This window comes from Cotesia glomerata, linkage group LG9 (genome assembly GCF_020080835.1).
Source record: "Cotesia glomerata isolate CgM1 linkage group LG9, MPM_Cglom_v2.3, whole genome shotgun sequence".
Lineage (NCBI taxonomy): Eukaryota > Metazoa > Arthropoda > Insecta > Hymenoptera > Braconidae > Cotesia > Cotesia glomerata.
This window is the reverse complement of record NC_058166.1, coordinates 17,044,168-17,620,883: the sequence shown is the minus strand read 5'-3', so window position 1 is coordinate 17,620,883 and position 576,716 is coordinate 17,044,168. Positions and strand designations below refer to the sequence as shown.

Below are 576,716 nucleotides of genomic sequence, written 5' to 3'. Positions count from 1 at the left end.
TTGTCCTTCGGTAATATACCCAGTAAGATCGGGAATTGGGTGAGTAATATCATCGTTAGGCATAGTAAGAATTGGAATCTGAGTAATAGATCCATTACGACCCTCAACACGACCAGCTCGCTCGTAAATGGTGGCCAAATCGGTGTACATGTAACCGGGGAAACCACGACGTCCGGGTACTTCTTCACGAGCAGCTGATACTTCACGCAAAGCTTCTGCGTAAGATGACATGTCGGTCAGGATGACCAGTACGTGTTTTTCACACTGGTAGGCAAGGAATTCTGCCGCCGTCAGGGCAAGACGTGGTGTAATAATACGTTCAATTGTCGGATCGTTGGCCAAATTCAAGAACAGACACACGTTCTCCATAGAACCGTTCTCTTCGAAGTCCTGCTTGAAGAAACGAGCTGTTTCCATGTTTACTCCCATAGCTGCGAAGACAATGGCGAAGTTATCCTCGTGAGAATCTAATACTGACTTGCCAGGAGTTTTTACTAGACCGGCTTGGCGACAAATTTGCGCAGCAATCTATAAAAAAATATATATTTGTAATTTTATTTGTTATTATCAAAATAAATTTAATTTTTTTATATAATTAAGATATGACCTTGTATCTTGTCAACTTATGATATTTTTAAAGATATAGGCTCATTCCAATGTTACACTCATCAAGACCTTTCATTTGAGTACCCACATCAATTTTTCATATATTTATAAATTTATGTATACTATATATATGTATATATGAAAAATATATCAAAAATGCACGTGAGTACTCAAATAAAAGGTCTTGATGAGTGTACCATCAGGATGAGCTTATATATTTAAAAATATCAATAATTAAGAAATGATATTGTATCTTGTGAACTATTGACATTTTTAAAGATAGAAACTCACCACGATATTACACTCATTGAGACCTTTCATTTGAGTACCCACATCAATTTTTCATATATTTTATGTATTTATATATATATATATATATATATATATATATATATATATTACATATATATATAAAAAATATATCAAAAATGCATGTGGGTACTCAAATGAAAGCTTTTGATGAGTGTAACATCAGAATGAGCTTATATCTTTAAAAAAATCAATAGTTAAGGAATGACTTTGTATTTTGTGAACTATTGACATTTTTAAAGATATAAGCTCATCCTGATGTTACACTCATCGAGACCTTTCATTTGAATACCCACATCAATTTTTCATATATTTATAGATATTATATATATGTATATATGAAAAATATATCAAAAATACATGTGGGTACTCAAATGAAAGCTCTTGATGAGTGTAACATGGGGATGAGCTTATATCCTTAAAAAAGTCACTAGTTAAGAAAGTACAGTGCAATTCAACAAAAGTCAATATTTAATAAGACAAAATTTTGATATTGTATACAAATTTCATTTGTATATAAATTACTAAAAATTTTATTAAATAAATTACCTCATTGTGAGGAAGACCAGCAGCTGAGAAAATGGGAATCTTTTGTCCTCTGGCGATTGAATTCATGACATCAATAGCAGAAATACCAGTCTGTATCATTTCCTCAGGATAAATACGACTCCAGGGATTAATCGGCTGTCCCTCAATATCCAAAAAGTCTTCCGCGAGAATTGGAGGACCCTTGTCAATCGGCTTTCCAGATCCGTTGAAGACACGCCCGAGCATGTCTTCAGATACTGGAGTTCTGAGAATGTCACCAGTGAACTCGCAGACGGTGTTCTTAGCGTCAATTCCAGATGTTCCTTCAAATACCTGGACCACAGCTTTGGAGCCAGACACCTCAAGGACTTTTCCCGAACGGATTGAGCCATCAGCAAGTCTCAGCTGAATAATTTCAGCGAACTTCGGGAACTTTACCTCGTCCAAGATTACCAGAGGACCATTTACACCCGAGACTGTCTTGTAAGCTGAAAATTAATTTAGCAGATGTTTAATAATTTCCAGAATTATTTTAACAAATAAATTATGGCAAAAAAATGAGAAAAAAAATCGACATGTAGAAATTAAAAAAAAAAATCTAAAAGTTGTCAAGTGTCTGCTAACTTTTAAGTCATGAAAAATAATTCAGTTAATTATTAATTAAAAATAGATTAATTAATTAAATTTTTACTATCTTATAAAATAATATAAAAAAAAAAATTATTATATTGTATACAAAAAAAGACTACGCCCGATTTTATAATTTTTATTTCTCATCCTAAAAATATTATTTAAAAAAAAAATTTAAATAAAATTTAAATAAAATAAATATTACATCACAAATGTAATTTTAATCAAGCTATATTTCTTGAACTTGAATAATATTAATAATATATATAAATATTTAAAATATATATTTTTACCACCATGATAGATCGTCATTAACAGTCACATGACTGCTAAACTCTCTTAACTCTAAATTAACTCTCAATTTTGACATTTTACGCGTACTTACAATAAATCTACCTCTAAAAATATTGAAAGCTTAATTAATAAAAAATAAATTGTCAATAATTATCCTAAATTCAGAAAATTATTAGTAATCAGCTGACCCGACAGCAGATCGATCAACTACGCCCACTTGAGGAAGGTCTCATCTCTTTTTCCTCAAAATAAATAAATTATAAGTACTTACTAAGCCTCGGTTGGGAAATAAAATCCCTGGACACTGCCAGGACATGTTCCTGGTGTGCTTGGCGACTTCCGATGCTTTTATTCATTGTAAAAACCAGCAATCACACTTATTTAAACAATCCAAATATAAATTGCTGGGATCAAGTGCAACAGAACTCGTCAAACGCAGAAATGTCTTGCTCTGTCTGGTGACTGCTACTGCCACCTCGCTGGCTAGCCTGGAGGGGGAGTTATTAGTTGCAAGAATAAATTAATGTGTTTATAAATTTAAATAATTAGTGTAAGTATTTGAGTGCGAATGTGTGAATTACCTGGGAAGAAATTTAAGATTATTTTTGACAGCTCAGATGCGAGATTGTTTATGTTTGTGTTTTTTTTTAATTAGTCTTTCGAATTGCGTCGTGATCATGGGACTAAATTTTGAGAGAGACAGCTAGTGGATCTAAAGAGAGGGAACTATAACGTTGACGTCACGTGCTTGAAGTTTTATACGTCATTTGACTTATTTTGTGGTTTGTAAATTAGCGGGAAATTTTAATTGTCAGTAAAAATAGTTTTTTTATAATTTTATTATTATTATTATGATTATTATTCTTTTTTTTACTTATATTAGAAATATTTCATTTTTAATTATACTATTTTTTTTATGAAAATTAAATTATTTTATTTATTTATTTATTAGAAAATTAAATTAGCCGACATTTGAAAATTTTTATAATTTATTTTATTAAAAAATAATTTTTAAAAAATTAAAACAAAAATTTTTACTTGTAGAAAATTTTTATAATTTATTTTATTGAAAAATAAATTTTTAAAAATTAAAACAAAAATTTTTGCATGGAGAAAATTTTAAAAATTACACGTAAAATTTTTTTAAATAGTTTTTTAGTTCTAATTTTTAAATAAATAAGTATGACACTAAAATTAACAGACACTTGATCATTTTTTTTGAAAATTAAATTCACCGACCTCTAAAAAATTAAAGAATTTTTCTTTATTGAAAAAATTATTACAAAAAAATAAAAATAAAATTTCATTTTTAAAAAACTTGAAAAACAATCAGTTCAATTTTTTAAAAATATTTTTTAATTCTAATTTAATAAATGAAAAATAATCAAAAAATTAAAAATGTCGGCTAACGTTAGTATTATTCATTTTTTAATTTTATTTTACAAATAAATCTATTCTGAAAAATTATTTTTTTTAAATTGCATTTATATTTTTTAAAAATTTCTACACCTCCATTTTTTTTCTTTTTTTTTTTTGCCGTAATTTATTTGTTAAAAAAAATTCTAAAAATGATTAAATATCTGCTAAATTAATTCTCATTAAATAAGTAACATTTATTTATTTATTATTATTTATTTTTTAAAGTAAGCACTTGTTTTATATATAGAGGGCACAAACTATTGTCCAAAATTGATCAAATGTCTACAACCGTCACATGTTTAATTGTGAAAAAATTTCAAGATAATTTACTTTATATCAAATAATTAAAAAATTTATTTTAGAAACATTTAAACAAATTGACAATACAGGTTAGAAAATGTTTTTTACTAATTAAAATATTTATTTATTTATTTATTTATTTATAGGCAAATTTTTAATGAAGCTGAAGTTAACTGACATTATAAATTTTTCATGATACTGAAGTTAGCTGTCAGCTGTCAATTTTAATAAAAATTTTTATAACAAATCAATTATAATAAAAAAATGCTTCTAAAAATTTTCATTTTTAATTTTTATTAATTTTCACAAATATAATTTTTTAATTGAATTTTTTTTTATAATAATTAATTTGTCATAATTTTTTTATAATTTTATACTAATTAAATTATGAAAAAAATTTTTTAGTATTTTTTTATTATGATTAATTATTTATAAAGATTAAGTTTCACAATTTTATTTATTAATTTTCAAGCTTGACAAATTATTTAAAAAATTAATAAAATTAAAAAAAAATCAAATATTGACATACTAAATTTAGAAAATTTTCAATATTGACTTTGAAAGGCAAAAATTTTCCGACATTTTTTAAACAAATGAATTGTGAAGAAATTTTATCCCTTACAATACACTTTTACTCTCAAGATTAATTACAATTAATAAAAAACAATTATTTTTTGCAGACGACTAGACACATCCAACATAATTTTCATCAATAATAAAACAAAGTTATCAGAGTATTTAATTCTAATTTACATTCAACATTCAGCCGAGTGTTTTCATTTGGCAGGAGGTCGCTGTTGCGATAAAGAGCGAGTGAGAGAGTAAGCACATACATTAATTGAAGAGAGAATTTTATTTATTGAGTTAGATGCTGTATTCGTGCAGTCAGTGTCCGGACGCATATCAATTAGAGCAGTACACATAACACATTGTACTAAATCAGAGTTAAAAATTACAAATTAATTTTTGTAAGTACACCAGAACATTCTTTTAAAGGATTATTGATTTATCTTGTTTGATAAGATAATATTTGGTAGTGTACAGTTTAATAATTTTTTTTTTTAATGTAATTACAGTCTAGGTGTGGTGTCAACAAGTTACTTAAAATTATTCTGCCTGGAAACTATAAAAAATTATAATAATTCACTATGGCTGCATTAAATCGACTTATTAAATTATCTGAAGGATTTAAAGGTCTAGCAAGTGCACATGGATATCGATTACAAGCCTCCAAGACTTTTTATACTTATGTCAACGAGCCGGCGATGCCTATTCCTGACAAGGAACCTTGCTGGGTCAAGTCCTCTGAAGAAGCCGTTGAACGAGCTGGTTTAGCATCTGGTAAGATTTATTTATTTATTTAGTTATTTATTTATTTATTAATTTATTTATTTATTTATTCATTTATTTATTTAGTTAGTTATTTATTCACTTATTTATTTAGTTAGTTATTTATTAATTAATTAATTAATTTATTCATTTAATTATTTATTTATTTAGTTATTTTTTAATAAAATTTTTTTATACTAATTTAATTGCTATAAAATTATATAAAAAATTTAATTTTTAAATTTTATAACAAATAAATTACAGTAAAAAAATTTATACTATTCATTTTTAAATTGAATTTTATAAAAATTATATAAAAAAAAAAATTTCATAATCAAATTCAATTTAAAAATTAATACTATCAATTTTTTTGTTATTTTATAATAATTGAATTATTATAAAAAAAATTTATTAAAAAAAAATTTTATTTTATATTCTTATAACAAATAAATTAAAATAAAAAAATTTATTTCAAAAATTCACTATTAATTTTTAAATTCAATTTTATTATTCAATTTTTTATTTAATTATTTAGTTATTTATTTATTTAGTTATTTTTTTATTTATTTATTTATTGACAAATTCAACCTAATTCTTCAATCAAAAATATCTATTTATATCATTATCGGCTCAACATACTTAGTATATTAATTATGTCGGGTATTGAACTAGTTTTTTTAACATCTATTACTTATTAATTGCATTTATTGTGTTGAAACGCTACTTATCTATTTTTACAACCTTTGACGTCAGATGACGGCTGTTCATTTCTATAATAATATTGTAATTAGGTCAATGGTAAAATGCAAAAAAGCAAGATCTAAAGAAAACTTTTAAAAGCCTTGAGTATTTGTTTACATCAATATCAGTAATATATCATAATCATAATCAAAATTATAATTATCTAATTTTGAAGATGAGGTTAATTTATTATTTTAATTGCTCTTTGTGTTTTATTTAAAAAAAAAAAGTAATCTGGTTAATTCAAATACTGACAATTAAAAACTTCTGACCTTTATGGTCTCTGAGATTATATTATCTCAGTGTTGTAAATAAACTCAATAAAACAATCGTAAAGATAGTATAGTTGTTAAAGAAAAAATTATAATTAAAATTTTTATTTTTCTTTAGATCAAATTGTGTTTGTCCAAGGAGCTGCAGCAACTCCTGTGGAATTATTGCGAGGTCTTACTGAGGTTGGAATTAAGTCTAATGTTACAAATGTACGGTTGTGTCACATGCATTTGGAAGGAGCTGCTCCATTTGCAAAGACTGAAAATGCTAGTAAGTATTTTTTTTTTTAAATTAATTTTGTATGAAATTTATATTATTAATGATATTTAATTTATTATAACAAGTATTTAGGCTGCATTCGAAAATGCTCTATCTCTAGATAAATAATTAAGACATGACCTTGTATCTTGCGCACGATTGACATTTTTAAAGATATAAGCTCACCCTGACATTACACTCATCGAGCCCTTTCATTTGAGTACCCACATCATTTTTTCATATATTTTATATATTTATATATACATTACATATATGTATATATGAAAAATATATCAAAAATACATGTGGGTACTCAAATGAAAGCTCTTGATGAGTGTAACATTGGGATGACTTTATATCTTTAAAAATGTCACTCGAGCACAAGATACAAGGTCATTTCTTAATTATTGATATTTTTAAAGATATAAGCTCATCCCTATGATACACTCATCAAGACCTTTCATTTGAGTACTCACATCAATTTTTTATATGTTTTATATATTTATATATATGACATATATGTATATATGAGAAATATATCAAAAATGTATGTGGGTACTCAAATGAAAGCTCTTGATGAGTGTAACATTGGGATGAGCTCATATCTTTAAAAATATCAATAATTTAGAAATGATCTTGTATTTTGTCAACTATTGATATTTTTAAAGACATAAGCTCATCCTGATGTTACACTCATCGAGACCTTTCATTTGAGTACCCACATAATTTTTTCATATATTTATATGTTTTATATATATGTATATATGAAAAATATATCAAAAATGTATGTGGGTACTCAAATGAAAGCTCTTGATGCGTGTAACATCGGGATGAGCTTATATCTTTAAAAACTTCAATACTTAAGAAAGTACAGTGCAATTTAACAAAAGTCATTATATTTAATAAAGCAAACTTTTATTTATTTATTTTTACAGAACACTTTAGATCCGTGAGCTTTTTTATCGGTGGTAATGTCCGAGGAGCTGTGAATGAAGGCACAGCTGATGCTATTCCAATTTTCCTTCATGAAATACCAAAGATATTTAATCAAGATTACATGAAACCTGACATCGCTCTTATTCACGTGACACCTCCAGACAGTAAAGGATATTGTTCATTGGGTACTAGCGTTGATTGTGTTCGCGCAGCTCTTATTAAGTCGAAAAAAATCGTCGGTAAGTTCACGTAAGAAGTAAAATTGAAATAATCATAAATTGCACGTTTCTTGAAGTAGAGATAATTTTAGAGACGTAATTTTTTAATGGGAAATTAATGTTAATTTATTTTAATAGCTCAAGTTAATGAAAACATGCCGAGGACTTTTGGTGACGCAATTATTCACAAAAGTCACATCGACTTTGCTGTTGAGCACAATGGGCCTCTGCCAGCTCACCCTGTTAAGGCACCAAGCGACAAAGAGCGGGCGATCGGCAAACATATCGCTGAAAATTTGGTTGCTGATGGAGCGACTCTTCAACTGGGTATTGGAAGTATTCCTGACGCAGTATTAGCTCAGTTGAAGAACCATAAGAACCTTGGTATTCATAGTGAAATGTTTAGCGATGGTGTTGTTGATCTGGTTAATATTGGATGTATTACTAATAACAAAAAGTCTATTCATCGCGGAAGGATTGTTGGATCTTTTTGTGTTGGATCACAAAAATTGTATGATTTTATGCACAACAATCCATTTATTGGTATGTAATATGATTTTAATTTATGATTCTAAAATTTAGAGATATTTGATGATTATTTAGAAATAATGAATTTTGTTAAATTGCACTGTACTTCTTTAGCTACTGACGTTTTTAAAGATATAAGCTCATCTCGATGTTACACTGATGAAGAGCTTTCATTTGAATACCCACATGCATTTTTGATATATTTTTCATATATACATATATGTAATATATATAAATATATAAAATATATGAAAAATTGATGTGGCTACTCAAATAAAAGGTCCCGATGAGTGTAATGTCAAGATAAGCTTATCTCTTTAAAAATGTCAATAGTTCGCAAGATATTTGTTAAATTCCACTGTACTATCTTAAATATTGACGTTTTTAAAGATATAATCTCATTCGGATGTTACACTCATCAAAAGCATTCATTTGAGTACCCACATGCATTTTTGATATATTTTTCATATATACATATATGCAATATATATAAATATATAAAATATATGAAAAATTGATGTGGGTACTCAAATGAAAGGTCTTGATGAGTGTAACATCCGAATGAGATTATATCTGTAATAATGTCAATAGTTCACAAGATACAAGGTCATTTCTTAATTATGTATCTAGAGATCGAGCCTAAATTTTGAATGCAGCCTAAATATTTATCATCATTATAAAATATTATTATTAAAAATATTATTTTATAAATGATTTTTATATAAATCTTATTAATTAATAATATAAATAATTTATTTTACAGAGATGTTGGTTGTTGATTACGTAAACGACCCAAGAATAATAGCCAAGCAACCAAAAATGACTTGCATAAATTCGTGCATTGAAGTAGACTTAACCGGACAAATTTGCTCAGACAGTATTGGAACACGAATGTACTCTGGATTTGGAGGCCAGGTAGATTTTCTGACCGGCGCGGCAATGAGTGAGGACGGTTTAGGCCAGCCGATAGTTGCATTAAACTCAACAACTGCTGACGGAAAAACCAGCAAAATAACTCCCGTGTTAAAATCAGGAGCTGGGGTGGTGACCAGCAGAGCCTTGGTCAGATACGTCGTGACCGAGCACGGAATCGCGAGTCTGTTTGGTAAGACTCTGAAGCAACGTGCTCACGCGCTTATCAACGTTGCTCATCCAAATCATCGTGAAGCTTTGGAGAAAGCAGCTTTTGAGCGGCTCAAAGGAATGCCCGAACCTTGAACTCGTTAGTTATCTTTATTTGTCGGAAATATCACTAAAGAGTATTCACAATCTGGAGATTAAGAAGAAATAAATTATGGCTTTAGATTGTGCATTCGAACACATATTTAGAGTTTATTTTTTTATTATTATTATTTCATGATAAAATAATGCATTTTTTATCACGAGTTTATGCGAGAGTTCGTAGAACCATTTGTAACATAATATTCTCATTGTAAAAATTTTCTAATCTCAAAATATGATTTAAAATAATTTTTATATTAAAAAATTAAAAATGCCATTTTTATATACAATATGCCATTTACTATTTAATAGTATTTCCAATTATCAATTTGTTTATTTACTTTAAATAAAAGTAATTCCTAATTGAAAAAAAATAAAATTTTTGTTTTATTTATTTGAAGTATAAGACACTTTCAATTTTATTCTAATTAAAAAATTAAAATGTTCTTAAAAAACTAATTATCTTAAAATTTATGACTAAAAAGTTATTTATATTATGAAGAGAATAAGATAAATTTTGTGGTCGGTGTATTTATATGCTAAAATAGGCTTTTATAGTCAATTTATTGTGATAAGTATGTAGGCTGCATACGAAAATGCTCTATCTCTAGATACATAATTAAGAAATGACCTTGTATCTCGTGAACTATTGACATTTTTCAAGATAAAAGCTCATCTTGATGTTATACTCATCAAGACCTTTCATTTAAGTACCCACATCAATTTTTCATATATTTTATATATTTATATATATCACATATATGTATATATGAAAAATATATCAAAAATGCATGTGGGTACTCGAATGAAAGCTCTTGATAAGTGTAACATCATGATGAGCTTATATCTTGAAAAATGTCAATAGTTCACAAGATACGAGGTAATTTCTTGATTATTAACATTTTTAAAGATATAAGCTCATCTCGATGTTACACTCATAGAGACCTTTCATTTGAGTACTCACATCAATTTTTCATATATTTTATATATTTATATATATTACATATATGTATATATGAAAAATATATCAAAAATGCATGTGGGTACTCAAATGAATGCTCTTAATGAGTGTAACATCATGATGAGCTTATATTTTTAAAAATATCATAAGTTGACAAAATACAATATAGTTTCTTAATTATTGACATTTTTAAAGATATAAGCTCATCCTGACATTACACTCATCGAGACCTTCCATTTGATTACCCACATCAATTTTTCATATATTTATATATATCACATATATGTATATATGAAAAATATATTAAAAATGCATGTGGGTACTCAAATGAAAGCTCTTGATGAGTGTTACATCATGATGAGCTTATATCTTAAAAAATGTCAATAATTAAGAAAGTACAGTGCAATTTAACAAAATTCATTATTTAATAAAGCAAAATTTTATTTATTTATAGCTGACAAATCACGGCAGTTACATAGTGACTGCAAAGTTGCTAGTATTTATTAATTTATCAAAGTTGATTCGTTTTTTTTTATTAAAATAAAATTGCAAGTGTCAATAATTGGGTCTTTCACCTTATATGTTCTCTCTTTTATTTTAAACATTATTTACATTTTGATTTAACTTAATTTTATATACAATTTAAAAATTTATTTAAAAATGAAAAAACTTTTCAATTTATTTAATTCTAGTAAGTACACTTTACATTTAAAACCCAACAAAATAATTTAACCAAAGTCAATATCTTTAGGAAGCGTCCCATCTTTCCTGCGCCTCTCAAAATTTTCAAAGAATTCTGAAAAATCAACATAAGGTTGAATTTTAGCATTCCTATCCGGTCGAGTATTTACCGAAGAAGTTTCGGACGTCGACGTGGTATCATTCGTCGAAGGATTAAAATCTGAAACATTGCTGGTGCAAAAGTCACCTTCTTGGACACTTGTAACAGCAGTCTGGATAATCGGGTTGAAGTGAACTGACTGACCACTCGGACTTTTTAAAGCATTCGGCAGTGGAAAATTAAAATTTCTCACCAGGAGTGTAATATCCTCGCGCTTACCATTTTTAGAAGAGTTTTGCGCGTTACTCATGTTCATATCGTGGTGAATCCTCACCACTTTGTCCACGACTGCCTGAGCAACTCCAGTCAGAGTGGACTGAATTCGGAACTGTTCGACTGCCATCAAAGCTAGTTCTTTATTGACCTGGTCAGTACCCGTAGCTTCTTCTAAAGACTTGTACAGTCCGCGGGACATCAAGAGGAGAAATCTACACGAGTCATCCAGGTCAATACCACCATGGATTTCTGGCTCTGCTATTATTGGCTCTGACGTTGACGCTGCTAGTTCTTCAAACTCTTTGTATCCTCCTTTGACTAAATAATTCCCTAGGCACCTTGTGTTTTCTTGGTTACCCAGGTGAGAACCTTTAAATTATTTTTAATTAATTAATTTATTAATCATATTAAATATAATTAAATTTAAATTATCTAATATTTGTCATTTTTGTGATTTTTACTAAAAATAAATTACTACTAAAGAATAAATTAAAAAAATAAAAATTACAATAATTTTTTGACATATTTGCATGTGGAATTTTTTATAATTACTAAAATATTGAGCGCACTTATGACAAAATGTTATTATCAACAATTTAATTAATAAATATTTATGAAAATTAAGTTAGCCGACATTTAGAAATTTTTAGAATTTTTTTTATTGAAGAAATGATTACAAAAAAATAAAAAAAAAATTTCACTTGTAAAAAACTTTAAAACTTGTAAGTGCAATTTTAAAAAAAATTTTTTTGTTTTAATTTAATTAATAGAAAAAAAATAAAATTGTCGGCTTACTTTAGTATTATTCAATATTTTTACATGAAAATGAATAATAATAAAGTTAGCCGACATTTTTTATTTTTTTATTTTACTTAATTTATTAAATTATAATTAAAAAATATTTTTAAAAAATTGCACTTATAGTTTTTGAAGTTTTCAACAAATGCAATTTTTTTTTTAATTTTTTGTAATAACTCTTTAATAAAAAAAATCATAAAAATTTTTAAATGTCGGCTAACTTTATTTTCATGAAAATGAAATTAGCCGACATTTGAAAATTTTTAGAAATTTTTTATTGAAAAAATTTCAATTAAACAATTAAAAAAAAAAATTGTCACATGTAGAAAACTTGAAAAACTACAAGTGCAATTTTTTAGAAATATGTTTTTAGTTGTAATTTAATTAATAAAAAAAATTAAAAATTTTTAGACGTCTGGTAACTTCAGTGTCATTATTTTTACAAATTTTATTCATTAATATTTAACCGCTGTTAAAGTGGTTACCATAGCAACGAAAAGCGACGACAATGAAAACGTCACATCAACTTTTGATTTATTTGTTGAAAATAATCCTAGAAATCATAAAATGTCAGATAACTTTAGCGTAATTAAATAAATACTTTTTTTTTATAACATTGAAATTAGCACTTAATAATTTTTAAATTTTATTAAACAAATAAATTAATTCTAAAAAATGATTTTTTAAAAATACCATTAATATTTTCAACATGTAAAATTTTTTTGCTTAATAATTTTTTAGAAATAAAAATTCCAAAAATGGTCAATTGTCTAAAGCACTGTCGTTAACTGATATTAGAAATTTTTTTATAATTTTACAGCAATAAAAAAATTCCACATGGGGAAATTTTAAAAAATTATTAGCGGAAATTTTTTAAAGGATTTTTTTTTATTGTAATTGATTTTTTATAAAAATTTTTAAGCTGACAATTGTCAGTTTTAATCAATTTAAATATCATTCAACAATACAACAATAATAATTTATTAATTATTAAAAATACCTTGTCTAATCGATTTAGTATCAAGATTAAGTTGCGACAGCCTCAAAAGTTCATCTTCATTCCTTAAATCATGGTCAATACTCAACTGAACAACCCTCAGCACTTGATTACTGTCAGTTTTACAAAGCAGAGCCCGACTATCTCCAACATTAGCCACGTATAAATTATTACGAAAGACTAGAGCGACAATTGCGCTTGTTCCAGCAGCTAGTTGACGGTTTAACTTGTTCAGTTTGTTCACTAGATCCGGAAACTTCTGATAAGCTTCGTATGAATTAAGTTCTTCTGGGATATCAAACTTTAAGCTAGTGCGCTCTGCCAGTAGATCTCCGATTGAATCAAAGTATCCTCTCTCCACTGAAATAAATGCCTGTCTAAAAAGGAACCACAATTAATAATTAATAATTAATAATTAATTTTTAAATCTAGTTATTATTAAATTTACCTGAGAACTTCTTTGACTTCTTCATTAGTACTCTTGCCGTTGAGCTGTCCCAGCAGTATCTCAGCGGCCATCCTCTGCAGAGCGAAATTAGCAGCTCTGGAGCCTTCATGCCCGTCAAATATTCCGTAGACAAATGTCGACTCGTCATATTTGCAATGAAAGCACCTGTCTTCAAATGGATGATCTTCTTGGCGATAACCATCTTCCCTGTAGATCTGGTTAGTAGAAAATCCTACTCCAGACTCTTTGCATACCGGCAATGCATCCGTCCAGTTGTCTTCTGAGTCTTCAAATGCCATCTGTATCATTTCTTTTACTGGCATTACCTAGTACTAATTTTATCAAAATTAATATGATCTTGAAGTTAGATAAAATTAAAATTATCACTCACTTGATAATTCTTTCATTTTTTTACATGAAAATAAAGTTAGCCGTCATCTAAAAAATTTTATGATTTTTTTCATTAAAGAATTATTACAAAAAAATTTTTTTCATTTGTTAAAAACTTGAAAAACTATAAGTGCAATTTTTTTAAAATATTTTTTAGTTATAATTTAATAAATTAAGCAAAATAAAAAAACCAAAAATGTCGGCTAACTTTATTATTATTTTTTAATTTTTACATGTCAATTTTTTTTGCCAAAATTTATTTGTTACAAAAATTAATATATCCCAAATTAATTTTCATTAAAGTTAACCGTGAATTTTTTCAATTTTTATAACAAATTAATTACACTAAAAAAAATTTTCACGAATAATTTTTTACATGTGGAATTTTTCAATTAAATTTTTTCATAATAATTTCATTGTTGTAAAATTATTAAAAAATTTCTAATGACTGTCAACTTGTGTCATAAATTAATTTAGCAGAAATTTGATAATTTTTTTGACAAATAAATAAGAGTGTGGCCATAGGGACCGAGCACTAACTATAGAGGCAGCACATCTGTGGCGGTCCTGTCGCGTTGCTCACGCTACAGCGGCCTCACACTGTACCAGAAACGCCTCGACACCACCAACGATGAGAGAGAAGAGAGGAAACTACAAACCTTCCCGCCTACAAATTATTATTATTATTACTATTATTCCAATTACTAACCTACATATTACGCGCTACAGCTGTAGCTTACTGAAAGTTTATTTATTTAAATATAGTATGAGATATTTCAAAGTGAGACTTTAATCTGCTTGAATTGTTTTTTACACGCTTTATATTAGCTTCACTTGTATGTCAGTTTGTCAGTATGTCAGTAACTCTCCGTGGGTAATCTGCGCGCCTGCGGCCTTCCTTGGTTCTGGTAGCCGTTTCTGGGTTGCAGTCAACTAGTCAGACTAACAACATTCCGAATTAATAAATTACTAGAACTTAGAAAGTAAATATTAAATGTAATTTAAAATAATTAATTTTACAAATTTTAAAATTCCGAAAAATATAATCTTAAATAAAGAAAAATCTAAAGCTATATTAATAGAATCTTTCAAAGTTACAAAGTCTCAATAAATTAAAAAACATAACAACGAAAATTTATACGCCAAAATGAATGAACAGACGAACACTCATTTAGCCGAAAAATGTCAATAATTTTATAATTAGATTAGAAATTTTTTTTAATTAATTTTAAATTAATTAATTTTATTTTAATTTACAGGCATGTATGGAAAACACTCAAATTTCATGATTGTAAAGGTGGACCATCTAAGAAAAATTTCCAATTTTTTGGATGAGTAATTTTCGGCCGAATCATTATTCGGATAGATGAGTATTCGGATGAATATACGTCGGAACAACCCTTTTTCGAAATCAAATTAATTTTAACTCTTGAGGAATATAAGATTTATATTTACTTTTATTCGATAACCCGGTGTTTTATAATTTACAAAATTGTTTTTCGGCTGTTATTCTATTTAAGCTAATGTGTTTTATAAACTTTCAATGCAGCGGAATTTTAAATTTTCTAGAGTTTTAATAATTTGGAATGTTGTCGATCTGACTAGTTGACCGCAACCCCCGTTTCTCAGGCTCGCTCTCCGAAATCGAACTCTGATTCCCCGTATTTATAATATTTATAAATAATTATTTTTTATTAGCTTCACTTGTATGTCAGTATGTCAGTATGTCAGTATGTAACTCTCCGTGGGTAATTTGCGCGCCTGAATATTTTTGATAATCAACAAATAATAGTTTAAAAAAACTAAAAAATCACGCTTTTATAAATAAACCAAACTAAAAAGTAAAAAATAAATAATAGTTTAAAAAAACTAAAAACACGCTTTTTATAGAAAACCAAACTAAAAAATAGAAAATAAATTTAAATTAAGAATAGTGTTAAAAATTTCAATAAATATAAATCAATAATAGTGTAAATAAAAAAAAATGTATTTTATTTTAAAAAGCGTGGGGTGCTTTTAAGATATTATCAAAATAATAATCACTCTACTCATATCTGTCAATAAAATATTTATAACTATTGACACCATGCACCTCACGCTTTTTAAAATAAAATACATTTTTTTTATTTACACTATTATTAATTTATATTTATTGAAATTTTTAACACTATTCTTAATTTAAATTTATTTTCTATTTTTTAGTTTGGTTTTCTATAAAAAGCGTGTTTTTAGTTTTTTTAAACTATTATTTATTAAGGTATATTTTAGTAACAAATGCTGCCAACATAATTTTTGTGAGTGGAAACATGCACGGGTGGGAATTTGCCACACTCCCCCGATTATGGAGGCCCTGTATATTTTTTTCTGTCAAATAGTCCAAACATTATTAGCGATTAGTAAACAATGGAATTAATTAGTACAATTGATTTAGAAGGAGAAGAAATTTCTAAGAATTATGACAAATTTTGTGAAAAGGTATTATATATATTAGCATATTTATTTTGTGATAATTTTTTTAATGATACTGGAATTAAGAGACATTTAATAATTTTTTTAACAAATAAATTATAAGAAAAATTTATTTAAAAAATTCCATCGTTAGAAGCTATAAAAAATTATAAATGCTTTTTTTTTAAAGTTAGTTTATTTTTCAAGAAAAATTTAAAAATTGTCATGTGTCTGCCAATTTCAGTGTCGTTTTTTTTTTTCTTTTTTAATTATGATTGTCTAAAAAATACAATTTAATTTTTTAGCACGCAAAAACTGTAAAATTTGAAGATTTAGACCATGATTCAAGAGAAAAAATTTGGAGTAATTTATTCACTCGGTTACAGAGTGATATATATTCCGCCATTCATGTTAAATGTTTACAAGTTCTTAGAATATTGAGGTAATAATTGTAAAATACATAATACTAAATTTAATAGACATCTAACATAATTTTTAATTTTTATAAAAATTAAATTATACTAAAAAATTTATCAAAAAAATTCCAAGTGCAAATTTTTTAAAAATATTTTTTTATAATGACTGATTTATAAAAAAATGAAAAAAATTGTCAGATGTCTGCTTATTTCTGCAATTATAATATATTATTTATTTTTAATTTACAGTCGTGATAAAAAAGACCTGGACATAATAATAACGGACGAAAGGTTAAACATTATTCTGCTGAAAGCTGATCTAGCTGCTCCAGTTCCTCCACCGTATACAGAAACCACACTCGAAGCAGTAAAATTACTCTGTAATTTAATATACAATTCTCCAAGTGTTCAAATTCAAATAGCAAAAACAGATTGTCTGAAAAATCTAGTCACACGAATAAGCAATTATGACCCAACTGTCACACATAATATCATGCTATTTGATATGAGAATTTTATTTTTAATTACCGCGTTGAATATTCCTTCAAGAAATATTTGCAAAAATGAATATAATGGAGATAAATTATTGATTGACTGCTTGAATAATTTATCCGACAGATTATCATCTTCAAAGGTAATTTTTTTTATTATAAATTATTAATAATTAATTCATTATAAATATTTAATTAATTATTAACAATTAATTATTAATTAATTAATTATTAACAATTAATTCTTATTAATTAATTATTAACAACTAATTATTATTAATTAATTAATTATTAACAACTTATGCTTATTAATTAATTATTAACAACTTATTATTATTAATTAATTACTAATAATTATTGATTATTAATTATTAATAATTAATAATCAATAAAATATTTTAATTTTAGGAAATAGTTGAAGTAATTTGCGAGCTCCTAAAAGCTCTGTACAACATATACATAGACGCAGAGGAAACCACAAAAGAACAATCGGAAACTAATAAAAGATTAGTTAAAATTTTATACAGACTATTGACTTCAGAGGACGTAAAAAAGCTTGACAGCAAAGAATTGCAAAGTGGTATTGCAGATTTGTTGATAGTAATACCGTACACCAGTTTTGACCCTCTGGTACCTCGAATAAGTCCCGAGAATAAAAGCTCTGAAGTTTTTGAAGACTCGGACATGTCAGCAATCTGGGAGCTGGTGAAATATTTAGACGAGTGTTTGAATTCTCGGGAGAATCTTGTTAAAAATACTTTACCTGCTGTGTCGGCTTTGTTGAAGCTTGCAAAAAGCAACAGATGCATACGCAAGTATGCTAGACTCAAAGTTCTGCCGCCTTTGAAGGACGTGATGAAGCGCCCTGAGGAAGGAACAACTTTGCGAGCTAAGTTGTGTAAATTGCTGACGTTCCCGATCGTGGAATTACGAGTTGCTATCTCTGAATTTTTATTTGTTCTGTGTAAAAAAAATGGTAATTTATTTTTTATTTTATCTTTGTAATTTTATTTAATCTTGCAATTTTATTCTAATTAAAAAAATAAAATGTTCTCAAAAAACCAATTATCTTAAAATTTATAATTTAAAAATTATATTTATTAATTTATTAGAGTCGATTTATTTTATTTAATTAAAATAAAATTGCAAGTGTCAATAACTAGTTCAATGTCAATAACTGGGTCTTTTACCTTACACTAAAAAAAGTGTTACTAAAAATTTCCACTAATAATTTTTTACAAGTGGAATTTTTTAATTTAGTTTTTTTCATGATAATTTTATTGTTAAAAAATAATAAAAAATTCCTAATGTTTGTCAACTTCAGAGTCATTTTATTTTTTGATAGATTATCAATTATTATTAATCATTTGATTTATAATTTCAGTTGGTCGCATGATTAAGTACACTGGTTTTGGTAATGCAGCTGGAATGCTTGCAAATAAAGGACTTTTAGGCGGCAATCAACCTGAGACGAATTACTCGTCAGAGTCTGGAGAAAGTGACACTGAAGAGTATACTAAGTACAAAGAAAATATAAATCCTGTGACTGGATGCTATGAGAATCCTAAACCTAGTCCTTTGGAAGGAATGACTGAGGAACAGAAAGAGTACGAGGCTATGAAACTTGTCAATCTTGTTGACAAGTTGTCTAGGTAATAATAAATTATTTACTGTAAAGTAATATTATTTTTATTGATAATTAATTTGTATTAATTTTATGATTTTTAGTGATGGAATCATTAAGCCTTGTACGGTTGGTGAAGATGGCAAGCCAAAACCAATTGAACATGTATTCGAGCTACAGAAAGGTTTAAATTTACCAAAAAATGACAGTGATGAAGATTAATAAATTTATAAATTTATTAAAATGATAATTGATAATTTTCGTATTTATTTTTCAACTATTCAATCTTTCAATTGTTTATCGGTTCAAAATTCATCAGTGTGCAATGATTTTTTTTAATGTTTACTATCGAAGTATTTATTTTATATTATAAAATATTTATAATTGAATTAATCTTTACTTTATTGAAATAAAATTTTGTCTGTGGGAAAAATTAAAAAACATAATACTAAAGTTAGCCGGCGTTTTTAATTTTTTTGTTAAATTATAACTAAAAAATATTTTTTTTTGATTGCACTTATATATTTTTACAAATGTAAATTTTTCTTTAATTGTTTGTAATAATTTTTCATTTATAAAAAATTCTAAAAATTTTTAGATGACGGCTAACTTAATTTTCCTTAAAAAACAAGAAAATTTATTCAGCCGTGTTTTTTCTTGTATACTACCGCCTTAAAGTATTAAATTATAAAAATTATGCGGTGCAATTATGAATTTTAATGGAATTTGAGTACATGGAAATAATAAAATAAAATTAGCAGGGTCCAATTTAAAAAAAAAATTTTTGTAGAAAATTTTAAGACACTGAGATTTTTAATTTTTTATGAAAATTAATTTAGCAGATGTTTAATAATTTTAAGAATTTCTTCAATGAATAAATTATGGCAAACAAAAATTAGAAAAAAAAATTGACATGTAGAAATTTTAAAAAGTTATAAATACAATTTTTTTTTAAATAATTTTTCAAAACAACTGCTAACTCATCGGCTGCTTAATTTCAAAACACAGTAACTTACAATTTTAAGATTTTTTAAAATTTTTCTTATTAAAAAAAGTTTACACGCCAAATTAATAAAATATTTGATTTATTAATAGAAAATAGTTAAATATAAATATTTTTAAGAAAAAATACTTGAAATTAAGGTCTCAAAGTTATAAAAAATACAGCAATACTTAAAAAAATCAGGTATAAAAATTTTGCAGTTACTGTGTTTTAAAATTGGGTAGCCGTCATGTCATAATTTTTTAGCAATAAAATTATCATGGAAAAAATTCAATTAATAAATTCCACATGTGAAAATAAAAAAAAATTATTAGTGAAAATTTTTTAAAGCATTTTTTTTATTGTAATTGATTTATTATAAAAATTAAAAAAAATTGACAGTTTTCAGCTAACTTCAGTATCATAAAATTTTTCATGATTTATAATGCGAAGCATTAGAAAATTTTCTACAATCAAAAAAATTTTTACAGCGTTTTTTTACAATTATTTTTATTGTTATACTCTTGCTATGTCAGGAAAATAGATTCTTTAATTTACAAAAATTTATTTAGTGTAATAAAAATAAGAACAAAAAAAAATTTCTTTAGTTGAGTAATATGACACTAAAATCAGCTGACAGTTTAAAATTCTTTAATTTTATAAATTACTTATAAAAAATTACATTATTAATCTTTTATAATTCTTACATATAATAATAAAGTTAGCCGACATTTTTGATTTTTTGATCTTGTTTAATTAATTAAATTAGAACTAAAAAATATTTTTAAAAAATTGTAATTACCAATTTTTAAATTTATTACAAATAAATTTTTTTTTTAACTTTTTTGTATGATACTTAAATAAGCAGACGTTCAACAATTTTTGACTTTTTTTTTGTTTTTTAATTAAATTAAAACTAAAAATAATTTTTAAAAAATTGCACACATAGTTTTTTAAATTTTCTACATGTAAAATTTTTTCTTTTAATTTTTTTAAAAATAATTTTTCAATAAAATAAATTATAAAAATTTTTAAATGTCGGCTAATTTAATTTTCATTGAAAATTTTCATTTAAAAATTTTTATAATTTATTTTATTGAAACATAATTTAAAAAAAATTAAAACAAAAATTTTCACATGTAGAAAATTCCAAAAATTATGCGTGGAATTTTTTAAAAATAGTTTTTTAGTTATAAAATAAATCAAAAATTTTTAAGTGTCGGTTAACTTAATTTTAATCTTTTTTGTAATAATTTTCAAATAAAAAAAATGTTTACAATTTTTACATCTCGGCTAACTTTATTTTTATAATTCTTAAATGTAAAATTTATCTTATAAAGTCTATTGTGTCATAATCATAATTATTTCGATAAAAAGATAAAACGTCTCTTAAATTAGCCGTAATTCGAACAATGGAAAACTGTCAAACAACTTCTGACCTTGAAACTTAAAACATACCTTCCCATTTCTCGACACGAAAGTGGGGGAAGTTCTCCTTTTCCTTGTTCCTTGTACTCTCTGTAATGCTCTGTAAGATGTTAGTGATGGTATTACAAACATTAAAAAAAAAACAGAGTGTATAATTTTACAAACTCTTGTACCAAAACATTGCTAATAATTAAAAAAAGAATGTAATAAGAAGAGGCATTAAAAAATACCTGAAGAAATAAATAAACAATCTCGATAAAGTGTCTAAATAAAGTGAGTAAACATTTATTTAATTAAGTGAGGTTAACACATGTTTTTTTGTCAGCATCCAGAGTAGCATTGAGAGTAGAGTTTATTAGATAATATCCAATTAGCAGTTAGAGATGTACATAGGTATATAAGTATATATATTACACATTGTAAGTCAATTGAGATTATTCGTGCAAAAATTGAGTGTGTGAGTTCATTGGCTGTCACATATTTATGCATTTAACCACGTGCCCGTGGTGGTAAACGTCGGACAATTGAGTCAATGCATTTAACTTTCGCCTTTTCTTGGTCTGCGCTGGGTATACTGGGTATTTGGATCGTCAGTCCAGTTACAATAAGACTGAAACAAGAATAAGTCTCTTTCTTGTCAGTCCACTTAAATTACTGCGCTTAGCGAGTATCGTTGCAAAGATTTTGAAGATAATAATCTTCTTAAATTGATAAAAAAATTTTTAATTAAATTTTTAAGTGAATGCAATTGATTAATTTTAATTAACGTTAATGACAAGTGATAAAAAAATTATTTCTTTTTTTTTAAAGAAGAAATATTTAAAAAATGTTCATTTTTTTAGTGAGAAAAAATCAAGGACAGAAAAATTAGTAAATAATTAGCAAAAAATAGTTTATTAAATTTTTAAGTAATTGATTAATTTTAAAGTTAATGACAAGTGTTAATTTTTTTTTTTAAGAAATATTTTAAAAAGTTTAAATTCTGTTTAAAATTAAGAAGAAATTAAGGACAAAAAATAGTTTATTAAATTTTCAATTAATTAATTAATTTTAAAGTTAATGACAAGTGATAAAAAATATTTTTTTTTTTTTTAAAGAAATATTTAAAAAATTTTAAATTCTGTTTAAAATTGAAAAGAAATTAAGGACAAAAAATTAATAAAAAATAGTTTATTAAATTTTTAAGTAATTGATTAATTTTAAAGTTGATGACAAGTGTTAATTTTTTTTTTTAAAGAAATATTAAAAAAATTTTAATACTGTTTAAAATTGAGAAGAAATTAAGGACAAAAAAATGAATAAATAATTAGTAAAAAATAATTTATTAAATTTTCAAGTCATTAATTAATTTTAATTAAAGTTAATGACAAGTGATAAAAATTTTATTTTTTTTTAAAGAAAAAATAAAAAAATTAAAATTGATTTTGTTGAGAAAAAATCAAGGACAAAAAATTAATAAAAAGTTAGTTAATAAATAATTTTTAATAATGTGAAAAGTAACGGTATGTGTCAATGACCGTAAGTTAATACCAAGACGATGGGCTTAGTGCCAATGTCTGCACTGTTGAATCCGCATATTGTGTACCAGCAAGTAGAAAGTCCAAGTTGATAACAACTGTGCTATAATTCAAGTGGGGTGGATGATGATGATGAGTTTGGAAAATTTTAAATATATCATCAATAAATAATCTACATCGATTATTTTTATTTTGTTATAATTATAATTATTTTATGTACAAGTGATTATTATATTGATACACAATACTTGATACTCAAGTTGTGTTTAGTTGGTTGATGCCAATCGTATCATTAAAATATGACAGTCTTTCTTCACTATTGATTTAGTTCAGTGATGTGTATCGTGTTTTTCTCTTCATACTCTTGACAAATTATCCTAAAATTATTGTTTAAATATTTTTTTTTTAATTTAAAAAAATTTTTTAAATTAAAATGATTTTGTAGATTTTTTTTTCTTAAATTATATTGATAATTTAAAAAAAATTTTTTAATAACTTGAGAAATTTTATGATCTTAATAATGACTGGAATAATTGAAATATTCATTTTTTGTGGTGTTCTTTACTACTTTTTTAACTATAGGTATGTATTAATTTTAAAAAATTTATTTTATAAATATTTTTATTGTAACAAAAGTACCAATCAATTGAATTTATAAATATGAAGGCTGTGGTTTTAAAAGTAATTTGATAACGTGGTCTATTGTGACCGAGTTATCAAGTACTTGTTAAATATTACTTGATTAACATTTAATATCATTTACATAATCATTAATCATAATCATCGACAGTTATTTTTAAATCGTTTAAATAATATTATTATTAAATTTTTTTCTTTATTGTTATTTGCCGGAATTTAAATTAAAAAATTTGATAAGAATTTTTTAATTATTTTTTTTTTTTTTTTATTTCAGAGCAAGTAATATGCTGGATGTACTATCAACAAGGATTCAAGAAGTTTATGCCAAGTGGGATTCGAGAACAGATGTCATTCGTGATACTGAAGATAATGTTCAACGTCTTTCACTTGATGGTTTGTTAAAAATTATTGTTAAGAATTATGAATCTATTAATTAGTTTATTATTCTTTAAATTATAAATTATAACAAAAATAATTTATTATTTAATGATGGCTAGTTAAAATTAATTAAATTATTAATTATTGCAAAATGTGTTTTTTGAAACAATTATAAATAATTAATCTTATTTATAGAAAAAAAATTATTAATTATCTATATTATTAAGAGAATAAAAAAATTTTTTGATAAGTATTTAGGCTGCATTTGGAAATGCTCTATTTCTAGATACATAATTAAGAAATAACTTTGTATCTTGTGAAATATTGACATTTTTAAAGATATAAGCTCATCTTGATGCTACACTCATCAAGACCTTTCATTTGAGTACCTACATCAATTTTTCATATATTTTATATATTTATATATATCACATATATGTAAATATGAAAAATATATCAAAAATGCATGTGAGTACTCAAATGAAAGCTCTTGATGAGTGTAACATCGGGATGACTTTATATCTTTAAAAATGTCACTCGAGCACAAGATACAAGGTCATTTCTTAATTATTAATATTTTTAAAGACATAAGCTCATCCCTATGATACGCTCATCAAGACCTTTCATTTGAGTACCTACATCAATTTTTCATATATTTTATATATATATATATATATATATATATATATATATATATATATGAAAAATATATAAAAAATGCATGTGGGTACTCAAATGAAAGCTCTTGATGAACATAACATCAGGATGAGCTTATATCTTTGAAAAAGTCATTAGTTGAGAAAGTACAGTGCAATTTAACAAAAGTCATTATTTAATAAAGCAAAATTTTGTTTATTTATATTTCACATAGTGACTGCAAAGTTGCTAAAAATTATTATTCAAAGAAATATTAACAATAAAATTTTTTCAGGCTTAAGACGCGCAGGCCAGCAAAGTCAGCGAAGAAGAATCCAAAGCAGAGAACAAATAAGAAAGCTCAGAGAAAATGCGCTGTTCAAAATAAAGGAAGCTGAACTTTTTGTTCCTCCTGTACCAAAAATATCTTCATTTATTTATCAATGTTGTCAAACATGCACACCCACATCAAGAGTAAGCATAAAATTAATTTATAATTTTTTGTTCCGTGAAACTAACTTGGCGCGTTGCTAAAAATATATATATAATTTTAAGCGTGTCTTCAAGTGTCTACATTAATGCAGTTTCTTCTTGACAGCACACTTACACTTGTTGCGTAATTACACGCTGCGTACATACCAATAAGTCAAATATTATAAAATAAAATAAATAGCAGTATCACGATAAGTTAATTTATTTTTTAAAGTTAATTAAAAATAATACTCAGAGATAACGGATAAATTAATAAACAAACTCAAAAAATGAAAACAATAGTCAAGTGTCAACGTTAGTTTTTTTTTTTTTTTTTTTTTTTTTTTCTAATGCAACACTGATGATTACACAATTGTTGTATTTTATTTATAAAAGCTGATTATTTGCAATTTTAAATTTTTAATTAAATGAAAATATTTATTGTAATTTAAATAATGAAAATTTTTATTAAAAAATTATTGTAATAAATTTATAAATTAAATCAGTGCGATGCACAATGAACAAGAAAATTTTTTTAAGCGATGGATAAAAATAATAATAATTCGTGGAAATATAGAGAAAGTAAGTTTCAAAAACTAGCCATTGACTAAATAGTGAGCTAAAAAAAAAAAACAATACAAATTACTGTAATTACTATTTTCAAACCGTGTCACGATTACGGTCAGAAACTTTCACAAATTCCTCACTTTATTATTTCGAAGCATCAATAATTTTTATTTTAAGGATTGTAATTAATAATTATTGTTATTTTTTCAGGGCACATTTTGCACCGAGGCTACAAAACAAAATCAATTACTGGGAAGAAATTTATTACTAGTTGAGCCGTGTGGAAATATATTTTCTAAAATATTTTATCATTTTTCATTTATAAGCAACGTCAAAAAGTATGACTATCCTCGAGTATCACAAACAGTAAGTTGTTTTTTTTTAATTATTGGAAAAATTAAGAGTCAAGATCTATTGACCTTATTGATAATCTCTCAAGTAATTTATAATTTATAATTTAATGCTTCCTGCATTAATAATTGCTGATAAATAATAATTTAGTAATATTTAAAAATACACTTTTTATTTTAATAATTAAATTAATATTACACTATTTATTCTTATCTTAGTTCGAAGTATATTTTTTTATTTATAATTAAAATCTTTTTATGACCAATAAATTGGTCTTACTTAATATTTATTGGTAATCTTTTATTTGCTTTTACGGTTTTTATTCAATTATCTACACATGAAAAATTTATTATAGAAATCCATAAATTTTTTCAAACAAATTTATAATTAATTTTAACTAGCAATGTTGCAGTCACTATGTGACTGCCGTGGCTTGTGAACAATAAATAATTAAAACTTTAACTAGTGAGAATTTTAAAGATATAAGCTCATCCCGATGTTACAGTCATCAAAAGCTTTCATTTGAGTACCCACATGCATTTTTGATATATTTTTCATATATACATATATGTAATATATATGAATATATGAAAAATTGATGTGGGTACTCAAATGAAAGGTCTCGATGAGTGTAACATCAAGATGAGCTTATATCTTAAAAAATATCATTAGTTGACAAGATACAAGATCATTTCTTAATTATCGATATTTTTGAAGATATAAGCTCATTTTAATGTTACACTCATCAAGAGCTTTCATTTGAGTACTCACATGAATTTTTTGATATATTTTTAAAGATATAAGCTCATCTCGATGTTATATTCATTAAAAGGTTTCATTTGAGTACCCACATGCATTTTTGATATATTTTTCATATATACATATATGTAATATATATAAATATATGAAAAATTTATGTGGGTACTCAAAAGAAAGGTCTCGAAGAGTGTAACATCATGATGAGCTTATATCTTTAAAAATGTCAATATTTCACAAGATATTTGTTAAATTGCACTGTTCTTTCTTAACTATTAACGTTTTTAAAGATATAAGCTCATCCCGATGTTACACTCATCGAGACCTTTCATTTAAGTACCCACATGGCAATTTCCATATATTTTACATATATGTGGTATTTTTGAAATATATAAATATATAAAATATATGAAAAATTGATGTGGGTACTCAAATGAAAGCTCTCGATGATTGTAACATTAAAATGAGCTTATATCTTCAAAAATCTCTATATTTCCCAAGATACAAGTCTATTTCTCAATTATCTACCTAGAGATATTCGAATGTAGCCTAAATACTTCTAATAAATTGACTACCAGTAAGACTAAAATGAAACATTAAAAAGGCCCAAAAATTCAAGTCCTTTGCAATAACCCTAAATTTAACTCTTAATATAAAAAATGTTTACTAAAAATAATCAATTCCAGGTTCTAAACGACGAAAGACTAAAAGACGCAATAAAGCAAACGGCCCTCGAAACCTCCAAGGATGACCAAATCCCCGAAGAAGAAGCATTTTCCCAAGCAGAGTCCCGCGCTCGCGCAATACTATCCCGGATGGAGAGCACCATGAGCCACAATTTACTCCGCCTGACCGGCTGGATCCTCTTCAAACTTCTCCCATTATTCATAAAATCAGTAATAGTCCAAGACTCGCAAATAGAAATGGTCCAAAAAGCGAACAACCGCGGAGTACCATTAATCTTCCTACCTCTCCACCGCAGCCACCTGGACTACATCATAATAAGCTTCGTCCTTTTATGCAACAACGTGCGAAATTCCTTAATCGCCGCAGGAGACAACCTGAGAATCCCAATCTTCGGCAAGCTTTTAAACGGCCTAGGCGCCTTTTATATAAAACGTCGTATAGATCCAGTCCAAGGTCGCAAAGACATGTTATACCGCGCAACACTTCATACATATGTAATGGAAAGTCTTCGAGCTGGTCACAATATCGAATTTTTCATCGAAGGCGGCAGAACAAGAACTGGAAAACCTTGTATGCCTAAAGGTGGAATCCTCAGTATAATTATCGACGCGTACAAGGACGGGACTATTGAAGACGCGCTTATAGTTCCACTGTCTGTTAATTACGACCGACTTGTGGATGGAAATTTTGTTAGAGAGCAGCTAGGCCAGCCTAAGAAGCCAGAGACTTTTGGCTCTGCTATAAAAGCTATTTGGTCCACACTCAGAGGAAGTTATGGGATTGTAAAAATGGACATTTGCGAGCCATTTTCTCTCCGAGAGATGGTCAAGTCAATTGATAATCAGCAGTCCAGGTTATTTTTAAATCCAACAGATAATAAAGACAAAAAATCTTTGAAAGCTACAATGTCTACCTCGTCTCTTTACGGAACAGATGTTGTTGATGATGAACATCGTTTGCTAGTAGATTGTCTGGCCAGACATGTTGTCTACGATTGCGCTCGCTCTATGCCAATAATGTCAACAAATGTCGTAGCTTTTTTGCTGCTTAATAAATTTAGAGAAGGTTGCTCGTTAGATAAACTTGTTGAAGCTTTTGAAAATATGAAACAAGAGCTAGAGTGGCTAAATAAAGACATCGCTTTTTGCGGAGAGACTATTGATGTTATTAATTACGCTCTTGGAATTTTAGGACCAGGATTGGTCAAACAAGAACGCCAGGAAATAATTCAAAAATTAGAGGGACAATCTTTGTTAAAAAAAGATGTTGTGATTTCAATTGAACCGGTTTCAATTCTTCCCAACGTAATTGAATTAGCGTATTATAGTAATTCGATGGTAGTTCACTATGTTATGGACAGTATAGTAATCTCTGCTTTATACGCGACGCTGAGGGAGCAAATTAATGATCCTAGGGTAATTGCGGAGGATAAAATTTATGTCTATCAACATATTCTGGTGGAAAACGCGATGAAACTTTGTGATATTCTGAGGCAAGAGTTCATTTTTGCGAAGCCTTGTGAGAATCTAGAGTACTCTATTATCTCGACGATACAAAATTTGTCTTACTCGGGGATTTTGATGCTTTGTGAAGAAGCTTATCTGGAGGAAGAATTGTGGAGTAGAAGGTATGCGAAGAATTTTGATGACAGTTCGGATGAAGAGTACGCGGTGCAAAATGCGGGGAAGAAGATTCAGTATAAGTTGAATTTGGAGAATGATTCTTCTGGGAGGATGGAGTTTCTTCATACTATTTTGAGGCCTATTATTGATACCTATACGTTCAGTGCCTTTGCTTTGAGGAAACTTGTGGGAAGATCGCTGGTTGAGAGGGATCTTGTGCAGGAAATTCTTAGTGAAATTAAAATTAATATTGATAGAGGCGTTATTAATTATGGTGAGTATTTTTTATTGATTAATAAATTAATGAATTTGTTTAAAAAATTGTTTTTTAATTAATAAATTTGTTTAAAAACTTTTCAAAATTAAAAAAAATTTTTTTTTTATATTCAATAAACTAGCAGTCACCATGTGACTTGTGAACTATAAATAAATAAAATTTTGCTTTATTAAATAATGACTTTTGTTAAATTGCACTGTACTTTCTTAACTACTGATATTTTTAAAGATATAAGCTCATCCCGATGTTACACTCATCAAGAGCTTTCATTTGAGTACCCACATGTATTTTTGATATATTTTTTATACATACATATATATATATATGATATATAATATATATATAAAATATATGAAAAATTGATGTGGGTACTCAAATGAAAGGTCTCGATGAGTGTAATGTCAGAGTGAGCTTATATCTTTAAAAATGTCATTAGTTGACAAGATACAATATCATTTCTTAACTATTGACGTTTTTAAAGATATAAGCTCATCTTAAGATTACACTCATCAAGACGTTTCATTTGAGTACCCACATCAATTTTTCATATATTTATATATATTATATATATGTAAATATGAAAAATATATCAAAAGTGCATGAGGGTACTCAAATGAAAGCTCTTAATGAGTGTAACATCAGGATGAGCTTATATCTTTAAAAATGTCAATAATTAAAAAATTACATTGTATTTTGTCTACTTATGGTATTCTTAAAGATATAAGCTCATCATGATGTTACACTCATCAAGAGCTTTCATTTGAGTACCCATATACATTTTTGATATATTTTTCATATATACATATATGTAATATATATAAATATTTAAAATATATGAAAAATTGATGTGGGTACTCAAATAAAAGGTCTTGATGAGTGTAACATCGGGATGAGCTTATATCTTTAAAAACTTCAATAGTTCTCAAGATACATGGTCATTTCTGAACTATTGACGTTTTAAAGATATAAGCTCATCCCGATGTTACATTTATCAAGAGCTTTCATTTGAGTACCCACATGCATTTTTGATATATTTCTCATATATACATATATATAAATATTTAAAATATATGAAAAATTGATGTGGGTACTCAAATAAAAGGTCTTGATGAGTGTAACATCGGGATGAGCTTATATCTTTAAAAACTTCAATAGTTCTCAAGATACATGGTCATTTCTTAATTATGTATCTAGAGATAAAGAATTTTCGAATGCAGCCAAAATACTTATTATCAAGACAAATCAAAATAATCAAGACCTTTGCAATGACACTAAATTTAACTAAAAAAAACGATTTTATCATATAACTATGGACACAAAGTTTTTTTTATACTCTTAATAATATAGATTAATAAAATTTATTTTAAAAATTTTTACAATTTTTTTCTAATGCTAAAAAAATTAATAAACTTTTTTTTTTTCAGGTGAAAGCTTGAGTGTGGAGCCAATAAAAAATTCTCTAAAACTCTTTGAAAAGTGGCAAGTTCTCGAATGTCATCCTGAAGAAAACGCAAGAATCTATTACTTGCGAGAGGGGTATGACAACGACGAGGCAGCTAACCAGATTTACGAGTCTGTTGAAGTTTTCAAGTGGACGAAAAAAAATTAACCAACAACAACTCAGGACTTAAAAATAAGATAAAAGACTTTATAAAGATAAATAATAATTAATAATAATAATAAGTAACTTTAATACGATGTAAATGTAAATATTTAATTAGGAGTTAATTAACTGATCAGTGTCTTCCTAATTGAAAAACTTGGAGCGATAAAACGAATTATCATTACGGATAATTTATTTATTACTAGTTTTTTACGATGTAAATTTCTATTAAATTTATCAAGAGAAATTATTTTTTCATTATATTCGCGCCATTATTATTGTATCAGTTTAAAAATTAATAATTTTATGGAATTTAAATTCCTGTATTAAGTTTAAATAAAAAAACGAATTTACTTATTAAATAAAATAAAATAAGATAAAAATAATACTTACTTAATACTTGATTGTGTTAACAATTGGATAGCTTCTTCGTAAACTCATGCATTTTTCGCGGTCAATAAACAGCGCATCCATTTTAGCCTTCAGATCATTTTCTAGCTCGGACCTAGATCTCAACAGCTGGTTCTGCTGAGCTTCGCACTCTAGCAATCTTTTATGCAAGCTGTCAATCATTGACCTAATTGTCTCTATTTCCTCGACAATTCTCAGCTGTGCTGCATCTCTGCATAATTCTGCATGAGGTCTATGAATTCTTGCTTCTAATCGCGTGTGCGCTACTTTCATAGTCATCGCTTTGTCTTCCACGGCTTTTTTTATCTGCTCAATATTTTTTTCTACCAAAAAAATTTCATTTTGAACCTACAAAAATAAAATACAAAATAAATTTTTTAATATTTAAGATAAAATTAAGTAAAAATTATTTACATTATTTAAATGAACTAAAAGTTTGCTTTTAGCTTCTAAAATTTCATGAATCCGTCTTGCAAAAGCATTGTTCGTATAATCCCAAGCTTTCCAGGACTCTTGAGCGACTTCATTTATCACATTGTCTATTTCGTTTATAAGTTGGCTAGATTGAGCGCGAATAAGTTGGGATTTTTTTATCGAAGCGTCTGACGCTTCTGACCAAGACTTACCATCAATGTTACTGAAATATAAAATTTTTTTAATAATTAAAATAATCTATTTTATTGAAAGAATAAGGAACATTTTGTATCCAGGATAGTCATATGATAAAATCGGTTTTTTTAATGAAATTTACTATCATTACAAAGACTTGAGATACATTATTGAGAAATGACCTTGTATCTCGTGAACTATTGACATTTTTAAAGATATAAGCTAATCCTGATGTTATACTCATCAAGACCTTTCATTTGAGTACCCACATCAATTTTTCATATATTTTAAATATTTATATATATCATATATATGTATGTATGGAAAATATATCAAAAATGCATGTGGGTACTCAAATGAAAGCTGTTGATGAGTGTAACATCAGAATGAGCTTATATTTTTAAAAATGTCAATAATTAAGAAATGATCTTGTATCTTGAGAACTATTGACATTTTTAAAGATATAATCTCATCCCGATGTTACACTCATCAAGACCTTTCGTTTGAGTACCCACATCAATTTTTCATATATTTTAAATATTTATATATATATCATATATATGTATGTATGGAAAATATATCAAAAATGCATGTGGGTACTCAAATGAAAGCTCTTGATGAATGTAACATCGGGATGAGCTTATATCTTTAAAAATTTCAATAATTAAGAAATGACGTCATATTTTGTCTACTGATGATTTTTTCTACGATATAAGCTCATCCTGGAGTTACACTCATCGAGATCTATCGTTTGAGTACCCACATCAATTTTTCATATATTTTAAATATTTATATATATCATATATATGTATGTATGGAAAATATATCAAAAATGCATGTGGGTACTCAAATGAAAGCTCTTGATAAGTGTATCATCAGGATGAGCTTATATCTTTAAAAATGTCATGAATTAAGAAATTATATTGTATTTTGTCAACTTATAGTTGATGTTTGCTAGTCAATGAATAATTTTAACTTACGCTGGATCGTAGTCTTCAATACCGCCGTAATATTGCAGCCCTCTGCTGTAATTATTTAATTGATGACACATTGAATCGATACCCAGTGCTAATTTTTTGTTGTCAATATCCTTCTCAATTTCATTTTGTATTGCTCGGCCATTTGCTAACTGTAACAATTAATTAAAAAATTTATTAATATCTCAAAAATCATTATAAAATATTATTCTTTAGGTTACTTGTTCTTTGCATTTGTCTGTAAAAACTTCCAATTTTTTACGGCAATTTCTAATTGTTTCTACTTCATTCAATAATGCTTTTTCTGGCTCATCATGAATTAGCTCAGTGCCTAATTATTAATAAACAATTACATAATTAATAAATAAAAAAAAAATTCTAAACAATTTTTACAAAAAATAAGAAATAATTTTAATAAATAAGAACCTCTTCTAGACTCTCGGTGATACAAGCACTCTTGAGTAATACTCAAAGGAATTTCAACATCCTGAATAGCCCTTTGAAGAGTTCTCATACATTCTTGCATTTTGTTATTTCCTATAATTATTCTATCCAGTTCATTGGCTAATTCTCGTTCCCAAAACTCAATTTCTTTCACTCTTTGGCCTAACATCCGAGAAGAATCTCTTTGGCCTTCTTCAACTCTTTCTTCAGCTTCTCTACAATTAAAATTATATATATAATTAATAATATAATTATTTATTTATAAAATTTATACAGAAAATTTTTTACTTTATTAACTGTAAAGTAGTATTCTTAAGCTTATCAGCATAATGACAATTAGCAATAACTTCATTGGCAAGACGGACTTCTTTTTGGTTCCATTCATCGGGAGTGTATCTAGTGTACAAAGCAGCTCTTGCAGCGTGAGATGGATTTCTTTCAAAACCAGTAACAAGGTTTGGAAATTTTAATGGCTCGGTTGCCATATTGATTGGTGTGTAACAAGGGTCTACTAATTGATTTGTAATTGATTGTGATGGTCTGAAAAAATAAGTCAGTGATAAAAAATTAATTTTAAATACAATTAAATTTCAATTTCAATCAAGACTGAAAATAGAAGAAAGTTTAAATTTTTACACGCTTTATGTTAGCTTCACTTGTATGTCAGTTTGTCAGTATGTCAGTATGTCAGTATGTAACTCTCCGTGGGTAATTTGCGCGCCTGAATATTTTTGATAATCAACAAATAATAGTTTAAAAAAACTAAAAAATCACGCTTTTATAAATAAACCAAACTAAAAAGTAAAAAATAAATAATAGTTTAAAAAAACTAAAAACACGCTTTTATAGAAAACCAAACTAAAAATAGAAAATAAATTTTAATTAAGAATAGTGTTAAAAATTTCAATAAATATAAATTAATAATAGTGTAAATAAAAAAATGTATTTTATTTTAAAAAAAGCGTGGGGTGCTTTTTAAGATATTATCAAAATGATAATCACTCTACTCATATCTGTCAATAAAATATTTATAACTATTGACACCATGCACCCCACGCTTTTTTTAAAATAAAATACATTTTTTTATTTACACTATTATTAATTTATATTTATTGAAATTTTTAACACTATTCTTAATTTAAATTTATTAAAATTTATTTTCTATTTTTTAGTTTGGTTTTCTATAAAAAGCGTGTTTTTAGTTTTTTAAAACTATTATGTATTATTTAATAAAAATTGCACATACAAAGACATAATTTGAACATTTTCATATCCTAATGTCGGTCTCCATGGATGAGATTTAGGAGTTTTATAAATTTCTCCAATTTTTGGAACTTGAGAATTTTTTTCTCCAAAACTTTTAATTGTTCTCCATGGTTGAAGATGCTAAAAAATAAATTAACATTAAAAAATTTTTTTTTCTCTAATTTACAATTACTTAAAAAATATTAATTAAATATCTAAAATATCTGACTTTTTTTTTATAAAAAAAATTTAAGAAGAAGTTATGTCATATAATTAAATTTATAAGATACAATTAATTATTATAATTAATTTGTTAAAAAAATGGAAAATAATTTAATTTTTCCTCACCGAATACATGACAGTTTGCTCCATATTCACAAATTCAATAAATTTTCAAAAATTTAGTAAATCTTTATAAAAAAAAATAGTAATACTGAAGTTAGCTGACAGCTGTCAATTTTTTAAATTTTTATAACAAATCAATTATAAAACAAAAATACCTAGTTCTTAAAATTTTCAATAATAATTTTGTTGTAAATTTCACATGTGGAATTTTTTAATTAATTTTTTTTATAATAATTTAAATGATTTAAAAATCCAAAAAATTGACAGATTTCTTTTAATTTTAGTAACATATTTATTCATGATATTGAAGTTAGCTTAATCATAATTATGATGATTTCTATGATAGTTTTAAACAAATAAAAATTTTTATAAAAAAATAATACTTAAGTTAGCTGACAACTGTCAAATTTTAAAAATTCTTTAACAATAAATCAATTTCCAATAATTTCTTTTAATTTTCACATGTGGAGTTTTTTTATTAATTTTTTTTAATAATAATTTAATTACTCTAAAATTATAAAAAAACTTTTAATGTTTGTCAACTTCATGACTTCAACTCAGCATGAAAATTAAGTTAGCCAATATCTAAAAATTTTTAGAATTTTTTTTACTTGAAAAAATTATTACAAAAAAATTTCATTTGTAAAAAACTTTAAGGGCCAGTTTTGCAATCCAAAATAAAATTTTATCCAGGATAAAATTATCATTACCAGTATATTTATATATATGAAATATATAGATATATTTTATCATTGGATAAAATTTTATCCTGGATTGAAAAACTGGCAGTTACACGTACATCTTTATTCCAAATTACTCAACTCTGCGACATACTGTACTCAATAAAAAAAAAGGCCATTCGGCAGCCGAAATGGAAGTAGATTTCATAACTTCTCTCTCGCAACTTATAAGAAGTAATCAAACCGACATCAAATGGACAAAAAAATATAATATTTTCAATTTTAGAAAGTATTTAGAATCGAAATGATAAAAACTACATAAAATAAAATTCAATATGAACTAATGTTATAAAATAATACTGATAAAATATATATGATAATAAAAAATTATCTCGCTTATTATTGATTTATTTTCTTTTATTTTATTTACTCAGATATCTAACAACAATTAAATTTTCGTAAATTAAATGTGTATCTCGATCGTTATTCATCATCTTCAGAATCTATTTCGATTATTATATTTGGTAATAAAGGAAAATCATAGGTCCCTAATGTTATCGGAATAAGTTTTATGAAAAATCTGTCTGTGTGACAAAACTTTCTAAACTGGGAGCATTTATCATATCGATTGGTAAATCTTCCCAAAGACGAATGCAAGTAACTACAAATGATAACTCATAAATAGCTGTCGTAAATTTAGATAACTTGAAATTTACATAATTCTTTTTTGCTGCAAGTCTTACAGAATGTCTAGTATCAATATCTTCAATAAATAGTTCTCGTAAGTAGCTAGGTTTACCTATATTCAACAATTTATAAAAATAACATGCTAAGTAGTACATTCGGCGGCTTTTTACTGATAGCCATCCAAGCTCTCGTCTATATGGTGTAATATGTTCATCCTTTTTCAAATTATAAATAAAACGAATCGCTGTATTTAATGAACGTTGTAATTTGCAATTCTCATCAGCAGTACAACTAGTTAATACTATAGAACAATAGTCAATAAGTGGTAATATAGTTGCTGAGACTAATAGCCTAGCTCCTAATGTCTTTAGTATAGATGTTTTTTCTTATTTTTAAACTATATAACGCTGAATTAATTTTATTTACAGTCTTTGATACATGCAAACTCTAAGATAAGTTATTTATGATATGAAGACCTAAGCACTTAGTTGACTCTACGTAAGGAAGTGGGAATCCGTCAATAAAAATTGGTGGAATACCATTTGCTTGTAACTTTTTCAGCTTAGTACACTACTGATAGAAGGATTTATTTGTATTAAAAAAATATTTGTTAATAGTTAACAAATCATTTATTAGAGACCATTTTTTATTTATTTTTATTTATTTATTTATTAAATTTTGATCCTAGAGCAAGTGCTCCCTAAGGACCATCAGAATTAAGTACATTACATAATGAGTACATATAAATTAATGTAATATTAGGATAATAGAATATAATAGATTAATTATAGAAATTATAACATGATAAGTAAAATGATAAATAACATAATATAATAAGTGTTAATGAATATAATAATGACAAAAAATGTTATTGTTATTGTTCTTGATTCTTCGCAACAATTCTTTGCACAGTTTTATATATTTCTATCAAAATGCCAATTAAAACACGCTACTCTAAACTCTTCAAATGTGCCTAATGCAACAATATCAGACGGGAGCCGATTCCAAGTCTTTATGGCTGTTAACAGAAATGAGCGCTCAAAAGTCACTGTACGGCAACTTGGTTGATGAAACACATCATTTCTACGCTCTGCACGATTTCTAACTGAGAGCAAAATACGAAAACCGTCACACAACAAATTATAATGTTGCAAATGCAACATCTTATAAATCATACAAGTTATCAAAAATTCGCGTCTACTATGCAGTGTCAACCATCCAAGCTGCCGTCTGTAAGGAGTAATGTGATCAAATCGCGGAACACCATAAATGAATCTTATGCAGGCATTAAACTTTCTCTGTAGCCTCTGTTGAAGGTTACCAGATATGTTTGTCAGAACAGCACAACAGTAATCAAATATTGGCAAGATCAATGCAGTAACTAGTCTCCTACGCATTGTAGTGTTCAACGCCTTACTATTCATTTTTAACCGTGCAAGGCAACTCATAGCCTGCTGGCTAACAGACACCATTTGGCCATGCCATGACAACGTATTGTCCAACACTAGTCCAAGATACCTGACACACTCAACGTATTCAACCACCATACTATTCACTATTATCCTTGGAGCATTAACACACATACTATTATTCGCATGTTGTGGGCTACCAAAGATGATAGCCTTCGTCTTAGTAGCATTAAGCCTAAGCATGTTGTTACGACACCAAGCCTCGATCATCAAAATTGTAGCATTTATCTACAATTTATCTACAAGTTGAATATTTTATATATAGACCAAAGCTTAAAAAAAAAAAACATTTATTTTTAATAATTATGTATTATATTATATTATTTAATAACAGGAAAATATGATAGAATATCAATATATAATATAATACATAAATAAAGAATTATATCAAAAGCAATATTACAATAGATTATCGGGCATAATAACAAATTATAGTAATACAATTATAAATCAAACTAATTATGTAAATACTATAAAAAAAATAGCAAGTTGCTAAACATGAATAAATTATTATTATTATTATTAATTTTAATAAATCAAATATAGTTAATATTATAAGCCAGCTACCCGATCCAAATTGTTGGAGAATGACTAATTTTTCATTATTAATTGTCCACCATAATATTTTATCGGTATGAAGTCTCAATACCATCAGAGAAAATTTAGGTGACGATAATAATTAAAATTTGTTTAGACAATTATTATTAGAGAAAGATGTGATTTTTTACTCAGTGTAACTTTTTTCAGTGACTGAAAAAATAATTCGGACAGTCCAGACCAGGACTCGAACCTGGATCTTTTGGTTACGCGCCAAATGCTCTACCAGTTAAACTATCCGAGACCTATCCGTAATTACTATTACACTGATAGAAGGATTTATTTGTATTAAAAAAATATTTGTTAATAGTTAACAAATCATTTATTAGAGACCATTTTTTAGTATCAAACAAATATTTCTTAGTATTTAAAATGATTTGTTTGTATTTAATAAATCAGATATTCATTTATTAAATATTAATAAATCTTTTTAAATACTAAGAAATATTTGTTAAGGACTAAAAAGTCGTCTCTAATAAATGATTTGTTAAATATTAACAAATATTTTTAACTATAAACAAATCCTTCTATCAGTGTACTTGAGCCAAGTATCATTGTTTTAGTTTTGGATAGATTCAATTGCAAGCCATTCTCTCTTGTCCAATCAGCAACAGCTTGAGCATCAATCGTTGAGTAAAGTTAGCATTGAGTAGTGAATGAATTGAATAAATTGTTTTTTTTTTTAAAGTTATTCAATTTTTTATGTTGAGTACAGTATGTCGCCGAGTTGAGTAATTTGGAGTAAAGATGTGTAACTGCCGAAAAACTGGCCCTAAAATCTGTAAGTGCAATTTTTAAAAAATACTCTTTTGTTCTAATTTAATTATCAAAAAATTAAAAACGTCGGCTAACTTTAATATTATAAAGTTAGCAATCATTAGCTGATTTTTTAATTTTACTTAACATATAAATTTTATCTGAAAAATCATTTTTAAAAAATAGCATTTATTATAATTTTTTAAAATTTCTACGTCAATTTTTTTTCTCATAATTTAATTGTTGAAAAAATTATTAAATATCTGCTAAATTAATTCTTATGTAAACTTCAGTGTCATAAAAAAATATTAATCTAAAAAAAATAAATAAATAAAAAACAAAATGAAGTTGTCACTAAAGTGAAGTTGTCACTAAATAAAATTTAAAACACGGAAGCTAGTAAAGTGGTCACGTGGCACATCATATGACTTCTGCGGGCTGGTCAGGCGCGTGAGCGCCCATGGAAGATAGTAAGTTGTGAATAAACTGCTCGATTGGTCATCTTAAAATTCTGTACTCGATCCAACTTGAGAAGAGCAGCCAGTGCTTGCACTAACCCAAACTAAAATAGAAACAAGTAAGAGTAAATAAATAAACGATGCTGAACTTACAGCTAGGTGTGATTAAATTGTTGGTGCTTGGTTTTACTGTCTCCACTGTTACGTCAAGTATCACCGATGTCCCAGTTTTAATTTGGGGAGGCGGCAGCTCCACAAAATCAATCACCAAGTCCTTCAATTTATTTGACAAGACGTCGCAGAAAGACTTTAAGGACCTAGTGACCAAAAAAGTTGGAGATTCTCAGCTGCCAATAATTGTTTTCTACCGGGATAGTTTCTGTCGTGAGGATGTTACGTTGCACGACTCTGTAAGTGCCCAGCCTTTATTTACTGATAAAACTGTCAGTGTTTATTAACAAAATTATTTTTAGGACCAATGGAAGCAGCTTGAAAAATTCGGCTCGCTGGAATACGTTCCAGAAGTCGAGAGCCCGCTGGCTGTCCTCGAGGCTCTGCAGTTTTACAATCAAACTGTAGACGAGGATCTTAACTCGGTGTCTAATGGCCAGCTTGCTATCAACAGAGCCAATGACCTTGAGTACGTTGCTGAAACTTTCAGGATGCTCAAGGAGTCCAGTCCTTATTTAGTTGGAATACTTACTGGTAAATCTTGCCAAAGGTCTGATCGGATTAAAAGAGCTGCTTCTGCTGAGCCTCTGGCTCAAAATGGAAGCGATCCGATATTTCATCAGTCAGAACGAGTGTTGTTTTATCTTGAAAATCCACCAACTCTTCAGGTAATTTTTTATTAACGCTTTTCTTTTACTTTTAGGACATTAAATTTTAGTAGATAAGTATTTGATAATTTTTTTATTTTTCTTTAAAAATAAATTTGAAATTAGGATTTAAAAGATTGCATTTATAATTTTTGAGGATTTATAAAGATAGAATTTTTTGAATAAAATTTTCTAGTTATTTATTTGTTTAAAAAGATTCTTAAAATTAATGTGTGTCTCTCAATTTTTTAATTATACTTTTAGAAGATTAAACTTGGCAGGCATTTGATAATTTTTTTATTTTTCTTGAAAAATAAACTGAAAAATTGGACTTATAATTTTGAAGAGCGTAAAAATATATTTTTTATGATACTGAAGTTAGTTATGATAAGTATACAGGCTGCATTCGAAAATTCTCTATCTCTAGATACATAATTAAGAAATGACCTTGTATCTTAAGAACTATTGACATTTTTAAAAATATAAGCTCATTCTGATGTTACACTCGTCAAGACCTTTCATTTAAGTACCCACATCAATTTTTCATATATTTTATATATTTATATATATTATATTTATGTATATATGAAAAATATATCAAAAATGCATGTGTGTACTCAAATGAAAGCTCTTGATGAGTGTAACTTCAGGATGAGCTTATATCTTTAAAAACGTCAATAGTTAAGAAATGACCTTGTATCTCGTGAACTATTGACATTTTTAAAGATATAAGCTCATCCCGATGTTACACTCATCGAGACCTTTCATTTAAGTACCCACATCAATTTTTCATATATTTTATATATTAATATATATTATATTTATGTATATATGAAAAATATATCAAAAATGCATGTGTGTACTTAAATGAAAGGTTTTGATGAGTGTAACATCGGGATGAGCTTATATCTTTAAAAATGTCAATAGTTAAGAAATGACATCGTATCTTGTGTACGATTGACATTTTTAAAGATATAAGTTCATCCCGATATTACACTCATCGAGACCTTTCATTTGATTATCCACATCAATTTTTCATATATTTTATATATTTACATATATTACATATATGTATATATGAAAAATATATCAAAAATACATGTGGGTACTCAAATGAAAGCTCTTGATGAGTATAACATCGGGATGAGCTTATATCTTTAAAAACGTCATCAATTAAGAAAGTACAGTGCAATTTAACAAAAGTCATTATTTAATAAAGCTAAATTCTATTTATTTATAGTTCACAAGTCCCTGCAGTTACGTAGTGACTGCAAGGTTGCTAGTTAAAACAAATTAATTTTAATAAAAAAAAATGCTTTAAAAATTGGTATTCAATTTTTACATATGGAATTTTTCATCACAATTTCATAGATATAAAATTTCTTAAAAATTTGTCTGTTATCTTCAGTGTCATAATTTTAAAATTAACTTTTTTGTCATAATTAGTTAAAAAATTTCTAAAAATTATCAGATTTTTCTCAATTCATATTTTTTTTACTCAACAATTTTTAAATAGTCAACCTAACTAAAAAAATTAATAAATTCCAGATGAAAGGTTCAAACTTCCTGAGCGTTGGCCAGCCAACAAAAGCCGAAGACGAAGGCAAGGGCACTGCTGACTCTCCACTGGTCATAAGAATGGACTTTGACGTCACTGGGAACGACACCACGTCATACAAAGCCAGCCTTGCCTTCGAAATAGTAAGCAGAACCTTTGGGTACTACACCCTGCACCGAGTTAATGTCACCCGAGACAGCAAAGAGTACACACTCAACACCCGAGAAAATATCGTATGGCCCAACAATTTTTCTTACCATTGCGCGCAAGTTGTTCAATTTTCCATGCCTAAAATAAACGACACCGAGGAAATTAAGTTGAACTTGTACAATTTACAAGTTCAATTATTCGCTAAAAAATTCGGTGACACTTACGACTGCGTCGGCTTTACGTCGATATCCATCTGGTCTGGGATCTTCGTCACTTCTATCCTGGCTCTTATTATGATCTGGGGTCTTGTCATGATGATGGATATCCGCACAATGGACAGATTTGATGACTCTAAGGGAAAAACAATTACAATATCTGCCCAAGAATAAATTAATTAATAAATCGATTAATAAATTAATTTATTAAATTAATTAATTTAATAAATTAATTAATTATTCAATTAATTAATTAATTAATTATTTAAATTAATTAATTAATTAAATTTTTAATAAATTAATTAATTAATAAATAAATTTATAAATAATTATAATTACATACTCGTATTGCATATTATCATGTAAATATGTCTGTAAGTCTTGTATATTTAAAGCTCGTTGATTCTCTAGATTTTAAGAGCGAATATTTTTTTTTTTTTTCAATAGAACAATTCGTTTGAAATTTTTCTTTTTCTTCTCTTCTTTGACAATTGTTCAGTATTTATAATATAATTATTAATTTTATTTGTATAATATATACATAAATATTAATTAAAAGATGTTAATACGTAATTATTAATTATTAATATATCATTTCATTCCGTTATTTAATTTTGTTGGCGAGTTATTTTGACTATCCAGTCTTGGTTATTATTATTATTAAAATAAATAATTAAAGTATCAACTTTTAAAATGTGTATGATAATAAAATAATAAATAAATATAAATATAAAAATATTCAGTACACATTGTGGTAACTTATAAGTTATAAGCACAATAATTATCAGGGTCTTTTTAAAAAAGACTCAGTTTATATGCAAGCACGATGTTCGACTCCGTGCATTAGTATAAATGCCATCGAGTACGGAGGTAGAGTTATTACTTGGGAGTCCATTATTACAGGCTTGAAAGCTGGCAAACTTCCGTCGGGATTTAGAGTTAATATTTCGCCGTTTAATCTTATGTCTCTGTAAAAATAAAAATTTAGTTTGTAAAAAAAAAATTATTATTATAATTATTTTAAGTTTACTTATAAGTTATAATTATAATTAAGGCCAAAATTTTTAAATAAATGGTTTAATTTTTTAATATTGCGGGGAAAATATTGGTCCTAAAAAAATTATTTAATAAAAATTGTTCAAAATTTAATTAAAAAAAAAAAATGTTTTGTAATTTTTTTAAAAATCTAATATTTTTTTGTAATTTAAAAATTATGATTTATAATGAAAGGTTGAAATTTTGTGATAATTATGAATCTTATTTTTGAAATAACAGCTAAAATATTAATTTTTCAAAAAAAATAATAAGAATGCCATTAAAGTTAATGAAAATTAAGTTAGCCGACATCTAAAAATTTTAAGAAATTTTTTTTTTTTTTTAAATTACTACAAAAAAATAAAAAAAAATTTCATTTGTAAAAAACTATGAATGCATGTAAAAAAAAAATATTTTTCTGTTATAATTTAATTATTAAAAAAAAATCAAAAAATTAAAAACGTCGGATAACTTTAGTATTATTTAAAGTAAGTCGACGTTTTTAATTAAAAAATTTTTCTTTTATTTATTTAATTAGAACTAAAGAATAATTTTAGAGAATTGCACTTATAGTTTTTCAAATTTTTTACAAATGACAATTTTTTTGTAATATTTTCTTCAATAAAAAAAAATTCTAAAAATTTTTAAATGCCAGCTAACTTAATTTTCATATTATAAGAAACATTTTTTTTATAAAATTGAATTTTGAAAAAAATTTTTACGGCCAATATTTTTGCCACAATTTCAAAAATTTGAACCATTAACAATAAAATGTTATTTTGAATTTGCGGCAAAAATTTTGACACTAATTATAATTAAAAAATAATATTTTTAAAAATTGACCTTTGTAATTTTTAAAAATTTAAACATACAATTTTTTAGTTAAATTTTTTTCATTATAATTTAATTGTTATAAAAATCTAAAAAATTTTTGAAAGTCTGTTAAATTAAGTTAAGTATCAAAAATAATTAATAATTATTCAATAATAATTATTAGTAATAATAATTAATTAATAAAAATAATTATTCAATAATATAACCTGGACTGAAGAGAGTCTGCAGTGAGAATATACAAGAACAATTTCGACTTCCGAGAGTTGTTGCTCAAAAGTAACGACAGTCTAACGTAATCATTGTTCAAGTTGACCCCGTAGACAGTAACAGCAGGAACACGAGAAATCAGAGCGCTTTCAAGAGTGCAGTGTGCATACAACCGTACAGTACCAGAAGCAGAGGGTGTCTTGAGCTTCAGTACTCGCTGGGAGACAAACTGCTTGTATATTACACTGACCCACCAGTCAGGATTAGGCTTGAGGTCCTCTCCAACCATGGCGTAGTTACCGCCGAATAAAGATTGTCTTACTACAACATCCACGCCAGCAGCTGCACCGTAGCCCAGTTTGTCGAGCCACAGAAACCCAGCTACGAATCTGTCGGATAATTTTGGAGCTCCTCCACCCCAGGCTGTGCTTGTTTCTGCTTCATTAAAAAAAAATAATTATTTTAGTTATACATAGAAAAAAATTATTATTAAAAATTTTTAATTTTTAATTGAAAAATATTTTTAAATTTTAAATTAAAAAATATTTTTCAATTTTAAATTTAAAAATATTCAAAATTTTTTTAATTTCAATAATAGTAGAAAATTTATACATACACATCCACATTCTAATTTTTTTATTTGACTGGTTAATAACATTTTGAACACGGTCAACTTGCATCGGCAGTCGATTGAAGACATTTGGATCTACAAAGTCCGATACTTTGGCTTCACGGCCATTGAGATAGTACTGATGCCACGTGAGAAAATCTACGGTGCTTTTGGAATTATTAAGAAATTCAGTCGCGTATTTTTCACCTGCTCTGTTGTCGTCTCCTATGTGATTGACTTCTGGTCCCACGAGAAAACTCATTTCGTAGCCAAGGTGGTTCAACAGCTTTCGAAGACGGATGTAATCAGCGGCTAATTGTTTTGCTGATATTGATACATTGAATACGTGTCGGAAAGAATTTGGTTCTGTTAAATAAAAAATTATTTTATTGTAATAATATATTAATTAATTACTACTGAAATTTAATTAATGAATAAACTAGCAACCTTGCAGTCACTATGTGACTGCCGTAATTTGTGAAGTATAAATAAATAAAATTTTGGTTTATTAAATAATGACTTTTGTTAAATTGCCCTTTATTTTCTTAATTATTGATGTTTTTAAGGATATAAGCTCATTCCGATGTTACACGCATCAAGAGCTTTCATTTGAGTACCCACATGCATTTTTGATATATTTTTCATATATACATATATGTAATATATATAAATATATAAAACATATGAAAAATTGATGTGGGTACGCAAATGAAAGGTCTTGACGAGTGTAATGCCAGGATGAGCTTATATCTTTAAAAATGTCATTAGATGACAAGATACAATGTCATTTCTTAATTATTGACATTTTTAAAGATATAAGCTCATTCCGATGTTACACGCATCAAGAGCTTTCATTTGAGTACCCACATGCATTTTTGATATATTTTTCATATATACATATATGTGATATATATAAATATATAAAATATATGAAAAATTGATGTGGGTACTCAAATGAAAGGTCTCGATGAGTGTAACATCGGGATGAGCTTATCTCTTTAAAAATGTCAGTCCTGCACAAGATACAAGCTCATTTCTCCACTATTGACATTTTTAAAGATATAAGCTCATCTTGATGTTACATTTATCAAGAGCTTTCATTTGAGTACCCACATGCATTTTTGATATATTTTTCATATATACATATATGTAATATATATAAATATATGAAATATATGAAAAAATGATGTGGGTATTCAAATGAAAGGTTTCGATGAGTGTAATGTCAGGATGAGCTTATATCTGGTATTAATTTAATTTTAAAATAAATCCAAAAAATTATTAATTGTCAATTAATAATTTCAGTATCATTATGAAGAGTACCATTGCCAAGTTGCCAATCCACTTCCATGGAGTGTCCCTTGGAAAAATTGATAATATCCCGAGCATTTGAGTCGTTCCAACTTCCATCAGGATTTCTGATCAGAGCGTTGAGGTCAAACATCATCCTCAGCTGTGCTTTTTTAGTGAACTGATACACAGTGAGGTAATCGTCAGCAGCCAGAGTGAAGTTACTTATGTCCTGACCGTCAACAGGACTCGTCGCTTTTTCAGAGGGCACATTTTCGTCGAAAAAGAGACAATCTGCGGATGTTCCACCCACTCTCACGAACGCAGGACTCAAATAGCGAGCTAAATTTACAAACTTATCTTTTTTGACCGGAAAAATAGTCATATCTCGAAGGTTTGACGAATCCAAGCCGAATGATAAGTAACGCTCAGATGTTTTTTGTAATAATTTCGAGTCTGTATCGATAATTGCTACGAAATTTTTTGATAAATGGTGACTGCGGCCGACATTCCATAGTGATATTACAAAGAGGATTAAAAATATGCCGACGACAATTGATCCGATAATTGATTTTGCAGCTTCTGTAATTTTATTTAATAATTAATTCCAGAGAAAAGATTAATTTTTGATAAAAAGTAAAACATGATTTTATTAAAAATAAATTTGATATTCAAATTAATAATAATAATTTTTTTAATTTTTTATGCAAATAAATTTTTGTAAAAAATTTTACTTATGAAACTAAAAAAAAAATATTTTAGTGCTAATTTTAATTTTCAAAAATAAATTTTATTTTTAAATTATTATTAATAATAATAATAATTTTTTATGCAAATAAGTTTTTGTAAAAAATTTAACTTGTAAAACTAAAAAAAATATTTAAAAATATTTTAGTGCTAATTTTAATTGATTTTAATTTTTAAAAATAAATTTGACATTTAAATTAATAATAATAATGATAATTTTTTTAATTTTTTATGCAAATAAATTTTTCTAAAAAATTTTACTTGTAAAACTAAAAAAAAAAATATTTCAGTGCTAATTTTAATTGAATTTAATTTTTAAAAAATAATTAAATGTTTACTGATCATTTTAGTATAATTAAATAAATTTTTATGCTTGCAAATAATTAAATATTTAAACTTACGCTCATTTTCTTTCCGACCAAGAGTATGATACTCATTTTTATTCCAAATATTATTTTCAAAATACGACATTTTTTACTATATAACTTTATTTGGCTATCGTGTAAATATTTTTCCAATATTTGCCAATAAAAAAAACGCCGTATCAATACACCAGCAGTTTAACATTTATTCAATCATCATAATAAATTGCTATCATCAAAAACAAATGATTAAGCCGCTTAAATATATAAAAATACATATATACTAGTGGTGGGAGATTAATTGACTGCAGCGCTTTGAAAAAAAAAATCAAATTAAAATTATTATAAACAAATTTTGATAAATTATGAATTATAACTTTACCTGTCACTTAAAATAAAATATTTTGATAATTTATCAGCTGAATTTCTGCATAGTAAATTTTTTATACTCAGCGCATTTTAAATAAAAGTAAAAAAACGACTTTTTTAATTAGTTTTTTTTTGTTTTCATTTACAGAAATTCGTTTGTAATGATACTGAGAAAATGAGAATAGAGAAGTTATATCAAGTAATATGTATGAAGGATAGATTTTTATATATTTTTATCTGAACAAACATGGGAGACATCTTCAGGTGACTTTTTGTTACGTAGCCGACATTTAAAATTTTTTGATTTTGTTTAATTTATTAAATAAGAACAAAGATTTTTATTTTTAATTGTACTTACAGTTTTTTTTAATTATTTATTATATAAAATTTTTTTTTCTATTTTTTTGCAATCATTTTTTTACCAAAAAAAATTTTAAATGCCGGCTAAAATTATTTTTATAAATTAAAGTGACAGATTTAATAATTTTTCTAAGAAATAAATTAGTGAATAAAAAAAAATTGACATGTAGAAATTTAAAAAAATTAAAAATGCAATTGTTTAAAATAAATTTGTGAAATAAAATTAATAAAAAAACGGTGAAGTGACTGCTAACTTTAATGAAAATTAATTTAGCAGATATTTAATAACTTTTTGAGAAAAAAATTAGTGCAAAAAAAATGAAAATTAATCCAGCTGATATTAAATAGTTTTAAAACTTTTTGTAACAAATAAATTATAGCAAAAACGATTAGAACAGAAAATTGACATTTAGAAATTTTAAAAAATTAAAAATGCAATTTTTTAAAACAAATTTGTTAAACAAAATTTTTAAAAAATGGTCAAGTGACAGCTAACTTTAATGAAAATTAATTAAGCAGATATTTAATAATTGTAAGAATTTTTTTAATAAATAAATTATGGCAAAAAAAAGTTTTAAAAAATTAAAAATGCAATTTTTAAAAAATAACATTTTAGAACAAATTTCTTGGTCAAAAAAAATAAAAAAATTATAACACTGAAGTAAATTTTTTTAACAAATCAATTACAATAAAAAATTGCTTCTAAAAATTTACACTTGTAATTTTTATTAATTTTCACACGTGGAACTTTTTAATTAAATTTTTTTTTTATAATAATTTAGTTGCTATAAAATTCTAAAAAAATTTTTAATATCTGGTCAACTTCAGTGATGCCATTAAATTTAGCTATGACATTCAAGTTAGCAGTCACAATAAATTTTTAACTTATTTACTAAAAAAATTATTTTTAAAAAATTGCATTTTTTATTTTTTTAACTTTCTACGTCAATTTTTTTTTTTAATTATTAAATATATGCTAAATTAATTTTCATAATTTAGCTGTCACTTTACAAAATTTTTTAAATTTTCTCTTAAATAAATTATGGCAAAAAAAAATTATTAAAAAAATAAGCTTGTAGAAATTTTAATAAATTAAAAATGCAACTTTTTAAAAATAATTGTTTACAACAAATTAGTTAGTTAAAAAAAATTAAAAAGTTGCAAAATGACAGCTAAAAATTTAACGTCATGTTAATAAAAAAAAACAGCGCCTCTGGCGGATGAAAAAAGAACTAACTTTAAAAACAAACGCTTACCGACTGAAGCTGAAGTAAGCTACTGTCCATCGGATGAGAGCGAATGAATCACACAAGAAAACACAGAGCTGTATGTAATGGCTGATCAAAGGCAAGCTGTCAAAGCCTGCTAAATTTATTTGTGATATTAAAGATTAATTTTATTTTGAATTTTTAGTAAGTCATATTATTTTTTTTAGCCGTTCTGTTTGAGTATGTGTTAAATAAACGTGCATTATGTAGATAAAGGTAGTTATCACTCGTTGCAGTGATAAATTTGGCTCTTCGAGTGCATTGTGATCAGTATTTATTAATATACATATAACATACATATATATACATACATACATAGCAATAGGTATACAAATATATAGATAGACACAGTATATATACAGGAAGATTGAAGATAAAAAGGACGTGAATCATGTATTCCCATCATCATCATCACCATCATCATCACCACAGAAGACGAGCTAATAATTTCACATACGTGAGCTCCTGTGTTAAATATATGATTTTTATGCTCAACTTTATCTTCTGGGTAAATAATATTCTCTATTATTGACTTATTATATTCTTTTGTTTACTATGGATTATTTTAATGAGATTTTTTTCCACTTGACGACAGCTTTTCGGAGGATTGTTGATAGGAGTAGGAATCTATGCGTTCTACGACAAATTGCAAACCACTGGGACTATTAAAGTCGAAAATGTTTATGATATTGTTCTTAATATCTCACTTGTGATGGCTATTGCTGGCGGAGTTGTGTTTATTGTTAGTTTTGCTGGCTGTGTTGGTGCATTGAGAGAGAATACATGTCTTCTTAAATTTGTAAGTGTTTTATTTTTAATTTAATACACCTGACAGCTACAATTTATTCTTTTAAATGTCAATAATGCATAAGTGATTTATTAATTAATAAATTAATAAATGAATAAATTAATAAATTGCCTGTCAGCTGTTTTTATTATAAATTATTTTTATGCATAAATTCCGGGTCAATGAAATTAAAGTTAGCTGTCACTTGACCATTTTTTAATTTTATTTAACAAAAAATTTTGTTCCAAAAAATTATTAAAAAAAAAATTGCATTTTTAATTTATTAAAATTTCTAAATGTTTATTTTTTTATGCAGTAATTTATTCATTACAAAAATTATTATAATTATTAAATATCTGCTAAATTAACTTTCATTCCGGGTTAATCTAATTATTGGAGAAAATTTTTATTTTTAAATCTGGTTACTGACTCAGTAATTGGATAAGGTAGACAGTGCCGTTAAATCTCTAGATTATAAATTAAAATCTAGTTTAATAGATTTAATTCTTGCATAATATTTTTTTTAATAAACTTGTTTTTTTTTATTGATATTTATTTATATTTAATTTTTGTTTTTTCAGTACTCGTGGTGTCTACTAGCATTTTTCTTGCTTGAAATGGGAATAGCAATAGTTGGTTTTGTATTTCCGCATACATTGCAAGCTGTTCTTGAAGAATCATTCACTGATAAAATAATCCAGACATATAGAGAGGATCCAGACTTGCAAAATTTAATTGATTTTGGTCAACAAGAAGTAAGTAAATTATTAAAAAAAAAAAAAAAAAAAAATAATAAACTAGCAATCTTGCAGTCACTATGTGACTGCCGTAACTTGTGAACTATACATAAATAAAATTTTGCTTTATTAAATAATGACTTTTGTTAAATTGCACTGTACTTTCTTAAATATTGATGTTTTTAAAAATATAAGCTCATCCCGATGTTACACTCATCAAGAGCTTTCATTTGAGTACCCACATGCATTTTTTATATATTTTTCATATATACATATACGTAATATATATAAATATATAAAATATATGAAAAATTGATGTGGGTACTCAAATGAAAAGTCTCGATGAGTGTAATGTCGGAGTGAGCTTGTATCTTTAAAAATGTCAATAATTAAAAAATTATAATTATAATCTTTAAAAATGTTAATAATTAAAAAATTATATTGTATTTTGTCAACTTATGATATTTTTAAAGATATTAGCTCATCATCATGTTACACTCATCAAGAGCTTTTATTTGAGTACCCACATGCATTTTTGATATATTTTTCATATATACATATACGTAATATATATAAATATATAAAATATATGAAAAATTGATGTGGGTACTCAAATTAAAGGTCTTGATGAGTGTAACATCGGGATGAGATTATATCATTAAAAATTTCAATAGTTCACGAGATACAAGGTCATTTCTTAATTATGTATCTAGAGATAGAGCATTTTCAAATGCAGCCTAAATACTTATCATCATAAATTAACTATTGGTGAGAATGATATGAAACCTTGAAAAGGCATAACTCCACGTCAAGACCTTTCTAATGATACCAAATTTAACTATAAAAACCGATTTTATCATATAAATACACTTGCCACAAAATTTCATTTATTCTCTTAATAATATAGATTAAATTTGTTTGTAATTATTATTTTAAAAAAATTGCATTTTTTTGTTTAAAATTCTACATGTAATTTTTTTTTTTCCCTAATTTATTTGTAAAAAAATTTTAAAAATTATTAAATATCTTCTGAATTAATTTTCATAAAAAACAAATAAACCTTGATAGTCTTTATCAGTGTCAATAATTACTTAGCAAACATAATAAACACAAAAGCTTTAGCTCGTAAACTAATTTAATAGCAATAACGAGTGACTTATCAAAGATTAATGTTATTTGTAAAATAAAATAAAATAAACTAATCTAATCAACTGTTACAGTTTAAATGCTGCGGGCTGAGCCAGGAGGGATACTTGGACTGGCAAAAAAACGAGTACTTTAATTGCTCGAGTCCCGGGCGAGAAAGCTGTGGTGTACCGTTTTCATGTTGTATCAACACTACGGATATATCAAGCGGATTAGTAAATATAATGTGTGGCTATCAAATCCAGACGCTGCCATCCTCGGAGGCGAGCAAGAGAATATGGATAAGCGGATGCATTGAGATAGTTAGGACATGGGCTGAGCGTAATCTCTATACAATAGCGGGGATTGCTCTCGGTATCGCGTTAAGTCAATTGTTTGTGATTTATTTAGCTAAAACATTAGAAGGACAAATTGAAATGCAAAGAGCACGCTGGCGTTCTTGAGGTTGACCTCAGGCCACCTCTCGATACGATTTTGCCTCGAGGCATCAGGTGGCCGGTCGATCAAATCGTGGTCAAGAGCATTCTGAAAGCTGTGGAAGTACTCGGATGGGAATGCTTGTCTTACTTGCGGTAATACTTTACATAATGTGCATTTTATCACTTGTAAGACTCTCCCTCTACTTCAAAAATTATTTTTACAAGTATCTTGATTATGGTTAAGTAACTAAATTAATTATTCTATATATATATTTAAATTTAAGTTTTTAGATTAATAGAATTTTGTCCTTTATTGATATGATAATTTTATCTTCTATTCGCTCTTTAAATGAATACTTTATTGAAAAAACTATTTTAATGTTTTTTAAAAAAAAAAATATTATATTATATTATATTATATAGAAATTTATTGACACTAATGTCGCGATTATTTATCAATGTTTTTTATATTTTTGTCTATGCCGTTTAAATTTATTCTGCGTGTCTAACGTACAATTTAACTGCCATTATATTGAATAATTGCTTGTAAGTTTATTCAAATGAACAAAAAAAAAAATATTTAAAATTGTTCTTTCTGTTATTATTTAGAAAGGACTAAAATTATACAAATGTAAATGTTTAAACAGACAATTTTATTAATTAATTAACAATAACTATTATTAAGGACCCGGTGGTCTCGGCATAAAATTTAAGCTATTTTAAAAATTTTATTTCTATATCAAGGTAATGACTAATGCTTTCAAATTTTTTTATACTCATTCTATAAAATATCAACTACACAAAAATGAAAATTAAAAGAAAAAAAATTTTTTTTTAATTTGAAAAATGGCGCTCAAGTCCTCTTTAAAAAAAATACACCTGATTGGTGATTTTTAATTAATATAAGTAAGGTAAAAGACCCAATTATTGACACTGGCCTAGTTGTTTGACACTTGCAATTTTATTCTAATTAAAAAATTAAAATGTTCTCAAAAAACTAATTTTCTTAAAATTTATAATTCAAAAATTATATTCATTAATTTATTAGAGTATTTATTTTTTTTTTATTAAAGTAAAATTGCAAGTGTCAATAACTGGGTCTTTTATCTTACACGGAAAGAACAAGATAACACTGGATATTATTCTAGATTATAGTCAGTGATATCTGTGGTGAAAAAAAATTTAAGATAGTAGCTAGAAAAATTCACATTGAAAAAGAAATAAACTTAATTCGAGAGGAAAATTCTTGAACCAAGAAAATAATTTTGAAGAGGGTAATTGTCTTGAATCAAGACGAAAAATTCTTGAAGCAAGTAAAATTTACTTAAATCAAGTAAAAATTTCTTAGTTTAAAATTTTTCACTCAAATCAAGAAGATGAAGTTTTATCAAAACTATATACTTGATTCAAGAACATTTTTTTTTCTCTGCAGATTATACTGCGTAATATCTGGATTATATTCATTGTAATCCAGATTATACTGCGTGATATCTGGATTATACTTATTGTAATCTGAATTATACTAGCTATTATCTGAAATTTTTTTATGAAATTTAAGTTAGCAGACATCTAAAAATTTTTAGAATTTTTTTGTTGAAAAAATTGTTCCAAAAAAAATTTCATTCGTAAAAAACTTGAAAAACTATAAGTACAATTAAAAAAAAATATTTTTTAGTTCTAATGTAATAAATGAAAAAAAATTAAAAACGTCGGCTAACTTTAGTATTATAATTTTTTTTTCACTCAGTATAATCTGAGATTATATCCAGTGTTATCTTGTTCTTTCCGTGTAGAATGAAAAAAAAAAAAAAAAAAAAAAAAAATATTTGACAAAATGACGTGTAGTTAAAAGTATAAATTTGAAATTCGTTTTCAAAAAATTATTTTAACTACGTGCTATTTTGTAAAATATTTTTTTTTTTAATCTAATTAAAAATTCTAATTAAAAAAAATTTTTTTTTTGTATAGTTGATAAGTAATAGAATAAGTGTAAAAAAATTGAAAGCATTAGTTATTACCTTAATATAGAAATAAGATTTTTAAAATATTTTTAGGCTTAAATTTTAGGCCTTTAGACCACCGGGTCCCCTTAATTATTATACTCAATGAATTGATAATAATGTAAACGCCATCGTAATTGTATTTTGTCCGAGTGAATGTTTTATTGTAAATCACGCACATTGCTGTTGTGAGGTTGATACATTGAAGTTTAAGTAATTACTTTGGGTATATTAATTTAATTGCATTTAAAGTAAACATATTGGATGGACTGTGAAAAATATTAAAATGATTATTTTAAAGTTTGAAGAATGCGCCGACCGAAATTGACCAATTTCTAAGATATAATATCAGATTTATTTTTGTTAAAGTAACTGAATAGGAATATTCGTCTCAGGAGGAATATAAGTAATACAATTTAAAGAACAAATTGTCGATCATAATTATAATAACACTAATAATAACTATAATTATAATATTAATATTAATATTAATTATTATATGATACTGTCGTGCTCTAGTGCTTAATGCACAGTAGTACACTCAAGTATAAGTAAAACATGACTTGTACATAAATTTAAATTTATATCATCTCGATATACTAGTTACTAAACGTATATATTAATATAAAAAAAAAAAAAAAGAAAAGTAATTTTGCCAATGATCAAATCTACGAACAAAAATTTAAATTTAAGTTTTTTCTATTAATTTTTTTTTTTCTGAATCTCTCCAATGAAACTCTAGACTTAAAAATCTTTTTTTAAGATTTTTATTTTAAATCGAATTTCTTTCCATTAAATCTCAAAAATATTTTAATTATATAGACTGACTTTTAGACGTACAGTGCCAAAATCTCATTAAAATAATCTTCATTCCATTTTTAAAAAATTAAATTAATTTTTTTTTATATTTACCATTTTTGACAATAAAAACAATTGTTTAAATTTATTATTTAAAAATGTTTTAATAAAAGTAGACGTGAAAAATAATTGGCATATTTTTTAATACTCAGTGATATGTATGAAAATTAATGACTAAATAAATAAATAAAAAATTACTATTAGATAAATCACGGATTAGTAACACATATAGTTAATAAATAGTTTTTATTACATGATCATATTGTTGTAAAGTGACTTTGTCACAACAGTAAATAAATAATCGTATACCTATACTTGAAGTTATTTTTATTTATCATAAATCATTATTATTATTATTATTATTATTATTATTATTTTAAATAAAATAGCTAATAAAATTTAAAGTTTAAATCCACTCAGTAAAATTGAAACCAATTACACACAGTACATAACTATTAAACGGTCAAACAAACGTCGAATCAACGCATTGGCTTTGTCTGAAGAATTCATCTCAGCCTTCAGCAATTATTTCACGATACTCAATAATTTATCGCTATCACGGGCTCGTATTATCGTAACGGTAACTAAACCTTACAATATTTACTCTACAAATAATTATCTCGTTATAAATCTATCAGGATTATTAATTTTTATTTTTTCATACATTCACCGGATATAAAAAAATATTTATTGTAAGAGAGTACCGGTTAGTTTTATTTCTTCAAGCGAGTGACATAATTTGTTTATCAACAAAACATTATTTGTTTTATTATAACTTATAGCAATTTTATTTATAATTCAATTGATACACTACTTACTGTTAAATTAAATTGTTTTATTACTTTTATTTATTTTTTAAGTACGAGCCAATTTCTCAGTTTAATTTAGATATTTTTTTTTTTATTGAAGATTTAAAAAAATTTTGTTTATATTAATCTATATTATTAAAAGAATAAGCAAAAGATTCTAATGGTTAAATTTGGTATTATTGAAAAAGTCTTGACTTGAGTTTGTGCCTTTTCAAGATCTCTAGATACATAATTAAAAAATGACCTTGTATCTTGTGAACTATTGATATTTTCAAAGATATAAGCTCATCCTGATGTTATACTCAAGACCTTTCATTTGAGTACCCACATCAATTTTTCATATATTTTATATATTTATATATATATTATATATGTGTATAAATGAAAAATATATCAAAAATGCGTGTGGGTACTCAAATGAAAGCTCTTGATAAGTGTAACATCAGGATAAGCTTATATCTTTAAAAATGTCAATAATTAAGAAATGAGCCTGTATCTTGTGAACTATTGGCATTTTTAAAGGTATAAACTCATCCCGATGTTACACTCATCAAGACCTTTTATTTGAGTACTCACATCAATTTTTCATATATTTTATATATTTATATATATTACATATATAAATATATGAGAAATATATCAAAAATTCATGTGAGTACTCAAATGAAAGATCTTGATGAGTGTAACATCGGGATGAGCTTATATCTTTAAAAATGTCAATAGTTAAGAAATTACCTTGTATTTTCGTGAACTATTGACATTTTTAAAGATATAAGCTCACCCCGACATTACACTCATCGAGACCTTTCATTTGAGTACCCACATCAATTTTTCATATATTTTATATATTTATATATATTACATATATAAATATATGAGAAATATATCAAAAATTCATGTGAGTACTCAAATGAAAGATCTTGATGAGTGTAACATGATGATGAGCTTATATCTTTAAAAATGTCAATAGTTAAGAAATTACCTTGTATTTTCGTGAACTATTGACATTTTTAAAGATATAAGCTCACCCCGACATTACACTCATCGAGACCTTTCATTTGAGTACCCACATCAATTTTTCATATATTTATATATATTATAAATATAAATATATGAAAAATATATCGAAAATGCCTGTGGATACTCAAATGAAAGCTCTTGATGAGTGTAACATCGGGATGAGCTTATATCTTTAAGAACGTCAATATTTAAGAAAGTACAGTGCAATTTAACAAAATTCATTGTTTAATAAAGCAAAATTTTATTTATTTATAGTTTAGTCACGGCAGTCACATTGTGACTGCAAGGTTGCTAGTTTTTTATGATTATGAAAAATAGATGACATAAGTATCCTAAAAAAAAAAAAAAAAAAACTAATAACATATTCTAGAAACAGCTTGTATCAATTTAAAATACATTTATAAATATCTTATTAATTAAATAAATTATTAAAATACACGGACAGATTATTTAATCCCCATCCGAATTCCATTTGGACATGATTTACGTACTTACCTCGACAGAAACGAGGGATCTATACACGGAGTTTTCGATACCTGCATCGCCGGTACAGTGATTCGGTGAATGATTGATTGAGCTTGCGCCGTAGAATGTCCTAATCGTCTGTGATCGGCAGTGGTATCTCATTAAAAAAAACGCTCAGTATTTCTTCTTATTTAACCATTTTATCTTCATCTCCATCTTCATCTCGGAAATCGACGGCAGACACGTCGATTCCATCACCTGGACACAAATAATACAAATTAACTTATATTTTTACTATTACTGAGACTTTAATTATTGATTAGCTCAACTCACCGGTAAATTATCCTCCAATTATACCTGATTGATGAGAGAGTTGAATTTATAATCGATAAAACTTGTCCAAATTTTAACACAGTAATTACGCCCGTGGCTCACCAAATTACAGCGCCAATATGACCTAATATGTTTTTTACATTATTTATACTCTTACTTATAAATGTTAAATTATAAAAAAAATTATTAATGGCAACAATTAAATAAAATGAAGTATATACTTAAATAAATAGGAAACCGGAGTCAGCTTATGTCTGTCATTTTTACAACAAATAAATTACAAATAAAAAAAGATTTTTTTTTTTAAATCACAGCAATTATTTTCTGACAAATCTACAAGTGGAATCTTTTTTTGTAATAACACTGAAGTTAACTGACAGAATTTTTTTTATAATTTTAGAGTAATTAAATTATTATGAAATAATTTTAATTAAAAAATTACTCTTGTGAAAATTAAAAAGAATTATTAGTGGAAATTTTTTTATTGTTGATTAACTTGTTGTAAAAATTAAAAAAATTGAAATCTGTCAGCTAACTTCAGTATTATTCTTTAATAATAATTTATTTGTTGAAAACTATTATAGAAATCATCATATGTCGGCTGACTTCAATATCATGAATAAATATGATACTAAAATTAAAAAACATCTGTCATTTTTTTTTATTTTTATAACTAAATTATTATGAAAAATTTTTAATGAAAAATTTGCATATTTAGAAATTGAAAAAAAAATTAAATGTGCAAATTTTTGTAATATTGAAGTCAGCTGACATCTCTGATGTTTTTTAGGATTGTTTTCGACAAATAATTTATAACAATAAAAAATTCTACTTGTAGATGACAAAAAAATTTATTTTTTAATAAAAATTAAGTTAGCCGACATTAAAAAATTAAAAAAATTTTTTTTTATTGAAAAAATGACTACAAAAAAATTAAAAAAATTTAATTTATAAAAAACTTTAAAAACTATTAGTGCAATTTTTTAAAAATATTTTTTTGTTCTAATTTAATTATTAAAAAAAAAAAAATCAAAAATTAAAAACGTCGGCTAACTTTAGTATCATTTTTTTTAAATGTTTTTTTTTAATAATAATTTATTTCTTGTAAAAATCCAAAAAATTGACAGTTGTCAACTAACTTCAGCTTCATAAATTTTTCATTAAAATTGTATGAAAATAAAGTTAGCCGACATCTAAAAGATTTTATGATTTTTTATACTACAGAATTATTAGAAAAAAAGTAAAAAAAAAATTTTTCATTTGTTAAAAACTTAAAAAACTATAACTGCAGTTTTTAAAAATATTTTTAGTTATAATTTAATAAATTAAGAAAAATAAAAAAATCAAAAATGTCGGCTAGCTTTATTATTATTACAATTGTAATTAATTAATTAATTTGCCATACAATTATAAAATTTTTTAAAATTGACAGTTGTCAGCTAACTTCAGTATCATTTTTTTACAAAACACTCGACATTAAAAATTTTTTTCTAACTTTAAAACAATGAAATTATTACGAAAAAAATTGTACAAGTGAAAATCTACAAAATAAAATGTTAAGCAAAATAACAAATTCTGATGATATGTTAGGACCATTGAAGATTAAACAATCTTTCGTTGTACAAGCCTTAACCTATTATTTTTGTGAATGTAAAACTTTGTACTCTGATAGAGTAATCAATACAAGATCTAGACAGTTAACATTACCAAAAATTAATAGAACAATAAGTACTAAAAGTGCAATTTATATTGCAATTAAATACTTCAATTTACTTCCTAGTAATCTGAAAGAGCTAAATTATAATAAATGGTTAAGAAAGCATATTGTGAGGTGGATAAGATCAATGATACTTTAATTCATGATAAATTGTATTTATGTAAAAATTTTGTAAAATTATTCTTAATATACTCTGTACACTACTTACTTAGTTAATTTAATATTATGTATTAATTTTTATAAATGTATTATATTTTTCTGGTGTCTATGCACAGGTGCTTCTTGCACCTCTATAGAATGTTTTACCAGAAGTAAATAAATAAAATAAAAAAATAAAAAAAAAAAAAAATTAGGAAAACGGTTGACCCTGAAGGCCATCCCTGCAACTTCCCGCTAATTCCATACTTAGGCGCTTAAAATTGCACCAATGACGTTTTTGAGCTCTTCGAGCTCAAAAATACAATTTATGGGTTATTTTGAGCTCTCCGAGCTCAAAGAGATTGCTTTCTTATGCTTTAAAGCTCTTCGAGCTCAAAAGTCTGATAGAGATTTGATGACACTATTTTTTGAATTTTTAAACCGCAATAACTTTTGAATGGATAAACCGATTTTTACGCGGTTAGAAGCATTCGACGCAGTTTTTTAAGCCTCACAAAGAATCTCAAATTTTGAATTGATCGCGCTAGGAATTTTGGAGTTATTCCGAAAAAACACTTTTTTCGGTTTTCTTTCGTTCACGATATCTCTCGAACGAATCAACCGATTTTGACCGGACTGGTGGCGATCGACGTGGTTTTTTGAGGTTAAGAGCTGATTAGTTTTTGGAATTGAACCTTTAAGCCGTTTAAAAGTTATTCCAAAAAAACCACATTTGAAAAAAATTTTTTTTTTCAGTTTTTTTAAGATTTCTCAAAATCTATTAATCTGAATCGGTTCAAATAGTTTTCATAATCTAAGTTTAGTCAAGCCCTTTCGAATGGCACCAACCGCGATGAAATCGGTCAAGCCGTTCAAAAGTTATAAGCGGTTCACATACTTTCACACACACACACACACACACACACACACACACACACACACATACAGACACCGTGACAACCTCACGGGGATAGTCAGGGAAGCTTCCTGCGACCTTCAAACGTCGAGATCTGATAAAAACTCGATTTTTGCAAAACGGGGTGAAAACAATAACTTGCCGATTTTTGAAAATCTTCGATTTTCTTAGCGGGAAGTTAAAAATCAAAAAAATTGACAGTTGTCAGCTAACTTCAGTATCATAAATAAATAAATCCAGAGTAATTTAGTGTTTTCAACTAACCAAAAAATATTATCACTGATTGCACACCCAATATACACTCTTTGAGTTAAACTGTCGATGAAATATATAAAAGTGGTTTGTTTAGACGTGGGCATAATACGCGGCTAAGCCTGTAATCATCGCGGGAATGGGAGGGCTCATATATATCACGTTTGAGTATAATAACAAAAAAAAATGAGATCTATCTTCTATCTCTACACTTTACCCAGGATTCGTTCACCATTTATTACAATGTCTACTTTGTAAGTATACTCCAATATTTTTTCTATATTCTTCTTTTCCAATGTATAAATAGGATGAAGATGATACGTGGGAGGAGTCGCCGAATGCCGACTAGGTTAGTTAATTTTAGGTTATATATTTTGTGCGGCTACTTTGTGGGTTTCTTTTGTAGCTATTATTCAACAACTCATTAATAGACTACCATAAAATAATATAAATTAAACGTCTGACTGAATTTTTACGGAATTCATTTGTTGGTGTGCTAATTTGGGAGATTATACACACAGATAAAAAACAATCGAATTTGAAAATGTATATAAAGGTTAGAATTACTGCGCTCTACACAGCAGTCGAAATTGCAAATTGCACGGATGTATAGTATATGGATGTATGTACTTAGCTATTATATGTACATTTGTATTTATAAGAAGAACAAGGCCTTATAGTAAATATAATTGAAGCATTGGATCTTTCCCTCGCGGATATGATTCCGTTGCTCGCGACTAACACTATTAATTTATTCCTTATGAAAAGTATAGCCTAAGTACGGTGCAAACGTGCTGGAAGGCATGAGATCCAACAACCGATCGGTTCGCGCGATACTGATTCTTCACCGGTTCAGCTCAAGTCTGAAGATACATTAAACTTGCTGTTTGTAGTTTGTAGTATAACATAACCTGATTGCAGGGTGCCGTACAGTGGTGTTTGCTTTATAAATCGTGTTCACGGATCGAAGGCCGATCAACGCCAATGCTACAAATATAAAAGTCAATAAAAATAACACTGTGCTGTGTAAGTATACCAGCAATCGTTGAGGTTATATACGAAAAAAATAATAAATAATAAAAACAAATCTTTATAACATGAAATAAAATAACCACTATGATATCATCAAATTGAAATGCTCAATGAGATTGAAAATTAACCCTGGTAATAACTTCAGTCGATGATTCTGAAAAAAATAATAATGAAGGTATCATCATTATTATTTTATTAATTATGCATTAACTAGCAGCCTTGCAGTCACTATGTGGTGAACTATAAATAAATAAAATTTTGCATTATTAAATAATGACTCTTGTTAAATTGCACTGTACTTTCTTAAATATTGAAGTTTTTAAAGATATAAGCTCATTCTGATGTTATACTCATCAAGAGCTTTCATTTGAGTACCCACATACATTTTTGATATATTTTTCATATATACATATATATAACATATATTTTAAAGATATAAGCTCATCCCGATGTTACACTTATCAAGAGCTTTCATTTGAGTACCCACATGTATTTTTCATATATTTTTCATATATACATATATATGATATATATATATAAATATATAAAATATATGAAAAATTGATGTGGGTACTCAAATGAAAAGTCTCAATGAGTGTAATGTCGGGGTGAGCTTGCATTTTTAAAAATATCATTAATTGACAAGATAGCAATGTCAGTTTTTAATTATTGACATTTTTGAAGATATAAGCTCATCTTGATGTTACACTCATTGAGACCTTTCATTTGAGTACCCACATCAATTTTTCATATTATATATATATATCAATAAATATATGAAAAATATATCAAAAATGCATGTAGGTACTCAAATGAAAGCTCTTGATGAGTGTAACATCATGATGAGCTTATATCTTTAAAAGCATCAATAGCTCACAAAATACAGTGCAATTTAACAAAATCCATCATTTAATAAAGCAAAATTTTACCTATGTATAGTTTACAAGTCACTGCAGTCACATAGTGACTGCAAGGTTACTAGTCTATTTGTATTTTAACACTTATTAATGACATTTCAAAAAATATTTACCGTGTTGTACCCTTTTATTATAAATTTTATGTGATATTTACTCTTGGGTAAAATGTGATATTTTGTCGGAGGATCAAGACGCCTGATACCATTTAATTAGACCTAGCTACCGGGTCTACTTCTTCAATCCCATAAAAAAAAAAAATAATAAAAAATAAGTAAATAAATGGTAATCGATGCATGCAATGGGTCAGACTTGATTATACAAATGTCTGAAGGTATTCCAGGAAAGAAGCCGAGGTTTATGGTAAACCAGCACTCTGCAACTTACTTTAAGAAGAATAATCTCCAGTATTATGTATTATGACGTACATGATGATAGGTGAGCATGTGTAATAGAGTGTTAACTGGAAACCACTTTATGGGAATCCAAGAGCAAGAGCAAAGACCAGCCAACCAATCTACCGTGTCCTCGACATCAGGGTCAAGTAATCCCTGTGCTAGCTGGCAATACATCGACAACTGCAGTTTGTTAAACAAGGAGGCGTAACACTCTTTATAATAACCTAGTGCACTGTAGGTCGTAATGGTAAGTCCGGGCTAGGTCCAGTATCTCCATTAATTCATCTTCATCTTCATCTAGTCTGCTGGTGCAAGCGCACCGACTATTATTATTATTATTTTTATTATTATTATATTAATCTATAAATAATAAATAATATTTCTATTTAAGCAGATACGCTCCATTAATGCGGATGAATAAAAATTTATCTATATTATATTATATTACATTATATGTGATGTATTATGGATAATACAAACCTGGCACATAACTCTTGAGGACTCATCATAAGTAATCATAATCATTATCTTCCTGATCATCTTGCGTGCTGGCGTGTTTACTCTGCACACACGCGGCTCACCGGCTAAATAAACGCAACACAAGTCGACGATGATGCTCTCGACTCGACGAGGAGCCCCATAATCACTAGGTTATTACCTAATTGTAAGAATTGTTCGAGCGAGAGAGTATCGGTTCGCTATATTCACAATCTTGGAATATAATGTGCTCAAAAAAAATAAATTTCGGGCTTATTTCCTTCAGGCTGTGCATTCTTAGTACCTCCCAGATTTTCAATATTAAAATATTTTATTAAGTATTTATACATACTTTAGGTGATTATCTTGTTGATTAAAAGTTGACAAAGTTTGAAATTTAATTTAAAATGTGGGTAAATTAAAATAATTATAATTTTGATAGTGAATTTAGCAATGACACTGAACTTACAAACATTTTTAATTATTTTTAGCACTGAAGTTTAGCACTATATCTTTAAAAATGTCAGTCGTAAACAAGACACAAGGTAATTTCTTAATTATTGATATTTTTAAAGATATAAGCTCATCCCGATGTTATACTCATCAAGAGCTTTTATTTGAGTACCCACATGCACTTTCATATATTTTTCATATATACATATATATAAACATATAAATATATGAAAAATTGATGTAGATACTCAAATGAAAGGTCTCGATGAGTATAATGTCAGGGTGAGCTTAAATCTTTAAAAATATCAATAGTTCACAAGATACAAGGACATTTCTTAAATATTGGCATTTTTAAAGATATAAGCTCATCCCGATGTTATACTCATCAAGAGCTTTCATTTGAGTACCCACATGTATTTTTGATATATTTTTCATATATACATATATGTAATATATATAAATATATAAAATATATGAAAAATTGATGTGGATAATCAAATGAAAGGTCTCGATGAGTGTAATATCGGGATGAGCTTATATCTTTAAAAATGTCAATAGTTCACAAGATACAAGGTCATTTCTTAATTATGTTAAATTGCACTGTACTTTCTTAGCTATTGACGTTTTCAAAGATGTAAGCTCATCTCGATGTTACACTCATTAAGACCTTTCATTAGAGTACCCACATGCATTTTCATACATACATATATATATATATGAAAAATTGATGTGGGTACTCAAATGAAAGCTCTTGATAAGTGTAACATCGGGATGAGCTTATATCTTTAAAAATGTCAATAGTTCACAAGATACAAGGTCATTTCTTAATTATGTTAAATTGCACTGTACTTTCTTAGCTATTGACGTTTTCAAAGATGTAAGCTCATTTCGATGTTACACTCATCAAGAGCTTTCATTTGAGTACCCACATGCATTTTTGATATATTTTTCATATATACATATACTTAAATATATAAAATATATGAAAAATTGATGTGGGTACTCAAATTAAAGGTCTTGATGAGTGTAACATCGCGATGAGCTTATATCTTTAAAAATGTCAATAGTTCACGAAATACAAGATCTTTACTTGTCAAGAAATTTCCAACGATACCAAATTTAACCATAAAAACCCACTTTATCGTATAAATATACTGGGCACAAAATTTTGCTTATTCTCTCAATAATCTAGATCATTTTTTCAAATTTATTATTCAGAATTGTTTTATTAAAAAATTTAATTATTTAAAATATTTTGTCGGAGGATTAAGAATCATGGAACCAATTAAATAGACTCAGGTCTTATTAGGTTTAGGATTTACTTATCCATTTATTTCTCCCCGGGTAATCGTCGTCAATAAAATGACAAGAAGCCGAATAAAGTGTGAACAAGCCTGATAAATTTGGCTGGATTTAATTCGGGAGGATTTAATCTTGAGGATGGAGATCCAGGCTTGGTGGGTTCATCACGCGTCATTAGGTGCCAGAGGGGTATACCTTGTATTTATCGAAAATTATTTAAGCTTCCCGAGAACACACGAGACGCCTAGCCGGAGCGGCTGAGGATGAGGATGATACGAAGATGAGGATGAGGATGAGGATAAAAAAACAAAGTAAGGATGATGAGGAGACGAGAAGTGGGACTATAATAAAGCCGATACGAGCAACGGTAATGGACTATAATGAGGCACCCATAAGTATAGGTAATGATCCGTGCAGGATGGCCCCTCCAGTACTCCCGATACTCCATTTAGTCCATCATACGCTGTGCTGGATCCCCCTTTCTTCATCTCTGCGCTCACTCACTTGCTCACTTATTTACTTATTTACTTATACACTTATTTACTTTGCAGCGTCCAGTGTTGTACGTTGTGTGTTGTCGGCCAACTCGTCAACTTGTCTTCTCTTTCGCTCTCCTCAACAAACTCTCAAGAGCTGAAGCTAAGAGCACGAACCAGTTGCTCGAATCAATTTAATCGTATCTCGTTCCGAGAAAATCATAGGTGTCGGCTTGGTTATTTAGCTTTAAAATGGTAAAGACCACGCGATTAGTCCAGACTTGCAATTTTTCTATAAAAATATTTAATATAATATTTATTCTTTTGGTTTACTCTACAAAATTATCTTGTTTCTATAATTGTTAAAAAAAAATATTTTTTTTTTAATTGTTATCTATTTATAAAATATTCTGCTTGTTTCTTTGAAAAAAAATATGAAAATGAAGTTAAGCGACATTTCAAAATTTTTAGAAATTTTTTATTGAAAAAATTACAATTGAACAATTAAAAAAAAAATTGTCACATGTAAAAAACTTGAAAAACTATAAGTGAAATTTTTTAGAAATATCTTTTTAGTTGTAATTTAATTAATAAAAAAAATCAAAAATTTTTACACGTCTTCTAACTTCAGTGTCATAAAAAAATAGTTAGTTTTAGATTTTTAGGATTAAAAAGATTTAATACACCGAAAAAAAGATTTTGAGCCAAGAAAATATTTTTCTTCCTAATTATTTTCTTGAGAAAAAAAAATTTTTTTTTGAAGAAATTTCACTTATTCCAAACAAATTAATTTTCTTGCTTTAAGAAGTATCTTGATCCAAGAAAATTTATTTAAGTCAAGAAAATCTTGCTTTGAGAAAATTCAGCCTTGAGCTCCAAAAAATTTAGGTCGATAGAAGTAAATTTTCTTGTCTTGAGAAAATTTCTCTCTTGCTCCAAAAAATTAAATATAAAGATAGAAGTAAATTTTCATTAATATTTTTATTGATTAAAATGTCAAATGGGAAGATCAAATAATATTGAATCTTTTTTTTCATTCAATATGTATAATTTCACGCTAAAATAATATAAAATGGGTATCAAATATTCAAGAGAAAAATTTTCTCAAGGTGAGAAAATTTTTTTCTCAGCTGAAGTAGATGGCGCTGCTTCGCTAAAGTATCTAAAAATCTTGATCAAATATAAAAATTTATTGTATCAAGTATTTATGATAATTTGAATTAAGAAAAAATGACTTCCACCAAGAATAGAATTTAAAAAAAAAATTCAACTTCGGCCAACACAACTTCGGTCTTCCTTCAGGCACCCGACAAATTTTCTTGAGCCAAGAATTTTGTTCTTCAGTCAAGAAATTTTTCTTTCTGTGTATTAATAATAAATTTATTATTATTGTTATTAAAACGGCAGAGCAAATTGGCCGGCATTGTGTTGAAGAAGAAATTTTTTTTATGTATTGTTATTGGTATGTATCAAAGGTAAAATTTATTTGAATTATAAATGATTAATAAAAGCGTTTCGAAATGTATAATAGAGATTTAATGTGAAGATAAAACACATAACGCGGCCAGTAGCGAATAATTGGCTGTTTAAACAGCATTTGTTGATAAAAAATAAATAATAAAGTAATTTATTCACATTTTCAGCTGAAAGACCGTGTAACACAAGTGAAATACTGTATAGCCGAATTAAAGCACCACGCGTTACGGCATTGTTGTCATCCCCACTTTTAAACTGGATATTAATTATATGTTCAATTTAAATTACAATATAACGTCGGAAATATAATCAAAAGGTAAATCCATTGTTTGATATTTTTTAATCCGTTTAATTATTAAACAATTATTAATGTTTTATCATTTCAATCAATGTAATCATTTTTTTATAAATATCAATAGGAGATGGAACAAGAATTAATATTTAATAAATAACATGTCTTTGTCAAGTGAAATTTTTATTAATAAATAATATTTAATAAAAATTTTCGACAGTAAAATTATTACTTGTTATTTATATAATAATAATAACAAGATTTTTTTTCTGAGAAGAAATCCTATTGATGTTTATAGTAGTAGAAGTCATAAATGTTAATAAATTACTGTAAACTTATTAATTATTCATTCGCTTGATAGAGATCGTAGTACAGAAATTACTGTAAATTGCACATTTAATTGAATTGTTTTTATAGTGTCGACACAATAGTATATTTAGATCTAATCTACGGCGATCTAAATCCTGGTTTACAGTGTCTAATTTTTTTGTGTTTCAGATCTGATCTGCGAAGATAAAGATAAGAGAATCACAGAAGTGTTGATTCAAAATTTTAATTTTTAAGAAAAAATAAATTTTAAATCTAACATCTCTTATTTTTTTTTTATCAGATAAGTATTAAATCTTTTTAATCCTAAAAATAGAAAACTAACTATGTTTTTTCAAACAAACAAGTTGAATATTTTATATATAGACCAAAGCTTAAAAAAAAAAAACATTTATTTTTAATAATTATATATTATATTATATTATTTAATAACCGGAAAATATGATAGAATATCAATATATAATATAATACATAAATAAAGAATTATATCAAAAGCAATATTACAATAGATTATCGGGCATAATAACAAATTATAGTAATACAATTATAAATCAAACTAATTATGTAAATATTGTAAAAAAAATAGCAAGTTGCTAAACATGAATAAATTATTATTATTATTATTAATTTTAATAAATCAAATATAGTTAATATTATAAGCCAGCTACCCGATCCAAATTGTTGGAGAATGACTAATTTTTCATTATTAAGGGGGGAAATACGTGTACAGGCTTAAAACGATTCAATTTTTTTTTTTTTTTATAAATCGCTTGTTAAACTATTCAAAAATATAGATTGAAAATTTAAAGTCAAAATTTCCATTCGTTCAAAAGTTATAAGCGATTTATTAATTACTTTAATACTATTTTACATTAACTTTTTCTGTCACTTTTTTTTCAAACGCGTTTTTCTCGAAACGAGTTTTTTCAAAACTGTGTGCAGTCTAGCTCAAAGAGTTTTAAACCTATCATCTTGCGATATGGCTTATAATTTTCTTTATACAATTACCTTGAATATGAACCTCAATCGAAAGCGATATTTTTATTTAAACTATTTTTTTTTAATAGACAATGTATGAAAAAGTGATAAAAAATCACGACTTAATTTTACAGCCCTGTAAAAAATGGAAATTTTTACGTTTTTTTTGTGGAATTGAGGTTCATATGGAAGATACACATATAAATGAAGTAATTTTTCTGTGCCATTGATTTCAAATAAAAATTGTGGCTTCCATACTGCACACAGATTGCTAAATCGGATGACAACCTACGATGTGTATCAGCTGATATCTCCACTATTTGTTAACTTATATTATTGTTTAATACGAAAAAATACTCATAAATATGTGTATAAAATAACCTGATAGTTTCAATAAATAATATTAATTTCTTATACCTTAAAAAAATTAATGAAAATCAGCATGAAAACGGCCTTCTACACGTATTTCCCCCCTTAATTGTCCACCATAATATTTTATCGGTATGAAGTCTCAATACCATCAGAGAAAATTTAGGTGACGATAATAATTAAAATTTGTTTAGACAATTATTATTAGAGAAAGATGTGATTTTTTACTCAGTGTAACTTTTTTCAGTGACTGAAAAAATAATTCGGACAGTCCAGACCAGGACTCGAACCTGGATCTTTTGGTTACGCGCCAAATGCTCTACCAGTTAAACTATCCGAGACCTATCCGTAATTACTATTAAGTTATCTATTAAGGTAGTACCCTCGCGACTTCCGTCGTCAAAAGTTTGTGCTAGAGTGTATGGTACATATACTTTAGAGTCATTATTGACAAGCCTAAAACTTTTTGCTGTTTATGTACTTATTTTAGCCAATCACAAACGAGAAACTGATCGTTTGAAAAGTCTGGCAACACTGCGTGAGCGTTAAGATATTTTATAGTGGTTATACTGTAGTGTTTTGGACTAACTGTAGATTAACCTCTGTTTTGACACATGCGTTTATTTATTTATTTACATACATTTATTCGGAAATATAATTACAATGTCTGAAAAATTGACTTATAAAGGACGATTCATAAAAAAAAGTCCTTGAAAAACGACAGAAATCACTAGCAAATATGCAAATAACAAATAGAAAAAAAATAATTGACAATATTGTTTTGTTTTTTCAGAAAAATCAGTAATTGAATTTTTTATGTTGATGTATTTACGGATTTTAAATTTTAGTATTTTTTTTATTATTTCATCTGACTATTATTTTTATAACTTATGAAAGATTAATATATATTATTATATTCAACTTATTAACTTTTTGAATTTTTATAAATATAGAAAAATACTTATTTTCATAAAATAATCATTGTTACTTTTTTTAAATAAATAAAATTAATAACTATAATGTTACACTTAAAGTAAATTAAACTTTTCAAATTTTTCAGCGCATGCGCGTCTCATATTTTTTCGCGGCTCACAAAACTTGCGTTGTTGCCACAGTTTTATTAACGTATCCCCTCCTCGGCTAAAGTCTGGTAAATTTTTCATTACTTATTAATAAATATCTCTGAAACTGTGTGGTAATTATCAATGAAATTATTTTTAAAAAATTGTTTAGTTGTTAGTTAACGTTACTCTAGTTTTTTAAAAGAATCCTAAGAAAAGTTTCTGAGATATAAAAATGTTTGTAGGTAAACTTTTCGATATCCCGTATACCGCAATGTAAAAGAGCGTTCAAAACTCAAACTTTGAAATTAAATATCTCTGAAACTAAATGGTCAAAAATTTTCAAATTGCGCCAATCGACGCAGAATTATATGAATATTAATCTGCCGAAGTTAAAAAAAAATCCTAAGAAAACGACTCTGGCGAGGGTACTACCTTAAATTAAGTTAGACTGAGTAATTCTCATTTGGCCAGGAATTTTTAATGTATATTTAATATATGAAGATCGGTGTTTTTAAATTTAATAAATCGAAGATAGTTAATATTATAAGCCATAAAACAAATTTTAATTATTATCGTCACCTAAATTTTCTCTGATGGTATTAAGACTTCATATCGATAAAATATTATGGTGAACAATTAATAATGAAAAATTAGTCATTCTCCAACAATTTGGATCGGCTAGCTGGCTTATAATATTAACTATCTTTGATTTATTAAATTTAAAAACACCGATCTTCATATATTAAATATACATTATTATTAATTATAATTATTATATTATATTAATTAAAATTAATTAAATAAAGAATAATATTATTATATTATATAATATTAATTCCTATTATAAATGAATTAATTAATAATAATAATAATAATATAATTCTTACAGATGATACCCGATCAGAAAAACTCCAATAAATACTTACAAAGGTTGATAATTTAAAATATCAAAAAAATTTTACAATAGCTCATCATATTCTTCTCAAATTTTCAATTGATAAATTCTCACGAAGATCATAATTTCCTGAGATTCCCAAAAAAGTAACAATATAAACTCTTGGTTAATAATTTCCATGACAATAATAAAGAATTTTTATTCCAGATAGGAGTCAATAGTCAATTGACAGCTCTGGCAGTACACATCGCAAGTATATCTTTTCTCTTCTCCCATCAGAGAGATATCTCAGGTCTCAGGCCGGGAATGAAAAGGGCGAGAAGAAGCAAAGGTACCGGGTAATAAGAAGATATAATAAAGGGAGAGTATAAAGAAGAGGACAAACTAAGAGAGAATAATATTACCGATAAGAGATGGGAATAAGCGAGGAAACGGGCGTGCTCAATGCTCGCGCATTGGTGCTTTATCAGGGCCTGTATGTTAACAGTCGCCATGTTTGAATCCCCTCCTGAGTATCACGTGTGATGCTGTACTGGACCCGGTGAAGCTCAAGAGTATCCACATGCGTGATAATACACACACTTACATCGCTAATGTTTACCCTACTCCCAGCAAGTGCGATTGCCAGCCTGCAAATGGCGATGATAAATCACCAGGTATGTTTCATTTAAAATCAGCCTTTTTTCTCTTCATACCTCTACCTATTAACATTTACATTATCATTATCATTAATATTATCATATCATATCATATCATAGTCATTTAGATCTATTTGCTAATGCCAGCTACGCTCGCTATTAGCTTCAATAAAATATAATTTTATCGCCAGTTATTCTTCATTAACATATTCATATAATTATTCAGAAGTTAGCTTCTTAAAAATCTTCCAACAGTTTTCTTGCAAAATCTCTTTCTTCTTTTATTTCTTCTTTAAGAGTTAAGAGTTTGATGATTACACAGAAAGAAAAATTTCTTGACTGGAGAATAAAATTCTTGGCTCAAGAAAATTTTTGGGTGCTTGAAGTAAGACCGAAGTTGAATTTTTTTTTTAAATTCTATTCTTGGTGGAAGTCATTTTTTCTTAATTCAAATTATCATAAATACTTGATACAAGTAATTTTTATATTTGATCAAGATTTTTAGGTACTTTAGGGAAGCAGCGCCACCTACTTCAGCTGAGAAAAAAATTTTCTCACCTTGAGAAAATTTTTCTCCTGAATATTTGATACCCATTTTATATTATTTTAACGTGCAATTATAAATATTGAATGAAAAAAAAGATTCAATATTATTCGATCTTCCCATTTGACATTTTAATCAATAAAAATATTAATGAAAATTTACTTCTATCTTTATATTTAATTTTTTGGAGCAAGAGAGAAATTTTCTCAAGACAAGAAAATTAACTTCTATCGACCTAAATTTTTTGGAGCTCAAGGCTGAATTTTCTCAAAGCAAGATTTTCCTGACTTGAATAATTTCTTGGATCAAGATACGTACACAGAAAGAAAAATTTCTTGACTGAAGAACAAAATTCTTGGCTCGAGAAAATTTTCGGGTACCTGAAGAAAGACCGAAGTTGTGTTGACCGAAGTAAAAATTTTTCTTTAAATTCTATTCTTGGTGGAAGTCATTTATTCTTAATTCAAATTATCATAAATACTTGATACAATAAATTTTTATATTTGATCAAGATTTTTAGATACTTTAGGGAAGCAGCGCCACCTACTTCAACTGAGAAAAAAATTTTCTCACCTTGAGAAAATTTTTCTCCTGAATATTTGATGCCCATTTTATATTATTTTACCGTGCAATTATAAATATTGAATGAAAAAAAAGATTCAATATTATTCGATCTTCCCATTTGACATTTTAATCAATAAAAATATTAATGAAAATTTACTTCTATCTTTATATTTAATTTTTTGGAGCAAGAGAGAAATTTTCTCAAGACAAGAAAATTAACTTCTATCGACCTAAATTTTTTGGAGCTCAAGGCTGAATTTTCTCAAAGCAAGATTTTCTTGACTTAAATAAATTTTCTTGGATCAAGATACTTCTTAAAGCAAGAGAATTAATTTTGTTGGAATAAGTGAAATTTCTTCTCAAAAAAATTTTTCTTTCCCAAGAAAATAATTAGGAAGAAATATTTTGTTGGCTCAAAACCTTTTTGTCCACTCAAAAACTTATCTCGACTCAAGAGTCAAAATCTTGAGTCAAGAAAAAAATTCTTGAAACAAGAAAACTTTAGACCAACAATAATTTCTTAACTCAAGAATTTATTCTCTTGACCCAAGAAAATAATTTTCTTCAAAATAGTATTCTTGGTTCAAGAGTTTGGCTCTTGAGTCTAGTTAATTTTTTTATCATGTGTATTAATATATTGCAGGTTAATTATTTTTAAGTTAGCCTCTTAAAAATCCAACAGTTTCTCAACAAAACCACTGTTTCTTTTACTTCTCCTCCAAGAGTTAAGAGTTTGATGATTAGATAAGCCGAGGAGGAATTTTATGAGCAGTAACGAAGACATTAATTGTCGGATTATCGGTACTGTTGACTCAACCCTGAGATCGAACGTGAGCTGCAACCACAGGGATGATGTGTACTAAATATCCTGATCCCCAGATATGATATCGAGGAAAACAAGGTACACATATTCCTTGCTATTGAATCTAACTCTCAGATTTGTAATGTATTTACGTATGTATGTTAAATTTCTTCTTCGATCTCTAGTTATTATAATTCAGGCCCTCAATATCCACCCACGGTGTGTGACAAGAAACACTTGAGTTGATACGTATTAATTAAATGGCTCATTTTGATCGAGGATAAAAAAAAGCGGTACCTTGTTAAACGCCCATCGTCAACTAAATGTCTCTCCCAACTGGTGGTCCAGCGGCTGGAGTCTGTTGGATTATATTCTTCCTGTCTTTCAGCCAATCAGCTGGCAACCATTCACGCCCACTGGTAGCTCTTGAACAAACCACGCCCCGGGGGCTGTTTCTTCCCCACTTTTCAGTATTTGTAACCACAGTTTACAGTAGGTACAGTAGGTACAGTAGGGGAACTAAACAAGTTACTTTCCGAGGTACCGATCTCCCCACTTATTGGCTCTACACGAGCCGCTCTGTTAAGCCGGTAATTTTCTCAAACACTAGCAAGCGTTCAAGCCAGAAGCATCTCCGTGGTTTTACGCTTAAATTAAATAGTTTCTCTTGTCATTATTTATTATCATTAATTTATATAAATATTATAATTACCTGGAATTTAGTGTCAGTGCTTGTGGTTTAATTAATAATTTTATTTGTAAACTTTTAGAGCAAGGATTCTACCCAAGGATTTTTTGAGTGTTCTGTGAAGAAATATATGACAGACATTAATTAATTTTTTTATAAAAAAGTGAAAATTTATAAAAATTGTAAGTGAAAATTTTTAGAAGCTTTTTATTGTAATTAATTAGTTAAAAAAATTTTTTTTAATTCACAGCGGCTAACTTCAGTATCATAAAAAAATATCGGAGTGACTAATTAATTAATTAATTAATTATAAATATCCAGGATAATTTTATTAAAGATTATATGTGATTGAACTTCAGAGTCTGGATATATAATAGTGCTACAAGATAATTATTTCTTCGAAATTCAAGTGATTGATGATATTAATTTTACGTACAAATTTTAGGAACAATTTCCTTAAAGCACGATACATAGATTGATTAGATTCGCAAAAGAGAATACAAGTAATAACTTGGGATTAGAGTTATAAAAGATATGACGAAACAAAAGCTAGCCTGAAAGGTGGAATTTTATTTAGTTATTTAGAGCAAAGTTATTTCTTCTTAAGATTTCTTCACACAAGAACATATAATGTGATTAATGATAATAATAAGTGATAAAAAATTTTTAACTACCTTGAAGATGTCATTAAAAAGTGAAAACTCGCGGCTTAGTCCGGTAACTAATTTGGTGTTAAATTAATGTTAATTAATTTAAGATTCCGTCGGAAGAAATTTTAATACTAAGACAGTGAATAGTCTAAGTATTATTTAATTTAATTGGCCATGAAGTCGCAAATAATTGCCGCGATTTAAAATTAATTCAAAAATTTTAATATATAAATTAGTGTGTTAAACACTTAATTATTGAATTAATTAATCATTACCAAATAATATAACAATGAATAGATATTATGATTATAAAAACAATTGATACTAAGCAGTTAAAAGTTCTGTAAAGAGTTACTTGGTAACGTCGTACAAGAAGTAAAAGAAACAATTAAGCGTACGATGATGCCGCTGGCACCGACGCCAATAGTCCCGGTACCTTCTAAGCCGAAAATCGGGTTCAGTATTGACTCGATAGTGGGAGGAGGAGGAGGAGGAGGAGGAGGAGGAGGAGGACGGGAAAATAGATTGGAGATCGAGAGGGATGGAAGCCCGATGGAAGTTGTGGAAGGTTCCTCTTCGCCGAGACTAAGAAGAGTCACCAGGTCTCCCGGTGCGCATTCTGAAGGCTCCGACCGTCCATTGTCCAGAAGTTCTTCTGTGGAATCTTACCCGTCGAGGCTGAACGGTCATCCGCACCCGGCCGCGCGGCACCACCATCATCACCATCTGCAAGGATTGACTCACCTGGACTATAGCAGGACTCAGAATAGAAGTCACAGTGGCGGCTCAACGCCTAATAACAGTCCGAGTCCGCCTCACAGGATTTCCCATGGAGATTCTCCGGTTGGAGCACATCCTCAGCCGCCTCCTGGAGTCGTCAGGCCTAGTCCGAACTATCTAGGGCCGCCTCCTGGGGCGGCTACTGCTGCTGCCGTCGCTGCGGAGCAGATCAAGTCTTTGTATGGCCTCCAGGCGGGACACGGTGGACCTCAAGGACAATCTGAGTATCATTCTCAGCAATTTGCTCTGGCGGCTAATTTAGCCGCGGCGCAGAACTTCCAGGCTTCGAATCTTGCGCTTGCGTTACAAGCGCATCACGGTGCTGCGCCGCATGGCTCGCCGCATGGACCTTATCCTCATGGAGCCGCTTCGGGAGGCCCCCATCCGCCGCCTCATCCTCATCAGCCTAGGGACAGCTATCCGCTTTTTCCCTGGTTACTTTCAAGACATGGAAGGCTTTTTCCTCACAGGTTTCCTGCAGGTAATTAAATTAATTAATTTTTTTTATAGTTTATTGTTGGTAGAAAAATTAAGAAGAAATTTTAACATTATTTTTTTGATTCAATAAAATTTAAAAAATTATTAGAGACTTAATTGCACTGTACTTTCTTAAATATTGAAGTTTTTAGAGATATAAGCTCATATCGATGTAAAACTCGTCAAGAGCTTTCATTTGATTACCCACATGCATTTTTGATATATTTTTCATGTATACATATATATAAATATATAAAATATATGAAATATTGATGTGGGTATTCAAATGAAAGGTCTTAATGAGTGTAATATCGAGATGAGCTTATATCTTTTAAAATATCAGTAGCTCACAAGATACAAGGTAGTTTCTTAATTATGTTAAATTGCACTGTACTTTTTTAACTATTGATGTTTTTAAATTAAAGATATAAGCTCATCCCGATGTTACACTTATCAAGAGCTTTCATTTGAATACCCACATGCATTTTTGATATATTTTTCATATATAAATATATATAATATATATAAATATATAAAATATTTGAAAAATTGATGTGGGTACTCAAATAAAAGGTCTTGACGAGTGTAACATCGGGATGAGCTTATATCTTTAAAATATCAAATAGTTCACAAGATACTAGGTAGTTTCTTAATTATGTTAAATTGCACTGTACTTTCTTAACTATTGATGTTTTCAAAGTTATAAGCTCATCTTGATGTTACACTCATCAAGAGCTTTCATTTGAGTACCCACATGCATTTTTGATATATTTTCCATATGTACATATATATATAAATATATAAAATATATGAAATATTGATGTGGGTACTCAAATGAAAGCTCTTGATGAGTGTAACATCGGGATGAGCTCATATCTTTAAAAATATCATTAGTTCACGAGATACAAGGTCTTTTCTTGTCAAGACTTCAAAGATACCAAATTTAACCATAAAACCTCATTTTATTATATAAATACACTGGCCACAAAATTTTGCTTATTCTCTTAATAACATAGATGATTTTAATGAATCAAAACTTCTTCTCTTATATAACAAGTTATTTTTTTTTTATCAAAATACAATAGTATATTATAAAATAAATAATAACTAAAAGTGTCGCTACAATTAAACGCTCCAAGTTTTATTTAAAGTTACGCAATGTTTCGTAATTGAGATTTTGTAACGACCGCTGACCCTATCGGCTTTCTTTGTTCACAAGTATTCTATTCCTCTCTCGCTATCGCACCGTACAACATTGACCACCAAACACTATCGATTAAGTCATTAACCCGGTTAATCCACGACACTTTTAAAGAATTACTAATTGCCGGTTTAATTACCAAATTAATTAGATTTTTATTTCTTTTTAATGCATCCGCAATCGGTTTTATTGCGTTATTTATTTTTTATATTATTATTATTATTGTAATTATTATTATAATTATAATTATAGACACATGTAATACGTTGATAATACTTGACAAGTATATTTTTTTTATATTCACCAATAGTTTGTCAATTGTCAATAGTTTGTTATCGTATTTGCTAATTGTCTAGTTATCATCATCGCCATTAAACAGTTATTAACGATCATTATTATACAAACGTCACCTTCACACGTGGCGACTATATTACTGGTTGTAATAGTTTAATAATTTTAATTGTTTGATAATTTAAAAAAAATTTTTCGCTTATCAGACACCAAGTAATTCTATTAGTTATAATTTTACAATGTTTAAAATTTTTATGGTAATTTTACAAAAATTGTGTTAAAAAAAATATTTTGCCAAAATTTCAATTGATTATTTTGTAATAATTCAAAATTTTAATTAAAATTATCCATAAAAATTTTTTAATTACATTTTTTTACGTCTAAAAAAATTATTAAAATTCTAAATTAATTTTAAAATTAAAATATTAAAAAATTTTACTCATAATTTAGTAAAAATATTATTTTATATAAATTCTTTTAGAAAAAATATTTTGCCAAAATTTTTATTTGTAATTTTGTAATAATACAAAATTTTAATTAAAATTATCTATAAAAATTCTTTAATTACATTTTTTTACGTCTAAAAAGTTATTAAAATTGTATTATAATTCTAAATTGATTTTAAAATTAAATTATTACAAAATTTTACTCATAATTTAGTAAAAAAATTATTTTACAAAAATTAGGTTAAAAAAAAATATTTTGTCAAAATTTTAATTTGTAATTTTGTAATAATACAAAATTTTAATTAAAATTATCCATAAAAATTTTGTAGTTACATTTTTTCACGCCAAAAAAAATTATTTAAATTCTATTAAAATTCTAAATTGATTTTAAAATTAAATTATTACAAAATTTTACTCATAATTTAGTAAAAAAATCATTTTACAAAAATTTTAATTTGTTATTTTGTAATAAATCAAAATTTTAATTAAAATTATCCATAAAAATTTTTTAATTACATTTTTTGCGTAAAAAAAAATTATTTAAATTCTAGATTAATTTTAAAATTAAATTATTAAAAAATTTAACTAATAATTTAGTAAAAAAAATGATTTTCCAAAAATTTAAAACATTGTAAATAAAAAATTTTTTAATAATTACACTAATATAAGTACTAAGCCTCCTGAGAAAGGCCAATAAATCTACGGACTTGGTGTTCTGTTTCATTGACCCAGTATCTGGGTGAAACGTTTACTATTTAACTAGCTCATAATATTATTACATTAATTTATATGAGTAAATTAAAGATCATAAAGTTTAAATAAATTTGCATTGGTTAGTATTACTAAACTATTATAATTATAATAATAATAATAATAATAAAAATAAAAATAAATACAAGTAACAAGTATCGTTAGTGGCTGGAATAATCGTCTATTGTTAAACTTGGCAATTAAAATGTACTAATTTCATTTAATTATTGTTTTATCTTAAAAGCATATTTGTCGAGTCGGAATCATAGCTTCCCCGGTTATCATTGTTACTATTGTTATTATAAACTATTACCATTATTATGATACGATAACCGATAACGAAACGAAGTAATCATTTATTTAAAAGTAATGTAAACAATTATCATATATATTATATAATAGTGTCGTAGTAAACCAATTACGTTAATAAACATTAACATTTCATCGAGTTTATAGACTCCAGGTCATTAAGTCATAGTGTCACGATATCAGTTATTGATATTGGAATATAATTCTCCACGATTTGCAACTATAGATCGGAAAAATACTCTTTAATTAATGGTATCAATAAAAAGTCATTTTAAATTTTATAATCTATCTTGATAATGAGAGAAGAAATTTAATTAATAATAGTTTTATTTATATTAACTGTTAATTTAATTTTTTTAAATTACACTGATAGAAGGATTTATTTGTATTAAAAAAATATTTGTTAATAGTTAACAAATCATTTATTAGAGACTATTTTTTAGTATCAAACAAATATTTCTTAGTATTTAAAATGATTTGCTTGTATTTAATAAATCAGATATTCATTTATTAAATATTAATAAATCTTTTTAAATACTAAGAAATATTTGTTAAGGACTAAAAAGTGGTCTCTAATAAATGATTTGTTAAATATTAACAAATATTTTTAACTATAAACAAATCCTTCTATCAGTGTAGTTATTTTTTATTTTACTTTATTTATTTCCCAAAAATATGTATATAGTTGTAAATATAACTATATATAATCCCTATATAGACAAATGGTTGTCTGTACATACACTGAGAGACAATTTTATTTAATAGTAATAAAAAAGTTTATTTGGACTTGAAAAGAAAACTTAGTTAATAGTTATAAAATTATATTCCATATGAATAAAATTTTATTCCATACACGGAGAAAATTTTATAGTATATATTTCAAGCCTTATTTTATTTTGTATTTATATTATTGCTCTAATCAGGTCTAAATTCTTATATAATTAATTGAAATCAGGATTTTTTAGACCAAAATTATATTATGTTTTTTTATTCCATTTATTTTAACATGCGACGTTTGGTCAGTTATATTCTGACATCATTAAGAACCTTAAAATTTTACAATATTAAAACACATAGTCCTTAATTTTTAAAAATTACTTTTAAATATATTCAAAAACCTCGTAAACAATATGTTTAAAAAACTAATCAATTATTTTCTAGTTAATATTGATAAGTAATAAATTATCAACAATACCCTTCAAATAAACACAAAGTTTCAGTTTTTGCTTTTTGGAAGATACTTTAAGGTGCCCTTTTGGAAGAAAATTTTGAGGTAAAAAAACGTCGCATGTTAAAATAAATGGAATAAAACAACATAAAATCATTTTGGTCTACAACATCCTGATTTAAATTAATTATTTTGTATTAAATAACTGAGATTGTGTTATTTTAGAAACTTAGTTGATTTTGTGTATTTGTTAACTATTTTTTCATTTTAACCTTGTTCGTCTTATTAATTTCCGCTAATTCTTTATATTCAGTTGGCAAAAGATTAAAATATTTTGTATGGACTTGTACTATATCTAGAATTGAAAATTTATGATTTATAAATTTTTAATTTAAAATTAAAAAAATAATTGTTTAAAAATACAGTTAGCGCAGTAAATAATTGAAAATGAAAACCGCTTTGTATTTTGTATGACAAGACAATCTTTAGCTTCACAAAAGCGGGTTAATTGGCATTGTTAAAATGTCGTTTACCCTCGAGTACGCTCCACGGGATGTCTGATGCTCACGATAATACTCTTATACCATTTATATATATATATATATATATATACTTTATATTTCTATTATAAAGTAGTTTCACACTTTTTTAATCCTCGATTTACTATATTGTTGGGATGACATCCCGCCTGCTGGCTTGTCTTTTTATTGTAGTATAGTCAGAAAAAACTTTTTTGTTAATGTGACTTTTCATGGGTTTTCTTGAATTCCGTATTCTCTTCAATAAAAAGTTCTTTTTATATCTAAAAAAAAGACCTACATTATCAACACTAGAACTTTTAATGGACGGAACAAATATAAAAAGAATTAATGAAACTTATCAATTTACCGAACAAGAAAATTTAATTAACGATTTTCAATTAAGTTCCACTGCAAGGCATTCAATAGCTAATTTAAAAGGAATTTAGTTGATTAATTGGATATTTAGAATTTTATCAGCTTTACAAGCATGATCATCTGAAGAGATTGCTTCTAATGAATATTAAAGTTAATAAGAAAATTTAAAACCTTTTATTGTTTTAATAGTGTTAGATAATTAACTTAGCAATTGGCGTGAGTTATTAATCATCTTTCTTGTATAAGAATTCAAAGCCGCTTAAATTTCGGTTCCAAGCCGCCTTGCGGAGGAACGGTGTACTATCTTCGACCAATAGAAACTCAGGATTTTAAAACTCCCGCCCTCTAGCGTTGTTCCATTGAAGTTATTCCGAAAATTATTAAATTATTTTGTTTAACTTTGAATAAATGGCTTGAAGTATATAATTAATTTTTTTTAAATAAATAAAAAAATTTCTTTTGATAAAATTTAAATGATAAGAAGCAAAAGGTGTGCAGTATAATGTCAATAAATAAAAAAAATGTCAATTAACCACAAAATGGATTTCTCTGTGAAGTAAAAACAAAATTAATGGGAGACTAACGTTACCTCAATGTTTTCAAGTACATAAAACAACATTTCGCAATCGATCAACCAGAAATAAGTATATATATTAGCATTATACATGTGATAAAGCACTCACGCGATTTTCTACAACATTTAACGTCGTTGCAACTCGTGATCGCATTAAGAGTCTCAGCTCAGACCTCTGCGTCCAAGTAATAATAATACTAATGACTTGGACGCGAGGAATTTCTTAAAATGCATGTGTCCGATACGAGTGCAGTACAACGATTAATTAAAAAAGCATTAAGCCACTAAAAAATATTTATGAAACTCAACTAACAGTTGTTACCGTGTTAGGAAATACGTCAATCCTGCTAAGTATATCCTCTAACTTCTCTTTTCAAAGTTGTATTATATTTATTTATACTTCACTCAAGAAGAAATCGAGATAATTTCATATGTTACATCGTTTAGTATTATTTTTGAGTAATTCTAGGCTCCTTTGGGCGTACTCATAGTTTTTCATATAATTACTACCCGTCATTATTTTGTTTCTCTTCGCTTGCTGTCTCTGATAATTTGTAAAACTATTAAAATTTTTTCAAAATTACTATTATTTCATTTTTTGTTCTTCACATATACTTATACATGTAACACTCAAAAGATATGTGTGGTAAAAATTCAATATGGCTCAAGTTGTATTTTTAAAATATTACAGACATTTGTTTCAAATTAGCAGTGACTTTTTTCAACTGAAATTTCAATTTCTTTCTTCAATTAAATTTAAATCGTATAATTTACAAAAATTAGTATTGTAAATTTTTAATTTGCAAGGTGTGTGTATATTTATGAGTTAAGTTTTACTAAAGTGATCATAAAAATTAGTACTTGCCAATTGAAATTGTTCTAAATATTTTTTCACAGTATCTCATTTCTTCAATAAAAATATTTTATTTAATTATTTATTTCAGCCATAAGGGCCCAGAAATAGGACTGAGTACATATATCCTTGCATAAACTTAATTTTATTACATTAAATTTACTTATTTTAATTTAATACAATGCGTAGAATTTTCTCTATATAAATATATCTTTTCTGTTATTATATACTTATATTTGCACTTCATAAGTTCTGTCTATAGTCTTTTTAAATTTTATATCTTCTTGGTATTTACACTGCCCACCTTTAAAATATTTAATTATTTTTTTTATTTATTGAAAAGGCTCTAGAACGTAGTTCTCTAACAATCAGGAGCAAATACAGATATACAGAGCATACATCGGCTGCCCAATTTCAAAATACAGTAACTAATATTTAAAAATTTTTATTATTTAATAAAAGTTTGCCTGCGAAATTGATGAAAAATTTGATTTATGAATAGAAAATATTTGAATATAAATATTTTTAAGAAAAAATACTTGAAATTAAGGTTTAAAAGTTATAAAAAATGCAGCAATATTAAAAAAAATTAGGTATAAAAATTTTGCAGTTACTAAGTGTTTTAAAATTGAGCAGCTAACATAATATCTTACACAGAAAAAAAAATGTTCTTGAATCAAGTATATAATTTTGAAGAACTTAATATTCTTGATTTAAGTAAATTTTACTTGATTAAAGAATTTTTCGTCTTGATTCAAGACAATTACCCTCTTCAAAATTATATTCTTGATTTAAGAATTTTTCTCTTGAATCGTTAATTTTTTTTTCAGTGTAAAAATTAGGTACAAATCAATATAATATCAAAGTCAAAAATTGCTAATAAACTATTATCAAACAACCAGAATAGGTTCTTATAATATTAATAGGTCTCTCAACGTCAATTTTATCATAGTAATATCAATTAATTAATCAAAATTAATAATGAATGCTGAAATAAAAACAGTTTGATGAGAATAAAATTAGCGATCTGAAAATTTTTGAAATTTTTATAGCAAATCAATTATAATAATAAATATTTTTAAAATTTGCACTTGTAAATTTTTTTTTTCAAAACATCGACGTTTTAATTAGAAAATTGTCTAAGTATATTTTAGAGAATCTTCCATTTGTATGAAAAAAACAATTAGTTCAAAATTTATTATCACTTTAAAAAACAATTTAATATCTAATAAAGCTATAATATTTTGGTTAGAATCATTCAAATAATTTATAATTGAACTAAGGTAAAAGCCCCAATTATTGACGCTATAAGAGACAAAGTTATGATTTCATTTTTTTTAAGCAATCAAATATAAATATCGATGAATTTTGTTTGTGGTAATGTCTTCAGTAATGTTTTAACTAATCAATTTCTTTTTTTAAAATGATAATCAGTGATATTTACTAATTAATTTTAAATAATTAAATAGATGATCTGGATACACCAATTATTGACGGGTTAAAAAACTGATTGATCTAATTATTGACGTACCGTAACCCCAATTATTGACGCCCCTACTGCACATGCGTCGAATCATATAGTTATATTGATATATAATCATATATGACTATATATGATTATATATGTAATCACATATATAATTATATACAATTATATATAATCATATATAATTATATACAATCATATATAATTATATATGACTATATATGGAGCAATATACAGCCAAGCAAGATTATATATAGTTCCATATATAATTATATATAGTTATATATAATCATACATGATTATATATGGAATTGTATATGAGGTCATATATAATTATAAATGACTATATATGGAGCAATATACAGCCATCCAAGATTATATATAATCCCATATATAATTATATACAAGTATATATAATTATATATGCTTATCTATAATTAACATATATAAAAATTTTTTCTTTGAAAAAAATTTTTTTGGTAATCACAAAAGTATAAAATGATGTTTATAATTACGTTTAAATAATTCTGAAATACAAAATTTGTTACATTTCCTATGAGATGTTTTGGTCTGCTCTGCTACTACCTAATAGTAAAATCATTATTTATTTTATTATTTAAATAAGTGTTATATTATTATGAAATTCGGTCAAATAAATAAATTATGAATTATGACTATCCAAATATATTTTTAAATCAATTTTTATATTATATTTATGATAAACCCATATGATACATTATGTAGATCATAGAATCATTGTCATCTAAGACAGCAGCACAGAGCAGACAGAAACTTCAAGACGCACGGAGATCACTAAAGTTAAGCAGCATTGAGCAGGGTTAATAGATGGATGGGTGACCGCTGGTGTTATAGCCGTAAAATTATAGCTAGATATTTTTTTTTGCATTTTAATTGGTTACAGAGAATTGCGTAGGACCATATTAAATACTCTATCCATAAAATTAACCCAATAATTAATTAGATGTAATAAATATATAATTAAATATTGTTATATATTATTATATATGATTAGATATGGTTATATTTGGTCATTTTTCATATATAACCAATTTATATATAAATATATATAATTATATATAAATATTTTTTCTCGGGACCCCAATTATTGACGCCCCTACTGCACATGCGTCGAATCATTTGGTTATATTGATATTTATCAAAAACTTGATATAAAGTAATCAATATTATTGAAGTTAATTAATAATAATTTCTATGAATGAATAATTATTATGAAAAATATAACAATTTATTTAAAAACTTATTTAACACTAAAACACGCCGAGTTATCCACTCTTATAATTTAGATGAAAAATATGAAAATATACACAATAAGACAAACTATTCGTAACGTGATTGGTCAAATATATCATAAGTATGAAAATATAGATAACTCCATACTAAATTCACACGCGCGCTTGCGCGCGCAACGTATACTAGTTTGACAGTTAAAAGCCTTGAATATAATCGCGTATATAACGTATTTTATACTTAAAAAAAAAGGCGTCATAGCGCTGTCGACTGGCTGTCAATATGGGATTCACCATAAAAATTATGAACTAGTGATTGACTCCCATTATTTAAATATCATAAAGCATACAATTAATTTCGATTATTTAATTTTATAAATATTTCATATATTGTTAATTAAAAAAAAAAATAGATCATATAATTACATGAAAAAATTAATTTAAACTCGGCAGTTAAAAAAAATGCTTTTCTAACCAAAGTTGTTAAGAAAATAGACGCTCGTAAGCTGATTTGATGAACTGGTGCTAACTTTATTTTTTTTTTAATAATTAATATTTAATATTTTGAACTGAATGTGATTTTTTTCAATTTTTTAATTAATTAAAATTTAATAAAAATTTATTTGATCGTTATTCTTATTACAGATAATTTAATATATTTAAAAATAATTTAGGGTGTCAATATTTAGACCCCCGTCAATAATTGGGGCTTTTACCTTATTGCTACATCAAGATGTTAAAATTTTTAATTTTTTTCATAATAATTTATTTGTTTATGAAAATTAATTCAACACATAATTTTTGTAAAAAAATTGACATTTAGATGTTTCCCTCATGGTTTTGGAAATGCCGTAAAGATTCGGTATTTATACGATATAAATGCTGTATTTTTACCGTAATACTTCAGTTATTTTAGCCAGTTTTTTTGTCGAATTATTATGAAAAAATTACGAAATAAATTCAGAATATTTATGGCAATACAATAGAAAAGTTTCGGTATATTTACAGCATTTAAACCGTAAATATACCGCATATTTACTGTATATCTGCGGCATTATTGCAGCAAAAAACCGGAAAAGAAGATCCCTACTTTCTATTATCGGCAAAATACCAAAAATATGCTGCTTTACTACTATTTTTCAATAGCTTGAAATTTTTTTTTATAATATTATAAATTATCGTGAATTATTTTTAAAAGGTTGATAAACTAATTTCTCGATTGTTATTATTATTATTAATTTTTTTTAGTCTAGACCGGGATTCGAACTCAGATCGTTTAGTTACGCGCCGAATGCTCTACCAGTTGAGCTATCAGAGACACTATCCATATCTAATTACTCAGTCACCTAATAAGACTCACCGAGTAATAAACACAGCCGTCCATCTTACGGTAGAAAGGATTATATCTTTAATTAAATCAGTATAAACGCGGCAAAATTATAGTATATCTTTGGTATTTTTACCGTAGAAATACGATTTTATTACTTTAAAGTTATAGTTAATACATGGATTTTTTACGGTAAAAGTTCTAGAGTTTTACAGTAATTTTATAGTATTATTTCTGAACTTTGCAGCAAAAGTACGGTAGAAATGCTGCATAACTACAGTAAAAAAACTGGCCAAAATGACCACAGAAATACCGTATTATTTCAGAATTATAACGGTAAATTTACAGTAAACGCATTAATACCGAAAATTTACGGTATTTCAAAAACCGCGAGGGTTAAAAATACAATTTAAAAAAAATAATTTTTCAGATCAAATTTGTTTATCAAATAAAATTGAAAACTAGTCAAATGTCTGGTAATTTAACTGTAATTAATTTTATTAAAAATCTACAAATTTTTTAATTTCAGTATCATTTATTTTGAAACTAAAATAATATTTAACGACAGCAATGATAATAAACTCAGCTACTGAATCTAACTTTTTTTCACTTAACTTCACCTTTCTTGAATAAAATTTAATTAAACTATCGCTAAACGCATAAATTAACCAAACAATTAATCACATAATTAATAATATTCATATAAATTGCTTAATACTTAACTATTTATAATCTCTACAATATATATAATTGAAATTAAGCATACAAGTGAAATATTACCTGCATCGACGTTTCTTAACCATCAATAAATCTTCCATTAGACGTAAATTAATATCTGTGTGCTCCCAGCCAATTATCGTTTTTCTAGTATGTAACCTTAAAGAAACAAACACTTTAATAAGTAAAAAATTAAAAAACTTCTCGACTCACCTTAATATAATTATCCCTCGTGATTTGAATAATAATAAAGAAGAATATATCAGCGATTACAATCAATGATTATCAATTAGTGACATATAATTTTTTTTCTTGCTTGGACGACAATAATAATTCCTTTTTATTTATATATAATAAAATTTGTTATTTATAGTTTGTAAAAAAGTTGTCGGGCTGAAGTTGTGCGTATTTATCGTAATTCCTTTCCGTTATTACTCGCAGCGTGTATCTCGAACGACTTCCGGCGTCGCTGGCGCGTGTATCGGACGATCGACAGGCACCTTTCGAGGTAGAATACTCAATTAGGTAGTTACAATAATACTCCCGCGCTCGCGCTACATGCACCTCTTTTCAACCTTATTATATACCTTATATTTACATGCGCCCTATACTAATTTTAATAATAATAATAATGACGACAGTAACTTCACAAGTAATAATAATAATAATAACTATTGAAGATAATCACATGGTACATGTATTAAGAAGTATAAAATACAAACTTTTTTTGGCCAATCGAGTTGATATTTATAATAAATTAAATTATTCACAAGTCATCCATCAATTATCTTTTACGTTTTTTATTTACAAATGGCTATTAATTTCTTCATTAATATTTATTTTTGATGACAAGCTTGTCATAAAAATAGTATTATTAAGTACACATTGTAAGTAAATAATAATAATGAAAAATATTGAAGTTAACAGACATTAGAAATTTTTTTAGAGTTTTATAATGATAAATTTTGAAAAATTATACGTGGAATTTTATTGGTCAAAATAAAAAAAAACTAGCAACCTTGCAGTCACTATGTGACTTCCGTCACTTGTGAACTATAAATAAATAAAATTTTGTATTATTAAAAAATTACTTTGGTTAAATTGCAATGTACTTTCTTAAATATTGATATTTTTAAATATATAAGCTCATCTTGAGGTTACACTCATCAAGAGCTTTAATTTAAGTACCCACATGCATTTTTGATATATTTTTCATATATACATATATGTAAAAGATATATATACGAGAATTTTATATATTAGATATAAAATATATGAAGGATTGATGTGAGTACTCAAATGAAAAGTCTTGATGAATGTAATGTCAAGATGAGCTTATATCTTTACAAATGTCAATAGTTCACAAGATATTTGTTAAAATGCCCTGTACTTTCGTTACTAATGACCTTTTTAAAGATATAAGCTCATCCTGATGTTACACTCATCAAGAGCTTTCATTTGAGTACCTACATGTATTTTTGATATATTTTTCATATATACATATATATAATATATATCTAATATATAAAATTCTCGTAAATATATGAAAAATTGATGTGGGTACTCAAATGAAAGGTCTCGATGAGTGTAATGTCGGGATGAGCTTATATCTTCAAAAATGTCAATAGTTGAGAAGATACAAGGTCATTTCTTAATTATTGACATTTTTAAAGATACAAACTCATCCCGACGTTACACTCATCAAGAGCTTTCATTTGAGTACCTACATGTATTTTTGATATATTTTTCATATATGTACATATATATAATATATATGTAATATATAAAATTCTCGTAAATATATGAAAAATTGATGTGGGTACTCAAATGAAAGATCTCGATGAGTGTAATGTCGGGATGAGCTTATATCTTCAAAAATGTCAATAGTTGAGAAGATACAAGGTCATTTCTTAATTATTGACATTTTTAAAGATATAAGCTCATCCCGACGTTACACTCATCAAGAGCTTTCATTTGAGTACCCATATGCATTTTTGATATATTTTTCATATACACATATATATAATATATATAAATATATGAAAAATTGATGTGGGTACTTAAATGAAAGGTCTCGATGAGTGTAACATCAGGATGAGCTTATATCTTTAAAAATATCAATAGTTCACAAGATACCAGGTAATTTCTTAATTATGTTTCTAAAGATAGAGCATTTTCGAATGCAGCCTAAATACTTATTATAATAAATTGACTATTGGTGAGAATGATAAGAAACTTTGAAAAGGCACAAATTCAAATCAAGACCTTTGCAATAACACAAAATTTTTTTCTCTCTTAATAATATAGATTATTGAACGTCGGCTAATTTTACTATAAATAAAAAAAACTGTCAGCTAACTTAAGAATATATATTTACCATTAATAATAATATTATACTTATTAACATTAATAAAAATATTTTTTTGTTTTTAATCACTAGGTCCAGACATACCAGGATTTCTCCTCCAGCCATTTAGAAAACCCAAGAGAATAAGAACAGCATTTAGTCCGAGTCAGTTATTAAAACTCGAGCATGCTTTTGAAAAAAATCATTATGTTGTTGGAGCTGAGAGGAAACAACTTGCGCAAGCATTATCTTTGACCGAAACTCAGGTAACTAAAACTATTAATATGACTAAATTAAATTAACAATCTTTAGAAAGTATAAGAAAATTTTATAAAAATACCTTAAAAAAAATTCCATCTTTAATTAAGTTCCTGCAGGCGTTAATTACCGAGTACGTATTATATATTATATGTAATCCATCCAGCTAATTAACTATTAAAATATATTACACCTCAAGACGTTTTGTATAATTGCATTGCGCAATAAACCAGAATGGTCTACTTAACAAACAAAAGAAACTAATTGAAAGATAATATTTAAGTTGCAGAACAAGTGGACAATAGCTTAAGTAATTATTAGTTATATATTTAATATATATAAGGTTATTAGTTGGTACTATTTAGAATTGGATACGTTATAGTTGAATGAGTTTTATGCCGTATTAAATTAGTACTCGATTAAATTAACTAATCTCACTTTTATCATTACAAATATCAATTTAAATGAGTATTATTATTATTATTACTATTATATGATATATTAAATTGGTTTGTGTACAAACGGACATAATTAATTTGATTTAAAAGGCAAAACACAAAGCTCAACGACAAACAAACGATAAAGATTATTTTACGGACAGTTGGGTGATGAGGTAATTAATTAAAATGGAAATAATGATGAGGCAAAAAATATAAACTCGGAAAAAAGGTGATTACACGTATTATATAGTAATATGTGAGGCTGTGAATACCTAAGGTGTATAAATCATGTTGTACAAGTGTCGTCGTTTCACTGGCATGGGTTTATGTTCGTAGAATAGTCCTCCTCGTTACTTTATACTGTCGCAAACTATATACTTATAATCATAAACATCAAGCATTTTGTACGAAGCGTAAATCAACTACTTAATCGCTTCTAATTCTTTTTTTTTTTTTTAAATAAATTTACTTATTACTGAGTTTTAGTTTGTTTGGGTTATTTGACAATATTATCTTCGAGTTAACAAGTCGAACAATACACTGAAAAAAATTTAAGTTCAATTGAATCAAGATGAATAATTATAAAAAATATTTGTTAATATTTAACAAATCATTTATTAGAGACGATTTTTTAGTATTTAAAAAGATTTATTAATATTTAATCCAAACAATGCATTTTAAATACTAAGAAATATTTATTTGATACTAAAAAGTGGTCTCTATTAAATTATTTGTTAATTATTAACAAATATTTTTTTAATACAAATAAATCCTTCTATTAGTGTATTTTTGAACTAAGAAAATAATTTTGAAGAGTTTAATTGTTTTGAATCAAGACAAAAAATTCTTGAATCAAGTAAAATTTACTTAAGCCAAAAAAAATTTCTTACACGGAAAAAAAGTGACTTTAAAATCTCATCAGGTGATACAAAAATTGTATCACTTGTGGTCCACAGAAGTGATCCTAAATTTAAATCACCTGGTGATACAATTTTCGTATCTACACTGATAGAAGGATTTATTTGTATTAAAAAATATTTGTTAATAGTTAACAAATCATTTATTAGAGACGACTTTTTAGTATTAAACAAATATTTCTTAATATTTAAAATGATTTATTTGTATTTAATAAATCTGATATTCATTTATTAAATATTAATAAATCTTTTTAAATACTAAACAATATTTGTTAAGGACTAAAAAGTGGTCTCTAATAAATGATTTGTTAAATATTAACAAATATTTTTAACTATAAAGAAATCCTTCTATCAGTGTACACTGAAAAAAAAATTAACTTGATTCGAGAAAAAAATTCTTGAACCAAGAAAATAATTTTGAAGAGGGTAATTTTTTTTAATCAAGACAAAAAATTCTTTAATCAAGTAAAATTTCCTTAAATCAAGAAAAATTTATTAGTTCAAGAATTTTTCTACTTAAATCAAGAAGATTAAGTTTTTCAAAATTATATACTTGATTTAAGAACATTTTTCTTTCTGTGTAATATATTTTAAATAGGATTAACTTGACGCTGATAAATATACCCTCAAACCTTGAAATAAATTCTTTAAGACAATATTCTTTTAGCATTGAACACACGGAAAAAAGAAAACTCGAAAAATTACAATATAAATAGTAATAACTGTCCCGTCATATTCAAAACTAGAAAAATTACAGTTCGAAATAACATTTTTCTAAATTCAAACATTTAATGTTAATTTTCAGAGTTTTCAATCTAAATGTTACATTCTTCAATGTAATTCTTATAAAATCTGTAATAATTACAATTTGAAACTGTAATTTTTTCAGTTTTTATCACGGAGCACTACTTTATATTATATAATGTAATTTTTCTTGTTTCCGTGAATACAAAATCATCGGCCATGTTGTTTTCACGTTTTTTTATAACAAATTCTTAATAAATAAAAAAATACATACGACACGAAACATTAACAACAATTATAACCATAATTTACTTCACTGTGATGTAGAACCTCAATTCTAAGCTTCAATTCAAAACTAACACCACTCGTACAATTGAATTTTTACATCATTTGGGGTGCAACTTTTAAATCATCTTTTTTCCGAATTTTTCTACTCAAATCAAGATAAAGTTCTTCAAAATTATTTACTTAATTCAAATAAGATTTTTTTTTTGTGTAAAATTATTCCTTTCATCCATTAGAATCTAAAAATAATAACAATTTAAATTTAAATTTTTATATAAAAATTTGCTTACCAAAATATCAATTTGTTAAAAGAACAAGGTTAGTTTTACAGGTTAAGTGACAATGATTGCGGCGAACAAGTTCCGCGCGTGCGCAGAAAGACATTAACTCTGATTTAAAAATTAAGCCATTAAATATATAAAGAAGAGGTTGTTTTTACTTGTATTTTCTTCATTAAAAACTAGTAGACCAAAGTTATGGTTTCGAGAAACTCGATAAAGATCGGCACGTGGTTTTTTTCCTGAAACTAGAAAAGATTTCTCGGTTATTGACTTATTAAACGGAACTGTGTAATATAAAGTATCCCAGATGTCGGACATTAGATCTAGAATTAGTATTCACAAGTAACTAATTCAGAATTACGACTTTTTGTTGAGAGTGAATGTTAATATAACATAATAAAATAGTACGAATAAGTAGTTGTTAAAAATAAAAGTATAAGTATGCAAAAAGGCGTGCAATTTATTTATAAATATATTTATTGGTGTTGCGACGAACATATAAGTTGGTAACTTGCGAATCATTACGTTGCCACGTACGTTAATGGAAAAGTTTGCATATTATGCAGGACGCGTACGAGTCTCTATGCATAATAAGGCGCATCGTTGCTCGACTGGGAATTAAGTTAACACTGCCATTAATCAGTGCTCTTACAAATTACCTCGATTTTTTATTTAACAGTTCAAAATTATCCGGTGGAGCTTATTGATATTCTCAATTCGCGGGAATTTTTGATAATTAATTTAAAAGCGCCTGAAAAATTTATTTTAAAAATAAGATTATTAAAAAGAAATAAAATAACCATTAGATAGTTAAAGGCTTCTATCCTTTTCTTTGTTTTTAATTGAAATTTATTTAATGATACGTGTAATAAAATACGGGTTTCATTAAAAAAAATTCTATAATTAGATTTGAAATTATTTTTCAAGTTTTATTATCTGACAAATAGTTTTTTGAACTTTTGAAGAAATAACTTTAATTAATTTTTAATATCTAATTGCTTGTATATTTTGTTGATTATTATTACGAGCCTTGTAAAAAAGAAACGAGTTTGTTAATACTATTTTATTTGTCAGTGATAACAGTAATTACTAATAAGGAAAAAAATAAAATAATTATTTATAATTAATATATGTTTTTTCGTTAGAATGGGGTAATTGTGTCAATTAATATTTAGTTGTGTATCCATTTTCATAATAATTTTTTAAATTATTAAATTTCATAAGTTAATTATAAAATATAAATAAAGTAGAATCAATTTATTAAATTTTTCCAGAGCTAATTCTCAACAAATTCAAGTCCAGTTTTTTTTATTAAAAAAAAAATTTCTTATTAATTAACAAGAAAATATTTTGCTTCATATTTTATTGTCAATTAATTACGACATATTTTTTTTAAACTACAATTAAAATGATTAAAATTTTTCTCTATTACCCGTTTACATAAATCACGTAAATTGTCTTTGTCTAAGGTTGACAAAAAAAATTTATTAACGCTTGTTAAGTTTATGCAAACAATTTTTTGTCTCACGATTTTTATTGTCTTATAAACAAGTCACGGTAATTAACAATGAATATTTAATTAACAAAAAGAATTATTTTAATTGTTCAACTGAATGCGCGGAAGAAAATAAATTCTCGTCTAAACTAACGCAAATTTAGTCAGATAATTAAATGAATAAAATATAACTCAAACAAACCTGCAGAAAAATTGATTGAATTTTTCTAATCCATTTTTCATTTCTATGGTCTAATATTGACATTTTTTATACATTAGAGTTTACCCTAGTAGAAATAATAAAATTTTGACTCGATTTAAACCAGTAACTGGCTAGAAATTTCGAGTAAGAACTAGAAATCGCGCCACCTACAACTCAGTCGTAAACATTGTCATACAAGGAAATATTTATTTATTTATTGAATTTTTATCAATCGTTGACTTATGTTAATTTGTTAATTGTTTATTTTATTGTTAATTTGTTAAGTCCGCTTAACTTACTTCTCCTTAAAGCGTTCTTACTTCACGTAATAATTACCGTAACTCCTATTCTTTCCCGCTTCACAGTATTATTTATATTGCACTGATAAAAGGATTTGTTTATAGTTAAAAATATTTGTTAATATTTAACAAATCATTTATTAGAGACCACTTTTTAGTCCTTAACAAATATTTCTTAGTATTTAAAAAGATTTATTAATATTTAATAAATGAATATTTGATTTATTAAATACAAACAAATCATTTTAAATACTAAGAAATATTTGTTTGATACTAAAAAATGGTCTCTAATAAATGATTTGTTAACTATTAACAAATATTTTTTTAATACAAATAAATCCTTCTATCAGTGTGGTAAAAATGCTTACCGTAAGATGGACGGTGTGGCTTAATGTATATAGAATAAGCGAAAGGAAATTTAGTATAGACCGGATAGCTCAAATGGTAGAGTAGCCGACATGTCTTCGGAAGGTTCTGGGTTCGAATCCCAGTCCGAGCTATCTAATAATTTTTTCTCGCATATTCTATAAACTCACATTAAGATGATCCTCTCCACATTCCTTTCTCAATCCTTTCCTACCAATATCCTGTTACGTGAATGTGGAACGCTTCACGTAATAATTACCGTAACTCCTATTCTTTCCCGCTTCACAGCATTATTTATATTTGTAAAATCCGGTCTATACATATTGAAAAAATTTAAGAAGATTAAATTGTTAATTTTTTTAAACAAATCTTTTCACATCGACGTTCTAATCAGCAAATTGTCTAACTCTATTTTAGAAAATCTTGCATTAGTATGAAAAAACAATTAGTTCAAAATTTATTATCACTTTAAAAAAAAATTTAATATCTAATAGAGGTATAATATTTTGGTTTGAATCATTTAAATAATTTATAATTAGACTATTGCTACATCAAAATTTTAAAAAATCACACTCCAAAAAATAAGGAGAGACCAATTGCTAATTAGACCGTCGATATTTCTGATCGACTGAGAATTTTGATAACCTCAAAACTTTCAATTCAAAATTGAAAGTTTTTTCAAAGCCGTCATGTTTTATTGGAGCTCTTATGAAACTGGTCAGCTACTTGACAGAAACTCGATATTGTACTGGCCAGTTTCTGGTTAAAGTCTATAGTTAAACTGGCTAGTTATTGGCCAAAAACTCGATTTCATTTCTACTAGGGTTTTTTCAAATTTATTGTTTTTAATTGTTTTATTAAAAAGTTAATTTTTTTATTTATTAAAGAAGAGAAAAATGATAATTTCATATTTTAAAGATTAACAAAAATATATAGTTTATGCGTTGAGATTTATCAGGATTCTAAAGAATGGAAAAATAATTAATTTATTAAATTAAATTGAATTAGTCTGATTACTTAGACTCTTTGGGCCGTTGATTACATAGGTCTTGTTGGACCTTGTGGTGCTTAGAAGTCTATTCTTCTAAACAAATCTTTTGAAATTTCTGTTAGACTGAGAATTTTTATAACCTTAAAACTTTCAATTGAAAATTGAAAGTTTTTTCAAAGCTGCACGGAAAAAAGAAAACTCGAAAAATTACAGTTTGAAATAACATTTTTCTAAATTCAATTTTTTAATTTAATATTCAGAGCTTTCAATGTAAATATTACATTCTACAATGTAATTCTTATAAAATCTGTAATAATTACAATCTGAAACTGCATTGATAGAAGGATTTATTTGTATTAAAAAATATTTGTTAATAGTTAACAAATCATTTATTAGAGACCACTTTTTAGTATTAAACAAATATTTCTTAGTATTTAAAATGATTTGTTTGTATTTAATAAATCTGATATTCGTTTATTAAATATTAATAAATCTTTTTAAATACTAAGAAATATTTGTTAAGGACTAAAAAGTGGTCTCTAATAAATGACTTGTTAAATATTAACAAATATTTTTAACTATAAACAAATCCTTCTATCAGTGTGTAATTTTTCCAGTTTTTATCACGAAGCGCCACGTTGTATTATATACTGTAATTTTTCTAGTTTTCTTTTTTCCGTGCGCCATGTTTTAGGTTAGTTACTGGCCAAAAACTCGATTTCATTAATACTAGGGGTATTTTAAGCCTTATTTTATTTTGTATTTAGTAACTAAAATGGTGTTATTTTAGAAACTTAATTGATTCTGTGTATTTGTTAACCATTTTTTCATTTCAACCTTCTTCATCTTATTAATTTCCACTGATTCTTTATATTCATTTGGCAAAAGATAAAAATATTTTATAGCAACGTATTATAAACTTTTACAATATCTATTTAGAATAAAAAATTTATGATTAATAAATTTATAATTTAAAATTAAAAAAATTATTCTTTAAAACTACAGTTAGCGCAATAAATAATTAAAAAGGGTAGTTTTAATTCTAAAACCGTAATAACCGACGGGCATACCTCGAAATTATATAAAAACAAAATTACCGCTAATGAATAATTCAACCTGACATTTAAATAATCAAAAATCCATCAAACCCCAAGTACTTATTACGCAGATGCACATCAAGATGTACTCACTTAAAATTGCATTACTTTAAATTAGGAGTTAAGCTAAAAACATTGACAAAAACTTGATCTTCGTTTATCAAAAGTTGAATTCCTCAATTCCTGAAACTATAAAGATTTTATAATGTCATTATCATCAAAGAACCTGTCTTATCATCTTAACACCGCTATAAAAATTTTATAGCTTACATACTTAAGTATACAAATACAGATATGTTTATACATACCCGTTTAATTTCCGTACAACTGTTATTGGTTTATTGTGCGTAAAGCCCCTTAAATTCGCCAGATAATTTAATTTTATTTCTCTTAACCACTTATCCGTTCTCGAATGTATCTCCGATGGATCTGACAGAACAAACATAATTTCCCGTGTTGATTATATATCACACACATAGGGTGCATCGATGTCGTCAATTTTATCCTAAGCAAACAGGCTCGAAGAACGCTCCAAGCATAATGGCGTCACTCTCCTAGTATAGGGATTCTATCTATATGTTATATATAATTCCCATTATACACATATATATCCATTTATATTTATATATATCCATTCACCTTGGCAATATCGCGTTATTAAACGCGTTCACAATCGAAAAATAATATCGACAGTTTATTTAACATCCAACACCATCTCCAAGAGATTAAAAAGGTTTTTAAGTGTAACTTACCACTGAATATAATTCTATCAACAATCCAAGGGATTTATAACTTAATCCAACTAATTAAAGATATCTTCGTTGTATAAATTTCATTTCCCAAATAAAATTAATTATACGCTTTTTAATTAGCATATTCTTCACCAAAAAAAGGAAAAAAATATATTAATAAAAAGAAGAAGAAGAATATAAAAAAAAAAGATTATAGAGAAATAAAAATTAATGAGCAGACACGATGTCATGGCAGATGTTTATTGGAAATCGAGACACATCTCGATTTGGTCTCGCCCTTGTGAGAAAACGATATCTTGCGCTGGATGTTCACACTCGGTTTACCTATAAGGTCCTTGCCTGTCACTTAGCGCAGTCAAAGACATGCTTTCAATTACATGAAATGCCGCCTTCTTCTCATGCACTCATGCACTCATGGAACTGTTCGAGTTATCCACTGTTTGAGTTTCTGGATGGACACAAACTGATACATATCTTTACCGTAATAAATAAATTAAAAAAAGAAAAAAAAACTAAACCTACGGAGACTAGTTTTGAATATGGCCGTGGTATATTCGGTATAAAGTGTCTTGATCCTCCGACAAAATATCTCAGAGACTAAATATCACGCAAAATTCATGATAAAAAGGTACAAGATGGTAACAAGCTTATGTGTTGGTCTATTGTTGAATAAACACATAAAAACTATGATAAAAGTGTACAACATAGTAAATACGTGGTGTGAATATTTGTTGAAATGCCATTAATAAGTGTTAAAATGAAATTGATCAGCAATATCGAGTAAGAACTAGAAATCGCGACACCTACAACTCAATCGTAAACATTGCCATACAAATTAATATTTATTTATTTATTGACTTTTTATCAATCATTGACTTACGTTAGATTTAATTGTTAATTTTTTTAAACAAATCTTTTCATATCAACGTTCTAATTAGCAAATTGTCTAACTCTATTTTAGAAAATCTTCCATTTGTATGAAAAAACAATTAGTTCAAAATTTATTATCACTTTAAGAAACAATTTAATATCTAATAGAGGTATAATATTTTGGTTTGGATCATTTAAATAATTTATAATTAGACTATTGCTACATCAAAATTTTTAAAAATCACCCTCTAAAAAATAAGAAGTTAGATTAATTGCTAATTAGACCGTCGATATTTCTGATCGACTGAGAATTTTGATAACCTCAAAACTTTCAATTCAAAATTGAGAGTTTCTTCAAAGCCGCCATGTTTTATTGGATCGTTTATGAAACTGGCCAGTAACTTGACAGAAATTCGATATTATACTGGCTAGTTTCTGGTTAAAGTCTACACTGATAGAAGGATTTAGTTCTATTTAATAAGATTTAGTAACAGATACTAAATGATTTGGTAACAAGCCTTTCATTACCAAATATTTAGTAATAGTTACCAAATCATTTGTTAAAGCTCATTTAGTTCTACCAAATAAATATTTCGTAGTATTTAACAAATGATTTATTGCTGCGCAATAAATCGTTTATTGGTATCAAAGAAATTAATTTTTTAACTAATTTTAGCGTGTAACCTAATTTTTTAACTTAAAATAAATCAAAATAATTAAAATAAATAATTTTAAGTAAAAATATAAGGTATTATAAAGAAAAGAATCTCATTAAATTATAGATTTTTGTTTGAGACATTTATAAAATTTAAAATTAAACAAGTTTTTAACATATCAATAATAGACTAATTGAAAAATGTTAACTATACTCCACTGAGAAAAGACATAAATAGAAGACATTTATTGGGAGTATGTGTGTTTTTAAAGGTTTAATAAATCTCCCAAAATCGAGCTGAATAAAATAATCTAAGTCAGTGAATAGGTTATGTATCACATAAACATTGGAATTGAAGCTTAGCCATCTACCGACAATACTCATCAAAGAAATATTTAGTACCTGTTATTAAATATTATTTGGTGGAAATAAATATTTATTTCCATGTAATAAGGCTTTGTTCATATGAAGAAATCATTTATTAAACTGTAACAAATAATATTGATGGGTACAAAATATTTGTTTCTTCCAAATAAATGAATAAAAATTTTGTTACTAAATCAGTTTAGTACTTCATACTAAATCCTTCTATCAGTGTAGTATTTAACAAATAATTTATTGGTACTCAATAAATCGTTTATTGGTATCAAAGAAATTAATTTTTTAACTAATTTTAGCGTGTAACCTAACATTTTAACTTAAAATAAATCAAAATAAATAATTTTAAGTAAAAATATAAGGTATTATAAAGAAAAGAATCTCATTAAATTATAGATTTTTGTTTGAGACATTTATAAAATTTAAAATTAAACATGTTTATAACATATCAATAATAGACTAATTGAAAAATGTTAACTATACTGCTCTGAGAAAAGACATAAATAGAAGACATTTATTGGGAGTATGTGTGTTTTTAAAGGTTTAATAAATCTCCCAAAATCGAGCTGAATAAAATAATATCCAAGTCAGTTAATAGGTTATGTATCAGATAAACATTGGAATTAAAGCTTAGCCATCTACCGACAATACTTTTTAAAGAAATATTTAGTACCTGTTATTAAATATTATTTGGTGGAAATAAATATTTATTTCCATGTAATAAGGCTTTGTTCATATGAAGAAATCATTTATTAAACTGTAACAAATAATATTGATGGGTACAAAATATTTGTTTTTCCCAAATAAATGAATAAAAATTTTGTTACTAAATCTTTCTTTCAGTGTACTAGGGTTTTTTCAAATTTATTGTTTTGAATTGTTTTATTAAAAAATCTAATTGTTTAAGATATTTTGTCCGGATATTTTGTTGAAGCATCAAGAATCATAGAACCGGTATATTCATATTATCCAAATATATCTTTTAGAGATTTGCCGTTGACGGGTAGTATAAACTGTTCTTCCCTCCTCTATTTCTTCTTCTTGTTCTTTCGAAGGGTGAAAACGCACACCACAGGATAAAGATTTTAGCCAATGAGTTTCGCCGTTGGTGGTTACTATGGCTACCGACGAGGGTTGATTACTAAATGGGGGTAACTCGATTAAGGCAACAAGGCTCCAGAGTGTTGCAATAAACGGTAAGGGAGCTGGATCCAGAGCTAGAGGAGTTGCTAACAGCCAACAGCAACGGCTAACTGCTCCACTGGGTGTACGTAATAGGGCGTCTTCTATTTGCCCTCTTAATCACCTAATAAGTGTCTTATATTTTGAGCATTATAGACGCTGAGTTCCTGAGAATTAACCAGTGTTGATGCAGGTACTGGAGCGAATAATGTACAAATATTGGCGACATTTGCTGGACGTTAATCCGGGTCTTGTCATAACCACCATCTCTAACTCGGAGTATGTTAGGCCAACACTTTGACGGCAACACACACTCGAGAGGAGCGTGAAAGCTTGTGACAATGCCGATTTAACGCCTGGATACCCTGAATATCCAGCGCTGGCTTGTTTTCGCCCTCACGAGATCACACAACCATATCGTATTCCCCTTTTATTCCGAGACCGTTAGGGAGGTAGGTGATACAGAGTCGATTCGCGGACAATAGACTCCTCAGACCAGATGAGATCAACTCTTTATAATGTATATGGGTCTCATCATCTGAATTAATCTAATTCTACAATAAAATATAATATAATAAGTGAATAGATTAAAGGGTGAACTGGGAATATGTTTACCTAATGCATATTTACTTTATGTTGAGTTTGAAGGCAATAGTTCTTTTTCTGACGTTATTTGTCTGTTTTTCTAGAATGTGAAATTGATCTAAATAATTTATATAGTTATTATTAATATTAGCTGTAATATTAAGAGAATAAGCAAAATTTTGTGGCCAGAGTTTTTACATGATAAAATGGGTTTTTATGGTTAAATTTGGTAGTACAGTTCAGAAATGATCTTGTATCTTGTGAATTATTGACATTTTTAAAGATATAAGCTCATCCCGATGTTACACTCATCAAGACTTTTCATTTGAGTACCCACATTAATTTTTCACATATTTTATATATATTATATATTATATATATGTATATATGAAAAATATATAAAAAATGCATGTGGGTACTCAAATGAAAGCTCTTGATGAGTGTAACGTCGGGATGAGCTTATATCTTTAAAAACTTCAATAGTGAATAAATGATTTTGTATTTTGTTAACTATTGACATTCTTATAGATACAAGCTCATCCCGATGTTATACTCATTAATACCTTTTATTTGAGTACCCACATCAATTTTTCATATATTTTATATATATTATATATTATATATATGTATATATGAAAAATATATAAAAAATGCATGTGGGTACTCAAATGAAAGCTCTTGATGAGTGTAATATCAAGATGAGCTTATATCTTTAAAAACTTCAATAGTTAAAAAAGTACAGAGCAATTTAACATAATTAAGAAACTACCTTGTATTTTGGTAACTATTGATATTTTTAAAGATACAAGCTCATCATGATGTTACACTCATCAAGACCTTTCATTTGAGTACCCACATCAATTTTTCATATATTTATATATATTATATATTATATATATGTATATATGAAAAATATATAAAAAATTGATGTGGGTACTCAAATGAAAGCTCTTGATGAGTGTAACATAGGGATGAGCTTATATCTTTAAAAACGTCAATATTTAAGAAAGTACAGTGCAATCTAACATAATTAAGAAACTACCTCGTAATTTGTGAACTATTGATATTTTTAATGATATAAGCTTATTCCGACATTACACTCATTAAGACCTTTCATTTGATCCCCCACATCAATTTTTCATATATTTATATATATTATATATTATATATATGTATATATGACAAATATATCAAAAATGCATGTGGGTACTCAAATGAAAGCTCTTGATGAGTGTAACCTCAAGATGAGCTTATATCTTTAAAAACTTCAATAGTTAAAAAAGTTCAGTGCAATTTACCAAAAGTCATTATTTAATAAGTCACAGCAGTCACGTAGTGACTGCAAAATTGCTAGTTATAAATTATTCAAATTAAAAATTGAAGATCTAAAAGTCTTATAATTACCTTTTTTTTTTTGTTCCAGGTTAAAGTTTGGTTCCAAAACCGCAGGACGAAGCACAAACGCGTGCAGCAGGAAGAAGAAGCCAAAGCCCAGCAGCAATCCGGAGGCAACAACAACAGCAACGGAAACGGGAATAATATTAAAAACACTCACCATGTCAGCAAATGGCAGCAAGAGACCGGTGATTACCACCCAGAAGACGATGAAGATGATGATTCAGAGCTGATCGACCCAAAAGCCGAAGACTGTTCGAGTGGCTCTGAAGCGTAGCTAGACATCACTTGCCTCGACTGAGGCACAGAATCACTTACTCAAGTCTCCAGACAAGAGCGGATTTAATGCCGACTTCTGATTCTGGATTTCTGGTAGTCTGGTAGTCTGGAGTGAAATATTCCTAGAGGAAGTCGGTGTAATGGAGCTATTGTCTGTTGCAAGACGCCCAGAAAAGACAAGACACTAAATAACCGCTGGGTTCCGCCGGAAGCTTCAAAGAATCGGTCGCGGAAGAGTGAATCCAAGGGATGATGCTTTTATTTTCATTGCCAACTATCTACAGATAGATGCCGTTGTAATGCGCAATCAAATCAGTGAAGAATATTAACATGTATTGTATATATCTATATATTTAATGTATATTTATATACATACCTATATGTGTGTGTTGTTTCCATTATTTTATTAAATTGGACTATTTGTTTGTTAGATCAGATTATTTTTTAACAATTAAGTTCCGTTTGATTAGCCATCTAATTAATGCCATACGTTAACGATTTGCGTACCTGTAAATAAGAAGAAATCAGTGATTGGAGCAATGAGTGCCAAACTTGATATTTTAATTAAGTACTATTGGATAAATAAGAGACTAAAAATAGATATTATGAGTAACAATATTAATTCAAATTATCACTTTTATTTTTATTTTTTATTATTATTATTATGGATGATTGATGATGATTAAGCCCAGTGTAATAAATAATTTTAAGGTATGTATCTGTGGACTAGATTTATTGTCGAATTTTACGAAAATAAGAAAGAGAGAAGCAGTATTTACTTGAATGATCTTAACCGATACAACTTTAAATTATTTAGATAAATATGTTAGTGTATTAGCATACGCGTGAAAGTGTTGTATATAATAACTGTACATAATAAATTGTGATTCTCATCGACTAGATATATTATATATAAATATAAATATAAATATAAAATATATAATTTTAACTGTCAAAAGAATATTAAGTTGGTATTCCGTATATGATATAGCTGAATAAATTATATCATTAAACAATAAGTCATTTTAATTATTTATCATTTACCTGGTCTATATTTCTTCTTTCAAGGGGGTGTTCTGGTTTAGAAGCTTGACTTTTAAGCATTTTTCAAACTTACATAATAAAAATGAAAAACATTTTTACTATCCATTTTTTTGGTATGAATAGTAGATGATTAATAGCTTGTGTAATTGGGCTCAATTACTTTCAATTTTTTGAAAGTCCATAGTAAATAGATTTTACGAATTTCATTAAAAGTAAAATATTTTGCAACCACGCACACTAAATACGTTCCAAAAATTTTTTTTTTAATTTTTAAATTTACAACAAAATTTTATTTAATTTCCGACAATCATATACAATCATATCGGTTTCTTGGATTTTTTAATTTTTTTATTTTATATCTTTTTGTAAAGAAAAAAAAATTTTTTTTTTCTTAATAATCTTATGAACGTGGACTTGGCGCGATTTTTTTTACAGTCAACTGTTTTTGTTTGGATACTCAGTGATATCTGTGGTGAAAAAGAATTTCAGATAATAGCAAATATAATCCAGATTATACTAAATTATTTTTGGATTATACTCAGTGTAATATCCAATTTTACCCAGAAATTTTTCTTGTTATACCGCGTAAGATTACACTGGATATAATCCAAAAAAATATCCCGTATAATCCATATTTCTACACGGAAAAAAGAAAACAAGAATAATTACAGTATAAAATGTAAAATCGGTCTCATCGTAATTAAAACTAGAAAAATTACAGTTTGAAATAACATTTTTCTAAATTCAATTTTCAAAGCTTTCAATGTAAATATTAAATTCTACAATGTAATTCTTAAAATCTGTAATGATTAAAATCTGAAACTGTAATTTTTCCAGTTATCATTACGAAGCGCCACGTTGCATTATATACTGTAATTTTTCGAGTTTTTTCCGTGTACCGAGTATAATTCAAATTATACGGGATATTTTTTCGGATTATATCCAGCGTAATCTTACGCGGTATAACAAGAAAAATTACTGAGTAAAATCGAATATTACACTGAGTATAATCCAAAAATAATTTAGTATAATCTGGATTATATTTGCTATTATCTGAAATTTTTTTCACCACAGACATCACTGAGTATAATATGAGAGGATATCTAATGTCATTTTATTCTTTCCGAGTATTCAAACATATTTTGATTTTTTTCAAATTTCTAGACCAGAATACTCCGTTAATACAGTGCGAGGTTATGTTGGAATTACAATCCATAGAATTCAGATTTAAATAGTGTGAGTATTTCTGTCAGTTTAACGTTGAATGCACCAGGGACGGGTTGGACATGCAAGCCCCGAATCATGGGTTAGCAACATAACAGCTAATTATGTAAATTGCGATGTGCAAATTACTCTTCCTATACCGAGTTAGCGTATATATTGAGGGCAGAATCCTTAAACGGAGCACAAACACACCTCGCTCGGGAATTTGTCGGCATCCTCTTGAGAAGATACTTAACTATTCCCAGATAATTTTCAGCTTTTAACAAATTTCAATTTGTTGTAATGGGTGGCGACGAGTTACCCTAAAATAATAACAAATTATCAGAGTTTAGTTTTGTTAGTTTTATAATTTATAGTAACTAAAATAGGCATGAGGGGCAAACAAATCTTTTAATTCAGCTTCAACGATCGAGGTAATGACGACCATAAACTGTAACAGAGCACACAACGTTTTCAGTGGTCAACAAATTGGGCTTGACAGGCGAAATAGGGCTTGAGAAAGAAGAAAGAGTGTGTATAACCTGCAAGCTGGAAGAAAGAGCAACAAAGATGGACCAAGATTTCTGGTTGGATGAACAAAGAAGAAAGATGTGTGAGAATAGAGAGAGGCGAGAGTTAAATAAACAAGGAGAGAGGAAAGAATCCGCGTGGATACACGTACACGTGTATTATACCTGAGCTCGAAACTAGCTTTAAGATGCCACGCAGGTCTGCCCGGGGAGGAGACCCGCGTTCCAGGAACCAAGCGTGTAAAACACCAGTTAAACCATGCTTTCTAGTTGGAATGGAGAAGAAAACAATGCGGGACGGGCCCTAAAGTCCCTGACAAATGTTCCAGGTTCTGGATCGGGATCCAAAGCCTCCCTTCTTGTGTTCAGGATTTTTATATTCTTCTTTTATTTTTTTTTTTTTGGGCTTATCACTCTTCACTGATAGAAGGATTTAGTTCTATTTAATAAGATTTAGTAACAGATACTAAATGATTTAGTAACAAACCTTTCATTACCAAATATTTAGTAATGGTTACTGAATCATTTATTAAAGCCCATTTAGTTCCACCAAATAAATATTTAGGAGTATTTAACAAATGATTTATTGCTACGCAATAAATCGTTTCTTGGTATCAAAAAAATTAATTTTTTAACTAATTTTAGCGTGTTACCTAACTTTTTAACTTAAAATAAATTAAAATAAATAATTCTAAGTAAAAATATAAGGTATTACAAAGAAAAGAAGATTTTCAATTAAGTTCCACTGCAAGGAATTCAATAGCTAATTTAAAAGGAATTTAGTTGATTAATTGCATATTTAAAATTTTATCAGATTTACAAGCATGATCATCCGCGGAGATTGCTTCTAATAAATATTAAAGTTAATAAGAAAATTTAAATACATTCATTGTTTTAATGGTGTTAGATAATTAACTCGGCAATTAGTGTGAGTTATTAATCATCTTTCTTGTATAAGAATTCAAAGCCGCTTGAATTTCGGTTCCAAGCTGCCTTGCGGAGGAACGGTGTACTATCTTAGACCAATAGAAACTCAGGATTTAACAACTCCCGCTCTCTAGCATTGTTCCATTGAAGTTATTCAGAAAATTATTAAATTATTCTGTTTAACTTTAAATAAATGGCTTAAAGTACACTGATAGAAGGATTTAGTTCTATTTAATAAGATTTAGTAACAGATACTAAACGATTTAGAAACAAACCTTTAATTACCAAATATTTAGTAATAGGTACTAAATTATTTATTAAAGCCCATTTAGTTCCACCAAATAAATATTTAGTAGTATTTAACAAATGATTTATTGCTACGCAATAAATCGTTTATTGGTATCAAAGAAATTAATTTTTTAACTAATTTTAGCGTGTAACCTAATTTTTTAACTTAAAATAAATCAAAATAATTAAAATAAATAATTTTAAGTAAAAATATAAGGTATTATAAAGAAAAGAATCTCATTAAAGTATATTTTTTTGTTTGAGACATTTATAAAATTTAAAATTAAACAGGTTTTTAACATATCAATAATGGACTAATTGAAAAATTTTTACTAAACTCCATTGAGAAAAGACATAAATAGAAGACATTTATTGGGAGTATGTGTGTTTTTAAAGGTTTAATAAATCTCCCAAAATCGAGCTGAATAAAATAATCTAAGTCAGTGAATAGGTTATGTATCACATAAACATTGGAATTGAAGCTTAGCCATCTACCGACAATACTCATCAAAGAAATATTTAGTACCTGTTATTAAATATTATTTGGTGGAAATAAATATTTATTTCCATGTAATAAGGCTTTGTTCACATAAAGAAATCATTTATTAAACTGTAACAAATAATATTGATGGGTACAAAATATTTGTTTCTTCCAAATAATTGAATAAAAATTTTTTTACTAAATCAGTTTAGTACTCCATACTAAATCCTTCTATCAGTGTAGTATTTAACAAATAATTTATTGGTACTCAATAAATCGTTTATTGGTATCAAAGAAATTAATTTTTTAACTAATTTTAGCGTGTAACCTAACTTTTTAACTTAAAATAAATCAAAATAAATCATTTTAAGTAAAAATATAAGGTATTATAAAGACAAGAATCTCATTAAATTATAGATTTTTGTTTGAGACATTTATAAAATTTAAAATTAAACAAGTTTTTAACATATCAATAATAGACTAATTGAAAAATGTTAACTATACTCCTCTGAGAAAGGACATAAATAGAAGACATTTATTGGGAGTATGTTTGTTTGTAAAGGTTTAATAAATCTTCCAAAATCGAGCTGAATAAAATAATATCTAAGTCAGTTAATAGGTTATGTATCACATAAACATTGGAATTAAAGCTTAGCCATCTACCGACAATACTTGCCAAAGAAATATTTAGTGCCTGTTACTAAATATTATTTGGTGGAAATAAATATTTATTTCCATGTAATAAGGCTTTGTTCATATGAAGAAATCATTTATTAAACTGTAAAAATAATATTGATGGGTACAAAATAATTGTTCCTCCAAAATAAATGAATAAAAATCTTGTTACTAAATCAGTTTAGTACTCCGTACTAAATCCTTCTTTCAATGTTCTCACCTTGAGCAATTCCTGATATTTTCACTCATAAAAATCACCTAGATAGATATCTTCTGGTGACTGGTATCTTAAAAGAACAACATTAATTAATACACTAATCACTTCTCATTTGCTTATTTCAGATGTCGCTTGTTAGTCTAATCGATTACGAAAGGTTTATCGGTTAATATATTGCAGTATTTCTGGTTTTGTACACGTATAAACACACTTATAGTCTTCGGAAGAATAAGAAGAGGAAGAAGAATAAAAAAAGGAAGAAGAAATAAGAACAAGAAGGAAGAACTGGTGTATTGTCGTCAAAAAGGTGATCAGGAAGAATAGGATACGGTGTTAAATTTAAATAACATGCCAACAACACACGATCCTAAGAGAATATTTGTATTTGGTAAGGATACTAATTTCACATGCGACCTCAATGCCGGGACCACCGATATTGCAATTGTTTTTTTTTTTTTTTTTTTTTTTTGGCTTTAGTCGAGTTTTCAATTCAATAAAAATAAAATCCAGTGTTTTTACGCCTGTTCTTAATGAAGTTAAGTATCGAGATTGGGAAAAAATATTTGAGGAAGATTTAAAGTAAAAAATCCTTAAATTCAGTGTTACACTAACAACCGTGAGAACTCGAGTGAAGGATATAATAAACATATAGAAAGTGTTTTTTGAATTTGGCGGCCCGAGCGCTGTCGTCTTGATCCGCAAAAACCAGTCGGGATTTATCGCTCTATTTGTTCGAGGTTAGAAATTCTACGCCTTGAAGACATATCGTGACGTAAGTATGCGTACAAAGGGTTGAGGTTAGTTTTTTTTTGTTTTATTTCATTTGGGTTAATATGGAAATTAATTTAGAAGATATTTAATAATTTTTTTAACTAATAAATTATAATAATAAAGATAGCCGACGTTTTAAAATATTTTTTAATAATTAAATTAGAAGAAAAAAATATTTAAAAAAAATTGCAGTTTTTTTACAAATAAAATTTTTTTTTAATCATTTTTTCAATAAATAAAAATTAAAAAAATTTTAAATGTCGGCTAAATTAATCTTCATGAAAAAATTGAAATGTAGAAATTTTAAAAAATTAAAAATGCAATTTTGAAAAAATTATTTTTTGGAAAAATTTTTTTTTTTTTAAATTTAAAAATGGTCAATAATTGTTAACTTTAATGTCATAAAATTTATATAACAATTAATTTAGCAGATATTTAATAATTCTTTTAACAAATAAATTAGAGCAAAAAAAAATGATAAGAAAAATAAAAGATGCAATTTTTTGGAAGAAATTTATTTGTTAATAAAAAATTAAAAAATGGTCAATAATTGCAAGGATTGATGTCATAAAATTTATATGAAAATTAACTTAGCAGATATTTAATAATTTTTTTAACAAATAAATTAGAGCGAAAAGAAATAAGAAGAAAAATAAAAAATGCAATTTTTAAAAAAGGATTTTTTGGAACAAATTGATTTGTTAAAAAAAAAATAAAAAAATTGTTATTAATGTCATCGGATTAATTTGATTAACTATAAGTAATAATTGGTGTTTAAAAGACAGAAAAAAAGGATTAAAAAAAATGGCTGACAGAGTGGAAATTAAAAAAATAAGAAGAGTATAAAAAGTCAAGGGAAATAAAGGTTAAGCTAGTCCTCGATGTGTGTGGGTCCGAGGTCCACAAGTATCGGGTTACCAATGAAATAGCGATACCATTTTGTTTACAATATTGTCGAAGGTGTGTGTCCATGCTCGTTGCAAGTTAACGAACCGAGCGGAGAAGGTAGAAGGTAAGAAGGTGAAAAAGGTAATAAGAGAATAAAAGAAAGGGTTGAATAAAAGCACTACACGGTCCATATGTCTGCGAGAAACTTACAATTGGTTGAGCACTTCCGCCGACAGGAATCCCCGAGTTAGATCTATAACTCTAGAGCGCTCAAGATATATAGACTATATTCTGGATTGCATGTATACTTGCATGTGAGTGGTAAATGTTAAATGTAGATCTCAAGGGTTAATTCTTATTGCGAGCTGGCATTAGAACTCGTAGAAATGCAAATATCCAATAGCGAGCAAGACGTTACTGAGAAACATGTGATTAGCCCCCTGCCGATGACCTAGAGGTTATGATGGGCTCGCGTGGCTGGCCCACATTAGAATCATCGTCAGTCTTTTCTCGGATTTACAATTCTATAAATTTCAACTGAATCAAGGATATGTCATTATTCATTATCAACCTGTTTATGCATTGATAATTGTCCTGTAAATTTTTTTCTTCATCTACACTGAAAAAAAAAAAAAAAAATACCACGTATTGTGATTATCAAAATATAAGTCAGTTCAAGACCTATACTCTGTGCAGTAATACTATATTATATGCATTGTCAGTTGTCACTGCCATCGACGTTTTAACACTGTAAGTCAGTTAATTTGATTTAAGCGCTGGTGAAAATAGAATTCAACTAATATTCATGATGTTACAGTCGACGCTCTCTGTATTGGACCTCTCTGTATTTGACCGCTCTCTGTATTTGACCACATTCTTCCTCTGTATTTGACGATTTTACACAGCTCTTATGGACAAGGACGAGTCAAATACAGAGAATGGTCCTGTACGGGCGAGTCAAATACAGAGAGCGTTGACTGTAGCTTGAAAAAATTTTATTGTTACACTTTTAATTTTAATTTTTATTTGTTTTGTTAGTTTTATAAGTAAATTGATTTTTCCCAGTAAAGAGAGGTTATAAACATCTAATAGTCTGCTCATTCATCTGACTATAGTAAATTAAAGCTTACTGATAATCAGTATACCTAGGTTTTGTGATAATCAGTAAACTTATTGTGATTATCAAAATATCACGTTTTCTTAGTAACACAATACCAAGTTTTTTGATTATCAAAAAAAATATTCTTAGTAGTAAAATACTTTTTTTTCAGTGTATATAGAAAATATTTATATTTTTTCAATTACTGATTTTTGATAAGAACATCATTGATGGCAATTCAAAATAAAAATGTAAATTAGAGTATAAGTTTTTAATTAAGGATATTATTACTTATTTACGTATGAGAGAAAATGTTGATAAATAAAATCCTTTTCAAAACCAAAAACCAAACTATCGACGTTTTAACACTGTTAGTCAGTTAATTTGATTTACGCACTGATGAAAATAGAATTCAACTAATATTCATGATGTTAGCTTGAAAAAAATTTATTGTTACACTTTTAATTTTAATTTTTATTTGTTTTGTTAGTTTTATAAGTAAATTGATTTGTGCCAGTAAAGTGAGATTATAAACATCTAATAGTCTGTTCATTCATCTGACTATAGTAAATTAAAGTTTACTGATAATCAGTATACCTAGGTTTTGTGATAATCAGTAAACTTATTGTGATTATCAAAATATCACGTTTTCTTAGTAACACAATACCAAGTTTTCTGATTATCAAAAAAAATATTCTTAGTAGCAAAATACCTTTCTTTCAGTGTAGATGGGGCTGAAAATAATTATTCTTAGTAAGAATGATTTGTAAATTATTTTTACAAATTTTTAAAATTTCAAATTCTGTTTGAAGAATAGAACCTATACAGGAAAATTCATAATAAACTTTTTGTAGGAAATTAAATTTCTTAAAAAAGATGTCTTGTGATTTTTTTGTATCTTCTATATTTTGGACAGAATTTTAATTCCAAATTTAGTAAATACACAAAAAATAAAACTTACTTTAATCAAGTAAATAATTTTGAAGAACTTCAACTTCTTGAGTTGAGTAAAAAAATTCTTAAACTAAGAAATTTCTCTTGGTTTAAGTAAATTTTATTTGATTCAAAAATTTCCTTCTTGATTCCAGACAATGACACTCATCAAAATTATTTTCTTAGTTCAAGAATTTTTCTTTTGATTGAAGTTAAATTTTTTTTCAGTGTAGTTTTTCATACCTCAGTTACCTGATGAATATTTATTAATTATAATATTTTCTGATGACAGTTATCTCCAGGAATTAGAAATATAGCGGGTAACTTTGAAGAACAAATAACAGGAGGTTTATTATGCAGACAGTTGTGGATGCGTCTGAAGATTGCGTTTGTTATTGCTTTATACTTCATGAAAGCGTACTTGTAAAACGGCAATTTAATAATCTGAACGCGTTTGCTCGACTCGACTGACATGAATGCGCATAATGTTATTAATGGTGGCGTACCGTTTATCCTGTAGGATGAGCATGCATGCTCTTGAGTTGCTCGATATGTTACGAGTAAGGCATGTTCTCTTACTTAACTTGTCTTGGTAAGTTTCTTTAATAGCACACGCAAGGTACGATTGAAAAAGCGTATTCTGTGTGTATAAAGAAAATATTGAACGCGACGGATCATCACTACATTTCACTTACATATTAAATATAAAATGTAAAACTTGAGGCTTGAATCTCCAGCTAATTTTCATCATCGATTTAATATTGGAATGATAATTTGTTGAAAATAAACAAAACGCAAACAATAAATATAGAGGATCAACGATCTGTGGAAAGAGTTTCAGATTAATAAAAAATAATAAGGGCACGAAAGAGCAATAGGGTGTAATCACCTTAATGAATAGTCGCTCTACGTAATTATGGTGAAGCTGCCACACAGGTTTCTCCAGCACACACACATTCTGTCTTCTTAAGGCTTAAATATTCCGTTTTGTTTTGTGTTTATTGAAATATATATACGCTATACGTAATACCATTTCTGATAATTTACGTTTCGATTTATTGTCTCTGCACGAACTTCACGATTTCTTCTTTTTTTGCTCGATAAACTTTTATTTTTCAAGGTTTCAAGTTCATGGGTAGTAGGATGTTGGATTTTTTATTTTATTTTTATCAAAAAAAGATTATTAGAATTTATTTTTAACTTTGATTTATATTTTTATAATATTCATGTTTTATATGTATAATTTTGATAATTTAATAATTTCTTCTTTTCAATTTTAACAATTTATTATTTCTTTTTAATTTTAACTTTTTATTATTTCTTCTTCAATTCATATTTCCAACAATTAATAGTATTATTATTATTATTATTATTATTTATTATTATTATTATTATTTCTTATTTATTTTTTATTATTTCTTCTTATTTCCAAGAATTCAATAGTACTTATTTATTTTGACTATTCCTTTTTAATTTTAAAATTTTATTGTTTCTTTTTAATTTTAACAATTTATTATTTCTTCTTATTTTCAACAATTTAATAGTAGTTCTTTATTTTTAATATTATTTCTTCTTCTTGATTTGATAATTTAATATTTCTTCTTCTTAAATTTAACAATTAATTATTTTTTTCTAATTTTATCATTTCTTCTTCTCATTAATTTTATAATGTAGTATTTCTTCTTATTTCCAACAATTTAATAGTAGTTCTTTATTTTGACTATTATTTCTTCTTCTTGTTTTGATAATTTAATATTTTTTCTTTTTAAATTTAACAATTTATTTTTTTTTTTCAAATTTTATTATTTCTTCTTCTCATTACTTTGATAATTTATTATTTCTTCTTATTAATTTTAACAATTTATTATTTCTTTTTATTTCCAAAAATTCAGTAGTACTCATTTATTATGACTATTATTTCTTCTTATTATTTTGATGGTTCAATATTTTTTCTTCTTAATTTAAACAATTTTTTATTTCTTTTTAATTTTAACATTTTATTATTTTTTTTTTAATTTTAACAATTTATTATTTCTTCTTATTTCCAACAATTTTTTATTTTGGCTATTATTTTTTCTTCTTGTTTTGATAATTTAATATTTCTTCTTCTTAAATTTAACAATTAATTATTTTTTTCTAATTTTATCATTTCTTATTCTCATTACTTTTATAATTTAATATTTCTTCTTTTCAATTTTAACAATTTATTATTTCGTTTTAATTTTGATATTCTATTATTTCTTCTTCTCATTATTTTGATAATTTAATATTTCTTCTTCTTAATCTTAACAATTTATTGTTTCTTCTCATTTCCAACAATTCAATAGTATTTTTTTATTTTTATTATTTTGATGATTTAATATTTCTTCTTCGTAATTTCAACAATTTATAATTTCTTCTTATTTCCATCAATTCAATATTATTTCTACATTTTGAAACTTTATATTTCTTCTTTTTATAATTATTTTGATAATTTAATATTTCTTCTTATTAATTTAAAAAATTTATTATTTTTTCTTATTTCCAACAATTCAATAGAAATTATTTCTTCGTATTCTTTTAATAATTTAATATTTCTTCCACATTTTAACCATTTATTATTTCTTATTTTCAATTTTAACTTTTTATCATTTCTTCTTCTCATTATTACTTTAATAATTTAACATTTCTTCTCAATTTTACCAACTTTTTCACTATCATCCATACTTGTTAACAATAAAACTTTCGTCCCATTAATAACTAGTAATTAAAATCCATATAATATCCCCGAGTTTATCATCGATTAAACATGTAGTAAATATTGTGGTTAAAATTCCTAAGAAAATAGACACATGTCTTAAAAGTAAACTACAAGTGACGTTTGTTAAATAAAAAAAGAAAGTAAAAATATCGGTGAGCCTGAAAGGTCCTAGAAATAAATACGTATATATAAAACACACAGTTAAGGCAAGTCTTAGTCAGGTTATCGCTCGGTTGAGACTGAACAACGTGGCAATTATCAGCCATTCCTCGCAAATAGCCGATGGTTAGTGATAATTATCTACTGAGAACAACACACCATCTCAAGATCTATATACCGGGTGTGTTCAATCGATAATTCTATAATAGATAGAATGATACTGTTGTTTATAATTTCAAAATGGTTTATTAAATACCAATGAAGCTAAAGCCAAAGGATATTAATTTTGCAGGCTTAAATGTATTTGTATAAATATTAACTGTTTAATAAAAATACTTAATCATCTTGGGATAAGGAATATAAGTTTGCGGTCAGATTTATTGAAACGAGTAATATGTAATAACGAATAATAAATACAATAAATAAAAGAAGAATATAAACATGGAGGTATAGAGTGTGTTAAGCACTGGCATTAGAGTAATAAGCGTGTAAAGAGAGAGAAGTAATACTACTGGAGTAGTTGAGGTTAAGTTAACGTGTAAGTACGTATGTATGTTTATATCTGGCTCCAGTAATATAAAGTATCCACTTATTTTAGCGCTTGCAAATATACATACAACTAAACCGGATGCCGCTAGCTCAAGGGAACGTTTTTAGGCCTCTGTATAACGATCTAGGATAGAGAAAACGTCTATATAGCTTCTGTTTCCTATACATTCTCTTTTGTTCGCCGTATTTAAGTTAACTAATAATTATACACACTCTAGCTACGATTTGTAGTATAGGTACTAAACTAAAATAAGTTAAGTACATCTAATCGAGAAAATCTAGATGTGTTGCTTTTAGATTTAGCTTGAGTTAATTCCGTTTGAATATTGGTCAAGAAAACAATCTGCTATACCGATTATATTGTTATGGCTAAAAATTATTAACTATGCGGATAAATTTTACCTTTTTATTTATTTAATAGAGAAGATAATTCTCTGATAATTTAACGACGTAAAACCTTTAACCCACTAACTGTCGGCTCAAAAGTTACCAAGGGTCAGACTAAATTCAATACAATCAATTTAAAGTTCATTGTTTTTTATTTTTAATATCATTTTATCGCTTCCAGGATTAATTTATATTGAAGAAATACTGGAAGGGTAGTAATTAACAATGACAAGACTTTGGGGTGAAGTTAAGCTGTAAATCTTTACAAGTCTTTAGTTTTAACGAACTATGATGGATACTTCATGTTGGGTTAGAAGTTATGGTTCAATTTATTTTACTAGCTTCTGATTTATTTTGATTTTTATTTAATACTTGTCAGCTGCTTCTTGGCTTTGATTAATTAATTCATTAATTATTCAATTGACATTCATATCTATAAAAAAAAAAAAAAAAATTAGGAAAACGGTTGATTCTGAAGGTCATCCCTGCAACTTCCCGCTAATTTCATGCCTAGGCGTTTAAAATTTCACTTATGATGTTTTTGAGCTCTTCGAGCTCAAAAGTTTGATATACGGAAAAAAAGAAAACTCGAAAAATTACAGTATATAATGCAACGTGGCGCTTCGTGATGAAAACTGAAAAAAATTACAGTTTCAGATTGTAATTATAGAATTACAGATTTTATAAGAATTATACTGTAGAATGTAAAATATTTACATTGAAAGCTCTGAAAATTAACATTCAAAAATTGAATTTAGAAACATGTTATTTCAAACTGTAATTTTTCTAATTTTGATTACAACGGGACCAATTTTACATTTTATACTGTATCACGCAGAAAAAAATTTTGTTAAGATAACTTAAGATATGTTGTGGTAACAAATGAATTTGTTAACATAGGTATAACAAATTATACCTATGTTAATAATTGTTAAAATAACAAAATTTAGGTTATAACAAAGTTATTGATATGTTATAACAACAAAACAGTTTCGTTATACTATAGCAAAATCTTTAAGTTGATTCGACAAAATACTTTAGTTGGTATAACAAATTTTTTTGTTGAAACAGCAAAATTATTCTACTAAAATAACAAAGAGAATTTGTTGGAGTAACAAAGACAATTTGTTAAAGTAATCAAGTGAATATATATCATTTAAAAATATGCTATAATCAAGAATAGCTGATTTGGAAAATATTTTAGCAACAAATTAGTTTTGTTATTGCAACAAAATCATTTTGTAACAGCAACAAAATGATTTTGTGAATTAGCAAATTGATTTGTTAGTACAACTTGAAACATTTTGTTAATGTAATTAATGGATTTGTTGCTATAACTATACACTCATTTGTTACCAGAACAAATTTTTCAGTTATTCCGTCTTATTTTATTTCAACAAAATCGTTTTTTGCGTGTAATTATTCCTATTTTCTTTTTTCCGTCTAGAAGTTTCATAGAATATTATTTTTTGAATTTTTAAACCGCAATAAATTTTGAAAGTATCAACGGATATTCACGTGGTTAGTGGCATTCAGCGCCGTTTTTTGAGCCTCATAAAGAATCATTAAGTTTGAATTGATCAAACTATGAATTTCGGAGTAATTCCGAAAAAAACATTTTTTTTCGATTTTCTTTCGTTCACGATATCTCTCGAACAAATCAGCCGATTTTGACCGGCTTGGCGGCGATCGACATGGTTTTTTGAGGTTCAGAGCTGATTAATTTTTAGAACTGATCGGCAAAGCCGTTCAAAAGTTATTCCAAAAAAAAACCACATTTAAAAAACATTGTTTTTGTAGTTTTTTTGAGATTCCTCTAAATCTACCAGTCCAAATTGTATTTAAAATCTAAGTTTGTCTGAGCCAAAAAAAATATTTCTTCTTTTTTCCAAGCTTTCGTGACGTGAAAAAAAAAAAACCAAATTTCGGCGTTTGAAATAAATCTTGAATTCAATTACTCAAAAAAAAAAAAAAAGCGACACTTTAGCGAGTCAATTAGAGCAGCAGAGATATAAGATTTCATCAGTCGGCATTTATATAACCAGCAGTCCAATTTCAAAAATGACCGCACTTAAAAGCATGAAATAGCTTGTTGAAGTTCCTTATGCAAAAAATCTTAAAAAAAGATAATTCAAATGTTAAAAAAGAAGCAGGATAACGCAGAAAAATTAATTTAAACCTTCCTTTTTTTCACTCATTTGTATAAATATAAGGAATAAATAGTGTATCTGATGGACAGGATGAGGCACATGAGGCTCGAGGGCAGCCCCTTGCTAACTATGTCCGTCAGTGATAATGTTGATGAATCGGCTCGCTTACACTGAATCGCGAACAAGGCGTACTCCGTGTAGTGAGCGAGGCGTATACCGAGAGGGGCAAGAGGAGGAGCTCGATGGATCCCAGCCGAGGATCACGTGCTTCCATCCAACATGTATGAAAGTGATCTACCGTGTTATGTGTAAAGCAATGTATATGTATCAGGATCAGTACCCAGTATGTATATCAGAGTATCCTTTTCGCTCCAACGTCCAGTATCACTTTATCCAACATATCGGTTTCCTTTCCTTATTCCTTATTTCTTGGTTAGGTATATTACATTATACCCTAACCTACACTGTCTCTACCTAACCTGCAGCTCGCCCTTACACTTGTTTGTCTCGCTCGACTCGGTGAGCGATCACTTTTCTCTCCACCCACCAAGCCTGACAACATAATCATCAGGTTTAACTTGTACTAAACTATAGTTAGCCGCGCATTGCGGTTACAGGTTACAACCAGTACCTAAAATCTCTATGTTTGGGCTACTCTATTCCCATGACTTATCACTACACTGGGTACAACTCATCCAGCTTTAAATCCTCGACGATTAAACTGCCCTGATGAATCCTCGTGTGCCTTTGGCTAAAAATCACTCAAATTATAAATTATAAATTATTATAATAATCCACTTACTCCTCTTTCTTCTGTAAATATACACATCTTTACTTTGTATAACTTTTTCAAGGGTTAGTTAGCTTAATGGCCGAGTCACGGCATCATTAACGGGTCCACGTGACAATCCTCATTAATCATCTTCACCGTTCTACTCTCTCTTTTGTGTATATATTTGCCTTTCTCAGCTTCTTGCTTCTTATTAGCTCTTCAGTCGGGCAGTTAGGGATTTTGGACTCTACTTGGGTTGAGTCAACGTCAACAGTACAAGTCAATCTATTGAAACATCAAACTACCTTGTCATCCATCAGCATCCTATTTAGCCAAGTTTCAAAGCTTACTTTCAAATGCTAATATTTTATAAAACCAGTAGCTTATTTTTATTGTAATTCTTCATTTTAAATGCTTTTAATAATTTCTATAAAATTGATAACAGCCTTGATGATTATCAGATAAAAAGTGTTGATTGTTTCTCGAAAATATGTTTATTACATTAAATATTACCTATTACATTAAATACAAACTTATTACTATTACTAGCACCTTGCAGTCATTATGTGACTTGTGAATTATAAATAAACAAAATTTTGCTTTATTAAATAATGAAGTTTGAAAAATTGCACTGTACTTTCTTAAATATTAAGGTTTTTAAAGATATAAGCTCATCCTGATGTTACACTCATCAAGAGCTTTCATTTGAATACCCACATGCATATTTTTGATATATTTTTCACATACATATATATACTATAAATAAATATATATAAATATATGAAAAATTGATGTGGGTACCCAAATGAAAGGTCTTGATGAGTGTAATGTCGGAGTGAGCTTATATCTTTAAAAATGTCAATATTTCACAAGATATTTATTAAATTGCACTGTACTTTCTTAATTATTGACCTTTTTGAAGATATAAGCTCATCTTGATGTTACAATCATCAAGAACTTTCATTTGAATACTCACATGTATTTTTGATATATTTTTCATATATACATATATATATATATATATATATATATATATATAATATATATAAATATATGAAAAATTGATGTGGGTATTCAAATGAAAGGTCTCGATGAGTGTAACTCCAGGATGAGCTTATATCGTAGAAAACATCATCAGTAGACAAAATACGACGTCATTTTTTAATTATTGAAGTTTTTAAAGATATAAGCTCATCCTGATGTTAAACTCATCAAGAACTTTCATTTAAATACCCACATGCATTTTTGATATATTTATCATATATACATAATATATATGAGGTTATAATTGAGGATGGTTTTACTTGTATCACTGTAGAGTGTTTTACAAGGGAGGGTGGGGAACTATTGTCTCTCCACTTTTTTTTCTCCGCAATATAATCTCTCAACCCCGTCATTATAACTCTCAACCACTTTTTCGTCCCCACCCCCCTGCATGTCGGGATTTTTTCTTTCATGCCCGACACACATGTGCTGCGACTGTGGCCGACTTACGAGTTATAATCAGTACCTGCATTTGCATTACGGTCTTAAATAGTATGGAGGTACTTCTATAATGACATTTTACCTACATAACTATATTGGGAAAACCACAGAAAACCCGACCGGTACAGAGGCTGGCAATGAAACGCACATATATTTTTAGTTTATAATCATTGAAAAATATTGGTGCGCGCCGGAATCGAACCCTGGTCCCACGCTTTCGAAATGCATTTACCGAGCCGATTAGGCTATTGCCAACCTTTACATAATATATATATACATATATGAAAAATTGATGTAGGTATTCAAATGAAAGGTCTCGATGAATGTAACATCAAGATGAGCTTATATCGTTAAAAATATCAATAGTTCACAAGATACAAGGTCATTTCTTAATTATTGACATTTTTAAATATGTAAGCTCATCTTGATGTTACACTCATCGAAACCTTTCATTTAAGTACCCACATGGCAATTTTCATATATTTCATATATACATATATACAAATATATAAATATATAAAATATATGAAAAATTGATGTGGGTACTCAAATGAAAGCTCTCGATAAGTGTAACATCAGAATGAGCTTATATCTTTAAAAATGTCAATAGTTCACAAAATACAAGGTCATTTCTTAATTCTTACTTACAAGTATTATTACTAAATATATTATAACTGTTATTTTTTCCTAATAGAACCCGCATAATGGCTTTGCTAGGGTTCAGTGTATTGTTTATAATAAAAATAAATAAATAAAATAAATAATTAACATCTTGCTTCTAGAGTACCTTCAATTTCTAGATATCCAACAAAGTGATGAAAAAAATTAGCAATGATAATTTGATGAATCGGAGTATTTTGTGAGGGTTAATAACGCTTGTAAGAGTGAAAAGGATATAAAATTAGTTTAACAAATAGCCATTGTCAGTGGCGTGGTCCAAGTGGGGGCTCGTTGGAGCATCTATCACCTGGTTATCATGATTATACCACTTGAGAAAGATTCTTACTCTTCCTTTTATTCCGTCTTACGTCTTGTAATTTTTTTATTCTACCTCGATTCTCGCTTCTTCTCTTCATCTATTCCCACTACCACCTGGATAACTCCTTTTGCTTCAACTCCTCAGCCTCTCTACCCATGAATAAGATGTCTTGATCACCAGAGAGCGAGAGAGACGGATCAGATTGAGAGTCCAGAGCTAAACTTAGAGCCAGCAATACATCGCATTCCCACTGTGAATCTTTTCGCCGGTCAGACTTTTAGATTTCTCCATATAAATTGATGATCATTTAGTGAATTAATTTAATCGACGTTAAATGTGTTATAAATTATAATAAGAAAAGCCTAAAATTCTTCTATTAGACACGAAAGAGAAGATGATAATAATAATAATAGTATTAAATAAAATAAAATAAAATATTATAAAAATAATGTGTATAAAATCCAACCTGGGTTTCTTAGTAGGTAGATTACCAGTGAAGCTTCGCATAAATATACCACTCCCAAGATAAAGATCTAGTACGGACAAGACCATTTGTTGTCGTGTCCATCTCTCTTGGTGCTTCTTTTCCACTTCTACACATCTTCCTTACATAAATACGATATATCTTTATACCTGTAATAAATAGCCTTTTAATTATCCGGTAAATATGATCTGTTTTTCTAACCTGTTAAAATAATACCTCACTCTTTGGTTGTGCTTGGTACACCACAACCCAATCATTAAATTCTTCTCAAGTTTTACGATAATCGCTGGTCAATGTTCCGAGTTTAGTTTGAAGTTTGACGAGTGGATAATTTGATGCCTCAGGGAAATTTGCTAACCGACTTGGATATAACTTGTCTTTTCGTCAGCTAAATATCTCAAATTATTGTGTTTAAGTAGTTTATGCTGAAAAAATATCAACCAACTGTTATATACACACTATTGAACTAATTTTACTGTAAATAACAGAGTTTTATATTATCTTTTTAGTAGATTTCATAGAAATCTAACTATTGCATTGGTCCTCATGACGGAACTTTTCAAAAATTTTCCTATATTTCGACTCAGCTCGTCAAGCGAATTCAGAAAATGCATATGGTTCAAAAGTTTATATATATATATATACGATATAATCGGCATTGTCTCTTCTCTAACTCCCGTAATTCTATACGGATCTCAATAAAACATAACATACTTATTCTTAGGACGATTTCCGAGGTTAAGTTCTAAGATGAGCCAAATCTGTCGATTAGTTTAAAAATGAGAGCAATTCAAAAATTTCCACTTTTACCTTATTTCCGTGCAATAAAAATGGAACGCGACATCCTATCGGATTTCTGTAAATTGCATTTGAAAGCTTATTTAATAAGCTTCAATTTGTGTACTTATTTATTTCTCCAAATTAAATAGTTTAGGAATAATAGCAATTCAAAAATTCTCAAAAATCGCAAAAATTTTCACTTTTACCGTATTTCTGTGCAATTACAATTGAACGCGATATCTTATCAAAATTCTATAAATGGCATCTGAAAGCTTATCAAATAAGCTTTAATTTGTGTACCTTATTATCAGTCTAGGCCAAAAATTACCTACTTTCTCAGACAGATTTAATGAAATTTTACTTTTGCATTCGTTTTGACGTCATTGTTGTTTAATCAAACAAAAATTTATTTTTTTTTTTCATATGCAACCCTAGTAGTATTTTCATTATTCATCATGAAATCTACTTCCATTTCGGCTGCCGAATGGCCTTTTTTTTTTAGTTATGACGTTGAAAATTTTTTTCTAAATTTATAGCTATTAAATTGTTATAAAAAAAAACTGTGACACTGACATCTGGTAATTTTTATAAATTTTTTAACTGATAAATTATAGGAAGAAAAATTTATTTTAAAAATTCTATCTTTAGAAATTCAAAAAAAATTATCAATGCAATTTTTTATAGTGAAGTTAGCTTTTTGAAGTTTGAAATAAGATTAGTATTGTATTTCCATTGTCGATTGAAATTATTTTATTAAGGGCCAGTTTTTCAATCCAGGATAAAATTTTATTCAATGATAAAATATATCTATATATATTTTATATGTATAAATATACTGGCAATAATTATTTTATCCTGGATAAAATTTTATCTTGGAGTGAAAAACTGGCCCTAAGTAATTATTTAATGAAAATTAATGTTAAAATTAAAATTAAAAGATAGATATGATCCTGTGACTCGAAGGATGTGAAAAAAACGGGACGACTTTGGGTTTAACATCCAGATGTCCCCAGCGAGATATGTATTTCTAGGAATCTCCTTGACAGTGAGTTTTTGAGGCATGTTAACTATAATAATATGAAAAAATACAAAGATCCAGGTCTAAAGTCAGAGAAAAGAGCTGGAAAAATAAACGTGTTTGGTTAACAAATTACTTTTGATATTTGGAATACAAATTTTAGAGGACGGAATAATTCTATGATAAATGTTTCAATCGTGTCAAAATTTTGGGATGAATTATAAGTTGATATGAAAATTAATCTAACAAATTTATTTGTTAAAAAAAAATTTTTAAATGGTGAAGCAACTGCTACTCTAGCGGTTTTGTAAGTGCCAAAAAAATGTCACAGTTATACAGTATTAATGCAGTATTTTTTCAGCATATTTTCAGTTGTTTTTTCATCTGGTCAGTTTTTTCATCGAAACATTACGGAACATTTACCGTAAAAATGCGAATAATTTACGCTCATAATGTGAAAAATTTACGCTAAAAATGTGGAATATTTACGTTCAAAATCCGATCTATTTAGGTTAATAAAATAAATTTTTAATTAACAAATTTATATTTTTTAAGAAAGAAGAAAAGATATTCTTCTTTTTTTATGAATATTATTAAAAATTGATAATACTAAAGTTAGCCAATGTTTTTAATTTTTTGATTATTTTTCATTTATTAAATTAGGATTAAAAAATATTTTTAAAAAATTGCACTCATACTTTTTTAAGTTTTTTACAAATGAAATTTTATTTTTATTTTTTTGTAATAATTTTTTCAATAAAAAAAAGTTTTTTAATTTTTTAGATGTCAGCTAACTTAATTTTCAATAATACTAAAGTTAGCCGCCGTTTTTTTGATTTTTTTTCAATAACTAAATTAGAACAAAAAAATATTTTTTAAAAATTGCAGTTACAGTTTTTCAAGTTTTTTACAAATTAAATTTTATTTTTATTTTCTTGTAATAATTTGTTCAATAAAAAAAATTCTTAAATTTTTTAGATGTTGGCTAATTTAATTTTGATAATACTAAAACTAGTCAACGTTTTTAATTTTTTTAAAATAATTAAATTAGAACAAAAAAATATTTTTTAAAAATTTCAGTTACAGTTTTTAAAGTTTTTTACAAATTAATTTTTTTGTAATAATTTTTTCAATAAAAAAAAATTATAAAAATATTCAGATGTCGGCTAACTTACTTTTCATTAATTTTCATTAAAAATTGTTCTCTTTCTGGTTATATCACATCTATTATAAATAAAAAAGAAGAATATCAAATTTACACAAAATTATCAGATTTTTAAAAATTTTTCTTATTAAAAAAAAAGTTTGCGCGCCAAATTGATAAAAAATTTGATTTAATAATAGAAAATACTTGAATATAAATATTTGTAAGAAAAATTACTTGAAATTAAGGTCTAAAAGTTATAAAAAATGCAGCAAAATACTGGAAAAAAAATCAGGTATAAATTCTTTGCAGTTGCTGTGTTTTAAAATTGGGCAGCCGATTACCGTCCAAATATAAGATTTACTTATTAATAGAGTAGAGTGTACACAAAGAAAAAAAAAATGTTCTTGGTTTAAGAAAATTTTTCCTGATTTAAGGAAATTTTACTTAATTCAAGAATTTATCGTCTTGATTCAAGACAATTACCCTCTTCAAAATTATATTCTTGGTTAAAGAATTTTTCTCTTGAATCAAGTTAATTTTTTTTTCTGTGTACAAAAGTATGTTAAGTTTACATTACTTTTTACAAAGCTTGTCAATCGTATTTGCCAGCTTAGAGCCCGAAGGGGAGAAAGAGTACGGTCCTAACTCCTAAGAGAGAATAACTTAACTTGTAACTCTCTCGAGTCATTATTTTTAATAAACACAGTGTCAGAGAAGATAAATGCTTTTATGGTTTGGTTGTCTCGGCGTGCATTGCCCATTGGTATACAATGAAAACGGATTATTTATATTTATTTATCGGTGTTATATTAGTTGCCTGTGGACTCTCCAATGTGTAATGTAATGTAACTACACACTATGTATCTGCACACTTTGCGTCTCATTAAAACATTATAATTATAATAGCAAGATTATAACCACTTTGGCCTAGAATTAAAGCCTACAAATAAATATACATGTAAGTATTATATGTAACGTAGGCATAAATATAGCCATAACATTATATTATAAATAAATATCTGGATGTTAGTCATAATTATCCAACAATTTAATAACTCAAACCGGAGCATTAAGAGTAACTTTTATGAATAAATAAACGTCGTGAGTGGTTAATACTATTTTATATTCTATTTAACAAGTAAAAACTCGGCTTAAAGTATATATAGTAGACTTGTTTTAAATTAAGCAAACCTGGAATCATAACTTAATGTGTTGTTTATTTAGCAATCTAAAAATACCATAAAAAAATATAATAATAATCTTTTAAATAAATAGCCTTGCGCACCGGTGTTGACTTTTAACTTAGAGATACGTTTATTGGCTTGACGTTTACTACAGAGAAATTGGAGAAGACGATGAGTCCTCCCTTTAGTTCGATTACACGTTCTCTCCCCCACGTGTATTATCCTTACTCTCCACTCGTATGTCCATTCAGAATTTATGCGAAACGTTAAAGCGACGCCTCGTAGACGCCCACGCATCCAACGATAGAACATAACGGTCTTATATATACACACACAACTAAACAAACAAACAAAAACACATATGTATATATGTAGAAATTTTCTCTAAAGATCTTAATATTTTACTGCGAGCTGAATATCAAGGCAATAACCAATAACACACCCAATGGCCAACTATCAACTAGCAAGTATCGATATAATTAAACCTGGCATTACACGGTTATATTTCACGGAGTGATTTTGTTTGATAGCTTAATCTATATTTTAAAGGTTTTATATCATTCGAGTTAATTGTCAATTTATGATGATAAGTATTTAGGTTGTAGTAGAAAATTTATCTCTAGATACATAATTAAGAAATTACCTTGTATCTTGTGAAATATTTACATTTTTAAAGATATAAGCTCATCCCGATGTTATACTCATCGAGACCTTTCATTTGAGTACCCACATCAATTTTTCATATATTTTATATATTTATATATTTCACAAATACCATATATATGAAATATATAAAAATGGCCATGTGGGTACTCAAATGAAAGCTTATGATGAGTGTAACATCGGGATGAGTTTATATCTTGAAAAATTTCAATAATTAAGAAGTAACGTCGTATTTTGTCTACTGATGATATTTTCTACAATATAAGCTCATCCTGGAGTTACACTCATCGATACCTTTCATTTAAGTACCGACATCAATTTTTCATATATTTTATATATTTATATATATATATGAATTTATAAAAAATATATAAAAAATGCATGTGGGTACTCAAATGAAAGCTCTTGATGAGTGTAATATCAGGATGAGTTTATATCTTTAAAAATGTCAATAGTTCACGAGATACAAGGTCATTTCTTAACTATTGACATTTTTAAAGATATAAGCTCATCCCGATATTACACTCATCGAGACCTTTCATTTGAGTACCCACATCAATTTTTTATATACTTTATACATATTGTATATTTTATATATGTATATATGAAAAATATATCAAAATGCATATTTAAAAACTTCATTAGTTAAGAAAGTACAGTGCAATTTAACATAATTAAAAAACTACCTTGTATTTTATGAACTATTGACATTTTTAAAGATATAAGCTCATCTTGACATTACACTCATCAAGACCTTTCATTTGAGTACCCACATCAATTTTTCATATATTTATATATATTATATATATGTATATATGAAAAATATATAAAAAATGCATGTGGGTACTCAAATGAAAGCTCTTGATGAGCATAACATCGGGATGAGCTTATATCTTTAAAAACATCAATATTTAAGAAAGTACAGAGCAATTTAACAAAAGTCATTATTTAATAAACCAAAATTTTATTTATTTATATTTTATAAGTCACTGCAGTCACACAGTGACTGCAAGGTTGCTAGTTTATTTGAATCTCATTAATTTTTTATTAGATGAAGATATCACTTGGTATGGTATGAGTGGCGAGGCTGACACATGTGGTTAATGAATTCGCCTAATAAATAAATTGGTAAACTTTTGGTCTTGCTGTTGCTGTTATTATTCTTTTGGGTTTAATATAAAACCAAGATGACGGTCAACAGAATCCCCGTGGGGCGCTGCAGCCCCGTGAGCCTCCCGCAGCTCTGACGGCTCTATCCTGATATCGTTAGATACCCAAACAAGCTACCCAAAAGCAACAACCTCAAAAGTATGAGGATATATACTTATTTATTTGTGTAAGTATATATATATGAGGCTCTAAACAGCTTCTGTAGAGGATAAGGATAACGTTAATACACACACCTCGTGTATCATCCCTTTGTTTTCTCACCAGGGCAATTATATTTAAAGCAGAACGCGACAACTCAAAGCTATATATACTTCTTATCCTGATAAATGTCATCGACATGTCATCTCGTTAATTTACAGCACCAGACACCGTATACATATATGAAGAGAAGAAAAGAGGAAAGAAGAAAGAGAAAGACTAAAATAATATGGAACGTGTTTCTTTGGGTTCATTATAAAAAAATATGTGTGAGACATGAAAAGAGATCTGGATATTTATCATTTAAATAATTATGAGAGGCCCCAAAACTTGTCCAGGCACATTTTAAACTTGTTATATTTATTTATATATATATAAATATATTTTGTATGTGTTGTGTGTGGAGCAGGTATATACAAACAAGAAACTATAGACTGCGGACTAAAAACTTGGTGAAGAAATGAAAGGTATTATTATACAACGTAAAGGTAGGAGAAGTATGGATGGAGAAGGGAGAAAACCAATATGAAATTATCCTGGCGCGAGCGAGCGCCAAATTGCCGGTAATAAACCAAGGCGATAAACAAATGAACCAACGTAAGAGGAAAGAAGAAAAGAGAGAAGATAATAAGAGGCGCGAGTTAAATCGCGTTGAGCTGCTCGTTGAGGACGCTCACCAATGGGTTAGTGTTGTATTAACCAAAGGGAACAGAACAAAATAAGATAGCTGGGAAGAGATGGGAAATATCCTAAGGGTAGTATAGTATATTGCCGATGGATAATAAGAAAATATAACGCGATAAAGAGGAACAAGAAGAAGAATAACGATAATGGCGGAAATGACGATCAGCTTAAACAAACTAACGCTACTACTACCTTACTTTTGGGAATTGATGCTGAAAAATAGAGGTGAGAGCTGAAATATTTTAAATTGTATAAGTAGATTATTTTTGTTTATTGCAGACTTAGAACGAGGCAGAAATCTTTCATTTCTTTTTCAATGTTGTTCTAATTTTTTTATTTTAACCTATTTTTAGGCAAAGTATCGTAGTATAGGACTATGTAATTAAGAAATGACCTTATATCTCGTGAACTATTGATATTTTTAAAAATATAAGCTCATCCCGATGTTACACTCATTGAGACCTTTCATTTGAGCACCCACATCATTTTTTCATATATTTTATATATTTATATATATATGTATATATGAAAAATATATCAAAAATGCATGTGGGTACTTAAATGAAAGCTCTTGATGAGTGTAACATCGGGATGAGCTTATATCTTTAAAAATTTCAATAATTAAGAAATGACGTCGTATTTTGTCTAGTGACGATATTTTCTACGATATAAGCTCATCCTGGAGTTACACTCATCGAGAGCTTTCATTTGAGTACCCACATCAATTTTTCATATATTTTATATATTTATATATATTATATGTATGTATATATGAAAAATATATCAAAAATGTAAGTGGGTACTCAAATGAAAGCTCTTGATAAGTGTAACATCGGGATGAGCTTCGCGATCTTTAAAAATATCAATAATTACGAAATGACTTTGTATCTTGAGAACTATTGACATTTTTAAAGTTATAAGCTCATCCCGATGTTACACTCATCAAGGCCTTTCATTTGAGTACCCACATCAATTTTTCATATATTTATATATATTATATATATGTATAGATGAAAAATATATCAAAAATGCATGTGGGTACTCTAATGATAGCTCTTGATGAGTGTAACATCAAGATGAGCTTAGATCTTCAAATACGTCAATATTGAAGAAAGTACAGTGCAATTTAACAAAAGTCATTATTTAATAAAGCAAAATTTTATTCATTTATAGTTCGCAAATCACGGCAGTCACATATAGTGACTGCATGGTTGCTAGTTAAATTAATAATTTATATTACACTGAAAAAAATTTAATTTCAATCAAGAGAAAAATTCTTGAACCAACAAAATAATTTTGAAGTAGTTCATTGTCTTGAATCAAGTAAAATTTATTTAAACCAAGAAAAAGTTCTTAGTTTAAGAATTTTTCAACTCAAACTAAGAAGAAATCCTTCAAAATTATTTACTTGATCAAAGTAATTTTTTTTTTGTGTATATAAATATTGAAAGATAGTTATATAAGAGACTGCGAAAGTGTAATGCTCTTTGTCATCAAGTTTATGGAGCTCATTAAGTAGCTGCTCACCAGGCGAAGGTGATAATGAGTTAATTAATTAAGTTGGTAATGCGTCTATCGACACGCGATGGGGAGGCAATAACTATAAGGTGTGCGTATATTGTGGATACATTGGTGCGAATGGTCACTGTTAAACTGTTTTGAAGCACTCAGGTGGAACCAAGATGGCCGACGCGGTCACTAGTATTGAAATAGTGGGGATAATGACGCTCATCACTGACTATGTTTTGCGCTATACCAACATTGCAACCCACTTGAGTTAACAAGTTGAGTGGCCTTATACCGACTGTGGTGCACTTGATCTCTCTCGATTTCATTAGCCATCTTATCTTCACCTCCACCTTACCAATTGGTAAGTCTGCAACTCGATGTTTATTATTTGTTATTTCGGTATAAAAGTAAATTATTATTTTCTTCTTCTTCAGATTCTTATTATAAGAGTTATTCCTTTGTTTTGTCTTACATCTTACATCAGCAAATAAAAAATATAAACAAATAAATAAATCCTTGAGGAATTTAATGTACATGTGCATACACTTTTCGGCAAAGGTGATTTAAAACACTGAGCACTGTACCACGCCTCCACCAACCCTCGCGCATATTCTTAAGTACGTGTATGTATCATTCGTGTCGAAATATCCCCAAGGCAAACACGAGGGGCGGACATTCTGCTTCCCTTTACACTGCGCTAGCCTATAAAAAAATAACTATTTTAAATTAACAAGTATTCGTATTTTTATATTTATATTCATCGATCTTTCGATGTGTATCGATTTAATGAAGATGCGAGTATTGATCAAGCTTAATAAAAGTAATCTTCTTTGGAGTCCACAGGGTACAAACAAAAAACATTTATTTTAATTAAGGAAATAATTTTAAAGAAGAAGTAGAATAATTCTTAAATTAAGAAATTTTTGTTGCACAGAAAAAAAGGTTTTGAGCCAAGAAAATATTCTTTCTAATTATTTTCTTGAGAAAAAAAAAATTTTTTTGACAAGCAATTTCACTTATTCTAACAAAATTAATTTTCTTGCTTTAAGAAATACGTACCTTGATCCGAGAAAATTTATTTAAGTCAAGAAAATCTTGTTTTGAGAAAATTCTGCCTCTTGCTCAAAAAAATTTAGTTCTTGATAGAAGTAAATTTTCTTGTCTTGAGAAAATTTCTCTCTTGCTCCAAAAAATTAAATATAAAGATAGAAATAAATTTTCATTAATATTTTTATTGATTAACATGTCAAATGGGAAGATCAAATAATATTTCATAATTTTTTTCATCCAATATGTATAATTGCACGCTAAAATAATAGAAAATGGGTATCAAATATTCTCGAGAAAAATTTTCTCAAGGTGAAAAAATTTTTTTCTCAGCTGAAGTAGGTAGCGTTGCTTCCCTAAAGTATCTAAAAATCTTAATCAAATACAAAAATTTATTGTATCAAGTATTTATGATAGAATTAAGAAAAAATGACTTCCACCAAGAATAGAATTTAAAGAAAAATTTTTACTTCAGCTAACACAACTTCGGTCTTCGCCTTCAGGCACCCGACAAATTTTCTTGAGCCAAGAATTTTGTTCTCCAGTCAAGAAATTTTTTTTTCTGTGTACATACTTTGTAATAAAAATTAATTTAGCATATATTTAATAATTTTTTAACAAATAAATTATGGCAAAAAAAATTAACATGTAGAAATTTAGAAAAATAAAAATGCAATTTTTTAAAAATAATTTTTTTGTTAAATGTTAAATTAAATTGAAAAATTCTCAAGTGTCTGCTAACTTTAACGTCATTACTTGTGTAATAATCTGACACTGTAAATCTAAATTAGTAAGCTAATAGAATTTTTACTAAAAAGTTATCTTAAAACTGTTCAGTTCAAATTTTTTCGAGAAAAAAAATCATCTGATGAAAAATTTCTTTTTTAATTTAATATAATTTAATTTAGTCTTCCTTCAGGCACCCGAAAATTTTTTTGAGCCAAGAATTTTGTTCTCCAGTCAAGAAATTTTTCTTTCTGTGTATGTACACAGAACAAAAATTAACTTTAATTCAAGTAAATAATTTTGAAGAATTTCATCTTCTAGGTTTGAGTTGAAAAATTCTTAAACCAAAAAATTTTTCTTGGTTCAAGTAAATTTTACTTGATTCAAGAATTTTCCTCTTGATTTAAGTTAATTTTTTTTTGTAAATTGGTAACTATTCCAAGTTATAGTTTCGCCAGTTATTTTACTAATTTATAATAATATATTTTATTTACAGCGACATTGAGGAGTCGAGTTAAAGAAGCGAGTAAATAAAGAGGGTTGAAAACTCTGGAATGATCCAAGATGAGAAGGTTTTTTTGCGAATACGTGTAAAATACTGTACAGGTTGGCGAAAAAACCGCTGTAGTAAACTGAGTATCAGTGTGTAATATTGTTGAGGATTTACAATGGTGCGAGCGTGTGAGTTAACGAGGGTGTGATTCATGGAGCTCTGGCAGCAGCGATGAGGTTCCCTCCTGGGTTTAACGGTGCTCATGTACCCGAATGCGAAAACACAGCCCGTCAAATACTCACACCAATCTCAATGATGACCGTGTGATATGCCGATGATAAACTGGTATATGGTAGGTATTCATATTATATATTATATGTGTTTATGTGTGTATGTATCCAAAGCGCTAATATTTTGAGCAATAAATTTAGTGTGAAAAATGACCGGCAATTTCGTCGATATTCCGTCGATCAATTTCTTATTTCGCAGGATAATTTTTGAAATGGTTGAGAGTCCCTGCTTGTAAAAAAGGGGTATCATTTAACTTTCCTGAGGGGAGAGTGATAGAACGCTATAAACCTTGTAAAGGATTCCCGAGAGACATTAATATTAAAAGCTAAGTACTTTTATGCACACGGTGGATTATATATACATTAAATCCTGTCACGAGACAGGATATAAGCTGACGATAAACGATTTAAAATGAAAAATCGTAAAATTTCGTAAGTTTAATCAAAATAAACAAGTTATTAAATAAAAGATGTATTACTAAAAATTTTTAATTGAAATTATAAATTGATTTTTAAATTTTCAGACCAAAGTATTGTATTGTATTGTGTTTATTGAATATGCAAAGGTAATTAGCCGAATATCAAGAATTTTACATAATTTTTAACAAAAGACCTTAGACAATAACTAATTTAATAAATTTTAATGTAACATAAGTGTATAGATATATTATTAGGTAGATTTCATATAAATCTATATCTATTGCATTGGCCCTTGTGTCAGAATTCACACAAAATTTTGTCATTTTATCTCTTATATAGTCGAGTAAGGCTCAAAATTACCATTGGTTCAAAAGTTTATATATTTATGTAATATAATCCGGCTTGTGAACACGATAGCGTCTACAATTCTCAACGGATTTAGATGAAACTCAGTACACATATTCTTTGGGTAATTACCTTGAACAAGTTTGAAGATGAGCAAAATCGATCAATTAGTTTAGAAATGGCAGCCATTTAAAATTTTCAAAATAGTGAAAATCATGTTTTTGGTCACTTAATTGATGTATAACTTTCGATTGAAAAGAGATTGCTAATTTTTGATAAATTCATGTGGAAGCTCATGAAATCACCTTCAATATGACGTTTATAATATTGATATTTTAACTATTTTTAGTTATTTTTTCAAAATTAAGAGTGCAATTGAACCATTTTCAGACAATGTGTAGTGCAACCGACTTATGAATGTTATTCTATCGAGAATTCTTAACAGATATCCTAACGAAATTTAGTATATAGATTCCTTGGACAATTAGCTTGCATGAGCCCTAAAATGAGCGAAATTCGTTAATAAGTTTAGAAATGATAGCTCCCCAAAACTATCAAAATAGTAAAAATCACGTTTTTGATTACTTCATTGATATATAAATTTCGATTGAAAAGAGATTGCTAATTTTTGATAAATTTATGTGGAAGCTCATGAAATCACCTTAAATTTGACGTTTATAATATTGACATTTTGACCATTTTTAGTTATTTTTTCAAAGTTAAGAGTGCAATTGAACCATTTTTAGGCAATGTGTAGTACAATCGACTTATGTTCGTCATTTTATCAAGAATTTTATTTAGTGAAATCTACCTTCTATTTCGGATGTAGCAGAATGTTTTTAGTATATTAATTTGACTACATAAACTTAAAATTTTTGAATAGTGACTTTGAATCTAATTAATATAATTGCACAAATTTACTAATTTGTAATACATAACATCAATAATGACTAAGCAAGCCAATTTAAAACAAGGAAACTACTGAAAATCAAGTTCAAGTAGATAATCGAACATCTTTGTTTAGAATACTTCTAAACTACTAACATATACAATTTCTGCAGTAAAATTTTGCCATAATCGTATTGCAGTAACTACAAAATAGTTTTCTAGAGAGAAAGTAGAATATTTCGGTAATTCAAAATTTACATTGTTCATTTTTGCCAGCCTTTAAAAGCGTCTAATAGCTTCATCTTCAATAAATAGTTTTCTGAGATAATTAGATTTTCCTATTTGTAATAGTTTATAAAAATAAGTAACTAAATAATATAGACGTCTAAATTTAATTGATAACCAATTTAATTCACGTATGTAAGGGGTTATGTATTCATCACGTTTTAGATTATAGATAAATTGTATTGTATTGATTAATGCAAAGTATGTAAAATTTTCTACCCAATGTCGGAAAATGTCCAGAAGATTTAGAAAAAAAAAATGCAGTTTATTTTTAAATGGTTTATGTTTTCCGAGGGATTATCTGGATTTAGTAGTTTGAAATAACTTACTTAGCTGTATTGATGGTATTTAAATCAACAAGAGAATTCAGTAACCTTATGGTTATGAATTTAGGAACACCCATGATGTTCTTCATTGGCCAAAGAATACTTCAAGGCCTTAAAGCAGTACTTCTCCACCCTCAAGCCTTAATTCCATTGACGTTGTCAGTTGTCCAGTACTTAGCGGCTCGTTCACTAAAGAGCGGTTTATTTTATGGACAAAGTTAACTGGATGATTTTAGATTTTCTTGACCAGTACCGACCTTATGTACAGAATTACAAACTTTAGGCTTTGGGATAAGCTTGTTTGTGGTATATCCGTATACGGGGTTATAGCCCCTTCCCACGCGTCTGTTTCTGTTGAGACTTGAGACCAACATTAGCCAGACAAATGAAATAGATAATCTGCATGTATATAAATGCAAATTTATTTGCTGTAAGTACGATGTACGATGGTCCTATAAAAATGGGAGTTTTTATTCTGACGATTGTCATACTCACCTGCAGATTATCACTTCTCCACCCACTCGTCACTGTTTGAATTAATGATTTATTGGCATCTATTGTCCTTTGACACTAATAAGAATTATTTAAATTAATACAACTTACAAAGAGGTGGAATAAAAGGATTATCGATTTATCGAACTTGGTAGTAATTATTCTATTCGTTTTTTTTTTAAATCAGTAGACGTGAGATTTAACGACTTAAGGCTCTATTGTTGACGATGTGGTACCAATTATTGACACTTTATTTTATTTTATTCACTGTTTGTGGTAATAAATAATCTATATTATTAAGAGAATAAGCAGAATTTTGTGGCCAGGGTATTTATATGATAAAATGAGTTTTTATGGTTGAATTTGGTATCGTTGGAAAAGTTTTGACCAGGAGTTGTGCCTTTTTAAAATTTAGTATAATTCTCATCAATAGTCAATTTATGATAAGTATTTAGGCAGTATTTGAAAATGACCTTTCTCTAGATACATAATTAAGAAATTAACTTCTAACTTGTGAACTATTGACATTTTTTAAGATATAAGCTCATCCCGATATTACACTCATCAATACCTTTCATTTAAGTACCCACATCAATTTTTTATATATTTTATATATTTATATATATATGTATATATGAATATATGAAAAATATATCAAAAATGCATGTGGGTACTCAAATGAAAGCTCTTGACGAATGTAACATCGGGATGAGCTTATATCTTTAAAAATGTCAATAATTAAGAAATTATATTGTATTTTATCAACTTATCATATTTTTAAAGATATAAGCTCATCATGATGTTACACTCATAAAGACCTTTCATTTGAGTACCCACATCAATTTTTCATATATTTATATATATTATATATATATATGTATATATGAAAAATATATCAAAAATGCATGTCGGTACTTAAATGAAAGTTATTGACGAGTGTAACATCAGGATGAGCTTATATCTTTAAAAATGTCAATAATTAAGAAATTATATTGTATTTTGTCAACTTATGATATTTTTAAAGATATAAGCTCATCATGATGTTACATTCATTGAAACCTTTCATTTGAGTACACACATCAATTTTTCATATATTTTATATATTTATGTATATATTACATATATGTATATATGAAAAATATATCAAAAATGCATGTGAGTACTCAAATGAAAGCTCTTGATGAGTGTAACATAATTATGAGCTTTTATATCTTCAAAAACGTTAATATTTAAGAAAGTACAGTGCAATTTAACAAGTCATTATTTAATAAAGCAAAATTTTATTTATTTATAGTTCACATAGTGACTGCAAGGTTGCTAGTTTATACTTAATTTTTTCACAAGATAAGCAGTTTATTAAAAGATCTCAAAAACCTGAATAGATAAGAGCTTAAAATTTCCACAAGCAACTAACAATATATTCAATAACTTATATTTAAAGAAATTTATTTGTTATTTTGTGTACATATAAATATAAAAATTGATTAACGGCATTTATATAGCAAGGCGAAAAAATTCGAGCGCCTAATCAGCTTATAGAAGCTATAATGACGAAGCGAGCCCACAGGGGGTCTGCTACAGGATCTGATAATGTGCTCCGGCTTATTTATTATGTACACCCCGAGCCGCAAATCAAACGCTCCCGTCTCGGTCCTTATAGACTTATAATACTGATTTCATATGTTAATTCTCAACATTAAAAAATATACTTACTTAAATATATTTATACATGATGACCTGATATATATCGGGATACAAGTCCGAATAATCAAACCTAAAAATATCTTGATGTCTTGATTTGAAATTATTTTTCAAACATCATCCGTCATCAGTCATCAGTTAACATATATTTAAAGATTATCAATATATATCCTTCCTTTTTTTCTATTTTTAATCATTACATACTTTCCCACGAAAATATTTTTCTAATGTGTTTGTTTGTAACCATATATTTATTTGATGAAGAGACCGGTCAAGTTTAATATTAAGATAATATATATGTCCGGTGTGTAATTAAGGGCAAGACCATTTATTACAGTCAATATATATAATAATATAATGATAAATATAAATTTAAAAAAGTAAAAGTTTTTATTATATTATGTTTTCACGGATATTAAATGCCAGCTCTTAAAAAGACATAATCTGAAGAAAATGGTGGATGCATTTAAAATGTCACGCTGAGCGAGCTCGATCACACCTTAAAGCTCAGCAGGAGGTAAAGTTTATTAAATTATATACGACGACGAGCATTCCACGAATTTGAATTTATTTGTTTTAAAGTTTTTATTTAAATTGTGGATTTTATCTCGATTTTCAGGCTGAACCGTCGTCAGGTTTTTTAACCGGTTATTGATGGATTATATGACTGTTAATGATGAGATCGAGTGGCATTGCAGGAACAGGATACCTTGGCCAATAGCCGAAGAGGATGGTTATATTAGGTGGTTAGTTGGTTAGGTTAAGGTGGTGATTTTAACCAAGAGACGGACGGGACGCAGTATGATGCCGATCCTATCTGAGTGGCTAATATAGTTGTCGTGAATATTTTAAGGCTCGGGGCTTACATTCCTTGGGTTCTCTCACAGAGGGTCGCCACAGGGCGTCCATTCGATCTGACGAAAGCATCTGCTAATTCGGAATCATGGGAATTTGATTGGGTCCGTATATGTTCTTGCCGGATCGAGATTTCACCCCGAGCCACGGACTAAAGACAAATTTGTGGCACTAGTCCGTGAAAAATAAGTCCAAAACACCTACACCTACACCTGGTACCTGGACCAGAACTCTCTTTCGAGTCTTCGACGATATCAATTCATTCCGGAGACTCATTAAGAAAAAGAGCTGCAAGTTAAATTGTAATTAAGTATGAGTTTCTTGAAATCCCCCAGATTCAGAAAGATGATTTGAAGTGATTCACTGAAAAAAAAGTATTTTGCTACTAAGAATATTTTTTTTGATAATCAAAAAACTTGGTATTGTGTTCCTAAGAAAACGTGATATTTTGATAATCACAATAAGCTTACTGATTATTATAAAACCTAGGTATACTGATTATCAGTTAACTTTAATTTACTATAGTCAGATGAATGAACAGACTATTAGATGTTTATAATCTCACTTTACTGGCACAAATCAATTTACTTATAAAACTAATAAAACAAATAAAAATAAAAATTAAAAGTGTAACAATAAATTTTTTTCAAGCTAACATCATGAATATTAGTTGAATTCTATTTTTACCAGTGCGTAAATCAAATTAACTGACTAACAGTGTTAAAACGTCGATAGTTTGGTTTTTGGTTTTGAAAAGGATTTTATTTATCAACATTTTCTCTCATACGTAAATAAGTAATAATATCCTTAATTAAAAACTTATACTCTAATTTACATTTTTATTTTGAATTGCCATCAATGATGTTCTTATCAAAAATCAGTAATTGAAAAAATATAAATATTTTCTATATACACTAAAAAAAAAGTATTTTACTACTAGGAATATTTTTTTTGATAATCAAAAAACTTGGTATTGTGTTACTAAGAAAACTTGATATTTTGATAATCACAATAAGTTTACTGATTATCACAAAACCTAGGTATACTTATTATCAGTAAGCTTTAATTTACTATAGTCAGATGAATGAACAGACTATTAGATGTTTATAACCTCACTTTACTGGCACAAATCAATTTACTTATAAAACTAACAAAACAAATAAAAAATAAAATTAAAAGTTTAACAATAAATTTTTTTCAAGCTAACATCATGAATATTAGTTGAATTCTATTTTTACCAGTGCGTAAATCAAATTAACTGACTAACAGTGTTAAAACGTCGATGGCAATGACAACTGACAACGCATATATTATAGTATTACTGTGCAGAGTATAGGTCTTGAACTGACTTATATTTTGATAATCACAATACGTGGTATTTTGATTATCCAAAATACCTGATATTCTGATTATCAAAATACTTTTTTTTTTCAGTGTTACCTTCATGTTAATTGTATATCTGTATAGTATTTAAATCAGATGCTTTAAAATTATTTCAAATAATTTTAAATTATTTCAAATTATTTTTAATTATTTCAAATAATTTTAATTATTTAAAATTATTTCAAATAATTTTAAATTATTTCAAATTATATTTCTTAATCAAGGCCAATTTGGTCGTCGTTTTTTTTAACCAGTTTCCTTGGAACAGTTATCTTCAGCAGTATTTCAAGCTCAAAGCTTGTAAATGCGCAGAACAAGCTCCGCGCATGCGCGTAGACTGTTCCACATGTTCCACGCAACCCAACCTGAACTTTAGTGCCTAAAAAAGGCGATTCGTCGCACGAATAAGGGGAATAGAAAGTTGGAGGTTAATTATTTAATATGAGACTTGATATCTGTGGTTTGATCAATAAATCTCAGTAACGAGCCGCGAGATCTCATAACCTAGCATAAATAATGTGATAGCAATGTCGCGATAGTTATATGGTGTCGGTGAGTTAGAGAAGAGATGCGAAATTAATTTATTAATCTTAAAGAGCGATCGATCAACCTGATGGGACGAAGATGAAGCAATAACCGAAAGATTATTTCATTTGAGAATATATATAACATTTATGGGCGAAACGACTAAGAAGAACTCGAGAAGAGATCGGTGTTGTTGATATCATCGCGCGCTCAACATTATTCGCATTTCGCGAAACCTTTAGGACACGTGTTTGCCGACACAGAATCAAGAGTTTTATTGCTATTCGTAAAACATATACTTTTGCTCGTTTATTTGATGATACTTTTTTAAAAATAAATATTAACTGAAGACCCGAGATCTCAAAACTGGATAATTGTTGTTTAAATTTGTCCTTTAAAAAGCTAAAATATATTTTTATATTTATATTCACTGTGAAGAATACATTATATATCGCTTCTGTGTAATAAAATAATAATAAATTAATAATTACAGTGTATAAATATAATAATACGGAAATTAAAGATGCAACACGAGCCATAAGTCATAACCATTTCTCGTTGACGTTGTCTGCATCGTGCCAACATATTGATGTTGTGCGACGCATACACTATCGGTTTATGTGCATGCTCACTTACTACTCCCATATACCGGTCAAATAAGCATATAATAATAATAAAAAAAAAGAAGAGGCACTTACACTTGGAGATACAAGAGTGAGACAGACAAGGACGAGTTAAAAACCGGAAGTCTGGGTGAGAGACACACGCCGATTAATTAGGTAAATGTCGACGCGTTGAGGTTAACGAATTAAGATTTATCGAGAACTGAGATCGAGAGTTTCCTTCGGTGGTAATTAACAGATCTATTTCTTTCATCAGCCAGATTTCTACCAGCTGAAAAAAAATTAGGCTCTACGTTTATATATTATTATTACAAGTAGATATTGAGATAAACCGGTAATTGGCAGGGGGTCTTTCTTTACTTTCGCCCAACCGTGGTAATGAATAACGAATAATGAATGGGATCACTGGTAGAGAAATAAGCTTTGTACCGGTATTTGAATCTCGTTAACGCTCAACATTTATCAGCTATCTCAATAAACATTAACATTAATGCCGTTTGTGAATAAGATTATAACGTTATTTATTGCGTTATTGATGAAACTAGAATTCGTTGATATTTTATATTCTTCTTGGCTAAATAAATTTTTTTTTTTATTCTTAAAACATAAAAATAGAATAATCCACTTTTATAATTTAGATGAAAAATATGAAAATATATTATGTAAGCAAACTATTCGTAACGTGATTGGTCGAATATATCATAAGCATGAAAATATATGCAAACTCTATAGTCAGGCGCGCGCTTGCGCGCGCAAATTTAAATTCTAGTCCTAATATAAAATTGAGATGAAATGTATGTGGCATCAAACTATTCGTAACGTGATTGGTCGAATATATCATAAGCATGAAAATATATACAAATGCTACAGTCAGGCGCGCGCTTGCGCGCGCAAATTCAAATTCTAGTTACTATTAAAGAAATGATTAAATTATTTTATAGGTTAATTACTAATCTTAATTTTGAGTGCTGCTGTTAAAAAAAATAAATCGTATAACAATATGTCTTATTATTGATCCGGAAATTTTATAACGTCAAATTGTGATAAGAAAATATTTTTATGATAAAAAAATTCATCTCTAAAATTTTTTTTAATTTATAAAAAAATAAATTATTAAAAGAATTTTACTTACTGAATAAATCACAATTGAACCAAATAAACTGTATCTTCCTCAACGCCATCTATCAACAAGCACCTGAAATGTAAGAATAAATAAATTAATATTTTAAATGTAAGAATAAATAAATTAAATTGACATATAGAAATTTTTAAAAACTAAAAATGCAATTTTTTTAAATTAATTTTTTGGAAGAAATTTTGTTGTTAAATGAAATTAAAAAATTTTGAACTGCTAACTTTAATGTCGTTACTTACCAATTTTTTATTTTTTAATTTTAAATGTTTCTAAAAAATTATGATTTAATGACTCAATTAAAAAAAAAAAATCTCTAGAAAATTTCCACTAATTAATTAAATTGGAATTTTTTCATAATAATTTTATTTTTATAAAATTTTTAAAAATTAATAGTGTCATTAAAAACTATTATTAGATATTTGACAATTTTTAATTTTTTGGATCAATAAAAATTATAAGTAAAAAATTATTTGTAAAAAATTGCATTTATAATTTTTAAAATTTTCTACAAGTCAAATTTTTTAAATAAAAAGATTTTCTGATAGCTAATTTAATTTTAACTTAAAAACTTTGTTCCAGGTTGAGGTTATGTTAGAACATCCCATCGACCTATCGAACAAATGTAACATTTACCATCTGAGCACATCCGGCAATAATAAAATCGTAGCTCGATAATTATTATCTCTCGTAAAACTTTTTTGATGGTTATTTGTGTATAAATATAAATATAAATATAAATATACATAATATGTATTCCTACTCCACGATCACTCGTAAATGAATAATTCTTAAAGATCGTATCGTTAATTATATAGGTACACTCGCTCCTCGGTCGAGCAACAATGGTGTGATTGTCCCTTGCGATAGCCTTTCCTCCAACTTCTCGCCGTTCGTGTCGGGTGAGTACGTTTTCTGTCCCGAGTATATACCTAGAGACTAACACACTAACAATCTTTACTCTCTTATTCACAATGGTTAATCGGTGATAGGACAATACAACCTTAAAAGTGTAAAAGTGTAAAAGTGTGCAAGTACACCTAACCTGAAGCAGCTAACCACACAACGTTTGTTTTTAACACCATAACCATACAGAGACGAACGAGCAAATAAAGAAGAGAGAAGAAGAATATATAAGAAATAAGAATAAGAATAAGAAGAAAATGAAGAGGTGTCGTGAGGGGACTACGTCAAACTTTTAAACCGACGCCTCCGCAATCAAATTACAGCTCAAGACACGGAATAACGTATGCATTATTTATGGACGATAATGCCGCGTGCCTGGGACAAGTTATACCTATGTCCACTCTAAGTATTTTCACGAGCCCATGCCACATCACATATCTACCTTGTTAATTTTAGAAATTATTTAATAAACAGCTGAATGGTGAGTTTTAAAACTATGTAATTATTATCACATCAGTAATTAATTATTACTAGCAAACTTGCAGTCACTACGTGACTGCCGTGACTTGTGAATTATAAATAAATAAAAGTTTGTTTTATTAGATAATTACTTTTGTTAAATTGCACTGTACGTTCTTAAATATTGACGTTTTTAAAGATATAAGCTCATCCTGATGTTGCATTCATCAAGAGCTTTCATTTGAGTACCCACATGCATTTTGATATATTTTTCATATATACATATATATAATATATGTATATGAAAAATATATCAAAATGCATGTGGGTACTCAAATGAAAGCTCTTGATGAGTGTAACATCGAAATGAGCTTATATCTTTAAAATATATATTATATAATATATATAAATATATGAAAAATTTATGTGGGTACTCAAATGAAAGGTCTCGATGAGTGTAACATCGGGATGAGCTTATATCTTTACAAATGTCAATAGTTCTCAAGATACAACAAGGTCATTTCTTAATTATTGACATTTTTAAAGATATAAGCTGATCCCGATGTTACACTCATCAAGAGCTTTCATTTGAGTACTCACTTGTATTTTTGATATATTTTTCATATATACATATATTTAATATATATATAAATATATAAAATATATGAAAAATTGATGTGGGTAATCAAACGAAAGGTCTTGATGAGTGTAAAGTCGGGATGAGCTTATATCTTTAAAAATGTCAATAGTTCTCAAGATACATGATCATTTCTTAATTGACATTTTTAAAAATATAAGCTCATTTCGATGTTACACTCATCAAGAGCTTTCATTTGAGTACCCACATGCATTTTCATATAGTTTTCATATATACATATATATAATATATATAAATATATGAAAAATTTATGTGGGTACTCAAATGAAAGGTCTCGATGAGTGTAACATCGGGATGAGCTTATATCTTTACAAATGTCAATAGTTCTCAAGATACAACAAGGTCATTTCTTAATTATTGACATTTTTAAAGATATAGCTCATCGATGTTACTCATCAAGAGCTTTCATTTGAGTACTCACTTGTATTTTTGATATATTTTTCATATATACATATATTTAATATATATATAAATATATAAAATATATGAAAAATTGATGTGGGTAATCAAACGAAAGGTCTTGATGAGTGTAATGTCGGGATGAGCTTATATCTTTAAAAATGTCAATATTTCATGAAATACAAGGTCATTTCTTAATTATGTATTTAGAGATAGAGCCTATTCGCGAATACAGCCTAAATACTTATCATAAATTGACTATTGGTGAGAATGATATGAAACCATGAAAATGCACAACTTCAGGTCAAGACTTTTCCAACGATACCAAATTTAATCATAAAATCCCATTTTATCATATAAATACACTGGCCATAAAATTTTGCTTATTCTTTTAGGGCCAGTTTTTCGATCCGAGATAAAATTTTATCCAGGATAAAATTATTATTGCCAGTATACCTATATACATAAAATATATAGATATATAAAATTTTATCTCGAATGGAAAAATTGGCCCTTAATAATATAGATTAATCCCAGGAATTAATTTTTATTGCAAAATTTAATAATACAAACACAACCAGAGGCTATGTCCAATGAATAATCGGACAGGAATACATTCATCCAGCATGCATTGTTAGATGTATTAAATTTTATTATTAGACACAAATTGTACATGACAGGAATACTAGCTGGTAGACCACCGTGTTGACATCACCGGTACTCAGTATTTTTCTTATTCTTTATATGTAATTTTTATGGTTATGCTGTAAGCGCTGAATAAGAATATCCTGGATTAGGTATTGGATGTTGATGGTGGATGCCAGAGTTAACTTTGTTGAGGTTTGTTAAATAATCAAGATGCTAGCACGCTAGTGCATCAAAGCGGCGAATCCTCGTAATGCACACCGCGGACTCAATAAGCGAGTTAAAGCTTCACGAGAATTACTTACAAAGGTGATGTTCAGAATGCCTGCACGCTCCTCTGCCGTCATAACCAATTCAAGAAAGACTAACCTCATAACCACTCGGTTATTCACTACCCTATTCTCGGGTAAATGTGTATTATTACGCTTCATTTACGTTCATTTGTATTTACATTGTTTTTAACTTGATGAAGAAGTTTCAGTTGATAAAATTTGGGTTATTAATTTATCAAATAAATAAATTAGTTATTAGAATAAATTTTAAGACTAATTATTGAATTTTTATTCCAGTTAATTCAAATAAAATTTAACTAATAAATCAACTATTACATTTATACACTGATAAAAGGATTTTAAAAAGATTACTTCGTATTTAAGAAATCATTTCTTAAATATCATTTTTTAATATTTAAAAAATATTTCTTAGTATTTCAAAAATATTTCTTAGTATTTAAAAAATATTTCTTAGTATTTAAAAAATATTTTTTAGTATTTAAGAAATATTTCTTAGTATTTAAAAAATATTTCTTAGTATTTAAAAAATATTTTTTAGTATTTAAGAAATATTTCTTAGTATTTAAAAAATATTTCTTAGTATTTAAAAAATATTTTTTAGTATTTAAGAAATATTTCTTAGTATTTAAAAAATATTTCTTAGTATTTAAGAAATATTTTTTAGTATTTAAGAAATATTTCTTAGTATTTAAAAAATATTTCTTAGTATTTAAGAAATATTTCTTAAATACTAAGAAATAATTCTTAAATACTAAGAAATATTTTTTAAATATTAAGAAATGATTTCTTAAATACAAAAAAATCTTCTTAAATACTAAGAAATCCTTCTATCAGTGATACATCCCTTGTAGAAATATTTCTCTGAAAAAACAAAATAATTTTTTATAACTACTAATAACAGTTCATAAATTTTTATTTTTTTTTAAAAAGTCTGAAAAAAGTGTTACTAAGTTACTAAAACTTTTAATTTGCTATAAAAGGTCTATTCTAAGATTTCGGATTCTTTCAGAAGAGATATTCAGAGTTAATAAAACTTTATACAGAAAAATTTTGCAGATCTGAACTAAAAATGATCAGGGTTTAATTTTTTTATTTAATTATTTATAACAAACATTGAACCCAATACCAGAGCCAATATCACAATTAAGAGTTCCTTAATTATAATTATTATCATAGTATAGCACAATAAGAAATACAATACTTCAGAAGGAATACTTTGTTAAACTTACTATCTGGAAATAGAGTTAATCTTTTCATAGAGAGAAGCACACAGAACGTTAGGTTTAGATTTAGATTTATTAATTTATGCCAAGGCAACAGCCAAATGGCAAATATAAAATAATACAATATTTACAGTATTTACAGTGAAGTAGAGTCTTAAAATTAGCTTAATCTATATAAGCTAAACAAATTTATGATTCTACGTTCGAAATTACGATAAATACTGAGGAAATTATAGCTAATATAGTTTTCATAATAGTAGTTTTAATATTAATCTTAATTTAATAAATCAAAGATAGTTAATATTATAAGCCAGACTACCCGATCCAAATTCTTGAAGAATGATTAATTTTTCATAATTATTCCTTCACCATAATATTTTATCGGTATGAGGTCTCATACCATCAGAGAAAATTTAGGTGAAAATAACAATTAAAATTTTTTTTTAGAGAAAGATGTAATTTTTTTACTCAGTATAACTTTTTTCAGTAACCGAAAAAATAATTAATCTTAATGTTAAATTCACCTGGTGGAAGGATCTCAGCTGCCCAATTTTAAAATACAGTAACTGCAAAATTTTTATACCTAATTTTTTTTAATATTGCTGCATTTTTTATAACTTTTAGACCTTAATTAATTTTAAGTATTTTTTATTAAAAATATTTATATTCAAGTATTTTCTATTCATAAATCAAATTTTTCATCAATTCGGCAGGCAAACTTTTTTTTTAATAAGAAAAATTTTAAAAAATTTCTAAATGTTAGTTACTATGTTTTGAAATTGGGTAGCCGATCTGGTTTCACTCTATTGAAACTAATTCTTTAATGAAACGATCAGTATTAAAAGCTTGTTAAAATTAACATCATTTGTTATTTTTGTGAGTATTACTTAATTTGAGTGTGATTATAAAGACAGGATGATGATTATCATCATTAATTATGATTAATTTTAAAAATTATCAGGTAATTATTTCTTCACCCTAAAATTTATGAATATATAATGATATCTTCAAAGAACTATAATTTATAATTTTTTACAGCCTATCATTACATAAAATCAATGATAGAATTGATTAAAGATAAGCATATACTATCGAAAGTAAATCGAGCCTTTTTGAGGCGTGTAATATTAGTTTATATTCTTCATATAGTTATAAACAATAATTCGTTGTTAGTTCCCAAAGAAGACTAGTGCTTAACTTTTGTTTTATTACAAACATAAAGTAAGATTATATTAGTTAATATTACTAATTCCCGAGTAGAGGTTGGTGCAATAGAAAAGAGCAACTAAACCCTGGGATCTTCTATTGGATTGGCAACATTGGTCACACCTCGACCGTATTTCACGTGGCGTCACATTTCAAGCGGTTTGTTTATAGTAGCTGTGTGATTACCGTGGAGAACCCCCTTGTCTTATATTAACAAACCAGCAAAACGCTCAGTCACTCATATATACTCGCATGCTCACATACACTCATCAGGTAAATAACAGCATAGGAAATACAGCATAGTACATATTCTTGCGATGATCAATCGACTGTTTCCAGGTAGAAATCCTATAGCTCTGCCAGCCTGTCGATAGCCACTCATTCTTCGTTATTCTTCTTCGAGTTATTTCTTCTATATATACTGTACTGAGTAGCATTGTCCCTGTAGTGAGTCCATTGTCCCTGTGATTAATAAGCAATTCGTAAAACAAAGCAGTCACAGCCGGAGAATAGGTACTAAAAACGTACGCAACAGGACTGCGTACTTTATTTCTCTCATCACTTTTGTCGAGAGTTATTTCTGTAAATATAAAAGTTAATGTTGGGTTATATTATATTATTTATTTTTTGCCATATGCAATTATTATTTGAGATTTTTTATTTTAAAAAAAATCATTTTTATGACATTTATCCTGCTCGTATGTATCGTATGACTTAATTACGGGCTGATTATTTAAATAATATAAATTATGTGTACTTTTCAGTCGGGTTTAAAACTTGAATGCAAGAAAATTATTACATGTCTAACTACAATGTATTCATATGTAAACTTTGTAAGTATGATAATGATAATACTTACCTTTTTAAAGCGAAATTGTTTCTCTGCGAGGCTATATTGTATTGTATCGGCAAAACCAGCTCGAAACACCCACTCGGGTTTAATCGGGTTGCGTGTGAAATAATAGTCCAACGACCGCTGTATCTCGATCCTATTATCTCGTAATTAATAGTCTATTAGTAAGCTCTGTTTTGTGCCACTTTCTTCTCGTTCTCGGGTATTTTTATACATTATGATTAAGAAAAATTTGTCTGTAATTTTGGGTTGTTTTTATAGTTTTTTTCTTCAGCAAAACTTCTTCCAATATTAGATCTTACAGAACATAAATTTGTGGTAAAACTGGAGCCATAAAGTCTGGGCCCATAACCTGTTGAAAATCTGGAATTGTCGTAGAATATTCAAGAGCTAAATTTAAATCCTGAAAGAAATGTTTGCGTTATAAAAATTCCTTTGACGGACATCTCACCACTCGCCAGATTTTCAATTCAATCATAAAATAAAATCTATATTTTTTTTCGGAAACAACGTTATTTTTCTGGATATACCATAGAGGTTTATAACTCACTTCAAAGTCAAAGTTATTCCAAAGTAGATAGTTATTTAAAAGTTGATCGGCGTCTATATTATACTATTATATTATATTAGTAGTGGGCAGCGGAGCGTACAAGAGATCACAACGGGAAAATAAATATTTTGAGAGTGTATTGTATTGATATAGTTAGGGACAGATGTAGCGAGACTTAAAATTCATTTGTATTTTATAGATTTCTTGGTGACTTTTCGACCGTGTGTTATATATGAAAATAATTCCTCCTTTGCGGTTTTTATGAATTTCCTTGGAATCAATTGAAATGTCAGGGGCATATTATTGTGCTCACCGAGCTTGAAAAACGATTATACAGGCAATAGGTGTCTATATTGTCTGTTTATAACACGACTTTTACGAGTACATCATCATGACACTCTACTGTACTCTATGAAGAATAAATACTGATCATTCACCCAATCAATAGACACCACGTCGATTGCTTGACAAAGGGCGCTGATATTCTTCCTTTATGTCCTTTATTAGACTTATATGTCCGATGATTGCCGGTGAGTGATGTTGCAAATAGACGAGCTTTGCACTTGAGAGAGCAGACACCTGGAATAAGTATTAAATCATAAAAAATTTTGCTCAAAACTAACAATCAACATGAGAATTTTAAATTGTCATACCTGGTATTTGATGGTCCTATGTCTTCTCCAATGGTTAATTTCGACTGACATTTTTTTGCTTCAACAAAAGCTATCTCTGATGAATTAAATCAATTCTAAAATTATTAAAATTTCAATTTCAACCAACAATAGTGAGTAATTTATATTTCTTCTTTAGTCAGTAATCATCACATTGTTTTATAAAAAAGTTTTTCCTAAAATACTTCAGAGAAGCAATAAATTAGATAAAAAAAAGGCGACTAATGTATAAGGTTGCAGAATCGATAAATTTCGGATTCCAAGCCGGTCGCCCGCGAGAGATATATGTAAACAAGAGCCGCTCAACGTGATTCTCATGAGAGATCGATAGCTTCTTCATCCATAATTCGATTAAGAAGAAAAGCTTTTCGTGGAAGATTATCCACCAGTAAGTAACTAACTTGTTAGTATTTTTTTTCCGTATTTCATCCTCATCATCATCATCACCATCACATTACTGTTTTCTGTTAATACCTTTTTAGAATTCACAAGAGCTAAATTCCCACAGGAGGTGATATAAGCATAAGAGGCTCCGATCATATATTGCTTGTTTGGAGACTTCAACACAGCAAAAAATAATAATTCTCACTTAAGATGTGTCTGTAGTGTGACGACGCAACAACACTTGCCTCGTTTTCTCCTAACGACTTTTTACGGTTCTGCCATTCATATACATATCTATATATACGGACATGTATAACTGTCTGTAAATTACATAAAAAAAGCTCTCGGATTTCACAATACATTATTATCCTGAGTCCTGAGGATGTAGTAGGTACTACCATCGATAGTACACGGAAAAAAGTAAACTGTAATAAATAACAGTCGATTTATAATAAGTAATGATCAACTGCTAAAAATTACCATTTCAAACAGTAAAATCGAGATTTTACCATTCACTTTACAATATTTACCATTTAAACGTTACAGTTTACTCTTTACATGGAAGAAAATACTATTTCAAACAGTAATATTCCCTATGTACACTGATAGAAGGATTTGTTTATAGTTAAAAATATTTGTTAATATTTAACAAATCATTTATTAGAGAACATTTTTTAATATTCAACAAATATTTCTTAGTGTTTAAAATGATTTGTTTGTATTTAATAAATTTTATATTTATTCATTAAATATTAATAAATCTTTTTAAATACTAAGAAATATTTGTTAAGGACTAAAAAGTGGTCTCTAATAAACGATTTGTTAAATATTAACAAATATTTTTAACTATAAGTAAATCCTTTTATCAATGTAAATGTTTAAAATGTTAAAGTATAATAATTAATAATTCAGACTTTGATATTTATCATTTCGTACCTAAAAAATGATCTTATAATATGTAAAAAGTATAAAATAAAGTTAGTAAATTTCTAGTACAAGCATCGTCAATATTTACAAAGTAAAATGGTAAATTTTAAACGCAACGCTAAAAATCAAACTGTAATTATTGACTTGTTTGGACTGGTAAAATGTATAATTTAAAAGTATAATTTTTACTGTTTGAAATGTTAAATTCTCCCAAAGTGAGACCCCCTTCTCTTTCATCTGAGTTCCCCTTCTCCTCATAATATCGACTATATATTGAAATGGCAATTTTTACTGTTTGAAACTGTAATTTTTTAAGATAAAAGAGACATTATTTACTATAGTGACAACTACTAGGGGACGGACGGGTAAGACGGAGAGGGCGGGTAAAATGAATAATCGTTTTAAATCGCTGGTCGGTCGATAGAAACATTTTAGACAGCAATCTATCAATCTATTATGTAACTACACTTACCGTTATCGATAAAGCATTGGTTTTGCATACTTGTGGGAATTTTTTTTTATAAATATTGAAATTTAGGAAAAAAAATAAAATTTTAAATCGTAAGTATACAATACTTAGTTTAATGTTGTTAAGGACGATGCAGATTTGATTTTTTTTCTTCATATTCAGGACGCGGTTGATATTTTTGCGACGATTGTTTTGATTGAAATGTATTTTCCAATCAGTATTCGTTTTACGCGACCTGAGTATTCATTTTGCCCGCCCTGGTAGGGCAAAACGGATAATGTTGACTTTTTTTTTTTTTTAATTTCGAAGAAGAATTTCTTTGTTATTATTTTTATTTTACTTTAATTATAAACTTCAATTACCCAAAAAATTATTAGCCAAAGTTAAGAATGGATATGATTGTAATATATATTTGTTATTTCATTTTCAAATTAACATATCCGTTTTGCCCGTCCTTCCCCTAATCACTTATTGTTGGATATTAAATTATAAATTGTAGCTTTTATACTTTCTACATTAAGCTCTGTAATATTTATATTTTTGCCACCCCGATGTCCGCTTTACTGTTTGAAACTATAAAAATTAATCGGAATCTGAGTGAATATTATTATTTACAGTTTACTTTTTTTCCGTATACGGACATGTATAACTGTCTGTAAATTACATAAAAAAGCTCTCGGATTTCACAATACATTATTCTGAGGATGCAGTAGGTACTATAACTACCATCGATAGTAAATGCACCCAAACTGAAACTTATATACATGATTATTTTTTGTTAGAATTCTTCGGAAGATAATGTGAGACAAATAAAAGAAGCAGGCCAGTAAATCAGAGGACGTACCATTTACGGGTCTTTTTGGGAATGTTGAACAAACAATTGACGACTAATAAAGCGACGGGAGGCCCACGTGGGAAGGGCATGCATCCCAAGATAATATTCCATTGGGTTTAAATTTTTTAGGAGAATAACTATACCAACTATACCAACGGAATCGTAAACTCCAACAGACATAATGGTTGGTGTCGTAAAACGGACTATTAAACACGTTAAAGTAAACCAATATAAGATGTTTTGTTGGTAATTTAGCAATTTCTTGTCGATCGAAGTTTAAAAAACAAGTTTAATTATTGACCAAGGCGTTATCATCTCGGTCTGGAAAACTGATGAGCATCAACAAATTTCTTAGTGAATATGCATATAACATACAGTATACACCTATAAAATTTTAGCTGGATATACGTACGGCTGGACCCCTCCGGCATTTTAGGTGTCGGTTGAACGATATTGAACGATCGGTTAAAAACGTCAGGTTCATTAAATGCGAGACAAGATTGTCATAATTTATAATTTAATAACGGTGTAAGAGGGCTATTAAAAGGCGGACGGTTTCCGAAATGCCGGTATATTTATTGCGACCTGTTTTGCGGAGGCGGCAAGATTATTAACAAAGATGGGAGAATTATAACTACGCCAAATTTTTGGATCAGTCAATGTACTTCCAAGCTGAAAACAAGATATATATTTGTTACAAATAAATCAATTTTTGATGGCAAAGATACACTGAATTTATAGCAACCCTAGTAGAAATAATCAAGTTTTGACTTGATTCAAACCAGTATCTGCACTGAAAATAAAGTATTTTGCTACTAAGAATAGTTTTTTTGATAATTAAAAACCTTGGTATTGTGTTACTGAGAAAACGTGATATTTTAATAATCACAATAAGTTTACTGATTATCACAAAACCTAGGTATTACTGATTATCAGTAAACTTTAATTTAACAAATCAATTTACTTATAAAACTAACAAAACAAATAAAAATTAAAATTAAAAGTGTAACAATAAAATTTTTTCAAGCTAACATTATGAATATTAATTGAATTCTATTTTCACCAGTGCGTAAATCAAATTAACTGACTAACAGTGTTAAAACGTCGATAGTTTGGTTTTTGGTTTTGAAAAGGATTTTATTTATCAACATTTTCTCTCATACGTAAATAAGTAATAATATCCTTAATTAAAAACTTATACTCTAATTTACATTTTTATTTTGAATTGCCATCAATGATGTTCTTATCAAAAATCAGTAATTGAAAAAATATAAATATTTTCTATATACACTGAAAAAAAAGTATTATTACTACTAGCAATATTTTTTTTGATAATCAAAAAACTTGGTATTGTGTTACTGAGAAAACGTGATATTTTGATAATCACAATAAGTTTACTGATTATCACAAAACCTAGGTATTACTGATTATCAGTAAACTTTAATTTACTATAGTCAGATGAATGAACAGACTATTAGATGTTTATAACCTCACTTTATTGGCACAAATCAATTTACTTATAAAACTAACAAAACAAATAAAAATTAAAATTAAAAGTTTAACAATAAATTTTTTTCAAGCTAACATCATGAATATTAGTTGAATTCTATTTTTACCAGTGGGTAAATCAAATTAACTGACTAATAGCGTTAAAACGTCGATGGCAGTGACAACTGACAACGTATATATTATAGTATTGCTGCGCAGAGTATAGGCCTTGAACTGAGTTATATTTTGATAATCACAATACGTGGTATTTTGATTATCAAAATTTGATTATCAAAATACCTGATATTCTGATTATCAAAATACTTTTTTTTCCGTGTGGCCAGCAATATCGGGTAAGAACTAAAAATCGCGCCACCTACAACTCAGTCGTAAACATTGCCATACAAATGAATATTTATTTATTTATTGATTTTTTATCAATCGTTGACTTACGTTAGATTTAATTGTTATTTTTTTCAAAACTTTCAATTCAAAATTGAGTTTTTTCAAAGCCGGCACGTTTTATCGGATCTTTTCTAAAACTGGCCAGTTACTTGACAGCAACTCGATATCATACCGGTCAGTTTTTGGTTAAAGTCTAATTGAACTGGCTAATTACTGGCCAAAAACTCGATTTTATCTACACTAAGGAAGCGATGAATTACTAGACAGTTTTGGTGAGTATATTTAATTGTTTTGTTATACATGCCCGATAAGCTTGCGCCGGGTCCCATTAGTTGGATTATTAAATTTCTCGGTCGTTGAGGAGGCTCATGGTCGAGCCAGCAGGTTTTGCGTTTAGGCAGCCATTAGCTTGAGATTTACGACGAGCCGTAACTCATCGAACTCATTTGTTCCTCGACTACCCTATCCTCTTGCTTCTCTTTCTTCAGCTCTTCTTCTTCTTCTTCTTCTTCTTCTTCTTGTTCTTGTTAAATCCTTGGTCTTCACTTCTTAACTTCTCAGCTCCTTTTTCTCGAGCTTCAGGATTTTAAACCATTTATATTTATACCGAGTTTGCCAACACCGTTGAAATTTTTATCCACAGGGCTTTAAACGTCCAAGAAGTGTCTTCTTTGCAAATACTCATTTTCTCAGTGCCGAAATCGCAACACATAAATAAAATTCTGATGGACTTTTATTTTACATATAGTTTTTTAAAATGTGTACAAGCTATTAAGCTTTGTGTGTTAGTCTCTAAATTTAAAACTTATTTTACACTCGTTAAATTTTTGCCGGGCTTGATTTTGGCTTGACTCAACGATTAACGATAAGCTTTTAGGAGTGAAAGGTGTCGAGCAAAATAAAGAGGGCAGGTGCGAGTAAATAATCGTTAAGTTTGCCGTTTTTTTAACTTATTTTTTTAAAGTTTTTGTTATTGAATATTATTTTGGTAAGTATGTTTGTTATTTCGTCTCTTTTTTTGACTCAGAAATTTAAAAATGGTTTTATATATGTTATGTGTATCACTGTAGACTCTGTAGTGTATGCTAATTTTTAAATTCTCGTAAACAGAATAACAATTTACGATCAAGATGGAAGTTAAGAGGAGGGTTCAGTGAGTGGCTTGTTTGACGGATAGCACGTAATATCATGCCTGCGGCGAATCCGTGGGCGCCCAACAACAGTGTGGATGGGCATTATGAGTGCGAGAAAATATCACTGAGGGCATCGAGTCAATGGCATTGGACTATTATCCGGTATCTTTGTATCATATATGATGCTATGATGCGTGTATCATATTCGATAAAAGCTTGAGGATAGAAGAAGACTATAGAGGCAAGACCAACATTAAAAACAATAAACTTTAAATTAATACGTTTGATACAAAGCCTTAAATGTAATAAAGATTCCCCGAGTATGTTGTACACCACCGAGCACATAAATAATCATAATAATTGACGCGTGTGTTCTTCTTGTAGGTAGATTACACGCACGTATTAAGTTTCACGATGTTTGGGTGGAATAAGCGATCGGAATTGATAAATATTTTGCGCAAATGACATTGTAAGAGAAAGTTGTAAGTCGCCATTATTGATTTTATTTTATTTTATTGGTTTTTTAATCTATATTATTAAGAGAATAAGCAAAATTTTTTAGCCAGTGTATTTATATGGGAAAATGGGTTTTTATGATTAAATTTGGTGTCGTTGGAAAAGTTTTGACCGGGAGTTGTGCCTTTTCATGGTTTTATATTATTCTTTTATATCAATAGTCAATTTATGAAGATAAGTATTTAGGCTGCAATCAAAAATGCTCTAGATAGATAATTAAGAAATTACCTTGTATCTTGTAAAGTATTGATATTTTTGAAGATATAAGCTCATCCTGAAGTTACACTCATCAAGACCTTTCATTTGAGTACCCACATCAATTTTTCATATATTTTACATATTTATATGTATGAATATATGAAAATATATCAAAATGCATGTGGGTACTCAAATGAAAGCTCTTGATGAGTGTAACATCGGGATGAGCTTATATCTTAAAAAATTTCAATAATTAAGAAATGACGTCGTATTTTGTCTACTGATGATATTTTCTACGACATAAGCTCATCCTGGAGTTACACTCATCGAGACCTTTCATTTGAATACCCACATCAATTTTTCATGTATTTTATATATTTTTATATATTATATATATATATATATATATATATATATATATATATATATATATATATATATATATATATATATATGTATATATGAAAAATACATGTGAGTACTCAAATGAAAGCTCTTGATGAATGTAACATCGGGATGAGCTTATATCTTTAAAAACGTCAATAGTTAAAAAACTACAGTGCAATTTAACAAAATTCATTAATTTAATCAAGCAAAATTTTATCTATTTATAGTTCACAAATCACGGCAGTCTCATAGTGACTGCAAGATTGCTATTTAATTTTTAAATATTTAATGTTAACATAGTGAAGATGGATTCAGAATTTGGTGACAATATACCGTGTCATAGGTCCATTGAAACGGTTTTTTATTGATGGAGCAGAGGGGGATGAAGGCACGAGTTTGTCAGATCCTTGGTACCGAGTATAAAAAAGAGGCTGAGAAGATATCGACGCGCCTCTGGTACCATATTCTCGTGGTACTTTATTGAGCAGAAAATTCAACTATAAAAACAACTTTGTTCCTCGCTAGCTTTCGTCCCTTTTATTGTCATGCGTGGACGCGGGCCAAAGAGACTCGTGGATCTGTAACGTGTGTCTATATATAACCGAGAGATTTATTGGATGGCTTTTTACATAGATAAAAATTGATGATATAAAATGAAAATTCATAGAAATAAAATTGATTTCATTGGAGTTTAAAATTAAATAATGCCATCAGCCATCAGTTTCACATATCATCGTTTTTTTATAATAAATATCTATATATTTATGAAGGACCTTTAAAGAAGTATAATGGCTGTAATGTTGTACATTATTGAGAGAAATGGTTCGTGGAAAGGCATGAAAAAGTAAACTAAATGATCAATCTAAAGTTATAGTTAATTTTCTCTTCATAATAAACTACGTTCAGCGTACGCATCTCTCAAAGGAAATAAGAAAAGCGTCTTAGATGTTGAATAGATTTTAAATGAATTATTCTCGGCGTGACGTCCTTATCCACTTTTCCACCTCCTAAACGCACGCTCCATAAAATTAGATTCTAACGCAAATAAAATGTATGGCGTTATTGAAAATTTGTTTGTATTGAAAATCCGAGACCAGGTGACTTTTATTAAAACTTATCCTACTCAACACTCAATACAACAAAAAAAAAATGTGTATCTGTAAAAGTGTCTAGGTAAAAGTACCGCCTTCTTTATTATTTATACATACATAATATATAACTTTATATCGTTCTGGTCCTTTATTGTAAATATCATTTTATTACAGACGCATCCAGACAATAAAAGAAGTGCGGTAAAAGCTGGGAAGGAGTCAACCTGCAAATATACGCGCGGTTGACTCTATTGTGAGACATGAGTGTCCTTTTGTGTGAAGGAAGAAGGCTTCTACCCCAGTATATAGTACCAGGACGATTATAGACTCTAACACATATTTTTCCACGTATAAATCCCAAGGAGTGTCGATTTCATCCTCTATTCTATCCTCTATATCTAGTTTTTTGTAAGTTTCTTTTAAAGCGTCCCCTTCCCCTTCTATTCTTAGTTGTTAATATTTAAAAGTTAGGGCTCGGTATTGTCAAAGTCAATCTTAGCCTCGTTAAGAGCTTATTTTCGCACTTGTTCTTTTAAAGATATACACATAGACCGGACTAGAATTCTTTGAAAACATTATATGTGACATTTCAATATTAAATTCCTACATGGTGTCCTTTTAATGCTTAAGCGCAATAATGGAGTACATTATCGATAATATTTCAGAGGTAGAGTTTTTAAAAAGCATCAATCGTGATTCAGAGACTAATATTAAAAAATATTTCTCAGAAGGTTTGGGAATAAAAATTTGGTATTATATTACATTTGTAATGTAATATACAATCTTTATTATTAAGAGAATAAGTAATATTTTTTGGAGAGTGTATTTATATGATAAAATTGGTTTTTATGGTTGAATTTAGTATCGTTGGAAAAGTCGAGACCTGGAGTTGTGCCTTTTCATGGTTTTATATCATTCTTATTAATCGTCAATTTATGAAGATAAGTATTTAGACTATTCGAAAATGCTCTATCTCTAGATACGTCATTTAAAAATTACCTTGTATCTTGTGAACTATTGATATTTTTGGAGATATAAGCTCATCCTGATGTTACACTCATCAAGACCTTTCATTTAAGTACCCACATCAATTTTTCATATATTTATATATATTATATATATGTATATATGAAAAATATATTAAAAATTCATGTGGGTACTCAAATGAAAGCTCTTGATGAGTGTAACATCAGGATGAGCTTATATCTTTAAAAACTTCAATAATTAAGAAAGTACAGTGCAATTTGACATAATTAAGAAACTACCTTGTATCTTGTGAACTATTGATATTTTTAAAGATATAAGCTCATCCCGATGTTACACTCATCAAGACTTTTCATTTAAGTACCCACATCAATTTTTTCATATATTTATATATATTATATATATGTATATATGAAAAATATATTAAAAATGCATGTGGGTACTCAAATGAAAGCTCTTAATGAGTGTAACATCGAGATGAGCGTATATCTTTAAAAACATCAATATTTAAGAAATGGCATTGTATTTTATGAACTAATGATATTTTTAAAGATATAAGTTCATCCCTATGTTACACTCATTAAGACTTTTCATTTAAGTACTCACATCAATTTTTCATATATTTATATATATTATATATATGTATATATGAAAAATATATCAAAAATGCATGTGAATACTCAAATGAAAACTCTTGATGAGTGTAACATCTAGATGAGCTTATATCTTTAAAAAGGTCAATATTTAAAAAAGTACAGTGCGATTTAACATAATGAAGAAACTACCTCGTATCTTGTAAACTATTGATATTTTTACAGATATCAGCTCATCCTGATGTTACACTCATCAAGACCTTTCATTTGAGTACCCACATCAATTTTTCACATATTTATGTATATTATATATATGTATATATGAAAAATATATAAAAAATTCATGTGGGTACTCAAATGAAAGCTCTTGATGAGTGTAACATCAGGATGAGCTTATATCTTTAAAAACTTCAATAATTAAGAAAGTACAGTGCAATTTGACATAATTAAGAAACTACCTTGTATCTTGTGAACTATTGATATTTTTAAAGATATAAGCTCATCCCGATGTTACACTCATCAAGACCTTTCATTTGAATACCCACATTAATTTTTCATATATTTATATATATTATATATATGTATATATGAAAAATATATTAAAAATGCATGTGGGTACTCAAATGAAAGCTCTTGATGAGTATAACATCGATATGAGCTTATATCTTTAAAAATGTCAATATTTAAGAGAATACACGACTTTAAATCCTTTTTAACATAATGTATGACATTTCAATTTTAAATTCCTACATAGTGTCCTTTTAATGCTTAACCGCAATAATGGAGTACATTATCGATAATATTTCAGAGGCAGCGTTTTTAAAAAGCATCAATCATGATTCAGCTGAGACTAATATAAAAAAATATTTCTTAGAAGGTTTGTGAATAAAAACCGTGTATTATATTACATTTATAACAATATATTATGTATGTATATACAGTGTTATTACTAAAATTTTTATTCATTCCAGATACCAGAGTATGCGGTGATAAATTGATGCAGTGTTACATCTTACATCTTTATTATTAAGATAAATAATAAAAGTTATTAAAAATAAATGTCTGGAGATGAATTTTCAAGTGTCCAGTATTTATAAATGGTATAATTGCAAGTGACCGTTGACGCGAGTAATTATTATAAAATATTAGTTTTAACAGATGAGCCGTAAGAGAAATAGCTTTCACTTTTCTCTCCCTGCAGGGCTACTCGTATAACCGACCTTTTTTTTTTTTTATTTTTTTACAGGAAAGAAGAAGGATGAAAGAGAGAAAACACAATATAAATATACAGAATACCAACTAATGATATTGAAATTGATGCGAGTTATGCACTGAGGTTCTCATTTCGGCATTGTATCAACCCTGAGTAGTTATAGTGTATCGTACAGTATTATTATATATGAAAGTGTATATATACCGAGGTACTTGTTGGGTCCAACTGGGGTCAGGTTACCTTGTTAGTTCTCGGCTGGTCCGATCGCCAAATGCCCCAGGGGCCTGCATCCTCTGCAGCCCACTACGACATGCCTATTGTATTGTCAAGAATGTTACCAGCAACAAAAAGGTATAAATTAAATTAAATTATTTTAAAAACAACAAAAAGTAATACACTTTTATTATTGAGCATTGGATTTTTTTTTTTTTTTTTTTTATTTTATTTAAGATCAGGACCCCAAATAAAATTTTAACAATATAAAATTAAATTATTAAAAAAACTAAGTATTTTAAATTCGTGGCTCATTAAAGCTGTTGGCCTTGCTCTAAAGAACACAGTTACTGTTACTCTTACACTGACCATCAGGTGCCTATGACTAACCAGTTTAATTTGTAGCCACTAAATTCCCAGGTTTATGGCTTTTAAATTTACACCGTTTTCACGGTTAACAAAGTTTTTAATAATCATAAGCTTTATGTCTCATTTCATTTACTATTTTTGTTAATTATTGCACGTTCATTTTTTTTAACAATGCCGAAGCTTGTCAAATTTTGGTATATTAAAAAATACTAGCAACCTTGCAGTCACTATGTGACTGCCGTGACTTCTAAAATATAAATACATTAAATTTTGCTTTATTAAATAATGAGTTTTGGTAAATTGCACTGTATTTTCTTAAATATTGACGTTTTTAAAGATATAAGCTCATCTTGATGCTATACGCATCAAGGGCTTTTATTTGAGTACCCACATGCATTTTTGATATATTTTTTATATATAGGTATGTATAGGAATATATAATATATATGAATATATGAAAAATTGATGTAGGTACTTAAATGGAAGGTCTCGATGAGTGTAATATTGAGATGAGCTTATATCTTTAAAAATATCAATAATTAACAAATTATCCTGTATCTTGTCACCTAATGATGTTATTATTGAAGATATAAGCTCATTTTGATGGTACACTAATCGAGACCTTTTATTTGAATACCCACATGATTTTTTTTATATATTTTATATATATGATATTTATGAAATATATATAAATATATGAAAAATCGATGTGGGTAATCAAATAAAAGGTCTCGATGAGTGTAATGTTGGAGTGAGCTTATATTTTAAAAAATCTCAATAATTTAGAAATTATATTGTATTTTGTTAACTCATAATATTTTTAATGATATAAGCTCATTCCGATGTTACACTCATCAAGAGCTTTCATTTGAGTACCCACATGCATTTTTATATATTTTTCATATATACATATATATAATATATATAAATATATGAAAAATTGATGTGGGTACTCAAATGAAAGGTCTCAATGAGTGTAACATCGGGATGAGCTTATATCTTTAAAAATGTCAATAATTACGAAAATATATTGTATTCTGTCAACTTATGATATTTTTAAAGATATAAGCTCATCCCGATGTTACACTCATCAAGAGCTTTCATTTGAGTACCTACATGCATTTTGATATATAAATATAAATATATATATATATATATATATATATAGCTATATATATATATATATATATATATATATATATATATATATAAATATAAATATATGAAAAAATGATGTGGGTACTCAAATGAAAGGTCTCGATGAGTGTAACATCAAGATGAGCTTATATCTTTAAAAATGTCAATAGTTCACAAGATATAAGGTCATTTCTTAATTATGTATCTAGAGATATTTTCAAATGCAGCCTAAATACTTATCATAATAAATTGACTATCGGTGAGAATGATATAAAACCTTGAAAAGGCACCAATTTAAATTGACCTTTGCAATTACACTAAATTTCACTAAAAAAACTGATTTTATCATATGACTATCCTGAACACAAAATTTTTCTTATCCTCTTAATAATATAAATAATAAAATAAGAAAAATTATTAATGATTTTTGAATTCCAAAAGAAGAATACTTTTAGAAATTTAGATGCTGAAGATAAAAATAAAATAAATTACTGAATGAAAAATAGACTGATGATAGGATCGTTAATTACACTGTTAAAGAGTGAATGACGTTTTTGATGGATGAATTATCATCATTAAGCAGTTACTTACATATATATTTATTATGAAGAAATAAACTGCATTATATATGAGCATATATCCATGATAATGATAAAGATTAAAAAATGTTTATTCATATTAATATATAGAGATAGAAAATAATAGTAAGAGGTATTTTAAAAGTGACACAGTGTAAGTAAAAGTCGCTTTTGAATTGATGCGGCCTACCGAAATCCCCGTGGCGCAATCATTCGTCATGCTTAAGTGTACTAATGCAAGCATAACGTATTAATAAACCAACCAACCATCATAAATATATCCACAGGAGTATAACTCAGACAAACGTGTGCACGTTTATATCCAAATACTTATGTTAATGCGATAAATAAATAAAAAAAAAAAAAGGTAAACGGTGATATGTCTTTTTACATCTGCCAATGCACTCCCAAGTATATCAGCAAAGAAGAGAGTGATCCCGCTGCGATTGTTGCTTCTCAATTTATTTGTCGAATTATCAAGATGATGCAAGACCAATTCACCAGTTTCAAGATAGGTAGTCCAAAATATACATTTATATATACAACTTACAAAAGAACCAGAGGGAAAAAACACACGTACAGAAGTGATAATTTTGTGATTGAATATATTCAAGTGCTGGGCCCCATGCTGACTTAAACTCGTCCGAGGCGTTCGAAAGAACAGTAATTTCTCCATTATATATATGTATATATGTGTGGATATATATATGTACATTTATATACTTTCTCTGTTGCTCACTCGTCTTCACACATATACATGCAACGCTTTTATTCTTTCTCAATTGCTGCTGGTAAAACATACATACATTATAACACCATTAAAATACTCAACGCGAATAAGAAACGCGCGTGACTCAAGGGCCACTATTTTTTAGCCTACTGACACGTTCAAACAAAAAAAAATTTACTTTGTTTCTTTTAATCATTGTTTGTATTAGTAAATTTAATTAGAGCTTTTTTATATTTTTGCAAAAAAAAGTATTATTAATTTTTTATTTCTAACTATTATTGTTTGTCATTTAAAACAATTAAAAAATTGTGAACTATAAATAAATGAAATTTTGCTTTATTAAATAATGAATTTTGTTAAATTGCACAGTACTTTCTTAAATATTGACGTTTTTAAAGATAAAAGCTCATCTTTATGTTACACTCATCAAGAGCTTTCATTTGAGTGCCCACATGTATTTTTGATATGTATTTTTCATATATACATATATGTAATATACATAAATATATAAAATATATGAAAAATTGATGTGGGTACTCAAATGAAAGGTCTCGATGAGTGTAATATCGGGGTGAGCTTAGATCTTTAAAAATGTCAGTGGTTGAGAAAATAGAAGGTGATTTTTTAATTATTGACATTTTTAAAGATATAAGCTCATCCTAATGTTACACTTATCAAGAGCTTTCATTCGAGTACCCACATGCATTTTTGATATATTTTTCATATATACATATATGTAATATACATAAATAAATAAAAAATATGAAAAATTTATGTGGGTACTCAAATGAAAGCTCTTGATGAGTATAACATCGGGATGGGCTTATATCTTTAAAAATGTTAATATTTATATATATATATATATATATATATATATATATATATATATATATATATATATATAAAATATACGAAAAATTGATGTGGGTACTCAAATGAAAGGTCTCGAGGAGTGTAACATCAGGATGAGCTCATATCTTTAAAAATGTATATATATACTTTAATTTTAGAGCTTTTTGAGATTTTTGCTAAACAAAAAATTATAAGTAATTTTTAATCTAAAAAAAAAACTAAAAAAAATTGATTATTGAAAAGGATAAATGATTTATCGAAAAATATTAGAGTAAATTTATAATGTAGATATATAATAAAATTTTTTCAATATATCGAATCGTTAGTAATTGAAGGGTTTATTCAAGCTCTAAATCATTAGATTCCTTTTAGAATACAATATTTCATGTGTAATACCTACTGAGCATTCCTCATATCGTATAGGTGATAAGTATCTCTACGATATATCAACTGAGCAAACAGTTTATGCTCAGGCCGTCTGGGTGCCAGGACCAGTCAAGAGGAAAGGGGCTATACACATACAACATATATATATATATAGAAAGAGTCAGCGTTCAGTGGGATGAGGCTGGCTGGAGCTGGAAGGTTTAACTTGGGCCCAGAGGCAGAAGCAGCTAGCCCAGGTAAAGGTATATACCAGCAAAAGCCAAGAGAGACATCCATCGCTGCCGCGGGGGGTCCCTGGAGTAATTGTCTGCCAAACACCGGCCGATCCCTGGACTCTCGACTCGCCTCCAGGTTAACGCCAAACTAAATTCCAAGGAGGTTCTCATTCTCTCCGGGATCACCACTGGTGAATAAATAAATAAATAAATAAATAAATAAATAACTAGAATAAATAATAAATTATTTTAAGCTAATTTAGCTAATGTAGAATCGAATTTATTCACCTTTTGTTTGATGAATAAGTCAGCATACATTTCAGCAAAATATTGTTTGACAGCTCTTAATCAACGTCTTATTATTGGATTATTTATCCTTGTTAATTTATATATTTATTATACACACAAGAATTGGCATGAAGCATAAAATAAAAGAAGAAATAAAAGAAAAGACCGTCGTTGGTCCCAGAGCTTTTTTTGTATTTTTCTTCTCTCCAATTCAACCCAACATACCCTCACTTAGTATAGCCGAAGTAATATAATGTTTAGCCAGGATGATAAAAGAGATGCGGGAGAGACCCTGAAATTGAAATGAGAACCACAAGGCAAGATGTCGACGATGATCAGTCATGCGATTTAACGTGGACAAATAATATTGTAAGGTACTGCTAACACCAACGAATATTACCATAAGACACGCGTTTCGATATATTACTTCTCTTTTTTTTTATTATACTTTTTTTCTACACTTAGCTTCGTGGATGTGGAGAGCCAGGATATTTATAAGTATATTTTATATTATATACCTATACCAGTTAACAAACTCCTATACTGTACACACAAACCGTAAACGAGCAGCTAAGAGAGAGAAAATTAAGAGAAGGATAATGTTGTGCCCACTGGCGCACAATTAAGCCGCTATTATGCGCCATAACCAATGCGTAAAAACTTATTACTCAAGATTTATGAAATCCGACGGTATTAATGAGGGTGATTTTTATGGTCGAATTCCAACGCTCTCCAATCCCTTGAATGACTACCGTAAATAAATATTAATTAATATGTAAGTATTCTCTTGTCTCATTCCTGTCGTTTACTTGATTAGCTTCTTTGTTTTTTTTTGTCTGAGTTAATTTACTTTTTTTTTTTTAATAAATTAATATTCTTATAAGAATATAGTAAATTAAAAAAAAATTTACTATGCTAGTAAATTAAAAAAAGGAAACATTTATTAGCAATGATAAACTTTTTGGACATTTAAATTTTCTTGGTTTGGTAAAAAATTTTTCTATTAATATTAATAAATATTTTTCAATAGTTTATAACTTATAATAAAAAATTTTTAACATCATTTTGAAGAGTATGCACTGATAAAAAAATTAACGACTCCAGAGCAAAAATCTTGAACTAAGAATACTATTTTGAAGAAAATGATTTTCTTGAGTCAAGAGAATAAATTTTTAAAATAAGAAAAATTTATTCAAATCAAGAATATTAATTTCTTGACTCAAGATTTTTTTTTCTTTAATTAATTTAATTTAATATTTATAATTATTCTTAAAATTTTTTTAACAAAAATATTATAGCAAAAAAAATTATAGAAATCTATAAATACAATTATTTTAAAATAAATTCTTCAAACTAATTTTTTTGTTAAAAAAAATTAAAATTTTGAATATTTACAAAGCTTAGGATGAAAACTATCCAGAAAAAAAATTAAATTGAGCCAAAAAAAAAAATTCTTGAACCAAAAAAATAATTTTGAACTTTCATTGTTTTGAATCAAGAAGAAAAATTTTTGAATTAAGTGAAATTTACTTAAACCAAGAAAATTTTTTAGTTTAAGAATTTTTCTACTCAAATAAGTACACTGAAAAAAAATTAATTTGATTCAAGAGAAAAATTCTTGAACCAAGAATATAATTTTGAAGAGAGTAATTGTCTTGAATCAAGACAAAAAATTCTTGAATCAAGTAAAATTTCCTTAAGTCAAAAAAAATTTGCTTAAATCAAGAATTTTTCTACTCAAATCAAGAATATTAAGGTAGTACTACCGGTTCTAGAATTTACGTTCAGAATTTAATGAAATTTGGCATATTGGTACTTTATAATATTATACTTAAGCAGTAAAATTTTTGGAAGCCTGGCGAGTCCTGAAAAAAAGATATTAATATTTACATATTTTTGCCTTTACCATTGGTCCTTATGGAAAATCAAAGACTTTATTTTATTTCAAAAAACTGGAGGTTCAGATTCTTATAAAAATTAAGACAACGAGAGAAAATAACATCTACACTGATAGAAGAATTTGTTTATAGTTAAAAAGATTTCTTAATATTTAACAAATCATTTATTAGAAGCCATTTGTTAGTCCTTAACAAATATTTGTTAGTATTTGAAAAGATTTATTAATATTTAATAAATGAAAATCAGATTTATTATATACAAACAAATCATTTTAAATACTAAGAAATATTTGTTTAATACTAAAAAATGGTCTGTAATAAATGATTTGTTAACTATTAACAAATATTATTTAATACAAATAAATACTTCTATCAGTGTAGAACATATTTAATAACAATCAGTATGTTTTCCGAGAATATGTGAAAATTTATTAACAAAAAACATTCAAAATTTATCTCTGTCTCTCTTTCTCCAACGTGATTTAGTATAGGGAAATCTACTACGTTAAGGGGTTATACGCAGTTGCAAAGCTAAAAAAACAACATATTTTTTATGAATTTTTTCTTGACACAGTTTTTAATTATCAATTACAAGTGATGGTTATTTAAATAGAGCCTACTTTCAAGAATACAATAGCGCGTCAATCATGTAAATAGTATATTACACACCTAGGGAAGTAAAGTAAGAAATGTCTCAGATCACATGTAATTGTTGGCCCAGACGAAGCCGAGGTCAACAAACATGTGATCTGAGGCTTTCTTATTTACTTCCCGTGGAGTGTATACTATTTTTTTGCTCGACGAAGGCAGGAAGCGGCACTTTCGTTTAGCGCAGCGGGCCGAAAGTTGACGCTTTCTGCCCGTCGAGCAAAAAAATATAAATGTGCACCGCTCCTGTAGAAGATGTTCTGAACGACCTCTAAAAAAAAGGCGCTTGGCGGTGATCTCCATTTCGGTGGTTTGGATTATTTGAAATCAAAAAATATTGTGAATTCTTTTACAGGATAGATTAATGCAGGTATTGGACGAAGGAATAAGAAAAATTTTGATTTTTGACAAAATGGCGTCTATTTGTAAAAAATTTTTCGTTTTTGTTGAAAAACAATTTTCCAAATTGTTAAAAAAAAAAAATAGTAATAATTTCTTGAATCTTATTCCTTCGTCCAATACCTGCATTAATCTATCCTGTAAAAGAATTCACCATATTTTTTGATTTCAGATAATCCAAACCACCGAAATGAGATCACCTTTTTTAGAGGTCGTTCAGAACATCTTCTACAGGAGCGGTGCACATTTATATTTTTACATGATTGACGCGCTATTGTATTCTTGAAAGTAGGCTCTATTTAAATAACTATCACTTGTAATTGATAATTAAAAACTGTGTCTAGAAAAAATTCATAAAAAAATGTTGTTTTTTTAGCTTTGCAACTGCGTATAACCCCTTAATCAAATAAGGTTAGGTTTTGGGATTTGACTCTTATGGTAACGGTAGTACTACCTTAAGTTCTTCAAAATTATACTTGATTCAAGAACATTTTTTTTCTGTGTAAAAAAGATCAATTTCTTCAAAATTATTTACTTGATTCAAAAAAAAAATTTTTTTTGTGTAAATTTTAATTTAATAATTTTTATACCTGATAATATTTTTTCTTCTTTTTAAAACAGTAATTTTCTCAAAAATATTCCCCTATTCACTGTGTAAAATTTTTTTGTTTTTCAGTGGGCATGGCGCGACCGTAAGTCAGATAAACAATAGCCAGATTAGCTATCGATGATGCCCTTAACATACGGATTTACCTTTCGAAAGGGTCTACAGCTAAGAAAAAATACCGAGGAATAAGAATAAGTAACAATGCGCATTGACGAAGGCTCAAAAGGAGATTAGCCGTTAATTGTTGTTAAGGAATTGGATTTGGCTCTTTTGAGGATCATCATTGTAAGCTTTAATATATATTGTATATTTGTATTGGTTAAGCCAATCTGAGAAACAGCAAGAAACATGGCTTCTTTCTCATCATCAGGAGACTCGCATCAGGTTAACGCCGAATAGTTGTCGAAAAGTTATGTTAACGCATCGCTGGAACTTCACCGAACTATCACATCAAAGAGATCCCCGTTGAGCACGAATGAGAACAATAATAACACCGGCACTAAATCTACCCGGTCACAATAATTCAGCTATAAATTCACGGCTCGAATTCACATGTGAAATTCACCTAAATATCCAAAGTTACAAGAAAAGGAAAAATTGGATTTTCTGGAAAATTTACTTGTACATAAATTCTAGCCTGGCTGTATTGGTTATAGGGGTCCAGGCGTGCGACGGGCTCTTCAAAGGAAGAAATTATACCTGCAGAATCAGTGACCAAAACGAATAAGCTTGACTTGTACAAGTTTTGAATAATGTAAATCCCGGACAATGTATAGTATCTAATGCCTCAGATCTCGGGAAGAATATAATAAAATTCTACTCTGAAAAAAAAAGTATTTTGATAATCAAAATACCACGTATTGTGATTATCAAAATATAAGTCAGTTCAAACCTTACATATACTCTGCGCAATAATCTATATTATTAAGATAATAAGAAAAATTTTGTGGCCAGAGTATTGATAAAATGGGTTTTTTATGGTTTCATATCATTCTCATCAATAGTCGATTTATTATGATAAGTATTTAGGCTGCATTCGAAAATGCTCTATCTCTATAGGTACATAATTAAGAAATTACCTTTTATCTTGTGAAATATTGATATTTTTAAAGATATAAGCTCATCCCGATGTTGTACTCATTAAGACCTTTCATTTAAGTACCCACATGAATTTTTCATATATTTTATATATATTTATATATATATATATATATATATATATATATATATATATATATATATATATATATATATATATATATATATATATATGTATATATGAAAAATATATCAAAAATGCATGTGGGTATTCAAATGAAATCTCTTGGTGAATGTAACATCGGGATGAGCTTATACCTTAAAAAATTTCGATAATTAAGAAATGACGTCGTATTTTGTCTACTGATGATATTTTCTATGATATAAGCTCATCCTAGAGCTACACTCATCGAGACCTTTCATTTGAGTACCCACATCAATTTTTCATATATTTATATATATATATATATATATATATTTATATATATATATATATATATATGTATTTATGAAAAATATATCAAAAATGCATGTGGGTATTCAAATGAAAGCTCTTGATGAGTATAACATCGAAATGAGCTTATATCTTTAAAAACATCAATATTTAAGAAAGTACAGAGAAATTTAACAAAAGTCATTATTTAATAACGCAAAATTTTGTGTCCAGGATAGTCATATGATAAAATTGATTTTTTTAATAAAATTTAGTGTCATTGCAAAGGTCTTGATTTGAATTTATGTCTTTTCAAAGTTTCATATTATTCTCACCGATAGTCAATTTATTATGATAAGTATTTAGGCTACATTCGAAAATTCTTTATCTCTAGATACATAACTAATAAATGACCTTGTATCTTGTAAACTATTGACATTTTCAAAGATATAAGCTCACTCTGATATTACACTCATCGAGACCTTTCATTTGAGTACCCACATCAATTTTTCATATATTTATATATATTATATATATGTATATATGAAAAATATATCAAAAATCCATGTGGGTACTCAAATGAAAGCTCTTGAAGAGTGTAACATCGGGATGAACTTATATCTTTAAAAATATCAATTTTTAAGAAAGTACAGTGCAATTTAACAAAAGTCATTATTCAATAAAGCAAAATTTTAATTTTTTATAGTTCACAATTCATGGAAGTCGCATAGTAACTGCAAAGTTGCTAGTCTTCTTCGAGTACATAATTATTAAATTAAAAAATTTTTTTTTGATTCAATTTTACTTGATTCGAGCTAATTTTTTTTTCGTGTATTTTTGACAACTAAATCATTAACGATTACTATTAATACGTAATCAGTAAATGAAAATTTTTCTTATTTAATAATTATAATTTATATTAAGAAGAATATGGTTTAAAAACAATTCATCTATTTTAAATAAAATTTGTTTGATTTTATTATTTCAGATCATAATTTTTTGTAATAATAAACAAGATAAAAATCATCATAGCAGATGAATGATATAATGAGTATATTTACCTATCGTTGTTCAAGACGAAGAAACAATTTAATATATACCCAGTAAAAATCCTCACGTATATAATAATATAATAGGTGGGCTCGTGTCAAGCCCAAGATTAATTTGTGGGAATAATAATGATTGGCAATCGACATTTCGGCGATAGGTTATTGCGATAACAATGAGAGAAGCCGAGGAGAGACAGATTACCTCGGAATTGAATGTTTGAGAGAGAAAGGTCTTTTTACCGGTGGGTTGCTAGTCTACATATATGTACATATATATACTTACATATAGTATATGTAGTGAGAACTCGAAAATCCCTCGTCACTGGATCTCGTCTCGGGACCGGGCCATATCCCAACTAAACGCCTATCGCCCGGACGATCTGGTAATTAATTTTAAACACATGATATAATTGGTCCCAACGAAAATTGGGCAGAGCGTCTCTTCATCGAGATGATTAGCCCGTTTAGCCGGTTCCGAGAGGGACTGATTGACACATTGATATCCGAGAAATTTTTTACAACCAAAATTATCATGTTTCCTTGGCATAAGATACTCAACTGTTCACTGTTTCTTCCTTGTACATTGTCTTCTTTCCGTCTTATTTATTATTTCTTTACATCTAATTATTGTCTTGTATATTTTTGGTCTTATTAATTTTATTTTATTATTTTAAGCGATTACCAGCCCGATTAGTCATAATGACAAGACATTGATTCCACAATGCCAAAATATTTAAGACGGACGGTTTGTAATACCAAGAACCTGTTCAATAATTAGTTTGCGTTAAACTGATCCAGCTGGATCAGCTGAAGAGGGCCAGTATACGATTCACAAACCGGTTTAGAATAACTTTTCCACAGTTGTTACTGATGCAATGATCATATCATGCCGTAAATCGGGATTAAGAAGTTTTACTGATCGTTAGTATATTGTAGAGATGAGACTAGACAGACTAGACGGCTGGTTGGTGTCTTGTGTCTTATACCCTGGCTTTATTTTGTCTTCAGTTAATTATCTCTCGTATCATGTCGTACTAAACACACGAAGGAATACTGTTTAGTTCGATAATCATTTTTAGCCTTTATTTTATTCTTATATACCTATATACACTAAAAAAGAGTATTATGCTACTACGTTTTTTTTTATAATCAAAATAACTTGGTATTGTGTTACTAAAAAAATGTGATATTTTGATAATCACAATTAGACTTGGGAACTATAAATAAAATTTTGCTTTATTAAATAATGATTTTTGTTAAATTGCACTGTACTTTCTTAAATATTGAAGTTTTAAAAGATATAAGCTCATCCCGATGTTACATTCATTAAGAGCTTTTATTTGAGTACCCACATGCACTTTTGATATATTTTTCATATATAAATGTATGTAATATATATATAAATATATAAAATATATGAAAAATTGATGTGGGTACCCAAATGAAAGGTCTCGATTAGTATAACATCAGGATGAGCTTATATCTTTAAAAATGCCAATAGCTCACAAGATACAAGGTCATTTCTTAAATATGTGATATATATATAATATATATTTTGATGATAATAAGCTCATCCCGATGTTATACCCATGAAGAGCTTTCATTTGAGTACCCACTTGCATTTTTGATATATTTTTAATATATACATATATATATATATATATATATATATATATATATATATATATATATAAATATATAAATATATGAAAAATTGATGTGGGTACTCAAATGAAAAGTCTTGATCAGTGTAATGTCAGGATGAGCTTATATCTTTAAAAATGTCAATAATTAAGAAATTATATTGTATTTTGTCACCTAATCATGTTATTGAAGATATAAGATCATCTTGATGTTACACTCATCGAGACCTTTTATTTGAGTACCCACATGAATTTTTTTATATACTTCATATATTCTGTATATGTGATATTTATGAAATATATAAAATATATGAAAAATTAATGTGGGTACTCAAATGAAAGGTCTCGATGAGTATAACATCAGGATGAGCTTATATCTTTAAAAATGTCAATAGCTTACAAGATACAAGGTCATTTCTTAAATATGTGATATATATTTTAAAGATATAAGCTCATCCCGATGTTATACCCATGAAGAGCCTTTATTTGAGTACCCACATGTATATTTAAAATATTTTTCATATATACATATATATATATATATATATATATATATATATATATATATATATATATATATGATATATATAAATATATAAAATATATGAAAAATTTATGTGGGTACTCAAATGAAAGGTCTCGATGAGTGTAATGTCAGGATGAGCTTATATCTTTAAAAATGTCAATGACACTAAATTTCACTAAAAAACCGATTTTTTATGACTATTCTGGAAACAAAATTTTTCGTATTCTCTTAATAATATCGATTAATTTCTTTAAAATTATTAACTTAATTTTTTTTCTGTGTAGGTAAATAATTAATCATTTTCAAAAGTTTATCTAGATTGACATCAATTATTGACTTTTTTATACTGTATTACAGGTCAAAAAGATACGGAGAAACAAACATACGGATGCATCTGAAAAAATGTATGTATGGTATATTAAATGTAGGAAAACAAGCTGGATATGGATAATGGATAATGGATGCGGAGATCATTCCCAGTGGAAGACACTAGAATAACGGATTAGATTAACCTGACGGACGGTATGGTAAACATATATCCTCTGTTAAAGTATTCTGTCGGCATCAGCAGGGACACAAAGTTTGAGGTGAGCTGGAGAAGAGCTGGTTCGGAGCGACAGCCGAGTAACATCACTAAAGTGTCAGCCGGAATCAGAATTCACAAGATCGTTGCTTGTTAGTGGGCCTGGCCCCGGCAAAAACGAGTCGCGCGAGTGCGAATACGGATCGAAAAAGTCCACGCCCGGTTTAAAATGAATCAACCTAACCAAGCTGAGTGATAAAGCGAGACGGAAGAGGAAGACAACGGCTGGATTTGTGTGTATAACCACCCTGACACTAAGAGACGCTTGTTATAGTTTCTGGGAGAAGAACAAAGAAAACGGCAAAGCTTGGCTAAAAATTCTTCCTTTTTGATCCATCCACGAATTGCCGTTGGTTTTTTTTTCATCGCTTTTCACTCTTCTTCTCTCTATCGGCTGACGATTTTGGACCGGCCGGTTCCATCGAATCTCGATCTTCTTCAGCCTTTCGGTTATTCGGCAAACCGCCGCTCTCGATACAAATTACATCAAGGAAGAACCAAACGACGATTCTTCTGGAATAAAAGCGAGACAAGAGTTGCACTGAGAGACTGATGTTATCATCAACCTTCGAACCGCCTTTTTTTACCGAGTAATACCCTCCATTTTTATTTTACTTCTTTTCTTCATCTCTCCCAGTTAACTCTCCTATCGCCATTTTGGTACATTTTCAGATGAGACAAGTCCAGTCGCTGGAATTCTAAGGACAATCTGCCCTCATTATATTTTAAATATACAGTCTAAACCCTGTAGAGCGACACTTGGGGGATTGTGTATTTTATGACGTTATTAAGAGTTGCCCATGAATGCAAAATAAAATTAATATTATTTTACTATTGTATTATTGAGCTCCAGTATTTTAATTATATAATCTTCTTTATTTTATTCATACTAGCAACCTTGCAGTCACTATGTGACTGCCTTGACTTGTGAACTATAAATAAATAAAACTTTGCTTTATTAAAATAATGACTTTTGTTAAATTGCACTGTACTTTCTTAAATATTGACATTTTTAAAGATATAAGCTCATCAAGATGTTACACTCATCAAGAGCTTTCATTTGAGTACCCACATGCATTTTTGATATATTTTTCATTTATACATATATATAATACATATATATAAATATATGAAAAATTGATGTGGGTACTCAAATGAAAAGTCTCGATGAGTGTAACTCTAGGATGAGCTTATATCTTTAAAAATATCATAAGTTGACAAAATACAATATAATTTCTTAATTATTGACATTTTTAAAGATATAAGCTCATCATATGATGTTACAATCATTAAAAGCTTTCATTTGAGTACCCACATACATTTTTGATATATTTTTCATATATACATGTATATAATATATATAAATATATGAAAAATTGATGTGAGTACTCAAATGAAAGGTCTCGATGAGTGTAACTCCAAGATGAGCTTATGTCGTAGAAAATATCATCAGTAGACAAAATACGGCGTCGTTACTCAATTATTGAAATTTTTAAAGATATAAGCTCATTCTGATGTTACAATCATTAAAAGCTTTCATTTGAGTACCCACATACATTTTTGATATATTTTTCATATATACATGTATATAATATATATAAATATATGAAAAATTGATGTGGGTACTCAAATGAAAGGTCTCAACGAGTGTAATATCGGGATGAGCTTATATCTTTAAAAATGTCAATAGTTCACAAGATACAAGGTCATTTCTTAATTATGTGTCTAGAAATAAAGTATTTTCGAATGTTACCCAAATACTCCTCATAATAAATTGATTATCGATGGGAATGATATGAAACTTTGAAAAGGCATAAATTCAAATCAAGACCTTTGCAATGACTCTTAATTTCACTAAAAAAACTGATTTTATCATATGACTATCCTGGATACAAAATTTTTCTTATTCTCTTAATAATATAGATTTTAAGATACTGTAAGACCAACTTGATTGTATAAAAAGAATTTTTCTCATAATTTTGCGTATGTTCTATATATGTTCCAAGAGTTAACGATCTGTGACAATAGCAATCAAAACTACTGGTAAGAATATTATTTTATTGCCATTTTATAGTCTTCTACTTACTGTCGATACTTTGCCTAAAAATAGGTTATGTATTATGATACTATTAATTTAATAAAAAAAACACACCAACATTGAAACAAACCTTATACTGTCTTTATGGTAATTCATTGCCCACTTAATAGGCTTTGATTTAATCTGAGTCCACACTCGGATACGCTAGATTGAACAAATATAATTAGATGTTTCCTCTTGATACAGATCTGACTATAGATAACCTATAAAAAGTAACAAATATCATAAATCGATATAGCTTTCATCAAGCATAATATTACAACCTCCCAATCAGTGAAATGCGTACTATACATTCTACAGCAGGTAACCGAGAGTAATATAACTTAAATACAATACATAATAATAAATAATCCTATGTATTAAAATTGATGGTTGATTGAAGTTAGCTTAGTATCGAAATAACTCAAAAATATGGACCCTGATTCATTATTGGTTCAGAATTAAATGATTAAAAATACTTTTATTCGTTTATTGTAGGCCTATTTTTCATCGTCATCAGTTAGAGAGGAATCGAATGAAGGAACAAATGTAAAACGGATGTTATTACTGAAATAGCTTGAGCATGCCTTATGCCGTATGCCTCTAAGGAGCAAGAAGAAGACAGGATCAACCAGCAGAACCTTGTTGCAGAGATCTTGTTGTTCCATGGAAATTCCAGGCTTTGCATATCAAGGCGCCGCCACCGTTTAGCTGCTATTACCTCGAGCGCGAGCTGTTCCGACATAACTTTGTATGTATGTATATTTAGTTGGATCTCGTTTTCTGGAACCTCGATCCCGTTCCATGTTTTATTTAATATTATTTTTACATTTATTTGCAATACTTTAGCTAATAATTATCTTGATCTGAATGCTCAATGTCGAAGCCGTTTAAAATCCTCTAGATTTAATTATCTTGTTTTAGGATATAGAATGTAGGGCAAAACAGTGGACAAAGGTGACGGGACGGTATGAGGATAGGACAACAAAGAAGATAGGCACGTCGATTTGTTGAGAATAAAAAGTTTGATCCTGGTGAGTCCGATGGAATGCTGAGCTCGTAACGCATTCAAATCGACGTTCTTCGTTTTGGCGTCACTACTGAGCCTGGATTGACGTTGAGGGATGACGCTTTTGCTTATATACATCGGATTTACGTTTGTAAGAGTGAAAAGGAGAGCCAAAAGCTGTATAATCTGAGAGAGAAGACTATAAGCTGTCGTGAGAGAGCTCGTCTGTCCAGAGAGGATCACTCGTACAAAAATCAAGTTAGCGGAATAGGGATAGGGAGGAAAGGTTGTGATGTAGTAAACGATGTTGCTCGAAGAAGAAGAAGAAGAAGAAGAAGAAGAAGAAGAAGAAGAAAAAGAAGGAGGAGGAGGAATAACAAAAAGAAGAAATGAGAAGAATAAAAGAGGCGATCTTGAGAGAAATGAGACTGCTAAGACGGAATTTTTGCCGAGTCTGAGCATTTTCGGAAGGTTTTACGAATCGTTCTCCAGCAAACGTGCTGAGAATGATGTTCGGGATCTTCGCGGCTACCGCGTTTTAAACGGGCTAAGAACGGAATAATAATAAAAGAGGAACAAAACAATATAAATACGAGTATTGGACGTCCAATGCTACGCGCAGAATTCGTCCAGGTGCTTGTACTAAATTCTTTTAAAACATTTTGACGAGCGTGTCAATTCAATTACCTTACTGGTATTTTTATTGTTATATTAATTCGGATTTTTTTGTTTTTTTAGGTATAACTCACCCTTGTTTTTACCTAAATTATATCATTAATCAATCTGAGGGATTTTTTAAGATATGACGGTAGATTCGATGCACTGATAGAAGAATTTAGTTCTATTTAATAAGATTTAGTAACAGATACTAAATGATTTAGTAACAAACCTTTCATTATCAAATATTTAGTAATAGGAACTAAATTATTTATTAAAGCCCATTTAGCTCCACCAAATAAATATTTAGTATTATTAAACAATTGATTTATTGCTACGCAATAAATCGTTTATTGGTATCAAAGAAATTAATTTTTTAACTAATTTTAGCGTGTAATCTAACTTTTTAACTTAAAATAAATCAAAATAAATAATTTTAAGTAAAAATATAAGATATTATAAAGAGAAGAATCTCATTAAATTATAATTTTTTGGTTGAGACATTTATAAAATTTAAAATTAAACAAGTTTTTAACATATCAATAATAGACTAATTGAAAAATGTTAACTAAAATCCACTGAGAAAAGACATAAATAGAAGACATTTATTGAGAGTATGTGTGTTTTTAAAGGTTTAATAAATCTCTAAAAATCGAGCTGAATAAAATAATCTGAATCAGTTAATAGGTTATGTATCACATATACATTGGAATTAAAGCTTAGCCATCTACCGACAATACTTGCCAAAGAAATATTTAGTACCTGTTACTAAATATTATTTGGTGGAAATAAATATTTATTTCCATGTAATAAGGCTTTGTTCATATAAAGAAATCATTTATTAAACTGTAACAAATTATATTGATGGGTACAAAATATTTGTTTCTTCCAAATAAATGAATAAAAATTTTTTTACTAAATCAGTTTAGTACTCCGTACTAAATCCTTCTATCAGTGTAGTATTCAACAAATTAATTATTGGTACTCAATAAATCTTTATTGGTATCAAAGAAATTAATTTTTTAACTAATTTTATCGTGTAATCTAACTTTTTAACTTAAAATGAATCAAAATAATTAAAATAAATAATTTTAAGTAAAAATATAAGGTATTATAAAGAGAAGAATCTCATTAAATTATATTTTTTTGGTTGAGACATTTATAAAATTTAAAATTAAACAAGTTTTTAACATATCAATAATAGACAAATTGAAAAATGTTATAATTAAACTCCACTGAGAAAAGACATAAATAGAAGATATTTATTGGGAGTATGTGTGTTTTAAAGGTTTAATAAATCTCTAAAAATCGAGCTGAATAAAATAATCTGAATCAGTTAATAGGTTATGTATCACATATACATTGGAATTAAAGGTTAGCCATCTACCGACAATACTTGCCAAAGAAATATTTAGTACCTGTTACTAAATATTATTTGGAGGAAATAAATATTTATTTCCATGTAATAAGGCTTTGTTCATATAAAGAAATCATTTATTAAACTGTAACAAATAATATTGATGGGTACAAAATATTTGTTTCTTCCAAATAAATAAATAAAAATTTTTTTACTAAATCAGTTTAGTACTTCGTACTAAATCCTTCTATCAGTGTGAAGAAGAAGAAGATGAAGAAGGAAAAAAGGGTGATCAACGAAGAATTGGCTGATATAGGGAGCTTGATAAGAAAATAGTTAAGAAGAATATAATAATACTAAATACCTTTTAAGGCTTGATCGGGGAGAACAGAGGTATAAGTAGGAACTAAGCAATGAGACGAAAGGAGCAGGACATCAGAAACCTGCGTCAGAGACCAAGATAGTGATGAAAGGGCACAACTTATGCATACCGTGTAAGTGACGCGCATGAATAATTCAGCCTAATAAAATAATGCAGACACGCCTCACCAGCACAGCTGAATAAAGGCAAACAGGCAAACTTGGAGTTTGCAAGAGCCAAGACCCAAAAAATCAAGATATACCGAAGATATCATTTAACTCGTGCTTTCTTTTAACTACCTATCGAATAATATTTATGAGTAATTTATAAAAAGTTTATGCTCGAAAAAAATATATTAAATTCTTGACTCCTCGGTCCTGATAAATCTGCCGAATTTCATTTATCAAGATCTATGTATTCAACACTCGCTGATTTAATCAGTGAGACAATCATAATTCTTGTGAGCGTCCACCTAACCGTGCTATCGAGGTGAGTGTTGTTCATTTTCATTTTTTATTTCTTCTTTTATCATTTTATTTTTTTTTCTTTTACGTTTTATGTCGAGACTTGTGTTTTTGGTAAATAATACATCGTACATTAGTTATTTACTATTATAAATAACTACACAGGTATTGTTTAGTTATTGTTTATTGATACAAAAGAAAATAAGTATATTAACTAATATCAAATTAGAAACACAGAATTTGATTAAACGAACAATATTAAATGAGGTTAAATTGACAGAAATATAATGTTAAACTATTTGCTATAAACTGACTCTAAATTTGGACACTCGAAACTTGATGGTGAAGGATTTAAGCTCGACTAACTATAACAGAAAAATATTAGTTACATCTAGTACTCTCGGTACTCAGTATACTCCAGCTATTTTATTTTAAACAATACGTATTCAACACTCGCTGATTTAATCAGTGAGACAATCATAATTCTTGTGAGCGTCCACCTAACCGTCCTATTGAGGTGAGTGTTGTTCATTTTCATTTTCTATTTCTTCTTTTATTATTTTAGTTTTTTTTCTTTTAGGTTTTATGTTGAGACTTGTGTTTTTGGTAAATAATACATCGTACATTAGTTATTTACTATTAAAAATAACTACACAGGTATTGTTTACTTATTGTTGATTGATACAAAAGAAATCAAGTATAGTAATTAATATCAAATTAGGTACAGACAAAATTTAATTAAACAAACAATATAAAATGAGGTTAAATTGACAGAAATATAATGTTAAACTATTTGCTATAAACTGACTCTAAATTTGGACACTCGAAACTTGATAATGAAAGATTTAAGCTCGACTAACTATAACAGAAAAATATTAGTTACATCTAGTACTCTCGGTACTCAGTATACTCCCACTATTTTATTTTATTTCATTTTAAACAATACACTGAACCCTACAGCACAGTCATTAAGCGGGTTCCATTAGAAAAAAAAATAACAGTTACATTATATTTAATAATAATACTTATAAGTGATAGTAATATCAATAAGTCTGTATTTAGTGTAATAAGTAAGTATATAAAATGCTCTGGCTCAGTTTCTATTTGATAAACATAGTTTCGAGAAACAATCAACATTATTTATCTGATTGACATCAAGACTATTTAATTAAGGGTCAAGAGGTAGTGGAGGGAAACATTACCAGGTCTACTGAATCCAGGACTTTGTACAGTGACGTTGTACGGTACAACTTTTCTCTTAAATAAATCTAAATATTAATTCTATAGGTGTTGACCTATGTACGTATTTGAGGGGTAAAACTATCGAAAAATATGAGGGCGATACTCGAGAGATTATAGCAGAAAGCGTTTAAGTGGCTGGTGAAAAATGTCAGCCCCGTACTAAACCCTTGCAGCAAATAGGAGTCTTGAAGTTAGTCAAAAGTCGAAACTCGCAAAAAACGGGCCACGATTCTTGATTGGTTGAAATTTAAGCGCGCTCGTAGCGCGCTACTCAAATTTCTAGTAATACTTATAAGTAATACACTGATATAAGGGTTTAGTACGGAGTACTAAAGTAATTTAGTAATAAAATTTTTATTCATTCATTTGAGAGAAACAAATATTTTGTACCCATCAATATTATTTGTTACAGTTTAATAAATGATTTCTTTATATGAAAAAAGCCTTATTACATGGAAACAAATATTTATTTTCACCAAATAATATTTAACCCTAGACTAGTCAACAAACGCGACCTAACGACTTTGGTCGAGTGATGAGAGATTTGCCGCAATGCTTTTAGAGCGTACAGTGTTGCCAGTTCATACACGTTTGACAGGCAGAGACTAGAGGTGTTTTCGGCAATGCCGCGGACAAAAAACTACTTACGACTCTGGTCAAGCGATGAGGAAAGCCCCGCAAATTTTTTTAAGAAATTTTTTTTCAGCAATTCAACGTTTTCGAAGATGTTTGAAAAAATTATTAATATATTCTAAAATGTTCAAGGAACAAATTCAAATTTTTTTGAATAATTTTAGTAAATATTGAAGATGTAATAAACAAAATATAATTGAGCGCGACGTCACGCTCATAGGGTGACCAGTCTAGGGTTAATAATAGGTACTAAATATTTCTTCGGCAAGTATTGTCGGTAGATAGCTAAGCTCTAATTCCAATTAAAGTTTTTTTCATGCCTACTGGTCAAGTGACTAGTGAACCTTATTTAAGCCAAGCGATGGACATTCCATCTGCACTATTGGTCGAGAGACATTCTCTCTTGGCATTAGTTCTATGGGGTCCATCGAACTTGAATACTAGTAAAGCTGGAAGTTTTGTGGTATCTGTTCGAGTTGTAAAGATGTTAAACAAATGAAAGAAACTACATGAGAGCAAAGATAAACTTTGAAAAAATAAATGGGGTAGGTTACCAAGCCAGGAATCGAACCTGGATCTCTCTGATAACATGTCAGGAATGTCCATCGCTTGGCTTGAATAAGGTTCACTAGTCACTTGACCAGTAGGCATGAAAAAAACTTTAGTTTATACATACATAATGGGTCATGAAGAAAAAATAATTGTTAATTTAATTCCAATGTTTATGTAATACATAATCTATTAACTGACTTAGATTATTTTATTCAGCTCGATTTTGGGAGATTTATTAAACCTTTAAAAACACACATACTCCCAATAAATGTCTTCTATTTATGTCTTTCCTCAGTGGAGTTTAGTTAACATTTTTCAATTTGTCTATTATTAATATGTTAAAAACTTGTTTAATTTAAAATTTTATAAATGTCTCAAACGAAAAAATTAGGAAAACGGTTGACCCTAAAGGCCATTCCTGCAACTTCCCGCTAATTCCATACTTAGGCGCTTAAAATTGCACCAATGACATTTTTGAGCTCTTCGAGCTCAAAAGTCTGATAGAGATTTGATGACACTATTTTTTGAATTTTAAAACCGCAATAACTTTTGAATGAATAAACCGATTTTTACGCGGTTAGAAGCATTCGACGCAGTTTTTTAAGCCTCACAAAGAATCTCAAATTTTGAATTGATCGCGCTAGGAATTTTGGAATTATTCCGAAAAAACGCTTTTTTTGGTTTTCTTTCGTTCACGATATCTCTCGAACGAATCAACCGATTTTGACCGGACTGGTGGCGATCGACGTGGTTTTTTGAGGTTAAAAGCTGATTAGTTTTTGGAACTGAACCTTTAAGCCGTTTAAAAGTTATTCCAAAAAAACCACATTTGAAAAAAATTTTTTTTTCAGTTTTTTTAAGATTTCTCAAAATCTATTGATCTGAATCGGTCCAAATAGTTTTCAAAATCTAAGTTTGGTCAAGTCCTTTCGAATGGCACCAACCGCGATGAAATCGGTCAAGCCGTTCAAAAGTTATAAGCGGTTCACATACTTTCACACACACACACACACACACACACACACACACACACACACACACACACACACACACACACACACACACACACACACACACACACACACACACACACCGTGACAACCTCGCGGGGATAGTCAGGGAAGCTTCCTGTGACCTTCAAACGTCGAGATCTGATGAAAACTCGATTTTTGCAAAACGGGGTGAAAACAATAACTTGCCGATTTTTGAAAATCTTCGATTTTCTTAGCGGGAAGTTAAAAATATAATTTAATGAGATTCTTTTCTTTATAATGGCTGCGTTCAGGTTTACTAAGTTCTGAGTAGGGCTGACTTTATCTACCAAAAAATTAATATTTAGACACACTTAAATAAATATATCTTGCATTGTTTTATTATAGGTTTTTTTAAAAAACAATATAGTTACTTTAAGTTGTTGCTACAAGATATGTTAAGATCTGCCAAGAACTTAGTAAACTTGAACGCGGCCAATACCTTATATTTTTACTTAAAATTATTTATTTTAATTATTTTGATTTATTTTAAGTTAAAAAGTTAGGTTACACGCTAAAATTAGTTAAAAAATTAATTTCTTTGATACCAATAAACGAGTTATTGAGTACCAATAAATTATTTGTTAAATACTACTAAATATTTGGTAATGAAAGGTTTGTTACTAAATCTTTTATTATCTGTTACTATATCTTAATTAAATAGAACTAAATCCTTCTATCAGTGTAGTAATAATAATAAGTCTGTATTTAGTATAATAAGTAAGTATATAAAATACTCTGGCTCAGTTTCTATTTGATAAATATAGTTTCGAGAAACAATCAACATTATTGATCTGATAAACATCAAGACTATTTAATTAAGGGTTAAGGGGCAGTGGAGGGAAACATTACCAGGTATACTGAATCCAGAACTTAGTACAATGACGTTATAGGGTAGAAGTACCGTTTTTGGCCACCTTAGCATTGTTTTTGGCCAATTAACATTTGAATTAATTTACAAAAAATTAGAATATTATAACCATATTTTTGTTGAATTTTAAAAAATTTATATTAAAACAAATTGAGTTTGTAATGGTTTATTAATATTAATTCATTTCTTTCGTTTATTTGAACAATAAATGGCCATAAACGGTACAGTGGCCACAAACGGTACTTCTACCCTACTCTACAACTTTTCTCTTAAATAAATTTAAATATTAATTCTAACACTTACCTATAAAATAAAACCGGAAGTTATTGTTGACTATCAAGAGATAAAATCCCATTTCAAACTATATAGTAAAAAATACTATACTAGTCAAACCATTCAACTATCCTGGGCCCATAAACGTTTTATTTATCCACCTATCGGCCAGCGAAATAGAATCGTCTATGTGTCTTGAAGTCTTCTTGGATATCTAAGCTAGATCCATACCAAGATTCGCCGGATAGGATCCATGAGCCACTGGGAGTAGTCGGAGCTTTCAATTCCCGGAGTCTGTTGAAGATAAAAAACACACCAACTGCACATTCAAAAACCAAGACAGAATAAGCCACTCTAAAGGTACTGAGTGAGAAAACGAGAGCGTTAAAAAAACACCGGTGAACAATACTCGCCGAGGGAGACATTCAATCGGTTGGACCAAACGTTTTCCAATCCAAGATGGCTTCAATCCATGTCCTTCTCTTAATCGTCCTGCTCACCGACTTTACAACTTCGATCTGAATTTATTGATTCCTCGGGAATTCACGTCCCCGAAATTATCTTGTTTATTGTTCCATCCTAATTTTTTCTCCTTTTACAATTTTATTTTTAAACCCTCGAGGAAATAAACCCCCTCATCTTCAATTTAAAACCCTCCAAAATTTTATCTTTTAATTTTCAATCCTACTTTTTATTTTTCAGCATAAATTTTTTTTCAATATAAATAAATCCACTAACATTTTAGTCATCGAGCTATTTATAATATTATATTATAAAAGTTATTTCTTATTCCCGACCACATTATCGATTATCATATCATGACACATATTTAAACTAAACGAAATCTTCGAGATATATATTAGATAGGAATGCTTACCGTTTTATTATCAAAGACGCAACCTTTTTTAATCTCGCTTTAAATTCACGTATCTATCATTCAATGTATCTGTCAACTAACCGAGCTACCTGATGATTAATATTTATTCCAAAGGTGAGTGTGTTCCTGAATAGTTAACCATTCAAGGAGCAAGAAATAAATATATATATACGATGCATATTTCACAAATGATTTAATATTACAGATTCTTCAGACTTGTGATCTCAGTGACAAGAATTTATTGATTAATCAGCTCATGTCTATTGGGATCTTGATTATTCCTCGACCAAATCTTCAGATTTTTAATTTAATGACCTCATGAGGTAAGCTACAACAAAATAAATATAATATTTATCGGTATAATCTATATCATTAAGAAAATAAACAAAATTTTGTAGAGTATTTATATGATAAAATGGTTAAATTTGGTATCGTTGGAAAAGTCTTGACTTGAATTTGTGCCTTTTCATGGTTTCATATTATTCTCACCAATAGTCAATTTATGATGATAAGTATTTAGGCTGCATTCGAAAATGCTCTATCTCTAGATACATTATTAAAAAATAACCTTGTATCTTGTGAACTATTGACATTTTTAAAGATATAAGCTCATCCTGATGTTACACTCATCGATACCTTTCATTTGAGTACCCACATCAATTTTTCATATATTTATATATATTATATATATGTATATATGAAAAATATATAAAAAATGCAAGTAGGTACTCAAATGAAAGCTCTTCATGAGTGTAACATCAGGATGAGTTTATATCTTTAAAAAAGTCAATAGTTAAGAAATGACCTTGTATCTAGTAAAATATTGACATTTTCAAATATGTAAGCTCATCCCGATGTTGCACTCATCAAGACCTTTCATTTGAGTACCGACATCAAGTTTTTTATATATTTATATATATTACATATATGTTGATGTATATATGAAAAATATATCAACAATGCATGTGGGTACTCAAATGAAATCTCTTGATGAGTGTAACATCAGGATGAGCTTATATCTTTAAAACGGTCAATAGTTAAGAAATGACCTTGTATCTAATGAAATATTGACATTTTTAAAGATATAAGCTCATCCCGACATTATACTCATCGAGAGCTTTCATTTGAGCACCCACATCAATTTTTCATATATTTATATATATTACATATATGTATATATGAAAAATATATCAAAAATGCAAGTGAGTACTCAAATAAAAGCTCTTGATGAGTTCAACATCAGGATGAGCTTATATCTTTAAAAAGGTCAATAGTTAATAAATAACCTTGTATCTTGTGAACTATTGACATTTTCAAAGATATAAGCTCATCCCGATGTTACACTCATCAAGATCTTTCATTTGAGTACCCACATCAATTTTTCATATATTTTACATATTTATATATATATATATTACATATATGTATATATTAAAAATATATCAAAAATGCATGTGAGTACTCAAATGAAAGCTCTTGATGAGTGTAACATCGGGATAAGCTTATATCTTTAAAATATATATTATATATATGTATATATGAAAAATATATCAAAAATGCATGTGAGTACTCAAATGAAAGCTCTTGATAAGTGTAACATCGAGATGAGCTTATATCTTTAAAAACGTCAATATTTAAGAAAGTACAGTACAATTTAATAAAAGTCATTATTTAATAAAGCAAAATTTTATTTATAGTTCACAAGTCACGGCAGTCATATAGTGACTGCAAGGTTGCTACTTTTATTGAATTTAACAATAATAAAATTAATCGCTTGTTGACAGGTGCATTTTACATTCATTTACCGTATACATTACCAATAATTGAATGTATATTAAATGAGTGTATGTAATCTGGGTCGAACTTTGTTCTACTTAAATTTAACCCAAGTAGAAAATACACAAAGATCTAAGATTGATGAGCGCTAACTTAATTTATATCTTCAATGGTAAATTTAAAAAATTAAATATTTCCTCTTATACATGAGATATAAAAAATATAAAAATATTTGTTTTAATATGACAGATTGTTTACGTTTTTTTCAGAGTGAAATAAACGTTTTAATATTAATTTATGATGTTATTTACATTTAGCTATATAAGTAACATATGATGAGTGACAAGTATTTCGTTTGTGAAGATAAAGGCGTCAGTTTTACAATCACCTTCTGGTGGAAGTATTTTGCCAGGCTGTTAATAAAACTAAAAATAAAAGTCTATTCTTGTATCCACACACATATACTAATATATATAAATATAACATATATACATGAATAATACTTGGTAGAATTTTAACGAGACCGGACGAGAGTAAATTCTTGTACCTTTTGCTCCTGATACTTTTGCCCAGGGCGAGGATTCATGCAGAGTGTTGCTACTCTAACAAGAAAAGCTCTCGCACCACGTGCTCAAAAAAAAAAAATAAAATAAAAAAATAGTCGATTTAAACCGATGGTATATCTGTGTGTACATAAAACTGAGAATCGTTCTCACCTCAAGTCACCCGAAGCTCATAATGAATTATGATCTATAGTCAAGAGTCATTATTAACGTTTCGGCTTGTATCACCTTATTACTTTTTTAAAAAAGTATTTTCATCGATACATATAAATATATATTATTGTAATTGTATTATTCAAAATAATTTAGAGTGTAAAAATGTAGATCCACACCTACTCAGTTGGGTATTTTGGTCATAATTCAACCACGTGTACCTTTAATTTAAATGCTAATTAAATACTTATTTCTTCTTTTTAGATCTCTTACCGTAGCAAACTAAACACTCATATACTTGCTGATAATCGTCATGGGATCGTCGACAAATTGAAACGCCTGTCATATCCAAGGTGTTTATTGAGACCTCATATTAATCATACAGATAATTGGAGTGTAAATTAAATCTATAATATAAACATGCTTACAGCTGAATATATTGTTGTGGATTTATACTACATAAAAATTATTATGTGAGTCTTGCTCAATTGTTAACGGGATTAGTTATTTAAAAATAAAGGTATGTAGTTGAATTAAAAGTCAAATTTATAAAATTAAAATTCATTTGGCAGTAGCCTATTGTTAGAAATAACTACTCAGGTATTGTTTAATTATTGTTTATTGATACAAAAGAAAATAAGTATATTAACTAATATCAAATTAGAAACACAGAATTTGATTAAACGAACAATATTAAATAAGGTTAAATTGACAGAAATATATTGTTAAACTATTTGCTATAAACTGACTCTAAATTTGGACACTCGACACTTGATGGTGAAGGATTTAAGCTCGACTAACTATAACAGAAAAATATTAGTTACATCTAGTACTCTCGGTACTCAGTATACTCCAGCTATTTTATTTTAAACAATACGTATTCAACACTCGCTGATTTAATCAGTGAGACAATCATAATTCTTGTGAGCGTCCACCTAACCGTCCTATTGAGGTGAGTGTTGTTCATTTTCATTTTCTATTTCTTCTTTTATTATTTTAGTTTTTTTTCTTTTAGGTTTTATGTCGAGACTTGTGTTTTTGGTAAATAATACATCGTACATTAGTTATTTACTATTAAAAATAACTACACAGGTATTGTTTACTTATTGTTGATTGATACAAAAGAAATCAAGTATAGTAATTAATATCAAATTAGGTACAGACAAAATTTAATTAAACAAACAATATAAAATGAGGTTAAATTGACAGAAATATAATGTTAAACTATTTGCTATAAACTGACTCTAAATTTGGACACTCGAAACTTGATGGTGAAGGATTTAAGCTCGACTAACTATAACAGAAAAATATTAGTTACATCTAGTACTCTCGGTACTCAGTATACTCCCACTATTTTATTTTATTTCATTTTAAACAATACACTGAACCCTACAGCAAAGCCATTAAGCGGGTTCCAGTAGAAAAAAAAATAACAGTTACATTATATTTAATAATAATACTTATAAGTGATAGTAATATCAATAAGTCTGTATTTAGTGTAATAAGTAAGTATATAAAATGCTCTGGCTCAGTTTCTATTTGATAAACATAGTTTCGAGAAACAATCAACATTATTTATCTGATAGACATCAAGACTATTTAATTAAGGGTCAAGAGGTAGTGGAGGGAAACATTACCAGGTCTACTGAATCCAGGACTTTGTACAGTGACGTTGTACGGTACAACTTTTCTCTTAAATAAATCTAAATATTAATTCTATAGGTGTTAACCTATGTCCGTATTTGAGGGGTAAAACTATCGAAAAATATGAGGACGATACTCGAGAGATTATAGCAGAAAGCGTTTAAGTGGCTGGTGAAAAATGTCAGCCCCGTACTAAATCCTTGGAGCAAATAGGAGTCTCTACAGTGTACGGTCTGTAGGGGAAGAAAAGAATATGGGATTTTATCGAGCGTAAGACTTCTCTGATACGCTGCTGGTGAATTGGCTCCATATCATGTTCACCATCAAAACTTAGTGTCAAATCGTTTTCGTGATTCTCACGATGAGATCCCGAGGAAACTCAACTTAACTAAACTATCATATATGTAGCCCTCTCCGACATTTTACGGCTTATATTTCACGTACCACCAAAAAAAAGGAATTTTATGATTTTAAAGTCTTCTCAAAGAAGATAGGAGAAAATACGACCAAGAATAAGAAAAAGAAGGGGATGATGCTTTCATAAGTTATTGATTGGCGACAGTGCAAAGGGTGGAGTTGCTCTGTGATCACCATGGCTACGGAACCTGCGCTCTCTCGCTAAAACGGTTACCTTAATGCCCGGGAATTACGGCACGTGATTTCATTTCTAGTGCATGGAGAATCGTTTTAGCCGTAATGTAATTTCGCTTTCCACTCTGTCCCCAGTTAATTGTTCTTCTCTTTTGGCTTCTGCAAACGCTGCAGTTAATTCGCCGGTAGTGGAACTCCTTACATCGACAACTTCCAAGTCGATTAATCAATTTTTTTCTTCCCTTTGTATTTATACACAGAAAGAAAAATTTCTTGACTGGAGAACAAAATTTTTGGCTCAAGAAAATTTGTCGGGTGCCTGAAGGAAGACCGAAGTTGTTTTGGCCGAAGTAAAAATTTTTCTTTAAATTCTATTCTTGGTGGAAGTCATTTTTTCTTAATTCAAATTATCATAAATACTTGAGACAATAAATTTTTATATTTGATCAAGATTTTTAGATACTTTAGGGAGGCAGCGCCACCTACTTCAGCTGAGAAAAAAATTTTTTCACCTTGAGAAAATTTTTCTCGAGAATATTTGATACCCATTTTATATTATTTTACCGTGCAATTATACATATTGAATGAAAAAAAATGATGAAATATTATTTGATCTTCCTAATTGACATGTTAATCAATAAAAATATTAATGAAGCATATTATTGGAGCAAGAGAGAAATTTTCTCAAGACAAGAAAATTTACTTCTATCAAAAACTAAATTTTTTGGAGCAAGAGGCTGAATTTTCTCAAAACAACAAGATTTTCTTGACTTAAATAAATTTTCTTGGATCAAGATACATATTTCTTAAAGCAAGAGAATTAATTTTGCTGGAATAAGTGAAATTTCTTCAAAAAAAAATTTTTTTTTCTCAAGCAAATAATTAGGAAGAAAAATATTTTCTAGGCTCAAGTGAACCTTTTTTTCCGTGTATGATAGATGGATCGTGCTGGACCTATAACCTGAAAATATATTAACAATAGGATGACGATTTCTGTGAGAGGTTGATTTATGCAACTGTCTATACTGAACGCACGTACAAAGTGTATAAAGTAACGTGATCGCGTGGTCGCTGGGGGTTTGGACCTCCCTCATGGGGGCTGTACCACCCGAGTTGGCATTAGCTAACTGCGCCCTGATTCGCCAACACATTGATCTGGAAAACGGGCTAACTTTCCGGGCATTAGCCCAGCAAACTCCGCAATAGCAGGAATCACACACAGATTTACTTTTATTTCTCAAAGTTATTTTTGAGATGCTGTAAACAGTTTCTTTACCAGGAAATTATCATGATCAGCATAGCATCTTCTTCTCTCTTCTCAGCAGACTCCAAGCTCATTGTATTGTCAATGTGAATAGTTATTTTAACTTTAAATGTGGATAATAGAGCAGTTAAATGTTTTTGTAGTTTGAAAAAGGTCATTTGGAATAGAGCATAATTGAATTCCAAATATCTTTCTCAAAGTTTTAGTTTTTACTGGACATATGCTATGACACTTTACGCCAGGTCCTTTTTTCCACGAAGTTATAAATGCCAATTGACTATGGTTACCGTGGGCGTGGTTCCTCAAATTATCCCTTTGTGATATTCTAGAAGCCGTGGTGTGTATGGGTATTTAAAACATCCTATACTATACAGATTTTGTGATCGGCTCATTTTTTATCTGGGCACTATACTTGGTTAATGGGCCCTTAATGACCTTAAATAGCTCCAGCTTCCACACTGAAAAAAAATATGTTCAAATTACATGCTCTATGGTCTGTTATATGTTACTAAATTTTATTTAGAGTTTTAAGGTTTTAAAAAAAATTAAAAATTTACCTTTTTTTTTTGCTGAGGACTCTTTTAATTTTTTATAAAATTTATTAAATAATTGTAATTATTTACAAGTGGAGTCAAACGTATTTTTGGACATATCTAGGTGAAAAATTAACATTTTTTTTATTCTGCTTATTTTTATACATCAAAAAATTAATATTTCGATAGTTTTTTTGCCTTCAAAAGTTGGAAAAAATTTTGGCTCTTATGTTTTTGGATAAAATTTCTATTTTATGTTTTTTTTTTTTAAATACATAAAAAAAACAAACAATTTAAATAAAAAATTGAATATCACAATTTTTGAAAAAATTTATAAATTTTTTTGAAAATTTGTTAAAATTATGGCAACCTTTTTTTTATTATTCATTTTTTTATGTATTTAAAAAAAAAAATAGATCAAAATTAAAAAAAAAATTTGGTTCAAAAAAATGAAAATTAAAATGTTAGACCCCACTTGTAAATAATTACCTAAATAATTTAATAAATGACACTGAAGTTAGCAATGAAAATAAAATTAGCAGACATCTGAAAATCTTTAGAATTTTTTTTATTAATAAAATTATTACAAAAAAATTAATAAAAAAAATTGCACATGTAAAAAATTTGAAAAACTACACGTGCAATTTGTTAAAATATTTTTTAATTGCTAATTCAATTAATAAAAAAAAAATAAAAATTTTTCGCTGTCGGCTAATTTAAGTTTCATAAGTTAGCAGACGACTAAAAATTTGTGGTTTTTTTTATTAATTAAATTACAACTAAAAAGATATTTCTAAAAAATTGCACTTATAGTTTTTCAAGTTTTTTACATGTGAAATTTTTTTTTTTAACTCTTTAATTAAAATTTTTTCAATAAAAAATTTCTAAAAATTTTGAAACGTCGGTTAACTTTATTTTCATATTTAATAAATATATTTATTAACAGTTAAAAAATATTTATTTATATTAAATAAATTTTTTTTATTTCTTTTTAGAAAATTATTCAGTAATTTAAATAATGATATAAAATTCAAAGTTAATGGGACTGAAAGAAAGAGAGAATAATGGTCTATTGAGAATGAAAAGACCGTGAAAAATGTTTCGCGGACTGGTTCCCGCATTTACGATTTTCCTGATGCGTTACCCAAGTCGTTTGTCTACTCGTAAAAGCTTTACAAACGATTTTATGATGTTTTCAAGATATTATACACGTTTAAAATGAATAAAAAACAAAGGATAAAGTTTAGTTATGTGTTTTAAGCTAAAGAAATAAAATAGTAGTAAAGAAAATTGGATCGGCTGAAAGAAGGAAACGATTTAAGTTTGTGTCGCTCTACTCCGGTAGATCGATTCGGTAGCGAATTTATATATAACACAGAACACACATACATATATAAGTCGTAAATTCATTAATAAATTATCCCCGAGCCAATTATAATTCTGTCGAATTGCTCAGGCGGTCTGAGGTCAATAAATCTCGAAGGAAACAACCCGAATGCCAGTAGAGCGTCGGTTGTCCCTTGCCGATTTTATTCGACTGATGCATTATAAACTCTAAAGTCACGTGTATATTATATACCTTTCTCGCCTTCTTCTGTTTATGTTCCGGTGCTTCAATATAATACTTATTGCTAAAATAATTATTTTTTATTTTTAAACTTAAATATTCACTGAAACAAAAAATATATTTACAAAACATTTTTATTTTAGATAATATATTATTTTATTACAGGAAAATATTATCTTATTAAAGACGTGAGTAATTGAGTGATCGGGTTGATGACTTACCAAAGAAGATGCGGCGAGATTTTAATGATCGCTCGACAAGTAAGGGGCCAGAGTTGATCCAGCTAAATAAAAAGTTATCGCCGCAACTTTTTTTTTTACAACCAAAGACATCACCAGGAAAACGAATAAGATGCCGAGTAAACGAGAGACGAGATTCCTGACAAGTGTCGTGGGTTGTTCAAGTGTCTCGTTATATCCACCTGCTGCTGATGAGATTGCCAAGAAATTAAGCCACGCGACTACTAAAGACTAAATCATCTATTTATTCGTTGTAATTATTATTGAATCGATGCATTGAATTTTAGTCAAGAATCCATTGAACTTTTATTTGCAAGAGTGTATGTGTGAGTAGTATATTTTTATTTCAAGACACAGGTTTAGCTGGGCATCCGTTCGGAACCGAACCCCATTATTTTTTTTGCTCAAAATCAATTTGTACTCACAGACGATTAATTTCAGGACCTAACCAGGTGGCTAAAGCGCCTCCGGAATCGGTGATCGGTGGTACTCCAACTGCAACGATCCTCAGTGAGTTAATAATCAACGTGTCGATTTGATTATCATCCAATTATTTGCTTTGCTTTAGATTACTTAGAGTGTTGGATGACATCAATTTTACATTCAAGTCAATTTATGATGATAAGTATTTGGGTTGCATTTGAAAATTCTCTATCTCCAGATACATAATTAAGAAATGACCTTGTATCTTGGGAACTATTGACATTTTTAAAGATATAAGCTCATCCCGATGTTACACTCATCGAGAGCTTTCATTTGAGTACCCACATCAATTTTTCATATATTTTATATATTTATATGTTATATATATGTATATATGAAAAATATATCAAAAATGCATGTGGGTATTCAAATGAAAACTCTTGATGAGTATAATATCAAGATGAGCTTATATCTTTAAAATATATATTATATATTTAAGAAATGACCTTGTATCTTGTGAACTATTGGCATTTTCAAAGATATAAGCTCATCCTGACATTACACTCATTGAGACCTTTTATTTGAGTACCCACATCAATTTTTTATATATTATATATTATATATATGTATATATGAAAAATATATCAAAAATGCAAGTGGGTATTCAAATGAAAGTTCTTGATGAGTATAATATCGAGATGAGCTTATATCTTTAAAATAAATATGATATATATCACATATTTAAGAAACTACCTTGTATCTCGTAAACTATTGATATTTTTATAGATATAAGCTCATCTCGATGTTACACTCATCAAAATCTTTCATTTGAGTACCCACATCAATTTTCATATATATTTTATATATTTATATATATTACATATATGTATATATCAAAAATATATAAAATTTCAAATGGGTACTCAAATGAAAGCTCTTTATGAGTCTAACATCGGGATCAGCTTATCTCTTTAAAATATATATTATATATATTACATATTTAAGAAATGACCTTATATCTTTTGAACTATTGGCATTTTCAAAGATATAAGCTCATCCTGACATTACACTCATCGAAATCTTTCATTTGAGTACCCACATCAATTTTTCATATATTTTATATATTTATATGTTATATATATGTATATATGAAAAATATATCAAAAATGCATGTGAGTACTCAAATGAAAGCTCTTGATGAGTGTAACATTATAATGAGCTTATATCGTTAAAAACGTCAATATTTAAGAAAGTACAGTGCAATTTAACAAAATTCATTATTTAATGCAAGGTTGCTAGTATGATATTAATATATATTATTCACGTAATATATAACACATCGATGACCTGATGGTGTTGAGAATAGTAAAGTTTCCACGGTTGCGTGGGTAAAATCTTAGGAATTCACAGCGAAAGCGGCGGAAGTCGTAACTCTGATGGAGAACAATTTTCGCTAAAGGAAACAAATAACCTAGCGATTCAAACTAAGAACCGATGATCGCAGATCGTTCTGAAAGTTTAAGTCTGAGCCTTTAAAACGTTAGTGAGGAAGAAAACAGGCATTAAAATAAAAGGGTGAAAACCAACAGAAGACCGGACGAAATGAGCCGTTTTGCTGGGCGGAGACGCGAATCCACAGACGGTTGAGCGCGCTAAGCAAACAGTAGTTTCGCTGATCGTTATTTTCCTTGGTGTTGAGAAGCGGCAATCGATGTTCCCGCGAGCATCAACGGTTAACAGAAATAGTTTCAAATATAAAAAGATTAATAAAAATGAACAACTGTTGAAGATCGGCATGTACACCGCGAGTAAAACGTGTACCGAGGAGCAGAGAATGGTCGGGCTCTATGATGACGAGCAGGTGAAAATTGCCGGTTTTGTTGGATCGTTCTGAGATGTATCGATGCCTCTCGAGTTTAGTTTTATCGACGCAAATTGGCTTGAAACTTGCTTTTGTACCAACTCGTGTAAGATCACCATACCCTACAACGTACAATCGTTTCAAGGTTTTTATTTATGTATATTCTTATTTTAAATTCTGGCTCTTCTAGCAACTGGAGATCCTTCGGATCTTCACTGATAAAAGGATTTAGTTCTATTTAATAAGATTTAGTAACAAACTTTCATTACCAAAAATTTAGTAATAGCTACTAAATCATTTATTAAAGCCCATTTAGTTCCACCAAATAAATATTTAGTAGTATTTAACAAATGATTTATTGCTACGCAATAAATCGTTTATTGGTATCAAAGAAATTAATTTTTTAACTAATTTTAGCATGTGACCTAATTTTTTAGCTTAAAATAAATCAAAATAATTAAAATGAATAATTTTAAGTAAAAATATAAGGTATTATAAAGAAAAGAATCTCATTAAATTATATTTTTTTGTTTGAGACATTTATAAAATTTAAAATTAAACAAGTTTTTAAGATATTAATAATAGACAAATTGAAAAATGTTAACTAAACTTCACTGAGAAAAGACATAAATAGAAGATATTTATTGGGAGTATATGTGTTTTTAAAGGTTTAATAAATCTCCCAAAATCGAGCTGAATAAAATAATCTAAGTCAGTGAATAGGTTATGTATCACATAAACATTGGAATTAAAACTTAGCCATCTACCGACAATACTTGCCAAAGAAATATTTAATACCTGTTACTAAATATTATTTGATGGAAATAAATATTTATAAGGCTTTGTTCATATAAAGAAATCATTTATTAAACTGTAACAAATAATATTGATGGGTACACAGAAAGAAAAATTTCTTGACTGGAGAACAAAATTCTTGGCTCAAGAAAATTTGTCGGGTGCCTTAAGGAAGACCGAAGTTGTGTTGGCCGGAGTAAAAATTTTTCTTGAAATTCTATTCTAGGTCGAAGTAATTTTTTCTTAATCCAAATTATCATAAATACTTGATACAATAAATTTTCATATTTAATCAAGATTTTTAGATACTTTAGGGAAGCAGCGCCACCTACTTCAGCTGAGAAAAAAATTTTCTCACCTTGAGAAAATTTTTCTCTTGAATATTTGATACCCATTTTATATTATTTTACCGTGCAATTATACATATTGAATGAAAAAAAATGATGAAATATTATTTGATCTTCCTAATTGACATGTTAATCAATGAAAATATTAATGAAGCATATTATTGGAGCAAAAGAGAAATTTTCTCAAGACAAGAAAATTTACTTCTATCAAAAACTAAATTTTTTGAAGCAAGAGGCTGAATTTTCTCAAAACAAAAAGATTTTCTTGACTTAAATAAATTTTATTGGATCAAGATACGTATTTCTTAAAGCAAGAGAATTAATTGTGTTGGAATAAGTGAAATTTCTTCTCAAGAAAATAATTAGGAAGAAAAATATTTTCTTGGCTCAAGTAAATCTTTTTTTCTGTGTACAAAATATTTGTTTCTTCCATATGAATGAATAAAAATTTGTTACTAAATCCTTCTATCAGTGCTGGATTTAATGACAAGCTACTCATATTAGTTTGAGTCAAAGGAACAAATTTATCATTAATTATGATGGGAAAGACTTGTCTCTCCAGTTTGGATACCTGAAACAAAATTCTTACCAGATCCAGATACCAGGAAGCCAACAACTAACGGACAGTGATCAGTGATGATGATGATGATGATGTTGTAAAGCGTGAGAAAATTCTATCATCCATCTGTAGCAATTTTTCTCGCAGTAATATCTGTATACTGTTGAATGAAGCTCATAAAATATTTAATGAAGCGAAAAATGGTCACGATTAGTAAGTGATCCTATTTCACGATGGACAGAATGTCGTGCTTGGATATAATTCAAAAAGATAATAACCAGAGCTAGGATGAGAGAAAATAAGGTTAGCTTCTCTCTTATTCTATCTCGGCTTCCTGGCATAAAAGGTGTATCGTGAAACGCTAGCGTGCGATAGAGCACACGATCTCACTGGAGAGTTAAGTAGAGGAGCATAGAATCGCACTAGGTAATTTTCCCCTGGATAGCTGAGCTGCTCTCTCGGTATCTCTCGTTTCCATCGGATCTTGACATTCAATTTGCGACTATATCGAGACCTCGGGTAGTATTATCCGTGAATCCAGTAGGCTTGGATTTCAGCCTCGATGATATTGCCCCTCGGCAACCACTTTAAGAAGAATTGGCTTAGGAGAAGCTCGCCTCCTTTGTATCATCAGTCCTCTTTGCCAATCATTTAACTTGCTTTCGTATTTTATCGTCTACTTACTACCGCAATATCATTATACACCCCAGTCATGCCCATTCATCTTCAATCTTTGTGAATTTACATTTCATTGTTGGTAACTTTGAACATAAAATAGAAATTTTTACTTATTGTCTCTACATAGACTGAAAAAAAAATTTATTTGAATCAAGAGAAAAATTTTTGAACCAAGAGAATAATTTTATTGTCTTCTTTTATTAAGAAAAATAATTTACAATAATTAAATCCATTAAAATAATTAATAAAATATTAAAACATTACAATAATTAATATAAATATACAATTTGCATATATTAAATCATTTTTAATTGTTTTTCTTAGTAAGGTTTTAATCAAGAAGAAAAATTATTGAACCAAGAAAATAATTTTGAAGAGTTTCATTGTCTTCTCTTATTAAGAAAAATGATTTATAATAATTAAAATGATTAATAAAAGATTAAAACTTTACAATAATTAATACAAGTATGAAATTTGCATATATTAAATCATTTTAAATTGTTTTTCTTAACAAGGTTTGAATCAAAAAGAAAAATTATTGAACCAAGAAAATGATTTTGAAGAGTTTCATTGTCTTATCTTATTAAGAAAAATGATTTATAATAATTAAAATTATTAAAATAATTAATAAAACATTAAAACATTACAATAATTAATAGTAACATACAATTTGCATATATTAAATCATTTTGAATGATTTTCCTTCTTGATGATTGACCTTAAATATTAATTATTTGATTCAAATAAATTTTTTTTTCTGTTGTTGTGCCTTGGGAGAAAGGTTCAATTTCTTTTTAAAATAACTTACACAAATTTTAATCGTTTATTTGATAACGTAAAGTTGCACTTCAACTGGAAAACTAATTATTAACTATTAAATTTTAACTAAATTGTTAGTATTTATTCTGGGCTTAATTTTATAACATAATATTAAAGTAAGATCTTTGATTACAATTCTATAATTTATTCTTAAAGGTTTTCTGTAACTAGGAATGCATAAAAATCCGTAGTGTATTCTATGAGTTCCATTCTGTAACTGATTAAAAAGGTATTAAAGAACATACATTGCAGTTTTAATAGTATATTACATACCTAGGCCAGTAAAATAAGAAAAGTCTCAGATCACATGTAATTGTTGGCCGAGGCGAAGCCGAGGCTTACAAACATGTGATCTGAGGCTTTACTTTTTACTGACCAAGGTGTGTATACTATTTTTCTGCTCGACGTAGCCGGAATGTGGCAACTTTGTTTAGCGCAGCGGTCAGAAAGTTGCCACTTTCCGGCCGGAGGGCAGAAAATATCATTACGTCACGGGAATAAACTGGTAATATGGTGTGTTCTGCCCAGACGCTGGCGTATGAACATCACCATCAGCAATTTTGAAAAATAACATTAAAAGAATACGAAAAAATCTACAGAGGCATAACACTGTATAAAAATAAATAATCATCATCAATTACTTACTTATGATGTATATTTTGTTTCAGGACAATAATGCAAAGTCAAAGGATGGGCAATTGCCCGTTATCCGATCGAACATGTGATGTATTGACGTGGTTGGAATAACAAGGGCGGGGATACCATGTCAAAGTCTCGATCTCGATATATTTCCACCCCTCAAAGCTCAGTATGTACTATGTACTCGGTATTGAAATTATGTGGACGGGGATGCTGAACGGGAACGGATGGAACCCGCTTTGTGTGGTGATGCTTCAACGAGTTTATGTATAGCTTAACACACATCTATACATCTATAGACTTCTCCCCCAGTAGATTGTACATCATTCTCCAAACAGTATGTATAAAGTATAAACTATCATTCCCGGTAGTTAACTTAAATTGCATTAGGACCTCTTGATCCTCGTCCCGGGTGGGCGTATTGTTGTTGTTCGGGGTTGCCATATTCATATCTTCTATTCTTTTATCCCGATCTGGTCTATTTGTTTAATGGAACTTGTTATTCCAGCTCAATCGTCCTGAAACTTTAAATTTTATTTCATGATAGCTTCTAATTAATGAGAAATGATGTCAATTTTAAGATACCTAACTTTGCGACTACTCTTTATGAGGGTGCGTTTCCCATATAGCAATCTTTTTCAAGGCTTGAGCAAATCTGGTCTCAATTTCGATAATTGTTAGTGTCTTTTTCTACCTATGGGTCTTGCTCCATATACTTGTAGCAAATTCAATTGACAAGCCTTGTACAAGAACTTTGGGCCAGATTATAGCTCAAGTCTTGAGAAACCCTCGCGGTTTTTGAAATACCGTAAATTTTCGGTATTAATGCGTTTACTGTAAATTAACCGTTATAATTCTGAAATAATACGGTATTTCTGTGGTCATTTTGGCCAGTTTTTTTACTATAGTTATGCAGCATTTCTACCGTACTTTTGCTGCAAAGTTCAGAAATAATACTATAAAATTACTGTAAAACTCTAGAACTTTTACCGTAAAAAATCTATGTATTAACTATAATATAACTATAATTTTAAAGTAATAAAATCGTATTTCTACGGTAAAAATACCAAAAGATATACTATAATTTTGCCGCATTTATACTGATATAATTAAAGATATAATGCTTTCTACCGTAAGATGGACGGCTGTGTTTATTACTCGGTGAGTCTTATTAGGTGACTGAGTAATTAGATATGGATAGTGTCTCTGATAGCTCAACTGGTAGAGCATTCGGCGCGTAACTAAATGATCTGAGTTCGAATCCCGGTCTAGACTAAAAAAAATTATTTATAATAATAACAATCGAGAAATTAGTTTATCAACCTCTTAAAAATAATTCACGATAATTTATAATATTATAAAAAAAAATTTCAAGCTATTGAATAATAGTAGTAAAGCAGCATATTTTTGGTATTTTGCCGGTAATAGAAAGTAGGGATCTTCTTTTCCGGCTTTTTGCTGCAATAATGCCGCAGATATACAGTAAATATGCGGTATATTTACGGTTTAAATGCTGTAAATATACCGTAACTTTTCTATTGTATTGCCATAAATATTCTGAATTTATTTCGTAATTTTTTCATAATAATTCGACAAAAAACTGGCTAAAATAACTGAAGTATTACGGTAAAAATACAGCATTTATATCGTATAAATACCGAATCTTTACGGAATTTCCAAAACCGTGAGGGAAGACTGACACCAGAAGCATGATAAATATACTTGTGCAAGAGTTGCTCAAGATTTGCTCAAGATGAAATGTTTTCGAATAACCGTTCGCATCATTCTACCCCTCCTATATTTACTATAGAATCAGTGGATTTCTGAGAATTACGGATCTTGAGCAAATCTTGAGCAAGTCATGGGTAAATCTTTGTTGTGAGTTTCTGGTACAAAAAAATGCGTCAGAAAGTTTTTCAATGCACCTTGCTTTAGACTTGTCTCATATTCTTGCACAAGATGTCTTGAGCTAGTTATATATAAATCTTGAACCATATCTTTTTAAATAAACTTGAGCAAGACCCATATGTAAAAAAAGACACTAGCAACTAGGGGTTTTGCTCAAGACGCTGGCACCAAAATCTTGCTCAAGCGGATGTTACTTGGGTTGTTGTAACTGCTATTCGTTTATGGCAAAACTTACCACCTGAGATTGTAAATGCGTCTAGTCTTGATTTATTCAAGATCAAAACCTTTGACTATTTGCTAAATTTGGATACTTGAAGGTTAAGTTAACACTCTCAAATTGTTTTAAAGTGAAACTGTCAATTCCATTTTTGTTATTAGTATAAGGAAAATCTTATAAATAAGTCTTTATTCAATAATCGATGTAATTATCTTTAATCTAATTTTAAGTTATGTTAATAGTATGGTTAAAAACTCTTAGAGTTTAGTTACACTTTTATATTAGTAGTAATTTACTTATAATACTGTATATTTTACTGTTTTATCATGTATTCTTTTGTATTTTTTCATATTTGCCATTTGGCCAGTAGGCCTTGGCATAAATAAACAAATCAAATCAAATTTATGGTTAAATTATCTACTTTTATTTTAGGTTAGTTTGTAATGTGTATTTACAATTTATAATTTAATTTATGTGTGCAAACTTTAATTTTATACTTGATTTTGATCGGACTTTCCGGGAATTTTGCAAGAGCAAATAATTGTAAATAGTTTAATTATATAGAGCAAGAGTTGCCTCTACTCGTTGTGAATGTAAGCATAGGTTATGATTCAGGAAATGGCAAATGGAGAATCATATAGCAAACGTCGGTATGGGAATTGGCGCAAGAGTAGCGTTTATTCATAACCTAAAAGGAGCGATAAAACTACTGTCTCTGACAGGACACAAGGATTCTTGGCTGGCAGTATGCATATTTTCTTCCTATCCTCTCATACTCTTATTCCTGTTTTACTACCCTTGTCCTGGAAAAATGACAGTTAATAAATCGTCAGGAGATAAATAAAGAATATCTAAGCAAGTAAGGAATATTTTCTGTGCTATAGACCAAAAATTCATGAGTTCTGGAAGAAACACAAAGGATGAAGGTTTTTTTTAAGGTAAGACACTGAAGTTAAATGACATTAGAAATTTTTTTATAATTTTATAATTAAATTTTTATGAAGAAAATTTAATTGAAAAATTAGCGGGAATTTTTTATGATATAAAAATTTTAAAAATTGACAACTGTCAGCTAACTTCAGTATCATCTTCATTAAAACGCTGAAGTTAACTGACAGAAATTTTTTTATAATTTTATAATTAAATTTTTATGAAGAAAATTTAATTAAAAAATTTTTAAAAATTAGCGGGAATTTTTTATTATATAAAAATTAAAAAAATTTCAACTAACTTCAGTATCATCTTTATTAAGACACTGAAGTTAACTAATATTATAAATTTTTTTATAATTTTCTAGCAATTAAATTATTATAAAAAAAATTTAATAAAAAAATTCTACTTGTAAAAATTAAAAAAAAAATTATTTGTGAAAATTTAAAAGTTTTTCTTCTTTAATGAGAATTAATTATGAAATTTAAGTTAGCTGACATATAAAAATTTTTAGAATTTTTTTTTATTTAAATAATTATTACAAAAAAATAAAAAAAAAATTTCATTTGTAAAAAACTTGAAAAACTATAAGTGCAATTTTAAAAAAATATTTTTCTGTTCTAATTTAATTATTAAAAAAAAATTATGTCGATTAGCTTCATTATGAAAATTAAGTTAATCGACATTCAAAAATTTTTTATTTTTTTTATTAATTAAAAATTAGAATTAAGAAACTATTTTTTAAAAATTCGGCGTATAATTTTTAAAATTTTTGTTTTAATTTTTTAAAAATTATTTTTCAATAAAATAAATTATAAAAATTTTCTAATGGCTAATTTAATTTTCATGAATTAATTTAGCAGATATTTAATAATTTTTAGAATTTTTTTAACAAAAAAATTATGGAAAAAAAAATTGACATGTAGAAATTAAAAAAAATGAAAAATACAATTTTTAATAAATAATTTTTCTGTAAAAATTTTTTTGTTAAAAAAAAATTAAAAATGTTTAAGTATCTGCTAACTTTTAAGTCATTCTTCTTTATTTTAATTTATTTATTTAATAAATAAATAAATAAAAGTTTAAAAATTAACAACTATCATATCATTTTATCTTTATAAATCTTCATTGTTAAAAATAGAAGAAGTTATAATTCATCTGAAGAAATAGATTAATCTCTAGTCATTTAATTAATAATTTGGCTTGTAAAAAAGTCTGCTAATTGACTATTGATTAATTATCGGTGATTGTTTATTACATTCTGAACCAATTTGTCTTTTGTTAAAAAAAAAAATGTTTCGAATGTTGTTCATTAGACACCTGATATTAATATTAAATGAACTGTAAATTATACAAAGTAAAAAAAATTTAATTAACGTACGTCAATTACGCTTGCACATTAATTAATATTATAACAGAATATTTAAAAATAGTCGTTTAATTAAATTTTAAAGACCGCGAGTTGAATTAATAAAATGAGTTAAGTTATTGATGTGAAAGGCCGTTTATCGTATTAATTACGCGGTTGGTTAGTTTTTATTTTTATTTCTCCGGTGTATTAATTATTTTTGTTTCTTAATTTTGTAATTTTGATTATGATATATTGTGTGTCAAAATATGTCAAGATTAGAGGTGACGTTGATAGAAAAATATATATATTGTGTATTAATAATTTATTTACTTTCTGCTTTAGAATTTATTAAAATTATAAAATGGGATTTGGAGCTAGAAATTATTAACAGAATAAATTTCCATAATGATGAATTGAAAAAAAAATATTTGAATTAATTTAGTTCAGCAAAATAATTATAAGATTAAGTTATAAATAGATTTAGAGATAATATTTAATAAACTAAATTTAACGTCTTTAAAGTAATCCGACAAAAACATAAAATAACATGTGAAAACATTTAAAAAGATAGTGAAAGTTGTTAAATCTAACCGATCGGTTTTAGAGTAATAGGCGTGGCGGGCCGATCTTTTAAGAACGCACGCGACGATCAACTCAGCAAAGGACTTAACACAACTTGTGTGGCTAACATGAGGACATAAACTTATCACAACAAGATAAGAGGTGTTGGACCAAAAGAACATAAAATGGATAATTTATATACATTGTAAAAGAAAGAAAAAAGATAGCCGCGAAAAATGTGTTTCGAATTAGCGTCGAGAAGAAAAATTAAGATGGAAAAATTTACCTCGGAAGAGATAGAGCTCCGACATCTGACATCTGGTTAAGTAACAACGCTTCAGCTTCACTGACAAAAAACATTGTAGTTTTTTTTTTTTTTTTTTTTTTTTCAATCGCTTTTAAATTTATTATTTTCTTTCGCACCTGGATAAAAGGAGTTTCAATAGTGCACACCCCTTAGAAAAATACATCTTTATACACCATACACCGTGTTGTTTATACAGTAAACGTATCATTGTCGTCATGATCTAGTAGACCCCTTAAATAAAATATTTAAGAATAAAATCATCCGGGAAGAATAGAAAACATGTGTGGTAAAATTAATACAAACTTTAAGTTGTTTTATTAACACATTTTGTTTGAAGCTTGTATTTTGCTTATTATTACTCTAACAATTGTATAATTGTTGGAATAATTGTGAATCTATGTTATTAAGAGAATAAGAAAAATTTTGTGTCCATATGGTTTTTTTAGTGAAATTTAGTGTAATTGCAAAGATCTCAATTTAAATTTGTGCCTTTTTAAAATTTCATATCATTCTTACCGATAGTCAATTTATGATGATAAGTACTTAGGTTGCATTTGAAAATTCTCTATTTTTAGATAGATAATTAAGAAATGACTTTGTATCTTGAGAACTATTGACATTTTTAAAGATATAAGCTCATCCCGATGTTACACTAATCAAGAGCTTTCATTTGAGTACCCACATCAATTTTTCATATATTTTATATATTTATATATATATTACATATATGTATATATGAAAAATATATCAAAAATGCATGTGGGTACTCAAATGAAAGCTCTTGATGAGTGTAACATCGAGATAAGCTTATATCTTTAAAATATATATTATATATATTACATAATTAAGAAATAACCTCGTATCTTGAGAACTATTGACATTTTTAACGATATAAGCTCATCCTGATGTTACACTCATCAAGAGCTTTCATTTGAGTACCCACTTGCATTTTTGACATATTTTTCATATATACATAGATAGATAGATAAAAAATTTATTTGGCTCTGGAATCTAAGCTCCCTCAAAGCCATCAATATTTAAATTACATTGGTTTACATAGGTATATACATATATATAATATATATAAATATATGAAAAATTGATGTGGGTACTCAAATGAAAGCTCTTGATGAATGTATCATCGGGATGAGCTTATATCTTTAAAATATATATTATATATATCACATAATTAAGAAATGAAATTGTATCTTGTGAACTATTGACATTTTAAAGATATAAGCTCATCCCGATGTTACACTCATCAAGAGCTTTCATTTTAGTAACCACATCAATTTTTTATATATTTATATATATTATATATATATGTATATATGAAAAATATGTCAAAATGCAAGTGGGTACTCAAATGAAAGCTCTTGATGAGTGTAACATCAGGATGAGCTTATATCTTTAAAAATGTCAATATTTAAGAAAATACAGGGCAATTTAACAAAATTCATTATCTAATATAACAAACTTTTAATTTTTTATAGTTCACAAGTCACGGCAGTCACATAGTGACTGCAAGGCTGCTAGTATTTTTTGTTTCATGATTAAAATTCCTTTAGAGGTTTATAGCAATTAAATTATTATGAAAAATTTAATGAAGAATTTAATAAAAAAATTCCATATGTGAAAATTAAAAAAAAATCTTAGTGGAATTTTTTTTTATTACAATTGATTTTTTAATAAAAATTAGAAAAACTGATAGCTGTCAGAACTTCAGTATCATCTCCATTTTGTGTATATAAATTAAATGTTGTACTTTCTTCAGAAGAAAAAATAGTTTGCGCAAAAAGTAAATATAAATACAAAGCAAAAGTGTTAGACGTCAAATATTTAGCATCAGTAGCGAGCAAATAAAGGGGTTATGTATATAATAAAGTAAAGCATCCACTTAAATTAGAGGATGTAAGAATTGAGTAAAAGTATAAGTAAGTATAAACCAATATATAATATAAATATATCTTTCATTATCGTTAATCGTTTACTAGAGCTTGTTTCAAAATATAATATTTTTTAAAAGCTTTTTATCTCGTGCACATCTGTAACATATAAATGACTATAAGATACTGGAGATAATCAAGGAATATATTGTGAGTATATGTATACAAACGTTTTAAAACCCGTATGGATTCTAATGCATCCCTCTAACACTCAGACATCTTTCGCGCTTTCACTGGAGATAGGTTTAAACAAGGGTCTGACAAGCTCGTTGCCGTTGTTATTTATCGGCGTCGCTTCTTACATCTTTCATACAGCGACGAGAGAGAAACTCAAGATGATGCTGACTGTATTCTCTATATATACATATGTATAAATCTGTGTACATACTCTACATTGGATGTTACACACTCAACAGTGGCGAGAAGAAAGATAAGAAGACGCCAATGATAATGATGATGAACGCTTATAACGCGCGCACGTGTTAAAAACTATACTTTTTTTTAATGCTGTCTGCCATTACTTAAAGTGTAATCCAAGTATGTACATCTTATAAGGATTCGAGTACTTCATTTGCTTAGCCTTTTTTTATTCAATCTATTATAATAATCTTACACACACAGATGCGAAAATTCATTTCTTCTTCCATATAATGCGCTGAATTTTTTTTAAATATTTATATTCGTGTTAAACTTTTTACTTGACTAAAAATTAGCAAACTTGCAGTCACTATGTTACTGCCGTGACTTGTAAACTATAAATAAATAAAATTTTGTCTTATTAAATAATGAATTTTATTAAAATGCATTGTACTTTCTTAAATATTGACGTTTTAGAAGATATAAGCTCATTCCGATGTTACACTCATCAAGAGCTTTCATTTGAGTACCCACATGCATTTTTGATATATTTTTCATATATACATATATATAATATATATTTTAAAGATATAAGCTCATACCGATGTTACACTTGTCAAGAGCTTTCATTTGAGTACCCACTTGCATTTTTGATATATTTTTCATACATACATATATTTAATATATATAAATATATAAAATATATGAAAAATTGATGTGGGTATTCAAATGAAAGGTCTCGATGAGGGTAACATTAGGATGAGCCTATATCTTTAAAAAAATCAATAGTTGAGAAGATACAAGGTCATTTTTTAATTATTGACATTTTTAAAGATATAAGCTCATCCCGATGTTACACTTGTCAAGAGCTTTCATTTGAGTACCCACTTGCATTTTTGATATATTTTTCATACATACATATATTTAATATATATAAATATATAAAATATATGAAAAATTGATGTGGGTATTCAAATGAAAGGTCTCGATGAGTGTAACACCGGGATGAGCTTATATCTTTAAAAATGTGAATAGTTCTCAAAATACAAGGTCATTTCTTAATTAATATATCTAGAGATATTTTCGAATGCAGCCTAAATACTTATCTTAATAAATTTACTATCAATGAGAATGATATAAACCTTGAAAAGGCACAAATTCAAGTCAAGACCTTTGCAATGACACTGAATTTCACTAAAAAAACCAATTTTAACATATGACTATGGACACAAAGTTTTTCTTATTCTCTTAATAATATAGATCACCTTAGTAATCAAATTTTATATTTGTAATTCTAATCATTAATATTTTAAGAGCCTCTAAATTTTATAAAATATTTTTTTATAATTATAAAATTAAATGATTTATTACAACAAAAATTATTTTTTAGATTACAAACAAACAATTCTTTGTGTGGTAATAGAGAAGCATCATCAAAAAGGTCTTTGGTCGTTGGCTCGCGACCCTCAACTCAAAATGGCAGTTAACGCCACGAGGACAGATTTACCACGAAATATCCCCGGAGACTTGTCCCCGTGACTGAACGCACCCTGGGGTACGCGTACGCTCATACATGCGAATCGAGAAAATTTAGCTACCCTTCCGATTTACCAGCTCTGAGCGGTGTTTCACCTCATCATTTACAAACTCTCTGGTTAACACCTATGTTATGCACCAGCATCACCACCCGAGTGAAAGATAGAACACTTGTACAGTGTATATATATACATGTGGCCAGAGTTTAAAACACGCGTAAACGAGCGTCCATCATCAGCGCCTCGTCCTCGTTATGCTTTTAATCGTTTCATCAACTTGTTGTTATCACGCGCCCGGGACGCCATTTTTACACCGGCAGACTCTGATACGTTGCTTTATATATACATACAAATACACGGCTCGTATAATATATAAATATAACATATATATAATAAATGTATACAGAGAGAAGAAGTCTATATATAACTGATATGATGCTGATACCGTAACTGCTATTGGGGATTGCGAATAAAAATTGAACAGACAATAGCAAATATTGAGGGTGGATATGTGCATTGTTTGCTTCAATCCGTTTCGAGATTTATGTATTTTTATTTTTCACGCTTTACGTATTGTTATTTTATATATTTTTCATTTTACATTATTTTACTTTTATCCATTTGTTTGTTATCAGGATTTTCCGATTTCGCAACGATAGCGATCATCAACGCGTTATACCAGGAGTATGAAAAAAAATAAAAATAAATGAATTAATCAAGTAAAGAATTCATGGATAAAAAACTATGCAGATATATGTTAACATTGTGAATTTATAGAGTTTTTATTTTTATAAATCTATTCTTCGGAAAATATTTGTGAAGAAATATTTGGTAAATATTTACAGCCATTTTAATTTTCATTTTTTTAAACGAAATTTTTATTTGATTTTAGTGATATATTTTTTTTTTTTAAAATACATAAAAAAATTAACTTAAAAAAAGAAGTTTATTATCAAAAATAATCAACTTCTTTTTTTAAGTGATAATTTATCACAATTTTAACAAATTTTTTAAAAAATTTATAAATTTTTTAGAAAATTGTGATTTTCAATTTTTTTTTTTACACAGAAAAAAAAGTCATCTTGAGTCAAGTAATATTTATTTGATCCAAGTATATTCAACTGAAGATAAAATATATTCTTGAGTTAAGTAAATTTTTTTCTTGTATTGGTCAATCTTGGTTTAAGCAAATATTCCCTAGTTCCAACAGGCTTACCAACTTAAGTGAAAAAAAAAACCTCTTAATCCAAATAAATCATTCGCGCGGAAACCCATTTTCAACATTAGATAAAAATTATTGTTTATGGAGCTAGAGTTCCGGGAGTCGAGACTTTTTTTCAGAAATTTCCTCCTCTTTAAGGATCTTTTTCTGATTGTCGATATCACTTATAGTTATTGAGTTATTAACGCAACAAATTTCTAACCGTGTACTTTGTATAAGTCGAGCAAATACTTGTATATACCTATATTTTTGTCACTACACACTTAACTGTAAAGCAGTAATATAATGGGAAATCAGCACGTTAAAAATTAATCAAAAATGTCTAATTAAATGAACACAAAAAATAAAAATCATGCATAAGGTTATTTTTTTAAATTTAATTCTTTATTAAAAAAATTTCGGTTTAGTTCCAAAAAATCACGTCGCCAACGTTGGCGCTAGTTTCTCAAACCAAGAGAAAGATTTACTTGGGATAAATATATCCCTCACGGTTTTGGAAATGCCGTAAAGATTCGGTATTTATACGATATAAATGCTGTATTTTTACCGTAATACTTCAGTTATTTTAGCCAGTTTTTTTGTCGAATTATTATGAAAAAATTACGAAATAAATTCAGAATATTTATGGCAATACAATAGAAAAGTTACGGTATATTTACAGCATTTAAACCGTAAATATACCGCATATTTACTGTATATCTGCGGCATTATTGCAGCAAAAAGCCGGAAAAGAAGATCCCTACTTTCTATTACCGGCAAAATACCAAAAATATGCTGCTTTACTACTATTATTCAATAGCTTGAAATTTTTTTTTATAATATTATAAATTATCGTGAATCATTTTTAAGAGGTTGATAAACTAATTTCTCGATTGTTATTATTATTAATAATTTTTTTTAGTCTAGACCGGGATTCGAACTCAGATCATTTAGTTACGCGCCGAATGCTCTACCAGTTGAGCTATCAGAGATACTATCCATATCTAATTACTCAGTCACCTAATAAGACTCACCGAGTAATAAACACAGCCGTCCATCTTACGGTAGAAGGCATTATATCTTTAATTATATCAGTATAAACGTGGCAAAATTATAGTATATCTTTGGTATTTTTACCGTAGAAATACGATTTTATTATTTTAAAATTACAGTAATTTTATAGTATTATTTCTGAACTTTGCAGCAAAAGTACGGTAGAAATGCTGCATAACTATAGTAAAAAAACTGGCCAAAATGACCACAGAAATACCGTATTATTTCAGAATTATAACGGTAAATTTACAGTAAACGCATTAATACCGAAAATTTACGGTATTTCAAAAACCGCGAGGGATGACATTATTAGTTCAAGAATAAATTTTTTCAACTAAGATAGCAGAATAACTTGAAACAAGACGTAAATTTTGAAGAAAATGATTTTCTTGAGTCAAGATGACTTTTTTTTCTGTGTAATTGTTCATTTTTTTTTATAATTTTGAAAAAAAATCATATCAAAAACATCAAAAAAAGATAAAATATAAATTTTATCCAAAAACATGAGAGCCAAAATTTTTTCCAACTTTTGAAGGCAAAAAAGCTGTCGAAATCTTTATTTTTTTTCTTTCACAACATTTTTTATCATAAATAATATACAAATTTAATTAAATAAATGTCTTTAAAACTAAAACTAAAATTTCTGGAATTAGAGATTTTTATAAATTATAAAAAAAATACTTTAATCTTTCTTCGTTGAATAACAAGTCATCTGAACATTTTTATGACTTTAAGTAATTAAATTACGGAACTACAAACCTACTAGTTGGTTATCTAGTAAATTAACTCCTAAATTATTTTTAAAAACAATTTAATTGATGAAAGCCTTGTAAGACATGTTTACTATCGACCTTCTTCCAGCGAAAGACTAAAAAAAAAAATTTATGCTTATACACAACTCCAACTAAGTGATTACACCTTGTTATCTAATCCAATAGCAGCTAATTTGAATACTTATCTACCCACCGCTCAAGTTCCATGTTTACGCAGTCCGTGAGTCCATTTCCTAGTAACAGATTGTATAAATTTTCGCTTCACTGCAACAAATATACATTTTTAAGCCTTATAATTATAATAAGAAATTACAATGATTAGAAAGTATTTCGGTAATTGTTTACAAGTCGGGTTAGCTTCATTTTGGGCCATAATTAGGTGAAAAATTAACATTTTCAAATTTTTTTAATAATTAATAATTTTATTTATTTAAAGACAATTATTTAATTTATTAAATTTTAATAAATATTTTTTAACATTCAATAAATATTTATTTGAGAGGAAAGTACGTTTATTAATAGTCAATAAGTATTTATTAATAGTTAAAAAATATTTATTAACAGTTAATAAATATTTTGTTGAGTGAATTTGTTTCGCTTGTAATGGCATATGATGTAAAAATTTCTTATAAACAAAAATCATCTTTATAAATTATTTACATTAATTATATTACATTATAATAACGTTTATTGTAACTTACCGAATTTTATTACAGCTCATAATTATTTTTTATTTTAAATATTAAAAACATTAATTTATTTAGTAAATTTAATTATTATCATGAATTCCAGCTATAGAGTCATAAAAAGTGTCAAAAGAAAATTTCTATTTTTGCTTTTTATTTTAAATAAATATTTTTTAACAGTTAACAAATATTCATTAACCATTAATAAATATTTATTAACAGTTAATAAACTGTACTTAATAATTACTTATTAAAAAATAAATAATTTATTAACTGTTACTAAATATTTATTAAATCCTATGATGTTAAAAACATTAGATTTATTAAACAATAGATTTGTTAAAAATTAGATATTGTTTGTTGTTATAAATTTATATAATTTTTACATATTTAGTTATTGTTTTATTTTCTTAGGTAAAAAAATTAAGTTCCAGAAATCTAAATTCACAAATCACTTCCTTGAACTGTCAAAAAGATGTTAAATATATTTTTCCCTTTGGAGAAAAAAAAAATAAATGAATTCATCAGATCAGTGACGACTAAATTTTATTTTTCCAGGTAACACTGCCTAATATTTCATTGAAATTCAAATGAGAAGAAAACATAGTGAAGGAATAAAAAAGGTAAATAGTTAAAAATAAAAAACGTTTGATTTTATCCAGTTAAATTATGTCTTTATTAGTTGAGCCAATGACTCTAACGGTTTTCCCCTGTGACGATCGAGCCGCAGGTGTCCTAAAGACTGAAAGAAAAAATCTGTAAAGCCTGGTGTGAGACAGAGAAATGTCCGTGGGGAACAAAAGAAAAAAAGGTTGTACGATACCGAGGAATTGTGTTCAAGATACTCATTATTCACCTCAAGCTCAGTCAGATATCACGATCCAGAAAGGATCGTTTTCATCGTTACCCTTGTTAATTTTTGTGGTCAGTATCAAGTGTTTCTAACAAGCCCATTTAATTATAAAATCTCGCCATACATTTTATTTTTTTTTTACATTATTTCTTCCTGGTACGTTGCTGAGTGTTAAGTGTCTGAATATATTTTACAAAATTTAGTTTTAAAATTAGGATTAATGATTGATGAGAAAATAGTTGTTTGCTTGAAAGATTTAATTGAAAAATTTAACAGTCCTTAAAAATTAAATGACACTAAGGTTGGCTTTAAAATAGATCCTTGGAGCTGAACTTGAAGAATAGAAAGAATAATATAACAGACAGAATATAAATGGTGATCGGACAACGTACCCGCAATGTCTTCACATCGGGGGTGCACTCGAGTTTGAATACCCGTAGGTAATGTCTCAAATAACAGAAAAGCTATTGACTTTAGTGTATTTGTCGCCGTTCGAGGGTAAGGCACAATTTCAGGCTTCACAGGAGGTCCAGGGAACATTTTTCCTCCTCTTGGTCCATTGTGTGACAATGAGATGAGATTGAGGAAAACGTTTATTTAGTGGCTCAGGCATTTGGCTCGTGACTCGCACGCGCTTTTCTATTTTAACATTAAATTATACTTAATTTACATAACAATAGTTAAATAGTTGGATCATTTTTTCTTTTACACATTTTTTTTGGTAAGTAATAATTTATTTATTTATTTCATTTTATTTAAATTAAACCCAACAGCCCATAGGGCCAATAACACACGCAGAAAAAAATTTTGTTAAGATAACATAAGATATGTTGTGATAACAAAATTTACGTTATAACAATTAATTGATATGTTATAATACACGGAAAAAAGTAAACTGTAATAAATAACAGTCGATTTATAATAAGTAATATCAAGTAATAAGTAATTATCAACTGCTAAAAATTACCATTTCAAACAGTAAAATCGTAATTTTACTATTCACGTTATAATATTTACCATTTAAACGTTACAATTTAATTTTTACATGGAAGAAAATACTATTTCAAACAGTAATATTCCCTATGTAAATGACTAAAATGTTTATGTATAATAATTAACAATTCAGAATTTGATATTTATCATTTCGTACCTAAAAAATGATCTTATGATATGTAAAAAGTATAAAATAAAGTTAGTAAATTTCTAATACAAGCAACGTCAATATTTACAAAGTAAAATGGTAAATTTTAAACGCAACGCTAAAAATCAAACTGTAATTATTGACTTGCTTGGACTGGTAAAATGTATATTTTAAAAGAATAATTTTTACTGTTTCAAATGTTGAATTCTCCCAGAGTGAGACCCCCTTCTCTTTCCTCTGAGTTCCCCTTCTCCTCATAATATCGACTATATATATTGAAATGGCAATTTTTACTGTTTGAAACTGTAATTTTTTAAGATAAAAGAGTCGTTATTTACTATAGTGACACACGGAAAAAGTAAACTGTAATAAATAACAGTCGATTTATAATAAGTAATGATCAACTGCTAAAAAATACCATTTCAAACAGTAAAATCGTGATTTTACTATTCACGTTATAATATTTACCATTTAAACGTTACAATTTAATTTTTACATGGAAGAAAATACTATTTCAAACAGTAATATTCCCTATGTAAATGACTAAAATGTTTATGTATAATAATTAACAATTCAGAATTTGATATTTATCATTTCGTACCTAAAAAATGATCTTATGATATGTAAAAAGTATAAAATAAAGTTAGTAAATTTCTAATACAAGCAACGTCAATATTTACAAAGTAAAATGGTAAATTTTAAACGCAACGCTAAAAATCAAACTGTAATTATTGACTTGCTTGGACTGGTAAAATGTATATTTTAAAAGTATAATTTTTACTGTTTGAAATGTTAAATTCTCCCAGAGTGAGACCCCCTTCTCTTTCCTCTGAGTTCCCCTTCTCCTCATAATATCGACTATATATTGAAATGGCAATTTTGCACGACTCATGATGCGAAGCATCAGAGAGTGCTTTACGATAACCTTTACGATTACCTTTTTTTACTAGATTACCTTTTTAATCTAGACATCTAAATCCAAACTAAATTTTCAGTTAAATCTCTAAAATTATTAAAATCAGTAAAAGTTATTAAATCACTAAAATTATTAAAATTAAAATCTTTAAAATCATAATCATAAATATTGTAATCTATTAGTTCTAATTCTCACTTAAACAGTTTCTTCAAAATTAGCATATAAGCAATATTACCTTTACTAATATTTTATTATGTATAATTATATATAAGTTCTAATTATTATGTTTAAATTAAAAATTTAAAATGTATTGTATTCACAAAATGTATATTTTTCTTTTGCCATCTGGCCAGTGAAGGCTTTGGCATATTTCAATAAATTCAATTCAATTCAATATATAGACTGATGAGTGCTAGAAATATTTTTAACTTCCCGCTAAGAAAATTGAAAATTTTCAAAAATCAGGAAGTTATTGGTTTCACCCCGTTTTTCGAAAATCGAGTTCTCATCAGATCTTGACATTTTGAGGTCCTAGGAAGCTTCTCTGATTGTTTTCGCGATGATGTCCGTATGTATGTATGTGTGTGTGTATGTATGTATGTGACCCTCTTATAAATTTTGAACGGCTTGATTGATTTAATTGCGGTTGGTGCCATTCAAAAGGGCTTGACCAAACTTAGATTTTGATTACTATTTGGACCGATTCGAACCAGTAGATTTTGAGAAATCTCAAAAAAACTACAAAAAAAAATTTTTTGAAATGAGGTGTTTTTGGAATTACTTTCAAATGGCTTGACCGATCAATTCCAAAATCTAATCAGCTCTTAAGATAAAAAAAGCACATCGATCACCCTAAGCCCGGTCAAAATCAGTTGATTCGTTCGTGAGTTACCGTTGTTGAAAGAAAACCAAAAAAAGTGTTTTTTCGGAATTACTTAAAAATTCCTGGCTCGATCGATTTAAACTCGAAAGTTTTCATGAAGCTTCAAAAATTGGGTCGAATGCCGCCAACCGCGTGAAAATCGGTTCATTCATTCAAAAGTTATTGCCGTTTGAAAATTAAAAAAATTGTGTTTTATTAAACTGCTATTAGAGTTTTGAGCTCGAAGAGCTCAAAAACGTAATGTATAGTTTTAGCGCTTAAGAACAAAAAATGAGCGGGAAGTTGCAGGGATGGCCTTTAGGGTCAACTGTCATCCTAATTTTTTATAAGTATGATAATGAAATAGACTTGACTCATATCAAGAATATAAGAACACTTGTTGACGTTATTGTAAAATCTATATATTAATATGATTATTGTAACTTTAATTTGATATATCGCCTGAAATATTGGCTATCATCAATTTATTACTGTGTGTGTATTGTAGTAAATATGTACAATATTCTATGTTATTTGTGCAATTATTGTAAAAGAACTCTGTAATTGGGTTAAAGCTGTTGAGTTCATTATTCTATAAATAAATAAATAAATAAATAAATAATTAAAAGATTTGCAGTTGTGTCTGAGATTTGGTCCAGTACTAATAAATTTGAAGCTATTATAAACATCAAATGCTTTTATCAACCCGTTAAAAATTTTAAAGAATAAATTCATATAAAATTCATAATCATAACGTTTGCAAATAGCTTCTTATATATGATAATGGTAATTTATTAAAAACAATTAAATATTTATAATTTATGATTCGTAATTAGAAACTCAACTTAAAAATTTCAATATTACCATCGTTATCTTCAACAATATTAATCTCAATTTGTCAAAATTATCATACAATAGCCAGCATAAAGGGATCATAAAGCCGCGATATTCTTAAGTATAGAGATAACGATAACATCACCCCTTACACTATTCCGTCTACCACAACATACCACTACAATTTATTTTCCTCCATATTTTCAACAGTTAAAAAAGTTTCTTTCATATATTAATAAACTTAAAAAAAGAAAATAATTTAAATTTAAAGTGGATAATTTTAGCTTAATATTCTTCGACATTAAATTACCAAAAAGGTAAAATTTACAGATTAGATAGGATTGATATTATTCATATGATAACTGAGGTATTCACACCCTAATCGAAATGACGAGGACCATTAAATCGGGCCGCGCCTTAATAACCGGGAACAATGTTCCATGCGGTGATTTGTCATCTGGAAATTGAGTCGTATGGAATGGTAGACGGTGGAAGTAGCATAATATATAATATAATGTAATGTATATACATATATATTACAGATATGGATATATAGGAGAGAAGAGAGACGATAGCAGCATCTGTAGGTCTCCTCTCTCCCTCTGGAGAGAGTCTCACCCCCTATTGTTCGTGGTAGTTTGGACCATCATGGCTGCTAATCATTAATATATGGCTGGCATAACCATTGTTGCGAATTAGGCAGCATTCAACAGTGCATTGTCAGGCTCCAAGGGGGTTGCGCTCTCTCTTTTAGCTGTTGTACAATCATTGTCGCGTGTTAGTTCGACCCTCCGGCCAACCAACTTCTAATAAACTCCAAATGCTTGGATTTAATCGACCGGAATCTCTTTATTATATTTATTCTTATAACTAGTATATAAAATTCTTGTAAATATTTTTATTTTATTTATTTCTTCTTATAAAAGTCTCATTCAAAAGTAGATTTTTTGATTTAATTAGATATTTAAATGTAAGAATAGTTTTTTATTTAAATTTGCTGTAAAATTGTATTAAGTTACCAGAAAAATTTACTGTTAACTACTAAGAAGGGCATTGTAATTTAAAATTTTGTAAATTTAGCCAAAACGTTTTTTTTCTCAGTTAAATTAAAAATAATTAATTGAAATTGAATCAATTAATATTAAAACTAGCAACCTTGCAGTCACTATGTGACTGCCGTGACTTGTGAAATATAAATAAATGAAATTTTACTTTATTAAATAATGAATTTTGTTAAATTGCAATGTACTTGCTTAACTATTGAAGTTTTTAAAGATATAAGCTCATCCCGATGTTACACTCATCAAGAGCTTTTATTTAAGTACCCACAAGGATTTTTGATATATTTTTCATAAATACATATATATATATATATATATATATATATATATATATATATATAAATTTATAAAATATATGAAAAATTGATGTGGGTACTCAAATGAAAGATTTCGATGAGTGTAACATCAAGATGAGCTTATATCTTTAAAAATGTCAATTTTTCACAAGATACAAGGCCGTTTCTTTATTATGTTAAATTGCGCTGTACTTTCTTAACTATTGACATTTTTAAAGATATAAGCTCATCCCGATGTTACATTCATCAAGAGCTTTCATTTGAGTACCCACATACATTTTTGATATATTTTTCATATATACATATATATAATATATAATATATATAAATATATGAAAATGCATGTGAGTACTCAAATGAAAGGTCTTTATGAGTGTAACATCAGGATGAGCGTATATCATTGAAAATGTCAATAGTTCACGAGATACAAGGTCATTTCTTATGTACCTAGAAATAGAGCATTTTCGAATGCAGCCTAATTACTTATCATAATAAATTTCCTATCGGTGAGAGTGATATAAAACCTTAAAAAGGCACAAATTCAAGTCAAGACTTTTTCAATGTTACTAAATTTAACCATAAAAATCCATTTTATCATCTAAATACACCGGCCACAAAATTTCGCTTATTCTCTTAATAATCTAGATGATTTTTAATATTTTTTATTTCTACTGATTATCATACAGCGCTTTCATCAACAACACCAAAAAGCATCTTTTGAGCTAATCAGAACACAAATAAATACAATAATCTTTTTTCTTCTAATTCTGCTATTTCCCCATCTAGTACTTGCAATTATATCTTAGAATTTTGGAATTTATTTGATAAATTTAATATTCTATATTTTTTATTCTTATATAAATTGCCGCTTCGCGTTAAATAAAATAAATAATTTTAATTAATAATAAATATCGTTATTTTGTACTGCATATTCTCAAATATACTTTTATAGAAAGTTTTATAATTTTGTAAGATTTAATGATTTAAGTTAATGACTCATAAATAAGTATAAAAATTAAAAGTTATAAAAATTGTTATTTAATTTTTAGTAGCCGTAAATTCAAATTAAAAATCCATAAAATATTGAATGTATAATTTAGATTTATTAACATAATTATAGATAATTTAATAATGTTAATTGTAAAAGGATAAAAAATTACCCGTTAAGTTATATTAATTATAAAAAATTAATTACTGTCAATTAAGTATCTATTTATATCTTCTTGTCTCCGAAAAAATGTATTTTTCTATTCACATAGAACGGAAGCGATTAATTTGAAAGTTAGAAATTTTAAACTGAAGACAGTATTTTTAAAATTTAATTATTTATTACTAATTATTATTTTTATTTATTTGACTATTGTTATTATTTTTAAAATACAGTAAAAATATTTTATGTAACGTTGAATAAATTTTAATTATAATTCTTTGTTGAAGTCTAGAAAATTGTTAGAAAAAAAATAATTATTTCTTAAAAAAAAATTGTAAATTTAAATTTGTAGTAAGCACCGTCTGGTTATTATGTTTAATTGTAACAATTAATCATAATAATAATAATAATAATAACGATAAAAGAACTTAAGAACTTAATATATTTAATAAGCCATTAAAAATTAATGACCGATGTAATTATGCAATAACATTACTCTACTGTTGTGTAATTAGTAATTACAATAACTTTTTACAACTTTTTCAACACTGTAGAATATACTTGTTTAATTATAATTAGTATACATACCGGATCCGCGTTAATTAAACTAATTATTCACAGCTAAATAATTTCCTTGATTGCCTTATTTAAATTTGCCGCGCACGCGCCCTCTCGAGCCAGCTTCAGAAAACTCAAATCGATTACAGAGGGCAGCATTTGCTGGTTGTGTTTTTTTGGAGCTGCAACTTGCAAGTTAGAATAAATATTAATATTAAAATAAACTAACCTCCAAAGTTAAAAGTAAACATAAATATTTTTTAATTCTTGTTATTTTAATTATTGTCAATATTTAATTAATTATTTATCTTTTTCAGAGTGAATAAAATTCAAGAATAATTTTTATCTATGTAAAATTATTCTTCACAATGTTGGAGTATTAAATTGATAAATTTTGTTGGAATTACAAGCGGTTTATAAATAAATATTTATTGTTTATTAATTTTTGGTTTTTGAACCACAAAATTAAAATATGACTTCAGTGCAAGAACGTAAGTTTTTTTTAAATATTTTATTTACTTATTTATAATATTGATATCAGCTGATACCTAAACAGTTTGTGGTTTTATTAAACATAACATTAAAATTAGCCGACGTTCTACAATTTGAAATTTTTTTTTATCAGTTACATTAGAGCAAAAAAATCATTTTTACAAAATTGCACGTATAATTTTTTAAACTTTCTACATGTTTAATTTTTTTTAAATAATTTTTTCAATAAAAAAAATTCTAAAAATTTTTAGACGGCGGCTAACTTTATTGCCATTTATTAAAGAAATAATATTATTATTAAAAATTAATAATACTAAAGTTAGGCACCATTTTTAATTTTTTTTCATTTATTAAACTAGAACTAAAAAATGTTTTTTAAAACTTACACTTATAGTTTTTTACAAATGAAAATTTTTCTTTATTTTGTTGTAATAATTTTCCAATTAAAAAAGATTCTAAAAATTTTTAAATGTTAGATAACTTAATTTTCATTGATTGAAAAAAAACCTAGTCATAACTTTTAATAAATTTCTACGTTTTTATATTTTAATTTTTTTAATTTATTAATTTATTTATTAAAAAAAATTGTCAGATTTCTGCTAATTTTTTATTTTAGACAAAATTTTTAAACATTTCCAAAATGTTTATTATTATTATAATAAATAACTTAAGATATTAAAAATGAAAATCATTTTTTTTTTATACTAAAAAAAATTTTAATACATTTTTTTTTAATTATTATTTTAATAAATTACGTCAGATATTAAAAATAAAAATGATTTTTTTTTTACTGAACGATATTCATGAAAAATTAAAAAAAAACCTAGTAGTTTTTCAAAAATTTCTAATTTTTTTATATTTCATTTTTCTAAATTTATTTATTAAAAAAAATTTTTCAGATTTCTGATTTTTTATTTTAAAAATAGAATTTTTAAACACTGATAAAATGTTTATTATTATTATTATAAATAATTTTTTATCTTAAAAATAAAATTGATTTTTTTTTATACTGAAAAAAATTTTAATACATTTTTTTTTTAATTATTATTTTAATAAAGAACTTAAAATAATAAAAATAAAAATGATTTATGTTTTACTGAACGATTTTCATTAAAAATAAAAAAAAAACCTAATCATAGTTTTTCAAAAATTTCTACTTTTTAATATTTTATTTTTCTAAATTTATTTGTCAAAAAAAATTGTCAGATTTCTGATTTTTTATTTTAAAAATAGAATTTTTAAACACTGATAAAATGTTTATTATTATTATTATAAATAATTTTTTATCTTAAAAATAAAATTGATTTTTTTTATACTGAAAAAAATTTTAATACATTTTTTTTTTAATTATTATTTTAATAAATAACTTAAAATAATAAAAATAAAAATAATTTATTTTTTACTGAACGATTTTCATTAAAAATAAAAAAAAACCTAATCATAGTTTTTCAAAAATTTCTACTTTTTAATATTTTATTTTTCTAAATTTATTTGTCAAAAAAAATTGTCAGATTTCTGATTTTTTATTTAAAAAACAGAATTTTTAAACATTTCCAAAATGTCTATTATAATTATTATAAATAATTTAAGATATTAAAAAAAAAATGATTTTTTTTTTACTAAAAAAAATCTTAATAAATTTTTTTAAAAATAGGACTAAAAACAAAACAACGAGAATCAAGAGACACGTGGAGTACAAGAGAGCAACTCTGCCTCGCATCAAGTGTCTTAAAATCCGGAGACCAGAATTGGATAACTGTCTCCAGATCTCTTAAACCCTTCGCCGAAAAAGAAGCTCTGCGCCCTCCAGACTGGTTTTCCCACAAAGCTTGCGCAAACCAGTACACGCGTCTTCTAGAAAACGTCGACATGCCTAAAAGAAAAAAACGCGAGAGCGGAGAGACAATAGGAGAGTCAATAGTCAAGCGACTGACCCAAGAAAGAACCGCCGAATTGGGTCAAATATTAGCCTTCCAACGGGACGAGTACCAACAGCTAAAATCCGAAGTAAATTTACTAAAGTCTGGATCTATCAGCGATGACAAGCTCCAGAAGATGTGGCAGGCTATTGAGCAGGAGGAAAGGGAGCAAGAACAAAAAGCCAAAGCTCACAGTGTGTGGTTAGCCAAGCGTCAGCAAAAACAGGATCTTACAAGTCAATCACCTACTCCATTAACTCCATTAAAGAAAACTTTGGATTTAAATGATACCCCAGAAGATTCTAATGATGAAGAAGAAAAAAAGCGAGGGTCCTCTACTTTACTAACAAATCTCCTAAAAGCTCCTAGCCCGACAAAACAAATTCAAAATGCGACTTCTACGGCCCAGGTTACCTCTCCAACAATTGCTAGCCTCTTAAATTCTAGTGGAAACGTTCACATGGTGTCTTCAGCGCCCCAGAATGTCACAGCGCCAATTCATCACATTGTTACGTCTGTAATTCCTTCTGGAACGCCTGAAAGACCTTCAGCAGGCGCTCCAACGCTCTCTATGCTATTGGCGCTGCCTGCTAATTTGCCGAAAGGGTCGTTGCCTACCTTACCGGCCGCCAAAAACGACCCAGAGACATCTGTGAGGTCTTCTGGTACTAAATCTTCGAACCAAGCTCCGACGATTCAGTTATCGAGTACTGAAGCTGAGATTGTTAATAGTGATAATGTGGGAGAGATTATTGAGCAGATTGATGACGTTATAGGTAAAGATAAGCTTCCGGATGTTATTGATAAGGATGAGATCAATGAGATTATGGAGGATATTGAGGAACTTATTAAGGAAGAAATTACTAAGAGCCCTCAGACGGAAAATACGGCAGTGGTTTCTAGGGGTGAGACATTTCCTGGGGTGGAGAAAAATGAAGAAGTAGAGGCTAAGGTTGAGAAAACTATTTCGTTGACTGATTCTCCGGAAAGTGAGATGGCCATTGAGGAAATAGATCACAGCTCGAGCAATATTGCGGAGATTATTGGGACTGCTATTGAGAGTAATAAAGTGGTGGAGGAAAAGGAGGAGAAGGAGAAGGTGGAAGAAGAGGAGGTTGAGGATAAGATTGAGGAGGAAGTGAAAAAGAAAGTTGAAGGAGAAGGAGGTAAGGTTGGGGAGGAGGAGGAAAAAATGGAGGTGGAAGAAGCTGGAGTGGAAGAAGAGAAGGTTGAGAAGGAGGAGAAAGAAGAGGTTGGGAAGTTGGAGGTTAAGGAAGAAGGAGAGGAGGTTAAGGAAGAGGAGAAGGAGGAAAAGAATAAGGTAGATGAGGTTGAGGATAAGAAGGAGGATAAGGAGGAGGAGGATAAAAAAGAGAAGGAGGAAGTGGAGGAAATTTGTGAGAAGAAAGAAGAGGTTGGGATGGATGATAAGGAGGAGGGGAAAGAAGAAATTAAGGAAGCTGAAAAAGAGTCTAAGGAGTTGAAGGAAGAAATTGGGGAGGAAGTTAAAGAGGATGATAAGGAGGTGAAAGAGGAGAAGAAGGAGCTGGTGAAGGAAGAAAAAGAATGTTCAAAAGAAGAAATAGTGGTTGAGGAGGTTAATAAGGAGGAGAAAGAAGTTGAAGGAGAAAAAAATGAGGAAGTAGTTAAGGAGGAAATTAGTGAGGCTGAAAAGGAGGAAGAAAAGGTGGAGGAAAAGGAGGAGAAAGAGGAGAAAAAGGTTGAAGGAGTGGAGGAAGTTAAGGAGGATGAGAAAGAGGTAGAAAAGGAGGAAGAAAAGGAGGAGGATGTTAAAATTGAGAAAAAGGAGGAAGAGAAGGAAGAAAAGGAAAAGGATGAAAAAGAAGAAGGAGAAAAAATAGAAGATTTAGAAGTTGAGGATAAAGATGAGGTTAAGGATGAGAATGAAGAGGTTAAGGAAGAAGAGGCTGAGGAAAGTGTTGAGGAGGTGAAGGAGGAAAAGGAGGAGCAGGTTAAAGAACAAAAGCAAGATAAGGAGGAGGTGGTTGAAAATAAAGAGGAAGAAGAAGAAAAAGAAAAAGTTGAGAAAATTGAGGAGAAAGTTGAGACTAAAGAGGCGGAAGAGGTTGTTGAGGTTAAAAAAGAAGAGTCTGTCACTTTGCCGGAGAATACAGAAGTTGAAGAAGAGTCTTCGCTTATAAAACTCAGCGGTGGTCGTGCTATGAAGACTTACTCGAAAAAACAGAATGTTGCGATTGATAGAGATTCTGAGGGGGATAATATTGGGGAAGAAGCTGATTATAGGAATTGGAAGAAAGCTGTTTTGTTGGTGTATCAGCGGTTCACGCAGCATAAGTATGCTTCTTTATTTTCGAAGCCGATTACTGAAGAGCAGGCTCCTGGTTATCATAGTGTGATATTTAGGCCTATGGATTTGTTGACTATTAAGAAGAATATTGAGAATGGAACGATACGCTCGACGATGCACTTTCAGAGGGATGTTATGCTGATGTTCCAGAATGCGTTGATGTATAATAAACAGACGAATCATATTCATAAGATGGCTATGGAAATGCAAGAAGACTGTCTCCAAGAATTTCAGGTATAAAGCTATTCATTTCTTTTTTTTTTTTTGTCAATTTTTTTAAATTTTATAACATCAATTACAATAAAAAAAATTTTCTCCATTGCTATATAATTGAAAAAAAAATTCTTATATCAATTAACTTCAGTCTTTTCTTTTTTTATACTTTTGAGTACTAACTAGCAACCTTACAGTCACTATGTGACTGCCGTGACTTGTGAACTATAAATGAATAAAATTTGGCTTTATTGAATAATGACTTTTGTTAAATTGCACTGTACTTTTTTAATTATTGACATTTTTAAAGATATAAGCTCATCCCGATGTTACACTCATCAAGAGCTTTCATTTGAGTACCCACATGCATTTTTGATATATTTTTCATATAAACATATATATAATATATGTAAATATATAAAAAATTGATGTGGGTACTTAAATGAAAGGTCTCGATGAGTGTAATATCGGGGTAAGCTTATATCGTTAAAAATGTCAATAGTTCACAAGATACAAGGTCATTTCTTAATTATTGACATTTTTTAAGATATAAGCTCATCCCGATGTTACACTCATCAAGAGCTTTCATTTGAGTACCCACATGCATTTTTTGATATATTTTTCATATATACATATATGTAATATATAAAATATATAAAAATTGATGTGGGTACTCAAATGAAAGGTCTCAATGAGTGTAATGTCGGGGTGACGTTATATTTTTAATAATGTCAATATTTCACAAGATATTTTTTAAATTGCATTGTACTTTCTTTACTATTAACCTTTTTAATGATATAAGCTAATCCTGACATTGCACTCATCAAGAGCTTTCATTGGAGTACCCACATGCATTTTTGATATATTTTTCATATATACATATATGTAATATATATAAAGATATAATATATATAAAAAATTGATGTGGGTACTCAAATGAAAGGTCTCGATGAGTGTAACATCGGGGTGAGCTTATATCTTTAAAAATGTCAATAGTTCTCAAGATACAAGGTCATTTATAAATTACGTTGTAAATTTTTTTACAGATGCTAGTAGGAGTTACAAAAGACGTATCTTTTAGAAGAGAAACAAGAACAGCTGGAAGTAGTAACAGTGAATTCAACGAAATAAATATTTTAAAGAGAAAACGAAGTCATATTACTCCCAGTCCACATGATTCCGAAAGCCCACGACTGAAGAAACGCCGAAAATCTGAAAATGATTAATTAATAATTACCAATTAAAATTATCAATACATTTATCTATAATTTTTTATTATGTTTTTTACTATAAATATTAATTAATATTATAAGTTAAAAGCTTATTTTCAATGAATTTATTGACTTAGATGTCCTAAGTTATAAAAAAAACTTACAATTATACCATTTAAGTTTGCGTACTTTATAAATAAATTAATATAAGTACAACTGTAAAATATTTGTGATCAATAAATTCTACAAACTAGTGAAGTAAAAATTGTATTAAACTATTTATATCTAATCTAAAAAATTGTATAATTATATTAGATGTTAAATATTTCAATTGTCACTCAGCGATAATTACACTGTAAATTAATTACACATTTTTTGTACTTAGAAGTTGACACTCATCAGTCGTCGTTCAATTACCGACTCAATTTACATTACATTGTACAATATTTTGCCAGTAATGTTAAAAAATTCAACGTATGCAACAATTATAATTAATTATACCTTTAATGAAACTTGATGAGCTATTAAAGTGAATTTTTTTCAGCTGCTGACACTAATAAGCTTCAGTTTTCCGGAGGACTTACTACGTATTAAAAAAAAAAAAAAAAAAATGGATTTGATAAAAAGAGTTCCATTCGAAGAAGAACTGAAAAAAAATCCAGAACTTAAAGAAGCAGATCTCCAAAGTTTGCGAGAATGGTGCGAAAAACAGCCCCATCTGCCGAAAATGTTGGACAGTGAGCTTGTTCTGTTCCTACACAGTAATTATTACCGGATTGAACCGACTAAAACAACAATTGATACCTTTTACACGGCGAGGACTCATGTTCCAGAGTACTTTTCTAACAGAGATCCGGTAGCAAACAAGGAACTCCGTCATATGTTTGAAACTTCGTAAGTATTTTATTCAAATTTACTCAACCTATAATTTTATACTAGCAACCTTGCAGTCACTATGAGACCCGTGACTAAAAAACTATAAATACATAAAATTTTGCTTTATTGAATAATGATTATTGTTAAATTGCACTGTACTTTCTTAACTATTGACGTTTTTAAAAATATAAGCTCATCATGATGTTACACTCATCAAGAGCTTTCATTTGAGTACCCACATGCATTTTTGATATATTTTTCATATATACATATATGTAATATATATAAATATATAAAATATATGAAAAATTGATGTGGGTACTCAAACGAAAGGTCTCGATGAGTGTAATGTCAGGGTGAGCTTATATCTTTAAAAATATCATTAGTTGACGAGATACAATCTAATTTAATAATTATTGTCATTTTTGAAGATATAAGCTCATCCCGATATTACACTGATCAAGAGCTTTTATTTGAGTACCCACATGTATTTTTCATATATTTTTTTTATATACATATATATAATATATAAAATATATGAAAAATCGATGTGGGTACTCAAATGAAAGGTCTTGATGAGTGTAACATCAGGATGAGCTTATATCTTTAAAATAGTCAATAGTTCACGAGGTACAATGTAATTTCTTAACTATTGACGTTTTTAAAAATATAAGCTCATCCTGATGTTACACTCATCGAGACCTTTCATTTGAGTACCCACATGCATTTTTAATATATTTTTCATATCTACATATATATAATATATATAAATATATGAAATATATGAAAAATTGATGTGGGTACTCAAATGAAAGCTCTTGAAGAGTGTAATATCGGGATGAGCTTATATCTTCAGAAATGTCAATAGTTCACAAGATACAAGGTCATTTCTTAATTATGTACCTAGAAATAGAGCATTTTCGAATGCAGCCTAAATACTATCATCATAAATTAACTAGAGCTTACATGCCGTTGCCGGGAGAAACATCAGAGGGCTTCAAAATAATCTATGGGCGCCTGATAAACTATGAACCGTCGGCTTACGTATGGAACGACGCTATGAAGTACTGGAACATGGCGATGGATCTCTGGATGTACACCGAAGGTACCATGAAAGGCCATATAATTGTCATAGACTTGGCGGGCCTCGCTTTGGGCCACACTACGCGGCTCAGTCCCATGGGGCTCAAGAAATTTTTCTATTATCTTCAAGAAGGTCTTCCTGTTCGTCTAAAAGGGTTCCATTTTTTGAACTCTATCCCAGTTATGGACATCATTATGGGAATGATGAAGCCATTTTTGAAGAAAGAGCTCATGGATATTGTAAGAAATTATTTTATTAATAATAATAACATTATTTACAAAGTTACTATCATTAAATTATTAATAATAATTATACAAACATTTTTATTTTAGCTTCATATTCACACCAATAATGAAACAGCAAAAAAATATCTTCCTCTCGAAATTTTACCAAATGAATCCGGTGGAAATGCTGGATCCTTTATGGAACTCCATAAAAAACACTTAAAAAGATTAGAAGATCATCGTGATTTCTTCCTGGAAGAAGAAAAGTGTCGTCGTATTGACGAATCATTGCGTCCAGGAAAAGCTAAAAGTGCTACTGATCTTTTTGGTGTTGAAGGAAGTTTTAAAAAACTTGATATTGATTAAAATTTCATGATGATTATTAATTACTATCAGTTCACACCGGCTTCGCACGGGTATTTAACAAAAATTTAAAAATATAACATAGCCTATGTCACCCGGGAATAGTGTAGCTTCCCAACAATTAAAGAATTTTTCAAATCGGTTTAATAGATTCGGAGTCTATTCAATGTAGACAAATAAACAATCAAATCTTTCCTCTTTATAATAGGGACCGAGCGTCTAGACTGTCACGCCAACTGATGATAGAAATTAAGCTAATGGGCAAAAATTTTAAACATGTGATTTAATGTTGATTTATTTTAAATTCATAAATTGTTCGAAATTTTTTCAACTATAGAGTTTTGATATATCACGACCTACATAAATATATCAAGTCGGAACCGGCAATTTCAAGGCATATCAAGCTAGCAGTGGCAGAGCCCATCTTGGACGGTCATTATTATTAATTTCTCGGAATCTAAACAAGCAACAATATTCTAAATAGAGCAACTAATTAACAACAAATTTAGCACCACAAATAAATTTTGTTGCTTGAATAATAAGTCAATACCTGATGGATGAGTCCATGCTAGCTTGATAGACCTTCAAATTGACAAACTTGTGAAATTTTATTATTTTTACGGAAGCCTGGTTGGCTCATCGATGACTTATAAGAAAGTGGCGCTACACTCGCTTATTGTTTACATGGTATTGGGAAATCAGCCGGGGGCGTGGCTTCTCCTAGCGGCAAAAGCAGTTACTACTGTAAAACGCATTTTTGCCCTCCGGCGGAAAGTGGCAACTTTCGTCCCGCTGCGCTAAACTGTTGCCGCTTTCCGCCTCGTCGGACAAAAATAGTATACACTCGGGAAGTAAATAAAGCCTCAGATCACATGTTTGTTGACCTCGGCTTCGCCTCGGCCAACAATTACATGTGATCTGAGACATTTCTTACTTACTTCCCTAGGTGTGTAATATACTATTTAAATAAGCTGCCGTGTTTTTACATTCAATCGTGTATTTACACGTTGTATTAAATCGAATTTTTAATAAAAATTTAATAAATAATGAAAATTTCAATTCAAGAAATTTGTGAATTTGCATGATACTGAAATCAGAAGACAACCTGTCAAATTTTTATTTTATTAAAGAAATAAATTAGGACAAAAAATATATTTTAGAAAAGTTTCACTTTTAGTTTTTTAAAATTTCTATCGGTGAATTTTTTCTATTATTTTTTTTTGTAAGAATCTGTGTGTTAAAAAAATCCAAAAAATTTTCAGATATCTGTTACTTTCAGCATCATGAATTTGCAAGTACTCAGCCTAGTAATAAAAATTCTTAATAATTTAAAAATTATTCATGCAACTTATTCTTATTACTGTAGTTATAAAATTACAACTATAATTACAATTCTTTATTTTACAAAAACATTTATTTCGTTATTTAAGTAATGTAAATCTGTCGTATTTCATTGTATTTAAAAAATTCACAGCTTATAATTACTGTTTTTTTTTTCTTTTTTGTGATTACAAAAATATTTATGTTAATTGGTATAAAGGCATTTTTGGTGAAATGTAATGAACACACTCTCTCGGACTGTGTAACTTTATTTCAGATTTTTAATGCTTTTATCCAAGCTAATCGACGGTCTATAACTTCATCTTCACTAAATTTATTTTTTATTACCACAGAACTAGAATTTGCCGGAGGAAAAGTGTAAAATCAAACTGTATTGTTCTTACTAGACTTGCTAATGACATTAAAGTTAACCGACGTTCAACAATTTTAGATTTTTTTTATCAATTAAATTAGAACAAAACAAATATTTTTACAAAATTGCACGTATAATTTTTAAAACTTTCTACATGTGAAATTTTTTCAATTAATTTTTTTTTTAATTTTTTCAATAAAAGAAATTCTAAAAATTTTTACATGTCGGTTATCTTTATTGTAATGACTTGCTATTCCACCCATACACGCAACAGAAAGTTTTATTTTTATTTTCTCGTGGAGGAAACTACATGATTAAAAATTTTTGATTAAGTGTTAAAATTGATGTTATTTTTAATAATAACTAAGCTTATAGACTATAATTAATTACTTAATATTTTAAAAATGAATTTCAACAAATTTCAACTGCAGCTTCGGCATACTATATGACATTAGCTGTTTATACTCGACCTGTATAAAGTAGTTCGCATTAGATTAATTATTATTAGAGTAGTTTGCAATAGATTAATTATTATTAGAAAATTATCATTAGTTTTGAAATAATTAAAATTATGAATTATATAAACTAATATTTAAATAAAATAAGTATTACTTACCTTAATTTATTAATTTCTAGCATTCGATTTTTTTTCCAACATGGCGTTTTCCATTGTTTCATTTTTTTGACAGCCTCATCAACAGCTTTCATCAAAATTAATAGGTTAGATTTAAAAAAAATAAATTGAAGAAAAAAATGGAAAAAGAAAATTATTGTGATAGTTTGTCCCGAAGTTCTGAAGAAGAAATAAATTATTGCAGTTTTAATTTACTGAGGTCACACTTGGGCTCTGCAAAATCAAAAGTTCCAAATGAGAGGGTAAGTTGGGCCAACCTAAAAATAACCTAAAAATGAACAAAGATTTTTGTGAATAATTAATATTTATATGAAATTAATAAAACCCTACACGGAAAGATCAAGATGACACTGAATATCATCCCAGATTATACTCAGTGATATCTGGATTATACTCATTGTAATCTGGATTATACTAACTACTATCTGAAATTTTTTTTCACTCAGTATAATCTGGGATGATATCCAGTGTCATCTTCGTCTTTCCGTCTTCTTTATTACACTTTTATTGTAATTATTAGACTTTTAAAATTTAACATGACACTGTCAATTACTGTTTTTATTTTTAAAGAAGACGATTATGATAGCAGACGATACTGACCAGCAATTTTGGGCGGAAGACGAACTAAGCAGCCAAGAATGTCGCGTGCAATTATCTAAGCGCAAGAGACGTCGCAGTCTAGCGCACAGAAATCGGTTATATAGGAGCCGATCAAGGCCGAAAAATTTATCTAGCTCGAGTGGAAGATCAGTCTCAAGGAATCCTGCAATGAAAAGAAAAAAATTAACCAAGAAATTGCTGAATGTGAAGAGTTTTTCTGGAGCTTCTCAGCCGTCCAGTAGCTCCAGGAGCGACAGAAGAAAAATGTCTAAAATTAGAATCTTTAAAATGCGTAAAAAATAAGTAATATTAATTTTTAAAAATTTTGAATAGAGACTTTAGTTATATAACTTAAAAAAAACATTTAATTTTAGTGTCACTTTGGTAGATAATGCTGCGTAATGATGGATAAAATAATCCATGCCATTCCATGATCGACTAATTATAACTCTTTACATAACGTCGATACTTGCGAATTTATTGTCTAGCTAACATAATTTTTTATAGCAGATAATTCTACTCAAAATTGTACTTTGATCGTCGGATAATATTTTAATAAAATAGTAATTTTTTTATGTTCATTATAAAAACTTAAATATAGTTTTGATATTTAGGCTAGCCTAAATTAATCATTATTTAATCAATGGGTGGTAAATAATCCACTAGAAGAATTTAAATAATATAATTTCGTACATTCGAATCATACTGATTAATTGTACATATGACCTTGCTGTCATACAACACCGTCACGCTAGATTCAAAGCTGTGCGTGCAAGTAACTTTTAATGTCAATAAAATTTTATTTCATTTAGTGTCTGAATTGCCAGCAGTTAAAATACAACCAACTGCTCACCTTAAACTTCAAGTAAATATATTACTCTGTTAATAGATCTATAAAATATATACTTCTCAAGTGAAAATTAATTTAATAATTAATAGGGTGCGTCAAAATTTAATCTCTACATTGAGAAAAAAAAAGTACTACTCTTGAGAAAATTTTCTTGTTACAAGAATATATATTCTTGATAATTTTCAAAAATATATTTTCTTGTCTCAATAATTGATCGAATTAATTGAAGTATTTTTTTTTTTAATTCAAGTGAACCTATTCGTTTGTTAATCTATCAAAATTAATTCCAATATTTTATTATCATGATAGATATTGATATTCTTTTGTCAAAAAACCAAAATTCATTTCAAACGATTCTTGAGCCAAGAAATTTTTTTCAGTACAAAAATTTTTTTTTTCTTAGTGTAAAAGCAATCTTTTAAAATTGGAATTTTAAGTTCCGCTTTTAGCAGGAGTTAGGTTTGGGCATTTCCTAAGATATTTTCATGTGTCAGGATTTATTTGATATTCACATAATTTTTTAACAGGAGTTTTGTTTAAGAATTTTTGCTGAAATTTCAAAATTTGGCTAAAAGAAGCTCCTGTTAAAAGCGAAACTCAAAATTCCAATTTTAACAGATTGCTTTCAAAAATTAAATTTTGACGCACTCTACACGGAAAAAACAAGATGACACTGGATATCATCCCAGATTATACTGAGTGAAAAAAAATTTCAGATTGTAGCTAGTATAATCCAGATTACAATGAGTACAATCTAGATTTTTCTAGCTACTACACTGATAGAAGGAACCCGGAAAGAACAAGATGACACTGGATATCATCCCAGATTATACTGAGTGAAAAAAAATTTCAGATTGTAGCTAGTATAATCCAGATTAAAATGAGTATAATCCAGATATCACTGAGTATAATCCAGATATCACTGAGTATAATCCAGATATCACTCAGTATAATCTAGATTATACTAGCTACTATCTGAAATTTTTTTTCGCCACAGATATCACTGAGTATAATCTGGGATGATATCCAGTGTAATCTTGTTCTTTCCGTGAACCTTAGCATTTAAGAAGATTCCTTTGTATTTAAGAAATCATTTCTTGAACATCATTTCTTAGTATTTAAAAAATATTTTAGTATTTAAGAAATATTTCTTAGTATTTATAGTATTTCTTAGTATTTAATAAATATTTCTTAAATACTAAGAAATATTTTTTAAATACTAAGAAATGATTTCTTAAATGCAAAGAAATCTTCTTAAATACTAAGAAATTCTTCTATCAGTGTATCTGAAATTTTTTTTCACCACAGATATTACTGAGTATAATCTGGGATGATATCCAGTGTCATCTTGTTCTTTCCGTGTAATAATTAATTAAATAAACTTAATAAAAACTGTAAAATTTATTTTAAATATTAATTTATTCTAGGTAACCATGGCTCTGATTAAAATGGTACCTGTTGAAGAAGAAATGAAGCGAAATCCTGAATTAAAGGAAGCTGATCTCAAAATGTTAAAGGACTGGTACGAGAAGCAGCCTCACTTGCCAAAAATATCCGACAATGAGTTGATTTTGTTCTTGCATAGTAATTATTACCGGTTGGAACCGACTAAAACGACGATTGATACTTTTTACACAGTGAGGACTCATGTTCCGGAGTTTTTCTTCAACAGAGATCCGTTGGGGAATAAAGACTTGAGAAATATATTTCAAACAGCGTAAATATTTTTTATAAAATAATATATCCTTAATTTAATAAAAATAAACTTAAAAATATGCTAATATAATTAATAATTAATAATATTAAATAGAGCATACTTTCCACTGGAGGGAGAAACTGCAGAAGGTTACAAAATAATTTACGGGCGTCTAATGAACTATGAGCCATCTGCGTACGTTTACAATGACGCTATAAAGTATTGGAACATGTCAATGGATCTTTGGATGTACTCAGAAGGAACTATGAAGGGTCACATAATTCTTGTGGACTTGGCAGGTCTTTCTTTTGGTCATACTACTCGTTTGAGTCCAATGGGCTTGAAGAAATTTCTGTTCTACCTCCAAGAAGGGCTGCCCGTTCGTCTCAAGGGCTTACATTTTACCAACTCCATTCCGGCGATGGAAATTATCCTGGGAATGATGAAACCGTTCATAAAAAAAGAACTTATGGATATTGTAATTTTTATTTAATTAATTAATGGTTTTTTTTTTTTGATAAATTAACTATTGATTAACTAATTAATTAATTAATTAATTAATTAGGAATTTTTTGAATTAATTAATCAGTAATTTTTTTTAATTAATTAATTAATAATTTTTTGGTAAATTAATTATTGATTAATTAATTATTAACTTTTTTAAATTAATTTTTTAAATTAATTAATTAGTCATTGTTTTTAATAAATTAATTAATTGTTAGTAATTTGTTAAATTAATTAATTAGTAATTTGTTTTTGGTAAATTAATTATTGATTAATTAATTATTAATTTCTTTTGATTAATTAATAAGTAATTTTTGAAATTAATTAATTATTAACTTTTTTAAAATTAATTTTTTTAATTAATTAATTAGTCATTGTTTTAATAAATTAATTAATTGTTAGTAATTTGTTAAATTAATTAATTAGTAATTTGTTTTTGGTAAATTAATTATTGATTAATTAATTATTAATTTCTTTTGATTAATTAATAAGTAATTTTTGAAATTAATTAATTATTAACTTTTTTAAAATTAATTTTTTTAATTAATTAATTAGTCATTGTTTTTAATGAATTAATTAATTATTAGTAATTTTTTAAATTAATTAATTAGTAATTTGTTTTTGGTAAATTAATTATTGATTAATTAATTATTAATTTCTTTTGGTTAATTAATAAGTAATTTTTTAAATTAATTAATTATTAACTTTTTTAAAATTAATTTTTTTAATTAATTAATTAGTCATTGTTTTTAATTAATTAATTAATTGTTAGTAATTTTTTTTTTCATTAATTAATTAGTATTTTTTTTGGTAAATTAATTATTGATTAATTAATTAGTAATTTTCTTAATTAATTAATTTTTTTTTTTTAATCAATTAATTAGTAATTTTTTTTTTAATTTATTAACTTGTTTTAAATTAATGAATTATTTTAGTATTAATTTTGTTTATTTAATTAATTTTTAATTTTTTTTAATTAATTAGTTATGATTATTAATTCTACTTACAATTTTTATTTTTAGCTTCACATTCACACCAGCAACGAAACAGTAAAGAAATTCCTGCCGCTTGATATTCTTCCTAATGAATCAGGTGGCAAAGCTGGACCTCTGAGAGATCTCCATGAGAGGAATATAAAAAAAATGGAAGCTCACCGTGATTTCTTCTTGGAAGAAGAATCTCGCGGACGCGTCAACGAGTCTCTGCGACCTGGAAAGGGAAAAAATGCTACTGATCTTTTTGGAGTCGAAGGAAGTTTCAAGAAACTCGACATTGATTAATTTCTATTTTTAATAATAATGAATTATATATTATTATATTAAATATGTGCTTTGAAATATATTATTTAAAAAAAAAAAAATTATTGACTTATTTTTAATTAAAAAATGTAAGCTTCAAAAGATCATGAAATTTAATTCAGTCAAAAATAAAACATTATTGTAATTACAAATAATATTTGCAATTAAAATAATATGTCAGGTAAACGAAAAAAAAACAACACATGTGTGAAGTCAATTGCAAAAATTAATTTGTTGATTCAGTGTTATTTCGTCAGTTTATAATTAAATTATGTATCAATTTATAAGTTATTTTTATCGCGTAAGTTAAAATTCATAAAATAAATTCATGATTTGTAACAGAATAATTCTTTAACTTAAAATAAAAAAAAAAAAAAATTTTTTTTAATCTACAAACCAACAAAGAAATTTTTTAAATAAAACAATCAGATAAACGGTCAGTCACCAATAATTAATAAGAAAGGTACATTGAATTCTCTCAGATAAATTTAATATCTCCGAGCCGAGTTATCTCCAATCGTAACAAAGTAAGTAAGCGTATCGGAAAATTTTTGATAACATGAGTACACTTGCACTTTATGCATTATGTTTTTTTCCAGAGAAAATAAGTCAGTCTATTAGTAAACATGACAGAGATGATACAGAGAGTGAGTCTCGAAGAAGAACTGGTCCGCAATCCGGAGTTGAAAAAATCACACATTAAGTTACTGAAAGAATGGTGCAAGAAGCAGCCTCATTTGCCTAAAATATTAGACAGTGAGCTTGTTTTATTCCTTTCTAGTAATTACTACGACTTGGAGCGAGCTAAAGCAACTATTGAAGCCTTCTACACCATCAGGACAAATACCAAGGAGTATTTTTCATCGAGAGATCCTTTGAAGAATGAAGAACTTCGTCAGGCCTTCCAAACATCGTCAGTATTTTTTCTCATCTGAAATTATTAGTCATAATAATTATCAAGTAATAATTAATCAATACTAGCAACCCTGCAGTCACTATGTGAGCTATAAATAAATAAAATTTTGCTTTATTTAATAATAACTTTTATTAAATTGCACTGTACTTTCTTAACTATTGACGTGTTTAAAGATATAAGCTCATCCCGATGTTACACTCATCAAGAGCTTTCATTTGAGTACCCACATGCATTTTTGATATATTTTTCATATATACATATATGCAATATATATAAATATATAAAATATATGAAAAATTGATGTGGGTACTCAAATGAAAGGTCACGATGAGTATAACATCGGGATGAGCTTATATCTTTAAAAATGTCAATAGTTCACAAGATACGAAGTCATTTCTTAATTATTGACATTTTTTAAGATATAAGCTCATCCCGATGTTACACTCATCAAGAGCTTTCATTTGAGTACCCACATGCATTTTTGATATATTTTTCATATATACATATATGCAATATATATAAATATATAAAATATATGAAAAATTGATGTGGGTACTCAAATGAAAGGTCACGATGAGTATAACATCGGGATGAGCTTATATCTTTAAAAATGTCAATAGTTCACAAGATACGAAGTCATTTCTTAATTATTGACATTTTTTAAGATATAAGCTCATCCCGATGTTACACTCATCAAGAGCTTTCATTTGAGTACCCACATGCATTTTTGATATATTTTTCATATATACATATATGCAATATATATAAATATATAAAATATATGAAAAATTGATGTGGGTACTCAAATGAAAGGTCACGATGAGTATAACATCGGGATGAGCTTATATCTTTAAAAATGTCAATAGTTTACGAGATGCAAGGTCATTTCTTAATTATAGACATTTTTAAAGATATAAGCTAATTCCGATGTTACACTCAGCAAGACCTTTCATTTGAGTACCCACATGCATTTTTGATATATTTTTCATATATACATATATATAATATATATAAATATATGAAAAATTGATGTGGGTACTTAAATGAAAGGTCTTGATGAGTGTAACATCGGGATGAGCTTATATCTTTAAAAATGTCAATAGTTTACGAGATGCAAGGTCATTTCTTAATTATAGACATTTTTAAAGATATAAGCTAATTCCGATGTTACACTCAGCAAGACCTTTCATTTGAGTACCCACATGCATTTTTGATATATTTTTCATATATACATAGATATAATATATATAAATATATGAAAAATTGATGTGGGTATTCAAATGAAAGGTCTTGCTGAGTGTAACATCAGGATGAGCTTATATCTTTAAAAATGTTAGTAGTTCACAAGATACAAGGTCATTTCTTAATTATGTATCTAGAGATTTAGAAATTTCACTAAAAAAACTGATTTTATCATATGATTATCTTAAGAACAAAATTTTTTTTATTTTCTTAATAATATAGATCAATTAAAAATTAATCAATATTTAATAAAACAGAACATTCATGCCTCTTGATGGTGAGACACCGGAAGGTTACAAAATTTTCTTTGGTCGGTTGATAAACTACGATCCTTCAAAATTCGTGTGGGCCCCCTCGATGAAGTATCTCCACATGTCGCTAGACCTATCGATGTTTACACAGGGTGCTGCAAAAGGTCACGTATTTATCTTCGACATGTCTAACGCTACACTGGGTCACAGCACTCGCATGAGTCTTCTCGGGTGCAGAAAACTGATAAACTATCTCCAAGAGGGGCTTCCCATTCGACTCAAGGGGATTCATTTTATAAGATCTATGACCATTGTCCAGATTGTGCTGGGAATGATCAAGCCATTCATGAAGAAAGAGATCACGCAAACTGTATGCATAAATAATTTTGTTTTGATACTTAAATCAGCTGACATTTGACCATTTTTGTAAACATAAATTAGTTATAAAAAAAATATATTTAAGGTAAATTGACCCAATTATTGACAGTTGCAGTTAATTAATAAATACTAGCAACCTTGCAGTCACTATGTGACTGCCGTGACTTGTGAACTATAAATAAATAAAATTTGGCTTTATTGAATAATGACTTTTGTTAAATTTCACTGTACTTTTTTAATTATTGACGTTTTTATAGATAAAAGCTCATCCCGATGTTACACTCATCGAGAGCTTTCATTTGAGTACCCACATGCATTTTTGATATATTTTTCATATATAGATATATATAATATATATAAATATATGAAAAATTGATGTGGGTATTCAAATAAAAGGTCTCGACGAGCGTAATGTCGGGATGAGCTTATATCTTTAAAAATGTCAATAGTTCACAAGATACAAGGTCATTTCTTAATTATGTAATATATATAATATATATTTTAAAGATATAAGCTCATCCTGATGTTACACTCGTAAAGAGCTTTCATTTGAGTACCCACTTGCATTTTTGATATATTTTTCATATATACATGTATATAATATATATAAATATATAAAATACATGAAAAATTGATGTGAGTACTCAAATGAAAGGTCTCGATGAGTATAACTCCAGGATTAGCTTATATCGAAGAAAATATCATCAGTAGACAAAATACGACGTCATTTCTTAATTAATAAAATTTTTTAAGATATAAACTCATCCCGATTTTACACTCATCAAGAGCTTTCATTTGAGTACCCACATGCATTTTCATATATTTTTCATATATACATATATATATATATATATATATAAATATATGAAAAATTGATGTGGGTACTCAAATGAAAGGTCTTGATGAGTGTAACATCATGATGAGCTTATATCTTTAAAAATTATTTTTTCAAAGCTCATCTTTGCTCTCATTCAACAAATTTTCAACAGATACCACAAGCTTCCAGCTTTACTAGTATTCAAGTTTGATGGATTTCCATCGAACTAACGTTAAGAAGAGAATAAAACTCTCAAACAATAAAGGGAAGATGGAATGTCCATCTGTTGGCTTGAATTAGATTCACTAGTCACTGTGACCAAATAGGCTGAATATATTCTAATTTAAATATATACGCGGGTCACTGAAAAAATAACTCTGAAAATCTTTAAAAATGTCAATAGTTCGCAAAATACAATGTCATTTCTTAATTATATATCTAGAGATAAAGAATTTTCGAATGCAGTCTAATTACTTATCATCATAAATTAACTTTTGGTGAAAATAATATGATACCTTGAAAAGGCACAAATTTAAGTCAAGACCTTTGCAACGATACCAAATTTAACCATAAAAACCCATTTTACCACATAAATACCCTGGCTAAAAAATTTTACTTATTCTCTTAATAATATAGATAATTTTTGAATTATAAATTTTTAGATAATTGCTTTTTTGAGAACATTTTATTTTTTTTATTTGGAATAAAATTGGAGGTGTCAAATAACTAGGCCAGTATCAATTACTAGGTCTTTTACCTCATATAAATATATTTTTTTTTAATCTCTAAATGCGAATTTTTTTTTTACTAAATTTTGTATATCATAAATTAACTTATAAAAAGAAATCATAAAAATGATTTAATGTCTCTTAATTTTAGCATCATTTTGAGCTTATAAACAATGCGCCAACAATGTAAAATTGTTTTGTAGGTTCACGTTCACACCAACGATGAGACACTTGAAAAATTTGTGCCTGTAGATATTTTACCGAACGAATGTGGAGGAAAAGCTGGACCCTTGATAGAGATTCACCAAAAACATATAAAATTTCTGGAAGATCACCGTGATTTCTTCTTGGAGGAAGAAATCAACTGTCGGGTTGACGAATCTTTGCGTCCTCGTAGAAGCAGCGGTGGTGCTTTGAGTTTCTTCAGAAGAAGCTCATGAAGAAATAATAATAATTCTATTGAATAGAACATGGGATGTCGGATTTATTAATAAATAAATAAATTAATTAATTATTATGCGGATGAGTCAGATTATTACGTAATTATCTGGAAATGATCATGGCCAAGTTGTTTATTATTCTTGATTTTAAGGTACCTTCACATTGGATGATAAAATCCTAGAAAATTAAAATAGCTTGATTAGAACTATCATTATTAAATGTAATTGTAAATTAATGTAATAAATAATTGTTTTAAAAAATAAAATTATCTTTTAAAGGGTTTTAATTTTGAATAGTTTAATAATTATTTAAACAGTATTTATAATGGAAGTAATGTACCAATTGAGAAAGCTGCTTAAGCAATATGAACATTCTTACTTTCACTATTGAATATTTTATGTCAGTAAGACTAAAGACTTTGGAGCGTGACATTGTATTCCGAGTTTTATTTACAAAATGTCTTTTTTTATTGTTGCAACTCTGTTGCTCTCGATAAATTATTGTTTGGGCGATGTTTCTCATATTGGTTTAGAATCAGAGTATCAAGATAAAACTACTACCATTCCGCCACCTCCGGTTCCGTACAGTTTTAATTACAAAGCTGGAAGATACCCAGGACATGTTGATCGTTTTAGAACTGAATCTGGTGATGGCGCTGGTGTAGTACACGGTAGTTATTAAAATTATATTAAATAATATTATTTACTTAATTATTAATATTAAATTAAATATCATACTAAAATTAATAATGTACCTGAAGTTCCGATCGTTTTTTTATGAACGGAAATAAAAAAAAAATTTTTTTTCTTTTGAAACTGAAAATGGTTTTTCGGCTCCAAATAAAAACAAATAGCCCTAAAAATGATATATTGACTCCTCTAAAAACCGAAACTACCCTTACAGCCACCCCGAAGACTTGAGAGTTTTTTTCAAAAATTGTAAAAATCCTTGTGGTCCTGGAAGCTGCCGATTTTTAAGAGTACTCCTAGTACCCCCCCACATAATACGAAAAATCATTAGGCTGCTAACACCCCTGGAACTACCCCTCCAGACACCCCAAAGACTTAGAGGTTTTTTTTAAAAATCAGCAGCTTCCAAGGACCCTCGCAAGGATTTTTTCTTTATTTTTTTTTAATTTATGAGTCTTTGGGGTGGCTGGAGGGGTAGTTCCGGGGGTGTTAGCCTCCTGATGATTTTTTATATCTTGTGGGGGGATACTAGGAGTACTCTAAAAAATCGGCAGCCTCCAAGGACCCTTGAAAGGATTTTTTCATAATTTTTAAAAAAAACCTCTAAGTTTTTGGGGTGTCTGGAGGGGTAGTTCCGGGGGTGTTAGCAGCCTAATGATTTTTCGTATTATGTGGGGGGGTACTAGGAGTACTCTTAAAAATCGGCAGCTTCCAAGGACCCTCGCAAGGATTTTTTTACAATTTTTGAAAAAAACTCTCAAGTCTTCGGGGTGGCTGTAAGGGTAGTTTCGGTTTTTAGAGGAGTCAATATATCATTTTTAGGGCTATTTGTTTTTATTTGGAGTCGAAAAACCATTTTCAGTTTCAAAAGAAAAAAAAATTTTTTTTTATTTTCGTTCATAAAAAAACGATCGGAACTTCAGGTAGGGGAGAAGGGGGTCAATTGAACCAAAAAAAGTTTAGTAATTTTTTACTATTCGAATTAAAACTAAATAATAAATTTTTTTTTCTTGGAATGATAGTTTATTAAGTCTACTATCATTATCAATACATAAATTAGTTAATAAACAACGTGAATTTTTAAAAATTATTAATTTATCCAAACGCGTCGAATGGTTCAATTGACCCCCGCTCGGGGGGCAATTGAACCACTGCTCGGGGTCAATTGAACCAATGACATTTATAACTCAAACCCGAACTTTTAATAAATAACATATTAATTGTTACTTTCTAATATTACTGTTGCACATTTTTAATACACATATATTATATTTAATAAATTAAAAATCGATTTAAAAATAATTTTAATTACAAATTGAGTTTATCAAATTGTTAGGTTATTTCCCTGAGTATTTTTCACGTCGAGTCAAGATGCGCGCGCATGTCCCATGCTTCTCCGTATGGTTCAATCGTCCCCGGGACTGCTGGTTCAATTGACCCCGTATAATTTTAAAACAATTAATAGTAAATAATAAATAAATAAACCATTCTATCACTATAAACAAAGTTGAGGATTATAAAATATAAGTATATACAACTACTATAATTCAAATTTTATCAATTAATTCAAAAATTTAAATATTATTAAACAATTTGTCACCAGCCGAAAAGAAAGTTTGCATGCCTAAAAATAAGAAAATCTCAATTTTTCAAAATTTATCGATCGCAATGATTTCAAATTTTGATCATATCCAAGTTTAACATATTAGAATCTAATTCTAAGAGCATGAAGCGTTTTTTCAATTTTTTCGATTTTTTAAGTCGAGTGGTTCAATTGCCCCGTGGTTCATTTGACCCCCTTCTCCCCTACATAATTAATAGACACCTGTCAATTTTTTATGAAAATTAAGCTAACTGACATCTAAAAATTTTTATAATTTTTTTTATTGAAAAAAATTATTACAACCCTCGCAGTTTTTGAATTAACGTAAATTTTCGGTATTAATGCGTTTACCATAAATTTACCGTTATAATTCTGAAATAATACGGTATTTCTGTGGTTGTTTTGGCCAGTTTTTTTACTATAGTTATACAGTATTTCTACCGTACAAGATAGATAACAGTTTGGATGTTTATAAAATAAGTAGTTCTGAATGTTTTTCAAAACTTTGTATGTCAAACATTGTATAAACTGGAGCAAAATATTTACTTTTGATAGTTAATTATATAGTGACTTATCATAATATTAATTTTAAATTAAACACATTGTATTAAATTGTATGTAACATGGAACCCGATTAATGGCTTTGCTGTAGGGTTCATTGAACTAATAAAAAATAAAATAAAATAATTAAATTAAAAATTATAAATTTTTCTATTGAATAAAATTCATGAAAATTAAGCTAGCCGCTATCTAAAATTTTATTGAATAAAATTATTACAAACAATTAAAAAAAAAATTGACATGTAGAAAATTTGAAAAACTGTAAGTGCAATTTTAAAAAAATATTTTTTAGTTCTAATTTAATATATAAAGTAAAATCAAAAAGTTAAAAATGTCGGCTAAATTCATTATTATATAAAATTCAGGTACTTACTCTTACATCGATCCTAAATTCAAAATAAGAACTGTTGATTACACTGCTGACAAAAATGGCTTCCACCCGATTCTTAAAAACTTCGAAGACGTCCAGGCGCAGCCGCAAGACTCAGAAGCTGTGAAGTTAGAAAAGGAAAAGCACTATCGTTTGTATGAAAAAATTGCTAACCGCAATGCGAATCCTCCTGGTTTAAATGACAATCTTCCTCGAGTAAGTTACAATTTAAATTAATTAAAAATTAATTAATTTAAAGTGTTTTAATTAAATAATTAAATTTATTTTAGGAGACTGTCAGCGTTGCAAGAGCTAAAAACCGACATTTTGAACTCTTCAACAAAATAGCTGCCGAGCATGAAGCTATCGCTCATCAACGCGAAGCAGAGCGACTAACTTTCGAAGCAACTTCTGTTCCCAATAACGTCGAAGCGATTAATTATTACTGAATTATTTTATAACTATAATTAGATTGAATTATTTAAAATTAGCTTGATGTATAAGTGATGAATTTTGTGGCACTCAATTTAAAAGCAGCCTCAATGATTATGATCAATGATCATTAATTTAAAAGCAGAATGATAGTTTTAAATAATAATTCGTAACAATTGATAAAATTTATTTAAATTTCTATTTTAATAAACTTGCTGACAATTTATATAAATTTAACGATATAATAACAGGAAGTATATGATTATCAAATATGAACTATTATCTATGATCTTCTTAATAAAATTTTATTTTACAATCTTCAAGATGATGATTAATTTTTATTTATTTTTCAAACTAAGCGCTGGTATATAAAGGTCGATTTTTATCAGTCAGTCAATCAAAATTTATCTATGAATATTTTTCATTTTAAAAATGCGTTTATTGAACTTTACTTTTTTACTTTTTTTGGTCAGTATTCTGGTAAGTTTTTTTTTTTTCAATAAAAAATTTTTTATTAAAAAATAAGAATAAGAAAATTTGATAAATTTTTTAAATGAAAGAAATAAATTGTTAATTTTTAATTTATCTGTATAAAAATTAATTATTAATATTAATATTGTAATTTATATAATTTGATATTTAGATCATTGCAAGCTCAGCGCACCTGCAAGTTGGAGCTTTATTCCGCTATGACTTCAAGAGCGCCTCTGCAAAATCAAAAATCCGCAGAAGCTGGTCAACCTCAAGAAGGCAAATGAGAATTAACCCTGATGGATCCAAAATGCGGTAGAGTACGGTAATGTACGGTAAATTTACGGTAGGGCACGGTAAAGTACGGCACGTACAGTGATTTACCGTAATACAGTATGACACCGTAAATTACGGCAAAGTACTGTAATTGTACAGTAATTTACCATTATTTTACGGTAAGATACCGTGGTTGTACGGTAATATATACCGTTATTGTTAGTAAAATACTACACGGAAAAAAGTAAACTGTAATAAATAACAGTCGATTTATAATAAAATAATTAATGATCAACTGCTAAAAATTACCATTTCAAACAGTAAAATCGTGATTTTACTATTCACTTTATAATATTTACCATTTAAACATTACAATTTACTCTTTACATGGAAGAAAATACTATTTCAAACAGTAATAATATTCGCTATGTATTTAAATGTCTAAAATGTTTAAGTATAACAATTAACAATTCAAACTTTGATATTTATATCTTAGTGATATAGATTACAGTATTTCTTTTCTGCCCTCCAGGCGGAAAGTGGCAACTTTCGGCCCGCTGCGCTAAACGAAATTGCCGCTTTCCGCCTCTGTCGGACAGAAAAATAGTATACAAACCTATGGCAGGAAAATAATAAATATCTCAGATCACATATATGTCGACCTCGGCTTCGCCTCGGGCAACATATATGTGTTCTGAGACATTTCTCATTTTCTTGCCACAGGTGTGTAATATACTATTTCGTATAATACGAGAATTTTTCTAGCTTGCACTGATAGAAGGATTTCTTAGCATTTAAGAAGATTTCTTTGTATTTAAGAAATCATTTCTTAGCATTTAAAAAATATTTCTTAGTATTTAAGAAATATTTCTTTGTATTTAAGAAATATTTCTTAGTAGTTATATTTCTTAATATTTAAGAAATATTTCTTTGTATTTAAGAAATATTTTTTAAATACTAAGAAATGATGTTTAAGAAATGATTTCTTAAATACAAAGAAATCTTTTTAAATACTAAGAAATATTTAATACTAAAAAATCGTCTCTCATAAATGATTCGTTAAATATTAACAAATATTTTTTATAAACAAATCCTTCTATCAGTGTATTCATCTTAATTCAATTGAACTTAAATTTTTTTCAGTGTATTGTTCGACTTGTTAACTCGATAATATTGTCAAACAACCTGAACAAACTAAAACTCAGCAATAAGTATATTTAAAAAAAAAAAGTAGCGCGCAGTAGCCCTATCGGATCCGGCCCTTGCTTACCAAAGCATTGGACCGGGTTCGAGCCCGGCGTACACCAATGAATATTTTAAATATTTAAGTGTATTATTCTGCTCAGCCCAAAAAAAATAAAACGAGTTCCAATCTCAAAAGTTTTTACCCCCTACCATAGTCGCTCATGACCTTAGTAGTTTATGCGACTTTAAACAAATTAAAAAAAAAAAAAAATATTCGCTATGTAAATGTCTAAAATATTTAAGTATAATAATTAACAATTCAGACTTTGATATTTATCATTTCGTACATAAAAAATGATCATATGATATGTAAAAAGTATAAAATAAAGTTAGTAAATTTCTAATACAAACAACGTCAATATTTACAAAGTAAAATGGTAAATTTTAAAGGCAACGCTAAAAATCAAACTTTAATTATTGAATTGCTTGGACTGGTAAAATATATATTTTAAGAGTAGAATTTTTACTGTTTGAAATGTTAAATTCTCCCTGAGTGAGACCCCCTTCTTCTCATCTGAGTTCCCCTTCTCCTCATAATATGGACTATATATTTGGCAATTTTTACTGTTTGAAACTGTAATTTTTTAAGATAAAAGAGACATTATTTACTATAGTGACAGCTATTAATCACTTATTGTTGGATATTAAATTATAAATTGTGGCTTTTATACTTTCTACATTAATTTCTGTAATATTTATATTTTTGCCACCCCGATGTCCGCTTTACTGTTTAAAACTATAAAAATTAACCGGAATCCGAGTGAATATTACAGTTTACTTTTTTCCGTGTATAATTATCCGGTAAAAAAAAGTAATGTTTTTGTACGCTAAAATACCATAATTGTACGATAATATACCATAATTGTACAGTAACTTATCGCTAAAATAAGGTATATTTGACGGTAGGTTACCATTGGAATACGGTAGTACGGAAAGTTCAGAAGTATATATACTACAGTATTTTCACCGTACGCTACCGTAATTATACTGTATTGTCACCGTTCTTTACTGTACATTACGGTGTTTTACGGTTTCTACCGTGCAAGTAGAATGCTACTGTAATCTACAGTGGCCATACGGTATATCGACCGTATTTTTACCGTATAATACCGTAATTCTACGGTATTTCAGATCCGCTAGGAAAAAAACAATTCGATTAACAAAAATTGAATAAAAATGATCACCTAAATGAATTACCTTGTCTTTTTATTTATTATTTAACAATCTTTCAATTAGGCAGTCGCCTTTACATCAAAAATGATTCATAGACTTATATATATTTAGAAAAAGATATTAAAGCTCAACTTTTATGATACGTATTACTCAGTAAATATAAATAAAATTATTTAAAAAGATCAAATCTTCATTTGCATAAAAATAAACAATTAATTTTTTACGTTTGTATACAAGTTACGATATCGGTATGCTAAAGTACATACTATTTAAAAAAAATTAACTAATTTAATTAATTACTTACAATAAATTAAACCCTTCTTGCACTGATAATTAAATTTAATATACAGCAAAAAATTTTTCTTGAGCCAAGAAAATACAATTTTTAAGTTAAATTGTTGTAAAAAAATTCGATCAATAGAATTCTTTAAAAAAAAAATTATAAATACACTTGTTTTTAAATTTTCAATAATACAAATTTATTTTTATAATAAAATCAGTTCTTGCTAAATATTTTCTTGAATCAAGAAAATTTTTTCTACGAATCCCGGAAAAAATTTTAAAGTTATGAAAAATTTATGTTATTTCATTAAAATTATTATAAAATAAAAATTATAATAATAATAATAATCATAATATTTTTTTTGTAACAAAAAATTGAGCGATCATTCTGGAGATGTTTGTTTCTCAGGAAAATTGTGGGAGTGGATTTTATAATTTTTATTTTATAATAATTTTAATGAAATATGAATTTTTCGAATCCCAGAAAAAATAGACCGGAAAAAATTTTTAAGTCATGAAAAATTTATATTATTTCATTAAAATTATTATAAAATAAAAGTTATAATAATATTTTTTTTTTTTGTACCAAAAAATGGAGCGATCATTCTGGGGATGCTTATTTTTCAGGAAAATTGTGGGTGTGATACAATTATTATTATTATTTTGTCCGAATTATTTTTTCAGTCACTGAAAAAAGTTACACTGAGTAAAAAATTACATCTTTCTCTAATCATAATTGTCAAAACAAATTTTAATTGTTATTTTCACCTAAATTTTCTCTGATGGTATTGAGACTTCATACCGATAAAATATTATGGTGAAGAAATAATAATGAAAAATTAGTCATTATCCAACAATTTGGATCGGATAGTCTGGCTTATAATATTAACCATCTTTGATTTAATAAAATTATTATTTTTTTTTTTTTATTTTACAACAATTTTAATGAAATAATATGAATTTTTTATACTTTTAAAATTTTTTCCGGTCTATTTTTTCCGATCACCTTTTTCCAAACACTTCTTTAAAAAAAAAAAAAAATCAAAAATCAAGATTATACTTCAGCATACCCAAACACTTAATCCTAAAATTGCTCAAGTCTGTACACATATAATAATAATTATCATTAATTCGTTTTATAAGGACAATTATACGCGTCCTATTGTATAATAAACTCTAATAGTAAATATAAAATCTTCAATTTTCTTTGCACCTAAATTTATTTTTTCAACAAATTCCTCATGTCTTTATTCTGTCTCTCCAGCATAATGTCAGCCTTATCTGTCTTGGTCATAACATTTTCGATCAAGTCGTTCTGAGAGTCAATTTCCTCGGACAGACCGATAGCTAAGCCCTTGAGTCTAGCCAGAGACCCGCTCATTTCATCAAGATTGCGCTCCAAGATCTTACTGACATTGGAGTTCTGAGATTTGTACTGACTCCCGCCATTGTCATCATCGAAGCTGTCGCTGCCCAGGAGTCCTCTTCGCTGCAGCGAGGGATGCTGCCCCGCTAAGCTTACTCTGGACTGCTCGTTGGTGTTACTCAGCACACTGCTGCCGGGTCCAGAGTACTCTGACTCGGAAAACTTGCCGCCGACAGCTGGCGTAGGAGAATCCACGGACTTGCCACTTAGGTAATTTTTTAAACTGCCAAAAACACTCTTTATACCTTGAATGTGCTTCTGACTGAATCTCAGCGTGCTGTTTATGTCGTCAAGTCTTTTTTCAGTTCTCTCGAGCTGCTCTCTTTGTCTAATTAATTCCTGAAATAAAAATTTTTTATCAAAGGTTAAAAATTAATATATCAGATATAAATTTATTAGATACTAACAACCTTGCAGTCACTATACATGACTGCCGTGACTTGTAACTATAAATAAATAAAAGTTTGCTTTATTAAATAATGAATTTTGTTAAATGGCACTGTACTTTCTTGAATATTGACCTTTTTAAAGATATAAGCTCATCCTGATGTTATACTCATCAAGAGCTTTCATTTAAGTACCCACATGCATTTTTGATATATTTTTCATATATACATATATATAATATATATTTTTAAAATATAAGCTCATTCCGATGTTACACTCAACAAGAGCTTTCATTTAAGTACCCACATGCAATTTTGATATATTTTTCATATATTCATATATGCATATATATAAATATATAAAATATATGAAAAATTGATGTGGGTACTCAAATGAAAGGGTTCGATGAGGGTAACATCAGAATGAGCTTATATCTTTAAAAATGTCAATATTTCACAAGATATAAAACTGTTTTTTAATTATGTTAAATTGCACTGTACTTTCTTAACTATTGACATTTTCAAAGATATAAGCTCATCCTGACGTTACACTCATCAAGAGCTTTCATTTGAGTACCCACATGCATATTTGATATATTTTTCATATATACATATATATAAATATATAAAATATATGAACAATTGATATGTGTACTCAAATGAAAGGTCTCGATGAGTATAACATCAGGATGAGCTTATATCTTTAAAAATGTCAATATTTCACAAGATACAAGGCCGTTTTTTAATTATGTTAAATTGCATTGCACTTTCTTAACTATTGACATTTTCTACGATATAAGCTCATCCTGACGTTACACTCATCAAGAGCTTTCATTTGAGTACCCACATGCATATTTGATATATTTTTCATATATACATATATATAAATATATGAAATATATGAAAAATTGATGTGGGTACTCAAATGAAAGGGCTCGATGAGGGTAACATCAGAATGAGCTTATATCTTTAAAAATGTCAATATTTCACAAGATACAAGGCCGTCTTTTAATTATGTTAAATTGCATTGTACTTTCTTAACTATTGACATTTTTACAGATATAAGCTCATCCTGATGTTACACTCATCAAGAGCTTTCATTTGAGTACCCACATGCATTATTGATATATTTTTCATATATACATATATATAAATATATAAAATATATGAACAATTGATATGTGTACTCAAATGAAAGGTCTCGATGAGTATAACATCAGGATGAGCTTATATCTTTAAAAATGTCAATATTTCACAAGATATAAAACTGTTTTTTAATTATGTTAAATTGCACTGTACTTTCTTAACTATTGACATTTTTAAAGATATAAGCTCATCCTGATGTTACACTCATCAAGAGCTTTCATTTGAGTACCCACATGCATTTTCATATATTTTTCATATATTTATTTATATAAATGTCTAAAATATATGAAAAATTGATGTAGGTACTCAAATGAAAGCTCTCGATGAATGTAACATCAGGATGAGCTTATATCTTTAAAAGTTTCAATAGTTCACAAGATACAAGGTCATTTCTTAATTATGTATCTGGAGACGGAGAATTTTTATATGCAGCCTCAAAATTTTTTTATTCTCTTAATAATATAGACAATTTACCAGAAAAAAATTGACATGCAGAAATTTAAAAAAATAAAAAATACAATTTTTAAATAATAATTTTTTAGAGCAAATTTATTTGTTAAAAAAAAATTACATTTAATTTCATCAAAAAATAAAAATTAATTTAGCAAATATTTAATAATTTTTTTTTTAAATAAATTATGACCAAAAAAATTGACATGTGGAATTTTTAAAAGATAAAAAGTCCAATTTTAATAAAATAATTTTTTTGTTAAAAAAAATTATATCAAGTGACTGTTAACTTTAATGTCATCAAAGATCATCAGACTTTTATCAATTATTACATCCAATCTAAGAATTATTATAATTATAAATAAAACTAACCTCTGCAGTCGCTGCTCCAATCTGCTCAGAATCTCTCAACAATGTCATTGATCTTTCAGATGACTTTATCGTCCGTTCCTCGACGGCTTTTTTCCGCTCCAGGATCTGCTGATGCTGCTGCTCAAGGTTATTATCAAAGTTAACAAACGGATTGTTGCTAGAAATGGACCTTGTAGGCGCGCTCTGTAAAAATGTTTCGTCGTCGATGTCATCTTCCAGAGAAAAAAATGGATTTTTAGAGTCGCTCAAATAATCGTGAGCCATTTTTTAAATAAATTAGTTAAATATAAACTATTTAAGCACAACTGGTGAAGGTGAAAAAGAAATAATTTAGTTTTTTGACACTAAACTAAACACTTGTCGCTGACACTGACAGTAAACTTTTTTTTTTACAGATTAGTTTCGGCAAAACGCCGCGGTGGCGCTCTGAGCGCTGTTGAGAGAAATATATAGAATTATATTGATATAATATGAATATTATAATAAATAATAGTTAAAAAAAACTAAAAACACGCTTTTTATAGAAAACCAAACTAAAAAATAGAAAATAAATTTAAATTAAGAATAGTGTTAAAAATTTCAATAAATATAAATTAATAATAGTGTAAATAAAAAAAATGTATTTTATTTTAAAAAAAGCGTGGGGTGCTTTTTAAGATATTATCAAAATGATAATCACTCTACTCATATCTGTCAATAAAATATTTATAACTATTGACACCATGCACCTCACGCTTTTTTTTAAAAATAAAATACATTTTTCTTATTTACACTATTATTAATTTATATTTATTGAAATTTTTAACACTACACGGTGAGAAATTTCCATTATTTTTTATTCTGCATGGATTTTAGATATTACAATGGTGCATATTACTAGTGAACCTTATTGACTCAGAATAAAATTTTACAATGGCCCATAGTAATTTCCGAAACAAATGAAATCAGACATAGTAAATGGTAGAAATTAAAATGTACCATAGTAAAATGAAATATGCAATAATTTAAATTTCCGAATGTACTATAGCAAAAAAAATAAGAAAACATTTGTAAAAAATAAAAAATTTTAGAGTAAAAAATGTTTTTAGCAATCAAAAAAAATATCAAACCAAACAAGATTTTTTTTGTTTGCAATAATTTTTAAAAATATTTTTTTAAAATATAGTTTTTTTTTATTTTTTTTTCATTTTTAACAATGAACGTAGGATTTATTTTGGCAGTTAATTTTATTATGAATAATTATAAACACAATATATAACTTTTAAATTATTTTTTATTATTATTAGAAGTGTCGGTTGCAGGTTAACCATCAAATGTTTGTTTTCATTTTAATTTTTCACGGTAAATTATTAAATATTTTATTATTTATGAATCTTACAAATTTTCATTAACTATTCATGTGTTGATGAATTTATAAACTAATATTTATTTAAAACTTAATGTTTATTGCAATTTTCATAACACCGTCAACCACTACTGACAGCGTCTGTAGACTTATGTTGACAAAACAAAGCAGCACGAAAAATGAAAGAGCGCGCGTCGCGACTGACGCGCATACGTTTACTATGGGACATTTGAAAATTTCATAGTCACAATTTTAAATTTAAACCGAGTACACGTGACTAAATGTGAAACTTTTTTATAAATTTTTATTGTCGACTGAGCAACAGAAATTTTACTATGGAACTATAATGAAAAGTTTTAAGCACACTAACAGTTTTTGTTCTGTCAGTTTACGAAAATTTTTTATATATGTTTATGTAACAGTTGCATGGTGAAATTTACTATGGTCCCTAGTAAATATTGATTGGTACAATATGATATTCTTAAATTTTTATGGTAATATTTTGAATTGAGTCATTAAGGTTCAGTCTTATTATGTATGCATAGTAAATTTCTACAGAAATTTCTCACCGTGTATTCTTAATTTAAATTTATTAAAATTTATTTTCTATTTTTTAGTTTGGTTTTCTATGTAAAGCGTGTTTTTAGTTTTTTTAAACTATTATTTATTTTTTACTTTTTAGTTTGGTTTATTTATAAAAGCGTGATTTTTTAGTTTTTTTTTAAACTATTATTTGTTGATTATCAAAAATATTCAGGCGCGCAAATTACCCACGGAGAGTTACATACTGACATACTGACATACTGACATACAAGTGAAGCTAATATAAAGCGTGTAATAAAGAAACATAATACCTGGAGACAGATAAAGAAAATGATTCATTAAATTACTAATTTTTGCGGAATAACTAGTTAATTGGTTTGTTATTAATTGTCAAGGACAATTCAATCATTATTTACAATAAAATATGGAGTATTTTTATTTATTGGGCATTAATGATTTTTTCAATATTTATTTTTTTAATTTTCATATTTTTTGACATTTTTTATGGAAATGTCAAAACTTTTCTCAATGTTGTAAAATTGAGAAAAAAATTAATTTTTGGGATTTTAAAATTTTCAAGTTGAGCATTAATTATTTAAAAATTTTTATTAAAATTAATTGAGCAGATATTTGATCATTTTAAAAATTTTTGTAACAAATAAATTACGAGAAGAAAAAAAGTATTTAAAAAATTAATATGGAGAGATTTAAAAAAATTAAAATGCAATTTTTTAAAAATAATTTTTTGGAACAAATTTTTTATTTAAATAAAATAAAAGATTGGTCAAGAGACAGCTAACTTTAATTTAATATAATTTTTATTTTATTTATTGAATTTTTTTTAAAGTTTATTTTTTTGCACGAAACTAAAAACAAAATAAATTATTGGACAAATTTTTAATAAAAATTTAGCTATAATTAATGATATGAAATTGACAATTAAAAAATTAATCAATATAATTTAAAAAAAATCAGTAAGTAATGAATAATAGGAAGAATACATAACATAATAATTTAAATGCAAAAGTAAACTGAACTATGACTAAAGTTAAGAGACAATTGATAATCAATAAGAATAATTTTTAAAAATATTATGACAAATAAATTGTATCAATAAAAAAATTATGAAAAAAATTCACATGCAGAAATTATAAAAAAGACAAGTTCAATTGTTTAAAAATAATTTTTTAGATTTAATTTTTTAAATAACGTTGTTTCACGGTCGTTTCACCGTATAAAGTTCGTTCTTAACAAGCGGTTTGTGGATTGCGGTCAACTAGTCAGATCGACAACATTCCGAATTATTAAAACTCTAGAAAATTTAAAATTCCGCTACATTCAAAGTTTATAAAATACATTAGCTTAAATAGAATACCAGCCGAAAAACAATTTTGTAAATTATAAAACACCGGGTTATCGAATAAAAATAAATATAAATCTTATATTCCTCAAAATTAATTTGATTTCGAAAAAGGGTTGTTCCGAAGTATATTCATCCGAATACTCACACGGAAAAAAGTAAACTGTAAAATTCACTCGGATTCCGGTTAATTTTTATGGTTTCAAACAGTAAAGCGGACATCGGGGTGGCAAAAATATAAATATTACAGAACTTAATGTAGAAAGTATAAAAGCCACAATTTATAATTTAATATCCAAAATAAGTGATTAGTAGCTGTCACTATAGTAAATAACGACTCTTTCATCTTAAAAAATTACAGTTTCAAACAGTAAAAATTGCCATTTCAATATATAGTCGATATTATGAGGAGAAGGGGAACTCAGATGAAAGAGAAGGGGGTCTCACTCAGGGAGAATTTAACATTTGAAACAGTAAAAATTATACTTTTAAAATATACATTTTACCAGTCCAAGCAAGTCAATAATTACAGTTTGATTTTTAGCGTTGCGTTTAAAATTTACCATTTTACTTTGTAAATATTGACGTTGCTTGTATTAGAAATTTACTAACTTTATTTTATACTTTTTACATATCATAAGATCATTTTTTAGGTACGAAATGATAAATATCAAAGTCTGAATTGTTAATTATTATACTTAAACATTTTAGACATTTACATAGCAAATATTACTGTTTGAAATAGTATTTTTTTCCATGTAAAGAGTAAATTGTAACGTTTAAATGGTAAATATTATAAAGTGAATAGTAAAATTACGATTTTACTGTTTGAAATGGTAATTTTTAGCAGTTAATCATTACTTATTATAAATCGACTGTTATTTATTACAGTTTACTTTTTTCCGTGCATCTATCCAAATAATGATTCGGCCGAAAATTACTCATCCAAAAAATTGGAAATTTTTCTTAGATGGTCCACCTTTACAATCATGAAATTTGAGTCTTTTCCATACATGCTTGTAAATTAAAATAAAATGAATTAAAATAATTAATTTAAAATTAATTTTCAAAAATTAATTAATTTAAAATTAATTTTCAAAAATTAATTAATTTAAAATGAATTAAAATAATTAATTTAAAAAACTTTCTAATCTAAATATAAAATTATTGACATTTTTCGGCTAAATGAGTGTTCGTCTGTTCATTCATTTTGGCGTATAAATTTTCGTTGTTATGTTTTTTAATTTATTGAGACTTAGTGACTTTGAAAGATTCTATTAATATAGCTTTAGTTTTTTCTTTGTTTAAGAAGGGTTTACATTTTTTCTCTCTCTCGCCCTCTATTGGACAAACGAAAGTATCTCTGTCATACTTGTACAACAAATGGAATCTTAAAACGCTTTTTATGCATAAATAAATGAAAATTTTCCAAAAACCCGAGTCGAAATTTAAATCGTAGATTCAACGTATTGAACGTTCAAATCGTAGGTTGAGCGTATTAGATGTTGAAAACGTAGGATCAACGTATTGAACGTTGAAATCGTCATTTGAACGTAATGGACGCTAAAAACGTATGTTGAACGTATCCAATGTATTATAAATGTGAAGAGAATCAATAATGAGTGAAAATAAGTAATATTAAAACTACTCAAATAACTACACATGTTTGAAACGTAAATAAACAAAAAAAAATTTTTTTTTAGTTTTGTTAGGGAGATTTTACATTTCTTAGCTTAAATTTACCATTTTTTTTTGACGGAAATGCTTTATCGAAATTTTTTACCCTCGGAATGGTTTCCAAAATTATGTAAAATTTTATAAAATATCATTCATACGATTTTATACCAAAAATGGCCTCATAAATCTGTATATAAAATGATAACTTTTTATCCAATTTTATAAAATTTTGTACCACTGGATTTTTACAAAAAAAAAAAAATAAAATTTTCAACTTCCCGCTAAGAAAATTAAAAATATGTAGTTATTTGAGGTAGTATTAATATTACTATTTTCACCCATTATTGGTTCTCTTCACATTTATAATACGTTGGGTACGTTCAATATACGTTTTTAACGTCCGTTACGTTCAAATGACGATTTCAACGTTCAATACGTTGATCTTACGTTTTCAACGTCTAATACGCTCAACCTACAATTTGAACGTTCAATACGTTGAATCTACGATTTAAATTTCGACTCGGGAAAGCGCTTCGCTCTTTGATAGATAATTTAATTATCTATCGAAGAGCGAAGCGTTTTTTTTCGAAATTTTATCACATACATGAGAAAAACACGTTTGAAAATCAACTATAAACCGCTCTTAAGATTATATTTTTCGGAATTTTAAAATTTGTAAAATTAATTATTTTAAATTACATTTAATATTTACTTTCTAAGTTTTAGAAATTTATTAATTCGGAATGTTGTTAGTCTGACTAGTTGACTGCAACCCCGGTTTGTCAGTCAGCATCGGATACCGTTGTGAACGACCCTGATAGCCATCTTAACTCAAACTTTTATTCAATCTACTGCCGAAATTTGTACCCAACTTGATGAAAAAAATTGCAAACCAAACGTTTTTACATAAGTTGTCTACAAGTTACACTGCAATTTGACGTCAAGACTTGCAGTAAAAATATTTTATTCAAGTTGTAGTAAAATTGTAGTACAATTTAACTAAAAGTTCGGTGTTAACTTGTATCCAAATTGGGGCTGTAGATTTTACTCAATTTATTTACAACTGTTGTACTGTAAAAATTTACGGCAAACTTGATGTCAAGTTAACTGTAACTGATGAAATCCAACTACTTTCAATCAAAGCGTGGCTATCAGGGGATGTCTACTATAAATTTATCGAATATATACGGTGCATACGCAAGTGAATCTACGACGTTATGACCGACACTGCACGCTCAATATACTGTCGAAATACGATAATTTTACGCTACTGTCACGGACAATAAAATAAAAACAAATAATTCGGACGGTCTAAGACCGGGGCTTGAACCCGGCTCGTCTAGTTGCGCGTCCGAGACTTTACCGGCTCGGCTATCTGAGAAACTGTTTGGTACGGTTAAATCAGTCACCTCATAAAGTGTCAAAACCAAGTCATTTTTTTCATTGTACAGATAAAAATAGCTTAAATAAATTTATATTTTTTCCATGACTTCAAAATAATAATCGTAATAAATGATTCAAATTTTTGATGATTACGAAAATCTTGATTTCGAAATTACGGTGAAATTATTAACTGTATAAAAAAAGATCTGAAAAAGAAATTGTTAAAAAAAATATCTCATAATAATTTTTCTTGATAACAAACAATTTTTCCGTAATTTTGAAATTAAAGTTTTCGTCTCTAAAAAAAAAAAAAAAACTCAAATCTTTAATAATAGATTCGAATTTTGGAATTACGGTGAAAATATTAGACGTGCAGAAAATATTTAAAGTTAAGTTGAAAATAAATTATAATTTATTAATTAATTAATTGTTGAATAAAATATCTTCCGATTAAAAAAAAAAAAAAAAAAAAAAATAGTATATTAGACTACAAGGGCAGAAAGTTGAGATTTCCGCACTGCGCACCATGATGCCCGAGGCGAAGCCGAGGGCATCATGCCGCGCAGTTCAGGGCTAGTGTATACTAGTTTTCTTACTATCCGGTCGAAAGTACGCAAAAAATTGCGTTGAAAAAAATTGATGCCTGCCCCCGACATTTGCGGCACGAGCGAAGCGAGTGCTGCTGTTGGGGGGGGGGGGGGCATGCATCAAATACACCTGTCAATAAAGATACTAATAATAATCTATCATATTACTACTTTCTTTTGAGAAAAGATCTTAATTTAATTAAATAAATTTAAAGTTATAAATATATTATAAATTAACTCTGATTTTAAGAATAAAAAAAAAAAACAGAAAAATGATATAATAATCGTAAAATGCATAGAAAAAAATCTGTTTGTGTATTTTTTCAAATAATTATTTGTTCAATAATGAATTTATTTATTTGAGAATATCTATCAGGATAAAAAATATTTCTCGTTTCTTTTGGTAATTTAAATATTAAATAAGTCTCATTTCATTAAAATAAATATTTATTTTCTATAATTAACTTAGATTCAACCTAAAACCATTGACACAACAAGATAGATGAAAATTAAATTAGCCGACATTTGAAACTTTTTATAATTTATTTTATTGATAAATAATTTTTAAAAAATTAAAACAAAAATTTTCACATGTAGAAAATTTCAAAAATTATACGTGGAATTTTTTAAAAATAGTTTTTTAGTTCTAGTTTTTAATTAATAAAAAAATCAAAAATTGTTGAGTGTCGGTTAACTTAATTTTCATACAAGACAGATACATTCATAACAATCACAAGTAAGGTTAGGCTTATAAACATAAGTTCTAGAGTGAGCGCGACTACCGACTTTCGGGCTTTCTGCCGCCTCGAGTCTCGTTGTCAGTGCATGAATGCATTATTTCGGCTCCCCGTCGTAGAGCGCATGCGCGACTCGACCACGGCATAAAAAAGGGTCTTTCTGCCGTGAAATCGCAGCGGGAACCCCGTACTTTCGACCGGCGTAGTAAGAAATTAGTATATTACACACCTAGGGAAGTAAAGTAAGAAATGTCTCAGATCACATGTAATTGTCGGCCGAGGTGAAGCCGAGGTTGACAAACATGTGATCTGAGGCTTTCTTATTTACTTCCCGTGGAGTGTATACTATTTTTTTGCTCAACGAAGGCAGAAAGCGGCACTTTCGTTTAGCGCAGAGGGCCGAAAGTTGACGCTTTCTGCCCGTTGAGCAAAAAACAATATTATTATATTTTTCATAAACAAAAATTATTATGGTTTTTCATTTAATTAAGACTATGAAAAAAATACAACACTTGTTGCTGACTTGCCGACATTATACGCTCGTTTCACTTACAGACTACTGTGCATCCACCACCGCACTGATAGAAGGATTTCTTAGTATTTAAAAAGATTTCTTTGTATTTAAGAAATCATTTCTTAGTATTTAAAAAATATTTCTTAAATACAAAGAAATATTTCTTAAATATTAAGAAATATAACTACTAAGAAATATTTCTTAAATACAAAGAAATATTTCTTAAATACTAAGAAATATTTTTTAAATGCTAAGAAATGATGTTTAAGAAATGATTTCTTAAATACAAAGAAATCTTCTTAAATGCTAAGAAATCTTTCTATCAGTGCGAGTTACGGTTTTATGACAATTTATATGTTTTCGAATGACTGTTAAATGACAGACGATCGATCGATGATCTATGATTTTTACTCAGATAAAAAATCGGAAAAGTCAAGTAAAAATTTGGTTTTTCAAAGAGTGAAGTATAATAACTATACAGAATAAAAATCATAAAGTAACAGTGAAAAACTTTCACAATGATACTCGTCGTTCACTGTCAAATGACGGCCGTTCGATAGTCAAGTGACGGTCATTCGACGATCAATTGTCGACACTGTGAATTCACGGTACATTCACCGTCGTTTCACGATCATTTTATCGTGACCACGAATCCGCCAGGGTAATAATATGAAATTGACAATTAAAAAATTAATCAATATAATTTAAAAAAAATCAGTAAGTAATAAATAATAGGAAGAATACATAACATAATAATTTCAATGCAAAAGTAAAATGAACTATGACTATAATTTTAAAAAATTTTATGACAAATAAATTGTATCAATAAAAAAATTATAAAAAAAATTCACATGCAGAAATTATAAAAAAAGATAAGTTCAATTGTTTAAAAATAATTTTTTAGAGTTAATTTTTTAAATAAAGTAAAATGTCTGCTAATTTCAGTGTCATACTGAATTTAAGAACTAAAAATTAGAGATTTTATTAATCAAACTCAATAAATTAATCAATCTAATCACAAAAACGTGGTTTATATAAATGGAACCATCACGGAAAAAAGTAAACTGTAATATTCAATCGGATTCCGGTTAATTTTTATAGTTTCAAACAGTAAAGCGGACATCAGGGTGGCAAAAATATAAATATTACAGAACTTAATGTAGAAAGTATAAAAGCCACAATTTATAATTTAATATCCAAAATAAGTGATTAGTAACTGTCACTATAGTAAATAACGACACTTTCATCTTAAAAAATTACAGTTTCAAACAGTAAAAATTGCCATTTCAATATTATTTTATTATTATTTATTATTATTTCTTTATTTATAAACCTAACAGCCCTGTAGGGCCAATTGTAAGGTTACAGAAAGTTACATTGACGTAAATGTGAGGGGCGCATGTAGCCAAAATAATAATGTTAAATATAATAGCATTTGGTATATATATTAAAAAAAAAGAATTATATGAAAATAGAGTTAAAGTTTTTCGGTGTTACAATATTATATACGTCTTAGTATTAAGATAACAATAATTAATCCTAATTAGGCATATAATAGTTATATGTAATTGTAACAAATAGTTCTTAAATTCATTTTTAACAATATATAATTCATAATATAGCTTAAAAATAGTGTTAGGGTAGTTAATATTTATATTTTCATTATACAATATTTACAGGGACTTGGTATCTGGTAATTTGGTGAAATTAGTGAGCAAAAGAAGCTGAAGATGAAGATGCTGGAGTACGGTTATCTGTTTGTCTAGTTCTTACAATATATAGTCGATATTATGAGGAGAAGGGGAACTCAGAGGAAAGAGAAGGGGGTCTCACTCAGGGAGAATTTAACATTTGAAACAGTAAAAATTATACTTTTAAAATATACATTTTACCAGTCCAAGCAAGTCAATAATTACAGTTTGATTTTTAGCGTTGCGTTTAAAATTTACCATTTTACTTTGTAAATATTGACGTTGCTTGTATTAGAAATTTACTAACTTTATTTTATACTTTTTACATATCATTGCGATCATTTTTTAGGTACGAATAGATAAATATCAAAGTCTGAATTGTTAATTATTATACTTAAACATTTTAGACATTTACATAGCAAATATTACTGTTTGAAATAGTATTTTTTTCCATGTAAAGAGTAAATTGTAACGTTTAAATGATAAATAATATAAAGTGAATAGTAAAATCACGATTTTACTGTTTGAAATGGTAATTTTTAGCAGTTGATCATTACTTATTATAAATCGACTGTTATTTATTACAGTTTACTTTTTCCGTGTGTCACTATAGTAAATAACGACTCTTTTATCTTAAAAAATTACAGTTTCAAACAGTAAAAATTGCCATTTCAATATATATAGTCGATATTATGAGGAGAAGGGGAACTCAGAGGAAAGAGAAGGGGGTCTCACTCAGGGAGAATTTAACATTTGAAACAGTAAAAATTATACTTTTAAAATATACATTTTACCAGTCCAAGCAAGTCAATAATTACAGTTTGATTTTTAGCGTTGCGTTTAAAATTTACCATTTTACTTTGTAAATATTGACGTTGCTTGTATTAGAAATTTACTAACTTTATTTTATACTTTTTACATATCATAAGATCATTTTTTAGGTACGAAATGATAAATATCAAAGTCTGAATTCTTAATTATTATACTTAAACATTTTAGACATTTCCATAGTGAATATTACTGTTTGAAATAGTATTTTTTTCCATGTAAAGAGTAAATTGTAACGTTTAAATGATAAATAATATAAAGTGAATAGTAAAATCACGATTTTACTGTTTGAAATGGTAATTTTTAGCAGTTGATCATTACTTATTATAAATCGACTGTTATTTATTACAGTTTACTTTTTCCGTGTGTCACTATAGTAAATAACGACTCTTTTATCTTAAAAAATTACAGTTTCAAACAGTAAAAATTGCCATTTCAATATATATAGTCGATATTATGAGGAGAAGGGAAACTCAGAGGAAAGAGAAGGGGGTCTCACTCCGGGAGAATTTAACATTTGAAACAGTAAAAATTATACTTTTAAAATATACATTTTACCAGTCCAAGCAAGTCAATAATTACAGTTTGATTTTTAGCGTTGCGTTTAAAATTTACCATTTTACTTTGTAAATATTGACGTTGCTTGTATTAGAAATTTACTAACTTTATTTTATACTTTTTACATATCATAAGATCATTTTTTAGGTACGAAATGATAAATATCAAAGTCTGAATTCTTAATTATTATACTTAAACATTTTAGAAATTTCCATAGGGAATATTACTGTTTGAAATAGTATTTTCTTCCATGTAAAAATTAAATTGTAACGTTTAAATGGTAAATATTATAACGTGAATAGTAAAATCACGATTTTACTGTTTGAAATGGTAATTTTTAGCAGTTGATCATTACTTATTATAAATCGACTGTTATTTATTACAGTTTACATTTTCCGTGCAGTTCCATGTCACTAAACAAGCGAGTTATCATCGTACAAACACAAAATTGTTCTATTTTATACCTAGAGATAATTCAATGAACAATCAATGATTATTGCTAAGGAGATAACGATTTAGAAAATGAGTAACACTTTCCTCGCTTAACGCTGTGAAGAATTGAATTTAAGTTCAATATATTAATAATTTATTTTCATTTACAATAAATTAGTTTAAAATTATTTTAAAAATTGTACAGTGAGAAGTAAATTAGCAATTTTCGGTGGAACAAATATTGTTTTCAATATAGTGCCGAATTTATTAATAAATTATCTTACTGCAGTGTGATATCATCAAACAAACATAGCGTTTTTCATGTTTTCGCTTAGAATACTTTAATCTACCGTTATTGCAGAGATAACGTCCAGAAATTTAGCAGTGTTCACTAAAAATTCAGAGAGATATAAGATAAAAAAATTAATTACCGTGGTATTAACTTTTTTACAATAATGCTCGATTGATTTTTTTTACAAACATACATTTAAAATATTTTATTTCTTCCAAAATGTATCTAATTGTCAAATATCAGCTTTAGTTCAGCGACACTTTAATTAAGGCACGTCGTATATGTTTCTTTTTTTATTTAAGTGAAGAAAAATTTTTTAGGTGTATTTTTTGTTGCATAGTTGATGTGAATGTTAGTTAACAATGAAGAAACAAATGGTGATTGTTTTTGGCCTAAGTATCACGTTATATGCACTGTGGATTTTTAATTATAGTTATTTAAAAAGTACAACCTTTGAAAGTAACGGAATTCCAGTGGTTAATGTCGTTAAGAAAGAAGCTAATAAAGAAATTTCTTGTTACTTTGATCCTTCAACAATTTATTCTATTGAGACTTTCAATGAAAAAGGTATTTACTTTTTATTACTGAAATTTATTTATTTTATTTTAAACAATACACTGAACCCTACAGCAAAGCCATTAAGTGGATTCTATTATAAAATTAAAAAATAACAATTAGAATATTAGTAGGCATCTGATTATTTTATTGATTTTTATTAAAAGTTAATTATAAAAAAAAATTGGGTAAGTGTGGGTATTACTACGGGTGTAGGTATTACTGCGGATTTTTTTATTTCAATGATAAATAAATGGTACTTGAGCTTTTTAAATAAAAAAAAATTGTTGCTAATAATTGAAATCTTCAAGAAAATATTTGCACAGTAGGGTAAATACCCCAATAGATGGACACCCCCCAATAGATGGACAGATATTATTTCTAAAAGCAATTACATTAGCTTTACAAAAGAATGAATGACTCAAATCTTACACTGTAAAAAATTTGCGGAGTGAACGCGGAGTGAATGAAGAGTTAATGATTTTTAATTAATTGATTCACTCCCAGTGGGAGTGATATTTACTCCGAGAAGGAGTTAATTTTTATTAATAATAAAATTCACTCCGCATTCACTCCCAAAATAAATTAATTTAGAAATAAATAAATTTTTGTGAAGAAAATATTTTTATAAACCCTTTTTATATTTAATTATTAAAAATTTAATTTATTATTTTTAATAATATTTCATTTTAATTATTATTATTATAATGTTTTTATTAATTTTTTTTTATAAATTAATTATACTTAAAATTTGTCAAAATAATATATATATATATATATATATATATATATATATATATATATATATATATATATACTAGCGGACCCGACAGACGTTGTCATGTACACACGTCTTAAATTTAGAAATTCTAGGAATGAGCTTGTATAGTTAAAAACATCATTAGTTAACAATATGCAATGGGCATTCTTCAATAATTAACATTTTCGTAAATATAAGCCCATTCTGATTTTATACTCATCAAGAGCTTTCATTTGAGTACCCACATGCATTTTTGATATATTTGATATATTTATATATTTCACAAATACCATATATATAAAATATATAAAAAATGTTATGTGGGTACTCAAATAAAAGAACTCGATGAGTGTAACATCGGGATGAGCTTATATCTTTTAAAACTTCAATAATTTATAAATGACATTGTATCTTGTCAACTAATGATATTTTTAAAGATATAAGCTCATCCCGATATTACACTCATCAAGACCTTTCATTTGAGTACCCACATCAATTTTTCATAAATTTTATATATTTATATATATTATATATATGTATATATGAAAAATATATCAAAAATGCATGTGGGTACCCAAATAAAAGCTCTTGATGAGTGTAACATCGGAATGAGCTTATATCGTTAAAAAAATCATTAGTTAACAAAATACATTATCATTCGTTAATTATTAACATTTTCATAAATATAAGTCCATTATGATTTTATACTCATCGAGACTTTTCATTTGATTACTCACATGAATTGTTCATATATCTTATATATATGATATTTGGGTCATTCCATGTCAAATCGACCAATAGTTGGAATCGAACCCTTTTGATTTGGATGAATTTTGGTCAGAAGTTTTCTTTTGTCATAAAACGAAGTTCTGCCAAAGGAAAAAAAAAAAAATTTTTTCAAAAGAAATGCAAATACAAAATTTCGTGATTTTTCCAGTTTTTCAATTTTGTTTTTGCAATATCTCGAATGCTATTACAGATACAGGAATTGTCTTTCGTTTGTTTAAAAGGGGACATTTATGACTATTGAAAAAAAAATATTTTGGAAAAAATTTTTGAAAAATGCCAAATTTGTCAAATTTTGAATTTTGAAAATCGTCAAAAATTCAAAAAGACCACCATTAAAATTTTGGCTCAATTTTTTTTGTATGATCTTAAAAGATCCTGAAATTTTTGGATAGGGGTTTTTTTTTTTTCAAAAATATGAATTTTTAATTTCAAAAAAATTTTTTTATTTTTTGCAACTTCTATACAAGTTAAAGTTATGCAGATACATAATATTGTAATTTTGAGTATTTAGAAATCAAATGCACGACGTGAAAATATTAAATAATAAATTAATTTCAACTTTTATTCATTTTTTAGACATAATCTAAAAGTCAGGCTTAACGCATGATATAATTTTTTATTTTCTTAACGCATGATATATTTTGTCCGTTTCTTCACTTCAATTACAGTTTTTAACCTCAAATAACTCAAACAGATATTAATTTTCTATAAAAATTAGAAATGATTTCATGAGAATATCAATTTTTTTCGTTCTTTCGAATACTTATTTACTTACGAATTTCTGCACAATCATAGTTCTCAATCTCAAATTACAAATTATTCCCATGTTAATAAGACGACAAGTGGCATCAACAACTTTAAATGAAGTAAATAAAGGACAATTAACGAATTCTATCATGCGTTAAGGATGACTTATTTTAAGGATGCAAGATTATGTCCAAAAAATAAAAAAAAGTTGAAATTAATTTATTATTTAATATTTTCACGTCGTGCATTTGATTTCTAAATACTCAAAATTACAATATTATGTATCTGCATAACTTTAACTTATATAGAAGTTGCAAAAAACAAAAAAAAAATTTTTTCTGAAATTCAAAAATTTTTTTTTGAAATTAAAAAATTCATATTTTTGAAAAAAAAAAACCCCTATCCAAAAATTTCAGGATCTTTTAAGATCATAACAAGGTATCATACAAAAAAAATTGAGCCAAAATTTTAATGGTGGTCTTCATTTTTGACGATTTTCAAACATTCAAAATTTGACAAATTTGGCATTTTTCAAAATTTTTCCAAAATATTTTTTTCAATAGCCCCAAAGTGTCCCCTTTTAAACAAACGAAAGACCATTCCTGTATCTATAATAGCATTCGAGATATTGCAAAAACAAAATTGACAAACTGGAAAAATCGCGAAATTTTGAATTTGCATATCTTTCGGAAAAAAATTTTTTTTTTTTTCCTTTGGCAGAACTTCGTTTTATGATAAAAGAGAACTTCTGACCAAAATTCATCCAAATCGAAAGGGGTCGATTCCAACTATTGGTCGATTTGACATGGAATGGCCCATTTATAAAATATATGAAAAGTACATGTGGGTAGTCAAGACCAATACCAATTTATAAATAAAAAATCTATTAAATAAACATTTTCTCGTGGGCTGAATTGTGAATCTAAACCATTCTGGAATCCACCGGAAGACACATAAAATTTCATTAAAATCGGTCCAGCCGTTTAGGAGAAGTTCAGTGACAAACACACGTACAGAAGAAATATATATATAAAGATTAATTTAGAGATTTTTTTTTGTAGAACGATAATTCATCCTTATTTTATTTATTTTAAAAACTCCGAACGCGGATGTTTTTCGGAGTGAAATTCGAAATCACTCTGAAATCACTCCGCAAATAAAAACTCCGGATTCACTCCCTACGCGGAGTGATTAATTACTTCACTCCGGAACTCCGAGTGATGGGAGTGAAATGGGAGTGAAATTCACTCCCGATTCACTCCGGATTTTTTACAGTGTAGTGCTCAATTAAAACGAAAGCTGGTAACAGCACTTGTATTGCCTATTTTTGACTATTGTGCGTGTGTATTAACAAACTTAACATCTGAGCTTGAGAGATCATTGCTCGTCTCGCTAAATAATTGCGTTAGGTTTATATTTCGAATAAAACGATATGAGCATATTACTGAGCCTCTGGCGGCGTCTTGATTGGCTCATGCCTCGTGATCGCCGATAACAGTTAATCTCATGCGAGTTCTATAAGGCGTTGTGTCTTATGAGGCCTGGTCTTTTTGGAGATAAGCTAAAGCTGAAAACAAACATTGCTACTCTCTTAAAATGAATCAGTGGAATTTCACTGTTTCACAGCTATAAGTATACCAAGTGGTTTACTTATAACTGTGAAATAGTGAATATACCACTAATTTCCAGTGATTTTCACTGTTTCAGATTTAGAGAGTACGCGGCGAGATTTAAGTAAGACTGATACGCTAAAAGTGCCCTTTGCGAGAACAACGACGTATCAGCGTTCGTTTATTGTAACGGGCTGTAATTTTTGGAACTCGCTTCCAATTGAGGTCACATCAGCTGCCAAATTGCAGGAACTTCGCAATGTTTGTTTCCGGTTCTTGCAACGCTTGGAGCAAGTTAATGAGCAAGTTAATGAGCATGCTGTTTGAAAATGTCCTGTAATGACTATTACTACTGCTATTGTTATTTTTGTTAATAACTTTTCTTTAGGATTGCTATTATTATTACTAGTTTATTACATTGATTACTATTAAGTAAGTGTGTTTTTCTTATAACTACCTTTGTAACTTATGTAAGAAATATGGTCACAGGGAGCTAAGCTCCATGACCGAGAAATAAATAAATAAATTAGTTTTAAGAACAAAAATCTTAAGTCGTTATTTTTTTTTATGTCTACAAGTAGTTCTGAGAGCGAAAAGTAATTTTTTTTAACTTTTTATTTAAAATAATACACTGATAGAAGGATTTATTTGTATTAAAAAAATATTTGTTAATAGTTAACAAATCATTTATTAAAGACCATTTTTTAGTATCAAACAAATATTTCTTAGTATTTAAAATGATTTGTTTGTATTTAATAAATCAGATATTCATTTATTAAATATTAATAAATCTTTTTAAATACTAAGAAATATTTGTTAAGGACTAAAAAGTGGTCTCTAATAAATGATTTGTTAAATATTAACAAATATTTTTAACTATAAACAAATCCTTCTATCAGTGTAGTTTAAAAAAATTATTTAAATTGGACGTCTCGAGGTTTTGCTCCGAGAGCGCTACCACTTGTAAGCATGTGACAGATAGCTGGTGGACGTTATTTGTTATTATTATTAAAAATAATTAAAGAGTTCTATATTTCAAAGCCATTATCCCCGATCCAAATTGATGTTAGACTAATTTTGAATTTTTACATTAAATTTTTATTTATTAAATTTATTTTCACCATTTTTATTGTTGGTATGAGCACTCAATACCATCTTCGGGTGAATATATCTAATAATTAAAAATTTTTTTATTTTTAATTAAGATTAAGCAAAGAAGTTAATTTCTTACTCAGTGAAACTTTTTTCGGTGATCGAAAAAATAACTCGGAAAATGCTCAGACCAGGAAGATAGCTTAAGGGTAGAGAAGTTGGCGAGACACCAAAAGATCCAGGTTCGATTCCTGATTCCGGATTAATAATAAATAAAGTGAAAAACAATATCATTATCTACATAGAGTGATTCAAATAGAATCTTTATTTAAAAAGAAATCGTAGTAAAACTTAGTAAAACACATGTTTTTCTTCTTAACTAAGACCGTAATATTTGGTTGTACTGTACAGTGTAAAATAGAGAATCCTTTGTACAACTCAAGTACCTAAGGTCATAAAATCAAGCCTATACAGGCTTTCTTATTCTAGTTGCAAAAATGTTATGTGCCTTAAATATGTTTTTCACATTTAAAAACTAATAAAAGAAAATACGTTATTTTTCTAAAATAAATATTTCTAAAAACTAAATATCTAAAATATAAAACTAAAAGTTTGTAACTGGAATTTATTTTTGCTCAGAAAATCCAACAATAGAAAATATTTTAAAAAATTACATTAATAAATTTTTTTAACTTTTACATACACGGAAAAAAGTAAACTGTAATATTGACTCGGATTCCGGTTAATTTTTATAGTTTCAAACAGTAAAGCGGACATCGGGGTGGCAAAAATATAAATATTACTAGAACTTAATGTAGAAAGTATAAAAGCCACAATTTATAATTTAATATCCAAAATAAGTGATTAATAGCTGTCACTATAGTAAATAACGACTCTTTCATCTTAAAAAATTACAGTTTCAAACAGTAAAAATTGCCATTTCAATATATAGTCCATATTATGAAGAGAAGGGGAACTCAGATGAAAGAGAAGGGGGTCTCACTCTGAGAGAATTTAACATTTGAAACAATAAAAATTATACTTTTAAAATGTACATTTTACCAGTCCAAGCAAGTCAATAATTACAGTTTGATTTTTAGCGTTGCGTTTAAAATTTACCATTTTACTTTGTAAATATTGACGTTGCTTGTATTAAAAATTTACTGACTTTATTTTATGCTTTTTACATATCATAAGATTATTTTTTAGGTACCAAATGATAAATATCAAAGTCTGAATTCTTAATTATTATCCTTAAACATTTTAGACATTTACATAGCGAATATTACTGTTTGAAATAGTATTTTCTTCCATGTAAAGAGTAAATTATAACGTTTAAATTGTAAATATTATAAAGTGAATAGTAAAATCACGATTTTACTGTTTGAAATGGTAATTTTTAGCAGTTGATCATTATTTATTATAAATCGACTGTTATTTATTACAGTTTACTTTTTTCCGTGTAAGGTAAGACCCAGTTATTGACACTGTCCTAGTTATTTGACAATTGCAATTTTATTCTAATTAAAAAAAAAATTTTTTTTCGATCGTAAAGCACTCTCTGATGCTGCGCATCATGAGTCGTGCAAAAAAAAAAGTTCTCAAAAAATCAATTATTTATTTATTTATTTATTAATAATATATGTAATTGTAATGAGGTTGGCAATAGCCTAATCGGCTCGGTACCTGCATTTCGAAAGAGTGGGAGCAGGGTTCGATTCCGGCGCGCACCAATATTTTTCAATGATTATAAACTAAGAATATGTGCGTTTCATTGCCAGCCTCTGTACCGGTCGGGTTTTCTGTGGTTTTCCCATATAGTTATGGAGGTAAAATGTCATTATAGAAGTACCTCCATACTATTTAAGACCGTAATGCAAATGCAGGTACTGATTATAACGCGTAAGTCGGCCACAGTCGCAGCACATGTGTGTCGGGCATGAAAGAAAAAATCCCGACATGCAGGGGGGTGGGGACGAAAAAGTGGTTGAGAGTTATAATGACGGGGTTGAGAGATTATATTGCGGAGAAAAAAGTGGAGAGACAATAATTCCCCACCCTCCCTTGTAAAACACTCTACAGTGATACAAGTAAAACCATCCTCAATTATAACCTCAATTTACAATTTTCAGAAGTCAGTAGAGATTAGATAATCATAGATTTTCTTTTTAAATATTTCCAAGGTAGTCGCAATTACTATATCAGCTGGTAACTTTTGCCATAGACGTATTGCCGAAATTAAAAATGAATACTCAAAATGTAAAGTAGAAAAACTAGGAATCAATTAATTTACATTGTTGTTTTTACTCGCTAATCTTTCTGAGCGCCTAGCATCGTCTTCTATAAATAATTCCCTTAAGTAAATAGGTTTTCTAGTATCTAGCAACTTATAGAAATATGTAGCCAGAAAATATCGCGTGCCTAATGCCAAAATGGCGTATAATTTTTAACTTTCCGTTAAGGTGTTTTTCATTCTATGCATACATATTATGGATTTTAACACCAATTTTACGCAACGGTATCGGTGGTTTGAATTTTTAGACGAGTAGAGCATACCTACGCTTGCGCTTAAAGTATACAATTAAACAAAAATATATCTTTTATTGCAGCTATTGCGGACAAGGTATTATTATAATAATTCGAAGTTAAAAAATACTAGAAAAAACTAATATTAAAATACGGAAAGTTTATTGGGGTACAATTCCTGCACCTTCTATACGTGCATCTTTTACATTTTCGTCTGAAAAAAAAAAAGAAATTTACAAAAAATATCAACATTTTAGTACGCGAAAAAATTTTTAATTCATATGCTTTTTTAATCATTGGTCTGTCCAAGATAATGAAAATTTCAAGGTTACTACCATCGAAAATGTTGACTTTTAAAAAATTTTTTTTATACAAATTTTCTCCGAACAATTTTGAAGACTATTTTTCGAAATTTTGAAAAATCCTGATTTTTTTTATACGCCCTTTTGGCTTTAGACCGACAATGTCTTAAAGCCAAAAGGGCGTATATCTTAAGATACGCCCTTTTGGCGTTAGTACGTCAAAAATTTTCTTTCTGCAGATCTTTACATTTCGAGCGATTCTAGAAAGAATGGCAAAAAAAAAATTTTTTATACGCCCTTTTGGCATAAAACCCTATCTAACTGCTGTAATACGCCCTTTTGGCATTAGGCACGCGATATATTCTCCTGGATTTAACCGATAACCATTTCAATTTGGATCGATAAGGGGTTATATGTTCATCTCGTTTGATATTAAAAATAAACCTTATTGCACAGTTTACTGCACGCTGCAATTTTAAATCATTATCAGCATTTGAATCGATTAGTAAAACCGAACAATAATCTATCAAAGGAAGAATCGTAGCCGAAACCAATAATTTTCTGATATCTGAATTGAAAAATATTTTTCATATAACCTGCATTGAAAATGTGAGTTTCAATGCCTGTTGAGCCAACCGAAACTAGACTATTTCAGACCAATGCGACTGTGCCGGGCAGGTATCAATTATTTTTCTGCCCTCCGGCCGGAAAGTGGCAACTTTCTGGCCGCTGCGCTAAACAAAGTTGCCACATTCCGGCTACGTCGAGCAGAAAAATAGTATACACACCTTGGCCAGTAAATAAGAAAGCCTCAGATCACATGTTTGTCAACCTCGGCTTCGCCTCGGCCAACAATTACATGTGATCTGAGACTTTTCTTATTTTACTGGCCTAGGTATGTAATATACTATCTTCCCGGCGGACAGAAAATGAAGATTTTCTGTCCGCGAGGTGAAGTTGCAGCTTTATTTTCAATCCTATCAATTGTTTGTTTATTTTATACCTTTATAATTGTCATTCTAACCGTTAACTGTACTGACATATTATAATTCTGTTATTAAGCATAAATAAGAATGATAAAAGAAAACTTGTCAATTTACGAATAATGTTTGGTAAAAAATAAACTATTACTTTCTATTTTATTATAAGTTTCATAATAAAATGGTATTTTCGCTGTTCGTCTGAAACTATCTAGTTCTGGTTGGCTCCAGACATTGAAACTAGCATTTTTAATGCAACTTATATGAAAAATATAATGTGTGACGCGGGATGAAACACGATTTCAGAACGAGTGATGCCAGCCCTCGCTTCGCTCGGGCAGGCAACTTCACTGGTCTGAAATCGTTTTGTTTCATCCCTAGTCACACAATATACTATCTCTCACTTTTAAGCAATATAATGCAGAATTTATCTTTTTCATAGTATGAGAAATTAGTATATTACACACCTAGGGAAGTAAAGTAAGAAATGTCTCAGATCACATGTAATTGTTGGCCGAGGCGAAGCCGAGGTCAACAAACATGTGATCTGAGGCTTTCTTATTTACTTCCCGTGGAGTGTATACTATTTTTTTGTCCGACGAAGGCGGAAAGCGGCAACTTAGTTTAGCGCAGCGGGACGAAAGTTGTCACTTTCCGCCCGGAGGGCAAAAAATGAGTTTTCCCAGATAGATAATTATTTATGTATAAACCAAGGCATTTAGTTGAATTAATATAAGGTAATTTTACATTATCGATAATTATGGATGAAATTATCTTAAAATTTATAATTCAAAAATTATAATTAGGGTAAGTGTGGGTATTACTGCAGTTTTTTTCGTAAGTCTCACTTCGAAAGCATTTTTATAAAATTTTCTCAAGATAATAATAACTTTTTTTTCTTAAACAAAAGTTTGACTTATTATTAACCCAAAATAAAATCAACAATAAGAGAAACAAATATTTTCGTTAAATAATAAGCATTTAAAAAGAAGTCTAAATGCATGTATTACTGCAGGTCTTAAAGTAGCTTGCTCCTATTACTGCGTGTCCATTACTGCAACTAATCCAGTTACTGCGTACCTATTACCGCAGAACGGCTATATTTTAGGATTTACTTAAAAATGAACAAAAATTTATCAAAAATAAAATTTATTAGTTTAATGTAATAACAAGAATTCTTCATAATCTAAATAATAAGTAACACAGCCTTAACGTATTATTAATTGACCAGAATTCGTAAATTTTAATTGATGTAATCTTACAATCTACTGATTATTGCTTTCCTGGACTTGCCTCGACTTCTTATTTTTTTGTTTATTAACTTTTGATTTTTTATTAATTTTATCCATAGTTTATTTTTCACTTCAAGACAACTTGATTCCCGCACTTATTTAGAGACTAGAATAGCCGTGTTTATATCCGCAGTAATAGGTACAGACATATACAAATAGAGGCGCTTCTATTACTGCAGTCGACTGAGAAAATTGCAGTATTACACGCACATGCGGTTTTTCGGTACCAATTACTGCATGCTTAATTAAATAAATTTTACTGATGAAAATGTAATTTTTATTAATTATTTGATTCTAAAAAAGGGTTATCTAACTTCTAAATGTAAAAAATATATTAATTAGGTCATTTATATAAAGAAAAAGACTTTTTACGACCACCTCTTTTTACACTGAAACTCTTAAAAAAGATAAAATTATTCACTTCTGTAACTACTTAATTTTTATTAATTAATAACAAATTGAATAATTGTCTTACTTATAAAACCACTATGCAGTTATTTTCCGAAAGGTTTAAATTAACAGAAATAATTTTTTTTTAATCAAAAAAGTCATAACCCATTTATTGATAATTAAAACAAGAAAATCTGCAGTAATACCGACACCTGCAGTAATACCCACACTTACCCTATTAATTTATTAGAGTTGATTTGTTTTTTTTTTTTTTAATTACAATAAAATTGCAAGTGTCAATAACTAGGCCAGTGTCAATAACTGGGTCTTTTATCTTATGTAAATTTTTAACTTCCCGCTAAGAAATTCAAAGATTTTCAAAAATCGGGAAGTTATTGTTTTCACCCCGTTTTGCAAAAATCGAGTTTTCATCAGATCTCCACGTTTGAAGGTCACAGGAAGCTTCCCTGACTATCCCCGCGAGGTTGTCATGGTGTCTGTATGTATGTGTGTATGTATGTGTGTGTGTGTGTGAAAGTATGTGAACCGCTTATAACTTTTGAACGGCTTGACCGATCTCATCGCGGTTGGTGCCATTCGAAAAGGCTTGACCAAACTTAGATTTTGAAAACTATTTGGACCGATTCAGATCAATAGATTTTGAGAAATCTTAAAAAAACTGAAAAAAAAAATTTTTTTCAAATGTGGTTTTTTTGGAATAACTTTTAAACGGCTTAAAGGTTCAATTCCAAAAACTAATCAGCTCTTAACCTCAAAAAACCACGTCGACCGCCACCAGTCCGGTCAAAATCGGTTGATTCGTTCGAGAGATATCGTGAACGAAAGAAAACCAAAAAAAGCGTTTTTTCGGAATAATTCCAAAATTCCTAGCGCGATCAATTCAAAATTTAAGATTCTTTGTGAGGCTTGAAAAACTGCGTCGAATGCTTCTAACCGCGTAAAAATCGGTTTATTCATTCAAAAGTTATTGCGGTTTAAAAATTCAAAAAATAGTGTCTTATCAAATCTTTATCAGACTTTTGAGCTCGAAGAGCTCAAAAGCATAGGAAAGCAATCTCTTTGAGCTCGGAGAGCTCAAAATAACCCATAAATTGTATTTTTGAGCTCGAAGAGCTCAAAAACGTCATTGGTGCAATTTTAAGCGCCTAAGTATGGAATTAGCGGGAAGTTGCAGGGATGACCTTCAGGGTCAACCGTTTTCCCAATTTTTTATGCCATCAAATTTTGTAAAAATCAATTAAGGTTACCAAATGTCTGTTAATTTTAGTATTTTCTTTTTATTTAATACTCATGCTATTTTTTTTTTTATTCTTTCTATCAAAGAAGAAATCACAGACGACAATAACATTTTTTTCATCGAAACTTCGTGCTCTGGCGCCGCAGGAATAGAACTGGATGCAAGACAGTGTTGTTCTATTGAATCAGCAGCGAAGATGAATCCCAAAATGAGGATATATTTATTAATCCTAAGTCCTTCTGAATACTCACCAAGAACAGAAGAATTATTAAGCAACTTGGAAGAATACAAAAACATTGTTGTAAGGAGAATTGATATGGAAGACTATGTCAAGAACACGCCACTAGCAGACTGGTGGCAAAATGGCGAACTAACAACAAGCAAATGGCCGAAACATCACATGTCCGATGTCCTCCGTTACTTGACACTCTGGAAAGTCCCTGGAATTTACATGGACCTCGATGTGGTCACGCTTTCGTAAATTATTTTAGTAATTATTTAATTTAAGATAAAATTATTGATTTTTATTTTGTATTTAACATTAGGTCCTTTGAAAAATTGAGAGATTTTGTCGGTGCTGAAGATGAAGACACGATAGCTTCTTGCGTGATGAGCTTCGGAGGGTCAAAAATTGGTAGGGAAGTTGCTGATGCTTGTATAAATGACTTGAAGAATAATTTTCGAGGTGATGTTTGGAGGAATAATGGACCTGATGTTATCACGAGAGCTTTAGAACAAATTTGTGGGAAGGCTGTAAGTTTTTTTTTAAGTTATGACAATTTAATTATAACACTGAAGTTAGCCGACGTTTTTAATTTTTTTTATTTTTTATTTATTAATTGAATTAGAATTAAAAAATATTTTTAAAAAATTGCAGTTGTAGTTTTTAAAGTTTTTTTTAGAAATTACACTTTTTTTTTATTTCTTTGTAATAATTTTTTTAGTAAAAAAAAATTCTAAAAATTTTTAGATGTCGGCTAACTTAATTTTCATCAATTAATGATTTATTATTTATTATTGTAATGTAGATTACTAATGAGACACATAGCTGTAATGGCTTCACAGTATTTTCGCCTTGGGAGTTCACGCCAATTTACTACGACGACTGGACAAAATATTTTGAAGCTGAAAATAAAGATGAAACGTTGAAATTGATCAACAAGTCTTTAGCTGTTCATATTTGGAACAAAATGAGTCATTTGCAGCCGGTTAAAGTTGGAAGTCAAGTTCCTTATGGAATTATTGCTAGTCAGTTTTGTCCTAAAATTTATAATAATTGTGGTCCTTGGTTTTAAATTTAACATAAAGTAGAGCCACCGGTTTTGGACACCTTAATGCTAGTTTTGGACACTTTGAAATTTAATGATTGAAAATTGTAATGTTAAAATTATATTTTCATGGAATTTTCATTAGAATCTATATTATTAAGGGAATAAGAAAAATTTTGTTTCCTGGATAGTCCTATGATAAAATTAGATTTTTTAGTAAAATTTCTATATCTTTAGATATATAATTAAGAAATGACCTTGTATCTTGTAAACTATTGACATTCTTAAAGATATGAGCTCATCCTGATGTTACACTCATCGAGACCTTTCATTTGAATACCCACATCAATTTTTCATATATTTTATATATTTATATATATTATATATATGTATGTATGAAAAATATATCAAAAATGCAAGTGAGTACTTAAATGAAAGCTCTTGATGAGTGTAACATCAGTATGAGCTTATATCTTTAAAAACGTTTATATTTAAGAAATTACATTGTATTTTGTCACCTATTGAGATTTTTAAAGAAATAAGCACACCCCGATGTTACACTTATTGAAACCTTTCATTTGAGTACCCACATCAATTTTTCATATATTTATATATATATATATATATATATATATATATATATATATATGTATATATAAATAAATATATCAGAAATGTAAGTGGGTACTTAAATGAAAGCTCTTGATGAGTGTAACATCGGGATGAGCTTATATCTTTAAAAATGTCAATAATTAAGAAATTACCTTGTATTTTGTGAAATATTTACATTTTTAAAGATATAAGCTCACCCCGACATTACATTCATCGAGACCTTTCATTTGAGTACCCACATCAATTTATCATATATTTTATATATTTATATATATATATATGTATATATGAAAAATATATCAAAAATGCATGTGGGTACTCAAATGAAAGCTCTTGATGATTGTAACATCAGGATGAGCTTATATCTTTAAAAACGTCAATATTTAAGAAAGTACAGTGCAATTTAACAAAAGTCATTTAATAAATAAAAATTTTAATTTTCTATAGTTCACAAGTCACGGCAGTCACGTAGTGACTGCAAGATTGCTAGTGTTTATAAAATAATTTGGACATGAAATGTCCAAAAACGGTGCTTCTACCCTAATTTTTATTTAATCATCACCAAGGTCCTGATGGTCAATGCTTGATGAGTCAATAACATCTTCACAATTGCCAAATTTCCAATTGCCATATTAGTAAAAAAAAATATTTTCCCAAAAAAATTAGTAATTTTATAAGAAAGTTTTTTAATTTACCAAATTTTTGAGAATTTACTATTTAAATTTTTCTCAAAAATTAGTTGAAGCATCTTCTATATATCTACATATATCTGAGCCAACTCTGATTACCAAGTTAGTCTTCTTTACATTATTCTTTTTACAATAAAAATGATCAATAAATTAACCATTAAATAAAAAACTTATTTTAATTACTTTAAGTACAGTCAAACCTCGTTATAAAACCATCAAAGTCTCTCTCAAATTATCTCAATTTTTCATTAATAAAAAAGAAAGCAAATAGTTTAATAAAAAAATCCAACTGTCCTCAAAGTAACTTAGTAATTTATTAAATTAAATACAAATAATAAATATATTTCAATTAATTTTTATTTAAATTTTCTTTGATCGTTAGTGTCTTATTCGCGATGGCGTTTTTTAATTTTTCAATTAGATAATTATCGAAATAAAATATAAAAATGAACGTTGATCAATTTAGCACTATAAATTGAATTAAAAAATATACAATATAATAATATTGATAGATTTATTATTTACCAAAATAATAATAATAAAAAATAAATAAATCAACAACTAAAACCCTCGAAATTAAATGGTAAATAATAATAATAACAAATAGGAATGTAAACACAAACAGATTTTTTTTTAATAAAAAAATCTGAGTAGATTAATTAGAGTAATTAATTAATTAATTAATTAATAATTAATTAGAGTAATTGGCACTAAACTGAATTATAAATTGATCAACTAATTTTACACTTATATAAACAAATTATCAATAATTATTAATTAAGAATAATAATTAAAGCGATGGGCAAAAAGCGATTAGGCGATTAAGCACCGAAATAATTAGATAATTCTTATTTTTATGCCGATCGTATATAAAATATGGCTCGTACTATCATATCATATCATACATCAGAGATCCGACCATCTTGGTCGTTGTACACTGCAGCAAGTACTTAAGATAATTAATAATAATTACAGTAATAATCATTACCAATATTCATCTTATAGTAACTTTACTCAAAGCTCAACGTTTAATGTAACATCGATTATCCAGACCTCATTTTTTTTTTTTTTTTTTTTTTTTTTTTTTTTTTTTTTCCAGATTAACCATTAATCATATTATAAACATGATTAATTATAATTATTATTATTTATTACAAAGCCTTGTACAAATTAGTGTCTTTAAATTATGCCCCTGCGTCTATTATAAATTATATCGTTCATCATTTTATTTAATATAGTTTTGTATTTATGTTTTTTACACACAATACGTGGATTATGTGTGAGTGTGTGTCTTGCATAATTGTACTTCGCATTTACGACTAAAAAAAAAATTACTTCAAAAACATAACACGTATTAGGTACATCACAATGACATGAAAATTAAGTTAACCGACATTTAAAAATTTTTACTATTGTTTTTAAATGAAAATTTTTATACAAAAAAATAAAAAAAAAAAATTACTTTTAAAAAACTTGTAAAAATTTTAGTGCAATTTTTAATAAATATTTTTTTGTTCCAATTTATTTAATAAATTTTATTAAATAAAATTTATTCAATAATTTATTTATTTTTTATTTAATAAATTTTTTAAATATTTTTATTAAATAAAGAAAAATTTTTACAATTATTTTTAATAAAAATTTTTATACAAAAAAATTAAAAAAAAAAAATTCACTGGTAAAACTTTAAATGCAATTTTTAATAATTTTTTTTTTGTTCCAATTTATTAAATAAATTTTATTAAATAAAATTTATTTATTTTTTTAATATATTTTTATTTAAAAAAATTTTTAAATATTTATATTGAATAAAAAAAAAATTTTTAATAAATATTTTTTTTGTTCAAATTTATTAAATAAAATTTATTAAATAGTTTTATTAAATAATTTTATCACATAAAATTTAATGAATAAAATTTATTCAATATTTTTATTACAAAAAATTTGTTGAATAAAATTTATTCATTTTTAAATATTTTTTATTTAAAAAAATTTTTAAATATTTATATTGAATAAAAAAAAAATTTTTAATAAATATTTTTTTTGTTCAAATTTATTAAATAAAATTTATTAAATAGTTTTATTAAATAAAACTTATTAAATAATTTTATTACAAAAAATTTATTCAATAATTTTATTGAAAAAAATTTATTGAATAAAATTTATTAAATAATTTTGAGTAAAATTTATTAAATAATTTATTTAAAAAATTTTTCTATTTAAAAAATTTTTTAAATATTTTTATTAAAAAAAAAAATTCTCTAAATTATAAATGTCGATTAACTTTAGTTTTATCCCAATGACGCAGGCTCACTAGAATTATAGACACACAATTGCTAAAATCTTGGCTCATTATCATCAAACTTACCTCACACTCAAAAATGGATTTAAAAAAAAAATTTACCTACTTGTATAATTAATTATCACACTCATACATTACACCGAGATTCATTTTTAATTATAAACATAAATTAGATTACAACTGACTAATACAATGACGAAACAATTACGTGTCTTTATTTAAATAATTTTTATTGATTAATAAACTCTAATCGCTACAAAATTTTAAAAATTGTTGAGCCAAAATGAATATCAAAATACTTTTACACCATAATCCAGTGGCATATTACAAAAAAGTATGTCTGATTTTTTTTATTTTATGAAAATTAATTAGATTCATTTTTAAAATAAATTTTATACAATTTAATGACAATCACTTGAGCCTTTTTAAACTGAAGTTGCGTGTAGTGACAAGACAAACACCACACATAAGTATTTTTATTTATTTTTTTTTTTTCTATTTTTACGGCCAGTTTTTTAATCCGAGATAAAATTTTATCTCGGATTAAAAAACTGGCCCTTAATGTTAATGAGAACGAAGTAATTTATTTTGTATAAAAAACAATTTAAAATATAGTAAGAGTTTACCGAGTTAGGCCTGATTATTTTTAAACGGTAAAAAAATTAAACATATTGACAAAATAATTTGGAGTTTGAAATAATCTCGACAAGATAGCCGTGAAATGTCTGAGTCGTACAAATTGAATGCCAACAATGAAATGTAGACAAAAATAAAAAAGACGCGTGATGAAAAAAAAAATCGGGTATCGCAGACAATAGTCTCGGTGATAGTCTCTATCGCCGAAGGCTAAATACCCAGCGAATAATAAAATTTAAGGTAGTTGTCGTGGTTAAGGCCTAGCGTCAGAAAATTATGAAATTTTTTTTATCGAAAGATAAAATATATTAATAATAATTTTTATTATTTTAATAATAATTAAAAAAAAAAAAATTAGAATAAAAATAATTTTTATAAAAAATTTCTTAAACAAAATAAAATATAATAATATATTAATAATTCACCACCAAAATTTCAGATTAATTCACCATACTGTTTTTGAGTAATTAATTTTCTAAATTGCATTTTTTATTTTACACGTAAAGATAATATAGAGAGATAGTAAAGTTATTGTAATAAATTTATTTACATCACTCGAGTGGTACGAAAGATTTCATACTAGCTTTACCATATCTCTATATAATACCTCTACGTGTAAAAAATGAAATTAAGAAAATTAATTACTCAAAAACCGTGTGGTGAATTGATCTGAAATTTTGGGGGTGAATTATTAATATATTATTATATTTTATTTTGTTTAGGAAATTTTTTATGAAAATTATTTTTATTCTGAGTAATTTTTTTTTCTGAAATTATAATAATAATAATAATATTCCTAGTTTCTTAAAATTTTTATTATTATCATTATTATTATTTGGGATTAAAATTAAAAAAATTGGGAATAATATTAATAATAATAATTTTAAGGGACTAGGATTATTATTATTATTATTTGGGAATAAAATAAAAAAATTGGGAGTAATAATATTAATAATAATAATAATAATTTTAAAGAACTAGGATTATTATTATTGGTTTTATAATTATGATTATTAATAATTGTTATTATTAATATTATTATTCCCGACTTTTTTAGTTTTAATCTCTAATAATAATAATAATCCTAGTTCCTTAAAACTATTATTATTATTTGGGATTAAAATTAAAAAAATTGGGAATAATAATATTAATAATAATAATAATTTTAAGGAACTAGGATTATTATTATTAATATTATTTTTCCCAACTTTTTTAATTTTAATAATAATAATAATCCTAGTTCCTTAAAATTATTATTATTATTATTTAGGATTAAAATTAAAAAAATTGGGAATAATAATATTAATAATAATAATTTTAAAGAACTAGGATTATTATTATTAATATTAATTTTCCCAACTTTTTAAATTTTAATATCTAATAATAATAATAATAATAATAATAATAATAATAATAATAACAATCCTAGTTCCTTAAAATTATTATCATTATTATTCCCAACTTTTTAAAGTTTAATCTCTAATAATAATAATAATAATAATAATAATAATAATAATAATAATAATAATAATAATAATAATAATAATAATCCTAGTTCCTTAAAATTATTATTATTATTATTATTATTATTATTATTATTATTTGGGATTAAAATTAAAAAAATTGGGAATAATAATATTAATAATAATAATTTTAAGGAACTAGGCTTATTATTATTCCCAACTATTTTAATTTCTACCTCTAATAATAATAATAATAATAATATATTTTTTTTCGATAAAAAAACATTTAATAATTTTCTGACGTTAAGCTTTAACTATGACAACTCCCTTAATAAATAAAGACTGGGGCATTGAACATTACGCGCGCACTAATTAAAAACGATTTGTTTTTTGATTATAAATATATTCCCGAGGATCACATAAGATAACTGCGCCGCGATATTTATTTATCAATAAAATTATCATTACTCCATATGCATGTATGTGATTACTGATTACATTCCTTTGTACAAGCTGTGCGCGCGTTGTTATGGATACGATGATAAATGTACTCTATATAATTCATCAGTCAAAATTCCAATGACTCTTGTCTTTTTATACAAACAGCTAGACACTCACTTCTTTAACGGCTTAAAAATGTTCAACGCCGTGCATCACATTCAGGTCAATATAAAGCGTTGAATAATCTACAAATAAATATTCATTATTTTATTTACAAGATAAGTAAACTTAATAACACTAGTTTACAAGTGACAAATTCAGAGCTTTATTTTAAATCTTATCTGATTTACGGGCTAGAAATTATTCAATTTTTTTCTTTTAATATATTAAATCACAAACAAATAAAGTTATAAATATGTAAGTTTAATTAATGATTTTCAAACATTCGCTTTAGATATTTATTTAAAAAGGTTTGTGAACTCTATACATTTTTTTATTTTTTTTATTTTATCTTAATTATTATTCTGAAAAATTTTATGTAAAAAATTATTATTTGTAAACTAGTGTAAGTGTAATTATAAAAATGAATACCTGCACATAAATGTGCTAGAGTTTGTCTTGGAATAGGAAGAGATTGTTCGTAGCTGCTACGGCAACTACATTTTCCGAAGGATGCCATGCAGTATGCAGAATTTTCTTGTTGAAATCTAGACAATCGACGCTTATTTCATCCTTTTTACGTTTACCTCCCGTACAAACCTAATTAATAATTTAATTTATTATTACAAAACTTATTAATTATTAATTAATAGGACTATAAGATTTTTTTCTCGTTTTTTCATTAATTAAATAAATTCTAATTAATTTTTCTTTTAAATTAATCTTATTTAATTTTAAATACTCTCTATTGATGTATATTGCCAACAGGCGTATGTTAATAAATAAATAAATAAATAAATAAATAAATAAAATAGTTAATTAATTAAGGAGGTATTTTGGTCTAGAAGCATTAATTTCAGGTAATTTTTTTAAGTGCTGTAAAAAAAAGGCAATCAATATTTTTACTGTCCATTTTTTTATAAGTTATTTACTAACATTATAAAAATACAGAAAAAAATAAAAAAATTAAAAAAGATGAAAATTCAAAAAATCAGCTGATAAAGCAGTGGGGTCTCAAAAAATTGACAAAAAATACCCACGATTTCAACTCTCCTAGTAATTTGAACCAAAAAAATAAAAAAGATTATTAATCTAGAGTATTGTTGCTATGGCTGAAACTACGGAAAATTTGAAAAAAAAAAAAATTTTCACAAAATGGCTACTGCCTGAAAAAAAAAAAATATTTTTTTTACTACTTTTTTTGAATTTTTTAAAAATAGTAAAAATTGAAATTTGGGGATAATTTTAGTTATTATAATTATTATTTATTTATTTAATTGGCCATAAAGTCAAAACTTTTTGCGGCCATCCAAAATTGATACAAAATTGATACAAAAAATCTTAATATAATATATAATATAATATAGCTCCACCCAAATCCCGAAAAAAATTTTTAAGTTATGAAAAATTCATATTATTTCATTAAAATTGTTATAAAATAAAAATAATAATAATAATAATTTTTGTAACAAAAAATGGAGCGATAATTTTGAAGTTGCTTTTTTTTCAGAAAAATTGTAAATGTGATACAATTATTATTATTATTTTTATTTTATAACAATTTTAATGAAATAATACAATTTTTTCATATTTTAAAATTTTTTTCCGATTACCGTTTCAGCCATAGCGACATTACTCTAAATTAATAATCTTTTTTATTTCTTTTGAATTTTTTGAATTTTCAACTTTTTTTATTTTTTTTCTGTATTCTCATAATGTTAATTAATAACATAAAAAAATGGAAAGTAAATTACCTGAAATTAATGCTTCTAAACTAAAGTAAAATAAGGTAAATGACCCAGTTATTGACACTGGCCTAATTATTGACACTTGCTATTTTTTTTTTAATTAAAAAAAAAAAACAAATCAACTCTAATAAATTAGTGAATATAATTTTTGAATTGTAATTTTTAAGATAATTTGTTTTTTGAGAAGATTTAATTTTCTAAATTAGAATAAAATAACTAGATCTTTTACCTTAGCCTCTTAAATAAAAAAATAAAATTGAAAAAAAAAAAATAGTACGGACCTTGCGTGGTTTTAGAAGTGTTTTTGGCTTGGCAATATCACGTGCCGCTTCTAAAGTAAGGTCACGCTTAGATGTTCGATCAAAGACACGGAAGAAATTGTTGTAAGAGCCGGTCATTATAGCCGAGTCATTGCCGCTCCAGCAACACTCGAACTTATCAAAAATGCAATCATTTTCATAAAGAGAACATAACTTTGATCTCAAATATTCGTGTACCTAAATAACAAATAAAAAAAAATGTTAATTATAATTTATAAAATTCTGATATTTTAAAAATAAAATATTTAAAAAAATAAAATATTAAAAATAAAATATTTTAAAAATAAAATATTTAAAAAAATAAAATATTAAAAAAATCAAAATATAAAAATAAAAATAAATACAAAAGAATAAAATATTTAAAAAAATAAAATATAAAAAAAAAAATATTAAAAAAAATAAAAAATTTTTAAAAATAAAAACAAAAAAATAAAATATTTTAAAAAATTTAATATTTTAAAAAATAAAATATAGAAATAAAAAAATAAAATATTTTAAAAATAAAAAAAAAATACTTACAGGATAACATTCAATAGGCTTTGTCTCCATGTGTAAGTCCCACACTTTGACACTGAGGTAGTCTCTACTGATCATGTAACGGCCGGAATTGCTTAACTTGACATCACTTATACTAGAAATAATTTCGGAGAAGAAGCTTCTATTTGTTGGGTCTTCAGGCTCCTCGAAAAGTTTGCTGTGACGATCGCAAAGAGCTGCAGATCTCATGTCACACAACCTTATCGTACCCTTACTGCTGCTGTAAACCAATAAATTACACTCAACAGGATGGAACTCTGCTGCGGTGATGACCTCCGTCAGCTCCTCCATATTCGCTGGCTTAATGTCTACAATATTAAAACTTTGATCAGTTATTTCCAGGTGCCAAAGATTTATTCTGAGGTCGTCGGCACTTAGGTACGTTTCTTGATCGCTGTTTACACTTATACTGTTAATGTGGTAGGTGTGGGCGTTTGCGAATATTCTTCTAGGAGAGGCTTCAACCATCAGCTCCATCGGCTTTATGGTTGGTACTCGCAAGGCAGTGATACACGCTGGATCACGTACTGCTCCGCTTTCCTCCTTGGTATTGTAGCCCTCGACTCTCTTGTCGCGCTCGCTAACTTTCCATAGTTTAATTGTCTTGTCATTTGTCGATAACAAAAAATGCGCCGGGTTTTTTCGTTTTAACCATCTTATTTTATTTATTTTTTCTTCTATCTCTAACGATTTTAGATAATCAAACTCGGGCTCATGACTTTGAAATGTACTGTACACGTTGTATTCACCTCGTCTTGGTATACTATTTTTACTCTGAAAATATTATTAGTTTGGTAAGTTTACTCTGAAAATATTATTAGTTTGGTAAGTATATTACAATGACAATTTATCTCAAATAATGGTCAATTGTTACAAGACTTTTAATATTTTTTTTTCAAACAGTTAGACTTATTACGTAATAAAATATATTTTTTTATAAAAAATTCTAACAAAATTATTTATACTAGCAACCTTGCAGTCACTATGTGACTGCCGTGATTTGTGAACTATAGTAATTAAAATTTTGCTTTAGTAAATAATGACTTTTGTTAAATTGCACTGTACTTTCTTAAATAATGACGTTTTTAAAGATATAAGCTCATCTCGAAGTTACACTCGTCAAGAGCTTTCATTTGAGTACTCGCATGCATTTTTGATATATTTTATATATTTATATTTATATTTATATATATATATATATATATATATATATATATATATATATGAAAAATATATCAAAAATTGATGTGGGTACTCAAATAAAAGGTATCGATGAGTGTAATGTCGGGATGAGCTTATATCTTTAAAAATGTCAATAATTCACAAGATTCAATGTAATTTCTTAATTATTGACATTTTTAAAGATATAAACTCATCTTGATGTTACATTCATCAAGAGCTTTTATTTGAGTACCCACATGCATTTTTGACATATTTTTCATATATACATGTATATAATATATATAAATATATGAAAAATTAATGTAGGTACTCAAATGAAAAGTCTCGATAAGTGTACCATCAGGATGAGCTTATATCTTTGAAAATGTCAATATTTCACAAGATATTTGTTAAATTGCACTGTATATTCTTAATTATCGACATTTTTAAAGATATAAGTTCATCCCGATGTTACACTCATCAAGACCTTTCATTCGAGTACCCACATGCATTTTGATATATTTTTCATATATATATATATATATATATAATATGTATAAATATATGAAAAATCCATGTGGGTACTCAAACGGAAGGTCTCGATGAGTGTAACATCGGGATGATCTTATATCTTTAAAAATGTCAATATTTCACAAGATACAAGGTCATTTCTTAATTATGTATCTAGAGATAGAGCATTTTCAAATGCAGCCTAAATACTTATCATAATAAATTGGCTTAATAATATAGATGTATACTCAAAAAATTCATAATTATTCTGACAAAAAAAAAAGTTTTTACAGAATATTTTAATAAAAATTTCAAGTCGTAAAACTTTGATAGCAATTACTAATCTAAAAATCTTAGATAATATAAAATAAATAGCCTCATAACTTTTCAACCACAAATATATAAACAAAAATATTTACTATAGGGTCTCGTTGGAAAATAACCACTCGTCCTCCCTTATCTCCCGTAGCCAGAAGATCCCCATCGTGATTAAATTCCACACATGAGATTATATCAGCTGAAAATAATCAATATTCAATATTAAATATTAATAAACATGACTATATATCAATAAATATTAATGAGAAGATATAAATATATTCTCTTACCATCAGTGACATCGTCCTCGAGTGTCCCCTTCACCTGGGAAAAGCACCACTGAATGTCACCATTGCCTGCAACAAAAACAATAAAATAAACCCTCTTTATTTTTCACCTGCTAAAAACTAAAAAGCAATTAAGATTTATCATATAAACAGCAAAGAAAAAATGTGAGGCTAGGATGCCCAGGCTTGAAAGCGATTTAAAATTACAGCATTAAATTAGTGCGTCTTTAAAAAATCTATTTATTTTATTATAAAATAAATAAATATCTAGGTGGTTATTTTTAAAATAATCTTTGAGAAATCTGATGGATTATTTAATTTATTTATTATATCCATAGAAGCCTACTTGAAGTTTCACCACAATCCATCATGTTATTAGACAGTCGCCACCGTCGTCTTGGTTGTCGTTGTCGACGACGAACACATCTGCACCCACGGTCGCGTTATGGCGGAGGGATGGAGGATTCCCTTTTTATTTTATTTTATTTTATTTCAATAGTCTTGTGTTGAAAAATCAGGAAATTAATTTTTACAACTTAACTAACATAAAGTCTAAATAAAAATAATAAAGAATGAAAAAAAAAATTAAAGGAGAGACTGAGACTCACTGAGTCAGAGAGAGGGTAGAGAAAGACGTCGAGAGCAAGATGGAGTATCTAACTTAGAGGGAGATACAATCACTCTATAAATTTTTTAGGTTAAAAAATTGACGCTTTGATTTTATTCCAGAATAATAATTATTTTAAAAAAAACCCCGGAATTTTTTTAAGTTAGCCGACAGAAAAATTTTTTATTAATTAAAAAATTCCACTTGTAATTTTAAAAATTTTTTAGAATGTGAAAAATTTTGTTTTAATTTTTTAAAACATTATTTTTCAATAAAAGAAATTATAAAAATTTTTAAATGTCGGATAATTTAATTTTAATTAAATTATCAACCTAGAATGATCCTAATAATTATCCTTTAGCGAAACAGTGCCAAGGATTTAAAAGACACTAACTATTTAAAGTATGCGGGCCAGGTGGTTGCTGCTCTATTATCTTGCAACGGCAACGTGGGAGTATGAAAGATAAAATATTTAATAAATAATTATTTATTTAAGTCTATTAATTAATTAATTAATTAATTAATTAATTAATTAATTAATGACCACCTTTACTTACCGGCCATTATTTATTTTTTAAATTGTTTTTTTTTTAACAAAATATTTTTTCTCTCTCTCGCTCTCTTTCTTTCTCACAAGCTCAGGGAAGGATGAGAGAGTGGGTGGAAATACGGACGACTTGCACCGGTCTCAGTCCGTCCTTTTTTTTTAATAAAAATTTATTTTTTTTTATTGGAGTTTAAAAATTAAATTTTATTTTATTTTTTAGCAAACTGAAATAATATTTTTTTAAAATTTAGGATTTATTTTATGGATTATTATTATTATTATTATTATTATTATTTTAGGACACACGAAGGTGTATTCACTTGTAAAACTAGTGTCACATATTCGCAACACGCATATTTATTTATTAATTATTTAGATTTTTTTTAACAAGGTATACTATTTAAAGTCACGCGTGTCCAACCACCATCACTACCCCACTTGCTACTCTTGTCGCAGTCTCAGTGTCACTGTTTTATATATTAAATGTGTACAACATGTACTATTACTAGTTTGTTGGGTTATTTTATTTAATAAGGTTCCTTTGGCTCGGAGGCACCAGCCAATTTTTATATTTTATAATATTGTATTGTATTGTCGCTCGCTGCGACGGCACACTCGCTAATTTGATCTCTATACGATTAATATGACGTCAAGCGTCAGACCAATGGTAATTTGTATTCGAGAAACGTTTGTTACAGCAATCGAACGCCAGAGGTGGATTTTATGTGCGTCTTTTATTCTATCAATGTCTACACCCCGCCATATTTGTCGAGCTACAGCCGGCTTACACGCCCTCTGGAGGTTTTCATGGAATTATACTGCCGCTAGCGCGCGTGGTAACTAAAAATATTTTTTATTATTATTGTTGTTATTTTTTATTGGGATTTTTTGTCTATTTTTTTTTTTTTTTTAGGGGATTAATTTGATTTTTAAATAAGAATATTGTGAAGATAATTTTTTTTTATACTGAGATTTGTTAATTTGTTTGGTGGGAATTTATAGTTTGCGCGGGAAGATTTGAAGTATATGTCGTGAAAAAATTTGAAAATTTAAATGAAAATGAAGTTAGCCGACATTTCAAATTTTTTATTGAAAAAATTTTTAATTAAAAAAAAAAAAATTGTCACATGTAAAAAACTTAAAAAACTATAAGTGCAATTTTTTAGAAAAATCTTTTTAGTTGTAATTTAATTAATAAAAAAAATCAAAAATTTTTACACCTCTCCTAACTTCAGTGTCATGAAAATTTGAATTTGAAAAAATTTTATGGTAATTTTCTTTAATATTTATGAAAATTAAGAGCCGACATTTAAAAATTTTTAGAATTTTTTTTTATTGAAAAAATTGAAATTCAATTTAGCAGATAGGTATTCAATAATTTTAAGAATTTTTGTAACGAATAAATTATAGCAAAAAAAAATTGACAAGTAGAAATTTTAAAAATTAAAAAATGCAATTTTTTTTTAATAATTTTTTTGCACAAATTTGTTTGTTAAAAATAATTAAAAAGCAGTTAATGGACAGCTAACTTTAATGTCATTTGAAAAAATTACAAAAAAAATCATTTGTAAAAAATTTAATAAATTACACGTGTAATTTTTTAGAAATATTTTTCAGTTATAATTTAATAAATGAAAAAAACAACAAAAAATTAAAAACGTCGTCTAACTTTAGTATTATTTAATATTTGGTTGATATTTTGGGAAAAATTAAAAAATAAGTAAGTAAAAAAAAATTACACTGAAGTTATGAAGAAAATTATGAATTTTTTTTAATTTTATAACAATAAAATTATTATAAAAAAAAATTTATTAAAAAATTCTACATGTGAAAATTAAAAAAAATTGTAAGTGGGAATTTTTATAAACATTTTTGTTTAATGAAAATTTATTTAGCATGATAATTAATTTAGCAGATATTTAATCATTTTTAGAAGTTTTTTAACAAATAAATTGTGGCAAAAAAAAATTTTAACATTTAAAAATATTAAAAAATTATAAATGCAATTTTTTAAAAATGATTTTTCTGAAAAAATTTATTTGTTAAATAAAATTAAAAATTCATTAAGTGACTGCTGATTTTAATGCCATTAATTTAGTTTATATTTGATAATTTTTTTAATAAAAAAATTATAGCAAAAAAAATGACAAAAAAAAATTGACGTTTAAAAATATTAAAAAATTATAAATGCAATTTTTTAAAATTGATTTTTCAGATAATTTATTTGTTAAATAAAATAAAAAATTTATTAAGTGACTGCTAACTTTAATATCATTACTTTAGAAGATATTTGATGATTTTAAGAATTGTTTTAATAAATAAATTATGGTATAAAAAAAAGAAAAAAAAATTGACATTTAAAAATTTTAATAAATTAAAAATGCAATTTTTTTAAAATAACTTTTTGGAACAAATTTGTTTGTTAAAGAAATTTAAAAAATTGTAAAGTGACACCTAAATTTAATGTGATTTTTTTATTGTAATTGATTTATATATTATAAAAATTTACAATTGACAATTAACTTTAGTATCATAAAAAAAAACTTTTTTTTAAAACTATCTAAATTTCATAAATATTATTTTAAAAGGTAATTGTTTATTTTCAGTTTTTTTTTTTGCTATAAAAAATCCAAAAATAACATTATTAATTTTTTTCGCTATAAAAAATCCAAAAATAACATTAATAACTTTTTTTTCATTTTAAAAAATCATAATAGCTAATTTTATTTGATATTTTCATAAAATAATTAAAAAAATTTTGTAAATTTTTGAAAATTTCATAAATTTTCAGGTTACATATTTTTAAATCATATTCTGCAAAAAAAAAAAAAAAAAAAAAAAACTGCATCTAAACAATAACTCTAAAAGTAAAATGAGTGAGAGTTAAAATTACATAATTTAAAATTTAAAATTATAATAAGGAAGAGTCTTTAATCTACAATCTCTAATGTAATTTATATAACAGCTTTTATATAAGTAATAAAACAACAATACTTCTCAGTTTGCTCATTAATAAGTAATAAGTAAATAGGTAATAAAAAAGTATCTTCTAAATATTTTAATTAAAAAAAAATATTCTTCTCTGTATCTGTTTATAAAACAATAATTTTTTATCAAGGTTAAATTAATTATCCTCTTATACCCAGACAATAAATTGACAAATAGAGCCGAGCGTTCACAGGCTAAAATAACAGTTATTTAAATAATCACCCGATTAGTAAGTAGTTATTAAAACAACGCTAAAAATAAAAAAATGAATGATAATAAATAAAAATGATTTGCAGAAAAAAAAACTACTGGATCCCTTTTGAGAAGACTATAAGCCAATTTAGTCTAGTGCTAATGAAGGTGAAGATCGTGATACGAAGTAGTCCCTACACCACATACTCACGATATCACTAAATTGAGACGGACGTCGTCGTAATTACCCAGGAGTTCATTGAGCTTGTCACGTAACTCTTCGAGGGAAGAAAAGAGCGGGCCACGGTCTCTCAGCTGATGGGGAGCGAATCGACGGCTCGATCGAGCAGATCTTGGAGAACTTGGCGAAGAAACAAACTCTTTAATTTCCATTGCAAAATTAAAACAATAAACTCACGAAAAATAAAGAAGAAATGATAAGTGAAGCTATGACTCGAAAATAAATAAATATTTTATTTTATATATGACAGATCCTCTTCTTAAATCGCTCGACAATGGACTGAAGGCTGAAAATGCTCGGGAGATACAGAGTAGTTGGATTGCAGAGATAAATAATATAATAAATAAGAGTCACTCGAGCATATTAGAAGATGCACGCTAATCAACTACTCTACTTCGTTATTGACAAGCCATCTGCACACATCTATATGTTGCAAGAGACGCCATTTGCTTCACTCTTTCATACCGTCGTTTAACGTTCTCTAAAATCTGTCTCAAGTTTGTAATAATTTGATTATTTGCTAAAAAATCTATATATACTTATCATAAATTTACTATCGGTGAGAATGATATGAAACCTTGAAAAGGCACAAATTCAAATCAAGACCTTTGCAATGACACTAAATTTTACTAAAAAAAAACGAAGATCATATGACTATCCTGGATAAAAATTTTTATTATTCTCTTAATAATATATATAGATGAATTTTGTTAAATTGAACTATACTATCTTAAATATTGACGTTTTTAAAGATGTAAGCTCATCTGGATGTTAGACTCGTCAAGAGCTTTCATTTGAGTACCCACATGTATTTTTGATATATTTTTCATATATTCATATATATAGTATATATAAATATATGAAAAATTGATGTGGGTACTCAAATGAAAGGTCTCGATGAATGTAATGTCGGGATGAGCTTATATCTTTAAAAATTTCAATAGTTTACAAGGTACAAGGTGATTTCTTAATTATTGATGTTTTTAAAGATATAAGCTCATCCCGAGGTTACATTCATCAAGAGCTTGCATTTGAGTACCCACATGCATTTTGATATATTTTTCATATATTTATATATATATAATATATATAAATATATGAAAAATTGATGTGGGTACTAAAATGAAAGGTCTTGATGAGTATAACATCAGGATAAGCTTATATCCTTAAAAATGAGATTATATCTTTAAAAATTTCAATATTTTACAAGATATTTGTTAAATTGTACTGTACTTTCTTAATTATTTATATTTTTAAAGATATAATCTCACCCTGATGTTACACTCATCAAGAGCTTTCATTTAAGTACCAACATGCATTTTTGATATATTTTTTATACATACATATATATAAATATATAAAATATATGAAAAATTGATGTGGGTACTCAAATGAAAGCTCTCGATGAAGGTAACATCATGATGAGCTTATATCTTTAAAAATGTCAATATTTCACAAGATACAAGGTAATTTCTTAATTATGTATCTAGAGACAGAGCATTTTCGAATACAGCCTAAATACTTATCATAATAAATTGCCTATCGCTGAGAATGATATAAAACCTTGAAAAAGCACAAATTCAAACCAAGACCTTCGCAATGACACTAAATTTCACTAAAAAAACCATATGACTATCCTGGACACAAAATTTTTCTTATTCTCTCAATAATATAGATTCAAAATTGTTTGATTAAACTAAAAGAATAAATAAACAAATATTTTATTTTAACTTGAATCTATAAATAACTATCCAGAAAGCAAGATTCAATAAATCATTGCCAAGAAGATGTCTACGGTAAAATGAGCTTTAATAATACAATAAATGAATCAATAAATTAATTGTTTTATAAAATAACAAACTTGACAATAATTGTCAGGATTTGATGAATCAAATTGGAAAAATAACATTATTGTAAGTAATAATTTGCTTACAGAGTTTATCAATACTTGGAATCCGATGTGCCATTGCCGAAAGATTAATCGAGATACAGATCAAGAAAAGAATAAAAAAATATATTAATGTTTTTATTTTTTTTACTTTCAGAATACTCACATTCAAAATGTGGATCAAAGATATTATTCACAGCATATTTCTCGTACCCTTCAGAACCTATCTCAACTTCAGCACCGATATATAGTTGTAATGGAATTATTTTCTCACACTCTTCATTCATTTTATTATTAATTATTAATTTTTACTTTCACTATCTATTAAATTATATCAATATTGATACTGATATAATAAATAAGCGCATAATAGTAAATTAAAATAATAAATTATTTACAATTATAAGACGCTATACTTAAGTGTCTAGCTAGTTACCGAAACTCTATATTACTGACCAACTATATTACTGTCCAGTAATTAAGAAAAATAATTTATTTCGTATATTATAATTCACGTGACTCAGTGTTAAGGTGTTTAGGTACAAATACTTTAGTTTAAAATATTTTGTTTTTTTCTGATAAGTTTTATTTACCTACTAGAAGGTCACTCAGTACTGATATTTGTACTCAGTATTAAATTATTGTATATCAAAAAGACATTTTAAGATAAAATTATTTTTAGCAATTGAAATTTAAATTACTTTTATAAATTTATCGTCGAGAATATCAAAACTATAAATAATTATTCAATATTAATTGATTTTTTTTTTAAGTTTTGCGCAGAAAAAAAAATCTATTTATATTTTTAATTGAATAGTATCAATAATAATAATATAATTATTTATAATAACTCGGTATTGGGTCATTAAGATACAGATAGATATTAAAACGAGCATTGGACAATTGTGGCAACGGTAATCTTGTGATTATGAATTCCTTCCATCTACTACCTAATACCCTCGTTCACGTGGAATTAAGCTCAAGGTCGATATTTTGTGTATAAAATCAACGGGTAGGAAGGATAGGAAATCTCCGGCTCGCTATTAAATATTTTCCGTCCGCATTACTATGTCAAGGAAATTATTCATGATATTTATCAAATTGATATTGATTTATTATACTTTATTGGGTGTTTACCGTCCCGGCTTAAATAAATAAATAAATCAGGGATTTTTTATTCATATCGAGTGTAAGAAATTAGTTTTTAAATTAATTGTTAGTTATAAGTGTGAGAATTTTAAAATATAAAGCCTTTAAAAATTTTAAGCGACTAATATTAGAAAAAAAAGCAGAAAAATAGCTTTAAAAATAATTTTTATTTTGTAAAAAATTTTGTGAAAATTATTCAATTTTTAAAAGTGTAAATTATAATTTTTTTATACTTTAAATTAAAAAAAAAAAAAAAATTCAATAGAATTTTAATTAAAAATTAATGGTACTGAAATTGAGAGACATTTTTTAGTTTTTAGAAATTTTTTAACTAATAAATTATAGCAAAAGAAAATTGATTTAAAAAAGTTCATCTGTAGAAGCTCTAAAAAATTATGAATTAAATTTTTTAAAAACAATTTTGTAGCTGTAGTTTATGATTAAATAAAAAAAAAAAAAAAAAAAATTGTTGTGCTAATTTTAATGGCATAAAATGAAAATGAGGTTAGCTGACATTTAAAAATTTTTAGAATTTTTTTTAATGATAAAAATTTATCTCAAAAAAATTAAAAAAATAAATTTTATTTTCAAAAAAATTTAATAACTTTAAGTGCAATTAAAAAAAAATATTTTTTGTGCTAATTTAATAAATAAAAAGATAAAAAATGTCGGCTTACTTTAGTATTATTGTCATAATATATAAATTTAGCCATCTAAACATTTTTAGAATATTTTTTTTAATGAAAAAATTTATCATAAAAAAATAAATTTCATTTTCAAAAAATTTTAAGTGCAATTTTTAAAAAATATTTTTGTGCTAATTTAATAAATAAAAAGATTAAAAATTTCGGCTAACTTTAATATTATTGTCATAAAAAAATAAAGATAGCCATCTAAAAATTTTTAGAATTTTTTTTAATGAAAAAATAAATTTAATTTTCAAAAAACTTGAAGTGCAATTTTTAAAAAAAATTTTTTTGTGCTAATTTAATAAATAAAAAAAAAAATAAAAAATGTCGGCTAACTTAAGTATTATTGTCATAAAAATGAATAAAAAAAAATGACAAATTTTCACAAAATTTTTTTTTTATTTTTTTTAAATTGTATTTTAATTCTAAAACTTACCAGCTCTCTTATTGACAGCAGTATTAATCATAGACCCGAGCTTAGTGAGGCTAGACTGCCTCATGATCCCTGAGGGACTCTTCATTTGTTTGGTCCCAAAACCCGGGGAAGGTAAGCTCGAGGTCGAGGACAGCGTCCCAGTACGTCCTAAGACACCTAGGGAACTCCAGCAGTTGGCCCCGTGATGACTCGAGCTGCAGCAGGGGGTCCGCTGGTGCTGATGCGGCGGAGCCCCCCATAGACCTACCACACCCGCGTGACGCGTTGTGGAAGTTAGTTCAGGCTTTATAACCTAGCAGCCTCACTATTGTCTCCAAATCTGGATAATAATCCTCTAGCTCCTCATTCACTGGGCTGAAAACAATAAAATTCACTTGTTAGTACTCATTTATCCTCGTTGACATTCACTTATCATTTATCATGATGACAATAAAAAATTCGAGGCTTTCATCCAGGCGCACTACTTAAATCCACCTTATTATCGCGAGTGCTAAAATAAAAGGTACATTACAATGATGGTGATAGTAAACACTGAAAGACTTACAATACACTGTTCACAAGCTAGTGTTTTTTTTTTTATTTAAAAAAGCGTTGAATTTTAGTGAGCCAGTAGGTCATCATGTACTAGATGAATCCATATACCCGCGAATGCAATTCTTTATGGCTTCAAAATACAAGTCTGTTATAACGAATGGATCTTTGTAATTATAATTACTTAACTCGTTAATTAACGTTTGTTATACGGATAATTGTTACAACTGCGTGTCTTTGAGTTATAAGTTGTTGTTTGTAATTAAATAATAACTGGTAACCTGTAGAATAATGCGACTGATAAATTTATAATAGAATACAGTTTTTTAATTTTTATTAAAATGAAAATTGTTTAATTTTAATAGAAATTTTAATGAAAAATAATAACTTTGCAGTCACTACGTGACTGCCGTCACTTGTGAAATATAAATAAAGAAAATTTTGATTTTTTAAAAAATGACTTTTGTTAAATTGCACTGTACTTTCTTAAATATTGACGTTTTTAAAGATATAAGCTCATCTCGTTGTTACACTCATCAAGAGCTTTCATTTGAGTACTCACATGCATTTTTGATATATATTTTTCATATATACATATATATAATATATATAAATATATAAAATATATGAAACATTGATGTGGGTACTCAAATGAAAGGTCTCAATGAGTGTAATGTCGGGATGAGCTTATATCTTTGAAAACGCCAATATTTAAGAAATCACAGTGCAATGTAATAAAAGTCATTGTTTAATAATTAAGAAATGACCTTGTTTCTCATAAACTATTGACATTTTTGAAGATATCAGCTCATCCTGATGTTACAATCATCAAGAGCTTTTATTTGAGCACCCACTTGCATTTTTGATATATTTTTCATATATACATATATATATTTAATATATATAAATATATGAAAAATTGATGTAGGTACTCAAATGAAAGGTCTTGATGAGTGTAACATCAGGGTGAGCTTATATCTGTAAAAATGTCAATAGTTCACGAGAAACAAGGTTATTTCTTAATTATTACATAATGACTTTTATTACATTGCACTGTACTTTCTTAAATATTGATGTTTTCAAAGATATGAGCTCATTTCAATGTTACACTCATCAAGACTTTTCATTTGAGTACCCACATGCATTTTCGATATATTTTTCATATATACCTATATATATATATATATATATAAAATATATGAAAAATTAATGTGGGTACTCAAATGAAAGGTCTTGATGAGTGTAAAGTCGGAATGAGCTTATATTTTTAAAAATGCCAATAGTTCACAAGATACAAGGTCATTTCTTAATTATTGACGTTTTAAAAGATATAAGCTCATTCCGATGTTACACTCATCAAGAGCTTTCATTTGAGTACCCACATGCATTTTTGATATACTTTTCATATATACATATATATAAATATATAAAATATATGAAAAATCGATGTGGGTACTCAAATGAAAGGCCTCGATGAGTATAACATCATGATGAGCTTATATCTTCAAAAATGTCAATAGTTCACAAGATACAAGGTCATTTCTTAATTATGTATCTAGAAATAGAGCATTTTCGAATGCAAATACTTATCATAATAAATTGCCTATCGGTGAGAATGATATAAAACCTTGAAAAGTCATAAATTCAAATCAAGACCTTTGCAATGACACTAAATTCCACTAAAAAAACCATATGACTATTCTGGACACAAAATTTTTCTTATCCTCTTAATAATATAGATTCAAAATTTTTTGATTAAACTAAAAGAATAAATAAAGACGTATTTTATTTGAACTTGAATCTTTAAATAACTATCCAGAAAGCAAGATTCAATAAATCATTGCCAAGAAGATGTCTGCGGTAAAATGAGCTTTAATAATACAATAAATGAATCAATAAATGAATTGTTTTATAAAATAACAAACTTGACAATAATTGTCAGGATTTGATGAATCAAATTGGAAAAATAACATTATTGTAAGTAATAATTTGTTTACAGAGTTTATCAATACTTGGAATCCGATGTGACATTGCCGAAAGATTAATCGAGATACAGATCAAGAAAAGAATAAAAAATAAGAGAGTAAAAGAGATGATGAGACACGTGGTTAAATTGTGGCACAACAAAACCAGTTGGATTCGGATCCAATAAAGACAATTAATGCAAACATTTCAAAGTGTTTGTACAAGACAGTATCATACAAACAAAAATGAATCTGCAAATATTACGCTCTAGATTAAATACGCTGCAAGGTGATTTTATAGCATAATACACAGTATGTTAATTCTTAAGCATTCATTGACATTTTTTGCTCTCATTACAATCCCCAGAGACGTACATTGTAGACTATCATCATCATCATTACTTCTTTTAATTGCTCCGATAAAAACAAGCATATGCTCGTTGCTTTTTTGTTGTATTGGCCAAAAACAACTTTTGCTTGATTTCTTTATCAAGGTCTCGCAAGTTAACGATCAACATATGTCTCACAGCTTATATTACAGCGGTCATATGTTCCAACGTCTGTGTGTGTCAGCGTACATTAATATGCGTTTAGCTATTTTATTTGGGATAAAGTTTGTGCGTGTATTGTTCACGCATCACAACAATTGGGTCATGCGCGCGTGCCACGAAGATTAACGTCACGCATTTTTTTACTCTTCATCGATTTATAAATTTTTTACTATTTCTACGTCTTGCAAACTATCGCTGGTTAAATATCAGCTCGGGATTTTTGCCTTAATTTTAAAATAACAATTAGTTTTCAATTTTTGATATTATGACGGAAATATTGGTCGTATGAAAAAATTTTTGAATAAAAATTGTTCAAAATTTAATTTTGTAAAAAAATATCTTATTTTTTTTTAAGATTAATAAAAAAGCCGCAATTTTAAAATTGAGATTTTCATAATTAGAAAAAATTTTAATTATTCAATATGAATTTTAATTGGCTTTATAAAAAAATTAATTTTTTACTTTTTTAATTAATTAGTTATAATGTCAAATTTTATTTTTTCAATTAATAAATACTAATATCAAATTTTTTGATATTACGGCGGAAATGTTAGCAGTAAAAAAAAATTTTATAGATAAAAATTTTTCAAAATTTAATTTTATAAAAAAAATGTCTTCAATTTTTTTTTTAAGACTAATAAAAAAGCCGCAATTTTAAATTTGAGATTTTTATAATTAGAACAAATTTTAATTATTAATTATGAATTTTAATTGGTCGTTAAAAAAAAATTATAAGAGAAATTTAATGAAAAAAAATTAATTTTTTACATTTTTAATTAATAAGTAATAATATCAAATTTTTTGATATTACGCCGGAAATATTAGCCATAAAAAAATTTTTTTTAATTAAAAATTGCTCAAAATTTAATTTTGTAAAAAAAATGTCTTATAATTTTTTTTTAAGACCAATAAAAAGCCGCAATTTAAAAATTAAGATTTTTATAATTTGAGAAAATTTTAATTATTTATTATGAAGTTTAATTAAGTGTATAAAAAAAATTATAAGAGAAATTTTTAGTAAAAAATTAAATTTAAAACTTTTTTTTACAAGACTAATATTTTCGGCAAAAATCTTGAGCCTATACATCTGCAACCAAATCACGAAAACACTTGAATATTTTAATATTTAAAAGGCGCCGGTGTTTTTATTTTTATAGATTTTTTTTCGAGACTTAAAAAAGAAGTTAAAAATCCTTAGATTTAAAAATATCAATGAAGACGATGAAATTGACTTTGTTTTCATACTATATTAAAATTTAGCTTAAAACTAAATTCCTCAGACCTTGTAACGGTCAATTGTAATCGTCTACCCCAGGGCTATTGTTTTATATTACTATTTTTGTCACGTACTCTCCAAAAAAATAATGTCAACTTCTTTATACTATTTTTGTGTTATAAACAGAACCGAAAAATTACACCGAGTAAAATCAAGATCCCTCCAATTAGATTTCTACAATAAAAGAAAATAATTTTAGTACTTAATATAATTTTATAGAAAAATAAAACAATACAATAACAGAGTAAAAAAGAAAATAATAAATACATATTTAATAGACCATCAAGTACTAATCTGACGATCAATTCAATAGGATATAGGGTCGATGAAATTTATTTGTCTGGCAGCATAAATCGAGTCATTAATTCGCTCTAGTTACCAATAAGATCAATCTTTTAAACAAAATCCCCATCAAGATATTTTGAATGCCTAAAAACATAAACGATGATTATAATATTTTAATAATAAATAACTAGCAACTTTGTAATCACTATGTGACTGCCGTGACTTGTGAACTATAAATAAATAAAATTTTACTTTATTAAATAACAACTTTTGTTAAATTGCACTGTACTGTCTTAAATATTGACGTTTTTAAAGATATAAGCTCATTCGGATGTTACACTCATCAGAAGCTTTCATTTGAGTACCCACATGTATTTTTGATATATTTTTCATATATACATATATTTAATATATATACATATTAGAGTGGTCCAAAAAACATTTTGTTTTTTTCTTTCAAGTGCTGCTGTTTCAAAAACTTCTCTAAGGTATAAAAAAAATTCTCTCCAAAGCGCAGCTTGATATCTCAATTGTTCATGAAGCTCAATGAATTTTTATTTTCCCATTTAAATAACACATCAAAAAATTTTATTTACGTTTTCATCCGGTAAAACTACGAAAAAATTTTTTTTTTGTATTTTTCGTCAATTATTCTTGTAGGAAATTTAATTCTCTATAAAAAAGTACTAAGGTAGTTTTTTCGTAATCCTAACAAGTAAAAAGTTATTAAGCTTTAAATATTCGCAATAAAAGAAAATTTAATCAGATATGATTTTAGAATCCATGTTGTATCACATTTTCTGTTTTAAAGTATTTGATTAAGTCATTTATATTTTTTTCTTAAAAACATAGTATACAGTCTGATATCGGTCATTCAGTCTGGACCAGTGATAACAAATGACAATTCAATATATCGGTTTGTTTATTTGAACCACATGTTAAATGCACTGAAGGAGATTACCAGACTTTGTAAATACTCTAACCACTGCTTAAAAAAATTAAACTAGATAATTTACTTTTAGCACTCTCTTGCGGCCTACATGAAGATATATAGTAAATTAAATTTTTTGTTGACAATTAGTTTTTTACTTCAACCTAGCTGCATTTTAATAATTATGTCTTATAAGTCATATAAACTAAAATAAGAAATAACCAAAAAATTAAATCAGTCTCAAAGATTATATTGGTTGTATGTTTATTAGCAATTTTTTTATAGTCAAGCTTATTTACTTAAATATGTGATGACTCCTGAGATAAGGCAGTTTTCCGCACTAACTCTACTTGTTTATTTATCATTTTTTTTTTCAATGATTAAATTTAAAAATAAAAGAATCAATTCACGAAGGACTTCTATTTACGTACTCCTGCAAAGTTTCGTGATTTTTCATTCGGTCAAAAAGCGTCCCAGCATCATGTTCAAAATTTAAATATTCACCTGTTCTACCTGTCCTACATCTTCTTAAATAAAAAAATTAAATTCGGTATACATCCGGAAGTACTAGCTTGCTCTTGATTCAGATTCCGTAATGAAATTCAAGTTCAATTTTAATAAATCACTGCTCATAGGAAAAAATATCCAAATTGTAATGAGAGAAATTATTCATCATTCACAGTTAATACTTCACCAAAAGACATGTGTTAATTATATTAGAAACAGTCTAGTTTGATAAATTTTGAAATAAATACATGCAGTTACCGAAAAGTTTTCGAAAAGTTGCTTTGAAACTATCTTCGTTCAAATTTTTTTTGTGCAAGTATTTAAAGCTCAATAACTTTTTACTCGTTAAGATTACGAAGAAACTACCTCAGTACTTTTTTGTAGAGAATTAAATTTCCTACAAGAATAATTGACGAAAAATACAAAAAAATTTTTTTTCGTATTATTGCTGGATAAAAACGTAAATAAAATTTTTTTACGTGTTATTTAAATGGGAAAATAAAAATTCATTGAGCTTCATGAAGAATTGAGATATCAAGCTGCGCTTTGAAGGGAATTTTTTTTATACCTTAGAGAAGCTTTTAAGATGATAGGCAAAAACTTTTTTTTGGACCACTCTAATACATATATAAAATATATGAAAATTGATGTGGGTACTCAAATGAAAGATCTCGATAAGTGTAACTCCAGGATGATCTTATATCGTAGAAAATATCATCAGTAAACAAAATAAGATGTCATTTCTTAATTATTGAAATTTTTAAGATATAAGCTCATTCGGATGTTACACTCATCAGAAGCTTTCATTTGAGTACCCACATGTATTTTTGATATATTTTTCATATATACATATATTTAATATATATACATATATAAAATATATGAAAAATTGATGTGGGTACTCAAATGAAAGATCTCGATAAGTGTAACTCCAGGATGATCTTATATCGTAGAAAATATCATCAGTAGACAAAATAAGATGTCATTTCTTAGTTATTGAAATTTTTTAAGATATAAGCTCATTCCAATGTTACATTCATCAAGAGCTTTCATTTGAATACCCACATGCATTTTTGATATATTTTTCATATATACATATATTTAATATATGTAAATATATCAAAAATTGATGTGGGTACTCAAATGAAAGGTCTTGATAAGAATAATGTCAGGATGAGCTTATATCCTTAAAAATGTCATTAGTTGACAAGATACAATGTAATTTCTTAACTATTGACGTTTTTAAAGATATAAGCTCATCCCGATGTTACACTCATCAAGAGCTTTCATTTGAGTACCCATATGGCAATTTTTATATATTTTATATGTATGGTATTTGTGAAATATATAAATATATAAAATATATGAAAAATTGATGTAGGTACTCAAATGAAAGGTTCTAATGAGTGTCATATCGGGGTGAGCTTATATCTTTGAAAATGTCAATAGTTCACAAGATACAAGGCAATTTATTAATTATGTATTTAGAGATAAAGCATTTTGGAATGCAACCTAAATATCATAATAAATTTCACTAAAAAAACCAATTTTATCATATGACTATCCTGGACACAAAATTTTTCTTATTCTCTTAATAATATAGATAATAATACACATAAGAACAATACGTGATCAGACTATAGATATTTATAAAAAAAATAAATAAAGTTTGCTTGCGTGTTTTGAACCCCAGACTCGCTAAAAAAATTAATGCACACCAGGCAAATATTTAGTTATAAAGATTAAGATAAAGATTTATAATATTCAGATGTTTTGATACTGCGGTCAATAGAATCAGAGGTGACTCCCGTCAGGTGTGTATCGTTCATTAAAACTAACGGACAAGACAGGTGTATACCGTTTGTATTGTATTTAAATAAGATAACCAAATAAAGTATGAAGTGAAGCTATGAAGCTATATATTAAATAACAGCCAGCAAGATTTAATAAAGCACGGCAGTATCGAGTATCAAGCGGATACTTGTTACTTAAAACTTCCAGTTATTAAGAATCAGCGGAATCTCGGTCACAGTGCAGTCTTCTATCCATATATTTATACCTATATATTCTTCTTTATTTTATTAAAACGCGAGATCAGCATGTTTGCACTATCTTGATAATTACCTCGTGTTTTTCAGTAATAATAATCGATTTACGAGTAATGAGGACAGGAAGGAAAATCATTGAGCTGTGACAGGTTATTATACGTCAAGAAGAGCACTCCTTTATATTTAATATTATTTTATCTCCATCTCTTTTTCTTTCTCTAACTTTTACTCTCTTTTTTATTCCAGTGTGCATGAAGTATATTTACTATAGACTAGCAACCTTGCAGTCACTATGTGACTGCCGTGACTTGTGAACTATAAATGAATAAAATTTTGCTTTATTAAATAATGAATTTCGTTAAATTGCACAGTACTTTCTTAACTATTGACGTTTTTAAAGATATAAGCTCGTCCCGATGTTACACTCATCAAGAGCTTTCATTTGAGTACCCACATGTATTTTATTTATATTTTTCATATATACATATATATAATATACATAAATATATGAAATATTGATGTGGGTACTCAAATAAAAGGTCTCGATGAGTGTAACATCGTAATGAGCTTATATCTTTAAAAATGTCAATAGCTCCCGAGATACGAGGTCATTTCTTAATTATTAAATAATGAATTTTATTACAATACACTGTACTTTCTTAAATATAGACGTTTTCAAAGATATAAGCTCATTCCGATGTTATACTCATTAAGAGTTTTTATTTGAGTACCCGCATTTATTTTTGATATATTTTTCATATTTACATATATATAATATATAAATGTATGAAAAATTGATGTGGGTACTTAAATGACAGGTCTTGATAAGTGTAACATCGGGATGAGCTTATATCTTTAAAAATGTCAATAGTTCACGAGATACAAGGTCATTTTTAATCATTTAATAATTCAATACATTGCACTGTACTTGCTTAAATATTGAAGTTTTCAAATATATAAGCTCATTTCGATGTTACACTCATCAAGCCCTTTCATTTGAGTACCCACATCAATTTTTCATATATTTTATATATTTTTCATATATACACATATATTATATTTATAAATATATGAAAAATTGATGTGGGTACTCAAATGAAAGGTCTCGATGAGTATAACATCGGGATGAGCTTATATCTTTAAAAATGTCAATAGTTCACGAGATACAAGGTCATTTTTAATCATTTAATAATGACTATTATTACATTGCACTGTATTTTCTTAAATATTGAAGTTTTCAAATATATAAGCTCATTTCGATGTTACACTCATCAAGCCCTTTCATTTGAGTACCCACATCAATTTTTCATATATTTTTCATATATACACATATATTATATTTATAAATATATGAAAAATACATGTGGGTACTCAAATGAAAGGTCTCGATGAGTATAACATCGGGATGAGCTTATATCTTTAAAAATGTCAATAGTTCACGAGATACAAGGTCATTTTTAATCATTTAATAATGAATATTATTACATTGCACTGTATTTTCTTAAATATTGACGTTTTCAAAGATATAAGCTCATCCTGATGTTACACTAATCTAGATCTTTCATTTAAGTACCCACATGCATTTTCATATATTTTTCATATATACATATATATAATATGTATAAATATATAAAAAATTGATGTGGGTACTCAAATGAAAGCTCTTGATAAGTGTAACATCAGGATGAGCTTATATCTTTAAAAATGTCAATAGTTCACGAGATACAAGGTTATTTTTAATCATTTAATAATGACTAATATTACATTGCACTGTATTTTCTTAAATATTGACGTTTTCAAAGATATAAGCTCATCCTGATGTTACACTAATCTAGACCTTTCATTTAAGTACCCACATGCATTTTCACATATTTTTCATATATACATATATATAATATGTATAAATATATAAAAAATTGATGTGGGTACTCAAATGAAAGCTCTTGATAAGTGTAACATCAGGATGAGCTCATATCTTTAAAAATGTCAATAGTTCACAAAATACAAGGTAATTTCTTAATTATGTATAGGGATAATTTTCTAATGCAACTTAAATATTTGTCATCATAAATTGAAAATTAATGAGAATGATATAAAACCGTTTAAAATGCACAACTCCATATCAAAAATTTTCCAACGATACCAAATTTCCCCATAAAAACCCTTTTTGTCATATAAATACAGTGGCCACCAAATTTTGCTTATTCTCTCAATAATATAGATATATAAATACACCTAGTACATCCAGTTTGTACACTTATATATCGAGAATAGTATTATCGAACGAAATTGAGAGTAACCAAGATGAAATATCGGTGAATAAAGAGAGAAGAATAATAATAATGTCATCGTACTGGCAGCATGCGAGAGCCAAGAGCATGTTTTCTCTCACTAGCCGGCATTATTATATTTCTCCTTTGATTAAATAAAATGTTTTGTTCTTCCACCTACGATTAAAACTTATCAACTAATCGTTAGTCTAATTAATTTGTTTTGTGTGTTATAATTATTATTATTATTAAATATTTTAAAATCTAAATATAAATAATAAACTCACCATTTAAAAATAAACTTCTTAAGTTTTAAGTATTAATCATGTCACTAATTTAAAATTGATATTAAAATTTCTTCAGAGATTTTTTTATGAAGAAAAAAAGTGACATTGAACGATGACAGTTAATAAAAAAAAGCACTCCACTTAAAATGCATTATTAAAGACGGCACAGAGATACAAGTACAAAAAGGTGCTCAGGATCTCACTGACAGTTGTGGTGTAGTGGTACGGATAAATATTTAAAAAAAAAAAAAAAAACAAATAAAATAAAAACTGCGTTATGGGATTCAATATTAGTGAGGAGATTTTAGTTTTAAAGTGTAATTATTATCTTAGGTGGATAATAAAATGGATGTCCATGTCCATAGGAATATTATTTCAGAGCCAGACGTAGCTATTTTCACTAGCTAGCACGACTGCACAATAAATATTAAAAAAAAAGCATGAGACAGTGACACTGGCTACACACACAGCTGTGTCTGGAGCACAGCTAGAATTAAAACGCCAGACAAACGGCAAACGGCCAGCTACAACTTACAGCCCAAAGGGGAGAAACTCTCAGCCGAATGATCCCGAGTACTCCCGAGCGCACCCCCGGCAAGAGAGCGCAACAGTTGCGAGTATCACTACATACTATACGGGAATTTATGTTTTATTGCGCGATACTCACTGATATATACTGATGTAAAAGCTCTTCTGTGTACACCAACAATCAAGTGGACTGAAAAGTAAGTCTGAATAAATTAAATAGAAATAATAATAAAGTTAGCCGACGTTTTTAATTTTTTTTTATCTTTTTTATTGTAAAAATTAGAACAAAAATATTTTTTTAAAATTGCACTTCCAGTTTTTCAAGTTTTTTACAAATGAAATTTTTTTTTTAATAATTTCTATTGTAAAAAAAAATTCTTAAATGTCGGCTAATTTAATTTTCATTAAAAAGATTTTTTTATGATTTCGAAGCTGTCACTTTATTGTTTTTTCATTTTTTTTTAACAAACAAATTTGTTCAAAAAAATTATTTTTATTTTTTAAAATTTTGAAATGTCAATTTTTTTGATGAAAATTAATTTAACATGTATTAAATTATTTTAAGAATTTTATATCAAATAAATTATGGTAAAAAACAAATAAATTATGGTGAAAAATTGACATAGAAATTTTAAAAAATTAAGAATGAAATTTTTCAAAAAAAATTTTTTGGAACAAATTTTTTTTGTTAAATAAAATAAAAAAATTGTCAAGTGACTGCTAATTTTAATGTGAATTTTTTGGCATAATTTATCTGTTAAAAAATTTAAAAACTTGTCAAATATCTGCTAAATTAATTTTAATTTTCTTCTTTTCGGGCTTTTAAAAATGGAGGTAAAAAATTTCAATTGTATTAAAATTATTTTATTTCAATTTTGAAAAATATCAGGTTTGATATAAAATAATAATTTTTGCATGTCTATATATAAATATAATTATAAAAAATGGAAGTAGATTTTATAATGAATAGAAAAAAAAAACTACTAGGACTATTTACAAAAAAAAAAAAAAAATTCATTGAGAATAAGGATAAAAATATAAATAGATTTTTATAAGATATATTGGACAAATTAATCGAAAAAACGGCTGCAAGAGTAAAATTTCATTAAAAACCTACAGACGAATAGGTTATTTCAAGTTTAGGAGAATGAAATGGTATGAAAATTGAAGCTCGTTTAATGGGCTTTGAAATGCAATCTACAAAAATTTGATAAGTTATTTCATTCGAAAGTTATTTGCGAAAAAATCTGCCAAAAAATGAATTTTTATGATTTTGAAAATTTTTGAACCCTGTAATTTTTTAACTACTTGACCGATTAAGCTCATCTTTGAACTTGGCCTTGGTATTCGTCTAAAAATTAAATATGTTTTGAGTTTGGAAAAGATCCAGTACGAATTTAAAAAAATATATTTTTTTTTTATTATAATTGATTTGGTATAAAAATTCCAAAAATTGTATTACCTCATACAATATTTCTTCCAAGACATGATATATCTTATACTTATAATATTATAATAATAATTAATAATAATAATAATAATAATGTATATTTAATATATGAAGATCGGTATTTTAAATTTATTAAATCAAGGATGATTAATATTATAAGCCAAACTACCCGATCCAAATTGTTGGATAATGACTAATTTTTCATTATTATTTTCTTCACCATAATATTTTATCGGTATGAAGTCTCAATACCATCAGAGAAAATTTAGGTGAAAATAACAATTAAAATTTGTTTTGACAATTATGATTAGAGAAAGATGTAATTTTTTACTCAGTGTAACTTTTTTCAGTGACTGAAAAAATAATTCAGATAATAATAACAATAATAATAATAATAATAATAATAATAATAATAATAATATTATTATTATTATTATTATTATAATAAATTATGAATAAGTATTATTTCACTCTTAATATTTTAACATTTTGAAAAAATTTCACAAATGTTCATAAAGATTTGCGCGTGATTTTATATAAGAATATCAATCAAGTACCTGTCGCCAGCTTTAAATTTAGATGATATCATTAGTGCTGTCACATTACAGTGGAGTCACTCCAACTTTGGTTTCGGGGAGAGACATTCATTTATCAATTTTTAGACAAATATTATTTTGCTAAAGAAGATGATACATTTAATTTAATGATTATTTATGTTTAGAAGAATAACAAATTGGTTAGTAAAAGCTCTTAAAAGATATAAATTTTAGGAAGAAATTTTAAGAAAAAAAAATTAAACTTTAATTAAAATTAAACTAGAAAATAATTGACTACATGAATAATAAAAATTATATTATTTATTTTTTTATTTTTTAATAATGCATTCACTTATTATTATTAACAATTTATTTTTAATGATAAGCTAATGAAAGTTATCAAATAAAATTAACTAACTTCTTAAATTTTATATTTATAAGCATTAATTTTTGCTTAAAAAAAAAAGACCAAGTATTTTTACAAAAACTTTAATAATAATTATTAAAATTAATATCAGGTCACAAAGAAATCACTTATCACTATCAATTCACAGTCTTTATTTATCCGTCCCAGTAGTCCATCTTCTTGTAATATGCGTCCTATTACATTTAGACCGAAACCACTTGGTGTTATATTCTTCGCACTTTTCCATATGCTCATCAGGAGCAAGAACATCAGTGTAGTAACTCTCCACCAAGCAAATTTCTTTATACAGAACTTGAGGAGCAACTTCGATAATATTGACGCATTCGCGAAAAAGCCATCGAAAATTAGCTGGAAACTCGCGTTCTAGTAACCTGAAATGCTTGAGCATGGTTTCATGAAATCCGGAGATTCTCAATAGCCAATACTGTTTGTAAGGAATAAATAAAGTCAGCAGTTCTTTTTCAGGCAATGAATCTTTCTGATTAGCGTCAGGACGTGAGTCAATACTTTCAGCTAAAATTGATACTTCGTCATCAGAAGAATCATCGTTAATAATAACTTCTTTATATTTATCTTTATCTTTTTCTGGTGCAGGATTATCATCAGTTTCTTTAGCAGATTCGTCATTAATTATTATATCATCAACATCGTCACTAAGCTCTACAGCTTCGGGTTCATTAATTTCAATAGTTGCAACATTTTTAATATCAATTTCTATTTTATGTTCAATAGCTTCAAAATCAATTTGCATTTCATTTTCATCTAAAATCTCTACTAGAGCTTCATTTGTATTTTTATTTTCAATTCCAGTATTTTTATTTTTAATTGTTGTTTCAATTTCAGTATTTTTATTTTTAATCGTTTTAATTTTAGTATTTTTATTTTTAATTGTTGTTTCAATATCAGTATTTTTATTTTCAATTATTGTTGCTTCAATTTCAGTATTTTTATTAACAATTGTTGTTTCAACTTCAATATTGTCATCTAAAATTAAAATTGGAATTTCATTTAAATCTATATTTTCAATTGAAGTTTCATTTTTTTTATCTTCACTTAAAAAAATAATTGTTCCTTCATTTTCTTCTTCTACAACTCCATTTTCTTTATTTTGATTATCATTAACAGCAATCACTACAGTGTCCGACATTGTTGATTCTGGCTCAATAATTTCAACAGCAGACTCTGTATTTTTTGTTTTTTCTTCAGCAGCATTAAGAGCTTCTATTTTTTTCTTATACCATCTTGAATAAGGCACAAGAGGATGTGGCCTGGGTCTATTATGTTTCACCGTTTCATACCACGGATTTCTAAATCTTTTCTTAGCATCCCAAGGATTAGGAATCGGGTTTACCATAGATTGTTTTTCAAACCTTGACAAAAGAATATTACCAAATTTATCTTCTTTTTCTGGAGGGTCATCAGAATCGGAATCACCCTCAGGAATTTTCAATTTTCCATTCGGAAGCAGTTGTCCGAATCCAAAATAATCATTATCTTGATTAATTTTATTGCTTTCTTCATAAAATTCATCCTGGATAATTTCACTTTCTTCAGGAGATTTTTCTTGAATAGTTTGATTACTTTCTTCAGTCGTAGATACTTGAATAGTTTCATTATTTTGTTCATACAATTCTTTCTCCAAAATTAATCTTTGCTCTTTGTATAATTTCATCATTTTATTAAAAAGTCGCTGTTTTTTTGTCTCCAAAAGAATTTTACCGGGACGTTTACGGTATAAATAATCGGAAGGGTCGTCTGACATTTGAGAAATTGTCTTATTAGTTGGAGCTTCGACAAGTGTTAAATTATTGTGAATTTTTTTTAATCCTTGCATTAAAGTTATTTTAGGTGTAAGCGGTTCAAAAACTTGCATAACTTTTCTTACGTAAGACGCTGAATTGTAGACGATATTGAGTTCGATGTCACACTGAGCTGCAAGTTCTTTGAGCCTGAAAAAAAAATTATGAAAATTAAATTAGCCGACATTTAAAAATTTTTAGAATTTTTTTTATTAAAAAAATTATTACAAAAAAAATTATGAAAATTAAATTAGCCGACATTTAAAAATTTTTTTTATTTTTTTTATTAAAGAAATTAAAAAAAAAAAATTATGAAAATTAAATTAGTTGACATCAAAAAATTTTTAGAATTTTTTTTATTAAAAAAATTATTAAAAAAAAATTCATTTTTAAAAAACTTTAAAAACTAGAAGTGCAATTTTTTCAAAATATTATTTAGTTGTAATTTAATAATTAAAAAAAAAACTTAAAAATTAACAATTTCAGCTAACTTTAGTATTCTAAAAAATTTTATTTTTTAGAGAATAAATTGTAAATAAGGTAAAAGTCCCAATTATTGACACTATAAGAGACAAAGTTATGAATTAATTTTTTAAGCAATCAAATATCAATATCGTTGAATTTTGTTTGTGATAATGTCTCAAGTAATGTTTTTGCTAATCAATTTCTTTTTTAAAATGATAATCACTGATATTCACTAATTAATTTTAAATAATTAAATAGATTATCCGGATACACCAATTATTGACAGGTTAAAAATTGATTGATCTAATTATTGACATACTTTAGCCCCAATTATTGACACCGATACTGCGCATGCGTCGAATCATCTGCTTATTTTTATTTATCGAAACTTATTATTAAGTAATCGATATTATTAAAGTTTATTAATAATAATTTCCATAAATGATTAATTACTATTAAAAATATAAAAATTAATTAAAAATAATTTATTTAATCAGAAGAGTTCAAACTCTTACAATAAATTTTTAGTTTAAAGTAAAAAAAAAGGCGTGATAGCGCTGTCGAATGGGTGTCAATATGCGATTCAATTTAAAAATTATGAACTAGTTATTGACACCCATTATTTAAATATTATAAAGCATACAATTAATTCCGATTATTCAATTTTATAAATTTTTCATATATTGTTAATTAAAAAAAAACAAAGATCATATCGCGTGCCTAAAGGTAAAAGGACTTATAACAATTTATGCGCCCTTTTACCTTTGCAAAGGTAAGGGCGCATATTTTTTTTTTATTGCCAATCGAGTAGTAGACACATTCTGCACTTAAAATTGAAAAAAAAATTACAAAGGTAAAGGGCGTATGTCTTTAATTATACGCCCTTTTACTTTTAAGAATTTGAAATTTTGGTGATCTAAAGGTGAAAGGGCGTATAACTTTTTTTTTCGGCCAGTTTACAAAAGAACATATTTGTAGTTTAAAAATGTGAAAAAAAAACTTTCTGTGGTAATAGCGGCGTAAAACCTCAACTATACAATTTTTTAAAGTTAAAAAAGAAAATATGTCCAAAAAAACAATAAATTACGCGTGATTATTTTCTTGCTTTTTATTTTAAGAAATAGTTATTATAAAATTTGGATCCTGGATTATTGATCATGATAAAACAACTGTTGTGTGAACGGCACCAGTAGTTACCCAAGCGTCACAAAAAAAAATGTTGACTTTTTCATAGATTTCACTCAACCAGAAGTTGAAAAATTAATAATCGTCAACTTAAATTCAACAAAACATTAATAAAAATTATTTTTCTCCTCGACGGAGGCGGAAAACGGCATTTTCGTTTAGCGCAGCGGGAGGAAAATTGACGCTTTCCGCCCGGAGAGAAGAATAGTATATTACACACCTAGGGAAGTAAAGTAAGAAATGTCTCAGATCACATGTAATTGTCGGCCGAGGCGAAGCCGAGGTTGACAAACATGTGATCTGAGGCTTTCTTATTTACTTCCCGTGGAGTGTATACTATTTTTTTTGCTCGACGGGCAGAAAACGACATTTTCGTTTAGCGCAGCGGGAGGAAAATTGACGCTTTCCGCCCGGAGAGAAGAATAAAAAATTTGTGCCGTTTGGGTATATTCAATAGGGCGATTAAAGCGGGAAATTTCTAAATATTTCAATGTTCTCTGTTATTGTGATTTTTTTTTATTGCTTAATTTTTACGTAATTTGTTTTTGATTGATTTATTTTCTATTTGTTTATATCTTCACTTTGTATATGAGGCTGATAATGTTATTTGAGTATAACTTGTCTTGTGAAACTATTATTGACCATTTGGTATAAAAAATACAATTTTTTTTTATACGCTCTTTTACCTTTAAGTAGTACTTTTCTTAAAGGTGAAAGGGCGTATGTCTTGAGATATGCCCTTTCAGCTTTAGGATACCAACTTTTTTTTTTTTTCACAGATTTTTACGTTTCAGACAATTTCAAACCGAATGGCAAAAAAAAATTTTTTTATACGCCCTTTCAGCACAAATCCCTATTAACCCTTAGCTATAAGTCATTTTACCTTTAAGGACGCGATATTATTAGATGATGAAATTAATTTAAATTCGGCATTTAAAAAAAATGCTTTTCTAATCAAAGTTGTTAAGAAAATAAACGCTCGTAAACTGGTTTAATGAACTTCTGCTAACTTTATTTTTTTTTAATAATTAATATTTTAATATTTTGAACTGACAGTAATTTTTTTCAATTTTTTAATTAATTAGATTTTAATAAAAATTTATATGACAGTTATTCTTATTACAGATAATTAAATGTATTTAAAAATTATTTACGGTGTCAATAATTAGGGGTTTTATCTTAGTAAAAAGAAAAAAAAAATTGAGAATACTTACGACTCAGGATTTTTAATGTATCCAATTTTTGTATTAGGAAAATCCTGCAAAAGAATACTCGGCAAAGTTCGCTCAGTATCTTTTGTATCTTCAAGTAATTGCTGAAGATAAGAATGTTGAGGCGTAAAAGATGGAGTAAAAACTTTGGACGGTTTAGGATCTGATAAATTGTTAGCCATTTCATGAATACTATCAACCATGGAATCTAATAAAACTGTGGGGGTGTAATTATGCTTCATATCTCCAATAATCGGCTGGTCTCTTTTATCGTCGAGTGATTGCTGGAAGTTTACGTAAAGATGGCTATTGCCTAGTGAAAATGGTTCATACTGCAGTTTGCTCGGAAAGTGCTCATTTATCAGTGTGCGTCGACGACACTGGATGTAACGCTGCCATTCGCGAAAACTGAAAAGTCTTGCGTCAAGTATTCTTCTTTCCTCGGCAACTCTGTAATTAATATTTTCTATATTTAGTTCAACTTACTTGATCTTGTTTATGTAATCCTGAAATCAATAACTATTTTTATAGCATTACTAAGTTTATATTAAATTATATATTTACAGCGATCAATACAATATTAATCAGTAGGATTTTTTTATGTCGATTAAAATTATCTATGCTCATCTATATTATTAAGAGAATATTATTAAGTCTTTAGGCTGCATTCGGAAATGCTCTATCTCTAGATACATAATTAAGAAATTATCTTGTATCTCGTGAACTATTGACATTTTTAAAGATATAAACTCGTCCCGATGTTACACTCATCGAGACCTTTCATTTGAGTACCCACATCAATTTTTCATATATTTTATATATTTATATATTTCACAAATATCATATATATAAAATATATAAAAATTGCCATGTGAGTACTTAAATGAAAGGTCTCGATGAGTTTTATATCGAGATGAGCTTATATCTTTAAAAATGTCAATAATAAAGAAATGACTTTGTATCTTGTCAACTAGTGACATTTTTAAAGATATAAGCTCATCCCGATGTTACACTCACCAAGACCTTTCATTTGAGTACCCACATCAATTTTTTATATATTTATATATATTATATATATGTAATATATATAAATATATGAAAAATTGATGTAGGTACTCAAATGAAAGCTCTTGATGAGTGTAACATCAGGATGAGCTTATATCCTTAAAAATGTCAATAGTTAAGAAATTGCATTGAATCTTGTGAACTATTGACATTTTTAAAGATATAAGCTCATCCCGACATTAAAGTGATCGAGACCTTTCATTTGAGTACCCACATCAATTTTTCATATATTTATACATATTACATATATGTATATATGAAAAATATATAAAAAATGCATGTGGGTACTCAAATAAAAGCTCTTGATGAGCGTAACATCAGGATGAGCTTGTATCTTGAAAAACGTCAATAGTTCAGAAGTTACATTGAATCTTGTGAACTATTGACATTTTTAAAGATATAAGCTCATCTTGATGTCCCATTCATCGAGACCATTCATTTGAGTACCCACATCAATTTTTCATATATTTTATATATTTATTTATATTATATATATGTATATATGAAAAATATATCAAAAATACATGTGGGTACTCAAATAAAAGCTCTTGATGAGTATAACTTCGGGATGAGCTTATATCTTTAAAAATGTAAATATTTAAGAATGTACAGTGCAATTTAACAAAATTATCTATTTAATAAAATAAAATTTTATTTATTTATAGTTGACTAATCACGGAAGTCACACAGTGACTGCAAGGCTGCCAGTACTTATAATTGCAAAAAATTTTTAACAAATACTTACTCATTTATTCTTTCAATAACTCGGCTCATTTCATTTTCGGTGACTCCGTCCAATCCGAACAGCATCTTCATAACAACGATAACAATTGCCATGGCTTTGGCTTCGTAGTTGGGAAATTTGTGATACTTTTTATTGTCAAAATTGTGTCCTGGTGGCCACTTTGCCAAAATTCGTTCTGCATACTGAACAACGCCGTCTAAGATAGTAATAAACAGTCAGTTAATCAAACAAAAAATACACATCTATACTTATATATACTACAATATCACGATACGTACTGGGTAACTGTAATTCTGTACAGTATTTTTTTATCAATGTCAGCAAGTTGGGTTCCGGAAACTTCCAGATCTGCAAAGATTTTTTCAATCGTTCGATGGGTGGTATCAAGCTTGCATGATGAAGCATCCGAAATGTGTTCATTCGAACCGCTTCTTTTTTTGTAAAGGTTACATCAGAGGGTATAAAATGGTCCAATTTATAATAAGATAAATGTCCATCTCTAATGAATCTACAAAATAATAAATGCATGTTAAATTTATTACATGTAATTAATATAGTAAATTAAATTAAAAACTATGTAATAAATGGACCCTAAAACCGGATTGTAACACTTGTAAACTCGTTGCATGACCAAGTGGAACCTTTGATAACTTAATAACAACTATTAAGAATGTGCTATTTACTTATTGCTGAGTATTCTCCATGTTAAACTTTACAATTTTTTTTTTAATCTTTCTCTTATACGTATTACAAACTCAACTAATTATGTTCATATAAATTAATACCTAAACCTCTATTATCTCTTACATTTATATTTATACTGTTAAAATGTATAATGTTGTATATTGCCGGTTGGCGTTTGTACCTAATAAATAAATAAATAAATACCTCATTATATCAGACACATGAATATCTTCATTGTTAATTCTGAGAGCTAAATAAAGAAGCGCCCATAATTTTATCGGCGTAATTATATCGGGTCCATATCTGGATGTGAGAGACTGGCTAGTAGCTATAAATTTTTTTCTGAATTTTTTTCGCACTTTTTTAGCCTTTTCTGTGACTGATTTAATTTCTTCTCTCGCTAACGCATTGAACTGTAATCTAAAGATAATAAATTTTAATATAATACTAATGTTAGCCGACATTTTTAATTTTTTGATTTTTTTTAAATAATTAAATTAGAACAAAGAAATATTTTTTGAAAATTGCACTCACAGTTTTTCAAGTTTTTTACAAATTAAATTTTATTTTTTTAATATTTAAGAAAAGACCTTGTATCTGGTGAACTATTGACATTTTTAAAGATATAAGCTCATCCCGATGTTACACTCATCAAGACCTTTCATTTGAGTACCCACATCATATTTTCATATATTTATATATATTATTTATTTTATTTATTTATTTACGAAATTTTTAGACCCTGAAGCCTTAGCTCCCTAAGGGCCTTACATAGAAATGAATACATAGTAATAATAAAATTAGTTAAACAGTAATGGATATAAAATAATAAGACAGTAAAAATAAGTAATAAGAAAAGTAACGTCTAATGACTTTAATGACTTTAGTTGATAAAACAAAAGAAAAGAAAGAATATGAATTTGAACATTTCGTAATTTGAATATTTTAGTAATTACAGTTATTTATCTAGCAGTATGATGTGTAGCACTAAATGGAACAATGCATAGATTATATAAGTTACAACAGTCATTCAAATGCGCAAGTTAGTATTAGTTAACATATTTATATTCAAGACACTCATAATAACAATATTTTGTAAAAGATATAAGTAGAACTCAGGAAGTTTGACTTGAGCATCATCAACACTTGATTCAGAAACAGCAATAATGTCATAGTCCAAAACTCGAAAATGATCTCAAAGCTCATCAATACGTGGAACTAGTGCCTGCGCATTTAGATGGAAAATTTTTACACTAACTGATGAACTGCAAATAATATCACACTACTGAGAGACAACGACACCACGTTATTAGCTTAAGCCAGGAATTTTCGTCAAATCCATCGACGGTAATACTTTCAGTGGCTGAGAGTCATCTGGAAGCCTAACACAAACCGCACCTGCCGCAATCCAAACATTTTTCTTGCTGATCGTCGGAAATTGTCTCACAATACTCTGACGCAACTTGTACAATGTAGACGGAAATCGTCTGTTAACATAAACCGGTAGTTTACCCACACCTTGTACTAACATATCAGCCGTAATGTTCCGACGCACTTTTTTCGCCTCAAAAAATTTGTTAACAATAAGCGAGGATTGACACTTAATAACACAATGTCCCGCGAACGCGAAGAATCAGCTCCTGCAACAGCTATCTTTCTTTTCCCAAGACGCTCTACTGATGACACACAGTTGACGTCAATACTTTGAAGTCCCAGAGAATTACTCAGATTTATCACAATGTCTTCTAGGTTCTCCGTAGGCATCTCAGGAACTCCTGAAACAACAAGCTGGTCAGACAATTGCTGCGTTTCCAGAAACAGTTGTCGAACTTCAATGCTTTGAATTAGTTTCACACTGTTTGAATTATGATCAACTTCAGATGAGACAGCAGAAGCATTTTCAACCGCAGCAACGTTTTTATAAATTGACATAATTCTCCTGTAAATTTTTGCAAATGTTATTCAACTCATCTAATTTCTTAACAACACCATGAACCTCCATTTTAACATCTTTAATTAATCCCAGCTTTTCATTTATGTTTTGTAGTATTTTAGTAATAGACTCTGGTTGCGGTTGTGGAATAAAACAAATTATTCCACATATATATATTATATATGTGTATATATGAAAAATATATCAAAAATGCATGTGGGTACTCAAATGAAAGCTCTTGATGAGTGTAACATCGGGATGAGCTTATATCTTTAAAAAGGTCAATAGTTAAGAAGGTACAGTGCAATTTAACAAATATCTTGTAAAATATTGACATTTTTAAAGATATAAGCTCACTCTGACATTACACTCGTCTAGACCTTTCATTTAAGTATCCACATCAATTTTTCATATATTTTATATATTTATATATATATATATATATATATATATATATATATATATATATATATATTACATATATGTATATATGAAAAATATATCAAAAATGCATGTGGGTACTCAAATGAAAGGTCTTGATGGGTTGACTATCAGGATAAGCTTATATCTTTAAAAATGTTAATAATTTAGAAATTACATTGACTCTTGTGAACTATTGACATTTTTAAAGATATAAGCTCATCCTGATGTTACACTCATTAAGACCTTTCATTTGAGTACCCACATCAATTTGTCATTTATTTTATATATTTATAAATATTACATATATGTATATATGAAAAATATATAAAAAATGCATGTGGGTACTCAAATGAAAGCTCTTGATGAGTGTAACATCAGGATGAGCTTATATCTTTAAAAATGTCAATAGTTAAGAAAGTACAGTGCAATTTAACAAAAGTCATTATTGAATATAGCAAAATTTAAATTTTTTATAGTTTACAAGTCACGGCAGTCACATAGTGACTGCAAAGTTACTAGTATTTATTATTAAAATATTAATTGAAATTGTAAAAATTTTATCTCAAATATATCTAACCTTCCTCGTCCTTTAGGTCCACTTTTAGACGAAGTATTAGATCCATCCGAAAGCTCGCCGTCACTTACCTGGCTTGCAACACTAGACTCAGCTTCTGTGGTGCTCGAAACTTGAGACTTGTAGTCAGAATCAGCTAAAAGTCTCTAAAAAAATTTTTTTCAATAAGCAAAAATTTATATTATTTTATTTGTTAAAGTAATATTAAATTGATAAAAACCTTTCGTCTAGCCACTTGTCGAACAGACGTTGACGTACTAGCGCTGCTACCACTAGTTACACTACCAGCATATTTTGTTTTTTTTTTCTTCTTTTTTTCAAATACTTTTTGATAAATAATTTCAGCATCTCTAAAAATTAGGAAATTTATATTATTACTTTGGATATTGCGGAAAATATATGAGTAATAATTTTGCTACCTTTTATCGAATTTTTTGGAAAGTTTAGGACGAGCTTCTCTGTTTGTAGACACAAAAGCAACTTCAAGTTTCGCCAAGTAAGCGGACCATAGTTGCGCGACTACCACTTTAAGGTTTTCCTTTGCTCCCACTTGAATTAATTCATTTGTCAAACCAATTAAAATGAAATTATACTTTTCCCAGGAAGTTAAACGTCTGTCCTCTGGAATAATAGAAATTTAATTAGAAAATTATTGATCAAAGAGAAACTTTTAAATTATTTTTGTATGAAAATTAATTTAGCAGATAGTTGATAATTTTAAGAATTTTTGTAATAAATAAATTATGGCCAAAAAAATTGACATGTAGAAATTCAAAAAAATTAAAAATGCAATTTTTTTTTAATAATTTTTCGGAAAAAATTTATTTGTTAAAAAAAAAAAACTAAAAAATAATCAAGTAATTGCTAACTTAAAGTTATTTATAATAATGAAATTTATCTAATGTCTAAATTTCATTATTATAAATTTTATGAAAATAAAATTAACATCTGACGATTTTTCTTATTAAAAAATTGACTAGAAAAAAAATAAAAGAAAAATTTGACATGTTAAAAATTTGGAAAACTGTAAGTGCAATTTTTAAAAAATATTTCTTTAGTTATAATTTAATTAATTAAAAAAAAATTTTAATATCAGCTAATTTTAATGTCAAATTTTTTTGAAACTTCATCTAAAATTTCACTATTTTTTTTTAACAATTTTCAAATCAAAAACTACTAATAAATTTTAAAATAACCTTCATCCAGAGCTTTCTTCGCCTGTTGAATCCTAGTTGAAGTCATGCGCGTCTTGGCGTCATGTGTAAACTCCACATCTTGTTCTTTTTTTGTCTAAAAATTTACATTAATTACTAAAAACAATCATGACATTAAAGTCAGCAGTCACTTGATTAATTTTTTAATTTTTTTTGACAAATAAATTTGTTCGAAAAAATTATTAAAAAAAAATTGCATTTTTAATTTTTTAAAATTTCTACATGTCAATTTTTTTTGCCACAATTTATTTGTCAAAAAAATTATCAAATATCTGCTAAATTAATTTTTATGAAACAATCTTTTGCATAAATTCTTAATAATTACCTCATTTTGCATGTGACACTCATTGCAGTAATAAAATCCAGCTTCCGCATGGAATTCAGTACCCCCACAATTTAGACATGCATCCATTATTAATTACAAACAGTAATTATTGCAGCACATCAACAATCATCAACAATAATTTTCTAATAATTCAGTTATAAAAAAAAAAACAAAACAATCGCGCATTGCAGTATTAATTACAGTCCCGAGGTTAGTTTTCTGAAATTAAAAAAAAGCGTGCTGCGCCGCGTGGCGAAAAAAAGAACTAAAAAATCCCAGATGGCATTACTAGTCACTTCGGTTACTGTTGTCATTATTGTTTATATTTATATTTTTGTAACAAAAAAATTAATCTAAGTTAAATAAATAATAAATATAAAAATATCTTGAAGAATAAATATTTTTTTAAGGTAAAAATATTATTTATTAATAAAATTATTATGAAACACATGTAATCAAAAAATTCTTGGTGAAAATTTTTAGAAGAATTTTTTTAATGTAATTAATTTGTTATAAAAATTAAAAAAATTAATCGCTGTCAGCGAACTTCAGTATCATTATTAATTTTATATGAATAATAAAAAAGAAAATAATAATTATTATTTTATTTTTAGGATTTAGTGGAATGATTTAATTTATTAGATCAGGTTATATTTATCCACACGTGGCAGCAAAAATTAAATAAAAAATGTCAAGATTTTCAAGATTTCAAAAATTCGCAGCTGTTCTAGGAGTTGGTACAGTAAGTGGAGCTGCTGCTATATATTACAACGGCTACTTGTTTTCTAAAGAAAAATACGAAGGTACGTACAATAACACGCCCAAGTTCCCAGGAGTTGGTGAGTTGACCCCTTCTATAAAATGGGACAGCAATTGGGACCGGAGAGACCCAAAAAGTTTGATAAAACCTAAAAAGTTAGAAGCAATGACCGACGAGAACAAGTACAACGCTGAAATCGAGGCCCACAAGCCGCGAGCAGCTAGACATATTCTCCTAATTCGCCACGGTCAGTATAACTTAAACGGATCAACGGACACCCAGAGAATCTTGACTGAACTGGGAAGAAATCAAGCTGATTGTACTGGCAAGCGCTTGCAGCACCTGGCTCTGCCTTATTCTCAGATCGTCAAGTCTACGATGACCAGAGCGCAAGAGACTGCCAAGATCATAGAGACCAGCTTGCCCAACGTACCTGTCGTTGATGACAGTCTTCTGGTCGAGGGATGTCCTATTCTTCCCGAGCCGCCGTTCGGCGGCTGGAGACCCGGGATCCAGTACTTCCAAGACGGACCCAGAATCGAAGCTGCCTTTAGGAAGTACTTTCATCGTGCTAGTCCTAAACAGGAGAAGGATTCTTATACGATAATTGTGTGCCATGCTAATGTCATCAGGTACCTTGTTTGCAGAGCTTTGCAGTTTCCTCCAGAAGCCTGGTCAAGGTTTTCGCTCAAGCATGCGAGCATCACTTGGATTTCTATTCAACCTAGTGGTCGGGTTATACTGCGCGGCTATGGAGATGCTGGACATATGCCTTCGGAGTTTTTGACGACCAGTTAATGGAAGGATTGATCAGGACTGTGGCCAGGATTTTTGCCTTAATTTAAAAAAAAAAATAATTAATCAATGGTGTTCAATTTTTTATACTAAGGTGAAAATATTGGTGAGGTAAAAGACCGAGTTATTGACACTTGCAGTTTTATTTTAATTAAAAATAAAATAAATCAACTCTAATAAATTAATAAATGTAATTTTTTAATTATAAATTTTAAGATAATTAATCTTTTTGAGAACATTTTATTTTTTTAATTAAAATAAAATTGCAAGTGTCAGACAACTGGGCCAGTGTCAACAACTGGGTCTTTTATTTTGGTATAAAAAAATTTTTTTAATAAAAATTGTTCAATATTTAATTTAAAAAAAAAAATGTCTCATAATTTTTTCTTAGGAATAATATAATGATCATAATAATAAAAATAATGATAACAACAACAGCAACAACAATAATAATAATAATAATAATAATAATAATAATAAAATATTATTATAATTATTATTATTATTATTATTTAATTATTATAATAATAATAATAATAATAATAATAATAATAATAATAATAATAATAACAATAATAATAATAATGTGTATTTGATAAATTTTTTTTCTGAAATAATAATAATATTAATAATAATAACAATAATAATTCTAGTTCCTTATTATTATTATTATTATTATTATTATTATTATTATTATTATTCCCAATTTTTTCAATTTTAATCTCTAATAATAATAATAAAACCGAAATTTTAAAATTAAGATTTTTAAATTAGCAAAAAATTTGAATTGTTTGTTATAAATCTTAATTAAGGAATTACGGGAAAAATATATAAAAAAAAAATAACAAGATTACACTGGATATTATCTCAGATTATACTCAGTAGAATCTTAGATTATACCCAGTGATATCTCCACTATTTTTTTTCTAGTGCCTGCGCACTTAGCATTATCATATCTATTATACATTTTAGATATTAAGATAGTCAAATATTGTTTTAAATACTATCTGAAATTCTTTTTTCACCATAGATATCACTGAGTATAATCTGGGATGATATCCAGTGTCATCTTGTTTTTTTCCGTGTAGCACATATTTGATAATTTTTAAAATTTTAGAACAAATAAATTATGGCAAAAAAAATTGACATTTAGAAATTTAAAAAATTAAAAAATGCAATTTTTTAAAAATAATTTTTTGGAATAAATCTTTTTGTTAAATAAAATTAAAAAATTGTCAAGTGACAGCTAACTAATTTTAATATCATTAAAAATATTAGTCGTATAAAAAAATCATAAGACATTTTTTTTAGAAAATTAAATTTCCTACAATTTTTTTTTTATATCTAGAAGCAATATTTTTGCCGTGAGATCTAATATTTAAATCATTAATTTAAAAATCTTGGACGTAACTATGGACATTTGTACTTAAATTTGATACTGAAATTAGCAAACATCTGGGGAATTTTTGGTTTTATTAAAGAAATAAATTGTTTTTTTATAACAATTGTTTTGATAAAAAAAATTCTGGAATCTGACAGATGTCTGTTACTGTCAGTATCAATTTGAGTACAAACATCTGTGAAGATAAACTGCCTGTGGATTTACATAACTAATGGGTTGTATCTTGTATTATGTCAAGAGATGTCAATTCAAAGACTGTTTATTTTTTACATTTATACTGTAATTTTATAAATATTCAGGTGCTGTCGATTATTAACTGTGAATATATGTAATTTTAACTATAAATTATATGTCTGATGACGTTAAAACGGCAATAAAATATTTCAGTAAAGATGATATGAATTTTTTATATCAAAAAGATTTTTTAATATTTTAGGTAGTTTAAAATTGATAGTAGGATGAGATTAAATGGTTGTAAAATAATTAATGCGGTTGCAGTAGCTCGAAGAGCTACATTACACAATGTCTAAGTTATTGAAAATTTAACTTGTTAATTAATATTATAGTCTTCCTGTAACGATTCACTCGAGTCAAATTTATGTAATTTTTTAATGAAGTTATACTAACCGGGTAACTTTATTTTAGGATTAAATTAATAAGATATTTTCGTAACAGCTTTCATTTATGATAAATATTTATGTTTAATGAAATTTATTTTTTATTTCATTGCGAATGATGTTTAATTTAGTCGTATAACACGCTAGAGTGCACACGGAAATAACTTTATGAGTATTACAGAAAATTATGTTAGTTTTACTGTCTAATATAAAGTTGTCTCTGAATTTGATATAATTAGAAAGGTCTTTTATGATTTTAACTCATTTAATTTGTTAAGATAAGAGGAGAAATAATAAAATTATTTTATGTCCTCTTTTTAAAAAGGATTAAATAATAAAGTAATAAAAATTAGACTACGAGCACTTATTGGTACCGTCATCATTTTTCAAGTGTTTGGATTAAAAAGAGGCCAATCAATAAAAAAATTTTCCATACTATGATTGAACGTATGGTATGATACTTGTAGAATACATATAGATATATAGTACTTTTTGATTTTGATTTTATTATTTTGTTATTAATAATGAATACTAGCAACCTTGCAGTCACTATGTGACTGCCGTGACTTGTGAACTATAAATTAATAAAATTTGGCTTTATTAAATAGTAACTTTTTGTTAAATTGCACTGTAATTACTTAACTATTGATATTTTTAAAGATATCAGCTCATCCTGGTGTTACACTCATCAAGAGCTTTCATTTGAGTACACACAGGACAATTTTTATATATTTTTCATATATACATATATATCATATATATAAATATATAAAATATATGAAAAATTAATGTGGGTACTCCAATGGAAGGTCTTGATGAGTGTAATGTCGAGGTGAGCTTATATCTTTAAAAATGTCAATATTTCACAAGATATTTGTTAAATTGCACTGTACTTTCTTAACTATTGACCTTTTTAACGATATAAGCTCATCCCGATGTTACACTCATCGAGACCTTTCATTTAAGTACCCATATGGCAATTTTTATATATTTTATATATATGGTATTTGTGAAATATATAAATATATCAAATATATGAAAAATTGATGTGGGTACTCAAATGAAAGGTCTCAATGAGAGTAACATCGGGATGAGCTTATATCTTTAAAGATGTCAATAGTTCACAAGATTCAATGTAATTTCTTAAATATTGAAATTTTTTAAGATATAAGCTCATCCCGATGTTACACTCATCAAGAGCTTTCATTTGAGTACCCACATACATTTTTGATATATTTTTCATATATACATATATATATAATATATATAAGTATATGAAAAATTGATGTGGGTACTCAAATGAAAGGTCTCGATGAGTGTAATATCGGGATGAGCTTATATCTCTAAAAATGTCAATAGTTCACAAGATTCAATGTCATTTCTTAATTATTGACATTTTTAAAGATATAAGCTCATCCCGATGTTACACTCATCAAGAGCTTTCATTTGAATACCCACATGCATTTTGATATATTTTTCATATATACATATATATAATATATATAAATATATGAAAAATTGATGTGGGTACTCAAATGAAAGATCTTGATAAGTGTAACATCATGATGAACTTATATCTTTAGAAATGTCAATCGTGCACAAGATTCAATGTCATTTCTGAACTATTGACATTTTTAAAGATATAAGCTCATCCTGATATTACACTCATCAAGAGCTTTCATTTGAGTACCCAAATGCATTTTTGATAGATTTTTCATATATACATATATATAATATATATAAATATATGAAAAACTGATGTGGGTACTCAAATGAAAGGTCTCGATGAGTGTAACATCGGGATGAGCTTATATCTTTAAAAATGTCAATATTTCACAAGAGACAAGGTCATTACTTAATTATGTATCTAGAGATAGAGAATTTTCGAATGCAAAAAAAATTTAGTAATTACTTCAAGAAATGTTTCTTAGTAAGGACACTAGACTATAAAAGAAGAAATAAAACAGTATATAACATAAAACTATAACTTAATTGTTAAATCCTTATTCTTATGCTTTATTGATTTTTTTTTCATCTAGACATTATGTTGAGATTCACATCATCACATAATAAAAGTACATAACAATACAATTATACAGCCAATAAACTATTACAATCTATGTGTCTCTATAAAATGCATGATGAAAATAATACTTCTTAATTTATATAATAATATATTTATGTATAATATATATATAACTATTGGATTACAATAATAATTTTAGGACACATACGCGAGAGAGATATGCAAAGGGAAGAAAATAATGGAAAACGATCACTTGGAATATCCAATGATCGCTTCCTTATGACGACTAGTTTTCTTATTTTATCATCTTTTAAATGTTGAGGACTCACATATGTGTATATTGTCTTTACAAGGTCCGTGTTACATTCGCTCAACTTAATTTTTACGTGTATTGTATTTTTTTTTAAAATGCAAAATTAGTTTTATAAACTTATACTTACGTATCCTCATTAATAATAATTAATTTATTATTTTATTAATATTATTTTTAATTAGCTTATAACTTGACGTAAAGATCAACAAATAAACATTTAATAATATTTATGTAAATATTCAATCAAGTTGATTAATAAAATTTATTAAAGTCCCTAAAATCGAACAATATAAAAAACAATCTTAAGTATTAATTAAATACAATAGTATTTGTTAAAATTTATCATTTTCTCATTCAACATTTAAAATCCTCGGAAAGTATTTTAAATCTCCGTTTAAAATATTTATACAGAAAATTAAAAAAAAACCCATTTTTTCATTTATAAAAATTATTAAAAAAAAAAAAAAAGAAATTTACACTAATATAAATCAAGTATGTATTTACTGTAATTCGTTTTAGCCTTGGATTATTTTTAAATTCGATTATACTAAGTGAGTATTTACAATCGGGTAATTTGTTTTTTTAATTTTCATCCTCAATAAGGCAAAATTCTAAATTTACCTGTTATTAATCTATTATTGCGTACGTTAATTAGTTTTTTTTACGTTATTAATACATCACGTTGTGTAGATAATTAATTTTAATCAATTAATGGTAATAATAATGACTGTAATGATAGCAATAAAATCATTCATTTTTTTTCTTGACAATGCGGCTTAATTTTTTCGTTGTCGAAATATTTATTTTGATTTATACCTTCACATAATTAAGGGGCCGTTCATTAATTACGTATGGACAATTTTTAATAATAATAGTAATAATAGCCAATTAATTATTAGTTTACAATAATAATAGTCACGACTATTTTTTAATTGTTTTTAATAAATAAATTATTTTTAAAAAATTGAATTTTTAATTTTTAAAAATTTCTACATGTCAATTTTTTTTCTAATTTTTTTTTTACCATAATTTACTTGTTACAAAAATTTTTAAAATGATTAAATGTCGGCTAAGTTAATTTTCATCTAAAATCAACAGGTCAACGCGGATCCATCATTTTTATTTTTTAACAAATAATGTTTTTTAATAAAAAATGTTTTTTATTTTTTAAATAAAAATACGATAATACACGGAAAAATACTATAATTTTTTCTATAGAACCAAACATGGATAACAATAAAAACACATGAAATTTTAATAAGTTATATTTTTTAATAAGCAATAAAAATTATTTAAATAAAATAAAAATTTGACTGTACACAGAAAAAAAAAAGATGACACTGGATATCATCCCAGATTATACTCAATGATATCTGCGGTGAAAAAAAATTTCAGATAATAGCTACACGGAAAAAAGAAAACTCGAAAAATTACATTATATAATGTAACGTGGCGCTCCGTGATGAAAACTGGAAAAATTACAGTTTCAGATTGTAATTACTACAGATTTTATAAGAATGTAATATTTACATTGAAAGCGCTGAAAATTAGCATTGAATTTAGAAAAATTTTATTTCGAACTGTAATTTTTCTAGTTTTGATTACGACGGGACCGATTTTACATTTTATACTGTAATTATTACTGTTTTTTTTTTTTTTTTTTTTTTTTTTTCGTGTGATATAATCCAGATTATACTGAATGATATCTGGATTACACTCATTGTAATCTACGATTTCACCCAGTAATATCTCTGATTATACCGCGTGAGATTACACTGAGTATAATCCGAGTATCCTGTATAATTTGGATTATACTCAGTAGAATCTTGGATTATACCCAGTGATATCTCCGGAATTTTTGTTCTAGCGCTTGCGCACTTAGCATTATCATATCTATTATGTATTTTAGATATTAGGTTAGTCAAATATTGTTTTAAATACTATCTGAAATTTTTTTTCACCACAGATATCACTGAGTATAATCTGGGATGATATCCAGTGTGATCTTGTTCTTTCCGTGTATACTTTAAAATTAAGAAAACTATTTAGAATCCAAAATGAAATTAGATTTTTAATATTGAATTTTGATTTACGAAATATTACGTAAGAATTAATTTCCCCCCCCCCCCCCCTTCCTCCCCCTTAATATCTTTACGTAATTAATGAATAGCCCCTTAAATAACTCGATAAAAAAAAATAGAAAAAAAAATGTATGGACGAGTAGCAATTTATACTTATTCGTTAACTTGTTTGTCATGACAAGAGTATCAACATTAATTTCTTCGTTGCTCAATTATTAATAAATTTACTGATAATTTTAACAAAAAAAAAAAAAATTTAATAATCACTAACTAATTATTGTGAGTTGTAATTAATGATTAATAATCACTAATTACTTAATTTCATTCGCACGATAACGCTTTTAAAAATAAATCCCGATAAAATGGATCGCAGTAGTAATAATAATGATAATAATTATCAATAAATTTAGTCTTCGAAACATAAATCATTGACCTTTAGTGGCACGAATAGCGTTACAAATTTCGATCCAAGGATGACCGTACATGCTACAAATTTCGCAAACATTGGATGTGCTGGAGGAGGGCTGACTAGCAACCTGCCCGGCAGTTGTTCTGTTTGGTGACGATGTACTTTCATCTCTCTTGGTTATTTTGCTTAGTGTTGTTGTTATTGAGGTTATTGCTGAAGTTGTTGTTGTTGTTGTTGTAGTTGTTGCAGAGAGTGAAGACGACAAATGAAGAAAATCAATTGACGTTGGCAGCGAAGCGGGCTCACGTATTTTGCGCGGTGTTGGAAGCGTTGCTGAGTTGTACGATGAACTTATCGACGGCACGATAGAAGGCGATCGTCCAGGAGACGGTGATTTTGGTGTGACAATCGTGCAGTTTGTTGGAGACAAAGAGAGGCGCAGACACCGCAAAAGGGTGAGTCAATCATTGACCAGGCCTTGATTCACGTTGATCAGTTGTTCTTTCAATACGCGAAATGATGGTCGTACTTCTGGACAGTGGGCCCAACATTTTCTCATTATCTGTTAAAGAAATAAAAAAATACAATTATTATTATTATTATTATTATTATTTTGAGTTTAATACAAGTTAGATGTCATTTAAGTTAGCAGTCACTTGACCATTTTTTAATTTTTTTTAACAAACAAATTTGTTCTAAATTATTTTTAAAAAATTGCATTTTTAATTTTTTTAAATTTTTACACGTCAATTTTTTTTGCAATAATTTATTTGTTAAAATAATTATTAAATACCGGCTAAATTAATTCTCATACAAATTTTATGACATTAAATTAAAGATAGCAGACACTTGACAATTTTTTTTAACAAATAAATTTGTTCGAAAAAATTATTTTTTAAAAAATTGCATTTTTAATTTTTTAAAATTACTACAAGTCAATTTTTTTTCCTAATTTTTTTTTGCAATAATTTATTTGTTAAAAAAATTATTCAACATCTGCTAAATTAATTTTCATAGAAATTTTATGACATTAAAGATAGCAGACACTTGATCATTTTTTTAACAAACAAATTTGTTCAAAAAAATGATTTAAAAAAAAATTGTATTTTTTATATTTTTTAATTTCTACGTGTCAATTTTTTTTTTGCAATAATTTATTTGTTAAAAACATTATTAAAATGTCTGCTAAATTAATTTTCATACAAATTTTATGACATTTGAATTAGCAATCACTTGAACATTTTTTTTTTTTTTAAAAAAAATTATTCCAAATTATTTAAAAAAAATTGCATTTTTAATTTTTTTAAATCTATGTCAATTTTTTTTCCTAATTTTTTTTTGCAATAATTTATTTGTTAAAAAAATTATTAAATATCTGCTAAATTAATTTTCATACAAATTTTATGAATGAAAATTAATTTAGCAGATATTTAATAATTTTAAGAATTTTTTTTAATGAATAAATTATAGCAAAAAAAAAATTGACTTCTAGAAATTGTAAAAAATAAAAAGTACAATTTTTTAAAAATAATTTTTTGGAAAAAATTTTTTTTGTTAAAAAAAAATTAAAAAATTATAAAGTAACAGCTAAATTTAATCTCATATTTTATGACATTAAACCTGACCATTTTTTTTAACAAAAAAAATTATTTTTTAAAAAATTGCATTTTTTATTTTTTTAAATTTCTGTCAATTTTTTTTTCAATAATTTATTTGTTAAAATTATTAAATGTCCGCTAAATTAATTTTCATTATTTCTTAAGCAAGATTTAATTTAATTTAATTTTATTACCTCATAAACTTCTTTGACGCATGCTTTTGGTTTTTCAAGAATGAGACCACGTTGAACTCTATCTACAACTTCGGCGTTCTTCAAACGCCCGTAAGGCATTTTACCACAAGTGAAAACTTCCCACATAAGTACGCCGTAAGCCCATACATCTGATTTTGAACTAAACCGTGTGTAATTAAGGACTTCTGGTGGTGCCCATTTTATTGGAAACTTAGTACCACCGCTGCTGGTATACTGGTCGTCCAAAACATACCTCGCTAAACCAAAATCAGCAACTTTAACTACATTCTCTGATCCTACAAGACAATTGCGTGCTGCTAGATCCCTGTGGATGTAATTGCGCCTTTCAAGATACGCCATTCCTCTGCAGACCTTTTATCCAATCCAATAAAATTTATTAATTTATTAATCAATTAATAATCAATTTAAACTAGTGCTCTTACCTGTATACAAATGTCAAGAAGATATCCGACATTTGTCGATAAAGAGGCTTCATGACGACGGAGGTAGTTAAGAAGAGATCCATGACGCATGTACTCAGTAACGATATATATTGGTCTGTCTTTACTACAAACTCCATACAGTTGGACTAGATTTGTGTGTTGTAATTTTCTGTAATTTAATTATAGAATAATTAATTTATTTAAAAAAAAAAATATTTTTTTATAATTAATTATAATATTTGATAACATTATTAACTGACAAAATTCATTGTCATTAGCATCAGAACGGATTATAAAGTGTTTGATCATAGAAATTTATTTACTAACCACTATGTCAGCTTGATAATTATACTAATTAAATTATTACTTGACTTGTATGAATATCGTGATCAAATAATTAAATAAAATTTTCATGTGAAAATAAGACGTATGTATTACTACTGTTGAAAATAAAATATCTTTTATCAATAAATATAACTAGCAGCCTTGCAGTCACTACGTGACTACTCCGTGACTTGTGAAGTATAAATAAATAAAATTTGGTTTTATTAAATAGTAACTTTTTGTTAAATTGCACTGCACTTTCTTAAGTATTGACTTTTTTGAAGATATAAGCTCATCCTGATGTTACACTCATCAAGCGCTTTTATTTGAGTACCCACATGCATTTATGATTTATTTTTCATATATACATATATATAATATATATAAATATATCAAATATATGAAAAATTGATGTGGGTACTCAAATAAAAGGTCTCGATGAGAGTAACTCCAGGATGAGCTTATATCATCGAAAATATCATCAGTAGACAAAATACGACGTCATTTCTTAATTATTGAAATTTTTTAAGATATAAGCTCATCTTTATGTTACACTAATCAAAAGCTTTCATTTGAGTACCCACATGCATTTTTGATATATTTTTCATATATACATATATATAATATATATAAATATATAAAATATATGAATAATATATGTGGGTACTCAAATGAAAGCTCTTGACGAGTATAATGTCGGTTTGAGCTTATATCTTTAAAAATGTCAATAGTTCACAAGATATTTGTTAAATTGCACTGTACTTTCTCAACTATTGACTTTTTTAAAGATATAAGCTCATTCCGATGTTATACTAATCAAGAGCTTTCATTTGAGCACCCACATGCATTTTTGATATATTTTTCATATATACACATATAAAATATATATAAATATATAAAATATATGAAAAATTGATGTGGGTACTCAAATGAAAGGTCTCGATGAGTGTAACATTGGGGTGAGCTTATATCTTTAAAAATGTCAATAGTTCACAAGATACAAGGTTATTTCTTAATTATGTATCTAAAGATAGAGAATTTTCGAATGCAGCCTAAATACTTATCATAATAAATTAACTATCAGTGAGAATGATATGCAATTTTGAAAAGGCATAAATTCAAATCAAGACCTTTGCAACGACACTAAAAAAAAAATGATTTTATCATGACTATCCTGGACACAAAATTTTTCTTATTCTCTCAATACTGGCGCTTTTTTGCAAATTTCTAAGATAGTTAACTAAGTGGTGAATTTTTTTAAAGGAAAATAGCAGAAAACTTAAGCTTCAACATGATACTTTAAATTTTAAATTAAAAAAAAAAATGAAAAAAAGAGATCTAGCCGTAACATAAAAAAACACCTTTCTGAAATAAGATGTATGATGACAATTATGATGATGATTATTAGACAACTTACGTCATGACTTTAGCTTCCTCAATAAAATCGTCTTCAGACATAGTACCCTCTTTCATCATTTTAACAGCTACGTCGATAGAACCACGCCATTTTCCACGTCGAACTACGCCAAACTGTCCTGAGCCGAGTTCTTCTAACAAATGGAGCTCCGTAGGATCTATTTCCCATTTATCTGTAAAAATAAAAATAAAAATAAAAAAAATAATTTAGTTATTTATTTTTTCAACACAGCAGTATGTTATCAACTTATCACATTTGAGTAAGTATTTAATTAACTACCATGACTTAAACCAGCGGTAGGAGGAACAGGACGATCACAGGGACTTGTTTTCAGGCGACTGGCTAGTCCACCGCTGTTGTGACGGTGATAATTTACCAAGTCTGGAATGGAGCCGCAGCAGTGCTTTTCAGACAGGTAGAATTCGCCTCGGGTGTTCTGCTTTATGTGGTAGTGTTTGACGTGAGGATGCGGTCTGCAAAGCATAAAAAATAAATTTATAGTGCGAAAATAAAAGGAAATTGTTTTTATGCTCGTTTATTCTTTCATTCAGGTACTTTCCACCCAGCTGTCGTGAAACATGATGAACATTTAACTGGAAATAAAAATAGCAATAAAACTATTGCCGGGTATTTTTTAATATGAATTTTTAGATTGCATAAAAAAGTGTCACTGGTGTAAGTACTTACACTTTAGTGTAGAGCGAGAGAGTATACAAGCCCTTGGTAGATGAATTGCGAACGACGAAACAGCCCTCTTTGTCCTCTTGCTTGAGTAGAGACTCAGCTCGTTGCCTCGACATATCGCCCACGTACCATCTGGATACATCCCAACAGAGATTAATCTTTTCTATATCAGGGATTAATGTCTAATACTAAAACACTGACGTGTTCCTATACTTCCGTGCTTTACTCATCATTATTTTAAATCTACAGCCATTATATGACTGCTCTTAAAGTTTTGAATACTATGATTGATTTTTAATGTCAAATGGATAGATTTATTGAGAAGATATGGCTTAAAAGCTTAAATTTTATTTTATATAATTTTTCGAGAGTTATACGCACTTAAAATAAAGATTAAATTTTTTTTTTGTCAAACTATTTTGTTAAAAATATGATATGAAAATTAACTCGTTGAGGACAACGCGACTGCTCAATTTCAAAACACAGTAACTAATGGGCGATTCCGCGGGAGACGATTTTTAACATAAATTTTTAAATCACAGTATTTGTTACTTTTTTTTTATACCAATTTTTTTCAATTTGAGGAGGGTAAGAGCATTTGTGTTGCACGAACGTCGAAATATAATTTTAAAAGCAAATTAGTTTTGATAACTGCTACTTAAAAAAAACGTAGAAAAGTTGCAAAAAAACCTTAAGTCTGATAAATCACCGACTATTCCAAACAAATAATTTATTTTAGTTACATAGGAAAGTGCTAATTAGTGATACAGCATCTATAATCTCATATCTTTAATTTAAAGTTACATGGAAATGTTTATATTTACTACAGTGAGACGTGTTGCACTCGCGATAGTTTTACGTTGCACCCGCGACTGGATAAAAAGTGAATAATTTATAACATTTATTTCTTTTAATAATTTTATTTAAATTAACAATTAGTTTGTTTTGTATTCTTTTAAAGAATGTAATAATAATTTAATAAATATTCCATAATTAACAGACTTTTTTCATTCTAGCTTCATGACCTTTAATGGTGGGCCGATTTCGTTGCACCCGCGATAGCACTTTGAACCTCTCCTGTGTCTATTTAGACATTTTATTAAATGTTTTTTATATTAATTTTTGTAAAACAGATTACAATGTAATCCTGCGACCAGTCATTTCTTTAAAAAGAGTTTTTATTTTCTTAGTAAGAAGCCTTGAGTGAGTCTAAATGTTGCACCCGCGAGTACGGAATCGCCCTAATATTTAAATATTTTTTATAATTTTTCTTATTAAAAAAAAGTTTGCCTGCCAAATTGATGACAAATTTGATTTATGAATAGAAAATACTTGAATATTAATATTTTTAAGAAAAAACACTTTAAATTAAGGTCTAAAAGTTATAAAAAATGCAGCAATATTAAAAAAAATTAGGTATAAAAATTTTGTAGTTACTGTATTTTAAAATTGGGCAGCCGAAAAGTTCTAATTCTAATATTTGTATTGAACTTTTTTTAATTTAGCTATAAAGTGCTATCGGTTATGAAGCTGCAATTCGATTTTCAATTATAAATCTTTATAATTCTCGAAGTAATTAATATTTAAAAGTTAAGAAAACTGGTCTTCTAAAATATGAAGATACCCTTTTGAAAATCAGCTCCTCAATCGGCACCAAACTTTAATATAACATTCCCTCTAAATATCTTAATAGTTACACGGAAAAAAGTAAACTGTAATAAATAACAGTCGATTTATAATAAGTAATGATCAACTGCTAAAAATTACCATTTCAAACAGTAAAATCGTGATTTTACTATTCATAAGAGGGGAAATACGTGTACAGGCTTAAAAATTCAATATTTTTTTTATAAATCGCTTGTAAAACTATTCAAAAATATAGATTGAAAATTTCAAGTCAAAATTTCTATTCGTTCAAAAATTATAAGCGATTTAGTAATTACTTTAATACTATTTTACATTAACTTTTTCTGTCACTTTTTTTCAAACGCGTTTTCTCGAAACGAGTTTTTCAAAACTGTGTGCAGTCTAGCTCAAAGAGTTTTAAACCAATCATCTTGCGATATGGCTTATAATTTTCTTTATACAATTATCTTGAATATGAACCTCAATCGAAAGCGATATTTTGATTTAAACTATTTTTTTAATAAACAATGTATGAAAAGTGATAAAAATCTCGGCTTAATTTCACAACCCTCTAAAAATGCAAATTTTTAGTTTTTTTGTAGAATTGAGGTTCATATGGAAGATACACATATAAATGAAGTAATTTTTCTATGCCATTGATTTCAAATAAAAATTGTGTCTTCCATACTGCACACAGACTGCTAAGTCGGATGACAACCTACGATGTGTATCAGCTGATATCTCCGCTATTTGTTAACTTATATTGTTGTTTAATACGAAAAATACTCATAAATATATTTATAAAATAAAGTGATAGTTTCAATAAATAATATTAATTTCTTACACCTTAAAAAATTAATGAAAATCAGCATGAAAACGGCCTTCTACACGTATTTCCCCCTTAATAATATTTACCATTTAAACGTTACAATTTACTCTTTACATGGAAGAAAATACTATTTCAAACAGTAATATTCGCTATGTAAATGTCTAAAATGTTAAAGTATAATAATTAAGAATTCAGACTTTGATATTTATCATTTCGTACCTAAAAAATGATTTTATGATATGTAAAAAGCATAAAATAAAGTTAGTAAATTTCTAATATAAGCAACGTCAATATTTACAAAGTAAAATGGTAAATTTTAAACGCAACGCTAAAAATCAAACTGTAATTATTGACTTGCTTAGACTGGTAAAATGTATATTTTAAAAGTATAATTTTTACTGTTTCAAATGTTAAATTCTCCCAGAGTGAGACCTCTTTCTCTTTCATCTGAGTTCCCCTTCTCCTCATAATATGGACTGAATATTGAAATAGCAATTTTTACTGTTTGAAACTGTAATTTTTTAAGATGAGAGTGTCGTTATTTACTATAATGACAGCTACTAATCACTTATTTTGGATATTAAATTATAAATTGTGGCTTTTATACTTTCTACATTAAGTTCTGTAATATTTATATTTTAGCCACCCCGATGTCCGCTTTACTGTTTCAAACTATAAAAATTAACCGGAATCCGAGTGAATATTACAGTTTACTTTTTTCCGTGTATTTTTAATTTCTAATAATTCTAAAATACTGAAAAATTGTTTAGAAAAAAAAAATTTACGAAATTGAACTTTTTTTTATAAAAAAAATCGCAGAAATTTTGATTTTCACGATATCGAAAAAAACTGACGCTATTTTATTTGAAAAACAATATATTTTAAGGAAAAAAATCTATCTTTGATGAAGTTTGAAAAAAATATATTTATTCTGAAATTTGAAATTACGAATTTCGGTCAGTCGCTTGAAATGAGAAAAAGACATTTAAACATGCAAAATAATATAGAAAGATTTAGTTTTGCGTCATAAAACTCTTTTAATATAGGGTAAAAGACCCCATTAGTGGCAGGGACCCCATTACTGACACTTTCTTTGATTTTTCTACTTATTCAATTAATAAAATCATTAATTTCAATAATGAATATATTATTTCTAATCTTTAAGATCTTTAGATCAAAAAAATTTTTTATTTTTATTCCAAGTAGAATATTTTTTCATTAAAAGAAAAAGTGCCACTAATAGGAGTTAAAGATGCCACTTATGGAGTCTTTTACCTTAATTATTACAATAAAGAAATATAAATATCTTCAAGAATATCAATAAAATCAGTCGTAAATGAGACTGTCTCATTTATAAATCTCTTTATAAATTTGAAATTGCCTTAAAATATTTTCAGAATTTTTGTAACAAATAAATTATGTCAAAAAAAATGAGAGAAAAAATTGACATTTAGTAATTTATAAAAATTAAAAATGCAATTTTTTTTAATTAAATTTTTAAATTAAAAATAATTTTTTTGTTAAATAAAATCATTTTAATAATCCTTTCGATTAATCATAATATTTTATATTAATAGAATTTTTTTAGATTTTTTAATTTCGTTGATTTAAACTAAAGATTTCTTCTTATTGCAAGACATTTTTTACAAGACCTTCTGAAGATCTACAGAAGCTAGAAAAATTATTATTTGTAAAAAAAAAAATTTATACACTTCAGTATGTATATTAATTTTCATATCGACTTTCTAATTAGCAAATTGTCTAACTCTATTTTAGAGAATCTTCCATTTGTAAAAAAAAAAAAAAAAATTAGTTAAAAATGTATTATATAATATTGATAAGACTTGATGTCTATCAGATAAATAATGTTGATTGTTTCTCAAAACTATGTTTACTAAATAGAAACTGAGTCAGAGCACTTTATGTATATATTTACTAGTTTCATCAATAATGGACTTATTACTATTACTATTACTTATAAGCACTATTTTCAAACATTATGTAATATAAGGATTCGGGGTATTGTTTAAAAATAAAAAAAAAAATAAAATTATCATTTTAAAGAACAATTTAATATCTACTAGTGGTATAGTATTTTGGTTTGGATTATTGCAACATCAAAATTTTAAAAAATCACTTTTTAAAAAATAAGGAGTTACACCAATTGCTAATTAGACCGTCGATATTAATCATTGGAAAAACTTCTTAAAAAATAGCTTTTTATTTTTCTTTTCAGTCCGTATAACTCTCCTTGATATAATTAATAGTCTATAAAATAAATATAAAAATTCAGTGTCAAAATTGATCTCCTGTCGATAACTGATGCTTTTACTTTAACTGATTATCACGAAAAATAGCTTGTGTGTAGTGAATTGTTCTGGAGCCCAGTCAGAGTAGCATTTATAAATTTTCGATGAAAAACAGGGTTTAAAATGACGTTTGATAGCTTTGGAGCTTTTAATCAATCACAATACAGAACAATACACAATTGGATCAATTACCCGATTGTATTGAAGAGCAATGGGATCTTTGTGATGGAAAATTAATATAAACAAAGCTGGAAGCTGAAGCTAGCAGCGCGCTTGATAAGTACTTACTCGTATTTCTGAAGACCCAAGAGTTCTTTTTCTTTGACGTAATTACTCGGAATATACCCGATGGATCTGAAATATTTTAATTATTATTATTATTATTATTATTATTATTAATGTTGTATAAAAAAAAATGGATATTTTTTTTTGGAGTAAATAGTTGTGTTGATAAAAAATAAAGTCTTACCCATTTTCATCCTTGACCTTCCACCAGTGCTCCTGTGAGTCATCCAGTACCTCGTACTCGGCACCCTGAAAAATTAACACTCATCAAGCAAGGTTGCTTTTCACACTAGAGTTTACTTTACCCTAGTGGCTCTATTGTTTCGCACTCTATAGTATATATACACTATTATTTTTTTTTCTTCATGTCTCTCACGTCACTTTAACCATTTGCAGTGCAGTATGACCCGCATATAAAACTATCTTCCGGTACAGTACTGAGCACTTTATTTACCTTTTCCAATGACAAATCTCCTCCCTCAATTGCACGAAATGGATACAGTGCTACTACTACTTTTGTCCTCAGCATCAGTTTTTCCTGAAAAAATTATTATTATTAATTTAATTAATGTTGAATTTTTTTAAGATAGACATTAGAAATTTTTATAGAATTTTATAATAATAGAAACTAGCAAGCTTGCAGTCACTATGTGACTGCCGTGATTCGTGAACTATAAACGAATAAAATTTTGCTTTATTAAATAATGACTTTTGTTAAATTGCACTATACTATCTTAAATATTGATGTTTTTGAAGATATAAGCTCATCCTAATGTTACACTCATCAAGAGCTTTCATTTGAATACCCACATGTACTTTTGATATATTTTTTATATTTACATATATATAATATATATAAATATATGAAATATATGAAAAATTGATGTGGGTACTCAAATGAAAGGTCTTAATGAGTGTAATGTCGGGGTGAGCTTATATCTTTAAAAATGTCAGTAGTTGAGAATATACAAGGTCATTTATTAATTATTGACATTTTTTAAGATATAAGCTCATCTCGATGTTACACTCATCGAGACCTTTCATTTAAATACTCACATGACAATTTTTATATATTTTATATATATGGTATTTATGAAATATATAAATATATAAAATATATGAAAAATTGATGTGAGTACTCAAATAAAAGGTCTCGATGAGTGTAATGTCGAGGTGAGCTTATATCTTTAAAAATGTTAATGGTTGACAAGATGCAAGATAATTTCTCAATTATTGATTTTTTTAAAGTTGTAAGCTCATATTGATGTTACATTCATCGAGCTTTCATTGGAGTACCCACATACTATGCATTTTAATATATATATATATATTAAAATAATGTCAATATTTCACAAGATATTTGTTAAATTACACTGTAATTTTTTAACTGTTAACGTCTTTGAAGATATAAGCTCATCCCAATGTTACACTGATCAAGAGCTTTCATTTGAGTACCCACATGTATTTTTGATATATTTTTCATATATATATATATATATATATATATGAAAAAATTGATGTGGGTACTCAAATGAAAGGTCTCGATGAGTGTAACATCGTGATGAGCTTATATCTTTAAAAATGTCAATATTTCACAAGATATTTGTTAAATTGCACTGTACTTTCTCAACTATTGATCTTTTTATAGATATAAGCTCATCCTGATGTTACACTTATCTAGAGCTTTCATTTGAGTACCCATATGTATTTTTGATATATTTTTCATATATAAATATATAAAATATATAAAAAATTGATGTGGGTACTCAAATGAAAGGTCTCGATGAGTGTAACATCGAGATGAGCTTATATCTTTAAAAATATCAATAGTTCTCAAGATACAAGATTTTTTCTCAATTATGTATCTAGAAATAATTTTCGAATGCAGCCTAAATACTTAAAAAATTATTTGTAGAAATTTTTAGAAGCATTTTTTCATTGTTAAATTAAAAAAAAATTGACTTCAGTATCATGAAGTAAAAGTGTAACAAAGTAACAAAAAAATTGTGGTTATAATTTTGCTACAGTACATTGATTGAAGAAATGAAGAAATAAATCCTTATTAATAAATAAAAAGTTAACTAAAATTTACTCAAATAAACTGATACAATTTTTAATTATTTAATTAAAATAAGAAAAAATTTACAACTTTTAAAAAACTCTAAAAAATAAAATGTAAAAAACTTTGTTATATAATAATTAAAAACTTTCTATAATTTAACCTAAAATAAAAATGAATATATGTTCTCAGGCAAATATCACCGACTTTGATATTCTAAGCGAACGAGATAATTAAAAGCAAGCACTTATACGAGTATGGAAATTCCGGTTCAACTTGCCGGAAGGTAAACATATATTAATGTAAAAATAAATTTAAATCTGAATATTGAAGAAGGTTAATATTTACCTTGGCTTTGGAGGAAGGCGTCCCAGGTGCTCCTCCCGGCATTATCGGCGTCGATGGTGTACCTGCAACAATAAGTGTAAATTACAATTAAAATAAAATACAATAAAAATTTATTTATTTATTTATTTATTATTATTATTATTATTATTATTATTATTATTATTATATCTTCTATTCTAGTTGTCAAGACTAAAAAAACTTTTCCGAGCACTTCCTGACAGTACTCAGGGCAACATTGTATCCAAGATAAAAGAATAGGAAGTGGAAGTGGTAAAAAAAAAAAAAGAAAAAAATACTCGAGCTGATGGCGAATGCGACGGAAAGACGCGCGCGGTTGAAAGGCGTTGTCATTGTCCCGTTGTAGCGGATCATCTACGGGGAATAAACAGCGTTATCGATAATAATAATGCTTACGGAAAAAGAACCGGTAAGTATTTCTCAATAGGAAATAACATAATAAGATGATATTGATTTTTAATAAACTTATATCAATTTCTTTTGGGTTTTCATTTTTCAGGAAAATAATTAGCAACTGGTTTAAATCTTTATGAAAATTAAATTAGCCGACATCTAAAAATTTTTAGAACTTTTTTTTATTAAAAAAATTATTGCAAAATAATAAAAAAAAAAATTTTCATTTGTAAAAAACTTGAAAAACTATGTGCAATTTTTAAAAAATATTTTTTTTATTAAAAAAATTATTGCAAAATAATAAAAAAAAATTTTCATTTGTAAAAAACTTGAAAAACTATGTGCAATTTTTAAAAAATATTTTTTTTATTAAAAAAATTATTGCAAAATAATAAAAAAAAATTTTCATTTGTAAAAAACTTGAAAAATTATGTGCAATTTTTAAAAAATATTGTTTTAATTAAAAAAATTATTGCAAAATAATAAAAAAAAATTTTCATTTGTAAAAAACTTGAAAAACTATAAGTGCAATTTTTAAAAAATATTGTTTTAATTAAATAAATTATTGCAAAATAATAAAAAAAAATTTTCATTTGTAAAAAACTTGAAAAACTATGTGCAATTTTTAAAAAATATTTTTTTTATTAAAAAAATTATTGCAAAATAATAAAAAAAAATTTTCATTTGTAAAAAACTTGAAAAACTATAAGTGCAATTTTTAAAAAATATTTTTTAGTTCTAATTTAAAGTAGTTCGGTTATAAATGCAAAATATTAAGAAGTTTTAGAAATTTGAAATAGTAATAGAATACACATTACATATGTGCTGTTGAAATATAACACTAAAGTAAGCCGATGTTTTTAATTTTTTGATTTTTTTAAATTATTAAATTAGAATTAAAAAACATTTTTTAAAAATTACACATATAGTTTTTAAAATTTTTTACAAATGAAAATTTTGTTTTATTATTTTGTAATAATAATAAAGTTAGCCGACGTTTTTCATTTTTTGATTTTGTTTAATTTATTAAATTAGAATTAAAAAATATTGTTTTTTTTTTTAATGCACTTACAGTATTTTAAGTTTTTTATTAATGAAAATGTTTTTTTTATTATTTTGTAATAATAATAAAGTTAGCCGACATTTTTTATTCTTTGATTTTGCTTAAATTATTAAATTATAAGTAAAAAATATTTATTAAAAATTGCACTTATAGTTTTTCAAGTTTTTTTACAAATAAACATTTTTTTTTTATTATTTTGTAATAATTTTGTCAATAAAAAAGAATTATAAAAAATTTTTACGTGTCAGCTGACTTAATTTTCATTGTTGAAATTTGAAATCAATTGATCATACCAGAAATGAGATAATTGTAGTTAAAAATGATATTTTAGCACAGACGGTATAGATGAAGAGTGAAAAAATCACAAATATTAATGATTATTCCATTGAAATGATTTTAAAATCTTTTAAAAAAACTGATACCTGTTAGAATAATATACTTAAAATAATCAAATAAAATTTTGAAAATTTTTACCATGTAGTTTTTTATAAATTGTTAATAAACTGGCTAGTTAAAAATAACCATTAGTAAAAGCGAGTGAAAAGGAAATAAATAGCACAAACTATACGTCCCAAGTGAAATACCTTAAAGAATTTTTTCGTCTTTAAGTAAAATAAAAAAAATGTTATGAAATTAAAGTTAACAGTCACTTGATAATTTTTTAAATTTATTTAATAAACAAATATTTTCTGAAAAATTATTTTTAAAAAATTGCATTTATATTTTTTTAAAATTCCTACAGGTTAATATTTTTTTCTCATTTTTTTTTTGCCATAATTTATTCGTTAAAAAAAATTATTAAATATCTACTGAATTAATTATAACACTAAAGTTAGCCAACGTTTTTAATTTTTTAAAATTATTAACCAAGTAAAATTTACTTAAACCAAGAAAAATTTATTAGTTTAAAAATTTTTCTTTTCAAATCAAGAAAAACTTCTTAAAAATTATTTATGCCATGAAAATTAGCAGTCACTTGACCATTTTTTAATTTTTTTTAATAAATAAATTTGCTCCAAAAAATTTAATTTTTTTAATTTTCTAGTCAATTTTTTCCTCATTTTCTTCGACATAATTTATTTGTTAAAAAAATTATAAAATATCTGTTAAATTAATTTTCATAAATTATTTACTTAATTCAAGTAAATTGTTTTTACATAAAAATTTATGCAAAAATTTGATGACTTATAATTTTACTGCTAACACTTACTAAGTACACTGAACCAAGCCCGACTTTAACGGGCTAAGACATTTTAAAAATGATAAAATAAATTCACTATCAGCTTGTACACATGGTAAGTTAATTCTTAAAAATCCGCGGTCAATTTAACCCATTTCTAAATAATTAAAATGATCATCACAGGACACATGAAGCCGGATAAAAAATCGAGCCGCGTGCAGGCGTATCCTCTGGAAAACTACCGGTGTCGTCAGGCGTTGTATAAAGTGCGGGTGGTGGCGCACGAGAGTGCAGAGCAGCGTCGGGACAGTACGTTGGTACTGGTATAGTCTCCACCCTGTCTAGACAAAATCAATGGCACCTCAACCACCCGCAGCTCTACACAGTACAGCATCAGCGTAGCTTCTCTCTCGATTTTCTCTTCCTCTTCCTCTTCCTCTTCCTCTTCCTCTGTCTCTATCTCTATTTCTCATTCGCCTTTGCACAACTCAACTTGTTTACTTGGAAGTTGCCACTGGTTGTGCTTCCCTTAGGCTTGCAGAGCAGGGTGGTATCGTCTCTCCAGACCACTAAACGCCTTTGAACCCTTCACCTACTCCTATACGTTGTACGTCGATCTACAACTTTACGCTCGTGTTCCTGCTCATGTTCATCGTGTCTTCCAATAGAGCTGATATGCACTTCCTATTCCGTGTCTCTTCGTTGCATGTTAACTTTAATTACTGTTACTATTACTTGTTTCATCTACTTATCAATCACTCTGCACACCTACCGCCAATCAGATCATCGATTTCATTTTTTTTATCATGTGTGAAATTATTCCAGATAATTTTGTTTGCTTGTAGTTTTATTTAAATTGTTTTGATGTCAGATAGGAAGAATAGTTTACATTGTATTTATTGTAAAAGCATGTCTTGATGCTTTTACAAAAAAAAAAAACTGGAAAAAAGTTTTCAAGGAATTAGATGTCAGGAGTTTTAAAATACGTTAAGGTTCTTTTAACAAAATTGATCTAATTCTACTGGAAAAAATTAAATAAAAGTTGTACATTTTACTAGTCAGTTTTTATAACTATTTTTTATTCTTTAGATTAACTTCTAGAAGAATTATGTATTTTTTTTTATTTTAATTAAAATTTTTATTTCAGTAAAAAAATTAATGAGAAAGATCAAAATATTCTTGATCCAAGTAAAATTTTTCTTCAAACAAAGAACTTTTTATAAAAGTTTAATTATTGTCTTTCTAACTAGTTTCTTCATTGAAGAAAATTTTATTCTCTCCTCAATTGATCACCTGTTAAATTTTTACAATATCTGAACGAATAAGTTATACTAGCAACCTCGCAGTCACTATGTGACTGCCGTGACTTGTGAACTATAAATAAATAAAATTTTGCTTTATTGAGTGATGAATTTAGTTCAATTGCACTATACTTTCTTAACTATTGAGGTTTTTGAAGATATAAGCTCATCCCGATGTTACAATCATCAAGAGCTTTCGTTCGAGTACCCACATGCATTTTTGATATATTTTTCATATATACATATATGTAATGTATATAAATATATAAAATATATGAAAAATTGATTTAGGTACTCAAATGAAAGGTCTCGATGAGTGTAGTGTCGGGGTGAGCTTATATCTTTAAAAATGTCAATATTTCACAAGATATTTGTTAAATTGCACTGTAATTTTTCAATTATCGACGTTTTTGAAGATATAAGCTTATCTCGATGTTACACTCATCAAGAGCTTTCATTTGAGTACCCACATGCATTTTTGATATATTTTTCATATATACATATATATAATATATATATATATAAATATATGAAAAATTTATGTGGGTACTCAAATGAAAGGTCTCGATAAGTGCAACATCGGGATGAGCTTATATCTTTAAAAACGTCCATAGTTCTCAAAATACAAGTTCATTTCTTAATTATGTATCTAGAGATAGAGAATTGAGAAATGACACTAAATTTCATAAAAAAAAAAACCAATTTTATCATATGACTATCCTGGACACAAAATTTCTCTTATTCTCTTAATAATATAGATAATATATGTTATACAGTAATACAAATACTATATACATAAAGACAGAAATAGCAATTGGTTTGCTACAAGAGATAAGGAAACCAATTGGTTGACTAGTTTGGTGGTTATATGTCTCTAGATTAGTTATCAGCAGTGACCATCAGACCTCCAGTGTTAATATATACTGTTCATAGGATTACGGGTAATTAGTCGCAATAGGTGCAAAGATATACGATATATAGTCAAGAGGATAGTTTGAAACAAGGTTTGAAGCATGAAGCTAAACCGCATCATACAACCCTGTTGTTTAGTTCACTCACCAGCGTTATTATATTCGAACATCGATTTTCTAACTGGTCATATCAATCTATCAACAACCTCTTTTAATTAATAAACTATTATTTCATTTTGTCACTCCGTCATCAGCAAAACCAAGAAACAAGTTGTCTTCTCAATATGTTGATAGAAGGATTTAGTTCTATTTAATAAAATTTAGTAATAGATACCAAATGATTTAGTAACAAACTTTTTATTACCAAATATTTAGTAATAGGTGCTAAATCATTTATTAAAGCCCATTTAGTTCCACTAAATAAATATTTAGTAGTATTTAACAAATTATTTATTGCTACTCAATAAATCGTTTATTGGTATCAAAGAAATTAATTTTTTAACTAATTTTTAGCGTGTAACCTAACTTTTTAACTTAAAATAAATCAAAATAATTGAAATAAATAATTTTAAGTAAAAATATAAGGTATTATAAAGAAAAGAATCTCATTAAATTATATTTTTTTGTTAAAAAAGCGGCATGATGGCCGAGCGGACTAAGTCATTATCCCGTTAGTTCGTTCGTGCATCATGTCGTGAGGCGAGGGTTCGAGCCCCGACGGTTGTTCGAATAGTTCCAACACCAACCGTCGGGGGTCGCTCCGGTAGCCAAACTGTACGGGCATGGGTTTTCTCTGTGGTTTCCCCATCGCCACTATTCCAACACCGATAGAAAGGGGTGAGGAATAGGGTAAATACAGTACAGAAAGCACAAGTCGGTCCACAGCCGCATTGAGAATAAAATTATGTGCGAAATTATATGTTGATTATAAAAAGTGGAGAACATGTTGATTATAAAAAGAGTGGAGAATATGTTGATAATAAAAGAGTTGAAAGATTGTGTTGATAATATAGAGCGGAGCATATGTTGATAATAAAGAGTTGAAAAAGAGACTACATGCGGAGATGTTGAGACAATTAGCCTTGTAAAAACCAGAAAACGGTATACAAGTAAAACTCATAATAATAAAAAAATATATTTTTTTGTTTGAGACATTTATAAAATTTAAAATTAAACAAGTTTTTAATATATCAATAATAGACTAATTGAAAAATGTTAACTAAACTCCACTGAAAAAAGACATAAATAGAAGACATTTATTGGGAGTATGTGTTTTTAAAGGTTTAATAAATCTTGCAAAATCGAGTATGAATAAAATAATCTGTCAGTGAATAGGTTATTAGCTTTCATTTGAGTATCGCATAAACATTGGAATTAAAGCATAGCCTTCTACCGACAATACTTACCAAAGAAATATTTAGTACCTGTTACTAAATATTATTTGGTGGAAATAAATATTTATTTCCATGTAATAAGGCTTTGTTCATATAAAGAAATCATTTATTAAACTGTATCAAATAATATTGATGAGTACAAAATATTTGTTTCTCCCAAATAAATGAATAAAAATCTTGTTACTAAATCAATTTAGTACTCCATACTAAATCCTTCGATCAGTGTACTTATACGTATGATTTATGATCTTCAAACAGTTGATATAATTTAAATAAGGATCCTGGTCCACGCAGAATTAAATTGAGTTGTGAGGATGCTACCAGAGTATTGATTATATTTATAAGCCGATTAACTGTAGTCGGAAAATTACTGAGTAATATAAGACGATTAACTTTTCTCTATATTTATAGAGCGAATCATTAAGTTAGTTTTTCGTTATAGTAGATGGCTTTGTTTTGTTTCTTCATAAAAACTTTAGATTATTATGACGAAAAAATATGAGGCGTTGTAAGAAAATATTTTTATTATTATAAAGACTGAAGGTACTTGATTATACGGTTAAATTTAGCTCATAAATAAAGAGGAAAAAGTCGCATTTATAATTTTAAAGTTGAGTAAAAATAATAAAAATAGCGATAAAGAGGAAATGAAGAAGAAACGTTAAAATAGTTTTCGACAAAATTAAATCCGTAGGAGTGAGGATCTTAAAGTGATGGCGATGGCTAGAATCGAAGTACTGTTCAAAGTTGCGGACGATAAAACTTTATTTGTTTGAAATTCAGCTCTTGTGTATTTTGTTACTGAAAATAAGATAAAAGTGTACCGGTAAGTAGTTTTTGTTTAAAAAATAACTTTTAAGAAGTGATAATTTTTTTATTTTTTTTTTTAGATTTTAATTAATCCAAAGCATATTGATGCAACAGTTTGGAAATATTTAATATTTAAGGTGATTTAATAATGACTGTATGCTGTCCCAGAGAATTCCCATGCGCTCAGCGAATTAATTTAACTGTACGTATGACGCTAGAAGCCACACGAAAATCAAGTTTTCGGTGGATACTAAATCGATTGCTCTCACAAAGGCATGCTTCAGTGTATTTATCTTTAATAATGTGCTTGTTAATTAATAATTAATAACAATCATTGTCGATGCCTTGTAAAAAGTGAGCGAGTGCGAAATGACAATTATTAATTATAAATTAAAACGGAAAATTTAAAATTGAAGTAAAGATAATTTGTATTAACAAATACATAGACGGAATAATTAATTAGATTAACAAGTATACCAGAAATTAAATGTCAATATTGAATGTTTCTGCTGTGATTTAACTCGTAATTTGTAATTTAGTTTTCAACTATTGAACATGTTTAATTTTGCCTGCAGGCTATCAAAACAGTAGGTATTTTCAAACTCGGTTCCTAAACGTCTATGCAGAACTTTTCATTTCAACATACCTTTAAACAATTGTGTTAATTAATTAATCATACATTTAAAGTTGATTTTTGTAAGTTGGGACAGGATTTATGATGACGACAAAGAGTACTTTTAGGAAGAATTAATTTCCGATTATGAAAATTTAATTTAATTCATGATTGAGAATGAATTATCTATATTATTAAGAGAATAAGAACAATTTTGTGTCCTTGATAGTCATGCGATAAAATCGATTTTCTTAGTGAAATTTAGTCATTGCAAAGGTCTTCACTTGAATTTGTGCCTTTTCAAGTTTTTATATCATTCTCAACGATAGTCAATTTATTATGATAAAAATTGAGACTGCAATCAAAAATACTCTATCTCGAGATATATAATTAAAAAATGACCTTGTATCTCGTGAACTATTGACATTTTTAAAGATATAAGCCCATCTTGATGTTACACTCATCGAAACCTTTCATTTGAGTAGCCACATCAATTTTTCATGTATTTATAAATATATATATATATATATATATATATATATATATATATATATATATATATATCAAAAATGCATGTGGGTACTCAAATGAAAGGTATCGATGAGTGTAACATTAGAATGAGCTTATATCTTTAAAAACGTCAATAATTAAGAAATGACCTTGTATCTCGTGAACTATTGACATTTTTAAAGACACAAGCTCACCTCGAGATTACATTCATCGAGACCTTTCATTTGAGTACCCACATCAATTTTTCATATATTTACAAATATTATATATATATGTATACATGAAAAATATATCAAAAATGCATGTGGGTACTCAAATGAAAGGTATCGATGAGTGTAACATTAGAATGAGCTTATATCTTTAAAAACGTCAATAATTAAGAAATGACCTTGTATCTCGTGAACTATTGACATTTTTAAAGACATAAGCTCACCTCGACATTATATTCATCGAGACCTTTCATTTGAGTACCCACATCAATTTTTTATATATTTATATATATTATATATATGTATATATGAAAAATATATCAAAAATGCATGTGGGTACTCAAATGAAAGCTCTTGATGAGTGTAACATCAGGATGAGCATATATCTTAAAAAATGTCAATATTTAAGAAAGTACACTGCAATTTAACAAAAGTCATTATTTAATAAAGCAAAATTTTATTTAATTATAGTTCACAATAATCGGCAGTCATATAGTGACTGCAGGTTGCTAGTTATTTTTATATAATTTATTGAAGTAAAAAGTGGTTGAATAAAATATGTTGGTTGAGAACAATTAAAAACGTTATTTAACTAGGATGAAAATTTTAGGTAGTAAAATAAAGTTGATTATAAAACCACGTACTCGACATATTCTAAAATTAAAATTTCAATTTATTTTAATAAATAATTGCAATTAAACTTCTCGTTTTAGTATTTTTATTGGAAAAAATAAAAGTATTTTCATTAAAATAAAACTCATTTAAATTTAATGGAATCAATTCAGCAGAATAATGTTATTTTCGTTAACATTACATTTTAGATAATGTAAAACGATCAAAGAATTGGAAATATCCTCGATCAAAGAGATAAAAACTATTATTTTATATTAGATATAAAATAAATTAGATTGTGACATTTTGACAGAATAACAAAGAGCAAAAACTCGGTCTGTTATTTCTGTTTTTACGGTATTGTCCATTTCCGTGTCTGTTAGAATTAATATATTACCATGCAAATTAACTTCCTTGATACGCGAATACTTTAAAATACTTCACCACAATCGCAATTAAACATTTTATTAAATTAACTTTGCATCCGCAGCTTTCCTACCGGCGGAAACAATAAAAAAAAAAAAAACAAAGTTATAATCCGATTCTGAAAAGAAGAAAATTAGTTATTATAATTTACAATTTATAATTAATAAAATAAACTAATATAAATTTTATTTTTTTTTTTCCAGATGAACTAATTTTAAAGAAGAAATAATTCAGAAGAAGTTATGCGTTTATTATCATTTGCATTACCTAATTAACAATGCAAGATTCCGGGTTTAGTTGTGAAGAAAAAGGAAATAAGAAGAAAGAGGTCACCTTGGTACGGCGTTAGGCGTACAAATACGTTTGAAAACTGTCCTTTGGGGAAAAGCATCGGCTTGATGTATTTCAGCGGTGCCGGAAGCCGTAATTACTTGCCTTCACTCCAGTCAAAGAACGCTCGATGAAAAAGAGCTTGGACTACACAAAATACTGCTACTATCAGATGAAAGTAATTGAAGATATTAGAATTTTACGACGCTTTTTTCATATTTTTCTTCAAGGATTATAAACGATAATCTTCTAGTTTAACCTTGGTTATTTTTTCATGGCTTTACAATCAATTAATATTCAAGTTCTGTGATTTTTTATCATAAATTATGATGTTCAAATTTCAAGTTTTCGAGTTTTATAATAAGTAAATTGTTGTGAAAAAAATTTTTATAAAAATTTCACTTATAAAAATTTAAAAAATTACTAAAAAAAATTGTTTTTAAATTTAAACAACTTAATCTTGAGAATTTGGACAATAAATAAATTTTTTTTTTATAATTAATTTGTAATAAAAATTTTAAAAAATGTTTAATATCTAAGCATTGAAGTTTAAAGACATTAGAAATTTTTTAGAATTTTATAGCGAATAAATTATTATGAAAAGAATTTTTTTTTAATATTTTTTTCGATAAAAAAAAATTTTAGATGGCTAATTTTATTTTCATAAATTCGCTGACGTTTTTAATTTTATAATTTTTTTTTTTTCATTCATTAAATTATAACTAAAAAATATTTTGAAAAATTGAATTTGTAGTTTTTCAAATTTTTTACAAATGGAATTTTTAAAACATTTATTTGTAATAAATTTTTTTTTTTTTTTTTTTTTTTCAATTTAAATAACTTAATCTTGGGAATATGAACAATAAATAAATTTTTTTTTATAATTGATTTGTAATAAATATTTTTAAAAATATTTACTGTCTGAACATTGAATTTTAAAGATATTAGAAATTTTTTAGAATTTTATAGCGAAGACATTATTAATAAAAAAATTTTTTCAATAAAAAAAATTTTTAAATGTCGGCTAATTTTATTTTCATAAATTAGCCGACGTTTTTAATTTTATAATTTTTTTTTAATTTATTAAATTATAACTAAAATTATATTGTTAAAAATTGAATTTGTAGTTTTTCAAATTTTTTACAAATGAAATTAAAAAGAATTTTTTTTTTAATTAAAAAAATTCTAAAAATTTTTAGATGTCAGCTAACTTAATTTTTATAAAATTTTTTTATTTCAGGAAGAAATAAAATTGTAATTTGTCGAATTTTTAAAAACTTCCTTGATGTTAAAGTTTCTTTGGAGTAAATCTTTTATAAAGTATCTAAAGATTTGGATACAATAGCACTAAAAAGAGATCTTGAAAGATTAATCAATCTTGTAAGTGTCATCGGGTGTTGCTGTTAAATTCCGATATCCCCTCGCTCGGGGTTTGTTCTACAAATAGTTGACAAATGATAAAGTTTACTAATAGCAAAGTAATACTATTCCAATACTCGAGAGTATTCTCAACCCAATCAATCGGTATTATAGTTAGTTTATATTTAAATTAAACTAAAAAAACTTTTAGATTGAATAATTTAAATGTTGAGTTGGAAATGAACATAAAACCGAGTGAATTTCGAGTCGTATAAAGTCAAATAGAACGTGATAAATAGAATTCAGAGATACTTTTAACTCTAATAGAAGTATAAATTACTGACTATGTATAACGATGCCAAAAGTTTTATAAATTAGAGAAATAAAACCGCTTTTAAATTACGCTCTTTACTTTCTTCGCTTCAGCAGCAAAAGAAAAGTAAGACGTTCAATAATAATTGTTGTTGTTAGTTCTATTTTTTATTTATAATATAATAATAATTAACTAGCAACCCTGCAATCATTATGTGACTGCCGAGACTTGTGAACTATACACAAATAAAATTTTGCTTTATTTAAATAATGAATTTTGTTAAATTGCACTGTACTTTCTTAACTATTGACCTTTTTAAAGATATAAGCTCATCCCGAAGTTACACTCATCAAGAGCTTTCATTTAAGTACCCACATGCATTTTTGATATATTTTTCATATATACATATATATAATATATATAAATATATGAAAAATTTATGTGGGTACTCAAATGAAAGGTCTCAATGAGTGTAACATCATGATGAGCTTATATCTTTAAAAATATTATAAGTTGACAAAATACAATATAGTTTCTTAATTATTGACATTTTTAAAGATATAAACTCATCCTGATGTTACACTCATCAAGAGCTTACATTTAAGTACCCATATGCATTTTTTATATATTTTTCATATATACATATATATATATATATATATATATATATATATATATATATATATATATATATAATATACATAAATATATAAAATATATGAAAAATTGATGTGGATACTCAAATGAAAGGTCTTGATGGGTGTAACATCAGGATGCGCTTATATCTTTAAAAATATCAATAATTCACAAGATACAAGGTCATTTCTTAATTATTGACATTTTTAAAAATATAAGCTCATCCTGATGTTACTCTCTTCAAGAGCTTTCATTTGAGTACCTACATGTATATTTGATATATTTTTCATATATACATATATCTTATATATATATAATATATATATAAATATATCAAAAATACATGTGGGTACTCAAATGAAAGGTCTCGATGAGTGTAACATTGGGATGAGCTTATATCTTTAAAAATGTCAATAGTTCACAAGATACAAGGTCATTTCTTAATTATGTATCTAGAAGAGATTTAGAAATTTCACTAAAAATCCAATTTTATCATATTACTATCCTGGAAACAAAATTTATCTTATTCTCTTGATAATAATTAATAATTATTGTGATTCATATAAATAGGGCGAAACAAAGTTTCTGGCGGATGGTGGATGCCAGGTCGGAATTGTGCAAGCTGTGATGATCATAGCAACACGTACGTGCTCGCTCGAGTATTGGAAGTTGAAAGAGAACAAGGAGAGAATAAAAAAACAAAGACAGAGGAAAACGTTATTTACACGGCATCCACCGGGTTGGCAGAGTAATCGATCTGAAAACACAGTAAAACTCGATCACTTTATCATTATTTGGTCGCAATTTGGGTTTCAAAAGTGTATCACATTCGCTCCAACAATAAAGTTGTCTATTGGTTATTTTTCGAATGTCCCTTTTTGGGTCGCTGTAATTAAACAAATATTAACCGAACTCTAATTAATTCATTTTCATTAAATTCGTTTGTTATCGAATTTCCCGTTCTCGGTACGGCTCGTTAAGCCTGATATGATCAATAGCAACAGCAAATTAGGTCCTTTTAATAATTGGCCACTGGTGCGTTTAAACAAACATAAAATTTAAATTTACAAAGTACCAAAAGCTTAAATTGAGCCTTGTATTATCTATGTTAAGAAAATGAGCAAAATTTGGTATCGTTGGAAAAGTTTTGACCTGGAGTTGTGCCTTTTCAAGGTTTCATATCATTCGCACCAATAGTCAATTTATGATAAGTATTTAAAACTTTACATACTCAAGAAATGTCCTTGTATCTTGTGAATTATTGATATTTTTAAAGATATAAGCTCATCCCGATGTTACACTCATCAAGACCTTTCATTTGAGTACCCACATCAATTTTTCATATATTTTATATATTTATAAATATGAATATATGAAAAATATATCAAAATGCATGTGGGTACTCAAATGAAAGCTCTTGATGAGTGTAGCATCAGGATGAGCTTATATCTTTAAAAATGTCAATATTTCACAATATATTTGTTAAATTGCACTACACTTTTTCAACTATTGACGTTTTAACAGATATAAACTCATCCCGATGTTACACTCATCAAGAGCTTTCATTTGAGCACCCACATGCATTTTTGATTTATTTTTCATATTTACATATATATAATATATATAAATATATATAAATAAATAAATAATTGATGTGGGTACTTAAATGAAAGGTCTTGATGAGTGTAATACCGGGATGAGCTCATATCTTTAAAAATGTCAATAGTTCACAAGATATTTGTTAAATTAAACTGTAGTTTCTTAGTTATTGATCTTTTTAAAGATATCTCATCCCGATGTTACACTCATCAAGACCTTTCATTTGAGTACCCACATCAATTTTTCATATATTTATACACTGATAAAAAAAATATCTTTATTCAAGAAAAATATTCTTGCTCCAAGAAAATTATTTTGAAGAGAACTAGTTATCTTATTTCAAGAAATTCTTGTCTTGATTTCATGTTTCTTGGAGTGAGAGATCTAATCACTCCGATCGATAACATTTTTACTTGGTTCAAGACTATATTATCTTCGATCGATACAAGTGAATTCTTTATTTAAAAACGATTCTCTTCAATAAAGAATAATTTTATTTCATTTCAAGAATTATTGATTGTTGATTCGAGAACAAATTTTTTTATTTATAATGTTATAAGTTTAAGTCAGAAAAAAACTTTGAAGTAAAAAAATTTGTATTTCTCTATATGCCGAAAAATATTTATAAATACAGAGAATAGCAAAAGTACAAAAATTTATATGCTTAAAGCAAGTAAAATAAGATCTTAATTCAAAAGTCACGCCATACTTGGAACAGGTCGGTATTCTCTCGAACCAATATTACCGTCTATCTTAATCCAAGAGAAAGAAATTCTTGGGCGAAATTGTACATATCTTATTTTAAAACAACCAAGTTTCTTGATTCGAGAATCAATTTCTTAAGTTAAGAGAATTGAATTACTTAAAACAAGAATGACATTTTGAAGAAAAAGTTTTTCTTGAATCAAGTCATTTTTTTTATCAGTGTATATATTACATATATGTATATATGAAAAATCTATCAAAATGCATGTGGGTACTCAAATGAAAGCTCTTGACGAGTGTAAAATCAGGATGAGCTTATATCTTTAAAAAAGTCAATAATTAAGAAAGTATAGTGCAATTTCACAAAATTCATTATTTAATAAAGCAAAATTTTATTCATTTATAGTTCACAAGTCATGGTAGTTACACATTGACTGCAAGGTTGCTAGTATTACATTAACTAAAAGTCTCTTATTTTTCAGATAGCGGTGTGCCGTTATTCTCTAGAGGAGTGTATATAGCTACTTTCTCTTACAAGCATCTCGTTTTTGAATAATTCAACGGATATGGATATCGGTTCACTCCTCGAGATGAAAGAATGCCCAGGCTTCTTTTTACCAGCATTCTCCTCGTCATACTGCTTTAAATTTATGGAATATAACTTATATCCAACACATGTAGCAATCCATTTTCAACTTACTCTACATTTATTTTATTTTATTATTTCATCGAACCGAACAATATATTGAATTTAATCGAATTCAATTGAATTTAAAGATTTTTAGCCTACAGATATGCAATGTAACATCGGCATAATATTTCTTCATTCTTAAACTTGTGTTCTAGTCGTCGGCTCCGAGATATTGAATTCACTTGGGTAAGCTTAATTTAATTTTATTTTAATATTTTAGTACATTTATGCCATCCCCTTTTTTTCATTAACAATAAATCGCACTGCTGGAAGACATTCCGCGTGAATTTGAAAGCCTGAATATTAATACTTTTCTTTTCATTGTTTTATTATTATTATTATTATTATTATTGTTGTTGTAGGTATGTGCATTTTTAATCTACAGTAACAAGCACTGTTATTTAAAGGAGACTAAGTATCAGAGGCCAGCCGCTCTTTTTTATCATTCAGATTTTGTAATAGGCACAGTCTTTGGCGATGTGCCAATACCATCGATCCGACGTTTCAATGTGTATAGTCACTTGAAGACTCTTTCTGCTTCCATTATCTCTGCTTTCAATCTACTATCGCCTATGAGCCAGCAATGCGCTGGGGGTGCAATCATCAAGACACCATTGTAATAGACATTTAATGCTGTGTTAGAACTTTTTCTCATGTTAACCTTGATGACACACCAACTCGTTTTATCTAGACAATCGTTATAAAACTTTTTTTTTTTTTTTATAAATGTTAATGTTTGAATTGGAAGTCACATCTTAACTTATTCTCGGACTTTTAATGTCCGTTGTTAAAATTTAGGACAATAATCACCGCGCAATTGAACTATTCCAAACTAGTCTGTAAAATATTTTTAATAATAATTAAAAATACTATTTTGATTATTATAATTCTGTTTTTTTATCTTAAATCTAGAAGTAATGCTTACACGGAAAAAAAGTAAACTGTAATAAATAACAATCGATTTATAATAAGTAATGATCAACTGCTAAAAATTACCATTTCAAACAGTAAAATCGTGATTTTACTATTCACTTTATAATATCTACCATTTAAACGTTACAATTTACTCTTTACATGGAAGAAAATACTATTTCAAACAGTAATATTTGCTATGTGAATATCTCAAATGTTAGAGTATAATAATTAAGAATTCAGACTTTGATATTTATCATTTCGTACCTAAAAAATGATCTTATGATATGTAAAAAGTATAAAATAAAGTTAGTAAATTTCTAATACAAGCAACGTCAATATTTACAAAGTAAAATGGTAAATTTTAAATGCAACGCTAGAAATCAAACTGTAATTATTGACTTACTTGGACTGGTAAAATGTATATTTTAAAAGTGTAATTTTTACTGTTTCAAATGTTAAATTCTCCCAGAGTGAGACCCCCTTCTCTTTCATCTGAGTTCCCTTTCTCCTCATAATATGGACTATATATATTGAAATGGCAATTTTTACTGTTTGAAACTGTAATTTTTTAAGATAAAAGAGTCGTTATTTACTGTAGTGACACTCGGAAACCGTAAACTGTAATAAATAACAGTCGATTTATAATAAGAAATGATCAACTGCTAAAAATTACCATTTCAAACAGTAAAATCGTGATTTTACTATTCACTTTATAATATCTACCATTTAAACGTTACAATTTACTCTTTACATGGAAGAAAATACTATAACAAACTGTAATATTGGCTATGTTAATGTCTAAAATGTTTAAGTATAATAATTAAGAATTCAGACTTTGATATTTATCATTTCTGTACCTAAAAATGATCTTATGATATGTAAAAAGTATAAAATAAAGTTAGTAATTTCTAATACAAGCAACGTCAATATTTACAAAGTAAAATGGTAAATTTTAAACGCAACGTTAAAAATCAAACTGTAATTATTGACTTGCTTGGACTGGTAAAATGTATATTTTAAAAGTATAATTTTTACTGTTTGAAATGTTAAATTCTCCCAGAGTGAGACCCCCTTCTCTTTCATCTGAGTTCCCCTTCTCCTCATAATATCGACTATTTATTGAAATGGCAATTTTTACTGTTGGAAACTGTAATTTTTTAAGATGAAAGAGTCGTTATTTACTATAGTGACAGCTACTAATCACTTATTTTGGATATTGAATTATAAATTGTGGCTTTTATACTTTCTACATTAAGTTCTAGTAATATTTATATTTTTGCCACCCCGATGTCCGCTTTACTGTTTGAAACTATAAAAATTAACCGGAATCCGAGTGAATATTACAGTTTACTTTTTTCCGTGTAATTTTGAAATAAATGTCAATTTTTAATATTGCGACGAAAATATTGGTCCTATAAAAAATTTATTAAATAAAAGTTTAAAATTTAATTTTGAAAAAAAAGTGTTTATGATTTAAAAAAAAAAAAAACCAATATTTTCGCTGTATTTCCAAAATTAATATTCATAGTAAAAATTTCAAATTTTTTTATTATAATTATCTTACTTTTGAAATTATGGTGAAATTATTGACCCCCCAAAAAAAAAAAACATAAGACACATTATTTTATAAAATTAAATTTTGAACAACTTTTGTTTGAAAAATTTTTTATAGGATCAATATTTTTGGCACAATATCAAAAAATTGAGATATTTATTATGAATTGTTATTTTAAATTTCCGGCAAATATCTTGGCGCTATTTATAACGAAATTGTTTTTACGAGATTAAGTTTTCCGGATCACTTTTTTACATTATTGACAAAACTGAAACATTATGACATTTTTCAGATTATTAGATTCTTCAGAAAAAGTAGAAGCGCTGCCGGAAAATAATTTCTAGATAATGTTTCAAGACTAAATAATGAAATTATAGCAAAAAATTGAAGAGATTATTCTTCAAAGTAACTTTTCAGGTTTAGTATTATCCATTCAACGATTTTTTGGTGTAATAATCTAAAAAGCAATTTATTTTTTCGAAATGCTAAAAAAAAAAAAGATAATACACGTTTCCAGAGATTATTTCTGTAAAAATCATATGGAAATATGCGGACATCTCACAAGTATGCAAAAAACTCATAAGCTTTCTAGATATACTTAGCAATAATTGAATAATTTTTTATGAAAAATTCTCTGTATGAATATTATTTTAGCTATCTATTTTATTGCTCTCCACAAAATAGCAAAAGGTATGTATAGAATATATAGTATATCAAAATAATAAAATAAAATTAACGTTAACATAAAGCATACATATTTCGCATTTTATGAATGCAATATATTCAGCTTGATAGCGTTTGGAAATAAAAAAAGAAAGAAAATACGCATATGTAAATAATCAATAATTCATCGGAGTGTTAAAATACTGCAGTGAGCATTCAGTTGATGAAAAAAAAAACTACTTTGTACACCCGTAATTAATATCGAGTGATAACAGCTATAAAAAATAGATAACAGGTAATAAATAATAAATAATTGGAATAAATAAAAACAATTATTTTAAGTATCTCAATCGGTCAGTATAATTATAATTATAACTATACCACACGGAATTCAAATAATTAACTAATAAAATTCTTAAATTGAGAAATAAATGTCCGCGTATTCGTTTTTATTCATTTAGTTTGCTAATTGTTTGTTTGTAATATTTTTTCACCGCAGAATAAATACACAAAATAAATATAAAATATTATATTTATTTTGTTTTTTTATAATCGAATGAATTTCCAGATATTAATTGTACCCAATAAAGCGCTCGGGTTTGTCAAATAATTTAAATAAAATAAATATTTAAACTCGTGACTATTAATTATAAATTTCAATCAATATTGAGCTAATAAATAAATAATAAAATTGAGAGAGTTTTTCCTGTAAATATACATTCCAACATATATTAAGTAATACTAACAATCTGGTAGTCACTATGTGACTGCAGTGACTTGGTAACTATGAATAAATAAAATTTTGCTTTATTAAATAATGAATTTTGTTAAATTGCACAGTACTTTGTTAACTATTGACGTTTTTAAAGATATAAGCTCATCTTGATGTTACACTCATCAAGAGCTTTCATTTAAGTACCCACATGCATTTTTGATATATTTATCATACATCCATATATGCAATATATATAAATATGTGAAAAATTGATGGGTACTCAAATGAAAGGTCTCGATGAGTGTAACGTCGGGGTGAGCTTATATCTTTAAAAATGTCAATATTTTACAAAATATTTGTTAAATAGAACTGTACTTTCTTAACTATTGACCTTTTTAAAGATATAAGCTCATCTTGATGTTACACTCATCAAGAGCTTTCATTTGAGTACCCACATGCATTTTTGATATATTTTTCATATATACATATATATAATATATATAAATATATGAAAAATTGATGTGGGTACTCAAATGAAAGGTCTTGATGAGTGTAATGTCGGGGTGAGCTCATATCTTTAAGAATGTCAATATTTCACAAGATATTTGTTAAATTGCACTGTACTTTCTTAACTATTGACCTTTTTAAAGATATAAGCTCATCCTGATTTTACACTCATGAAGAGCTTTCATTTGAGTACCCACATGCATTTTTGATATATTTTTCATATATACATATATATAATATATATAAATATATGAAAAATTGATGTGGGTACTCAAATGAAAGGTCTTGATGAGTGTAATGTCGGGCCGAGCTCATATCTTTAAAAATGTCAATATTTCACAAGATATTTGTTAAATTGCACTGTACTTTATTAACTATTGACCTTTTTAAAGATATAAGCTCATCCTGATGTTACACTTATCAAGAGCTTTCATTTGAGTATACACATGCATTTTTCATATATTTTTCATATATCCATATATATAATATATATAAATATATGAAAAATTGATGTGGGTACTCAAATGCAAGGTCTCGATGAGTGTAACATTGGGATGAGCTTATATCTTTAAAAATGTCAATAGTTCACGAGATATAAGGTCATTCATTAATTATGCATCTACAAGACTTTTTCAACGATACCAAATTTAACCATAAAATCCCATTTTATCCTATAAATACACCAGCCACAAAATTTTTCTTACTCTCTTAATCATACAGATTATTTATAAAAATATTATCCAAGAACTCTATTTGAAATTGGGACAGGTCAAAGCAATTACGATAATTTTTTATTTAAAGTTTAAATGTTAAAAGTTGTTATTTTTTAATATATTTTAGTTTTTTTATTTTCAACAAGTCTTTGAGGAGACTCTTTGGTGGTTTCGCCTACGAAAGTCGTGGAACTCGATGATATTGCAAAGTTAATGCTTGCGCAAGTTATTTTACGGCAGCACACCGTAGATATACATGTACAGTACATTACAAGGCAAAAGGCAAAAAGAGAAATGATTACCAAGACGGTGTTTGTATGCGTTAAAACTTCACCTCTGCTTGTACTACTTGTAACATTTAAATCTGAATAATGAATAATAACCGATAAATATAAATATAAATAAAAATGTCCCAATAGATTTATATTATTAAGTAATAATTTAAATAATAACTCTATAAATTACACATCACAATTTTAACACATCGTTCAAGAAACTTTTTAAATTTTCTCGGCTGATGATTTATTGCCAAGTGAGATCCAAGTTCGTTAGTAGACCGAATAGCTGATAGAAGAAAAGGCTATAACTCGGTCATTGTACTCTCTATATAATATATTAAATTTAATTTAATTAAAAAAAAAAATTTTCATCAGATGATTTTTTTTTCTCAAGAAAATTTAAACTGAAAAGTTTTAAAATAACTTTTCAGTAAAAATTCTATTAGATTAATATTTTAGATTCGAAGTTTAAAATTATTTCACAAGTAATAACATTAATGTTAGCAGACACTTGACAATTTTTTAATTTAATTTAAAAAAAAAATTATTTTAAAAAAATATTTAAATTTTGAACAACTTTTATTCAATAAATTTTTTAATAGGACCAACATTTTAGCAATCGTTAATTTGAGCTTATAATATTTTTAAATTATTTATTTAGATAATTATATATTTATATAAAATTTAAATTCTAAATTCTAGCTCAAAAATTGAACAAAAATAATTATTATTTAATAACGCCTAGTTAAAATTATGAATATTATTATTATTATTATTAATTTTAATAAATCAAAGATAGTTAATATTATAAGCCAGCTACCCGATCCAAATTGTTGGAGAATGACTAATTTTTCATTATTAATTGTTCACCATAATATTTTATCGGTATGAAGTTCAATACCATCAGAGAAAATTTAGGTGACGATAACAATTAAAATTTTTTTAGACAATTATTATTAGAGAAAGATGTAATTTTTTACTCAGTGTAACTTTTTTCAGTGACTGAAAAAATAATTCGGACAGCCCAGACCAGGACTCGAACCTGGATCTTTTAGTTACGCGCCAAATGCTCTACCAGTTAAACTATCCGAGACCTATCCGTAGTTACTATTCAGTTACCTATTAAGTTAGACTGAGTAATTCTCATTTGGCCAGGAATTTTTCATGTATGAAGATCGGTGTTTTAAATTTAACAAATCAAAGATAGTTAATATTATAAGCCAGCTACCCGATCCAAATTGTTGGAGAATGACTAATTTTTCATTACTAATTGTTCACCATAATATTTTATCGGTATGAAGTCTCAATACCATCAGAGAAAATTTAGGTGACGATAACAATTAAAATTAGTTTAGACAAATTTCGGATAGTTTAACTGGTAGAACATTTTGCGCGTAACCAAAAGATCCAGGTTCGAGTCCTGGTCTGGGCTATCGGAATTATTTTTTCAGTCACTGAAAAAAGTTACACTGAGTAAAAAATTACATCTTTCTCTAATAATAATTGTCTAAAAAAATTTTAATTGTTATCGTCACCTAAATTTTCTCTGACGGTATTGAGACTTCATACCGATAAAATATTATGGTGAACAATTAATAATGAAAAATTAGTCATTCTCCAACAATTTGGATCGGGTAGCTGGCTTATAATATTAACTATCTTTGATTTATTAAATTTAAAACACCGATCTTCATACATTAAATATACATTATTATTAATATTACAAAATCCGTTTTTATTAATATTTATTATCAATACTAGAATATTAATATTAATATTATTTTTTGTTTATTTATTTAAAATTTGCGTCAGCTCTTTATCGATTTAACAGCAATGTTAATTGTTTCATGTACTGGCATTAATCGATAAAGTGTGGAGATAATATTTATAATTTAACCAGACACTTGTTTCTGTCATTTATCCGACAATGAAACGATATTTATTTTTCAACCGCTCGGTCATTTTATGTCAGTACTCTACATAACAAAGTAATAACAATTTTAATAGATTTGTATAGCAGAGCGCATAATCAGTTTAAGTGCAATTGTTGGACTGTTCCGTAAATATTTTATCACATAATACCCTTTACGTTTTGTTTATCGTGTCCTGTTTTAGTGTCGCGTTAGAAAATGTGCAACTGATCTATCTATGTTTTACAACACAAGATTTTTATCTTCACACATACATTAGCTTTTTGGAATTGACTTTTTTAGGCTAGCTGTTTATGTTTTATGGCTAAATTATCTTCAAACTCATGCATACGTACATATTTTGTAATGAAAATTAATTTAATAATTTTTTAACAAATAAAATATGGCAAAAAAATTGACGTAAAAATTTTTAAAAATAAAAAATGCAATTTTTTTAAAATAATTTTTTGTTAAATTAAATTGAAAAATTCTCAAGTGTCTGCTAACTTTAATTTCATTACTTTTGTAATAATCTGACATGTAAATCTAAATTAGTAAGCTAATAGAATTTTTACTAAAAAGTTATCTTAAAACTTTTCAGTTTAAATTTTCTTGAGAAAAAAAATAATTTAATAAAAAAAATTTTTTTTTTTTAAATTTAGTATAATTAAATTTAGTCTTTCTTCAGGCACCCGACAAATTTTCTTGAGCCAAGAATTTTATTCTTTTTTAATTTCAAATAATTCTAATTTAGTATGAAAATTAATTTAGCAGATATTTTACAATTTTAAGAATTTTTAACAAATAAATTATGTCAAAAAATTGACATTTAGAAAAAAAATCCAATTTTTAGAAATAATTTTTCGGAGCAAATTTATTTATTAAAAAATTGTCAAGCTGACTGCTAACTTCATTGTCATTAATTTAGTCTTTCTTCAGGCACCCGACAAATTTTCTTGAGCCAAGAATTTTATTCTTTAGTCAAGAAATTTTTCTTTCTGTGTACATACTTTGTAATAAAAATTAATTTAGCATATCTTTAATAATTTTATAACAATTAAATTATGGCAAAAAAATTGACATGTAGAAATTTTAAAAAATAAAAAATGCAATTTTTTAAAAATACATTAAGAAAAAAAATCATCTAATAAAAAATTTTTTTAAATTTAATTTACTGTGAAAATTAATTTAGGAGATATTTTACAATTTTATGAATTTTTTTAACAAATAAATTATGTCAAAGAAAATGAGAAGAAAAATTGACTTAGAAAATAAAAAAAAAAAATCCAATTTTTTGGAGCAAATTTATTTATTAAAAAAAATTAAAAAATTAGCGACTGCTAACTTTATTGTCATTAATTTAGTCTTCCTTTAAAGATCCGAAAATTTTCTCGAGCCAAGAATTTTTTTTCTCAGTCAATAAATTTTTCTTTCTGTGTATAAAAAAAGAAAACTCAAGGAAAAATGAATAAAAAAATGGCATCCCGTTACAATGAGACATAGCGCAATCGACTAGTATAGCTTCTTTCATTATTTTTTCCTTTCTATATTCATCGTCGCTTGAGTGCTCTTGACAGTTGTGGATTGAATGATAAATGGTGAACGTGCTAGGACGGTGCAAAACATACCGGAAGTGACGTGGCCATGAACAGTATTGGTGGCTGAATGTACAGCATTTGTCGCAGCATTGGCAACCTGCTTTAGGGCACTTATAACCATCATATTTACAACAGAACAATTTAGTAACTGGCACTGTTAATCCAGAATAAAAAACCAAACAAACACCTTCACTATTTCTTCCCGGGAAGTAAAGACTATGGTACTAATATTGTCCGTAATCACTTCCTGGGTTAGCTAAAAAATAATCACTAAAATTAGCGACTATTAACAACAATCACAAATAAAATTAACTGATAAAAAATAAACCTGGCGCTCGCGAGCGTTACCTAGGAGAGACTAGTCGACCTCAGTGGATGCCGGGCTTCTCCTCCTCCATAATATTCCACTACAATTCCAACAACGGTTACAAGCTCTGTCTTTTACTTTCACATTTAATAGCTCACAGTTAAGTGTTTGTCTTTGTTCTTTACCCATGAGTTTCACCTTCTCTTGGTACATACTTTGATTTAAAGTCACAGTTTAAATTATACCAAAACTTCTCACTTAGATAATGTCTTTATCATCGTATAAATATTGTACTTCAAGTGCAGTAATATAAGGATGAGTTATTACATAAGTTTTGTTTTTAAAAAAAATAATATGGATAAAATAAAAATAAAATTTATAAATCAAGCTGTTTTATAACGACAGTAAAAGTTTATTATAATGTCTAAGGTGCGTTTCACCTTGGAATAGTTGACGGAAGAGTCCAATACTTGGCAACGTGATTGTAATTTTAAATTATTAAGAAAAATATATTTGATAAAATAAAATAAGGATTTATTTATTATTTATAATTTAACTTATTTAAAGACAATTATTTAATATAATGAATATTTTTTAACATTTGGAAAAAAAGTACTTTTTCTCTATATTATTAAGAGAATAAGAAAGATTTTGTCTCCAGGATACATAATTAAGAAATGACCTTGTATCTTGTAAAATATTGACATTTTTAAATATATAAGCTCATCCTGATGGTAGACTCATCGAGACCTTTCATTTGAGTACCCACATGTATTTTTCATATATTTTGATATTTATATATATGTATATATGAAAAATATATCAAAAATACATGTGGGTACTCAAATAAAAGCTCTTGATGAGTGTAACATCGGGATGAGCTTATATCTTCAAAAAGGTCAATAGTTAAGAAAGTATAGTGCAATTTAATAAATATCTTGAAAAATATTGACATTTTTAAAGATATAAGCTCATCCTGACGTTATACTCATCGAGACCTTTCATTTGAGTACCCACATGTATTTTTCATATATTTTGATATTTATATATATGTATATATGAAAAATATATCAAAAATGCATGTGGGTACTCAAATGAAAGCTCTTGAAGAGTGTAACATCGGAATGAACTTAGATCTTCAAAAAGGTCAATAGTTAAGAGAGTACAGTGCAATTTAACAAATATCTTGTGAAATATTGACATTTTTAAAGATATGAGCTCACCCCGAAATTACACTCATCAAGACCTTTTATTTGAGTACCCACATCAATTTTTCATATATTTATATATATTATATATATGTATATATGAAAAATATATCAAAAATGCATGTGGGTACTCAAATGAAAGCTCTTCATGAGCGTAACATCGGGATGAGCTTCTTTCTTTAAAAACGTCAATATTTAAGAAAGTACAGTACAATTTAACAAAATTCATTATTTAATAAAGCAAAATTTTATTTATTTATAGTTCACAATTTTCAGCAGTCACATGGTGACTGCAAGGTTGCTAGTTTGTATTGATTATATTTATTTTAATAACATTTATTGTAAAATACCAAATTCTATCATAGCTTATAATTATCTTATATATTTTTAAATATTAAAAACGTTAATTTATTTAGTGAATTTAATTATTATCATATATTCAAGCTATAGGGTTATAAGAAGTGTCAAAAGAAAATTACTATTTTTGCTTTTTATTTCAAATAAATATTTGTTAACAATTATCAAATATTTATTAATCATTAATAAATATTTATTAAAAATTAATAAAGCTTATTAAATATAAAAAATTTTTTCTATCAGTGTAATGATTTTGATATAATGACTTTAGACAAAGGAAAACATAAAATTATAATGAATTTCAATCCTCAGGTGAAGAATCTTGTTATTATTTTACTGGTTGGTGCGCCAGTAAATGTCAAAAGAACGATTATAGTTGAGGGCAAAGAGAAGGGAAAGGTAATATAAAATATAAGTAAAAGAAAGGCCCTCTTTGCCCCTTCTCAAGTTATAACTGTTGTTCTTTGAGATCGAGCTAAAGAAGAGAAGCCTCTACTACATCCACTGTGCTCAGGAGAGCTAAATCGTGACTGATTCTTTCAGCCTACTATACTGACTGTGTATTTCTCAAGCTGGTGTATTGGTGTAGGACTGGGTTTAGTTGTTCTAGCCGACAAGGGAGACAACCAGATCCACTACACAGCACACTAGATAATGTATTCCATATAATATGTATGCCGAGAAATATATTACATATCTTAGTAACTCTCGATCAAGTTTCACCTTATAATATTTTATTTCTCGTTTGGTTATTTCTATACATTGTATTTTTAGCCTCAGGCTAAAAGCTTTTCACCATTATTGGATTCAATGGACTTATATGTATTCACCTTCTATTCACAGATTCTATTTCCTACATTTCTTATTTTGCTGACGTTATATATCTGCAAGGATCAACAATGAATTATTAATTATCTGATGGATCGTTTGATTCTGTGAGCAATAAAAATATAAAAATTTATTTGATTTTATAGATTCTTCTTATTAATTTTTTTTTTTTTTTTCAGAAAAAATCATCAAATTTGGTGACTGTTTTTTCTCATGCAAAAGTTTCTCGTGCAATATTTTCTTAAAGGCTTTATTTCTCATTGTCAAAATTTATTCGGTATTATTTTCTTATACAAAAATTTATTTAAATATTTATACGCAGAAAAAAAAGTTCACTTGAGCGAAGAAAATATTTTTATTCCTAATTATTTTCTTGAGAAAAACAAATTTTTTTTTGACAAGAAATTTCACTTATTCAGACAAAATTAATTCTATTATTTTAAAAAATACGTATCTTGATCCAAGAAAATTTATTTAAGTCAAAAAAATGTTGTTGTTTTGAGAAAATTCAGCCTCTTGCTCCAAAAAATTAAGTTCTTGATAGAAGTAAATTTTCTTGTCTTGGGAAAATTTCTCTCTTGCTCCAAAAAATTAAATATAAAGATAGAAGTGAATTTTCATTAATATTTTTATTGATTAACATGTCAAATGGGAAGATCAAACCGAACAAAAACAGTTTCACTGTAAAAAAATCGCGCCAAGTCCACGTTCATAAGACTATTAGGAAAAAAAAAATTTTTTTTCCTTTACAAAAAGATACAAAATAAAAAAATTAAAAAATCCACGTAACCGATTTGATTGTTTATGATTTTCGGAAATTAAAAAAAATCTTATTGTAAATTTAAAAATTAAAAAAAAAAATTTTAGAACGTATTTAGTGTGCGTGGTTGCAAAATATTTTACTTTTAATGAAATTCGTAAAATCTATTTACAAGGACTTTAAAAAAATTGAAATACACAATGACGCACACCAAGTAAGTTCTAAATTTTTTTTTTTTATTTTTAAATTTACAATAAGATTTTTTTTAATTTCCGAAAATCATAAACAATCATATCGGTTACGTGGATTTTTTAATTTTTTTATTTTGTATCTTTTTGTAAAGGAAAAAAAATTTTTTTTTTCCTAATAGTCTTATGAACGTGGACTTGGCGCGATTTTTTTACAGTGAAACTGTTTTTGTTCGGATTTTAGTATTTTTTGTAATTATAATGAAAATTTACAATTGGTACCAACTAAAATCTCGCGTTGGCAGCATTTTTTACTGCAAACTATCCCCTTGAAGCTACAGTTTATGTAGATATAATTCCAGTGCACCCTGGCGGCCGTAAATGTAAACTGTGAATTACTTTTTTTAACTGTAGTTGCGTATTTATAGGAGGATTACTACACATTTTTATTTTATCTAGTCTGTGGCGCTGACCTTTCTCCATAAAAAAAAAGTCAGGATCGAAATTTGTGAGCGAGCTATAGTATGTGCTGATAAAATTTAATAATTTCAAGTAAATAAATTGTTACAAGTAAACATAATTAATTAATACGGTGAAATAAATTATGAATTACTGTTATGATAAACAAATTGGGTAAAAAAAGTACCGTAGAATTAAATAAAATTTCGTAACCTCAAAAAACCGTTCTGCTTACAGTAAACATAGTCGGTAGTCTGGCGCTCCGTTTACAACGGATTTGAACGGAACTTGGCGCCAGATTCTACCGAATCTGTGGATAATATTTCATCATTTTTTTTCATTCAATATGTATAATTGCACGCTAAAATAATATAAAATGGGTATCAAATATTCAAGAGAAAAATTTTCTCAAGGTGAGAAAATTTTTTTCTCAGCTGAGGTAGGTGGCGTTGCTTCCCTAAAGTATCTAAAAATCTTGATCAAATATAAAAATTTCTTGTATCAAGTATTTATGATAATTTGAATTAAGAAAAAATAACTTCCACCAAGAATAGAATTTCTCGAAAAATTTTTACTTCGGCCAACATAACTTCGGTCTTCCTTCAAGCACCCGACAAATTTTCTCGAGCCAAGAATTTTGTTCTCTAGTCAAGAAATTTTTCTTTCTGTGTACATACTTTGTAATGAAAATGAATTTAATAATTTTAATCATTTTATAACCAATAAATTATGACAAAAAAAAATTGACGTAAAAATTTCAAAAAATAAAAAATGCAATTTTTTAAAAATAATTTTTTTAAACAAATTTTTTTATTAAATTAAATTGAAAAATTTTCAAGTGTCTACTAATTTTAATGTCATTACTTGTGTAATAATCTGATACTGTAAATCTAAATTAGTAAGCTAATAGAATTTTTACTAAAAAGTTATCTTAAAACTTTTCAGTTTAAATTTTCTTGACAAAAAAAATAATCTAATGAAAAAATTTGTTCATTAGATGATTTTTTTCATCGTGAAAAAACACGGTGCTTATCCAAAAATTAATCACGGATCATTTATTATAAGTTATAATAAAATCTATGAGAAATTTTTCAAGTATAATTTTTTGTTCTTGAATTTTTTATGTTAAGAAATTTTTTATCGAGAATTTTTTGCATGAGAAATTTTTGATGAGAATTATAAATTAATAAAGACATGGAGCCATCAAATTTTTAACTGTTTAAATTTTTCAGATTGTTGACATATTTTTAATCTTAAAGAATAAATAAAATGTTTAAACTATAATTGACAATTGTATTTCCTAAGTGTTAAAACACAAGAACAGCTTACTTGTACTCAGCGGATAATCTGTAAATATATAATAAATAAATATCCTGTACTTGGAGTTATTATTAAGTTGTGTGAAAACGGTAGATGCTGTGCTACCATCAATCACGTATGAAAGCTTAACACTCTTGCGTTCAAAGACGCGAATACGTCCTCGGATTAAGGTCAAATACGCTCTTTGACGCGGCGTGCAACATCAGCACATGTGTTCGTAATATACACGTACATAGAAATGCTACTAAATAACATTGATTCGATGAGCTCACATGAATCTAAAAAAATATTTTTCTCTCGAATCATACATCAGCATTTGTTGGATTTTAAAAACTTATATTGATGCTTTGTCGGTGTGAAATAACCTCCGATCAATAACTAATGCATACAACCTGTCAGCGGAAAAATAGCTATGGAAATTACAGACAAGACTGAAAAATTTATAGATGTTATATAAACCTTTTTTTATCTATAAATTTTTCTTCAACTATTTTGATAAAGAATTTATTGACATTTTTAAAGATATAAGCTCATCCTGAGATTACACTCATCGAGACCTTTCATTTGAGTACCCACATCAATTTTTCATATATATTGTATATTTATATATATTATATATATATATATATATATATATATGCTGCTATATATATATGTATATATGAAAAATATATCAAAAATGCATGTGGGTACTCAAATGACAGCTTTTGATGAATGTAACATCGGGATGAGTTTACATCTTTAAAAATATCAATAATTAAGAAATGACCTTGTGTCTTATGAAATATTTACATTTTTAAAGATATAAGCTTATCCCGACATTACACTCATCGAAACCTTTCATTTGAGTACCCACATGCATTTTCATATATTTTTCATATATAATATATATAAATATATGAAATATATAAAAAATCGACGTGGGTACTCAAATGAAAACTCTTGATTAGTGTAACATCAGAATGAGCTTACTTTACATCTTTAAAAATATCAATAATTAAGAAATGACCTTGTATCTTGTGAACTATTGACATTTTCAAAGATAATCTCATCCTGAGATTACACTTATCGAGACCTTTCATTTGAGTACCCACATCAGGTTTTCATATACTTTGTATATTTACATATATTATATATATGTATACATATATGAAAAATGCATGTGGGTACTCAAATGAAAGCTCTTGATGAGTGTAACATCAGGATGAGCTTATATCTTCAAAATATATACTATATATATGTATATATGAAAAATATATCAAAAGTGCATGTGGGTACTCAAATGAAAGCTCTTGATGAGTGTAACATCAGAATGAGCTTATATCTTTAAAAACCTCAATATTTAAGAAAGTACAGTGCAATTTAACAAAAATCATTATTTAATAAAGCAAAATTTTATTTATTTATATTTCACAAGTAACAGCAGTCACATAGTGACTGCAAGGTTGCTAGTCTCCATTAAAATGTTTTGAAATAATTAGCAATGCATATTTAACAATCCGCTAATTTTATTTCAATCATCCGTATAAATCTATTCATGAAACCAGGGTGTCTATTAGACTTTAATAATCGATTCAGCTGGTACGCTGTATTATTCATTCGGTTTATTTTACAATTCCATTTTATTTATTTTTAGTCCCGAGAATTTAAACAGCTCGGTGAATTTTATTTTATACCTATATATATATATAGTTAGTAGCGAGCAAAGAGAGTATGCAATATTTCATCGTTCTAAATATGCCAGTAAATTTTTTACCTCAGTAATTTAAGCCGTTCAGTACAGTAATATAATGACAATTTATGAATTTCGCAAGTGATCGTTGTCACTTTGTGTGCAGATGCTTAACTCGGGAAGTAAAGTTGATGAGGTTTTAAATCCAAATTCCATACTCCCGTCTCGGTTTTTCTCAATGAGCGCTCTCGTTACTCTCAAGTACAATTTAGTTGTGTTGGATAGCAAGTAAAGCGGTGAAGCGCAAAACGTGGATAAGGTTTTAGAATCCGGATTTCAGTGGCATGCTACACTCTCTACACCCATGACAAGGGATCTCAGACTGAAGGTTTTACGATTATCTAGGCGCAGCATCATCACATCCAGTTTTAGTTGTCAGTGGACTCGCCCAGCTCATTATCTTCTCTCTGCAATAGCAACTACCACGACGTCAACGTGAAACGAGTGAGACGAATGAGCGAGCATCATCACAACACAATAAACTATAACTTTACTCGCTGTTACTCCGGTACAACAAAGATTCTATTCCAACATCAACTTTAATTGTAGTTTGCTGCTAATTATCATATTCACTGTAATTCATTCTTTGTCCTTGCAAATTTGTTTGCGCCCATAAAAGCCTCCACGAACAATGAAATCCAATTATTTCAAATCCAGTTTATTGATTTATTCTTTATCTGATATATATTACTTACTTCTCCAAGTCATTAATCTATATTATTAAGAGAGTGAGAAAAATTTTGTCTCCAAGATAGTCATATGATAAAATCGGTTTTTTTAGTGAAATTTAGTGTCATTGCAAAGGTCTTGACTTGAATTTGTGCCTTTTCAAGGTTTTATATTATTCTCACCGATAGTCAATTTATTATGATAAGTATTTAGGCTGCATTTGAAAATACTCCAGCTCTAGACACATAATTAAGAAATGACCTTGTATCTTGGGAACTATTGACATTTTTAAAGATATAAGCTCATCCCGATGTTACGCTCATCGAGACCTTTCATTTATATATATTATAAATATGTATATATGAAAAATATATCAAAAATGCATGTGTGTATTCAAATGAAAGCTCTTGATGAGTGTAACATCATAATGAGCTTATATCTTTAAAAATATCAATAATTAAGAAATGACCTTGTATCTCGTGAACTATTGACATTTTTAAAGATATAAGCTCATCCCGATGTTATACTCATCGTGACCTTTCATTTGAGTACCCACATCAATTTTTCATATATTTATATATATTATAAATATTTATATATGAAAAATATATCAAAAATGCATGTGTGTACTTAAATGAAAGGTCTTGATGAGTGCAACAACGGGATGAGCTTATATCTTTATAAACGTCAATATTTAAGAAAGTACAGTGCAATATACCAAAATTCATTATTTAATAAAGCAAAGTTTCATTTATTCATAGTTTACAATTCACAGCAGTCACACAGTGACTGCAAGGTTGCTAGGATTAATTATTATCACAAACAAAATTATCAACAACTTAACAGTCGAGAAAAAAACTTGGTGTCAACATGCTCCCAGTTGCATAATAAATGTAGCAAACTGCCCGGAGGTAATCAAGACTTTCGTATAAATATATAAAGAAATGTATTTACCAGATCGCAAATTATTCTTCATGCTAAATACACCCCCAGGCTGTAGGTTTATCTTTCAGCAAAAAATGCTAATTCGAGGATAAAAAGAGCAATCGATTGTTTTACTTAAAAATAAACAAAATGAGATTTCAACTAAGGTTCTTGACACCATACAGGTTTTACGAGTTTCAATTCCCTGATTTAACTTCTATTCAGAACTCGGCTAAAAAGGACAACGTTGATTACTGAGTTTTATCTTTGGATTTAATTATAACGTTAAGTAAATAAAGAGATATCTTGCGCATGACAAAAAGTGTTTATTATGGAGCCGCTTTTGAACGTAACCATTTCTGAGACTAGGTTCAATATTTGGCAAAATTGATTGTCAATAAATCTTAAATTTTCTCAGTCCAAGAAAAACATAAAACATTTCAAGAGCAGGAAGGACTTGTCCTTCCGGGTGAGCATTTTTAAAATCAATAGCTCATAAAATTATTAAATTATCCGAGTGTTTTATGAATTTGATAAAAAAAAACACCCGATCTCAGTGTGATGTAATTCAATAAATTTTTCTCTATTGACATTGTTTGTGAGGGCTTTAACAAATTTCGATAGTAGTAGTACTCAAGCGATGCTCGTGGAAGCGATAAATTGCTCGGGTATAGTAGAGCTGCTGGCGCTGCTGATTCCAGCGATCTCGCTTCCTTCTCCGTCTCGGGTACTCGATATCGATGATTTAAAATCCGAGTAAAATCAATGAAATAATAAAACCAAAAATATTTTATAATACCTTGTTAATAATAAGACTGAAGTTGAAAGACATTAGAAATTTTTTTTATAATTTTATAGCAATGAAAAAAATTTAATTAAAAAATTCCACATGTGAAAATTGATAAAAAATTATTAGTGGAAATATTTGGAAGCATTTTTATTGTTGTAAATAATTTTTTATGAGTTCAAAAAATTGACAGCTAACTTCACTTTCAATAAAAATTAAGCTAGCTGGCATTTAAGAATTTTTAGAATTTTTTTCTTTATTTAAAAAAGTGAAATTAAAGTTAGCAATCACTTGATTATTTTTTATTTCTTTTTGACAAATAAATTTGTTCTGAAAAATTATTTAAAAAAAATTGCATTTTTAATTTTTTAAAATTTCTACAAGTCAATTTTTTTTCTCATTTTTTTGTTAAAAAAATTCTAAAAATTATTAAATATCTGCTAAATTAATGACATTAAAATTAGTAGTCACTTGATTATTTTTTATTTTTTTTTGACAAATAAATTTGTTCTGAAAAATTATTTTTAAAAAATTGCATTATTAATTTTTTAAGATTTCTACATGTCAATTTTTTTTTATAATTTTTTTTGCCACAATTTATTTGTCGAAAAAATTTTTAAAATGATCAAATATCTGCTAAATTAATTTTCATTCTAAATTAATTCTCATCAATTTTTTTTTGCTAAAATTTATTTGTCACAACAATTTAAAAAATTATCAAATATCTGCTGAATTAATTTTTATAATTAATGAAGCAAAATAAAAAAATTAAAAATGTCAGATAACTTTAGTATTATTATTAAAATATTCTACTATAATTGCTCACACTATTAAAATTTTTTCAGGATTTTAGCAGAATCCTATCATTGGTAAGTCTTCAGCAAACGAATAATTAATCTTCGGAAGAATACGCAATAAAATGACCATAATAAAGCAGTGCAGCACGGAGTGAAACGTAAATTCAATTTTCTTACGTAAAGAATTATTTAAAAGGTGTAATTTCCAGGCGCGACTGAATATTTAACCAGCATTTCCACGGGTACGCTTTTTTACATATTCCTCGGAGCTCTGAAGTTTATAATAATAGTGGGTCGGAGCTGCACGGCATATTAAGTCGGCCAGGGAAACCACTCAGGTCTTGGTATAGAGCCCGAGGCACCAGAGATCGGCACACAACCAACCGTTGCAGCATCAAAGACTGAGGAGGGACGCTGTTGGTCATCGAACGATAAACTAAGGCCACCGGAAACTCATGCTCTGTAACTATAAACGTTTACTTTGGCTTGTAAATTACATTAGTTACACATAACGATCGTTTACTTCTCCTTCCTCTCATCAGGATGTTTATTTATAGTGAATCACTTCCAATAGTCTGAATCTTATCAATTTACATATTTTTTGACAGGTCTAGTTCACTAAATTGTCAAATTTACTTCGAAAAATAGAATGACAGTTCAAATTTTTAAAACAAAACTCAAAAAAACTTTCTGATAAAGAAAGTTTAAGTTTCAAGCGCTAGACGGCGCTGCGCAGGTGGCGGTAACGTCAAACACTTCTTTATCATACAAGAAGAGCAATAATTAAGGTAGTACCCTCGCCAGAGTCGTTTTCTTAGGATTTTTTTTTAACTTCGGCAGATTAATATTCATATAATTCTGCGTCGATTGGCGCAATTTGAAAATTTTTGACCATTTAGTTTCAGAGATATTTAATTTCAAAGTTTGAGTTTTGAACGCTCTTTTACATTGCGGTATACGGGATATCGAAAAGTTTACCTACAAACATTTTTATATCTCAGAAACTTTTCTTAGGATTCTTTTAAAAAACTAGAGTAACATTAACTAACAACTAAACAATTTTTTAAAAATAATTTCATTGATAATTACCACACAGTTTCAGAGATATTTATTAATAAGTAATGAAAAATTTACCAGACTTTAGCCGAGGAGGGGATACGTTAATAAAACTGTGGCAACAACGCAAGTTTTGTGAGCCTCGAAAAAAGTGTGAGGCGCTCATGCTCTGAAAAATTTGAAAAGTTTAATTTACTTTAGGTGTAAAATTTTAGTTATTAATTTTATTTATTTCAAAAAAAGTAACAATGATTTTATTTTATAAAAATAAGTATATTTCTATATTTATAAAAATTCAAATAGTTAATAAGTTGAATATAATAATAGATATTAATCTTTCATAAGATATACCAATACTAGACAGATGAAATAAAATAAAAAATACTAAAATTTAAAATCCGTAATTCCATCAACATATAAAATTCATTTACTGATTTTTCTGAAAAACAAAACAATATTGTCAATTATTTTTTTTCTATTTGTTATTTGCATATTTGCTAGTGATTTCTGTCGTTTTTCAAGGACCTTTTTTTATGAATCGTCCTTTATAAGTCAATTTTTCAGACATTGTAATTATATTTCCGAATAAATGTATGTAAATAAATAAATAAACGCATGTGTCAAAACAGAGGTTAATCTACAGTTAGTCCAAAACACTACAGTATAACCACTATAAAATATCTTAACGCTCACGCAGTGTTGCCAGACTTTTCAAACGATCAGTTTCTCGTTTGTGATTGGCTAAAATAAGTACATAAACAGCAAAAAGTTTTAGGCTTGTCAATAATGACTCTAAAGTATATGTACCATACACTCTAGCACAAACTTTTGACGACGGAAGTCGCGAGGGTACTACCTTAATGATATTGAAGTCAGCTAACAGTTGTCAATTTTTTTTTTTAATCAATTACAATAAAAAAAACACTTTACAAAAGTTCAGATAATTATTTTTTTTTAGGGTCAGTTTTTCAATCCAGGATAAAATTTTATCCAATGATAAAATATATCTATATATTTCATATATATAAATATATTGGCAATAATAATTTTATCTTGGATTGAAAAACTGGCTCTTAATTTTCATAAAAGGAATTTTTGTATGAAACTTTGTTTATAATAATTTAATTGTTATAAATTTATAAAAAAATTTATCATATTGAAGTCAGCTGATAACTCTCAATTTTTTTAATATTTATAACAAATTAATTACAATACAAAATTTAAATGAAAATTAACTTGGCAGATATTTAATAATTTTTGTAACAAATTATGGCAAATAAATGAGAAAAAAAAATTGAGATTTAGAAATTTAAAAAATTAAAAAATGCAATTTTTTAAAACTAATTTTCCAGAACATTTTTTTTTGTTAAATAAAATTAAAATATAGTTAAATGACTGCTAACTTTAATGTCATAAAATTTCACTAATTATTGTTTAATTTTAATATGTTGATTGTTTTATTAAATTTTTTTCATAATAATTTAAATGATATTAGAGTTAGCTGTCACTTTATCATTTTTCAATTATAATTAACAAACAAATTTGTTCTGAAAAATTAATTTGTTAAAATTTCTACATCAATTTTTTTTTTGCCATAATTTATTTATTAAAAAATTTATAAAATATCTGCTTAATTAATTATGACAGTAAAGCCGTCATTAGAGAATTTTTTAATTTTTTTTAACAAACAAATTTGTTCCAAAAAGTAATTTAAAAAAAATTGCATTTTTCATTATTTAAATTTCTACATGCCAATTTTTGTCTTATTTTTTTTTTGCCATAATTTGTTTGTTAAAAAAAAATTCTAAAAATTATTTAATATCTGCTAAATTAATTTCATTATAAAAAATTTTCTAACATCAGTTAACTTTAGCGTCATTAATTTAATTTTGACAGATAAAAGTAAAATTAATACCAAGTATTAAAAAATCAAAATATTTATAATCAAAATTTTCATTTATTTTTTTAAATTAAAAGATCTGGACACTGGAAACAATTAAAATGCTAAGACAATGTAATATTTATCTGGACATCTGACAGGAAATATATCTGGAGATTACCTGCTGCTAGACCCATGGCAAAGTTCCAGAAGGACCAGCGGCATCCGAAGAGCTTCATCATCTCTTGGTCCTCCGGGCGTCTCTCCTTCATTATCCAATGTAATTACCGTAGTGAATTAAAATGTGTTGACCCGATAAAACAGTGAGTGAGACTAGCTATAAGGTATTAGGTAGGAATCGGGTAGCACATAACATATAGCATACACAAACATTGATGTGGTTTAACTTTCACGTAACACATATCACTTAGCCGGACATATAGATGTAAACATAATATAATCCACCCATCACAATATGATGAAATGAAATTTAAAATTAATGGTCAGAACCAACTGAACCGTTCTATTTCCAGTCTATATCACCAGCAAACTAAAATTCCATGATATCCATCCCGAGTAAAGAGATAACAGATATACCCACAAGAGTTTCAACATAGAAATTGATCTGATCGTATTTGATCTCTCTTCTGACAGTGTAAGACTATTGGAGCCGACCTGCTGGCAAGCTGGAGTGAGAACCCAGACGAAGTTCTATACACCATCACAACTTGACACACATCGACCAACCGAGAAAGCCCGTTTAACATTGAAATTGCATCGTGGCTTTTACTTGACTTACAAGAGTCCTGCATGAAACATTCATGCTTCGATGAATTTACTACTGGCTTCCCGGTCTGTCCTTAGTGACTTTTTTATTTTATAAAACCACTATCAAATTCCGAGGTGCTTTTCTTCAGGTAACTCTAACTATTTTATTGCTTTTTATACTCGCTATCATATCAATATCATGGTAACTAAATTTTAACAGTTCAACTAGAACTAGATACAAGTTCTGTTAACTTGCTGTTGAAATACCAAACTGCAAATAAACTGGGTGAGTATTTTTTTTATAAATAAAAAATTCGACTATGAAAATATAATGCACTGAAAAAAAAGTATTTTGCTACTAAGAATATTTTTTTTGATAATCAAAAAACTTGGTATTGTGTTACTAAAAAAACGTGATATTTTGATAATCACAAGAAGTTTACTGATTATCAGTAAGCTTTAATTAACTATAGTCAGATTAATGAATAGAGTATTAGATGTTTATAATCTCATTTTACAGGCACAAATCAATTTACTTATAAAACTAACAAAACAAATAAAAATTAAAATTAAAAGTGTAACAATAAATTTTTTTCAACCTAACTTTATAGTACTAGCAACCTTGCAGTCACTATGTGACTGAAGTGACTTTTGAACTATAAATAAGTAAAATTTTGGTTTATTAAATCATTTTTATTAAATTGCACTGTACTTCTTAACTATTGACGTTTTTAAAGATATAAGCTCATCCCGATGTTACACTCATCAAGAGCTTTAATTTGAGTACCCACATGCATTTTTTATATATTTTTCATATATATATATATATTAAAGATATAAGTTCATCCCGATGTTACACTCATCAAGAGCTTTAATTTGAGTACCCACATGCATTTTTGATATATTTTTCATACATCCACTCTTATAATTTAGATGAAAAATATGAAAATATACACAATAAGACAAACTATTCGTAACGTGATTGGTCAAATATATCATAAGTATGAAAATATAGATAACTCCATACTAAATTCACACGCGCGCTTGCGCGCGCAACATATACTAGTACATATATATTATATATATAAATATATGTAAAATTAATGTGGGTACTCAAATGAAAGGTCTCGATGAGTGTAACATCGGGATGAGCTTATATCTTTAAAAATGTCAATATCTCACGAGATACAAGGTCATTTCTTAATTATCTATCTAGAGATAGAACATTCTCGAACGCAGCCAAAATACTTAAAATCATAAATTGAATATTGGTGAGAATGGTATAAAACCATGAAAAGGTATAACTCCACACGCAGAAAAAAATTTTGTTAAGATAACCTAAGATATGTTGGGGTAATAAATGAATTTGTTAACATAGGGATAACAAATTATAAGTTACAATAACAAAATTTAGGTTATAACAAGTTATTGATATGTTATAATAACAAAATAGTTTCGTTATTATAGCAAAATCTTTAAGTTGATTCGACAAAATACTTTAGATGGTATAACAAATTTTTTTGTTGAAACAGCAAAATTATTCTATTAACATAACAAAGAGAATTTGCTGGAGTAACAAAAACAATTTGTTAAAGTAATCAAGAGAAAATATAATTTAAAAATATGCTATAATCAGCTATAGCTGATTTGGAAAATATTTTAGCAACAAATTAGTTTTGTTTTTGTCAACAAAATGATTTTGTTAGGGCAACAAATTGATTTTGTGAATTAGCAAATTGGTTTGTTATTACAACTTGAAACATTTTGTTGATGCAACTAATGGATTTGTTACTATAACTACACTCATTTGTTACCAGAAAAAATTTTTCAGTTGTCCCGTCTTTTGCTATTTCAACTAAATCTTTTTATGCGTGCAGATCAAGACTTTTCCAACGATACCAAATTTAACCATAAAAGCCCATTTTACCATAAAAATGCACTGGGTATAAAATTTTGCTTATTATCTTAATAATATAGATTACTGCTTAGCGTATAGGTCTTGAACTGACTTATATTTTGATTACCAAAATACCTAATATTCTGATTATCAAAATACTTTTTTTTCAGTATGTTTATTTATTTTCATTTTTACCAATCACTGCTTGATGTTTTTTATATTTAAAACATTTCTTGACTTATGTTGAGTCTGCCCGTGGTCTTATTGTGTAGGATTGAAAAAATTCTTCCGAGTCAGAGTCAGAGTATGAATAAATCTACAATACGATGTTGGATGGTAGTCTCTCATCTATCTTCAGTTGGATAGCATTTTAGTGCACCAGCGATCTCAAAACCACAACCGAGAGACATATTTCACCGCACATAAATATGTGTAGTGTAGACATACTCTCTCTACCTGGTATATAAGCGATTTTCTACATATTGTTTCGTATTTTACTCGCATACCAGCCGCACACATGTAGTTGTTTTTTTTTATTTTGTTCTTATTGTGCAAAACTGGTGTATCGGATATCTGAGAAACTTGGAATGTGTTGAGTGAAGGCAACTAGTGTGGAGTTGTACTGCAAACAGCATTGAGAGTCGCGGCTGTTGACAAATTCCTCAGACACTTCCGAACATCTATTCATCTGCACACATAACTTATATATTAATACTTTCATATGAATATATGTATAAGTATAAGTGTAATATATAAATTTATACATAGTTTAGTTGTCCAACGGCACTTGCTCTCTTATTCACGTTCAGGATGCGGAATCAAAAGTTTATAACTAGACTCAAAGTACGGGAGTTTTAAACAACTTGGAGCTTCAACACCGATGACAAAGAGTCGCTCAGATTCACGACAGATGCGCATGTTATAATCCATGGTTACTCTGATGTAATCAACTCAACAACTAAGTTCACTGGGTATGTTTTGTTCTATAAACATCTCTATCTATCTCTGACGGTATTTTATTAATTAACTTGTATAATTATTCGCAGAAACCTCCAAAACATTAATAGCTTTTTAAAAGTTAAAAGTTTTATTATACACGGAAAAAAGTAAACTGTAATAAATAATAGTCGATTTATAATAAGTAATGATCAACTGCTAAAAATTACCATTTCAAACCGTAAAATCGTGTTTTTACTATTCACTTTATAATATTTACCATTTAAACTTTACAATTTACTCTTTACATGGAAGAAAATACTATTTCAAACAGTAATATTCGCTATGTAAATGTCTAAAATGTTAAAGTATAATAATTAAGAATTCAGACTTTGATATTTATCATTTCGTACCTAAAAAATGATCTTATGATATGTAAAAAATATAAAATAAAGTTAGTAAATTTCTAATACAAGCAACGTCAATATTTACAAAGTAAAATGATAAATTTTAAACGCAACGCTAAAAATCAAACTGTAATTATTGACTTGCTTGGACTGGTAAAATGTATATTTTAAAAGTATAATTTTTACTGTTTCAAATGTTAAATTCTCCCAGAGTGAGACCCCCTTCTCTTTCCTCTGAGTTCCCCTTCTCCTCATAATATCGACTATATATATTGAAATGGCAATTTTTACTGTTTGAAACTGTAATTTTTTAAGATAAAAGAGTCGTTATTTACTATAGTGACACACGGAAAAAGTAAACTGTAATAAATAACAGTCGATTTATAATAAGTAATGATCAACTGCTAAAAATTACCATTTCAAACAGTAAAATCGTGATTTTACTATTCACTTAATAATATTTACCATTTAAACGTTACAATTTACTCTTTACATGGAAGAAAATAGTATTTCAAACAGTAATATTCGCTATGTAAATGTCTAAAATGTTAAAGTATAATAATTAACAATTCAGACTTTGATATTTATCATTTCGTACCTAAAAAATGATCTTATGATATGTAAAAAGTATAAAATAAAGTTAGTAAATTTCTAATACAAGCAACGTCAATATTTACAAAGTAAAATGGTAAATTTTAAACGCAGCGTTAAAAATCAAACTGTAATTATTGACTTACTTGGACTGGTAAAATGTATATTTTAAAAGTATAATTTTTACTGTTTCAAATGTTAAATTCTCCCAGAGTGAGACCCCCTTCTCTTTCATCTGAGTTTCCCTTCTCCTCATAATATGGACTATTTATTGAAATGGCAATTTTTACTGTTGGAAACTGTAATTTTTTAAGATGAAAGAGTCGTTATTTACTATAGTGACAGCTACTAATCACTTATTTTGGATATTGAATTATAAATTGTGGCTTTTATGCTTTCTACATTAAGTTCTGTAATATTTATATTTTTGCCACCCCGATGTCCGCTTTACTGTTTGAAACTATAACAAATTAACCGGAATCCGAGTGAATATTACAGTTTACTTTTCTCCGTGTATAAACATCTCTATCTATTCGACGGTATTTTATTAATTAACTTGTATAATTATTCACAGATTGTTCGCGCAAAACCTCCAAAACATTAATAGCTTTTTAAAAGTTAAAAGTTTTATTATATAAATAAGATAAAGGTAAGTTTTTAAAAAGGTAAACTTTTTAGCAAACAAGACCGGAGAAGACTAAGAGATTGGAGTTGCTTTAAGAGTTTTGGTGAGAGGAAACCTGTACGTTGAGTCTTGTGGAGAAACCTGTTACTAAACCCTTATACATTTAGCATCAGTAACCAACATCAAGAATGCAACCAAGATTCTGGACACATTGGAGATCCTACCCGGGCTAAATTAATGTCATGAGTAATGAGTTTACATTGTTGTGCTTGTCCGAAAGTAAAACCATAGTGTTTCGTTGTTTGGAGCCGAGCTTAGTCATCCGTGGATTAAATAACCACCGAGATATAAACTCGCAGCTGAATAACTCTTGGATCTATGGTAATGTACTATGCTGTAATATGATAGTGAGTGGATTAATAAAATTATCATTACAGCAGTAAGTAAAGATACAATTATGAATGCAAGAAGATAAAAATGTTTCAAGTTTAAAATTCATACAATGTTTTCATCAACAACACCAATGAAGCATCTCCTGATCTAATTAGAATAGAAATAAATACAACTAGCAACCTTGCAGTCACTATGTGACTGCCGTGAATTGTCAACTATATAAATAAATAAAATTTTGCTTCATTAAATAATGACTTTTGTTAAATTGTACTGTAATTTTTTAACTATTGACGTTTTTAAAGATATAAGCTCATCTTGATGTTACATTCATCAAGAGCTTTCATTTGAGTACCCACATGCATTTTCATATATTTTTCATATATACATATACATTAGGATGTGCCAAAATGTAACTTCCTTGATGGACCTTTTAAAATTGGCATTTTGAGTTCTGCTTTTAACAGGAGTTGTGTTTGGGCATTTCCTGACATATTTTGAGCGTTAAGGATTTATTTAATTTTTATAGAATTTTTTAACAAGAGTTTTGTTTGGCCAAATTTTGAAATTTTGAAATTCCAGCAAAAATGCCTAAACAAAACTCCTGGTAAAAAATTCTATGAAGATCAAATAAATCCTTAACGCTCAAAATATGTCAGGAAATGCCCAAACACAACTCCTGTTCAAAGCGGAACTCAAAATTCCAATTTTAAAAGGTCCATCAAGGAATTTACATTTTGGCACACCCTAATATATATGAAATATATATATGAAAAATTGATGTGGGAACTCAAATGAAAGGTCTCGATAAGTGTAACTCCAGGATGAGCTGATATCGTCAAAAATATCATCAGTAGACAAAATATGATAAAATTTCTTAATTATTGAAATTTTTTAAGATATAAGCTCATCCCGATGTTACACTCATCAAGAGCTTTCATTTAAGTACCCACATGCATTTTGATATATTTTTCATATATACATATATATAATATATGAAAAATTGATGTCGGTACTCAAATGAAAGGTCTTGATGAGTGTAACATCAAGATGAGCTTATATCTTTAAAAATGTCAATAGTTCACAAGATAGAAGGTAATTTCTTAATTATGTACCTAGAGATAGAGCATTTTTGAATGCAGTCTAAAAACTTATCATAATAAATTGACTATTGGTGAGAATGTCATGAAACCATGAAAAGGCCTAACTCTAGGTCAAGACTTTTCCAACGATACTAAATTGAACCATAAAAACCCATTTTATCATATAAATATACTGGCCACAAAATTTTGCTTTTCTCTTAATAATATAGATAATCTTTTTTCTTTTAATTCTGCTATTTCCCCACCCAGCACTTGCAATTATATCTTAGAATTTAAGAATTTTTCATTTTTATCTGCTCCCTTTACCATCATGTAATGTAATATCACTTGATTAAATTTATTTGATAAATTTAATATTCTATATTTTATATTCTTATGAATACTGCCGTTTGGCGTTTGAAGTTTTTTTCTTTAAGTTGGTCATGCAAAGTATTTTTTAGGTTACTTCGGCGATGGATACTCCGCTAGGGAGCCATTTTGTTGATAAAGTATGACCGCTGATGTCCAAGTAAGAATAAGTTTACAAACGTAAATTAGACAGGTTGATATTAAGCGAAGACCATTTGCAATCGGCAAAGGAAGAATACTGAAGCCTTTCTCAAACGACTAGCAGTTAAAGTCTTGGAGCAGGTTCTAGTCTCAACTTCTATATCTAGTTAGACAAAGAGAATAGCGGTCGTTCGGGGGCATTTACGTTTCACTCACATCCCACGTAACCCTCTTTCTTCGTGTCAAATAAATGCCAACTTGTTAAAATTTAATGGCAATCCTTTAAGCCAGATAAATATGCCTTGAGTGTATTTGGTGGGTTTATCTCAACTCGAATAGAGTTTCTAACTCACTGGTGATAAAAACTCTTGTTAAACTTGTTAGGTATTTATTTAGTACTAGTTTTTATAAAAAATTACCTGGGATAAACTTTATTAAGAAGAAAACACTGTACGAAGAAGAAATACGTCTTAGTTGTAGGGTATTTTTATTGTTTACCGTAAAACGTTTTCATTTCCAACGAAGATAAGACAGTTTGTAATTTTTTAAAGCTCCGAAAGATATATAAAGTAATGAGACAACTAAAAGACAAATATAGCTTTTAATTAATCTCTTTCGCACTAGAAGTAAGCACGAATTTATAAAATAGTCTCTTAAGCTCGGTACTTAATTGACTTGTGAATATCTTAAATTCCGTCTAGTAGCTTTAAACGAAAATAGTCTAATTATAAAAAACAAACTTGGTGAGTATTAAGGTATTTTACAAAATAAATATCTTAGTAATTAATTATAATGTATAATTATCATAAACATGGATTATATACTATGAAAGTTTCTTTAGCTTCTTTAGATTAAAAAAGAAGCGGAAGTTATATAGTTTTTTCTTCTTAAACGAAAAAAAGCACGTATCGTGACGACGTCTCTTGCTCGTCTTGCCCGAGGGCAACTCAGTCTCAGTTTGAGGGATGAAATGTAAGGTAGAATAGGGCGAAAATAAAAAGAAAACTCGGAGAATGAGGTAGGTAACGAAGAGAAAACTGAGAATTCTGAGAGTTGAGTATATGCATCAAGTTTTAACGATGTCTAGCAGCTACCAGCCGAAGAGGTTCTTCCATATGGTCAAGTGGATGCTTTGCAGATGGAAAATTAGTACTAACTATCTGTTAGTTTATTAAACATCCCTCGCTTGTAACTCAACATGTTCCATCACAGTTACAACTACTTTTATAAACTTAAAGGTAATTAGTTCAATTTATAATTTTTTTTTTCCTCACCTTAGAATTATGGCGCCACTAAACCATAGCAAAGTTTTCTGTTTTTTATTATTTTGCTTTTGCACGCCTCATAAGCGAAGCGTTGAGGTAGTGCTCTACTCTCGACATTTAAAGAAAAAGCAATTTTCTCGAAACTGAAATTGATTTTTTTTTATTTATATCGCACTTACAGGTTAATCTGAGTGTACTAATATCAAGTCGAATAATTTGTCAGACACATAAAATATATTTCAATAACAATTATTTTGTTTAACATAGTAAATAATAACATTAAAAATAATATTTTCTGGACGTAAGTGTGTCTGTTTATGGATTGATGTATGTGGCAGGGAAATTGCTCGAAAAAATGATCGTACTGGAATAATTTTTTTTTTATTATCCAAAGGAACTCCCTTAGGACTTTCTCAATTAATATGAGTATTCAATTCACTGTCGTTAAATTATTATTTATAAAAAACAAATATATGTGTATTTTTTTGTATATCTATCTATACATTTTATTATAGTATTTTTTTTCCTCAGCTTAGAATTATAGCGCCACTAAACCATAGCAGAGTTTTCTGTTTTTTATTATTTTGCTTTTTATATTTTATTTTACACTGATAGAAGGATTTATTTGTATTAAAAAATATTTGTTAATAGTTAACAAATCATTTATTAGAGACCATTTTTTAATATTAAACAAATATTTCTTAGTATTTAAAATCATTCGTTTGTATTTAATAAATCTGATATTCATTTATTAAATATTAATAAATCTTTTTAAATACTAAAAAATATTTGTTAAGGACTAAAAAGTGTTCTCTAATAAATGATTTGTTAAATATTAACAAATATTTTTAACTATAAACAAATCCTTCTATCAGTGTAATCAATTTTATAGTGGAAAATTAGATTATGAGGCGTGCACTTTTGGATTTTCCAAATTTTTCATTAATTGTACATAAACTTTTTATTAATTGTACATAAAATATATATTCTTAATAATTTTCAAGAATATATTTTCTTTCCTCAAAAATTGATGGAATTATTTTTTGTTTAATTCAAGTGAACCTATTCGTTTGTTAATCTATCAAAATTGATGCCAATATTTTATTATCATGATAAATATTGATATTCTTTTGTCAAAAAATCAAAATTTATTTTAAATGATTTTTAAGACAAGAAATTTTTTTCTGGACAAAAATTTTTGACCTATTTTAATGTTTTTTTCCGTTTTTATTGTACTAAATCCATTTTTTAAACGTCAAATTAATCTCCATTAAATTATCTTGACAATAGTATGCAAAATATATTGATTCCGTGAATTAACAAGACTATAATAATAAAAATAGTTACCGAAATGAAGCAAAAAAAAATAAATAAAAAGTCACTGTTAAACAAACAGTTACACTCAGGTAATTTAGCTCCCGGAATAAAGCATACAAGTGTCAGATAAATGAAAATATTTTCTTTCATTGCTAAAACCAGCAGATATTAAAACTTTAACATTTGAATTGTTTTGATAAGCTCGAGTTATGCTTTATAAAGTTTCTTGGTAAAAAGTTTTATTATTTTGTCTAGTTTTTTTTTTTATAAATAAAAAAGAATGATTCATCCTATTATTATTTCCTTTTTTTATTTTTTTTTTTTTTTTTTTTTTCAGTGAATCCTTACTGAGAAAAATTTAGTTTCTAGACCAATGAATTCAGAAATATAATCCGGGTACTGAGAGCCGAGTTATAAATTGGAATAAAACATCCGTAAAAAAAGTGGTGCAACGAATAGACGTGAACTAGAGAAAAATAATAACTAACAGAGAAATGATACAAGCCAGCGAGTGCGAGTAGATTGCGGGCAGTACTAGAAAGCCCATGAAAAATGGCACAGAAAAGCTGCAATGTCGCTACAATGTGATAAATCACTTTGCTTGATTTTTAGTGATCGATTGTTTTTTAGTAAAAAAACTATTGACGTATGTATATAAATCTAACTATACATATATAAATATATATGTCCGTATTTATCATTCAACAACGATTGACAATTCGATAACACGTGAGTTATTTTAGTTTTTTTTTATTCAAAACGTCAACTAGAGTGGCGAAAATGAAAAATAATAAAGCGACAAGTAGGCACAAACTATTGGCTTTTGATTGCCACATATTTAAAAGGGAAATTTAAATCCCCGAGGCGTCATGTGAGTGTTATATTAGCGTGGCAGGTTAAATTTGTGGTGAATTTTCCGACTCAGGGCCAGTGACCTGAAAATATGCTGATCTTACTTTTGCGCTCTAACTTGGGCTTACTCTATACATTATCGATTGAAGAATCTTATACACAAGTGTGAGGCTTGAGACGTTATCCCGAAAGCTCCTAGGCTCTTATATCTTACTGACTTTTTTATTGCCTCCATTTCAGAGGCATTCATATGGTAAAACGAATAGAATCTCTAGAGCTTATGCCTTTATTCTTATTTCTTATGATAAATCAATTATAATTGTCTAAATCTACGCCTGGATAATATTATTTGTCTGCTTGTTACAATTGATGGGATTCTTTTCAATTGTTTTTATATCTTGAAATTTATCTATATTATTAAGAGAATAAGAAAAATTTTGTGTCCAGCATCGTAAAGGTCTTGATTTGAATTTTTGCCTTTTCAAGGTTTCATATCATTCTCACCGATAGTCAATTTATTATGATAAGTATTTATACTATATTAGAAAATTTTTCATCTCTAGACACATAATTAAGAAATGATCTTGTATCTTGAGAAATATTGACATTTTTAAAGATATAAGCTCATCCCGATGTTACACTTATCGAGACCTTTCATTTGAGTACCCACATCAATTTTTCATATTTATATATATTATATATATTACACATATGTATAAATGAAAAATATATCAAAAATGCATGTGGGTACTCAAATGAAAGCTCTTGATGAGTGTAACATCGGGATGAGCTTATATCTTTAAAAACGTCAATAATTAAGATATGACCTTGTATCTTGTGAAATATTGACATATTCAAAGATATAAGCTCATCCCGATGTTACACTCATCAAGACCTTTCATTTGAGTACCCACATCAATTTTTCATATATTTTATATATTTATATATATTAATATATAAAAAATATATCAAAAATGCATGTAGGTACTCAAATGAAAGCTCTTGATGAGAGTAACATCGGGATGAGTTTATATCTTTAAAATCATCAATATTTAAGAAAGTACAGTGCAATTTAACAAAAGTCATTATTTAATAAAGCAAATTTTATTTATTTATAGTTATCAATAGCAATGAAGCGCATAAAATTACAAATTACAAATTCAAATTTCTAACAAATTTGCAAATTTTTCTTCTTAAAACCTTCTTAGACACATTCACTGTTTTGAATTTATTAGATAATTTATTGAGAAACTATAATTATTATTACTTCAACCTCTGTCTATTTTACAGAGGATTGATAAAGTGTAAGTATAGAGCATCAAGGATATAAGTATGAAAAGTTTACTTTGTAAAAGTAACCAGTGTTGTAGACGGAGTTTTCATCCGTGATTACGAGTTTGTCGCAAGAGAGAAGATCAAGAGGGAGGATGATGGTAGAAGAGAAGGGGATTGGAGAAGAAGACTACTACTAGTGATAGAGTTTTAAAAACCAAAAAGAGGAGGAAAGTGAAGAGGATAGAAACGCTAGTAGGTAAAAACGATGGGAGTTGAGATTCAAAAGTTCTCATCAGCTATTCAAGCATTCGAATATTCAACCGAATAGATGAGCAGAAAGAAGTGGGTGAAGAGCGGATCCAAAGAGACTCTGGTCGACTGAAGAGACGGATTATGTTAATAAATTCACCAGTATATATAGGTGTATATTATAACAAAGAAAAAAAAAATTTTTAATTTGCCTTGAGGTAATTTAAATTTACGAATTTTCAGGTTAAATAAAATAAAATAATGTACTTTGAATATCATCTATAAGGCATTATTGGGTTAATATAATTTTTATATTGGATATTACACAAGAGTATAGTCAGCGATTTAATATTGAAAAGATAAGTGAAAAGCGAGGCGGAATATAAACACTTTAAATTAAATATAAATTTCATTTTATTGTTATTTGAAAACAACTATCGCACTGATAGAACGATTTAGTACGAAGTACTAAACTGATTTAGTAAAAAAATTTTTATTCATTTATTTGGAAGAAACAAATATTTTGTACCCATCAATATTATTTGTTACAGTTTAATAAATGATTTCTTTATATGAACAAAGCCTTATTACATGAAAATAAATATTTATTTCCACCAAATAATATTTAGTAACAGGTACTAAATATTTCTTTGGCAAGTATTGTCGGTAGATGGCTAAGCTTTAATTCCAATGTTTATGTGATACATAACCTATTAACTGACTTAGATTATTTTATTCAGCTCGATTTTGGGAGATTCATTAAACCTTTAAAAACACACATACTCCCAATAAATGTCTTCTATTTATGTCTTTTCTCAGTGGAGTTTAGTTAACATTTTTCAATTTGTCTATTATTAATATGTTAAAAACTTGTTTAATTTAAAATTTTATAAATGTCTCAAACAAAAAAATTAGGAAAACGGTTGACCCTAAAGGCCATCCCTGCAACTTCCCGCTAATTCCATACTTAGGCGCTTAAAATTGCACCAATGACATTTTTGAGCTCTTCGAGCTCAAAAGTCTGATAGAGATTTGATAAGACACTATTTTTTGAATTTTTAAACCACAATAACTTTTGAATGAATAAACCGATTTTTACGCGGTTAGAAGCATTCGACGCAGTTTTTCAAGCCTCACAAAGAATCTTAAATTTTGAATTGATCGCGCTAGGAATTTTGGAATTATTCCGAAAAAACGCTTTTTTTGGTTTTCTTTCGTTCACGATATCTCTCAAACGAATCAACCGATTTTGACCGGACTGGTGGCGATCGACGTGGTTTTTTGAGGTTAAGAGCTGATTAGTTTTTGGAATTGAACCTTTAAGCCGTTTAAAAGTTATTCCAAAAAAACCACATTTGAAAAAATTTTTTTTTTCAGTTTTTTTAAGATTTCTCAAAATCTATTGATCTGAATCGGTCCAAATAGTTTTCAAAATCTAAGTTTGGTCAAGTCCTTTCGAATGGCACCAACCGCAATGCAAAACGGGGTGAAAACAATAACTTGCCGATTTTTGAAAATCTTCGATTTTCTTAGCGGGAAGTTAAAAATATAATTTAATGAGATTCTTTTCTTTATAATACCTTATATTTTTACTTAAAATTATTTATTTTAATTATTTTGATTTATTTTAAGTTAAAAAGTTAGGTTACACGCTAAAATTAGTTAAAAAATTAATTTCTTTGATACCAATAAACGATTCATTGAGTAGCAATAAATAATTTGTTAAATACTACTAAATATTTATTTGGTGGAACTAAATGGGCTTTAATAAATGATTTAGTACCTATTACTAAATATTTGGTAATAAAAGGTTTGTTACTAAATCATTTAGTATCTGTTACTAAATCTTATTAAATAGAACTAAATCCTTCTATCAGCGCGCTTGGAAATGTAAAAAAGATACTGCTTTTGATCGATTTGAGGAAGTAATCTCAGTTAAAATTCAATCAGAGTTTCTTCGAGACTACTATCAGAAAAGCCTACTAGGAATAAAAAACTAGGGGCTAAAAAGACGTCTGATTGTGTGTGTATGTCTGTCTGCAAGCTGAAAGAAAGTATTTTTCCAAGTAAAGAAGACATGACTATTCCGAATAAAGTATAAGTAACAAAAGAAGATCGTTGGCTGTTATTGTTGTTGTATTGTATTGTATTGGTACCAGTGAATGCTCCCGGTTTAGTCGAGAATGTTCATCGTGAATCGATCCGACAACCCGGGATTTCGAATGACGTCCAACAGTCAACTTCTGTTTTATCTAGTGATTATTCACGAATAATCTACGGACGTCATTCAGTCGTCTTGGCTATTCACATCTCAAAATTTATATTTTATGCAAATTAAATCTAGTTCGATGAAGCCATATACATTTATCGACTGTAATGTGAGATAAGCGGATCGATAAGTGATTAGAAGAAATTATTTCCTTTGAAAAAAGAGAGTTTCAGTTTATTTGAGGAAGAATAAACCTTGTTTTGCCTTTTATATCAAAACAAAGCTCGTTAGAGAAGTTCTTTTTTGCTGGAACAAAGGATCCAAGATGAGGGTGGCGGCTAAATCAAAAAACAAGACGATGAAATCGGATTTAAACAACCCGACCCAATTGTGGTGTAATTACCTTGATTAAATACATTAGAGACATTAAAATCTATTCTGAGGTTACCATTGCCTAATGTACGCTTCAAATTTCCATTACGAAGTATTGAGAGCTGAATAGATAGAAAAAAGTTTGGAAAATCCAAAAGTGCACGCCTCATAATCTAATTTTCCACTATAAAATTGATTAAAATAAAATATAAAAAGCAAAATAAAAAGGTTGGCAATAGCCTAATCGGCTCGGTACCTGCATTTCGAAAGAGTGGGACCAGGGTTCGATTCCGGCGCGCACCAATATTTTTCAATGATTATAAACTAAGAATATGTGCGTTTCATTGCCAGCCTCTGTACCGGTCGGGTTTTCTGTGGTTTTCCCATATAGTTATGGAGGTAAAATGTCATTATAGAAGTACCTCCATACTATTTAAGACCGTAATGCAAATGCAGGTACTGATTATAACGCGTAAGTCGGCCACAGTCGCAGCACATGTGTGTCGGGCATGAAAGAAAAAATCCCGACATGCAGGGGGGTGGGGACGAAAAAGTGGTTGAGAGTTATAATGACGGGGTTGAGAGATTATATTGCGGAGAAAAAAGTGGAGAGACAATAATTCCCCACCCTCCCTTGTAAAACACTCTACAGTGATACAAGTAAAACCATCCTCAATTATAACCTCAATTATAAAAAGCAAAATAATAAAAAACAGAAAACTCTGCTATGGTTTAGTGGCGCTATAATTCTAAGATGAGGAAAAAAAATACTATAATAAAATGTATAGATAGATACACAAAAAAATACACATATATTTGTTTTTTATAAATAATAATTTAACGACAGTGAGTTGAACGCTCATATTAATTGAGAAAGTCCTAAGGGTGTTCCTTTGGATAATAAAAAAAAAATTATTCCGGTACGATCATTTTTTCGAGCAATTTCCCTGCCACATACACCAATCCATAAACACAGACACCCTTACGCCCAGAAAAGATTATTTTTAATGTTATTATTTACTATGTTAAACAAAATAATTGTTGTTGAAATATATTTTATGTGCCTGACAAATTATTCGACTTGATATTAGTACACTTAGATTAACCTGTAAGTGCAATATAAATAAAAAAAAATCAATTTCAGTTTCGAGAAAACTGCTTTTTTTTTAAATGTCGAGAGTAGAGCACTACTTCAACGCTTCGCTTATGAGGGGTGCAATATCATTATTGTAGTAATAACAATTAGATAAATTATTATTTTTTTTTTTTAAAGAATTCAAAGAAGACTATAATCACGACTTGAAATAAAAAAAAACTGAAGATAACTGACATTATAAATTTTTTTTAGAATTTTATACCAATTAAATTATTATAAAAAAAAATTAATAACAAAATTCCACATATGAAAATTAAAAAAAAATCAGTGGAAATTTTTAGAATCATTTTTCTTATAATTAATTAGTTATAAAAATTTTAAAAATTGATAGCTGTCAGCTAACTTGAGTGTCGTGAAAAAAATTCAAACAATGTAAAAGAAACTGATATGAAGAAAAAACATTACTGAAACAGAAATAACATTTAAATTAGTGGAGTTGAATTGTTAGTCTAGATCTTTGGGCAACGAAATATGAAAAAAACAACGCTTCGCTTATGAGGCGTGCAATAAAACAAAAACCAGAAGACTGTATCTCTATATTTTGTTTACATTTATCCCACTAGAGGCGCTTGCGCATTATCTTGCTATTTTAGCTGTTTTATATATTTTTTTCATATTCTTTATCTTTTTAATATTTTATAATTAAAAGAGCATTATGAGTCGTGCACTTTTGGATTTTCAAACCTTTTATTTTCAGGACTTTTAATCCACTGTTTGATATACATAAAATGCAAACTACATATTCCAAGGTATTAAATTATAAACAGCATTGAGACGGCGATAATGTTTTAAATAAAAAAACTCAACATACAAGTATACAAGTATGAGTAGACACTTGCATAATTACTTAACCTCTCACAAGGCTGAATGAAATAAAGGCCGCCGATTCACTGCATTAGATTCTCAATATATAATAAAATAACATAACCTCTTTCTTGCTTTTAGTTAAATTTCCAACTTTAATGAAACATGCCTTGTGTTCTTAATTAGACTTATGCCTTATCAACTTTAATAATACTTGATCTTTGTCCTAAAAAATCCATGTTTCTTTCTTTTACTTACTATACCGTCAATTCTTGCAACTTGCAACGATCAGCAGATAAATTTGTTCTCAGTAGCCCATCGAGTCATTCTCCAGAGATTTAAGAAACGATAAGCGATAAGAGTTTCCATTTAAATAGGACAACATCCGCATGATAGCTAAGCAGTAAGGTCTTGAATTTAATTTTGTCGCATATACTTCTAGTTTTTATAGCGTCTAAATTACCTTCTGTTATTAAATTTCTTCTTTATTAACATAACCTAAAATTTAAAACAACAGTTGCAAGCAGCTGGGCGCACTTTTAAAAGTTTAATTACTAAATTTAATAACAATTAGTTTTTACAGCACACACCAACATTTAATTTTGTCACTTAACTTCCAACTGACACAAATCGATCCACCAGTTGGACAACACACGGTATTCTTCCTTCTTCCTTCTCTCATTCATTGACCGTATCTAGTTAAATGAATATTTAACGAAGTACGTTATCAGTTAATTAGAGTTCCATATACTCCCTGAATTTATGAGTAATGTATATATATACATATATATATATACAGTAGTATAAAATACAATACATAGAGAAGCACTCTTCGGGTCCAACATTTGTTTACTCACTCAAAATAATCACAATAAACAGATTTAGTCGGGCTTTGATAACACTTAGCACTTTTTTTTCACTATCACTTTGCTAATTAAACTCGAAATAAAAAAATAAAGGAACAACCGGACAAAAACGGAATTGAAGTTAGTAGATAATCTGTCGTTTTTTATGACACTGAAGTTTCCTGTCAGCTGTCAATTTTTAAAATTTTTACAACAAAAAAATGCATGAAAATGAAGTTAGTCGAAATTTCAAAATTTTTAGAAATTTTTTATTGAAAAAATTTCAATTAAACAATTAAAAAAAAAATTTCACATGTAAAAAACTTGAAGAACTAAAAGTGCAATTTTTTAGAAATATTTTTTTAGTTGTAATTTGATTAATAAAAAAAATCAAAAAATTTTAGACGTCTGCTAACTTCAATGTCATAAAAATGCTTCTAAAAATTTTCACTTATAATTTTTCTTAATTTTCTCATGTGGTATTTTTTAATTAAATTTTTTTTTATAATAATTTAATTTCCATGAAATTCTAAAAAAAAATTTTTTAAGCTGTTAACTTCAGTGTCATTATTTTTTGGATTTTTACAATAAGATACTGAAGTTAATTAACATTATAAATTTTTTTGTAATTGATCTATTCCCAAGCGGCACAAATTTTTTTTTGTTAATGTTTTGTTAAATTTAAGTTGACGATTATTAATTTTTTAACTTCTTTTTGAGTAAAATCTACCAAAAAACCAACATTATTTTTTGTAACGTTAGAGTTATAGAAATTAAAAAAATTGACAGCTGTTAACAATCTTTAGTATCATCTCCATTAATACACTGAAGTTAACTGACATTAGAAATTTTTTATAACTATATAGCAATTAAATTATTAAGAAAAAAATTTAATTACAAAATTCCACATGTGAAAATTAAAAAAAAAAACATTAAAAATTTTTGAATAAATTTTTTTTAATGCAAATGATTTATTATAAAAATAAAAAAAATTGACAGCTGTTAGGTAACTTCAATATCTTTTTTACAATAAATAAAATATTAAAAAAAAAATTACAACAATAAATTTTTGACACATCTAAGTAGATTTTCTTAAGAAATTTTTTTTTTATAATAATTTACTATGACATTAAAGTTAGCAGTCACTTGACCATTTTTTTATTTTTAACAAACAAAATTGTTCTAAAAAATTGCATTTTTAATTTCTTTAAAATTTCTACATGTCAATTTTTTTTTGTCATAATTTATCTGTTAAAAAAATTATTAAAAATCTGCTAAATTAATTTTCATTAATTTACTTATTAAAAAAAAATCCTAAAAGTCATCACATGACAGCTGACTTAATTATCATGAGATAAAAATGATATTTCTTCTCAAAAATTAAAAAGAAAAATATAATATTTAAAAATTATATAAAAAAAGCAATTAAAGGTACATACCAACAATCGAACGTGCCTGGGACTGAATGATGGGATTATTGTTGGCTTCAGAAGCAGTTCCCGTAGTGGTGGTTAGTGCGGTAGTTATTGTTGTTATAGGAGATGGCTGCTGTTGAGTCCGTCTCTCGTGATCACCTTCAAGTGCGTTCGTTATCGTGTTAATAGCCGATGAAGGACTTGAGGAATTTATTGTGGCGTTTGAAGAGGGTGGCTTCGGCGGTGACCACGAGCTGCAAGTGTCGCAACCCTCGGCCGAACGGGAGGACAACCGACAGCAAGACCAGCGCTTGCCACTCCACAACCCCGTGTGATAACGACCTGACAGCCCTGGGTTTTCACTGCACACTGTAATTTTTAAATTTATTATTATTTTTTAATTATTTATTATTATTATTATCTATTATTTTTAAAAGCCACTCTCGCTTCTCGCGGTTACCCTTAAGTTTACAACAAAAAAGTGACAGTTTATAAATTAAAAAAAAAAAAAAAAAAAAGTTAGGCTATGACAAGCGTATGAACTTTTACTAGCATTTAAATTAAGGCTCTTCTCTGGTTAAATATATTATAATAAACTAGCAACCTTGCAGTCACTACGTGACTGCCGTGGCTTGTAATCGATGAATAGATAAAATTTTCCTTTAGAAAATAATGACTTTTGTTAAATTGCACTGTACTTTCTTAAATATTAACGTTTTTAAAGATATAAGCTCATCCTGATGTTATACTCATCAAGAGCTTTCATTTGAGTACCCACATGCATTTTTGATATATTTTTCATATATACGTATATGTAAAATATATAAATATATAAAATATATGAAAAATTGATGTGGGTACTCAAATGAAAGCTCTCGATGAGTGTAATGTCGGGGTGAGCTTATATCTTTAAAAATGTCATAAGTTGACATAATACAATGTTATTTCTTAACTATTGATATTTTTCAAGATATAAGCTCACCCTGATGTTACACGCATCAAGAGCTTTCATTCGAGTACCCACATGCATTTTTGATATATTTTATATATATACATGTATATAATATAAATATAAATATATCAAAAATTGATGTGAATACTCAAATGAAAGCTCTTAAAGAATGTAACATCGGGATGAGCTTATATCTTTAAAAATGTCAATAATAAAGAAATGACCTTGTATTTTGTCTACTTATGATATTTTTAAAGATATAAGCTCATCCTGACATTACACTCATCGAGACCTTTCATTTGAGTACCCACATCAATTTTTCATATATTTTATATATTTATATATATGACATATATGTATAAATGAAAAATATATCAAAAATACATGTGTGTACTCAAATAAAAGCTCCTGATGAGTGTAACATCAGGATCAGTTTATATCTTTAAAAATGTCAATAATTAAGAAATTATATTGTATTTTGTCTATTTATGATATTTTTAAAGATATAAGCTCATCCCGATGTTACACTCATCAAGAGCTTTCATTTGATTACCCACATGCATTTTTGATATATTTTTTATGTGTACATATATATAATATATATAAATATATGAAAAATTGATGTGGGTACTCAAATGAAAGGTTTTGATGAACTCCAGGATGAGCTTATATCTTTAAAAATGTCAATATTCCAAAAGATAAAAGATCATTTCTTAATTATGAATCTAGAGACAGCGAATTTTCGAATGCAGCCTAAATACTGATCATCATAAATTGACTATTGATCAAAATGATACGAAACCATGAAAAGGCACAACTCCAGTTTAAGACTTTTCCAACGATACCAAATTTAACCATAAAAACCCATTTTATCATATAAATACACCAGCTACAAAATTTTGCTTATTCTCTTAATAATGTAAATAATATATTTTAAAGGACTGAATTAAAAGAGATGTTTAGAGAACTTTTGAAAAATGTTTTTAAATGAAAAAACTTTTTTTTTTTTTTTCATATTGTTCGTGGATGAAAAAAATTAGTTTCATTAAAAAAGGTCATTTTTATTTAAAATATTTTCTGGAGTTGTTCCATTAAATCTCGACGGAGTGGCTCCCAAGGGTTGATAAAATAAAAAGTGAGCTGAAAAATAAAAATAACAAAAAAAAAAAAAAGTACAATTATGGAATGATACCAAAGTTTAAACACACTTAAGCTTTTAGGATCATTTATAACTGGTAGAATTTGAAAACTTTTGAGCGGACTAGATCAAAGCTAGATGAAACTACGTATACAGTACAGTTTTAGTCACTTAAACTAAACCGAAAGCTTCGGTTGTTTTTTTTTTTATCTTATTTCAGTTCAATAGGAAAAACAACCCGCGGCATGTTGGCTCGTTAAAGCTAAACAAACATCACAATAGTATAATTACAGTAACCAACTGAAGTCGGACCATAAAACTCTTGTCCTACGCCTATGCAAACAGTGAAAAATAAGTTTAAAAGAGGTTAGCTTGTTTTATTTTATTTATACAAATCCTCTTCTCTTCTCTTATTCTCGAGCTTTCAACCGGAAAATAAAAAAGTTCCAGCATGCGTTCTCGTGAAAAACAGGCATATTTTTTCCAGAATGTGATAGAAGACACACTTTTTATCACCACTCTCATTCTTTCATTTTCTCGTTTTGTGTTACCTGTCGTTTACATGCACACATTTTTACATTACTCCTTTTTTTATACAATATATATATATATATCTACGTATGATAAACATTGTTTTTTTCATTTTTCGTTGCCCAAGGATCTAGACTAACAATTCAACTCGGGTTTATTCAATCTTCTTCCTAAAAATCCTGCTTTTATTCCACTAATTTAAATGTTATTTCTGTTTCAACAATGTTTTTTCTTCACTTCCTGTTACATTGTTTGAATTTTCTTCACGGTACTCAAGTCAGCTGACGGCTGTCAATTTTTAGAATTTTTATAATAAATCCATTACAAGAAAAACAATTCTAAAAATTTCCACGGATGATTTTTTTGAATTTTCACTTGTAAAATTTTTTTTTCAATTTTTTTTTTATAATAATTTTACTGTTATAAATTCTAAAAAAATTTATAATGTCAGTTAACTTTAGTTTTTTTTTTTTATTTCAGGTCATTAGTATAGGTTTCTTTAAATTTTATAAATAAATAAAATTTTGCTCAATTAGATAATGACTTTTGTTAAATTGCACTGTACGTCCTTAACTATTGACATTTTTAAAGATATAAGCTCATCTTGATGTTACACTTTTCAAGAGCTTTCATTTGAGTACCGACATGCATTTTTGATATATTATTCATTTATACATATATGTAATATATATAAATATTTAAAATATATAAAAAATTGATGTGGGTACTCAAATGAAAGGTCTCGATGAGTGTAACTCCAGGATGCGTTTATATCGTCGAAAATATCATCAGTAGACAAAATACGACGTCATTTCATAATTATTCAAATTTTTTAAGATATAAACTCATCCCGATGTTACATTCATCAAGAGCTTTCATTTGAGTACCCACATGCATTTTTGATATATTTGTCATATATACATATATGTAATATATATAAATATTTAAAATATATGAAAAATTGATGTGGGTACTCAAATGAAAGGTCTCGATGAGTGTAATGTCGGGGTGAGCTTATATCTTTAAAAATGTCAATATTTCACAAGATATTTGTTAAATTGCACTGTACTTTCTTAACTATCGACGTTTTCAAAGATATAAGCTCATTCCGATGTTACACTCATCAAGAGCTTTCATTTGAGTACCCACATGCATTTTGATATATTTTTCATATATACATATATATAATATATATATAAATTTATAAAAAATTGATGTGGGTACTCAAATGAAAGGTCTTGCTGATGTAACATCGGGACGAGCTTATTCCTTTAAAAATGTCAATAGTTCACAAGATACAAGGTCATTTCTCAATTTTGTAGCTAGAGATAGAACATTTTTAAATGCAGCCTGAATATTTACCATTATAAATTAACTATCGCTGGAAATGATATGAAACCTTGAGAAGGCACACATTCAAGTCAAGACCTTTGCAATAATCTAAATTTAATTAAAAAAATCGATTTTAAAAATTTATCTTATTCTCTTAATAATGTAGATAATTTATCTAATTATTATTATCACAATAATGATATTTTCTCACAGCATTTACATTACAAATTTATTATACTGTAAGCTGACAACTATTAATTTTTTTTAATTTTACAATAAAAAAGTCTAATAATTTCCACAAATAATTTTTTTAATTTCTACATGTGGAATATTTTCAATCTAATTTTTCTCATTATAATTTCACTTCTATAAAATGATAAAAAAATTTCTGTCATATTTCCTTCAATTTCTGTAAAAATTACAGAACATGATAGACATGTTAGATTAAAACCCCAACTAAAACTTAATAGACCCAAAAATTTATCGGTGGAAAAACTTTTTACAGATAATCTTGATTAAACTTTTAGAAAAGAAACTTGTCAGAATCTTTGAAATTTAAACTTTAAATTAAAATCTATCAGATCTAACAATTCACTTTGGCCATTTTTCTCCGTCAATTCGATGTGTTCGGATCTTTAAAACCATCTGATTCATTGATTATTAGTAAAATAAAATAACCTTAAACACAAAACGATTTATAAGGAAGGAAAGCAAAAATCACAAAGGATAAGGTCCTAACTCTAAGTTGACAGAAACAATTACGTTAACATATAGGGGTTGACAGTTTCCACATGACCTTCTGTAACTCTCAATCTGTATCAACCACATCTTTTCCTCTCAGCGCTTTCCGATCACACAAGACCGCACAATCTCGATACCAAGAGATATCAGTCCTCATCATGATAGATATCTTCTTTTCTCAGAATCAACATCTGATTCTGTTTTATTCGCGAAAAATCCAACCCGGCATCTTATATATTCTTCATTTTTATTTGCTTGACAAAAAAATAAATAAAATCGATGAAACTTAGCTTTTCCTTTATGTTTCTTTTTTTAAAAAAAAACCTTCTTATTGTTATCTTCATGTCAGTGCACTTGATCTGTTTAAAATCCACGATCAATTTTATTCTTTTTTAAAGTAATTAAACTTTTCCGAGAAATGAAATTGAATCTTTGATCACTTGCTCAAAAGTTTGTGCGCTGGTGGATTTAATTTATTAAAATATCGCCGAGAGTTTGCTATTGAATAAACTCCAACCAGCTGCGTCGATTAATTCTTTAAAACTTTTATGTTTTATTCACTTCAACGGTACCATACTTACAACCATTCAATTATTTTTATTTTTACTTTATATTCATGTTTAGTCCGTATTTTTTTCTTTTTTTACATTATTCATTATTGATATTATTTTCATTATTTTATTTAATGTACCGATATCCGACGGCGAAAAACTCTTACCAGGTTTTCATGAAAATTAAATTAGCAGACATCGGAAAATTTTTAGAATTCATTTTTATCTTTTGAAAAAAATTAAATAAAAACCAAATTGATATGTAAAAAATTTTGAAAAATAAATAATGTAATTTTTTATGCATAATTTTTTTGTTAAATAAAATTTAAAAATGATTTAGTGACAGCCAACTTTAATACCATTGAAATTATTATGAAAAAAATTAAAAAAAAAAATTTCACTAATGGAAATTAAAACAAACTAGCAATCTGGCAGTCACTACGAACCATAAATAAATAAAATTATGCTTTACTAAATAATGACTTTTGGTAAATTTCACTGTACTTTTTTAACCATTGAAGTTTTTAATGATATAAGCTCATCCCGATGTTACACTCATCAAGAGCTTTCATTTGAATACCCACATGCATTTTTTATATATTTTTCATATATACATATATATAATATATATAAATATATAAAATATATGAAAAACTGATGTGGGTATTCAAATGAAAGCTCTTGATGAGTGTAACATCGGGATGAGCTTTTATCTTTAAAAATGTCAATAGTTCACAAGATACAATGTCATTTCTTAATCATTAACATTTTTTAAGATATAAACTCATTTCGATGTTATACTTATCGAGACCTTTCATTTAAGTACCCACATGGAATTTTTTATATATTTTATATATATGGTATTTGTGAAATATATAAATATATAAAATATATGAAAAATTGATGTGGGTACTCAAATGAAAGGTCTCGATGAGTGTAACATCGGGATGAGCTTTTATCTTTAAAAATGTCAATAGTTCACAAGATACAATGTCATTTCTTAATCATTAACATTTTTTAAGATATAAACTCATTTCGATGTTATACTTATCGAGACCTTTCATTTAAGTACCCACATGGAATTTTTTATATATTTTATATATATGGTATTTGTGAAATATATAAATATATAAAATATATGAAAAATTGATGTGGGTACTCAAATGAAAGGTCTCGATGAGTGTAACATCGGGATGAGCTTATATCTTTAAAAATGTCAATAGTTCACGGGATACAAGGTAATTTCTTAATTATGTATCGAGAGATAGAGTATTTTCGAATTCAGCCTGAATACTTATCATCATAAATTGGCTATTGGTGAGAATGATATGGAACCATGAAAAGGCACAACCATAAAAACTCATTTTATCATATAAATACTCTGGCCACAAAATTTCGCTTATTCTCTTTATAATGTAGATTATTCCCTGAAATTTTCTAAAGCATTTTTTTAATTGTAAAAAATTGTCAAGTGACTGCTAACTTTAATTTCATCATAATTTTTATTGATTAAAAATCAAAAATTGTCAAATGTCTGCTAATATTATTATCATAAGGTTTTCATAACCTATTAGCTATAACATAACCAAACTTTTGATTTATTGCACGACTCATGATGCGAAGCATCAGAGAGTGCTTTACGATCGAAAAATTTTTTTCGCCTCATTTTGGCGGCTATTTTTATTATTATAGCCTTGTTAGTTCACGAAATCAAGATATTTTGCATATTATTGTCGAGATAATTTAATGGAGATTATTTTCATACTTTTTAAAAATTGATTTACTGCAATAGAATTGGAAAAAAACACCAAAATAGGTCAAAAAATTTTCCTGTCCGTCATGTGTGAAACCCGGAAACACTGTAACTTGTGAAAAAATCCATTATTTGGGTTAAATTTTTTTTTTTTTTAATTCTAATCGACGATTGTATAGATATTATGTACATTTATTCCACCAGAGGCGCTTGTGCAGTATCTTCCTAGTACATCTGTTTTTTCGGCAACTAATTTTGAACGACTTATGTTTTTTTTTTTTTTTTTATTTTATAATTAAATGAGCATTATGAGTCGTGCACTTTTGGATTTTCCAAACTTTTTTTTAATTCTCCGACATATTCACAGAAATAGTCAGCAGCAGGTAGCTGTAATTCTAAAGTACGCCGTTTTGTTTCCTCAATCTAATCCCAGTGGTCTAATTAACTTTATAATTACTTTTCTCATTTATTATGAAATATCCAGCTATCAACTTTACGGGAAATACATCTCACAGAGAATGACATAACCTCGTTTTTAACTTTTCTCAAAAGCTACGCTATCATTTAACGGTGATTACCAATTCTCTTTGATATATATTTAAGGAATAAATTAACTCAGAATCCATTTTTTGATTTAAATCTAATTGAGATTACCAAACGCAAACATTTAGCTAAACGTTAAAACTTTTTTAAAATTCAATATTAATCTGACGGAAATAGTGAAAAAAAAATTTAAAAAAAGATTTAAAAGCGCTCGGCTATTTCCTTAATCCTTCTATCAAATTCATTTTTTACTCTTAAAAATGTCTTTACTAAATCACTTTTATTCCTCTAAACGCAAATTAAATTCAACGAAAAAATATTTTTCATTTCTGAATAAAATATTTTTTATTCCTAAATAAAAAAAGTGTTAAAAAAAATTTTTATTTTTAAAAAGATGAAAAATTATGCGTGCAATTTTTAATAAATATTTATTAGTTCCAATTTAATAATTAAAAAAAAAAATTAAATTTAACGAAAAAATATTTTTCATTTCTGAATAAAATATTTTTGCTCCTGAACAAAAAAAGTGTTAAAAAAAAAGGTTATCTGTAAAAAACATGAAAAATTATGCGTGCAATTTTTAAAAAATATTTTTTAATTTCAATTTAATAATTAAAAAAAAATTAAAAACGTCCGCTATCTTCAGTACTACAAAAAGTGTTACATATTTTACGTAACCTCTTTTTTCAACTAGAACAAACATCGCGTTTTAATTAAAAGTTTATTATATTATTCAAAACTCGGAAAAAATTCAATCGTATTTTACATGCATACGAGTCGACGTCGACGTCCAAAGTTGACTGCGCTAAACAATCGTTATACACGATTGAATAGAATTCGAGAGCTAAATTATGTAAGCTCGTCAACACGTTAATTGATTAATTTCACTATTTCCTCAGTATTTCATTTTTATCGATTTGAATAAAATCATTCTGATGAAAATTTCATTTTGCTTCATTGTTGGGTAATAAAAACACATTGATGGTAATTCTATTTTGGTAAAATTCACACGAATTGCGTTAAAGAATACTAATTATTAGTACAAACAAGTTAATTTTGGTAATTTATTTTAAAGCGCTTATTTTTGGCCATAAAAAATTGACTAATTTTTTATTTTAATAACATTTTAAATTAATAAAATTTTATTTTTACATGTTTTTACATTTAAAAAAAAATAAAATTTTAGTTTTTCCTCATAAACTTTTTACACACTAATTTATAAAATGTCATACATTTTTTTTTTAATCACAAAATACTAAATGACTGAAATAACAAACTACAATACTAGCAACCTTGCAGTCACTATGTGACTGCCGTAACTTGTGAACTATAAATAAATAAAATTTTGCTTTATTAAATAATGACTTTTGTTAAATTGCACTGTACTTTTTTAACTATTGACATTTTTAAAGATATAAGCACATCCTGATGTTACACTCATCAAGAGTTTTCATTTGAGTACCCACATGCATTTCTGATATATTTTTCATATATACATATATATAATATATATAAATATATGAAAAATTGATCTGGATACTCAAATGAAAAGTCTTGATGAGTGTAACATCAGGATGAGTTTATATCTTTAAAAATGTCAATAATTAAGAAATTATATTGTATTTTGTCAGCTTACGATATTTTTAAAGATATAAGCTCATCATGATGTTACACTCATAAAGAGCTTTCATTTGAATACCCACATCAATTTTTCATATATTTCATATGTTTTTATATATTACATATATGTATATATGAAAAGTATATAGAAAATGCATGTGGGTACTCAAATAAAAGGTCTCGATGAGTGTAACATCGGGATGAGCTTATATCTTTAAAAATGTCAATATTTCACGAGATATTCGTTAAATTGTTCTGTAGTTTCTTAACTATCGACGTTTTTAAAGATATAAGCTCATCCCGATGATACACTCATCAAGAGCTTTCATTTGAGTACCCACATGCATTTTCATATATTTTCCATATATACATTTATGTAATATATATAAATATATAAAATATATGAAAAATTGATGTGGGTACTCAAATGAAAGGTCTTGATGAGTGTAACATCGGGCTGAGCTTATATCTTTAAAAATGTCAATAGTTCTCAAGATACAAGGTCATTTCTTAATTATATATCTAGAGATAGAGCATTTTCAAATGCAGCCTAAATACTTATCATAATAAATTGACTATTGGTGTGAATGATATGAAACCATGAAAAGGCACAACTCCAGGTCAAAACTTTTCCAACAATACCAAATTTACCCATAAAAAGCTATTTTATCATATAAAAACATTAACCACAAAATTTTGCTTATTCTCTTAATAATATAGATAATTATTTAACCAACTCGCAGTGAATTTGGAATAAAAATCCCATTTTTTAATATTAAATTTAATAATTCTACATAAAAAAAATTATTATTCAATTTTTACTAAAAAAATTCGCCATAAAAATGAACAAAAGAATTAAAAATATAACTCTTTAAATTTTTTACAGCCAAAAATAGATGAAGCGCCACTTCACTTTAATTAAATGAATTTCGTACATTATTCCAAGTAAAAAAACAAAAAATATTGATCTGTGTTACTAATACAGAATATTGTGCAATAAAACTGTAAATTCTTGCTAGCACAGTACAGTGGCGCAGTGTTAATATAAATTAGCACAAAATCGAAGCACAAACTTTCTTTTTTCAATCAACTCAAAATAGTAAAAACTTTTAATAAAAATTACCACAAATTTTCGACCCATAAATAAAACAAATTAGTAATCTGTAACACAATCAAAGTATTAGTTTTTAAAAATGATAAATGAAATCGCGATAGCTTGACATTCCGAGTGTAATTTCCCGTGACGTATTTCTATCTGTTAATTCAACGAACTGAACAAGCAAGCTCTTGCATCTTGTCAAACGAAATTCCATTATTTGAACTCAACAGGAAACGGGAGTGCATATAAAACATATATACACATAACGCCAAATAGATGAAATATGTACACCTAGACTAGAAGTATAATACAAATAAAAGAATAAAAAAAAAAATTCTCAGTCATAGTATTCCTACAAAAGTATTAGAAAAAAAATCTTCCGACACAATTTTCATCTTTTTTTTTTACTCATACAATATTCTGCATCACGATCTAGAATTATTCGCCGCCCCAATCTCCAACCTTCACCTACTTTTTATAACGCTCTCTCTGTTGACGAGCTTAAAGGAGTGAGAAAAAAAACCATGAGCCCTAGAATTTTTTAAAGCTACTATTGTGCTTTAATTAATTAATTAATATCATGAACGCATTATCGGGGTAGTGAACTGAAAATAATAATTACCAGCACGTAATGCACGAATCCACTCAGCCCTATCTTGTTCCCGGGCCGCCAGCAGATACAGAGTATATTCCTGGCCAGCTTCACGATATCCGACTTGAAACGGAAGGCCTGGAGGTATTCCACCCCCGCCTCCGGATCCAGATTCACTCCCGGCAGCCACGTTGCTGCTGCTGCTTCCAGGTCCTAGGATTGCAGTTTCTACCACGTGTACGCTCTCGATAGCGATTCTTCCTCGTTCTTTTCGTCGCTGAAAAATAAATACCAAATTATTTTATTAATTATAATTTATAATAGGCCAGTGATTGATCAATGTTAAGAAGAATCAATGACAATAAAAATTATTATTATATTCATTATGACTTATTATGTTATGTTATATTACTTATCATTTTATATATATAATTAATCTGTTATGTTCTATTATTCTAATCTTACATTAATATGTACTCATGTAATGTACTTAATTATAATGGTCCTTAGAGAGCAGTTGCTCTAGGATCAAAATTAAACAAATAAATTAATCGAATTTTGCTTTATTAAATAATGAATTTTGTTAAATTGCACTGTAATTTTTCAAATATTGATGATTTTAAAGATATAAGCTCATCCCGATGTTATACTCATCAAGAGCTTTCATTTGAGTACCCACATGCATTTTTGATATATTTTTCATATATACATATATAATACATATAAATATATGAAAAATTGATGTGGGTACTTGAATGAAAGGTCTCGATGAGTGTAAAATCGGGATGAGCTTATATCTTTAAAAATGTCAATAGTTCACGAGATATAAGGTCATTTCTTAACTATGTATCTAGAGATAGAATATTTTCGAATGCAGCCTAAATACTCATCATAATGAATTGACTATCGGTGAGAATGATATAAAACCTTGAAAAAGCACAAATTCAAATCAAGACCTTAATAATAACACTAAATTTCACTAAAAAAAACCGATTTTATCATATGACTATCTTGGATACAAAATTTTTCTTATTCTCTTAATAATATAGATAAATTTTGATAAATTGCACTGTACTTTCTTAACTATTGACGTTTTTAAAGATATAAGCTCATCTCGATGTTACACTCATCGAGACCTTTAATTTAAGTACTCACATCAATTTTTCATATATTTATATATATTATATATAAATATATGAAAAATTGATGTGAGTACTTAAATTAAAGGTCTCGATAATTGTAACTCCAAGATGAGCGTATATCGTAGAAAATATCATCAGTAGACAAAATACGTCATTTCTTTATTATTGAAATTTTTCAAGATATAAGCTCATCCCGATGTTACACTCATCAAGAGCTTTAATTTAAGTACCCCCATGCAGTTTGATATATTTTTCATATATACATATATATAATACACATAAATATATGAAAAATTGATGTGGGTACTTAAATGAAAGATCTTGATGAGTGTAGCATCGGAATGAGCTTATATCTTTAAAAATGTCAATATTTCACAAGATACAATGTCATTTCTTAATTATGTATCTAGAGATAAAGCATTTTTTAATGCAGCCAAAATACTTATCATTATAAATTGACTATTGGTGAGAATGATATGAATCCTTGAAAAGGCACAACTCCAGGTCAAGACTTTTCCAACGATACCAAATTTAACCATAAAAACCCATTTTATCATACAAATACACTGGCCACAAAATTTTGCTTATTCTCTTAATAATATAAATATTCCAACTAATGGTTTAAAATAAAATAAAATTACATTAATCGCTCACAAGATTAATGGAAATAAATTTTCCAATGTGAAAATAACTTTCAACAAGTTAAAATCCATCATTTGGCAAGCTTTCCACGACTTTACTCAAATTATCAAACTAAATTTAAAAAGCAAAATCCAAAATCTATCAATTTTAAAATTCCACTTTTTCCACGGATTTACAGACATTTTCCTGTAAAATCGCGTTAAAACGGGTCACCCGGGTGATTCTCTGGTCATAACGGATACAGAGGCGGGCGCGACGGCGCGTATCCTGGCCACTGCACATCCTTCCTTCGACTAGCCTGGTTCGAGGAGCAAATGTGTATATTCAACATGGATACAGATATCTATTTCTGTCCATTACATCTATCAGCCATCAGATTCATGTGTTATCTACAATTTCCAGCTGTACAATGTATATCTTTTTAATTTAAAGCTCTAATACCTTTCTTCTATTCTGTTTAGCACATTTCCGAAGCTTTTTATCTTTGATGGGCATCCCGGTGTTTCTTCCTTTTTTTTTTTCTGTTTTTTGCGACTCCACTTTGTCGCAACAGCAAAGGTTTTAAAGTTTCCGGTCAAAGTAAATTTGTCCGAGTGAAGAATAATAAAAGAAAAGAAGAAAAAGCATATTAATGACTTGTCTTTCTATTTTACTACCTCTCGCTTACGCTGTCTCTGATGTCACTAAAAGTGTGATTGAATTCAGCTTTATGTTCTGTTCCACAAATACTCTTTCAGAGGATGATACCTCCACTCAATTATTCTTGTCTTTTACTTTAACCCTGTTTTAAATTCAAATATACACTTCAATATTTTTATTTAAATTTTTTTATATCTTCAGTCCGAAATATTAAGTCTAGAAGCATGAAATTTCAGGTAATTTTTAGTGCCGTAAAAAATAAAACAATGAATATTTTTACTATACATTTTTTTATGATTTATTTATCAACATTATAAGAATAAAAAAAAAAAAAAAAAAAAAAAAAAAAAAAAAAAAGTTGAAAATTCGAAAAATTAGCAGCTGATGAAGTGGAAGATTTTAAAAAAGGTAACACGACAAAATTTCAATGACAAAATACGCTTCAAAATCTCGTTGTGTCCTTTTATTATGGTTTTTGTGTATATTTATACGAAATAGACCATCACAACTATCAAAGATAATATTATTATCATTTAAAATTAGATTTTAGAGGGGAGATTTTATCGGAGAACCAAAAAAGGTGACACGACAAAATTTCCCCGCACGGAAAAAAGTAAACTGTAATATTCACTCGGATTCCGGTTAATTTTTGTAGTTTCAAACAGTAAAACAGACATCAGGGTGGTAAAAATATAAATATTACAGAACTTAATGTAGAAAGTATAACAGCCACAATTTATAATTTAATATCCAAAATAAAATAATATCCAAGCTGTCACTATAGTAAATAACGACTCTTTCATCTTAAAAAATTACAGTTTCAAACAGTAAAAATTGCCATTTCAATATATAGTCCATATTATGAGGAGAAGGGGAACTTAGATTAAAGAGAAGGGCGTCTCACTCTGGGAGAATTTAACATTTGAAACAGTAAAAATTATACTTTTAAAATATACATTTTACCAGTCCAAGCAAGTCAATAATTACAGTTTGATTTTTAGCGTTGCGTTTAAAATTTACCATTTTACTTTGTAAATATTGACGTTGCTTGTATTAGAAATTTACTAACTTTATTTTAAACTTTTTACATATCATAAGATCATTTTTTAGGTACAAAATGATAAATATCGAAGTCTGAATTCTTAATTATTATACTTTAACATTTTAGACATTTACATAGCGAATATTACTGTTTGAAATACTATTTTCTTCCATATAAAGAGTAAATTGTAACGTTTAAATGGTAAATATTATAAAGTGAATAGTAAAATCACGATTTTACTGTTTGAAATGGTAATTTTTAGCAGTTGATCATTACTTATTATAAATCGACTGTTATTTATTACAGTTTACTTTTTCCGTGTGTCACTATAGTAAATAACGACTCTTTTATCTTAAAAAATTACAGTTTCAAACAGTAAAAATTGCCATTTCAATATATATAGTCGATATTATGAGGAGAAGGGGAACTCAGATGAAAGAGAAGGGAGTCTCACTCTGGGCGAATTTAACATTTGAAACAGTAAAAATTATACTTTTAAAATATACATTTTACCAGTCCAAGCAAGTCAATAATTACAGTTTGATTTTTAGCGTTGCGTTTAAAATTTACCATTTTACTTTGTAAATATTGACGTTGCTTGTATTAGAAATTTACTAACTTTATTTTATATTTTTTACATATCATAAGATCATTTTTTAGGTACGAAATGATAAATATCAAAGTCTGAATTCTTAATTATTATACTTTAACATTTTAGACATTTACATAGCGAATATTACTGTTTGAAATAGTATTTTCTTCCATGTAAAGAGTAAATTGTAACGTTTAAATGGTAAATATTATAAAGTGAATAGTAAAATCACGATTTTACTGTTTGAAATGGTAATTTTTAGCAGTTGATCATTACTTATTATAAATCGACTGTTATTTATTACAGTTTACTTTTTTCCATGCGGACAAAGTCTCCCCGACAAAATCTTCCATCAAAAATCTAATTTTAAATTATAATATTATTATCCCTGACAGTTGTGATGGTCTATTTCGTATAAATATACACAAAAACCATAATAAAAGGACACAACAAAATTTTGAAGCATATTTTGTCATGGAACCCTCAAAAAATTGGCACATGACGATACCCACACTGAGAAAAAAAAATACTTTTACTCAATTAACAATTTCTTGGTTCAAGAAATTCGATTACGATCAAATATTCTATTATTATTAATTATTAATTTCTGAAGAGAAGAGCATCAATATTTATCTTAAGATAATAGATAAACAAGAGAATAGCTTTATTTAAATTAAGTAAAAATTATTTCAATCAATTTAACAAGTTCTTGAGCTAAAAATATATATTCTTGAAAATTTTCAAGAACATGAATTCTTGTATCAAGAAAATTTTATTAATAAAAGTAGTTTTTTTCTCAATGCACGATTCCAACCCTCCTAGCAATCGGAAATAAAAAAATAAAAAATATTAATCTAAAGTATCAATAAATAATATAAAGTGTTAATAAATAACTTATAAAAAAATGTATAGTAATAATATTGATTGCCTTTTTTTTATAGCACTTTAAAAATTATCTGAAATTTCATGCTTCTAGACCAGAATATCCCCTTAAAATTTCCTGATTATTTCCTTCAGAACTGAAACGCTTCACAGTGGTGTTATCAAATAAAATTAAATCGATTTATTTGAATGATAAATTAGAATAATATTACCTCTATTTCTTCATTTAAGAGAAGCACTTTTGTTTCACCAGTTCTTGGTTCTGTTTTTTGCTATTGTTATAATATTGAATTTACAATTATAGAAGCTGACAAATTTATTCAATTGTCTTCCTTTATTATTTATTATTGGAATAAAATATTATGGAATTTTTTTAAATTGTCTACTCTGTTAATAATGGTAATTTAAAGATAAAAAAAATAGTGCTAAGCTTTCTTTATTATACCGTAATTTTTTTATGAATATTCCTAGGTGTGAATGTGACCATATTTTATTCTTTTTTCGCACAATGTTTACCATAAGCTTGTGGTTTAAAATATTTTGTCGAGGATTGTAGTAATTTTTATTTTTATACTTAAGAAGTTATGTAACGACAGTAATCTGAATAATTTTTAACAAATTTTACCATAGAAATCGGTGAAGAAAATTTACATTGTATCTCTATCGAATTGAAGATAACTATTACCATAATATTATCGTCGAATAAAAAGATAGTGTTGAAATTTTTGTAAATGGTCATGTTCTATAAATTTTTTTTATTCCAACACACGTAACTATCTTTTACTGTTTTATATTTTAATAAAATAAAATAAATTTCGAATCGCTTAAATAAATATTTATGTTAAAAAATTTTCTAAGCTTCTTTGAATTCGATGAAAATTAATTTAGCGAATTTTTAATAGTTTTAAGAATTCTTTTAAAAAATAAATTATGGCTAAAAAACTAACTTGTAGAAATTTAAAAATGCAATTTTTTTTAAATAATTTTTCAAAACAATTTTTGCATCATGACCTAAGTTTCTACGGTAGTACTTATGAATTCTTCATAAACATAGCCAAAAAGCTTCTTTTGGGGTTAAATTAATCAAATTTATTATCAAAACAAAAAATCCTCCAGCCATAATATCCATGGACGCTTGTTACCGTATTGTGCCCTTTTATCATATTTTTGTATGATTTTATTCGATATTTCGACGTTCTAATTAGCAAATTAACTCCATTTTAAAGAATTTTCCATTTGTACGAAAAAACAATTAGTTCAAAACTTATTATCACTTTAAAAAACCATTTAATATCTAATAGAGGTATAATATTTTGGTTTGGAAAAGGCTGGCAATAGCCTGGTCGGTTCGGTGCCCGCTTTTCGAAAGAGTGGGACCCGGGTTCGATCCCGACACGCACCAATATTTTTCAGTGATTATAAATAAAAAATATGTGCGTTAATGTTGCCAGCCTCTGGATGTGGCAGAGATAGCCGGGCGGCACACGTCTGACTTGGGTGATCACCCATTTAAGCAACAACTTGAATGAGTGATCACTCTAGTCAGCGTTGGCTAGCACGAGGGATCTCTGCACACTAGGATAGGGGCCTAATGCTCCAGTGGTCGATAAAGAAGAATTTCTTATCAATCACTGTAGACTTAACCCAGCTCCGACTGTACTAACATGGGTTTTCTCTGTGGTTTCCCCATGTTTCTGTTCCAATACCCGAGTGGTAAGGACCAGGGTGAATGCGGTACAGAAGGCACAAGTCGGTCCACAGCCGCATTAAGAAGTGTGTGTTGGGAATGAAAAAAAAATCCCGACATGCAGGGGGGTGGGGTCAAAATAAGTAGTGAGTATAATGAAGTGATAATAATGATGGAAGTAAAATACAAAGTAGAGCTGGGAAAAAAAAAGTGTGTTGTGTAACAAAGGGAAGTGAGAAATAATACCCCACCCTCCCTTGTAAAACACTGCCCAGGTGATACAAGTAAAACCTCCATTATTATTTTGGTTTGGATCATTCAAATAATTTACAATTGGACTATTAACACATCAAAATATTAAAAAATCACCCTCTAAAAAATAAGGAGTTAAACCAATTGCTAATTAGACCGTCGATTTTTATATTTTGGTTTTTAAGTTTATTTTTTAATGAATATTACGATATTCTGACAAAAGATATTTTGTCTTGAGGATATTTTGTCCGAGGATATGGACTTCGGTTACCGAATAAACTGTAGTATTTTTGACAAATCTTTAACCCGTTGAGGTCAAACTTCTTAAAAATAACGTAGTGGTCATACTGGGTCTAGTTGACCCCATGCACAGAAAAAATTGTTGCTACTTGAGTTCTTGTCAATATTTTCACTAGAGCCGTACATGAAAGTAATTCTTAACACTTCCGTTGAATAACTCAATCGTTTTTTATTTTTTTTTATTGTTCGATTATAAAAAAAAATGTGAGAAAGTCGAATTTCGAAAAATTTGACTTTTTTTTAATGAAAATTTCATTTTTTAAGATAAATGAAAATGATCTCCGGGGTTCTACTCCAGATATCGCATACTTTGAAAAAAAAGTGGTGTCATATCGAGCTTTTCAAAAAATATATTGATTTGTGCAATTAAAATCGTAAATTTCCATGAATCTCAAAAAATTTTCAAACGATAATAGATGGTACCACAGATACCATTTTGAATGATATCTTCGAAGCAAGAGCAACTCAAAAATTGCCTTGGGTCATTTAGACCCATAATGACCTCAACGGGTTACAATGTGAAAAAATTGTTATTTCCTTCGTTTATCTTGAAATTATAAATTATATATTTTCTTTTTTTTATTGTAATCTCATAGATGTATATGGGTGATTCTCTGTAAGGATGTTTTTTTGCTGTCCCAGGGATTTCTTTATTAGAAAAATTGTTATTTTGTTACTAAAAAAAATTTATTACGAAAGTAAAAAAACATTTCTATTTGGAGCATTGAAAACTAAAATGGAATAAATTTTGGTTTTTTTGCTATAAATTCGTAAACCACCGAAATGTTAGTCCCCTGGGCTGTCCCAGTCCCAAAATTAAAACTTTAAGATTAAACTTTAAGTTATTCGTCAATAATATATAATTTGATCCATAATGTTTATAAACTTGATTAGATAACTAACAATCTTCTTCAATAAAAAGTACCGAAAGTTAATTTGTTTCATTAAATTCATTAAACCAAAGTTTGTCCCAGGCATTTTAACATCAGTCCCCTGTCAGAAGTACAAAGCCAAAAAAAAAAAAAATCTAGCGTGTTATTTTACCTTTTGTAAGGTTTATAAGGATCTAACTAGCCGTAAGTTAATAACCATAGGGCTGTTAGCGCTTTATCGCCATTTTATTTATTGTCAAAGCACCCACGCATAAAACAATTTTGTTGAAATAACAAAAGACGGGATAACTGAAAAATATGTTGTGGTAACAAATGAGTGTAGTTGGAACAACAAATCCATTAGGTGCATTAACAAAATGTTTCAAGTTGTACTAACAAACCAGTTTGTTAAATCACAAAATCAATTTGCTGCTCCTAACAAAATCATTTTGTTGCTATCACAAAATGACTTTGTTGTTGCAACGAAATGATTTTGTTGCTGTTACAATGTGATTTTGTTGCAATAACAAAACTAATTTGTTGCCAAAATATTTTCCAAATCAGCTATATAGCTGATTATAGCGTATTTTTAAATGTATTCTTATAAAATTTACTGTAACAAATTTATTTGTTATTGCAACAAATTCTCATTGTTATTATTACAAATTCTCTCTATTACTTCAACAAATTGTCTTTGTTACTCCAACAAATCCTCTTTGTTATTTTAATAAAATAATTTTGCTATTTCAACAAAAAAAATTGTTATACCAACTAAAGTATTTTGTCGAATCAACTTAAAGATTTTGCTGTAGTAACAAAACTTTTTTGTTGTTATAACATATCAATAACTTGTTATAACCTAAATTTTGTTATTTTAACATATAATTTGTTATCCCTATGTTAACAAATTCATTTGTTACCATAACATATCTTAGGTTATCTTAACAAAATTTTTTTTTGCGTGCCGTTTGTTCTGGAAATATGTGTCTAGGCCACTTCAAATCTCCGTCCCCTGGCAGCTATTTTTGTTTATAATTTATTTATAAAATTGGATCCATAAGTCTTAATATTATTCTAATTAATGTAAACATTCATTGAGAACTTAAAAAGTTGAATGCATTGAAATAGTTTGCTTGATTTTTCTCAATTTGATAAAAAAAAATCAGTCCCCTGTCATGTTATATGGCAAAAGATACACAAATATCGAAAAAGCAAAAATTAATTCGGCTGTTTATTTATTATAATTAAGCTGATAGTTTTGTAGCCCTTGTTAATTTTTTTTCTAATAAAATCAAAAATAATTTGGTCGGACAATTTTGTACAGATTTAAGACGTCCTTACAGAGAATCACCCATATAGCCGATTTCTCAATAAATAAGTAAATAAATAAATAAATAAAAAACAAATTTGTTGGTAAAAAAAAAAATGGTCAAGACTGCTAACTTTAACGAAATATGAATTCATCAATAAGCAAATTGAAACAGAATAAAATAGGAGTATAATTAAGTATTACCACGATGCTCATAGACTTTGGATGGAATATTGGACCACCGTTGATGTTCCAGACGAAATTTGTTATGAATAGAGGAACCAGGATCGCCTGTAGATCGATTGAGAATACGCGCCCGCGCGTCTGCGACACTTAATATTTTTTATTTTATCCAACGTTCGATGCTCGATCACTCAAACGTTTATCTCCGTTAAAGGGGCTTAACTCAGGTCGATCCTTAAGAAGTAAGTTACAGCGGAACGTCAACCGAGGATCGCTCGACAGTGGAGGTAAGCTCGTGCTCTAGAGTGATTGTCATAAACAATTTTTCTTATTTATAACAATCTTATTTGTCGCGAAAAAGTTTTAGAGCTTTTAATTACAAACGCGTTAGTGCGACAGCACAGACAAACTCGACGGCGGCTTCGGCTACCAACTGAGCCGCGGATCCAGAGACGTGTCAGGATATGTTCTGTGTAGGAGGTGGTTGGTGGCGAACGCTGATAAGGGGGAGGGTTGCGCTTGCGCCAACCCCACAAATATCTTGATTATATTGAGAATTGTTCCCCGACATTGGTTGTACTTGTTTCTTTCAGTTTATAGACGACGGTTTTCAGTAACTCTTAAGCATCCTCACAGCCACTGGGTTCAGCTATATTGTCTTGGTTTTACTGGACAAAAGTATGTCGCTACTAGAACCCGTGTTAATACCTTTTTGAATTAATCTTCTTGATACTGCTTAAAAAAACAAATAATCGCTGCTGAGGAACGATTGAAAATTCCAGGCATTAAGTATTACGGCTTGTGTCTCGTTCAATTAAATCTTCTTCAAGCTCGATTAGATTAAATGGTACGAGTTTCTCAAACGAACTCCTAACTTTGGTAAGTAATCAACGCTGACTTGGAGATTTGTATATCAATCGTTGTTGTCGGGATTCTATTTGAATTTGTATAGCTCTGCCCACTTAATGAAATTATTGTTTACGTGATTAATATTCTGGAAAGTCTAAATCGACGGTGTTTAATTTATTATTATTTGTATGCTGAAAAATTTATTTGTCGAAAATTTATAATTAAACTTTTTTTATGAAAAATTTTAGTATAAAAATTTTAATGGAAAAGTTATTAAAATAAATTTTAAAATGATCTATATTATTAAGATAATAGGAAAAATTTTGTATCCAAGATAGTCATATAATAAAATTGGTTATTTTAGTGAAATTTAAGGACACTGCAAGGATGTTGACTTGAATTTGTCGTATAGTTGGTCAATTTATTATGATAAGTATTTAGGTTGCATTCGAAAATGCTATATCTCTCTAAAACCATAATTAAGAAATGACCTTTCATCTTATGAAATATTGACATTTTTTAAGATATAAGCTCATCCCGATGTTACACTCATTGAGACCTTTCATTTGAGTACCCACATCAATTTTTCATATATTTTATATATTTATATATATTACATATATGTATATATTAAAAATATATCAAAAATGCATGTGGGTACTCAAATTAAAGGTCTTGATAAGTATAACATCGGAATGAGTTTATATCTTTAAAAATGTCAATAATTAAGAAATTACCTAGCATCTCGTGAACTATTGGCATTTTTCAAGATATAAGCTCATCCTGATGTTACACTCATCAAGAGCTTTCATTTGAGTACTTACATGCATTTTTGATATATTTTTCATATATACATAAATATATATAATATATATAAATATATGAAAAATTGATGTGGGTACTCAAATGAAAGGTCTTGATGAGTGTAACATGGGGATCAGCTTATATCTTAAAAAATGTCAATAGTTAAGAAATTACATTGAATCTTGTGAACTATTGACATTTTTAAAAATATAAGCTCATCACGATGTTACACTCGTCGAGAACTTTCATTTGAGTACCCACATCAATTTTTCATATATTTTATATATTTATATATATTCCATATATATAAATATGAAAAATATATCAAAAATACATGTGGGTACTCAAATGAAAGCTCTTGATGAGTGTAACATCAGGACGAGCTTATATCTTTAAAATATATATTATATATATGTATATATGAAAAATATATCAAAAATACATGTGGGTACTCAAATGAAAGCTCTTAATGAGTGTAATATCGGGATGAGCTTATATCTTCAAAAACGTCAATATTTAAGAAAGTACAGTGCAATTTAACAAAAGTCATTATTTAATAAAGCAAAATTTTATTTATTTATAATTCACGTAGTGACTGCAATGTTGATGGTAATTATTTTACTACCAGTAAACTAAGAAAAATAAAATTATTTTCAAAATATATTTTAAACAAAAATATGTTTTATCTAAATTATTTAAATTTAAATAAAATTAAATGTCTATTATAATAAAGACAAAAATTGACTATTATTTTGTCGAAAAATTAAATAATTCTTCAACTAAGAAACCTTTCTCTAGACAATAATTTTTAATTTTTTCAGTGTACTTCCGCGCCAAAGCTATTAGTAACTAAAATACGTATTAAATATCTAAAAAAAAATTTTTTTAAATCGCTTAAAACAAAGATTAATTAAATAAAATCAAAAAACTTACTTCACCATCGCTGTCATAATAAGCCAGATAATATCTTGTCAGCACGAACCATCTTTGTTTGTAATTGATTGGCGTGAATCTTTTTTTATTCTGGGACCTCTTAACCATGTAGCCCTGTTTCACGACTTCTCGCTTGGATTCCACCTTCCCGTCTTTCCCAACCATCCTGAAGGAAACGCGGCCTAAAAAATACATTCCAGAGGCATTACACATACATTAAAAATAAAAAAAAAATCCGGCGTGAAAAAAAACCTTAAAAAGTAATTTATAATAATAAAAAAAAAAAATACTCTCAAAAAAAAAAATTAATGCATAAATAAATTTATAAATATTTATAAAAACCAAAAAATAAATATTTATTACCAATAAAATTTTGATTTAACGACAAAATAGAATCCGGCATTTTATAAACCAATTTAAAAGTGTAATTATTCCACAGAATTGAACAATTTACCAGCAATAAAAAGCAACAATAAATTGTTTATTAAATACATCAATTTTTTTCGCTCAACAATAACTAATAAATGAAATGAAAAAGATGAATAATAGTCAAGACATATAGTTTGTGGTTATCCTGAGTTTTATCATCATTTCCGTAGACACGATAAACACGTTTTGATATATCACGCTTAAGAGTACGCGAATAACAATCCACAGAACAAATTTATTATCGACAATTATTTTTTTTTTTATTTAGATATAAATATGTATTTTTACTTACCATACACTCTGTTTTATTTACAACCCTAAAATTGTAATAATTGTCAAAAACATGACCGGTTCATGAAGGTAATAACAAAAAAATCACGTGGAAATAAACGCGCGCGCCACGCCAATCTGTCAAATAAAATCCCTCGGATACTCAATGGACTAAAAACAAAATGACACTGAAGTTAGCTGACGTTTAAAAATTATAATAATAAAGTTAGCCGACATTTTTAATTTTATTTTATGACATTAAAGTTAGCTGTCATTAGAGAATTAAACAAATTTTTCTAACAAATAAATTTGTTCCAAAAAATTATTTTTAAAAAATTGCATTTTTTATTTTTTTAAATTTCTGCATGTCAATTTTTTTTTCTAATTTTTTTTGCTATAATTTATTTGTTAAAAAAAATTCTAAAAATTATTTAATATCTGCTAAATTTATTTTCATTTTTATTTTGCTTTATTTATTAAATTATAATTATAACTAAAAAATATTTTTAAAAAATTGCACTGATACTTTTTGAAGTTTTTAACAAGTGAAAAAAATTTTTTTTAATAATTCTTTAATAAAAATTCTTAGATGTCGGTTAACTTTATTTTCATCTAAAAATTTTTAATTAAATTGCAACTAAAAAGATATTTTTAAAAAATTGCGCTTATAGTTTTTTACATGTGATATTTTTTTTTTAATTGAAATTTTTTCAATAAAAAATTTATAAAAATTTTGAAATGTCGGCTAACTTCATTTTTATAAAACAAAATATATATAACACTGCATTATGACACTGAAGTTGACAGACATTAAAAATTATTTTAAATTTTATGGTAATTAAATAATTATAAAATAATATTAATTAAAAAGTTTCACATGTGAAAATTAATAAAAATTATAAGTGAATTTTACAAGTATTTTTTTATTGTAATTCATTTATTAAAAAAAATTTTTAAATTGACAGCTGACGGCTAACTTCAGTATCATCACTGCATGACACTGAAGTTAGCAATAACACTAAAGTTAGCCGACGTTTTTAATTTTTTGATTATTTTTCATCTATTAATTTATAATTAAAAAATAATTTTAAATAAATGCACTTATAGTTTTTCATGTTTTTCACAAACGAAATTTTATTTTTTGTAATAATTTTTTCAAGAAAAAAAAAATTCTTAAATTTTTAAATGTCGGCTAACTTAATTTTCATAGTTAGCAGACGTCTAAAAATTTTTTATTTATTAAATTACAACTAAAAAAGTATTTTTTTAAAATTGCACTTATAGTTTTTTAAGTTTGTTACATATGAAATTTTTTTTTAATTGTTTAATTGAAATTTTTTCAATAAAAAATTCATAAAAATTTTGAAAAAAAGGGGGGGGGAATGATGCGTCTGTGATAACAAAAAGTGATAATAAAAATAATAAGAAATATATAAAAAAAGTATAGCTAGAGCAATAATATAAAAATATTAGGGTATTAGGAAATTAACAAAAATGCTGGTCAGGCAGAAAAATCATTTTAAAAAAAATGATTTGTTAACGTGAAAATGAAGTTAGCCGACATTTCAAAATTTTTAGAAATTTTTTATTAAAAAATCTTCAATTAAAAAACTTAAAAAAAAATTGTCACATGTAAAAAACTTAAAAAACTATAAGTGCAATTTTTTAGAAAAATCTTTTTAGTTGTAATTTAATTAATAAAAAAAAATCAAAAATTTTTAGACGTCTGCTAACTTCAGTATCATTTTGTTAACAAAGACTAATACCAAAGATGGAAATAGTAATAATAATAATAATAATATAAAGTGGTCTTAAAGTTGTAGCTTATAAGGAAAAATATGTTTAAGAATCAAAATATAAAATAATTTATATTCTAAAAATTATTTAATTTAACATTATTGTTAAAAACTTCGTAAAACACATAATTGTGATACAAATAAAACCCTTATCTATCTATCATAAAAATTTTGAAATGTCGGCTGACTTCATTTTCATAAAACAAAATATACACTGAAATTGACAGACATTAAAATTTTTTTTTTTAATTTTATGGTAATTAAATAAATGAAAATTAAGTTAGCCAACATCAAAAAATTTTTAGAATATTTTTTTATTGAAAAAATTATTATAAAAAAATAAAAAAAAATTTCATTTGTAAAAAACTTCAAAAACTATAAGTGCAATTTTTTAAAAATATTTTTAGTTATAAATTAATAAATTAAGCATAATAAAAAAATTAAAAATGTCGGCTAACTTTATTATTATTTTTAAAAAATATTTTTTGTTCTAATTTAAATGAAAATTAACTTGGCAGATATTTAATAATTTTGAGAATTTTTGTAACAAATAAATTATGGCAAAAAAATGAAAAACAAAAAATTGACATTTAGAAATTTAAAAAAATTAAAAATGCAATTTTTTTTAAATAATTTTTTAGAACAAATTTTTTTGTGAATAAAATTAAAAAATAGTCAAGTGACTGCTAACTTTAATATAATCTAATTTAATTATTAAAAAAAAAAATTAAAAACGTCGGCTAACTTTAGTATTATATTAAATAATTGTAAAATAAAATTAATTAAAAATTTTCACATGTGAAAATTTAATAAAAATTATAATTGAAAATTTTTACAAGTATTTTTTTATTTTTTTATTGCAATTGATTTATTAAAAAAATTTTTTAAATTGAAAGCTGTCGGCTAACTTCAGTATTATCACTGCATTATTCAAAATAAATACTCAATAATTGAATTAAATTACATTTATCAAAAATATACTCACCACATTACACTAATTATTTTCTTCCCAACATTTCTTCTTTAAAAAATTACAATTTGTAAAATTTAACAGCTGTCAAAATTTACAAAAATTTTTTTTAACATTTCTAACCTCACTAGAGTAGTAAATAATTAAAATTCTTCTTAAAAATACACAAAACAAAATGGCGACCAGTTTATTTTTGTAGATTGTTGGCGTAGACGTAACAACTGACAGAAAACTGTAAAAAAAAAATAAAAGTGAGTATCTAATTACTTTTAAATATCTTAAATTATTTATTAATATATTCTTATTTTTTTTAGGTGGTTATTTTATAAAATATAATCTTAGTGAGCTAACCTACTTATTACTAAAATATTGATCGAGAAATAATTAAAAATAAATTATTTATTTCTCTCCAAGGAAGAAAAGAATTTAAAATATAATCTTAGTGAGCTAACCTACTTATTACTAAAATATTGATCGAGAAATAATTAAAAATAAATTATTTATTTCTCTCCAAGGAAGAGAAGAATTAAGATGGCTAATTCAGACACGATCCAAGTAAGTTCCTTACCTTTACCGCCGCTCCAATACATAAACTTGTACACTGACGAAAATGTACGCCGAGGGAGAGCACCCAAACCTCCACCGCCTATCCTTGACAGCTATTCTATGTTTGGGAATGGTTTCACTGCAGACGATACTATTATCAGGCCTCTGGAGGCTCAGGGTATCAGGAGACTTTATCCTCAGAACTTTGATCGGCGTCGGGAGCTGAAAAAACTCAACCACTCACTTCTGGCCAACTTCTTGGACCTTATTGATCTTCTGGTGCATTGTCCAGACAGCCCTAAAAGGGCAGAGAAGGTAAATACTCTGTATATTCAAGTTAACTGATATAAATTGTTTATTTGCTTCATTAATGACTTGTTAAATTGCACTGCACTTAAATATCGACGTTTCTAAAGATATAAGCTCATCTTGATGTTAGTGTTATCGAGAGCTTTCATTTGAGTACCCACATGCATTTTTGATATATTTTTCATATATACATATATGTAATATATATAAATATATGAAATATATGAAAAATTGATGTGGGTACTCAAATGAAAGGTCTCGATGAGTGTAATGTCATGATGAGTTTATATCTTTAAAAATGTCATTAGTTAACAAGATACGGTGACATTTCTTTACTATTGATGTTTTTAAAGATATAAGCTCATCCCGATGTAACATTCATCAAGAGCTTTCATTTGAGTACCCACATGCATTTTTGATATATTTTTCATATATACATATATGTAATATATATAAATATATGAAATATATGAAAAATTGATGTGGGTACTCAAATGAAAGGTCTCGATGAGTGTAATGTCATGATGAGTTTATATCTTTAAAAATGTCATTAGTTAACAAGATACGGTGACATTTCTTTACTATTGATGTTTTTAAAGATATAAGCTCATCCCGATGTAACATTCATCAAGAGCTTTCATTTGAGTACCCACATGCATTTTTGATATATTTTTCATATATACATATATATAAATATATGAAATATATGAAAAATTGATGTGGGTACTCAAATGAAAGGTTTTGATGAATGTAATGTCATGGTGAGCTTATATCTTAAAAATGTCAATAGTTCTCAAGATACAAGGTTATTTCTTAATTATTTACATTTTTTAAGATATAAGCTCATCTTGATGTTACACTCATCAAGAGCTTTCATTTGAGTACCCACATGCATTTTTGATATATTTTTCATATATACATATATATAAATATATGAAATATATGAAATATATGAAAAATTGATGTGGGTACTCAAATGAAAGGTCTTGATGACTGTAATGTCGGGGTGAGCTTATATCTTTAAAAATGTCATTAGTTAACGAGATATGGTGTCATTTCTTTACTATTGATGTTTTTAAAGATGTAAGCTCATCCTGATGTTAAACTTATCAAGAGCTTTCATTTGAGTACCCAGATGCATTTTTTATATATTTTTCATATATACATATATATGATATATATAAATGTATGAAATATATAAAAAATTGATGTGGGTACTCAAATGAAAGGTCTTGATGAGTGTAATGTCATGGTGAGCTTATATTGTAGAAAATATCACCAGTAGACAAAATACGACGTCATTTATTACTTATTGAAATTTTTTAAGATATAAGCTCATCCCGATGTTACACTCATCAAGAACTTTCATTTGAGTACTTACATGCATTTTCTATATATTTTTCACATATACATATATGTAATATATATAGATATATGAAATATTGATGTGGGTACTTAAATGAAAGGTCTTGATGAGTGTAACATCGGGGTGGGCTTATATCTTTAAAAATGTCAATATTTCACGATACAAGTTCATTTCTTAATAATGTATCTAGAGATAGAGTATTTTTAAATCCAGCCTAAATACTTATCATAATAAATTGACTATCGGTGAGAATTAAATACAACCTTGAAAAGGCACAAATTTAAATTAAGACACAACATTTTTCTTATTCTCTTAATAATATAGATTATTAATGGAAATTTTTTAAAGCATTTTTTTATTATAATTGACTTGGTATAAAAATTAAGTTGTCAGCTAATTAATAACAATAAAACCCATCAATTAATTATAATAAAGTTATAAAATATTTTTACATAATAATAATACTGATAAATCATTCCAGGTTGAAGATTTAAGCCTACTTTTTATTCACATCCATCATCTACTAAATGAATTCCGACCGCACCAAGCTCGAGAAACTTTGAGGGTGATGATGGAGCTGCAGAAGCGACAGCGGATAGAAACAGCGCTAAGATTTCAGAAACATTTAGACCGAGTTCAGAAAATCCTCCAGCATGCGTTGCAGACGTTACCAGATACGTCAGAATTAGATTGCAAGTTGTCAATCAAGACTGAGACCATGGACTGCAGCGATAGTTTGAGTTCCGAGCAGCAGAACACTGATCCTTGCAGTACGAATGACAGGATAATGTGCAAAATGATCGACGATATAATAACGTCTAATATTTTTTAATTTAGCCGGGTAATTTTATTTAAATTTGTAAGTATCTTACGTAATTTTTTAAATCTGATGTATATATTGGACTGAAAAAGGTTTTTTTTTTAAAAAGAAATTAATAAAAATAATAATAATAATAATAATAGTAGTAAGAATAATGATTTCTCAATAAATAATCGGAGCGGTCCGAATTATTTTTTTGGTTACCAAAAAATTTCACTGAGTGAATAATTACATCTTTACACAATTTGTCTTAAAATCAAAAAATAAAAAATTTTTAATTATTTTATATTTACTCGAATATGGTACAAGCGCTCATACCAAAAAATGTTAGGGTGAAAATAATTAATAAATAAAAATTAAATAGTCTACTATAAAAAATTAGATCGGGTAAGTTGGTTTAAAATAATTAATGCTCTTTAATAAATAATAATAATAATAATAACTAGCAACCTTGCAGTCACTATTTGACTGCAGTTGCTTGTGAACTGTAAATAAATAAAATTTTGCTTTATTAAATAATGACTTTTCTTAAATTGCACTTTACTTTCTTAAATATTGACGTTTTTTAAGATATAAGCTCATTCCGATGTTACACTCATCAAGAGCTTTCATTTGAGTACCCACATGCATTTTTGATATATTTTTAATGTATACATGTATATAATATATATTTTAAAGATTAAGATCATTCTGATGTTACACTCATCAAGAGCTTTCATTTGAGTACCCACATGCATTTTTTATATATTTTTCATATATACATATATGTAATATATATAAATATATAAAATATATGAAAAATTGATGTGGGTACTTAAATGAAAGGTCTTAATGAGTGTAACATCAGGATGAGCTTATATCTTTAAAAATGTCAATATTTTACAAGATATTTGTTAAATTGCACTGTACCTTCTTAACTATTGACCTTTTTAAAGATATAAGCTCATCCCGATGTTTCACTCATCAAGAGCTTTCATTTAAGTACTCACATGCATTTTTGATATATTTTTCATATATTCATATATACAAATATATATAATATATGAAAAATTGATGTGGGTACTCAAATGAAAGGTCTCGATGAGTGTAACATCGGAATGAGCTTATATCTTTGAAAATGTCAATAGTTTACAAGATTCAATGCCATTTCTCAACTATTGACATTTTTAAAGATATAAGCTCATACTGGTGTTATACTCATCAAGAGCTTTCATTTGAGTACACACATGCATTTTTGATATATATTTCACATATACATATATGTAATATATAAAATATATGAAAAATTGATGTGGGTACTTAAATGAAAGGTCTCGATGAGTGTAATGTCAGAGTGAGCTTATATCTTTAAGAATGTCAATATTTTACAAGATATTTGTTAAATTGCACTGTACCTTCTTAACTATTGACCTTTTTAAAAATATAAGCTCATCCCGATGTTTCATTCATCAAGAGCTTTCATTTAAGTACCCACATGCATTTTTGATATATTTCTCATATATTCATATATATAAATATATGAAAAATTGATGTGGGTACTCAAATGAAAGATCTCGATGAGTGTAACATCGGAATTAGCTTATATCTTTAAAAATGTCAATAGTTCACAAGATACAAGGTCATTTCTTAATTATGTATCTAGAGAGAGCATTTACGAATGCAGCCTAAATACTTATCACCATAAAGACCCATTTTATTATATAAATACACTGGCCACAAAATTTTGTTTATTCTCTTAATAATAATAATAATAATAATAATAATTTTTTTGTTATATAACGTATCATTTTATTGAGACATTTATATTTAAAATTCATTAACACACTATCAAGAACATAAAGGTACCGACAATTGAGGTAAGGTTTGAGGACAGGTCAACAGGTGTAGAAAACTCACCTTATAAATCAGCTACTAGGAAAAAAAATTTAATAAAATTACAAATTAAATTATTACTGGAGACAATAACTAGACAAACTGATTGCACCTGAAAAAAAAAAATTGTTTATTAACGGCAAGCGTTCATTGACATGGTCCTTGGATCCTTGCTCTGGAAAAAAAATAAATTATTTTTCAGCAGCCGGGTTGACTCGGAAATCTGAAAAATATTAAATTTTATTAGAAATTAAAGAAACATTCAGTTTTTAATAAAAAAAATTTTGAATTTTTAAATTGATCTGAATTTAATTGAAAATTTAGAATGTTTCTTTAACAAGAACAAGAACAAAGTATTTGTTATGACTCGTAAAGGCGACTGGACTGCAGCTCATCAATTTCCTGTTAATATAGACAAACAAAATAAAATAGGAAGGAAAAGGAGTTTACAAAGGCTGAGAAAGATAGTCTGAAGGATATACAAATTTCTTTACACTTATATCGGATTCTTGAGAATCAAAATTCGCTCAAGTCACTTTTGAATATGTCACGGTTAACAGTCTCGAATCACTTGCACATTAATATAAAATGTTTGTTAATAAGTTAATCGTTTTTGATGGATAATTAACAGCATTATAAATCGGATAATCTTGAAAAAATATGTAGTTCTTTAGTACATATCAGTCTTGATTAGCAAAATCTTTAGTTTTGTTGAATATTTTTATATTCATCTTCTTTCACTCAGTAGCTCTTGTTCTCAATATTGAATCTTGCTTGTACTCTCAAACTCCTCCAATCAAATAATATATAATTTAAATTTCCGAATTATCGCTGTTATAATTTACTCTCACTTATTTTAGAAATTTATTTATAAATTAGTAAGAATTCTTCCTCCAGGTTCCACGTCCTCGTGGTCTGAATCCTCGTCCACCTGATCTGTTTCCACGGAACCGTCCGCGATTACCTGTAATTATAATTATAATTAGATTAAAATAGTTTTTTTTATTTAACAATTAATGAATTAAATTTAAGAAATCTATATTATTAAGAGAATAAGAAAAAATTTTGTGTCTAGGATGGAATCGGTTTTTTTAGTGAAATTTAGTCAATTTATTATAAGTATTTAGGCTGCATTCAAAAATGCTCTATCTCTAGGCACATAATTAAGAAATGACCTTGTATCTTGTGAACTATTGACATTTTTAAAGATATAAGCTCATCCTGAGATTATACTCACCGAGACCTTTCATTTGAGTACCCACATCAATTTTTCATATATTTATATATATTATATATATGTATATATGAAAAATATATAAAAAATGCATGTGGGTACTTAAATGAAAGCTCTTGATGAGTGTAACATCAGGATGAGCTTATATAATTAAAAAGGTCAATAGTTCAGTAAGTACAGTGCAATTTAACAAATATTTTGTGAAATATTGACATTTTTAGAGATATAAGCTCACTCTGATATTGCACTCAATGAGACCTTTCATTTTAGTACCCACATCAATTTTTCATATATTTATACATATTATATATATGTATATATGAAAAATATATAAAAATGCATGTGGGTACTCAAATGAAAGCTCTTGATGAGTGTAACATCAAGATGAGCTTATATCTTTAAAAACATCAATAGTTAAGAAACGACACCTTATCTTATTAACTAATGACATTTTTAAAGATATAAGCTCACCCCGATGTTACACTCATAGAGACCTTTCATTTGAGTACCCACATCAATTTTTCATATATTTCATATATTTATATATTGCACTAATATCATATATATAAAATATATAAAAATTGCCATGTGGGTACTTAAATGAAAGCTCTTGATGAGTGTAACATCAGGGTGACCTTATATCTTAAAAAATTTCAGTAACTAAGAAATTACCTCGTATTTTGTCTACCAATGATATTTTCTACGATATAAGCTCATCCTAAAGTTACACTCATCGAGACCTTTTATTTGAATACCCACATCAATTTTTCATATATTTTTGATATTTATATATATTACATATATGTATATATGAAAAATATATCAAAAATTCATGTGGGTACTCAAAAGAAAGCTCTTGACGAAAGTAACATCAAGATGAGCTGATACCTTTAAAATCATCAATATTTAAAAAAAGTACAGTGTAATTTCACGAAAGTCATTATTTACCGTAATTAGATGAGATGTTCGAGCTATATTTTCCGCTTGGTGGTGTGTAAATTTCTCTTTTGCCTCCTTTGTATTCTTCTTTGCTGCGTTTTGTAGGGCTTCCGTTGCCAAAAGTTATTGGAGTATGCCTTTTTTGAGCCGTAGCTACTTTTTCATTCTATAAATAAGCACAATAATTAAATCAACGACTAAAAATAATTATTCAATACAATCATTTAATAAAACAATTATTTACCTTCTTGTCAACAGTAGGAGTCTTCCATGAAAGATGAATAACACTCTTGAAGCTGGGTGGCGAGTGGAACAAATCTTTAATCAGCGTATTGATATTATTAGTAGTCTTCAAAGCGACAACCTTCAATTGATTCTCCTCAGTCTTCAATTCCTCTTCAGTTTTACCGCCAATAGCCTCGCGTAATTTTTTAATGTAACCTTGAATCCCACGAGCAAAATACTGGAGCCTTAATTTGAACTCTTTGAGTTGCTCGGCATCCTTGAGCAAAAATTCTGGTGTTTGTTTGCACAGTTTGTGAAACGCATACATAAGACATTCGACGTGACTGAATTGAAGCTTGGGAACTTCTGAAATTTCAGAGTCTGGCGGCAATGGCATGTAAGTCTGAAATTTAATTAGTAAATAAGTAAAGTAATTTATTAAAAAAACAATTAATTTATATTTATAATTTTAAATAAATTTATCAACAGCTGTAGAAATGATTGTAACTCTTACGATAATTTTTAATTTAATTTAAAACTATTTTTAATTTACAACTTACGATAAGCGCGTTGTAAATTTGCTGAACTTTTTCATCTGGTTTTTCAATAGCTCCGCAAAAAGCTACCAACTCAGCAAGTAGCTTAAGAATTTCTAATTGAGCATCTCGGCTATCAGGAGCTGCGATTAGAGACAAGTGTGGAAGTACCTGCATGCAAATGTACGAAACATACCTAGAAGAATCTGTTTGAGCCTGAAAAAATAAATTTTATTAATAAAAAAAATTAGAAAAACGGTTGACCCTGAAGGTCATTCCTGCAACTTCCCGCTAATTCCATACTTAGGCGCTTAAAATTGCACCAATGACGTTTTTGAGCTCTTCGAGCTCAAAAATGCAATTTATGTGTTATTTTGAGCTCTCCGAGCTCAAAAGTCTTATCAAAATTCGATGAAACGCGATTTTTATAATTTTCAAACTGCTGTCACTTTTTAATAAATCAACCGATTTTCACGCGGTAGGCGGCGATCGATGTGGTTTTTTGAGCTCTATAAATGATTCTGAACAAAAAAATTGATCTGATGAAAAATTTCGGAGTTATTACAAAAAAAACACTTTTTTCGATTTTTTTCGACAACGACATTCTCACGAACGCATCAACCGATTCTGACGCTCTATGTGGCGATCGATGCGGGATTTCAAGGTTAAGAGCTGATTAGTTTTTGAAGTTGATCGGTTCAGCCAATTCGGAGATATTTAAAAAAAATGAAAAAAAAAAAAAAAAAAAATTTGTCACTTTTTTTGCAATTTCTCGAAATCTACTGGTCCGGATCGGTTCCAACTTACAGGAAATCTAAGTTTGGCGAATCCCTTTAGAATGAAACCAACCGCGATGAAATCCGTCAAGCCGTTCAAAAGTTACGAGAGGTTTACACACACACACACACACACACACATACATACATACAAACGTACGGACATCATCGTTAAAATAATCAGGAAAGCTTCCTAGGACCTCGAAACGTCGAGATCCGATGAAAACTCGATTTTCGAAAAACGGGGTAAAACCAATAACTTCCCGATTTTTGAAAATTTTCAATTTTCTTAGTGGAAAGTTAAAAATTGTTATTTAATTATTAATTAATTTGTTTATGTAACCCAGCATTGTCTGTTAATTTTAAAATTAAAACTTACATTGAAATGAGGAAGCGCGTGTTTAATACAATGTACGAGTTTATCCCATTGTTCTACGTTGTTATGCTTGAATGGAACTGAAAGCTCCGCTTGTTCAATTGTTATTTCAATCAACTCCTGCTGACCAGCCACTGTTGATCCTAATCTTGTCCATCCTAAAATATCCATTATGTTGTGGAACTCTTCAGCAGTTACATCCTTTAAATAGAAAATAAAATTAATAAATTAAGTAAGCATAAATTAATTGTACAGTACTCCCTCCCTAAGATATAACAGGTTATCTTTTTTTCTCTTGTTATTAACTCATAAAAAAATGGCGACAGAGCTAAAATATCTTAGGGGGGGAACACTGTAGTAATAAATAAAAAAAATTTTTTTAATAATTACCCTTAATACTTTCTTGCATTCAGTAATTAATAAATCCTCAGATTCTTTGTTAATAATATCATGACCCAATGATTTCAATTTGGTCGCTAAAAATTTGATACAACTTTCACGAGTCCCATCATCTCCATTAACTATTTGGCTGAAAAATCCGCTCAGAGTGGCTGTAATTAAAAAATTGATTAGTATTTGATTTTTTATTAATAGAATAAGAGAAATTTTGTGTTCTGGATAGTCATATGATAAAATCGGATAGTCAATTTATAATGATATAAGTATTTAGGCTGCATTCGAAAATGCTCTGTCTCTAAATACATAATTAATAAATGACCTTTTATCTTGTGACCTATTGACATTTTTAAAGATATAAGCTTATCCCGATGTTACACTTATAGAGACCTTTCATTTGAGTACCCACATCAACTTTTCAAATATTTTATATATTTATATACATATATGAATATATGAAAAATATATGAAAATGCATGTGGGTACTCAAATAAAAGCTCTTGATGAGTGTAACATTGGGATGAGCTTATATCTTTAAAGACGTCTAGTTAAGAAATGACATTGTATCTTGTCAGCTGTTGACATTTCTAAAGATATAAGCTCACCCCGACATTACACTCATCGAGACCTTTCATTTGAGTACCCACATCAATTTTTCATATATTTTTGATATTTATATATATGTATATATGAAAAATATATCAAAAATGCATGTGGGTACTCAAATGAAAGCTCTTGATGAATGTTACATCGGGATGAGCTTATATCTTTAAAACATCAATAGTAAAGAAATGTCACCGTATCTTGTTAACTAATGACATTTCTAAAGATATAAGCTCACCCCGACATTACACTCATCGAGACCTTTCATTTGAGTACCCACATCAATTTTTCATATATTTTTGATATTTATATATATTACATATATGTATATATGAAAAATATATCAAAAATGCATGTGGGTACTCAAATGAAAGCTCTTGATGAGTGTAACATCGGAATGAGCTTATATCTTTAAAAACATCAATAGTAAATAAATGACACCGTAACTTGTTAACTAATGACATTTTTAAAGATATAAGCTCACCCCGATATTACACTCATCAAGACCTTTCATTTGAGTACCCACATCAATTTTTCATATATTTCATATATTTATATATATTACATATATGTATATATGAAAAATATATCAAAAATGCATGTAGGTACTCAAATGAAAGCTCTCGATGAGTGTAACATCGAAATGAGCTTATATCTTTAAAAACGTCAATATTTAAGAAAGTACAGTGCAATTTAGCAAAAGTCATTATTTAATAAAGCAACATTTTATTTACTTATAGTTCACGTCACGGCAGTCACATCGTGACTGCAAGGTTACTAGTAAATATTAAAAAATAATTCTATTTTACCTTTTGGGTCATTTTTCATCAAAGTCATAATACTATTACAAACAACAGCTAATTCTGTTGGATCTTGAGCTTGCAATAACTGAGCCAAAATATCAGCAATTCTTGGAGTATGCTCCTTGTTGTCCTTACATAACGCAGGCAAATCTTTAATAGCTTGTTTACGAATCTGTAAAAAATAAAATATCAATCCAATTAAAAATAATTAACTAATCTAAAGAAAACTTATTTCTTAAAAAGTAAATAAATATTTACAGCCATATCTTCATCTTCACAAAGATCTAATTGAGCATCAATAGCTTGATCAGCTAATTGTGGGAAGTGCTTGAAGAATCTAGCAATAAATTGCGACGCCAAACGCTTTTCTTTGGCAGTTCCTTTCACTGCTTTCAAAATTTCCAAATATTCTTTTTCATGCTAAAAAAAATAAATTTTAAAAAAATTATTATGAGTAAATATTAATATAATTTAGGTTATAAAAATTAGAGGTTAAAAATAATAAATTATACCTCCGAAACTTTGTCTTTGGCGTCAGCTAATATTCCGTAATTTTTATACAATTTTTCAATACTATCAGTACTCATTTTGATTGTTTATATAATAATAATAACCTCTGATTAAATAACAAAAAATAACTTTGCAAAACTTAATGTAATTAAAAATATACGTTATTTTATTATTATTAGAAAATCAAGGACCGGCAAACGCCCTGAAAAATTTCTTGAAACAAAAATGGTCGCAACACACGCGGTGATGTATGGGTTCAGTTAGCCACCAGGCTTCCCAAATAACTTTCACTTTACAAAATATTTTTTTAAATATAATTTACACTAATTTAATAACTTAATTTTTTATAGACGAATAAAAAATAAACCGTGAACACAAATACCGAATTTTATTAGAGTTTAAATTACAAACTACGATGCACTAATTTTAATAGCATTAGTAACCGACGACAGACCGTGAGGTAATAGAAATTCAGTATTGCCGTTGCCAATGGGTCGAATCTCGATTACCCTTTCCTCAAAGTTTGATTACCCGTTTTTACCCAACAGTGTTACCAACTCTATTTTAAGAGCGGCAAATATGAAAATTTATTTATAATTTTATACCCTTACAGTACTGACAATATCAAATATATAAAATAATTAATTATTAAATAAAATTCTTTATTTTATATAAAAATTTCATAATGTTTGTAGCAACATTATTATAAACTTAATATTTAAAATTTTTACAAAAGTCATAACGTAACATACATAAATATACTAATATTTAAACGTCTTTCTTATCCCAAATATTACACAGAAAGAAAGGTTTACTTGAGCCAAGAAAATATTTTTCTTCCTAATTATTTACTTGGGCGAAAAAAAAAATTTTTTTTGACACAAGAAATTTCACTTATTTCAAAAAATCAATTCCCTTGCTTCGAGAAATACGTATCTTGATCCAAGTCAATTTATTTAAGTCAAGAAAATTTTCTTGTTTTGAGAAAATTTCTCTCTTGCTCCAAAAAATTAAGTTCTTGACAGAAGTAAATTTTCTTGTCTTGAGAAAATTTTTCTCTTGCTCCAAAAATTAAATTTTCATTAATATTTCTATTGACTAACATGTCAAATGGGAAGATCAAATAATATTGAATCATTTTTTTTTCATTCAATATGTATAATTGCGCGCTAAAATAATCTAAAATGGGTATCAAATATTCAAGAGAAAAATTTTCTCAAGATGAGAAAATTTTTTTCTCAGCTGAAGTAGGTGGCACTGCTTCCCTAAAGTATCTAAAAATCTTGATCAAGTATAAAAATTTCTTGTATCAAGTATTAATGATAATTTGAATTAAGAAAAAATTACTTCCATCAAGAATAGAATTTCTCGAAAAATTTTTACTTCGGCCAAGACAACTTCGGTCTTCCTTCGGGCGATCGAAAATTTACTTGAGCCAAGAATTTTGTTCTCCAGTCAAGAAATCTTTCTTTCTGTGTAGTATTTAACATTTCTTCATTTGGTTCAAAGTTAATAGTATCACTATCTTAGGATAAAAAGTTTTTAGTAATTAAAATAGACTTTAATGTATCAGTTGATAAGTTATTGCATGCCTTAAGCGCGAAGCGCGCAGGTATGCTCTACTCTCGCCTAAAAATCGTGATTTCGATTAAAACGTGATTTTCATAATTTAAACGAAAAAAATTATGAATAAAAAGCATATTGAAATAAATAATAGTAACTACAGAACACGTTAAAAAAATTTTCTTATCGATTAAATAATATTTCTCAGAAAAAACTCATTTTTCTGATGAATTAAATGAATAAGAGCGTGGTATTCACGGGAGCACTGGGCTTGATAACACCACAACTTTGTCAAAAATCAATTTCACGATTTAATTTTTTTTTTGTTTTATTCCTGAGGAAGTTTATCAAAACCCTTGTGAAAATTTTGTGTCAAAATAATTCCGTTTCGATACAGTTAATTTTTTTCGATTGACAGTTCGGTGACTTTTTCTGCGATTTCGGCAGCCATATCGCGTGACTAATGTAAAAAGGGCGCATAGCTACAGGTTAGTAGGGATCCATGCTAAAAGGGCGCATAAAAAAAATTTTTTTTGCCATTCTTAAAATCACTCGAAACACAAAGATATGTAAAAAAAAAATTCGAGCATCCTAAAGCTAAATGGGCGTAAATCAAGACATGCGCCCTTTTAGCTTTGAGAAAAGTAGTGCCTAAACAGAGACAAGATATCAAAATTCGGTAAAATGCATCGTAAAGCTCTTTTAATAAGCTTCAATTTCCACTACTCAGAAGTGGTAATAGCCTCAATATTACTCCTTTTAGAATTCGTTTAATGAAACAGTTTTACTGTTGCAGCCGTTTTAGAATTATTGTCTACATCATAGCTTAATCATGATGTAAATTCAATAATTACGATAATGATTAGTCTTTCGTGTAATGTTTTCAGGTAATTCGTCAGTAAATATGTCACAAATTAGTTCTATATATTGTTTTCTTCAATTAAAATTTTATCCGGTTTCAAACATCTGATTGATTTGCAAATTGTTGTTCCTAAGCAGTTATTTAAAATTTGGTCGTTTATAATTCAAATTTTATAATCTTTGCAATTCTTTGAGAAACTTTTTCTTCAAAAGTTAATTTTTTTTCCAAAATTTGGTCTAAATAGTTTTAAATTTATTATTGAATTTTGTTTTTAATTCATAAATTAAGTTATACATTAATAGTGATATTATATTATTTTTTGCCCTCCGGGCGGAAAGTGGCAACTTTCGTCCCGCTGCGCTAAACTAAGTTGCCGCTTTCCGCCTTCGTCGGACAAAATAGTATACACTCCTCGGGAAGTAAATAAAGAAAGCCTCAGATCACATGTTTGTTGACCTCGGCTTCGCCTCGGCCAACAATTACATGTGATCTGAGACATTTCTTACTTTACTTCCCTAGGTGTGTAATATACTATATTAAAATCAATTTTCTTTATTTGAAAAATCTACTTCCATTTCGGCTGCCGAATGGCCTTTTTTATTTTACATTGGCGGCGAAAAGACCTCCTTAAGCTGATTACCCGATTTTACCCACCCAAATCTAATTACCCGTCGACTTACCCATTCGATATCGAATTACCCGAAAAATGGGTAATTACCCGGACATTGGCAACACTGAATAGATTATTTTTATTTTTGGGAAATGAACGCAAGGGGGCGGCGGACGGTTCAAGAAGGTGCTGCGCTCTGGTGATTAATTTTGAAGTTCATTGTTTATTCAGTAACATAACCAATAAATTGTTTACCGGATTGTATTTTTTGTTAAGTAATTTGTAAATAAATAAATAATTGTTTTTTGACAAGATGTCAACTAGATGGTAATTATTACATTTTTGTTTTTTTATATAGTCATTTATTTTTTCTTTTATTTCAATTGTTATATAGTTAATATTTATAGGATGATTTATAACACTAAAGTTAGAGCCGATTTTTTATTTTTTTTTTGATTTATTAAATTAGAATTAAAAAATATTTTTTTTAAATATCACTTGTAATTTTATGACATTAAAGTTAGTCGTCACTTATGAAAATTAAATTAGCCGACATTTGAAAATTTTTATAATTTATTTTATTGAAAAATAATTTTTAAAAAATTAAAACAAAAATTTTCACATGTAGAAAATTTTAAAAATTATACGTGGAATTTTTTAAAAATAGTTTTTTTGTTCTAATTTTTAATTAATTAAAAAAATAATAAATTGTTGAGTGTCGGCTAACTTAATTTTCATCCGTCACTCGACAATTTTTTAATTTTATTCAATAAAAAAATTTGTTCCAAAAAATTATTTTTAAAAAAATGACACTGAAGTTAGCAGACGTCTAAAAATTTTTGACTCTTTTTATTAATTAAATTACAGTGAAAGCTGTTAAAAGTTACCGTAGTTCTGTCTCAATTTCTCATAAAACATCAATAAGAGCGAGAAAGACAACCTGGGTAACTTTTAAAAGCTTTTACTGTACAACTAAAAAGGTATTTTTTAAAAATTGCACTTATACTTAGTTTTTCAAGTTTTTTACATGTGAAATTTTTTTTTTTAATTGTTTAACTGAAATTTTTTCGATAAAAAATTTCTAAAAATTTTGAAATGTCGGCTAACTGCCGATTGTGCTAAGGAGAGGTGACGTCAGGAATGATTATCTACGTCTGCCAAGAAGTAATTGTGCAATTTATGAAAACTCTTTCCTAATTCATGGTATAAAAGTTTGGAACTCGTTACCGGCCGAAATTACATTAATTGACAATTTCGAACAATTTCAACAGGCTTGCTATGACTTCTTCTTACAATAAATGTTAATGTTATTATTTCTCTGTTAATATGTTATTATTTTAAGAATTAATATGTTCTTACTTTTAATAATTTAATATCAAATATTTAAATTGTATTAAAAACACTGTATCAAATGTATACATGTAAATGATAAAATTTATGTATTGTTGATGGTCCTGAAGGAGCTTAGAACTCTAGGATCAAATAAATTTTTCTATCTATCTATCTATCTATCTAACTTAATTTTCATTTAAAAAATTGCATTTTTTATTTTTTTATAAATTTCTGCTGTCTAAGTTTTTGGGGTGTCTGGAGGGGTAGTTCCGGGGGTGTTAGCAGCCTAATGATTTTTCGTGTTATGTGGGGGGGTACTAGAAGTACTCTTAAAAATCGGCAGCTTCCAAGGACCCTCGCAAGGATTTTTTTACAATTTTTGAAAAAAACTCTCAAGTCTTCGGGGTGGCTGTAAGGGTAGTTTCGGTTTTTAGAGGAGTCAATATATCATTTTTAGGGCTATTTGTTTTTATTTGGAGCCGAAAAACCATTTTCAGTTTCAAAAGAAAAAAAATTTTTTTTTTATTTTCGTTCATAAAAAAACGATCGGAACTTCAGGTACATAGTTACTGGATAAGAAATCTTAATGGTTAACATGCTTAAAAACTGTAATGGAAAATGCGAGTATTTGATTGGATATTTCTTTTTCTGATAATTATTTATAATTTTGTATTTCTTTCTCTATAAATTTATTACTTTTTGTACTTATTATCTCTTTGCATTGTATTATCGACAAAAATTTTGTAAAAAGTATATGTATTATAAAATTGTTTTTTTTGTACTGGTTCTATACACAGGTTTCTTTACATCTCGATAGAATTCCTTACCAGATAAATAAATAAATAAATTAAAATAGAAAGATAGTTTATTGCTTTTTTGTACATATACATTACAATAAAGGTTACATAGAGTAAATATTTATAATGATATAAATTAACATTAAATCTTATCATGTAGCTTAATTTAAGTTTAAATTTAGTTTATTACATTTCATTAATTTAGTTTTAGTTTGGATCCTCTTAAATTATTTCTAAATAATTTCCATCCTAAATAAATAAATAAATAATCTTATCCTAAATAATTTCTAATTAAAACACTCTTTATAATAGGTATCGCATTTACCAAAAAGGAAATCCCCAGCTGCGGGTATTTCTTCCCAACTTCTGGATGAAACTTGTAAAACCTCAATTCAAAGAGTTAGTACCTAACCAATTAGAATTTCACGTTTCGATGGAAATGACCAAGCACGACGTGAAAAACTACCTCCAAAAAATTTACAATCTCCCAGCGCTTGACGTCAGAACTCGAATCAAAATGGGAAGATTCAGGAGATGTCCTGATGGTGGTTACATCGTCAAGGATGACGATATCAAAGTCGCCTACGCTATTATGGTATCTAAATCCTCCAGCTTCAACCTTACAATTAATTAATTAATTAATCTTCTTACAAAATTTTTTATTTTTTATTAATTTAATTTCAGCCCAAAGACTTCAAGTTTGAGTTTCCGGACATATTAAAACAAGAAGAGAAGAAAAAGGAGGAAAAGATTGATAAACGAACTGTCGATGAAATGAAAAACGGATACCAAGCCTTCCTCAAGCACAACAATAAACCTGGAGTTCCTGGATGGTTCAGTTTCTAACTTTATAGACCTTAATGTATATTTAATGATTAAATAAATAAATAAATATCTGTTTTGAATATGAAAATAAACACAGTGTTTTTTTATCAACTATATTCTCTTACAATTAATCTTTGAAAAATATATTTAGGACTTGTAATACGTAATTAAATCTTAATATATTAAATAGATTTTTCTTTGTACTTATAACAGAAGCATTACGTATAAAAGTATTTAAATTACTTCCACTTCCTTTAATTTATCTGTTTGGTAGCACGCTGGACATATTTCGAAGTCCATCATGAATAATACCTTTAAAAAAATTACAATATAAATTGATTACTTTACAAATATTATTATTATTATATTAATTAATAAACATTGATAGTGAATTAAAATTATACTTTTTTTTAAATATAATTATTTTTAATAATTTACTATTTTTTCCGAAGATCGGTGTTTTTACTAAATAAAGAGTTCTACATTTCAAAGCCACACTGATAGAAGGATTTGTTTATAGTTAAAAATATTTGTTAATATTTAACAAATGATTTATTAGAGACCACTTTTTAGTCCTTAACAAATATTTCTTAGTATTTAAAAAGATTTATTAATATTTAATAAATGAATATCTGATTTATTAAATACAAACAAATCATTTTAAATACTAAGAAATATTTGTTTGATACTAAAAAATGGTCTCTAATAAATGATTTGTTAACTATTAACAAATATTTTTTTAATATAAATAAATCCTTCTATCAGTGCATTATCCCCGATCCAAATTGATGTTAGACTAATTTTAAATTTTACATTAAATTTTTATTTATTAAATTATTAAAATTTTAATTTTTACTTATTATTTATTTTCACAACATTATTGTCGGTATGAGCACTCATACCATCCTTGGGTGAATATATCTAACAAATAAAAATCTTTATTTTAATTTGATTAAGCAAAGATGTTATATTCTTTACTCTTTACTTATTCTTTACTTATATATATTATTTTTAATAATATAAAATACAAGACTTTTTTTTTTTAACAAATAATTAAAAAAAAAACATTTGATAAATTTAAAAATGGATGACATTAAAGTTAGCAGTCACTTGATTTTTTTTTTTTAAATAAATATGTTCCAAAAAATTGCATTTTTTATTTTTTAAAATTTCTACATATCAATTTTTTTTGCTATTATTTATTTGTTAAAAAAATTTTTAAAATTATCAAATATTTGCTAAATTAACTTTCATTATAAATGGGTTTAAATTTAATAATAATAATAATAATAAAATTAATGAAAAATGTCAAATTTAAATTATAATTTTATAACACTAGAATCAGTAGACATTTTTTTTTTTTTCATTTATTTTATTGATTAAATTAGAACTAAAAAAATATTTTTAAAAAATTGCATTTATAGTTTTTCAAAGTTTTTTTTTTTTCTATTAATTTTTTATGAAATTTAATTTAGCATATATTTAATAATTTATAAAAATTCTATAACAAGTAAATTATGGCAAAAAAAATTGACATGTGAAAATAAAAAAAAAAAAAGACAATTTTTTAAAAGGAAGTCCTTTCGCTCCAGTTGAGTCATAACAACTGTAGTAGTAAATTTTCAATAAATTAAAATACAAAACCCATAAAAATTCCTAAAATTAAAAAATAAATAGTATATGAGGCATTAATCGTTGAAATCTTGAAAATTAAAAAAAAAAAAAATAGCTAAATACAAAAATTAATTTGACTGTTGTAAATCAGCTGTTAGTAACCTGTCCGTGATTTGGCAACGCTTTATTTCGGTTGTTTACATTTTTATTTGCACAATATAACCTTAACCGTGTTTAACTTTTTGCAGTCAGTGTAAATAAATAAATTAATTAAAAACGTTTAGTCACAAAACCATAACATTCTAATGTCTCATGGCAGGAATGCTAGTATTTTTTAATTATTGTTTTATTTTTCAATTATGAATTATGAAAATTTGCTAACAATAAATTAACTAATAAGTATGCATGAAAAACATAAGCGCGTTAAAGTTTAGTTTGAATTTATTGAATGGTCTGAAGCTCGCGCGCTACGCAACGTTGCCAAATCTTTTGACTCAATTTTATAGTAGGTAACTTGAGAATTTTTTGTGATTTTTACACGCTTTATATTAGCTTCACTTGTATGTCAGTTTGTTTGTTTGTCAGTTTGTCAGTATGTCAGTAACTCTCCGTGGGTAATCTGCGCGCCTGCGGCCTTCCTTGGTTCTGGTAGCCGTTTCTCAGGCTCGCTCTCCGAAATCGAACTCTGATTCCCCGTATTTATAATATTTATAAATAATTATTTTTTATTAGCTTCACTTGTATGTCAGTATGTCAGTATGTCAGTATGTAACTCTCCGTGGGTAATTTGCGCGCCTGAATATTTTTGATAATCAACAAATAATAGTTTAAAAAAACTAAAAAATCACGCTTTTATAAATAAACCAAACTAAAAAGTAAAAAATAAATAATAGTTTAAAAAAACTAAAAACACGCTTTTTATAGAAAACCAAACTAAAAAATAGAAAATAAATTTAAATTAAGAATAGTGTTAAAAATTTCAATAAATATAAATTAATAATAGTGTAAATAAATGAAATGTATTTTATTTTAAAAAAAGCGTGGGGTGCTTTTTAAGATATTATCAAAATGATAATCACTCTACTCATATCTGTCAATAAAATCCACAGATTCGGTAGAATCTGGCGCCAAGTTCCGTTCAAATCCGTTGTAAACGGAGCGCCAGACTACCGACTGTGTTTACTGTAAGCAGAACGGTATTTCGAGGTTGCAAAATTTTATTTAATTATATGGTTCTCCTTTTTCCAAAATAATATATTATAAAAGTAATTTATACTTTATTTTACTGATATTAATTAATTATAATCAATTATAACACTTAATTCACTTAAAATTATTAAATTTTATCAGCACAAACTATAGTAAGCCCAGAAATTTCGATCCTGACTTTTTTTCGATGGGGAATATCAGCGCCACAGACTAGATAAAATAAAAATGTGTAGTAATCCTTCCTATAGACACGCAACTACAGTAAAAAGTGATTCATAGCTTGCATCTATGGCCGCCAGGGTGCACTGGAATTACATCTACATAAACTGTAGCTTCAAGGGGATAGTTTGCAGTAAAAAATGCAGTCAACACGAGATTTAAGTTGTTATCAATTGTAAATTTTCATTATAATTACAAAAAATACTAAAATCCGAACAAAAACAGTTTCACTGTAAAAAAGTCGCGCCAAGTCCACGTTCATAAGACTATTAGGAAAAAAAATTTTTTTTTTCCTTACAAAAAGATACAAAATAAAAAAATTAAAAAATCCGAGTAACCGATATGATTGTTTATGATTTTCGGAAATTAAAAAAAATTTTATTGTAAATTTAAAAATTAAAAAAAAAATTTTAGAACGTACTTGGTGTGCGTCATTGTGTATTTCAATTTTTTTAAAGTCCTAGTAAATAGATTTTACGAATTTCATTAAAAGTAAAATATTTTGCAACCGCGCACACTAAATACGTTCTAAATTTTTTTAATTTTTAAATTTACAAAACAATTTTTTTAATTTCCGAAAATGATAAACAATCATATCGGTTACTCGGATTTTTTAATTTTTTTATTTTGTATCTTTTTGTAAGGAAAAAAAAAAATTTTTTTTCCTAATAGTCTTATGAACGTGGACTTGGCGCGACTTTTTTACAGTGAAACTGTTTTTGTTCGGATTAAATTTACTCATAATCTAATATTTTTTATTTTACATTGGCGGCGAAAGGACCTTAAAAATGATTTTTTGGGAAAAATTTTTTTGTTAAATAAAATTAAAAAATTGTTAAGTGACTGCTAACTCTAATGTCATTAATTTTTTTAATAAGAAAAATTCTAAAAATGTTTTTATTTTTTTTTCTAATTTTTTACTTAAAAAACAAAATGTCTTCCTAATTTTTTAAACTATCTACAAAACAAAAAAAAACAAATGCTTACATGAGGATGTTGATCACATTTACTACGCACTCTGCCCTTGAAGTAATATCCACAATTTTCACAAAAGATTTGGCCCTTCGCACGATCACATATGCATTTTTTCTCATTTGAGTTTTTGAAACTCCCGATCATTGGTTTCCTCATTGCAGTCTTCATGCTGATTATTTAATAAATATTTTATGTTGTATTTAAATTAAATTAAATAAACAAACACTTGTAGACTTGTACACTGTATGTTGTAGACTGTCACAAGTATCACAAATAAAACAAAGGTTTGTGCGTAAATACCAAGCTAGAAGCTTCATCGTTTGATCCGCGTGCGTTACAAGAAACCGAAGTACCGGCCAATCAGCGACAACGGATTTATAGACAAGTGAGAACACATTTATTTACAAAAATAACACACATAAGTATCATTATTATTATTATTGACTATTTATTTTTTTTTTATTTTATTTATTAGATGAAAAAAAATAAACAAATTTAGTTTTTAGTTTTGAAATTTAAATATTTTTATTTTAGTTTTAGGAATTACTGTCACTATGGATTCATCGATCAAACTGTTGGTAGTTATTAATAATAAACGGTAATTTTAAACTATGGCGAGCACTGCTGTGAGTTCAGATAATAAACGGGCCGGAAGTAATAATTTGGCAACTATTTATGGCAGGTAATTGAAATGTATGATAATTAATAATGCAATTATCTTCCTTTCTCTTTTTAATATTCAATACAGTTGGTGTTTTTAATTTATACTTACCATTGCGCTAGTTGCTAGTTGCTAGTTGCTAGTTGCTCGTGTTTTAATTAATTAATTTATTATTGTTATTGTTATTGTTATTTAATAATTATGAGTGATTATTTTTTAAGAGTTCCGACAGTAGGAGCTGATAAAATGAAGGTGACATTTTGCACAGATATAGACAAGTCTGTCATTGTTTATAATTTTGAAAAAAGAGGATGGACGCAAGTCGGGCCTGAAGATGATTGGAATTTTTATTGGTATGAAATTTATATAAAAATTAATTTAGATATTAAAATTAACTGTCATTAGACCATTTTTTAATTTTATTTAACAAACAAATTTTTTCCAAAAAAATATTTTTAAAAAATTGGATTTTTAATTTATTTGTTTTTTTTTTTTGCAGTAATTTATTTCTTGAAAAATTTAAAAAATGATCAATTATCATTTACTTGGATTTTTATTTAATTAAGCAGTTATTTTATAATTTTAAGAATTTTTTTAACAAAGAAATTATGGCAAAAAATAATTGAGATGTAGAAATTTTTAAAAATAATTTTTCGGAACAAACTTGTTTGTGAAATGAAATTAAAAAATGTTCAAGTGACAGCTAACTTTTAAAAGTCATAAAATTTATTTCTTTATTATTATTATTATTATTACTAGTAATCATGCAGCCACTACGTGACTTGTGAACTATAGAAAATTAAAATTTTGCTTTAAAAAATTACTTTTGTTGAATTACACTATTTTTTTAAATATTGACATTTTTAAAGATATAAGCTCATCCCGCTGTTACACTCATCAAGACCTTTCATTTGAGTACCCACATCAATTTTTCATATATTTTATATATTTATATATATGAATATATGAAAAATATATGAAAATGCATGTAGGTAATCAAATGAAAGCTCTTGATGAGTGTAACATCAGAATGAGCTTATATCTTTAAAGAAGTCAATATTTAAGAAGTGACCTTGTATCTCGTGAACTATTGACATTTTTAAAGATATAAGCTCACCCCGATGTTACATTTATCAAGACCTTTCATTTGAGTACCCACATCAATTTTTCATATATTTTATATATTTATATATATATGAATATATGAAAATGCATGTAGGTAATCAAATGAAAGCTCTTGATGAGTGTAACATCAGAATGAGCTTATATCTTTAAAGAAGTCAATATTTAAGAAATGACCTTGTATCTCGTGAACTATTGACATTTTTAAAGATATAAGCTCATCCTGGTGTTACACTCATCAAGAGCTTTCATTTGAGTACCCACATGCATTTTTGATATATTTTTCATATATTCATATATATATATATATATATATATATATATATAAAATATATATGAAAAATTGATGTGGGTACTCAAATGAAAGGTCTCGATGAATGTAACATCGGGATGAGCTTATATCTTTAAAGATGTCAATATTTAAGAAATTACCTTGTATCTCGTGAATTATTGACATTTTTAAAGATATAAGCTCATCCCGATGTTACACTCATCAAGAGCTTTCATTAGAATACCCACATGCATTCTTGATATATTTTTCATATATACATAAATATAATTATATAAAATATATGAAAAATTGATTCGGGTACTCAAATGAAAGGTCTCGATAAGTTTAACATCGGGTTGAGTTTATATCTTTAAAAATGTCAATATTTCACAAGATACAAGGTAATTTCTTAATTATGTGTCTAGAGATGGAGCTTCCTTCTAATAATATAGATTAATTTTTTAGTATTAAAATGTATCAATTAATTTTTTAGGGCAGTTACTCAATCCTGCAGAAGTATTTTTAGTGTCGAAACTGGATATCGAATGGGAGACAATCAGTATGATTAAAAATAAAATTTTTTAAAAGCTTCTTCGAATATAGAAATTAAATTTTTTTATTTGAAATTAGTTATTGAAGTTAACTAGAATAATTAGTTATTGAGTTATATATTGAAATTACTAAATATTTAATAACTTATTTACAGAACTATCAATCATTTTCCAAATCATTACGAGTTGACCCGCAAAGATTTATTGGTAAAAAACATAAAAAGATACAGAAAAGACTTAGAAAGAGAAGGAAGTCCTCTAGCAGAGCGAGGAGATGGTCCAGGAAAATATCTTCACCTAGATTTCATCCCAGTTACTTTTGTACTTCCAGCAGATTATAATATGTTTGTCGAAGAGTACCGTAAGTCTCCTCAGAGTACCTGGATCATGAAACCCTGCGGGAAGTCTCAAGGTGCTGGTATTTTTTTAATTAACAAACTCAGTAAATTAAAAAAATGGTCCCGTGAAGCTAAGAATCCATTTAATCCTAACTTATCAAAAGAATCTTATGTAATATCTCGGTAAGAAATTTCTTCAGAAGAAAAAATTAAATTAATAAATTATTATCTTTAAATTATAAATTATAAATAAAATATATTATATTTCAGATATATCGACAATCCTCTGTTGATAGGCGGAAAGAAATTTGACTTGCGTCTGTATGTACTGATAACTTCTTTCCGACCGCTTAAGGCTTACCTCTTCAAGCTTGGGTTCTGCAGATTTTGTACAGTCAAGTACGACACAAGTATCCAGGAGCTCGACAATATGTACGTACATCTTACAAATGTTTCAGTACAGAAACACGGTGTAAGTAATTTTTTTTTTTGTCTCTTTCTTGTCTGAATTCGGCAAATGTTTGTCGAGCACTTTCTAGCTGCTAAAACTAAAACTTAACACTTCTAGGATGAATACAATAGTCTTCACGGCGGCAAGCTAAGTGTTCAAAATCTTCGCCTTTATTTAGAAAGTACGAGAGGTAAAGCTGTAACTGAAAAATTATTCTCTAATATTTCCTGGTGTATTGTTCATTCATTGAAAGCCGTAGCGCCGGTTATGGCTAATGATAGGCATTGTTTTGAATGCTATGGGTATGACATTATTATTGACAATAAATTAAAGCCTTGGTTGATTGAGGTAATTTTTATTTTTAATTATTTTTTATTAATTAGTCGAATATTTTTTTTCATCAATTTTATTTATTGGTTTAATTTTTTATTAATTAGCAAATTTATTGCTACTAGCAACCTTGCAATCACTATGCGACTGCCGTGACTTGTGAACTATAAATAAATAAAATTTTGCTTTGTTAAATAATGAATTTCGTTAAATTGCACTGTACTTTCTTGAATATTGACGTTTTTAAAAATATAAACTCATCCTGATGTTAGACTCATCAAGAGCTTTCATTTGAGTACCCACATGCATTTTTGATATATTTTTCATATATACATATATGTAATATATATAAATATATGAAAAAAGCATGTGGATATTCAAATGAAAGGTCTCGATGAGTGTAACGTCAGGGTGAGCTTATATCTTTAAAAATGTCATTAGTTAACAAGATACGGTGTCATTTATTAATTATTGACCTTTTTCAAGATATAAGCTCATCCTGATGTTACACTCATTAAGAGCTTTCATTTGAGTACCCACATGCATTTTTGATATATTTTTCATATATAAATATATGTAAATATATAAAATATATGAAAAATTGATGTGGGTACTCAAATGAAAGGTCTCGATGAGTGTAACGTCAGGGTGAGCTTATATCTTTAAAAATGTCATTAGTTAACAAGATACGGTGTCATTTATTAATTATTGACCTTTTTCACGATATAAGCTCATCCTGATGTTACACTCATTAAGAGCTTTCATTTGAGTACCCACATGCATTTTTGATATATTTTTCATATATACATATATGTAAATATATAAAATATATGAAAAATTGATGTGGGTACTCAAATGAAAGGTCTCGATGAGTGTAACGTCAGGGTGAGCTTATATCTTTAAAAATGTCATTAGTTAACAAGATACGGTGTCATTTATTAATTATTGACCTTTTTCAAGATATAAGCTCATCCTGATGTTACACTCATTAAGAGCTTTCATTTGAGTACCCACATGCATTTTGATATATTTTTCATATATACATATATGTAAATATATAAAATATATGAAAAATTGATGTGGGTACTCAAATGAAAGGTCTCGATGAGTGTAACGTCAGGGTGAGCTTATATCTTTAAAAATGTCATTAGTTAACAAGATACGGTGTCATTTATTAATTATTGACCTTTTTCAAGATATAAGCTCATCCTGATGTTACACTCATCAAGAGCTTTCATTTGAGTACCCACATGCATTTTTGATATATTTTTCATATATACATATATGTAATATATATAAATATATGAAAAAAGCATGTGGATATTCAAATGAAAGGTCTCGATGAGTGTAACGTCAGGGTGAGCTTATATCTTTAAAAATGTCATTAGTTAACAAGATACGGTGTCATTTATTAATTATTGACCTTTTTCAAGATATAAGCTCATCCTGATGTTACACTCATTAAGAGCTTTCATTTGAGTACCCACATGCATTTTTGATATATTTTTCATATATACATATATGTAAATATATAAAATATATGAAAAATTGATGTGGGTACTCAAATGAAAGGTCTCGATGAGTGTAATGTCGGGATGAGCTTATGTCTTTAAAAATGTCCATATTTCACAAGATACAAGGTCATTTTTTAATTATGTATCTCGAGATAAAGCATTATTGAATGCAATCTAAATACTTACCGTATGACTATCCTGGACACAAAATTTTTCTTATTCTCTTAATAATATAGATTAAATATTATTTTTCATCAATTTTATGTATTGTTTTAATTGTTTATTAGGTAAATGCTTCACCGTCCCTAACATCAACAACTGTAAATGATAGAATTTTAAAGTACAAGCTTATCGACAATATAATCTCAATTGTAGTCCCGCCAGACGGAGTGCCTGAGTAAGGACCAAAAGTGTTTGAATAATTAAACCGATAAAAGAATACTTAATGAATTATTTATTTGGCTCTAGTGTCAGATGGAACAAGTGTCCCTCGCCTGAGGCAATGGGGAATTTCGAATTACTGCTGGATGAAGAGCTGTATGCTCTCGAAGAAAAGGAAGGTCCTTCTGGGAAGTACAGATATACATCTACCAAGTGGAAATAATTAATAACAACAATCCACAAAAATGTAACCGGTTTAAAATACATCAACAAAAAAATTTATTATTTACTTTGTTCTTCAAATAGTATTTTTGTTCAAATATGATACATTACACAGGGTAATACTAAACATTGTCACCTATGTATATTAAGGTGTCCTGTATTTACCAATTTGGTTTTTGACTTTGCAGCGCCCCTAAAATTTTTAGTTCGTGACCTAAAAAAAAAATTAGGACGACGGTTGACTTTAAAGGCCATCCCTGCAACTTCCCGCTCATTTTGTCCTTAAGCGCTCAAAATTACACATTACGTTTTTGAGCTCTTCGAGCTCAAAAATATGATTTTTGTGTCATTTTGAGCTCTTCGAGCTCAAAACTCTAATGGTCGTTTAATAGAAAACAATTTTTTGAATTTTTAAATGGCAATAACTTTTGAATGAATGAACTGATTTACGCGGTTGGTGGCATCGAGCTCAAAAGTCTGATAGAAGTATCATAGAACAATATTTTTTTAATTTTCAAACCTCACTAACTTTTAAATAAATCAACCAATTTTCACGCGGTTGGCAGTATTTGACGCAATTTTTTTAGTTTCATGAAGAATCTTCAAGTTTGAACTGATAAAACTAGGAAATTTGGAGTAATTCCAAAAAAACACTTTTTTTGGTTTTCTTTCATTCATGATATTTCTTGAACGAATTGACCAATTTTGACCGGCTTGACGGCGATCGACGTAATTTTTTCATGCTAATAGCTGATTAGTTTATGAAATCGATCAGTGCAGCAGTTTAAAAGTTATTCCAAAAAATGTCGGAGTTATGTTAAAAAAACACTTTTTTCAGTTTTCTTTCGTTTACGATATCTCTCGAACTAATCAACCGATTTTGACCGGATTAGCGAGGATCGCGTGGTTTTTCAAGCTTAAGGGCGGATTAGTTTTTGAAGTTGTCGATAGAGCCGTTTAAAAGATATTCCAAAAAAACCACTTTCAAAAATGATTTTTTTTGAGATTTTTCAAAATTTCTCAAAATGTATCGGTCCGAATCGGTTCAAATTATCAGGAAATCTAAGTTTGAGGGAACTCTTTAGAACGCCGTTTAGTACGTTCCGATCGGTTCAGTCGTTCAAAAGTTATAAGCGAGTCACATAGTCACACACACACACACACACACATACATACATACATACATACATACATACATACAGACATAGTGACAACCTCGCGGGGATAGTCAGGGAAGCTTCCTGTGACCTTCAAACGTCGAGATCTGATGAAAACTCGATTTTTGCAAATCGGGGTGAAAATAACTTCCCGATTTTTGAAAATCTTCGATTTTCTTAGCGGGAAGCTAAAAATCTTTGATTTTAACAAAAAAGACTATAGCTCTCTCACTTAAAGAAGACGGACGATTGAAATTGAGAGTAGGGATTCAAGGTCGACCGTCAAAGGGTTAATTCTCATGTTGATTGCTCATGTTTTAATTAATTAATTAATTAATTAATTAATTATTATTATTATTTAATAATTATGGGTAATTATTTTTTAAGAGTATCGACAGTAGGATCTGATAAAATGAAAGTAACATTTTGCACAGATATGGACAAGTCTGTTATTGTTCATAATTTTGGAAAAAGAGAATGGACGCAAGTCGGGCCTGAAGATAATTGGAATTTTTATTGGTATAAAATTTATATAAAAATTGATTTAGATATTAAAGTTAGCTGTACTAACAAACAAATTTGTTCTGAAAAATTATTTTAAAAAAAATTGCATTTTTATGATACATTACACAGGGTAATACCAAATATTGTCACCTATGTATATGATAAAAAGTGAAAAATTCTAGTAATTTATTTTATTATTTTTTTTTTTTTTTTATATTTCATTCGTTCAGTCTTGGATTCTCAATGCAATCAGTGATTTGATCGAGATTATTACTACTTAAAGGCGATCTATATTGGCAGAGCCAAATGTTTAAACTTTTTAGTTTTATATCTTAACTATAGTCAAGTTATAGTACTTCAAAATCGCTTATTAAATAATTTTTTATTCAAAATAAGATAGAATAGAAATTTTATCCAAAAACATGAAAGCTAAAATTTTTTCCAACTTTTGAAGGCAAAAAAGCTATCGAAATCTTTATTTTTTTCTTTTACGATATTTTTTATTATAAATGCTTCGTAAAAACAAGCAGAATAAAAAAAAATTTGAAAATCTTAATTTTTCACTTAGATATGGCCAAAAATATTTTTGACCCCACTTGTAAATAATTACCAGATTGGTAAATATTTACAAGTGAGGTCAACCATTTTCATTTTCATTTTTTTTTTACGAAATTTTTTATTTGATTTTATTGATATATTTTTTTGTGAAAAATACATAAAAAAAAATGAACAATTAAAAAAAAAAAGTTGATCATCACAATTTAACAAATTTTCACAAAAATTTATAAATTTTTTAGAAAATTGTGATATTCAACTTTTTTTTTTTTTTAATGTTCGTTTGTTATGTTCTTAAAAATATATATATATATATATATATATATATATATATATATATATATATATATATATATATATCAAAAACGCCAAAAAAAGATAAAATAGAAATTTTATCCAAAAACATGAGAACCAAAATTTTTTCCAACTTTTGAAGGCAAAAAAAACTATCGAAATCTTTACTTTTTTCTTTCACGATATTTTTTATCATAAATTTAACAAGCAAAATAAAAAAAAAATTTGAAAATGTTAATTTTTCACCTAGTTATTGCCAAAAATAGGTTTGACCCCACTTGTAAATAATTACCAAAAAATTGATATTCTTAAGTAATATTTTTTACAAAAAATAAAAAGTACAAAAAAAAATCCAGCGATTCCAAAATACTATTACTTAGTAATATAATACATGGTTTTATTTATATTATGACGATTATGGCACACAATCGTAAGTGAAACAATACTATAAAAACAAGATTATCTATATTGTATATCAAGTAACAATAAATATCTGAAAAATTTGTTATTTTAATTGGAAAACTTTCATGTGCGTTTGTACGTTATGTACTTCGTTGTACAGTTAGAAAAATTTTATACTTAATATACATAAAACAGAGTTAATTCTTAAAAATAATTAATCGAATAGTACTCATTAATAATTACATAATAAAAATAAAAATAAAAAAAAATATTTACTCGAAGCAGCCTTTGGTCAGATGCCACGTCAGGTAAAATAAAGAAGATAAAATGTAAATTCTCTCTTACAATTAAAAAAAATTAAAACGACATACTTTGTATCACAATTAACGGAGTATAGATTATAAACAAGATTAATAAATGGCTTTGATTTAGTAAACAAATAAAATAAGCTTACGTGTCTTGAACACGATTAATATTTAAATGTCACAAATACTCCATTCTGTACACTGGTATTTTGTTGATTATTATTATAATTATTAAAAAACATTCTAGTTATTTTAACTTATATTTTAGCTTATTACTTATGAGTAAATTTTAATATTTACATGCGTTTTTATTTACAGAGTACCATGGACAAATTTGCTTTTATTGCAAACTTTTGGTCGCGAATTTATTTACTTTTTTTCAGGCACAGAGGCATTAACTTTGTACACGTGTAAAAAAAAAAAAAAAACAATTATAAAACAAATATTTGCACTTTGTTACGCGGCTAAGTGATCAATGCCCTCGTGCACTTTTTAAAAATATTTAGCACCGTGGTGATCATTCGAATTTGTTAAAAAACTTCTATCACTAGTACACAGAAAAAAAAATTAACTTTAATCAAGTAAATTATTTTTAAGAATTTGATGTGAGCAGAAAAATTTTTAAACTAAAAAATTTTTCTTGGTTTTAGTAAATTTTACTTGATTAAAGAATTTTTCATCTTGATTCAAGACAATGAAACTTTTTAAAATTATTTTCTCATAATTAATTTAAATCAGGATGTTGTAGACCAAAATGATGTTATGTTTTTTATTTCATTTATTTTAACATGCGACGTTTCGTCAGTTTTATTCTCACATCATCAGGCACCTTAAAATTTTACAATATTAAAACACATAGTCATTAATTTACAAAAATTAATGCGCATGACATTTTTTTATATACAAAAAATTTTTTTATATTTAGAGTTCGTAATAAATAAAATGAACCATATCCAATTATTAAATATATTAAAAACCTCGTCAACAATATGTTTAAAAATTAGTTTATTATTTTTAAGTAAATATTGATAAGTAACAAATTATCAATAATAACTTTCAAATAAACAAGAGGTTTCAGTCTTTGCTTTTTGGAATATACGGATAAGATTTTTGGTATTTTCCAAAAAGCAAAGATTAAAACCTCGTGTTTATTGTTGATAATTTGTTACTTATCAATATTAACTAGAAAATGATAGACGAATTTTCAAACATATTGTTGACGAGGTTTTTAATATATTTAATTAATTGGATATGGTTCATTTTATTTATTCCGGACTCTAAATATAAAAAAATTTTTTGTATATAAAAAAATGTCATGCACAGTAATTTTTGTAAATTAAGGACTAAGGTAAAAGACCCAGTTATTGACACTTGCAATTTTATTTTAATTAAAAAAAAAAAAAAAAAAAAAAAAACAAAAAAAAAAAAAAAAACAAAACAAATCAACTCTAATAAATTAATGAATATAATTTTTGAATAATAAATTTTAAGATAATTGATTTTTTGAAAACATTTTATTTTTTTAACTAGAATAAAATTGCAAGTGTCAATAACTGGGTCTTTTACCTTATGTGTTTTTATATTGTAAAATTTTAAGGTGCCTGATGATGTCAGAATAAAACTGACGAAACGTCGCATGTTAAAATAAATGAAATAAAAAACATAACATAATTTTGGTCTACAACATCCTGATTTAAATTAATTATAGAAGAATTTAAACCTGATCAGAGTAATCGTTATTTTCTCAGTTAAAGAATTTTTCACGTGATTCAAGTTAATTTTTTTTTGTGTGTAATAAAACTCCGAAAATTTTAATTTTTACACACTTAAATTTAAAAAACGATCAACTTTACAAATTTATAGACTTCAAGTCTTATTTTCTCAGAAATATCTCAATAAAAAAAAAATTCCTCAAAGCAAAACAACTTGAAAACTAAAGTGACAAATACAACACAAATAAAACCGATAATAATAACATCAACAATAATTTATAGAGACCCAGAATAAATAAAATATGGCCTGAGAAATAGTATATACAAGTATCATATTATTGAATGAGAAATTTCTAAAAAAATAAGACCGGTTACAAAATTTATAAATGCTTGGTATCATCAAACTTAATTTTAATTTTTTTTAGTTGATATGAAGCTCTTTTTCTAAATTTGTTAATTTGCTTTTCTTATCAAGTCTTACTTAGTAGCCTAGAGTACTAAGAATGGAAGCACCAAATTATTTTCCAAACTCGGGCGACGGAGGGGGTGGAAGAGGGCTGAAATAAGTTGAAGACCTCGAACTAGGTGACGGAGGACAGCTGATACCAGCGTCGCTGTGATACACCGATTTAGGCGTGGGTGGCGGTGGAAATGGCTCACTTTCATACCTATACCTTGATGGGTAATAGCAGTCAGACTCGTCGCAAACATCTGTGCTGCAAGGCGTTGGAGGTGGAGGTTGATTTATACTCCGATAGTGTCTGTAGGGACGATATCGTGACGCGTTGCTGCTGGAGCACCTCGTCGAGTTTGCTGTCGTCGCTGGACTTGGTGGAGGATTTAATGTCTCTTGCGGATAAACTCCACCGGAACTTCCTCTAGTTGAGCTCGATGCACCTGAAAAATTTATAATTATTATTTAATAATTTATTATTATAATTATTTTAAAGAGTAAAAAATCTAATTCTTCAAAATTTCGTAATTTTTCTAACTAAAAAAAAATATAATAAAACATTTATTTAAAATTTTTAAGTTTGATTGTATTTTGTGAGAAAAAAAAATAATTTACATATGAAACTAGCAAAAATAAGTCATTAAATTATACTACTGTGACAATGAGGCCAGTTTTAAAAAATAAAATTATTCTAATATAAAATTTCCATGTAACTCATGAATATTTTTCAATACATAAATATATTTATTTTACGTTATCAAAACCAATAAACTCTTCATTCCGGTATTAGATCTTTTACCTTAAAAAAATATAAAGATACCTATAAAATAAATTTTTTTTATAAACTATGACAAAAAAAAAATTCAATAATAACAAATAAGCCGAAATTTTTTAATTTTACTTAAATAAATTAATTCCGTAAAAAAAAAAAAAAAAAAAAATAAAAAAAAAATACAATTATAAGTTTTTCCAATTTCTACATTTGAAATTTTTTTTATCAAAAGTATTTCAATACTGCCATTCAAATACGTCGTATCTTACAATTGACAAACTGACTTTTTTTGAAAAATAGAATCACGACAAGTCATGTTAAAAATTTAAAGGTCAAATAGTTTAATAACTATTTTTAAATAAATATTTTCATCCATTGAATCCCATTTAGTCAATGTTAAAAATGAACTGTTTTTACCGTATGCTTTAAAATTTTCTAAATGTGAGATACGACGTATTAGAATGGCAGTATCGATTTGTTAAAAAAATTATAAAATGAAAAATTTATAAATTTTTTTGAAAATTTGTTAAAATTGTGATAATCAACTATTTTATTGTAATTGTTCATTTTTTTTATGTATTTTTCAAAAAAAACATCAATAAAATCAAATAGAAATTTTGTTCAAAAAATGAAAATTAAAATGTTTGAACCCACTTGTAAATATACCAATTTTTTAATTTTACTTAACAAATAAATTACTTCCATAAAATAAAAAAAAAAAATTTACAATAATAATTTTCTACACTTGAAATTATTTTATCAAAATTTATTTTCCAAAAAAATTACTAAATATCTTTCAAAAAAACATCAATGAAATCAAATAAAAATTTCGTTCAAAAAAATGAAAATAAAAATAGTTGACCCCACTTGTAAATATTTACCCATTTTTAAATTTCCCTTAACAAATAAATTAATTCCATAAAATAATTTAAAGAAAATTACAATAATAATTTTTTCCAATTTCTACACTTGAAATTTTTTTTATCAAAAGTATTTTTTGCTAAAAAAATTATAAAATGATAAATTTAAAAATTTTTTTGAAAATTTGTTAAAATTGTGATAATCAACTATTTTATTTTAAATTGTTCATTTTTTCATGTATTTAAAAAAAAAACCAATAAAATCAAATAAAAATTTCGTTCAAAAAAATGAAAATAAAAATGCTTTATCTACTTGTAAATATACCCATTTTTTAATTTTACTTAACAAATAAATTAATTTCGTAAAACAATTTTTAAAAAATTTACAATTTCTACATTTGAAATTTTTTTATCAAGATTTACTTCCCAAAAAAACTATTAAATATCTTTCAAATTAACAAAAAATCCAAACAATACCTGTTATATGACTGCGATCGTAACTAGACCCAATACTCCCCGCCAACGTAGACATCCTCACAGTCTTAAGCCCATTCTTATGATCCTTCACTCCATTTTTCTGCACCAGCATCGGTTTCCCAGACCTCCCCGGTTTCGGCGATAGCGGATCTCCCGCAGAATCATGCAAAATATCCGGCAATTCTTCATTACTCGCCAACTTCTTCCTACAGTAATAAAACCCTAACACCGCAATAGTAACCACCCCCGCAACCACCAGAATAACAATAATATAAGCGCTTTTCCCCGACTCTGCTCCAACTGACCCAATAATCCCTCTTCTATTACTCGGCGAGCACACCGCTGGCGATTCATCACTCCCATCCGCACAATTATCCCACCCATCACACATAGTATTCCCCGCAATACAAACCGAAGTCAACGTGCACCTAAATTGCCCCGGCTGGCAACAATGAGCCTCATCTCCGCCATCCTGGCACTGAACAATTCCATCACAGACCCAAGAATTATCAATGCACTGCCCACTCTGGCACCTGAACTGATCCCTTGCACAGCTAGGACACCCCAGTTCATCACTTCCATCAGCACAATCAGTCTGTCCATCGCATTTCCAAGTCACCGGGATGCAATCATTAGTAACAGAAGACCCAGAGTCAGCACACGTAAAATGATCCGCTCTGCAAGCAGAAGCAGCGCTGCAAACTCTTCTATCCTCCGCCAGCACTAAATACTGCGGACAAGAGCACTTAGCAGGCTTATCAGTACCAATGCAAAAATGCGAGCAGCCTCCATAGTCTTGGAACGGACTGCAAACATGATTCTCCATGATCTGATCCTCCGGAGTTCTTACAGTGATAAAATCAGTCACCATTCTATTCAACACAGACTGTCTTTCCATCCCTGAGCTTGCATTCACCCGCTCTACAATTTGAGTCTCTCTGTTGAACCAGTATACAAACTCATTAAACACTGCCAAGTATGCAATAGCTCCAAGCTCGTCAATAGAAATCAAAACTCTTCTAGAATTGCCACCCAATTCAGCAGCTTCAATCTGATGACCATGCGCCCAAAATATTAGGTCAGAAATGGTATCAACAGCCAAGCTAGTAGGCTGATTTAGGTCTGAAGCGATAGTGATTCTATCTTTGCCGTCCATCGCACTTTGGATAACTTTCATTTTTTCCCCAACGTCCGTCCAAAAAAGCAATCTTTTTTCCGGGTGAACTGCGATATTTCTGGGCCTCTCACCCTCCCCTTTAACAACCACCCCAAGAGCAGATCCGTTGTCTAATCTGGTGACATTTATAGCGTCGTTTGTGGTACAAGACCAAAAAAGCAACCGCCCCAAGGGATCAATTGCCAGATCAAAAGGATGAAAGCCATTTCCTCCAGAAATGATTACGGAAGCATGGGTTTTATTTTCTAGAGTTTTGCGGATTGACATTGAGCGACCGTCTATCCAGTAAATATGTTGGGTAATTGGGTCTAGGTCGATGGATTTAATGTTCCTCAAGCCTTGAATCTTCATCACTACATCGGGACAATCGTTAGCGTCGGGTAAGTATCTTCCCATTAGATTTCGGGTGCTGTAAATCATAAAGTTTCTTGGTGCTAGACAAGTTTTGTTGTCTGAAGCTAGATTAAAGTGCGTTGGACATGTGCATTTATGAGAATGTGAAAAATTACCAGTCGGATCTGATAACGCGATACAAATATGACTACAGCCGCCGTTATTTTGCTTGCAGCTATTTGAGCCGGCTTGTCGCGATTCATGAAACGCGAGAATGCTGGTAACTGACTCGAGTTTATCGTGAATCTTTGTACGATTCGCGCCGGTTGTTTTATTTGCTCGCTCAATGTCACCCGTGTTCCAGTCTGTCCAGTAAATGTAGTCCAGATGCTGGGTAATGCTAAATGGATAAACGATGTCTTGTGTAATTACGGCTTTACGATTGGAGGTCTTGAGATCGTAACTTATGATAGCGGGAGTAAAAAGGTCTGCCCAATAGAGTCGTCTTAAGTCGTGATCGATTGTTAATCCGTGAGTACGTCCGATGCTTGACAAGATTACTTGACGTTCTGCACCGTCTAAATTAGCTCGCTCGATACTACCGGACTTTCCCCACTCGCTCCAGTACATGTGGCCGTGCTGAGGGTCCAGGGCTAAACAGCGAGGTTCTATTAGCTCTTGCCATATCAGCACTTTTCGGCTGTTGTCTTCTAAGCGGACTAATTCTATTCTTTGGGTGCTTGTATCGCTGAAGTAGAGATTACGGGCTATCCAGTCAAATGCCAGACCTTCGGGTGATTCCAGGCCTAAGTCTATTACTTTCTCGGCTTCCGAGCCGTTTATAAAGGCACGTGATATTGTTTTTAATTTAACATCTGCCCAGTATATTCGGTTCTGTGATATGTCAAAATCTAAAGCGCTGAAACATATTTTAAATTGGTATTTATGATTATGTAAATTTATAAATAAGATTTTTAGAAGGATATTTTAAGCGTACTTTTAAGTTTTGATAAAAATATATTTTTAGTTTTTTTTTATTAGTTTCAAAATGTTTTTTTTTAATAAATTATAATTTAAAAAAGTAAAAAATAAAATTTAATAACTAATTAAAATAATTTACCAAATAAATTGTTTAGAAAAAATTTTTTTCTTTAATATTTTTGCATCAAAAATTTATTTTTTAATTAAAAAATAAATATCAAATTTCTTAAATTTTGAAAAAATTAAAATTCAAAATTCTTTTACTTAAAATAAACTAGTAACCTTGCATTCACTATGTAACTGCCGTGACTTGTGAACTATAAAAAATTAAAATTTTGCTTATTAAATAATGACTTTTGTTAATTGCACTGTACTTTCTTAATTATTGACATTTTTAAAGATATAAGCTCATCCCGATCTTATACTCATTAAGAGATTTCATTTGAGTACCCACATGCATTTTTTATATATTTTTCATATATACATATATGTAATATATATAAATATGTGAAATATATGAAAAATTGATGTTGGTACTCAAATGAAAGGTCTCAATGAGTGTAATATTAAGGTGAGCTTATATCTTTAAAAATGTCAATAGTTCACAAAATTCAATGCCATTTCTTAACTATTGACATTTTTTACGATATAAACTCATCCTGATGTTACACTCATCAAGAGCTTTCATTTGAGTACCCACATGCATTTTTGATATATTTTTCATATATACATATATATATATAATATATATAAATATATAAAAAATTAATTTGGGTACTCAAATGAAAGGTCTCGATGATTGTAACATCTAAATGAGCTTATATCTTTAAAAATACCAATAGTCCACAAGAAACAAGGTCATTTCTTAATTAAGTATCTCGAAATTTATAAATTTCACTAAAAAAAACCAATTTCATCATGACTATCCAGAAACAAAATTTTTCTTATTCTTTCAATAATATAAATAAATTCATCGAAAAAAAAAAATTCATCAAAACTTGAATCTCCCAAAAGTACCATTAAATAATCCTCCAATAACCCCCTAAGCAATTAATTAATTGATAAAAATAATCAACTCACCTGGCATCTTTGACGCCCGTAACAGGAATAATATTATCATTATTAGCATTCTCAATGCTAATTCTCCCAATATTATCTTTCCTCGAGAATAAAAGAAAAGCATCAGGAATAACACAAGTTTTTTTATCCTTCTTCAACTCATACCCAATTTGACACGCACAAATATAATTATTCCCCGGTCTATTTAAACACAAATGACTACACCCACCATTATTTTTCCCACAAGGATTAGATCCTTCAATTTTCCCCAACTGAATCGCCTTCACCCCCATAATATCCGGAAGCGGTTCAATAATAATTTCCCTATCCGCCCCAGTGAGTTTATTAGCTCTCTCCACACTTCTTTTTTGCCAATCAGTCCAGTACAAAAAATCCCCCAAAATAGTCAATCCAAAAAGATGCGGCAAATCCTCCGTAATAATTTCCCTCCTATTCGTCCCGTCCATATTACAAACTTCAATTTTATCCGTCTTAGCATCACACCAATAAACCTTCCTCCTATCAACATCCAGCGCCAATCCATTCGGCCAAGAAATTCCTTTACTAACCAGCAAAATTCTTTCACTGCCATCAAGATTACTGCGTTCAATTTTGGGTTTTTTAACACTCCAGTCCGTCCAAAACATCCACCCAAGTTGCGGAGCAACCGCAATAGCCCTAGGATTCATCAGATCTTCATTAACCAAAACCTTTCTATTAGTACCATTGAGCCTAGCAACTTGGATCCTATCTTTATCTGAATCCGTCCAGTATAAATTCCTCGCAATCCAATCAATTGCAATTCCTTCCGGATTGATAATCTCCCTAGTCACCAAATCTTCCTGCCCTGTCCCATTTAAATACGCTCTTCTTATCGCATGAGCTCCCTGATCCGTCCAGTAAAACATTTCATCAACTGGGTCAAAGTCCACCGCAATAGCCCACTTAAATCCCGTCAGTGGAAGAATTACGTCCGTGTAATCTGGAGAATCTAAAGACAATTTAGACATTTCTTTCTTCTGAACAATTAGCAGCATATTTTCCGGCCTATCTGCACAGGTGTAATTATTAATCAATTTTATACCCGTGGGACATCCGCAACTGTACCCAGGAGCTTTGCGGCTCAGTAGACACAAATGAGAGCAATTTCCGTTGTTGTGTCTGCAAGGATTATCAGCGTAAGGCTGCCTTTTAGGGTCCCAGATTTCAATATCTCCGGGAATGTATTCACCGTGGAGCAATTCTCGAGGGTGAGATTGACTGCCAGATGACCTGAGATCATGAGAATGGATGCACCAGGTGGACCAATCGGTCCAGTATAATTTCTGGTCAAAGAAAGTTATTGCATAAGGATAATCTACACCTTCTTTGATAATTATCCGCTTATTTTCTCCGGAGTAATCTACTACAGCGATAAATTTGAGCCGACCGTCTGCCCAATAGAGCAATTCGTTGTCATAATCAGCTGTCAGTGCATTGGGCCAAAAGATTTCTTTATCTACAATAACTCTACGGGAATCCGGATCGCCGTCCATTGCTGCTCGTTCAATTTTAGGGGAATCCCCCCAATCTGTCCAGAAAATAAAACTCCTCATAGGAACGACAATTATTGCTCTAGGCTCGAAAATTTCTGTCCAAAATAATACTTTACGCTGCGGAGGGCCATCGATATTAGTTACTTCAATGGTTTTTTTGAGTAAATCGGTCCAGTAGAGCTTCCCCGTGTACCAGTCACAAGCTAAACCGTCAGGTTTCAGCAGTTTAGAATTGATGACTGTAAATCTCTCACCTGGTACAGTTCCGTTGGTTTTAACGCACTGGATTATCTCTAGCTCGCTGTCTGACCAGCAAACGAGACGTCTCTCCCAGAAGAAATCTAAAGCGGCTCCTTGGGTTAGATCTTTGACAAGCATTGCGACTTTATTGCCGCGTGACACATTTGCTACTCGTATGTCTTTTCGAGTTGCGAATAGCAGCAACGGGGAACCTAAAACAATAAAATAATTGTGGTTAATGGTTGTTTAATCACCGTCTGGATTATTTAAATATTATTTTCAATTATGTCGAGGGTTTGGTTTTAAAAACGAGGAAGTGTGTTTTAAAGATTTATAAATGACACTTGAGATCTTCAATGCCAAAGTTGAGTGACGGGGGTATTTTTTTACCTTCTTGTGATGCTTTGAACCTTCACTATATTACTACCCAACGGTGTTCCTGCGCCTCATTATGTATTTTAAACGCATTATTATTCCCTTTGCAGCAATCGAGATGAGAGTCAAATTAAGAGCGAGAGTGAGAGGACGGGTAAGATTGTATTAAGCGTACAAAGCTAACTTTATGCTACGAAATAATTATAAATTATTTTATATTATACTAGCAACATTGCAGTCACTGTGTAATTATAAAAAATTAAAATTTTCGTTATTAAATAATGACTTTTGTTCAATTGCACTGTACTTTCTTAAATATTGACGATTTTTTAGATGTAAGCTCATCTTGATGTTATACTCATCAAGAGCTTTCATTTGAGTACCCACATGTATTTTTGATATATTTGTTATATATATATATATATATATATATATATATATATTAGGGTGGCGCAAAAAAACCGACTATTTTTTTTTTTTTTAGTCTCGAGTGAAAAAATGTTAGTTTTTGATGTTTTAAGAGCTCTCTCCAGAGGACAGCTTAAAAAAAAATTTTTAAGATGTCGCTCCAAATTTTTTTAAATTTCAAAAATCGTCAAAAATCGAATTTTTTTTTTTTTTTTTTTCTCGTTACGGGACAATTTTATAGACTAAAAAAAAAAACAAGTTTCTGAAAATTTCAGTTCAAAATTTGAATTTTGAAAAGTCGCTCATAATTTTTTTCAATTTATTAGTGCATTAGTTTAGATTTTTTCGAGCGACCTTTTACTATTCAAATTAAAATTCCATGCATTTTTTTTTTTTATTTAGTACAATAATCGATAAAAATACATCACGAGATGAACTAAAAATCAATCACAACATAGAAAATATAATTTTTTTTAATTTAATAATTTTATTTAATCAACTGCCAGGCGTGGGTTCGAATCCCAAGCTGGTCTTAGAAACCAGCTTGGTTGAAATTTGACCTTGCCGCGTAGGTTAAGATTTTTTCAAACCAAAAAGACCCCAACGTACCACTCCCAACACTTAAAGTCGGCGATATGACTAATTAAAGAAAAAAAAAAAAATTATGAGCGACCTTTCAAAATTTAAATTTTGAACTGAAACTTTCAGAAACTTATTTTTTTTAGCCTATAAAATTATACCGTAACGAGAAAAAAAATTAAAAAAAAAAAAAAATTCGATTTTTGACGATTTTTGAAATTTTAAAAAATTTGGAGTGACCTCTTAAAAATTTTTTTTTAAGCTGTCCTTTGGTGAGGGCTCTTAAAACATCAAATACTAACATTTTTCACTCGAGACTCAAAAATAAAAATAGTCGGCTTTTTGCGCCACCCTAATATATATATATATATATATATATATATATATATATATATATATATATATATATATATATATATAAAATATATGAAAGATTGATGTGGGTACTCAAATGAAAGGTCTCGGTAAGTGTAACTCCAGAATAAGCTTATATCGTTAAAAATATCATCAGTGAACAAAATACAACGTCATTTCTTAATTATTGAAATTATTTAAGATATAAGCTCATTTTGATGTTACACTCATTAAGAGATTTCATTTGAGTACACGGAAAGAACAATAACCAACTGCACATACTCGTATAGTATACTTCGTGTTATCTATAGTGAAAAAAAATTTCAGACTATAGTCAATGGCCGCGTTCAAATTTACTAAGTTCTTGGCAGATCTTAGCATATCTTGTAGCAACAACTTAAAGCAACTATATTGTTTTTTTTAAAAATCTATAATAAAACAATGCAAGGTATATTTATTTAAGCGTGTCTAAATATTAATTTTTTGGTAGATAAAGTCAGCCCTACTCAGAACTTAGTAAACCTAAACGCAGCTATAGTCAATATCCTTCAAAGTATACTAAATTATTTTTGGACTGTACTCAGTGAAGTCTTCGATTTAATCGATTAATTTTTCTGGTTATATCGCGTAAAATTTCACGGGATATAATCTAAAAAATTATTTCGTGTAAATTAAATTATACTCGGTTGAAATTTGGATTATGCCCACGGTGACTCCGCCAATTTTTTTTCTAGAGCCTGCGCACTTAGCATTATCGTATCTATTATGTATTTTAAATATTAGGTTAGTCAAATATTGTTTTAAATAATTATTACATACATTAAAAACATTTAAGGAGCATTAAAGCACAATTTTTCCAATAATTTGGGGTTAAAAAATTTTGTTTTCTTTTCTTAGACTCTTCGAACTTAAAAATGTTAGGATAAGAAAAAAATATTTTTACATTTCAAAATATATAAATAGTCACGCACTCATATAACTCACTGATTATATTTTAATTAATGTCCAATATGCTGATTGACTATAACTCACAAATTATAAACAGCACTTTACGCGCAGGCACTAGAAAAAAAATTGACGGAGTCACCGTGGGCATAATCCAAATTTCAACCGAGTATAATTTAATTTACACGAAATAATTTTTCAGATTATATCCCGTGAAATTTTACGCGATAGAACCAGAAAAATTAATTGATTGAATCGAAGACTTCACTAAGTACAGTCCAAAAATAATTTAGTTTACTTTGAAGGATATTGACTATGGCTGCGTTTAGGTTTACAGTCGACGCTCTCTGTATTGGACCTCTCTGTATTTGACCGCTCTCTGTATTTGACCACATTCTTCCTCTGTATTTGACGATTTTACACAGCTCTTATGGACAAGGACGAGTCAAATACAGAGAATGGTCCTGTACGGGCGAGTCAAATACAAAGAGCGTTGACTGTACTAAGTTCTGAGTAGGGCTGACTTTATCTACCAAAGAATTAATATTTAGACACACTTAAATAAATATACCTTGCATTGTTTTATTATAGATTTAAAAAAAAAAACAATATAGTTACTTTAAGTTGTTGCTACAAGATATGCTAAGATCTGCCAAGAACTTAGTAAACTTGAACGCGGCCTAAAGTCTGAAATTTTTTTTCACTATAGATATCACGGAATATTCTATACGAGTATGTGCAGTCAGTTATTGGCTGCGTTCAGGTTTACTAAGTTCTGAGTAGGGCTGACTTTATCTACCAAAAAATTAATATTTAAACACACTTAAATAAATGTACCTTGCATTGTTTTATTATAAATCCGAACAAAAACAGTTTCACTGTAAAAAAATCGCTCCAAGTCCACGTTTCTTGAACGTGGACAAAAAATTTCTTTTCTCTTTAGAAGAAGATATAAAATAAAAAAATTAAAAGATCCAAGTAACCGATATGATTGTATTTGATTATCGGAAATTAAAAAAAATTTTATTGTAAATTTGAAAATTAAAAAAAAAATTTTGGAACGTATTTAGTGTGCGTGGTTGCAAAATATTTTACTTTTAATGAAATTCGTAAAATCTATTTACTAGGACTTTAAAAAAATTGAAATACACAATGACGCACACCAAGTACGTTCCACAATTTTTTTTTAATTTTCAAATTTACAATAAAATTTTTTTTAACTTCCGAAAATCAAATACAATCATATCGGTTACTTGGATTTTTTAATTTTTTTATTTTATATCTTTTTGTAAAGAGAAAAGAAATTTTTTTTTTCTTGATAGTCTTATGAACGTGGACTTGGAGCGATTTTTTTACAGTGAAACTGTTTTTGTTCGGATTTTAGTATTTTTGGTAATTATAATAAAAATTTACAATTGGTACCAACTTAAATCTCGCGTTGGCTGCATTTTTTATAGCAAACTATCCCCTTGAAGCAACAGTTTATGTGAAAACAATTCCAGTGCACCCTGGCGGATGTAGATGCAAGCTTTAAAATGTATTTTTTTAACTGTAGTTTCCCATCTATTGGAAGATTACCATGCATTCTCGAATTATTTAGTCTGTGGCATGTCACTTTTTACATAGAAAAAGTCAGGATCGAAATTTTTGAGCTTGCTATAGTTTGTGCTGATAAAATTTAATAATTTCAAGTAGATTAATTCTTATAATTGAATATAATTAATTAATATTAGTAAAATAAAGCATGAGTTACAGTTATAACATAAAATTTAGGAACAAGAAGTACCGTAGAATTAAATAAAATTTTGCAACCTCAAAATACCGTTCTGCTTACAGTAAACACAGTCGGTAGTCTGGCGCTCCGTTTACAACGGATTTGAACGGAACTTGGCGCCAGATTCTACCGAATCTGTGGATTTAAAAAAAAAAAACATAAAGTTACTTTAAGTTGTTGCTACAATATATGCTAAGATCTGCCAAAAACTTAGTAAACTTGAACGCGGCCATTGTTCTTTCCGTGTACCCACATACATTTTCATATATTTTTCATATAATATATATATATATATATATATATATATATATATATATATATATATATATATATATATATATATATATATATATATAAATATATGAAAAATTTATGTAGGTACTCAAATGAAAGGTCTTGATGAGTGTAACATCGGAATAAGCTTATATCTTTAAAAATGTCAATAGTTTACAAGATACAAGGTCATTTCTTAATTATTGATATTTTTAAAGATGTAAGCTTATCCTGATGTTACACTCATCAAGACCTTTCATTTGAGTACCGACATGGATTTTGATATATTTTTCATATATACATATATATAATATATATAAATATATGAAAAATTGATGTGGGTATTCAAATGAAAGGTCTTAATGAGTGTAACTCCAGGATGAGCTTATATCTTTAAAAATATCATCAGTGGACAAAATACAACGTCATTGCTTTATTATGAACATTTTTTAAGATAAAAGCTCATCCTGATGTTACACTCATCAAGAGCTTTCATTTGAGTACCCACATGCATTTTATATATATTTTTCATATATACATATATATAATATATATAAAATATATGAAAAATTGATGTGGGTACTCAAATGAAAGGTCTTGATAAGTGTAACATCGGGATGAGCTTATATCTTTAAAAATGTCAATATTTTACAAGATAAAAGGTAATTTCTTAATTATGTATCTAAATAAATTGTTTGGAAACAAAATGTTTCTTATTCTTTTAATAATATAAATTTCGTCAAAGATTTGTCATTACTTTTTAGAAAGTAAATAAAAAAAAATATTTATTCTTTGAATTTAATTTAAAATAAAAATTTAGAGTTAATAAAAAAAGTTTCAAAAATAAATAAAAAATCCATAAAATTTTATTTCTTCAGCAACTATTACACAATTAAAAGTATTAAAATAAAAAATAGTAAAACTTGTCCTCTAGGTCTTTAACTTAAGGTAACATGGTCTTCAAGGCCAAAAAATATATTAAATAAATAAGTAAGATAAAATCCAATCCATCAGATCAAATCTAAGAACGAGGGATACTAAAAATCCTCATACATTTCATTAATATACTTTTTTATATGGATTTTTTATTTTAATCTCACCTATTCATATCCATAATATACATATATCTATATATTTATATATATCTTTAGTTATCGAATGACAATTCTAAGGAGAAACAAAAAATGTATACTCAAGTTCCTATGGACCGTGAGGTTGATTATTGCGACGGGAAAAAATATAATGTCGGGGTACAGGTGACGAAGCGTGAGATTAAACGAGAAGTGGAATAGAGAAATATAAAAACTACATGTACTATAAATAAAAAAAAAAAAAAAAAAAAAAAAAAAAATATATATATATACATATAAATCCGTCTGTACATAATATATAAAAATATAAAAAAAAAAAAAAAAAATTAAAAAGGCCCCTATATTTACGCGAGTGGGCACTCATAAGTCTCGTAATCCCGGAGTAATAGGAAAGCACGTTCTACCGAAAAAACTAAAAAATAAATATCAAGAGGAAACTTTAGTAAAAATGTTTATCTTGAAGAGGTGAAGAGAAAAAAATATGTCGACTATAAAAAAATTGTAACTCATTTATATATATATGTATATATATATAGCGACTACGCCAATGAGAAAAGTAACCACAGCGGGCACGCGAGATCATTTCTCGTTGGCAGTCCGTGAACCCAAAGTCCTTGCTGGTTTGTATCCTGGAGTATAAGAGAAAAGAGGAGGAGAGAGAAGACGGCAGTTAGCACGCCCCTCTTGCTGCCACGACTGTGCCTTGTTAGCGGCCGTTAGTCTTCTCATATTTTCTCTCCAGCCTCATTCTCTCTTCTTTTATCGCCGGTTATTACTCATCTCCTTTTCTCTCATACATTGAGCCATGCTAGTACATATAGGGCCTCCGGAAGAGATTCTCTTGCATCCTTGACACTCTCAGAGTCAAATGAAACAAGAGTTAACTTGTATGTATTGAGTGTAATTAATAATAAAATATTTTCTTCAGTCTTGAATTTTTTTAATTTTTCAGGATTTATTTTGATAAAAATAAATTTAAAAATTTGGAAAATTCAAAAATGCACGCCTCATAATCTGATTTTTTACAATAAAATTGATTAAAATAAAATATAAGCAAAATAATAAAAAGAAAACTCTGCTATGGTTTATTTAGTGGCACCATAATTCTAAGGTGAGGAAAAAAAATACTGTAATAAAATGTATAAATAGATTTATAAAAAAATATACAGTCGTATATTTAATTTTTATAAATAATAATTTAACGACAGTTAATTGAACGCTCATATTAATTGAGAAAGTCCTAAGTGTGTTACTTTAGATAATAAAAAAAGTATTCGACCAATTTCCTTAGATAGAAAAAAAGGTTTTAAGCCCAGAAAATATTTTTCTTCCTAATTATTTTTGTGAGAAAAAAAAAATTTTTTTGATAAGAAATTTCACTTATTCCAACAAAATTAACTCTCTTGCTTTAAGAAATACGTATCTTGATCCAAGAAAATTTATTTAAGTCAAGAAAATCTTGTTGTTTCGAGAAAATTCAACCTCTTGATCCAAAAAATTAAATATAAAGATAGAAGTAAATTTTCATTAATATTTTTATTGATTAACATGTCAAATGGGAAGATCAAATAATATTTCATCATTTTTTTTTCATTCAATATGTATAATTGCACGCTAAAATAATATAAAATGGATATCAAATATTCAAGAGAAAAATTTTCTCAACGTGAGAAAATTTTTTTCTCAACTGAAGAAGGTAGCGCTGCTTCCCTAAAGTATCTAAAAATCTTGATCAAATATAAAAATTTATTGTATCAAGTATTTATGATAATTTTAATACACCGAAAAAAAAGTTCACTTGAGCCAAGAAAATATTTTTCTTCCTAATTATTTTCTTGATCGATAAAAAAATGATTTTTTGACAAGAAATTTCACTTATTCCAACAAAATTAATTCTCTTGTTTTAAGAAATACGTATCTCGATCCAAAAAAATTTATTTAAGTCAAGAAAATCTTGTTGTTTTGAGAAAATTCAGCCTCTTGTTCCAAAAAATTAAGTTCTTGATAGAAGTAAATTTTCTTGTCTTGAGAAAATTTCTCTGTTGCTCCAAAAAATTAAACACAAAGACAGAAGTAAATTTTCATTAATATTTTTATTGATTAACATGTCAAATGGGAAGATCAAATAATATTTCATCATTTTTTTTCATTCAATATGTATAATTGCACGCTAAAATAATATAAAATGGATATCAAATATTCAAGAGAAAAATTTTCTCAAGGTGAGAAAATTTTTATCTTAGCTGAAGTAGGTGGCGCTGCTTCCCTAAAGTATCTAAAAATCTTGATCAAATATAAAAATTTATTGTATCAAGTATTCATGATAATTTGAATTAAGAAAAAATGACTTCCACCAAGAATATAATTTCAGGAAAAATTTTTACTTCGGCCAACACAACTTCGGTCTTACTTCAGGCACCCAAAAATTTTCTTAAGCCAAGAATTTTGTTCTCCAGTCAGGAAATTTTTCTTTCTATGTATCTCAACGCTTGGCTTATGAGGCGTGCAATTGAATAAATTTATTTTATACTACACTTGTGATTAAATTTTATAAATAAATGAAAGTACCATAAAATCCACATGTAGAGCATGTTTACGAACAAATAAAAAGGGAAATTTAGCGTCTAAAATTGACGTCTAGACGTGATTCAATTTTAAATTAATGGCTGTCGGGGATAATGATGAAGGAGTGAATGCAAAGCAGGTGGCGAAGGAAAGGAGAATAAGGTAGAGTGATGAACAGCACGAGAGAGGGCTGACCCCAGTAGTCTGTAGCTGTACCAGCACTACACCATCTACATCATCTTAGGGTAGAGTAGACCTTACTCACAAGCACCACCATCCTTACAATATCACACACGATTATTTCAATGAGAATGAGAGCAAGACCAAAAAAACCACATACTTTATCGTTCATGTATGATTCAATTCAAATACGTCGACCAAAGCAAAGCAAAGCAAAGCTAAGCTAAGCAAAGTAATATAAAGCTCCACTCCATTCCACTCCACTCCAATTGTTCCTGCTATTAAGCTTATAAATAATTCGCTCTTGGCTATTGCTCTTTGATAAATATTAGGAATTTTTTATCCGTCTCTGCTTGAGCAAGCTATGGAGAATTACCATACACAACGCTCAGTATTGTATCTCCTGGAGCGGAGATAAGAATAAAAATAAAAATAAAAAGATACTTTAACAAAAAAATATTTTATGATATTTAAACAATCCACGTGGACTTTAAATTGGAAAGCTTCTGCACTGATTGAAAGATTTATTAATTATTAGTAATTTAATTTATTAAATTTTATTATATATTTTTTAACATTCAATAAATATTTATTTGGGAGGAAAGTACAATTATTAGTAGTTAATAAGTATTTATTAATAGTTAACAAATAATTATTAACAGTTAATATAAAAATCATCTTTATAAATTATCTATATTATTAAGAAAATAAGAAAAATTTTATCTACAAGATGCATAATTAAGAAATGACCTTGTATCTTGTGAACTATTGACATTTTTAAAGATATAAGCTCATCCTGATTTTACACTCATCGAGACCTTTCATTTCAGTACCCACATCAATTTTTCATATATTTTATATATATTATATATATCTATATATATGAAAAATATATCAAAAATGCATGTAGGTACTCAAATGAAAGCTCTTGATGAGTGTTACATCAGGATGAGCTTGTATCTCTAAAAAGATCAATAGTTAAGAAATTACAGTGTAATTTAACAAATATCTTATAAAATATTGACATTTTTAAAGATATAAGCTCACTCCGACATTACACTCATCAAGACCTTTCATTTCAGTACCCACATCAATTTTTCATATATTTTATATATTATATATATGTATGTATGAAAAATATATCAAAAATGCATGTAGGTACTCAAATGAAAGCTCTTGATGAGTGTTACATCAGGATGAGCTTGTATCTCTAAAAAGATCAATAGTTAAGAAATTACAGTGTAATTTAACAAATATCTTATAAAATATTGACATTTTTAAAGATATAAGCTCATCCTGATTTTACACTCATCGAGACCTTTCATTTCAGTACCCACATAAATTTTTCATATATTTTATATATATTATATATATCTATATATATGAAAAATATATCAAAAATGCATGTAGGTACTCAAATGAAAGCTCTTGATGAGTGTTACATCAGGATGAGCTTGTATCTCTAAAAAGATCAATAGTTAAGAAATTACAGTGTAATTTAACAAATATCTTATAAAATATTGACATTTTTAAAGATATAAGCTCACTCCGACATTACACTCATCAAAACCTTTCATTTCAGTACCCACATCAATTTTTCATATATTTTATATATTATATATATGTATGTATGAAAAATATATCAAAAATGCATGTAGGTACTCAAATGAAAGCTCTTGATGAGTGAAACATCAAGATGAGCTTATATCTTTAAAAACGTCAACAATTAAAAAAATACAGTGTAATTTAACAAAAGTCATTATTTAATGAAGCAAAATTTTATTTATTTAGTTCACAAATCACGACAGTCACATAGTGACTGCAAGGTTGCTAGTTTGCATTAATTATTTCACATTTTAATAACGTTTATTATAAAATACCAAATTCTATCACAGCTCATAAACATCTTTTATATTTTTAAATATTAAAAACGTTAATTTATTAAGTGAATTGAATTATTATCATGAATTCTAACTATAGGCTTATAAAAAGTATCAAAAGAAAATTCCTATTTTTGCTTTTTATTTCAAATAAATATTTGTTAACAGTTAACAAATATTAATTACCAATCAATAAATTTTTATTAATAGTTTTTAAATTGTACTTAATAAATAACTTATTGTTGTTAACAAATATTTATTAACATTTAATAAATAATTTTTTAACTGTTAACAAATATTATTAAATCCTAATGTTAAAAAATCATTTATTAACAATTAATAAAGCTTATTAATAAACAAATCTTTCTATCAATGTACTTTTTCTTTTTCTATTATAATTTTTATACTAATTTCTCTAAAAATTTTGTATTACCAAAATGTATAAAGCCAATTAGCATATAAATAAATAAATAAATTTTAATCAAAACATAGTCTAAAATTTATTAATGATGAATCATGAAATAAAAAATCACCAGATAAAAAATAAACTAAACTAAAAAGATACTTTGCATTTGTAGGGTTTGATTTTAGCGAGCGCATACACCTGAGAGCATTATTTATATTGTGGCTTGTTAGGAGGCTGGCAAGAAAGACGGAAGATGCCTTAGGGAAGAAAAAAAGCTAGGTAAGCCTTAAAGAAGAAGATAGACAGAGCAGAGTAAAACGCAAGAGTAAGACAGATCTAAAAGGAGGGTCTACATTCCTGAGGTTCGGATCCCTCAGCCGTTCTGTTGTTGTTATGTAGTGATGTAGTGAAACGCTGTATGCAAGGATCCCTGTATAATATCCTCTGTCCTCTTCATTCTCATTTCTTCCTCTTATTTATATTATTATTCCACATCTTTCTTCCTCTGTTCTATTCTCCGGGTCTTTTTTTATCAGGATAGGAATGAATACACGTACCCCGTAGTAGTTTAGTATATTAGTAGACAAGACTCGGATTTCTAGTCTGAGCATTGTATTCTATTTGGTATATTCAACTATTTATATTTATATTTCCCATTTAACCTTGTGTGCTTAGTCTACATCTTACTAGCTTTCATTTTTGGTAGTGCTACCTATATATCGTCGAGTTGTTCGAGTCCTTTTCCTTTTCCTTGTCCGACTCCGGCAACAACGCACGTTTATGCTACGCTTCCAGCTTCCAACGGAGCGTATGCACACCTTACCACACGTTTTTTTAGTTATTCTTCAGCATTACCTTTTATGCCAGTCCTTTTGGTTGTAAGAACTCCCGAGGAGGCCTTTGGGCGGGGGTGCTAGCGAGGAAGTGATTAAAGTGATCCAGCTTTTTTCTTCCATTGTCAAACGATTTATTCACACATGAATTTTATTTCCTACTACTTCCAAATTCACGCCAATAATGTTTTATTATTACTTTTATACTTCAATTTTAAAACTAGAAATTTTAAGCTTATTTATTTATTTATCTTCCAGGAGAGTGTTTGTCAGTCAAATATTAATAGAAGACACAAAGCATGGACTTTAATCTTCAATAGAAACTCTAACAGCCGTTGTGTAAACATAGAAGCTATAAAAACCAGAGAGTTTACACGGACTAGTTTGCGTATAGTAGTCGGTCTATTCTACCAAATTAAAATATGTTATTAGTACATGGAAAGAACAAGATGACACTGGATATCATCCCAGATTATACTCAGTGATATCTGTGGTGAAAAAAAATTTCAGATAGCTACACAGAAAAAAAGGTTATGAGCCAAGAAAATATTTTTCTTCTTAATTATTTTCTTGAAAAAAAAAAAAAAAATTTTTTTTTGATAAGAAATTTCACTTATTCAGACAAAATTAATTCTCTTGCTTTAAGAAATACGTATCTTGATCCAAGAAAATTTATTTAAGTCAAGAAAATCTTGTTGTTTTGAGAAAATTCAACCTCTTGCTCCAAAAAATTAAATATAAAGATAGAAGTAAATTTTCATTAATATTTTTATTGATTAACATATCAAATGGCAAGATCAAATAATATTTCATCATTTTTTTTTCATTCAATATGTATAATTGCACGGTAAAATAATATAAAATGGGTATCAAATATCCAAGAGAAAAATTTTCTCAAGGTGACAAAATTTTTTTCTCAGCTGAAGCAAGTGACGCTGCTTCCCTAAAGTATCTAAAAATCTTGATCAAATATAAAAATTTATTGCATTAAGTATTTATGATAATTTGAATTAAGAAAAAATTACTCCCACCAAGAATAGAATTTTAAGAACAATTTTTACTTCGACCGACGTAATTTCGGTCTTCCTTCAGGCACCCGACAAATTTTCTTGAACCAAGAATTTTGTTCTCCAGTCAAGAAATTTTTCTTTCTGTCTAATATAATCCAGATTATACTGCGTGATATCTGGATTGTACTCATTGTAATCTGGATTATACTAGCTACTATCTTAAATTAGTTATCACTCAATATAATCTGGAATAATATCCAGTGTCATCTTGTTCTTTCCGTGTACTTGGATTGCTGGGTAATTAATTACCAATTAATTCAATGACATTAAAATTAGCTGTCACTTGCCAAATTTTTAATTTAATTTAACAATTAAATTAATTCTAAAGAATTATTTAAAAAAAAATTGCATTTTTAATTTTTTTAAATTTCTACATGTCAATTTTTTTTCTTATTGTTTTTGCCATAATTTATTTGTTAAAAAAAGTTCTAAAAATTATTAAATATCTGCTAAATTAATTTTCATAATAATTTATGTTAATTATTACCTGGGTGAGTTACTAAATATTATAAGAAATATTTTTTATACTACTTCAATAATTAATTATTTATAATTTATAATTTATTATAATAATAATTATTTATAATACTGAAATTAAAAGACATTTGACAATTTTATTTAATAAATTTATAATAAAAAATTTGTATAATTTTTGACAATTTCTACGCATAGAATTTTTTTTTAACTTTCTAAAAAATATCAAATTTCAGTATTATAAAAAATAAAAAATACTGTAAATAATAATAATAATAAAATAACTTACCAAAAGCAGAAGATACGAGAGTGCACAAGATGTAGGCAGCGAGGGCGCCCCTCAGTTTCCCCAGAGCCATTCTAAACCCGTAAGGCATTTACGTTTTTCACATACATTTCTATGACAGGCGATTGCTTTTTATCCTCTTAGAGTAATAACTTATTTTGTCGTAATTTATTATTATTTTTTTTAACAGCAACAAACATATATATATATATAGATATCAACCGTCACGAGAACCTGGACAGTAAACAACACTCAGTCATTGAACAACAACAACAATAAATTTGTTGCATTACTCCGGCGTGTGATATTGACAAACAAAATAACAATTATCATCAAATAAAAACATTCACTTGTTGATTTAAAAGTATAAAAGCTGGTTATTTTTTATGTTAACAATTAATTACTGGCTAGTTAAAAAAATAAAATAAACAATCACGCTTCTCTGCACCGAGAAAGTGAAGCGTCAATTGCCCATTGCCATGCTCGGCACGAACTGAGTAGAGGGATTGATACTCGGACTCAGATCAGATGCTGGAGATTGCTGGCTCTACATATACTTATATGTTAAAATATAGCATGATCTGATGTATAATCTGAGCTGGGAGCAAGGCGACTTTTTACTACGCGTGAAGAGATATAAATATTGAATTTTCTTCATTGTTTTTCTTTATTTCTTCTTGATAATTATTTTTAGGTAATTATTAGTGGTTCTTTTTTCAAAAGCAAACTCATTTTTAAATTTTATTTGCCAGAAATCATTTTTAAGGCTAGTTTTTAATGAAAACAGTCGCGCATGCGCATTTCACATTAACCTGTCAGAAGTTTAATTTAAAAATGGATATCACAGATATCACGACGCACTTTTGAATCATTTCTGTCAGATTTTTCATCAAGGAAGGCGAAAATTATTAGATTTTAATACTGTCAGCTGTTTAATTTATTTTGACAATTTATTTAAGAGGTTATTTTACTTTTTTTAAGAATCCATCCGGAGATTTTTGAAGTAAGTGTTTAATATTTATTGCAATTTTTTATGATACTAAAATTAGCAGACATCTGACAATTTTTTTTATTTTTATTACAAGTTTATTAAAAAAAAAAGTATTTTTAAAAAATTAATTTTTTTTTTAATTTCTAGTAATAAAATTTTTTTATTATAATTTGATAAATATAAAAAATCCAAAAAATTGATAATACTAAAGTTAGCCGACATTTTTAATTTTTTGAGTTTTTTTTTAATTATTAAAATAAAACTAAATAATATTTTTAAAAAATTGCACTTATAGTTTTTAAAGTTTTTAAAAATAGAATTTTTTTTAATAATAAATTTTTAGATGTCGGCTAGATTAATTTTCATAAAAATCGATGAAAATTTATGTAGCACATATTGAATAATTTTAAAAATTTTATAACAAATAAATTATGGCCAAAAAAAAATAAGAAAAAAAAAATTGACATTTAGAAATTTAAAAAAATAAAAAATGCAATTTTTTGGAAAAAATCTTTTTGTTAAATAAAATTACAAAATTGTCAAGTGACAGCGAACTTTAATGTCATTAAAAATTTACAGATGTCTGTTAATTTCAGTATCATAATTTTTTTTTCTGATAATTTAGATATGAAAATTAATTTAGCAGATAGTTGATAATTTTAAAAATTTTTGCAACAAATAAATTGTGACAAAAAAAAATTAACATTTAGGAACTTCAAAAAACTAAAAATGCAATTTTAAAAAAATTTTTTTTGAAACAAATTTATTTATTAAAAAAAAAAAAAATTGCCAAGTGACAGCTAAATTTAATATCATAATTTAGATATGAAAATAAATTTAGCAGATATTTAATAATTTTTTTTCTAAATAAATTATGGCAAAAAAAAAATTAGAAAAAAAATTGACATGTAGAAATTTTAAAAAATAAAAAATGCAATTTTTTAAAAGTAATTTTTTTGAACAAACTTGTTTGTTAAAAAAAATTAAAAAATTTTCTAGCGACTGCTAATGAAAATTAAGTTAGCCGACCTAAAAATTTTAAGAATTTTTTTTTATTGAAAAAATTAATACAAAAAAATAAGAAAAAATTTTCATTTGTAAAAAACTGTAAGTACAATTAAAAAAAAAATATTTTTTTGCTCTAATTTAATTATTAAAAAAAATCGAATAATTAAAAACGTCGGCTAACTTTATTATTATTGACTGCTAACTTTTATGTCGTAATTTAGATTCATATTTCAATAATTCAAAAATTAATTAATAAATCACTTTTATAGATTTTAAATCTTAAATTAATAGATAAAATTAATAAAAATGCAATTTAAAATGACCTATATCAGCTGTTCATCAAAGTATCTAGACAAACTCCTTCGTTTCGACCCAAACTACATTTTAAAACTGAATATCACCACATCAGAGGACTTAATTGAAAATAAATCCATTGATATCAACACAGTAATTATCTACGGAACATCAACAGGAAGAGTAATAGTACTTACACTGCTAAGTATCGCAGTAATGAATAAAGATGAAGAACAAGTCAATTATCTTTTAAGTAAAAATGCAGATGTAAATTTAGGAACCGACACGGTAGGACTGAGTTCTGTTCACAGAGCTCTAACAAGTGGAAGCTGGAGAATATTCCTCAAATTAATCTCCCATGGAGCTGCTTTGGATCAAGACTTTAAAGTCTTGAAGTGTCCGACAATACACATTGCCATTGAAATGGGAAGCTATCAAGCTGTGAAACATCTTATTGATGCAGGAGTTAATGTCAATGTTAAATATAACAACGTGACTCCATTAGAAGCTGCGGTGTCGCTTGGTCACATGGATATTATTAAAATATTAATTAACAATGGTGCTGATAAGGATGCTAAAGGAACAGGAGTAATTCTTGGGAAAGCTTTAACAAAAGCTATTCTTCGTGGACAGGAAAAAATTCGGGACTTTTATTTGAATTGTGGAGCTCATATTAATTACCGATTAAGTAATGAAAGAGGAAAAGAATCAATCTTGCATCGAATTGTCCAATTAGGAAACTTTGAGACGTTTAAATTTTTGCTGAACTTTAATGAGATAGATATTAATGCTACCACAGAAGAAAATTATTCAGCGCTTCATGTTGCTCTGGCGCAAAATCACCCGATAGATCCTAGAATTGTCTACAAGCTTCTAAGCGCGGGCATTAATATTAATCTAGAAAGCAGAAATAAAAAATTAGCGCTTCATTGCGTGAACAAATGCAATAATTCATTATATTTAAGTCTCGGGAAACATATTGTTAAATTAATTGCTGCTGGGTTTTATGTATGTCCTGGAAATTTTAGAGCAGTAAGCAATCCTCCCTGGAACTCTTTCAGAGATAAATGTCAGCAAGAAGTCAAATTATTGAGGAGTATTAAAATTACGGATTGTGTTACTTATTATGATGTTTTGAGAATGTCATTACAGAAATTGGCTGTTTTTTTTAAGTACTTTAATGTCAAAGCGATTTTTAATTTTAATTTGATCAGGGTGTTTCCGCAGTATGGAGAGATGATTTATTACAGGCTTCTGAAAGTTTTACAAAGGATAGAATTGCTGGGAAAGGAGAGTATTTTAGATTTTATTTTACCTGATACGGTGAATCGTAAAATTTATTGTTATTTAGATAATCATGAATTAGTAAAATTAATTTTATAAAAATTTATTTTTTTTAATGATTTATTGGTTAAGCAATCTTGCAGTCACTACGTGACTGCCGTGATTTGTGAAATATAAGTAAATAAAATTTTGGTTTATTAAATTATGACTTTTGTTAATTTGCGCTATACTTTTTTAAATATTGAGGTTTTTAAAGATATAAGCTCATCTTGATGCTACACTCTTCAAGAGCTTTCATTTGAGTATCCACATGCATTTTTGATATATTTTTCATATATACATATATATAATATATATAAATATATGAAATATTGATGTGGGTATTCAAATGAAAGGTCTTGACGAGTGTAATGTCGGGGTGAGCTTATATCTTTAAAAATGTCAATATTTCACAAGATATTTGTTAAATTGCACTGTACTTTTTTAAATGTTGACTTTTTTAAAGACATAAGCTCATCCCGATGCTACACTCATCAAGAACTTTCATTTGAGTACCCACATGCATTTTTGATATATTTTTCATATATACATATATATAATATATATAAATATATGAAATATTGATGTGGGTACTCAAATGAAAGGTCTTGACGAGTGTAATGTCGGGGTGAGCTTATATCTTTAAAAATGTCAATATTTCACAAGATATTTGTTAAATTGCACTGTACCTTTTTAACTATTTACGTTTTTAAAGATATAAGCTCATCATGGTGCTACACTCATCAAGAGCTTTCATTTGAGTACCCACATGCATTTTTGATATATTTTTCATATATACATATATATAATATATATAAATATATGAAATATTGATGTGGGTACTCAAATGAAAGGTCTTGACGAGTGTAATGTCGGGGTGAGCTTATATCTTTAAAAATGTCAATATTTCACAAGATATTTGTTAAATTGCACTGTACTTTTTTAAATGTTGACTTTTTTAAAGATATAAGCTCATCCCGATGCTACACTCATCAAGAGCTTTCATTTGAGTACCCACATGCATTTTTGATATATTTTTCATATATACATATATATAATATATATAAATATATGAAATATTGATGTGGGTACTCAAATGAAAGGTCTTGACGAGTGTAATGTCGGGGTGAGCTTATATCTTTAAAAATGTCAATATTTCCCAAGATATTTGTTAAATTGCACTGTACCTTTTTAACTATTTACGTTTTTAAAGATATAAGCTCATCATGGTGCTACACTCATCAAGAGCTTTCATTTGAGTACCCACATGCATTTTTGATATATTTTTCATATATACATATATATAATATATATAAATATATGAAAAATTGATGTGGGTATTCAAATGAAAGGTCTCGATGAGTGTAACATCGGTATGAGCTTATATCTTTAAAAATGTCAATAGTTCACAAGATACAAGGTCATTTCTTAATTATGTATCTAGAGATAGAGTATTTTTAAATGCAGCCTAAATACTTATCATCATAAATTGACTATTGGTGAGAATGATATGAAATCATGAAAAGGTACAACTCCAAGTCAAGACTTTTCCAACGATACCAAATTTAACCATAAAAACCAATTTTATCATATAAATACACTGGCCACAAAATTTTACTTATTCTCTTAAGAATATAGATTATTTATATATATTCATTATTTATTGATGAAAATAAAAATAGTAATTATTTGTAATATTAATGGTGTAGATAAGTCTTTTATTGTTTCATATTATAATGATACGTAAAATACATCGAAACATGTGAATTAGTTATTTTGCTGTATACACTTATGCTCAAATAAAAAATTACATTTGTAAATAATATGTATAATAACTAATAATAATAATATATTATAAAAAATTTACGTTGTAATGAAATTAAAAGAAAATTATTATTATAAAAAATCTGACATTTTTAGACAAGATTGTATTTATAAATTTGTCTAAATAATCGAACATATAAAAGTTTAATTAAATCTATTTTCATTAAAAATACTTTAATTAAGCTGACAAATTTATTATAAAAAAAAATAATATATTATCTATTTAAACATTTTTATAGCTCTAATTTTTTTAGAATTAATTAATTAATTAATTAAATAATAAATTAATTATTAACATACCGAGACATTTGTTTTGAACTTTTGAACAGTATAGAATTTTTTAGCTCGTAGTTTAGTTAAATTTACCATTAATAATTTAATAAATATTAAATAAAAAAAAAAAATTCTCTTATTTTAATTTTGGCACAATTGCTTTATATATTACTGTAATACATTATATTCAATTAATATTTTTGCCTACTCGAATGTCTTTTGATAATGTAATCGTCCTGTTGTACATAATTTTATTTTTTTTTTTAATTTATATTAATTAATTACAAACAATTGAGCGCATATTTTAATAGCTCGCGGATATTGTACAGTAGTTATAAGTTTATATCATGTACTTCAGAAACTCAAATGTTAGATATGTTATGTATGAGCATGCATAATCTATTTAACTTTTATCCATTGTTTCTGTTATAAAATACCGTAAATTATTTTATAATTAAAATTTTTAATTATAATCATCCATTCTGGCCAAAATTTCCATAAAAATTTCAGAGATCAGTAATTTAATTATAATTATAATTTTAATATTTTGTAAAAGTGACAAATTTTATATTAAAAAAATCATTTATTTAATCAAATTTTTTATATATATTTTTATATATTAAATATTGTCTTATAAGACTTGTAATATAGATACAAATAAAAATATTAATATTAAAAATGAATAATAAAAAAAAGGATAAAATATAAAAGCAGTTATGGTCCTAAAACCAGTCTTTAATGTCACAATAATAATTAATAGTAATAATAATAATAATTAAAAATTTAATATCAATATCTCTAATCCAATATATAAATATATATTTGGCATTGTTATATTTTTCTTAAATAATAATAGTATAACACTTTATAAAAAACATAAATTTATCGAACTTATTTTGGACTTATTCACTGAATAATGGTAATAGTAATTAAATATTACAATATTGATGATTGCATCACAGAGCTTTGAGAAAAAAATCAAATAAATAATTATAAATAAAAAAAAAAAGCCTAATTTTTATATAAAAAATTAAACTATTGATATGCAAGCATTATCATCTAACAAATCAAATAAATTTCTTTTTTAATTAAATTAAACTGCAGTTCTTTGGTGCAAGCAAAAAATATTATTACAATAAAAATAAAAATAAAAATAATTGTGTAATTAATACTACTGGAACAATACTTAATAATAGCGCTAATTTTTTTTCGTTATTCATTCTAATATCATTTTATAAATATTTGATAAAAAATCATTATTATTATTTACAATAATTAACAATACTGTGCTATATAAAAAACCGGTATTGTGTAAAAAAATTCATTTTTTAACTGTGTAATTATTTTTATAGATAATTGCAACTTTTTAGGTCACAGTGATTAAAATAAAAATTACCTTAGCATGATTTTATAGAATTCAATGTATATCATAATTATTTAGCGTTTTTTTTTTATGAAAATTAAGTGAGCCGATATTTAAAAATTTTTATAATTTTTTTAAATTGAAAAATTATTATAAAAAAATAAAGAAAAATTTTTATTTGTAAAAAATTTGAAAAATTATAAGGGCAATTTTTTAAAAAACATTTTTTAGTTATAGTTTAATAAAAGAAAACAAATTTAATAAAAAAATTATTTTAATAAAAAAAATTAATTTAAAAATATCTTAAATAAAATAAAATTTTTTTTTTTTATTAAAATAAAAATTAAAAACGTCGGCTAACTTAAGTATTATTTTTTTTTCTATTATAGAGAGCTCAAAAAATTTGAATCCCGGAAAAATCAGACCCGAAAAAAATTTATGTTATGAAAAATTCATATTATTTCATTAAAATTATTATAAAATAAAAATTACAATAATAATATTTTTTTTTTTGGAGCAATCATTCTGTGGGTGCTTGTTTTTCATGAAAATTAATGTAGTACATAATAAATAATTTTAAAAATTTTATAACAAATAAATTATGACAAAAAAAAATTGACATTTAGAAATTTCAAAAAATAAAAAATGCAATTTTTTAAAAATAATTTTCTTGTGAAATAAAATTAAAAAATTGTCAAGTGACATCTAATTTTAATGTCATTGTTTTTCAGGAAAATTCTGAGTATGATACAATTATTATTATTTTATAATAATTTTAATAATATGAATTTTTTACACTTTTGAAATTATTTCCGGGTCTATTTTTACCGATTACCTAAAAAAATGTATCCTTGATTTGATGTACAGTAATTAAAAAAATTAAATAGAAAATTTTAAACCGAAACATAAATGCAATTGGAATGATTAAGTCCATAAATGAATTTAAAATAATTATGCCTGTTTAACTCTCATAAATAAATTCATAAATCAATTCTGATTTGGTAATAAATATAAATATTAAATAGCTTAGTTATGCAAACATAAAAAATTCAATACGTCGATTGTAATTAATTAATAATTGATATACTTTGCATGTATTGATCGACGGAAATATTATTGTTTGTTTGTATTTTTTTTTCTAGTTTTTTTTTTTAGTGTATAAATTTATATTATAATTCCAACTAAATAATTTATTTTTTTTTTTATTTGGAGGGAGTCAAAACAAGCTCGTATTCACAGTTATACGTTTTCCTTACCCTCAAAAATATGACAATAAAAAGTAACTGAAAAAAAAATTTTTAAAGTTACTTTAAATTTTCATTTTTTAACAAATCTTTTTTTTTATTTTTATTCTCACAAACTTATAAAAATAAATTAAAAGCAGTTCAGTTTTATGAAAAACTGCTTTCATTTATTTTTCATATCCTCGGTTTGTACGTCAAAGTAACGTGAAATCTATGCTCATCTTTTTCAGTGCAATCCTGTGGTCCGATTGAAATATCCGCTGTCTGATCGTTTATAAACTCACGTGAGTAAGGCGACTCGTCATTCAATAACTCATCGCTTTTATTTTTTGGTATTTTTTCAGCCGGCTCTTGCGACGCTCTTTTCATCTTCATGGTCTCCATAGATCGGGATTTACAGGGATCTATAGATCCACGATTTTTCGTTCCGTTTTCTTTGTGACGTCGCGATGAACTTCGATGGATGCGAGACTTTTCTCTGGAAGCTGTTCTTCGTAGACTTGGACGTTTTACTGACTCAGCGCTAGCGCTCAGACCTGTAGCTGAATTGTCAAATTTTATATAAATATTTATTAGAAGGAAAAAAAAAATTTTTTTAATTATTAAATTATATAATTTATAAAAAATAGCGCAAAAATTTAAAATAACAATTTATAATTAATTATACTAATTTTTTATTTAAAAGTGAAAATATTGGTCCTATAAAAAATTTTTGAATAAAAGTTGTTCAAAATTTAATTTCATGAAAAAAATGTCTTATGATTTAAAAAATAATCAATATTTTCGCTGTAATTTCAAAAATAAGATTCATAATTTATAACATAAAATTTTGAATTTTTTTACTAAGAATCTTAATTTTGAAATTACAGCGGAAATATTGATTTTTATAAAAAATCATAAGACATTTTTTTTCTAAAATTAAGTTTTGTACAACTTTGATTCAATATTTTTTTATAGGACCAATATTTTCGCCGTAATATTAAAAATTGAAACCATTTATTTTAAAATCGCAGCAAAGATATTTGCCGGGAATTTAAAATAAAAATTCATAATAAATGATTCAATTCTTTGATATTATGCGAAAAATATTGGCCCTATAAAAATTTTTTTCAAACAAAAGTTCAAAATTTAATTTTATAAAAAAAAAAGTTTGTCTTATGTTTTTTCTTCAGGATCAATAATTTCACCATTACTTCAAAAGTAAGATTCATAATTTATAAAAAAAAAATTTGAATTTCTTACTAAGAATCTTAATTTTTGAATTACAGTGAAAATATTGATTTTTATAAAAAATCATGACATTTTTTTTTACAAAATTAAATTTTGAACAACTTTTATTTAATATTTGTTTTATAGGACCAATATTTTTGCTTTAATATTAAAAATTGAAACGATTTATTTTAAAATTGCGGCAAAGATATTTTCCAGAAATTCAAAATAACAATTCATCATAAATGATTTAATTTTTTGATATTATGCCAAAAATATTGGTCCTATAAAAAATTTTTTCAACAAAAGTTGTTCAAAATTTAATTTTATAAAAAAAATGTCCAATGGTAATTTATTTATTTATTTTATACACTGACGCCAATCGACTATTTACATTATTATGATTATTGTTAATTTAATATAATAATATTGTTGGTGGGGACTATAAATCAATATACATCAGTTATTATTGATATAGATATTGCACTATAAGAGTATCAAATGAGAAAGTAAAAATTAAGAAGTAAAAAGTATCCCAGCAAGTTATGAATAAGAGACATAAAATTAAATTTTGAACTTTTGTTCTAAACATTTTTTATAGGGCAAATATTTTCGCTGTAATATAAAAAATTCAAACGATTTATTTTAAAATTGCGGCAAAAATTTTGACTCTAATAATAAATAATAAAAAAAAAATACTTACCAATATTATCAGAAGAAGATCGATTGGATCCTCTGAGGATGTGTATGGCTGTAGGATCACTATCAGTTCCTGCGAGTCTTTCACCAACAGGCGTCAAAAACCACTCTGACCTCGTGCGCATACGAGCTGTTTGCCTCTCGTGTACCTGAACAACCGAGAGAACGCCCGAATTATCGTAAGAGTAACGGGTTAATTATTATTCAAAGCATTTGTAATTAATTGTCCAGTGCAGATGCGTCAATATGTATTTATTATGTACATATGGTAGTGAGCGTTAAAAATCTTCCATCCTTATTCATTACATTAATTTATTATTATTAATATTTTAAAAAAAATTTTAATTGAACAAAAAAATTATCAACTAAAATAAATTAATATTCATGAAATTAATTAACATAAGAAAACTCTATAAATAAACTTTTTGTCATGCAAGCAGTTACAAATTAATGAAATGCTTAATCATACAATACATTAGAGGTAAATTAATTAATTAATGAATTCATTTAAAAAATAAAATAAACAATAGTGGTATAATTAACACAGTATCTCGGGGGTGATAATTATTATATAGACAAATTGTCTTTATCTAATATCATGATAAATTGGTATCAAATAAATGTCTGTACTGGTTTTTACGATCATACGCTGGAATGCAGTGGTATTTAATGGCTATCGATTATAAGTAACCTGTTATCAATCTCTCGTCAATAATATAAATTATCTGATAATATGTTAGTCAACAATCAGTAGCAACCACTCGTGTTTTGTTTACAGTAATTGACTTCTTCACATAGCAGGGATCGTTTTATGTTCTTAGAAGTGTTATTGATCTAGTTGGCTGTTAAGCTTCTCCAATGCCTACCTGTGGCAAATAGCTGAGACTCTTGGTACTCTCAGCGTATCGATTAACGGCCCTTAATTCGTCTAGAGTCATCGCTGCGTGACGGGATTGATGACTTGCGTTACTAGATGATCTACTTGACGCCTAAAATTATTTTATTTACATAAAATTCCAATCTTTACTTATTTATAAATTAATTTATTTATTTATAATATGTATTTTGGTATTAAAAATAAATTTAGCAGTCATTTGATCATGTTTTAATTTTTTTTTAACAAAAAAATTATTATTAAAAAATTGCATTTATAATTTTTTTTTTTTTTTAATTTCGAAGTCAATTTTTTTTGCCATAATTTATTAGTTAAAAAAAATTTTTAAAATGATAAAATATCTGCTAAATTAATTTTCATAAATTTATAACATTAAAATTAGCAGTCATTTAATCATTTTTCAATTTTATAACAAAAAAATTTGTTCCAAAAAATTATTTTTAAAAAATTGCATTCTTAATTTTTTTTTTTTTTTTTCATTTTTTTTGACATAATTTATTTGTTAAAAAAACTATTAAAATCATCAAATATCTGCTAAAATAATTTTCATATATTTATCACATTAAAATTAGCAGTCATTTAATCATTTTTCAATTTTATAACAAAAAAATTTGTTCCAAAAAATTATTTTTAAAAGATTGCATTTTTAATTTCCTTTTTTTTTAGCAATAATTTATTTGTTTAAAAAAATTTAAAAAATGATCAAATATATGCTAAATTAATTTTCATAAATTTATAAAATTAAAATAAGCAGTAACTTGATTATTTTTTAATTTTATTTAAAAAAAAAAATTTATTCCAAAAAATTGTTTTTAAAAAATTGAATTTTTAATTTGTTTTTTTTTTCATAATTTTTAAATAAATAAATAAATAATTTATTTGTTAAAAAAATTCATAAAATGATGAAACATCTGCTAAATTAATTGTCACAATAAACTTACATGAAACAATCCATTCTCTTCCAAGCTGACAGATAGTCGAGTATAACTCTCAAGCAAGGTATTCTCAGGAATCATTCCTAAGGATGACGTAAGCTCTAGAGACTCTGGCACGTGGATCAAAGCTGGTGTCGATTGCGATTCTTCTTGATGCGACATAGCTGAAGGTTGAAAGAATAAATAATCAATTTCAGTATGCAAATCAATAATCAATACTCGGTTTAATAAATATTTACATTCCAAATTGAACTTGAGTCCCCATCGCTCGCATTCGTATTGCAGCCACGTCTTTTCAGCTTCGAGAGACAATTGTCCTTCGGAATTAATTAAGAATTTATTTAATTGCGACAAAGGAATTTTATTTATGCTTTGATTTCATTTTAATTATTTATTAGTTCATGATAAGAACAAGATGACACTGGATATTATCCCAGATTATATTGAGTGAAAAAAAATTTCAGATAGTAGCTAGTATAATCCAGATTACAATGAGTATAATCCAGATATCACGCAGTGATGTAGAAAATTTATATTAAATATAGTTTATTATAATTTACATGCTTGTAAATTATAATAAAATTAATTTAAAAAAAAAAATTAATTTAAGAAAAAAAATTAATTTAATAAAAAAAAAATTAATTCAATAAAAAAAAATTAATTTAATAAAATAATTAATTTATAAATATTTTAAATAAAATAAAAATCTATCTGAAATTTTTTTTCACCATAGATATCACTGAGTATAATCTGGGATAATATCCAGTGTCATCTTTTCGTGTTTACTTACTGGAGACTAAATTATCAGGCGGATAACGGAAACTGAATATCCAGTCTTCTTCAACTTTTAATATTCGTCCGGTAATTCGAGCGTAAAACTCGTAATTTTCACGGCCGAAAAGATTCGATACTCCAAAATTATCAATCATAAATTTCATTACTCGAGTCGCCACCTAAATTAATAAATAATCATTAAAAAAAATTTATAAATATTTATTTAACTTAAAAAAAAAAAAAATCTCAAGATAATTGAAGCGTTTAAAATGATTTAAAAGCTAACGTGCGTAAGCTTCATGCATCAATAAATTTTATTCACTTTCTTCTTAGGTTAAAATTATACTTTTTAATTTATTTAATGATAACTCAGACATGTAATATAATTATGAATACATTAGACTTACTGATATCTCCGCCTGATAGTGTGAAAAGATAAATATATTGAATTAAATGAGAGAGATGATTAAATATCGTGCAGTTGTATTTTGTTATTGTGTTTAATAAATTTATCATTTTTTAAATTTCTCTTTATCTATTTCCGGGTGAACATTCATTTAACTTTAATCAGTAATTTAAGCGTTGTATTATTTATAATTTATAATCATTAATTAATTGCCGGATATTAGTATTGATATCTAACATAAAAATATTTTTTTTTTTTTAAATTAGCATTTGTGTCAGCCAATTTAGTGTTGTGCCGTTAAAGAGTTAAATGTATATTAATAATAATAAAATAATAATTATTATTGTAACTTATTACTTATAACAAACCTTAAATCTCAGTACATCCTCCATTTTAGCGGTTTTGCCATCACTGACACAGCTCTGAAAGAAAGAAGGTGCGACAGATACACCCAATGCTTCACTAGACATTCCTGTGCGAGCTCGATCGCTATTAACAGCTACTACCCTGAATGTTCCGAAAAGTAATACTAATAAGCGTTGTGTGTAAATGGGTAAAGATGTGATTAATCTGTAAGCAATAAAAAAATTGTTAAAAAAAATGCCTTAATATATTTATAATAAATTAGATTAATAAAAGGTAAAAGACCTAGTTAGTGACACTGGCCTAATTATTGACACTTGCAATTTTATTTTAATTAAAAAAGTAAATCAGCTCTGATAAATTAATAAATATCATTTTTTAATTATAAATTTTAAGATAATTGGTTTTTTGAGAACATTTTAGTTTTTTTATTAGGATAAAATTGCAAGTGTCAAACAACTAAGTCAGTCAATAATTGTATCTTTTACCTTATTTATAATTTATAATAAAAAAAAAAATTTTAATCAATAAAATTACTGATAGATCTGGTCCCTCTGTTGTTCCATACTGTCAAGTTGAATAACCGTAAATAATTGTTGTTCTCCCTCTCGGCCAAACACACCACCAGGTATTTTTCTTAAAAACTTTTTTAAAACACTGGCTATTGTATAAACACTGAAGTTATCCATGTTAACTAAACGTCCTGTTTGGAGGAAATGAATAAGTTTTTTCATGTTACCCTGATGACCTGGCGCTCTGAACACATCTTTTCTCAACGGTGCTTCTTTGTTGAGCTTTAGAATAAGAACCTAAAACAGACAATAACATTTTATTCAGATATTCTACTTTTGAATCATTTAGAAAACATGATACTAAAATGACGTGACATTAAAGTTAGCTGTCAACTATTTTTTAATTTTTTTTAACAAAAAAATTTGTTCGATAAAATTTTTTTTTTAAAATTGCATCTTTAATTTTTTTTGTTGTTTCTATAATTTATTTGTTACAAAAATTTTTAAAATTATAAAATATCTACTAAATTAATTTTCATTAAAATGACAGCTGAAAATTTTTAAAAATCCTTCATTAATTAATTAATTTAATTTAGTAAAATAAAATTTACCAATAATGGGCCAGGAATATCATTTTTGCAGACTTCATCAAGTGGAACACCAAATTTAACTCTAAAAAAATAAAAAATTATTATTAGAAATAATTAAAATAAAAAATACATAAGATTAAAGTTAGCAGTTACTTGAAAATTTTTTAATTTTATTTAACAAACAAATATTGTCTTTTTTTTTATTGTTCTTTTTTTTTTTTTTTTTTTTTTATGAAAATTAAGTTAGCCGACATTTAAAATTTTTTTTTTATTGAAAAAATAATTACAAAAAAATTTTCACTTGTAAAAAAACTTTAAAAACTGTAAGTGCAATTTTTAAAAAATATTTTTTTGTTCTAATTTAATTATTAAAATCGTCGGCTAACTTTAGTATTATTTTATAATATTTTATAATATTAAATTATAACTAAAAAATATTTTTCAAAAATTTCACTTATAGTTTTTGAAGTTTTTAACAATTAAAAAAAAGTTTTTTTTATTAATTCTTTAATAAAAAAAAAATCATAAAATTTTTTAAATGTCGGCTAACTTTATTTTCATTAATTTATTTGTTAAAAATATTCTTAAAATCATCAAATACCGCTAAATTAATATAATAATAAAGTAAGCCGAGGTTTTTAATTTTTTTATTGAAAAAATTAGAACAAAAAAATATTTTTTACAAATTTCACTTCTAGTTTTTCAAGTTTTTTACAAATGAAATTTTCTTTTTGATTTATATGTAATGATTTATTAAATAAAAAATAATTCTAAAAATTTTTAGATTTCGGCTAATTTAATTTTCATAATTAACTTTAATAAAAAATACTTACTTTTCAAGTCTTCTGGGGTAGGGTGATACAGAGGAAGGATGACCACAGCTGGTGACAACATTACCAAGGGTAGCTGCCCTTCTATGCATTCTCTCAGTCCAACTACTCATCATTTTATATTTTAATAACTGTTATTAATTATTAATTTTTGGCTTTTAGCTCAAATTACTTAAAATACATATTTAATCAGTGCTGGATAAATATCACTACGTTCGCATTTTTTTTTTTTTTTTCACTTTAAAAACAAAACATTTAATAGATTTATTTATCAGGAGATTTGGTAGAACGACAAACGTATGTCACTCGAAGCAATGATGCTAAAACTCAACATGAGGAGCATAATTTTTAATTCACAAACATAAGACTAACCTAACAGAAAAATATTTGTTGGTTAGTCTCAATAAAAATAATTTTATTTACTCGGTAATATTATTTTATCCGTATCCATATTTAAAAAAGTTATCTTTTATTTATTCAGTAGTTAGTTAAATACTTTAACTCAAACTCTTTATAAAAGTTAACTAGCGTAATGTATGTAATGTAATGTAATGACTAGTTATGTACTAGTACGAGAAACTACTACTACAACTTGCGATTCTTGCGAAGCATTCATCAGGTCATGAACCAATACCAACCACACCTTAGACGACGACCACCACCACTAGTATATAAATTATGATTTTGTTTTATAAAAAATCAATATGGCTTTGGAGAGACACCACGACGCTACGAGCCCAGCAACTCAATCCATAACCCCCCAACAGTCCTTTTTTTTTCTTCATAAATAATTAATTAACAATTGTGATTGTTTGTTATTGTAATCACAGTGGTCACTTTATTAACGTCCAGAAAATTATACACTGATACTGATACTTGTCAACATACAACATATTTTAGCTTCAGCTGCAGCAACTTCCTTTCTCTCTTTATATCCCGCGTCGAGTTAGAAAATTTTCAACCAATCAAAGGGTTATACAACAAATGACACATTTTTTTTTACTTTTTATAGGGAGGGAGAAGAATAGAATATCCCACAAAAAACATTTTCACTGTAAACTGTCGCGCCAAGTACACGTCCAACTATTGTTACAAACTTTGATAATTCAATTTTTACAAAAAATTATTAAATCGAAAAAAAAAATCCAAGTACAAAAAATTTTGTAAATTAAAAAAACGCTAAAGACAGTAAATATTAAGGAAAAAAATTAAATGTCCTTAGTGTGCATCATTTGAATACTTTTATTATCCGCAGTTTTGCAAATTTATACGAGTAGTATAATTATAATGCACACCAAGTACATTTAATTTTTTTCCTTAATATTTACTGTCTTTTTTGTACTTGGATTTTTTTTTTCGATTTAATAATTTTTTGTAAAAATTGAATTATCAAGTTTTGTAACAATAGTTGGACGTGTACTTGGCGCGACGGTTTATAGTGAAACTGTTTTTTGTGAGATATTTCTTTTTTTTGTAAAGAATATATTAAGGGATATAATCAAATATTTTATCAGCATTTTTTAATTCCAAATATGTACTTCTTAAGTTATGCAGCTAATTAATTATTCATGAATTTTTGTAATAATTTAATTACAAACGAAATTATTACAATATTTTTACTTTAAATGACGCGCGTGACTGACCAATGTGACTTCTAAAATACAGTGGTAATGGTTTTGTGGCTCCACCTACTGTCGTATATTGAAATTCTAAACTAAAGACCAACTACTTATAGGCGCTAAGTTCAGTATTTGGTGTGCGTCATTGTGTATTTCAATTTTTTTAAAGTCCTAGTAAATAGATTTTACGAATTTCATTAAAAGTAAAATATTTTGCAACCACGCACACTAAATACGTTCCAAAATTTTTGTTTTAATTTTCAAATTTACAATAAAATTTTTTTTAATTTCCGAAAATCAAATACAATCATATCGGTTACTTGGATTTTTTAATTTTTTTATTTTATATCTTTTTGTAAAGAAATAAGAAATTTTTTTTCTCCCCTCCGGGCGGAAAGCGTCAACTTTTGTCCCGCTGCGCTAAACGAAAATGCCGCTTTCCGCCTCCGTCGAGGAGAAATAGTATATTACATACCTAGGCCAGTAAAATAAGAAAAGTCTCAGATCACATGTAATTGTTGGCCGAGGCGAAGCCGAGGTTAACAAACATGTGATCTGAGGCTTTCTTATTTACTGGCCAAGGTGTGTATACTATTTTTCTGCTCGACGTAGCCGGAATGTGGCAACTTTGTTTAGCGCAGTGGCCAGAAAGTTGCCACTTTCCGGCTGGAGGGCAGAAAAATAGTATTCTCACCACGGGCAGTAAATAAGAAAGCCTCAGATCACATGTTTATTGACCTCGGCTTCGCCTCGGACAATTACATGTGATCTGAGACATTTCTTATTTTACTGCCCTAGATGTGTAATATACTATTTCTTAATAGTCTTATGAACGTGGACTTGGCGCGATTTTTAACTTCCCGCTAAGAAAATCGGGAAGTTATTGTTTTCACCCCGTTTTGCAAAAATCGAGTTTTCATCAGATCTCGACGTTTGAAGGTCACAGAAAGCTTCCCAGATTATCCCCGCGAGGTTGTCACGGTGTCTGTATGTATGTGTGTGTGTGTGTGTGTGTGTGTGTGTGTGTGTGTGTGTGTGTGTGTGTGTGTGTGTGAAAGTATGTGAACCGCTTATAACTTTTGAACGGCTTGACCGATTTCATCGCGGTTGGTGCCATTCGAAAGGGCTTGACTAAACTTAGATTTTGAAAACTATTTGGACCGATTCAAATCAATAGATTTTGAGAAATCTTAAAAAAACTAAAAAAAAAATTTTTTTCAAATGTGGTTTTTTTGGAATAACTTTTAAACGGCTTAAAGGTTCAATTCCAAAAACTAATCAGCTCTTAACCTCAAAAAACCACGTCGATCGCCACCAGTCCGGTCAAAATCAGTTGATTCGTTCGAGAGATATCGTGAACGAAAGAAAACCGAAAAAAGTGTTTTTTCGGAATAACTCCAAAATTCCTAGCGCGATCAATTCAAAATTTGAGATTCTTTGTGAGGCTTAAAAAACTGCGTCGAATGCTTCTAACCGCGTAAAAATCTGTTTATTCATTCAAAAGTTATTGCGGTTTAAAAATTCAAAAAGTAGTGTCTTATCAAATCTCTATCAGTCTTTTGAGCTCGAAGAGCTTTAAAGCATAGGAAAGCAATCTCTTTGAGCTCGGAGAGCTCAAAATAACCCATAAATTGTATTTTTGAGCTCGAAGAGCTCAAAAACGTCATTGGTACAATTTTAAGCGCCTAAGTATGGAATTAGCGGGAAGTTGCAGGGATGGCCTTCAGGGTCAACCGTTTTCCTAATTTTTTTTACAGTGAAACTGTTTTTGTTCGGATTTACAAGATACAGTGAAAGCTGTTAAAAGTTACCCAGGTTGTCTTCTCGCTCTTGTTAGCGTTTTGTTCCCTGATAGCCACCTTACCTATAACTTACTGTCAATCTACGTCCGCAATTTGAAGCAAACTTGACGGAAAGAGTTAAAGAGTTGGCAAAGCGAGCGATTACCCGATTACCTATTAGTTACCTATATCTTACTCTGCAAATAGACGTCAAAACTTGCTGTACAAGTATTTCCGTCAAATTGTAGTAAAATTGAAAGGAAATTTAACTACAAGTTTGATTGTTAACTTGTATTCAAATATTTAAGTTGCGGCCGTAGATTTCCGTCAATTTGCTTACAACTGTTGTTGAGTGAAGAATTACCGCCAACTTGATGTATAAATTAACCGTAACTGCTGGAAGTCAACACTTACTGAGAAAGCGCTGGCTATCAGGGTTATGTCCAGCAGTCGTTTCGGACAAATGTCATACCATCCGAGCTAATAAAGATTTAGATTATTTTTATTTTTTGGAAATGAACGCAAGGGGGCGGCGAAACGGTTCAAGAAGGTGCTGCGCTCTGGTGTTAAATTTTCAAGTTTATTTATTGTTTGTTCACGATAATTCGTAACGTGATTGGTCGAATATATCATAAGCATGAAAATATATGCAAATGCTATAGTCAGGCGCGCGCTTGCGCGCGCAAATTCAAATTCTAGTCCTAATATAAAATTGAGATGAAATGTATGTGGCATCAAACTATTCATAACGTGATTGGTCGAATATATCATATCCTAATATAAAATCCTAATATAAAATTGAGATGAAATGTATGTGGCATCAAACTATTCGTAACGTGATTGGTCGAATATATCATAAGCATGAAAATATATGCAAATGCTATAGTCAGGCGCGCGCTTGCGCGCGCAAATTCAAATTCTAGTCCTAATATAAAATTCCTAATATGAAATTGAGATGAAATGTATGTGGCATCAAACTATTCGTAACGTGATTGGTCGAATATATCATAAGCATGAAAATATATGCAAATGCTACAGTCAGGCGCGCGCTTGCGCGCGCAAATTCAAATTCTAGTTACTGAAATTACACAGGGCGCTAAGCCGTATATTTAGTATATTTTTAATATTTTTCGCTCTCGGACTAACTGTTGGTTGGTTGGTTGGTTTTAGCTGGCGCTGATCTGTCCCTTCGACAGGGGGATAAACAAGGACGTACCGAGAGCCTCTTGAGGCGGAAAGGAGAGGTAAATTTGCGAAGACCAACACACGGGACACACCGGCAGATTGTGGATTGTGCATAGTGCATACACCATACAGAGTTACAGACTGTACAAGTAGACAGTACACACTGTACAAGTATATACTGAGGATATAAGTGTTGATTGCTTCGGAGCACTTGGCAACTTGAGTAGTCCAAGTTTTAGTTTACAAGTGACACAGTGTACGTTAATAACTATTTATTGTTAATAATAACACCAGTTTGTTTTATTTAATTAGTGTAAATGTGATTTTAAATTGTTTGAGTGTTTTAAATAATTGTGTATTGAAGTAAACGATTTTTTTTCGGGGTTGAGAGCGACGCTTGAGGAAGGCGTCTAAGAAGGTGGGATATGTTACGGAGAAAGGGCTAAGCTCCTGGTGATGCTTTCTCAACTAAACAGTTGACCAGCTAGAAGTGGAATTGTATTTTTTTATTTGATAAAAATTAAAATTAAAAAAAAGGCAACAAGGATAAAAGGAGCCAAAGGGCACACGTACACGCCCGGCTGTCATAAACGAGCTGTCCTACGTAGACGCCATGTTACGGAGCTGTGAGTCGATGGCGAGTCTTTCCCTGATTTTATTATCGTGTTATATTCTCAGGATTGTTGCTGGCAATGAGCTCAACGAAACAAGTAAATATTTTTTATTTTATCTATTATTTTATGCTCCATTTTTTGTCGCTTTTACAAAGATACCGTCATTAGTCATACCGGCAAATTTATTATTAACACGTTAATCATCTAAAAATTTATAAATATTGTTTGTTGATTATTTACAATATCTTGTTTCAGTTGGATGTAATTATTTATATAGCACATCACAACAAGATCATTGTTTTGTGTTTTATGATTCATTATTTTGTATTTTATCAGGACTTTAATGTCGTGTTTGTTTTTTTATGACATTAATGTTAGCTGTCACTTGATAATTCAAATTTTTAATTTTATTTAACAATTAACAAATTGCATTTTTTAATTTCTGCATGTCAACTTTTTTTTTTCTTATTTTTTTTTTGTCATAATTTATTTGTTAACAAAAGTTCTAAAAATTATTTAATATCTGCTAAATTAATTTATGATATTAAAGTTACCAGTCACTAGAGAATTTTTTAATTTTTTTTAAGAAATAAATTAGTGCGAAAAAAAATTGCAAAAAATTAAAAATGCAATTTTTTAAAAATAAGTTTTTGGAAGAAATTTTTTTGTTAAAAAAAATTAAAAAATTGGCAAGTGACTGCTAACTTTAATGTCATAATTAATTATTGAAAATTTATATAGCACATCACAACAAGATCATTGTTTTGTGTTTTATGATCAATTATTTTGTATTTTATCAGGACTTTAATGTCATGTTTGTTTTTTTATGACATTAAAGTTAGCTGTCACTTGACAAATTTTTAATTTTATTTGAAAATTAATAACACTAAAGTTAGCCGACGTTTTTAATTTTTTTTTTAATTATTAAATTAGGACTAAAAAATATTTTTTAAAAATTGCACTTACAGTTTTTCAAATGAAATTTTTTTTTTTATTATTTTGTAATAATTTTTTTAATAAAAAAAAAATTTTTTTTAATTTTTAGATGTCGGCTAACTTAATTTTCATTAAAAATTAAATTAATTCTAAAAAATTGCATTTTTTATTTTTTTAAATTTCAATTTTTTTTTCTTATTTTTTTTGCCATAATTTATTTGTTAACAAAAGTCCTAAAAATTATTTAATATCTGCTAAATTAATTTATGACATTAAAATTAGCAGTCACTAGAGAATTTTTTAATTTTTTTTAACAAACAAATTTTTTCAAAAAAATTACTTTTAAAAAATTGCATTTTTTATTTTTTAAAATTTCTACATGTCAATTTTTTTTTTCTAATTTTTTTGCCATAATTTGGTTAAAAAAAAAAAATTATTAAATATCTGCTAAATTTATTTTCATTGTTTTTTTTTTATTTACAGCGACTAAGATAACAGAAGTGGAGACACAAAATGTTAATGTTCCATTTGCTAGTATGGAAATAGAAGCATCACAACAATTGGATGGTATTGAAGCTGATAGTACACCTCATTTTATATGTAAGCTTAGTGAACCTAGTCATATCTGGTGGACATTTAGTGATAAAAATGTCACGACGATTAATGAATCCGACTACAGGGCGAGGTTTGATTTGAAAAAAGCTAGTAGGAAGGATTCGGGTAATTATAGTTGCAGAGCCAAGACTTATGGTGGTGAATTTTTAGAAAAAACTATTTCCATACGGGTTATAGGTAATTTTTTTTTTTTTTTTTTTATTTAATATGTGACATAAAAATTCTTTAAATATAGTTCGATATAGCAGTACGAGTTCTAATTAGCAAATTTTTTAATTCCATTTAAGAAAATCTTCCATTTGTACGAAAAAAAAAATTAGTTTAAAATTTATTATCACTTTTAAAAATAATTTATCTAATAGAGGTATAATGTTTTCGTTTGGCTCATTCAAATAATTTATAATTAGACTATTGCTACATCAAAATGTTAAAAATCATCCTCTAAAAAATAAGGAGCTAGACTAATTGCTAATTAGACCGTCGAGTAGTGTAAAAAAATTAAAAATTAAATAAACTTTTGATCAATAGGAAATATTTAGATACTGTAAATTTTAGAGTAAATTAATTTTCTCCAAAATTTATGATAAATTTTAAAAAATCTTCCATTTGTATGAAAAAAAAAAAAATAGTTCAAAATTTATTATTACTTTAAAAAACAATATTTCTGTTTGGATCATTCGAATAATTTATAATTGGACTATTGCTACATCAAAATGTTAAATGATCAGCCTCTAAAAAATAAGGAGAGACCAATTGCTAATTAGACCGTCGAGTAGTGTTAAAAATTAAAAATTAAATAAGAAACTTTTGATAAATAGGAAATATTTATACACTAAAAATTTTGGAGTCAATTAATTTGCTCCAAAATTTATGATAAATTTTTAAAAAATTATTCCTACGCTGTTATATTTATTTAACTATATTTAAGGTGTATTTTTTAATTTAAATGTTATAACGGTGACACTAATTTTGGCTTAAAATTTTCAGAACCTGGTAAAACAGAGCCAACTCAAGACATTTGGGTGAATGCAACAGCGCCAGTAATCCTAAAATGTAACTTCCACGGTTTCCCTCTCCGTAATTTCTCTTGGATAAAAGGAAACAACTCGGAAAGCATAGAAGACTTACGAGAGCAAACTCACGTGATAAAAGTCAACGAAACATATTACGTATCAATGTTAAATTTCACTCGAGTATACAGAAATGACAATGGAACATACTCGTGTTTATCCCACGATTTTAATAACTTAGTAATAGGCCTGAGGAATCTTTTTGTTGTTGACGTTCCTCAGGTAAACATTGACTTTATAAAAGCAGTTGGTGCTGATAAAATCTACCTTAATTGGACAGTTAACGACGGTAATAAACCGATATTACATTACAATGTTAAGTTTAGAAAAAATGGTACAAGTGATATTGTATATTATCGCGAAAGAATAAGCGGAATTCACAAAAGTTATGTACTTAAAGGTTTTGAAAAATCCACGGCTTACCAAATAAGTATTGAAGCTACCAATGAAATCGGAGACTCTCAAGTATATACCGATCAAAGATTAATAACAACCTTGAATGAAGATCCGGTATTTGTACCAACGGGAATTGTTAAAGGTATTACCGGTGGGTCTATAACACTCGGCTGGACTCCACCGCCTCCGGGATTAAAAGAGCACGTGCATTATTACAATCTAATGATTATTCACGGTAATGAAAAAAAAGAAGCTGTACATCACGCGCAATCTGAATTTAAAGAGCACGCATTTACAGATTTAACACCAGCAACTACTTATCAATTTAAGATTGCTGCCTGCAGTTATTACACCCAACAGTGCGGCAATTGGAGCGCTGAAATAAATGGGACAACTATGGACGGAGTTTGTAGCGCGCCTCAAAATTTTACTGTCAATTGTCACTTTGACAACATTAGCCGGTCAAGTTCTGTCTCAGTAACTTGGAGCCCTCCCGAAATTTTAAACGGAGTAATTACTCGTTATCAATTAGACTTATCGGGAATTTCTCACTACCGCAACGATCGATCCCAAAGCAAAACTGATCGTTGGGGACCCGTGAGCCACAGCACCCGAGAAAATGATTACAATTGGGAGTTTAGGAGCGTACCTGCTAATACTAATTACACTGTACGTATTTATGGTGTGACTAGAGTTAGATCTCCCGGAAAAGAAGCTGTAGGAAATTGCAGCATGCCAGGAACTATTCCGGATCGTGAAGATTTAAATGCAAGGAGTTGGAGAAAAATTGCTAATGATGGAAGACATTTATTTAAAATTAATCTCCCCAGAATATCGGAACGCAATGGTCCCATTTGTTGCTATCGGATTTTTTTAGTTAAATTAGCGCCTTATAAAACTTGGGCTGATCTTCCTCCTCCGGAGGAATTAGATGTTCATTCTTATCATTACGCTCATTTATCTCCGGCCGGTGGAGCTTATGTTGCTGAAATGTTTGACAGTGATCATTTAATTCCAGAGATTTTTCTTGGCGATGGTCATACTAATTATAATGGGAGCTCTGCTTGCAATCATTGTATTGGGTTACGGCCCAAGCCCTCGCCGTCTTTAAGGCTTGTTCCTGAAGTTCCAATTCTTATTAATATAACTAGTTTGCCTACTACAAGTACTACTACTACTACTAGTACTACTACTACTACTACTACTACTACTAGTACTACTACTACTGAAGTTCCAATATTGACTTCAACTGTGAGTACGACTATTGTTACAACTTCAACTCCGGTAATAACTACGACTACTGCTTCACCTACTACTACTGTTGCTATTACTGCGCCAAAAGTTGAAACAACAACGATACCTCAGGCTACACTGATCCCCAATGCGGACTCCAATGTAAATACTATTACAAATCAATTAGAAAGTTTAACTACTATTGAAGCTACGAGAAAAAGGCGAGATAATTCCATTGGTGATAATATGCTCATTGAAAATACTTCGGATTCTGGACAATTTGTTCCGATAGACGGATTCTTAGATGAGCATTCTAATTATACGGCGTTCATTGAAGTGACAGGTACGTTACTGGTTTATAAATAGATTAATTTAGTTATTGCGTTGTTATGTTGCTGAATCATCAGAGGTTTAGTTAGTGTGATTGAAGAAATTGGGATTATTTTTGTGGGTTATTAGTGTGATTTTGAAGAATTATTTAAAAGGTTATGAAGGTGATTTTAAATTCTTTTTTTTTTTTTATATATAGATTTTTAAGACAGTAATAATAATTTAATTGATATTTATGATACTAAATTGGGGCATCTGATAATTTTTATAAATTTTTTTTAATAATTAATGATAAGAAGAATTTGTTTAAAAAATTTTTATCTTTATCTAAAAAATATAAATGAAATTTTTTATAAATAATTTTCTAGACCTAATTTATTTATTCAAGAAAAATTAAAAATTGTCATTAATAATTATCTATGTTATTAAGAGAATAAGAAAAATTTTGTGTCCGGGATATTCATATAATAAAATAAGAATTGAGGTTACATTTGAAAATGCTCTATCTCTAGATACATAATTGAGAAATGACCTTGAATCTTGTGAACTATTGACATTTTTAAAATTATAAGCTCACCATGACATTACACTCATGGAGATCTTTCATTTGAGTACCCACATAGAAATTTTTATATATTTCATATAAATGGTATTTGTGAAATATATAAATGCATAAATTATATAAAAAATTGATGTGGGTACTCAAATAAAAGGTCTCAATGAGTATAACATCGGGGTGAGCTTATATCTTTAAAAATGTCAATAATTAAGAAATGACATTGAATCTTGTGAATTATTGACATTTTTAAAGATATAAGCTCACCTCGATGTTACACTCATCGAGACCTTTCATTTGAATACTAACATCAATTTTTCATATATTTTATATATTTATATATATTACATATATGTATATATGCAAAATATATCAAAAATGCATGTGAGTAGTCAAATGAAAGCTCTTGATGAGTGTAATATCAAGATGAGCTTATATCTTTAAAAATGTCAATAGTACAGAAATTACATTGTAACTTGTCAATTAATGATATTTTTAACGATATAAGCTCACCCCGACATTACACTCATCGAGACCTTTCGTTTAAGTACCCACATCGATTTTTCATATATATTATATATTTATATATATTACATATATGTATATATGCAAAATATATCAAAAATGCATGTGGGTAGTCAAATGAAAGCTCTTGATGAGTGTAATATCAAGATGAGTTTATATCTTAAAAAACGTCAATATTTAAGAAAGTACAGTGCAATTTAACAAAATTCATTATTTAATAAAACCAAATTTTGATTATTTATAGTTCACAAGTCACATAATGACTGCAAGGTTACTAGTATTATTGATTTTTATAAACTTTATCATTGGTCCTAATTTCTTTAATTTTTTTAACACAATTCTAATCACCAATTATAAATAACTAAACTTTTTATTTTAGTATACGGAAGCCAAGAAGGCCAAGTAATACCCGCATACAGTGGCTATTTGAACACACTATTCGGAGGACTGGAGCCTCGCGCAATGGTCAGTGAACAAGGAGGAACTCTTGGAGTGATACTCCAAGTCTCAGTTGCCTTAATATTAATTGTGATAATTCTGCTAGTGGCACTGTGCGCTCTGCACAGGTACACCAAACGCGCCGAGCAAAATGGCGAAGAGAACATTAATTTAAGGAACAGCATCAGGTGAGTAATCGTGAATCTCGAGCTTGTTATTCAAAAAAACAATTTAAAAAATGCCAATTAAAAATCGAACAACTGGTTTTCTAATGGATGCCCTTTTTCGGTAGGCATCTCTGCAGGAGCTTAAGAGGAAGACATCAACTTGTAGCAGCTAGTCCTCCGGACATGCCTCCGATTCCTAAAAATGAGCTGCTTCAGGCTTACGTGGAGCGTCATCGCGATTCTGACTACGGTTTTCAGCACGAGTTTGAATTATTGCCAGACAGATTTACCGATCGCACTACCCGTGGGTCCGAAGCGCGAGAAAATCTCTACAAAAATCGGTACCCTGACATCAAATCTTACGACCAAACTCGAGTAAGATTGTCACTTATAGACGGAATCATTGGCTCGGATTATATAAATGCAAACTTTGTGCTTGGTTATAAAGAAAGGAAGAAATTTATTTGCGCTCAAGGACCGATGGATAATACAGTTTGCGACTACTGGAGAATGATTTGGGAGCAGCATCTTGAATTAATATTAATGTTGACAAATCTTGAGGAATATTCTAAAACAAAGTGTGCTAAATATTGGCCAGACAAAGATGAGACTAAAAATTTTGGTGATATTACTGTTGAGCATGTAAGACAAAGAACATTTTCTGATTACGTTGTTCGGGAATTAAAAATGACTAAAGTTGGAGAACGTGATTCTAGAACAATTGTTCAGTATCACTTTTTAGTTTGGAAGGATTTTATGGCTCCAGAACATCCTCATGCAATCCTTAAATTTATAAAACGAATTAACGAAGCGTATTCTTTGGAGAAGGGACCGATTTTGGTACACTGTAGCGCGGGTGTTGGTAGAACTGGTACACTGGTAGCTCTAGACTCTTTACTACAACAATTAGCTGATGAAGGACAAGTTTCTATATTCAATACTGTTTGTGATCTACGGCATCAACGGAATTTCTTGGTACAGTCTTTAAAGCAATATATATTTATTTATCGTTCTCTGATGGAGATGGCGACTTATGGAGACACTGAAGTTCCTCTAGGACAATTAAAAGCTACGGTAGAGAAATTGAGACAGAGGGAAAATGGAAAAGATAAGACTCGTTTGGAAGAAGAGTATGAAGTAAGTTTTTTTTTTTAATATGAATGATTTTATTTTGGAAAAATTAATAATAATGGAATTTTTTAGGATCTTGTAACACAGTCACAAAAAATAAGCGCTGTTTTAGAGGAGCGTAAATCATTTTCAGTCGGTAGCGGTGATGAGAATAGAATTAAAAATAGAAGCGAATTGGTTATCCCCTATGACCGCAACCGCGTTATATTGACTCCCATACCGGGTCGTGAACACTCGACATATATTAACGCATCGTTTATAGAGGGATATGATAATTTTGAATCGTTTATCATTACACAAGATCCGCTTGAATCAACAATTGCTGACTTTTGGAGAATGATTTCGGAACAGTGTATTTCGACAATTGTTATGTTGTCTGATGTAAGTTTTTAAATATTTTATTAGATTTTATTTTTTTTAATATTGAATTTTATTTTTTTAATCTATAATATTAAAGAAATAAGGAAAATATTGTATCCAAGATAGCTATTGTATTCATCTTTAGCTACATAATTAAGAAATGACCTTGTATCTTGAGAATCATTGACATTTTTAAAGATATAAGCTCATCCTGATGTTACACTCATCGAGACCTTTCATTTAAGTACCCACATCAATTTTTCATATATTTGATATATTTATGTATATTACATATTTGTATATATGAAAAATATATCAAAAATGCATGTGGGTACTCAAATGAAAGCTCTTGATGAGTGTAACATTAAGATGAGCTTATATCTTTAAAAATGTCAATTGTTAAGAAATGACATTGTATCTTGTGAATTATTGACATTTTTAAAGATATAAGCTCATCCTGATGTTACACTCATCGAGACCTTTCATTTGAATACCCACATAATTTTTTCATATATTTTATATATTTACATCTATTACATATACGTATATATGAGAAATATATCAAAAATGCATGTGGGTACTCAAATGAAAGCTCTTGATGAGTGTAACATCAGGATGAGCTTATATCTGCAAAGTTGCTAGTTTTATTAAATTTTATTAAAATTTAAATTTCAGTTGAATGAAGGATCACGGAAATGTCCAAGATATTGGCCAGAAGATGAAGCTGTTTATGACCATATCAGAGTGTCTTATATTCAAAGTGAAAGTTGTCCATATTACACCCGGCGTGAGCTTTGTGTAGCAAATACAAAGACCGATGAAACCGCAGTAGTAACGCAATATCAGTATCACGGTTGGCCAACGGTTGAAGGTGAAGTGCCGGAAGTAACTCGTGGACTTATTGAGCTTGTTGATCAAACAAGCTCCACAGATGTTGAATCAAAAGTTCCTATTGTCGTCCATTGTAGCTTTGGCTCGGATAGAAGTTCGATGTTTGTTGTTCTCAGTATATTAGTACAACAGTTGAAAACTGAAAAACGTGTCGACGTTTTCACGACAACGAAAAAGCTCAGGTCACAGAGACATGGCATGATTAGTAGCTCCGTAAGTAACATATTATTATTATCATCATCATCATCATCATCATTATCATTATTATTATTATTTATTTATTTAGTTTTAATGCCAAGGCGTTGAGCCGAATGGCAAATTTTATTAATAATAATAATAATAATAATTACAATTTTTACAATATTTTTATTTCTAAAGACTAGTCTGTATTTTTATATATATTTTTTACAATTGTAAAAAATTACAAAAAATTATAAATAATTAGAGAAAAATTGTGCAATAGACTAGATAGCCAATAACAATTGTAAATATAGTCAATTTACAATTGTAAAAAATATATATAAAAATACAGACTAGCCTTTAGAAATAAAAATATTGTAAAAATTGTAAAAATCATCTGGCGTTAAAAATGTATAGACGGAAGGTTAAGAAAATTAACATCATACTATATTCAGAATTGAGTTTGTCATTAAGAGGTAACTGAATGGTAATTCCGGACAGTGCCTCGTATAGCTTAAGAAGGGTTTACATTTTTTCTCTCTCTCGCCCTCTATTGGACAAACGAAAGTATCTCTGTCATACTTGTACAACAAATGGAATCTTAAAACGCATTTTATGCATAAACAAATGAAAATTTTCCAAAAAAGCGCTTCGCTCTTCGATAGATAATTTAATTATATATCGAAGAGCGAAGCGTTTTTTTTCGAAATTTTATCACATTCATGAGAAAAACACGTTTGAAAATCAACTATAAACCGCTCTTAAGAGCAGTTGGCGCGATCCAAAAGATCCAGGTTCGAGTCCTGGTCTGGGCCGTCCGAATTATTTTTTCAGTTGAATTTATCTCTAATGACAAATTTAAAATAAGAATGAAAAATTGTTTATGCCTGGAGGGAATACAGGCTAAAAAAAATTATAAATAATTAGAGAAAAAAATTGTGCAATAGACCAGATAGCCAATAACAATTGTAAATATAGTCAATTTACAATTATAATAATAATAATAATAGTATTATTATTATAATAAATTTATTTTAATGAGACTTAACTTAATGGTTTAATTTAAATTAATTGTTAAATTACAGGCGCAGTATGATTTCCTCCACAGAGCAATTATGAATTATGCAGACCTACATAATTTAACAGAAGACGAGTCTAATTCATAATCTCATTCTCATGGTGACATTTATTCATATTCCAAAAGACTGATCTCATCTTCTCGTTTTTGTAAGTCACCTTTGATTTACAGTAAACAAGATTTTAATAATTATTTTATAAATAATAACTAAAGTCATATTAAATTAAAATGTATCATTGATGGAACCAATTATCAAGCATCTTAAATTTTTTGTGCCTGAGAATCATTTAATTATATGCACAGTAAAAAATTTTGCGTCAAAAAATTTTGTGTTAAAAATTTTTATGTTAAATATTTAACACCAAAATTTTTAACACTAAGTTTTTTTTTAGGCAATGACACAAAATTTTTTACTGTGCTAGGTTTCATTTTATTAATGATACATCAATTCATCAGTGTTTTTTTAAACCCTAATTATTAATATCAGTCTTATTAAAAAAAAAAAAAAAATTACTTATTTATTACCCAGATTATGGATTCATAAGCGTAAAGGGTATTAAATATTTACAAAAGTAAAAAGTATCATCATAAATTTATTATTTCAGCTGTGCTGTTTTAATTAAACGAAAAAATAAAAGTACGAAAGATAAATATGGATGTATGTTTGTATACGTGATTTTTTTAATGAGTGCAATTGTGCGTTTTCGTGATGAAAACTGTAATTAAAAGCTTCGGCATTATTTTGTTAGCTGAAATTTTCACGAACCTGGTTATAACAATGAGTTATAATTTATATATAGGTTTTGTCATTAAAAATCGTCACTTTTAATATTGCCATAAAACAAACATTCATAATAATAATAAATTGTAAATAATATACATATTAAAAAATATACAATATAAATTTCGTGACTGTGTCAGATTTATACATGAATATTATTATATATAAATAATAAATAAATATAATGTGTACGATTACATGAAAATAAGTATGCGTGCGTGCGTCGGATTATTCATGTATTAATATATATAAATATTATTCTTTTTTAAAATTTTTTTATATGAAAAGCTATTAAATATAAATAATATCTGGGTAAGACTGATTTTAAGTGTAATTTTACGAGTACAATTACACAGCCATTATTTAGAGTCTCCCTTTTGAGCCGCTTTAACGAGAGCTCAATTATTAAAAAAAAATAATAAAAATAAAAATAAAAGCACAAATAATAAATTATTTTTGTTACACTAAATAATATTCTCATAAAATTTTTCTATGGCTGAATTTTTATTTCGAAAATTCTAACATGTATTTTTTATTTGACGTCTAATTGTTTTATATTTATATTTATATTTGTCTTTTACCATGCCGGTGATATATAATACAAATGTATGAAATTCAGGGAGTGAAACGTTTTGTAAAATTAAATTAATTGGCCACCTTGTTAAATTAAAATTATTTGCTTTTTAATTTGTTTATTGTTTTCTAGTCAATTAAATAACTCCAGCACGCGCGCTGCTGAAAAATAATAATATAATAGTAATGGTCTTTTTTAAAATAGAGACAATCGTAATAGAATATCATTTTACTACTGAGCATCGATAATATTTTCCTCGCTTATAAATTATCGCGTGCTTAAAAGTAAAAGGGCGCATATTTTTTTTTTTATTGTCAATCGAGTTGTAGACACATTCTACACTTAAAATTGAAAAAAAAAAAAAAAAATTGCAAATGTAAAAGGGCGTATGTCTTTAATTATACGCCCTTTTACTTTGAAAAATTCGAAATTTTGGTGATCTGAAGGTGAAAGGGTGTATAATTTTTTTTTTCGGCCAGTTTACAGAAGAACATATTCGTAGTTCAAAAATGTGAAAAAAAATTTTCTGTGCTCGCACGGAAAAAAATAAATAGTAAATGCAACATGATGCAGTCTTGGTAAATAAACATGATGAAATCATGTGGCAGCAACATGAATTGTCATGTTTCGGATACATGATAATCGTGTTGCGGTAACATGAGAAAAATCATGTGATAGCAACATGATTTTCATGTAGCCTTAATAGCATAAAATTGTATATAATTGGAATGAACAAAGATATCGTTCACAAATTGTATAATTCGATAATTTACTCTTATTTTCATCTGCAATATTATAAATCTTAAAAAACCTAGTTACTTTAGAATAAATAATGTTTCTTAAACATAAATATTTAGTTGTTGCAGCTTAATTTTGTGCTAATAAGGCTACATGAAAATCATGTTGCTGCCACATGATTTTTCTCATGTTACCGCAACATGATCGTCATGTAGCCGAAACACGAAAAATCATGTTGCTGCAACATGATTTTTCTCATGCTACCGCAACATGATTGTCATGTTGCTGCCCCATGATTGTCATGTAGCAGAAACATGGCAGATCATGTTGCTACCACATGATTTTTCTCATGCTACCGTAACATGACTGCCATGTAGCAGAAACATAAAAAATCATGTTGCTGTCACATGATTAACATGGAGCTGAAACATGATAAATCATGTCGCTGCAACATGATTTTTCTCATTCTACCGCAACATGATTGTCATGTTGTCGAAACATGACAAATCATGTGGCTGCAACATGATTTCATCATGTTTATTTACAAAGACTGCATCATGTTGTATTTAATATTTATTTTTTTCCGTGCGTGTAAAAAAAAACTTATCCTAAAATTTTCCTAAAAGAATCATAAGCTTATAGGATCCTAAACGTGACACAATTTAGGACATTTTTATGACAAATTTATGCCACCAAACTGAAATAAAATTTAGATTTTAACAAATATTGTCGCTATTACTCAGAGAAAAAATATTGCAAAAAATACTTTTATGACAATTTTAGTCACCTTAATGACAAATTTATTTTACCTTTAGGCACGCGTTGTATTTAACGCTTTTCATTCCATTTATTTCGTCTGTTGCGCGTCTAAGCGATAATTATTTTTTTTTTAACATTATTTTTATGTTTACGCTACAATTATCCCATATATTAAAACGTTATGTCAACTACACAAGATATATACATATGTAAATGATATATTTATATATATTTGAGGTAAACAGTTGTATTTACTGTTAAACTTTTTTATACTAAAAATTTCTAATTTATTATTAATTATTAATTATTAATATTACAATTAAATTCAGTAGTTTTGTTCCTTTTTTTTTTGTTCTATTAATTTTGACTAATCAGGCGACTGTATAAAATAATTATATTAATTACAAACATTACGTTAAATTATAATGCATGCCTGAATAATTACCTCGTTAATATACAGCCTTTTATAAAAAATAAAATAATAGATCTGCTTTATGTGTTGCCATTAAAATGCTGACAATTAATTTTATAAATAAACAATTATATATATATATTAATAAATAATATATATATTATACATATATTGTAAATGAAATTTTGTTTTAATAAATTATTTCGAGTAAATATTGAGTTGGCTCTTTAATTATTTAAATAAAATAATTGTAATATTTAAATAATTAAAAATAAAAATCTGATTCTAAAGTGTAGGAAAAATAATTATTAATTAATTAATTAAAATCTAAAGGCTCTAAAACGAATGTACAATAATCAGTATTTAAGCTTGTGAATATTTTGTTAACCGCAAACTTATGAGCCCCAATGAATAAATAAATAAATAAATAAATAAATTTTTAAATAAAAATAACTAATTGATACATTTTTAATCGAGACTGTCTTATATTAATTAAAAGAAAAAAATTTTTATTTAGCAGTATTAATATGATCAAGATGGCAAAATAAATACTAATCATAATAATAATAATATACAGCTAGTTCACAAGTCGATTCTTCATTTGTATGTATAATTTATGAAAAAAAAATTTTTTTTTAATAAAATTCTTATAAAATGATGAATCTCTACCTCATCTTAGCGTTCATTAAATATAATTAATAATTAATAAGTAAATAGTTTGAGCTCTTCAGTAATTTTTGATATCAATAAAAATTATTTACAAATTTTTTTATAAAGTATATTTTCAGTACTTATCAAATGAAGAATTGTGTGGCATTATTTGCTGGTAATTAATTTATACAAATGATATTAATTAACACCGAGTGAAATAATTGTAAATTAAAAGGAAAAATTAAGATGATATAATTTTTTCTCCTGTAACGACAAATTGTGAAGAAATAGTAATAACTGACACACATTGTTGTCGCGTCTAAGTGAACGGAGAGTTTTGTAAAGTAATGTTTTTAAAATAATTTGAAATAAATAAATATTAATTATAAGATAAATCAGTCGTCGATTATTCTTATTATTTTTTATGGTAAATTAATGACACTTGAATTAACAGACATCTTTTAATTTTTTAGATTTTTAAAATTAAATTATTACTAGCACTATCTGACTGCAGTTGCTTGAAAACTAAATAAATAAAATTTTAGTTTATTAAATAATGACTTTTGTTAAATTGCTCTGTACTTTCGTAACTATTGACTTTTTTAAAGATATAAGCTCATCCCGATGTTACACTCATCAAGAGCTTTCATTTGAGTACCCACATGCATTTTTGATATATTTTTCATATATACATATATGTAATATACATAAATATATGAAAAATTGATGTGGGTACTCAAATGAAAGGTCTCGATGAGTGTTACTCCAGGATGAGCTTATATCTTTAAAAATATCAAAAGTTCACAAGATACAAGGTCATTTCTTAATTATTAATATTTTTAAAGATATAAGATCATCCTGATATTATACACATTAAGAGCTTTCATTTGAGTACCCACATCAATTTTTCATATATACATATATATAATATATATAAATATATAAAAAATTGATGTGAGTACTCAAATGAAAGGTCTCAATGAGTGTAACATCGGGGTGAGTTTATATCTTTAAATATGTCAATAGTTCACAAAATTCAATGTAATTTTTTAACTATTGACGTTTTTAAAGATATAAGCTCATCCTGATGATACGCTCATCAGGAGCTTTCATTTAAGTACCCATATGGCAATTTTTATATATTTTATATATATGGTATTTTTGAAGTATATAAATATAAAAAATATATGAAAAATTGATGTAGGTACTCAAATAAAAGGTCTCAATGAGTGTAACATCGGGTGGTTATATCTTTAAATATGTCAATAGTTCACAAAATTCAATAATTTTTAACTATTGACGTTTTTAAAGATATAAGCTCATCCTGATGATACTTTCAGAAGTTATTTAAGTACCATATGGTAATTTTATATTTTTATATATGATATTTTTGAAATATATAAATATATAAAATATATGAAAATTGATGTGGGTACTCAAATGAAAGGTCTCAATGAGTGTAAACATCGGGGTGAGTTTATATCTTTAAATATGTCAATAGTTCACAAAATTCAATGTAATTTTTTAACTATTGACGTGCTTTTAAAGATACAGGCTCATCCTGATGATACGTCATTGAGTTTTTCATTTAAGCTTTATGGCAATTTTTATATATTTTATATATATGGTATTTTTGAAGTATATAAATATAAAAAATATATGAAAAATTGATGTAGGTACTCAAATAAAAGGTCTCAATGAGTGTAACATCGGGATGAGCTTATATCTTTAAAAATGTCAATAGTTTACAAGTTACAAGGTCATTTCTTAATTATGTATCTAAAGATAGAGTATGTCTGCTGATTTTAAGTATCACGATAAATTAAGCTAAAATTTATCTAATAAATAAATAATAATTATTTGTATGTCAAATGTATGAACCTCAATCAGGTAAACATACATGTTATTTATATTACAGTCCTATTACGCTGAATTTTTTTTCGCTTGACGCGTTGCACCGGTCTAGTTTTGATTCCCACCATAGCTTCTTCGAATGGTGTCTTCGGCCTCGTTGTTGTGAGCTCGTACTTATCAATAGCTGCGTTGACATTTGTTGTGAGATTCAGGAGCTCATCATGGACTACCCGAGACCTGAACTCTCCAAGTATTCTAGGTAAAACAATCACTCCAAACATAAACACTAAGGCCATCCCGACGAAGCTGCTTATTGCCATAAACAAAGGGTTTATTATGATTTGTTTTTGGGATTCTTGAACTGACTGCTGTGGTGTTAAATCATTCTAAAAAAAAAAAACAATTTTTATTTTATAATTATTTCCTTAAAAAATAAAATTAGCCGACATTTTAAAATTTTAAAAATTTTTTTATTGAATAAAATCATTTTTAAAAAATTAAAATAAAAAATTTGACAGATAGAAATTTAAAAAATTTCAAGTCCAATTTTTTTAATTATAATTATTATTATAATTTTCTAATTTTGGTATTTAAAAAATTAAATTAATATTTATAATATATAAAAAAAATCTTACTATTGTTTTATATCCATTATTACTTTGAAGAGTGTCCATGAATGATCTTAGCGGATAAAAATAATATGCAAACTGCTGTTGCTGCTGACTACTGTCAGGAATATGAAGATGATTACCAACGATAGTAGGAATTTGTCCAGACTCCAATGAGTTTTTCAACCCCGGCAAATTTATCGCGTTACCGGATTGCAGTGCCTGATTGTACATCATCGCTAATTCATTTTTAGTGAAACCGAGAGGTAATTCAGGCATGTTAGTTTGGTCCGAAACTACAACCGGCATAGGCAGTGGCATCTAAAAAAAAATTTCAAAAAGTTGAGGCACCTGTCAATTTTCGAGATTTCTTCTAACTTACAAATTATTATTATAAAAAAAAATTACACATGAAGAAATTTAAAAAAACAACGAAGGCAATTTTTTAAAATGATATATTTCTTCATACTGATTTATTTTTTAATTTAAATAAAAATAGTCAGTGTCAGCTGATTTTAGTGTCAAAAAAATGATTAAAATTAAATTAGCTGACATTAAACAATTTTTATGATTTTTTTTCTTAAAAATATTAAAAAAAAAAAATTTTTTCATTTAGAAGATTTGAAAAACTATAAGTGCAATTTTTTAATGAAACTAAAGTAAACCGACATCTGTCATTTATTTTATTTTTACAACACATTAATTACTTCTGAGAAGACATTTTTAAAAAAATTACAAGAACAATTTTTTGACATATCTACAAGTGGAATTTTTTATGACGTGAAAGTTAGGATCAGCATTAGTCATTTGACCATTTTTAAAATTATTTTTAAGAAACAAATATCTTCCAAAAAATTATTTTCAAAAAATTGCATTTGTTATTTTTTTAAATTTCTACATGTCAATTTTTTTTGCTCCAATTTATTTGTTAAAAAAATGATCAAATTTCTGCTAAATTAATTTTTGTACAATAATTTATTTGTTACAAAAAATCCTAAAAATCATCATGACAATAAAGTTAGCCATTTAAAAATTTTTAGAATTTTTTTTATTGAAAAAATCATTTCAAAAAAATTTTTTTTTTAAATATTCATTTGTGAAAAATTTGAAAAATTGTAAGTGCAATTAAAAAAAAAAATTTTTAGTTCCAATTTAATAAATTGAACAAAATCAAAAAATAAAAAATGTCGGCTAACTTTATTATTATAAAATCATCATCTGTCAGTTGACTTGAGCATCATAATTTTTTAAAAATATTCACTCAGTTTTATTTTAATCAAAGAAAAAAAAATAATCTATTAAGTACTAAAAAATTTTTCCAAAAATTACCTGAGAATAATATTGACTAACTTCAGGCTCACTTTTCTTAGGCGGGTACCCCGGCTTTGTATCCTGTTGCACTTGCAAGATATTAGCAGTCCTTGAGTACCTTTTCCCCGCAAAAAAGGGGTAATTAGTATAGAGCGGAGCCTGTATTCCTTGAAGCTCATGCATCGCTTTGCGTAAGTATTCTTCACTTGTCTCAAAGGCAAAAACTGAAGTCACCAGCACCAATTGTATCACCTGGATCCACCTGAACGTCATTGTGCACTTAATTTAAATAAAACTCACTAATATTATATCACTCAAAACTTACTTTTAAAAAGTAATATTAGAAAATTTATTTTTTTTATCATCATAAAGTCGGTAAGTTATATTTTTTTCAAACTTCCAGTGGAAAAATTCCTAATATAAGAATTAATAATACCGAAGACTGTATAAGGAAGCACACACGATGTGGATGAAAGGACTGCGCGCGTTAAACTGGTTACTGGTTTACTGATTCCAGTTCCCCACTTCCTGGTTGGGAAGAAAAAAAAGGCAACCCTGATGTGTTACACATGCTTCATTTCATTCCTAAAAAAATAAATTAAATGTAATAAAATGTAATAATATAAAACCAGTACCGGTCTTTGAGGTCACTTAAGTTTACGTTACCTTTATTATTATTTTTTTAAATTATTTTAACAAATGCAAGAATGCAATGACATTAAAGTTAGCAGTCACTTTACAATTTTTTCATTTTATTTAACAAAAAAATTTGTTCCAAAAAAATTATTTAAAAAAAATTGGATTTTTTATTTTTTTTAAATTTCTACATGTCAATTTTTTTGCCGTAATTTTTTACAAAATTTTTAAAATTATAAAATATCTACTAAATTAATTTTCGTTTAAATGACAGCTGAAAATTTTTAAAAATTCTTCATTAATTAATTTATTTAATTTAGTAAAATAAAATTTACTACAAAAAAAAATTTGTTTTCCAAAAAATTATCTTTAAAAAATTGGATTTTTAATTTTTTAAAATTTCTACAAGTCAATTTTTTTTTCTAATTTTTTTTTTGCCATAAGTTATTTGTTATAAAATTCTTAAAATTATTAAATATATGCTAAATTAATTTTCATAAGATTATGCAATTTTTCTAAATAAAAAAGTGAAGAGTTTTACTAAGCTATATAAATTGTTTAATTAATGTTTAAATATAAATTAAATTACAAAAATTTAATCACGCGTATTAAATTGAAAAGCTTGAAGAGAATTTAGAAATTATTATAATTACAAGCAACTTATTTCTTTTTTATGCTAAATTTTTAACGGTGGCCTAAAAAATCCTGACATTTATGGGAGAAATATTTAAATTGCTAATTTAAGTCGTAAAAAATCGTTTGGTTTATAAAAATTCACGAATTCCAAGCTCGGTGTTGGTTGTTGGTTGTTGGATCTAGAATCTGGAACTGCTATATAGTAATGATAGCACTTGATCTGTCAATCATTAAATCATTATATAAAAAAGAAAGCCATTTGTTCACTTTATCAGAGTACAGAGGCCTAGTAATATTGTGATTTGTATTTAGTGATAAATTATTAGTTTAAGATTCGCGGTTCGCTGGAGTATTTCCTAGCATAGTTGACTGCTAAGACCGTTAGAATACTTAAATGATAGATCTATCTTCTATTGACTAATAATTATTTATGCACTGATGGCATGATATACCTTTTTTATATTATATTATCTTATTGCTAAATAATAAGTAAATAATTTATATTATTTATAATATAATAAACAGTTAGAATTTTTTGTATTTGGAAGGATAATTGATCAATTTTTTCGCTTAATGATTTCTTTATTGCTTTGGTCTGAAAATAAGAAACAATTTTACGTTAATTTATTTTTATTTTTAACTAGCAGTATATTTATGTGTATTTTAAGAATTGTTAACAATTTTTTTTATAAAAAAATTTGTTATTTATTGTTGAACTAATTATAAGGAAAAATTATTATTTATTAAACTGAAGTTCTAATTTTTTTTTGCCATAATTTATTTGTTATAAAATTCTTAAAATTATTAAATATATACTAAATTAATTTTCACCATTAAAAATTATTATAAAAAAAATTTAATAAAAAATTTCCACATGTAAAAATTAAAAAAAAATTACAAGCAGAAATTTTTAAAAACATTTTTATTATTGTAATTGATTTGTTATAGAAATTAAAAAATTGATAGTTGTCAGCTTACTTCATTATCATGTTTTTTATTCCTTATTAAAAAAAAACGGAGCCTCACATCTAAACAATTGAGTATCAGAATTTATTTATCCACATAGATGTATAATTAATACTTCTAAATATTTTTAAATTAATTAAACGAAAAAATAATTAATTCATTATAACAATAATTGATTTTTATGATACTGAAATTAGCAGACATCTGATAATTATTCAAATTTTTATAACAAATCTATTATTATAAAAAGAATATTTTTAAAAATTCACACTTATAATTTTTTAAAATTTCTACATGTGAAATTTTTTCACTAAATTTTTTTCTTTACAATTTAATTGTTAGATGTCTGTTAAATTTAGATGAAAATTAAATTAGCCGACATTTGAAAATTTATTTTATTGAAAAATAATTTTTAAAAAATTAAAACAAAAATTTTCACATGTAGAAAATTTTAAAAATTATCCTTGGAATTTTTAAAAAATAGATTTTTAGTTCTAATATTTAATTTAAATAAATAATCCAAAATTTTTGAGTGTCGGCTAATTTAATTTTCATTAAATTCAGTATCATTAATTTTTATGATACTAAAGTTAGCCGACGTTCAAAAATTTTTCTATTTTTTTCAACAATTACAAGTAAAAAAAATACTTTAAAAAATTTACACATGTAATTTTTAAAATTTTCTACATGTGAAATTTTTTCACTAAATTTTTTTCTTTACAATTTAATTGTTATAACAATCTAAAAAATTGTTAGATGTCTGTTAAATTTAGATGAAAATTATATAAGCCGACACATTTGAAAATTTATTTTATTGAAAAATAATTTTTAAAAAATTAAAACAAAAATTTTCACATGTAGAAAATTTTAAAAATTATCCTTGGAATTTTTAAAAAATAGATTTTTAGTTCTAATATTTAATTTAAATAAATAATCCAAAATTTTTGAGTGTCAGCTAATTTAATTTTCATTAAATTCAGTATCATTAATTTTTATGATACTAAAGTTAGCCGACGTTCAAAAATTTTTCTATTTTTTTCAACAATTACAAGTAAAAAAAATACTTTAAAAAATTTACACATGTAATTTTTCAAATTTTTTACATGTGAAATTTTTTCACTAAATTTTATTTTAACAATTTTTTCAATAAAAATAATTATAAAAATTTTCAGATGTCGGCTAATTTAATTTTCACTAATTTTTAGTTTTAAATTAAATACTTAACAAGTCAATTTATTTAAATCTGTCAATTAAATCATAATACTAAACTTAGCCGACATTTTTAATTTTTTCATTTATTAAGCTAGAACTAAAAAATGTTTTTTACAGATGAAAATTAAAAAAAAAATTTTTTTGTAATAATTTTCCACTCAAAATAAATTCTAAAAATTTTTAAATGTCGGCTAACTTAATTTTCATTATAAAATGATACTGAAGTTAGCTGATAGCTGTCAATTTTATAACAACAAATTAATTGTTAATAATAATTAATTATTGTTATTAATAATTGTCGATATCAAATTAATTGCACTAAAAAAAAATACTCCTAAAATGTTCCTTATTATTTTTTTTTACATGTGGAATTTTTTTATTAAATTTATTTCATAATAATTTGATTGTTGTAACATATAATAATTAATTTCTAATGTCTGTCAACTTCAGTGTAATAAAATGTCAATACACCCAAGAATGATGAAATATATGGATTGCGGTCAGCTAGTCAGATCGACAACATTCCGAATTATTAAAACTCTAGAAAATTTAAAATTCCGCTACAATCAAAGTTTATAAATTACATTAGCTTAATTAGAATACCAGCCGAAAAACAATTTTATAAATTATAAAACATCGGGTTATCGAATAAAAGTAAATATAAATCTTATATTCCTCAAGAGTTCAAATTAATTTGATTTCGAAAAAGGGTTGTTCCGAAGTATATTTATCCGAATAAGTACTCATCTATCCGAATAATGATTCGGCCGAAAATTACTCATCCAAAAAATTGAAAATTTTTTCTTAGATGGTCCACCTTTACAATCATGAAATTTGAGTGTTTTCCATACATGCTTGTAAATTAAAATAAAATGAATTAAAATAATTAATTTAAAAAACTTTCTAATCTAAATATAAAATTATTGACATTTTTCGGCTAAATGAGTGTTCGTCTGTTCATTCATTTTGGCGTATAAATTTTCGTTGTTATGTTTTTTAATTTATTGAGACTTAGTGACTTTGAAAGATTCTATTAATATAGCTTTAGTTTTTTCTTTGTTTAAGATTATATTTTTCGGAATTTTAATATTTGTAAAATTAATTATTTTAAATTACATTTAATATTTACTTTCTAAGTTCTAGTAATTTATTATTTCGGAATGTTGTTAGTCTGACTAGTTGACTGCAACCCAAATATATCCAACAAATAATGTCATGTCAGCATTAACAATTTAAAAAATGGCGCATAAAAATGGAGTTCGTTTTCATTACGCACAACTCATGTGTCAGCAAGGTAAAAAAAACGCGCATGTAATATAAACTTGTGTATGTTCTTCTCAGAAGCCGGATGTTCACGTGTATTACCAAAAATACAATATAAACTGTGTAATTAAAACTTACACACTCAAAAATGGTGAGTACCAACAATTTTTATTACTGAACATCAATAACATACTTAATTATTATAATAAAATTCTTAAATTGCGGATTAATATAATTACACAAAAATCCTAACCTACTTAAATATTTAGCAGCTGTTGTAAATCCGTTATATTAATTATATTTACGACATAAAAATATTTAAATCTTTTTATTTGCAGGCTAATGAACGAAAGGGAACCTTCAAAGTAGAGTACCTCCAAAGAATAGAAAAAGAAGTCCAAGCCAAGTGGGAAGCGAGCAAAGCATATGAGGAAGATGCTCCTAAAAAAGCCAAGTCCAAAGACGAAAAATTCTTGGCTACTTTTCCGTTCCCTTATATGAATGGCCGGCTTCATCTAGGTCACACGTTCTCTCTATCAAAATGCGAGGTAATTGTCTAATAAATTAAAAGTTAATGTTCTGAAGATGATTAGTTTCAGTAGACTCTACTTACTTACATCTTTCAATTATAAATAATAAAAAATCTATGTTATTAAGAGAATAAGGAAAATTTTGTGTTCAGAATAGTTATATGATAAAATCGGTTTTTTTAGTGAAGTTTAATGTCATTGCAAATGTTTTGACTTGAATTTATGCCTTTTCAAGGCATATTACCTTTTTATTACCTTGTATCTTGTGAAACATTAACATTTTTAAAGATATAAGCTCATCCTGATGTTACACTCATCGAGACCTTTCATTTGAGTACCCACATCAATTTTTCATATATTTTATATATTTATATATATATTACATATATGTATATATAAAAAATATATCAAAAATGCATGTGGGTACTCAAATGAAAGCACTTAATGAGTGTAACATCGGGATGAGCTTATATCTTTAAGAATGTCAATAGTTGAGAAATTATATTGAATTTTGTGAACTATTCACATTTTTAATGATATAAGCTCATCCCGATGTTACATTCATCGAGACCTTTCATTTAAGTACCCACATCAATTTTTCATATATTTTATATATTTATATATATTATATATATGTATATATGAAAAATATATCAAAAATGCATGTGGGTACTTGAATGAAAGCCCTTGATGAGTGTAACATCGGGATGAGCTTATATCTTTTAAACCGTCAATAGTTAAGAAATGACATTGAATCTTGTAAACTATTGACATTTTTTAAGATATAAGCACACCCCGACATTACATTCATCGACACCTTTCATTTGAGTACCCACATCTATTTTTCATATATTTATATATATTGTATATATGTATATATATTGTATATATGTATATATGAAAAATATATCAAAAATGCATGTGGGTACTCAAATGAAAGCTCTTGATGAGTGTAACATCGGGATGAGCTTATATCTTTAAGAATGTCAATAGTTGAGAAATTATATTGATTTTGGGAACTATTCACATTTTTAATGATATAAGCTCATCCCGATGTTACATTCATCGAGACCTTTCATTTAAGTACCCACATCAATTTTTCATATATTTTATATATTTATATATATTATATATATGTATATATGAAAAATATATCAAAAATGCATGTGGGTACTCATTTGAAAGCTCTTGATGAGTGTACCATCAAAATGAGCTTATATCTTAAAAAATCTCAATAGTTAAGAAAATACACTCCAATTTACCAAAAGTAATTATTAAATAACTCAAAATTTTCTTTATTCATATTTCACAAATCACTGCAAGATTGTTAATAATACCAAAATAAATTAAAGTTTGCAGTAAGATTCAACCGACTCCTCGGAAAGAAAGTTCTTTTCCCTTTCGGCTTCCACTGCACCGGGATGCCAATAAAAGCCTGCGCCGACAAGCTAATGCGCGAGATGCAAGTCTTCGGCTACCCTCCAAACTTCCCCGACCAGGAGGAAGAAGTCACCACCGTAGAAGACCCAACTGCCGCGATAATCAAGGACAAAAGCAAAGGAAAAAAGAGCAAAGCCGTCGCTAAAGCCGGAACGGCTAAATACCAGTGGCAAATTATGCGAAGTCTCGGAATCGAAGATTCCGAGATAAAAAAATTCGCCGACGCGTCCTACTGGCTGGACTATTTTCCCCCTCGAGCAGTCGCTGACTTGAAATCAATCGGCCTTCACGTCGACTGGCGGCGCACTTTTATCACAACCGACGCAAATCCTTTCTTCGATTCCTTCGTACGTTGGCAATTCCAACATTTAAAGGCCAAGAACAAGGTAAAGTACGGAAAGCGCTACACTATTTTCTCCCCCAAAGACAACCAGCCTTGCATGGACCACGATAGATCCTCCGGAGAAGGTGTAGGTCCTCAAGAGTACACTCTAGTTAAAATGAAAGTCCTTGAGCTTCCCGAGAAGCTCAAAAATTTTAAAAATAATACTTATTTAGTTGCAGCGACTTTAAGACCCGAGACAATGTACGGACAAACTAATTGTTGGATCCACCCTGACATTAAATACATTGCTTATACTTTAGCTAACAATGACGTCTTTATTTCCACTAAAAGAGCTGCTAAAAATATGTCTTACCAAGGATTCATGAAAGTTGAAGGAGAAATTCCTATTATTGCCGAATTTGTTGGTCAAGAATTAATGGGACTGCCTTTAAATAGTCCCTTGACCAGCCACAAGGTCATCTATACTCTTCCCATGTTGACAATTAAAGAAGACAAGGGTACCGGAGTTGTTACTTCAGTTCCCAGTGACTCTCCTGATGATTACGCGGCGCTTGTTGACTTGAAAAAAAAACAAGCTTTAAGAGACAAGTATAAAATCAAAGATGAGATGGTTCTTCCTTACGAACCAATTTCTGTGCTAGAAATTCCCGAATTTGGTAATTTAGCTGCCGTTACTTTATACAACCAATTAAAAATTCAGTCACAAAATGACAAAGAGAAGCTCCAGCAGGCCAAAGAGATGGTTTATTTAAAGGGATTTTACGAAGGGGTGCTCTTAGTTGGAGAATATAAGGGTAAAAAAATTCAAGATGTGAAAAAAATGATCCAAAAAAAAATGATTGATGAAAAATCAGCTGTTGTTTATTACGAACCGGAGAAATTAATTATCTCTAGGTCTAATGATGAGTGCGTAGTTGCTTTGTGCGACCAGTGGTACTTAGACTATGGAGAAGCTTGTTGGAAGAAACAAGCGCTAAAAGCGCTGGAAAATATCGAGACTTTTCACGAAGAAGTTAAAAAGAATTTTCTGGCTTGTTTAGATTGGCTGCATGAGTATGCTTGCTCGAGGACTTACGGGCTAGGAACTAAATTACCCTGGGATGAAAATTGGTTGATAGAGTCGTTATCTGACTCTACGATTTACAACGCTTATTATACAGTAGCTCACATGCTCCAGGGTGGAAGTTTTAAAGGAGACAAGCCTAATGTTTTAGGGATTAAAGCAGAGCAAATGACTCCGGAAGTTTGGGACTATATTTTTTTTAAAAATGTAAAATTACCAAAAACTGGGATTAAAAAAGAGGCACTGGAAAATATGCGAAGGGAATTTCAGTACTGGTACCCGGTAGACTTGCGAGTTTCTGGGAAAGATTTGATCCAGAATCATCTTACGTTTTATATTTATAACCACGTGGCAATTTGGGAAGACCAGGAGGAAAATTGGCCACGTGGAATTAGAGCCAATGGACACTTGATGCTGAACTCTGCGAAGATGTCCAAGTCTGAGGGGAATTTCTTGACTTTGACTGAAGCTGTGGAGAAGTTTTCTGCTGATGGTATGAGATTGTGTCTTGCAGACTCGGGGGATTCTGTTGAAGATGCTAATTTTGTTGAGTCTATGGCAGATGCTGGGATTCTTCGGCTGTATACTTTTATTGAGTGGGTTAAGGAAGTTGTGGAGACTGAGAAGAGTTTCAGGAAAGGAAAGCCCGTGACTTTTAATGATAAAGTCTTTTTAAGTGAGATGAATCTTAAAATAAAAGAGACTAAAGAAAATTATGAGAAAATGTTGTATAAGGAAGCTTTAAGGACAGGATTTTTTGAGCTACAGACTGCGAGGGATAAATATATACAGCTTAGTTCGTTAGAGGGAGTCAATTGGGGTTTAATTATGGATTATATTGATTTGCAAACTATTTTATTAGCTCCGATTTGTCCGCATGTTTGCGAACATGTAAGGAGTGTTATTAATAAAGAAAGTGTTCTTAAAGCGCGCTGGCCTGAAGTTGGAAATATTGATAATATTTTGATAAAATCTTCGCAGTATTTAATGGATGCGGCGCACTCTTTTAGGATTTTGTTGAAGAATTATAGTGTTAAGAAAACTGGGAAGGGAAAAATGGAGAAAATTGAGGGAGAGAAACCAGACCGAGGAATTATTTGGGTCGCTAAAACATTTCCTCCGTGGCAAAGCGCCGTTTTGACGACGATGAAGGAGCTTTATTGTAAGAATAATAATTTGCTGCCGGATAATAAAGTTATTAGTGTAGAATTGGGAAAGAGGAATGAACTTAAGAAGTATATGAAGCGGGTGATGCCGTTTGTGCAAGCTACGAGGGAAAAAATGCAAACTGTAGGGCTTAATGCGCTTAATTTGACGCTGGAGTTTGATGAAGTGAGTGTTCTTAAGGGGAGCAAGGAGTACTTGAAGAGTACTCTTGATTTGGAAGATATTGAGATTCAGTATACTGATAATGCGCCGGAGAAAACTAAGGAAGAATGCTGTCCTGGAGCGCCTTATATTAGCTTTTTTGCGAGTCCGGGGGTGGGGGTTAGGGCGATTAATCCGCAGAAGTGCAGTGGGCTTTTTACAATAAGTGTTAAGGTTTGCGAGGGGAATACTGCTGCGGATGTTGCGGGGAAAATTGCGAAGGAGAATAAACGGATTAAAGGTAAATTTTATTTTTTAATGTTATTTTTTATAAGTAATTGGATTGAGGTTTTAAGAGAAAATTGTAGATGTTTTTTGATGAAATTAAATTTTGAACGTTTAGTTGAAAATTTTTTAAATGAATAATTTTTTTGCTGTAATTTGTTAATTGAGATTAGTACAAACGAGCAACCCAGTCACTATGTGACTTCCGGGAGTTGTGAAATATAAGTAAATGAAATTTTGGTTTATTAAATAATGAATTTTGTTAAATTGTAGTGTACTTTCTTAAATATTGAGATTTTTAAAAATATAAGATCATTGCACGCCTCATAGCGCGAAGCGCGTGAGGTTGTGCTTTATACTCGACTAGTCAAGGTCAAGAAATTTTGTGATCTTTAAATGCCTCTATCCCAATCATATTACACTTATACAATGATATAAGTAGATGTACACCGGAAAAACACTTAAATTAAACCATCTTTTACTTTCTAAAATCATTTCATGTTGCTATTTTGGAAAAAAAAAATTTGGAACGTACTTGGTGTGCGTCATTGTGTATTTCAATTTTTTTAAAGTCCTAGTAAATAGATTTTACGAATTTCATTAAAAGTAAAATATTTTGCAACCACGCACACTAAATACGTTCCAAAATTTTTGTTTTAATTTTCAAATTTACAATAAAATTTTTTTTAATTTCCGAAAATCAAATACAATCATATCGGTTACTTGGATTTTTTAATTTTTTTATTTTATATCTTTTTGTAAAGAAATAAGAAATTTTTTTTCTTAATAGTCTTATGAACGTGGATTTGGCGCGATTTTTTTTTACACTGAAACTGTTTTTGTTCGAATTTTAGTATTTTTTGTAATTATAATAATAATTTACAATTGGTACCAATTTAAATCTCGCGTTGGCTGCATTTTTTATAGCAAACTATCCTCTTGAAGCTACAGCTACATCCTGTAGATGCAAGCTGTGAAATGTATTTTTTTAACTGTAGTTTCCCATCTATTGGAAGATTACCATGCATTCTCGAATTATTTAGTCTGTGACATGTCACTTTTTACATAGACAAAAAGTCAGGATCGAAATTTTTGAGCTTGCTATAGTTTGCGCTGATAAAATTTAATAATTTCAAGTAGATTAATTATTATAATTAAATATAATTAATTAATATCAGTAAAATAAAGCATGAATTACTGTTATAATATAAAATTTAGGAACAAGAAGTACCGTAGAATTAAATAAAATTTTGCAACCTCAAAATACCGTTCTGCTTACAGTAAACATAATCGGTAGTCTGGCGCTCCGTTTACAACGGATTTGAACGGAACTTAGCGCCAGATTCTACCGAATCTGTGGATAAATATATGAAAAATTGATGTGGGTATTTAAATGAAAGGTCTCGATCAGTGTAACTCCAGGATGAGCTTATATTGTTAAAAATATCATCAGTGGACAAAATACAACGTCATTGCTTTATTATTTACATTTTTTAAAATATAAGCTTATCCTGATGTTACACTCATCAAGAGCTTTCATTTGAGTACCCACATGCATTTTTATATATTTTTCATATATACACATATATAATATATATATATAAAATATATGAAAAATTGATGTGGGTATTTAAATGAAAGGTCTCGATCAGTGTAACTCCAGGATGAGCTTATATTGTTAAAAATATCATCAGTAGACAAAATACAACGTCATTGCTTTATTATTTACATTTTTTAAAATATAAGCTTATCCTGATGTTACACTCATCAAGAGCTTTCATTTGAGTACCCACATGCATTTTTATATATTTTTCATCTATACATATATATATTATATATATAAATATATAAAATATATGAAAAATTGATGTGGGTATTTAAATGAAAGGTCTCGATGAGTGTAACATCAGAATGAGCTTATATCTTTAAAAATGTCAATAGTTCACGAGATGCAAGATCATTTCTTAATTATGTATCTAAAGATAGAGCATTTTCGAATGCAGCCTAAATACTTATCATCATAAATTAACTATCGGTGAGAATAATATGAAATCTTGAAAAGGCACAAATTAAAGTCAAGACTTTGTAATGTAGATGATTCAAATTTGTTCTAATTATGAAAATCTTAATTATAAAATTGCGGCTTTCTTATTGGCCTTAAAACAATTATAAGAAATTTTTTTTATAAAATTAAATTTTGAAAAATTATTATTTAAAAAATTTTTATACTTATTAATAAATAACTAAAATTTTCTAGACGTATCATCGGTGCTTCTCTACCGGTACGAAGACCCAGTCCTAGGACCTCGAACAATCCCGAACCTGGCGAATATTTTCAATGGAAAAGTACAGATACCTTCAGACGCAGTATTCAACGTCAACCTCGAAACTAAAACAATAAAAGTTAATAGTAAATCCAGCAAGGAAAGCCATTCACTAGGAGATGAAATTTTGTACTTTATCAAGTAGCGCTGTTAAAATAATCTAACTTATTTAATAAAATACCACCTTGATAAAACTGTTTTAAATTTATTTATTATTTTATTAAATTATTTTAGGATGAAAAAATTACATATAAATATTTTATCAGCAAGATAACAAGTTCAAGTATGCAAAAATACAAAATATAGAATATAAACTTTATCAAAATGACCGTGAAAATTATGATACTGAAATTAGCAGACATTTGACAATTATTCAGAATTTTTTTTTATTAATAAAATCATTACAAAAAAATTCCACATTTTAAAAATTTGAAAAACTATACGTGCAATTTTTTTTAAATATTTTTTTTTCTTAATTTAATTAATAAAAAAAAAATGAAAATTTTTCACTGTCGGCTAATTTTAGTTTCATAAAAATTAAGTTAGCCGACACTGAAGAATTTTTAATTTGTTTTATTGATTAAAAATTAGAAAAAACTATTTTTTAAAAATTCCACGTATAATTTTTAAAATTTTCTACATGTGAAAATTATAATTTTTTAAAAATTATTTTTCAATAAAGTAAATTATAAAAATTTTCAAATATCGGCTAATTTAATAATATTAAAGTTAGCCGACGTTTATAATTTTTTTTATTTATTAAATTATAACTCCAAAATATTAAAAAAAAATTGCACGTGTAGTTTTTAAAATTTTTTACAAATGAATTTTTTAAAAATATTTTTGTAATAATTTTTTGAATAAAAAAAAATTTAATAAATTTTTAATTGTCGGCTATCTTAATTTTCATGTTAATTAAATTTTCATTAAAAATTAACAGACTCAAACGGAGGTTTCTCTCTCTTGGGACTTCCAAGAGTCAACTTCACTTCTAATTTTAGCGACATCAGCAGCAGTGGTCCTGCAGCAGCCTCCAATATACTGAACTCCGAGTTCCAGCCACTCGTGAGTGTACTTCTTGATGTCACAAGACTTTCCATTTGTCTTCCAACCTTCTCCAGGAGTGAAAACTTCCCCACTGTTGGGGTAAGCAATTAAAGGCACTGGTTTTCCTTCACAGTCTTTGTTAATCTTGGACAAGTAAGCGGAGACGTGATGAGGCGACAAGCAATTAACACCGACAGCAATCAGCTGACCTGGCAAGGAGTTTTTGTAACACTTTAAGGCAGTTTCTTTAAAATTACTTCCATCTACCAGGGTGGACCCGTCAGTGGAGCACGAAAAAGACAGCCAGGCCCTGGTGGTTGGAAATTCTTTCAGCAATTCCACCAGAGCTTCACCTTCCTCTGCGCAAGGAATTGTTTCAATTGCCAGAAGATCAACGCCGGCTTTTATCAGAGTCTCCATTCTGAGTCTGTGCCAATCTCTCAGGAATTCTTTGGACACTTTCTTACCGTAAGACCCGGTGTACTCTGAGCAGTCATGAAGAACAGCGCCGTAGGGCCCGCAAGACCCGGCGACCAAAGGGTTGTCATTAACAGCGCTCTCATTTTCTTTTATTTCTTCTTTGTAGATTTTTACAGCCTGCTTCGCAAGATCTACTGCTTTTACAATTATGTCTAAGCTGTCAGCTTCTGTGACACCTAGGTACTTACAAAAGCCGTCCATTGACGCCTGGTAGGTGTTTGTCTCGATTATGTCACTACCTGCACGCAGAAAATCTAAATGCGTGTCACGGACCGCGTCGGGATCTGTCACCAAGAAACGCGCGGTCCACAGTGGGTCTCCATCTGGGTTCTTGTTCACGTGAGTGAATATTTGAGATGAATAGCTTCCGTCTAACACCTTTATCTTGGTCATTTTTTCTTTTGTTTATTTTTATTGTTAATTAGTAATTTTTTTAAAAAGATTTTAGATACAGTACAGTACAGGTAAGAAGATTCCGGTTAGTGATTCAATGCACTAGAACTAAACTGGACGCTTTCCGGCTAACTGCGTAGTATAATAATGCAACGTGCATATATACGTGTTGTTACGTGTATTTACGTGTTGTGATGTGATTTGTGATTGTTGAAAAATAATAATAAAAAAAAAAAAAAAAAAAAAAACAAAAGACAACGCTACCTACTGGAAGTTATTTCAAGATGTTTGAATTAAATTCGTTAACTGTCAACGAGTCAATGAGTGTCAGATAAATATAATCATAATTTTATGAAATATTAATCGTCATAATTTATTTGTCTGAATTGATTTTTTTTTAATGAAAATTTATGGCAGTTACACATCTTTACTCCAAATTACTCAACTCGGCGACATACTGTACTCGACATAAAAAATTGAATAACTTTCAAAAAAAATAAAAACTTTATTCAATTAATTTTGACACTGAACTTAGCAGACGTCTAAAAATTTTTGATTGTTTTTATTTATTAAATTAAAATTAAAAAGATATTTATAAAAAATTGCACTTATAGTTTTTCAATTTTTTGCATGTGAAATTTTTTTTTTAATTATTTAATTAAAATTTTTTCAATAAAAAATTTCTAAAAATTTTGAAATGTCAGCTAACTTCATTTTCATAATTAATTCACTACTCAATGCTAACGTTATTTAGTTTCAACTTTATTTAATGAAATCTTTACTCAATAGTATTTTATAAGTGATAGCGCGCTTTTAAAAATCTCTATTCAATATTTTTTTATTTAATAATATTTTATTCGGCAAAAACAAAACTGTACTCAAAATTTCTCAGCTCTGTGCAATCTGTACTCCAATAAAATAATTTAATAAATAAAAAAAAAAATTTTTAATATATATAGATATATAAATTTTATGTAATTGAGTAAAGTTTGTAAAAAAATAGAATTTTATTTTTTAAGAATAAAATTATTAAAGTTTTTTTTTTTTTTAACTTATTTAAAGTAAACATATTATTAAACAAAAAATAATTTAATAGAGATGATTAAAAGCGCGCCATCACTTATAACATACCATTGCATAAAGATTTCATGAAATACAGTTGGAACTGAGTAAACTGGGTTGCAGTCAACTAGTCAGACTAACAACATTCCGAATTAATAAATTACTAGAACTTAGAAAGTAAATATTAAATGTAATTTAAAATAATTAATTTTACAAATTTTAAAATTCCGAAAAATATAATCTTAAATAAAGAAAAATCTAAAGCTATATTAATAGAATCTTTCAAAGTTACAAAGTCTCAATAAATTAAAAAACATAACAACGAAAATTTATACGCCAAAATGAATGAACAGACGAACACTCATTTAGCCGAAAAATGTAAATAATTTTATAATTAGATTAGAAATTTTTTTTAATTAATTTTAAATTAATTAATTTTTGAAAATTAATTTTATTTTAATTTACAAGCATGTATGGAAAAGACTCAAATTTCATGATTGTAAAGGTGGACCATCTAAGAAAAATTTCCAATTTTTGGATGAGTAATTTTCGGCCGAATCATTATTCGGATAGATGAGTATTCGGGGGTTGCAGTCAACTAGTCAGACTAACAACATTCCGAATTAATAAATTACTAGAACTTAGAAAGTAAATATTAAATGTAATTTAAAATAATTAATTTTACAAATTTTAAAATTCCGAAAAATATAATCTTAAATAAAGAAAAATCTAAAGCTATATTAATAGAATCTTTCAAAGTTACAAAGTCTCAATAAATTAAAAAACATAACAACGAAAATTTATACGCCAAAATGAATGAACAGACGAACACTCATTTAGCCGAAAAATGTAAATAATTTTATAATTAGATTAGAAATTTTTTTTAATTAATTTTAAATTAATTAATTTTATTTTAATTTACAAGCATGTATGGAAAACACTCAAATTTCATGATTGTAAAGGTGGACCATCTAAGAAAAATTTCCAATTTTTTGGATGAGTAATTTTCGGCCGAATCATTATTCGGATAGATGAGTATTCGGATGAATATACGTCGGAACAACCCTTTTTCGAAATCAAATTAATTTTAACTCTTGAGGAATATAAGATTTATATTTACTTTTATTCGATAACCCGGTGTTTTATAATTTACAAAATTGTTTTTCGGCTGTTATTCTATTTAAGCTAATGTATTTTATAAACTTTGAATGTAGCGGAATTTTAAATTTTCTAGAGTTTTAATAATTTGGAATGTTGTCGATCTGACTAGTTGACCGCAACCCAGTAAACTTAGCGTTGAATAAAGTTAGCATAGAGTAATGAATCAATTGAATAAAGTTGTCGTTTTTTTTTTTAGGTTTTTCGATTATTTTTATTTACAGTATGTCGCAGAGTTGAGTAATTTGGAGTAAAGATGTGTAACTGCCAAATTTATGACATTAAAGTTAGCAGTCACCTCACCATTTTTTATTTTTTTTCAACCAACAAATTTGTTCCAAAAAATGACATTTTTAATTTTTTAAAATTTCTACATATCAATTTTTTTTTCCATATTTTTTGTTAAAAAAATTATTAAAATTTAATAAATATCTTCTAAATTAATTATCATTGAAAATTTTTATTTAGTTTTACAAATATTTTATTATTTTGCTATTAACTTTTTAAAAATAAATCTATATTAAAAATTATAGTGAAGTTAGCTGACAGCTGTCAATTTTTTAATAAATTAATTATTTTTAAAAAATGCTTCTAAAAATTTCCACATAATTTTTTATGACACTAAAGTTTACATGAAAATAAATTTAGCAGATATTAAATAATTATTAGAATTTTTTTTAACAAATAAATTATGGCAAAAAAAAATTTTAAAATAAGAAAAAAAATTGGCATGTAGAAATTTAAAAAAATAAAAAATGCAATTTTTTAAAAATTATTTTTTGGAACAAATTTGTTTGTTAAAAAAAATTAAAGAATTATTTAATGACTGCTTACAGCTATTTAAAATTTTTTTGTAATTTTATAGCAATGAAATAATTAGTGAAAAATTTTAAAAGGATTTTTGTTTTTAGTGTAATTGATTTGTTATAAAAACTGACAGTTGTCTGCTAACTTCAGTATCATTAATTTTTTTAATTTTCACAAGTAGAATTTTTAATATAAATTAAAAAAAAAAAAAAAATTGATATTTGAAAATTTTAAAAAATAAAAAATGAAATTTTTTTTAAATTATTTTTTGGGACAAATTATTTTATTAAATAAAATTAAAAAATTGTTAAGTGACTGCTAATTTCGATGTCATTAACTTCAGTGTTAATAAAAATTTGTCTGGCAATTTTTTAAATTCTTTAATAAATTACAATAATAAAAAGACTAAAAAATTTTCAACAATATTTTTTTTTTTTAATGTTCACATGTGAAATTTTTTTATAATAGTTTAATTACTATAAAATTATAAAAAATTTCTAATATCTGCCAGCTTCAGTGTCATCAATAAAAACATAATAAGGTATTGTAAATAATTTAATCCCTTAATTTATGATACTAAAATCAGCCATCTAAAAATTATTTATTCCACAAAATAAATAATTTATTTTTAATTAATATCCATGCGGAATTAATTTATAAAAACTAGATGTCAATTAATTATGAAAATTAAGTTAGCCATCGAAAAATTTTAAGATTTTTTTTTTTTATTCAAAAAATTATTAAAAAAAAATTTTCATTTGTAAAAAACTTTAAAAACTATAAGTGCAATTTTTAAAAAATATTTTTTAGTTTTAATTTAATAAATTAAACATAATCAAAAAAATAAAAACGTCGGCTAACTGTGAAAATAAAGTTAGCCGACATCTAAAATTTTTTATTAAAAAATTATTACAAAAAAATTTTTTTATTTGTTCAAAACTATAAGTGCAATTTTTAAAAAATATTTTTTAGTTATAATTTAATAAATTAAGCAAAATAAAAAAATAAAAAATCTCGGCTAACTTTATTATTATAATTAATTTCAGTATTCATACTCAACAACCCAAGAATATTAAAACAATTAACATATAACAATAAAACCAATTTTTATTAACAGTTATTCACAACAAATAATTTTTTTCTTCTGCCATTTCCTGACTTCAACAATAATCTTAGCGACATCATCAGCATAAGTCCTACAGCAGCCTCCAACATATCTGACTCCGAGATTCAACCACTCATCAATAAAAGTTTCCAGCGGAGGTTCATTTCCAGTCTTCTTCCAGCCTTCAGAAACAGTGTAAGTTTCCCCACTATTAGGATAAACAATCAGCGGAATTAATTTATTATTACCCTTATCCTGAATCCCTTTTATCAGAGGCGTGACAGCAGTAGGAGCAAGACAGTTGACTCCGACAGCAACCAGCTGTCCCTTAACTGCATTATTGTAACAAGAACAAGCGACACTTCTAAAGTCACTGCCATCAACAATAGACCTCCCATCATTCTTACAAGAAAAAGACAACCAGGCCTTGATGTCCGGGAACTCCTTGATGAGTTCCACCAGCGCTTCGGCTTCTATTTGGCAAGGAATAGTCTCCAGAGCGATGAAGTCAACTCCGGCGTCAATGAGGGTCTGGATACGAGGTCTGTGCCATTTTTTTAAAAATTCTTTTGATATATTAGATGCATATTCACCTGTATACTCCGACCCGTCATGCAAAGAAGCTCCATAAGGTCCACAAGACCCAGCAATTTTCGGTTTTTTGTTAGAAACTTCCTTGTCCTTTATTTCAAGCAGATAAACTTGGAGCGCTTGCTTCGCCAGGTCCACTGCTTTAGTAATTAAATCGAAACTCTCGACTTTTGATAGTCCCAGGTGTTGAACAAACCCTTCGATAGACGCCTGGTAGGTGTTGGTGATAATTATATCCGCTCCGGAGCGTAGAAAATCTAGGTGGGTTTGATAGACTGCTGTAGGATTTGTTGCTAGGAATCTTGCAGTCCAAAGAGGATGTCCGTCGACTTTCTCGCCCACGTGGACGGAAAGCTGGGTGGAAAACCCGCCGTCTAAAATTACTACCGACATTTGCACAGCTTCAATCACCACTAAGAGACAGAACACAGAATAATTCTGGTATTTTATTCAGCTGGTGATTGAGCTTAATAAAAATGAGATTCCAAAGGTCACAGTTAATGCCACTTTAACTCACGGATATAATATTGGAGTTTATCAGCACTCGTGTAATTTATAACACAACATTTATCTAGAGATGGTTTATTTTTTTTATAGACAATAACATTTAACTGCAGGTTTTATTTTAACGTCAAAACAATTATTAATGGTAAATATTTACAAGTCGGGTCAATTATTTTTATTTTTATTTGATTTTATTGATATTTTTTTTGGAAAATTAAGTTAAAAAAAAAGTTGATTACAATTTTAAAAAATTTATAAATTTTTTAGAAAATTGTGATTTTTTTAGAAAATTGTGATTTTTTTTTAATTGTTCGTTTTTTTAGACATTTTGAAAAAAAAAATATATATCAAAAAAAGATAAAGTAGAAATTTTATCCAAAAATATGAGAGCCAAAATTTTGTCCAATTTTTGGAGGAAAAAAAGCTATCGAAGTCTTTATTTTTTTTTCAAGACATTTTTTATTATAAATGCGCCGTAAAAATGAGAATAGAAAAAAATTTGGAAATGATAATTTTTACCTAGTTGTGGTCCAAAATAAGGTTGATCCCATTTGTAAATAATTACGGGATTGGTAAATATTTACAAATGGGGTCAACTACTTTAATTTTCATTTTTTTTTTTTAAGAAATTTTCATTCGATTTTATTGATACATTTTTTTTGGAAAATACATAAAATAATGAACTTAAAAAAAAAGTTGATAATAATCTTAACAAATTTTCAAAAAAAATTTATAAATTTTTTTGAAAATTGGGATATTCAAATTTTTTTTTTAAATTGTTCTTTTTTTATGTACTTTTCAAAAAAAATATATCAAAAATGTCAAAAAAAAATAAAATAGAAATTTTATCTTAAAACATAAGCCAAAATTTTTTCCAACTTTTGGAGGCAAAAAAGCTATCGAAATCTTTATTTTTTTCTTCCACGACATTTTTTATCATAAATGCACCGTAAAAACAAGCAGAATATAAAAAATGTTAATTTTTCACCTAGTTATGTAGCCCACTTGTAAATAATTACCAAAATAATTGGTGCGAATTTCAAAAAATATTTTTTTTTACAATAATTGATTTGTTATAAAAAATTTTCAAGAATTTTCAGATGTCTGCTAATTTTAAACAAAAATTAATCCAGCTGACATCTAAAAATTAAAAAAATTTTTTTATCAAACAAATTATTGCTTAAAAATAATAATTTTAATTTTAATTTTTTTGAACGAAATTTCTATTTGATTTTATTTATATATATTTTTTTTTAAATACATCAAAAAATGAACAATTTAAAAAACAAAAAAGGTGATTATTACAAATTTTCAAAAAAATTTATAAATTTTTTAGAAAATTGTAATATTCGACTTTTTTTTTTTAGTTTTTTTTTTTTTATGTACTTTTCAAAAAATATATCAAAAAAAGATAAAATAGATATTTTATCCAAAAACATGAGCCAAAATTTTTTTCAACTTCTGAAGGCAAAAAATCTCTCGAAATCTTTATTTTTTTTCACGACATTTTTCATCATAAATTTGCCGTAAAAACAAGCAGAATAAAAAAATTTGAAAATGTTAATTTCTTACCTCGCTATGACCCAAAATAAATTTGACCCCACTTGTAAATAATTACTGGATTAAATTTATATCAATTTATTGTTGTTATATTACTTATATTTGACCAGACTTTTTAATTGATAAAGATAACAATGTTTACAAAAAATTATGTGATTATTTATCATACTATTTTTATTTATAAATTTATCTCACTGTTTATTAATCTCTCATTTAAATTGCTTGATAAATCTTTTAATAAAATTTATGTGTCTGTAAATATTACAATTATAAATTTTCTACTTGATTATTTAAATCGTTTAAATTTATAGTATACATTAATCATTTGTCAATTTATTTTAAAAGCAATTTATAAAATACTTGTGATGAAAAAATTTTTTTTTAGTAATTTACACATTTAATTAGACAAAAAAAAATTAAATTGATATAATATGTACAATTAGTATAGATATATATATGATTAAAATATAAATAAAATTTTATCACAAATTCATTTCAAGCCAATTAAATATCGGAAATTTTTCGAGGTGCTTTTATCATTTTTTAAAATAATTAATTAATTAATTAATTAATCAATGTAAAAATATATTAAAAACTATTAAAGTGTAAAAAGAGTTAGCTTAGGTCCTCCTTTGGTTAATAAATATTATTGGCAATAGAAATATTTATCAAAAATAATCAATAAATATTTCTAACCATTTATAAAAAATCACTAGACTTATTTTAATTGTGATAATTTTGAATAGATAAATTACCTAAATATAATTAGAGTCGTAAGTAATTTTCTTAGACTGTGCGTAAAAAATCTAATGCAATATTAAAAAAATTAATTAATTAATTTAATCCTAATTATTAATTATCGAATGCTACCAAGAGGAAACCATTCAATAGTTTCATTAGTAAGCTCGAAATGACCGAGAGGCAAGCGGATACCACCGAGAAATTCATTTTCTTGAAGAGTATCATGATTCCATATAGTTGCTTCAAGTGTCCGCTCTTTGATAACATCAAGCGGCATTCTGTACTCCAGCATTTCCATAAATGATGGATGACAATTTTTTTTAACTACTTTTGTCTTTCGTTTGGTTGCTTTTGTCGGGTCTGGCTTGAGGTATACTTTTACATAAGTATTCGGCTCTTGAGCATTGGCAACCTTTGGCAAGCCTCTGGCGTGGTGAATCATTACTGATAATGTACCACGGCTGTAGTGCAAGGATAGTTTTATTTGTCCGCATTGAATGTTGTCTCTGACTCTCTTCTCGGCCCACCAATTTCCTACTGAAATTATTTTTAGGTAAAAAATTAATTAAAATAAATTATTATAAGTATTTAGGCTGCATTCGAAAATATCTCTAGATACATAATTAAGAAATGACCTTGTATCTTGTGAAATATTGACGTTATTAAAGACATAAGCTCATTCAGATGTTACACTTATCGAGACCTTTTATTTGAGTACCCACATCAATTTTTCATATATTTTATATATTTATATATATTACATATATGTATATATCAAAAATATATCAAAAATGCATGTGTATACTCAAATGAAAGCTCTTGATGAGTGTAACATCGGGATAAGCTTATATCTTTAAAAATATCAATAATTAAGGAATGACCTTGTGTCTTGTAAACTATTGACATTTTTAAAGATATAAGCTCATCTCGATGTTACACTCATCGAGACCTTTCATTTGAGTACCCACATCAATTTTTCATACATTTTATATATTTATATATATGTATATATGAAAAATATATCAAAAATGCATGTGGGTATTCAAATGAAAGATCTCAATGAGTGTAACATCAGGATGAGCTTATATCTTTAAAAATGTAAATAGTTAAGAAATTATATGGTATTTTGTCTACTTGTGATATTTTTAAAGATATAAGCTCATCCTGATATTACACTCTTCAAGACCTTTCATTTGAGTACCCACATCAATTTTTCATATATTTTATATATTTATATATATTACTTATATGTATATATGAAAAATATATAAAAAATGCATGTGTATACTCAAATGAAAGCTCTTGATGAGTGTAACATCGGGATGAGCTTATATCTTTAAAAATATCAATAATTAAGGAATGACCTTGTATCTTGTAAACTATTGATATTTTTAAAGATATAAGCTCATCTCGATGTTACACTCATCGAGACCTTTCATTTGAGTACTCACATCAATTTTTCATACATTTTATACATTTATATATATGTATATATGAAAAATATATCAAAAATGCATGTGGGTATTCAAATGAAAGATCTCAATGAGTGTAACATCAGGATGAGCTTATATCTTTAAAAATGTCAATAGTTAAGAAATTATATTGTATTTTGTCTACTTATGATATTTTTAAAGATATAAGCTCATCCTGATATTACACTCCTCAAGACCTTTCATTTGAGTACCCACATCAATTTTTCATATATTTTACATATTTATAGATATTACATATATGTATATATGAAAAATATATCAAAAATGCATGTGTGTACTCAAATGAAAGCTCTTGATGAGTGTAACATCGGGATGAGCTTTTATCTTTAAAAATGTCAATAGTTAAGAAATTACACTGCAATTTAACAAAATTCATTATTTAATAAACCAAAATTTTGTTTATTTATAGTTCATAAATACGGCAGTCACATAGTGACTGTAAGGTTGCTAGTAATAAATTTTTTTTTTTTTTTAATTTTTACCTTTTACTTTGCGAAGATGAATATCAGCATTTTGCTGATCTCGAAGAAGGGGGTGAAAAAATGTATAAACAAGGTCACTTTGTGATATTTCAGGTGCCATTTTAAATAGGCTAAGTAAAAATTTTTCGATATCTGCTCGTCGTTTATCTGCTACTTGTTTGATATTTGATCTGCCTACGCTCATACCATTCGGTAAACTGAAAATAAATAAACAAAAAATTATTGCATAAAATAAAATATATAAAAAAAATTAAGTTTATAGCTGAGATTATGCGAAAATTCAATAGAAGAAAACAAATTTTTTTATTCCACTTTCTGAAGCATTTTTTAGATATAAATAATCTCGATTGTACGGACAAATTAGATAGAGCGTTATAAACTGATAATTCACGATGAATCACCTATAATTAAGGTCTATTTGAGATAAGACAAGATAACTAGCGCGAATCAAACAATAAAATTCCCGGGGACAATTATCAGTGTTAAATATTTGTTGTAATAAACGAGAGTATTTTATATTAAGTTTAAGAACATGGGTTTGAAATGGTTTCGTGCGAGAATGAAAATCCAGCAGAAAAATTCATCTGTAGAAATTCCGGGACACTATCGGCAATTTTCGCAGTTTGATAGAGAGCCTGCGAGATCTGAAGATAAAAACACACCGAGTACATCAGAACCGAGAGCTTTAATTCAGCCAAAAAATATTCCCGTGTCTCCAGTGATTAAAAATTTATCACCGCCTCAAAATCCATTGGCGAAATTATCTAATTCTGAAGATGATAATAATGGTATAAATTCCAGGGAGAATTTTGTACCGAAAATAGAAATGAATTCTTCTAAAATTACTAAAAATAAAATGAAGAAGAAGAAGAAAGAACGGGCTCCAGTACCCGATGCATCGATTGGTGAAAATAAAAATAGAAGTTTTATAGTAGCGCAGAGAAATAAAGAGTACAAAGAAAGTGAAACAGAAATATAATATAAAAATAAATGGTAAATATTTACAAGTGGGGTCAACCTTTTTAATTTTCAATTTTTTTTTAAGAAATGTTTATTTAATTTTATTGATATTATATTTTTTGGTAATCGGAAAAAATAGACCCGGAAAAAATTTTAAAGTTATGAAAAATTCATATTATTTCATTAAAATTATTATAAAATAAAATAATAATAATAATAAATTATTGTTATTATTATTATTATTTCATTTTGGATGCGATAAAATAATACGAAAAAATTACAGGTAATTGGAATTAACATAATAAAAAAATGTTGGAATTACAATCGTTAATAGAGCACAATAGAATTGGATTGTATTTATAAATTTATGTATGTATTTTTCAGAGCCTGATGAAGACTCAATAAAGAGTCGAAACGTCGCAATAATAACAATAATATGATTGTTTAATTTGTCATTTATTAATTCCAACTACCTGTGATTTTTTTGTATTAATAATAATAATTGTATCACACCCACAATTTTTATGAATAACAAGCACCCCCAGAATGATCGCTCCATTTTTTGTTACAAAAAAAATAATATTATTATTATTATTGTTATGTTAGAAATATTACTAAGATCGGCGATTTTACTTATGAAGAGGATTTATTATAATTTTTTAAGCCAACTTACTCGATCCACTTGAAGACTATTCAATTTTTAAGGTGGTTCAATTTTTTTTTTTATGGTGAAAATAATTAATAAATAAAAATTGAATAGTCTCTAAGTGGATCAGGTAAGTTGGCTTAAAAAATAATAATAAATCCTCTTTAATTGTTATTATTTTTATAATTTTGATTTTATAATAATTTTAATGAAATAAAATAAATATTTCATAACTTTAAAATTTTGTCCGGTATTCATATTTTTTTTTTGAAAAATACATTAAAAAAAGAACAATTTAAAAAAAAATTTAATAAATTTTTTAGAAAATTGGGATATTCAACTTTTTTTAATTGTTCGTTTTTTTATATACTTTTCAAAAAAAAATATATCTAAAAAAGATAAAATATAAATTTTATCCAAAAGCATGAGAGCCAAAATTTTTTCCAATTTTTGAAGGCAAAAAAGCTATTGAAATCTTTATTTTTTTCTTCTAAGATATTTTTTATCATAAATTTTATTTAAATATAGCCAAAAATAGAGTTGACCCCACTTGTAAATAATAGAAAAATAAATTACCTAGCTACTTTGGCAAGAGGAAAATGGATGCACAGTTTCTGATAAAATTCACAGAACTCTTTGTACGAACGGAATAAGTAAGTCGGGTCTGGCTGACCCTTTCTCTGAATTCTCAAAATATACATGTAATATTTCTCCGGGTCGTAGCGTTTTTGGTATCCATGAACTTGTACACTTGTAAGTTGTCCTTCTTGCTGCATTCTGTAGAAAAAAAATTTATGATTAATAGTGATAACAAACATATTGACAATTTTTAGTGATTTAATTACTTACGTGTATGTACGTGGGATAAATGACAAGAGTTCACCATCATTGTGATCACCGGTAAACCTCAACTGTGCCAAATTGTGAAGGAAAAAGTTGAACTGAGTGAACCAATTTTTAAGCGAGCTTTCAATCATCCTCGCAAAAGTAGCAGCAGCTTCAGGATTTGTTTGTCCTGGCAGAAGAGCTTTTTGTACATAACTCACAGCATCCATCGTCACGCCGGGAATCCCAGAAGATGTCATCTGAGGATTTGTGTATTCGTTCATTTTTAATTTATTAAACGTTTCTTTTATAACAATGTCACTTAATTTTTTATTCATTTGTTCATTATCCCGCGCTATTTCTTGTAATAAACTTTCCATTTTTTTTTAAACTAAAATTACACTTAATTCTCAATTAAAAAAATTTTTTTATAATTTATAAATATTTTAATTAAAAGAAGTTTGTTTCTCTACAAGCTGAGAATAACTGAGATACTACAAACGATTTCCTCTTAGAGACTAATTAACATAATATAGTGAAGTTAGTGAAGCGATAATAGAGCACCTCTGATAACAAAACAGGATGAGCTCTTCCGTTGTGGTTTTTATATTTTCATAATATTTACTTCTGTAAAACTTATAAGTAAACGTAATCGATATGTTATAATTTTTTATAAATATAAACAACTGTAAGTTATAGAAAATTATTAAATTATGTATGTGAAATAAATTATTTACCAGTCCAAATAAATGTAGAATAAGATTTCCATGTTTCCGAACGATGTTGAAAGCTTGACAGCACAAATCTACGAAGTTATGAAATTTAGCTGATGGTTTATCGCCTCCATTTATCACGTACGCCATATCTGAAGTCAGTACGAACGGCGTTCGATCTCTAGATTTAAAAAAAAATTTATTAATTAATAATAATAATACGAAAGTTAGCTATAAAAATTAAAGCCGACATTTAAAAATGCTCTATCTCTAGATACATAATTAAGAAATGACATTGTATCTTGTGAAATATTGACATTTTTAAAGATATAAGCTCAACCCGGCATTATAGTCATCGAGACCTTTCATTTGAGTACCCACATCAATTTTTCATATATTTCATATATTTATATGTATTACATATATATACATATATATATATATATATATATATATATATATATATATATATATATATATATATATATATATATATATATATATATAAATGCTTGTAGGTACTCAAATGAAAGCTCTTGATTAGTGTAACATCAGAATGAGCTTATATCTTTAAAAATCTTAATATTAATGAAAGAACAGTGCAATTTAACAAATATCTTGTAAAATATTAACATTTTTAATGATATAAGTTCACTCTGACATTACACTCATCAAAACCTTTCATTTGAGTACCCACATCAAATTTTCATATATTTTCTATATATATATATATATATATTACATATATGTATATATGAAAAATGCATGTGGGTACTTAAATGAAAGCTCTTGATGAGTGTAACTTCGGGATGAGCTTATATCTTTAAAAATTTTAATAGTTAAGAAAGTACAGTGCAATTTAACAAATATCGTGTGAAATATTGATATTTTTAAAGATATAAGCTCATCTCGACATTACACTCATCGAGACCTTTCATTTGAGTACCCACATCAATTTTTCATATATTTATATATATTACATATATGTATATATGAAAAATTGATGTGGGTACTCAAATGAAAGCTCTTGATGAGTGTAACATCGGGATGAGCTTATATCTTTAAAACCGTCAATATTTAAGAAAGTACAGTGCAATTTAACAAAAGTCATTATTTAATAAACCAAAATTTTATTTATTTATAGTTCTTAAGTCACGACAATCACATAGTGACTGTAAGATTGCTAGTTCAATAAATTAAGCAAAATCAATAATTTAATTTTTTAAAAAATTAATTACACTAAAAAAATGCTTTAAAAAATTTCCAATAATAATTTTTGTGACTTTTCACACTCGGAACTTTCTTATTAATTTTTTTTTAATAATCTAATGTCAGTATCTTAATTAATAATCTATTTTTACCAAAAGCAAATAAAATTAAAGAATTAAAATATAATAAAATTACCTTTTGAAGTTACCAAACATTTGCGCGTCGCCTAAAAACTTTCCAAAATCAATATGAAATAAATGACCCGAGGTCTTGAGCATTATATTGTCATTGTGTCTGTCGCAAATTCCCAGGATATAAGTAGCGACACTGTAACCCGCGCAGGAGCGGGTAAAATTTTCCACCGCTCTTTCGTACTCTAACTCCGAAGGATTATGTTTGGCAAGCCACTCGGCGATAGGTCTGTCCTTAAAAGATCCCGTGAGACCGAATTCAACTTGAATTTTTCTCAAAGTTTCAGCATTGGTCACCATCTCAATCATTCCACGCTTGTTCCCCGTAGGCACGCAAGCGAATGTCACCATCTTTAAATCCAAACCCTCTTTAAGCCATAATTTGTCCATTATTCTTACCATTTGAATCGTCAACATATCTTGCTGCAAATCATCTCCAACTTTGAATATCGCTGGACTAATAACGTTATCGCAGCTTATGAAGCTTATTTTTAATGGTAATGTAAATGATGGAAAATATGAACAAGTTTGGATATTTATTCCAAATACTTGTCTGCTAGGTGACAAAGGCAAACAAGTACCCTCATCTTCAGCCAACTGACCATGTATATTTTGCAATCCTAACTTTAAAGATTCCATTCTTAATGATTCTTTAGTTGTTTTTATATTTTCAGCAATTTCATTGAGATTTTTGACTAATAATTGCTGAGTAAGAAAACTATTTCTCAAAGCTTCGCCAATTACTGCCAGCAGCGCGCGAAGCATTAATTGTAGTCTTCTTTGGTACCGAGTGAAACTTATACTTCGGTCATCTTCTTGTGATGATTCTCCAGAATTCTGTAAATAAATTTATTTATTTATTTATTTATTTAATTATCCATTAATTGGTTTATTATTTTTTAAATTATAGATTATAGCTCGAAAATTATAACAAAGATAATCTATATTATTAAGAGAATAAGAAAAATTTTGTATCCAAGATAGTCATATGATAAAATCGGTTTTTTTAGTAAAATTTAGTTATTGCAAAGGTCTTGGATTTGAATTTGTGTCTTTTCAAAATTTTATATCATTCTCACGAATAGTCAATTTATGATGATAAGTATTAAGGCTGCATTTGAAAATGCTCTATCTCTAGATACACAATTGAGAAATGACCTTGTATCTTGTGAACTATTGACATTTTTAAAGATATAAGCTCATCCCGATGTTACACTTATCGAGACCTTTCATTTGAATACCCACATCAATTTTTCATATATTTTATATATTTATATATATGTATATATGAAAAATATATAAAAATGCATGTGGGTACTCAAATGAAAGCTCTTGATGAGTGTAACATCGGAATGAGCTTATATCTTTGAAAAGATCAATATTTAAGAAATTACAGTGCAATTTAACAATTATCTTGTGAAATATTGAGATTTTTGAAGATATAAGCTCATCTCGACATTACACTCATGGAGTCATTTCATTTGAGTACCCACATCAATTTTTCATATATTTTATATATTTATATATATTACATATATGTATGTATGAAAAATATATCAAAAATGCATGTGGGTATTCAAATAAAAGCTCTTGATGAGTGTAACATCGGGATGAGCTTATATCATTAAAATCGTCAATATTTAAGAAAGTACAATGTAATTTTGTGAACTATTGATATTTTTAAAGATATAAGCTCATTCCAATGTTACACTCATCAAGACCTTTAATTTGAGTACCCACATTAATTTTTCATATATTTATATATGTAAATATGTGATATGTATATATGAAAAATGTATCAAAAATGCATGTAAGTACTCAAATGAAAGCTCTTGATGAGCGTAACATCAGAACGAGCTGACATCTTTAAAAATGTCAATAATTAAGAAATGATCTTGTATCCCGTGAACTATTGACTTTTTTAAAGATATAAGCTCATCCCGATGTTACACTCATCAAGACCTTTTACTTGAGTACCCACACCAATTTTTCATATATTTTATATATTTATATATATTACATATATGTACATATGAAAAATATATCAAAAATGCATGTGGGTACTCAAATAAAAGCTCTTGATGAGTGCAACATCAGAATGAGCTTATCTCTTCAAAAACGTCAATATTTACGAAACTACAGTGCAATTTAACAAAAGTCATTATTCAATAAATCAAAATTTTATTTATTTATATTTCACAAGTCACGGCAGTTAGATGCCTAGTAAAAATTAATTAACATTGTCAATAATCTTGCAAAATATATTTTTTTAACATTATTTCAATATAAATAACAAAAATTTATTAATTTTTTTTAGAATTTTATAAAAAAACTCACCTGAGGACTCTGCCCAGGAAGAGATTGCGTCAAAAGCCAATAAATATGATGCGCAACCCTCGGCGACAGTAGCGCCCTTTCCAACAAAAACCTCGCCAGCGGCGAAGCTTCATAAGTCTCATGCTTCAGCGCCTGCAGCAACTGCGGAAGATAATCCACCAGCTCATCATTACTCAACTCTCTTATCCACCCAACAGCCATCTCCCTAACTTTAATATCCGGAAAGCAAGGAAGTAGCAATTGAAGCGCTTGAACAGGTGGAAGCGGGCTCCAAACTCTCAACGAAGCGTGAAGATCTGGCAAACAAGCCCAGTCCCAGCTATGAGCAGCCAACAAAACTTTCGGCAGAGCTTCCGGAATTTCATGCAAGTAGTGTCTTTTTTCCCACAAAATTTCTCTCTCATCAACCGGCGGCCTAGAGAAAGTATCCTGCTGGCAAATATCAATCAATAGCTCTTTAGTATTTTGATCCAGCAAATTAATATCCAGCGACTCTACATCATGATCTCTTAATTCCGTAGGAAAAAGCACCCTTCCTCCATAATCCGGGAGTTCTAATCCAATTATCGGATTAGTTTCTCCATAAGGATGGATCCCCGGCGCCGGAGCAGGTCCAAGTCTTTTATCAGCAGCCGCTGGCCAGAGCGACAAAAAAAAGTTCCCCTGACTCATAACTCCATCATAGTCAAAAAATTGTATTGCACCCCATCCTAGCTCCTCTTTTTGCATCGAGCCTTCTCCCGACGAATTATCGTGCTCAGTTGGCTGCAAAGTTCGTCCATAAATCACCAAAACTAACCTCGCTTCTCGAGGAACTTGACAAACACTAATCCCGCGAAATTCCAGCCAAGTATTAAATAAAATTCTCGAGTAAAAATTGACATTAAGCGTCATTGGCTCAGAAAGCACCGGATTGCCCACAGGCCTTGTTCCGTGAAAAATTTGCGCAGCTACAATATAATCATCGTGTTTCCACGAGTTAGGAATTCTATGCAAAGCTCCCACTCTTACTAGAACAGTATCCAACACCTCCGAAGACACCAAACTATTTGCCAAATATTCCCCGCGCAATTTATGAAAATCAACCCTGAACGCATTGCAGTAAGTCTCAACAAGATCTTGAATCGCGTCGCGAATTTTATGGCAATGCGAGCCCAACAATTCGGGAAATTTAGTCCTCAAAGTAACCACCGAGTAATCCCCATCTTCGTGCAAAATCTCCGGCTTTTTACACTCGATATTAGTCGTGTGCATTTGGGGCAAAAATTGGCAGCAAGCATTAACAAAATTATCCACCGCTTCAGTGATTTCGTAAGTTTCAATATTTCCCATTAGCGCGCAAACTGCTTTAACAGACTGAACAACTCCTCGGGGTTGTAATTGTGGCAAAAGACTAGAGCTATGATTAGGCGCAGCTAATTGAATAGCAGCTGTTTCAACGCGTTCCATTTCTTTTTCAACTGTCTCTAATAAAATAATCAACGTGTCGTAAGAAATAGGCTCTAGAGGTTCGTTGGGTAGAATATCTTCTAACTTTAAATCTTGATCTCTATTGTCGTCTTGTAGAGACCTAGCAATGGACCTTTTTATTTGCGCTCGGGTTATTATCGCCAATTCAATGTCCTTTTCGAGTTTAATGCACTGATGAATGTACTCGTATTGCGCTAAAGTGGTGTTAGGAGCTAAATATTCAGCAAGACCCCAGACTCTTAGGCAATATTTGTCTGCATTTACAATATTGTCTTCTAACGAGCAAGCTACGTTAAGAATAACGTGCTCTACGCTGCAACTTACGTTGCAAGTAAAATTAATGGACGGTGCTGGGTTTTCTGAACTTTCGGACAATTGAGGGTGGACTACTAGCTTAATGCTGGTCCCGTCGGGGTAAAGATTCTCCATCATGGGACTTATAACGTGTCCGATGTTTGTATTTGGGTCGTTAAAGGGAAACTCGCCTCTTACGGCTTTGATCATCAGGTGGAACGCTTTGAGATCGCAGTCTTGTAAAGAGGCTCGGGCTTTTACTACAGTGATATTTTCGTAGAGACGGGTCTGGCGCTTTCGTCGGCGGTCTAGGGACGTACGGCGTTTTTCTATCGTGTTCCAGGCTGAGGAATTTCGGGGAGGTAATGGTGGAGCTGCGGGAGAGACTGCTGGGGAAGTTGGGGTCTTTTCTACTGCTGCGTAAACTGGGTCGGAGCTTATGCTCTCATTTGTGCTGTACATGTAGTCAAAAGGGTCGAATGGGTCGTATACAGAGCCGTCGGTCTGGCTTGGTTCATTATTTTTAGGGGTCGATTCTTTTTTTATTGCTTCAGTCTTTATTAGAAGAGGGTCAAAGGCCTCTAGGACGCTTACTCGGACATTTGTTTTGTCTTCTGGGTTTTCAAATGCACTCAGATCTATCAGGTTATTATTTGGCTTTTTTTCTATTACTTTTAATACTTGGAGCTGGTTGTCTTCGAGGGGGAAAATTGGCTTGGTTGCAGATGGGCCGGTTAGAGGTGGGCGGTAGTTCATTGGCAATGGTGGGATCTAGAAAAATAATAATGAGGGAATATTTTAATATAAATATTGAATAATTTTATTTTTTATGATACGAAAATTAGCAGACGTTTAGCAATTTTTTAATTAAATAATTATAAAAAAAAGTTTGGAAAATGGTTGACTGTGAAGGTCATCCCTGGAACTTCCCGCTATATAATAATAGCTAATCGGAATAATATTGACATTTTTGAAAATATAAGCTCATCTTGATGTTACACTCATCAAGACCTTTCATTTGAGTACCCACATGCTTTTTTGATATATTTTTCATATATACATATATATAATATATATAAATATATAGCAGGGTGTCCCAAAAGTCACGGACGCCATTGTAGCATCTGATGAGAAAAATAATTCTGAGATGAAAAGTCCTTAGCCATTTTTCAATTAACCGCACAGATAATTAATTATTAAATAAAAATAACGTCTCTTTATTTGTTAGAGAGAGAGCGCCAGTATCCAGTAAGATATGTGCCAAACAAAGACACAACTAACTGTATGACTAACTAGTTTCTATAGCTAACGTAGTCACACATATTTACTTATACATTCACACGTGCAAGCGTCTTCGTTGGAACGCACTTGACTTGACACTAGTGCTCTCTCTCTAACGCATAAAAGGACGTTATTTTAATTAATAATTAATTATCTATGCGTCTGATTAAAAAATGGCTAAGGACTTTTCGTCTCAGAATTATTTTGTTTATCAGATGCTACAATGGCGTCCGTTACTTCTGGGACACTCTGTATATATATATATATATATATATAATATATATAAATATATTGAAAAATTGATGTGAGTACTCAAATGAAAGGTCTCGACAAGTATAATGTCGAGATGAGCTTATATCTTTAAAAATGTCAATAATTAAGAAATGACCTTGTATCTCGTGAACTATTGACATTTTTAAAGATACAAGCTCATCTCGACATTACACTCATCGAGACCTTTCATTTGAGTACCCACATTAATTTTTCATATATTTGATATATTTATATATATATGTATATGTATATATGAAAAATATATCAAAAATGCATATGGGTACTCAAATGAAAGCTTTTGATGAGTGTAATATCGGAACGAGCTTATATCTTTAAAAAGGTCAATAGTTAAGAAAATACAGTGCAATTTAACAAATATCTTGTGAAATATTGTCATTTTTAAAGATATAAGCTCTTCCCGATGTCACACTCATCAAAACCTTTCATTTGAGTACCCACATCAATTTTTCATATATTTGATAAATTTATATATGTTATATATGTATGTATGAAAAATATATCAAAAATGCATGTGGGTTCTCAAATGAAAGCTCTTGATAAGTTTAACATCAGGATGAGCTTATATCTTTAAAATTGTTGATATTTAAGAAAGTATATTATTTAATAAAACAAAGTTGCCATCCCTGTTTGAGGTCAGAGTTAGCTGATCTATGCTTTTGAGCTCTTTGAGCTTAAAAACAGTCAGGGAAGCTTCCTAAGACCTCAAAACGTCGAGAACTGATGAAAACTCGATTTTCGAAAAACGGTAAAAAATCAATAACTTTCCAATTTTCAAAAATTTTCAATTTTCTTAGCGGGAAGCTAAAAAAAAAAAGATTTAAAAAAATTTCATTTTTAGTTTTGTTAATTTTTTACATATGAAAGATTTTTTATATAATAATTTTTTTAATAAAAAAATTATAAAAATTTTTTAATTTCGGCTAACTTAATTTTCGTTTACAATTTGCAGACACCTCAAAATTCTTGAAATTTTTTTTATAACAAATCAATTATTATAAAAAAAAACTTTTTTATAAAAATTCACTAATAATTTTTTTTTTTTTTTAATTTCTAAATATGAAATTTTTTGCTAAAAAAAAATTTTTTTGTTATAAAAATCTAAAAAACTGTCTGTTAAATTTAGTATCATAATTTTTTTGATAAATAATTTAAATTAGTGATTTTGATGAAACTAAACCTAAATAATTATAATTATAATCTACAATGAAATGAAAATTAAAAAAAAATTCACTCAACAATTGATGATTTATTTAAATATGAAAATATTAAATGGTGAGTGCTAATTAAAACCTTGACACGAAAGATACCTGAGCGAAGAAATAATTTCTAAAAGTAAAAAAATTCCAAGCCAGCTGGAATACAAGATAAAATATAATAAAAAATAAAGATAGTATTTATATTTAATATAAAATGTTCACCTGTGGAATACCGTCACCGACACTCTCGGCTTGCGTTATCACCGGGCTAATTCCCGGAGTGCCAGGTGTGCATGGCGCAGTAGAAGCGCGAGGTCCGGGAGAAGGCGAGTGATAGCGAAAGTCGTGGGTCTGGTAAGCCGCTGCTGAGCTGTTGCTTCTCGAAACTCTTGTTGTTCTTTTGAGAAGTGACGGGTGTGTATCCCACTTGGGTTCGATAGAAGGCTGCGATATCGTCGGGACAGCTGACGCAGTTGTGCTGCTGCAATAGTCATCCAAACTAGACTCCGATTTAACGGGACTGGTGAAATTAATTAGGTCGGTTGTGTTGGAGGATGCTGGGCCTACTGTTGTTGTTGAATTACGCCGACTAGGTATCGGCGGTGGAGCTATGATGAGGGAATTTTTCGACTGTGTACCTCCAGGCCTTGGTCTACTTCTTAATTGTAATCTGCATCGATAATTTCAATCAATTAATTATAATAAATAATAACATATTGTTATACACTGAGAAAATATTTTATTTGCTATCATCAATCAATAATAATTATGAATAGCATATAATCTATATTATTGAGAGAATAAGAAAAATTTTGTGTCCACGATAGTCATATGATAAAATGGGTTTTTTTTAGTGAAATTTAGTCATTGTAAAGGTCTCGGTTTGAATTTGCGCCTTTTCAAGGTTTCATTACGTTCTCACCAATAGTAAACTTATGATAATAAGTATTTAGGCTGCATTCAAAAATGCTCTATCTCTAGATACATAATTAAGAAATGACCTTGTATCTTGTGAACTATTGACATTTTTAAAGATATAAGCTCATCCTGATGTTACACTCATCGAGACCTTTCGTTTGAGTACCCACATCAATTTTTCATATATTTGATATATTTATAAATATGTATATATGAAAAATATATCAAAAATGCATGTGGGTACTCAAATGAAAGCTCTTGATGAGTGTAACATCGGAATGAGCTTATATCTTTAAAAAGGTCAATAGTTAAGAAAGTACAGTGGAATTTAACAAATATCTTGTGAAATATTGACATTTTTAAAGATATAAGCTCACCCTGACATTACACTCATCGAAACCTTTCATTTAAGTACCCACATCAATTTTTCATATATTTGATATATTTATATATATGTATATATATATATATATATATATTTATATATATTATATATATGTATATATGATAAATATATCAAAAATGCATATGGGTATTCAAATGAAAGCTCTTGATGAGTGTAATATCGAAATGAGCTTATATCTTTAAAAAGTTCAATAGTTAAGAAAGTACAGTGGAATTTAACAAATGTCTTGTGAAATATTGACATTTTTAAAGATATAAGCTCATCTCAACATTACACTCATCAAGACCTTTCATTTGAGTACCCACATCAATTTTTCATATATTTATATATATTATATATATGTATATATATATATATATATATATATATATATATATATATATATATAAGTATATGTATATATGAAAAATATATCAAAAATGCATGTGGGTACTCAAATGAAAGCTCTTGATGAGTGTAACATCGGAATGAGCTTATATCTTCAAAACCGTCAATATTTAAGAAAGTACAGTGCAATTTAACAAAAGATTATTCAATAAAGCAAAATTTTATATATTTATAGTTCACAAGACGGCAGTCACAAAGTGACTGCAAGGTTGCTAGTATTCTTTAATCTTTTAAAACTCAAACTTGAAGTAATTCACTCTACAATTTTTTCTTCACTAACCGGAAGTTATTAAACCAATTAAAGTCTTGATAAACTCTTGAATTTTCTTACTTTTAATTCACATAACACATAAAAAAAACTCCGTGTTGAAAATAAAGGAAACAAAACATTTATCTCAGTGTACTTAAATAATCAAAAAGCTTACTTGTCCATAGAAGTCGAACTATCTACTTCAGAAACATTACTGCTATTAGACTGACTACATTGTTGCGGAGTGAATGTATTTTGTAAAAAATTATTAGAGCACTCTAACTGTTTTTGGAGTTTGAATTTCTCCAAGGCCAAACTCTCCAAACTTAGAGCTTGTGCTCTTTCCAAGTCTTCCTGAAACTGTTTATCATAATCCATGACCGCTCCCCGTTGAATACTTTCATTCTTAGCGTGGTTTGACATCTAAAAAAAAAACAAAAAATAATAACACCAACACCAAAAATAGTATTATAAAAATAATAATAAAAAATACAAAACTTAAGAATTTTTTTTTGTACAAACCATTTTTTCCAAGATGATAAAATTAGAACTAAAAAATATTTTTAAAAAAATGACACTGAAGTTAGCAGACTTCTAAAAATTTTTTTTTTTTTTTTAAATTAAATTTCAACTAAAAAAATATTTCTAAAAAATTGCACTTGTAGTTTTTAAAGTTTTTTGCATGTGACAATTTTTTTTTTAAATTGTTTAATTGAAATTTCTTAAATAAAAAATCTAAAAATTTTTAAATGTCAGCTAACTTTATTTTCATTTAAAAAATTGCACTCATGTTTTTTACAAATGAAAATTTTGTTTTATTTTTTTGTAATAATTTTTTTTATTAAAAAAAATTTTTTTAATATTTAGATGTCGGCTAACTTAATTATGAAAATAAATTTAGCAGATATTAAATAATTTTTAGAATTTTTTTTAATAAATAAATTAATGAGAATTAAATTAGCCGACATTTGAAAATTTTGATAATTTATTTTATTGAAAAATAATTTTAAAAAAATTAAAACAAAATTTTTCACATGTTGAAAATTTTAAAAATTATCCGTGGAATTTTTTAAAAATATTTTAGTTCTAATTTTTAATTTAAAAAAAAATTAAAAATTTTTTAGTGTCGGCTAACTTAATTTTCATAATAAATTATGGCAAAAATAAATTAGAAAAAAAAATTGACATGTAGTAATTTAAAAAAATAAAAAATGCAATTTTTTAGATAGTTTTTTGGAACAAATTTGTTTATTAAAAAAAATTAAAAATTCTCTAATGACTGCTAACTTTAATGTCATAACTTAATTTTAATTTCTCCAAGGAATAAAAATAACTTAACGATGACGCCACGAGTGCAATTTGCGAATTTTATCAAGCGTAATGTGCATTTACAACCAAAGGATCCCAAGATCTTAGATTGTATGTATTAAAATATTATTATGACTATAACTAAATAATCAGCCAATGTTAATGGAGTAAACACGACAGTCCACTTTAAAGCGCCAAGCTTTTATTTATTATTTTAATTTTATTTAATTTTTAATAAACAATCACTTACCCTGGCATTATTGCTACCGAATAAATCCAGTGTTGACTAACATTTAATTTTATTATTATTATTTTAATATGGGTATAAAATTAATGAATCAACACCGTTACTTCCGAGGCTTCTGAACTAGCAACCGTGTCATCGCGGTGACATCCTCAATGGATATGCGTTATATATGTGTACTGCAATTTTCAGTGTAGAAATTAAAATAAATGTATACATACATATTTTAAATTGTATGTGTCAAGTTAAATGTAAATATGTGTTAAAATGGTTAAGAACTCTACTCAACTCTACTGAGAGTGCTGTAAACTAACCAATTTAATTTAGAACACTCTGAAGTTGTCTTTGAATAAATTCAGACTAGGTGGCGCCACCTCCTGAAATGAGAAATAAAATTAGCAAACAGTTGACAATTTTTAGAATTTTTTTTATTAATAAAATTACTGTAAAAAAATTAAAAGAAAAAATTGCACTTGCAAAAAATTTGATAAACTATATGTGCAATTTTTTAAAAATATTTTTTTATTGCTAATTCAATTAATAAAAAAATAATAATAATAATCAAGTTAGCTGACATTTTTGATTTTTTTATTTTGCTTAATTTTATTAAATTATAATTATAATTAAAAAATATTTTTAAAAAATTGCACTTGTAGTTTTTCAATTTTTTTACAAATGAAATTTTTTTTTATTTTTCTGTGATAATTATATCAATAAAAAAAATTATAAAAATTTTTAGATGTCAGCTGACTTAATTTTTATAAATTAGCAAACAGCTGACAATTTTTAAAAATTTTTTTAATAATAAAATTATTGCAAAAAAATTAAAAGAAAAAATTGCACTTGCAAAAAATTTGATAAACTATATGTGCAATTTTTTAAAAATATTTTTTTATTGCTAATTCAATTAATAAAAAAATAATAATAATAATCAAGTTAGCTGACATTTTTGATTTTTTTATTTTGCTTAATTTTATTAAATTATAATTATAATTAAAAAATATTTTTAAAAAATTGCACTTGTAGTTTTTAAGTTTTTTTACAAATGAAATTTTTTTTTTATTTTTCTGTGATAATTATTTCAATAAAAAAAATTATAAAAATTTTTAGATGTCAGCTGACTTAATTTTTATAAATTAGCAAACAGCTGAGAATTTTTAGAATTTTTTTTATTAATAAAATTATTATAAAAAAATTAAAAGAAAAAATTGCACTTGCAAAAAATAAACTACATGTACAATTTTTTAAATATATTTTTTTATTGCTAATTCAATGAATAAAAATAAAAATCTGTAATTAGAAAATAACACTGAAGTTAATGAAAATTAAATTAGCCGAGATCTGAAAATTTTTATAATTATTTTTATTGAAAAAATTATTACTATAAAATTAAAAGAAAAAATTTCACATGTAGAAAATTTGAAAAATTATACGTGCAATTTTTTTAAAGTATTTTTTTTTACTTGTAATTTAATTGTTAAAAAAAATAGAAAAATTTTGAAACGTCGGCTAACTTTAGTATCATCTAAAGTTAACTGACATAAAAAATATTAGAAAATTTTATGACAATTAAATTAGTATAAAAAAAATTTCACATGTGAAAATTAATAAAAATTTTAAAAAGCATTTTTTTATTGTAATTGATTTGTTATAAAAATTTTTAAAATTGACAGCTGATGGCTAACTTCAGTATTATTTTGGAATGACACTGAAGTTGACTGACATAAAAAATGTTCTTAGAAAATTTTATGATAATTAAATTATTATAAAAAATTTCACATGTGAAAATTAATAAAAATAACAAGTGAAAATATTTAGAAGCGTTTTGATTTGTTATAAAAATTTTTAAAATTGACAACTGACGGCTAACTTCAGTATTATATTGGAAAATGGTTATGAGTGGGACATAAAGCTTACAAATACATAATAAATAGATGTCAAATACTTGCATAAGTGTCATTAATAAAATAAATAACAGCTGACAGTTATAATCTATATTAATTAATTAATTGTTGATTTATATATTACCTTGTTTTTTTATTTAGTCACTACATATATTTTTATTTTATTATAATTGAGTTGAATATGGCGGTGAGTTTTTTTATTTACAAACAATTTAGTGATTTTTAAATATTCTTCTTTTTTTTTAATATTATTGTTGATATTTTTTTTTTAACTTCTTACTAAAAAAATTGAAAATTTTTATTTGTAGCAAAGACCAGATGACCATCGACGAAAATGGAACAGAGAGGAATACGAGCGGTTGGCGCTCCAACGTCTCCAGGAGGAGATCGCCGAGGAAGAACTGGGAATTCCAAAGCAACCTGCAGTGAAGAGAGAACTGCTGAAACAGCGAGATTATAAAGTTGATTTGGAGTCGAAACTTGGGAAGAGTGTGGTTATTAATAAAAACACACCTTCTTCGCAAACTGGAGGGTAATTAATTATTTTTAATAATTTTAATTGTTTACTAATATATAATGTCTTCAATTTGTTTTAGATATTATTGCAATGTTTGTGATTGTGTGGTAAAAGATTCAATAAATTTCTTGGATCACATAAATGGCACTAAACGTAAGTATTTAGGTTGCATTCGAAAATGCTCTAGCTTTAGATACATAATTAAGAAATTATCTTGTATCTTGAGAATTATTGATATTTTCATTTCTTAACTATTGACGTTTTTAAAGATATAAGCTCATTCTGATATTATAATCATCAAGAGCTTTCATTTGAATATTCACATGCATTTTCATATATTTTTCATATATACATAAATGTAATATATATAAATATATAAAATATATGAAAAATTGATGTGGGTACTCAAATGAAAGCTCTTGATGCGTGTAACATCAGGATGAATTTACATTTTTAAAAATATCAATAACTGAGAAATTACCTTGTATCTCGTGAACTATTAAAATTTCTAAAGATATAAGCTCTCCCGAAATTACACTCATGGAGTCATTTCATTTGAGTACCCACATCAATTTTTCATATATTTTATATATTTATATATATTACATATATGTATATATGAAAGATATATCAAAAATGCATGTAGGTACTCAAATGAAAGCTCTTGATGAGTGTAACATCAAGATGAGCTTATATCTTTAAAAAATGTCAATAGTTAAGAAGTGGCATTGTATCTTTAGAACTATTGACATTTTTAACGATATGAGCTCACCCCTGACATTACACTCATCGAGAGCTTTCATTTGAGTACCCACATCAATTTTTCATATATTTTATATATTTATATATATTACATATATGTATATATGAAAGATATATCAAAAATGCATGTAGGTACTCAAATGAAAGCTCTTGATGCGTGTAACATCAGGATGAATTTACATTTTTCAAAATATCAATAACTGAGAAATTACCTGGTATCTCGTGAACTATTAAAATTTCTAAAGATACAAGCTCACCCCGAGATTATACTCATCAAGAGCTTTCATTTGAGTACCCACATGCATTTTCATATATTTTTCATAAATACATAAATGTAATATATATAAGTATATAAAATATATGAAAAATTGATGTGGGTACTCAAATGAAAGCTCTTGATGCGTGTAACATCAGGATGAATTTACATTTTTAAAAATATCAATAACTGAGAAATTACCTGGTATCTCGTGAATTATTAAAATTTCTAAAGATATAAGCTCTCCCCGAGATTATACTCATCGAGAGCTTTCATTTGAGTACCCACATCAATTTTTCATATATTTTATATATTTATATATATTACATATTTGTATATATGAAAAATATATCAAAAATGCATGTAAGTACTCAAATGAAAGCTCTTGATGCGTGTAATATCAGGATGAATTTACATTTTTAAAAATATCAATAACTGAGAAATTACCTTGTATCTCGTGAACTATTAAAATTTCTAAAGATATAAGCTCACCCCGAGATTATACTCATCAAGAGCTTTCATTTGAGTACCCACATCAATTTTTCATATATTTTATATATTTATATATATATATTACATATATGTATAAATGAAAAATATATAAAAAATGCATGTGAGTACTCAAATGAAAGCTCTTGGTACGTGTAACATCAGGATGAGCTTATATCTTTAAAAAAGTCAATAGTTAAGAAAGTGCATTTAATAAAGTACTTTCTTTGTACATAATAAAGTACAAAGCAATTTAACAAAAGTCATTATTTAATAAAACAAAATGTGTTTGTTAAAAAAAAATTAAAAAATGGTCAAGACTGCTAACTTAAATGTCATTGAGCATTATTAAAAAAGTAGACTATTGTCATTAGTTATAAAATTATTTATTTTTATTTAAGGGAAAGTATTTGAAAATATTTTTTTTTTTCTTCTGTTTTAAATAATAAGTAGTTTAAATTTGTTGTCACCTGATTTCTTATCACGAGTTTTGTAACATTAGCTACAAAATTTCGATTTTTAATTTAGAAAGTAGTAATTTATTGTTAATTATAATTTACTTAACCTTTCCTTTTTTATACTACTTAAATTTAATTAAAATTAAAAAATAAGTTAAATTCTATTTCATTTTCATTTTTATCAACAAATTAATTTAAACAGTTGTAAATTAAAAATAATAATCTGATGTAACAACACTAATTGCCTGTAATGTTTTATTTACAATCTAATTATTTTTATCTATTCTAAATAGATCAAAGAAATTTGGGAATGTCGATGAAAGTCGAAAGATCGACATTAGAACAAGTAAAAGCTCGTTTCAATGCAAATAAAAAAAAAATGGAAGAAAAGAAAAAAGATTATGACCTGGAGCAACGAGTTAAGGAATTAAAAGAAGAGGTACTTACAATTTTTATATATAATATAATTTAGTCTCTACTTAGGCGACAGAAAAAAATTCTGAACTATATTTAGGTCACTTGTGTAACTCAAAATCGTTTATTACAATTATAAATAATTTTGTAGGTAGCAATAAAATAAATTACATAATTACTCTTTCGTAATTAAATTGAATAATTGTTGCAGGAAGAAAAAATAAAAGAATATAGAAAGGAGAAGAGAAAAGACAAGAAACGGAAAATTGAAGAAGCCAATGAAGAAGAAGGTAGCGGTGGCGATGAAATGGCAGCAATTATGGGATTTTCAGGCTTTGGATCGAAGAAAAAAAAATAATTAATATATTCAAAAGAAGTTACATATATTTTAAATTTTACGACAAATTTATAATGTTTAACATTACACTCAAAATAACTATCACAAAAAATAGATTGTGTTTTTCATCTATTATTAGTTATACACGTATGAATCACCAGTTTTAATAATTATATAATATTAAGTAGTTATTTTTTTAATGACTTATTAAATTAAGTTTATAAAATATTAGATTTGTTTTATAAAATAACAAAGTATTTAAAATTTTGAAATTATTATAAAATAAATAAAATTCATTTTTAATTAATAATAACATGCCTTCTTTTCTTCAATAATAAATAATTCTGTAGGTTCACGGAAAGAACAAGATGACTTTGGATATCATCCCAGATTATACTCATTGTAATTTGGATTATACTAGTTACTATCTGAAATTTTTTTTCACTCAGTAGAATCTAGGATGATATCCAGTGTCATCTTGTTCTTTACGTGTAGCAATTAAATAAATTACATAATCACTTTTTATTAAATTAAATAATTATTGCAGGAAGAAAAAATGAAAGAATATACACGGAAAAAACAAGATGACACTGGATATCATCTTAAATTATAATAAGATTATACTCAGTGATATCTGGGGTGAAAAAAAATTTCAGATAGTAGCTAAAAAAATCCAGATTATATTGCGTGATATCTGGATTATACTCATTGTAATCTGAATTATACTCATTGTAATTTGGATTATACTAGTTACTATCAGAAATTTTTTTTCACTCAGTATAATCTAGGATGATATTCAGTGTCATCTTATTCTTTCCGTGCAGCAATTAAATAAATTACATAATCACTTTTTATTAAATTAAATAATTATTGCAGGAAGAAAAAATAAAAGAGTATACACGGAAAAAACAAGATGACACTGGATATCATCTCAAATTATAATAAGATTATACTCAGTGATATCTGGGGTGAAAAAAAATTTCAGATAGTAGGTAAAAAAATCCAGATTATACTGCGTGATATCTGGATTATACTCATTGTAATCTGAATTATACTCATTGTAATTTGGATTATACTAGTTACTATCTGAAATTTTTTTTCACTCAGTATAATCTAGGATGATATCCAGTGTCATCTTGTTCTTTCCGTGTAGCAATTAAATAAATTACATAATCAATTTTTATTAAATTAAATGTTTATTGCAGGAAGAAAAAATAAGAGAGTATACACGGAAAAAACAAGATGACACTGGATATCATCCCAAATTATAATAAGATTATACTCAGTGATATCTGGGGTGAAAAAAAATTTCAAATAGTAGCTAAAAAAATCCAGATTATACTGCGTGATATTTGGATTATACTTATTGTAATCTGAATTATAGGATTTTCAGGCTTTGGATCAAAGAAAAAAAAATAATTAATATATTTAAAAGAAGTTACATATATTTTAAATTTTACGAAAAATTTATGTTTAACATTACACTCAAAATAACTATCATAAAAAATAAATTGTGTTTTTCATCTATTTTTAGTTACACACGTATTAATCACCAGTTTTAATAATATAAAATTAAGTAGTTATTTTTTTAATGATTAAATTAAGTTTACAAAGTACTAGATTTGCTTTATAAAATAACAAAGTATTTAAAATTTTGAAAAAATTATCAATCAAATAAAATTCATTTTTAGTGAATATAATAACATGCTTTTTTTTTTAACAAAACATTTGTCCTCTTGCGTATTCTATACGCTTAAACACGTTAAATAAAAAAATAAAACGAAAAACTGTCTAAAAAAACTGTCAGAGTAATAAAAAAAAAATAAATACTTTAAATCATATATCCGGCTTAAGCGCCGTCAAGGAAGTTAATAACTCCCCGAACCTGTTCTTTAATCTCCTTCATCGAAACAGTCTTCAATTTTTCGCTAATATCAGTGCTTGCAGGAACAATAAAACTCGGAGGAACTTTCTTCCAGCCTTCACTAAGTTCATCACAGCAATTAGAAAGCAATTTTACCGGAGATGACTCAGAACTGTCGCTAAATTCATTTTCTCCAAAAGATTTTGGAAAAATTGGCGTTGGAAAAAAACTAAATTGCGAACTTTGTGACAGAGGAGTAAATATTTCTACCTCAAATTTCTTACTCAAATCCAAAGGATCATTTTTAAAACCCGACCGCTCTACAGGACCTGCCTGAGAATTTATTGGTGAGTCTAAAAAAGGAGTAAGTAGCTGAGTATCATTAATTTTAGCGTAATCATGATCAAGACTACTGAAAAATCGGTTGAAAATTGGAGTAGGAAAAGGTTCCTTTGAATCAATGCTTGAGCATTGACTAAAACCTCCAGAAGGAATCTCCGAGTCACTTTCATTGAAACTTAGCCTCTCAAAGGATCTACGTACTGAATTAAACTCAGACAGTGAAACAGGCTCGCGATATTTTTGACCAGCTGGATAAAAATAATCTTGCGAAGCTATTGATTGCGATGGTGGAGAAATTTCTATATTATTAATATCAATTATTGAATCTTTTTGACTTTGAGAATTAATTGGAGTCGGTAAATATTCTTCTATATTAGGCGAAGGAGTGATTATATCATACGTTAAGTTTCCTTGGCTTTGAGAAGATCCTTGAGTCGGTATAAATTCTGTCAAAGCTGGAGAAGAAATATTATCATCAATAAATAAATAAATCCTCAGGTTATTTAAGATCCGTGATTTATTTGATGTCTAAATTATATAAAATTCCGCAAAGTTTCGTTGATAGTCTCGACTTCATCAGGCGTCTTCGAATAGTTCTATATATGTAGACATCAAAGTTCAAAAAAACATGCGCTGTATTACAGTCGCATGGAAAAATATACTCTGTAAATTAAATTTTATCTCAACGTCCATGTAACTAAGGATTACCGAAACAATAATTGTCATTTGGATATATGGCAATTATTATCAACAATAAATTAATATTCTTATTTAATATGCACTAGGGTGTGCCAAAATGTAACTTCCTTGATGGACCTTTTAAAATTGGAATTTTGAGTTCCGCTTTTTACAGGAGTTGTGTTTGGGCATTTCCTGACATATTTTGAGCGTTAAGGATTTATTTGATTTTTATAGAATTTTTTAACAGGAGTTTTGTTCGGCAAAATTTCGAAATTTCAGCAAAAATGCCTAAATAGAGTCAGCCGACTTTATCTACCAAAAAAATTAATTTTAGACACACTTAAATAAATATACCTTGCATTGTTTTATTATAAAGTAAAAGCCTCAATAGATGATCATGTACCAGTATATGATCACTCCATGTATTTGTATACCTATATTTGTGAATATAGATATACAAATACATGGAGCGATCATATACTGGTACGTGATCATTTATTGGGGCTTTTACCTTAGATTTAAAAAAAAAAATAATATAGTTATTTTAAGTTGTTGCTACAAGATATGCTCAGATCTGCTCAGAAATTAGTAAACCTGAACGCAGCCAATAACTTTGTTATAACCTACATTTTGTTAGTTTAACTTATAATTTGTTATCGCTATGTTAACAAATTCATTTTCTCCCCTCCGGGCGGAAAGCGTCAATTTTCCGCCCGCTGCGCTAAACGAAAATGCCGCTTTCCGCCTCCGTCGAGGAGAAATAGTATATTACACACCTAGGGAAGTAAAGTAAGAAATGTCTCAGATCACATGTAATTGTTGGCCGAGGCGAAGCCGAGGTCAACAAACATGTGATCTGAGGCTTTCTTATTTACTTCCCGTGGAGTGTATACTATTTTTTTGTCCAACGAAGGCGGAAAGAGGCAACTTAGTTTAGCGCAGCGGGACGAAAGTTGTCACTTTCCGCCCGGAGGGCAAAAAAATAGTATTCTCACCACGGGCAGGAAATAAGAAAGCCTCAGATCACATGCTTGTCGACCTCGGCTTCGCCTCGGTCAACAATTACATGTAATCTGAGACATTTCTTATTTTCCTGCCCTAGGTAAGAAAAATACTATTGTTACCCCAACATATCTTAGGTTATCTTAACAAAATTTTTTTCTGCATGTAGACATCAAATAAATTACAGATCTTAAATAACCTGAGAATTTATTTATTTATTTATTTATTGGCTGAGATCTGAATATTACCTTCACTATCATTAATTTTTGAAGCTTCTAAACTTGGAAGAATTTTTTGACTTGATTTTTCTTGAAGAACTTCTTCAGAATCTTCAAATTCATTCTCATGCTTATCATCATTACATTCACCTAATTTAGCAAAAGGATATTTATTAAGTTTCTGCACCAATTCTCTTCTTATTGAAGATTCTGACCACCCTCCTTCCGATCGCGGAGATGATTTAGAAGGAGAAGCATTGTCTTCATTACATTCGTCCAATTTAACAAAGGGATATTTATTAAGCTTCTCTACCAATTCTCTTCTTATTGAAGATTGTGACCAACCTCCTTCTGACCTCGGAGAGGATTCACAAGCAACGTCATCATCACTTTCTCCTATTCCAGAAAAAGGATACTTAATTTTTTTTCTACTTGATTTTCCTCGGTTTAATTTGCGTTTTTTAATAGGAGTTTGATGATCATCATTGATTTCTGTCCACGTGTAAGTTTCAGGGTCGAAAATCTTACGCTTCTTGGGAGTAGATGGACAAGAATTCTCCTTGGTGTCGGAGTAATAAGGGTTGCGCAGTCCGTATAGTCGGTAAACTTTCTTTGGAGTTGAAGGTACTGTTGTCATTTCGGTAAATTTTTTTTCACAAGTTGTTGAATTGAGGTAATCTTCTATTTTTGATGGAGAAGATGACTTTAATTTTTTGATAAAAGGGTTCAGTTTTTTGACGAATTTGAACGGTGCTGGAATCCGGGATTTTCTTTCTCGGGTCTTCAATAGCTCTTCGGCTAGCGTACCTGTGACTTTTTTCTCGCCGGTTCTGTTAAATGAGAAAAATAAATTTATATCAATTACTCAGAAATAGAAAGTTAATCTACTTGTACTAATTAACGAGACATTAATCCGGACTTTTATTAATTATAGTTAGAAATAATCTACTTGATAAAATTGTAAATTTTTACATTTCAATAATACTGAAATTGAGGGACATCTGATAATTTTTAGAATTTTTTGGAACAAATTATATCAAAGTAAACTTATTTTAAAAATTCCATCTTTAGAAACTCTTCAAAATTATAAATGCAATTTTTTAAAAATAATTTTCTAGACTTAGTTTATTTAAAAAAAATTTTTTTTTTAAATTTGACATGTAGAAAATTTGAAAAATTCCAAGTGCAGTTTTTAAAAAATTATTTTTTACTTATTAATTATTGATTTAAAAAATCAAAAATTGTCAAATGTCAGCTAATTTTAATAACACTAAAATCAGCTCATTCAAAATTTTTTTTAATTATTAAATTAGAACTAAAAAAATATTTCTTAAAAATTGCACTCATAGTTATGACATTAAAGTTAGCAGTCACTAGAGAATTTTATAATTTTTTTTAACAAAAAAATTATTTTTAAAAAGTTGCATTTTTAATTTTTTCAAATTTCTACATGTCAATTTTTTTTATATTTTTTTTTTGCCATAATTTATTTGTTAATTCTAAAAATTCTAAAAATTATCAAATATCTGCTAAATTTATTATTGTCTCATAGTTTTTCAAATTTTGACATGTCAAATTTTTATTTTCATTTTTTTATATTAATTTTTTAATAAGAAAAATTCCAAAAATTGTCAGATGTCTGCTAATTTTAATGACACTAAAATCAGCTGACATTCAAAATTTTTTATTTTTTTTAATAAATAAATTAGAACTAAAATAGTATTTTCTAAAAAATTGCACTTATTGTTTTTAAAATTTTTAACATGTCAAATTTTTATTTTTTTCTACTCATTTTTTAATAAAAAAAATATGACACCGAAGTTAGCAGACGTCTAACAATTTTTGATTTTTTTTATTAATTAAATTACAACTAAAAAGATATTTCTAAAAAATTGCACTTATAGTTTTGGAATTTTTTTACATGTGAAATTTTTTTTTAAATTATTTAATTGAAATTTTTTCAATAAAAAATTTCCAAAAATTTTGAAATGTCGGCTAACTTCATTTTCATAAAAAAATCCTAAAAATTGTCAGATTGCTAATTTAATTTTAATTAATTTGAGTATCATCAAGTATCTTGAAATTTCAACGAAATATATTTACCTTATAATATTTCCCATAGAACAAGGAATTCCAAATTTAACCAGAGCTTTTCCTTTGAGTTGTTTCTCCGTCAAGAAAGGGTATCTCACTTTCAACAGCGCGATTTCCCTTTGAATGATATTGTGCCAATTATCACCTGTTGGAACTTTGACAATAGCCTTATTAACCCACTTGTCAACGATATCAAAGCACTTATTTCCACACTTAGCATAATTATTAAATTTTAATCTCGGTTTCACATCATTAGCGTCTTCTGAATAGCAAACATCATCATGCTCGACTTTAATAGCCATTAATTTTTTATTAAAATCCAAATGACAATCCATCATTAATTAGTACTGTCTGTTATTAGCTTCTTTTTATTAATAATAATTCATGCAAATATTATAAACATCCCACAAGCTTTAGATAATTTTCCTAGCTCTTACTTACGTCGTTGCTCCGTCCTTTTGTTTCTCAATTACGCCGTTAATAACCGTTAAAACACTTGCTGCCAAAAAATAGTTGAAAGTTTTGAATTTGCGGCCATCTAGCGGCAGCCGGAAAAATTAATTTTATTGCCAAAAAAAATAATGCTTACATTTATTATTAAAAATTAAACAATTCTAAAATAACTGTTTTAATAAGTAAATAAAAATAAGAAAATTTTGTGAAGTTAAATAAAAACATAAAAAATAATTTAATTGATTAAAAAAAAAAAATAAAAGTAAACACAAAGAAGAAATAAATTTTTTAACAAAGTGATAAAGTTTTTTTGACATTTTTAAAACTAAAATTAGAAAATAATTAAAAAATAATTGTAAGAAAAAGAAATAAAAAAATTTTGTCAAGTTATAAATAAAAAATAAATAATAATTAATTAAAAAAAAAAAAATAAAAGTAAATACAAAGAAGAAATAAATTGGTAAATAAAGTGATAAAGTTTTTTTAATTAAAATTTTTAAAACTAAAATTGAAAAATAATTTTTCTAAGAAAAAAAAATAAAAAAATTTTGTCAAGTTATAAATAAAAAATAAATAATAATTTAATCAATTAAAAAGAAGATAAAAGTTAATATACAAAGAAGAAATAAATTGTTTAATAAAGTGATGAAGTTTTTTTTGACATTTTTAAAACTAAAATTGAAAAATAATTATAAAATAACTGTTTTAATAATAAAATTTTGTAAAGTTAGATAAAAAATAAATAAAAGTAAACACAAAGAAGAAATAAATTGTTTAACAAAGTGATAATTTTTTTTTATTGACATTTTTAAAACTGAAATTAAAAAATAATTATGAAATAACTGTTTTAATATTAAAATACAAATAAAAAATTTTGTGAAGTTATAAATAAAAAATAAACAATAATTTAATTGAATAAAAAGAAAATTGACAAAGAAGAAATAAATTGTTTAATAAAGTGAAAAATTTTTTTTAATTGAAATTTCTAAAACTAAAATTAGAAAATTGTTTTAATAAAAAAATAAAAATAAAAAAATTTTGTGAAGTTAAATAAACAAAAATTAATAATTTAATTAATTAAAAGACAATGAAAGTAAAAAAACAAAGAAGAAATAAATTTTTAATAAAGTGATAAAAGTTTTTTTAATTGAAATTTTTAAAACTAAAATTAAAAAATAATTGTTTTAATAAGCAAAAAAAATAAAAAAATTTTGTGAAGTAAATTAAAAAAATAAATAATAATTTAATTAATTAAAAAGAAAATGAAAATAAAAACACAAAGAAGAAATAAATTTCATAACAAAGTGATAAAGTTATTTTAATTGACATTTAAAAAACTAAAATAATAAAACTTTCAATAAAAATAAATATTTAAAAAAATCTAGAACGCAATTTTAGTTATAAATTCATAAATTCTATAACTTACGTTCGCATTTGTAATAAAAGATTTCAAAGTAGATAAATTCTAACCAACTGGCATGACTATCTTCACCAAGATCATCTAATGAGTGTAAAGTTGTAATGAATCATACTTCTGAAGAAGATATTAAATGATTATATATTCGTGAAATTATAATTTATTTATTTCTTCATTCTATTTATCTTCTTCAGAAGTAAAGGGCCAGTTTTATTTATAGTAATTTAAAAGAAGACTATAAATTTATTTGCCTGAAAATCAGAGCTTGGATGTCGTCGAGGTGTAATATTTAGAGAGGGAACAAGGGTCCCCGCCGAGGTGTAAATCCCCACCTCAGAACTTTTTCCAGTATTTGAGAAAAGAAGCTGGTGCGAAGAGATCCCGGAGTTATTTCATTCTCAGATCTGCGCGTCGACGCGTAGCTTCGAATCCTGAGTAAAATAATTTATTTTAAATTGTTTATTTAAATTATCCAAGTTTTAAAACTAAAAATAACTTGCTTAAATAATTTTCAGGTAGATAATCAAGAAAATAAAAATTGTTATCAAGAATTTTGATAATTTGACTTAAAGTCTCAAAACAAAGTGAAAGTGATCGTGAAGAAAGTAATTTAATTAAATTGAAATTAAAACTAATGATCATTAATCTGTTATTGATTTTTAAATAATTAAATTGACAAAGTGTAAATATTAAAATAATTAATAATGTGAGTGTTATTAAATTGGTGTGTGATGTGGAGCAAAATAGTTATTAAAAATCATGACTTGGGCTTCAATAGAAAGAGACGTTAACAAAAAACTAATCTCTCGGTTGGTTGATCCATTTTTTTCTAGTTCAACTTGTCCAGGTGAGGATAAAAAAACAAGTGAACATAAAAATATAAGTAACATAAGTGATGAGACACGTGCGAGGTAGTAAATACCAGTGAACGGGAAGCTGACATACCAGTTTCCATAGTTTTTATTACACCCTTAGGACATACGCAGTGCATCTAAGTTTTAAAGCAGCTCAAGAATGCCGCGGACTTCAAGATCTCTCCAGCCGATTGAGGAGTCTAACTCTGCTAAGTCCAGTACGTCCTTAATTATTTTTATCAAAAGCTAATTTTAATTTTTTCACACAGATTACTTCCTAAAAAAATAAATATATTTTATTTATTTTTATTATATTAAATTTTATTTAATATAATTTAATTATTGTATTAAATTTGATTTAATATAATTTAATTATTATATTAAATTTTATTTATTTTTATTATATTAAATATATTTTTTTTATTTTACATACAGTATTTTGAATTGAATTTATTGATTTATGCCAAAGCCTTCACTGGCCAAATGGCAAAAGAAAAAATATACATTATGTGAATACAATACATATTTAAATTTTTAAATTTATTAATTGAATTTTTTTTTATTTATTTATTGAATTTTTTTATGTATTTATTATTTTAAATTTTACTTTATATAAGCAATTATTATGACAGCTCACACTTGACAATTTTTTAATTTTATTTAACAAAAAAATTTGTTCCAAAAAATTATTTTCAAAAAGTTGCATTTTTTTTTCATTTCTAAGTCAATTTTTTTTGCCATAATTTATTAGAAATAAAATTCTTAATATTATTAAATACATGTTAAATTAATTTTCATAAAAATTATTTTAAAAAATTGCATTTTTCACTTTTTTAAATTTTTAGATGTCAATTTTTTTTTTATATAATTTATTTGTTAAAAATTTTAAAAATTATTAAATAAGAGTTTAATTAATTTTCATGCAATTACGATATTCAAGTTAGCTGCCAATTGACAATTTTTTAATTTCATTTAACAAAAAAATTTGTTCCAAAAAATTATTTTTAAAAAATTGCATTTTTTATTTTTTAAAATTTCTACATGTCAATTTTTTTTTTCTAATTTTTTTTGCCATAATTTATTTGACATAAAATTCTTAATATTATTAAATACATGCTAAATTAATTTTCATAAAAATTATTTTAAAAAAATTGCATTTTTCACTTTTTTAAATTTTTAAATGTCAATTTTTTTTTTTAATTTTTTTTTGCCATAATTTATTTGTTATAAAATTTTAAAAATTATTAAATATGTGCTTAATTAATTTTCATGCAATTACGGTATTTAAGTTAGCTGTCACGACAATTTTTAAATTTTATTTAAAAAAAAGATTTGTTCCAAAAAAATATTAAAAAAAAATTGCCTTTTTTTTTTTTTAATTTCTTGTCAATTTAAAAAAAATTTTTTTTTTGCTATAATTTATTTGTTATAAAATTTTAAAAATTATTAAATATGTGCTCAATTAATTTTAATGCAATTATCTCATTACAAAATAAAATACCGAGCATCTCCGGGTTTTATATCTTGCGTTAATTATTATAGTAATATACATATTATTTCAGTTTACTTTCTCTTTTTGTTTTCACGGAAGTATTTTTTATTTATCACAATCTTAGCTCTATTATTATTATAAAACTATCAATTTATTACAATTTTTATTAATACTCAAAAGAAGTGTATTATGTTAACTCGTGCGAATCAACAACAATTGCTCGATAAACTCTGTTATTATTTTTAAATCTTTATAAAACCAATCTGAAAGTGAACAAAATATTGAATAATATTAAATTAAATTGAAGAAAGTTATTCAAAAAAATTAATATAAATAATTTAAAGCATACAACAATTATTCTAAAAAATATTTACCGTTAAGTCTAAATAAAATATATTTTCTATGCTAATAAAATTAGAAATTTTGTAACTTGAAGAGTTTACTTTGTCTTTGCTGAGTGTTGAAGAATTTAAGGATAAATAATAAAATTGGTATTGGTCCAAACGTCCATAGCCAGTGAAAACGATGCCGTGTTCCGTTAATACTCAAGACTTTCTCAATTGACTGTGGATCATCTTCGTAGCACGAGAATGTTCTAGCCATTTATTTAACCACGCGTGCTAAGTCTGAGATCTTGATCTCCATTTTTATTAAAATATAATCAATCGAAGACAAGAAATAAATAATTATTAGTGCTAAAATTTTTGCCGAAAATTTTAAAATTGCAATTCATAATTAATGATTAAAATTTTTGATATTGCAGCAAAAATATTGGTCCTATAAAAAATTTTTTAAACAAAATTAATTTTATAAAAAAAATATCTTATCACTTTTTTTTAGGACCAATCAGAAAGTCGTAGTTTAAAAATTAACATTTTTATAATTAGCAAAAAATTTGAATCATTAACTATGAATTTTAATTGAAAAATTACGATAAAAATATTAGTCGTATAAAAAATTTTTTAAAATAAAAATTGTTCTAAATTTAATTTTATAAAAAAATGTGTCTTATGATTCTTAGAAAAAAACAATATTTCCGCTGTAATTCCAAAACTTTTTTTTTTTTTTATTTTATTTTATTTAAAGTCGCATCAATTATATAAGGTTATTAGCGACTACTATTTTACAAATACATGTGTATCGTTTACTTAATTTAGAAGAATTTTTTAATTTAATTTACAAGAATAACATAGGTTGATTATCATTAGTAATACATGGGTTAAATTATGGGAAAAAAATTATTTAAAAAATGGACTTGTAGAAATTTTGATAAATTAAAAATGCAATTTTTAAAAATAATTTTTGTTAAAAAAAATAAAAAATTGTCAAGTGACAGCTAAATTTAATGTCGTAATTAATTTAGCATGTATTGAATAATTTTAAAATTTTATAGCAAATAAATTACGGCAAAAAAAAATTAGAAAAAAAATTGACATGTAGAAATTAAAAAAAATAGAAAATTCAATTTTTTAAAAATCATTTTTGGAACAAATTTTTTTGATAAATAAAATTAAAAAATTGTCAATTTTATTATCTTTAAGTAGTTTGAAGATAATTTCAAAATTAAGATTCATAATTATAACAAAAAAATTTGAATTTTTTACTGTGAATCTTAATTTTATAATTACAACGAAAATATTGGTTTTTTTGAAAAATCATTAGATATTTTTTGTAGAAAATTGAATTTTGAACTTTTGTTCAAAAAATTTTATTATCGGACCAATATTTTCTCCGTACACGGAAAAAAGTAAACTGTAATAAATAACAGTCGATTTATAATAAGTAATGATCAACTGCTAAAAATTACCATTTTAAACAGTAAAATCGTGATTTTACTATTCACTTTATAATATTTACCATTTAAACGTTACAATTTACTCTTTACATGGAAGAAAATACTATTTCAAACAGTAATATTCGCTATGTAAATGTCTAAAATGTTTCGGTATAATAATTAAGAATTCAGATTTTGATATTTATCATTTGGTACCTAAAAAATGATCTTATGATATGTAAAAAGTATAAAATAAAGTAGTAAATTTCTAATACAAGCAACGTCAATATTTACAAAGTAAAATGGTAAATTTCAAACGCAACGCTAAAAATCAAACTGTAATTATTGACTTGCTTGGACTGGTAAAATGTATATTTTAATAGTAGAATTTTACTGTTTCAAATGTTAAATTCGCCCAGAGTGAGACTCCCTTCTCTTTCATCTGAGTTCCCCTTCTCCTCATAATATCGACTATATATTTAAAATGGCAATTTTTACTGTTTGAAACTGTAATTTTTTAAGATGAAAGAGTCGTCATTTACTATAGTGACAGCTACTAATCACTTATTTTTTAAATTATAAATTGTGGCTTTTATACTTTCTACATTAAGTTCTGTAATATTTATATTTTTGCCACCCCGATGTCCGCTTTACTGTTTGAAACTATAAAAATTAACCGGAATCCGAGTGAATATTACAGTTTACTTTTTTCCGTGTAATATTAAAAATTTGATTTATTTTAAAATTACGGCTAAAATTTTACCGAATAATAAATAATAAATAATAATTTATTTCTTAACTGTACCTTGTTGATAACTACCTTTTATCATACGACTTTTCATTATCACATGTCATGAATATCAAGGCGTATCGCATAAATGCGCTTCAATATATAATTTACTAGCCTACTTTGTAGAGATTTAATAAAAATGATGAATATCTTTACTTTCAGTTAGCAATTTAATGAAGTTTGTCGCATGATATAGATAGCCAGTCTAGTCTTCAAGCAGGTTTATTAATGAAAAATCAATCACAGGAAATACCCGTCAGCAAACTATTTTTTCCCATCGTTAAAGACGATGAATAATAAATCCCAAAGGGAATTTTTTTTTATAATGTATTAATTATACATTTCACACCAGCTGTTCAATAAATTACATTAATGACCGGTTATATATGATTTCCAATCCACTTTCTTGAAAAATCAACTCAAGTATTGCACTGCTCTGACTCGGACATTAAATTATTCCAACTCTAATTATTAATAAAAATAATTTTTATTGCTTTCTGGAAACCGGTGACCTAAAAACAATTTTAATATCAATTAAATTTATAAAAAAATTCATTTAAAGCCAATAATTATTTATTGAAACAATCTAATGATAAAGAATTAAATAATAATGCATATCATGATAACAATTACATGTATTCAACTATAATTTAATATCATTATTAATTTTAATTAAAATAATCAACATGTTGAGGTAAATTATATCCCGCATCAATGGCTATCATGATCCAGCGGATCTTCGAAGCCCAGCTGTTGCAATTTTTCAGCTCAATCCGTAATTAATAGCATAAATTAGCTTGTAAGCATTTAATTTTTTTAATTCGCTTAACACTAATGTCCCACTTGAGTCGCTTGTAAATAAAGGGATTTGCTTTATCAGAGCCCAGATGCTCGTCATCTGCTCTTTGAATACATTCTGCGACAATGGATCCTTCAGCGTGAGTAATCGTTGATCATTATTATCATCACTACCTAAAAAAGTCACTCGTCATTCATTTTATATCCCAGGTCATTATGATATCTTCATGTAGAATTCTATACAATTATAATCATTAGTAGCAAAAAGATTTTTGCCGCGAATTGAATGTAACAATTCGTAATTAATGCAAATTTTTGATATTACGGCGAGAATATTGGTCTTATAAAAAATTTTTGGAACAAAAGTTGTTAAAAATTTAATTTTCTACAAAAAATGTCTTATAATGTTTTTAAAAAATCAATACTTTTGTTGTAATTTCAAAAGTAAGATTTAAAATTATCAAAAAATTTGAACTTTTCATTATGAATCTTAATTTTGAAGTTGGAAAAGTCTTGACCTGGAGTTGTGCTCTTTCAAGGTTTTATTTCACTCTCACCAATAGTCAATTTATGATGATAAGTATTTAGGCTGCATTCGAAAATGCTCTATTTCTAGATACATAATTAGGAAATGACGTTTTAATTATTGACGTTTTTAAAGATATAAGCTCATCCCGACATTACACTCATTGAGACCTTTCATTTGAGTACCCACATCAATTTTTCATATATTTCATATATATTATATATATGTATATAATATAATATATCAAAAATGCATGTGGGTACTCAAATGAAAGCTCTTGATGAGTGTAAAATAAGGATGACCTTATACCTTTAAAAACTTCAATAGTTAAGAAAGTACAGCGCAATTTAACAAATATCTTGTGAAATATTGACATTTTTAATGATATAAGCTCATCCCGACATTACACTCATCGAGACCTTTCATTTGAGTACCCACATCAATTTTTCATATATTTCACATATTTACATATATGTGTATATATGAAAAATATATCAAAGATGCATGTGGATATTCAAATGAAAGTTCTTGATGAATGTAACATCAAGATGAGTTTATATCTTAAAAAATGTCAATATTTAATAAATGACGTTGTATTTTGTCTACTAATGACATTTTTAAAGATATAAGCTCACCGCGACATTACACTCATCGAGACCTTTCATTTGAGTACCCACATCAATTTTTCATATAT

At 27.4% G+C, this 576,716-nt stretch overlaps 37 protein-coding genes, 16 long non-coding RNA genes and 2 other non-coding genes across 97 annotated transcripts in view; 31 read left to right on the top strand and 24 right to left on the bottom strand.

Moving 5' to 3' along the window:
- LOC123271334 (V-type proton ATPase subunit B) overlaps positions 1–3,086 on the bottom strand; it is a 4,677-nt gene extending 1,591 nt beyond the window's left edge. Inside the window, exons 1-4 of the mRNA XM_044737624.1 lie at positions 2,949–3,086; positions 2,639–2,855; positions 1,465–1,931; positions 1–528 (exon numbers count right to left, since the gene is read on the bottom strand). The exon at positions 1–528 is cut by the window's left edge and continues 138 nt beyond it. Coding sequence (XP_044593559.1) covers positions 1–528; positions 1,465–1,931; positions 2,639–2,723 — 1,080 coding nt within the window. The 5' untranslated portion in view covers positions 2,724–2,855; positions 2,949–3,086. The remainder of the gene's footprint in view (positions 529–1,464; positions 1,932–2,638; positions 2,856–2,948) is intronic.
- Positions 3,087–4,766: 1,680 nt separating this feature from the next.
- LOC123271335 (4-hydroxybutyrate coenzyme A transferase) lies at positions 4,767–9,691 on the top strand. 2 transcript variants are annotated; one of them, XM_044737626.1, is made up of 6 exons: positions 4,767–5,054; positions 5,163–5,427; positions 6,547–6,699; positions 7,623–7,862; positions 7,980–8,384; positions 9,133–9,691. In XM_044737626.1, the coding sequence occupies exons 2-6, from the start codon at positions 5,235–5,237 to the stop codon at positions 9,585–9,587; spliced, it is 1,446 nt and encodes a 481-aa protein (XP_044593561.1). In that variant the 5' UTR covers positions 4,767–5,054; positions 5,163–5,234; the 3' UTR covers positions 9,588–9,691. The 2 variants fall into 2 exon arrangements, with proteins under 2 accessions (XP_044593561.1, XP_044593562.1); XM_044737627.1 differs by having other exon boundaries at positions 4,776–5,054; positions 5,168–5,427.
- A 1,523-nt stretch (positions 9,692–11,214) lies between these two features.
- On the bottom strand, positions 11,215–14,560 carry LOC123271332 (TGF-beta-activated kinase 1 and MAP3K7-binding protein 1-like). 3 transcript variants are annotated; one of them, XM_044737622.1, is made up of 4 exons: positions 14,523–14,560; positions 13,852–14,152; positions 13,407–13,780; positions 11,215–11,977 (listed from the first exon to the last, which is right to left on the bottom strand). In XM_044737622.1, the coding sequence occupies exons 2-4, from the start codon at positions 14,148–14,150 to the stop codon at positions 11,280–11,282; spliced, it is 1,371 nt and encodes a 456-aa protein (XP_044593557.1). In that variant the 5' UTR covers positions 14,151–14,152; positions 14,523–14,560; the 3' UTR covers positions 11,215–11,279. The 3 variants fall into 3 exon arrangements, with proteins under 3 accessions (XP_044593557.1, XP_044593556.1, XP_044593558.1); XM_044737621.1 differs by having other exon boundaries at positions 13,852–14,185; positions 14,523–14,558; XM_044737623.1 differs by lacking the exon at positions 14,523–14,560 and adding an exon at positions 14,243–14,283 and having other exon boundaries at positions 13,852–14,150.
- A 1,969-nt stretch (positions 14,561–16,529) lies between these two features.
- On the top strand, positions 16,530–19,478 carry LOC123271331 (synembryn-A). The gene is made up of 6 exons (XM_044737620.1): positions 16,530–16,716; positions 16,995–17,131; positions 17,355–17,739; positions 18,005–18,572; positions 18,981–19,248; positions 19,325–19,478. Exons 1-6 carry the CDS (start codon positions 16,645–16,647, stop codon positions 19,440–19,442), a joined length of 1,548 nt encoding a protein of 515 aa, XP_044593555.1. The 5' UTR covers positions 16,530–16,644; the 3' UTR covers positions 19,443–19,478.
- Positions 19,479–21,660: 2,182 nt separating this feature from the next.
- On the bottom strand, positions 21,661–22,404 carry LOC123271330. The gene is made up of 2 exons (XR_006510839.1): positions 21,861–22,404; positions 21,661–21,730 (listed from the first exon to the last, which is right to left on the bottom strand). It is a non-coding gene; the product is annotated as an uncharacterized LOC123271330 (long non-coding RNA).
- LOC123271328 (glycerol-3-phosphate acyltransferase 1, mitochondrial) lies at positions 21,720–31,384 on the top strand. Of its 3 annotated transcripts, none has more exons than XM_044737617.1 (6): positions 21,720–21,903; positions 24,061–24,179; positions 25,096–25,274; positions 26,049–26,204; positions 27,632–29,528; positions 30,956–31,384. In XM_044737617.1, exons 2-6 carry the CDS (start codon positions 24,071–24,073, stop codon positions 31,138–31,140), a joined length of 2,526 nt encoding a protein of 841 aa, XP_044593552.1. In that variant the 5' UTR covers positions 21,720–21,903; positions 24,061–24,070; the 3' UTR covers positions 31,141–31,384. The 3 variants fall into 3 exon arrangements, with proteins under 3 accessions (XP_044593552.1, XP_044593551.1, XP_044593553.1); XM_044737616.1 differs by lacking the exon at positions 21,720–21,903 and adding an exon at positions 23,424–23,729; XM_044737618.1 differs by lacking the exons at positions 21,720–21,903; positions 24,061–24,179; positions 25,096–25,274 and adding an exon at positions 25,761–25,853.
- LOC123271329 (tektin-3-like) lies at positions 23,072–35,285 on the bottom strand. The gene is made up of 9 exons (XM_044737619.1): positions 35,169–35,285; positions 34,822–34,961; positions 33,864–34,115; positions 33,558–33,790; positions 33,353–33,462; positions 33,135–33,283; positions 31,960–32,182; positions 31,528–31,893; positions 23,072–23,524 (listed from the first exon to the last, which is right to left on the bottom strand). Exons 1-8 carry the CDS (start codon positions 35,190–35,192, stop codon positions 31,528–31,530), a joined length of 1,497 nt encoding a protein of 498 aa, XP_044593554.1. The 5' UTR covers positions 35,193–35,285; the 3' UTR covers positions 23,072–23,524.
- A 3,485-nt stretch (positions 35,286–38,770) lies between these two features.
- Positions 38,771–38,843, bottom strand: Trnat-cgu. Its single transcript has one exon. It is a non-coding gene; the product is annotated as a tRNA-Thr (tRNA).
- Positions 38,844–39,792: 949 nt separating this feature from the next.
- LOC123271326 (V-type proton ATPase subunit S1) lies at positions 39,793–43,042 on the top strand. Of its 2 annotated transcripts, none has more exons than XM_044737615.1 (4): positions 39,793–40,222; positions 40,286–40,651; positions 42,179–42,727; positions 42,862–43,042. In XM_044737615.1, exons 1-3 carry the CDS (start codon positions 39,953–39,955, stop codon positions 42,725–42,727), a joined length of 1,185 nt encoding a protein of 394 aa, XP_044593550.1. In that variant the 5' UTR covers positions 39,793–39,952; the 3' UTR covers positions 42,862–43,042. The 2 variants fall into 2 exon arrangements, with proteins under 2 accessions (XP_044593550.1, XP_044593549.1); XM_044737614.1 differs by having other exon boundaries at positions 42,179–42,728; positions 42,851–43,037.
- Positions 43,043–43,234: 192 nt separating this feature from the next.
- On the bottom strand, positions 43,235–47,951 carry LOC123271325 (heparanase-like). Its single transcript, XM_044737613.1, has 5 exons — positions 47,678–47,951; positions 46,563–47,111; positions 45,246–45,605; positions 44,629–45,067; positions 43,235–43,521 (listed from the first exon to the last, which is right to left on the bottom strand). Exons 1-5 carry the CDS (start codon positions 47,745–47,747, stop codon positions 43,365–43,367), a joined length of 1,575 nt encoding a protein of 524 aa, XP_044593548.1. The 5' UTR covers positions 47,748–47,951; the 3' UTR covers positions 43,235–43,364.
- A 1,721-nt stretch (positions 47,952–49,672) lies between these two features.
- Positions 49,673–53,095, top strand: LOC123271554 (tetraspanin-33-like). The gene is made up of 4 exons (XM_044737917.1): positions 49,673–50,143; positions 50,231–50,434; positions 51,004–51,177; positions 52,380–53,095. The coding sequence occupies exons 1-4, from the start codon at positions 50,027–50,029 to the stop codon at positions 52,746–52,748; spliced, it is 864 nt and encodes a 287-aa protein (XP_044593852.1). The 5' UTR covers positions 49,673–50,026; the 3' UTR covers positions 52,749–53,095.
- Positions 53,096–69,995: 16,900 nt separating this feature from the next.
- Trnat-cgu lies at positions 69,996–70,068 on the bottom strand. Its single transcript has one exon. It is a non-coding gene; the product is annotated as a tRNA-Thr (tRNA).
- Positions 70,069–75,197: 5,129 nt separating this feature from the next.
- Positions 75,198–104,899, top strand: LOC123271439 (homeobox protein EMX1-like). 2 transcript variants are annotated; one of them, XM_044737771.1, is made up of 4 exons: positions 75,198–75,723; positions 75,947–76,832; positions 90,555–90,727; positions 103,682–104,899. In XM_044737771.1, exons 2-4 carry the CDS (start codon positions 75,971–75,973, stop codon positions 103,928–103,930), a joined length of 1,284 nt encoding a protein of 427 aa, XP_044593706.1. In that variant the 5' UTR covers positions 75,198–75,723; positions 75,947–75,970; the 3' UTR covers positions 103,931–104,899. The 2 variants fall into 2 exon arrangements, with proteins under 2 accessions (XP_044593706.1, XP_044593707.1); XM_044737772.1 differs by lacking the exon at positions 75,198–75,723 and having other exon boundaries at positions 75,770–76,832.
- On the bottom strand, positions 81,592–82,260 carry LOC123271444. The gene is made up of 2 exons (XR_006510876.1): positions 81,882–82,260; positions 81,592–81,795 (listed from the first exon to the last, which is right to left on the bottom strand). It is a non-coding gene; the product is annotated as an uncharacterized LOC123271444 (long non-coding RNA).
- Positions 82,390–91,729, bottom strand: LOC123271441. Of its 2 annotated transcripts, XR_006510871.1 has the most exons (4): positions 91,432–91,729; positions 88,178–88,273; positions 83,085–83,188; positions 82,390–83,023 (listed from the first exon to the last, which is right to left on the bottom strand). It is a non-coding gene; the product is annotated as an uncharacterized LOC123271441 (long non-coding RNA). The 2 variants fall into 2 exon arrangements; XR_006510872.1 differs by lacking the exons at positions 82,390–83,023; positions 83,085–83,188 and adding an exon at positions 84,332–84,343.
- LOC123271440 lies at positions 93,402–98,740 on the bottom strand. 3 transcript variants are annotated; one of them, XR_006510870.1, is made up of 3 exons: positions 98,145–98,578; positions 97,930–98,025; positions 93,402–93,631 (listed from the first exon to the last, which is right to left on the bottom strand). It is a non-coding gene; the product is annotated as an uncharacterized LOC123271440 (long non-coding RNA). The 3 variants fall into 3 exon arrangements; XR_006510869.1 differs by having other exon boundaries at positions 93,606–93,631; positions 97,888–98,025; XR_006510868.1 differs by lacking the exon at positions 93,402–93,631 and adding an exon at positions 98,589–98,740 and having other exon boundaries at positions 97,804–98,025; positions 98,145–98,390.
- Positions 104,119–123,182, bottom strand: LOC123271443. 3 transcript variants are annotated; one of them, XR_006510874.1, is made up of 7 exons: positions 122,910–123,182; positions 122,676–122,842; positions 111,167–111,575; positions 109,301–109,367; positions 106,330–106,502; positions 104,309–104,439; positions 104,119–104,210 (listed from the first exon to the last, which is right to left on the bottom strand). It is a non-coding gene; the product is annotated as an uncharacterized LOC123271443 (long non-coding RNA). The 3 variants fall into 3 exon arrangements; XR_006510873.1 differs by having other exon boundaries at positions 106,393–106,502; XR_006510875.1 differs by lacking the exons at positions 122,676–122,842; positions 122,910–123,182 and adding exons at positions 113,232–113,811; positions 113,878–114,199 and having other exon boundaries at positions 106,393–106,502.
- A 10,406-nt stretch (positions 123,183–133,588) lies between these two features.
- LOC123271475 lies at positions 133,589–136,579 on the bottom strand. The gene is made up of 3 exons (XR_006510881.1): positions 136,362–136,579; positions 135,870–136,265; positions 133,589–133,831 (listed from the first exon to the last, which is right to left on the bottom strand). It is a non-coding gene; the product is annotated as an uncharacterized LOC123271475 (long non-coding RNA).
- Positions 136,580–151,115: 14,536 nt separating this feature from the next.
- Positions 151,116–156,559, top strand: LOC123271414. The gene is made up of 5 exons (XR_006510862.1): positions 151,116–151,215; positions 153,003–153,239; positions 155,141–155,220; positions 156,059–156,383; positions 156,466–156,559. It is a non-coding gene; the product is annotated as an uncharacterized LOC123271414 (long non-coding RNA).
- A 9,399-nt stretch (positions 156,560–165,958) lies between these two features.
- On the top strand, positions 165,959–170,211 carry LOC123271495. Its single transcript, XR_006510890.1, has 3 exons — positions 165,959–166,206; positions 166,298–166,607; positions 169,454–170,211. It is a non-coding gene; the product is annotated as an uncharacterized LOC123271495 (long non-coding RNA).
- A 12,749-nt stretch (positions 170,212–182,960) lies between these two features.
- Positions 182,961–192,599, top strand: LOC123271632. Its single transcript, XR_006510929.1, has 4 exons — positions 182,961–183,120; positions 188,086–188,088; positions 189,762–189,770; positions 192,584–192,599. It is a non-coding gene; the product is annotated as an uncharacterized LOC123271632 (long non-coding RNA).
- Positions 192,600–194,831: 2,232 nt separating this feature from the next.
- On the top strand, positions 194,832–203,569 carry LOC123271633. The gene is made up of 3 exons (XR_006510930.1): positions 194,832–194,900; positions 200,541–200,848; positions 203,252–203,569. It is a non-coding gene; the product is annotated as an uncharacterized LOC123271633 (long non-coding RNA).
- Positions 203,570–205,526: 1,957 nt separating this feature from the next.
- On the top strand, positions 205,527–208,373 carry LOC123271634. Its single transcript, XR_006510931.1, has 3 exons — positions 205,527–205,804; positions 207,560–207,713; positions 207,812–208,373. It is a non-coding gene; the product is annotated as an uncharacterized LOC123271634 (long non-coding RNA).
- A 4,498-nt stretch (positions 208,374–212,871) lies between these two features.
- LOC123271419 lies at positions 212,872–218,832 on the top strand. 2 transcript variants are annotated; one of them, XR_006510863.1, is made up of 4 exons: positions 212,872–213,029; positions 213,895–213,959; positions 214,019–214,260; positions 218,485–218,832. It is a non-coding gene; the product is annotated as an uncharacterized LOC123271419 (long non-coding RNA). The 2 variants fall into 2 exon arrangements; XR_006510864.1 differs by lacking the exon at positions 218,485–218,832 and adding an exon at positions 214,507–215,068.
- Positions 218,833–221,445: 2,613 nt separating this feature from the next.
- Positions 221,446–227,830, top strand: LOC123271173 (bromodomain-containing protein 8-like). Its single transcript, XM_044737410.1, has 3 exons — positions 221,446–221,498; positions 223,154–225,981; positions 227,007–227,830. Exons 1-3 carry the CDS (start codon positions 221,480–221,482, stop codon positions 227,184–227,186), a joined length of 3,027 nt encoding a protein of 1,008 aa, XP_044593345.1. The 5' UTR covers positions 221,446–221,479; the 3' UTR covers positions 227,187–227,830.
- Positions 227,738–230,477, top strand: LOC123271175 (retinol-binding protein pinta-like). The gene is made up of 3 exons (XM_044737411.1): positions 227,738–228,065; positions 229,007–229,370; positions 229,464–230,477. The coding sequence occupies exons 1-3, from the start codon at positions 227,782–227,784 to the stop codon at positions 229,719–229,721; spliced, it is 906 nt and encodes a 301-aa protein (XP_044593346.1). The 5' UTR covers positions 227,738–227,781; the 3' UTR covers positions 229,722–230,477.
- Positions 230,478–232,140: 1,663 nt separating this feature from the next.
- LOC123271172 lies at positions 232,141–232,904 on the top strand. Its single transcript, XR_006510801.1, has 2 exons — positions 232,141–232,287; positions 232,635–232,904. It is a non-coding gene; the product is annotated as an uncharacterized LOC123271172 (long non-coding RNA).
- An 83-nt stretch (positions 232,905–232,987) lies between these two features.
- LOC123271171 (alpha-tocopherol transfer protein-like) lies at positions 232,988–236,982 on the top strand. 2 transcript variants are annotated; one of them, XM_044737408.1, is made up of 4 exons: positions 232,988–233,510; positions 234,923–235,212; positions 235,306–235,669; positions 236,718–236,982. In XM_044737408.1, exons 1-4 carry the CDS (start codon positions 233,367–233,369, stop codon positions 236,973–236,975), a joined length of 1,056 nt encoding a protein of 351 aa, XP_044593343.1. In that variant the 5' UTR covers positions 232,988–233,366; the 3' UTR covers positions 236,976–236,982. The 2 variants fall into 2 exon arrangements, with proteins under 2 accessions (XP_044593343.1, XP_044593344.1); XM_044737409.1 differs by having other exon boundaries at positions 233,385–233,511; positions 234,917–235,212.
- Positions 236,983–237,422: 440 nt separating this feature from the next.
- LOC123271539 (alpha-tocopherol transfer protein-like) lies at positions 237,423–242,052 on the top strand. Its single transcript, XM_044737885.1, has 4 exons — positions 237,423–237,520; positions 237,593–237,906; positions 239,409–239,772; positions 241,529–242,052. The coding sequence occupies exons 2-4, from the start codon at positions 237,620–237,622 to the stop codon at positions 241,763–241,765; spliced, it is 888 nt and encodes a 295-aa protein (XP_044593820.1). The 5' UTR covers positions 237,423–237,520; positions 237,593–237,619; the 3' UTR covers positions 241,766–242,052.
- Positions 242,053–242,153: 101 nt separating this feature from the next.
- On the top strand, positions 242,154–245,747 carry LOC123271540 (cuticle protein 16.8-like). The gene is made up of 3 exons (XM_044737886.1): positions 242,154–242,436; positions 244,985–245,205; positions 245,280–245,747. The coding sequence occupies exons 1-3, from the start codon at positions 242,223–242,225 to the stop codon at positions 245,436–245,438; spliced, it is 594 nt and encodes a 197-aa protein (XP_044593821.1). The 5' UTR covers positions 242,154–242,222; the 3' UTR covers positions 245,439–245,747.
- Positions 245,748–249,843: 4,096 nt separating this feature from the next.
- On the bottom strand, positions 249,844–253,076 carry LOC123271624 (synaptosomal-associated protein 29). Its single transcript, XM_044738019.1, has 2 exons — positions 252,649–253,076; positions 249,844–250,633 (listed from the first exon to the last, which is right to left on the bottom strand). The coding sequence occupies exons 1-2, from the start codon at positions 252,910–252,912 to the stop codon at positions 250,088–250,090; spliced, it is 810 nt and encodes a 269-aa protein (XP_044593954.1). The 5' UTR covers positions 252,913–253,076; the 3' UTR covers positions 249,844–250,087.
- A 3,987-nt stretch (positions 253,077–257,063) lies between these two features.
- Positions 257,064–258,343, top strand: LOC123271469. The gene is made up of 3 exons (XR_006510879.1): positions 257,064–257,198; positions 257,356–257,362; positions 258,222–258,343. It is a non-coding gene; the product is annotated as an uncharacterized LOC123271469 (long non-coding RNA).
- Positions 258,344–264,885: 6,542 nt separating this feature from the next.
- Positions 264,886–278,212, top strand: LOC123271667 (lactosylceramide 4-alpha-galactosyltransferase-like). Of its 2 annotated transcripts, none has more exons than XM_044738055.1 (4): positions 264,886–265,162; positions 276,986–277,373; positions 277,442–277,649; positions 277,925–278,212. In XM_044738055.1, the coding sequence occupies exons 1-4, from the start codon at positions 264,958–264,960 to the stop codon at positions 278,189–278,191; spliced, it is 1,068 nt and encodes a 355-aa protein (XP_044593990.1). In that variant the 5' UTR covers positions 264,886–264,957; the 3' UTR covers positions 278,192–278,212. The 2 variants fall into 2 exon arrangements, with proteins under 2 accessions (XP_044593990.1, XP_044593989.1); XM_044738054.1 differs by having other exon boundaries at positions 276,983–277,373.
- A 6,245-nt stretch (positions 278,213–284,457) lies between these two features.
- LOC123271595 (protein phosphatase PP2A 55 kDa regulatory subunit) lies at positions 284,458–309,232 on the bottom strand. Of its 4 annotated transcripts, XM_044737973.1 has the most exons (8): positions 308,735–309,232; positions 298,085–298,438; positions 289,351–289,416; positions 289,162–289,259; positions 287,054–287,845; positions 286,496–286,711; positions 284,899–285,066; positions 284,458–284,552 (listed from the first exon to the last, which is right to left on the bottom strand). In XM_044737973.1, exons 2-7 carry the CDS (start codon positions 298,167–298,169, stop codon positions 284,914–284,916), a joined length of 1,410 nt encoding a protein of 469 aa, XP_044593908.1. In that variant the 5' UTR covers positions 298,170–298,438; positions 308,735–309,232; the 3' UTR covers positions 284,458–284,552; positions 284,899–284,913. The 4 variants fall into 4 exon arrangements, with proteins under 4 accessions (XP_044593908.1, XP_044593907.1, XP_044593910.1 ...); XM_044737972.1 differs by lacking the exons at positions 298,085–298,438; positions 308,735–309,232 and adding an exon at positions 295,977–296,112; XM_044737975.1 differs by lacking the exons at positions 298,085–298,438; positions 308,735–309,232 and adding an exon at positions 290,512–290,715.
- Positions 290,750–293,718, top strand: LOC123271601. The gene is made up of 2 exons (XR_006510922.1): positions 290,750–291,337; positions 293,620–293,718. It is a non-coding gene; the product is annotated as an uncharacterized LOC123271601 (long non-coding RNA).
- A 150-nt stretch (positions 309,233–309,382) lies between the features above and the next one.
- On the top strand, positions 309,383–345,225 carry LOC123271596 (serine/threonine-protein phosphatase PGAM5, mitochondrial-like). Of its 3 annotated transcripts, none has more exons than XM_044737978.1 (3): positions 309,383–309,459; positions 323,913–324,873; positions 345,203–345,225. In XM_044737978.1, exon 2 carries the CDS (start codon positions 323,987–323,989, stop codon positions 324,854–324,856), a length of 870 nt encoding a protein of 289 aa, XP_044593913.1. In that variant the 5' UTR covers positions 309,383–309,459; positions 323,913–323,986; the 3' UTR covers positions 324,857–324,873; positions 345,203–345,225. The 3 variants fall into 3 exon arrangements, with proteins under 3 accessions (XP_044593913.1, XP_044593912.1, XP_044593911.1); XM_044737976.1 differs by lacking the exon at positions 309,383–309,459 and adding an exon at positions 323,628–323,708; XM_044737977.1 differs by lacking the exons at positions 309,383–309,459; positions 345,203–345,225 and adding an exon at positions 323,627–323,708 and having other exon boundaries at positions 323,913–324,874.
- On the bottom strand, positions 311,708–323,527 carry LOC123272277 (TATA box-binding protein-associated factor RNA polymerase I subunit B). Its single transcript, XM_044738975.1, has 11 exons — positions 323,299–323,527; positions 322,956–323,049; positions 322,179–322,380; positions 321,980–322,109; positions 321,763–321,905; positions 319,034–319,249; positions 318,424–318,653; positions 318,146–318,341; positions 316,339–316,785; positions 312,583–313,624; positions 311,708–312,525 (listed from the first exon to the last, which is right to left on the bottom strand). Exons 1-11 carry the CDS (start codon positions 323,383–323,385, stop codon positions 311,806–311,808), a joined length of 3,507 nt encoding a protein of 1,168 aa, XP_044594910.1. The 5' UTR covers positions 323,386–323,527; the 3' UTR covers positions 311,708–311,805.
- Positions 330,855–423,825, bottom strand: LOC123271593 (tyrosine-protein kinase Btk29A). Of its 6 annotated transcripts, none has more exons than XM_044737965.1 (14): positions 423,682–423,825; positions 422,961–423,142; positions 410,863–411,109; positions 400,005–400,349; positions 343,818–343,879; positions 341,865–341,948; positions 341,595–341,659; positions 341,414–341,479; positions 336,365–336,493; positions 335,957–336,150; positions 335,678–335,849; positions 333,937–334,105; positions 333,494–333,865; positions 330,855–332,263 (listed from the first exon to the last, which is right to left on the bottom strand). In XM_044737965.1, exons 2-14 carry the CDS (start codon positions 423,123–423,125, stop codon positions 332,162–332,164), a joined length of 2,172 nt encoding a protein of 723 aa, XP_044593900.1. In that variant the 5' UTR covers positions 423,126–423,142; positions 423,682–423,825; the 3' UTR covers positions 330,855–332,161. The 6 variants fall into 6 exon arrangements, with proteins under 6 accessions (XP_044593900.1, XP_044593899.1, XP_044593901.1 ...); XM_044737964.1 differs by lacking the exon at positions 423,682–423,825 and adding an exon at positions 423,324–423,476; XM_044737966.1 differs by lacking the exons at positions 422,961–423,142; positions 423,682–423,825 and adding an exon at positions 420,396–420,807.
- LOC123271600 lies at positions 383,924–386,842 on the top strand. 2 transcript variants are annotated; one of them, XR_006510921.1, is made up of 4 exons: positions 383,924–384,651; positions 386,189–386,263; positions 386,336–386,620; positions 386,677–386,842. It is a non-coding gene; the product is annotated as an uncharacterized LOC123271600 (long non-coding RNA). The 2 variants fall into 2 exon arrangements; XR_006510920.1 differs by having other exon boundaries at positions 386,189–386,620.
- On the top strand, positions 421,003–429,546 carry LOC123271598 (mediator of RNA polymerase II transcription subunit 7). 5 transcript variants are annotated; one of them, XM_044737980.1, is made up of 4 exons: positions 421,003–421,253; positions 426,625–426,676; positions 426,740–427,286; positions 429,128–429,546. In XM_044737980.1, exons 3-4 carry the CDS (start codon positions 426,957–426,959, stop codon positions 429,476–429,478), a joined length of 681 nt encoding a protein of 226 aa, XP_044593915.1. In that variant the 5' UTR covers positions 421,003–421,253; positions 426,625–426,676; positions 426,740–426,956; the 3' UTR covers positions 429,479–429,546. The 5 variants fall into 5 exon arrangements, with proteins under 5 accessions (XP_044593915.1, XP_044593917.1, XP_044593914.1 ...); XM_044737982.1 differs by lacking the exon at positions 421,003–421,253 and having other exon boundaries at positions 426,585–426,676; positions 426,740–426,867; positions 426,941–427,286; XM_044737979.1 differs by lacking the exon at positions 421,003–421,253 and having other exon boundaries at positions 426,585–426,676.
- A 2,489-nt stretch (positions 429,547–432,035) lies between these two features.
- Positions 432,036–438,202, bottom strand: LOC123271594 (apoptosis inhibitor 5). The gene is made up of 9 exons (XM_044737971.1): positions 437,739–438,202; positions 437,485–437,646; positions 437,233–437,398; positions 435,815–435,975; positions 435,428–435,625; positions 434,297–434,488; positions 433,756–434,139; positions 433,521–433,677; positions 432,036–432,302 (listed from the first exon to the last, which is right to left on the bottom strand). Exons 1-9 carry the CDS (start codon positions 437,811–437,813, stop codon positions 432,214–432,216), a joined length of 1,584 nt encoding a protein of 527 aa, XP_044593906.1. The 5' UTR covers positions 437,814–438,202; the 3' UTR covers positions 432,036–432,213.
- Positions 438,203–440,992: 2,790 nt separating this feature from the next.
- Positions 440,993–443,817, top strand: LOC123271592 (39S ribosomal protein L23, mitochondrial). Its single transcript, XM_044737963.1, has 3 exons — positions 440,993–441,098; positions 443,213–443,495; positions 443,585–443,817. The coding sequence occupies exons 1-3, from the start codon at positions 441,085–441,087 to the stop codon at positions 443,744–443,746; spliced, it is 459 nt and encodes a 152-aa protein (XP_044593898.1). The 5' UTR covers positions 440,993–441,084; the 3' UTR covers positions 443,747–443,817.
- Positions 443,818–448,033: 4,216 nt separating this feature from the next.
- On the top strand, positions 448,034–453,828 carry LOC123271591 (probable tubulin polyglutamylase TTLL1). Of its 2 annotated transcripts, none has more exons than XM_044737962.1 (9): positions 448,034–448,127; positions 448,277–448,424; positions 448,625–448,756; positions 450,290–450,355; positions 450,503–450,868; positions 450,956–451,157; positions 451,254–451,484; positions 453,268–453,377; positions 453,449–453,828. In XM_044737962.1, exons 2-9 carry the CDS (start codon positions 448,354–448,356, stop codon positions 453,582–453,584), a joined length of 1,314 nt encoding a protein of 437 aa, XP_044593897.1. In that variant the 5' UTR covers positions 448,034–448,127; positions 448,277–448,353; the 3' UTR covers positions 453,585–453,828. The 2 variants fall into 2 exon arrangements, with proteins under 2 accessions (XP_044593897.1, XP_044593896.1); XM_044737961.1 differs by having other exon boundaries at positions 448,064–448,164.
- Positions 453,829–458,375: 4,547 nt separating this feature from the next.
- Positions 458,376–480,424, bottom strand: LOC123271166 (low-density lipoprotein receptor-related protein 6). The gene is made up of 4 exons (XM_044737402.1): positions 479,897–480,424; positions 464,647–466,612; positions 461,076–463,504; positions 458,376–459,409 (listed from the first exon to the last, which is right to left on the bottom strand). Exons 1-4 carry the CDS (start codon positions 479,982–479,984, stop codon positions 459,030–459,032), a joined length of 4,863 nt encoding a protein of 1,620 aa, XP_044593337.1. The 5' UTR covers positions 479,985–480,424; the 3' UTR covers positions 458,376–459,029.
- A 1,786-nt stretch (positions 480,425–482,210) lies between these two features.
- Positions 482,211–483,505, top strand: LOC123272276 (putative ankyrin repeat protein RF_0381). Its single transcript, XM_044738974.1, has 2 exons — positions 482,211–483,347; positions 483,401–483,505. Exons 1-2 carry the CDS (start codon positions 482,211–482,213, stop codon positions 483,503–483,505), a joined length of 1,242 nt encoding a protein of 413 aa, XP_044594909.1.
- A 4,516-nt stretch (positions 483,506–488,021) lies between these two features.
- On the bottom strand, positions 488,022–496,383 carry LOC123271167. Of its 2 annotated transcripts, XM_044737403.1 has the most exons (11): positions 495,430–496,383; positions 494,618–494,678; positions 494,032–494,303; positions 493,500–493,701; positions 493,133–493,144; positions 492,742–492,904; positions 492,191–492,268; positions 491,958–492,115; positions 490,988–491,110; positions 490,126–490,270; positions 488,022–488,755 (listed from the first exon to the last, which is right to left on the bottom strand). In XM_044737403.1, the coding sequence occupies exons 1-11, from the start codon at positions 495,540–495,542 to the stop codon at positions 488,388–488,390; spliced, it is 1,695 nt and encodes a 564-aa protein (XP_044593338.1). In that variant the 5' UTR covers positions 495,543–496,383; the 3' UTR covers positions 488,022–488,387. The 2 variants fall into 2 exon arrangements, with proteins under 2 accessions (XP_044593338.1, XP_044593339.1); XM_044737404.1 differs by lacking the exon at positions 493,133–493,144 and having other exon boundaries at positions 488,024–488,755; positions 495,430–496,382.
- Positions 496,384–499,976: 3,593 nt separating this feature from the next.
- On the top strand, positions 499,977–510,845 carry LOC123271410 (tyrosine-protein phosphatase 69D-like). 3 transcript variants are annotated; one of them, XM_044737727.1, is made up of 10 exons: positions 499,978–500,267; positions 500,351–500,721; positions 502,045–502,353; positions 503,164–504,870; positions 504,973–505,218; positions 506,666–506,912; positions 507,017–508,028; positions 508,095–508,403; positions 509,058–509,486; positions 510,539–510,845. In XM_044737727.1, exons 2-10 carry the CDS (start codon positions 500,625–500,627, stop codon positions 510,617–510,619), a joined length of 4,437 nt encoding a protein of 1,478 aa, XP_044593662.1. In that variant the 5' UTR covers positions 499,978–500,267; positions 500,351–500,624; the 3' UTR covers positions 510,620–510,845. The 3 variants fall into 3 exon arrangements, with proteins under 3 accessions (XP_044593661.1, XP_044593662.1, XP_044593660.1); XM_044737726.1 differs by having other exon boundaries at positions 499,977–500,267; positions 503,164–505,218; positions 507,029–508,028; XM_044737725.1 differs by having other exon boundaries at positions 503,164–505,218.
- A 5,370-nt stretch (positions 510,846–516,215) lies between these two features.
- Positions 516,216–518,918, bottom strand: LOC123271407. 2 transcript variants are annotated; one of them, XM_044737718.1, is made up of 5 exons: positions 518,886–518,918; positions 518,545–518,804; positions 518,238–518,481; positions 516,936–517,229; positions 516,216–516,686 (listed from the first exon to the last, which is right to left on the bottom strand). In XM_044737718.1, exons 3-5 carry the CDS (start codon positions 518,400–518,402, stop codon positions 516,354–516,356), a joined length of 792 nt encoding a protein of 263 aa, XP_044593653.1. In that variant the 5' UTR covers positions 518,403–518,481; positions 518,545–518,804; positions 518,886–518,918; the 3' UTR covers positions 516,216–516,353. The 2 variants fall into 2 exon arrangements, with proteins under 2 accessions (XP_044593653.1, XP_044593652.1); XM_044737717.1 differs by having other exon boundaries at positions 518,238–518,804.
- Positions 518,919–522,917: 3,999 nt separating this feature from the next.
- LOC123271208 (leucine--tRNA ligase, cytoplasmic) lies at positions 522,918–530,422 on the top strand. Its single transcript, XM_044737459.1, has 4 exons — positions 522,918–523,083; positions 523,271–523,480; positions 524,815–527,920; positions 530,162–530,422. Exons 1-4 carry the CDS (start codon positions 523,081–523,083, stop codon positions 530,371–530,373), a joined length of 3,531 nt encoding a protein of 1,176 aa, XP_044593394.1. The 5' UTR covers positions 522,918–523,080; the 3' UTR covers positions 530,374–530,422.
- Positions 530,423–530,428: 6 nt separating this feature from the next.
- LOC123271209 (homocysteine S-methyltransferase-like) lies at positions 530,429–532,646 on the bottom strand. 2 transcript variants are annotated; one of them, XM_044737461.1, is made up of 2 exons: positions 531,164–532,646; positions 530,429–530,564 (listed from the first exon to the last, which is right to left on the bottom strand). In XM_044737461.1, the coding sequence occupies exon 1, from the start codon at positions 532,146–532,148 to the stop codon at positions 531,171–531,173; it is 978 nt and encodes a 325-aa protein (XP_044593396.1). In that variant the 5' UTR covers positions 532,149–532,646; the 3' UTR covers positions 530,429–530,564; positions 531,164–531,170. The 2 variants fall into 2 exon arrangements, with proteins under 2 accessions (XP_044593396.1, XP_044593395.1); XM_044737460.1 differs by having other exon boundaries at positions 530,478–530,565; positions 531,161–532,646.
- Positions 532,647–536,264: 3,618 nt separating this feature from the next.
- LOC123271569 (homocysteine S-methyltransferase-like) lies at positions 536,265–537,465 on the bottom strand. Its single transcript, XM_044737935.1, has one exon. It carries the CDS (start codon positions 537,262–537,264, stop codon positions 536,293–536,295), a length of 972 nt encoding a protein of 323 aa, XP_044593870.1. The 5' UTR covers positions 537,265–537,465; the 3' UTR covers positions 536,265–536,292.
- A 2,027-nt stretch (positions 537,466–539,492) lies between these two features.
- On the bottom strand, positions 539,493–556,899 carry LOC123272093 (phosphatidylinositol 4-phosphate 3-kinase C2 domain-containing subunit beta). 4 transcript variants are annotated; one of them, XM_044738728.1, is made up of 11 exons: positions 556,587–556,899; positions 555,204–555,451; positions 553,290–553,737; positions 553,179–553,223; positions 548,533–551,067; positions 546,200–547,032; positions 544,820–544,976; positions 544,107–544,342; positions 543,834–544,034; positions 541,652–541,848; positions 539,493–540,213 (listed from the first exon to the last, which is right to left on the bottom strand). In XM_044738728.1, exons 2-11 carry the CDS (start codon positions 555,449–555,451, stop codon positions 539,792–539,794), a joined length of 5,322 nt encoding a protein of 1,773 aa, XP_044594663.1. In that variant the 5' UTR covers positions 556,587–556,899; the 3' UTR covers positions 539,493–539,791. The 4 variants fall into 4 exon arrangements, with proteins under 4 accessions (XP_044594663.1, XP_044594664.1, XP_044594662.1 ...); XM_044738729.1 differs by lacking the exon at positions 556,587–556,899 and adding an exon at positions 556,338–556,547 and having other exon boundaries at positions 555,204–555,452; XM_044738727.1 differs by lacking the exon at positions 556,587–556,899 and adding an exon at positions 555,551–555,613.
- LOC123272098 lies at positions 541,877–542,661 on the top strand. The gene has a single exon (XM_044738738.1). The coding sequence runs from the start codon at positions 542,184–542,186 to the stop codon at positions 542,628–542,630; it is 447 nt and encodes a 148-aa protein (XP_044594673.1). The 5' UTR covers positions 541,877–542,183; the 3' UTR covers positions 542,631–542,661.
- A 1,485-nt stretch (positions 556,900–558,384) lies between the features above and the next one.
- Positions 558,385–563,218, top strand: LOC123272097 (zinc finger matrin-type protein 2-like). 2 transcript variants are annotated; one of them, XM_044738737.1, is made up of 6 exons: positions 558,385–558,671; positions 558,793–559,016; positions 559,081–559,154; positions 561,260–561,405; positions 561,592–561,712; positions 563,111–563,218. In XM_044738737.1, the coding sequence occupies exons 1-6, from the start codon at positions 558,666–558,668 to the stop codon at positions 563,134–563,136; spliced, it is 597 nt and encodes a 198-aa protein (XP_044594672.1). In that variant the 5' UTR covers positions 558,385–558,665; the 3' UTR covers positions 563,137–563,218. The 2 variants fall into 2 exon arrangements, with proteins under 2 accessions (XP_044594672.1, XP_044594671.1); XM_044738736.1 differs by lacking the exon at positions 563,111–563,218 and having other exon boundaries at positions 561,592–561,907.
- A 148-nt stretch (positions 563,219–563,366) lies between these two features.
- Positions 563,367–568,454, bottom strand: LOC123272096. Of its 3 annotated transcripts, none has more exons than XM_044738735.1 (4): positions 568,360–568,454; positions 567,928–568,072; positions 565,871–566,654; positions 563,367–564,403 (listed from the first exon to the last, which is right to left on the bottom strand). In XM_044738735.1, exons 2-4 carry the CDS (start codon positions 567,942–567,944, stop codon positions 563,567–563,569), a joined length of 1,638 nt encoding a protein of 545 aa, XP_044594670.1. In that variant the 5' UTR covers positions 567,945–568,072; positions 568,360–568,454; the 3' UTR covers positions 563,367–563,566. The 3 variants fall into 3 exon arrangements, with proteins under 3 accessions (XP_044594670.1, XP_044594668.1, XP_044594667.1); XM_044738733.1 differs by having other exon boundaries at positions 568,356–568,438; XM_044738732.1 differs by having other exon boundaries at positions 567,928–568,446.
- Positions 568,455–576,716: the final 8,262 nt, after the last annotated feature.

Bases quoted from the DNA above. Each gene is read 5' to 3' on its own strand.
- LOC123271335 (XM_044737626.1), top strand. From the start codon at position 5,235: ATGGCTGCATTAAATCGACTTATTAAATTATCTGAAGGATTTAAAGGT. The intron at 5,428-6,546 runs GTAAGATTTATT...ATTTTTCTTTAG, and splicing joins ACGAGCTGGTTTAGCATCTG to ATCAAATTGTGTTTGTCCAA. The intron at 7,863-7,979 runs GTAAGTTCACGT...TTATTTTAATAG, and splicing joins TAAGTCGAAAAAAATCGTCG to CTCAAGTTAATGAAAACATG.
- LOC123271332 (XM_044737621.1), bottom strand. From the start codon at position 14,174: ATGCCAGTAAAAGAAATGATACAGATGGCATTTGAAGACTCAGAAGAC. The intron at 13,781-13,851 runs GTAAATTTAATA...GTTCCTTTTTAG, and splicing joins GAAGTCAAAGAAGTTCTCAG to ACAGGCATTTATTTCAGTGG. The intron at 11,978-13,406 runs GTATTTTTAATA...AATAATTTAAAG, and splicing joins TACTAAATCGATTAGACAAG to GTTCTCACCTGGGTAACCAA.
- LOC123271331 (XM_044737620.1), top strand. From the start codon at position 16,645: ATGGAATTAATTAGTACAATTGATTTAGAAGGAGAAGAAATTTCTAAG. The intron at 17,132-17,354 runs GTAATAATTGTA...TTTAATTTACAG, and splicing joins CAAGTTCTTAGAATATTGAG to TCGTGATAAAAAAGACCTGG. The intron at 19,249-19,324 runs GTAATAATAAAT...TATGATTTTTAG, and splicing joins CTTGTTGACAAGTTGTCTAG to TGATGGAATCATTAAGCCTT.
- LOC123271328 (XM_044737616.1), top strand. From the start codon at position 23,656: ATGATCTTAATAATGACTGGAATAATTGAAATATTCATTTTTTGTGGT. The intron at 25,275-26,048 runs GTAAGCATAAAA...TTATTTTTTCAG, and splicing joins CATGCACACCCACATCAAGA to GGCACATTTTGCACCGAGGC. The intron at 26,205-27,631 runs GTAAGTTGTTTT...AATCAATTCCAG, and splicing joins ATCCTCGAGTATCACAAACA to GTTCTAAACGACGAAAGACT.
- LOC123271329 (XM_044737619.1), bottom strand. From the start codon at position 35,192: ATGGAGCAAACTGTCATGTATTCG. The intron at 34,116-34,821 runs GTATGTGCAATT...TTATTTTTTCAG, and splicing joins AATGTTCAAATTATGTCTTT to ACCATCACAATCAATTACAA. The intron at 33,463-33,557 runs GTTCTTATTTAT...ATTAATAATTAG, and splicing joins TCACCGAGAGTCTAGAAGAG to GCACTGAGCTAATTCATGAT.
- LOC123271326 (XM_044737615.1), top strand. From the start codon at position 39,953: ATGCTGAACTTACAGCTAGGTGTGATTAAATTGTTGGTGCTTGGTTTT. The intron at 40,223-40,285 runs GTAAGTGCCCAG...AATTATTTTTAG, and splicing joins ATGTTACGTTGCACGACTCT to GACCAATGGAAGCAGCTTGA. The intron at 40,652-42,178 runs GTAATTTTTTAT...AATAAATTCCAG, and splicing joins AAAATCCACCAACTCTTCAG to ATGAAAGGTTCAAACTTCCT.
- LOC123271325 (XM_044737613.1), bottom strand. From the start codon at position 47,747: ATGTCGTATTTTGAAAATAATATTTGGAATAAAAATGAGTATCATACT. The intron at 47,112-47,677 runs GTAAGTTTAAAT...ATAAAATTACAG, and splicing joins TGGTCGGAAAGAAAATGAGC to AAGCTGCAAAATCAATTATC. The intron at 45,606-46,562 runs GTACTCTTCATA...TTTATTTAACAG, and splicing joins GGATTGGCAACTTGGCAATG to AACCAAATTCTTTCCGACAC.
- LOC123271554 (XM_044737917.1), top strand. From the start codon at position 50,027: ATGTATTCCCATCATCATCATCACCATCATCATCACCACAGAAGACGA. The intron at 50,435-51,003 runs GTAAGTGTTTTA...TTGTTTTTTCAG, and splicing joins ATACATGTCTTCTTAAATTT to TACTCGTGGTGTCTACTAGC. The intron at 51,178-52,379 runs GTAAGTAAATTA...CAACTGTTACAG, and splicing joins TTGATTTTGGTCAACAAGAA to TTTAAATGCTGCGGGCTGAG.
- LOC123271439 (XM_044737771.1), top strand. From the start codon at position 75,971: ATGATGCCGCTGGCACCGACGCCAATAGTCCCGGTACCTTCTAAGCCG. The intron at 76,833-90,554 runs GTAATTAAATTA...TTTAATCACTAG, and splicing joins TCCTCACAGGTTTCCTGCAG to GTCCAGACATACCAGGATTT. The intron at 90,728-103,681 runs GTAACTAAAACT...TTTTTGTTCCAG, and splicing joins TATCTTTGACCGAAACTCAG to GTTAAAGTTTGGTTCCAAAA.
- LOC123271173 (XM_044737410.1), top strand. The intron at 225,982-227,006 runs GTATAAAGCTAT...ATTTTTTTACAG, and splicing joins ACTGTCTCCAAGAATTTCAG to ATGCTAGTAGGAGTTACAAA.
- LOC123271175 (XM_044737411.1), top strand. From the start codon at position 227,782: ATGGATTTGATAAAAAGAGTTCCATTCGAAGAAGAACTGAAAAAAAAT. The intron at 228,066-229,006 runs GTAAGTATTTTA...TAAATTAACTAG, and splicing joins CGTCATATGTTTGAAACTTC to AGCTTACATGCCGTTGCCGG. The intron at 229,371-229,463 runs GTAAGAAATTAT...TTTTTATTTTAG, and splicing joins AGAAAGAGCTCATGGATATT to CTTCATATTCACACCAATAA.
- LOC123271171 (XM_044737408.1), top strand. From the start codon at position 233,367: ATGACCTTGCTGTCATACAACACCGTCACGCTAGATTCAAAGCTGTGC. The intron at 235,213-235,305 runs GTAAATATTTTT...AATATTAAATAG, and splicing joins AGAAATATATTTCAAACAGC to AGCATACTTTCCACTGGAGG. The intron at 235,670-236,717 runs GTAATTTTTATT...TTTTATTTTTAG, and splicing joins AAAAAGAACTTATGGATATT to CTTCACATTCACACCAGCAA.
- LOC123271539 (XM_044737885.1), top strand. From the start codon at position 237,620: ATGACAGAGATGATACAGAGAGTGAGTCTCGAAGAAGAACTGGTCCGC. The intron at 237,907-239,408 runs GTCAGTATTTTT...TTAATAAAACAG, and splicing joins CGTCAGGCCTTCCAAACATC to AACATTCATGCCTCTTGATG. The intron at 239,773-241,528 runs GTATGCATAAAT...ATTGTTTTGTAG, and splicing joins AGAAAGAGATCACGCAAACT to GTTCACGTTCACACCAACGA.
- LOC123271540 (XM_044737886.1), top strand. From the start codon at position 242,223: ATGTCTTTTTTTATTGTTGCAACTCTGTTGCTCTCGATAAATTATTGT. The intron at 242,437-244,984 runs GTAGTTATTAAA...TATAAAATTCAG, and splicing joins TGGCGCTGGTGTAGTACACG to GTACTTACTCTTACATCGAT. The intron at 245,206-245,279 runs GTAAGTTACAAT...AATTTATTTTAG, and splicing joins TAAATGACAATCTTCCTCGA to GAGACTGTCAGCGTTGCAAG.
- LOC123271624 (XM_044738019.1), bottom strand. From the start codon at position 252,912: ATGGCTCACGATTATTTGAGCGACTCTAAAAATCCATTTTTTTCTCTG. The intron at 250,634-252,648 runs GTTAGTTTTATT...TTTTTATTTCAG, and splicing joins TTGGAGCAGCGACTGCAGAG to GAATTAATTAGACAAAGAGA.
- LOC123271667 (XM_044738054.1), top strand. From the start codon at position 264,958: ATGAAGAAACAAATGGTGATTGTTTTTGGCCTAAGTATCACGTTATAT. The intron at 265,163-276,982 runs GTATTTACTTTT...TTTCTATCAAAG, and splicing joins TGAGACTTTCAATGAAAAAG to AAGAAATCACAGACGACAAT. The intron at 277,374-277,441 runs GTAAATTATTTT...ATTTAACATTAG, and splicing joins CTCGATGTGGTCACGCTTTC to GTCCTTTGAAAAATTGAGAG.
- LOC123271595 (XM_044737972.1), bottom strand. From the start codon at position 296,097: ATGAATGAAGAGTGTGAGAAAATAATTCCATTACAACTATATATCGGT. The intron at 289,260-289,350 runs GTAAGAGAATAT...GATTATTTTCAG, and splicing joins CGAGGACGATGTCACTGATG to CTGATATAATCTCATGTGTG. The intron at 287,846-289,161 runs GTAAATATTTTT...TAATATTTTCAG, and splicing joins TTTTCCAACGAGACCCTATA to AGTAAAAATAGTATACCAAG.
- LOC123272277 (XM_044738975.1), bottom strand. From the start codon at position 323,385: ATGGATGCATGTCTAAATTGTGGGGGTACTGAATTCCATGCGGAAGCT. The intron at 323,050-323,298 runs GTAATTATTAAG...GTAAATTTTTAG, and splicing joins AGTGTCACATGCAAAATGAG to ACAAAAAAAGAACAAGATGT. The intron at 322,110-322,178 runs GTAGCAAAATTA...CCTAATTTTTAG, and splicing joins TCCAAAAAATTCGATAAAAG to AGATGCTGAAATTATTTATC.
- LOC123271596 (XM_044737978.1), top strand. From the start codon at position 323,987: ATGTCAAGATTTTCAAGATTTCAAAAATTCGCAGCTGTTCTAGGAGTT.
- LOC123271593 (XM_044737964.1), bottom strand. From the start codon at position 423,363: ATGCCGGATTCTATTTTGTCGTTAAATCAAAATTTTATTG. The intron at 341,949-343,817 runs GTAAATATTAAC...TAATTTTTTCAG, and splicing joins CGCCTTCCTCCAAAGCCAAG to GAAAAACTGATGCTGAGGAC. The intron at 336,151-336,364 runs GTAAGTACTTAC...TATGCTTTGCAG, and splicing joins CTCTCGCTCTACACTAAAGT to ACCGCATCCTCACGTCAAAC.
- LOC123271598 (XM_044737980.1), top strand. From the start codon at position 426,957: ATGGCTAATTCAGACACGATCCAAGTAAGTTCCTTACCTTTACCGCCG. The intron at 427,287-429,127 runs GTAAATACTCTG...AAATCATTCCAG, and splicing joins GCCCTAAAAGGGCAGAGAAG to GTTGAAGATTTAAGCCTACT.
- LOC123271594 (XM_044737971.1), bottom strand. From the start codon at position 437,813: ATGAGTACTGATAGTATTGAAAAATTGTATAAAAATTACGGAATATTA. The intron at 434,489-435,427 runs GTAAGTTTTAAT...TTATTTTTTCAG, and splicing joins ACGCGCTTCCTCATTTCAAT to GCTCAAACAGATTCTTCTAG. The intron at 432,303-433,520 runs GTAAATAATGAC...TTATAATTACAG, and splicing joins GAACATCTCATCTAATTACG to GTAATCGCGGACGGTTCCGT.
- LOC123271592 (XM_044737963.1), top strand. The intron at 443,496-443,584 runs GTATCTAAATCC...ATTTAATTTCAG, and splicing joins AAGTCGCCTACGCTATTATG to CCCAAAGACTTCAAGTTTGA.
- LOC123271591 (XM_044737962.1), top strand. From the start codon at position 448,354: ATGGCGAGCACTGCTGTGAGTTCAGATAATAAACGGGCCGGAAGTAAT. The intron at 450,356-450,502 runs GTATGATTAAAA...ACTTATTTACAG, and splicing joins TATCGAATGGGAGACAATCA to AACTATCAATCATTTTCCAA. The intron at 450,869-450,955 runs GTAAGAAATTTC...ATTATATTTCAG, and splicing joins GAATCTTATGTAATATCTCG to ATATATCGACAATCCTCTGT.
- LOC123271166 (XM_044737402.1), bottom strand. From the start codon at position 479,984: ATGCCTTACGGGTTTAGAATGGCTCTGGGGAAACTGAGGGGCGCCCTC. The intron at 466,613-479,896 runs GTAAGTTATTTT...TTATTGTTTTAG, and splicing joins TCTCGTATCTTCTGCTTTTG to GTTCCCCGTTGCTGCTATTC. The intron at 463,505-464,646 runs GTGAGTTGATTA...AATATGTTTCAG, and splicing joins ACGGGCGTCAAAGATGCCAG to CGCTTTAGATTTTGACATAT.
- LOC123272276 (XM_044738974.1), top strand. From the start codon at position 482,211: ATGACCTATATCAGCTGTTCATCAAAGTATCTAGACAAACTCCTTCGT. The intron at 483,348-483,400 runs GTTTTTTTTAAG...TAATTTGATCAG, and splicing joins TGTCATTACAGAAATTGGCT to GGTGTTTCCGCAGTATGGAG.
- LOC123271167 (XM_044737403.1), bottom strand. From the start codon at position 495,542: ATGATGAGTAGTTGGACTGAGAGAATGCATAGAAGGGCAGCTACCCTT. The intron at 494,304-494,617 runs GTAAATTTTATT...TGTCTGTTTTAG, and splicing joins ATATTCCTGGCCCATTATTG to GTTCTTATTCTAAAGCTCAA. The intron at 490,271-490,987 runs GTAGGCATTGGA...TCGGTTGTTCAG, and splicing joins GTCTCAGCTATTTGCCACAG to GTACACGAGAGGCAAACAGC.
- LOC123271410 (XM_044737725.1), top strand. From the start codon at position 500,625: ATGTTACGGAGCTGTGAGTCGATGGCGAGTCTTTCCCTGATTTTATTA. The intron at 505,219-506,665 runs GTACGTTACTGG...TTTTTATTTTAG, and splicing joins GGCGTTCATTGAAGTGACAG to TATACGGAAGCCAAGAAGGC. The intron at 508,029-508,094 runs GTAAGTTTTTTT...GGAATTTTTTAG, and splicing joins GTTTGGAAGAAGAGTATGAA to GATCTTGTAACACAGTCACA.
- LOC123271407 (XM_044737717.1), bottom strand. From the start codon at position 518,492: ATGACGTTCAGGTGGATCCAGGTGATACAATTGGTGCTGGTGACTTCA. The intron at 517,230-518,237 runs GTAATTTTTGGA...ATTTTTTTTTAG, and splicing joins TTAGTCAATATTATTCTCAG to ATGCCACTGCCTATGCCGGT. The intron at 516,687-516,935 runs GTAAGATTTTTT...TTTTTTTTTTAG, and splicing joins ATAATGGATATAAAACAATA to AATGATTTAACACCACAGCA.
- LOC123271208 (XM_044737459.1), top strand. The intron at 523,481-524,814 runs GTAATTGTCTAA...AATAAATTAAAG, and splicing joins TCTCTCTATCAAAATGCGAG to TTTGCAGTAAGATTCAACCG. The intron at 527,921-530,161 runs GTAAATTTTATT...AAAATTTTCTAG, and splicing joins GGAGAATAAACGGATTAAAG to ACGTATCATCGGTGCTTCTC.
- LOC123271209 (XM_044737461.1), bottom strand. From the start codon at position 532,148: ATGACCAAGATAAAGGTGTTAGACGGAAGCTATTCATCTCAAATATTC.
- LOC123271569 (XM_044737935.1), bottom strand. From the start codon at position 537,264: ATGTCGGTAGTAATTTTAGACGGCGGGTTTTCCACCCAGCTTTCCGTC.
- LOC123272098 (XM_044738738.1), top strand. From the start codon at position 542,184: ATGGGTTTGAAATGGTTTCGTGCGAGAATGAAAATCCAGCAGAAAAAT.
- LOC123272093 (XM_044738727.1), bottom strand. The intron at 541,849-543,833 runs GTAATTTATTTT...ATTTATTTTCAG, and splicing joins CCTCTTGCCAAAGTAGCTAG to TTTACCGAATGGTATGAGCG. The intron at 540,214-541,651 runs GTAAAAATTAAA...AAATAATTTCAG, and splicing joins TCATCTTCGCAAAGTAAAAG to TAGGAAATTGGTGGGCCGAG.
- LOC123272097 (XM_044738737.1), top strand. The intron at 559,155-561,259 runs GTAAGTATTTAG...TATTCTAAATAG, and splicing joins TCACATAAATGGCACTAAAC to ATCAAAGAAATTTGGGAATG. The intron at 561,406-561,591 runs GTACTTACAATT...TAATTGTTGCAG, and splicing joins TTAAGGAATTAAAAGAAGAG to GAAGAAAAAATAAAAGAATA.
- LOC123272096 (XM_044738732.1), bottom strand. From the start codon at position 568,256: ATGATGGATTGTCATTTGGATTTTAATAAAAAATTAATGGCTATTAAA. The intron at 566,655-567,927 runs GTAAATATATTT...CTCATTTAACAG, and splicing joins TCTATGGGAAATATTATAAG to AACCGGCGAGAAAAAAGTCA. The intron at 564,404-565,870 runs ATTAATGATAGT...ATTTATTTATTT, and splicing joins CAAGTTTAGAAGCTTCAAAA to ATTGATGATAATATTTCTTC.